Below are 557,315 nucleotides of genomic sequence, written 5' to 3'. Positions count from 1 at the left end.
GCTTGAAGGAAACAGCTGCCAGTAGTAATTTTCCAAGACTCCAGATCTTTCCCCCACAATTAAAAAGGAATCTGCAGTGTTCTTTGCCACCCACGATAAGTTAGAGTTAAAGTTTTTAAACACAAATTGCTTTCCAGCTGTCAGAGATAAGCAATGTCGTCCATGTTCCTAGAAACCCCTGATAGATCTTATCTCAAGGCTTTCCTTCTTCTCATTTATGTTTTCATTGGTTGATCAACCACCATAGAGGACTCATCAGGGCAAATGTGCGCTGGCAAAAAAAAACCCTTTAGAGCTTATTTGATTAGATTGTCCCCACCTTCGTTTGAGTTGGATTGATTCTCACACACACAGCAGGGCTGTTAATTACGTTGAAGAAATAGTTTGTTTCCACTTGTTTCCTGGCAGCATTGCTCTTGACTATGATACTAACGACCGGTATGACAGCTTTAGCTGCACTGAAACTGGTTCTTTTGTTATATTTCTGAAGTTGCTGGTTTGCATTTTTGCCAAATTTCTGTTTCACAAGGTGCACACATTTCCAAACATGCCTATTGATAACACTTGTTACTGCTGCAGTTTTCATCAGGTGTCGCTTAATATGTAACATCAGATTTAACGTGGACTCATAGGGAACCTGCATTTATCTTGAGATCAATGGGTTATCTTCCACTGGCTGCCAACGGACGAGGAATCAAGACAAATGTGGTTGAACACTCTAAATTTGAAGTGATCGCCGAAAGCCCGGCAGGTTTAAACTTGTAATGTAACGCCCACAGTGACCCAAATCCTAACCCATCTTTTGCTTGGGCTACGACTGACCATCAGAGAAGAAACTTCGGGTTTGTAACTGTAGCCATGCTGCATCCCCAGCTCAAAGCCTCCATTGATCCTGCAGCTTAGTTCTGCACATCGCCACTAGGCGGTACCTTAAGCAAGTCTCAGTTCAGCACGAGTGAGAAGTCTAAAAAATTTGGTCAAAATCCAGCTTTGTGAAAGAAGGATTAATGAAGACTTCATGTAGTATTTTTGAAAAAGTCATTAGAAATTATTGTCGATTATTAGACATTTTAAGCTTCTCAAGACCGTCGGAGATGGTCATCACCACAGAAAGCTGTGAATTTGTTCCAGTGGGCGGTGCTATATGGTGTCATAATCTTCATACAAATGTGTTGAACAGTCCATGAGCAAAACAAGTCTTGAAACTTGTATGAATCAGAGTGTAAAAGAACGAGAACCGCCAAAAATAGTCACAATACTATAGAGCCATCTGGCCAAGCCTTTTTTTAATTCCATCAACATTTTTAAATTTCACTAGGGACACTTTTGTGCCAACTATGGTGAGTTTTCGTATATGTTTAGGCCTCCAAAAAGCCAATTATTTTGTCATGAGATTACTAATAAGAACATTAAAATTGCAACGGGCCTTTGCAGCGCTTAAGCTGCTTGGCCCCAATTATGTTTTCATCTCCGCTCTTGTCTGTAGCAGTGGAGTTTGGACAATGCAGATGAATATGCTGGTTAATGTCAATCAGAGAGCAGCTTTCAATCTTCAAAAAAAGAAAGAAAGGACTGGTATGACAATATCCCATTTAAAGACCATAAAAGCTGGATGTTCCCGACCAAATAGTATTTCCTCTCCCTATTTCTCTGTTTTTTTAGACTCTAGAAAGGATGGGCTGGAGGTTGCCACATAATTCCTGTAAAGTACACGGGATCAAGAATTAAGGTGGATAAAATGAAGCCATTAAAATGGTCAGTTTCAACCAACATGTGTCAGCTAGTGATATTAATTCGGGGGTCCACATTACAGAACTCACCACATTCATCATTTAAAAATAAGTATGAAAGTTAAAAAAGCCTATAACCACCATCAGAAACTTCCAGGATCCGGAGTGAGTGGGTGACTTTAATATCATCCAATATATTGTGGTGCTCATTGTAAAAAAAAAGAGGTCAAAATGATGACAAAAATATAATTTACAGCTTCTCGCTGTCTTTTTTTTTTCGGTAAACTGTGTGGCCTGTGACTGCAGGTAAATTATAGCCCATCGAACATAAATACTACTGCTTTTGCCATGTGCTCCACTTGATTTATGAATGTGATAGTTTTATTATTATTCATGCGGGAATATCTCAAATGATATGGACACTACAATGGGAAAGTGGAGAGGAAAGGAAGAACAAGAGAAAAAACAAAAGGTGAAGAAAGAGGAGATAAAAGGAAGAGAATGATAAAACAATTATTGAAAAAAACATGTACTTTGTTAATTGAAAATCTACAGTTCCTATATTGTCCATGAGGGCCACTGTGTTTTAATCAGCAATGTAGCACTGAGCTTCAGATGTGGAAATTGATTTTAAATAATTTCTTAATTTTTATCTGTTTGATGTATTTTGTCATGCAGGACAGTGTTTTAAGTTCCAAAAATGTGACTAATGTTTTTCAACATTGTACAATCACTTGATCAGTTCTTATGCATAATGCACACAGTAATGTTTAACTGAGTAAAAGTATTGTTGAATTGCACATACTTTTCTTAAAAACCTGAGGTTATTCATAATATATTGTGTAAATGTGAAATTCATTTATAAAAAAATCAACAACAAGTCCACTTTTATTAGCTCTATTTAATCTTACAATGAGTTTACTCGTGTGGCCCTCTTGAGATCAGATTAAGCTGTATGCGGCCCCTAAACCAAAATCAGTTTGACACCCCTGCTCTAAAGAAAACAACAGCGGAGAACATGTCATAAATAGCAATCCTGATGATGCTGGCAGATTTTGGGGGTTTCAGACACCACTAATCAAAATTTATCTGAATCAAGATAAATCCAAATTCTTATCACAAAATGTTCTCGATAACAATAAAACGATACGATAAAGGCTCACACCTTCTTCCACACGCTTGCTCTACATACATGCCTCTTGACGGATAAAGCTGCCACTCTCCACAACGGATCCACTACATGGCAGGAACAAAATTTGACATGCTGAGCCGATCTTTTAAAAACTATAATGGAAGCTTTATAGACTCAGCAAGCTATGAAAATAAGGTAGAATGTAATCTATGTAATGTTCAGTAAAAACATTATAGGGATAAGAGATTGTGAGCTTTTTACTTCCCCATACAAACTATTACCAAATTTTGTAGCAATCAAGCTGATAGAGCTCTCATAAGCAATGGCTAGCAACAAATTGACAGCAGAAACTGCAAGATTTAAATGTAAAACATACCAGGACTGTGAGAATAATGCCTTATACCTGCACATTATTCTGGCATGTGGAGAATATTTTTTTTATCCTTACCATCCTAAACAGGAAGGTGATTTGGAAGCCTGATTTGCTGTCAGAGAGTGGAAAAATAGGTTATTTTTGCTCAGTGTGTCTTCAGTGCATGTTTCCCCCTAATAAGTTCCCTTTAAATCATTTGGACTGTGTTGAACAACTCAGGATAGATCACATAACAATGGGCTGCTCTCCTCATGAAATCAGCCGTTTATTGAAATTTAATGTCCGGCCTTTTTTGGACTTTTGAAACGAGAACATTAATCCCAAATTGCTTGCCATAATTTGGCCGGTTTGTGCTCAGGACGAGAGGGGAGAATTGTAAAAAATGCAATAAAAATGCAGATGATTTCTACCTGAATCCATCAGGCCAAAATTGGTCTTCTCAGGAACATTACCTATGTTTTGAAACCTCATCATAAATGCACAGCATTATTCTCCAGGAGAGCGGTGCGTTACTTGAGGCACATACAGCATGCCGCTCTAAGATCGCCATAAAACTGGTCATTTACGGTTAAATTCCACACGGAAAAATGTCACACGGCGCGGGCTGAAAATGCTCTACCTGCCATTAAAACACGAAATGTGCCTCCCTCCGCTCTTCTTTCTGCTCCTTTTTCTCTCCTCCTCGTTCCACAGCACTGCACCTTGGTGTTATAAGCTCTCTCGCTGTCGCACCGCCAAGTGACAGCCTTCCCTTGAATTGTTCTTGGTTTCATTACAAAGTCAAGAACATGAATAATAAATGCCAACTACTTCTCCAGCTTAATGCCATTTTTAGCTGGCCGACACTTGTCCTCCATCCCTGGCTAACAAACACACGGCGAGCATCAATGCAGTCCTGCAGAGCTTCTACTTATTATGCCTCTTTGTGCCCTTTCACGCTTTTCTCACTCCCCGGTGCTCTTTCTGGGATCGATAACGGCCCCGGCTATTGAGGGTGCTAAGACCTTTCTCTCGTTAACACACGTCTTATTTCGGTTTGAAGAAACCCTTGCCACCTCGTCCCAGCAGGCATCCACAGGACTGTTTTTGATTTCACCCCTTTTCGGGATGGGTTTATTATTCCCATTTGTGCGGAAGTGTGCCCTAGTTTTTGCGGGTGTCTAAACCCTTTTACATCTGCTGGATTGAGATAGCGAAGGTTTCATCCCATGGCCAAATGGGTTTTGAATAAGAACGAGAGAGTCTTTGAACCTCCCAGGATGTGGAGAATCCTGACGCTTTCTGTCACATCAAGGATGTCTTCGGGATTATCAGCACCAACACTTACCTCAAGCACAAGAAGAGGAAGAAGGCGATGAGCAGAGGCCACCGTGGAGATGCAATGACCCACAAAGTTTATGATGATAGCGATTCTGTAGTGCATCATGCCTTTTTTCTGCAGAACAAACAGAGACATAGGATGAGTCTTTTGCGTTTTTATGATTGACAGCATTTGCATTTTCCAGATGGGGAAAGACAAAGAATCCTCTCATTTCTCAGTGTTTGAGTTCTGCCTCCTGTGGTGGTTTTGAAAAATGAGGCCAAAGCAAGAGTGTCAGGACTTGTAATATATTTAAATATATACTCCAAATTTTGGATATTATTATTCGATGAATTTTCAAATGTTAATACCTATCCAGCCATATTTGTTTCTATTTATGTCTTTCATAGTTTTGCTGTTGTTTGCTGTCTCTCCTTGAACAAATTATTCCTCAGTATTGTTTAGATATTATTGGGTAGTTGGATCCACGTGGTGCTTTTCAGATTTAGGAATCGGTTTCAGCAGCTTTGCAATCACTTATTGTTGTTGTTTGGGTATAGCTAACATCTAGCATGTGATGTTTGGGATTTGATGTTCGTTTGTTTTTGTTTTTTTTTAACATTTCCTTGTTGCTTATTTCTTTTGGCCAGCTTCAGTTTATTTATTGCTGTTATTTATTGTTAGAAAGGTGTTTCCGTATTAGTTTGTTCTTCTGCGCTTAGGTTTCTTAACGGCGTTAGTCTTTTCCCCTTTGTTAGTAGTTTTTGTGTCTTAGTTCCTGCCAATTAGTCTCCCTCCCCCAGCTTTGCTGCTGTCATTCTGCCACAGCTGTTGCACATCTACTCTGACTAGTTTATCTGGTCCCTTTGTCCTTTTCCATCCCTGCCTTAGTATTTAAGCTCCTGGCTTTTCATCATTCATTTTGGGATTTCCTGTTACATGGCTTGTGTTCCATGACCTGCTCTTCATGTGATTTCCCCTCTTTAAGTTCTCCTGATTTATTTTTTTAAAATCAAAGACAGTTTACTACATCCCGTTTCTGCATTTCGGTTCTTCACAAAGCTCAACATGACAATAGCTCTTTTGCAATTGCTTTATAAAGAGGCATTCTGATAAAAAAAAAAACACAACTTAGCCTTGGACTAAACAAGCTCAAAAATAAGCACATCCAAATTTCACTTAGAAAACACTTAGTCATAAAAAGCAGATGAAAACAACATTTAAAAGCAAGTTGTGCTAAAAAATGCAGTGTTTTCTTTTATGACTGTGTTGACTGTTGTAGTTTGTTGTTTTCTTTTTACCTAAACCTTTAAATTTAAAAGTGTTTTCACAAAATGCAGTATTTTGCATCAAGCAGAAAATTTAGCATTTTAGATCATAGTGTGAAATGGAAAAATACAAGATTTTGAAAACACAAAAGCAGAAAAACAAGGTTTTAGAGCAGAAAAAGAATGTAAAACAAATGAAAAGAAACTAAAATTCTTACATTTTCAGTTCCCCTATGTTCTTTAAAATGTTGAATTTCACGTTTGTCTTAAAGGATGCACATTTGTATTTCACTGAAAAATGTAAAATATTGAAGAAAGTTGAAACTCAAGCCGGGAGACTAACCTAATTTCAAAAATGTCTTTTTTTTCTTCTTCTTGTCTTTCACAAACTTTTCTAGTACGTCACATTTTCTTTTTCATCGTGGTTTAAAAAATTTGCCATTTAAATCAGAGGAGTTGTTGGGTTTTCGGCTTGTAAGGTTTCTATTAGGCTGATTTGTAATTTTTGTTTGCTAATTGTTGAGGTTTCTGTTCATGTATAAATTATGGTTATTTTTTTAATATATCTGCTGTACCCTGTTATACCAGCTTTTTTTTGTAGCTGAATTGTTTTTGGTAGTTTTTTTGTATATATTTTCTATTTGCATTTTTTAGTTGTGAAAGAAGGAAACTCTTCTACAGAGAAAGCAAACACTAACTTTAGACACAGATTTGTGTAGAGTTAGAGGATAGGCCCAATCACAATCCATACACGATCCACCCAACCACCAAAAGATTAACAAAACAGCAAAAAACAAACAAACAAAAAAAAAATAGATTCAGATAAAATTTTTAGATTTGGAGATACAATCAGAAGACTGCCTCATCTGCAGATTCTGTGCAAGACCAACGTATAGGAGTTTAAAGAGAATAAATTCACGTCTTCCTGTAAATTGGAGCCTAAGAATACTGTCTGTGACTTAGATATTCATTGTGATCGGATTTGGCCCAACACCACCAGCAGTAATCTGTGCTGTGAAAGAATTTACGTAACCTGCTGGTGTCTATCCTGAGATTAAATGGGGGCATGTTTAATCCTCACCCCATCCACTCTCAAACAAGTCATCTGTTTCACTGTGTTTTGGTTCCCCAGCTCAAATCTGCAACTTAATAAGTCCGCTGTGGACACAGAACAAGATGTCAACAGCTCTTTTCTTTCCGACTTCAAATCATCCCGATATCTGCTGGATGCTTTAGTAATGAGTGTGGGGGGGGAGATGTGGAAATAAAGCTCTTCTTAAATGTATCATCGGATTATAATACTGTCGGGGTCAGGAAAAGATCACAGTCATTGTGAAGACTGTTAGTTTCCTGATAAATGCAGAAAAATCCTTTTTGAGCACAACAACCAACAAATGATAGGTCTGAAAGCATTTCAAATCTATTTTAATCTAAAACTCACGTCACATGTGCAGTTCAGAGTGATAATCGTTTTTTTTTTTTGCTTTCAAAAATTGGATAATCCCTCTGGTTTGACCCATGGCTGCAGCATTTCCAGTGCTTGTTATATTTCAGCTCGGTTCAATGGAAAACCAGCAAAAAAAAAAAAAACCTGGTGTAATTTTCCCAAGACAGAAATCCTATACTATATGAAACATCATTTCATCCATTTTAAACATCCATTCTTGCACACTCTTGAGCCGCTCTCTGATGAGTTCTGGCTTTCATTAGAGGATGGCAGGGCGGCGCAGCTTCTCACTGTTTGCCTCATTATGCCGGAAAAACAAATGTTTTGATATCATCATATTACAAATGTGCAATTCGAAAGGGCATTTTCAGAACGCTTCAACAAACTTTATGGATAATGCTCCAAATAGGATTCACGGCGGATCTCTTTTTCTGCAGCATCTAAACACCAGGTGCTGAAATTAAAGATGTTTCTAAAAGCAATTACAAACTCTACAAATGTTTTGGTCACCCAGCTTTGTGCGGTGTTTCCTAACGTACAAAACCCCCCAGAAAGATTGTCTCATGATAATGTTACTGCTTCTTGTGGTTTTTATTAGTAATAACCCTTTTTTTAATTAAGTGGAGGAGATACCACACTAATAAACAGGGTAATAATAATTAAATTGCACTGTGTAGACCAGGGATGGGCAACTTCCATGATAAAGAGGGCCACATTTTTTTCAGCACGACCATTGGAGGGCCACATGACCACGCACTTCAAATAACTGGATATAAAAGACGCTACAAATTATTCTCAATAAGAACAAATTTTAGATGAATTTATATCTGTATGTTTACTGCACCAACATATAACTATTTTCTGCATATAAATGCATTTTAATATGTCCTTAAGCAAAAGACAAACCGTTTGCTTAAAAAAAAAATTGCAAAAAAGGAATTTAAACTCCATATCAATGCATTCAGGAGCATGGGACATTTCAAATTTACAAGGAAAGAGGCATAAAATGGCACAGAACTTAACTCAAACAATAATGTGTCTATCTAGAAACAGTGTGGGCTTTCTTACAATACTGAATGCTCTATAATTGTATTTCTGTTACTTTTTGATTATGCACATCTGTTAGCTTTTTATTCTGAAAAATCTAATGTCCCATGCTCCTGAATGCACCATAGCTTTCTGACGCTCACGAATGCATCACACTGGTCTGTGAACGCGGTGCTGCACGTTTGATCTTCTGCTTAAGACAAAGCTTTGCAGTTTCAAAACTCACGTCGGCTCTCACGGTTTATGTTGTGTGTGAATGACAAGAGACCAAAAAAAAAAAAATCCCCATGTCCATACTTCTTCCCATTTTGTCTGAAAAATGTGACTTTCTCGTCAAGCTTTCCCTTTATGCCGCTGCTAGTGGCCAGGGCTCTTGACTTTCTTCCTCGCTGTTGCAAAGCGGCCCATGCCCGCTAATGTTTGGGTACGGCCCCCTATCGGTCAAAAGTATAATTACAAGAAAGATTCAACCAGTATAATTACAAGGTTTTTTTTTTTATTTAGTTTTTTTTATCATTATTAAATTATTATTGATCTATTCGCGGGCCGCACTGAGTGATGACGAGGGCCGCATGCGGCCCCCGGGCCGCCAGTTGCCCATCCCTGGTGTAGACTGTGTGACGCCACCCCCAGCTCTTCAAGCAAGCAGCGCCTTATTTCCTAACCAGGAGAGACTTGGAGCTGCTGTTGAACAAACTTTTTGTTCGTGGAGATGCTGGTGAGGCCATCAGTGCAGAGGAAAAAAAATGGTGTCATATTAGCAGTGATACTATAAGTACTTTGGTGGATAAAATTATTATTGTTATACCCAATTAAAAGTGGATTCCCAAAGCTAAACGCTTTTATCTTGACCTGGCAACGTCATCATTCAGTGTGCTGAATGGTTCAAATAGATGTGGTTTGCCTCCCAAAACTGTTCATTACTCTTTAAATATTTGGGTTGTGAATTATAACGGGCATTATCCGAATTTAATATGACAGAAGAACACAAAGTAGAGTATAATTTTTTTCTTTTACATGTTTTACAAATAATTAGAGAAGTTGCCAGGAATCCCTTGGTAACTCTGGAGGAGGTGCATGGACATGTGGCTCAGGTGGGAGATTCTGTTGACAGGACAACCTTTAGCTTTGCACTTGTCAAAATGGTATTTTTATAGAGTGGGAATTTCATTTGAAAGCCACTATCAATAAGAGGACAATAAAAAGCCTTTCTTGCAGTTCAAGCCAAGCCATGTTCGGAACAAAGCAAACATGTGGAGGCATGTGCTCTGATTAGATGAGACTAAAACTGACTGTTTTGGCCCACATCAAAAAACACTACATGTGGAGGAAAACTGTCAGCCTGAACACACAATCCCCAGTAGGAAACATGGCGGTGGCAGCATCATGTTATGGCGATGTTCTTGTCCGGCGGGGAAAGAGGAGGTGGTCAGAGTTGATGGAAGCCTGAACCTAGCTACTGCAAACACGAGGCAATAAAAAAAAAATGTTTTAGCTTACAAAAGACTTGATACTGGATTGGAGGTTCATCTCCCAGTGGGACAACAACCCTAAACTGGCGATGAGCTGTGTTACTGAGGGATTCACTGCCTGCTCTGCTGCAGACAGGAATGCTCTGCAGAGGGTAACAAGGACTACAGAAAAGATCAACAGCAGCCCTCTGGCCCCACTGGAAGACATCACCGTGTGGGAAGAGCATGGAAAATAGCTGCCGACACATTTCACCCCCCACGCCGACTGTTCACCCTGCTGCCCTCAAGGAAGCAGTTTATCTTACACAAACGTTGGACCAATTGACTGAAGAACAGTTTTTATGCATGGCCTGTCAGAACCCTGAATCTTGTGTAAAGATAAGAGAGTTTTTTTGTTTCTTTTTCTCTTTGTGCATTATGTATGTTTTTTTTATAGCTTTTACAAGTTTTCCATTATATTTTTCTTCTTATATACTCTCCTTACATGCACCTGAGAATGGCAGCAACTGATTCTGATTGTAAAAAAAACAACCCGAGCTACATGGTTTGGATTAAAGCACATTCGTGTCAGAAATGTCCAATCAAAGCTAAAACCAACATTTAAGAGAAAACTTATAGTAAGACTTAAAAATCGAATTTCACAGAGGCTCTACATCTAATCTGGTTATGCTTGAATCCCCCCCCCCCTCCCCCAACTATTGTTTTAACTGCAGCAATAGTTGGTCCTACAAAGAATTGACTCATGGGTTCAATACAAACAACAATAATAAAAAATGCTGTTTGTCTACCAGGCTTTGCACAGCCAGCTTGCAAACTGATGATGCTCTTCAGCCGAAAATCCTGTAGGAGAGTTTCTGGTCATCGGTTAAAGGACCTTAGCTCAGGCCCACTGGGGTTACACAGCAGTGCAATGACCCAAATTACACCAGCAAGTACACGTTTAAATGGATCTATGTGCAAAAATAAGTTTTTGCAGTGGCCTGGGCAAAGTCTGGACTTAAATCCAATTCAGATGCTGAGGCACGACCTTAAACAGGCCCGTCATGCTCAAAAACCCTCAGGCCCTTTCTTGGCTGAATTAAAACAATGCTCCAAATGTTGCACAGGCAATTATTTGGTTTGGGGACAGGTACTTTTCTCATAGGGTCAGGTTATGTAGGATAGGTTTTATCTTTTAATAAAAGGTACAAAATATTTAAAAGTATCTAAAAACTCGTTTTGTGTTTATTTAGGTTATCTTTGACTGATATTAGTTTGATGGTCTGAAACATTTAAGTGGGACAAAAAAACAAAACAAAAGTAGTGGAAATCTCTACGGGGGAGACACCGCCTCATGCTGGGCTGGCTAACCCTTCAGGACATAACTCAAGAAAACAGGGGGCTTTAAACTGTGCAGCAGAGAGCAGGGATGTGTCTTAGAGAAGAGGAGGAGTGGGACGACAATAGGATAATATAAGACCCTCTCACCACCAGCCTCAGGACTCACAAAATATGTGGGCCACAAGAGCCAAAACTAAACCTGACACACTTTCTGTCTACAACAAAGACACTGAGAAAATAACCCCGAGCAGCACCCAAAAAGGGAATGATGGTTTTATCTTCTCCTCAAACAAACTTCCTAATAAGCGTTTGATCCACTCACTTTGTCTGCCCAGAAGGATCTCTGAATATGTGCCTCCTTTAGAACATGTTTCTGTAGCAAAGAGCTTATTGTTGCATTGCTGGCTTTGGTTGTGCATGTGGGAAGATTGACAACACTAAAGGTTCCAAGTGCAGAGGAGATTTTACACCACACACAGAAGCATCGTCTCCTTCCTCTAATAAAAAAAGAAGGATCAAAGTCAACACCGACGCGTCGTCCTCTGAATGGTTTTGGTTCTGTTTCCTTCGATCTAAGATGCCCCTGACATTCAGCCATTTGAAAATGTCGAATCAAACACCTTCACAGAGAAGCTACTTCCCCCTTCTTTTCCCCCGGTGTCAGTCACTCTGCAGCTGCCAGTTGGTGATTTATTTCATGGCTACAAAAGCAAGAAAAAACAAACAATTTTGAAAGGTCAGACACTCTATATCCATCTTCTGTCTGGATCGATTGAACATCAGAGTCTGACTTTCTTAAAAAGCACTAACTGACGGGTTTCAGTCGAACAGCGTTTCCACATCCCCACAGATCTTTGATAACTGCAACCAAAGGACATGCCTGCAGTGTGAGGATAAAAATATCAAAGGAACGAGGTGATATTTTATGAGCTCCTTACTGCCAACAAACCAGCAGATGGAAACGGGCAAAAACAGTATTCCATTAAGACACCCGACCCATGAAAGAAAACATGAAGTCCCAAGTCTTGATGAATCATGAAAATTAAGCTTAATATTCAAGTTTTCTAAACCACACTGCATATCTAATTGTGCAAGCAGTTCTTGCAGACCGTAAAGGGCAAACATTGTAATTTGGATCCATAAAACTAGGGTTGCGCAATATCTCGACGTGTACTTACGACTCAATTCTAGTCAGAATTTGAGTCTGATACTGCTCCATAGAGCTGTGATTATGGGGCATGTTTCGAACGAACCAGGAAAAAAAATGCCTCTGCACTCAATTGGATAGACCTACAACCAATAAGAGCAACGGAGTGTGTGACGTATGTTAAGCGACGCATAGTTGTTGTCAACAGAACTCAACTGCACGCTGGAAAAGAAGTAGCCTAGAATAAGAAGATGAGCGTGAACGATTTTTTGCCGATGTTGCAAAAAGAATGTAAGGATGCAAGGAGTCATTCAACACACGAACCTCATTTTTCAGAAAAACAATAAAGGCGAATGCACATACGAACAAGTTCTCCGTTTAGGATTACAACTCTACAAAACGTCAAATAAATCGCATCGCATTAATTTTAAAATTAATTTGCTGTCGATATCTTCTACAACAGACCTAATAGCAGAATATACACACCTCAACTCTCCAGCGGCAGCCATCGAATAAACAAATTCAACCCAAGCGCGCTTTGGTGACGTGATTGATTACATTACTGTTGATCATCTGTCCATCGTCGTATAAAGCCCGCCCTGACAATTTGATTGGCCCGCCAGATATTGGGCGAGCATACGCGCGCTACTATTGAGCAATGCCAGACCGAACTTCCCGACCTCAAACGTTGTGGGCAGGACTAAGTTCGGAATGGCACCCAGGCTAGCCATGGACGGCTTCCTCAGAACTATGTGTGCTTGTACTTTGTATTTTTATGTATGTTTCTGCTGTAACTTGCTGCTACACTACATTTACTTTTATCAGAGAGCAACTCCTAAGCATGGGGCAGTCCTTTTTCTGAGGAGTTTTTCTCCAGTTTTTCGCTCTGTTCCTGTCAAATGGCAAATGTCCGCTTTCAAACCTAGAGGCCGTACCTCTAGGTTTGAAAGGAGAAAACTTGACTAAGACATTGTTGATGGAAAGGACTGATTGTTTATAGGGAATGTTACTTCCATCCCGAGTGACGAGAGAGAAGGATTTTGGTTAATTCTGCGGTCAATTTCTTGCTTATTGCTCCTTTAAGTATTCCACCAGGGATAAGAACCCTCTGAATCACTGCACAACTTACCGAGCAGTTCCCCATGCAGCTCTGGGACTCTTTGATCATTGTCTGCTTCATCTCAATCCAACTTACAGGGAAAGTAAACTAAAAACCCCTCAGCCTTTGGTTAGGACTGTTAGGAAGTGGACTGAAGTGTCCACTGTTACAGTTCTGCTTCCACTGCTGAGATTGGAGTGTGTTTGCATCTATCTTCATCCAATGACCTGAATACATTTACCGACACTGCGACTGCATCATATATCAGCTTTGTGAGGACATGTGTGCGCAGCTCAAGACCTTTTGTGCATAGTAAAACAATAAACCATGGTTTCCTTTATGTCCAAGGAAACTGTATCCAACCAAAGAAGAGGCTTACAGCAGCGGGGCTCGAATCCTAAGTAGGCCAGGACAAAATTTTAACAATGAGATCAGAGCAGCTGAGAAAAGAGACAGCGAGAAGTTATGAAGGCAGTTTCTCAGCTAAGGTCCCTGCTGTAGTCTGGACATCCATGCTAATCACACAGTTCTTTAACTTGAAGATTTAAATTTGCTAATGACTAGACGCACACTTTTTAACCTCTCAAGAGAGTTTGTCTAGCACATCCAGGCAATTGCACAGTAATTTACATTGTCCTGTAAAGTAACTGCTATCTATCTTTCTTCATTTGAACTTTTAAATCTTATCAGATGCTATTAGGACTATTTGCACACTTTTAACCTTCTCAGAAAGTGTTGTCGGTGTATTCAACCTGAGAATTTTGCCTTGACTTGTGTTTTTATTCTGAACATGTTATCATGGTGACTTAATGACAAAAACAGATTCTCGATTACTGAGTAGGCTCTGTTAGCTTCAGAAAACCAGGAAGGTTCCAGGACCTGATGATATCCCCCCCCCCCCCCCCCCCCCCCTCTGCCTGAATGTACCCCTTCTTCACTCAGACCTTCAACAAGTCTCCGGAGCTGTGAAAGGTTCCCTACTATTTCAAATGTAGGGAAATGCATCATTACCCCCAAGAAATGCATCACTATGGGATTAAATGACTAGACACATGTCCTGATGTCTGTGGTGATGAAATCCTTCAAGCGACAGGTGTTGAAGCATCTGAAGGAGATCACAAGCCCCCAGTTTGCTTGCCAGGCAAACGGGTTGGTAGATGTTATATATTTGATGTATACGTCGTACCCGACTATAAGTGGCAGGATCAGCCAAACTATGAAAAATAAATAGTCCAAAACCATCTTCAACAACACTGTTTCTGCTGTGAATCCCTTTATGATACAATGGCAATATAGATTAAGATTAACCCACAATTGATTCACTCTTTTCTTTAATCACAATGTCCCACCACTCTTTGTGAGCGTTCGCATCTCGGCCACTGTTCTTTTACTTCAAGGGGAGCAAAAGTCAATCCAACGGATCAAAGATGTTATTGAACATTCTGTCTTGTTTTGTGTCTGTGTGTTATGTGTGAAGCTGTGTGAATTCTGAGCCGGTGTCTCGCCAACATTTCATTATGGATAATACCCATAGTGACAATAAAGATTCTTGATTTTTGATTATTATGTAGAACTTGTTTCAATTGCCCAGCAATTTAAACGACATCCTACCAAATATTGCTGCCAAGCACTAATTAGTGATTCCAATGTCTGACACACATGCAATGATTTTCCAATGACAACTTCGATTCAATATATTGGGCAGCACTACATAAAACCTATAAATATTGTATGTAGAAAACAGAACCATATCATAATTGGTTTTCCCATTGTTTGCCATAGCAGATACATTGTTTAAAAAGGCAGTTGTAGCCACACTTGTGTTAAAAGAAGGACAAAAGAAGAATGTTTGGGGGATGATGTGAACACTTTATTAGCAGTGCCTGAACTACCACAGTAGCACCTGGGAAATGGGCTGTTTTGTTAATAAAAACAAAACAAAACAAAACTTTTTTATGGAAATATGCAGAATGGATGTGTGGCTGCTTACTGGTAACTCGGAGAAAAGAAGGATTGAGCACTTGTGCCATTAAGAAGAGGAAAACTGGAGCATGCAGTGCAAAGCCAGATCACTGGGGCAACTGCTGTTTCTGTTTGTGTGTAGGGTATATAAATTGTTTCTTTTACAGTGGGTCTTTACTTTTTTATGCACCTGTGTCATTTATAAAAAGGTTATCTGATGTTTGCAGATTGCATGAAATTTATTTTTGTCTGTCTCTGAGCCAAATGAACGAGAATATGTTTGATAATATATCACTTTTAACTTTCTTCCTATCCGCCACATGTATAGCATTAGCTTGAAATTGCTTTTTAGGACTAAACCACTATTAGTTTAGGTAGTGATAGAGTTTTATTGAGAAAGAGCAACCTTTTAATAGCTAACTTTAGTGCAGTTAACCCCTCACAATTAAGAGACGGAAAAGCGAGGAAATCACTGAGCGTCTTGTTGGCTTAAGCTAGGTGTTGGGGAAACGACAGGAGATACGCAAGGGGTTTCAAGAACATCAGCAAGATGTTTAGTAAGAGGTTGGCAGTTGTTGGAGCAATTAAATGTCAGTGCCCTCGGCGTGGAGCTCAATGCAAGGTCTTGGTTCATGGGATAAGGCTGGCCATTAGACAGGTAGGGATCAGCTACTCGGAAGGAGCTTTTTAATGATCTCATAGCAGCTGTTTGCTGGAACAGGGTGCCTTCGTTGTAAATGAGGGTCCAATAAATGGGTTTATTACATGAAACCTGACATGAAAAAATATAAATAGTTCATGAACCAGTCTCCCAATATAAAAATGACTTGAGAAAGATGTGACCAAAGAAGAATTACATTTAGGTTATAGAGTTGCCTAGTCAGTCTCTAGACCTCTCTGCTAGCAAAAAAAAAATAAAAAAATAAAAAATCATTTGGGTTTCCAAGCAGCCAAGAAAACTGAAGGATTCAAACAAGTTTCTAAAGAGAGCAAGTTGGAATCCTTTCTGAAGATCTGAACATACCCGACTGTTGTGCGTGCCAATAAAGATTTCTCCACAAAGCACCACAGCTCCCCTGTTGTTGGTGACTGCGCCGCTTTGATAAAAAGTACGCAAGTCTGCTGATAAGGAAGTTGTTTTCAAAGATGATAAGACTTCTGACCACAGGGCAAAGAGTCTCCAAACTTTTATCTGTAGGAAATGAAGATGAGTTCACTGAAGTGGTAAAAAAAAAAAATTGTCTGGATCTCAATCTACTGGAATGATGGAACGGAGATTTTTTTTAAAAAGGTGCTCCATCCTAGAAAGCTGAACTGTCTTCTAGTATAGAATTATGTTAGAATGGGGCTGATTAGGAACATTATTTAGCAATAGTGAAGTCCATGCTTCCATGAACTTAAGCTATCAGAGGATTTTACATTTTTCCCCCCAAAGCCACAAAGTTCAGTGGAGGGCTGCGATATCTATGATTGTTTCCTGCTACAAACGAAAAGGACAAACAGAACACCCATCAAGAACGGCGATCTTAGATTTCTGTGCGCATTGTTAGTTTAAGAGCTTTTGAATCTGCAGAAAAAAACATAAACCACTGTGAGGTTTTCGCTTTGAATTAGAGTAACAGACTGTGCACCTCCACGGCACTGCTCCGGCAACCAGAAGCTGTTAATTCATCATTGATTCATGGCCACCGAGGTAGCTGGGAGGTTAAAGCGCTCACAATTCATGTGTTGGGGAAAGTGCCATTAAATCAACATTTGATCAATATTCGTTGGATGGCTGTGCCCACTGCAACTTTCCCAAAGGAATATTTTAAATCAGATGAGGACTGGAGAACAATCTCCTTCTCATCCGACCTCTGAACCGCAGCGAAAGTCTGATTTTCTCCTGTGATTGTAATAAGAGCAGCACTGTGCTTATTAAAGTCAGCTTTCCTGGAGGGTAAAAAAACCGCCAGTGTGAATTGAAGACGGTGAATGGTGAATTGTTAAGTGGAGATGAGACCGAACCAACCTTAAGTTCAGCCCGGGTATTTTGCTAATATTGTAATGCTGGCAGCAGAGAAAATTGTTCTCACTGTCTCTGGACTTTTGTGTCATTTTATGTGTTTGATTAGATTCTGTTCCCTTACTTCTTTTTCTTTGCCCTATTATGTTTGTTTTCTTACTTTTTCTCCCCACAGATGGTCCCAGTCTCTAATCAGCACACCTGTTCTTTGTTAGCCTTTAATTCTCTCAGCATATTTGGTCAGATGCTCAAATCTTCTCGGTTTTCCTTTGCGTAATGGTTTGTTGTATCCCTCAATGCAGCTTTATTTTGTTCCTTGGATTTACCCCCATGACTGCGCCTTTTGTTTTCACCTGATTCAATAAAGTCATTTTATTTCACATCCACCTTCTTCCTGTCTGCAACGCAAGCGTTTGCTTGCTTTTCTCCTCAGAACTGTTGCTAGAATGAAATGTGAGGACTTTTTTTCTCCCGGGGCAAATCTCCTAGCTCCCGCCTTGGAATGCCACAGGGTTCCCAAGATAGGGTATAGATAATATTTAACACGTTTTCTGGGTGTGCTCCAAGCTGGACTGGACTTTCCGTTTAATACATCTTCTGATCAGCGTCTTGATTTGTGCGGTTTCTGAAAAATCAGAAAGAGGAATGACTCTTTCTTCTGCTCGGATCCAATCATCATAACAAGGATCTGTTGAGTTTCTAATCCCCTGTCCTGTCTTTAGGGACTCTGGTTCCAATTTGCAACGTGTTTTGCATTAGCTTGTGTGCAGCCGAAGAATGTTTTTCATTTCTTAATAGTTTCTGCAGATGAGTGATTTGAACAATTCTTACTAAAAATCCTACATACTAGATTAACACCATACACACACTTTCTGTGAAATTGGATCACCATAATTATGGAGAAAATCTTAAATATTACTGCATAAAGATATGTCTTGCTATTTTATTAAATACAGTATTAGTGAAGAGCACCATCTTAATAAAAGCACAAGCTCTTAATTCTTTTATTGTGCGGCGCCCGGGTTCTGAAGGTCTTCAAATCTGACCTAAACAGGGTGGAAATTAACTAGTTACATTTACTCACGTTACTGTAATTAAGTGCAATTGTTGTGTATTTTGTAGTAAGTATTTTACAAAAGCTGAACTTTCACATGTGCTTGAGTATAATTTAGGTATTTTAAAATGGCTTGCACTTGTACATCGCTTTAATTATTCCGACGACCTCAAAGCGCTTTACACTACATTCATTCATCCATTCACACCCTGACGGCGGTGAGCCATGTTAGGAGCCACAGCTGCCCTGGGGAAGACTGACAGAGGTGAGGCTGCCATACATCGGTGCCACCGGACCCTCTTCTTTTCCTTTGTGAAATACATTAGAGGGACTGTCATCTGCTCATAAAAAAGTTACTATAACTTTTACTTAAGGAAGAATTTTAATGACGTCCTTTTACTTGAGTACCATTTTACACTGGTAACTTTACTTGTATTTAGGTAAAAATGTATCAAAGTAACTGTACTTTTTACTTGAGCATATATTTAGGTAATCTTTCAACCTCTGGACCTCTGGACCCAGAAGAGCACTCAACAGATTCCACACCATCATGTGTTGATGTAAATGAATGTAAAATAAAAAGTAAATAATAATATAAAAACACACAAAGCAGACCCTTGGTGCTTCCACAGGACTTTGAGTGAAAATAACAGCCAGGTGCTGCTAAATGGCACCAGCGTGAGATTCTTTAAAACGAGGAGTTTTGTCAATTTGCTGCTCTGAAACATAAGAGGTGTGCGTTGGCACAAACCCAGGAGGGAAAGAAAACAGCAATGATCTTAGAGAAACAGCTGTTATTGTCCATTATTCTGGGAAGGGGTATAAGGTCATTTCCAAACAGTTTAAAGTCCATCATTCTGGAGACAGATTTTGTTTAAAAACAAAAAACACATAAGACAGCTGCCAGTCTTTTGGGGAGTGAACGCCCCAGCATCTTCACCCCAAGGTCAGATTCTGTAATGCTCACAGAAATTGCAAAAAGCCTCCAGAGGTCTCCGAGTTTGCAGGCCTCGGGCAGCATATTAAAATGTTGATGATAATGACAGAAAAAAAGACTGAACAAGTCTTCATTGTATGGAAAGGAAAAAGAGAAAGAAAGCATCTTTTCTTGAAAAACTCCACGGCAGTATAATTTAAGCCAGGCAAAAACGGAGTGATTTTCTACTCTCTCTCTGCCAACATCTTTTGTTGGCAAAGAAAACCTCTGGTCTGGAGGTGGTTTAGGTTGTTGTTGTTTTTTTTTGCCATTTGACAGATGCACTCACTGCTATGAGAAATACCCAAAAAAAAGCATCTCTATCCCTTTCTGATGCCATGCCGCTGCAGCAACAACCCGTTTAGTTTGACAGTGTCCACCGGGAGGTGTGGCAGACGTTTATATCACACAGAGCTCACACACTGCTACATGGCTTGAGTCCTGCAGGATTAAAAAAAAAAAAATCAAACCATGTGTGCTGGGCTTTAGGCATGCAAAGTTTCACCTGAAAGAAACAAGACTTCTGAAACACTGCCCCCTGGACAGATGAGAGCAAGGTATAGATGTTAGCCCATAGTGCTTAAGACCAAAAACTAAACACAGTAGTATTGTGCTGCATCAGACTGCATTGTTTCATATCAACCTGTGCCAAGTGTGCCATACACAGTAGTTCCTGGGAAACACAGCGATTTGTTTGTGAAAAACCTTTATTGCAAACACCACAAGCAAAAGGTCTCTCTGCAGTGTGGATCCACGTGTGCTTAACTAAGACTTTCCTTTGCCCTAAATCCTGTGCCACAAACACTTTTTCTCCAGAATGGAGCTTCATGTGGATGTCAAAATTTCTCTTTGCATGGAAGCTTCTCTTCACAGGAAAACGGAGTCTCTCTGGTGTGGACTCTCATGTGTGTCTGAAGAGAAAAGCTTTTCTTTAAACCCTTTACCGCACAGATCACACCTATGCTGTCTTAGTCCAATGTGAATCATCATGTGTAATTCAACGTTCGTCCCGAGTCTGAATCTTTTTGCCGCAAATATTGCAACCAAATGGCTTCTCTCCACGTTGTGCCGCGAAGCTGGGAGACAGTTTAGATGCCTTACCTCTTCTCTCAACCATCGTCTTAATTTGTTGGGAAGAACATAACGGATCAGAGTTTCTGTCTGGTTCTAATGGAGTTTGTTACGTTTTTTTTTTTTTTTATAATTTGCTGGATACATCTAAAAGATGAGATTTAGAGACAGTGATTCTCGGTGGAACATCCGCCACCGTCACTTGGTGCAGGACAGCATATTAGATTGCGTTGTCCAGAAATGATAATCAGTAAACTTACACTATTTGCAGAGCTTCCCGGTGCAAAATCTGGGTTCAACAGATGGCCAGGCGGAGCAGGGCAAACACGCCGAGTCACATGTTTCCATCATGTAATTCTTGCTTTTACATACAGTACATATCCATCAGACGTCTAATTGTCAGTCTGATTTGGGTCAGAGTGTTCAGCCTGCAGCTCAGTCCTAATTAAAATAAGAGCTCATCACATAATGACAATGCACCATCCAGGTGGAGGCTGAGACAAAGAAAAAAATGCAAACAGATAAGAGCAACATGTGCAGGGGGGAAAATAATGCGGAGCAGAACAGGATCAGTACAGCAGAATTCAGGCACTTCTCCAGGGGAAGGTTTTAGAAGAAAAATTATCGTTCCTGTTGTTAATTTTATAAAATTTAGACATACAGAAATTTTATTTCTTTTATAGGGGAGAAAAGATTGATTAAAAAAGTGCTTTAATTTCTCGTTAACATGTGAAACAAGCATGCATCTACAACCTAAGGCAAGATTACAATAAAAATCATCCTGTGATGCACATTCAAACACACTCATTGGGCTTTGAAGCAGATCCCTTCCGGTGATGTTCATGGGTGATACACAGCCGATGCTTTTATTTTTAGATTTTTTTTCGCCCCTCGAGCATCTCTAAGGATGCAATCTTTGAGAAACCCAACCCTGAGTCCATGTTTACTATAACGCCTGAAGCCAAACCGCTCCTTCCACTCCAAACCTGGCCTTTGTTGTTGTTGTTGTTGTTTTCTGATTAAAGTGCATGGTCCTTGCTTTGAAGATTAACTCCGAAAGGCCACATTAATCAGGACACATGCATACAAACAGTACACTGTCAAGTCTTACCTCCTTATGAAGTATTTCCTTACACATGGAGTAGTTCCCCTTCAGCGCCCACGTCCCATTTTCAAGACATTTCCTGTAAACGTTATCTGCACAGAGAGCAAGATGAGAACAAACAAGAGATTGTTAATAAGGGCTGAAGAGACATGTTTCCGTTTGAGTAAGATTTTAGCATCTACTTTAGAGATGTAGCATACACCAGGAGACAAAATTAATGGTACCCTTAGCAAAGATGTGTAAAAAAAACAAAAAAACAACAACCTTGGAATAAATTCCTTTTCAATTCCAGCCGGATAATCTCATATTTAAGAATGCAGAAAAGTTCAGCCTTTGATTTGAGTGTATTTATTTTCCGTGGAAAACATGAACAGCATCCCTGGTTGCACAATTATGGGCACCCCTGCTGTTAATACCAACCCTCTTTCCCTCTTAATTCAATTCAGTTGAGTTGAGTTACATAGCACCAATTCACAACACATTTTATCTCAAAGGGAATTTGCAAAAACAAAATAAGTGAATACAATCAAATCTTACACACAAATTCCAAGTTGAATACTTGCATCCCCATTGATCCTAGTTATCAAACAATGCAGTGAAGTTCAGTTCATCATTCAAATTGGTTGAAAAAGTTTTCAATCTAAGGAAACCCAGCAGATTGCAATGAGTCATTGACTCCTGGATGGTCATACAGCCACAGTGGACAGTCACCTGGTTTGTGTCTTTGCAGCAATCCCTCATACCGAGTATGCGTATAGTGACGCTGGAAAACAAAGCTCCCCTTAACAAGAAGAAACCTCCAGTAGATCCAGGCTCTAACCAACTAGATCATTTGAAAAGTTCTGGCATTTTGGATTTCAGTAAATTAACTTTTCACGATGTGTAATCTAGCAAGGTCAGTAGGGCCTAGTAACACATACACCATACCCACCAGACGGTGGGCATTCGGTGCTTTTGAAAATCAAGCTCACCTGGTTCTTTGAGAAACCAAACCCTGAGTCCATATTTACTATAAATAAGCCTGACGCCAAAAGCCCGGAGTGTTTGTTGCTAAAAAGTTCAAGCTAAAGCCTCTTTAACAAAACACTAAAAAGCATTTAAACACCTTTTTGACCTGCCCCTATGTTTTGTCAAAGGGCTGAGATGTTACATAGGATTAAAGCCAACCTGCCTCTGTTAGGCCTCTGAAAAAACCGTAAGAACATCAACCACCAATGTTAGTAAAACGTTAAATTAACACAAATAACTCAAGCTTGTCTCTTATCTTTCCTGCTGGTTGTTTTCGATCATCTCAGATATACAAGGTAGTGGTATTTATTCCATAAATGCTTCTTTTAAGATCACCAACCAGTGTCAATAAATCTCAGTCTAATTACTGTTTTTAACCCTCATTGCTTAGCACTGCTGGTTCTGTTACGAGATCACCTGATGGTTTAAAACAGCATTATTAAAGAAGCTATACCTACATTTATTTTGGTCTGGTTGAGAAAAAATGCTTTTTACCCAATCAGCTAAAAGACATAAAATTCATAACAATTGACTAATTGCATGATAGAGCGAGTCCAGGCTTTTTATAGTAGGAATAACCAGCCAACTGGAGACAACCCGGGACGACTTTTCTCTACCGATGGCACAAAGGCCATTAACCATTCACATAAGAAAATATCATTTACACGAGACATAGCCATTTCTGTCAAAAAAACAAAACAAAGACAATTCCCTCGATGAAGCCTCGTTTCCTCCGGAGGATTGTGCACGAGCTAGAGACGCGTGTTTAGCCTCGTACATGTTGACTAAGAGGAGACCAGGCGGGAGTAAAATGAGGGTTTTTCATGGGGGAAAAAAAAACTGTTGGGGGCGAGGCTTACAGTTTAAACTATCTCCTCACTCATGGTTCGAATTTGTGCAGGATCAGGGATAGTTCCTTTAAGTTAAGTGATATTAGGTCACCTGTTTGGCAAAACAGTTTCTGCTAGAACCCAAACAAACATGGATATGCTTAGGCATCACACACCACTAATGGGTATTTTGAATTGGTTGTCACACAGGTCTAAACATGAGGAAATTAGGCTGATTTTGTGGAATATCAGGCCCTGTCCCATCTTTGAAGACTATCTGTTACTTCTGAAGCCCTCCAGTTCTGAGTAGTGCGTGGATACTGGGATCAAGTGTGTGAAATTCACAGTGTTCGGCTGTGTCATAGCGGAGTATGTTACATTTACTGTGAAGTCACTGTCTGTCATTCCCCACTGGGAAATTAAATTTAACTCTATGAATGGCAGCCTGGCTAAGATGGCAATATAATTATTTCACAATGCTGATAAAACGTGTTGGAAACAATGCTGGGGTGTTATTTAATCTAAGGAAGCAAATCCTCCTTTGCCTTTAAAGCACAAGCAGACATGTTACTGTGTGATGGGGTATAAGAGTACATTTTGTACTTCCCTTATCATCTTCCTAATGTGTGTTCTGTCAAGATGAACTTGGGTCCTCATCAAGCCTAGCTACTGGTCATTTTTAAGCTAAAAATATTTTTTGACATTTTTATTATTTCCCAGCTGATGCATTTACTCAAATTAAAGATTGGGTTTTCTAAATTTTCCTTTCTGACCGTCATTTTAGAGAGACTTTCAAGGTTACCTTAAAATATTTGAGTGCAATGAAAATAAAGTTCACAACCTGGGTTTTTATCTATATTTAATTTTTAGTCCCGTCATTCCCCAGAGGAACATTGATTCTATTCAGCTTTTTTTTTTATTTTTTTCTGCGCGTTCTTCATGAAATCCACATCGTTACTGCAATAAAAGGCAAACTTGTTTTTAGGGTTTTAACTGATCTGCACCAATATGTTTGTCCAAGTCTGTATATGCAATTTTGCTCTTCTGTCACTGTGACCTTTTTATGTGCTTTGATATTAATAAGAAGAGATGTCATTAGAGGTATTTGTAAAAGCTGTGATTTTTCACACGTTTGCTGTCATGGCAGTGTATCCACTGTGTGCATCAACTCTTGCAGTTAAAACGTACATTTATTCCTGATTTATTCACTAAATAAACCTGAATCTCTGCAGCTTTTTAGCATCAATTACTGTCAAGCGATTGCCAAAAATTGTTTCACTTTTAAATGAGAAGAAAAGCCCAACGACAATTAACACGATTGAGTTTTGTTTATCTTATGCCAGGAAATAAAAATGCCACACACCGCTGGATGTCGCAGAATATTGGAAGGAGCTGGGATGAAGGAGGAAACAAATGATGAGGAAAATTCAATTTTTCAAGCCGGCTTGCTGGATCATAGCTCAGGACATGCATTAAATGAAATAAATGAAAGAGGACATTGTGGGGCTGACAGGCATGGAAAGAAGTAATCTAAAGTTAAACAAGAAGACAACTTTTTTTTTTTTTAAATGTAACCTGTAATGTAAACCACTAAAGTCCTACATCTGATATTTTGTGAATGAATTTAACCAATTAGGACCAACTTGAATAGTAAGTATTTTCCCCTTTCAGCTTTTTTTCCTGCTTTTGCTTATTTGTCATATCTAAATGTTCTGGATCAACCCCAAAAAATGTACATCAGACATATTTTACCTGAGTGAATAAATAAGCTCTTTCCAAATGATAATTTTATGTTAAGAGGCAGAAAGCTATCCAAACCAGCCAATATGTAAAAGCAATTTCTCCCAAAACCTAATAGCTGATTATGACGACAACAACTACTATCATGCTTTTATAGTAACAATGAGTCATTCACATCACAGCTGTGGAGCTTTGGCTCATTTCTCTTTGCAGAATTGTTTTTGTTTTAATTACATTGGGAGGTTTTGGGGCATTTGTTGCATCACAGTCAAATTTAAGTCCAGGCTTTGACAAGACCACTCCAAAATTGTACTTGTTTGTTGAACCATGCAGATAAACTTGCGTTTGCTGGTTGGATCTTTGTCCTGCTGCATGAGTCAAGAGGACACATGGTGACAGATGCTTACCTAAATGCAAACACAAATATTTTACCAAAAGTCTTGGAGATCATTGGTATGATTTTTGGCATGTGTGGGACGAATCAAGTCTCCAACTGATCTTTCCTATTTTAAAATAATGAACTATGAACATTAATAGAGGATAGTGAGATCTGCTTTAGATGCTGTTCTGGGTTGTTTTGTGTCCTCCTGGATGAGTCATTGATGAATTCCAGGAGTAATTTTGGTTGGACGGGTTCTCCTTGGAAAGTTAACTTCACTTCCATATTTTCCACAGTTTTGGAGGACGGTTCTCGCTTTGACTCACAGAAAAGCTTTGAAATCCTCTTTTTAAGCCTTTCCAGACTGATAAACATCCGTGACTTTGTTTCTAATCCATTGTACGATTTCTGGGCATGATGTGTTGGTTATAGATCTTTTAGCTCACTTTGTGATTTAATTCAGATTCTTATTAAGGGGTTTGCGATTCTTCAGATCGGAACGCAACCAGGCCTCAGTTTGGCTTGTGAAATAGAAACTCAGCTTTGGAAAAACATGCTGTTAATAACAGGTAATTTCTGAATTAACAAAGCTGGTGATTATTTTAAACATGACATGATAATAATAATGATAATAATTATATTCTAAATAATAATACATTATAATTCAAGGCACCTCAGGGTTACCCAACAACTAAAAATGCAACAAGACATTAACAACAACAAAAAATTAATACATAGGGGAAGGTTTAATTGCATGCCTTTTCCATTGATAAATGTAATAATTTAAAAACTGCATTTTGCATTTACTTAGGTTATCTTTGTCTGATATAAAAAAAATGTTCAGAACAAAAAATAAATCTATACGTAGGTGTATACTTTTCACTGCACAGTAAAATGGCCTCTCTAAATAAAATGGTTTAAAACCCAGAACAGAGCCTCTGAAAGCACCAAGACCATTTCTCTTCTTTAAAGCATATAAAGAAATGACATAAAAGCCTTTGAAAGATGTAACCTTTAGGTTTGATCGTAAATCATTCCCTCTGCGCTCATGCTAATCAATCTTTTTCAGATATAATCATAGATGTCAGGCTGCTACAGAGCAAATGTTCCTCCTGGGCTTAGAGGGGCGTGAACGCGAACGCTACCTACGATCTTCACGGGCTGAGTTACTTCTGCCATAATAATGTTAGGCAGCAGCAGCATAAAAGATTCAGCACAGGTTTGACGGATAATTTATCTTCAGGTCAGGTTCTCCGTCAGCCGGTGAGCAGCGAAATCACGCACGCATGTGTCGGCCGCTTGACGCTTGGTCCTGCACAGGGACATCTTTCACGCAGGTTTAATAGACAGTTCGGACCCTGATCTTGTGGCCGGTCGTCTCCGCGGGCTGTCAAATGTCTTTCTGGTGACAGCCAGTCTTCTTTTTTTGGGGGGAAGGCAAGTTTATGGTTGCGACACGGTTGAAAGTTTCAAAGATATCAAAATCAGGCAATAATAAAGTCTTTTTGTTTTACCTTCAAGCTATATAACCGCATAACCTTTAGAGATGAGCGTTTTAGGAGTCTTTATGAGAAATACCATCAGAATGAAGGTGGATACCCGAGATGGAAGCCGATGACCCTGAATGCATGTTTTAATAACTAGAAATGTTTGAGGCGGGCAGGAGATAAAATGGGATTGGGTTGCCTGAGGGCATTAATGTTCAATGAGCTGGGTAAAAATAGCAGGTTGACACTGTAAAGGGACTGTCAGGCCCAATCAAGATTACCTGGCTTGTGATATTCCCTAAACCACAAATGCAATATCCTAGAGAGCTTTAAAATCTGCCTTTGGAGAATTATGTCAAAGTTAGAACAGCGTTGTGTACTGAACGGTCTAAAAAAAAAAAAAGAAGCATAATTCATAAAGTTAATTTCAAAAAAGACTTTCAAGGGTATTTTAAAAGATTTGAGTGCACTGAACAAAAGTTACCAATCTGGGTTTTTAATCTATATTTAATTTGTAACCTCTTCATTTCCCAGAGAAAAATCGATTCTATTCAGCTTCCCCCCCTCTGTGGACTTGTTCTCCATAAAATCCATAATTTTCACCTTTTATTCAAGCCACATTTACATAACATTGCAAGAGTACACATCTTCCCTCAGGGCTCTTGCTCACACTTCATGCAAATATATTGCAGTCAAAGCAATAAAGTCACATTGTGTCCCATTTAGAAAAACAAAGATAGCTCGCAAAGCAATTGTGCAGAAGCAAATCTTAAAAAGTGCAACAATGGGGTCATATAGGCATGGCTCCGATAATGGTTCCAAGGTATAGTGCTCATTAAAACACAAAAACACGACAAAAACATGGTTTCAGACCAAGTAAAAATTGCAGTCATCATACCATTGCTAATGTCTGAATTTTTCAAAGGGGCCTGTTGTTTTTCCCAAAACAGAAAGTTAGGCTCCCCCTTAGGCTTTGTACACACAAAGCTGGGTCTTTCTAAAAAACAATATCTCCCCCACATCGTTTAAGAAAATTTATATTGTACACCAGCATCCAGATTAAAAGAAGAGAATTCCCACAAAAAATGAAAATGAGAAAAAAATCTGTTGCCAAAAACAACAACAACAACATACTCCCATACCAGGGAGTGCTGGACATCACTCTTTTAAAAAGGTAATTCGGTTTTGTAAAAATGAAAAAAAAAAAAAAGTGCTTTCAAAAAGCTTTGAGAGTTACCCCGTCTATGAGTTGACATGCAGCCTGAAGCAGATTAATTTAACTCAGCTTGTTGTGCTCCCCCCTAAAAAAGATGGAGCTAAATAAAGGACAATCATGGAAGAAAAGTCTCTTCAACTTCATATTGGAACGCAGCTTGCCAAACAGGAGGACGTTCCCCTGGCTCTAAGTTATCCACATTTGACCAGCAAGATCTATTTCTATGACTCTTCTCTCAAGATTCACAATTTATTCCCTCCATTGATCTTATGCTTTTTCCCTCACAGTGACCCACTGTTCGGTGTTACCAAACTCCCCCAGGACCAGCCGTTTACAGCTCCTTTGCAATTCAATAAACTTGTTAAAATATTACCACTGTCTCCTGAGAGATTTCTTGCATGTGGGTCAGAAGCTTGCCACGAACCTCGACACTTCTGCAAAGAAGAATGGGGAGAAGTTTCAGCCTCTAGGTGTACAAAGATGGTCGAGTCAAACCCCCAAATATTCAACTGCTGTTGCAGCAAAAAGTGGCGTTACACGACTCTGCTGCAGGAGGGATGAGTACAAATAAAAGCCGTGCTTTCCAGAGTTCTGTGTGTGAAAAAAATGTGCTAAATCAGGACATCCTATGACAGCCATTGTGTTTTCTAAGAAATTCACGTAAAATAAAAACAGAAGTTTTGAAAACTTTTGTAAAAAAAATTCTAAACCCAAGATTCATTCCCACTTATAACGGCTAATATTGCATCTGGTGCACATGGACAGAACCTCTTTACTCAGCATTTAAGTTTGCCTTGTTTAAACCTCAGACTATTAGTTTGGCACTCCTGACCGTTGAGGTGAGCCTGAACATGGTGAGAGCTAAAGAACTGTCTATGGGCTTCACAAAGATGATTATAGCAGCTTGTGATTCTGGAAAGAGATCTATAGTCTGAAACGAATGTGAAAGCATCCATTCCCCTGTCCAGAAAATGGTCTATAAGCAGAGGACATTCACAACTGCCAGCCGGCCCAGGAAGTTCTGTTCGTGCAAATTCATCATCAAAGCAGACTGCCAGAAGTCTTCAAAAACTTAAAAATGTTCTCAAAGGACCTAAAGCGGGCCTGTACGACAAGAAAGAAGCTGCACAATGTCAACTTTCAAGAAAGGAACATTTGTTCTCAAAGAAAAATGTTTGAATGTGGACACAAACCAGGGCTTCTGGAATAATGTTCTTTGGACAGATGCGTTTAGTTATATGGACACCGGACCAGGGGACACGTCTGGCAGAAACCAAATAACGCATTCCACGAACCCTTGGGTATGACAATGACCAAAACACGCCAGAAAAATCCACCCAGGACAGGCTGAGTATTAAAAAAAAAGTCCTGGGCTGCATCCAGGCCCAGATCTTGATCCGATTGAGATGCTCTGCTGGGATTAAACAGGCTGTACATGCAAGAAACTACTCAAATTGTAGTATGAGGAGTGGGACAAACTTTTTTTTTTTTTCCTGAAGCCTTTTCTAATAGAGGTGTCGGGGACTGGTAGGTGGCTCAAAGTATCATCTCACTGCAGATAGTTAGGCAAAAGGGGGTAAAATGAGGGCAAATTGTGTCCTTATAACCTTCCTCGGCTAACAAAATGCCTTTTGTTCCCATATTATGTTTAATGAAGGAAACAAGATTACTCTTATTGTTTACTTGCAATTCAATCACATCGTTTTCCAGAGATAAACTTAAAAAAAAGTTCAGAAGACATCCCTGACGTGTGCCGCCAGAAGATTTGAGGAGAAAATGTTGGGGCTTTCAAAAAAAAAAAAAAACTAAATATAAAAATGCAGAGGACCTTCAAATGATTTCTTCCTGGCACCGCTCTCAGAATGATATATGATAAACATAGATGTTCTGTTCCTCTACACGGCTCATATGTAATAAGGTAATGAAGCGCTCTTGCCTTTTTTTTTTATGTCTGACAGCTTGCATCTGAGCAGAGGAGAGGAGTTTAATAGTCACAGCTAATTAAGATTGATTTCACGACAAAGGCAACAATTTCATTAGCTACTAATACAATTAGTGTTGCTTCCTGCTGCTGTAGATGTGAAAGATCTGAGCTGTGCGATTGGCAAAGCTTCGTGGCTTCATAAAGGAAGGTTAGGAGGAAGATTTATATCACTCTCGTGTGTGCGTGTATGTGTCGAAGGATGATGTGTCATTAGAACATATTTGGCTGAGCGGAGCAAAATGAAAGAAAGAAGGCACGGAAAATGATACTTCTCCAACCCAGTGGTACATCTTCACAGGTTTCACTATCAAAAATTGATTACGTTTGCAGAAGAAGGAAACACCACGAAACAATAACATATTTACAACGAAAGGCTTTGGGGACTCCGTCTTTATAGAAAAGTTGACTTAATGTGCAGCGTATAAATAATGAAAGAATAAAAACATACGGTGGATGCTCATGTGGTTTAGTCCGCAACTATTTGACAGAGGGACAAGAAAACTGTGGGGCTTTGTAATGCAATTAAAAACATGTCATGGAAAATCACACCGGTAATTATATTAACCGGCATCAGGACGGTCACAGGATTGCTTGTAAAAACAACATGGAACAAAGGCTGAGTCTTATAAAGGGATAGATGGGGAGGGGTTTATGTCCCTTTAAAGGTTTGTGTGAACAAATGCATCCCAATAAAAAAACAAACCATGCTATGCTTAATAAATTAATTAAAAGTACCGTTGTTATAGGGTTCATGGGAAAAGCCTGAAAACAAAATACGGATTGTTAACCATCAGTGAGCCTCTAGGCAGAACCACATTAAAAAAAACAGACATGAATCTGTTCTGGATGTCTCTGCATGGGACCAGTAAGACTGGAGAAAAATAACATATCATCAGGGCACAAAGCTCAGTACTGTAACCAAAGAAATTTATTAAACCTCCAACAACCAACAAAGGAATATACATACAAACCAGACTTGCCAAAAATATTCACCCTCCTTGGCTTTCTACCTATGTTGGTTACATCCCAACCTGCAATATAAATGTTTAAATCATATTTTGTGTGATGGAGCTGCATCTGCACAAAATAGTCTAAGCTGTACAAAATAAATCAAGAAAAACACACACATACACTGTTTCCTGCAGGAATTTTATCTTGGGGGGGATTTTTTCCTTCCACTCAACTTTCCATTAATGTCCTCAGATACAGCTCTACATGCGCTGCCAGACTCTGTCTCTCTTTATATGTTTCTGTTTCTACACCTTTTTATCTTTATTTTTCCTTCCCACCTCTTGACATCAGAAGTCAGTTAAGATTAACTTTGGGTGTAACATTATTTAGTGTTCATTTTATCACATTTAAGATCTATTTCATATGATCCATCCATTCGGTTTTGCAATACAGGAGCAGCTGTAGTCAGTGATGGACTCAGGACGGCGGAGTTTTGGTTTGCAGCAGAACTTCTGGAGATGAGCTACAATCTGATCAAATAGTGTTTTTGTAGGACATCTGGAAATGACCACAAAGCACTTGTTGAGAATGTGGAATATTGAGTGACAATGTTTATACAAATAGAGTTTAAACAGACGTGATTATTCTCATATGAAGAGTTTGTGGAATGTTAAAATAATCCCGCGATGTACGTGTTTACAGCTCGGTCCTCCACCATATTCCAAAGAGATAATGTCAGCAGTCTAATCATCATTCAGGTAACCAAGTACTTCAGTCACACCAAGCAATAGCTTCTAACGACCCATGATAGTAAATGTGCTTAGGAGGATGGGCAAAAGTCAGTTAATTTGTGACATGAAGTCCACATGTGTGCGTGTTCTGACATCTATCAGTACAAACACACCAGCCCCATCTGAATGGCCTTAATTATAGCTCCTAGCTTCTGTTCCTTGACCTTTCATGGGGTCAACAGAAATAACTCTACCATGGGGAGAAAAGGAGCCTTTATCTCTGACGTCATCATGTGAAGGAAGCGCACATGGATGATGTGAGAAACCCCAGCCTACAGCCTTTTGAAAATTAACTACAAAGTGTGCGCTCTCTTCTCACCGGCCGTTTTCGTTAATTTCCGTGAGGTGGGCAGTGTTTATATGTCATGTCACGTAAAGGATTGTGGGATTCCTTACAGCTCCTTAGCGCTGGTAAGAGACATCCCAGGGTTTCTATGCAAAATTAGCCGTGAGAGGAAGCACACAGGCTTCTTTTGCTACCTTCTTCCTCACTGATTGCACTATTTGGACTTATCGAGGCAACTGCTTTTGCACTTTCGCGTTGGCTAAAGAGTCCTTGCCCAATAGAGGTATTCAGATGGAGCCACAATTTCTGAAAGGCCCCAGAGGCTGCAGAGCTCATAGACTGATCCAAAGCGACATGCAGCTGGGATTGCTGCAAAGGAAGGCTCCAAGAGTACTGACTTTTTTTCTTCTGGGGGGGTTATTTTGTTGCATTTTTCACAATAAAGAAATAAAATATCTTCAAAGATGTAGGTATGATGTTCTGTACATGAAATGGTGCAATCTTCCAAAGATCTCATTAAAATTTCAGGTTGTGAGGCAACAAAACATGAAACATGCTAAGGGGAAATGAATAGTTTTGGAAGGTGGTGTACAAATACTTCTGTAGTTAATGCACCAGAGTTCATTTAAATCCAAGGACGGAGGTGAAATGGAAGATTATCGAGAGATCTGGGTACTCAAAATGTGGGATTACACTTAAACATCAAGTCCTCTTTGCTGAAAAAGAACCAGCATCTGCGAATGTACAGAGGTGAATAAAATATTACACATTGCATGGGTAACTTTCACATATGTGAAAGCTCCTTTAATACCGTTCTCCTTCCCACAATGAGCAAAGACACTTGTTTATGTGAGGATTTATGCATTTCAAGAACATACAAGCTTCACTGACTCTGAGATGTAGTAGGAAAAAAAATAAAGTGTAGGAAAAATCACTGGTTATTGTTTGGTTTCCTTTGAGATCTCACCTCCAAATTCAATTTACAAAAAAAGCTAATTTGTGTAACTTATTTTTGAACATAAACAAATAAACATAGAAACATGAAAGAATAAAATCTTCTGCAGGTCCTCTGGTAAAGAGAGATGCTTTGGATTCAATAGAAAGAAAATTGTCATCAGTTTTGCACTAATGTATAAGGGTAACGTTAACCTGAAGTTACAGAAGGGAAAAGTGATGATGTGTTACCAAAAGCAACCATTAAAATGGCATCTATTAACATAGTGGGGTAAAAAAATATATGTATTAATTTATCATGATCTTTGGTAGCCCTAATCAAGAAGTCCTACAGGCTAAAATAAACCAAGAAGAGGTTATGAAAGTGTATCCTGTTGCCACTCCAACAATACAACTAGCGGAAACACAACCAACCAACCAACCAACCAACCAACCAACCAACAAAAAAAACAAAAAACATGCTCGTTCAAAACATGATGTTAAAAAAGTAAGGTATAAAAGGTAAAATCCATCCTTTACAGCTTACACATGGAAGATCTTCTCCAAACTTAAGACATGCCAAGTGAGGAGATATTTAACTTTTATTTAAGATTGTAAAGAAACGGAATACTTTTTATTTTCATTGCTTTGTGCAAGTGTACGGTACAACAACATTTGTAGCATATAAAAACAACAGTAGTTATCATAAATGGGGAGCAGGAAGTCTTTTGGTGGAGAAACAAAATGAACTACAATGAACATATTTTCATTGCAGAAATCATATGCAAACAGGTCAGTTCGTTATATCTTTTAAATGTATTGCGCAGTGTTTGCTCAGAACATCTTCTGGCTCTGGGGTAATAAAACTATTTTTAAAGCGTGATTTTGTTTGTGTGTGCAGAGGGCTTTGTACCTCCTCCCAGATGGCAGCAGTTCAAATAAGTGGTGGCATGGATGAATAGGGTCCTTGCAGATGCTTTTAGCTTCCCTGAGGCACCGTTTGTTGCAGATATCATCCAGCTTTGGGAGGTTAGTTCCTACAACTCTCTGTGTGCAGGACACTATCTGCTGAAGGGTGTCTCTGTCAGCTGCTGAGCAGCTGAGAAACCATGTGGAGACGCAGTATGTTTCTATGTGTAGACAGCTCTAAGAATCTCCCGTGGCAGCCGAGGACACTCCTCCCACCCCCTCTCCATTGATTAAGGTCAGAGCGTCATCTGCAGTTCAGATCTTCCTAAAATTGATGATCAGCTCCTTCGTCTTCTCTGTGTTGAGAGACGGCCGTTCTCAGAGCACCAGCTGACCAAGTGTTGTATCTCTGCTCTGTATGCTGATTCCTTGCTGTAGCTGATCGGCCCAATGATGGTGGTGTTGTCCTCAAACCTTACTATGATGTTGGAGTTAAAGGTGGTAATCCAGTCATGAGTGAAGAGGGCATACAGGATGGGGAGCTGTAGTCCCCAAATAGCATCCTCACATAAGTGCTCTGCCGCTCCAGATGAGTCAAGCCAAAGAGTTAGAAAATCCTCTATGTATCAGCAGTCATTGATGTGGCAGCCAATCAGGGTTGATACAAGCATTGGTTCAATGCAGATTGGCATACAACAATTTTATGCCCAACTATGACAAGTTGGTCCACAGGTTTAGGAACTGGCCTGAAGGTCCGGTTGAGTGTCGCTGGGTTGAGGTCTGAGGTGATCCCACAGATTTGGGGGAGGATTGACGGGGCCTTGCTGGTGTCGCCTTTTTGGAAGACTGTACCAGGGAGCTGTTACAGAGGAAGTAAGACATGTGGATGAAGGGTGTCATTAATGTAGCACTGTAACCACGGTTTATTTCTCCAAACCAATGCCAGGATTGGTCCTTTACCCCCATATGTATGCAGCCATATTGGTCTTATCTGGCTGGTAAAACAAAGATTCAATACTGAACAGACAAAGCGACGTGAGACCTAGGTGGATGACCTTGGTTGTTGTGAAGAATCAAAATACTTGTATATGAAGGGGTTTTCTAATCTTTGATAAAAAAAAAAGTGCAGCGTGACTCCCTTGGTGTTGTGTGTCCTGGGCGGCCATAACATGAGTCCCCTCACATGCTGATTGGCAGTCTAATAACACTTTAGTCCACTTGTAATGTCACAACTTATGCATTCTGGTGACTGTTCTTGACGTTGTAGCCCACTGAAGATTCAATAACTTACATACTTATCACTGATTTCCTTGCAAAAGACCATTCCTTCTGAGATTTTATATTTTTTTTCCTACTGGGGAGATTTTAAAGCTTATCATTTAAACTCACACGCACAACATACATTCTGTAATGATTGACTTCCAGGCATTTATCTAATATACAAGTAGAAAAACTACTTTAAGACCTTATGCAGACCTTAACAGGGTAGAAACTTTGCTCTGTGTCTTAATCCTTATTTATAATAGAATTTGCTCTCCATGTGTTCCAGTGAGTATAACAGCTGAATCAAATTAGGTGGATTTAAGAAGAAATCAGAGAACAGTAATGCTGTTGTTCAAGCAGTGTTAGCATGCCTGTCTTCTCAGTTTAAAAGTTATTTTTTCCACATAACAAACCATATAACCAGTAAAATGAATACATGTGAGTATAATGTGAACTGCTCCAGAGCACTCTGAAGGCCATAGCTGATGATCCCATCAGTACCACAACATCTGTAAACAAGCTAATATGAGATCCGGGGGTTCTCAAACCAGGACATGCCTTGACATTTTGTGCATGAAAACTAGAAACAGACCTGAAGGAGTCCCCCCTGCATTAGGAAAAAGCTTATCTTTGTACCAAGAATACTTACACAGTCCTGGTTTTGGTGCTTTGGGGACCAGACAGCTTGTAAAAAGGACCCCAGAGCCCCAAACTCCTGCAGAAATCCCCTTAAGAATGTCTCAGGAGAGCATGGTCATAAGCGTTCTTCTGATCCATGAAACACATTTGGACTGGGCAATCAATTTCCCATGACCCTCTCATCAAATCTGGAGAAGGATCTGGTCCACTGTTCCACAACTTGGGCAAAAAACCACCCTGTTCTTTTTTCAACTCAAGTTTTGACAGTTGGACGTACTGTCCTTTTCACTGAGCTTGGGACATGAGACGTAGGCCTGTCACGACAACAAATTCTGCTGGACAATTTTAAACAGAATCATAATATTGTCATTTGGAGACCTTTTTCAAATAATATGATAACGGCATAATAACGCAAGTATATCCTTTCGAAATACCGCCTCAGATCGATCAACCGGTTGGCCAACGTCATTTGGTTTAAATCCTAAAAACTCCCACACTGCAGCGGCCGTGTTTGGCTTTGACAGAAATTATTTATTCTCTTTTTTTCAATTTTATTTTTAAACTAGCGTTTCTCTGGCTCTCACTCATGAGGCTCTCTTTCCAAACATTGAGCATGTGTCTACGAGAAACGATATTTAACTCCTCTTAAACTGAGAAAATGAGACGGAAGGGGTGAGTAGACGCCGATGCACGTACCGAAACCTTTTGTCATTCAGTCTCAGAGAGAGGAGCGGGAAACATAAGAGAAAAAAAAAAGAAAGAAAGCATGTTAAAAAGCAAGCACAAATTATGAAGCTTATTTTAATCAATCATGCGATTAAAATTTATTGTGTGATTAATTGATTATCGTGACGGGCCTAGTGGAATGTCTCTTAGGGTTAACCCTAACCCTTTTTAAAAAGCTCCTAAAAAAAAAATAAAAAATCACCACCCTGGTCTGCCACCGAACAGTTGTTCACCCTCCACGGGAGACTGAAAAGACGTGTCAATCATGACAGCCCCACAATGTCCTAAGCCTTTAGCATCTCAGGGCAAGGCCTGCCACATATCCCCTGCTAGTTGAGAGGCTTTTAACTATCCGGTGACCTCTGCCACAGTAAATGACTAGCCTTCCCCAGAGTCCTTAGATGTTTCAATTTGGGACATAGTGACCAGATTGAGGAGATCCTCAAAGTGCTTTCTACACCAATGAACTCGTCAGAATGTCCTTGAGACCAACCAAAAGTCCTTCTCCATAACCACTCTTTGATTAAAGCAGCTTTTCAGGCACCAGCACCCTTCAAAATATTTACAGTCTGTACACCAGGGGTGGGATATTCATTTTCCTAAAAGGATCACATGGTTAACTATGTACGTTTCTGAGTAACTATGTATGTTTCTGAGGGCCAGATCATTAGCTGTACTCAATTATCTCCAACAGTGGTGCAGGAGCTAGAGAGTTTGTCTTGCAATCAGCAGGTAGCCGGTTTGATACTTTTGACTTCACTGACTAAATACTTAAGATTATGACCAAGATTAAGATTATTAGGAAATGAGATGGTGATGGTTTTTCCTTTTCTCACTCTATTATCTGCGTCTGCTGTGACCTTATTCTGAAGTGAGACTCCATCCAAAAGTTAGCATATCTTGGTGGGCAAAGTGCATATTCATGACAATAGGACATGACCAACAAATAATCATTTCATAAAAGTCCTGTACAGTAATCATGATGCAACGCTGATAAATTGAGCAGCCCTCATGCAGAAGTCAATGTTTTGTTAAAACAACATCACTACCTCTCTTTCTTTTTTTTGCATTAGCAAACAGGCTTAAATCGGAGGAAAGCCTGCTTGCTGTTGCAATGACCCGACTAACTTAGAATGTGCACAGGCTTTTTGCATTAGATTACATTGTTGCACACAAAGTAAAACAACAGCAGACATATTTAAAATGAAAATATTTTTTTGAAAAATGAAAGCAGTGCGAATTCGAATGCGATACTTATAATTTCTCCATGTTTAATTTTGGATCTGGTATTGTTCACCTCATGCTGGTCCATAAGTACATTTTATTAGATAGAGTTAATCTAGTCAGAAGTGCTGTAAAAAATCTAATAAAATTATGCATAATCAGGAAATGCAGAAAACATGCAATTCATTGTAAAAAGTAAATCAGAGTGGCAATGTAAAATGAAAAGGTAAGATTTTAATGCAGACTTAACAGGGATGGAAGGGTCGGATGTGATCCCTGGGCTATAAAATGCTCAGGACATACTGTACAAAGATGCAAATGAGGGCAATAACTGGTTCATTGTGAGCTCTAATCTCTCTGAACCTTCGAGGCATTTAATACAGTTTTACACCTAAACTGAAAATGAGCCATGATAGCTTTTTTTTTTGTTTTTGTTTGACTCTGCTATGCCAAGCCAAACAGTCACTGTGCAAAGCTAAGATAAAATGAGGCTAAATTTATCATCCTTAATTTTAGCGTATAGCACGCTAAAATGCAAGCAAGCCTCTAAAACGAATCCCAGAAAGCACACAAACGAGCCCGACTCATCACAATGTTTATCGTCATTAGTGACCTAAATACTCGTGTCAGTTAAGGGTTTGAATCAAGATGCAAGTCCATCCACAAAGTTTCTTGGGGAACCTCGGTTTCACTTTATTAAATTTACAGGGTGCACTCTAAGCATGCCATGCACCGTGGATGAAATAAGATTCCCACTGTGCATTTTTGCTGAGACGGTGGCAGCAGCAACACCTCTTTATTAACATTCTCCTGCGGTCCTCTCAGGACGTGAGCCACTGACAGCATCGTAAAGTGCCTTCGCAAGGAGTCGCAAAGCTCAAGGTCCCTAAAATAACTGCTGATTTTATATGGAGGCTGCTGTCAAAACGGACTTCTGCCAGAGGTTTCAATCATGATAGCCCAAAATGTCTTCAGGGAATCTTAGAAGGCGCACACTGCATTTCATTATTCAAGGAGATTCATGCTATATAGTAACTACTATATTTACCTTGCTGTCTGCTATTGTATGATATGTATATGGCAAGAGTCAGGTTATAAATCCTAAGGGAGCACAGGCAACCCCCATTCCAAGCTTAGGCCAAATTTATCCTCTTTGCATTTTAATTCCAAACATTGTACCAGCCAAACAAGCAAGCCGCTTGGTAACAAACATGATCGCACACAGAGGGTCGTCTCTGCTGCTAAAAACGCAGAACAGAGCAGAAATGTGGCTGTAATTGTACACCCCATGCAAGCAAATACGCTGACCCAAATTTAGTCACAGTGGCTTAGTGCTTCAATATTATTGGATCAATGGGTGCTGCTAAGAAGCATCTTCCTCCTCTGTGCATCTGAAGAGGGGGTCTAATTAAGGCTCGCATCGGCAGAGAGGAAAGGGACGCGTTATCTGCACTAATTGAGAGCAAACTGCTGTGTTTCTTGCTCAACTGTGGGGGCAAAACAAACTATACAAATCAAAGTTGTTTACATGTGGGTACAGGACGATTCAGGATTCAGACAGACAAACAGATGATCGTCAAACACAGCCTGAGGAGGCAGCAAACATGGATACAAATGTCAGTGGAAAAAAAAAAAGAAGATGAATGACAACTAAGGTTAAAGAGGCTTTGAGGATATTTTTCTATTCAATGGTGAGTCTATATCAAAACAAGTAGAACAAACTACTCAGGAATTCATCCTGAGTAGTTTGCTGCTCAAAAACATTACTTTTTTTCCTCTCAAACCATTAAATCAGTATAAACGTTCCCCGATTTAGAACTTTTAGGATAACTAAACTTATTTCCATGTTTTTGAAAGGCAGCATAAATGTCAGATTTTTAAAGATTTTTTTCCCCAACAATTTCTTCAAAGTCAGACATTTAAACAGAAGATTATTAAGCAATTTGTGAAAGCGCAGATTACAATGCACTCATACAGTCGAGCCACTCACATCAGTTCACTTAACGGGAGCCAGACCTGTGAATGGATTTTACAGCAACACCTAAAACCTACTGCTTCCATGTCCGACTTCATGAAAAAAAAAAGTTACACGAAAAAGAAATGTGGACCTCCAAAAGTTTGGTCTATCCTTGGATACAATTTCTCGATGGATTAAGATTAATATTAAATTACAGAATAAAACATTGACAACAAAGTCAATATGTTGGAGTTGGAGTATCATAAATCCCTGATCTCAGTCACAGAGAAAATTGGAGAGCAGAGCTAAAAAGGTGCATATAAGCAAGGTGGTTTACAAACCTGACACAATTACACTTCTATCAGGGGGAATGGGCCAGCAAATGACAGATCCTGTAGAAGGATACCCAAGACTACTGACCCAAGTCCTGCAGTTTAAGTCAACGCTATCAAATACCAAGAAAAAATAAAATAAAAAATTTCTAAACAGACCCACACACTTATTGTTCTGGCATTTTGCAAATAGAAATAATTGTTGATAATACTAGTTAATCCAGAACAAGACTAGTTTAGTTTTATTTAAATAGACAGTGAAAAAATGCTTATGTGTCATTTCATCCAGTATAGCTACGTTTACATGGACAAAAGTAAGTGGAAATAAGGGCCGATAGGAATAAAAAAGCGTCATATAAACAAGCCAATCGGAATATATGATAAGTTCAATTGGAACAAAATTGTAATCCGAATGAGAGGGGTGGTCTATGCCGATTGATAATCCAGGTCCAGACTGGGGGCTCGGAAGACAGACAAACACGTAAAATACAGCTTTGTTTACTATTTTCTGTTGTTTAGGAAAGACAGAAGTAATTCTTCTTCTGTGTTTTTTTCAGGGGAATTTGATAACTGCGCATGTCAGAGTGATTCAATTTGAATAAACCCAAATGCATATATGTGCACATTATGATCGGATTAGTTGATTGTGTGCCCATATAAACGATACAATCCGATTACTTAATCCAAATAATTTTAATCCGATCGTGAGATTCTGTGCATGTAAAACATAGCTACTGTATGTGAACGTATACATAAAAATTCTGGTGAATAACAAAACGTTTGGAAAATGTAAATTAATCATACAAAACATTGTTGTTTACATCTCCAGAATCAGAAACACTTTCAGGCAAAATTTCACTATCACAACATCTGATTTGATTGATATTGATATTCCCCCAGGCCTTAAAAAAAAAAAAAAAACAATTATCAAACCGCTTTGGACAAAAGAACAATTTGAACTACTACTGCAGAACTAGAGGCCCATCTCAAACCTCCCCTTTATCAGTAAGATTACTGAAAATTGAAAAAGCTGTGTTTCAACAGTTAAATACATTCTTAACAATGACCAGTCTCTTCGTAGTCATTTTTAGACCAATAGAAGAGAGATCAAAAGTTAGCACACAGCTTCATTTGCTTTAGCTAATAACCTCTAATCAGGCTGGAAATGTGGTTGTAGTGATGCACTCAGGCCTGAACCTTCAAAGGTAATTAAAAACAATTGCAAAGTCAGCTTTCTATCACCTGAAGAACATTTTCAGGATTATAGGACTAATGTCTCAGTAGGATCTGTAAAAAACAAATCCATTCGTTTATCTTTAGTTAAATTGATTAGTGCAACAGTGTCTGCACAGGTCTGCCAAAAACTTTTGTGTAGTTAAACAACTTAAATTAATGCAACTTATAGTCCGGTGCAACTTAAATATGCTTTTATTCCCTCTACATGATGATTTTTCTTTTTTACTTAGGGCGACTTATGTGACTTTATATGCAGGGAAAATATAATAAATAGCATATTATGGTGCCCTATAGTTTTGTATGTTTATATTCAAGCACCTGACGAATATGTGATGGTTGCAATGCATGTATGTATCCTTCATTTTATTCTACAGGTACCATCCTTGATAATGGGTAGTGTACAACTACAGACAGTCTAGGGCTAGACGAGTAATAAAAAACAAAAACAAATTTTGTATTCATGCTGCATAATGGAGAATTTTAGGACGCCGCATCACTTTTCAACCAAACAAGAAGTGAACGTAGTGAAGGCCTATGTGGCTCTCCATCATGCCCGAGTGGTGAATCAGGAAGACCGAACCAATTCCTGGTGGGCCGGCCTGATATTTGGGCCGCAAGGGCTGTTCTTTTTTCTTTTTTTTTTGACCGCTGTTTAGTCCTGACACCGTGGAGTGGATGACGTACGTTGCGCTGTCACCACTGTCCTGGGCTGTCTCTGCCTCCACAGCGTTTTTTTGTTTTGTTTTCGTTTTTGAAGGCACCCTCACGTAACGTCAGTTCACTCGGTCAATGGTGTTTGAAAGAGAGTAGAAAGAACATAGGTCATGTATGGGGGAGAAGAGCTTGGAAAATAGTTACTGCTAAATGTGCAACAATTTAGCAGTAGGTTTTAAACTTAAATGAGTTTGTGGTTTGAAACATCAAATGAGGACGATGAAATGGTTAAGGAAGATGTTGAACATGCACCACTGTACAAGTTAATTAACAAGTCATTTACTTTTGTGATGTTGTGGTGCATAATGTAGCTTGATATAGTTTAAATAATAGTATGGTGCAACGCCACATAACTGGGAATTCTTGTCTTGTAGCCCCTCAGAGTCAGAAGTAAGATACAGCACCGAGTGCCAGACATGAGCCAACAAGTCCTGAGTGGGCAGGTAGGATTACTCATTAAGTCAAGTCAAGTTTATTTGTATAGCACATTTCAGTAGCAAGGCGGTTCAAAGTGCTTTACATCATGGAAACATAAACATCATATCATATCAAACAGATCGAAACCATCACTGGTTGTGAGACCAGTAACAAACATTAAATTGTATCAAGTGAAAACATCTATACACATCAGCTAGGTTGGTCAATGTTCCTGTTATTATGGGTCAAAAGCAGCTCTAAACAGGTGGGTTTTCAGTCTTGATTTTAAAGCAACTCAGTGTTTCGGCTGAATTAGAGTTTTCTGGAAGTTTGTTCCAGATTTGTGAAGCATAGGAACTAAATGCTGCTTCTTTATGTTTGGTTCTGGTTCTGGGTATGCAGAGTAGGGCCCGGACCAGAAGATCTGAGCGGTCTAGATGGGTGACACAGCAACAACAGGTCTTTAAAATCCTTCTGTTAGTCTACAAAACACTGAATGGCTTAGCACCAACATACATTAAAGTCTATTCTCTGAGCTACAGGGAGCCAGTGTAAGAACTTTAGAACTGAGGTGATGTGCTCCATCTTCCTGATCTGACACCGTAATGTACGTAATGATGATCTGTGTATCATCTGCATAGTTATGGTAACTAATATTGTTTGTTGTTATAACCACAGCTAGTGGGAGCGTGATTCTATGAATAGAAGGGGTTCCAGGACTGAACCTTGGGGTACCCCACATGTGAGTTTTGTTCACTCTGATAAGAAGTTACCTATGGAAACAAAGAAGTCCCTGTTCTTTAGATGGCTTTGAACCAATTGCAGATGGTATTTGTCCAAATTGCTCTTTTTTTATCAGTCATTTAATAACTGCTGTTTTTAAAGCCTGGGGAAACCTCCTGATTGAAATGACAGGCTGGACTTTAAGGAACGCTGTAGGTAGGATATCAAGACAGCAGCAGGAGGAGCTTAACTGATTTATAATTTCTTCTAAGCTTCTATAGTTGAGTAATTTAAATGCAGTCATTTTCTCTCCATTTACGTTTGAGTATAATATTGGTGTGGAAGTGCAGATTAACCCTCTATTTTTTTCCCCTTTCTCTGCAAAGAAGTAGGTAAATTAATTGTAGGCCCTGGTAGTCTGGAGTTGAGGTGGTACAATAACAGGAGGGTTTATGAGTCTTTCAACTGTGGTGAATAAAGCGCGAGCATTGTTGATGTTTTTGTTTATGATTTCTGGAAAGAACGTTTTCCTTGCATGTTTTAGTGATAGCGTTGCAGCCTCTCTTCGTAGATTTCATAATAAAGTTTTACGCCATTTTCGTTCAGCCCTACGACAAAGTTTTCTTTCACATCTCACTAATGGGGCATTTCTCCATGGAAATTTCTTCCTAACAGGGACAACCTTCACTTTAAGTGAATATTAGAATTAATCTAATGAAGAGTATGGTGCTCTTCTGTATGAATAGTGCCCTGAGATGTTAGATGATCCAGCGCTACATTCAGGAAACTGACCTGAGTTTGTCAGATTGCTTTGTAACAAGAGGTGATTGCATTTGTCCTGAAAATTATGACAATTTTCAAAATAGGGGTGGGCGATATGGACTTTAAATTTTATCACGATATATTGTGGTAAGGTTGTGAAAATAAAACTGATGACAAAAGAGTACTTCTTGCAGTCTTTTTTTTCAGGTAACTGTGTGGCTGTGACTGCATGTCAATTATTGCCCGATAAGCACTAATACCATTCTTAAAAACATAAAAAAAAATGGTACATATAGTAAAAAGAAATTCATATGTTTCATCTAGTTGCATAAAGAAGTGTTTTTTTTATTACCAAACTGCACACAGTAACTGCATTTAATAACGTTTTGAATTATTGATATTTCTTGATGCTCTCAATAAACCAACAGTGGAGAAAATTGCTAAAATAACAATGCTGACAATACTGGCAGTTTCGGAGTTTTTCCAGACACTACTAGTTGGATTTTATCATTTTCAAGATAGATCCAAATTCTTATGGTAAGGAATTTTTAAGATAACAATAAAACAATACTATAAAACATCTAGTCCTATTTGATTTAGTGTCAGAAGCAGAGCCAGTAGTGACGATGGGATCGCTCCTGTTAGTATGGAAGAAATAGGTGTTGTAACAGAATGTGAACAAACAAGCATTATTTCTAATATTACTGCTTTCTATACCTACACAATACCAGTGTTTAGGTTATATTTGTACCACAAAAAGTAAGATAGTGAATACACAAAGCCACAAGTGAAAGGAAATAGAATACAATATGAAAGAACTCTGCATATTTTTAAAATAATAATAGGTTGTTATCTTAAGTGGGGCAGTATGAGGCGTGAAACTCATGGGCTGCAAATGAGTCCAACTCCGGCCCTGCTCTTCACAACATGCTAACCAGCGCAGATGCAGCAGCCACTCCTGCAACCAGGTACATATCACAGTTTCACTGATGGGCCAACGGCACGAGGGGGCCTCCTCTTTCTTTCTTACATCACAGGGATTTGTACCTTGGCAGGACATAGCGATCCAGCGAGGATGTTTACACTGAAAGCATCCGGTTTGACAGGCATTGGTTTATTTGATTCAGCTGAAATGTTGAGTACATACATGAGTCTCTGGTCCACAAACACAATGCATCATTAAGAACTTAAAAGACCTCACGAAAATACTGTAAATACTTGAAGTTTCTTTTTAGTTATTTTCATTTTGAAAAATAATGTTGCTGGAACACACTATTAGGAAAACTTAAGTGTTGGAAAAATAGAACAAATACAGAAATATTCGTGTTGGCACCTTACTTTTCTTTATGAAAAGTTTAGAAACATAAATATCACTGCCTTGACCAAAGAAGTTGCAGCCAAATACAAACTGCATTGATTATTTTGGGAAGTTTTTCTTTGCTTTAAACAGCAAGTTATATATCTGCAGTTTTACTTCTGACTTGTAACAGGGGTGTATTTTAGACAACTCGTCTGCCATGACCTCAGCAAAGCAAAAATCTACATTCTCCTGCTGCCTCAACCTCTTCCTCTCCTGATCAATCCATTCCAGTCTCTTTTTTTTTTTTGACTACACCTGGTCATGGACAAAATTTCTATGCTAACAAGGATTAAAACTTGGTTTATGCTTGACACAAGAACGCTCCGCTCGGAAATTGAGACAAGCGAACACAACATCAGCATTATGCATTAATGCTCTGTGGTGCTTTTCCTCCACAGTAGCACAGTTCTCCTAGACTCTAGAGGGCAGCATTGAGCTCCAACCCCAAGCGTACTACAACCCGCTGCATGTTGGTCCAATCGTCCATGAAACAGGAATCTATGAGACGATGGGGAGTATAACTTACTTGTGAACCCAATGCGTGGAATAGATTTAGTAAATTTTCAGTATTTCCGGATGTCTGCCTCTAGATTTGACAATTTTATACATCGTATTCGATCTTACATTAAACATGCAGGAGCACGTAGTTGCCCATAGTTGGAGGAAAGACTAACTGTCACCCTCAGTGTGCTTGCATCAGGAAACAGTCAGCAGAGCGTGGCACGTGCTGGTAGCCACAACAGTGTCCCTTATTGTCACACAAGTCTGCGAGGCATGCTGGTCCGCATTGTGCAGTGATCTTGTTGCATTTCCTGATAAAAGCAAGTTGGAAGTGATCTCCCAGGATTTCTGGCATATGTGGAATTTTCCAAATTATTTGGCCTTCATCAATGTAAAACGTGATGATTAAAGCACCACCAAATATGGCGCGTGATTATTTCAACTACAAAAGGGCCTCATTCCCCTGTCCTAATGGCTGTTTGTATCGCAAACTGCTGATTCAGCATGGTGGACATAGGAGCATATAGGCGAAAAGCGTGACGGTGGCATTTTTTCAGGAGTGCCTGTTTGGGTCGAGCCTGGTTCAAGGGAACCGGGACATACCACCCTCTGCAAACCTTAATGGTACCATGATCAGTGTTCCACATGTGTTCCTGGGTGATGCGGCCTTTCCTCTCCACCAGAACCTGATTTCCAAGTATGCAATTATTGAGAAAATAAATTTATATTGAATCTCTTTAATATCTATCCCTATAAAATAATCATTAATATTCTAATCTCTTAACTGCACTTATAGGAACAAACCTTGGCAACGGTGGTAGAAAACAGCCTTTAGCATCCTGGCAGCACAATGGCGAATCCTGAGGCGTCCAATTGAATTCCACCAGGATAAAACAGTGAAGGCTGTGAAGGCCTGTGTTGCTTGACACAATGGGGCATTTCTCAAATGACGTCACATTTTTCCTGAGACAGCCCGGTTTAAAGAGCTCAAATTAAGAACAAGCTGATCTAATTCACTGCAGAAGCGAGGAAAAATGGCTTGTTTCTCGTAGAGTATGTAGCAGCCTATACAAAAAAAAAATGAGTTGCCCTACCAGGTGTCACTGGTGGCCCCTGCACCATTGCGTCCTTCAATACATCAAGTATAAACCTAGCTTACAGGCTTCAGCTAGCTTGTCACATGTATACAGTTCTGTAAACTAAAGGGATTTCACCAAACTGAAAAGTATTAAGTTATTGCACATGTTCATACAAACATTAAGGTGTTCCTGCAGAGTTCAGTGTGGCAATGACTCTTGGATGAAAACTGTTAGCCAGTATCGTGGTCCATGCTTTAATGGACCTGTATCTCCTACCTGATGGTAAAAAAGAAGATCAAACTGTTTGTGTGCTGCATGTAAAAGTCCCTGTTGATGCTTGATGCCTTCCAGAGGGATTGTGAGGATCACATGTCCACCAGTGTGGGCAGGTATGTATTGGTAATGCCTTCTGCAGTGTTTTTGAGTCATTCGCTGCTCAGCTACTTTTTATTTTTATTTTACCACTTATATCTTATCTTAAAAAAACATTTCAATATAATGTCTGACCAACTTTAGCTGTTTTTTTTTGCAGGGCTGAAAGCCTCTTATCTAAAAGAATATGGTGGCACAAGTTAGACTTACAAAGTTGCAATTGAATGAACTACCAGAAATCTGAAATAAAGTCCTCTGGACAGATGACACCATAGTACAATTGTATGATAATGAAGTAGATCCCAATGTTTGGAGAAAACAAAACACCATAGCAGAACAAACAAATCATACCAACTATTGAGCACATTGGTGGATATATGACAATTTGTGCTTGATTTGCAGCCACAGTGCTTTGGGCCCCTGCTGTCATTAAGTCGTCCATTAAACCCTCGGAGTACGAAATCGTTCTAGAGTAAAATGTGAGGCCATCTGTCCAACAGTTTGAAGCTTGGCTCAAAGTGGGTCGTCAACAGGACAGCAATACCCAAACAAAGCAGTACATCTACAACAGAATGGCTGAAAAAGGAAACAAGGTGTTACAACGGCCGATGCTAAAGTACAGATTTCAACTTCATTAAAATGCTGTGGTGGGCCCTTAATAGAGCTATGCATAAACAAATATGCACAGAACTTAATGAACTAAAGCAGAGTTGGAAAGAAGAGTAAAACTCCTTCAAAACAATGTGAAAGACTGAAAAGATCAGAGAGAAAACTTGTGAGTTATTGCTGCTAAGGATGATTCTAATGGTGTCAGAGGGTGTATTTAGTTTATCCGCACACACGCGCACAATAACCTGAGTAAGAATGAGTTCAATAGTTTCCTTTGACACTGAGGAACAAGTAAATCTATGCATGCACTTTGACTTATTATTTCGCAACAGATTCAGGATGCACTGCTGGTCCACCTTAAACCTCATTTTTAATTTGCCGACCAGATTAAAATAAATAGGTTTGAAAAACAAGCTTTTTCTAATGAAATTGCACATCAAAGCGCAAACAGAAATCCGGGTAAAATAAAACACTTTTAAAAACGGTTTTCAGTTATAGTGGGCCTGAGTATACTTTACGAATGAGGATGTCTTGCCAGCATCACACCGCATCTGCATGAGGAAAATTAATTATTAAAAAGGAAGGGCAAACATGCTATTTATATAAACTGTCATGTTCAGGGTGTTTTTTCTTACAGACCTCATTTAACAAAGAGAGTGAGAATATCCAAAGAAGAATATTCAGGGAGAGGTATAGTATTAGCCTTAGACGTGCTGCTGTTCCAACAGACGTGATTCATCTGATTTATTACTTCCTGAGCAGGTCATCAAGCTGAGCAGACACCTTTTAATGATCCATTGGGTCAAAAGGGTGTATTTAAGCAGAGAAACATCCAAGTGGCCTCCAGGTCTGTGAAGAGAAACTCTGTCCAGGAGTATAGTTGTTCCAAACTTGGACGCTGGTGTTGAAGCGTTGCTTACCTATAGGCAAACACTGTCTGCTTCAGTAAAGCATGGTGCAGATCCCGTACTGGTTCTCAGAAGTCTCCATGATGCCTTTTTTTTTGTATAGATTCTTCATTATTTTTACTGTCAGGGAAATATTTCCAGCTGAGCAAGAAACATCCGCTGCGTTTAGCCCCACCGACCCACCCCCCACCGCTTGTCTATTCGCGACCAAGTCGCATGCTTATTATCAACTCGTGTTTCAAAAGCACGCGAGACAGACGTATTTTACTGACATAATACTTCCATCATGAGACAGCCGGTGCGAGGAGAGTGTGGGAGTGAGCTGGTTGTCCTGTAGTATAACTAGGAGTGACAGCCGAATGCGAAGCAGCATCTGGATGCAGTTCAAAGATGATGGGAGCGGCAAAACAGCGGGGTCTTCACTGCAAAGTAAGAGCAGGTTTCACCACAAACCAGCACAGACACATCAGACCTGTCCGTCCTACAGTGCCGTAAGAGGCGAGTTTGGCTCTGGTTCACTTCTGTGGATTAGTGTTTTCAGATATTTTTTAAGTTGCGCAATAGAACAACATAAAGCGTATAACTTGGAGCTCAAGCACACTACGAGGGTTCTATTTTTTCTATGCTTTTTGATGCTGAAAATAATCTCTTTAAAAACCCAGAGTGCGATATGCAAGTGACCCTTTATGCACTTTTGTTTGTGAAAATTTTCTCTGCGGACGCAGCTAGCACTGTACCACTGTTAAGTCAAGCAGAGGGGGCTGAGATTGTGACACAGTGATATTAAAAGTCTTTTTAGCCGCAGAAGCAACATTCTCTACAAATATTCACGTGCACACCAAAGACATGCTATGTTATTGCATTTAAAGCAAGACGATATAGATTTGCTTTTGATAAAAAGGTATGGAATTATTTTTTTCTTCCAATTTTTTATTAATTTTTATTACTCGATTGTGAGAGTTACTCATACATACCAGCAGTGTTGCAAGGAGGTTACTGGCCCATCTCCAGCAGTCCCTGGACAGTTTGCAGTTCATCAGAGACACAGAGACAAACAGGACAAACAACCGTACCTCAGGGTAAGTAAGAATAACTATCCGCACAGTGTTATTTTTGGATTGCTGGAGGAGGCTGGAGTACCCAGAGAGAACCCAAATATGCAAGGAGAGAAGATGCAAACTCCATGCAGGAAGACCTCCAGGTCGGGATTTCAACCCTCTGTTGCTGCAGGGCAACAGTGCTAACCGATGGCTCCAATCATGATGCCATGTTAGGATTATTGCTTCAAAAGAAGTCCATATACCGGTGGAAAAAAAACCCAATTATCATAAAACAAATCCTGCTTCCAGAAGCAAATCTTTGTTTCTAACAGTTCATAAATCACAACACATTTTCACAACCTCTGCTCACGTCTCCAAAATAAGTTCCAGGTAAGCTGGTTTTTGCACAGTATACCTATACATTATTTTCCGCTGGAAAAATCAGCTGCCACCTCATTTTTTTTTTTTATCAAAGGCAAATCCTGTTCCCATTCCACTGAACTGTAAAACTCACAAGTTGTCTGCAGAGAGGGGAACTGATTCCAGTTTTCCAGCCGGCTGTGTTTTCGGGCCAACAGTTGTTTGTTTCTGCAGAGCGACACACTTGAATAGTCCACAGGGAGCTGAACAGACCACTTTCAGGTAATAATTTACTTTTCGTGTCTCGCTGACTTGCACGGCCGTTGTAGGAGAGAACAGCGGGCGTTCAGTGTGCTTGGCTCTACCTCGGGTTCGCTGTTCTCCGTCTACGCACCGACTGGCATCCATGAATTACTATTCAACAAATGCTCCTCCGCTCTGGAGCTCCTTCAACCAAAAAGACAGATTGCATTCCTTATTAGTGCGAGGGACGGTGGGCTGGAGAGAGGGCTCAGCCACCCCGCTGACCGCCAGCACTCCTCTAAATAAATCCACCCCCCTCTTCTCCCCCTCCTTATCCTGACTGGCACACACCCGGAGACTCACAGCCACTCAGCGAAATGGGCATCCACACAAACGAACGAGAGCTGCTCGAACACTTTCCGGCACGCATATGAAAATCCACCAGCCTCCCTCTGGGGTACCATTAGGGGGGGGGAAAGTCAAGCCTGGCAATAAATGGTGCAAGAGTTTGCAGGAGGGGCGAGACGGGCACTGGCAAAGATAGTCGTTCCAGGCTGAGTCACGATCCGGGCGTGCGGCGCCGTGGGCACCAATCAGAGCTCAGCGGCTGAGTGGTGTAGACAACGCCCGCTGGACGTCTGTCATGCCCTCCGTGCATATGTTTGACAAGATGCTTCAAGTCTAGGATCAGGAGCACATATGTTTAGGGAGCCGGTAATGATTAGCATGTGTTGATCGCTCCAATTAAGTTTCTTTCCAGGCACAGAGTCTCAGGAGGAAGGTTAACAAAAACATTTAGCCTTTTTGGGCCTTTTTTTTCTCTGCTCATTATATGTGTGATTTTCCTTTTTTTTTCCTGTTTTTTTTTCCTCTCCTCTTTTGCGTCGGTTAAATTGGACTGGAGTATAATTTCAGCTCAGGTTTTAATGTGTTATTTAGGGATATAATGGTTCACACAGTTCATCATTACAGGTATGGTACGGCGACAAATAGAACAATTAAAAGACCGAATGCGGTTTCAGTGCTTTTAAACTGAAAATATATCCAAGAAACAGGTACGGATCAATAAAACAGTCTTGTTAATAAGAGGGCTCTAAGGCAACAGCAAAGCAGCATAAACAGTGGCTTGAAAAAGTAGCTACTTCCATCCCTTTTTTCCACACTTTGGCACGTAATGTAAATAAGACCTCATATGCCCATTCCTATTTCCTTTTTTGTATTTTTTGGTATTCTTTTTGATCCATTGTATATATGAAGATTCACTGTATATAACTGAATGCACCTTCTTGTATGAGCCGATGTGACGAGTGAATTTCTCCATTGTGAGATCAATAAAGACTATCTTATCTTATCTTATCTTACAACCCCAAACATCAATGCATTTAAAAAGGATTTGATGTGATGGAACATGACAAAACAGTGTAAAATAGTGAATCTGACGACAACTGTTTGCCGTACATGGCAAGGCTGTTAAATTGCTGAAAGACGGCTAGAAGAAGTCGCATTTGCAGACTGTCACAAGCCATGTAGGGCACACGGCATACGTGACAGTAGGTTGCTCTAGTCGGATGTTAGAAAGCTAACACCTTTAACTCACCATCCCTACCATGAAACATGGCGGGGGCTGCATCATGCTGTGGGCGTACTTTTCTACAGTGGGAACGGTGAGATCTGTCAGAGTTAATGGGAGAATAAATGGAGCCAAATACATGACAATCCTGGTTGAAAATTAGTTAGAGGCTTTCAAGAGACTCAAACCTGGGTTAGACGATGACTTCCCAGGAGGAAAATGTGCTTAAACATGGAGCCAAAGCTATGGTGGAGAGATTCACGTCAGATCATACTCATGTGTGAGAATGGCCCAGTCAAAAATTCTGACGTCAGTCCAGTTGAAAATGTATAAAGTGAATAAGCTTGAGCCATTTTGCGAAGAAGAATGAGATTAACAGTCAGCTTCTGGATAAGACTTGCTTTTGTAACTGGAGCAGGAAATAGTATGACGCAGACAATAAAAAGGTTGAAAGTAAATTCCCACTTTACAGTTTTCTGTTTGTAACAATATTTAGCACTAATTTCCTTCCACTTCACAATTACGTATTACCTGTTCTTGGGCTTTCACAAAATGACGCAAAAACTAAAGTTTGTGGTTGGTTGTAAGGTGACAAAACACAGGAAGGTTTAAGGGACAGTAATAGTTTTGCGATATGTATCTGTATCTACACTGAATAAGAGCTGGTTCAAGATGATGGCAATCATCCCAGCTGTTTTTGTGACTTGGCGGACATGTCATTTCATATTTTTTTTTTTCAGGTAATAAGTCAATTCCAGTGCTCTGATCAAAGAAGAAACAAAAATCTTGTAAACAAACCCAGATTAGTTTTTGGAAGGCAGTGAGATCTAATAAGTGTCTCCTGAAATATGTTGAGAACATTGTTACATGCTTTATTGGAGCCTTGCAAAGGGACATTTTCATTCATTTTTAAAATTAAGTTCAGCCTGTATTAAGAACGCGAGGGTCATGCAAATTAGCGTCAATAATCCCCCATTTTAGCAGCTCTGACTGCTCTCTAACGACAACTCCAGCTTAACATTTCAAACGGGACTTCAACTTTCTTTCTGTCCTCCTCGATCCTCTCTGACGACTCGAGTGTTGTCATTTAACCTTTAGTAAATTCCAGTGCTCTGATCCGGGAGGCACAAAAAAAACTTTATGAACAAAAGCCTTAAAAAAAAATTTAGATTTACTGTGCAGGTATTGAGACTGATTGCATTTAGGACTTTCTATAACAGACTGATATAGAGTGACAGGATCACCTTCAGGGTGCAGGTGATACACACACAACGCTGTATCATATATATCTGAAATCAGACATAACACCCGTGTGTTATTTGGGCTCAAATAACACACGGGTCATAAAAAGATGTGGGTTATCATAACATGGGTGATAATAAGTGCAATACAATTCAATTAGTAGAGACAGATAACAGAACTGTGATATGTTATATGTACTGGTTACATTATCACCTATCACACAGATTATTTCGTGTTGTTTTTCTTCTGTATAACCTAGATCAGATCCTCTATCGTGGTTTATATAGTAATCCTCCTGTTTTAAGATCCCATAACCTGAAGGCATGTTGCCCTGTAATGTGCCTACATTTGCAGCTCCACCCATTACTAGTATTTCTCCCACAGTTTGCAGGTTACTTCGCCCCCAGTGTTCATCACACTGCAAAAACAGACTAAACTTAACTAAAAATAAGTTAAAACTTGCTTGAAATGAGTGTATTTGTACTTTATTTGAGTAGGTAAATAAGATCATTTGCCAATTTTTGCACTTGAAATAGGAAGAACTCATCTCCATCAACTTATTTCAAGTGCATTATATCTAATTATCGTATTTTAGGGGTAAAATGACTCTTTCCATTGGCAGATAATCTTATTTACCTGCTCAAATCAAGGACAATTTCAAGAAATCTTTTACTTATTTTTAGTTCTGTTTTTGCAGTGCAGGTCTTTTTCCAAGGTCTTCCGCAACAATACTCCATGCAGTTTTGTGAAGAAAACACTGATTAAATGTGTGAGTTTTTTTTAGATGGATAATTTCACTTGCTTTTCATTTAAACGTTTTTTATAAATATTTTTTCTAGTGTTGGTTGGTGGCATGTTGACTTTCTTTAGTCCTCCCGAACCGATTGTCATGAGCGTCTCTCAGAACTTTCCTTCTGCAAAACCACAAGGACATTTGTAAGATAAAAGTTTCAGATCTGCTTTAGCGAAGCAAAACCTTTTAGATTATCCCACAACATTTTTTGATTAGCAAGAAACAGCAAAAACAGTTTCAAGTTAAACTTGGAATAGTATTTGGCTTTTAAAGAAATGACATTACTTAACAACAGTTCATATAGTATTTCCCTCAAGTCTGGTTATTGATCGAAAAGCTTTTGAATGTAACTGTATACTATATAAAAAAAATGGACATAAAAAAATGTAACCTACTGTTATATTTCTAACTAAAACAGCAATGGAAAAGATGTCTCTTTTTGCAAGATGTCTCTTTCTGAAGACAGTCTTTGTAAAAAAAAAAAAAAAACCTTTAGGCATCAGCTATGTTTTATAATACCCTTAGATTGATCAGTTTAAAGATCCTGTGATGGGAGCCATGCAGACCGACTCTGTGCAGCTCTGCAGCAAACAGAGGGGATTTATCAGGATCTAAATTTGAACTCCAGCCTGGTGCCACAGTCCTGATTCATAGAAGTGCAACTATTCAGGACAGGAAGCCTGCCTCCGATACAATGGATGTTAAGATTTATTTGAGTGGAGAAGGAACCTGTTTATCTATCACAAACATCCTGCTGTGGGTCACGACGAGGACAAGTTTGTCAACAAAATGAATGTGCATTATTTTTTATCTTTTACTGGAGAACAGATAAGTTTTATTATCCGCCCATTGTTGTTAGCGATTTGCCAAATCAAATATAGCCAATTAAACCATTTAAATCTTTGATTTGTTGCTGAAGATCAGACCCACAGCTGAAATATGTTTTCGGATCTTCAGCTCCGTTCCTGTAACCGCCTTACAGATAAAGACAGAGACGTTGACATCTGCACTTTAAGACCTGAACTCTGGAATAATCTCCCTCTGGATCTGATGCAAGCAGCTACTTCCACTCAGGCTTTTAAGAGCCCACTCAAGTCTCAGTGATCTGCCCTTGTCTTCACCTGAAGCCACTCATTACAGCCCTAATGCCACTTTCGACTCCATCTCTGACCCAAATACACTCCGCTGCAAGCCACGCTTGTATTTTGGTATGTCTGTTCTGTATGGTGACAGGGGTGGATTCTGGAAAATGTACTACTGGTAGTTGATATGTTGTAACAAATATAAAGCTTGAAATAAAAGGTGCTTTGTACTTATAAATTAAAACCTTCCCTTACTATATTTGGGTAAGTATTTGTTTTGTACATACAAAAAAACGGAGAACGAGAACAATAACAAGAAGAAGAAGAAAAATAAGTTATGTGACAATGGCATTTATGGATGTGCTACACAATTTATGCCACCAGGTGGGATAATCTAGAGCATAGACTGTATATTTGACTACACCCACATTCGTTTTTGGCTTTTCTATGACTCAACTTCAGTAACTTTTGCCCAGTGTTTAGCGAACGCAAACACCATCAGCCAAACCAAACGCCTTTAGGGAGGTTTATATAAACATTATATATACTGCTAAAAAATAAAAGGGAACACTTAAACAACACAACTCCAAGTTTTCCCTTTATTTTTGAGCAGTATTTTTACCATACCATGTTCATTAAAAAAAAAAACACACACACACACACACACACACACACACACACACACACACACACACACACACACACACACACACACACACACACACACACACACACACACACACACACACACAGTTGGACTAACGGGTAAGACACAAGACAGATAAAACATTTACAATTCTAAAAGCACTAACTTGGCACAATAAAATCAGACTTAGAACAACCAATGCTTGACTCACATTGTATTAAAAGCCAAAGAGTAAAAGAGTGTCTTTAAATGCGATTTCAAAACATCAACTGAAGGAGCGTGTCTTCTGTGCAGAGGAAGCTCAGCATTGAGGGCCCAACAGAAAGGCTCCATCGCCTTTCAGTTTCACCTGTGATTTAGGAACCGGCACCAACCTCTGGTCAGCTGATCTGGAAATCCCAAATTTCCATAAAACAGTTCCCAGAGGCAAAAGGTATAAGGAAAAAAGAAGTGGCCCAAGAGTAGAGCCCTGTAGCACCCCACATGGAAGGTCAGCTCTGGGTGAGGCAGAGCTGACAATCTTCAAACAAAAACTTCTACCAGAGAGATAGGACTTGACTCTCTGATTCTCACTCAATGATCCAGCTATGAAATTAGGATATTGTGGTCTACTGTGTCAAAGATAGCAGTGACATCTAGGAGTACTCGCTGTACATTGCTTCCAAAATCAGTTGCTAAAACAATGTCACTTAACAGAGCAGATGCTGCGCTGTGAAATGATTTAAAACTGGACTGGAACGATTAAAAAATATTATGCTCATCCAGGAAGTCTCTAAGTTGGGAATAAACAATATTTTCCAGTATTTTACTCAGAAAAGGCAACTTGGGGACAGGTCTAGAACTTGGCTAAGATAGCTGAGTCTAGCCCAGGCTTCTTCAGCAAAGCATGAGCATCTGCATACTGTAAGTCCTTTGGTATATGTGCCAATTGTCAGACTGCCATTAATTAATCTGACAATAAACGTCCCAGAGTGGGAAAGAGCGCTTTTAGCAACCTCAGACGGAGTGCCACATGTTTTGGCACTAGACAGAAACTTCTTTAGACTAGAGAGAGAAACAAATTGGAATTGGTCAAGCAAATCTGAACAAGACACCAACACATTATTTGAGGGCAGTGAGATCAAAGATCTAATATTGACAACTACTTCCATAAAGAAGTTAATAAACTTGTTCTATGTCCTATTTGAGGCTTTCAAATGGATATTTTCATTCACATTTAAACCCAACTTCAGTATTATAAAGAATACCAGTATCTTGCAAAATAGTTGGAACAATCCCAGAAAAAAATTAGTTTTAACAGCCATTACTGCTCTCTGATAATCTTTTTTTTCCCCCCACTTCAATTCTAACTCGAGCATTGTCATTTAACCAAGGCTCTGATTTGGGCTTTCGATCATTTTAACCTCATGGGAGCAGCAGAATCCAGGAGAGAAAGACAGACTGAGTCAAAATCAGAAAGAAACTCCTCAGTACTGGAAAACCCTGAGGGTCGAGATGACGCCTCTCCAAAGACGACCAAGAACTGTGCAGCAGCAGCAGAGTTAAAAGCATGACAGCGACTAGCAGGAGCATGTGGCTTGGCAGCCTGGGGAAGAGAAATAAAATCAAATAAAATTGGCATACGGTCAGAAGAGACGGCATCGCCGATCTCCAGATTAAGAATGAATGATCCATCCAATAAAACCAGGTTCAATATGTGTCTAAATTCTTAGGTGGCACCACTGACAGACTGAACAAAGTTAAGATAGCATATTACATGCAAGAAATCCTCTTCCTTCTGCTTCTTGGGACAGCAGACATGAATATTAAAATCCCCCACAATTAAAATCTGGTTATATCTACAATATCAGCCACAAAAAAATCTGAAGAGTTGAGAAGTTATTGTTTTACATTGGTGGCTGAGAAATTACTGCACAGAGCAGCAGCAAGGGAGAGCAACTCAGCTCATACAAGCAAAGTTCAAAGCTTGGATAGTGAGACGGCGAGGGACGGCAAACTTTTTTTACAGTTAAAAGTTTGATCTATAGACAACACCTAGACCATCACCACCGCCAGAAGACCTTAGATTAGTTAAAATATCCACTATCGGCCAGCAGCAGTTCAGAAAAACCAGTCTACTAACCGGGGGCAAATCAAGATCTCAGTTTAACAGAAGAAATTCAGACCATGAGGGGGTAAACAAATCTTTAATAAATAAAGTCTGGCGTTCCCTGAAACCATTGTTCTGGACACAGGGCTCCCAGGCAGATTCTGCAGGTTTGGTCCCCGCCGGCGCAGGGATCCAGGAGGAAAGCGCAAAAGGTTTAGACATCTGACTCAGTCCACCGCGCGCACTCCAACTCCTCAGCCAGAATTGGAAGCACAAAACTTTGTCCATTATTACCAAACTGCATCACAGAGCCTGCAGACAGATTAAGCTCCAGGAGTGTCTGGCAATCATAGAACAGTATGGAACTGACATGCTGAATGACGCACGCTGGAATCATGATAAACCTGCAGAAAGTAGAGAGCAGCAGATGGCAGGCTGCACACACAGACCACACTCTTGTTCATTATGTTGAATTTACAGTAAAGTCAGCACAGCGCTACAGGCTATGATGTAACTTGGAAAAAAAAAATCACCCTTAACTGTTTCTAAACACTTTCTTTACCTCAAATGGGAATGAGGACAAGGCAAGAAAAAACAGCTATGCTTGGTCTGCAGGGAGGAAAAGCACAATTACTTCACAGAAGAGCTATAGATGCTGCATTAGAAAGTGTGGTGTGTTTTTATTACCTGGATTTATACAGGATACAAAGACACCCATAAAACCTCATGGTCTACAGCAAAAAAAAAAAAAGTCCTGATGAAACATGTTGAAGTTTGCCTTCATTGATTAGGAGAATGAAGCCTTTAAAAGTATTCCTACCTCTGTAGGTTTTCCACAAAGTAGACACATTTCTGTTTCCCATCTATTCTGTTCTCACTTGCAGTCATCGCAAAAATAGTTTCAAAATAAATTAGTAGAGAGTCTCTGGTTACATCCCAAATGTTGAATTTCTGACCTAAAATGGCATCAGACAGGTTACCATTCAAGGAACGCATTCTGGAATCTCTGCAGGCAATTATTATTATTTTTTTTTTATCTCTTTGCCTGTATTTAACAGATTCTGTGTTTTTCTTCGTGTATGAAGTATGTTTTGGTACAACACATCTGCCTCTGCTTCAGATTAACTGACTCAGGACACGGATTCTCCTTCTTCTCTGAACAAACAGTCGTGAACTTTGCAGAGCCTTCGCTGCTTCATCCGACCATACAGGCCCACGGGTCGGAGATTAGGAGCAAATATGGCTTCAATTATGTGACTATTTCCCCTCAACAAAGATACTGTCCGGTGATTGCATCTACATATTACACGAGGCACGTGCAAAAAGCTGATTGGTGAATAAGAGACCCTTGTTTCTTAGTAACAAATTAAATGAAATTAGATACAACCTTAGCTTGCATCCCCGCATTCCTTAGTGACTATTTTGGTTATCTTGGCGTCTCTCTTTAATTTTAGGCAACACCTTTTACAGCTTCCAAAATCCAGCCAGTGCTTCGGTGAAGATACCTAAATTGTTTCTTCTGTAAAAATCTGAACGTTGACATTAAGGCAGAAAAGTTTGTGACGGCTCTCCTTCAGCGTGATCAGTGATGTTGTTGTAAATAGCTTAAATTATGGGTCTTTTAAAGGATGCTGAGCTGTCTGAGAAAGGATCCTTTGACTTCTTATTTATCTGTCATCATAACCTCACAGTGAGATCAGTGGCGGCCCCAGGCGTTACTTACTCCTAAAGGGGATTTTTATCTCAAATAAGCTTTGAAAAGTCCAAAACAAATCATTGCTCTTGATGACAATGCCCAAAACACCCTTCTCAGGCAGCTCATCGTTGAACTTTCCATTTTGTCTCATCTCCAGAAACAACAAAAACAAAAAATATCTGATGTCAAACAAAAAAACAAAAACAATCGTAAATTTCAGAAAGCACTAGGCATATATCTACAGGCAGAACAATGATTTTTTAATCAACACAGGTTGACAAGTTAATTCATCAAAACAGGTTGAGATTCAAAACGCGTTAATTAAACATTTGATTTCATACACCACTTATAAAATTATTCAGATGTGGCATATTGTTGATTTCGTGCTTAGAATCTATTTAGGAAGATGGATATCTTAGCTTAACATACTTGAGATAGAAGAAGAAATCTGTTTTCCAATATCATGTCACTAAACAACGCTAGAAGAAAACATTACAAGCTACTAACAACTACTTCCAGGAGACAGAGAGTAATTGCATTGCTTCTGGTTGTTTTCATTAAAAACAACTTCTCGGGTGTTAAATACCATCAGTATCTGTAGTGATGAAAATTAGGAGTCTGTTCTGGAGTCCGATTTGTTTGGTTTAGCCAACCAACAACAACAAAAGAATGTTTTGGCTTCTAAAATGACTCTTAAGAAAACTTTCATAAAGTTTATTTATATAAAATGTTATTTATATTTACTGAATTATGCGAGGCTTACTATTTATACCCTGAGCTAAGTTAACGTCTTATTTCGCAGACATGCATCCTGCATTTATACTGTAAACACAGAGGATGAAGAACTAAATCTGTTATGTTTTCTTTAATGTGTTGTAGCTTGATCCCTACCCAATAATTCCTTCTATATACTCCTACTGGTAAATGATTTTTTGAGGGTGTGGACAATTATCACATGGGTGAGCTCCACTTTTAATTTTTCTGACCAATAAGATTGTAAAATAACAGTTCTGACTTCTGTACACCTGTTACAGGTTGTCTTTAAAGGAGCAATAAGTAACAGTGACGCCTAGTGTTTCAAATCGGAACAACACCCCCTCGCGCAGGTTGCCAAGTCAAAAGAGACGATGATGTGGTGCAGCTAAATTCAGGGTGACAAATGAAGACTATTCAGCCAAAGTAGATTGTTATTGGGGAATAAACAGCTTGCCCACAGAGACGCGGAGATAAAAAAAGGGCTAACAGCCTACGCCGTTTCCTCAACGGTCCATTGCTGCTGTGTACGCTCTTCCCACCGACCATGATACATTTTTGCTTACACAGGATAGGTATATGCTGTTGTATTCTGGTCTGCTTTTCTTACTGGCTTCCATGTTCGTAGGCTACTGCTCTGTTTTGGGACCCCTGAGAACTCTCGTGTGATTGGCTCAGGAACCGGGAACTAAAAACACAGGCAACACACTGCACCAAAGTAGTTCTGCTCTCTACTTCTAATTTTGAAAGGAACAAAACTTGATTAAGACATTATTGATGGTGTATGATTTTGGTTAATTTTGCAGTAAGTACAGCTTCTTACTTATTGCTTCTTTAATGACTTGCTTTGTTCACTTGTGACTATGATCAGACAAAGATCATGTCAAAACACTGAACCGCAAACGGGCTTAAATCGGAAGCAACCGATTTAAGCAATGACCCGTCACTCTCTTGGGTTGTTAGAGGCATTCCCAAGAAATTACATAAGCAGTCTCATCATGATTCAGGTAACCAAGTACTCCACTCACACCAAGCAATAGACTCTAACGACCCAGTTGAGTAACGAGTAGGCTGTTGATATGCATCTGACTTAGAATACGTCTAGGTCTAGGAGGATTGGCCTCATGTGCTTAAAAAACAGCAGTGCTCCAACTACATGTTTCTTAAATGCAAGCCACCAGAAATGACAAAGACTCCTGGATAGATGCCAAAAAGTTTTCAGAAAGAACTGAGCAAAAGTCCGATTGCCTCCGATTTAAGCCTGCTGGTGGTTGCAACGACCTGGATAACAGAAATTGCACAGGCACATCATGTCCATGAAGTTTGCACTGATCGGTGCACTCCAGCCTCTTTTTGTAATTGCAATTTTGGTGTCCTTGTGCTGAACAGCACCTGATTCAGCCAGTCTTTAGTAGAAGATGCGCAGAGAGGATTCATTTTATTGACAGCATAATTCCCAGGCTGAAGAAACCAGCTGGTTAAGTTAAACAGTTTACATCTAAATCTGCCTGCCGTGTGAATAATTTTGGGCTCAACCGTGCAACATGACTAAATAAGGCCTTCCAGAAAGAAGAACCCAGTTTCTTCTCCTTTTTCCTCATTCAAGCTTTTTCCTCGTCAACCAAATGGCGCAACAGGACACAGTTAATTTCCTGATACTGATACCCTCAAATCAATATGAAATTATCTGCTATGGTGCCATCAAACCGAAGCGTGATCTGATTTTTGTAATTACGCAGCACAACAAAATCCATCAACGCTAACGTTGTTTACCACACTATTTTAGTAATGGCACACTCACATCTTAGTAAATGGCGACTGACAAGCCTCTGATTAGCTCTTCTAGTGTTTAAATGAAAATCTTCTGCATGACTCTGCCGCTGAAAACCCTGACTTTCATCTGTTGTTCCTATTTGAACTTCATGCACTTGAGTGTTTTCTGAGTAAAATCAATGTCACGGAGAGGTTTTGCAACCTTTTGTTAAGCGTTAATGATGTTAAAAGATCCCAACTGTTAGCACAAGCGTAAGAGCAAGAGACCTTGAGCGAAAATGATGCATTCTCACGTCACTGAGTGAACTCAATGGTTTTCAGGACGGAGTTTCTTTTATCTCTGAATTCAGCAACACTTTGAGAAGAAAAAAAAAAGATGTTTCATCAAACTCTTTTTTTTTTTTTAACCTGCCCTGACAAAATATTACATTACTGATGATGGAATCAAACACTTAAGTTGCTGCAGAGATCCTTCATTTATTTTCTCTTTGATTTATTTGTGCTACCACAAGTTTAATTATGTGAACCACAGAGGCCCCAATCAAGTGTACTGGATAGCTTTCAGGCAAAAAAAACAAAAAAAAAAAACAACATGTCCAATAATTGACCTTTAATTCTAAAGTCAATCATAGGGCATCTTTCTGGGCTTTTAGGCCATGCGTCAGTGGAATTTACTTTGATCCTGAATGTGCAACAAACCTCACAGAGTCAAATTACTGATGAGCTGCGACAGACTTACAGCCCGGCTCACTTTCTCTCTGGAGAGGCTCCTAAGCATTCAGGAGTTCAGAATTTAAAAATACAAAGAAACGTTTGCTCTCATTTAGTTCATTTGGTGTTGACTACATGCAAACAGACAGCCGGTTGCGGGTTCTTTTTAAAAAAAAAAAAGAAAATTGGAACAGGCAAAGCAATTCACTGGAACACTGTAGAAACTAAAACTCTCCGCACAAATCTGGATGTGGCAATACGATAATCTGGATAATTACATTAGCCCTGCAAACACATGCCATGATACCATGAATCTGCTTTATAAATGCAGCTTTGGATCATAGTTTCAGTGTGTAAATGCTCTTTCGAAAAAAGCCAGAGCCAGATACAACAGTCTCTTGAGTTTCTCAAGGTCTTCAACAGAAGCCTCGAAACCTTCAGTGTTACAAGTGTGCTTTACACATTTTTTTTTAGTTGAAGTATTTGGAGATGTATGGTTTGGAAGGGTTTATATGAACTGTTGATTATGTTTGCATTAAGTTGCATAACTATCTATTCTCACATGACCAGTTGCATTTCTGTTTATAACTCTTCATGGCCAAACTCCCTCTCTGATGTGTAGTGTCAAAGACGTTAATCATTTACAAACGCTGAAAAAAAAAGAAAAGAAAAAGGTTACACTGAGAAATGCTCCTTAACATTTATGTTTCCAAGTAAGGAGCTTTTGACGCTGCAACGCATTCTTCTCTAAGGAATGCAGCGTGTTCCCCGTTGTTGCAGTAAGGGAAATAACTTTAGTCTTATGGCAAAGAGAAACAATTCATTAAATGTTTAAAATACATTAAAAAAGGAGTTTTCACAAGAATCAGAAATGCAGCCAAAGGAGAACTGATAAAAGTTAAAAAAAGTTAAAAGTTAAAAAACTAAAACAAAAATCAAGAGCAACCAGACAAAACCTTCTTCCTTTTGTGTTCTATCAAATTAAAATAGTGTTTGCTCTAAAGTAAAACATTTCCAGGCTCCAGGGAAGTTTTCTGCATTTTATCGGATAAAAACTAATTATCAGATTGGAAATTTACCCCAGGAAGTAGTACTTTTTCACTGATCCAGGAACCAGGACCTCTAGGAGTTTTGTTAAGATTTGTGCAGTGCATTTTGAATAAGTAAAAAAATTAAAAAGTAATAAAGCACCTTCCATTTCTTTTTTACCTTTAACGGGATTTATAGCTTTTAAATCCTAACACCACCCGTCTCCTGACACAAATGTCCTGTTTTATTTGTCACTATATTTATTTCAGCTGCTGAAAACCTTTTTTCACTTTATTTCATTATTTCTTCTTCATTATAACTCTTAAAAATATTTCTTTACTGCAACAAAGGGAAAAAAAAACACAGCTGCATTCCTTAGACTTAGAGAATATTACGTTGTAGTATTAAAAGCTCCTTACTTGGAAACGTAAATGGTAACAAACATTTGTCATTTGAACCTTCCTTTCCAGCCTTTGTAAAGAGTTAAAATATTTGACACTGCACATCAAATATGGACAGCAGACTCTTAACACTGAAAGTTTTAAGGCCTCTGTTGAAGACCTGGAGAAAGGTAACAGAATATTGTTGAAGTAGGAAATGTTGCCTCTGGCTCTACTTTTTTTTACCACGATAAAACTTTGACTACCAGAAGCCGAACAGGAACACCAGGACGTAAAAGTAAGCGACCTCATAACTTACCAGTTAAATGCAGACAGATTTATGAGCAGAGGATGAGAATAACTAAATGCAGATGTCCTGTGTATTGCAGTTTTTCATCTTATAATAATATTTCCTCCTGTCACTGGTGCAAAGAAATAGAAAAGGAAAAAAAAAAACAATAAAGCAGAAACAATAACACAGCTGTTATTGACTCTTTAACAATTTTCAAAATATAAAACAGGTTTTGATTTTGCCTAAAGCCAACATATTTTTCGTACTTTGTTCTCCACTTACTTCTAAAGCAGTTGTTTGAATGAATCCCCAAAGAGGTGGGCTACTTATTCAAACTTTCATCTGAAAAAAAAAAAAAAAAAAAAAAAAAACCCTTCCAACATTTAATAAGCTTTATGTGAACCAGAGACACTGGGCACATTTCTAAAGTATGCCTCAGAAACTTGATTATAAATGCGGCGAGATTTTAAAACTCTTCACTGAAAACAAAACGAGTGAATTAGTGCTCAATAAAAAGCCCTGTCTCACTAAACTGGTAATATAGATGAAATATAACCCATTGTAAGTCAATATCCTCAGTTCATATGCTTTTTTAATGATTTTTTTTTCTGTTCAGCGCACGATCCTCTAATAGTTTACATTCTTAAAGTTCACTCTTTTCTGCTCTCCACAAGCCCACATTTATTTGAAGCCACAGAAACAGGCATTAAGCAACATTTATTAAACTTTAAATTAGGGGGAACAAGTTATTGTAAAGCACTTTTAGGGATGAAGCAGATTAAAAGCTCAATACTGAAGATTTTCTTTTCCTTCCTACTGAATTTATTCTGATCACCCATCTAAATATACCAAGGATTTCCTTTTTTTGTTTCTAAGAGCTACTCCTTATTTTCACATCAGACAAAATCTACGTGTCACCTCAGGAGTCACCATGAGCCACAGAATTAAAAATTCGAATCATTTATTAGTCTAAAGTAATTACATCTAAACATATCCACTGATTGGAAAGCCATAAACTCATAAATGTATGACTAATAAATTAAAAACGAAGTACTTCCTCTGATAACTATAAAACTACAAATATATATATATATATATATATATATATATATATATATATATATATATATATATATATATATATATATATATATATATATCTGACTTGATGAAAAAGCATTCAGTTCTCTTTTAGCAGATTAGGCTAAATTGTTATTCCGACTTCACTAGACAGGAAGCAAGAGGAGCCTCAGGCCGTATAGCCTGTTAAGCTGGCCTGGGTTACTCTGAGGAAGCGAAGGAGTTCTGCTCGACAGACTTGGATATATGAAGGGATGAGTGTTTGGGTTGAGACCGAGATTTAGTATCACAGTAGATGAAAATAAGGGGTCACTTGCCAGAAGTTCCCAGAAGATCACAAAGAGGCACAGACCCTTAGGAGTTTGAGCAGAAAAGCTCTCCTCTCAGCCACTGAAGAACCAAAAACAAGAAACGATTGATTGGGATAGACTTTTTTTTTCCAGGCTCAGATGGACAGACTGGTAAAAAAGCCCCGTCGGTTTAACCCGATCCTTGAACGATGCCCCTCCACTGAACACTAATAGGTAGAATTTCTGAGATTAAAAATAACCAATTGCTTGACATTCCGGCCAAACTAAAAATCTGATGATTCTGGTCACCAGCTGAGTTGACAACGTATCTCTAGTAATTAACACTTTGGCTGACATTTCAGTCCATTTCTCTGACTTGTAACAAAGAAACCGTGACTTGAAAGTTCAAATAAAACAAACTAATACCCCACAGACGTAGCAACACTCAATCAACCGGAAATACACAGATCTTTTTTTTTTCCAGGAAAAAAAACTGCATCTATATGAACAACAGCTTAAAGTAGAGTTATTCAAAAATAGCTTGAGGGTGATCTACAGTGGTGCATTAAAGAGGCTGCATTTTCTCTTTCACGCAGAACTATCTTCTGCTTTTATGGAGTTGCTCATCTGTCCCGATGATCAGTAAATCAAACGTGCTTGACCAGCTGCACTTAGCTGCTGCTTGACCCACATTTCACTTTCGGAGATCAGATTTTCTGAAACAAGCAGGAGCATAATGCAACACATCATGGTTTTCTTTTTACAAAATCTAGCTGTAGGACAGACTTGAATAACTTTTTATTTATTTCCTGATACGTCAAACAATTTTGTTATTGTAGTATGAGATTATACTCAATATTCTTTAGTTTTTTTTATACCATATTGTGAAAATATTTCGTCTTTCTGGGTTGAGCAAACTCTGCAGCCTTTTGCAACTCCAGAGCTGCATAGTTACCATAAAGCCATTGTTTATCCACCTGTGACTCAACTTCTCTGTTTTCTTTCCCCCCTTGCACCCTCACAGCTTTGTTTTACACCACAGCTGGCTGTAGTTTTCAAAGAAAGAAAGGATCAGAAAAGTCACTTCTGTTTACCATCACAGTGAAAAGAGAGGAGTGTGAATCACTTATCAGATATAGGACCAACATGTCCTTCAGAAAAGTGGTGGGAGCCAACCTAAACTAAAAGACTGCAATATTGCCTGCATATTCCCACTGAGCACCAGTGGCTGTTCCAACCTCTAGGCAGCAGTTATTTGTCATTATATCATGGAAAAGACAAACTAAATAAATAAAATAAAATAGTCAAGACACACGGAAGAGCACTGACCTCCAGAAGTCTGATGTTGTCTTTGATTACTTGTTGTCGCTGGGTAAATATATGCACATATATTAGTGGTGTGAGACAAATAATAAAGGGATCTTGTTAGTTAGAGAGTTAGAAATTAATTAATCATAATTACATCTGATTAAATACCGATATTATCCAATAACACAGTTATATTTGTAAGATGTTTTCTTAATTTCCAATAAATTTTTAATATCTGAATTAATGCGTAGACATGTATAACCATGATGAAGTATAACCAACCGACCAACTATATAACATTTGGAATACTTCTTAGTGCACCATACTTTTTACGATTTAAGTAATATTTCTGTTGTAACAATACTCTTACTTTGAGTGCAACTTCTGGCTACTCAGCTGCCGACATCTCGTTACGTCTCTGTATGAAGAACAAACATGTTTTAACGAAAAATGGACCAAACCTACCTGCTAAAGTGCAATTGAGAAGCCAGAATGATTTTGTAATGATATTTATTTTTACTGTATTCCTTAAAAGGAGCAATAAGAGAAATTTATTATTTTGGATAGAATTAAAAAAAATACTGATGTGAAGAACAAAAGGTATCTTTTTAGATAGACAACGGTATGACACGGTCACACACCATTTCTCTGTCTTGTTCTCCAGTCTCTTGTTTACAAAGGCGAGCCGGCCGCACATCCGTGTACGTGCATGTGAACAGCTGCCACTCCCTGCCCTAAAATACCACTGTCAGAGCAGCGGAGCATTGGAGCAACATGGCGGAGAGCACCCCCTGCAGATTAAAATGTTCTCTTGCTAACAGCATTATAAAGTTATGAGTTACTTACTTTTTCATTAGAAATGTTCGTTCCGACAGGCGATTCTGTTTTACAAATATGTGCAGAAGGAGGGGCTGGGTTGCAGCTGGAGCAAGGTAGAGAGAGGTGCGGCTTGTCACACATCTTGTTTTGGTCTACAGACAGCGTTCAAGCACCACAAGGTGGTGAAATATCATATATTAACACCTTCATAAAAGTTTTTTCTGTCTGACCATATTTTTTTCACAAATTAAGCCAGGTACTATGCTCAAACTTAGTCAGTACTTGAACTGCCTCAAAAACAAATAGTATTTTTACTCTTAATTGAGTATTTTTTGTTTGTTTTACTTAAGTAATAGTGTTGTGTTAAAGAAATGCTACTGTTTGTTGAGTACTATTTTGGCTTCTTTTGTGCCCAATCTGCTTATGGCAACATATCCAGTGGCTTTAAGGTTGCTTTATGGCAGCCAAATACTGTAGTGGTATTGTGATTGTCTGGTGCTGCTATGTAGCTTCAAGAACTGGACGACTTGCCCCAATTGATGGAACCATAAATTCTGCTCTCAAGCAAGAAATCCTGAAGCAAAATGTTTGACCGTCATTTAGTGACCTTTAGATCAAGCACACTTGGGTTGTGCACAAGGACAATGATCTGAAGCACACCAGCAAGTCCGTTTTGTGAATTATGGTTTTGAGATTGCCTAGTCAAATTCCTGCATTAAATCTGAAGAGGCTGTTGATTTTGATTTAAAACAATTGAACAAAGAAGAGTGGACTGAAAGTCCTCCCCAGTGACGACTGCTGTCAGTTATTACAAGTGTTTGCCGTACTGGAACAATGACCAGTTGTCAGGTTTAGGGGGAGCAATTACTTTTTCCACACAAGGTCAGTTAGGTTTGCATGTGTTTTTCCCTTAATAAAGAAAATCATAATTTGAAAACAGCATTTTGGATTCATTCCGGTTATCTTTTTTGAAATGTATTTCATTATTTGAATAATTTAGGTGTGCAAAAAAACCATAGGAAAACTGTAAGGGGTTACAGACATTTACTCAGCGTTGTACGTGTATAAAAAGCTGGAAAAACTGGGGTGTGCAGCGGTTTCTGTTTTACAGAAGCAGGTACATCCCATTGAGGAGCACCATTTGTCATGATGACACACATACACAGAGAGGCGAGGCGAGAAAAAACAGCTCATCACAGCTGGTAAATGTATATGTGAATTATTAATTTGGGGATGAGATTTCCCCTTCACAGAGGCTTAAATGAAATTTGCAAAGTTGATACAGCATGGTAGCTTCAGTTAGAAAGCAAGTTCAAAAAAAGTTCAGCCCCAGAGGCTCTAAAAATAAATGTAAATTGGACTATTCGGCACTTGAATGTTAAATTGGTTTGTATAAATCTTACTGTGAACAATGAAAAAAAGAAGAAAAAAAGAAAAACAATTCATCTTTTACTCCAAATTCTGCTGCTACCTTAAATCTTTTGCCATATTAAAACACAATAACAAAATACACCGCCCACGGTGTAATTTCTTCAGAGCAACCCTGACTATAAATAGTAGAGGAATAATTAGATTTTTAACTTCTAACTTGATTTTCTTTCTTTGACACAACAACAAACAAAAACAACAGAAGAGACCTCAGAGACTCATCAGGCTTAAGTGTTTCAGACATCAGTAATTCAGCTTTGATTTTATGACACAGTCTTTTCCTCTCTTCACCGGTCAGGCATGACGGATTTTTATTTTTCTTCACAGCTTGTTTTTTTTTTGAGTCTTCCAGTCACGCCGATTTGATCTTCCCTGGGCACTTCCTGTTCTGCTCTAATATTCAATGCATCCGTGGCCCTTTTCCTTCATCTTTTTAAAATTGTGCATGTTTTCTTGCTAATTTGTATGCCCATGGTAATTTTCTGCAAACACAAACAGGATTCGCCCAGAGGGGTGAAAGTAGAGAGATGAACTGGGTGTGAGAGAGGCTGGCGTACAGGGCCATGAAACTAACCCACCGAACAGATTTGTTTCTGTATTGGTGTTTTTTTCCCCCCACATTTTCAGATAAACAAAAGCTTTTTAATATCAGAGAAAGATAACTTCAGTAAAAACAAAAAGTATATACAGTGGCTTGCAAAAGTATTCACACCTATTGAACTTTTTCACATAGTCGCATCACAACCACAAACCAACATTAATTTCCAATAAAATACATTAATTGGAAATGAATGTTAAAGACTAACATAAAGCGGTTTACAAATGTGAAGTAGAAAGAAAATTATACATGATTTCTATATTTCTTTATTTTATTTTTTTTACAAATAATAAACTGAAAAGGACATTGTACAAAAATATTCAGTGCCCCTGTGGAACCACCTCAGTGTTTTTTTAGGGAAATTTGCAGACTCTGCACATGTCAAAGTGCTTTTACTCCAAATAAAGCCTGGTGCATGAAAACGTACGTCCTGATTGGATTAATAGATTCTGTGCCCATATAAACGACGCCCACATATTCAATCCAAATACATTCCAATCCGATCAAGGAATTTTGCACATGTAAAGATAACTATAGACAGCTATCAGTCCCTAAATGTTACAAACCTTTTTCTTGGTCTTTGGGACTCCAGTGAGAGTCGTTATCCACATACAGAATAAACTAGTGAACCTTCCGTTAAGAAAAAGGACATTGTGCATACAGTAAAATATGGTGGTGGTAGTGTTGTAGTCTGGGGCTGTTTTTCTGCTTTAGCACCTGGACGACTGCCATAATTGATAGAACCATGAATTTGTACCAGAAAAATCCTGAAGGAGAATCTAAGTGTGCCATATTGTCACCTTAAGCTCAGGCACACTTGGGTTACAAAGAAGGGCAATGATCCAAGACACCCGCAAGTCTATCTCTAACTCGTGGTTTTAGAGTGGTCTAATCAAAGTCTGGACTTTAAATTCAATTTAGATGCTGTGGCATGATCTTAAGCAGGATGTCCATGCTTGGTAACCCTCCAAAATGTCTGAATTAGAACAAGAAAAAAGAAGAGTGGGCAACGGAGACGTGAATAAATCAGTGCCAGTAATCACAGACATTTGACGGCAGTATTTACTGCCAAGCTATCAATTATGAGGTTTATGGGGCAATTACTTTTTTCACACTGGCCCGAGTTGATTTGGATGGCCTATTTCCCTTAGTAAATAAAATCATCATTTGAAAACTCCAGTTTGTATTAAATCATTTCATATTTGTCTGATATTAAAACCGGGTTGATTATCTGAAACATCTAAGTGCAACAAAAAGCAAAACCAGCAGAAATCTGTAAGGGCGTAGAAAACTTTTTCACAGCACTGCACGTCTTGGATGTCTTCTGCAGCACCTGCTTTTTACTGGGACGACATGAAAGCTGGGACTTACTGGTGGTGTTGTATCTGACGCCTTCATACTTTTCGGGGCAGGGCCGGGACACCATCTGACCGGCGCCGCTCCTGGGCCAGCAGGTGCCGATGACATCGAGGGAGGTCTCGCAGTAAATTCCCGAGCCTGAACGATGAGGGGGAGAGAAAAAAAAGAAGAAGAAGAAGAAAAAAAAGTCAGCTGAGGTTGTGCATTCATATCCGACTACAAATAGACATCGTGAAGCTCTGACAATGCAAGCAGTCGTGTTGGAAATAAACTGTGCGGTTGAATTTGCTGCTTGTGCATGCACAGATTTTAATGATTACTCCTGTGCTTTGTTTCGCTGCGCTGAGAACGCCGTCTCCAGTGCCTGGTCTATTTCCAGCGCTGCTCTCGTCTTTGATGTTAGTTTTAATAATCTCGGTTTGTGTCTGACTCGTCTCCCCTGTGTGGTATTCCACAGCAACTCTGCTTTGTAGTGACTTCGTGGGGAATCGGTTTAACACATCAGAGGGGGGTGGGGGGGGTGGGGGGGGCAACGTGTCCGACTCACCGCTCCACTGGCTCGTGGTGTTGATCATGGTTTGGTTCCAGGAGGCCATCAGGGACTGCACTGCAATCCAAAGGGAAACAGCTTTATCAGCAAACGCAGTCTTAATTTGCACATTTTCTTCAAGGTTACGAAACGCTTATTGGATTTTTTTCTTAACAGCTAGAGACGGAAGGAGCAATGGCAAACATCAATGACAGACCTTTCCTGGAGCAGGACCAAGATGCTAGCTGCAAATATGAATCTAGACGTGCCCTGAAGGTCAGGCCATTATTTCTGTAATAACTCCCTAGGATTTGGATAAAAGGAATCCGGAAATAAGGATGCTCCCCTGGGGGCAAAGGTGGCACTCAATATTGAGCTTTCATTGCCTTTTCCTGTGACCGGTGTTTTCACACGTGTGTGGTGCAAAAAACATGGGGGGGGGGGGTGTCCTAAAGAGACAAAAACAAAACAAGTTGTTGCCTGAAACGTGTACTTTACTATTTCAAAAGTAGTAATATGGTAGAAAACTTCAAAAACTCTCAAAGGGAACTATTTTATATTTTGCATTTGATTCTGGTGTTGTAATAATTTTAAAATCTTGAAAACATGAAACGTGAATAAAACTAACAAAAATGTCAAAGAGGCACATCGTGATTTAAGAGTACTAAATTTTCTCACACAAAATCTCACCCTCTAAAACAGGAATGCCCTTCCATATCTGGATCATGAAGTAATGTTTTTATTCACATAATCTTGAAGTCTGTTACACTCGATAGACTGTTTTCTTGATAAAAATGACCTTTCTAATGACATGTTGAAAAGATGAGAGGCAGTTTATTAAAATAGGGACGGAGTTGGCCCACTTCCTACAAAAAGTATCCATGAAGGAAACATTGATATCCCTCTGTTGGAAATACCTTTTGCCCAATAATTACGAAACAACCGGACTGTTTTAAAAGAAAGTACAACCCAAAACCAAGGGATGAATTCTACACAATTTATACACAGTTTAAGCCTCTCTCTTCAGGTAGGAGCTAGGCCCTACCAAGGTGTCGAACCAACGGACTGAAAAACTATTTTGTCCTTACAGTCACTGGCTTTTTAAACAAACTGTAGATTTGCAGGTCCTGATTTAAGGTCGCTATCAAATTGCTGCACTTTAACTTCAACTTCAGCTTAATCTTAAAGTCTTGGCTCCAGTCTTATATCTTCTACAAATGTTTGCATTATATTAATCTCATAACTTTTATAAGTTGTTTCTTATCCTTTTGTCTTGTCTATTGTCTGTATTGTTTGTGTGATGGTTGCTACTACCATTAATTGCTGCAAACGCATTGCCCTTCGAGGAACAAATAAAGTAGGGGTCTAAAGCCATTTAAAACTGCTAGCTGAATACGGTTATTGTTTTTGAGCATAAAGTTTATGAGGTGATAAAATGCTTTCTTTTACAGCAGGTCTTAATAGTAGGAGCCTTCAGTTACTAAAAAAAAACAAACATCTGCTGATATCTGCATGAAAATGAACTGTTCTCTCCATATGTTTCCCCTTGTGTTTAAACCCGGAACATAGCTGCAAAAGCAATCCCCCCCCCTTCTGTTTCTGAGCCAAATGAAGGAGAAAACATCTGAGTGCAGCAGTGATTTGTGTTTTTAACTGTCCTTCCATCCCCTACATATACAGCATTAGGTTGAGGGAATAACTTTAAGCCAAACTGAGCAAAAACTGCCTTTAGTCAGACTAGTATAGCTGTTAGTGGCATGAAATATTTCCAGAATGTTTCCATGCTGTACATTTGTGTAGTAGTCACTCCCTCACATGTTAGATGAGGACTTGTTATGAGAAAACTGGTGTGCTCGAGTTCGAGGTCCTCGGCGCACACTCAAGGCAGACTCAAAGTGGACACGTCCACGCAAAGACACATTTTTACGACCGCTTACACGTATGCGATGTCATACGCTAAACTGCTCGGCGGGAAGAAGTCCTCACATTGAGCTGTTTTGTGTGACACTGAGCTGATATGTCGAGTGGCTCTGAGCACGAATTCGCGAGGATGCACGGCACGACAACCACCCTCTGCTGCCCAGTGCAGGTGTGTGGTGGGTGCATGGTGGAAAGGAAAGGGCGCTAGCTTGACTAGCTCATCAAACTTGCTACTATCCATTCTCCTTCTTCGCCTCACTGGCAGAAAGTGTGGGAAATGTAGGAATTTGTCACAAGAAATGTAGGAAATTGGTACCCTCGACTATGAAGTCTAAAACGGACAGTGCACGCGGAGTCCATATGGCTCACAGTATGTGCACAGCACGCCTGAGAACGTTGGAGCCTTTACCACGCCTAACAGAGAGCTTTTAAATCCCTCCAGAGGGTCCCAGTGTGTTTGGTTACCAAGCTACTGCTTTGAAACAACTTTTCTCCAGACTTCCTTCTCCTCACTGATTAAATTCTCATATAAATCTTCAATTTATGAACTGAAATTAAATATGGAGCGTGATCTATCAGCAAATTCCCCAGGTGTGGCCTGTGCGTACTTTGCACTGGTGCCCAAGTTGGCTATTCCAGATGTAACATGATGGTACTTGCTTATTTTCTTTCACATTTTTGTTGTTGGCCCCCCCCCCCCCTTTCTTTTAGATGTTTCTAAATTTATAACATAACAATGAATATACTTGTGTGGAAAGCTGAACAAAGCTGAAAGGAAAAAGTTGTAAAACTGATATAGGCCGGGAAACTGATACTTTGAACTACTGTGTGAACATTGTTGTCTAAAGTTATTGAAGCATCATAATACATGGGTTTCAGCTGTGCATCACATTTTATGGTAATATACATAAAGTGGATATGTTAGTCATTTAACGGCTTGGTCTATTTTCAAGTGGAGATATTTAGGGCTATATGAGAGCTACGCCATCGTGTCTCAGCATCATTCGGCTGCACAGTGGGACGCATTGTGTGGTTTAATTTGGAGGATTGTATGTCCCTCTAATCCTGCCAGTGTGGGTGTTGGATCAGAAAATGGGTCGTTGAGGAAAGGCACCAATAAACAACCACCCTGGCTTTTAGTTTGCAGGAATTATCTGCTTGTTAATCGTGTATCATCTGTCCATGAATGGACAATTTCAGCATCTAGATAAAGCATAAAATGGAGAACGAAAAGCATTGTTTTTATTTCAAATCACATTTAAAAGTACAAACAGAAATCCAACACTGCAGCATTATTACAGCCAGCATTTTTTCATTCGTTTCTGTGCACTTATTTGGAGTTTAAACAGAGAATAAGAGCATGGCGACATTGGGATTCTCCAGTGTTAGAGTTTGTAAGTTTATAGGTCTAACAAAAAAGACACGCACTATAAATCTTCATCTGGGGGAAATTTTGGAAGCACTTGCTTACACGTTAACTGATTCCTCATGAAATAAATGAAATCTGCAACACTTTGTGACACTTTAAGCTTCTTGATTCAACTTAAGTCCAAATCTCTTTAGCATTAATAGGCAATATTTAAGATACAAGAGAATATTAAAAAAGTCATGATTCATGAGACAAACAAAATCCTGTCTGCTATCAGTTCTGCAATGTAAATTGTTTTTTGTTTTTATTTTTATTTTTTTTTAGGTTTTCTGTACCACCTGAGAAACAAACATTTAATATACGAGCAACAGCTCTGATTGACATTCCTGCTGTCAGCATGGCAATTTCACGCTCAAATCATGCAACATATGTGGCATTGTGCTGCGTGATAAAACCGCACCTTTCAGAGTGGCCTTTAATTGTGGGCAGTCTAAGGCACACCTGTGCACTAATCATGTGTCAAATCAGCATCTTGATATGGCACACCTGTGAGGTGGGATGGATTATCTCAGCAAAGGAGAAGTGTTCACTATCACAGTTTTAGACTGGTTTGTGAACAATATTTGAGGGAAATGGTGATAAAAGTTTTAGATCTTTGAGTTCGTCTCATAAAAAAAATGGGAGCAAAACCAAAAGTGTTGCGTTTATTTTTTTTTTAGTGAGTGCATTTGTAGAAAAGCAGGATTCGTAGTTTCCCCTAAAATATTGATAAGATCTTGTCATGTTTTGCATGAAATCAAACTATAATATTAACTTGCTGCAGATTCTTTGTGGTGGTTTTGAAAATGAAATCCTCACAAAATGCAGATACATCAAAATAATCTCAGAAAGTAAAACTCATATATCATATAGAATCATTACACAGATTGATATATTCCAAGCCTTTGTTTCTTGTAATTTTGATGATTATGGCTTACATATAATGAAAACCCATAATTCAGTGTCTCAGAAAATTAGAATACTGTGAAAAAGTTAATTGTCAAAAACTCATGGTGACACACCCTAATCAGCTAAATCAACTCCAAACACCTGCAAAGGTTTCCTGAGCCTTAAAATGGTCTCTCCCTCTGAGTGAGTAAGCGACACAGTCATGGAAAAGACTGCTGACTGGACAGATGTCCAGAACACAGTCACCAACACCCTTAACAAGGAGGTGAAGCCACAAAAGGTCATAGCTACAGAAGCTGGCTGTTCAGAGTTCTGTATCCAAGCATATTAACAGGAAATTGAGTGGAAGGAAGAAGTGTGGTAGCAAAAGGTGCACCAGCAACAGGGAGAACCGCAGCTTTGAGAGAATTGTCAAGCGAAATCCATTCAAATTTGGGGGAGCTTTACAAGGAGTGGACTGAGGCTGGAGTCAGTGCCTCCAGAGCTACTACACACAGACGCATACTAGACACGGGCTACAAATGTCGCATTCTTCATGTCAGCCCACTCTTGAACCAGAGACATCAGAAATGTCTTACCTAGGCAAAGGACAAAAGAAACTGGACTGTTGCTCAATGGTCAAAATTGCTGTTTTCAGATGAAAGTCAATTCTGCATTTCATTTGGAAATCAAGGTTCCACAGTCTGGAGGAAGAGTGGAGAGGTACAGAATCCACGGTCCTTGAAGTCCAGTGTGACATTTCCACAGTCAGTGATGGTTTGGGTTGTCGTTTGATCAGCTGGTATTGGTCCCCAGTGTTTTCTGAAGTCCACAGTCAATGCAGATCATCTACCAGAATATTCTAGAGCACCGCATGCTTCCCTCTTCAGACAAGCTGTATGGAGATTCTGGTTTTATTTTTCAGCAGGACTTGGCACCTGCCCACACTGCCAAGAGTACCAAAAGCTGGTTCCGTGACCATGGTGTTCTTGTTCTTGATTGTTCCAGCAAACTCCCCTGACCTGAACGCCATAGAAAATCTCTGGGCTTTTTATCAGGAGGAAGATCACAGACACCAGCAGCTATCAAAGCAATCTGGGCTCCCATTACACGTATGCAGTGCCACAGGCTGATCGCCTCAATGCCCCGACACATTGCAGCGATTCATGCGAGAGGAAGCCCAACCAAGTATTGAGTGCATAGAACTGGTCATACTTTTAAGAAGCCTGACATTTGTGCTTAAAACATCCTTTTTTTTTTATTCTTCTTATGCAGTGTTTCCCAACCCTGGTCCACAAGGCACACTGCCCAGCACGTTTTTTTAAACGTTCCCCTGCTTAATGACACCTACTTTCAATTGACGGCCGATTAACAGGCTTTTGCTGAACTGCAATCATCTGAATCAGGTGGGTCAAAGCATGAAAACATCTAAAACATGCAGGGCAGTTCACCTTGAGGACCAGGGTTGGGGATCGCAGTTCTAATGTGATATTTTCTGAGACACTGAATTTTGGATTTTCTTTACCTGTAAGCCATAATGATCCAAATTACAAGAAATAAAAGCTATTTTACTCTATGTGTAATGAATCTCTATAAAATAATTGCAGTGCAATATATTGCATATAAAATTCTATTGATCTAATTATATGTACTTGTAATCACCATTTGAACATCAAAGTGCATGTTTTTAACATTTAGATTTTTTTTTTTTTATAAAAAAAAACATTTTAAAATCTACTAAAACAGTTACATTTCTGTTTTGAAATAAAAGCAATTAGGTGATCTCCAACATTTAGAAATGTGGTGATAAAATGAAAATAGTATATTTGCTCAAGGTCATCATCCAGTTTGAGATTTACAGCCCATGCTAAAAAAAACAAAACAAAAAAAACAACAACCCTTAAACAAAATAAAGAGGTATCACCAATTTAGTGAGAACAACCTCGGTCATCTTTGTTAAACTAACCTGGAAGAAAATATTTTTTTTTTCCTTTAACATTTCCCATTCAGAGTTCACTTGTGAGCTCTACAAGGAAATCAAATAACATAAAAGGACAGTTTGCCAATATTCACTAGGCTGAAGTTGAGAGAGAAGATGAAGCTTTGGCATTTAGAGGTTATGGACATGAAAAAGAAAAGACTAAAAATCAATTTAATCTCACAAGTGGGCTAACAGAAAAGAAGCTCAAACGCTCGGGTCTGACAGCTCTGGGAAATAACCGCTTGTGAAAAAAAAAGAAAAGAAAAAGAAGACCGCAGTGTTGTAATAAGCGTTGCGTTACTTGTCTTTGACTTACGCGAGACGTTCCTTGCCAGCATGAGCAGAGCTATACATGTCCGATCTGCCAAGGAGGCCGAGGGGAGGAGGCTCACAACGGCGAACAACTGCAAACAGAGGAGAGAAGAGCGATAGAGGTCAGGCTTAATCACAGAATCAAATATTAACACGTCTTCTCTCTGACCAGCTCTATGAATCTTTAATTCCTTTATAGGAGATGAAGTTCAATTAAATCAAACCCCGCGACCTTTTGTGTCCTTGAGAGGAACGTATGTGTTTAAAAAGCTTCTCATTCTCCTCTTTATTACACTTAACTCTATTATTATTATTATTATTATTATTATTATTATTATTATTATTATTATTATTATTATTATTATTATTAATAATAATAATAATACTATTATGTCCCGAGTTCACCCTAACAGAGGAGGGGGCTAAAGAGGAGGCCTTCCAATCTCAAAGACTTGGAGCTCATCACCAAAGATAAATCATCAAAATACCAGAGGAAACATGCAAAAAAGCTGCTCATCAATTATAAGGAAGGTTGGACTGCTGTAATTAATGTAAATACTTTCCCATTGGTTGTTAGGGAAGGGAAGAAATACTTTTATTTATGCTGTTTAAAAAAAAAGCAAAGAAAAATATGAATTGTTTTCTTAATTGACATCTGTACAGAGCTGCCTTTTAATTGTTTTTAACGGGTCGCATGGTGGCGCTGTTGTTAGCTAGCATGGGGGTCCTGGGATTGATTCCCAGCCTGGGGTCCCTCTGCATGGAGTTTGCTGGTATGACTCTCTCCCGGTCCACTGGCTTCCTCCCTTAGTCCAAAAACCGACTGTTAGATTCATTGGTCTTTTATAAACTTTGTGTGTGTGTGTGTGTGTGTGTGTGTGTGTGTGAATGGTGTTTGTCCTGTGTGTCTGTGTTGCCCTGGGAGGGACCGGCGACCTGTCCAGGGTGAACTCCACCTCTTGCCCAATAACTACTGGAGATCGTCACCAGCTCCCTGCAACCCCGAATAGATAAGCAGAATCAGACAATGGACGGATGTATTCTCTCCCTTCAATGTATTTTTTAAAGTTCGATCATTTTTTTTATCATATTGTTGAATTTAAAAAAAAAAGCGAAGCCAGTTGTTTTTGTGCGATCGCTCCCCAACCTTTAATGCTTTCGTGTTTATAGAGATGAAGAAAAATCAATCTTACAGGGGTGTAATGGTAATTTCAAAGCGTAGCTGTTTGTGCATTATTTTGGCATCGGGCTATTTTGCATCTGCAGATGGGGAAAAGCATTAAAAATGCACATAATCACAAAACTGCACCATCCTCAGTCAGCCGTGTCTCATGTGACAGAGTTGTGTTTCCACCACGACAGCAACATTAGATAAACAGCCTCCTATTTCACTCGCAAGGACGGAAACAAGACTGAATTTGTAGTTGTGGCTTTGCTGAATGACAGCAGAGAGGAATCTGGTGTTTGGATTAATATTGCATCCGCGCGCTTTGATCCTAAATGGGTTTTCTTTGTTTTGGACAGGGGGCCGTGCTGGAAACTGTTCAAACCAGGAAGCCTGGCGACACAAAGAGAGGGGGATTGTGTTACGTGTCGCACTGGAGACATCTGGAAGCCAGTGATTCACAGCCAGCACACATGCAGCTGACGTTGGTAGTGCTTCATAACAAAAAAAAAAAAAAGACAGTCATCAGCTTGGCTTTTTCTCCCCGCTCAGACTGACCCCAAACTGTGTAAACACCTCAGTAAAGCTGTCCTTAATTGAACACCGTTTCCTGAACACGCAACCGAGCAGCTACAATTACCTATAGAGCCTGTGTTTCACTTCCTCCTTAAATAAAACATTCCCATCGATAATTTATCATGCAAAACCTTTTTTTTTTTGTTACCAGATAAAACAGTGGCAAATAGACTTTTAAATTCCTCACGATTCAACCCATACTTTTTATTTATTTAAATGTGTCGTCCTTTCATAAGGTTTGAGTTCATAACAGGCAGTCACAACGGCGTGAAATACCAGAGGTTTATCAGGTCACATCGTAGAAAAATGCCGGAGTGCCCCAGATTTCAGAGCAGGGTTCATAATGGCTGGCTGCGTCGCTTTTCATGCTCCGTGAATCCAGACAGGTATCGGAAACGTACAGAACCAACACTTCAAAAACAACAGCAGGCAGTGAAAACAGCAGGACAAACACAAGACTGCAAGAGGAGCCTTGGACATCCGCTAGTTTTAAACAGTTTTCAGGCTAATGATAAATTTAACGGGTGTTGTTTTGTGTGTATGGATGTATGCAGCGAGGTCCCATTGTAAAATATGCAAAATTGTTTTCATTTGTTTTGCAGGAGTTTGTAGACAGCAGGGGAATCGTAAAGATCCTATTACAACATACCACCTAATTAAAAGCTTGCAAAAACTGAAAATTTATATTATTAAAAGCTGAAATGAAAGCAGAAGTCAGTATGGTAGCGACAGAAAAAACAGGCTAAAAGGAACATGGACCTAGCATATAATTCTAAAAAGTCTTTAATTTTTATCAATCTACAGATACAGTCAGAAGTTAGCATGCACTCGTTATCAGAGGGGATATTTAATTTTTTTTGTGATTTACTCAAACTGCTCTTTCTTTCAGGGCAAACTGATTGTGGGTTTCCTCTACTTCACTTTAAAAATATACACACTGGCTCGCCCACCCCCACTTACACTATATGTGCTAAAATGTCTTCTGGTAAGATGAGTGCGTTTTTTTTTTAGTCATCAATAATCTTTTAGCACGGAAATATTGAGACCTTTTCAAACAGAAGAGACAGATCCGGATCAGTTTGCTTTTATTCACATTGTTTTAACTGTTCCAGCTAAAGTTAAGCAATAAAACCTTTTTGCCATATTCCAACAAAAGCAAACTTTATATATATATATATATATATATATATATATATATATATATATATATATATATATATATATATATATATATATATTGCACAGCAAAAAGGGAACTAAAAGTAAGTGAAATTTTCTTGAAATCAGTGTATTTTTCCTTGATTTGGGGAGCTAAATAAGACTATTTGCCAATGGAATAAGATTTTTGCACTTACAATAGGAACAATTAATCTCCATCATCTTATTTCAAGCGCAGGATATCTAACTATCTTATTTTAGCGGTAAAAATACTCTTATTTAGCTCCTCAAATCAAGGAAAAAAATAAACTAATTTCTACTTACTTTTAGTTCCCTTTTTGCAGTGAGCATTTTCACCATCTAGCTAAAACTGTGGCCTAAAATCATTCAGAATCAGAATTAGTTTTAACCGTCAAGGTGCTTCATTTAACAAGTACTTTGACTTCAGTTCCACTTCGCCCTCAATGAAGACACTGAAACAATATACAAAAACAGTAAAAACAAACATCTTTCTTTTAAATATCAACATATACATTTTCAACAAAGGACAAAAAGCATAGTTGGATGGAATGCAATGAGAACTGTTTTTTATGACATGCTTTATCTTTATCTAAACCCATAACAATTTTGAATGTGTTTATTCTGGTTGTTTTTATTTGTATTATGGTTAAAAATAGCTTGGAGAGGGGCATGAAGTTGCTGGAATGACCCCACCACTGCTTATCGCTGTGCAAAGTTACAAGTGAAATCCAGGCCAGAAAACCAATCAGTTAAAATGATCTCTGCCAATTCTGCCAAGAAGAGTTGCAACAACCCAAATGATGCCAGCAGCTCATCTGTGGCTACAAAAGGAATGTAGTCAAAGTGCGACTTGCTAAATGGTATAATCTTAGGGACGTAAGTAAGAATTGGAGCCTCTATGTATGATTCTGACCCTGTGTAGATTTGAGAAAATCCACAATAAATTCAAACAGTTCCTGTTTTTAGGTATGGTTGAAATTGTCTCTTGTATAATAATTTCCCAACCAGAACAAGAACTTTGGAACTGCATAATTAGGAGACCCAAAATATTCTGGGATTCATGCCTATGGAGAGAGGATGTAAACTTCTGACTGGAGCTGCGTGTCGGTAAATCACATTTTTTTTTTCTTGTTTAATAATTTATCCATTTAGATTCAGATCCAGATCCAGTACCAGCAGGAGCAGGTTAGAGTAAAATACAAAAACAGACTTTTTCCACTTACATCTTACTTAATAGGCCCTGGAGAAATTAATGTCCTTTTAAAGAAAATAAGAAGAGGACAAAATAAAAAAAATAAAAAATCTGGAATAGGACCGTCCGGGCCAGACGTGACCCCAGCTGAGGAGCTGGCCCCTCGCCAAAATACTCATCGCCTGTTTCTAAAAGCAAAGAAGGGGGGGTGGAGGGGGAGGTGCATTTCCCTCCAAGAAATTGGCTGAAATGTTCATCTTACTGATGTTCTGATTCCATACCAGGGTCCATTTATTGCTGATGGGTTTCTTGAGAAGACGGCGCAGAAGTCTGTCATGTTATCTCCAGTTTATCTAAAATGTGTTTTGCAGTGGCAAACAATCCAGGAGCTATTTCTGGAGTGCATGCCGTCATCAGCCACTGAGTTCAGCCAAACCATAAATCTACGAGTGGAGAAAAAAAAAAAAAAAAGCCCCTAAATCAACTTGTCCTGAAGCTCTGCCTAATGCCGATCAATTTACCTAGCTGCCTAATTTCATCCTTCGTCAGAAGTGAAATCCAGATACCACTCGCATTCCAACTTTGTAAAACCCTACTTTAATGCACAAATTGGCAGATTTTACTTTACCCCGAGAGCAGGATAATGATACTCGCTCTATATGACTAAATGGTCCCTTTAAAATTCAGCGTGACTAAGAGAGTGGTGCAGACATCAGATGTAATGGAGGAGCTGCATCGATACTTAAAGGCAGACGTTCTACTCGCAAAATGAAGCTTAATTATAAAAATCGAAAGAACCCTCAAGTCCAAGCTTGTAACAAAGGAACATACAAACCCCAAGGACAGAAGAGGCCACTGGATTTCCAATATAAAATAAAAGGTATACAGTGAGGCTGTGCCACATTGTAACAGCCATGATAATACAATTCTCATGAGTTAAAGAAATTTCTTATTGCCATATTGAAGTGATGGCATCAGTTATATGAACCAGAGAGATCAACTCCTAGCTGCACTCCAGTTAGGGGCTCTTATTATTTACTTAACAGCAAATGGGTTCTCTTACATTTACACATTAACCCACTTGCATCATATTGCCAAATGTCTTTGTTTACTCATCCAAATCATTGAATTCAGGTGCTGCAGACACTATTATGGCAAAAGCGGTATAAAGTCTTGCCAATGGATTTTTTTTTCTTAACACCAGTCATACAACACCTGCAGCATCTCGTTCTATATTACTGCAGCTTAGTGCGATGCCCCTGGTGGAACTCAAATGCAACCAAGGATGTTTTTAACTTTAAAGAATTCTGGTTTTCTTTACAGCTACTGTAGCAACAATTGTGCTATTATGATCCATTATTATGATTACAGCAATGGTTTGTAAAAAATTCTCTCAGTGTGGTTTGGTCTTGGACTTGGTCTCGTCTCTTGGTGTTGTCTCAGTTTAGGTGGCCTTGACTACAACAATACTCCCAGAAGCTCTGTAAATACCAGCACGCTACCATGAAAGGAGGTCACCTGTCCAAGAAGTCCAGTCATAAAATGTCCTCAATGCTAAATATTCCACAGTCAACAGTTAGTAGTCGCGTAAGAAAGCGGAAGCAACTGGGAACTACAAAGTGGATAGCTATCTATGACATGCAGAGGAAGGTCAGCAGATGCTGAGGCCTAGAGTGCAGGGAGGGTCACCGACATCCTGCAGAGTCAAGCCTGCATAGAGAGCGACGTGGAATGGGTTTCTACGGCCGAGCAGCTGCGTTGAAGCTTTACATCACAGAGTGCAAAGCAGCAGATGTAGTGGCGTAAAGCATGTGACAATTAGACTCTACGGCGGTGGAAACATGATCTCTGGAGGGACAGATCATCTCTCTATGCACGACAATCCATTTGATTAGTTTGGTTTTGGTAGATGCCAAAAAGAACGGCACGTCTCAAAGCGCACTATGTATAGTTTGATGCAGAGGGACTTATGGTGTGGAGCTGTTTCCGGAGTTGGATCCAGCCCCTCGGTCCCAGTGAGAGGAACTCATAATACTTCAGAATACCAAGATATATTCCTGGATGACTGTTTTGTATCACAATATGTCTTTTTCCCCCTCATGAAAAGCTACAATAAAGCCTGCCCAGGCTTTCAATATTGACAAAGTATGAAACCAGGGGAAAGTTCAACGTGTACAGACCAGAAGACGGTGTTGGGGGACTTTCAAGGCCTAACATGGTCCTATGTCTGTTTCATGCTTTTGAACAGATGTGTTCTTTCATATAGATTGACAAATTGTAAGTATTTAAAGAACGAGGCTCCGTACGAAATAATTTAGTAGCCTGAAAAAGCTTGGCGTGTCCAATACATCAAGGAAACATCACAATAAATCTTACACAAGAGCCTTTTTGGTATGCTGATTTATCTGTTCTGTCTTCATGCTCATTGGATGAGAAACCATCTCGCTACTGTGACCAATTTAGCCACATGGGCTTAGGAGAACCTTGGAAAACTATTGTCACTCAGCACAGTTGGCTGCTGAATTGAGAAATGTAACCCGAAACCGTATTACGCAGCGGGAAAGTCCGCCCAGAAACGCCGCTGCCTTCTCTGGACGTGAGCACCTCTGAGATGGACCTTGCACAGTCGTCCTGGTTTCAGCTTATATTTTAAAAAATTTACATAAGGTCCAACAAGCGAAAGATGGAGGACAACCACCATCCAGCCGGTCGGGGAAAGGTGTAAAAGCCAGAATTTGCCTTGGCGTCAGAGTTCAACGCATGGATGACCCGCATATTTCTGAAGGTACCATTGATGCAGAAGCATCAGCATCGGACAACTGCTACAACCACAGAGGGATTCAGCAGGAATAATCAGATTTCACTTGTAAAACTGCAACACTTGATTTTATAATTCATTAAGCTAGAAAACAGCAATTTACACAGATAACTGCAAACACACCTCCCTCGTAACCCTTGTGTGTGCTGCATGTGTAAAACGTAGTTTTGTCTGCTGGTAAGGAAAGGAAAAAAAAAACAAACGTATAATTTAATTGCATTCTGGAAATCTTTTGCTTTGGGTTTTTTTTTTGGTGTAAATTAAATTAACCAGGAGCTGAACAAGTTTTCTTCTAACAAAATTATGCATTGTAACGAAACATAATGGGGTTGGGTTATTTACAAGAAAAATGCATTTCCTTCAATAGACTTTCTATTTAAAATACAAGATTAAAAAAATGCTGAAAAAGAGCTAAAGGGAGATAGTGACAAAAGTATAGTAGACTATCTGCTAGCTCTCATGCTACATTTTGTTCCTGCATGTTTCTGCCATATGAGGATTTCATGAAAAAGCAGTGGAGCGAAGAGGAGGAAAAACCTTCCCAAGTGGGCAAGTTAAAACACTCAGAAAGCTGCCTGAGGCCGAGTATTAAAAAAAAAATGCTGTAGTCCAGAGGAGCTGCTGATCCAAATCTTTTTCTATTACAAGCATTTTGTGCCTCATTTTGTGCATACTTTGAGCTTATTAAGTGGATAATTTTTTTCCAGCTCGCAGCTCCCTTCTTTTTTTTTTCATTCCATGCTTTGACTTATTTTCATTTTGATCATTTCCACCGCTAAGCAGGTTTGAGGTGACAGATCATGTGTGCGGGGGTCTCTTTGATACGTTTGACGGTATCCTCTTTAGTAAAATCACTAATTGTAATTTTGACTTGTTTACCACACTTGGTTTGAGGCCTGTAATAAACCCGGAGGACCAGTTTAGATCTGTTTCCAGCTGATCATTGTTTTCTCGTAGCGTGGCGTCCTGTGACCTGGAAGTGTTGCAGAACGAGTCGAGTCAGTCAGACACTTGTTAACCTCAGCATGAACAAACTGCTGAAGCGTTCGACAAATAGCTGCAGGTTAGACATGTGGTTCTACTGCAAAATACATTGCTCATTCCTCTGCCGCCTTCTCCTGCTGATTGCAGACAAAAGAAAAAGAAGGTACAAAGGAGGGAAACCATCTCTTTGCTTTTCATTAGCCAGTTTGCATTATTATCCACACTGTTTCACCTGAGTACATATGTGAGATACATTGCGATTTCTGTTTCCGTTTCATTTAGCTTCTGCTGTACTTTCTACATTTGACACTCCTTTAGATACATTCTGTTCAAAAAGTGTTTTAAATATTAAATGTCAATATATCAACGTGGGGTGATTTCAGGTAAAGTGGGACATTGGGTTAAGTGGGTAACACCTGAGTCACTAAAAAATACTTTTGCATATACAATTATTTAAGAGCTGTAGCATTAAAGTGGCTAAAACAACTTGTTTGAGAAAGATATTTTACCCATTAAAATCCCCCCAAGAATTAAAAAGTGGAAATAAATATCTAATAAATCTAAATCTAAAACAGTCAATATTGTGTTGAGCAGGAGCTCATATCAATATTGATTTAAACATGTGCCTACAGTATATTTTCAACGTGCAACCAGACAAACATTTTTAAATCCACCAGAGTAGAACGAACCCATGAGGCTTTCACTGACCGATACAATGTCCAGTTTTCTTCAAGATCTGACCTTCAAATTAAGGTTTCGGGTTAGGGTTCCATTTTATATCTGTGGACAACGCAACATAGGCGTGTTTGTTTCAGTTTAATCTGATAATTAACAACAGCAAAACATTAACAATAAAAGAAAGTTGTGAGACAGCTTCAGCAGAAGAGGGTGTACTTTTGAAACAAACAGAAAACGAATGCGTGCTTAAGCCTTTTTCTGAGGATTTATTCAACCCAAAACAAAGTGAATCATACATTGTGACATTTCGTTGATGCATTTAAAGGCTAAAAATGGTTCTACGGAGGCCTGCCGATTTTTCCAGTTTGATCAATTTAATGAAGAGTGAAAAAAAAGAAGAAGAGTGTTTAGGTTTTGACCTGCTGATCAGCGGTGAGAGCCTGGGGGTCTCCTCCATGTCCCCGTGTAGAATGTAGCCACATGCCAACAGGGTAATTCAATCATTTAAATGAGCTGTGCTGGAGCTTGAGAAACCTCTAAGACCTAAAGGAAAAACAGCTCTTGAGGAATGGTGGACACCCCTGTCTTGGCTTTGAAACTCTCTCTTATTTTCTTTCTTTATTTTTTGTGTCAATCATTTTCAAATCTGCTGTGTAAGGGTTACATTTTCTCTTTCTCTGGAAAAGGTTAAAACCTAAGCCCTGAATGCGTCAGCTAACCAATAATAAGGGTTTCATGTGTGCATGTTTCAGTGCCTTCCGGGTTCTACGGCATGAATACATCTTACTTCAGCTGCGCAAACTCCCAGTGAATGGTTTCAGGAAGCTGCATAGCACAATGACTGCAGTTATAAAAGCTTTTAAATGACTTTGCTTTCAATAATCTAATCTACCCAGTTTAATAAACTGGTCTGAAGTATTGTATTCCTAAATAGTTGAATGAAGTTTATTTGCAACAAATGGTGTTTTATATTGTATGATGTCTTAACCAGCTGTGGCTAGAAAACAAGAGCTTGTTTGTTAACTTTGTACCCCTAATCTCTGACCCCCCATTTAATAAATGTTCTGAAATCAAACATTGTTTTTTTATATACATTTCTCAGTGTGAGATTAGGCCACTGTAATGCCATATTTTTATTACAAATTTTACCATAGTTGCCAATAAATATAGGTCAAAATCTGTAGCATTCTTACTCCGATTCTACACCCTGTGCTGCATCTTTTTAGGTACTTCATGGTTTGTCATCATGTTAAATCTGAAGGCCAACTGGAAGTAAGGTTTCTGATTGATTGTAGGACACATGTTTATATTTACTATATAACAAAAATACTTGTTTGCACTTGTTGTGCAGAGACCCGCTTTATCTTGCTGCACTATGTCATATAAATGCAAGAGTCAGATCTTCACGAGTCATGTAAACAAAACAATGACCCCCAGTTACTCAAGATTCAACTTGGCATGACGTCAACATAATGTTCGCAATACTAGTGCCCCTGGTTACAAAGTAACTTGTCTCAAATGATCAAACTCAAGTGGATTGTTTTTCCTTTTCTACAAAGACGGCCAAAAGGTGTGGCAACTCTCCTGGGATTGTATATCCTCTCTTCTTGTATAGACAGACATCATCAAAACCTCTCACATAAGGGTTCATAGTTTGAAAGAGTTTATGGTAAAACTCACAATGTACTTACACAAATTAGCTGAGTAAAATTAGGTTAGCATTTTACATGCTTATCTACAGGTACTGCAACAGAATGCAGTACAAATGTTTAACAATATTGTTTACATTTTTTTGATGAAAATATAAATGTATTGGTGTTGTTTGATCTCATTAAAAAAGGGACATATTAGGCAAAATAACTTTTTCAGCCCTTAAATACATTTTGTTGTTTACTTGGAGTCTGTAGGAGTGCAGAGAATTTAAATTTAGTTTCTCCAGGTGCTGCATAGATCTCTTTATATTATATTTGGGTCATATTTTTCAAGCCGACCAGTTTTCTCTATTCTCTATTACATTTTTTTCAACAATTACGTTGTAGCATATGCTGCGGAACTGCTAAACAAGGTGATGAAATCCGTAATGTTTTCATTTTTAATCAATGCGATTTTGTAGTCCAAGCTGAAAGACGCAGAAGTGAATAAGTGAAAATGTTTGGTTGTTCATTACACCGGGCCTGAGGATACTACAAGAATGGCCGAATGGGCTGGGAATGGAACGCTCCACACATAAATCCTTTACATTTAAAGAGACCGCACCAAAACGAGTTGCTCCCAGAGAAAACCTCAAAACAGGTGCTGAAGAGATGCTGTGGGGCAACATGAGGAATTCATACCAAAGCAATGTAGCTCCACTTTAAACAGACCACAACTGAACAATTTAAACGTGAAAACGGCATCCTAAAGAACGTGCCCCCTTTAAAAGCATCACAACTTCGTTTATACTGATTAGCTGCTTTCTGACCTTTACAGACATGTGATGACTGTGTGTCTGGGAGTGAGGGTCTTAAATCATAACAGAGGGGGACACAAATAGAAAGCAGGGGAGGGATTGTGCAGAAGAATCTTGACTATTCTTAGTGCGGCAGCTTTCCTCTCTGCGCACGAAGGAGTTCATCTGAGCTGGATTGGACTTTTGCCAGACTTACCTGGGCAGTGTCCGAGGTTTTAGGGGAATAGCTTTCCCTTTTTTTTTTCCACAAATGGATTTTCTGCAAACGGTATGTTATAAAATTGAAACCCAGTATTCTAAAGTATTTAAACAGAAATGTTTTTCCTTCTGTTTTAAGTCAGTTAACATGATCAAAACTTTATAATAAGAGATATTTAGATAGGTTTCTATTTCTAAGTCAGCTGTTTAAACATACCCAAGTAACTATACATTTAAACAATTTAGCACACCCCAGATGATGATGTCATGGCTTTAGAAAGCGTCAAATCAGTTACTTCACAACAAGGGATTTATTTGGAGTTACACCTGTGGATGTATTTTAAGGCACCGCCTCAAACATGCTGCTTCTCTGCGTGAGATTGTGTGCCTGAAGGTCCGACGTTCATTCAAACAATCAAAAACAAGCACACAGCACTGGGATGTCCTGCAATCTTACTGTTCAGCACTGACACAGGTTCTGTCTCCCGGAGAAGAACATGTTTTGGTGGGAAATGTGTCAACCCTGTGTGTAAACCCCAAACTAAAAGCAAAAGATCTTGCGAGGATGCTGGCTGAAGCTTGTAAGAGAAGCCATTATTCCAAAGGTAACATGAAAAGCAATAATTCAAACTTCATTTATATGCTTTACACATGCAGGGTGGCCAAAAATGCTGCTCAGGTTCATAGAATAAAATACATAAAAGAAAAAAACATAAAACAAGCAAAAAAAATATATACCAGCTTAAAAAAAGCTATTAAAGCTATTAGAACCCAGCCTAATGATACTCATGCTCAACTGAGATTAAAGCCAAGTTAATAAAGAGATGTCCAATCATTCAAGGTACTGGCCATAGTTGCAGTGAGCGGAAGTTCATTCCACAGTTTGGGAGCCGCAACAGAGAGAGCTCTGTCTCCTCGGCTCACAGGACGAGTCCTTGGAACATCAAAAAGCAGCAGGTTACCTGACCTCCGGGTTCTGCTGGGAAACATGCCTGTGCAAGAGCGCACGATAAGCAGGGAGGTGCCTGACTGTTTAAACATCTAAAAATGATCAAAAGTGAAATCTCAAAAAACGTTACTAAAAAACGTAAAGACAGCCAGCGCAGGGAGGACGACATGGGAGTTACTGTATATGCTCACAGCGCCTTTTACCGGTCAGCAGACAGGCAGCAGAGCGGCAGAGTTAACGAGCAGCTGCAGACGAGGAGGAAGAGAGTTGCCCATCTCGGTATAAAGAAAGTTGTAGCAGTCCAGTCCAAACGCAATAAAACGGTGAGTCACCCTTTCCAGGGCTCTATGAGGTAGACTGGCTTCGATTTTAGAGATCAACCTTAGATAGAAAAAGCTAGACTGGACTATAGCACTGACCTGCTTATCAAATTCAAAACACTTATCTATCTATCTAATCTATCCATCTATCTATCTATCTATCCATCTATCCATCTATATTTATATGTGACAGCAAGACAATGAAAATACCTCAAAGGACTAATTGCAACAAAATGCTGTTGTCCTTTTCACACACACAAAAAACAAAAAACAAAAAAACTATCCCTTCAGTCTTACTTTATTTCAAGTAAAGGAAGTTAAGCTCCATCCATGTTTCAATGTTTTTTAAACAGGTTAACTACTGACTGGCTTCCACTTTCTATTTAGCATGAGAAAGATTTGTACATCATCCACAAAACAATGAAAATACTTTTTTTTCCCCCTTTCTGAAAATGGACCCCAGATGAAGCAAATAGAGATTACAGTTTACAGATGTAGTCAGGGACAAATGTCTCATTTTTGAAGGCATGTGTTGTGGTCTGATACTAAAATTTAAGTGTTTGGCCATAATGTTCAGCGTTACATTTGTGGGAGAAAGGTAGAAGCCTCCCAGGCTGTGAGGCACGCCGTGACGGCATTATTCTGTGTGGGTTTCTTTTTTTTTTTTTTGCTGCAGGAGGCACTGGTGCACTTTACACAAGCAAAGATAAAGCTTGGGCTGAAAAATATAAAGTGGCTTACCGACCGCAAACTCCCTGTTGTGGATTGGCCATCGCAGCCCTGATCTCAGTCTCATAAAAAAAAACTTTGTGTGTGATAAAGGTCGGACACAAACTTGACTCAGTAGCACCTGGCTTTTCAGGAGAACTTGGTCAAAATTTCAACAAACTGTTGTGAGAAGCTTGTGGAAGGATGCCTGGGTCAAAAAGGTTGGAACCCGTGTCATACAGTTTATACGGCAACTCTGCCAAATATGAAGAAAATGTATGCAAACATTAGAAAAGTATTTCTCTCTTGTTACTCTTGCTTTTAGCAGCAATAGTTTTGGTGATTCTACCTTACCTAAAACATGAAAGTTTTAGTTTGGTTTAATGTCAGACATGAGGTGATGCATCTTTTAGTAGTGAATGTAAAGATGTAGCTTCAGTTGTACATTTCCAAGAAAAAACAAAAAACAAATGAACCCATCCGGTGATTTGTTTAATTGTATTTTTATGCCGATAACCATTGATGACTATGAGCTGAATATATATGAGTCCAAAAAAAGCCAAAATTTACAGAAAGGCCAGCCTGCCGTACACAGTCTGGACTCAAGACTCATTCTGCATGAATGAATGCATCAATGCAGCGTGGCATGGAGGCAATCGCATTTTCAGCTTTTGTCTCTCATCTTCCCTCTTGACAGTATTTTCCGTGGGGTTTAATTTGGTTCGTTTTTCTGGCCAGTCATGCCCAGTAACATCAAGGTCATTAAAGCAGGTGTGCCGAGTCCTGCTGGAAAATGACATCAGCGTCTCCATAAAGTTCGTCAGCAGAGGGAGGCATGAACAAATCTACATTTTCCTGGTAGATGGCTGCACTGACGTTGGACTTGAAAACACAGTGGAGCAACACAAGCAGGTCACGAATCACCCCTAACTGTGGAAACTTAAAAAAACTAAAAAAAAAAAACTAAAAAAGAATTGGTTTTCTTACCCTCATCAATCTTCCCCTAAACACTGGGACCTTATTTTCCAAATGAAATGAAAAGGATGCCTTTGGTTCCGCAGTGACTTAACACACACACAAAAAATGTCGCAGTTGCAGCTCATGTCCTGAAAACATCTCTAGGTTGCAACTTTGAAAGCAGTGACTCCACCAGCAGTCAACACCTTTACTTCCCGATTCTCTCAAGGCTTTGAATGATAACCCCTGTCATGCACGTTTCTTCTACTTCTCTTTTATCCTTCCACTCAACTTTTCCATTAATATGTTTAGATTGAGAACTCTGAGAAGAGCCAGCTTCTTTAGCAATTACCTTTTTTTGATTATCCCTCCTATGTGGGGATGTCAATGACTGTGCCCATCACGGTTTTGTTCACGACATAAAATTTAAGCATTAAACATCCTTTTTTAAATTTGATTTTATTTAATAATCTAGTTTTTGGATAAACAGATTTTCCCCCCCAGCTCTAAGCCACACTCATCAGAATTGCAATTGTAAAGGCTTAAAATATCACACTGTGTAATTAATCTATATGATACCCGAGTCTGTTTTTTTAATGAAGTTACTAAAATAAATCAACTCATATGATATTTCAAATACTTTGGTTGCACCTTCCTGTAAAGCAAAAGTTGTGTGGATAGGGCAATAAAACCCAACTCTGTCCCAGGGGACCCATCTTCCTAAATCCAGCCCTCCAACCTTGTCGGAATGTCTTTTACAGGAGGTCAACGCATCACAATACATCACTGTTACCTCTGCAGGCTTCATTTAGGAGCAAAAAAACCATGTGGTGATATCAGATCACTCGTTTCAAGGGCACTCCGTCAGAGAGGAGGGAAATGTGAATGAAACATGAAGGAGTGCACTAACTCTCGCTCGAATCCGTCTGTGCCAATTGTGGGACTCTCAGCCTCAGCATCTGAGCTCCAGTTACAGATAAGAATCACTCCCCTCGGCGATGGTTTATGATGCGAAAATCCAAGTTCAAGTTTCAGTGTTTACAGGTAGACACCTTTGCCTCAGCGCTTTAATGGGACCGGTGCCTCGTTTGGGACATAAAAAAGAGGCCGAACTCTGCGAGGAACGTCCGGGTTTAAAGCCGCAAATGAGAGATTTGTGCGGGCTTTTTCCTTGGCTTTATGGTGACAATTCCCCCGACATGCTGGTGGGAGCTTTCAATCCCTTTGCATCATGATTAAACTCAGCAGCAGTTGATTGAAACAAGAGACGGGGCGAGCTTTAATTAAACACCCGAAGCAGGAAAATCAAGTGGAAGCGCACGATTTAAATGAACAAATAAAAAACTTACCTGAAGCAGACAAAAGCATTTGCGCCGCATCTCCAGACCTTTTCACCTAATTGTCATGTGGCAATAAAAGTGTTCTTATCACTTCACTAAGGAAACGTCTTTATCCACCTCTTGGCTCCCGATCGCGCTCCTTTGAGTTCAGTTTGGCAAAGGAAATTCGCAGCAGCGCATTTCTCTGATTTATTGCTGTGCCAAAGACGCGTCGTGGCTGGAAATAACAGAGCAGATACGCGCTGGTGGAACGCCTCAAGTCACGTCTCCAAAATGTTTTCTGCAGAGGTTATATCCAGTTTGTCATCCGCGCCACACGAGCTGGAACATTTCAGGTGCTCAGATTAAAAACAATCTACAAAAACAGCATCATTCTGGTCGTTTTTCCACCTCTCTAATAAAGTGGGATCCAATTTGGTCAGACGCGCTCCAACCAGGGGAGCCGTTTCACCTGAACCCAAGCCCCGCTCTCTGCCTACACGCGTGTTTTGTTCCGCAGGTCACCGCACTGGAAGGACCACGCCGTCACGTCCACTCAGCTTCACACCCAGCTCCTGACTCCTGCGTGGAGCAGCCGCGCCGCTGCTGCAGATCGGCTCCCCGACGCGCCGCCCACGTTGTGTCACTTTCAGCGGAGTATCTCCGGAAAGGAAACGATTGATTCCCCCGCTGTTTCTTAATCTTTAATCCATCTGCAACCCCGACGCCTGAAAGAGTCTGTGCTGACATCTGAAGGTACCCAGCCCCCGTTTTAATTTAAGGAAAGTGACGCACCTGTTAAGGGTCCGCGTAAAGGGGGCAAAAAATGTAACTTGTGTCTCGTAGTTTTTCTGAACAGAGCCCAGTTAACAGATTTGGCTGTGAGCTCAGGCGGTCAGATGGTCCGGAGTTCCAGTACATTTAAAAAGCATCCCCAGGGATTTTTTTTTTTTTTTTTTTTTGAATGAAGTCCAACTAATTCCCTAAATAAATCTAAATTCTGCCTGTTCAGAGCATACAAAGAGCACATGATATACATTACCCCTATATATATATATATATATATATATATATATATATATATATATACTTTTTATTATTAGTAGTATTTCTTTTTAAAAAGAATATATAACCAAGGGTCGCAAAGTCTCCAAAAATAAAGAACTAGTTGTTTTGGTCAGTAGGGGGCAGCAGAAGTAAAACGCCTCAGCTAACTTCTTAGTAGTAGAATAAATATGTTTACCAAAAACTAGCTTGTGTGCTTCATTACAACAGATTTTTTTTGCAAAGTCTTTGGGTGTCGGTTTCAATGTTTTTTTTTGTTTTTTTTTTTAATAAATAGAATAAATTAGATTAGATTATACTGTATTGTCCCCGTTGAAGAAATTTGTCTTGGACTGCATGTGCTACAAAAGATAAGATAAAACTTCTACCATGAAAATGAAATAAATAAACATCAAATACACACATTGCACATTACACCACAGTAAGTGTAGAAACAAAAACACGTACTGCTCAACAAAATCATAAAATACACCAGACCGCATATGTTCCAACAGCAAACAATCAACACAGCAGATCCAACCACCAAATCTATAAATTGGTCACTTTGTGGAGTTAAAAATATTGATACAATTTTTTTTTGCGTCTTTTCAGTTTGCTTTTAATTTGATTTACGATCTCTATTTTTCATTTTTTTATTGTAATTATGCAAAGCGAAAAACACGTGAGACTAATAATGGCCTTGCAGTCCCTGTACGCCCATAGAAAGAGGTGTGTCGGCATTCTCGGCACAAAGTCAGGCCTGTTCCCAGTGCCGTAGAGGATGTGGTTCTGTTTGTTGGCTTCTTCAGGTCATGACCTCCACTGTGCAGTGGAGTGGTTTGCGGCTGAGTGTGAAGCGGCCGGGATGAGAGTCAACTCCTCTAAGTCTGAGGCCGTGGTCCTCGACTGGAAAAAGTGGATTGCCTCCTCTGGGTTGGGGGGGTCAGTCTCTGCCTCAAGTGCAGGAGTTTAAGTATCTTGGTTTCAGTGAAAGCAGCCAGTTTGAGCATCTGACCAGGATGGCCACTGAGTGCATCCCTTTGGAGGTTTCCCACTGGAAGGAGAGGAGACCCCAGGGAAAACTCAGAACTCGTTGGAGGAGCTATATATATATATATATATATATATATATATATATATATATATATATATATATATATATATATATATATATATATATATATAATATGGCCTGGAGACACCTTGGGATCCCCCAGAATGAACTGGAAGATGTTGCTGGGGAGAAGTATTTCTGGGTTTCCCTCCTGGACCTGCTGCCTAACCTGGGATAAGGAGAAGATGATGGATGGATGGATGGATGGATGGATGGATGGATGGATGTGAGATCTGTAAGGATAAAAAAATGCCACAAGCATACCTATTCAATCGTTTGAATGAATAAAGTGTGTGTGAGGTGGGGGCTTTATAGAGAAACCGTATTTGCCTAAAGTCGAATGTAAATGTTTTAGCACTCTTTAACAGAACCTTTTAAATTATGGTTTAGTATATTAATAAGGAAAAGTTATCAATTTTAACTTGGCCTTTTGAAAAATAATATAACTACTGCCCTTTCAATTGTGTTGAAGTAATGACAAGTGTCATTGCTCATTTAAAAAAAATAATTACTATTATTTGCAAAAATGAAAAAGAACACAGCATGACAATCCCAACGCTACAAGATTGCTGCAGGTTGGAGGAAAAAAAGGAACCATTATTATAATTTACATAGAAGTTAAGATCTTATTACCTCAGGTTCTTTGAGAAAGTTATAAGGAGCTGATATCTTCCTGCTTCAGAAAACTATTAGCGTTTTCATTTAGATCAAATAAAGATTCATTTTAAAGCAAAGAGCATGTCATAAAAGAGCTAAGACAGTAAGTCACACCTATCACTTAGAACACAAAGAGAGGTGAACGCTGTTAATTTCTTGGTTGCGTAACCACAAGTAATACCACTAATTCTGCTAAAGGCTTAGAAAAATCAACCTGTTTGATTGTAGCCAGCATATTTCTCAGTAAAACATGAAATAAAATCTTTTGACAAACACAACATTTCTTTTTTCTTCTGCTGCATTGACAATTTTTGTGCTTTTCCATTGGATCAGGGTTGTTAGATGGTAAATCAGGTAAAACTGCATTTCTAAAATATTTTGGATGTGGTTAGACTGTTTTAAAGCAAAACAATCTCTTCAAACATCAGCAAATACAATTTTCATACCAGGAAACCGCACGGAAAGTACAAATTTCTCTGGGCCAGACTTCATTAGGGACTTAAAGGACAGGAGCCTGTGGCCCCGGGGTGTTAGAGGCCCCACGGTACTTACTTTGATGTACTGGAAACACCAAATGTTATGAGTTTCCATTACCAAATGAGTGTTTCAATGTTAAACTTTTGTTTATACAGGTAACACACAGCTATTAAAAATGAAATCACAGCTCACTCAATCCAACTGACTCAATCCAACATGTTACAACGTTACATTTATCCTACATGCTCTCTTCATCGTTTTTTTTTTTAGCATATTTCACCACATTACATAACCACACAGTGCTGTGGAAAAGTCAGCTTACGGATTTGTTTGCTTATTTTCTAACATTTGAATGCTTTAGATCAAATAAAGTTTAATGTCAGACAAAGATGATGTGAGTAAATAGAAAATGCAAATGTCAGCGCTACCCTAACCGACCTGGCTTTATATGAAATGTGGTTTCCCACTAAACCAGTTTTTTACGTCGCAGTGGAGGATTACAGGCTCACCGTCCTTTGCAGACTTTAAACCCTCCAAATTAATTTAGCCACATTGGAGGGTTTTGAGCGTGAATAGTCTGTTTTAGGTTATGCCATGATATCTCAATGGGATTTAAGTCCAAACTTTGACTTTGTCACTTCAAAGCCTTTAGTTTTATGTATCTATTTTTGTTTAAATTATGCAAAGGTGGACTTCTTGTGGGTCATTTACAGCAAATTTTCCCGGTTCGGAAGCAGCAAAAACATCCCAGAAATCACACTACCACTATCATGTTTGACAATGTTCCTTTTCTGAAATGCTGTGCTAGTTTTATACCAGATGTAACCGGACACATATGTACCAAAAAGGTTAAATTTTTGACTTGTCAGTGCACAGCATATTTCCCCCGAATCCTTGGGAATCATTAAAATGATATATGAGACAGGCCTTTATTTTATTTCCTGGTAACTATGTTTTTGCCCAGTCTCTTGTTGTTGAATCACAGACACTGAGTTAAACTGACACACGCAAGAAATGCAGTGCTTTAGAAGTTCTGCATACCTTTGTGACCTTCTGGATGGATGCGCTCTTGAAGTAACTGCTATATTTCTGGTAAAGTACATCCTACTTCCATGTCTGTCTCCATTTGTGAATTAAAGCTCTCACCTGGATTCGCTGGATTTCCCTTAGAAATTAGTTTGCGACCCTTTCCTGACTGAAGCTACGTTCACACTGCAGGTCTTGATGCTCAATTCCGATTTGTTGCTGAAGTTTGAATAATTTGAGGTGGCCATTTATATCACTATTAAATGTGATAGTCATCAGATTTCTGTCTGAACGGTTCAAGACCGCAAAGCAACCCACTGTCGCTTCATGCTTGCTCAGTATGAGGGATTGCTACGCTTCTCCAGGAGTGAATGCTGTTTGTCGGGACTTTGATGCAATCAACTGGTTTCCTTATATAGGACATTTTTGACCAATCTGTATAATCTGACCCAATCTGTATAATATGATTGGACTTGACTTTGTAAAGTGCCTTGAGATGACATGTTTCATGATTTGGCGCTATACAAATAAAATTGAATTGAATTGAATTGAATTGAATAGATAACAGGAGCGCACTGTTTGCAGAAGTAATGGTGAATGTAACTGTTTATAGAAGAGTTCAATAAAGTTTTGTTAAAAAAAAAACTTGAAAGGAAAAAAAAAACACAGATCTCTCCTCTCCTTGTTATTATTAGAAAGCTGTTGAGCAAATGGAGCCGACAATATCAAGACCACATCATAGCAAGACGAATGAAGGTACGAAGAAAGCAGCACAGCTATTAACAACGGTCTTTAATAGGGTGCTAGCTGCTACTACTGTGTGTGGATGTATAGCGAAAGACAGGAGAGTGGCGTGAAAGACGGATGAAATGTGACACAATCGTTCAGACAGCGGAAGCTTTGAAAAAAAGATCGGGATTGGGCCGTTCACACTGCCATGAAAAACATATGCGTATGGGCAAAAAGATCAGATTTGGGTTGCATTTCCCAGCCTTGTGAACGTAGCTTAATAAATCTCAATAGATTTGTCTCCAACCATTCGTCTTGCGAATTTTGAGCGAACGTGTAAAATGTTGTACAAAAGGAAACAAAAAAGAAATGTGAATTAGGCATGTTTCCATTTTCTGGTTTGTAGCGAGTTAACCAGGCTACACAAGGCATAATGTTGTCAGAAATGACGTTACGCATATGCTGTAACAAACAGGAAGTAGAGGTTGCAAATTAATATGGGCCACGCATATGAGAAAAATGGAGAAAGATTTTCCGGAATGTGTCGCAATCGGCCAACTTGTAATTGTTCTGTCATGTTTACTAGTATTAGCGATGTTACATGCTGTCCGAAATGCGAAGACGGAAAAAGCGAAAACAGCTCATAAGTCATACGAGGTAAATGTTCGCCACGTCAGAACTTATTTGGCTAATGTGTTTTCATCTCCCGTTTTTTGCGTTAATCTTTTTAACAAAGCGAAAGATCACCCTAAAGGAGCGTAAAAAACATTTTTTGCAAAATTGAGGAGGTTATTCCGACTCTTGACATTTCAATCAACCTTTTTGCAATGCGATACTTCGGAATACACATAAAAATAATTTGATGGAAGCATAGCCAATGACTGTTTTTCATTTGTTCTTGAACTGCTGAAGGATTAAGGGAGGATGTTTGCTTTTTCAGATAATTAAGTGTGCTTTGTGTGTCCGAGCGGGGTCTGGAGACACGGGAAAGACGCACTCAAAGTGACGTGTGGAAAACCGCGTGTGGTCCGGGAGACCCCTCTAAGACTGTATGAGGGTCTGCTTTTGTTTAATTTTTGTCTTCTGTGTTTTTTATCTTCTGTTGTAAAGCACTTTGTGATTTAATCTTGAGAGGTACAATATAAATAAAATGTTACTTATATTTAGGTGATGATGTGAAATATTCAAGTTTGGGGGGCGGAAAAAGAAACAAAAGAAAAATGTGAAATTTATAAAGGGAGATTATAGTGTCAGCACCATCCAGGCCCACTATTGTTGATTTGGAGATTTATTTTTTTATTATTATTATTATTATTTTGCATTGATGAAGGAAGGCCTTTCTGTTTGGTACGCCATGTTTAAGAGAAACTTTTCAGAAGGAGAGGCAAAAAGTCAACAGAACATTATTTTTGTGCGGAGAGTGCCTAGAAAATGTGAAGTTGATGCACATTTATCAATCTATCATATTTTGCATTTGTAGAAGAACCCCGCGTAGATTGGAACCAGGGGTCCTCATCATTCTACAGCCATTTCTGGAGTTAATACATGGAAATAACTTACTCCTTCAAACATATGTGCGTTTTAAAAACTGGTCAAAGCTCCATTTACGGCAGCTCCGAGGGAGGAATGTGATAAATTGCAGCGCTTATATTCTTGCACATGAAGAAAATTGAGAACTACAACCCAAGACATTACACATTTGATCGTTCTCTGAAATATTCATCAACTTTTTAGAGCTTGCGTCAGATGTGGGAATTTTGGTTAGTAATGAGTTAGTTTTGAAAACCTCTGCAGTTTGGGAACGGGGTGATGTGCTACCCTGACATTTATCCTGGCAAAATGGAATAAAATGCCATAAAGCATCTGATTCAGATACAAACCATAAAAATGACATGTTTCAAAGTCAAAGACAAAAATGTTCAACAACAAGTCTTATAAATTATGTATAAATATATAATATAAATTATAGACGGTTACTTTATCTGTGATATCAGTTGTTGTGGACTAGAACAGGTACAGACGTTAAAATCTAAAAATAAAAGCTGGAGAAGATTAAAGCAACGTAACTTTTGATCATTCTCTACATATTCTCATTAAAAGCTTCTCCTTTCTTTTCATGCCATAAATATTAATAGCATTTATGAATATTAGATGAAGCCTTTTATTGTAGCAGTGATAGGTTCTTACGCCTCGAAGAATCCTTCTGATGAATAAGACCAAATTCGTGCTCCATCCAGCGTGTGCATGACTGCATAGGTGAAGATTACAGTTTCATTTTAAATATGGCGTCTGTCTTCATTGGAGAATGGATCTTGCATAGACCACACAGCTTTGAAAAATGTCAACTTCTTGATGAGGAATCAAAATTATTTTCCTTGTCAGTCAGGCCACAAACTGACCAGTTATCTCTGTCTGGTGTGTAAAACCATGGAGCCCTAAGTCAAAGGCAGCTGAACGCCCCCCCAAAATGTTCTAAACATCCACATCTGCAAATTCCCAACAGCATTAAATACAGATACATGGAAACCATCTTAGCCTTAAACCTTAAAAGGAAACTCATACACGGAAAAGCTTCTTGTTCCAAAAGGGACCAATCATTTTTCTAAGAATGGTTTTGTGTTGTAGTGATGAGAAGGCAATATATTACCTGTGATGGACAACAGGCAGGGAGACATCAGAGTGATCCTTCCAGTTAAAATTCCCAGAATTAAAAACAACTCAATTTAAAGCCTTTTAGTATTCTAATAATGTTCATGCTTCATGTTATATTATCATTTAGTCAATTATGTTATTTGTGTTATGTTGTTTTCTCAACAAAGAAAGATTCCCATTGCTTTGTTAGCAGCATGAATTAAGAATGCATAAGATGTGTGGTCTTTGTAGTCATAATTTCCAACTTCTTAGGTATAAATACAAGAAGAAAATCAAGCATAAATCAGAATTTCAACCTTCCAAACAGGAAACAGGTACACAGAAAATGCACCACTAAGTTTAAGACACTTCCTGCTTATGAAAATAGAAGCAATTTCTCTTTTATTCGTTCAAACATTGGACATTCTGTAATGTTTTGTGTTATTTGGTTAGTGTTATTTTCCTGCCTCTTGGGTTATTTGTGTTCTAGGTTCGTGAGTCCTGTTTAGCCGGTTCATTATTTTGTTATCTGTTTTCTGTATTAGTTCTGCGCTTTGTCCTCATTGATGTCCTTGGACTCTAGGTTTTTTCCCCCCAGCTCCTGTCAGTTTCTGTATTGCTTCCACCTCTGGTTAATTAGTTTCAATTCCGCTCACCTGTTATCCGTCTATTTAAGCCTCACTCCCTCCTCAGTTAGTTGTCGGGTCGTCACATTTACATACCCATGCTCTGTTCCTCGTTGTCTGCATTCTGCCTCGGTAAGAGCCCTGACACCTTAAGTCTGTTTTTGATTAACCTGTTTCTGTTTATCCTGCCCAGTTTGTTCGCCTGTTCCCGTCAGTTATTTTTGGATGTCTGCCTTTTTTGGATCCTTTTTCTGTTCATTCCCTCAATAAATCCCTTTAAGTGAATTTCTGTTTCGGATGATTATCGGGTTCAGTCCCACACCACTCATGACACATTCAGGCTAATATACCCAGCACTTCGTTCACTATGTTATAATCTGTTATGCACTGTGGAACACATTTGCTGTTTTGACTTGACAACAAAGCCAGTTGTGCATGTTCATGACCATGTTCTAACTCTAGATGTGGAACATGGTCTCCTAATAATAAATGATTTCCAACTACACTGTAATTTCAAACAACTCATAAGTTTTTGTTTGCAATGGAGGCCAGGGTGTCCATTACTTATTTTAATGACCATTGATATTGTGTTGTGTGTGACTGAGTTCCAGACAAAATAGTTTTAGGTTTAGGAATTAAGTTCTTTAACATAGTTGTGCTCAGACATTTGGAGAGACGTTCTTGAGAAGCAAACATACTGGCCATCCTTCCTTTATAAAGAGAATGCAGTTACAAATGTCATTTTTCTTTCTTTAAATGTCTATTGGTTTAACTGATCAATTTGACAACTCACATGGTAAGTAGAACAACCGGTCCCCTCTTCCTGGTTTATCTCCTCAACAGGGCGGGGAATAAAAAGAGAGAGAGACATGCTCCAGATGATGCTTAAAAGCCATGAGATTAGGAGGGTAGTGCTATGGTAAATTAGATTTATTCTGTTGGTTGACCTTCGATTAGTTTATAATGATTTGTATTTCAGCACATAAATACCATTTATGTAAAACGGGTACCATTTATTGTTTTTGGTGCTAGATATGTGTTAATATGGTTTATTTCTTGTTTTCTGATTACCCTCCTTCGTGGTTTCTTCCTGTGAATCGCTCAAGGTAGACTGGGTTTAATATGTTTAATAATACGAGCCGGATTCAGAAAAAAAAAATTACTTTGAAACACCGCTGCAATTCCAACCCTACAACTTTATCCGGACAAGAGACACAAAAAGAGACACATACGTTGAGGTACATACGTTTTTCTTTACCTTAAGACTTAGGAGCCACATTTAGTATAGGTCTATGGGCTCTAAAACGTGTTCATTGCATGTTTTGCACAATATCATTCAGAAAATAATGAGATTTCACCTCTTCAGTGCCGCCTATTTTGAGCTCCTTTCAGAATGAGCTGTTTTTGGGGCTCCGTCAGTTTTATGCAAATAAGCTGTACCAGCTCCCCCTCCCCCAAAAAACTCAATATTTACACTCGCACTTTACACACATGAAAATAGCTTAAAACTGATGCTCAAAGGGACAACTATACATTGCTGACACTGAATCAGACTCAATAGAAGCCAAAAAAAGAATTGGGTGTTTTTTTAGGGCTTGGACTGAGCAGAGACCCAAATTAAAGTACAAAAACTTGCAAAAAGTGAATTTTTCATAATCGATCACCTTTACCATTTACACTACTCAGCTACTGGCAGCTTTTTGTTCATCTACAGTTTGGACATGGAGGGGTAACATCTCCTGGATGTAGCTGGACCCGTAAATCCTTTGGTCACTTAAGTAACCAAGTCTCTCATCTGGAAACACTGCCCAATTCTCCAAACTGAGGTCCCTTGATCTCAACAGACAAGATACTGACTGCTTATGTTGTCCGACATTATTATTCTTAAAAAGTGACTTCGTGTAATCATCACTCGCAAAGCTACTTTGAAAATTTCTCAAGCCAAAAAGGGCTGAAAACCACTAAAGTGTATTTTTTTTTTGTGTAAAAGTGGCACCTCTTGTCTGCCCAGGTTTTTCCTGTTTAATCTAAATGCGAGAGTCTTGAAAACAAAATGTAATTTAACCATTAAAGGTCACACTACTATTCGAGACCGCGATTAATGCAGGGGATTATTGGTAATTGCTGGGCCAGTTCACGCGCGGAAGCATTGGGGAGCCTTTCCCCATAGGACTCCTGTGCCTGTTATTTTAATCCAATTTAATATTTTATACATTAAATGATCTGATGTGACAGTCACACACCACGGACGCTAATGTGAGCGCCACTGAGGCTTTCAGCGCACAAACGCTTTATGCACAGCTTTCTTTAGACTCGGTGACGTGCATGGGGGCATTATTAAAAAGCAGCTTTAATTTAAGGTGACAGTTCCTTCCCCTGAGTGTGCCATCTCAAAGTGTCAGGAGTAGCTACAGGGAACCCATAGCAAACTGGGTTTTATGCTCAGGATACTGTTTCCACTTATTAGTACGAGCCTGCTCGTTGTAGGACAGCGTATTCCTACGATATTCGCACCTGTCCAGGAGACCTCCTTTAGAGGTGCTGAAAAGCCTCCCCCTTACCTGACAGGTGTCCGGCTCGCTCTATCGAAGCCATTAGTTTCGGTGCTGGTGTGGATTTTCTGAGCGGCTGCCTGGATTAACTCAAGATGGTTGTGTAAGACATTTTTTTAATCCCCTTTTCCTGCAGCTGGAGGAGTTCTCCTCCTCTTCCTGGTCTAATCTGACACACAATTTATCTTCAATCACAGGGGATGAGAAAGCAAGCGGGCGCTGCTTGCCCCACCGTATCGCATTTATGTAATGGACATGGCCCATATAAAGGTCCAGATGCACGCTCGTCTCTCTGAGAGCTCTCGGGGAGGCAAAGACAAACCTGATGGCTGAAGATAATGTGCTGGTGGTGGTGGGAATGAAGTGATTGACTTATGAGTGCAATGATGAAAACAATACTCCAAGTCCAGACACCAAATGTATGGAGAGGCTTTTAATGAAATTGGGATTCTCTGAATTTCTCTTGACTTCACGTTAGGAAATTGGGACATTTGTATTTATTCATTACACACAGAGCGGTTTATTTGAAGCATGTATTTCTGTTGATTTTAAAAACTAGGGGTTACACTCAATGAAAACTTCTTAAAAATTTGGAACATTATATAAGTCTAACAAAACATGGATACAGATATGTTATGTTATAGGCATGCTATTGCTTAAAGCAGGGGTTCCCAACTCAGCATGAATTCCCTCCTCAGCATCTCATTCAGAGGCCTGGTAAGGAGCCATTCTTTTGATCTGGGTGTGTTGGCGGAGGGATGATACTAAAAGTTGCAGGATAGTAGCTTAAAGGACCTGAGTTCCCCCCTCGGTTTAAACAATCCCAGAGATAATTGTAGACTTGAATGTTGTCCAGCAAAGAATCATTGACATCTTTTGGCAGGAGAGCGAAGCTCCAAGAGCTCATTGCAAAAGAAGCAGGTGTGTCATGGCGCAGTATCCAAGTATATCAATGGAAAGTTGAGTGGAGGGAAAAAGTGTGGCGGTATGTTTATTTGTTTTTAAACTGTAGGCCATATAACTGTTTTAAGGAGAGGACAAGAAAAGCTTGATGAAACAGAGAACTAAGAAAGTAAGCTGATGAAAACAACCGTGGAATAACTGAACCAAAAGATATTCATACTGGGGAGTTTGACTACTGAAATATTACACAGGTGATTCAATTCAATTCAATTCAATTTTATTTATATAGCGCCAAATCATGAAACATGTCATCTCAAGGCACTTTACAAAATCAAGTTCAATCATATTATACAGATTAGGTCAGATTATACAGATTGGTCAAAAATGTCCTATATAAGGAAACCAGTTGATTGCATCAAAGTCCCGACAAGCAGCATTCACTTCTGGGGAACCGTAGAGCCACAGGAAGAGTCGTCTGCATTGTCCATGGCTTTGCTGCAATCTCTCATACTGAGCAAGCATGAAGCGACAGTGGGAAGAAAAACTCCCCATTAACGGGAAGGAAAACCTCCAGCAGAACCGGGCTCAGTATGAACGGTCATCTGCCTCGACCGACTGGGGTTACAGAAGACAGAACAGAGACACAACAAGATGAATGAATGAGCAATGGAGAAAAAGCTGTGGGAGAGCATGAAACTAAGGCAATAATGCAAAGTATAACATAAACCAGGGGACACAGAAAATAAACAGACCAAATTAGAATAACCAGAAACCTGGGAAATCCCAAAAAAAACCCCAAAAAAAACAGATCTCAAACTGTCCAACTGATCGTGGTACTGTATGTGATGCTGTATGTGTGAATTTGTTGTTGTATGCATATTTAAAGCGTATGTTTACTGTAGTTTGAAGTGCAGTGTGATGGGAAAACACAAGTCAGGGATTCAAACCTAGAACCTCACAGCCAGGCAAAAGTGATTGCCAAGAGACAACGTCCTGCTAACAGGTCAGACCGTAGTGCAATGAGCCTCAGACAAACTGAGCATAATAGCGCTGGCGCTAGAATGAGGAAGCTAAAGTCAGTATCCACAGCTTGGCTAGTTATCTAATTTTTTTCAGACTGGATGTGTCAGGATCCTGGTGTACCCGTTTTGTGATGAAGAAAATGTCTGTTGCGCCCTGTGAAATCCTCCCATTCATCTATTCTCTACCCGCAGGGTGATCTCTGTCAGACGCTTTTCCAGTCAACTTCTAGGAACTCAATTGCTGACATAACCTTTGGCAGTGATCTCCCACGGCTGTGAACGCTTGCTCCTCCGGCCTGGCCACTTTCCATCGCCTCTCTCACTCTCTAGCATTCACCCCAGGATCTCAATACTTCCCTCCTGGCCTTACCTGCATCTTTTCACAGTAAGCCAATTACGCCCTTCCACCTGTTATATTCACACTGTGCAATCCCAGCTCTGATTGTCTTCCCAATTTCCAGATCGCTAAGAACCCACAAGTCTGTAGCTGGGCTGTGCCACCTTCCAGAAATGACTCCTCCTGAAATAAATATATTGAACTGTTTGTCTGTGTCTCACTGGTGGTTCTCTGCATGTGGGTCAAGACAATTCCCCAGATCATGTCAGGATGAACTCCTCCTGAGCTGCAGGATTTCACAGAGGAGTTAATAAAACATGCACTGAAACTAAACTCCAGGTTTTGGCTTTCCCATCCTTACAAGCATGCAAAGGTTGTTTTTTTCTTCTTCTCCAAATTAAACATAATTTGCAAATTACAAAAATCAGATTATTTATTTTTTTGTAGGCTGGGGCTTCTAAGTAACTTTTATGCACAATACAGAAAACTACTTCCGCCGGCATTTGAATAGCATCAAAGTTCCTTCTGCACCTACAAAACACCTCACAAAGCAATCGTCTCTCGCTTGTTCTCTTACTTGAATGCGTTCACGCCAGCTGTGATGCATTTAAAACAACCGGCTTTCATTTTTCTTTTGCGAAAAAGAATCAAAGCCTTTAAAGATTCCCAGTGATTCAGAGTTCAGATATCCAATCGCCTCCTAATATGTACGCCTGAATAAAAATCTAATGAGTGACAACCAGAAATAAGGATGGAGCCGTGCGATAACAATCAAGGTAATAATGTGACATTTATGTGTGCATCTGCATGCCTCTGACTCTCTAATCTGGTGCAGAAGCTCCAGCTGTGAGGTGATTGATGCCTCAATACTGCTGTAGATGAGGCTTTGCTCCAGCTTTTGTCCGTACCACTCTGCTCTGCTCTTTTATTTATATAGATATATGCGCAGATATACATTTTTTGTTTTTCTGGGGTTTTCCATGGGTTTTACTTATTAGCAGTCTTTGAGTATCTCTAGAACAGCGTATTTCCTGTGAGATTACAGTTTAATGGAAACTAGAAAAGCGGCAACATTAAAAAAAAAAATCTATTTGTAACCAAGAAATATAGCTCTGACTGTGAAAAATAAATCAGTAAATCATTTTTCAGAAATACAGAAAATGAACAATGCTGCTTTAGAGCTTATGGAGTTGAAAACCAAAGAACTTCCCAAGAAATAATAGATGCCAGTATTAAAGCCTACTGCTAACATTTTGGGTTTTTGTTAAGTAAATTAAAAATAAGCCAAATAATGTGATTTGAGCCAAAAAAAAAAACTATCTCCCTGCCTTGCGATCATCTATAGAAAATTCAGAAAAACACTGAAGAGAGATCAAACATTTGCTGAAAGATTAATTTTTAATGACACAATGAAACATTTTCTGGTTATAGCAAACAACTCAAACTGCTGTGGTGGAAGGACCAAAAGTAAAGGCTTACTGAAGAAGATTTCAATGGTTAAAGGTGATTATTGTCGAACAACTGGCCAGATAATACTGTGCAGTTCAGTTATCGTTGCCTCCACTTGTAGGAAACAAGCAAAACTCTTGCATTCAGTAAATGTTGATTTTTAACAGCGTCTATCAGACTGTATTAGTCATCCAAACTATATACAGTAAAGCACCTAACCATTTTTTGTGATTGAACCTAAGAAAAAAAAGGTCATGGCTTAAAATATAGAGCGAATATTTAATATTTTCTGTTCAGACATTAATCGGCGGTAGACTTATACTCTGAATCTGATCTGCCACTACCCTCTCAATCCTGTAATATTTGGTGAGCTTTGTTTATTGTATTAGAAATCTGTTTTCTAGCCAAGTTAAGTTGGATCATCACAAAATGTCTGCTTAATGTTTCCATGTAGGGAAGGTTTTAATTGGATCAGTGCACGTTGATGAAATGCTTAATTATTCAGCAATTACACTCGATTCACAAATAACACAGCAGTCTGGACTGAAGCAATGAAGATTTAACAAGGCAACATTTGCTTTGAAATTTAATTCAAAGCTGATGCAAAATAAGACCTCGACTAAAGCTTGACTTTAGAAACTTTGTTGTTTTGCTTTCATGTTGGATTTAATAAAGAATAATGCAAAGGTTTGAAGCCACTGTGATAACGCTGAAAGCTTCAAAACATCTCAGACCTTGTGGTTCACTTTATGTGTCTGAATGGTTTCTGCATAAATATGCAGTGTGATGGACAGCTTATGTAAACAAATTCTCACCTGAGATCATATATATATATATATATATATATATATATATATATATATATATATATATATATATATATATATATATATGATTTAATTTTTTTTTTCTTTGTATAAAGCTGTGCCCACTGCAACAGCAAGAATTAGGATCCATTCCCAACCACATTTCCTTGGTTTGTATTACATTTTAACTGGTTTTAACTAGATTGTCAATTAAACTGACTGAATCGGTTCACAACATGATCAGATCAGTCATATCTTGGGTGGAAACAACGTTTAAACACTGAACGTAAGCCTTGAGTGTCCTATATCACTGACAACAGAGCTAATAAGAGGCAGGATGAGCTGGAGAAATGCCTCATGTTGTAGCTTCAACATTTTGCATTATCATTATTTAATCAAAGTTTTACCACATTTGTTACAGTTCCAACAAGGAAGTAAAATAGATAAAGCTAATATTTCCATGCTAAGTGAGTATTCTGTTGAAGGCAGCATGTGCCTTGCTTTCAAGTATAAAAAACAAATAAGAGGGCCTTAAATTAAAGGAGATATCCTAATTTGAAGAATAATAGCCATACTGATAGCATATTGAATGTTTACTAAGCAATTTAATTGCTATACTGTTAACTTCAGGCGGTCTAATCTTAGATAAAATAATATAAAAATCAACCACCTATAATCCTAAATGTCTTTTTTCCTAATGTGCCTGTTGGTTGGGTCTTAAGTTGATTAGGTGAACTGAAAATTCAGGCAAAACCACACTTTGGGACCCTGATCATGAGAATCCGAAAGAATACCAGCAGCTGGTCCATTTTTACCTGCCTCATCTCTCCCTAACTTTGATCAAACCAGAAATCAAAGCTCCAGGAAACTAATTATTGACATTGTCGTGATACTGAATCAGCTCGAGAAGAGGCGAGGCAAGGCAAGGCAAGGCAAGGCAAGGCAAGGCAAGGCAAGTTTATTTATACAGCACTTTTCAGTAACAAGCCGATTCAAAGTGCTAAACATGAACAGAAAAACATTGCAAACATAGGAAAAATAAAGGAATAAGCTAAATAAATCCTTCACTAGTCTTCTTTCATACATTAACAAACATACAGAAGGACTTAATTGTTTCTATTAATAATAAGAAATAAGTTAAGTATATTCGTGGGGATTTCCAACCAGAAGTAATTTTGTCTAACTTTTCTAAAGCTACAGCTAGAATAATTTTGTTTTGTTTCATTGTTTCACTGGAACAAGCTTCATCACAAAAAATTCAAAGCTTATTTTTTTTTATTCATACATTCCTCAATGCTACAACTTAAGGTCTCTAATCTGACCTTTCTGAGCCACAGCTAAAATGGGAACATAGTCAAATTTGCATTTATTTTCAACTACTGCACTTCCTAAAACTTTTATTTTTATTTTCCTTTTGAAATATGTATATTTAGAATGTCTTCATTGGGAGCAAAGTGGAACCGAAGTCAAATCCCTTGTTTGTGTGCACAAACTTGGGAAATAAAGCTGATTTTGACTCTGATTCTGCTGTCTTTCAATCCCATTCTAAAGTAATAGTCAGTAAAATGACAAAGATGTTCAAAAAAACTCAATTTGTGGAGATGTGATTGAGTTGAAAGCCTCAAAGCAAATTAGGTCCCGGACTTTTAGTTTGAATAATTTGGTTGGATTCTGCAAGCACCCCCATTTGTCAGTAAATCCTAATTTCATTCATGCAGTCACAGCAGAAACTTCAAAAGCTCTCAGAGAGAGGAAAACTTGTCAAGTCACTCAGACGGTGACCTAGAAAACGGCATCAGCTTCTCATTGAGGAGTCGCTGTGCGTCTGTGGGCTTGTTCGCTCGTGCTGTTTCTTGTTCAGAGTTTTTGCCACATCTGTGCTGTGTGTCTTACTTGGCACATTCAGGAGCTCTTCCAACGATAACAAACACAAAGCGGGGTAAAAACCACACTCAAACAATCTGCAGGCGGGAAGGGTTTGCGACGAGGAGGAAAAAAAAAAAAAAAAAAGAAAGGCCTGCATATCGTTCTGAGCGAAAACAACACACTTTATATTAATGATGAACGTCATTTCCAACTGCTCCATCCCCCCCCCCCCTTCCCCATTCAGACACATTAATGAGGTAAACAACTTCAAGAGCCAGTCCTTGAGCTCGACTTGGGACAAAGCCAGGATGAGTTATCGGCAGAGCCTTCGGAAGATGGCGTATCGATTTTCTGACAGGGATGGATGTAGTGGCACCCTCCAATTGTGACACACCTCTGTGAATGTTAATAAGGTCACCTAACAAAGGCGGCCTTTGTGCTCACAAGCGCCAATAACCTTTGTTGGACGCAAGTAGCTTCATTAAAACCATCCTGCCTATTATTATTATTTTTTTTTTACAGCGATAAGTAGCCTTGTTAGCATTTCTCATCCAACAGCCATGACATTTACAGCCTGTACGGACCTCCATCTCCCCCTGTGAAGGAGAGGCCCTGTCACAGAGCTCGGGATTATCATCAGCTGATTACAAATAAAACAGGTCTCCATCAGAGACCACATTTCATTTCCTATATATTCTGGGGATTACCTCCTGACAATCATGTCAGGGTAAAATGCATTTTATTCCGGCATTTTCGACTGACTTCATCACTTAACAGGCCTGGCATTACAGGGCAGCAGTGGTGGTTGTGTAAGATGATAACAACCTGGAGGATAATTGCAGTCTCTGCACCCTGATATCTGTCATTGTGCTGAAACCGCCAATCCAGCCATAAAAGGATGGCGAACTGGGGCAGACATAACCACCGGTATGACGAGGAGTGACAAACAAACAAAGCATGTACGTCAGTGTAAAACACAACTTATAAAAACACACATAATGAGCTTTTTTGTTTCTGCTAAGCGATTAAGAGACACCATTTATGATGATGAGAAAATATTTATGTTTTAGGAAATATTTTCAGTTTTATGATGCTATATGGCATCATAGTAGTTATCTTACTGTCTTCTTCACACATTTGGGTATCTCTCTATACAAAGGTATATGATTAATTGATATTTCACAATTATTCATTAAGTACACAAGTGAAATGAAAATGCCTAATAAAATTTAGTTAGTTAAGCCATAAACCAAACAAATGAAAGAAAAAAATGAAAAGAATGAAACAATGACAAACAACAAAAAAACAAAACATCATATGGCTACACTTTTGAACTCGCAGGTTATTTTTTGTAGCTCACCTTCTGGGAACTTACGGAATATTTTCTAAAATTTACACGATGCTCTCTCGGACCTTACGGGTTACTGTTTTGTTTGAACATTTTCCTTTTTCAAGAACTTACATGTTGCATTTCTGTAGCCACAGGGTACTTTCTTGGCCATTCAGATTACATTTGATAGAACTTACATGTTACTTTTCTGCGACTGCAAGGTAATAGCTTAATCATAAATATTACAGTATCAGGAAACAACAGGTTTCTGTCTCAATGTATTTTCTGGAACACTAGGGTTGCTTTCCCAACCCTAATGTATGTTCTTGAATTTACATTATCCAATGCTTTGTAATTTTACATGTATATTTATGAACTGGATTGTTGAAATTCATTAAACATACACATCTAATCTATCTGTATTCTTTAACATTATACATGACAATATATGCACATGCAAATTAATAAGTAAGTGGATACAAACATACCAAGCAGTTGTGGCCCCTAGTGGATTGACACCACAGTGTCCCTAATACATCTTGACACCCGAAGTGTGTCTCTGTGCTACATACTGTGACAAAGCCTTTAATAGGCGGACATTCTAATGCTGCAGGTTGGAGTCCTTTAACATTTGCTTTTCAATTATCTGCTCCATTGAATCAACCATCCATCAATTTGCAAGTCATTTTTGTGTCTGAGCAGATCAATATATCTGTCTAAAGTCTGGACAACACTAAATAAATCTTCCCTTTCACAAATATGCCTTCATTTATCATCGGTGACCATAAAAGAGTAAATTTATCTGAATGATCACAGAATTTCACACAGTAATAAACTATTAGCAGAGAAAAGTAGATGCTCAGTAAACAGAGATTTAACAGTCACGGAGAAGCTAAATGTCAGCATGGTTATGGTCCTGTTCTTTACTCTATTTACTAATTGGCCTGTTATCCTGACATTACATTTGCTTATTTGAACCAAACACAAAGTTCAGCTAAAGGTCAGGGGGAATTACTGTTCAACACTGTGAGTGATGAAACAGCAGACATCAGAGGAAGGGTCAATGGACCACTGGCACTTGCATCTACAGCGGGTCTGCGAAGTGTCACTTTAGCGTCAAACGGTTCAGCCGCAGCATTGATTGTAAGTCAATTCGAGGAGTATCTATTTCAATTACAATTGTATTTAAATACATGAAAGAGAATATCCTGAAAATCCAGAGTTTAAATGTGGAGATGTGGGCATCAGAACAAAAAAACCTCTGTGTGGTTTCCCAGACTTCACTTTTATGTTTGCTGTAACCTATGACCACCAGCTTTGTACTGATGTGTCCCCCTGGAACGACAAATTATGGCCCCAGACAAAAATAAATTCCCACGGCAATTGAAAGATGTGATTACCAGACATCAAAAAGATGGGGAAAAAAAAAAAAAGATTTAGGAAGATTGAAGGCAAAATAAAAATCCGAGGAGACAGACTTGCGGACGTAATGAGGGGGTTGAGAATGAGCCTCGGTTCAACTAATCAGATATGAAGCCGTCTGCTTAAACAGAGAATGCTCCTTCTTTTGCAATTTAGCTCTGAAACAACCCGAAACTCCCTAGGCAGAGGGATGGTTAAAGGAAATCAAAGTTTCTCTGACAGAAGGGACATGCAAAGGACTCTTAATTACTAAGAAGCTACCAAGACAAACCTTGGTTCTGGTTTCAGCACAAAGCTGAAGACTACTTTACAATAAAGAGCAAAAGATGAGCACAGGCCTATATTGGGTATATATGTCAGATTTTACGGAAAGGCTCATTTTTGGAGGACTACCACTGAGGATGTTTGCTAAACTGGAGTTAGATGCAGCTGGATGTAATTCAAATGTCTGATGAAGAGCAGAGTTGTGAATGTGATAAAATGGAGTGAGGTGAATGCAGATGTAAAATAATGTCATATTTTTACGATTGCTAAATGTATACTTGAGTTTTTATTAAATTACTGGTTGATCCACAGTTCCAAAATCCATCCAGAGATTGAACAAACAGATAAAAACATATTTATGTTATGTCTTAGAAATTGTGGTTATGATATTCAGGTATATTCTTAGAGCTAAGGTTATTATTAGAAAGATAAAACACTTATTATGGAGGTTCCTTTTTGTCTACCAGTTTGTGTCAGGATCCCCAGAGATGTGATTACTTGTTCTAGCTCCCTCGGGTATCCTGCGGTCTGTATCATTATGTCCATCCCTAGATCCTTGTGTTTATCACCTGTTTAGCTTTCTGTTAGTAGTTAGGTTTTATATAAGTTTATTAGTTCTGTCAGATCCTTATTTATGCTTGCCTTTCTTTAGCTCAGTTTCTGTGCTGTATTCGATTAGTGTATTGTTGGATTTAGATAGCTCAAGGTCCTTTATTTTTCTAGTTCTGTTATGTCGGTTCCTTTGTTTTGTGTGTGTGTCCTGTCTGGCAATGTGGCATTAAGAATTGTTCTCTTAATGCCAAAAAGAGCCCGGCAGATTTTACTGTCACAGGTGCAGCCTTACTGCTTTCGCCATAGTGCTCCACTTGATTTATATATGCAATAGCTTTATTAGATTTTATGCTGGTACTATTTCATTTTCAATGGACACTGGAATGGGGAAAAGAGGGGGGGGAGAGAAATAGATGAGAGAAAATGCTAAAAAGGAGAAAAGGTGAAAGAGAAAGAGGAGACGAAAGGGAGAGAGCAATATAACATCCTGTGTGTCTGCTTCTACATCTGCAAAGAGAGATAGAAAAAGAACAGCGAAACCAACAGATAAAGTATTACAGGTACAAACAAACAACGCCTTGATACCATCACTGAAGAATATACAGTATGATTAATACGACACGTATGAAGTGACAGCTAAAGATAATAATAGGGGTTTTCTGTGTAGAGGTGAATCTGTAAGTACCTGTAGGTGTTTGTAAGAGTGCGCTTGTGTATGTAAGGCGATTATTATGTTGGGTCCTTCTTAGTTTAGTTAGATTCTCCCCATGCTTGGTCCATTATCATGTCCCCTGCTGAGTTCTGTTTATGCCCTGCACCTACCAGCTCATTATCCTTTTCCTTCAGCCTGATTGTATTCCTCAGTTCACCTGTGCCTAATTACCATCCTATTGTTTCCCTCTGGCAAAATAAGCCATAATATTGAGGAAATTGATTAGATTTAACCAAAACGAGTAGTGATTTCTAAACCATGTACTAACTGCATAGTGTCACTCAATTTGTCTTTATACTTTGAAACAGTTTTTAGATTAAAAAACTGATATTGTAATAAGTGAGCATGTTAAAAAAAGTCCTGCATTTCCCCATGCTGTTTGATCATTTTACCTATTGGAAGCATACACATAAGTACGGCAAAGACAATCAGCCCAAGCATGTAACCCTGTGGTACTCCAAAAGCACCCCTTGAGTTTGAAGATTTCTTATTTACATGAACAATTCGGAATCTGTTGGACAAACAAGATGTTTGTCTTGATCCTTACAGCATGTTCAAGCCTTTCTAAGAGAGTGTTAAGATCGACTATATCAAATGCAGCCATTAGATAATTGGACAAGTAGACACACAAGTCAATTATCTTTCATCATCTTTGATTGAAATGCCTCGCATTTCAATCAAAGATGGGAGCCTCGCTGAGGGTGAACCTCCAGTGAGCCAATGGTAAAAAAAAAAAAGCGAAGGGCAAAGGCTTTTTTCACAGTAGTATATGTGAGGCAGCATTAATATGTATAATCCCAAAATATGATTTAAGTCAAGGCTAGTGAGTCATACTAATCTTTTTAAAACCTTGAAAGAAAACTCCCAAGGTGAACAGAAAAATAAAAAAAAGTATTAACACTCTCAGGAATACGAATGTATGTGGAATATAGAGAGTAATCCTTTCAAAACGTCTCAAGAAATAAATCACTGAAAGCTAAATATGTAAGCTCACAGCAGTGCTACCAGAAAATTGGAGTGGTGAATAAAACCTATATCCTTGCTAAGCTTGGGGACAAGGATATATACGTACATCCAGATTTCCACGTTTTTCCATGTGGTGAACCAAAGCGACGGTCCAGTGCACAGGCTGACACTGCCAGTGTGACACAACTTACAGAGCTTCTCACATACACTGCATAGAGAGGTACAGGCTCAATTTGTGGAGGATTGATTATGGCTCCGTCAGCAGTTCTGGTGCCCCCCCCAACAGCCATGTATTTATCAAGCGATCGGGTTCCTGAGGACCTGGCAGAGCTGCTGCAGGTGTGAAGGTCACCAGGAGAGTCATATTTTAATCAAAGACCAAGCGGCTAAATATAACAGTCCCCCCAGCGGGCAGCGCTCCTAGAGACTCAAGGAGATGTGAAAAGGCTCTGTAGTGTACACATTTTAATTATCACGCATACACACCGGGGCTGTTGCTCTGCATAAATGTCAGCCGGACAGGGTTTTTTTTTTTTTTTTTTTTTGCGAGGAAGCCGCTGGTGTGGAAGAATGTGTGGCAGTGAACCTCGAAGCTGAACCCAGGCCGAAAGTGACAGGGGGAATCACAAGCCGTGAAAAAAAAGTGACATATTTGAGATAAAATGGGTTGCAAATACGTGTGAGTGTCAGGGCTGGAAACTTACTAACAGGACTGGGGGTGTTTCCATTTCATAAATGTATAGCGAAGTACTGGTACTCCTCATGGTGCATACTGTAAAAAACATTTAATAATTAGGATCCAACGAACCACAAAAAATAAGCTTAAACCGCACAAACACACAATGAAAGAAAACAGCACATATAAAAATGTTTTAATGCTTTAAAAATAAAACTATGATACAAAGCAGGGAAATGTATTTGCCCCCTTAAAGATTTTTTTTTTCTGATTTTGCTTTTTAATTAAACTTACACAGATCACACCATCAACCAAAGATTAATATCAGACAAAGATAGCCAGAGGAAAAAAGCAAAAAGCTGATTTCAAATTACAATTTCATTTATCAAGAAAAAAAACAAGTTATCCAGACCTAGCTGGCTCTCTCTGGAAAAGTATTTGTCATTAGTGGAAACAGAAATTGTCATCAATTGTCTGCAGTAACTGGCCACGAGTCATTTGCATCACTGTGGAGGAATTTCTGGCCGACTCTTCTTAGCAGATCCTCATTTATTTTGATTCAGTCACATTGGAGGGTTTCCCAGTATTAGCAGCCTGCTTAACCTCATATCAAATCCTTAATTTTGTCATTCATTATCTTCATTGTCCTGCTACATAACCCAAGTGCAATTGAGCTTAAGGTTGAAGGTTGAAGGACGGACATTGTCCTTGACAGCCCGATGCATGACTTTTTGGTCAACGGTGTTTTTCATTTTGAAACCTCTCTCATGGATGCAGTTCTTGCTCAGCCTCTCAGTCTTATTGTTTAATGAACTCTGACATTATATAAGGCACATGGGACATGCAATGCTTTAGAAGTTGTTTTGGGTTCTTTTTTGACCTCCTGAATGAATTGTAGATCTACTTTCTGAGCAATTCCGGTAGGGCAGTCACCCCTGGGAGGATTCAGCACTGTTTCAAGTTTTCTCCGTCTGGGGAAAAGTGCCCTCACTGGAGTCCCAAAGCCTTGGAAATGTTGCAGCACCCCTTTCCAGATTGATAGATTTGAATGAATTAGCTTCTTATCTCTTCCTAAATTCCTTTAGATCAGGGCATGCTTTGTGATTTTAATTAGTCTAGTTCACGTTGACACACAGGTTCTAAGTTACTCTTTCTTCTACAGGTTAGGCAGTTATCACACAAATGAAATCGATCGAACCAAAATGTGGTCAGTCACAGGTAATTGACGATGTAGGAGGCAGGTTGGTTTGAACAGCTTTTTTCTCATAACAAATAAAATAATTAGATAACAGTTTTTCTGTTTTCAAAATTTGTTTGTTAATTTCAAAGTGTGTGTGGGGGGGGGGGAGCAAAAACAGGGAAAAAACATTTTATAAAGGGGAAATACTTTTTCACAGCACAGTGATTACACTCGGAAATGCTGGAGATCAAGATGAAACAAAAGCAGAAACTTGCAAAGAAGACCTCCTTTCATCCCATAATATCCCAAACTTTCCCTAAGAAAGATTGTGTTGTGCTCCAAAAAAGACGTTTTAACCTTTCAGGAACCAGATTTGAACCAGACCACAAATGTAGAATATATTAATTAATTGCAGGGTGTCAACACAAACCTCAAATTACAAAAGGGGAGCTGTTTATGTTTACAGGCTCCTATCTTCTTTATTCGTAGAACTTTAGTTCTATCATCTATCATGTTTTGAATAACCTAATCAAAGACAGACAGTCTAGAGAAAGGCAGGTGATGAACTTCAAACTACGAAATAACAAACCTAGAGGCTTAGCAGGGCTGGTTATTAAACAATAAGAACTAGAATAACTGTGTTACTCAAAGCCTTCATTTGCCCCAAACAGACAAATAACCAGAAGGATTTAATCAATGACAACTTTATACCAGAACAACCACTATTGTACCTATTTGTGAGCATGCAAAAACTAATCTTAATGCCTGTGAAAACACTGGATAGGGTGAGGATTTTACTGACTGCCACTCTATATGTCTGCAATTCCTGCAAGAAAGCTGCCCTTTTTGCACGGTTTCCACACGTAGAGGTCCGACACCTGATGATGGCTCATAATGGGGAAGAGCTGTGATGCAACAGACTCTTTAAAGAACTTAAAGCAAATGTGTATGACTATTTTTTTCTAAGACAAAAACAGAATCACATGGTGCTCAGCCGCAATGCAGATGAAAATGTGACAGACTTGAGCTAACGTGTTTCAACACCACAGAGCTTTATTCTGGTCTCCTTTGTGGCATCAGTAGCAGCAAGGTGACATTCAGTGACTCTGCTCTTCATCAGACATTTGAACTATTTACAGTGCCATCCTAAATCACATGTAAACAGAAATGTCAAGTCTTCTTTTACCTGATTTACTGCATCGGTGCTGCGTGACTTTGAGAAGATCGGTCTGTCTTTCTTCTCAGGTGTTAAGGAAGCCCAGGTTGCATTAATAGTGACCTTCAACATGTCTGCATTGGTCAGTTTAGTGTCTCATTTTTCTCCTGACAGTAAATCAAAGTTGCTCTATCTTCAAGTTTGGTGAAGCTGCTGGCCAGCTTCACCAAACCTGAAGCAGACCAGTCCTACCACAGTAATCAAAGCAGGTACTGGTGCTTTTGGCAGTGAGGACAGGTGGTAAGTTCTGCTGGAACAAAATCAACATCTCCCTTAAGTTCGTCAGCACCAGTGGATCAGCACCAGCAGATGCCATTTCTCCCCAAATCATAACTTTCTGTGGAAACTTTACAGTGGACTTCAACCAACTTCAATTATCTGCCTCATTGCCCTTATTCCAGACTGTTGGACCTTGATTTCCAAATGAAATGCAAAATTAATGTAATCTGAAAAGAGGACTTTGGACCACTGTGGATCAGTTCAGCCCTTTTTTATTCCTTGCCCATATCAGACACTTCTAAAGCGGCCCCTGGTTCAGGTGTGGCTTAATACAAGTTGTGGGTAAGCTGTAGCTCAATGTTCTGCCTGAGTGTTATGGCTTACTAAATTTTGAGTCCAGCTGCAGTCGACTCCATGTGAATCTTGTCAAAAACTCATGATCAGAATATCCGTTGTAAATCTTACAAGGCTGTGGGTATCCTTTTTTCTGCCATATTGTTTCTTCTGCTCAACTTTCCATCAGTAGGCTTGGCTGCAGCATTCTGTGAACAGCCAGGTTCTTCAGCAATGGCCTTTTATGGCTGACCTTCCTTGTGGAGGATGTCCATGATAATCTACAGGACAATTTTCAAGTCTGTAGACAGTAATATTCAATGTTTCTGAGAAACTGACGGACCTAAAAATAAGTAAAATGTTCTTAAAGTTAGTGTATTTATCCTTGATTTGAGCAGGTAAATAAAATTATCTGCCAATGGAAATACAATGAGTATTTGGATCCCTAAAATAAGATAATTAGACATCCAGCACTTGAAATAAGATGATGGAGATGAGTTGTTCCTATTTTAGGTGCAAAAATCTTATTCCATTGGCAAATCATCTTATTTACCTGCTCAAATCAAGGACAAATACATTAATTTTCAGAACATTTTACTTATTTTATATTCCGTTTTTGCAGTGAAGGTTGTGTTATAGCTGTAGGCATTAATATAAATAAACGCTGGACTTGGATGACTTTGTTGTCAAGTTGTGTGTGTTTGTAGATTGACCAAAGAGCAGAAAAAAGCTTGGGAGCTGAATGATGAAGTCAAGTAATGATGTGTATTATAAACCAAATGGCGTAAACTTAAAGGCAGGGTGGATGATGACAAGAACCAGAACAAGGTGAAAAACAGAAAGATGCACGATCCCCAACTATAAATAAGCTAAACACCTGTAATAAATGTTTATATCTAAGTTTCCCTTTTTGACTTAAAATACTGAAATTTATTAACTTTGAATGATGTTCTAAATTATTCAGATTCACCTGCAAAAAAATAGAAAAATATATGAATAATATTTTTAGCTATTCAGTTCTATTCAGTTTTCCAAGACTTAAATGAAAAAAATATATATACCTATAAATATATATCTATATTTATATCCATATCTATCTATCTATCTATCTATCTATCTATCTATCTATCTATCTATCTATCTATCTATCTATCTATCTATCTATCTCCATAATATTCAGTCCAGCTCAATCCTGGTCAGGGTTGTGTTTTAGTGATTGGGGATTGGAGTTTATCCCAGTGGTCATGGAGCAAGATGCTGGACACATCACCAGTCCATAACAGGGCCAAGAAATAAAACAATCATGCACACACGCATATAACAGCAATATATAATCACCAGTTAACTGTAAATCTGTAGCAAATCAAGAAAAAAACAATTAAAGTAACACGTAGTTCAGTTTTTGGGGAGAACATTGCCATTTGTCAGCTTTGTGGGAAGACATAACTCATTATCTGTTAAGCTCTTCTAACATTACAAAACATTTTGCTGTTATGGATGTTTGGATCCAGATTATCTACGATTAAGGTTATGGACTACTTAACCCTTCCAACTGGCAGGCATTCACATTATGTTAATGTTTCAGCCTTGCATCATCCTTGCCATCAACAATTATGCCCTTATATTAAGCCAAAGGACAAATCTGTTTTAAATCCAGCTGATACAACTTTGAAAAATGTTAAACTAACCTCGACATTGCTGCTACTTTTTTCTTAAAGCTTCAAACCGAGAGGTTTTTTGGCACTCTCTCCTGTCTTCACACCTAATCTGTCATGCAAGGAAGCAGATGCTAGGTTCCACTGAGATCGGCCTGGATATGCTAATTTCTCAGCAGACAGGCTGTGTGGGGATTTTTCCAAAGCATAGCAGACATTGGAGTGGTACTGACATTTTTACATCATCAGCATTGCTCATCCTGAGTTGGTACAACTATCTCAGTTGGCTCTGATGCTCAGTGATCTGCAAAAGGTCTTATCTGAATACATGATTAAACGTTCCTGAATTACTACCTGGATGCAGAAGAAATGTTTTAACAGATCAAACATGACGCACGTATTTTCCATTCATTCATTCTTTATATACTTTGTTTCTGTTTTTAGGATTCAGCCATGGATGGAAAACAAAGACTGAACTACAGAAAACAAAAAAACGAATGGTAAACCCTCATGATAGCTTCCAACAAGGAGTAGTTTCACAGTTTAAGTGTCTAAAATCCTCCATCATTGCACAAGTGCTAAAGAAAAACAACACAACCTCTTTACTCTGTACTGACTCCTACCCCTGTGAGGATGCTATTTGTGGACTTCAGCTCAGTATTTAACACTGCGATTGCCTGAAACATGGTTGAAGCCTTCCAGTTTACCAAAATTACTACAAGATCATATTGACGTCTGATCCAAGAAGTCAAAAGAGAACTCAGTACATTAATCACTGCAAAGCCTCAATTTCTTCAGTCAAGGTCAGTGTTCATGGCTCGGTAATAAGATCCTATTAAAATCTGCCTCATGATCTGAAATGCTTCTGACTAAAAAAGCAAACATATGAAGCACTTTAAGTGGGCAAATACTATTTTACAGCTCTGTGTATCACAAATATCTTGTCATTGCAAAGTATGTGACTTAAAATTGCAATATTTGTTGGCTATTATATTCCAACAGTTAGGAATTTCTGCTTTCCATGGTAGGAATACTTTTGCTCCTTTGGATTGGGTCTCCCAGCAGTAAGATCCCAAAACAAATTACTGCGTCCCTGAAAGCACTGAAAGCACCAAAATGACATATGAGAAAGAGAACAGCCAGAAAAATGGGCATTTGTCTTATACTACCAGCACATCATTTATTTGTGTGTTGGCATCTATCTGCAATGAATATATAATAAAATTATATTACAACAATTAATAATCCTGAGCACGTTTCATTAGTTTCCCAACTTGCAACTTAAGTTGGTTCTGGAGTCATACCCAGAATGTTCATCCATGACACAAATATTAACCTTCAAATTATCTGCCAATTATGATACATTTATGTATAATTAAAATTAACAACTTGTGTAATGACATGTGTCCAGCCTAAAAGGGAAGTTATTATTTATGTCCCATGGTGAATGGACAAAGGGACATCTTTAGTTAGCCAATTAATATATAATCAAAGCCACAGCATTGAACTGTGCATATTTAAAACAAAACACAGAGGCTAAAATAATTTAAAAAAAGGCATAGTAGGGAAATGGAAACGTGAGTGTTTTTTTTTTACCGTGATAAATAATTTTTATACCTTGTACATCATAAATAACATGTATTAAGTGCAATTTAACTAGAAATGTATCGAGACAAAACAACAAATTAAACTGTTTGAATGGAAATGTGAAAAAATAGTTTCTGTTTGAATACGTTTAACCACCTTTTGATTCAATTTGGGCATTTGGTCTTCTTTGGTCGGAACAGGCCAGCACAGCGTGGCTGGACTTGGTAGTATTTGGCTGCTCAGCCCTAAAAATGTTCTCCAGATCTGTCAGAGTGTGGCGAAATCTTATGTCCACATTATCTTTATCTGACTCCACACAGATTTTCTGCCAAATGACAAGAGCATTCTAAAAACATTTAGTTGTACTTTTTTTTATTGATTCTGATGTATGCTTGGACTCACTGTGATGCCAAAAAATGGCATTCATTATTGAGATTCAGCTTTCCAGGAAAAACTTGAATATTTTGGGTCAAAACTGACTGATGTCTGCGCACAATTTCCCCCAGCTTGACAAAACCCTCAGCATCGTCTGAAAAAGGATTCGCCACTGTGTCTCACTGTGTGTACGGTGTTTTTATATTGTGCAGTTAGCCAACATAGAGCCTATTCTATTAAGGCATCTTTTTAAAAGTACATCTAGGCTGGATTGTTGTAACAAGCTTAATTTGCCACATATACCGGCACACTCTATTAAGTCTGTCAACCAGCCGCTGCTTCATTTGCCTAAAACCAAACACAAATTTAGAGATGACAATGCTGTCACTCTAGCTGCCTTAACGTTATGGAATGATCTGCCCTTGCATGTCAGACAGGCCATTTCTCTTGCTCAATTTCAGAATCTTCTCATTTATTTGCTTCAGTATTTCTGACATCCTGAGAAGCTGACCCTTTTTAACTAATTTAAATGTGTATATAAATTTGTCTGTTTTTAACTTGTCTAATTCTGTTTTCTTTAACTGTATATGTCATTTGCATATCACAGCACTTTGTGAACCTAGGTGCATTTAAAGAGCTTTACAAATAAAGTTGGTATCGTCTGGCTTTTGTGCCAAACCTACCTTTTACAATTACTATCCAGGAATTCAAGTTTTTAACCCCGTTGTAAATTAATTATTTTCTTATTGAATTATTTGCTGTTTATTAACCCTACATCTCAGTCCACACAATGACCAGATTTCTTTGGAAAACTTTTTTTGTTTTTTAACCCCACATCTTCATCCGCACAATGATCAGTTTCCACCATGTCCTCTTATCAGTAATGGAGAAAAATCCACTTTTAGCAAAGCCACTGTGGCGCCATTTAGAATGCAAATGAGCAAGTATCAAGAAAATTGCATCGCTAAATGTTAATTTCAGGGCAATCAGATTCACTATAGCTGAACCTGCTTGTGTGGATTAGAAGAGTAAATGTTGAAATGGAGTCAAAAGGTGGTTCAGTTTGAGGGTGTGCACGCAAATGCAAAAAGGTTAGTCTAACTTTTTGAATTTATTTCCTCCAACAGATTTGTTTGACTTTCAGTTAAATACCAGGTAGATGTCATTTTAAAGGTTGAACAAGTTTTAAAAAGGATTTATCATAATTTAATTTTTGCATCACAAAACCCGCTAGTTAAACAGGGGTGTGCAGATGTTTTATATCCATTTTATGTATTTTAGATCTACCCTGGATAACAGATTGAATGCCAAATAACGATCCACAGGAAGCTGAAACTTAAAAGTATTTTTTTTTATAAAAGCACATCCATCCAGGGACTTCTTGCTTATTATGTTTTGGTTCCTGTCAAACCCAGGATTTTCTTGCTGGAAGGCAACTGTGCTAACCACTGTTCTACCATGCAGCCCAGATGAAATACATAAGGTAACAAGTATAGGTACATTCAACTTTGAAAGCCAGTTTTATGACCAGGTTCACTTCAGTGACAAGGAGTCTGCCATATCTATAAACCTTGTGGATATTTGAGTCAAAGTGAAGCTTACCTTTTCAACTCCAACCTGTAAATTGCAGGGAAAATGTATCTTGTTTATTTTTCTCCACAGCTAAAGTCTAAGGTACGTTTTTACAGCTATATAATGTGAGATCTGCATTAAAGTTCTGTGTGATAATAGGAAAAGAAACAACAAATACACACAAAGTAACAAACTACACAAAATGAAACAGGAAAATAATTGTTTGCAATAAAAGCGCAAAAGGAGAAGTCCTGCAGAAAAAAAAAAAATCTTACAATTTGCAAGAAAAACAACGCTTACTGGAAACATTTCTTAAAAGTGAGTCCCTGTGTTGGCAGATGGCCTTACAATGTAAAATAACAAAAAAAGCATGCAGCAGAGTAAATAAATAAATCATGGAGCTTATAAGGAAATCCTAAACTGGTGTAAAGCTGTTATTTAAGGACTGGTACATACTTCTAAATCCTCAGCATTAATCAGGCCCTACATACCTCTGTAATTAGGACTCCACACATAAAGATCAAAGGTGTTAATAGCCAAGTGTTGTATCTCCTGTCACTTGATGGCATGCTGCACTGATCTCACATGACAGGAGATTCACAGAGCGTATTTAGACCAAGTGCAGTGTGATAAAAGGTGACATTCAGCACAAAACCACGTCTTCAGCTCTCTTCTGTCTCCTGCTGGTGGATCAGAGTACATCAGTGGGTTCAAATATCCTATAGTTCCTTATGTGAACTATACAAGCTGTCTTTTACATAACCCTACATCTATAATTACTTAAAAAACGATTACAGATTGTCAAACTAGTTAATAGGGCTGTTGGATTGTGTGATTGACCTCGTAAACGGGAAGCAGTCAAAAACACAGGCAGGCAAGCCATGGATCGCTGGAAGTTCGCACCGTGAGGATAGAGACGTTCTGGCAGAGGACAGAGGACAGAGGCAGGTTTAAATAAGCTGATTAACAGGTGGGCAGAATGAACTAATTAGGCAGAAACAGGTGGAGGAGATCAGGGGAAGGAAAGTGGCTGAAGGAAGAAACAAGCTGACAGAACATAAGTGGAAAGGGACAGAAACTAAACTAAACCAACTCCGAACATTAATAACCACAAAGACCAAACCTGAGAGAGAAACCCAAACTAAACTAGACCAATACTAAGACTAGTAACTCAAGTCATGACATATTAAGTAGACCAGCAATGTATCCCCATTTAACCTTCCATAAACAACTAATTACTTCAAGCACTGTGGCTTTTTTTTTATATGGGTGATTTAATAGTAGCAATACCAAGGCATTTAATTTGTAGGCAGTTTTCAGGACACTCGAGGTCACCACAAGAAAGCAAAGACATAAATCATAGAACTAGTGGCAGATGTGTAAAAAAAAAAAAAAAAAAAAAAAAAAAAAAAAAAAAAAGCCCCTTAATGTTTTATATTGAAATAGGAGACTTCAAAGAAAGTTACCATAGTAGCAAGATGTTTGTTACAAAGAGTAAGTCAGTTTAGAAAGTCTTGAAAAGGTCTTGTCGATGTAGATGTCAGGTTGGAGGAGATTTCAGAGTCAGGGGGGGCAGAAGGACTGAAGGCTGTGTACTCCATGGTGGACATACGAGCAGGAGGAACTGTGAGATGGATGGTGAAGAGGATCTCAGAGCCCGGCTTGGTCTGTGAATGTGAAGGAGGTCAGTGTGATATGATGGACTGAGGAGGTGGTTGGCCTTGAATGTGAGGAATAGTATTTTGAAGTCAATGCTATAGTTGAAAGGGAGACAGTGGAGCTGTTGAAGCACAGGAGTGACATTATTAAGAGGATGGTGCTCTAGTGATGATCTGGGCTGCAGCCTTCTGAACTAGTTGGAGCTTATTGATAGATTTTTGGGAAAGACCAGACAGGAGATGGGAAGTGAGGGACGCAGCTGGTTGCAGTTGCAGATGTGGACGTAGCTTAGACTGTGAGACGTTGTGGAAGAGGAATTTGAATGGATAGAGTGCTATTGAGGGTGACAGCCAGATTCCAAAATTGAAGGAAAGGAGAGTCAGAGGAGTTATCGATGAGAATCGTAAAACCTTTGACTTGTGTAAGGGTGGATTTCAAGCCGATAAGGAGAACCTCTGATATAGCTCACCACCCAGGGCGTCACTGTGTCAGAGGGTGGCATGGGTGCTTAGGGGAAAAAAAAGTTATCAGTTGCACTTTGTACAAGTTTTTTTTTTATGATCAATCCTAGTTAATAGGAAGTGGGTGCAATTTTTTATTATGCCCTGAGTATACACTGTGGGAAGACATGGCCAAAAGCTGTAATGATTCGCTAAGGTTGAACCCAAATGTGAGCCAGACATGGAGCTGTATGTTGAAAAGGGGTTTATTAACAAAATCCTGGAGGCAAAAAAGGCGGACTTCAGGAAAGCAAACAGAACCAGGCAGATACTAGGCAGACTCAAAAAACTGAAAGGCAAAGAACACATCGGGCACGGACTGGCAGACGGGCAGGTAGTACAAAAAATAATCAGAGGCTGGAATGTGCTTACCGCAAGCAGACGAGAGGGATTAACACAAGACGTTCCGGCAACACACAAACATCTAAGGTAGGCTTAAATAGGAGGATAGAACAGGTGAGCAGGGCGGAACCAATTAACCAAAACAGATGAAAGCAATTAAGGAACATACAGACTAATAAAGAATAAACCTAGGATAGAAAGCAAGACAAAGACTAACGAACACGAGCTGACATAAAATAATAACAAAGACCAGATAACTTAAAACAGACTAAGCATAAATCCAAAACAATACAAATACAAAAACAAAAAATAAATCCTAAGACAGAAAAGTTGGCTAACTGAAAAAATAACCTAAACCACAACAGGACGTTACAAAAGCTGACTATTTTTTAAAAAATCATGTTTAAGTATTTGATTAAAGGGCTATTTCAGTTATTTTGAGGGGGTCTGTACTGTGTTTGTTCAGCAATAGCTCAAAATCTAATGAACCTAGGCCGGTCAAATCTCAACTGCTGAAAAGAGATTCTTTAAAACACGGTTTGAGATTAAGGCCTCGTCTACATGGAGACAAACAAGGTAGATTTTCATAAACAATTAAGAAAAAATGTGCGTCCACATGTGAGGGCGCAGCACAACTGAAAAGGCTGTACATTTCTCAGTTCTTCTATTTCTATGCAAAATAGAAGTACTGAGATTCTTCCATTTTGCAGTACTGTGTTGTGCATTGAGTGTAGGAAGGGCGTCTTCAGGGCGACATAGGCACATTAAAAACACACACGTAAACCTATAGATTAATTGGACAGAATATTTAAGCTAAAACAGTTTTTTAACCAGGCATTGCACCGTTTAATTATATTTTTTGAGGTATTACTCATACTTAAGGCATTAGCAGTTCCCTGCTGAGTGTTTTACAAAATCTTGGGTAATCTCGGTGTTTACGAAGGAAACCTTTTAGCTTGTGTTCTCTGTGACGGCAACATTTCTCCTCCTGTTTCCTGCTGTGTATTTTATGGTTTGATAGGAAACACACACACACACAAAAATACTCATTAGAAATCAGTCTTGGTTGCTTTTGAGGCAGAACCAATTACATCGAGTCTGACTAATCCTTTTAACAAATGAAGAATCCATGACTACCAAACGTATTTATAATGTGTGTGTGGCTGTGTGTGTGTTTTTTTTTTTGTTTTGTGATTTTGAATTTCTGGTATTTTCTGTCATGCAGCGAGAACAATAATCCAACCATTTTTTAAACAAGAATGCTGCTTTTTAGTTTGAATAAAGTTAACTTAATGTGGAGTAATCTTTCAGACTTTAAAGGCTCCCTTCAAGTGCTTTAAATATGGTTTATTGTGCTATAGCAACCCTCTCTGCCCTGATTGTGTTCATATGAATAAACAAATGAATCATCCATACAGTCTATCAACCAACATATTTCTGTTGGTTGTGGGTTTGGAGTTGTTTTCCAAGTTTCACCTATCTTGTAAAGGATTTGGTGCCTCTTCTGTCCATAGTCCATGTGGTTAGAAAGCACCTTTTTCTTTGAATCGCACATTTAATCCATCTCCAGTCTTGTCATCTTTTTCCAAAAGAAACAAAACACTCATGACAAATCCATCTGCTGCCTTGCTCCTCTGTACCGTTGTGACCACTGTCAGCTTCAGGGTCATGGGGGAAAAAATTTTTTTTTTTGGCTGTCAACAGAAAAACAAAATACATCCCATTATTTAACAGCTTGTAGAAAAACAACTTTAGCAGCAATAAGGCTCAGTTGGAGTTTTGGTCCACTTACTCTTACACAGACAACATTGCTTCAGTTTATTAAGGTTTTCCTATGTGTTTCTCCACAGCTCTCTAAAGGTCCAGCCATGGCTTTCTAAGGAGATTGAGGTTTGTACTTTTACTAGACCATGGGGACGCCTTGAGTCTTCTTCAACCTTCTTCTAGTGGCTGTGCTTTTGTGTTTAGGATAATTGTCCTGCTGACGATCCAGCTTGGACCACACTTCAGCTATTGGGCAGATGGCTTCACATTTGACTTGAGGATCTTTGATATACTGAGAGTTCATGGTTGACAGTCACACATAAATGACTGTGTGACTGGTCATCAGCCGTCTACCACCGTGCTTAACAGTTGGTATGAGGTGTCTTTGCTGATGCTGTGTTTTGTTTGTGGATAATGGACAAACATCTCTACTCTGGTTTGATTATTACAAGAGACATTACTGCAAAGTCGTCTCGTTTGATGTAAGCTTGCAAATCTAAGCCGTCATGCCATAATCTTGCCTGCAAGATGATCTCGGGGTATTTGTGTGTTCACAAACACGAGAATCTATCCTGTACTGCTCCGGCTTCAACCGTTTGTGTCCAAACCAAAAACGGTTCGGGCCAGTCATGTTACAGTATTATGGTTTAAGGCGGGACATACCAGCTGTGACGAAAGCAAGAGCTGACGAGCCCAAAGCCAAACTAAGATAAACATGGCAGAGCAGGAGGACACGCAGGTAGCTGCTGCTATCACATCTGTTTAGTAAGAATGCACAATTTCTTCTTTGAAAGAAGAACAGGAAGAAATGCCTTGACTAGCTTGTATGCTGGTGAAGATTCTCAGTCATCCAGGTCATGGTCATTCCAAAAAAGTAAGAAACAAAACAACTGGACTTTCTTCCGAAGTTTGAAGACGTTTCGCTTCCTATCCTGGAAGCTTTCTCAATTCAAAAAGTCTGGAGTAACGTGTAGTTGCAAGCTTTATACTACTGCCCAGCAAACTATCTTAGCCAGGGGTGTCAAACACACGGCCCGCGGGCCGGTTCCGATTTATGAATGTGAATAGTTTTATTATGATTCATGCGGGCAATATCTCAAATGATATGGACACTACAATGGGAAAGTAGGAGAGGAAAGGAAGAACAAGAAGAAAAAAAGAAAAGGTGAAAGAAAGAGAAGATAAAAGGAAGAGAATGATAAAACAATTATTGAAAAAAAACATGTACTTGGTTTAATTGAAAATCTGCAGTTCCTATATTGTCCACGAGGTGCGCCGTGTTTTAATCAGCAGATGGTAGTACTGAGCTGAATGCGGCCCCTAAACCAAAATGAGTTTGACACCCCTGATCTAAGACTTTACAAGGCCTTTGTTGGGCAGTAGTATAAAGCTTGCAACTCCACATTGCTCCAGACTTTTTGAATTGAGAAAGTTTCCGGGATAGGAAGCGAAACATTTTCAAACTTCGGAAAAAAGTCCAGTTGTTTTGTTTTTTACTTATTTTGGCTTGACTAGCTTACCTTCTTGTCATTTCTCATGATGTGCACTGCTTATGTTTTAATTTTATACCGCGACTGGCTACAACCAACCTTTCCCCAAACAGATTTAATGGGAGCAGTCCCAGATTAATAACTTGCAGAACAGAGAGTGCTACACATTATCAACCTGGCTGGCCAGATAAGTCATGCCGTATATATTTTTTTAGAAAATACAGGCATTCGCTTTTAACCTTTCCAAACAAGTCAATCTTCAACTTTACCAGCTAGGCCAGCTGAGGCCCCATAAAGTGTGAAATTGTGCTTTGGGTTTTGGCTTTCTTACATGTTTTTACTTCTTGATAATCTCTCTTTCTGTAGAAGGGAGAACATTAAAATGGTTTAGGAATGGTCTTATAACACGTCAAAGATTGGCGAGCAGCAACAATTTCTTCTCCAGGGTCACTGCTGAAGTTGTTCCACATTGGCATCGTGTTACCATGAACTTGCATGATCCAAAGCACCAAACAGCCAAAATGCCCGCTTTTACAGAGGTTCTGACAGTGATGATTATGAGTTAACTAAGTAGATTTGATTTGCACCATCTAATTTCCCTTCCTTAATCCAGTGGAAGCAGCAAGGGTGTATTTAGTTTTGCAGCCGACTGTATCGATACTCACTGAAAGGTTTTATTTCTCTATAAGTGTACACCCTGTCTGTCATCATCAGACGGCACATTATATGCTTTCAGTGATGGAGCATTCAGCATGCCAGACCCTACTTATAATATTCTCCCTGTCCAGCTCTTTTTAACCAATACTTTCAGTTCAGGGCAGTTTTTCCCTCTCCTCTCAGCCAACTTTTTCAATTCTGTTTGCTTTCATTTTGGTTAGTGTGAAGCATGCTTGGGTCTCTTTAAAGACACTATAGAAATGATTGCTATTAATGCTAAATTTGTTGGTTTTCTGATGTTGTGCTCTCTTTAGCGCTAATAACACCTGTTTTAAATTAAGTTGATCAAGAAGTGTGCTCAGTCGCTCTTTCCCAGCTACATTAATCAGCTCTTCTCTTCAGAAATTCCTTCATTTTGGGAAATGAAGTGTAAAATTAGCTGACAAGAAAAGTGCAGCTCTCTCATCCTAGTCTCACCTCACCATCTGCTACTTCTGTACACACAGTAACCATTTAATCCAGTCCTGCACCCAACATAGAAAGGATGCTGGAAAGGTTTAGTCGTCTCACAAGTGGACTTGATTAGAATTGGGTCAACCAGGAAGAGTTCTAGGTCTTGTGTCCAATATGAGGAGTAGAGCCACAATGCAGCAATCCAATGTTGAACTACCAGCCCATTTGCTGCTCCTATTCCCCTTCTCTCTCTGCCTTCTTTCATTTAGATGTCTAGCAACACTCAAATGAAGGCAAGCAGAACCTCAGAAAGGCAGCATATAATCTTTAAGAACCTCAAAAGTTGACAGAATGGGTTCAAGATTACTGGAAAACAGATGGAAATGAATCATTTTCCTGTTCTTGTATTAGCACAGATGTTCATCAAAGGTTAAATATCAAGCTATTACGTAGAAAAAAAACAGTAGATAAACATCATTAAAGTTAATAGCATTGTTTTGAAGCAAAACAATGTTTGATTTCTTACACTAGTGTGAAATTGCATTTCCCCTTTTACAGATTTAATCTCCTATTGCTGTTTCATCACACTTAAAAGTTTCATGTAATCAAAATGTTATTATCAGTCAAGCAACACGCTTAATGGCGATTTCATTTAATAAATGCCTTGCCTCTATGTCGCAAGGCTCTATGTAAAAGTAATTGTCCCATTGTTAAACCTTTACTAATTATAATTAACTATTTTATGACCAGTTTCACTAGCCTCCCCTGGCCAGACCCGCTGAATCAAGAAAACACTTAAAAAATCCCATCTGTGAACATGAAGTTGGCTAAAATATCTCTATTCAAGTTTAAAGGGAAGTTTAGGGAAAAGGCCACATGTCTCAGAATATTTAAATTTTATTTGGATCATGACACCATCTCTCTGAGGGATATCATGTTTTCATATTTGCCTTTTATTCATCCTTCCAACAAAAGAGAGAGACCTGCAGAGAAAACGAGACATATGTGTGTATGAGAGAGTTTATAGATTTTCTATATTTTATTCTTGCCCTAACCCTGCTGGATCTGATTACCTTAAAGAGTCAGAAATAAGTACAAAAGAGCAAAACCAGAATGTTCCCCCTAGGATGTTGCACGGTTGACTTTATTCAGTAAGTGGAACGACAGAATTTATTCGGTTCAGGCCCCAAATTGGAAACCCAGAAACCAGAGAAGCAAAACAAAATGAAAATACGGCAAAAACACACCTATCGGAATAAAACATGAAAGATCCTAATGTGTCCACCGCACCCATGGACACACCAGCAGCCAGTTTCCTCACATGTTGTCTGCACCTGTGCTTGCACATAATTGTGCGATTGTGCCTGCAGTCGTGTGTACATCTTATGTGTGTGCATGCGTCTGTGTGTTTGTCTCCATGCAAGTGTGCTGTGGTAAAACTGAGTGAGGAAGGCGGGAGAACCTTACCCCCACAGAGCCCAGTAGCCATATGCATTTGTATTCACCGCTTTGCTCGCATACGCCCAATTAAAATCCCGTGCAACCAAGCAATGTTTCTAACAACAATAACAAAAAAACACATAAAACAACAAAAAATGATTCTAAGCATGGTTCAATCCACCATCTAAAAATGGAAAGAGAATGACACAACTGCAAAACCGTGGTACCTCTGAGGGGAGCTCCGGCTTGTGTGGGAGAATCTGTCAACTGGACACAAATTAAAACCGCAACAAGTCGGCCTTCATGGAGTAGAAAAAATGAAATTGTTTATCGAAAGGAAGTTCTGTCTGCCGTTTACCACAAACCTTGCAGGGAACACAACAAACATATTGAAGGAGGTGCTCTGTTCAGATGAGAACAAAGTTGAACCTTTTGGCCAGCATGTAAATGTGGAGCAACGGACCAATGTGTGGCAGGAAACTAGCATGTTACGTTAAGCATGGCACCGGCCGCATCACGCTGTTGGCATTATTTTCTTCAGCGGGGCTCGGGCATCTGGCAAGAGCTGATTGGAAGATGGATGAAGCTAAATACAGGACAATGTGAAAGAAGAGATATTAGGGATGCAAATGTCTTTATATGGTGTTGGAGGTTCACCTCGCACCCGGGCAACAAGCCTGAACATACAGCCGGAGCTACAATGAAGACGGTTCAGATAGAAACATATTTGTGTGTCAGAAACGTCCAATCGAAGTTTAGATCTAAATTCCAAACTGAGAGACTACGCCAAGACTTGAAAATTTAAGTTCACCGTCCAACACGACTGAGCCTGAGCTGTTTTACAAAGTAAATGGGTAAGAAAATGTCTGCAGAAATGCAACGCCGGTAGAAACATACGACAGAAGACGTTCAGCTATAACTGGAGCCAGTTCAGTGGCAATGAATATATCTACATGACTCTTTACGTTGTTCCATTATTATGAATTGCTGGTAGAAAAGGACTCTTCCTCACTGTGTTGATGAGGGGAAGCCATTGAGACCATGTGTTTTGCCTCTACAACTGTCCTCAATGCAATGATGTGTTTTTTTTTATCTTCATTTGAATTTTAATGTTTTATATTTTTGGATCAAAAATAGCTTTGGGATTCAGGTGAACCAGGTGTATCCATTGAGTCTGTTTTACACACCTACTTTCAAATTTAATCCTGAATCATTTATCAGAATTTCCATCCAGCTGTAGTTAAATCAAAGATGCAAAGAGTCCTACTGTTAGTGCATCCAATACTTTTCAGAATGTCTTCTTTAAGCACTGAATGAGTAACATTTTGGAACATTTTCATCTATGGTAAATCTAATTCACTTTCCTCTTGGTTTCCTGCCACCTCCTTTCAAAAGGAATTTGAATCAACTCCAGCTGAGAGACTTCTTCCCTCTGACAGATGTTCTCCTACTAACCCTGAGCTCTGCAGAGACTTCTCTGTGGAAAAATCCTCTCTCCTGCTGCCCAGGAAAGGATGCATGAATGCCAACCTTTCACAAGCTGTTCCTCATCAGACTCGTGATGAGGCTCCTCACAGGTATTGAGGCTGTAAGTGATCTGAAAAACAGACTCAGGATCTTAGAATACTGAAACTTCACATTGACACTAATTAAAGGCTTCTGAAATAACTTAAATGGCTCACCTTGGACCAGCCAGAGGACACAGAGGTATTTTCTTTTAAATAAACTATGAAGTTTAACTGGAACTAAAAACTTTCTTTGTGGGATTTTTTTTGTAGGGCCTTTATTTTCATCTTATTCTGGGTAAATCCACAAAGATGATCATGGGTTAAAGTTGAGATCTCTGGACAATAAAATCAGTCGAGCTCCATTTTCTTCTCGCTTTGGCCATGTAGCTCTTCAATGGTGCTCCCCACCCACTTGTCAGAAAAAGCCCTCTCAGCAAGACATAAGATTTTACAACATAAAAATGTAAACAAGTCTTTTTAAAGCATCTCAATCCAGATTTAGTTCCATTTTCAAAGAATCCATGTTTGTATTCAAAACATCATCGTTAATTGATTTTAATTTGCCCACAAGATCATTTAAAACCCCGTTTTTGGTGAAGCAATTAAATTGATTACAAAATGACAATAGATTTCATTTGGGCATACTTTAATCTTAATTGTTGAGTAAAACAAAGACTAAACTGTGCTGAAGGGGTGATTAAAATTGGAAAGCGTTTTCACATTCACATGATGGCTTCAAATTACCATCTGTCTACCTGGTGAGGATTTTTTTTAGATGCCTTTAAACATCCAAGGGCTGCAGCAATACTTCCTTTTTTTTTTTTTTTTTATTATTACATTCAAAGTGAAATTCCTAAAATAGACCGCCACTGAAAGTCATTGTTCATTATTGAACAAGAGTTTTCAGCGATTCCTCACTTTATAATTTCGTTGTATCCAGATTTTCCTGTAAATGTTTCACAGGAGTTTTGATCAGTCATGCTTTCTGAATGTCTACCAATATGGCCTTTGCCTTCTTTTCACCTATGTTTCACCATTTTCTCTGTTCTTGTTTGCTGCAAAGGTTGCAAGAAAGTTGAACATTTTAAACCCAAGTGGTGGGACAAGCCTTTTGCACAGAACTATAGTTGATTTTTGCTGCAGTTTAAAGATGATTTGTTTGGATTTGGGCAGCGTGTGTGAATGTGTTTTTATCTTTTGTAACAGCTTCACACATCAAACCACAACTATTGTAAATTAATGTTGGGGGAAAAAATGGATAATTGTGTTTTTTTTTTTTTTTTTAACTGCAACGTTTAGTTGTAATGCATTTGTGAGGAGAAATTGTGCTTTGTTAATGTTCTACATGCAATTACATGGGGAACTTAAATGTCCTGTTTCATTTTTGGGAGCTGCTTCATCACTAAAGATTAGCACCAGTTACGTTTATAGACCTGGACGGCTGCAGTGTCTCCAGCTATAAAACCTCACAACAAATTTCTCAAGTCGTGCTTCTCTCCTTGTTCCCTCCATGCCAAGCCACACACACCATAAATTCGCCAGCCTCTAATACGGTGACGCTTCTAAGTCACTTTAATCTGTGTCTTTGCGAAATGTCTGGCTAGAGCACTCATAGGTTTGGTTCTCCAGGCCTCAAAATAACCACAGGGTTGCTGGCTCGGCTTGGCTTTTGTCATTTTGTCAACCACTGAATGTATTTTTCATTTAATAAGGTTTGGAAAATTAATTTAACAGAGCCAGCGTGATCGGTTGGCCAACATAAGCCGTGATCTCCCGCTGCTTTTGTTTTTATTTGTTGCATTTTTGTGGTTTCCCCGTTTGTGGTCATGGCCAAACTAATAACGAGCGGAGCGTTCTCCCGCTAACTTCACGCCCACGGCTGAAACACTGCAGCCCACACGTTAAAATAAATTTGCCGTTGGACATCTGTTAAAACCATTTTTTTTTTTTTTTTAAATCCAGGCCTGGGTGGCAAACAGGACTGAGTGGAGTTACGCTGGGAGGGTTGTGAAGAAAGGGAGCTGAGATCAAGGGTCAGACACTTCACATAGGAGAGTTATGAGACCACACATGGGGATATCAACCATCTGGCCCTGATGTCCTCAAACGTAAACAAGGTTACATACAACATATAAATAGAAAAATGCGTTTTATTTAAGAAGCCCATCGTCTGTTGTTATTATTGCAAATTAAATCGGTGAACATCAGCGTTAATTAAAACGCTAACTAAAGTAAATAGATAAAATGCTGTTCTCAAGTCCTGCACAAACACAAGTTATAGGCGTGACTAACCAAATATATTATTAAAAGCAAAACATGTCGTTGGCTCAAGTTTTAATGTCTGTCCAGCATCACAATACAAATGTGTTTTTTTTTTTTTTTTTTTTTTTTGCTGTTGGTTTCTTTTTGCAAAGATTGCTGTTAACATTTGTCCAAAGTCTGAGTTAAATTTCTCTCTGGCATTTTGACTAAAGCCCTTTCCCACATGGACAAAGACAATGGTTCCCTTTTGGTCCATAATGCAGGAAGTACATTTTTTGGTCTGTTATGTTCTACCTCAATGTTGTTCTGTGCACATTTAGGATCAAGAGTTTTCCATCCACTGGGCTGTGCAAAAGTCTTTAGTCATCCCTGAATCATTTTTCTTTTTCTTCTCACCGCAAGCAGTCACTTTATTCTAATCTTTTTAGAATGTTTTTAATTAGCTGTTTTTCAGGCTTTCTGAGAATATTCTTCTGATTTTGGACCCTATTGTGCTGTATTTATTTATTTATTTGGCTCAGTTCTCTTATTTGACTAAGGTAGCATGTTGTTTAGTATCTGCTTGAGGCTAAAAAAGATAAGAGAAGCAGACAAGAGAAGGACACAAATGAAGAAGTATCTGCCCTAAAACCCTATTACTTTTAACTCTTTTTTTCCATGTTACAACTGGATTTTATGTGAAAGGCCAACACAAAGAAGTGCATAACTAAGAGGGGGAAGAAAAAGTGTACCTGGATAGCAAACCTCTTTAACATACAGAAATTGAAAAGTGTAGTGTTCATTTGTAACTGATGACCCTGAATAAAGTCAATTGCGACCAGTTGCCTTCAGAAGTCTCTAAATTAATAATAATTAAAAAAGACATGACAGATAAGATCAGATGGAGTCCATTTATGTGCGATTTAATTTCAGTGTGAATCCAGTTGTTCTGTGAAAGCCTCAGAGGTTTGTTATTTAATTTCCCGTTGGGATTAATGAAGTGCTTTTTTAATCTAAATTGAATTAGAGAACATTAGTGAACAAACAGCATCATGAAGACCAAGCAACATATTAGACGGGTCAAGGAGAAAGCAGTGGAGACTTTTAAGGCAGGGTTGGATTGTGAAACTGTTTCTTAAGCTTTAAGCATCTCACAGAGCACTCAGTCCTAACCTGACTCTAGCCAGATTGATATCGCTCCGCCTAGCTTCACTCACATCCATCTGGGACATCTCCCATAGAGAGTGATTTCTCCAACCAATTTTATTGTCCAGCCAATCAGGATGCAGGGCTGGAGTTTCATAGATGTGACGTAGTGGAGAAGCGATCGTGACGTGAGACTGTTTTGATTCAGACAATGCCGGCTCGCATCGAGGAAGCAAGCGTTAACATTGATGCTGCTATTTCTTCCGTGTTGTCCAATCTACCTAATATTGTTTCATTAAAAGAACATCAGAGAACGGCTCTGAAGGCTTTTGTTGGTGGAAACCATGTTAGGAGGCCTTTAGTCCTCGACGCGGTCGGCCCGGGATCGACTCCGACCCGCGGCGCTTTGCCGCCTGTCTTCCCCCCTCTTCCTGTCAGCTCACTGTCAATAAAACGCGTGCCACTAGAGCCGCAAACACATTTAAAGAAAAAAAAAAGTTTTGTTTTTTCCTGCATCGCTCTCACAGCATCACGGGTTAGCTTCGGTGTGAGTGGTTGAAATAGCACGTCGATAAAGATGACAGACAAGTGGCTTATCCAATCATATGCAAGGATTTTTGATAAGGCCCAGCCTTCTGAAATGCCATTCCTATGGATCTGTCCCAGATGGATGAGTGGAGCTAGGCGGAGCGAAATACATCTGGCTAGAGTCAGGTTAGTTCAGTCTATCATCTGACAATGAAAGGAGCACAACTGCAAACCTGTCTACACAGCCGACAACCTAAACTGAAATACCAGAAGAGAATGAATGATGTTTTAGGTGAGAGGCTCTATCAACACAACAATTATTAGTTTTGCACTTTACAAATGCTGGCTTATTTGGAAGAGCAACAACAGGAAAATCATTAAGAAAAAGCCAAATGAAGTCCTGGTACCCACAAGCCATGTGAGGGACAATCGTTTGCAACACGGTACTCAGGTTATGTGAGACAAAGATTGAAGTCTTTAGCCTAAAAATTAACAACAAATGACCCTGAACACCCGACCGCACAGTGAAACGTGGTGATGGTTGAGTAATGCTGTGGGGGATTCTTTTCTTGAGCAGGAAGAGGGATAAGAGGAAATCTCTGGCATAGAGTACAGGTAGAAATAACCACAAACAGCCAAATTAAGTTTCTTTGGGAGCCATATATTCTACTTTCTTTACCCATTTCAAGTCAAGTTCTTGATTGGCCCCAGATTCTTAGCCAGAATTAGATCTGGCCTTTGAGACATTTTAACATATAGATATAATTTGCTGGAAACTATTTAATTGTGGCTCTGACTGTATTAAAACAGTCTTTGTTGTGCTGGAAGGTGAACCTTCAAATACGTCTCTGCAGCCTCCAAGTCTTCCTCCATGACCGTCCTGTATTTAGCTTCATTCATTCGTCTTTCCTTCAACTCCAAACAGTTTCCCCGTTCCTTTCTAATACTTTCCTATTTTCTTAAGGGTACTGTTCAATCTGATGCTTGAAAGAAAATGCCCAATGAGCAAAGAAAAAGTGTTCACTGATAATAGATGAGACTTTCCATCTTAGTTTTTAATTGATTGTCTTGTTTTTACTAAACGTAGCTTTCCTTGGAATGCATGTGGGTACAGCATCAGTTACTGTACCATAAATCCTCACAAACCTTGTTCACGCCAAAAATAAAATTTCTTCGTAAGACGGATGTTTAATTAAATGCTAAAAATGATAAATGTGGCAACCAGCAGCTCATGATGAGGGGCTAAAACAGACATAAAGCATCATGGATTAGAGTGTAAATCCCATATGAAATAGCTTTCAACCCCTTTAATGTGAGTAACAGACCATAGAAGGAGGTTTCAGTACCTTTAATCCAAAACTGAAGTAATTCAAAAGGAGAAAGACAGTCTGCTACTCTCAATTATTGCGTATTAAAAGATCTTTTATTATAAATTTGACCAATAACTCTTTAAATTTCAACAGTCAAAAATTGACAAGCCGCAATGAGACACAGATTTTCATATTTTTTATATATTAGACACTGTGCTGTCATTTATTTAATAATATTTTTTTCCATTCTTCAGTGCATGATATTTAAAACACTTGGTTCAAGTTATTCTGCTTCTATTCCATAAAAACTGTCAACAAGACCCAATCAGAGATTACTTTTACGGAGAACGTGCCTGCAGGTCTGATTGAAATAAGCATGTTGTTTATTTCAATCAGACCTAAATTCATTTTGTTATGAATAGAAAATCAAAAGAAAAGCTTCAATTAGGTTTAATCTTAATTTAGAATTTATTTATATTTCCTTGTGGAGTGCTGTTTTGGCTCTCTTGATTTAGTCTCAGTTCTATCCTAATACCCCCCTTTTATAATGACAATAGCTTAATAAAACTCCTGATTTCTGATGTTAAAGCTTTTGCTGTTTGACACCAAAATGACTTGTAGTGCCTATCTGACAACCGAACTTGTACATTGTCCTGGTATTACTTTTGTTGTGAACTGCAGCTTTAAGATTTTGAACAAAGACACGTTATAGAATGTTGCTCCTGGACGTCGGATTTCTGGAAAGTTAAGACACAAGAGATTATTACTAAATAGATGGGCGGACTTCCCAGGGTGTTGTATTCACGTATGATAATTGAAAATTAAAACAGCATTGAGAAGATTGTGAAACCCATGTGAGACGTTGGGGGGACATTCTGACTCTGATAGGATCTTAATTTCCAGATAAAAGTATTAATTCTCATTTTCATCCTAAAAGAGGACTTTGGACCACCAAGCAACAGTGCAGCCATTGGCCGAGATAAAATGCTTCTGACATTGTCTCAATGGGTCAATCGTGGCCCATTACTCAGATGCAACTGTCTGCAATGACTCCAGCCAGCAGAATCATATTGGAATCTGATGGACAGACGCAAACTCATGACAACAGGGGAGGGAAACTTGAAGCAGACTTAAACATTGAGCAAACCGGCAAGAAGGTGGAGGGTGTAAGCAGAGAACTTTATATAATGGAAAGGAGGATCACTGGAATCCAACACACGTAAGTCTGATGACTGAATGTACCTCAGCTGAGAGGAGAGCATGAGTGGGAGGGACTGAGTGAAAAGAACCAATTAACATAGAATGATCAGAGAGAACACAGACATCAGGAAAAACAACACAAATATGTGTCCTGTCCATATGAAGACGAACACGATAAATTTTCATCTTTGATAAGCAAACAATGTGCATCCACACGAGAGGACTCAGCATAACTGAAAACTCTAGGAGGTACGCCGGGCCTATTGTTGGCGCTGTGGCACTACCACAGAAACACATTAAAAAAAACACTGGGCACGTGCAGACAACTCGTGAAGTAAACACAGCGCCATGGCGAGGGATCACACACAAATATTTACGCATGTTGAACACGTCCTTTATGGCAGGCAACACACCGAGCAAAGCAGGCTCGTTGGGAAGGAAGAGTCCCAGGATGCTACTAACAGCCATAAGTTGCTATGGCATGAACGCACCGCAGGATGGTGCCCTGCTTGTTGCTGTTTGTGAGAGCGATGCGCATGTGGGTTTCAGAGTTGGAGCTACCATGTATTATTATTATTATTTTTTTTTAGAAAAGATGTGGCTCGCATGTACACACAGAAACACAAAACCGGCGTTTTGAAATTTTTCCCGCTCCGAGACCCAGTTTCTAAAAGGATCGTTACGGTTTCCCAAAACGCACTGCTGTAAAAAATACTTCAGCAGATACACTTAATCTCTCCCCCTTGTAGACGTGGCCTGAGATTCCTGCTGTACACTTCAGAAAGAAATTACTAGAATGACACAAAACAGAAAAACCCAAAACGGATGAAATTTGCATTATTCCTGTGCAAAAGGCAGCTAGAGTGAGCCCCCTCCTTCAGTCCCCAGTTTGCACTGTTCTATTAAACCAATCAGCAACCAATGCAAAAGAAAAGACTCTATTTGTATCAGTAAAAGAGGACCCAATGTTAAAATAAGTGGCAGGCTATAAAAATAATTAAAAAAGGCATTTAATGAACTATGTTTACCCTAAAATCAGCTTAGCATCTCTTGCCGTCACTGGCCAAGAGACAGGATACACCCTGGACACAAAGACCAACAACCATGCACGCTCACAATCAGGGCAATTTAGTGAGACCTATTAACCTAACAGTGATGTTTCTGGACTGTGGCAGGAAGTCAGAGTATCCTGAGAACCCATGCACACACAGTGACGTGTAAACTCCACGCATCTGCTGTTTGAATCCAGGACCTTTGTGCTGCAAGGCAACGATGCTTCCAACTGTGCCACCACGCAGCCCACTCAAAAAGGTCATTTAAAAAATACTTTTTCCCCCCCAAGCCCTTGCCCCCCCTGAGAAAATGGCACCCTGGGTGGTAAGCCAAGTTCCTGATGTCAAAACTTGACAACCATTCATGTTCCTTGCCCAACTTTTTTGACCAATTTTTTTCCCCTTCCTCTCAACTTTTCATTAATATGCTTGGCTAGTGTGTGAAAAGACAGCTTGTAGCAAAGCCTTCTGAGGGCTAAGACAATTGTCAAGTCAGCAGTTCCCCAGCATTATTAAAGTCACAATATAGCCGTAACATTTCTGTATTAAAAATCAATTCCCCCCCCCCCCCCCCCCCATTTTTTTGTTGTTGTTGTTGTTGGCCCTAAACTAGTTTTTGAGCTTTTTGAGGAATTCAATTTAGCTGTAAATTCAATCAACGTAGCAGTTAGAAATGATGAATCACTGTGCGTGTATAATGAATTCAATATAATAACTCTTTTGATAATATTTATTGTAATTTATGGAGATGAACCTGTAAATAATAATAAAAAAAAAACGGGTCTCGGATGTGTGCAGCTATTCCACTACAGCTCGGCAGAGGGAAACATTTCTCTCTCCTTCGCCGCCCCAGACAATAAAAACAAGGCGAAGCCCACATAGGCGGCAGCATCTCAGCCCCCAGTCACAGGCAGGCATCCGGACCGGGGAGTCGACTGAAAGGGGAGGGCACAACTATGGAAGCACGGCCGCCGATCTGGGAAAGAGAGATGTAGCCGCAAAGATGCCGCCCCACCGCATCTCCTGTTTGCTCCTGCTCCTGTCGGTTTGGGAGGCGCTGGCCAAATCTCTGCCGGATCAGGGAGCGTTCGGTAAGCTCGGCGGACTGGTGGTGGTGGTGGTGGTGGGGGGATGCAGCACAATGAGATGGGAGTGGTTGCTTGTTTTATTGCTTTTGTCGACAAAAAAAAAAAAAAAACTGTCGATGTCTGCAGCGCTGCGCCGCCTCGCTTCTCGCTGCCTTAATAGGAATCAGATTATCAGGGAGACGTTTGCAGGCGCTTGTGCGCGTCCTTAAATGTTCTCTGGCTGCAGCGATTGGGCTCAAGCAGCGTGGAAATGGGAGGTCTGGGTGTTTTTTTATTTATTTATTTTTTGCTGGGAGCACGCAGGCCTGGGAGGGCTGCTCCTTCACAGGCAGGCCTACTTGCTGCTCATTGTTGCTGAGCACGCATGGTGACAGGGGGCAGACCAGGAGGGGCCGAGGAGCTGGAGATGTTCTGGTCATCATCAAACCAAGCACCCTTCTCTCTCTCTCTCAGAAAAGAATCAAGTCAGCTTTACAGCTGAGGACGCTGCCGTCCTGCCCAGCAATTAAACGAACGCATGGCAAGAACGAGGATCTCCTCTATTGTTGTTGTGCCGCTGTAGGTTTTTGAAGGGCATTATGTAGTTACCGTGTAATTACCGTGTATTATGCATGCCCGGAGCTGTTTAGAGACGCATGCATAGTCACAGACCCCCGTCTGGAGGAATGCAACTGCCCACACATACACTCTTATTTCCAGCCACTCTTGTTTACATTCGTTGTCAGTTTTTTTTTAGATTTAAGGCACTAGATGTCGTTACAGCCGTCTTTCGTGGGCTGATTTTAAAAACAGAAAATGCATAACATCACACATTGTTTAATTTTAGATCCTATCATAAAATTGTTGTTTGAATGGCCACAACTGCTTTCTGGCGGTGCATTTGGCTTGTTTTGCAGGAATAAATCACAGTAGGAAACACACGTCAGAGCTGTAGGATATCAGGGAATTGTGTAATTATGATGCCACTGCTAATAATTGCAATATTGACTAGGATAAAAGGACACTTTTCTGACTCTTTTCTTCCTTTGACACAAAGGCACCACCCTTGTAAAGATGTTTTAGTATCTCAGCCACTGACGATACATCACATGTAGGCCTTAATTGCGGTAGAGTCCATCCAACAGGCCAAAAACATTATTGTTATGCGTGAAAGCATGACACTTGAAATACAATACCCTTCCAAATATTGCGTGCAAGCAGTTCTTTGTGATTGTGACGCTGCACAGATATTGTGTTGACAGCTGCAATTCACTGTATTGTGCGGTTTTAGTGTAGAGCCGTTTTTCTTTTTTTTTTCAAACCATGTCTATTTTAATTTAGCAGTGAACTTAAGCTGCCTCAGGGTTGTGAATGAGCTTGCACCTGGCGTTAGGGTAAACTAAGTCCTTAAATAGTCATTGGTTCAAAAATGTCTGTCATACTTATTTGTACAGTTTATAGTCTTTTAAATCAGGTGGAAGAGAAAGTACTTCACTAGAGTTTTGTTCTGGCTCTGCAGAACTTTGTGTAAGGCAGTGCCGCCCTAATCCACCCGTGGCTGAGCACTGGCTGTTAGCTGGCTGAAAGAAGACTTTCACATCGCTCCCCACAAAGACCAATCCAACTGTTTGGAAATATTTCTGATCTATATATCAATAGACAAATTGTGATAAAGTTACTATGGTTGGAAACAGTTAATGTTTCATTTTTATATCTAATAAAAATAAGAGTTTTATGGGTTACCTTTCTCACTCCCTGCTGGCCTTGGTGCTACGGTGCTAACATGTAATATTAATAATCAGGAACTGGGAATTAGATTTAGTGGTGTCATCTTTATTTTTTGTCCTTCTCTATAACAATATATAACAACTGGGGGAAAAAAAGTGTTATATTTATCATTTGATGTTAATTTGTATGACTGCTGAAGATCCGCTGGCTGTTCAAACTACAACATTTCCATTCCAATATTATGATGCTGCATCATTATTTATTTTCTTATCATGATGTTTATTTTCATAATTTCTTCAATTGTTATAGGAGCACTAGTTGAACCCCGGTATTATATATGTGCCAAGGAGGTGATAATAATGTCAACGAAACACCATCCCAGTATAGAAAAGAACTCAAGTACAATATGGAGTATTTGAGCAGGTGAACATACAGGGGTGGAGTTGCTCATTCACTCCCAATTGTCCACATTAGCAGGTGAATTTACCTTTCAATGACACACAAAAGCTTAGCAGCTGAATTTACCAAAGCTGCTTACAGACCTTGTTCTCTAAAGTATTGTAATTGCTGAATAAACAGTGTAGTTGACTTTAAGGTAATTACAAAAAAACAAAGAAACAAATCTAAAATTATAAATTATTCACAACTTATCTTACCATATTGACATTTAAAGCAAACCTAACTTTGTGCGGTACTAATTTTATGTTACAAGGGCATTTCCTCTCCCAGTTCAGTGGCTGCAGTGGTTTATGTTGCTCTGAATACCAGCTGAAGGGCTTTTGAGATTGAAAATTCCCACTGTGTGACACTGTGACTCAGTGTTTCTATCAATGGAGCTGCTTCAAGCCAATTCTTCAAGTGTGGAGCCCAGACTGAGGAAATCCTCTCCAAACACATACACAAGGGGGCTTTTATAGTTCCAATTATGGTAAAGTGGGACAACGCTTATCCATGTTCAATGAATATAGACACAGATATATATGCTGCTTATGATCTGAATGCATCCATTAGGGCAACCGCAGGCATCACCTTTTTTTTTGTTGTCCTGAATGGTTTTAAATGACCACAGCTTGTAGCCACAAAAAAACTCAGCCGAGCGAGAAAGCACAACATGGTAGCTTTGGGAGAGTCGGAGTGTAACCATAGAAACAGCATGACCCATATCCATGGCGTCCAAGAGGCGGGATGAGAAATGTTTTGCGGTTGAGGACATGACGAGGAGATTTGTAGAGGGTGTGTCTGTGATGCCATTCTCATCGGGAAAGTAATCCATCTCTGCTGGAAATGATGGCAGCAGGATTTTATCTTCTACAATCTGATCAGAAAAAACATAATTTTTCGACCAAGTTGAAGGATCTTTTGTTTTTTGTTTACATATTTAAGCCTTTTAAATAAAAAAAGGCCCCAGTCGTTCTATGTGTTCAAGTTGTTTATCTGTATCACAAAAATCCAGTGACTATATGTATACAATAAAAACGAAGACTGCTTGTGGATTGCTAAAATGATTTTAGAGTTAAAATATAATTTTTATTGGTTCTTGTTTTTAAAATGTATTCGCTATCATCATAATCTGTTTTTAGCATGGGTTCATTATAGGCTGAAGCTGCTGACATTAAATTTGCTAATTATTAGCCTGTTGCTAAATCAAGAACTTAATTAAAAAATAACAAGATACAGAATCATAATTTTAACTGGCAAGCTGCTTCTTGCTGCAAGGAATTTAGGTTCCAATTATTAAACATCATTAAGTCTTTAAATTACAAAAATATAAATATTTGTTCTTGGGTTACAGCTTTATTTCTAATTATAATTTACAGGCAGGTTGTGTCAAATAAAACAGGAGCATCTAACATTACTTTTAGTATAACTATATTTTCAAAGCAGTCCACCTGCATTTGATTGAATTTTAAGTTTTTTTTTCTTTTGTTCTTTCAGAAAACTAGTCATTATTTGTACAAATAGTAATAGGCTGGCCAATATCTTATATTTTTAAAATACTTTAAAGGTTGAGGTTTGGCAAATAAACTGTAGTTTTTTCTGCTTTCTTACTGCGTTCATTTCCATAATAATAATCTCCTTTAATGTGTTTTAACTGCAAAAATGAGATGATTCTCATGGCTTCTTGGGTTTGGATTTCCTCATCTACACATTGGTACATCGTATTTGGTCACAGATGTCAGAACATAATGGGAACATTATGCTGCATAATCCTTGTAATACGACTGCAGTACCTCAAAAAGTGGAGTTAAGCATTATTGAAAGTTCAAAATACAGACTAATCAGACTACAGGAAATTAATTAAACCTTATACCTTTTAGTGGATTTGGTTTATATCATGTATTAGTGTCAAAACATTCAGACTTTTTTTGATTAAATGTTATTTGTATATGACTTTCAGTTGGACTATTCGATTCCTCCTGTTTTCTTACTTAAAGGTGAACTCTTTCTTTTCTTGCAGAGGTGCAAATTAAAGTCCAGGTTTTTGACAACAGCGACCTCTCGCCGTTAGCAGACGCTCAGGTGGAAGTCCATGGGAATCAGACACTCTTGGCGTCCAGCCGTGCCGGAGACGATGGTGTGGTGAGAGTCAGCTTCCTGTACCGAGCAGGCACATGGGTCATCATTGCAGCCTCCAAACAGGATTACGTCACCAACTCCGTGCCCTGGCACTCCAGTCGGATCCCACGTAGGTCCACAGCACTATCGCCGTCCTTTAGTTTTATTTTTAAACACGGCTTAAATGTTGCTGATGACATTACATCTCTATTGTGTCAGTTAGAATAAGTACTCAAATGCTGCTGGATGGAAAAAATAAATCTCAGGCAATTGTTGCGAGGAGGCGGGAAATGTGCAATCCAGCGTTATAAATAGATTATCACAGTCGCAGCTGGTTTGTAGGAATTATTTCGATTGTGTATTTCACACTTTGTGCATGAACTGAAACTCCAGAAAACACATTGATTTGTTCGTGACAGTGAAGTTCATCCCAGAGCTAATAATGTCTTTCTGAATAGTAAATAAGGTCCTTGTTGAATTAGTCTTTCTAAATGAGTCAGCCTCACTGTCCGACATCACTTTAAGGTCATCGCAGCTACTCTTTAGTTTTCCTAGTAAGATTTTATAATGTTCAATAATATCACATATATTTATGATCAAATATCCAATCAATTGCATCTGTTTTTGTGTAAAAAAAAAAAAAGATTTTAATCAACAACCTGATTCTGTCATTGTAAGAACATTGTTAAGAATCATGTGTTTACTACTTCTGTGTTTATAATCCATGCGAAACTACCTTGCAGTGCATCATGTGTCTTTGAAATTATCTAAATGTAATTTTATAAAAATGAATAAAATACTGTCAGAGCTGAGATGCTCACTACTTTGGTGCAGGATTCAAGCAATTACCATTTCAGGTGTTATGGTCTTGGTTCTCCTTGTTTAGTTAGTTCATAATGAATTAGTTTATTCAAGTTAAAACTTAAATAGTGTCAGTGGTTCTTCTTCTGTGTATGAAACGGGTTAATGTTCCTTTTGAATGTCTTCCTGTGTCAGTGTATGCCTCGGTCAGCCTGTACCTCCTCGTTGAGAGGCCAGGAACTCTCATCCTGTACGACGACGTCCTGCAGGTCTTGTCTGGATCACCAGGTGAGAATAGATGGAATTTCTACTGAATATGGGATTATCAGGTTTTCACTGAATACCAAAACTTGTCATTAGGAAGTCCACTTTGATGGTAATGTGGCTTGAAAAAAATGCCCTTAAAATTTTTTTTATATGTTGCTTTGTTACAGCAACAAACGTTGATGTATTTTACTGGGATTTTATGCAATAGATCAACACAAAGTGGCATGAAATGTTGAAGTGGAAGGGAAACGATTGATGGTTTTCATTATTTATTTATTTTTACATTTAACAATCTTAAAAGTATGGCATGCACTTTTTCTCAGCCCCCTTTTCACTGATAACCCTTTTTACAACGCAGTACAACATATTGTCTGGATATGTCACAAAATCCACAGAGCCTACCCTTTCAGTATAAATGCAGTGGTTCTGCGATGGCTCCAAAGGTTTTGTTGGAGAACATAATTGAGCAAAAAACATCATCAAAACCAAGGAACACTCTAGACAGGCTCCCAGGTTCAGAGTATAAACAATATCCCAATGTTTAAACATCTCACAGAGACCAGTTTGATACAAGATCTGAGTATGTATAAAGTATACTGTAACATATACCTGTAACCTACCTAGAGAGGCCTGTTAACCTAAACTGGCAGGTGGTGCATAAGGGGCATTAATTAGTTATGAGCCATTGGGTCCCTGATTTCGCAAGAGGAGCTGCAGAAATCCTAAGCTCGGGTGGATAATGTTGACAGGACAACTATTATTCATGCATTCTACAAGTCTGGCCCTTATGGAAGTGTGTAAGAACAAAGGAATTGTTGAAAGCCACAAGAAGCCCCACTTGCATTCCCATAAGCCATTCAGGGGACGCAGCAAACAATGGAAAGAAAGGGCTCTGGTTGGATGAAACAAAAAGTAAACTTTTTTACCCAAACGGCAGGTCCAGAGAAAAACTTCAAACGCTGCGTCACACGGCTAGTATGGAATGGTTTAAATGAAAAATGTCCATGTGCTAGAAAGGCCTAGTCAAAGTCTAGACCTAAATCCAATTTAGAATCTGTGTCAAGGCTTGAATGTTGATGTCTAAGATGGTCTCTATCCAATCTTCGTTAATTTTGCAAAGAATTTAAGTGTGTAGATGTCTAAAGCTGGTAGAGAGACACCGCGAAGGACCTGCAGCTTTAATTGTAGCATAAGTTGGGCCAACAAAGGATTTACTTTCCATGAGCCCCACACTTCTTTGTTTGTAAAAAATATTTAAAAACACAAATTCTGTCCACAATCATGCACTACTTTGTGTCCGCCTGTCCCATAAGATACCAATAAAATACATTGCAGTTTGCCTTTGTAACAACAACATTTTTTAAAATGTTCTTTTTGCAAGACACTATGCCGTCTAATATTATATGTGTAAGTAACTGAAGATTCAAACTTACCTTTGTGCCTAAGTGATACCTTAAACAAGAACGTCATGGTTTTTGCTAAATTTCCTTCAGGAGCTCGTAACCAGCCGCTGGTTCAGCTGCAGAGGAAGTCCATTCAGCTGCCTCCCAGCTCCAACTACACGGCGCTGTCTGCGGCGCTGACCACGGCCAGAAGTCAGTATGAGATTGGTGGGTTCCCGTTTCTTTTGGGCCAGGAGACCAACAGCTCAGGTCAGTATCTGATTATTTTGTGATTATGGGTGTTTCTGATGTCCTAAACAGGATGAGAAGGCAGTGATATTTCAGAGAAATATGATGCAAAAGTCAAAAACTTTTTTGGCACACTTCTTTCCAACATGCATCAGAGAAAGCCGCTTTTAAATTGAACCGTGTGTTTCAGCTAGAGACTTTATCCTCGTAAAATATCCACCCGTCGTCGTCTTTCATTGTTTATTACTTGGCCAGCGAAAAAGGTTTCCCCTTCAGTCAAAATTAAGCCAAATTTTATCCTAGAGCTCCTAGGAGAATGTTCGTGTTGCAAAGATGTGGACTTTCTAGTATAGATAACAATTTATTTGCTTCTCCGACTCTCTGCGATATGGTGTATTGTCTGATTAGATTTTACCTGCTGAGGAAACCATTAATGATTTATGATAGCTAAACAGGGACAATGTTTGCTTCTCACAGTCTTTAAATTTAGGAAAATGCCTACAACTACAAGAAAATCTATATCTATTTTATGCGCATATTAAAAAAAAAGATCCGGTCTTACTTGTCAGAGAGTTGTCTATGAAAATGTATATGCATTAGAGTTTTTAGGAACAATTGTCATGGTAGTCTTTCTACCATAAACTCATCAAAGACAGAGCAGGGTCAACGCTGATCTTGGTGATATTTTCTCTTCAGGCGCTGAAACGGGATGGACAGACCTGACAGCGCTGGCGGTGGTTAGCATGCAGCTGTTTGATAAAGATGGCAGTACGATCCAGGTCTCTGATCCGATCCACATCTCTGTGCCGCTGCCGTCTGACACCCGGAACAGGATGGCCACAAGCGTCCCTACTTGGCTGTATCAGCCAAAGACGGGTAAGGAAGACACATAAATCATAGATGCTGTGGAAGAACAGAGCTGACGGGAGGTTATGTAACTCTCCTGAAATAGAAAGTCTTATTTAGACCTGTGAAACTACAAAGTACACGTATCTCTGCCAAGGTTTGTATGAAAGATTTGACTTTGACAGAATTTGAAGTAGTGAGGATGACATTGTGTTAACTTTCTAGGCTTGTGGGTTCGGAACGGGACTGGCTATATAAAAAAGGACGGGACGCAGTTTGTTTGGAACGCCGTGGTTCCTCAGATGGGATACTGGTTAGCTGCTTTTCCTTCATCTTCAGGTACTCACTGTCAAACTAAAACCTTCTTTCTTTAATATAAGTGTAAACTTACACTTTTCAATCAGTATTCACAGTGCATTGAATTTTGAAGCTCAGTCCAGACTGATTAACCTTATTCTGGATTTTTAGACCTGAGAACGTTACAGCATTTGTCGACGAAAGTCTTATATGTTGTATCTGTCTTTTGGAAACTGTTGGTGTTGTGCTGCAGGTCCAGGACCAAAGTGTTTAGCCTCTAGATTGATGGCACTCTTTGTTTTAGCTTCACTTTTGAGAAAGTCTTCAGACTTAAAGCCACCATCATAGTACTGTTTTTTGTCTTTTGTTTCAATAATGTAGGTACAATAAACGGCACCATACGAAAATAACACTGCATCGCCTTACGTACAATTTAACTGTATTTTCATAAACAATTTGATCACCAGATAAACTAAGCTGCCACAGACATGTTGAAAACTTCCATTGCACAAACACTGAACCTCTTGGACACTAAGTGTAGCGCACATCTGCACAATTGCTAAATAACCGATGAAAACGGGGCACCAATATTCCGCCAATGACACCAAAAGATTATTCAATCTCATACTATCCTGTAACGTCAACAGAGTTAAAGATTCAGTCACCTTGCCACTCACCATCACCTACTTTCTAATGAATACAGCTAAGAATTATCTGACCACTTGAGGACATTTATAGTGTAGAGTAGGGATCTTGAACTCTGGTCCTGGAGGGCTGGTGTCCTGCAACTTTTATTTGTTACTCTGCTTCAACACACCTGAGTCAAATAATCAGGTCATTAGCAGGACTCTGGAGAACTTGACATCATACTGAGGAGGTAATTTAGCCAATCTATTCAGGTGTTTGGGATCAGGGACACATATTAAAGTTCCAGGACAGTGGACCTCAAGGACCAGAATTGAGGACCCCTGGTCTAGAGAGCATTGACATTTAAATCCTAGATGGTCAGTTGTAGGGAAAAATAATAATTACAGACAGTGATGTCACAGAAAAGAAACATACCCTGTCCTGAGGCAACCGAACACTGTGAGTTTTCAGCCCTTGATATCTATATACATGCACTATTCAAAAGAGCAGTGAATCAAAAGTGACACAATACATCAAAGACTAAAAAGGACTAAATGTTTCACAAAGTCCCTTAATTTTCCTAGATTAAGACTCCCAACATGTGAGTTTAATTTCGGAAGCACACATGGCAAGATCATTTGAATGAAAATCATTTGATAGCTGCCTTTTGTAATGGGCTTAATTTTTTAAGTACAGACTATTTTGTTATTATAGCCAAATCCCAATTTGGAAAGACCTTCAGAAAACCTGAAAAACATTAGACCTTATACAAAAAAGTCTGGCATATTGAAAGTGATTTTTTTTTTTAAATCACACGCTACCTCTCTTCACCAGTGTACAGACGTAGATACATATAAAATGAGACAGAATATAACAATTTCTGTCTTCTCAAAGTCAAGACAGGTTGGAAGCTATCATGCCTCTGTACAGAATCCAATAAGAAAAGTAGCCAAAGATAATGAAGTCAAAGCTTCAGAGTTCATTTCTTCAATAGTCTGGAAAACAGGTTGCCACATGGCAGCAATTTTTTTCCGTATTGCCCAGTATAGAATAACACATTTGTTCCAGTGTCAAATTTTGAAACACATCGTCAATCCAATGTTTAAATGCGTGTCGAAACTTGTCTTTCCACTTCGTACGAATGAGTTGTGTGGCCAAAAGAGTGGCAAATATTATCATTGTTTTACCAGCAGTGTTTAATCCAAGTCTGGGTGCAACAACCCCAAAAACTGTAGTTATTGAGGAATGGTTCAATATGCGTTTTTAAGACCTTAGAAAAGAATGGAAAAACTGACCCAGGTTTGGACAGTTCCAAAAGAAATGTGATAGAGGACCTGATTCTGTGCAGCAATGGTCTCATAAATCATCAACATTAGGCTGTATTCAAGCAAGTTTAACCTTAGACCAATGTGAGCGATGGACTACTTAACATTGAATAACCCTGATGTCGATGACAAACTGAGGAGGCATGTATACCTTCGAGAGCTATTTGCCACAGTTCATCTGTCATTTTAATGTTATGTTCCTCTTCCCATGTAGATTTGAATATATCTAGAGGTTTTAAATCATCTAAACCATATAATGAATAGATTTTCCCAATTGTCTCTTTTGACCAAGGGATCATTTTTAGAATTTTGTCCAAAAGTGATTAAAGAAAACTTTTAGATGAGATGAGACAAAGAAAAAATGTTGCCTGGAAATACCTAACCGTGTAACCAAGTAGCCAAATGTCACAAAAGTCATTTTCAAATACCAATCTTTGCTGCCCTAACTCCATAATTGGTCTAATTTTTTTTACATTTTTTAGAAGCATTATATTAATCCTAACTACGGGAGCATCTTTTAACAAATCAAATAAAACGCATGTGGAAATTGGCTCCATGTGGTTTAATAGTGCTCACAACTGGGTTTTTACAATATAAAGATAAAGGTTCTGAAAAAGGCTGTTTAGCGCAGGCTAGAGCAATCATAAAAAGGTAGACGAGCATGATGCATGTTCAAGTTGTAACCACAGTCTCCCAGGGGTAAATTCATCCAGTATAACACATTTTTAATATTACAACACCAGTAGTGATACTGAATTAGGTAGATTTATTCCACCATGCACACAGTGCCATTGCAATGTTTCTGTACTTATTCTGGGAGGTTTATTGCTCCAAATAAAACTGGTTATCTGCTTATTAATGAAAGAAACAAATTATTTGGTCAAAAAGATGGGGTTTAATTGGAAAAGAAACAGAAAGTGAATTTTAAAGAAGGGTGGTTCCAACCTTTTCACAATGCTGTATAAGATTGTGAAAACTATATCAAACATTTTATAAACATAATGGAAAAATGTAGATGCCCAAGTTGTTTATTTGCACAGTATAATTGTCTTTTCTCTGTGTCATACGATTGAAACGTTCAAATGTTTTTTGCAGGTTTTGGTCTTTCTCATCCAGGTTTGAGGGACATCACCACCTACCACACCCTCTTCCTGCTGTCCATCCTGGGTTCATTGGCTCTGCTGGTGCTCATTCTGCTCTGTGTGCTGCTCTACTACTGCAGGTGTGGCAACCATAGGTGCAGGTTTTAGGTTTTAGGTTCATATCTGCCGAAAGAAAAAAAGAACAAATGCAAAGCAGACAGTTTACCATGCCTTTTGCTGTACTTAACAAGTCTCCCATCGAGTTCTGATTTCTGTTGTCTCCTTCACAGACGAAAATGCTTAAAACCTCGCCGACATCAAGGCAAACCCCACACATCCAATCTAAACGGAGCTAAGAGAGACCAGGGAACATCGACTTCACGTCTGAATCTGATATGTGGAGGCCACGTGGAATCCGGCCCCTCCAACGACAAATCAGACTTGTCTCCATCTCGAGAATACCAGAGTTCAAGAGAAGAGCTGACGAAGCATGTCCCAGCTCACATGCTGCGGCACGCGAAAGGTAAAAACAACTCGAGTTCCCAGCGGGGCGAGAGCTTCCCCATGAAGGTTACACGCGCCACCGAGACCAACAACCTGGACAACCCTTTACTGCACGAAGACTACAACCGAAGCTACAGCCCCAAGGAGACCAAGGAGTCTGAGTATCACAGACACCACAATGCCAACGACAATCGAGGTTACTCCTCCGATCCTCCGTCCCCGCCTCGCTTCCAGGGATACGTGCCGAGTCAGTCTGACAAGCCTCCAGAATATTCAGCTGCGGCAGCAGACAGCCTCGCCAGACCCACCTCTCTTAACACCCAGCCAGGTCAGATCATCTTCTGCAGCTCCATTGACCAGATGAAGGAGAACATGTACAGGAGCATGGTGCCAACCCTGGTCATCCCAGCACACTACATGCGCCTACCTTCTGAGTTCTCTGGTAAGGACGGGAAGGACCAGAAGGACCAGGACAAAGACGGGACACAAATGGGCGGAGGCCAGCAGCATCACCACCACCACTCCCAGAAACAAAGCCAGCAGCAGCAGCAAGGCGGATCTCAGGGCGATGACTCCGAGGAACCGAGCTGGGCCTCCGACTCCTCAGGTGGAGCCGTGACCATCCCTGTGCTCTTCAACGACTCCACCATGGCTCAGATGAACGGGGAACTGCAGGCTCTGACGGAGAAGAAGCTCCTGGAGTTGGGTGTCAAACAGCACCCACGGGCATGGTTCATCTCCCTGGATGGACGCGCTAACGCTCACGTCCGCCACTCCTACATAGATGTTAGCAATGACCTTAGCGGCGGCGGATTTGGAGGCGGCTCCAGTAGCGCTCAACGGGATGTGAACCTCGAGCCGCCTCTTGAATCCCAAGAGAGAAAATTGGCTGGCAACCGTAAGGGAAAGGATGATCGCTGGGGGACAGGAGGACGGAAGGGCCACGGCGGCAGCGGCGGGGGTGGGAAGAATTACTCCAAGCTTGCCTACCCTGACCACAGCGAGCCCAGTAGCAGCGAGGGACGCCCGGTGTCACCCGAAGAGAATTCCCTCACTCCTCTTCTGGACGAAGGGTCGTCCTCACGCGGCTCCACCATCCCCAGAAGAGGTCGCAGCCGGGGGAACAGCAGTCGCAGCAGCAACAGCGAGAATCGGCGCGACTCCATGACGAGCCCGGAGGATGATCCCGATGACAAGGATGAGAACAAGAAGAGCCCCTGGCAGAAGATTGAAGACAGACCTCTCATGGTCTTTCACCCCAGGAAGTGAGCTTTTCAAACTTGGTGAACACTGGATCTTGGATGAATATGGAGGTGGAGTGGATTTTCCCTTCAGAAAGATCCCAATAAGCACAACCACTGCTTTACTGGTCAACTTTCTGGTAGTCGTTTTAACCTTTTTGATGATCATCTCAGTTGAGCCCTCTGGCTTCTGCTGATTCTGTCCAGTTTATTGTGCATCCTGTGACATCACTGAACCACCATCTGAGCCATCCCTTATACCGACTGTGGAAATAGCCATTTTGTAGAGTGAAATACAAGAATAGAGCACTTAAACTTTGATAAATGATTAATTGATACTTACCAAATGTAACCACACAAATTCCTTGTTTTATACCTTACATATGGTTCTAAATTTAGAGAAAAGCTCACTGCTTTGTTCTAAATGGTGTTTAGAAAAGGATTGTATGAAGGAAAGCGCTTCTCAAAACTAATCAAGTTTGAAATGTGTCATGTTTTTCTGAAGCACCTGTGAAAAGATAATGTATTTCAGTTACTTTGATCTCTTCTTGAAAGAAACCATTTCTTCTTTCTCCTTTACTGTGTTAATGTACTGCGGTTTCTTATTTAAATCGTACTGGTTTGATATTTTAAGCATAATCTTTAAGTCACCCTTTCTGTCTCTGACTTATCATAGTGATGTACTGTACAATTTTGCCAAAATGTCTGCCTTTCCCCCGTTGAGATTTTTTCAACCACAAGAACCTTTTTCTGTGTAAATAGAACCGCAGACATTCGAGCGACCATTTGTCATAGCAAGATTGCATGCATTTGAATGTATGAAGTTAACAGAAGGCACTAAAAAGCCCCGGCCCTACTGTTCTTTAGGCTCCTGTGTAGCCACTCCCTAATTGTCTCAAAACGTCTGCAGCTCAGCAAAACCACTAATTTACTTGAAGATTCACTGCTGAGATCCACACAGTGGTGTGCAGACAGGGCCTGTACCACTTCCCTTCTGTAAGTGCCTTCTTTCACGTAGAATTGAGTGATAGGCATGGTCTTCAAAATGCAGTTAATTGTCAACTAAACCATGCTGTCGAGATTGACAGGCACTAATAAGCACACTGCATTGAGGTAACAACAACATGTGACACTGGGGAGCATGCCTGCCAAATCTGACAGCTTTTCTTGTGGCTATTCTATCCTTGGATATCTAACTTCTTGTAATTATACTGTTTTTTCACCAAACTTGTAAATGTTATGAGGAATTCTATGAGATTTTATGTGTATAAAATGTGCATGTAACATGTAGAATAGGGTGTTTTTATTGAAACCTTTTTTGAAAATGATAAGGAGGATATTTGGCACAAAACATGAATCACAGTTGCACTGAATTCTGTTGCCAAATGGTCTCAGTTGTTCCAAGATACACTGACTTTTATCGGTAAAGAGATAGTCGTTCGCTTTTTTGGTGGCATTGTGTGGAAAGAGATGTACTATCTTGCCAGCCAGAGCTAGTTGGACTTGAAAAATCAATGGAATTATCATAGATACGTGGGTCAAGCTAACAGCTACTAAAGCTGATAATCAACGTCAGGATGTGAAGCACTCGAGCTAAAAGCTAGAATAGAATTTATCGTCACTGTTTTACATACTGAAAATCAAGGGGATACAAACTATTTTGGAGTCTGTAGAATTTTGTTTTTAAAGTCCTGAACATTTTTCCAGATAAAAGTGGAGAGAAAGTAATGAGTGGAGTCTTGCAATGGTGCTAGCTTTCTTCTGGAATCTGCAGGTGCAAATGTCCATCAGAGAGGGAAGCCGTGATCAAATAACACAAGCTGCTGCCATCATCCCCTGCTGCAGGTTCGGCCTGTTCTTCACAGAGCAGCTGGACCTCCACTCATTATTATCAAAAATCAGTCGTGCCACAGTGGTGTCGTCAGCATACTTGACTATTGTATTGGTGGAGTGAATGGGGGAACAGTCATTACTGAATAAAGAATGAGACAGAGTACACACCCCAGTTGTGTCCCTGGGATTAGGATAAGGGTTGTGTGCTTACCCAGTCTGTGGCCTTGCCGCAGTTCAGATTTGCAATTTCTGAAGGTTGTTCTGATGACACCACCTGCACCAGCAGCCTTCCTCGCGTTGACTCTTTGCAGGGTTGATATGACCTAGTGTTGGCTTAGCTGTAATGGGTCCTCCTCTGTACTAGTCTGGTTGAGGGTGGGTCAGGGTGCCTGCTTGGTCTAAACGAGAGAAGAAGCTGTTCAGAGTGTCTATGAGGGTCCTGTCTGTGGTGCTGTCACTTAAGTTGTAACAGGCCAGAAGTGTAATCCATTGCCACACCTTTTGCTGTTGTTTGTGGAAAAGTCTTCTTCTATGTGCTGCCTCTCTGACTCCCTTCTCTTGCTTCCACCGGGCTTCTTTGTTGGTCTGCAGGTCTCCAGATTTAAAAGCAGCCTGCCATGCTCTGAGCAGAGTTTTAAGTTTGCTGATGAGCCATGGTTTTTGGTTTGAAAAAACTTAACAGCTTTAGTCAAGAGTCAAGTCAACCACAGCTAATGCTAACCTCTAATCAGAGTAAAGCTTATCCCTAGTCAGAGTCAACCTAACAAATGATCACAGTTAAACCAGCTTATCAGCTGATAGCTATTTAGAAATTCGCCTACTTAAGGTTAAGCTAATAACTACCCAGGGTAAAGATAAAAGCTAATTGTAGCCATGGTAACACTCTGTCAATTTAACAGCCATCCAAAAGTTCAGTTAAAGGAGCAATAAACAAAATTTCATTATTTTAGATAAAATAACCAAAAAAATTAATGTGAAGACCTAAAAGTAATATCTCAGATGGGCTATGGTGTGACGTCACACCGCATCGCCATATGTTGTTCTCCAGTCCCTTGTTTACATAGCTGGGCCGGCCGTACGTGCATGTACGTGCATATGAACAGCTGCCACCGTCAGAGCGGCACAGCATTGGAGCAACATGGCGGATCAAAATGTTCCCTTGCTAACAGCACTATAAAGTTATTATGACTTACTTCCTCACAAGATGCTCCTTCGAAAGGTGATGTTGTTTTGCTGTTTTTATCATTTACAAATATACGCATAGGAGGCGACGAGTGAGAAGGGAAAGTAGGAGCCAGGTTGTAGCTGGAGTGGAGGTACATCTTGTTTTGGTCTGCAGACAGTGCTCAAACACCACCTAGTGGTGAAGTATTGCTTATTTCTCCTTTAATGGTTACTGAATCGAGCTCAAATAAACTCAGCAAACACTTGCTCAAACTAAAGATAACTGCTACTTGGAGTCAAACTAACAGACATTAGTGCTAACAGCTACCCAGAAGTCCCAGCTTCTCTGGCCATGTTATGGATAACTGGTGGCTTGACACGAAGTAGTTGTTAGCTTGACTCTTTCATTGAAATGTTCCCTGATTCTTGAAACTGAGATTGCTTTGAGAGCTTTCTGCCACATGTAAGATACTGACTGCATCCACCTACCCCGCACAAACCCACTTAAAAAAAGCACTTATCTCTCTAACCTTGCTGTAACAAAATTTACTTCCGGTCATAAATGTTTACAACAACATACTGACCAACATGCTCCCGCTGTTACTATCATCACTGCCTGTAAATCATCAGCAACTGTGAACTTAAGGAAAATAATGTTTTTGTTGCAGAATAATCGACTAAAATAAATAAAAATGTTGGGAAAGTCATGCTGGAGTGTTCTCACCATTCACTCGCTGTTCATAAATCTGTTTCACATGTCTACAGTACAAACTGAAAATGCAACCCAATTCCAAGGAATAACCACAACAAAATGATCCTAGCGGATTTGTGTTGTTCATTTTGGTAATTGTAAAGTTTTTTTGTATTTAGACAAGGTATGGATTTTTTTATAAAGTGTGAAGTTGTGGCTTTCTTTGCCTAAGTTACACAAAAGTTTTTTTTTGTTTTTTAGCCAATTCAGCGAAGTCGCATCACAAACACTATGAACACAACTGAATCTCCCGTAGAGACAGTTTCAACTGTGCTGTTCACTTTGTTGGATTTTACCTGTGCATTTGAGGTTGACAAGCTCAGAACTGCATCATCCTGTGCATTAAATTATTTGCTTCATGAACCTGGTCAGCTGTTTGTAAACTGTAAAATGTATCCTTTCTGTAAATTAGACAAGATACAAATAAATTTGTTCCCACAATATGAATGTGTTCTGGTTGCTTTTTTTATATATATATATATATATATATTTATAAATTAAAAAAAAACTTGCCTAGCTGTTAAAAGTGTTATTTCTCACATTTTTAACAATATACATGTTTCAGATTAAATGAAAAACATTTGAATAGGAGATGATGGACATCCTAACAATTAGTCTTCAGATCATGTCTAAACATCACTATAGAAACACACACAAAATCAGTCAAGATGTCAGGAAGAGAATTATTGGCCCCAATAAATCTGAAGAAGCCATTACTCCAAAAGGCAACAAAAAAGTACAGGCAACAGTATTTAAAAGTCCTTGGGCCGTAAAACACCTCATCCTTTGAAAACATGTCGTGTGTTGTCATGAAACACTTAATGTTTGGACACGATGATCACTGTTACATTTGGAAGAAGAATTTGGAAACTTGCAAGCCTGAGAACAACACCCTAACTGTGAAGTAGGGGGAGAGCAGCATCATGTTGTGTGGGTGTTTTGCTGCAAATGGGACTAGTGTTTCTGAATATAGACGGTATCACAAGCAAAGAACATTATATTTGGATGTAGTGTCAAAATAGTTACAAAGTTGCAAGGTGGCCTAAAAAAAAACTTACTTCTGTAGTTGTGTTGCCATAATTTTATATTGTTTCTTGTAGGGATGTTTTCCTAAAAAACACAGCATTTCAAGATCTGGATATCCCTTTAAGGGACAATGTTCTTGAGCATATAATGAACTTTGATGCCATGCAGCCATCCAGACACCTCAGGTATGTCAGATTGTTCCCAGGTCCATCAGATCTGATTAATCTAGATGCTGTTCTTTATTAACTCATTTTAACTTATTTCTCCATACAGCATTTTATGGAGAAGGCACCCTTCCCACAGTGTCAAAACCGCACCCCTCCGTTTTAACTTTTACCGCTGGAACTTTTAAACAAATAATTGTTCCTGTTAATGTTTCTATTGAAAAAAAATGAAATGCGATGTTTGTTTGTTTTTTTCATCTTAGTGGAACCCAGCTATATATTTCTGGTGGAACCTTGCTGGGAGAAATGGAAAAATAGGGTACTGTTCCTTTAAAAACTGATCAACATGGAAGGTCACGTGTGAGCGTGTCATGTGATAAATGACTTGAAATTTCAGCTGTTTTTTTTCGTGATGATGCGATGAAAAGAGGGCATTTTACTTATACGTTTTATATCTGTCTTAACTCACCTGTGAGGTAATGGTGCCTTTTTTTTTTAATCTATTAAGAAAAACGATGCAATTAATTCACAGCAGCTAGCTGTAATGCTAGCCACCTGGCCCGCTAGGCTAGATTGATTAGTTTGGTTTACGAAATCTACCGGTGACTAATTCGTTTTTTTTTCAGGTTCAGCATTTCGAGAGATTATCAATATTGGTTTTCTAAAAGCTGTTTAGCTCATTACCAATGATAACCTGTAGGATTAAGTCAGCTGTTGTTGTTTTTCAGGTTGTAAGAGGAGTATGCTGCAACACACAGAGCTCTGTTGATTACAGCTGAACTGTCGTTGCCTCTCTGAAGCCATCTGCTCACAATGGTAAAGTAGAAACACAACCTGCAGCGTGTCTGTATTTCTAAGTTTAGTGTTTTATTGTAACGGTCACATCAAGTTTGTCGTTTTTCACATTGCTCTCTGTGTCGCAATTCAACTCCCAAAATTTAAATGGGTCATTTTAAGCAGTTACGAAATGGATAAAGAATGTATAAAAGAAAAAAAAAAAAAAAAAACAATAGGCTCTTTGTTTGTCCCTCAGTACGGAAATTCACTTCACTGCAAAGTGATACCCATTTAGAAAATAACATGACAACACAAAATAACGACTGGTTTTCACAAAAGAATGGGGAAACTAAAACCTAAGAGTGTGGTGAAATATAAATTGTTGTTGCACTATAGATTTTGCAATAAGATTTTGTAGACCTGAAAATCTGCATGCAAAAGGCAGGACCATTCCCACTCCAGTAGCCAGGCAGATGATTCACAAAACAGACCTTTTCCACTTGCCAATGCATTGGGAACAAAAATTTAAATTCTGTTTAAAATATTACAAAGTAGGAAGATTCTGATAAGTGAATTATGAAGTTTGACATATGCTAAGTTTTTTTTATATATAGTTTCTCCTTGATTGACATCAAGGGAAAAGGTTTTGCTGGGTTAGCAGGTGAAATTTCTGCTAATTAGATCCTGAAATGAGATTTTAGTCTTGTCTGCTCTATAGATCTGTATGTAGAATTTATTTTATTTTTTTTATCTTGATGCTGGAATACCTAATGTTATGGTTTAAATGTTTCTCAAGACCAGATTTCTTTCTTTGTAATAGCTAGACTTCCAGCAGTTTTTTTTTAATATAAATATGATAGCTAAGCATATTTAAATCGGTGGTAAATTAAACTCAGAATCAGGCTGCTTATAATTTCTATTTCCTGCTTCATACTGTTTTCTTGCCCCAATCTTTGAAGATTTGATATCTTAGTGAACCAATTTTAATGCAGAAATCTCAAACAAGAGCAGTGGTTTTAATAAAAGTATTTGGTCCAAAAAAACGCAATCAACGCTTGTGAAACAAAAACCCTAATAGGCAATATTGTTGTGGAAAACATTACATCCTAAATATGATCCCTTAACGTGGTATAAAATAAGTTAGCATTAGCATTAAAAGGACATGGCTTTATGGGAAACCTGTGTTTGTTCAGTGTTGAAATCTACATTATCAGCTGGAATGTTTGCAAAGCTGCTGCACATAGCTGGTTCTTTACACTGAAACCCAGATGATAACTGTGTGTGGCTTATTTTCAGAGCACACTCCGTCACACATTGCACTGGGGAGCACCATGTTTTCTCCTCTGTGTGTTCAGACTTTGCAGATGGGGGTCCTGTTCCTGGCTCTCCTGGGCCTGAGCGCAGCGCTGATCTGTCCTGATGGAGGCATGTGTGAAGATAGAAACACCTGCTGCAAGGACACCCAGGGAGGTTACGGCTGTTGTCCGCTGCCACATGTGAGCTACTTGTCAGTTTCGTAAATTTCAAATATGCAATCTCCGTCTTTTGTCTGTATCGGTAAAGTCTGTTGTTTGCCTTTTGTTCACGCCAAAACGGTCACTCTCTTTCTGCGTGAAATACATCCACGCGTAACTTTCTGCTGCGTTACATCAAAGTTTAATTTCATTAAAGCGTTTTCTTCGGTCTTGAATCCACACCCAGGCAGAATGCTGTTCGGACCACCTCCACTGCTGCTACGAGGGGACGGTGTGCGATCTGGTCCACCAGAAATGTGTTAATAAAACTGTTTCACTTCCGCTGATGAGGCGCCTTCCAACGAAGCAGATGTCCTCTGGCTCTCGGGTAACAGAACGCTTTAGTAATTCTCATGTTCTGTCATTTTTTTTTTCCTTTCTTTTAAACACCGCATTTTGTTTTAAGATCTCTCTGCCAGGAACCACATGTTTTGTCTGATTTCATCCTTGAAGAATGAATATGGTTTTGCCTGGAGAATGTTTCACTGATGACATTGGTGACCTAAATGCACTAGTAGCTCGTCGGCACTGGCACTTTGGTTAAGGCAGGACGAGTTAATCTGCACATCATATTTCAGCAACAAGACAATTCAAAGTGCTGTACCTGATGAAAACGTAGAAGAAAACAAAGTAGATTACAGTGAAATAATAAAGAAAAAAAGTTGGACTACAGACAGAAGTTATGGTTTCAGTTAATTGGTTTAAATAGAACAAACGCAACTCTAAACAAATGGGTTTTTAAGTTTTGTTTAAACAAACTCTGGGTTTCAGTGTTTTAACAGTTTTCTGTTAGTGGCTAAAAACTGAATGCTGATTCTTGGGCTGTGAAGTAGGCTTCAAACTCAAGACCTGAGTGGTCTGAAAGGTTGATTCAACGATGACAAATCTTTTTAGGTGTTATCCTGTAATTCCACATCCTCCGCTCCTGTACACATTGTCCAGACTGCCTCCGTGAGTCTGTGAAAAGCAAAGCTTACCACTTCGGCAGTTACTCCGTCTAGCTCCGCTCCAAAGTTTCTAGGAGCACGAGGAGAGCATGTGCGATTATGCAAATGTATTTGGAGAGGACCATGTTTCAAATTAAATGTTGGAAAGGACAAATTTGCTTCCTTATTTGGTGGAAAAAGAATGGTTTGCATCATTAACGCCATTTAACTTTGACAAACGATTCCATTTGTGAAGCTCGACCCGACTGGAGTTGTTCCGTAATTTGACGGCGAACAACGGAGAGCGGGTCCGTCGACGGTGACGTTCGCACTGGTCACGGAGAACGTGGAACTGTTCTCATTGATTTAAAATAACAACATAGTTACTCTGTTGATTGGACGGGCGTGAACGGAACAGAGCAAACATGGAGGATGTGGAATCTGGGACTTAGTCTTTTCCCTCTTTGGATATGAAACATGTCCGCTGGTAGTGTGATGCGTGGCCAAGGGTAGGAAACGCTCTTTGATGTGGAAGTTGTTCCCGAGTGAAGAAGATTCAGAAATGATCATTTTCAGTATTGGGTTTTAAAATGAAGTCAGTGGAAGCACAAAGGTGTAATAGGCTTTTAAGAATAAACTGTTTTCTCTGAAGTGCAGGTTGACTATTCAGTCAGTCTGTAGAAATTGAAATCCTGCTGCTGAACTTTATTTATGTTTTATTTTTTAAGTTTAGTGCATCTTTAGGTTTTACAGAGTTCCCTTTTTAAAGATGGCTTTGTTTAATACTGCTTCTTACAGGTTTGGACAACTTCAGACACAACTCTTGGGTATAAATTAAGACTCTTATAAATGATCTGAAGTAGCTTTATTATAGTTTCCCTGAATATGATTTCCTTCTGTCTGGCTTCAATCATGGATACCAATATCAGCCAAATTTCGTAATTATGGGTCCAACAGCTAACTGGATAATGGAAGGCAACTTGATAATTCAATTACTCTGTCTTAAAGGGGACATATTGTGCAAAATCCACTTTTAGCCCTTAAATGCATTTATTTTTTTAATTGGAGTCTGTTGAAATGTAGAAAATGTTAATCTAGTCTGTCCAGCAACTGCGTAGAAATCGTAGTGGAATGCTCTGTGACGTGGAGGGTGGGGAAGTGCCTCCTTTAGATTTAAATAGACGCAGCTCAGAACATGGGTAAACTGGGGGAGAGTGGGGATAAATTAACAAAGGATTCAGACCAAAGCAGTTCAGTTTCACTTTATGTAGACCACAACTGAATTATTTCAATGTGAAAAGGAAGCTTTGAAAAGCATGGTATGTCCCCTTTTAAAGGTGTACACACTTTTGGAAATATCTGAGGGATAATCCTAACAAATCACTCCCCAACTTTAATGTGACATAAACCGTACAAATAAATACAAATGTAATATATATTCTAACAAACATGAAAACGTAAGAAATAATTTGGATGCAAAACTGTACACAACTTTAAAATTTGTTGAAGCACAATTTGATTCAGTTTGAGCATTCAGTGCTCTTAGACTCTCCTAAATGTGCTTACAGGTGTCCTTTAGCTGAAGCAGGACTTCTCAAACCTTTTCTCTTGTGCTCACCTTTGAATAATTGAAAAAATTCAGGCCACCCATTACAACACATCTTTGAGCAATGGCTACACTGCATTAAGTTGGAGAACAAAAAAATTTACATTTTTGACCCATTTTAGAGGATTCCCCACAATCCCTTTTACTTTTTATAGCAGTTAAATACAAATTTTAACAGTGGTTTCTAACATCTGGCAGCATTTTTTTTTTAAATATCGCCACATTTTATAAACTATATATTGAGCAACAGTAATAAGTTTGATGCATTAGGGATGGCTCATATGGCTTAAACATAAAATCTCCAATAATTATTTATTTATTTTTTTTTCAAAATGAAATCTTAATAAATTGTAAATTCAAATTATTAAATTAAGTTTGTGGTTGTACGTTCAAAATGCATGTTTGTCGCAAAAAACAGCCCTACAGTGAAACACTAGTAGCTGCACTGAACTTTATTTTTCTTCTCACACTTTTTTTTCCTTTTTTTTTTTTTTTATTAGTTGTGCAGGATAAATGCCACATTAACGGTGGGGAAAGTTTTAAAATCATTGGTCAAAGTTTTTGTTTTTCACTCCATAAATTACCTTTTTAATGTGTGTGTACACCTCTGAGAGACAACGTCTATATACGGAAAAGTCCTATATATGTCACTCTTCTAAGATTATTAACCAGCCTTATAGATTGAGCCAGCCTTATTCTGCTCAATACTGTTCATGTTTCTCTAATGTGTAATAAATGACGTGTGTGTGTGTGTGGGTGTGTGTGTGTGTGGGTGTGTGTGTGTGTGTGTGTGTGTGTGTTCCTGTGGTTTGTGTGATGTGATCATGGTTCCAGCTCATGGGCGGACTAAAGGCGGTCATGTGTCCAGACCATGAGTCCGAGTGTCCAGATGACACCACATGCTGCCAGCTTTATGATTCCTCCTGGGGCTGCTGTCCGTTGCCCAAGGTAAAGAGATTTGGGCTTAAACCCAGTTTAATCTCTGTTTAAACACTAACCTCCATTTTTGAGGGGTATTATTATGTTCTATATTCTGATGAGCAGCTTCTTATTCTTTGGTTATTACTGTGTTAAGAGGCAAGTTTTATTGCACTTTTCTGCTGGAAAGGGAAGTGACGTGGCTTGACTTGATTTTTCTCAATAAGACCCATTGTTATTTTGATGCTTACATTTTTCTACTGGAGTCAATAATGTATGACCAACACAGCGTCATACTAATATTAAATGTGTTATCTGTAGAATTTTGAAGTGGAAAATTCCTCAACTTGGTGGCATTGTTTGTCACCATCAAAATCGTTATCTTCTCTCTGCAGGCGGTTTGCTGTGAGGATAAACGTCACTGCTGCCCCGAGGGATCAAAGTGTGATCTCGTCCAATTAAAGTGTGTTCCTCCGTCGCTCGAGTCTTTCCCAATGCTGGAAAAAGTGCCAGCCAAAAGAGCAAAGAGTAAGCCAGGTTGGGAATTTCTCATGTAAATGAAAAGCGTCAGAATTATTTTAATGAGGGGGAGTTGTTGGTGCTTTACTGAAACAAACATTTCATTTTTCTGACCTTGATGCTCTTGTAGTTTCTGCTGCAGTTCCGGTGATTTGTCCTGGTGGAAAAAGCAGCTGTCCAGAAGCGTATACATGCTGCCTGCTGACCAGCGGCGACTACGGCTGCTGCCCTTACCCAGAGGTATGCTTTAAAATGACTTCTCTTGGGCAACACACAACTTCTACTTTGTAGTACTTTTTAAATAATGCCTGCTAAAGTGTTTAGAATGTTTTTTTATTATTATTAGACAATCCAAGATTATCATGAAGGTATTTAAACGTATGAGGGCCGTTTATTACAGTTAAGGTGACGCTTTTAAGAAAATTTTAATGGTGAAGGTGAGGAGTATTATGCAGCTGCAGCATGCAGGCTAGCTAACTGCACCCAGATCTAACAGCTAGCTAATTCATCAGTTAATATCGACTTGTCAGACCCCCAGGGTAAAGAGCATAATGGCACTAAGCTAAAATATTCATTAGTAAAGGTAAAAAAAAAGCCTCTCTATGAGGTTGCTTCTTATGTGGATTTTTTTTATTTGATTTAGTGTTTTCAAGGTCTAGAGAAGAGTAGGAAAACCTTATTTTGTTTTTTAATTGATTTGTATTTTCTATTCTTTATCCTACTGTCTAAATGTTCCTTCCTTCCCTCCTTGTATACTTTAATGTGTCCTTCCTTCATGTTATTACTCAGTTTGTGTCTTTTTTTTTGTGTGCCTTTACTACTTTCCTTCCTTACCATCTTGTCTTACCTCCATGACTTCCTTGTATCCTTCTTTCTGCATTCTACTTCCAGGCCTTACTATTTTCTTTGCTTCTTTGTATCGTTGCTTGCTTCCTTTCTTTCTTTCCTCCTTCGTGGTTTCATTATTTCTGTCCTGCCTTTAGTGTCTCCTCTTCTTGCATCCCGCCTTTCTTGTCCTTCCTTTCTTTTGTTTTTGTGCCTTTCATTATTATTTATATTCTTTCTTGTGTCCTTTTTTCCTTGTCATTTATTTCTTGTGCCTCCTTTTTGTCGCTCCTTATTTCCTTACTTGTGATTCCTTTGATCCTTCTTTCCTTCATCTTTTCTTCTATTGTTTGTCCTACATTTTTACACCTTTGTGTCCTTTCTTCCTTCCGTGTTAACCCAGCTTTCCTGTGTCTTCTACTTCCTTCGTGTCTTTCCCTCCTTTGTTCTTTTTGACCATTTTGCCCTGCCTTTCTTGTCCCTTCGTTCAGTCTTTTCTCTAAATTCCTTTCTCATGTCCTATTTTTCCCCTTGTCCTTCCTTCCTTTGGACATTTTCACATGGAAATGGGCCACATGCATCTGAGTTCTCGCTGTAAATTTTATGTCAAAGGGGCTATTATTTCAAACGAAGTTTTTCGACCACCATAGAAAAATAATCTTGCACAATGAGCCTGCACTAAAGTACATTAATGAGATGCATTGCATTACTTTCCCAGTGGGCCACAGAGCTGCAGCAGCTTGCACAGATTCAGGCAACAAAAACAACAGGAACTTCACACTGAGTTTCTATAATTATATTCCTTGTTCATTAAAATGTTTCTAGCACAAACACAGAATCAGATTAAGCTACAACCACATGGCTGGTACCTTTTTGAACATGTATGGTATGCAAGCTGAAGCATTGGTACAAATTTAATCTCGTCATGAAATGTGATATTTTGTTTGCACTTTGTTTTGCAGTGGCCTTTAAATAAAAGGCGAAACTTCCTGAACCTTTCACTGCTGCTCACAATGTGTCCTTTTGTTGTAATGCAATCTGTTTTTTTTTTGTTTTTATTCTACCATCATATGAAGGCCACGTGTTGCGACGATCATCTCCATTGTTGTCCCAGCAACACAACATGTGACTTGAAGCATGACGTCTGTAAGTCTGCAGGGGCAAATGTGGCGCTGGCTAAAACAATTCCTGCCATGTCCAGCGACGGTAAGCTGCCGTTCCTGTGAAAAAGATGGACTCAGGTTTATTTTTGCAGTGCTAACAAACTTAAACCTTTTTTAAAGGAGTTGAAAAAAATTCTTCAAGTGATTTTATTTTCAACTATGATCCCTTGTAGTGGAGTGTCCCGATAAATCGTTATGTCCTGACCTGACGACGTGTTGCCAGTTGACCAACGGATCGTTCGGCTGCTGTCCTATGCCCAACGTAAGCAACGCCCACTAACCCGAAGAAGCATCATGTTTATTTGTGTTGCAATAAACGTCATGTGACGACCACAGAATGATGACTGCTGCAACAATCACAGTAAAGCAGTTTAATGTCATACAGGAGTAGGGGTTGCAACTCTGGAAACGTTCCATAGGAAATGGGATGAACTTATTGGAATATGTCAATGTCAAATTTCTTTATATATCACATGGGTGGCCAACTTCAGCCCTCAAGAGCTGGTGTCAGAATCAGCTTTAATCCCCAAGTTGCTTCATACAACAGGGAATTTGGCTTCAGCTCCACTTTGCTGTCAGTGAAGACATTTTAAGTACAACATACAACAATGGTAAATGGATTTTTTTTTTAACATGGATATAAGTTTTCAACAAAAGGGGGGAGAGATATGCTGGTGAAGATTCTTAGTCATCCGGGTCATGGTCATTCCAAAAAAAAAATTAAAAAAACAAAGCAACTGGACTTGTTTTCCGTAGATGAAGACGTTTCGCTTCCTCTCCAGGAAGCTTTCTCAATTCAAAAGGTGCTTTTGAATTGAGAAATCTTCCTGGAGTGGAAGCGAAACGTTTTCATCTACGGAAAACAAGTCAAGTTGCTTTTGTTTTTTGTTTTTTTTTTTTTTGGAAGGGGGAGAGATGGTTGGATTGACACAAATAATCCCGTCAGGGTGTATTCAGCCCAGAAAGGTCTTTTTTTGTGCACTTGTTTGGTCTGGACCAGGGTTCGCTTGAGTGTGTTCACACCTGCAAAAACTCTCCTGACCAAGAGGAGAAACAAATTCTGGTCCATTCAAAGTGGACCTAATGCAGGAGGTAGGAATGCAGTCCTAAGTTTGCGTCAGATTGAGAACCTGGGGGAAGAAACTCTCTGCAGCACTGATCTGGGGTTAAAAGTCTGAACAGTTTGTGTCCAGCATGTGTGGGATCTGCAGAGGTGTTGCCCGCCTTTTTCCTGACCATAAGCTGTACCAGTCCTGGATGGAGGGAAGGTCAGGAGGGAAGATGATCCTCTTTGCAAACCTAACTGCACTAAATGGACAGAAGTACAGCATTCTTGTGGAAGGCTGCACTACTTGAGAAAGCAAAGTCTCTGCTGTACTTGTTCTAGATTCTGCCCTGCGTCAGCACACCTGAATCAACACAATGTGTCATGTGCCGTCTGCAGAGCTTCAGCTGTGTTAGAGCAGGATAATCTTAAACATGAAGGACACAGGCTGTTGTGGAACAGAGTTTATCATGTTTAAAACCAACAAAGGTTAGCCGAAGTGCTTCACCTTAACAAGCGTTAAATAGGAAATGGAGTAAAACTGTAGTTAATGGAATAACAGGGGAACTTAAAATATTGAAGGTTAACCCTTGACAATGATTTTAGATACAGTTGAGTATAACTTTGTATAATCCTGGCTAAAACTACCAGATTGCATGAAAGTACATTTGAGGTTCTACATTTGATCTGCACTGTTGCTGAGTTAAATGTAAATGGCACTCCCCATACTGCAGGGGTATTAAAGCCACACCCGCTGCATGCACTACACATTTGTACATCCATCACATGCATGGAGATTTTCTACATCCCTTGGGAAACAGAATAAGTACCAAAATCATGGAATATTATTTCCTGTGCGGTGTTTAAATGACCATAATGAATAAAATGAATGTCATAGCTGAAGGGATGAGTGTTAAAGTTGCTCCTCATTGTCTTGCAGGCTGTCTGCTGTTCAGATCACACACACTGCTGCCCTTCGGGCACAAGCTGCGACCTGGAACACAGCACCTGTGTGTCCGTCCAGGAGAAAACTCCTGCACCCATTAAGATACAACCTACTGTAGCAGACAAGGGGGCAACGCAGAGCAAAGGTCAGTAAAGAGGTCATTCTTATAGGAGTCTTAACTTCTATCCATTGATCCTGTACGCTTGTTCCACATTTAACATTTTTCTCAAATAAACTATCACTAAACCAGACCTGTAGATTTTCCAAACTTCTATAGTGGTCTTCTTAAAAGTGACTTTGTTGTAATTCTTGCTTAATTTAGATGTTCTTTTTTGCAATTAGCTTAATTTCCTAAAACATAGGAGTTAAATTATTTGGTACCACTTTACAATAAGGCTTCCCTTTATTTATGATGGCTCATAAATAATTATAGATGTATTGTTAAATACATCTATAAAACACTTTATAATTCATTCATATACATTAACTATGGGCAACAAAGAGACAAAACTGATAGTTTCTTGCGAAATAGTGAGCCTAATCTGTTCATATATATATTTCATGTAGAGTTGCTTATATTAACCATTTCAGACAAAGTTACTACCTTGTAAACATAAACGTCAGTTTTCTCTCTTGGTCACCCTTAATTGATGCATAATAAACACTTGAATGAATGAGTTATAAACTGTTTAAAGATTAATTTATAACACATAAACTAATTATCAGCCATTTGTAGGGGGAGCCTTATTGTTAAGTGGTACTATTAATTTGTCACCAGATCAGAAAATATGTTTGGTGTAAAGTAGATGCAGCGTTCCAGGAAAACCAGCTGTGAGGCACGGAGGTGGAAATGTCATAGTTTGGGGATGCTTTGCATCCCTACAATACTGCCTGACTGTAATGTCAAAACTAGAAGTGCGTTCATGTAAAGACCCCCAAGGATGCGCAGCATCCGTCCCTCTCTGTTCTCACTGCCAGGTGGGAGCCTGCTGGAAAAGAAACGGCTCTTGGTGCTCAGCTAGCTAATCACATTTTACCATCCGTTCTGCCGCTTTGTCCCATTTTCGGAAAGTGTGGGAATTGTAGGAATTTGCCACAAGAAGTTTAGGCAACAGTACACTCGACTATGAAGGGTAAAACGTCTGCAGAGAGTCAGCGTGAAGACCGCGCAGCTCAGAGTAATGCGCACAGTACGCCAGAGTATGTGGGAGCCTTTAGGCAGCCCACGCTCAGAATACGCGCTAGCAATAATAAACCTAGTAAGTTAATTCAACATAAAAGTTATGTTTATCTGGGCTTTATGTTAGAAACGGGAACTACTCTGTCCTCCTGACAGAGACAGCTGGCTGTCATCTCCCAGGAGAGGGCTGTGTACGTGATGGGGTGGAGTGATATTACACACTTGGGAAGAATACTTAGTGCACCTTATAATCCGGTGTGCCCTATGGTCTGAAAAATATGGTAATTCAAAATTAGCGTTTGATAAATTCTTGCATTTATAAAGCTACCATAGCAATTTCTTCTAAAAATGTGTTGAACTGTGTGGCAGTGGTCTTACTGAAACTCTACCGGTGTGCCTCGCACAAACCTTAACACTTTAGGAGTCTTAATGCAGTTCCCAAAAAAAAAAAAAGTAAATAAATAAATCTAAAACTGTGGGGGGGGGGATAAAAAGTTTTAGAGCCAACAGTGTTTCAGGAGTCTAATCAGCTGTGCTCTGGAATAAAGTTTGTGTACGTGCTGAAAGCTTCTGTTTTGTCTTCCAGTCAACGCTGTTCCCTGTAATGCCTCTGTGGCCTGTGCTGACGAGAACACCTGCTGTAAAACACCAGAAGGAGAATGGGCCTGTTGTCCTTTACCTCAGGTACGGTCAGGCTGTCTGCTTGTCTGGCGGTTCCTTTGTTCCACCTGTTCAGTTACTCGTATGACATTTTGGTCTCTTCAAATAAATAATCCTCAAAGTTTACTGAAAACTTGTTTTAACAGTCATGTTAAAATAAGTTTTCATTCAGCCTTGGAAGGTATTCAGACATATGTGCATAGAGACCACCTTTCCTCTGGGAACTCATACTTGACTAGGGATGGGTACCTTTCACATTTGAAGCAATACAATACCGATACCCTGTACTTGGGAATGGAAACCAGTGTTCAACGGCACCTATTTTCGGTACGTTTGTATAGATTTATGCGGTAATAAATGTTAATTGGCTTAAAAATAAAATCTCAATTGTTTAATTTAACATTTATTTGTCAATATATAAACTTGTTTGGTTCTAAAAATGAACCTAATGAAATAATTTAGAAAAGAGACTACATTAAAAACGTATTTTATCCTGGTTTGTAATCCAGGGCGGGATCTTTCCTCTGACCACAGGCGGGGGTTTCAGTGTTTGGAGACGTGGGAAGGGGCTAACGGCAGAACTCGCTGCTGCCTCAAGTCAGTGACTGCAAAACGATTGGTGCTTTCACAGGAAGTCAACAATAAAACAGAAAAAAAATCACTAGATTTGTCGATAGATGCTTTTTAAAAAAACAACTCTTCCACTCCCTCAGTGTCACAATGATGCTTTCAAGTACCGAAACATGGTGCTGTTTGATTTTACGTGACTTGGTACTCTGTAGTACCGACACAATTCAATTAATGCCTAAAGTACCAAATATGGTACCCATCCCTGTACTTGACTCTCTTTTTCTTCTATGTAATTGAGTTGAATTTGCTTCATCGCCTCTCTCTGCAGGCTGTGTGCTGTAAGGACCACCTGCACTGCTGTCCCAACGGCACCGTCTGCAACCTGGAAGCCTCCATGTGTGACCATCCCTCAGGAACGGCTCTGATGCCGCTGCTTCCAAACACGCCCGTCTTCCCTCTGCTGATGGAGAACGACAAGTGTGACGAGTCCACGTCGTGTCCCGGAGAAGCTACCTGCTGCAAGACGGAGAGTGGGGAGTGGGCCTGCTGTCCTCTGCCGAAGGTAATCCAGACTGCAGACCAATTGTCTTCCCCACAATTTACAGTACTGTGCAAAACCTGAACCACATCATGCTTTAGTTACCTGCAGTAATCTCTGAGGGATCTTGATTAGTGGTTCCCCTGGCATCACTTCTTTGGGCTTTGATGGATGAAATTGAGAGAAAAAAGGCCAAACGCACTGTTTTTACTTTTGTATACTTAATCCTTTTGTCCATTTATCCACACAACAGTTTGTCTGTCCGGCCATTTATTTGTCCATCCAGCTGCCTCCCCCCAAATCTGTTTTAGTCTTTAGTCCAATCTTTCCTATATATAAAGGTTACTTCAGTGTTAACCGCTTGCCATGAATTATCAACATTTGCATTTGGTAAAAGACCTATATCCTAATAGCTGTTGAGTTTTTGAATGATAAATGTTTAAGTACACAATTTGCAATGATATTCCACTGAGGTGTGTGATTTATTTATTTCTTGGCCTATACCTGATGAATTATTCAAACTTCAGGTTGATGAATTCAGACATTTAAGAGTAGAAGAAAGCCTGGCTACTTGAAATTGAAGTAAAAAGAAATCGGGACTGGAGTATGACTTTTGCTCGGTAATATAGGTTAAATGTAGACAAAAGAATGAAATCTAAAACCAAACTTGGCTTATGCTTTTAATCAGATCAGGGTTTAAGTTGCCTTAAATCAGCAAAGTGACTGGGAAAAGAAACAATACACCGATGTGTAATCTTGTGTAGGCTGTTTGTTGTGACGACCACATCCACTGCTGTCCTCACGGCTTGGTTTGCAACTTGGAGGCTGAAACTTGCGATGACCCTTCTGGCGCCGCTTCGTCATTGCCCTTGCTAACCAAAGTTCCCGCTCTGACCGGCGGAGCTCGGCGGGAGAAAATCTCGTGCGACGCTCAGACCAGCTGCCCCAGAGACACGACCTGCTGCTTCATGGAGAAGAGCCACAAATGGGGCTGCTGCCCCCTGCGAGAGGTACGACCATGTTGGTTTATAAAGACCGCATGATCGGGACGCCGAGTAAAAAGGTTGTTGTTTTTCAGGCGGTGTGTTGTAAAGATGGAAACCACTGCTGCCCCAGCGGACACACGTGCGACCCCCAACGGTCCTCCTGCTCCCGGGGCCCTCACCAGATTCCCTGGTTCAGGAAGCTGGAAGCTCAGACGGCGCCGACTGACGTCAAATGTGACGACAAAAGCAGCTGCGCTTCGGGAACGACCTGCTGCAAACTGCTGAGCGGAGAGTGGGGCTGCTGCCCTCTGGTGAAGGTTTGAGCTCCTCCGACTTTACATCCACTCCGATCAAGATGAAACGCGTTCAGCTGCGTCGAGACCCGACCAGTAAAACATCCCTCGTTCTCTGCAGGCGGTCTGCTGCGCCGACCATGAGCACTGCTGTCCTCAGGGCTACACGTGCAACATGCAGACAGGAACATGTGAGAAGAAGGGCTACGGTCTGCAGTTCGCTGTCCCCTCACTGAGCGAAGTGGAACAGTCCGAGCTGCGCGCGGCAGAGGAGGATGCAGACGCGCCATGTGACGGCACCGGGGCGTTTCGCTGCCCCAGGAAATCCACCTGCTGTAAGATTTCTGCGACCGAGTGGAGCTGCTGTCCCTCTGCCATGGTACGTTCAGTGTGTGTCTGAGTGTCTTGGCTGATTTGCACATTTCTTTTTTTTAATGGAAGGACATGGAGAGAGAAAGAGAGAGAGAGAGCACCCAAACTCAGTGAGTAGCAGAAATGATTCACATGCTCCAAAAATGAAGGCATGGTACCCGCATCAGCTGGAAAACCATCAAATTGGATAAATGTATTTGTTAATGTCTAGAAGGGAGATTCTTCCTTGTCCCATTGTCTAAATATATCATTTGAGCCATACTGTCTTTCATTGTTACATGTGTCCATTTATACATCTCTTCATTTAGCCATCTACCTCCAGTTATACACCCTCCCCAACTTTTTGCAGCTTTAATCTTTAAAGCCTAAACTCACTAGAAATACCTGCTGTAAAGTTGTAATGAACATTCGTGTTTATGCTGGTGACTGAAACCTGTGTTAAGTTGAGTCTGTAAAAATATGCAAATTGGACATTTTATTAATCCCTAATAAAGTAGTTTTGAATGGAATTATACTAAGTTAGGACTGAAAAGTGATCAGTACGCCCCAATTAATTAGCCAATTTTAATAACTGAATTCAAAGCAGATTTTAATGCACCAAATGTCATTGGCTAGATGTCACAGTGAAATTAAAGAGTGTCATTCCAAAAAAAGTAAAAAAAAACAAAGCAACTGGACTTGTTTTTCGTAGTTGAAGGCGTTTTGCTTCCTCTCCAGGAAGCTTTCTCAATTCAAAAAGTCTGGAGTAATGATGAGTACCAAGCTTTATACTACTGCCTAACAAAGGCCTTGTAATGGCTTAGACAACATGCAAATTCAACCGAAACAGGTCCACCCCTTAGTAATGGGCGGTCGTTAAAGCCGTTAAGACAGCAGATTGGACCGAAACTGGTCCACTCCTCTGTAACGAGGAGTCGTTATGGTTTTTATTGGCCTGGCTTAAAGGAGCGATGTTTTAAACCAGGCCAATGAGATGACTGTGAATCTTCACCAGCATAAAGAGAATGTCAAGTGTTTATTAAAAGATGAATACTTTCTGTTGTACTTAACAATTTCAATTGTAAGATTTTAACTTATCTGTAATTTTGCCCTAATTAAAACTAAAATCTTCCATCTGCATCAGCCACCTGCACTGGTGGATTAAATCTTTCTTGAAATGCAGTTGGGGGGGGGGCACATTGATAAACTTAGTTTGGTTTAGGTTGCAATGTTCAAAGTCTTAAAAACTTCCTTTAGTTTGGGATTTAAATGATGTCCTAACTCAACGGTTAATTAGCATTTTACTGCAGGCCAAAAAAAAACTGTTAATTAGTTAAGCATCTTGTTTTTCAGACATGCCAAATTCAGTCTTGCCCAAACATTAAAGCATCTAGGACATCAAGGTTTTTATGTCTAGAACACATGCCAATAGTCTACTTAACTGGAAATCATTGGGATTTCTAAATAAATATAGCAGTTTCATTTCATGCATCCCAAGTTGTCTGACATATTGGCTGCATGGAAGCAAAGTAAACTGAGCCATGCATGAAGCCCTGCTGTCCAACCTCACTAACCCTGGTAGATTTGTCAATAGAAACTGTGAGCACAGTCAGATGAGGCATCGGTCAATCCCTCCTTTGAGCGTTCATCTATATAGATCTCATAGGCACTGAGAATTCACCACTTAACCAAAAAACGAGAAGTCAGTCCGCTTTAATTCCTGAAAAGCATCTTTTCCTGCAATGTCTTTTTTTTCTTTTCCAGGCTGAATGCTGCACAGACGCAAAGCACTGCTGTCCCTTCGGGTATTCGTGTGACCTGAAGTCTGGCGGTTGTGCCCGGCGGACCCGGCTGACCTGGGATTCTTTCCTAGGGAGCAGACCTAGAGACGCTGTCCATCATGGACTCTAATCTGGCTGAGTCGCAGTGATGTGCAGCCCTGAATCCGTTTCAACTATCCGTTACTCATGTTGCTGTGGACTGAGTGGGATTCATCCCAACGTCCTATTTGACTTCTCTGAAGTGCATTCAAGTGTTTTTGGTTGTTAAAATGTAGCATTGGGGAAGATGCTTTGGTTTGTGGGCTTTTTTTTTTATTTTTTTTTTTATTGAGCTGTTTTGGAGGAAACCCCTCTCCATCCAAACCTGTTCAACACCAACTGGAAACCATTTAATTTTCTGCAAGTCACTCCAGATGTAGAAGATACTTTTCTCTGCAGCATTAAGAGAATGCAGCAGATTCATATTTTACATTCAATTAGCTTTCAACGCCACAACCTTATACACTCTGTCTGCATTGACCACTACAAGATTGTTTTTGTTTTTTACTTCTATGTACTATTAGGAGGCTAGAGTGAGAATGCAAATACTTGAAATAAAAAGATGGAAAACTGGGACTGATCAGGTAAAATGATTTTTCTGATAAAATTTTGTTGCTGTTTAGATCAGAATAATCTAAGCTTTACCAGTTGTACCTTTTTATATACCAGTATTTTTAACTGAAGATGCCTGCTCAGATGCCAGTAGGAATTCATTACAAATCAATTAAATTAAATTGGAATGAGTTCAAATAACCAACCTGGCTAGATAAAATCTATAAGCCTAATATTTCTCCACATAGCTGCCATCTGCTTCTATTGTGTCCACCCTTAAGACCATTCTGCCTGTCTAGTTTTAACTATTAATATTGGGTGTTAATGCGTTTTTCAAGTTTTCTGATTTTTAAAAGTTTGACAGCAAGCACCGAAATAGCCAACAGGTTAGTTGTTAGCTCAAAGTTGCTTTAAATAAGCATAGAATCATAGAAAATGCATCACACATTTCTTTCATTCTTAATTTTGCTTAAATTAAATGAGTAAAATTTTTTATTTTTCCTTTCCAATAATTCAGCTTAGGAGTGAAGAGTTCTGGGTGATGTGAAAGATTTTAATTAATGTACTAGTTCTGTTTTAAATCTTTTGAGCAGCCCATGGATGTTTGAATTCTTTTTATTTTCCTTTCACCAAGTTAAAACAACTAAAACCAGAACAAGGTTTGCCTTATTTGATATTGAGTGTTTTTGGTTTCTGTTTCATTAAAAAAAAATAAACTTAAAAAGGCTTAAATTCTAAGGTAATTATGATATACATGATGGTTGGCTGTCTCTATAGTGGGCTTAAATACAAAAATGTTAATGGTTGTCTTGTGTAAAAATTATTTATGAAGTCTATATAAAAATAAATGGAATGCATAGAAGAAACCCTAACTCTGAAGGAGATCTTAAACATTCAGCTTAAACCACAAATTTACTCGCACTATAAAAACACACTTTTCTATTTTTCCCTTGCTGTCTGGCAATAAATCAAACAAAACCTTTCCAGTCTTTCGGTCAGTAAGATTTACCAAAACTAAAAACAAATTCTGTTGGTTCAATGCCAGAATAATGGGGGAGGGATTTTTTTTTTTTTTTTTTTTTTTTTTTTTTTTTTTTTTTTTTTTTTAAAAGGATAACTTTTACTTCCAACTCAGAAGTTTACATTATTAGTATTAGTTAAAACTTCCAGTTTAAAGTGCGTTATTTGTGTAAAAGAATTTCAGGTTTCTCTCCTCATGCTTCTTCATTTTGGCCCATTCCTCCAGACAGAACCAGTGAAACAGTCATATTGGAAGGCTGCCTTCCTCTCAGCTGATTAGGTCTGCCCATAAATCAATGGGAAAACCTTTTTGAGGATGCTGGCTAAAGCTAGCAAAGTGTCATACAGCAAAGCGAGTTCAAAATTGTCCTGGACTGAACGACCACTAACTGGGGAAGAAGCCATTACTCCAAAAAATAACGTTTAAAAAAAGCCTGATTAGGACCAATGACTTAATTTTTTGAAGACATGTGCAGTGGTCCGATGAAAATGAAATGGCGTGTTTGGGCTAAATTACCTTTTCTTACTTTTGAAGTAAAAAGGGGCAAGCCTAATACCACCAACCCTTATGTGGGGTACGGGTGTGGCAGCATCATGCTGTGGGAGTTCTTTGCTTCAGAAGTAACTTGGAGATAAACAAAGTGGTATCACGAAGTTAATATAAACACGTGCTTGTTAGTTTTATAGAGTTTATATGGCTGTTTTTCTGTTGCCTGTAAATTTTCCTATACAATTTCATGTTTGGATCCTTTTTAGCAATGTTCACAGCTGGAGTGAAGTTCTTTGTATTAATTCGGGTGGATGTGGTGACTAAATCACATGAAGTCATCCTGCAGGTCAAGCTGGCACAACAAGCCCAGTCTCTTCCGCTGGCCTCCCTCCTTTTGGATCCTCAGCTGCTCGCCATCTGAAAGTTGCTTTGACGACCTCAGTAAACAGGAGACAACTGAGCGGACATGCAGCTGTGGGGTCTCTGTTCTTTTTTTTACTGGCAGAGCAGCAGGGAAACGTTGCCAGGCGGTGTTTTCCAACCGCGCCCCCTGCTGGTCACAGGCAGACACGACGGCTCCTCTGAGGTAAACTGCACGGTCTCTGCTCTGAATGAACAGAAGTTGATGATTTTCGTATCAGGAAAAGCTTAACGCCGATTGGTACAACTGTTAATATAATTAAAGGTGAATCTAAGTGTTTATTCCCAGCTTCGCTACTGAAAATGAAAGATTCAATCGATTTTCACAGGTCATTAAAATACTGTCACTGAAGGACTAAATGGAACAAGACAATTTAGGGAAAAGACATTAGAGCAACACGCTCAAACATTAACGAATGAAATGCTAAATCACTCATTAAAATATTGTATGTGTAATTAGAACTGCATCTAATACCTTGTTGTATAAAAGCTATGACAATGTGCCAACTGGTATGTTAATGAGATGAGAAATGCACTCTTCATGACCATGAATGTCATTTTAATTCTTGACTTTAATGATTTTTTTAATTTAATTTTTAATCATACATTTCTATGTTGGAACAATCATACAATGAACACCTTTATATATATATATATATATATATATATATATATATATATATATATATATATATATATATATTTTAAGATAATAGTCTTGTTACACCCCAGAGCAAATTGCTCCTTGATTGCTTTCTTGTTGTGCATGTCAACACATTTTTGGCATAGGTCTGCCTGGGCATTGACTCTTCGTATCAGAGTTGGCAGACTTTACTCTATGTGAACTGGTTGTTTCAGAACCACTGATCTGTCCACAAGTTTTAAACAGGGGTGAGCTTGGAGTTTTGGGAAAGAAGCTTTAACATAAAGCTGCTTTATCAATATGTGTGTTTCCGTATCGTCCCATTTGAACAGCTAATGTGCTGTTGTTTTGGAATAAAGTAAAATGGAGCCCCCAGAGAAAGCCCCCCACAGCATGATGCTGCCACCACCCTGCTTGAAATTTGGTTCAGTGTTTCTTGATTTGCTAACCTCACTTTGACTCTTATAAACATACTCCTGGCAACTGTGGCCAAATTGATCCATCGTTGTCTGGTCTGACCATAAAATCCTTTTTCCCCCTGCGTGATTTGGCAAAAACTAGTTTCACCGTGAAAATTGATGCTGGCGTTCCGGCTGCTTCCAGTTCAGAGCCGGCCTGAGAACTGATGGTTCCTGTAGTGAACAGCCTAGCCAGTTTTCTTTCCTCTGAGCTTGGGTCAGACGGTTGATACTTGGACTCAATTAGCTGTGTCAACAATATCAAAACTGGTTCTACTTTGTATTTGGAATTACCAGTTTATTTCTGGAAAGTTTGGGATTCAGCAGAATAGTTCAAATGTTGATAAGATGTAGCCAGGTGGATCGTTTTGAGAGAAGTAACGTCTGGTCAGAGTAAGGCTCTTTCAGATGAACTTGTACCTTTTCAGCAGGTGCTAATACAGATCAGGTTTAGCTTTGTTGGTATATTGACAGATTGTGTTGTTTCCACCACAGAAATAACAGCTTTAGACTTTGAAACAGCCGCCAGGAGTCTTTTCGGCTCTAAGATTAGCCGAACTGACCACCCAACAGTAAAGGGACTGAAGTGAGGAAAAACCCGCTGACGTGTGAGCAGATTGCCAGCACGGCCTGTCCTCCATTGGGCCGCTGCAGGTCCCATTCACATGTTGCCAGGGAGAGGGAACGTCCGCCTAAAGTCCCACCCTCCTCTGGAATTCTGCTAATTCCAACTGGAACTCTGGCCACTCTGTTCCCGACTGCAGCTGTGTTGCTGAGCAGGAATCACGGGTGGGTTTCAGGCTGGGAAAATTTATGGGATGGAACGGTTGCATTGGCTATCGGTAATCCATTTCAAAATAAAATAAGTGTGCTAAAATAATAGTTTTACTAACAACCTTTCAGGTAAACATACAAAGGCAATGCACAAGGTTGACGTTTTTGTTTGAATTTAATTTCTTTCAAGCATTCAAATACATTACAATTTCATAATTCTGACTTCTATTCTTATGTTGTTACTGTTGCAAAGCCTACAAAACTTAAATACCATCAGTCTAAATCAATAAGATTGACTTCTGGCTAACTTTGAAATAGCCTGTATGTATGTATGTATGTATGTATGTATGTATGTATGTATGTATGTATGTATGTATGTATGTATGTATGTATGTATGTATGTATGTATGTATGTATGTATGTATGTATGTATGTATGTATGTATGTATGTATTGTATGTATGTATGTATGTATTGTATGTATGTCTGTAGATGTATGTATGTATGATGTATGTATGTATGTATGTATGTATGTATGTATGTATGTATGTGTATGTATGTATGTATGTATGTATGTATGTATGTATGTATGTATGTATGTATGTCTGTAGTCTGTATGTATGTATGTATGTATGTATGTATGTATGTATTTATGTATGTATGTATGTATGTATGTATGTATGTATGTATGTATGTATGTATGTATGTATGTATGTATGTATGTATGTATGTATGTATGTATGTATGTATGTATGTATGTATGTATGTATGTATGTATGTATGTATGTATGTATGTATGTATGTATGTATGTATGTATGTATGTATGTATGTATGTATGTATGTATGTATGTATGTATGTATGTATGTATGTATGTATGTATGTATGTATGTACTACAGATAGTAAAGATCTCCACCTGAAAATGTGTGCTTACAGTAATATTCAATAAATGAGTATTATCAAAAAATCAATTGATAATGAGGTAAACACATTATATAGCTTAATTATTCAAAGATAGTTGTTTTAGAGTCATTTTGTTGATTAATATATTACATAAAACTGATAAAAATACATTTTTAATACTGAAATGTGGGCTTAATTAAAAGCATGTTTAATACTGGCTTAGAGGGTTGTTATTTTCAAAATGTAAATTTAATCTGATAAATGAGCCTCATTGGAACCCATATTCTAATTTGTTGAATATGACGATTTATGTCTACTTGTCCAATGACCAAGACAAAGAGAGCCGTTAGGAGACATAACCGACAACATTTAAAAGTGCTCTATGATGAACCAACTGTACGTCAAATTCATTGCAGAGGATAACGACCGTTTATAAAATAAAATAAGATACCATTTCTGGCATCATTCATGTAGAAGATGTAATTTCTGCCTCATGTCTGTTGCTCTAATGCATACAAGGTCTTCAGATAACTTTAGATTATCGTGGGATTCAGTGGCTGGGTAAAACCAAGCAGCAGTGAATAGAAGCAGCTGAAAGTCCCACTTTTTGAAATGGCTTCTATATAAATGAGGTTTACTCACTCACACACAGAATGCTGTTCTTGGGACTCAGTAATTCTGTTCAGTTTGTTTTCTCACAACCTAATATATGGCCCTAGAAAGGTCGAGCTATGCAAATGTATCATTATCTCAGTATGAAGGTACACAATATGCATATGGCAAAGAACTGTTAAGAGTGGAATAAATGTTAATCATTTAGGTACAGTGTATGTAGACTCTATGACTGTAGTATTTATGCTGTGATGTTTGTTGTTAAATGAAGCATAAAAATGTTCCACAAGCTACAGTGGTGTAAATGTGGTAAAGTTATTAAATTTCAATAAAAAATAATAAAATAAAGGAACACTTCAAACACGTCAGATCTCAAATTTTTCCTAAATAAGTCCGCCTGGATATCCCTACTGATGTGGAATGTGTTAGGCCTACTACCTCTCTCCTTTGTCTTTTAATTAAAATAGTGTAGTCGGGTGCAAATAGGTCCAGATTTGTTTTTAAATGAATGATCTGAGCTGTTTTTCCTTCTCTGACAGAAGCAACGTGTCAAGCAAGCTCCGAGTGCCACTGAGGGCATCTGCAGGTTTAATCCGGAGCATTTAGAAGCTGCCGTGGGATGGGCAAGGGGTTGTTAGTGGGGGCTCATGAGAGCTCATAAGTCAAACACATGGAGGGCCAATCAGAGGGACCTGCGTGGGCAGAAAGCCGCTAGGTTACACTCATGAAGTTCTTATACACTTGACACAGGACGAGCACAGACTGAGAAGACTTTCTGGAGCATTGGATTTGACCAGAAATCTGCAGCAACCTTTTATTTTGAGGTAATGTAGCTTTTTTTGTGGTTAGACGAGTGGAAAATGAAGGTGTTAAGAGAGATGTAGGTGTTGTTGAAGCTGCTTCTTTGTGTTTCCTAGGGGATTGATCTCATCTGTACTGTCTCTGCTGTATAGCTTATTGTTAGATGAAGCCGCACACTTGTTGAATCCCACCTGTTTCGCACCCTGATTTGATCAAACGACAAGCACTTCAGAAACCCACCCATGCACCCTCCACATCAGCATGAGAGAGGGAAGAGTGTGTGCATGCGTGTGTTGATCTGCCTGTGTTTGCTGTCGACATGGTGAGTGCTCAGGAAGAGGGACTCTGACAGCTGGGCGGCCCGGTGGAAGGCATGTAGCTGCCTCTTTGAGCTATTTATACTCGCCTAACCGGTGTCCGTTCATTCACGCCCCGCCACGGCAAATACCGCCACATTAAAGTGCCGGCCAAATACAAATCTGTTTCCACAATGGCTAAATGATAAGCGGGTGACATATAGCGGGAATTCAAGTACCTTATGGTCGAAAACCAGGAAAATTAAAAAGAACCTTAATGTTACAGGAAACAGAAACCAGGAGATTTATTTTTGTTTTGGATTGATCATCTCTTAGAGACGCTTCAAATATTGTTCAAAAAATATTGAAACCTGAAACCAGATAAAATAAAAAAACAAGAAATAACAAATGGCACAACTAATACCCCAAAGTGTACTTTATTTAGTGCAACCAGTCTATTTCATATCACTGTTTTTTATTCTAATCGTTTTCTCAGTGTTATTTGGTATTTTTGATTTGTTCAAGCATTTATTTTTTTTCATTTTTACTTATTGTCAGGTTTGCAGCGTTTGTAGTTGGGCCCAAATGCAGACAAGAGCTGGGGAGCCGTATATTTAAGACAGTGAAGATTTATTATATCCAAAACAACAAACTTCCAGGCAATGTAGGTTCCAGGCATGGAGCAAGAAGCTTTAGGTGTAGCATAACAGAGGACCTGACCATGAGTGTGTCTGAACTGGCTGAGTACACTGAGGCGGAGACAGAAGGGGGGCAGCAGGTGGCGCAATCAATGCAGGTGAAAGGTGTAAAGATGGTTAGGCTGAAGGAGATAGAGCAATGATCTGACATGGGCTACATTCAAATTGCAGGTTTGATGCTCATGGGCTACATTCAAATTTCAGGTTTGATGCCATATATATATATATATATATATATATATATATATATATATATATATATATATATATATATATATATATATATATATATATAATTTTTTTTTTTTTTTTTTTACAGAAATTTGATAATTTTTTTAGGTGGCCATTCATATTACTGTTAAATGCGACCATTATGCACAGATAACAAAAGGAGACGTCACACAGGAGCGCACTGTTTACGGAAGTAATGTGGAATGTATTTCTGGAAGTTAAAAAAATGTGCAAAGATGCATGTATATTTCTACATAAATGACACCAACAAGAATGAAAAATCTGTGCAAAGGTAGCAGGGATGTAAACATGTACTGAGTTTGTTGGGAGTAGTGATGGTTATAAAGTCTTAATAGCTGCTGTGAGGAACGACCTGGATTGTATATAGACGTCATGTGAAAAATTAGGACAACCAATGGACTGGATTTTTTTCTAACATATTTGGACATAAAGATATTTAACATACAGGGATATTTGGATATGAGAATATAGTATAAATAATAAATATTAACTCAGGAAAATTAATGTTAAAAAGTTATGTAAGTGTAATTTAAAAAAAAGAAGCTATTTTTGATGGGAAATGAATTATGATAAGCCCACATTGTTACAATGTAAAATTATTAAAATCAAACACAGGCCCTATCACACACACTTAAACATGATGAGAACGTCATTACTCTCCATTCCGAAGGTTTGGCCTGTTGAAGCCATCTGAATTTAGTTTGATGCTCCTGACTTATGAATTTAGCCTGAATGACACTGTATGTTTTTAAGGAGCTGTCAGAGGTTTTCAGGAGGAAGATTTAATCTTTTTTTTTTTTAAAGCATTGTGACCTGGAGATGGCTGTTCACGCTCTCATCAGCGTCTGAATCATCTATTGCATCGCTCTGTATGTTAATGTCCCCCAGTCAGCCCTTAGCAGCCTCCAAATAGTTCAGAACTCAGCAGCTCATGTTTTAACTCCCACTCCCAGATAGGAACACATTGCACCTGCTTTGTGTTTGCTGCGTTGGCTTCTGCTGAGCTCTCCACCCTCTTTTCTATTCACACCAGGTCCTTCAGGTCAGACAGTCAACATTTACTCACGGTGTCACGGACAAAGACCTCAGGCAGAGGGGGACCTAACGTTTTATGTGGCTGCACCTCAACTCTGGAATTCAGTTTCCACTAGATCTTTCATCCATGACTCAACTCCATTATTGTGGATGTGGAATAGGATATACAAATAAATGATTGATTGAGTCTGGTAAGGGAATTCCAGAGGGCTTTGAATTAATTTCGAATGTGTCTACCGGTAGAGAAAATTCAAAACAACTGCAATTATGGCAAGGTCTGGTGACACACACAATGTTAAAAGGTGTCCCCAACAACCCTAAAATATGCTCACAGGACCTACAGCAGACTCTCATGCCTATACAATCAGAGACTGGAAACGCTGAACTTTGCTGGAATGTGTGCAAGGAGGAAACCTGTTTTGTTTCTGAAAGATATGAAGGCCAGACAGAACTTTGCCAGAGAGAACAGGGACAAACCGGCACTTCTGCAATATTGTTTTTCAAGCAAGTTAAGATTGAATAATCTGGACACCAGATCAGAGTTCATATTTCCACATAAACCAAATGCAGCATTCCAGGAAAATAACCTTCATGTCCAGGGGGGGAAAAAATTAGATTAGGGATTATTAGGTGCACATTTGGTGATAAACCGAATGCCAAATTTGAAGTGCTATCCTATGAGTCAGATCACATCTTAAAAATAAATAAAATACATTTTTATTTCATTAAATATAAATTTTTCAAATCTCCTCCAGTTCTCACTATATGGATTTACTCTGACGGTTACAGAGAAATGGCCATTCCCCGGATGTTTAGCTCCAAGACACCGTTCATCGTTGTTACCGGGGGCTCTGAGCACTCTTTTCTGGGTAAAGAAGAGAGCAGCCAAGGATGTGAGGAGGAGACGGACTCCCTGGTTCAAGCCATCGGACCCCATCTGACCCATGTGATGCAACACGGCACCGCCAAACACGTGATAAAAGATGGCCTGGAGGGGATTCCTTGTGTGTCCATAGTGGCACAAGCTGAGAGTAAGAACAGAAAAACACAATACACTTTGAATTTACTCACTGACAGATTTTTTTTCTGTATCTGTTGTGTTTTTTGCCACAAAAATGCTTTAGATCATCAAAAGGATGCCAATATAAGACAAAATCAATGTCCGTAAATGGAAAAAGCACTTTTCAAATGCTGATTTCATTTGTTAAGCAAGAAACAACTAACCAAAACAACCTGAACCTATGTAACAAATAGCTGATCATCTGGGTAAATTTTGAGTTAGCTGATTCTTTACAAGACACACCCAGTACTGATTACAGCTAAACCTGTAACACACACACAAAAAATCTGTCTCGGACTAACACAAAGTAGACTGAAAAATCTCAAAAAGCAACTCATCATCCCCCGACCGAAAGAAATTCAAGAACAGATGAGAAAAAAGACATTCACATCTATCGTCTGCAAAGGGTCACAAAGTCATTTCTGAGGCTTTTGAATGGAACGGTGGTGAACATTCCCTGGAGTGGCTGACCTACCAAAACTGCTATATGGTAGTGATTCATCCAGGAGGTCACAAAAGGACATGTTGACCAAAGGGAACAAAAAGATCTGTCCCACATGTGCCAACAAACTCTGTTATAATCCCCAAGAATTTTGGGAAAATATTCTGTGGACTGATGGGACAAAAGTGGAACTTTAAGGGAGTTGTGCATCTGCTCCAGGACCTGGACGACTTGCAGGAATTGATGGTACTAGAAAATCTTGGAGGAAAATATCCAGCCACTAGCATCTGTCCTTTAGCTTAGATGCACTTGGTTTATACAGGACAATTATCGTAAGGAAGCCTGCCTCTGCGTGACTCAAGAAAACTAAACTAAGTTTTCAAGTGGTCTAGTCAAAGTCCAGATTTAAATCCAATTTAAATGCCACTTTATCATCTTAAGCAGGACGCATGTGCTCAAAATTCATCCAATGTGGCTGAGTGAAAAAAAAATTGTGAGGAGGAGTGATATCCAGTGATGTAAAAGACTCACTACCAGTTATTTCAAACACAGTTGTTCCTGCCAACGGTGCCACAACCAGTTATCAGGTTAAGAGGCAATTTTTTTGTTGTTCTCCCCCATAGGACCAGGTTGGTTTGAGTAGTTTGTTTAAATTACATCTAAAATTTGTTTGGTGATCTGAAACATTTAACTGTGGCAAAAATAATTTATTAATAAATAAATACAAATAAATCTAAAGAAATCTGTAAGCGGGGGAATACTTTTACAAATTTTAAGCAAATACCATTCTTAGTAAGTTTCCATATCTTAGTTTAGTGTATTTGTGGTTTAAGTTTTATGCTGGAGGATTCATAAAAACTGAGATTAACAAAACTACAAATGTAAACATCTAGAAAGCAGTTAGCCTTCTGTTCCATTATTCATGGAAATTTTTCCTTCATAGGTTTTCTTCTAGAGAAATCTGTCTTCTGCCCTAAAGAGAAAAAGGATTTAAGTAGTTTTTATCTCAAAATCACACCACATACTAGAACCGTTGCCATCTAATCCAACAGCTGTAAATGTGCTCTTACGAAGACTGACAGCAAAGTCCAAGCTTTAAGTTTGTGACAAGAAACAATGATTCGTGATTTTATGTAAATATGTATCCTAAAAACCACAATTTTCTCCTTCTAGGAGAGGACTTCCAAGAGTTCAGCCCGTCCAGCACTCTGCATCCCTACCCGCAACTTTACCTCCTCCAGAAGCACAGGTATGCTCGCCCTGTGACCCACATGGGGAAAAACATCCCACCAGGTTTATGAGGTCCACCACAAATGACATCACAGCTCAGTCAATCAAATTATCTCATGCAGCAGTTAAAAGATATTTCTATGAGCTTGTTTGCTCAGCCCTCGGACCCTTTCTGTTGCATGTTGGGTTGGACAACCATGTTGCATCTTTCAGTCTGTCTTTCTGACATCAACCCGTACATCTCAGTTTGAAGCTGAAGTCAAAATAGTTTTTCTTTTTGGACGTCAATTTTCCACCTTAGCATTCTGTTAACAATGCAAGGATCTGGTCATTTATTTAAATTTCAGCTTGAAACATCTTATGCCTGTTTTTATCTCCTCTCACTGCGTGTTAGTTGGTTCAAAACAACACAGCTGGGCTCATTATTAGCATTGAGTAGCAGTAAACTTACATTTTTCTGCTTCATACACCACACTACATTGCCAAAATTGAACCCTTCCAAATAATGTATAGTTTGAGGAGTAGAAATCCAGCTCTTAGGCATGAAGGCTGCTTCTACAAACATTTGTAAAAGAACGCTTCGCTTTGAAGAGCAAAGTGATCTCCAGCATGGTACTGGGACAGGGTGCTGCTTGGACAATGAGTTCATTTGTGCAAGTTGGGGCATTTTCTCAATACTGAGTCATCCACAGTCAACTGTTAGGGGTATTGTAGCAAAGTGGAAGCCACTGGGGGTAACAGCAACTCAGCCATGACGTTAGGTCATGTAAAATCACAAAGTGGGGTCAGTGGATGCTAAGGCTGATGGTGTGTAGCGTCTCCAACTTTCTAGAGACAATGCCTACCCACATCTTAACTTCATGCGTCCTAAAGATTAGCTCAAGAATGGTGGCAAGAGATTTTTATGTGGCGTATTTTCATAGCCGAACAGCTACTTGCAAGCCACAGATGCAGTTGTGCGCAGCGTTGGACTCCAGGGGAGTGGAGACATGTTCTCTGGAGTGATGAAACATGCTTCTCTGTTGGGTCTTCCAGTGGAGGAGTCTGGCTTTGACTGTTTTCAGGAGAAGGGCTCTCAAAAGTCAAGTTTTACACAGTGGGTGTTATGTTTCTGGGAAGGTTTGTCAGAAGTTCTGCTCAGCCTGTTCCACTGAAAAGAACTCTAGATGCTTCTGTATACAGAAGCATTTTGGACAGTTTTATAGTTCCAACATCTGCTTGCCAGTGGACAAAGAAATGTCTAAAAAGACATGATTCAGCAAGTCTGGTGTGTAAAAACTGGAATGGGCTGCACAGAGTGCTGACATCAACTCTTCAATAACCTTTTGGATGAATTAGTCTGATGGCCAGGCCTCAAGTTCTTAAGTGGCTGATGTGCAACACCTAAATGGACGAATGCTCTTGGCAGCATAGTACAGATATATTTATAGTTGAAATAAAAGGTGTATAAACTGATCGATGAGACGGTAAGGTTTAAAAAGGAATGACACACATAGACTTTAAGATGTTCGTCATCTGGCAATCTGACTTCATTTTTTTTTTTTGTATCTTTTCTGAAAGCCTGAGGCTTTTAACTGTTGTGGAAAAATGATTTTATACATTGTAGCAGTAGACAAACTAGAAAAAAGAAAGGTAATTAAGTAGGAAAGATTTTTTTTTTTATCAAACCGGTACGATCAAATGAATAGCTGATGTTTTTAGGTTTTATTTGTTAAAAAAAATTAAGAGCCATCAACCTCTTAAAAGTCTTAGAGAAAGACACTGAATTGCAGATGATGATTTGGATTAGGAACAAACTTCTAATCAAATTATGAACTCCAAATAAGTGTTAAATTTCCTGCTTGTCTTCAGATCTCTCAGTGAGGAAGCTGCCTTAATATGCGACACTGAAGATGAGGATTTGGATGAAGTGTTTCATCAACACCTCCACAGGAAACAGCGCAGGAAGCCTCGGAGCAAGCTGAAGACGCTGGAGGAAGGAGGGGAGCCTCCAGTTATCCAGGGTCTGTGGGTGCAGGAGATCGACTGGCTGAAGGCAACTTTACCCGCTGAGATCATACCGCCTCCTCCTCAGTTCACGGACTCCTGCTGCCCGCTGGACTCCTGCAAGTCTGGACAGACAGACGTCTCGTCCAGCTCTGATGACAGACAAGGCTCAGACTGCGAATCTGTTTTCACTCAGGAGAGCGGGTCAGACTCATCTTACAGTGCTGCTGCCGATCAATGTGAATTAGAATCAGACATGTCTGATCCGAACTCTGACCTGACGCATGTATCTGGTTTTCACTCCGATTGGGATTCCGGATCCTCAGAGTGTGCCCGAAGCTTACAGGAAATTCCGATTTCAGACTCATCTCAGATGGCTTTTACTTTTAATAAAAGTGACTCCGAATTTGATGAGCTGAAAGGCAGAGTGAAGCAGATACCCAAACTCTTCATTTCAACTTTCTTTATCAACTCGATGAAACAGATTCTGGACAGCTGGACGACCACCAAACCTGCCAACGAAGGACTTATATTCCATCATGTAAGCCAGAAGTGTATCACCAGTTTATTTTACATTGTGTCAGGTATTAACATGTCTGCAAACGAGAGGTAGAACAAACGAGTAATAAAGTAAATCCTTTTTTCTCTCTCAAGAATCAATAAATTGTTGCTCAATATTTTAACCTTTTAAATGTCACATTTCCAGTTGTTGTTTGGGCTTGTAGTTCCTGATAGTTGGATTTATTTCAATGTCCAAAGTCAAGAATTGTGAAAAAAACTAAACAAAAAAGAAAACAAACATAAGGGACAACATGTGAGCTCAAGCTGGCTGTAAGCACTGCAAAAAGTAGATGAGGATTTAGGACATTTGTTTGGAGTCTAAAACTCAGGCATTAATGCATAACACAAACACCACCAAAGAAGAAAACATTGCACATTATTCAGTTCGAATTTGAGTCCACAAGGTAAAGATCTTTAAGGCAAATTGTCTTGTGGAAAAAGGATGGAGACTCAGAGACAGTAGCTTGGATTTTGTTCCTTAAAGGTAGAGTCATCAATTTTTCTGGAAGTTTCCCCAAGTCACTTTTTGAATAACTGCACACCATCTTATCTGCTCCTCCTCTCCTCAGGGGGATAGAGTGAAAAAAATCCTCCAAGTCCACTCTGGACTTATTTCTTTCTACTGAGTCCTTCCTCTTCTTCTCATAAACATGTATGGGGTTAGCTTCTTGCAACTCTCAGCCATGTTCAAAGTATACAGTGAGAGCAGTTGATCTACAATGAATGGCTAACACCGACGCTAACCGATACGCTAACAGGATACATAATAGGGTGACCAGACATCCCTGATTTCCGGGGACAGTCCCCGTTTTGGATTACCTGTCCCCAGCAAAAGCTCTCCCGGGAAATGTCTCTGATTTCAGTGTATCATGATGGAATAAACAAAAAAAAAGGGGGGGGGTGAGAGCATGACTAAAACAGCAGGGATTAGTCAGTTTTTAGAGGCCTGCAGCTTTCACAGAGATCTAATTTTTAAAATCCTTTTTCTGAATATATAATGTATTGACTACTTTCAGGTTAGAAGAACCATTTCACCCAGTATAACAAAAAGTGTTTTTGAACAGGGTAACCAACTATAGCTTTAAATCTAAGTCTGAATGTGTTTCATAATCTTGGAGTAAAAAGGGTTTCCAACAGACCATTTTTATCATTTGAAGAAATTCACCCTCTTTACTATTATGAATCTCATCCCTGTTTATGGCATAGCAGGATATTTGTAGGTATTTGGAGAGCTTACTCCATCCTTTTTGTGGTTCTCAAAAAGTTAGCACACAGCCATTTGACGCATTTCTTTTAGAAAAAGATTTTTTTGTGAAGAAAACTGTTTTCTGTTTAAAATAACAGGTAGGCACACTCTGCATGTCCACACATCACATTTTCACCCACATGTGATACTGAGGTGTGCCTCCAAAAGTTATTTTTTTAAGTCAGAAATGTAAATTTTAAAATTACTTATCTGCTTTGAAAAAACATAAAACAGCTGTTTGGTAATTAAAATGTCTCTGGTAATTAAGATGACCCTGGCAAACTTAAACCCCAAAATTTCATCTAATTGGATTTGGTTTGGCAAAAGTGACACACTCTCCCAATATTTAGGAACTGCCAGATAGGAAATATACTTTTACAATTTCCTGCAAAAAAAAAGTGGTACTGGTGTTTGGCCAATTTTTTTAATCAGGTTCTGATTTTGTAGAAACGGGTCTGTTTTATCGCAGACTGAGTGCTGCTAAGCTTGGACGACCATCTTCCAAGTCAAATCCAGTAATGAAACACACAACCATCAATTAGCATTTTAAACCAGTGTGGCAATACCAATAGTGTGTCTGCATATATTATAAAATCATCTTTAATAATAATATTTTTTTTTCCTTCTATAATGTCATCTGCTTCACGGCTCAGAGTTCGATTAAATATTATTTTTTTTTTACTCTTTTCTGCTCATCATGTTACAGTTTTCTGAGAAAGCTTCAACATCACCAACTGCTTATTTTGATAAATTTACTTTCTAGTTGTCGTTGAGCCGTTGACTCTTCCAAGATTAACATCTAAAAGATGCACCGCATTGGTGCACACAATCAACAAGGTCTCTGTTCCTTGACAGAATGCTACCACTTTGTTTTGTGTTGGGTTTTACTTATTTGACACTTTATCTCATTTTTCTTCCCTTAGCTTCTACAGCCCAACAGTTTTCAGTACCGAGAGGGAGAGGAGTATGTTGTCCTTCATCACATCCAGAACGGCTCGTATGGTGATGTGTTCTGTGTCCGGGATAAAAGCACCGGATTTAAATGCGCTGCCAAAAGGGTGAGACCAGAAATCAATGAGGTAAATCCAGGAAAAGTCTTTTGGATTGGCTCTTAAAAGTCAAAACCTGTCATTTTGTGGTCCAATTAGATTCCCCTGAGTCACTTTAGCTGTGATGAGGTGAAGACTTGGAGCGCCCTGAACACCCCACGAGTTGTGGAGCTGTTTGGAGCTGTGAGAGATGGGCTGAGCGTCATACTCTTCATGGACCTCAAACCAGGTAAATGTTGATATGTTGAAAAGTACTTTGATACTGTCAGAAGGAATGAACCAGATGTTTCAAATATTTCCAGCTTGCTTGGCTCAGCTTCTAAAGGAGATGACCTGCCTCCCTGAAGATCTGGCCCTGCATTATCTTCATCAGACACTGGGGGCACTAGAGCACCTGCACCACAGAAAGGTGCTTCACCTGGATGTAAAAGGTGTGTTTCTGTTTATGTCTCACAAACAAAGGTTGCATGTTGTAATATGTTGTAATTATAGCTCCTAAGTCCTGTTCCTTGACCTTTCATGAGATCTATCGTGGGCGGGAAAGGAGCTTCTGGCTGCTGTGCCGATTTCAGACCGCCTTTTAACTTAAATACGTCATTACGCCAAATCCAGACCTGTAGCATTCCGGGAGGAAAAAAAAAAAAACAACTACAAAAATGCAAGTTAGACAAATGTATATGTATAATAAACGATGTGTACAACACAAACAAATAATCAGAGTTTAATTTTCAAGATTGACATATGTATATATACATTATATTTTTTCACAGCTGGCAATTTCATTCCTTCCTTTGATTTAAAACTTTGTCGTTACAATGTTCTGGTCGGATATTTCTGTTTATTTCCGTGAGGTGGGCTGTGCGTATACATCATGTCAGTCACACAAAGGATTATGGGATTTCTTATAGCTCCTTAGTGCCAGTGAGGGACATCGTGAGTTCCCTATGGTAAAGAAACTATTATATAAAGCATACAGGCTCCTTTCCCTACTTCCTTTTTTACTGACTGCACTATTCAGACCACACTTATCATGGTAAACACTGACACACTTCTGCTTTGACTAAAGAGTCATTACCAATTTGACCTTTTCGGATGCGGCCAGAATCTCTAAGTTTACTGCATTTTGGTGTTGAACACTGATATTTCAGGCAGGGAAATACCTTATTTTAATTATTTTAACTCCCGGAGTCTAATGTTAGCATTTAGAGCTCATACCCAGAGGTAAAAGGTATGCATTTAATAAAACACCAAGTATTTTAGATATTAAGTGCTCAATTGAACATATAATTCATTATTTATCATAAATAGAAATGTGACAGTCCAATAATCTAAGAATATCTTTGCAACAATGTAAAAATTTATGAAAATTTAAACTAACAGTACAGTTTTTTTCAAAAACCCATTTTCTTTTTTAAATAAATCAATTCTAATGTCAACATGTGTGTTTTTTTTATCCTTTATTCCACAGAAACAAATCCAGGCAAAAATAATTGTCTTTACAGATTATTTTCACTGTATTTAGAAAACATAAGCATAAAACTCAACATACAAAAGCAAAGGGTAAAAAAACTTTCAATGTTTGGAGTTGTCATAGTTTGAAAGGAATTTGCATGCATCAGAAACCTTCCTGTCACCAATTTGGCTGCATAGACTCAGGAGAATTGGGGCCTATCTCCAGCCATCATTGGGCTAGAGGTGGGGTTCAACCTAAACAGGATATCAGTCTATCACAGTGCAATACAGAGACACACGGGACAAACAACAATACCTAAGGGTAATTTAGAGATCAATTGGTATAACAATCATGGTTTTGGACCATGGGAGGAAGTATTTGAGGAGAACCCCCGCACACACAGCTAAAACATGCAAACTCTATGCAAAAAGACGGCATCGTAGTTTAATGATAGTGAGTTAGCGTGACATTTTTAATTGTGCTAACATGAGTGAAAAAGTACCTGCAGATTCAGTGGTTGCTATGATTGGAGAGTTTTCTAGGTAGACGGATGGGAAGCCCAAAGCTCTCCACTTTAGATGAGACAGGAAAGAAAGAAGTACTGCATGAAAATTATAAACTTTCTCATGATTGGTTGTTAACCATGAGTGTAAAAACCTTTTGGAGGCCTCGCTTGGCTGTGGTGATTTATGTGGAACACATGACAGGTTCAATAGACTCTCTAAATCCAGTTTGGAAAGAAAAGGTTGAGATAATGCAGGGGTGAATAAGTTTGACAATTTGATCTCTGAGGTGATTTGACAGAAAGTAAAAAGGCCTACCACAGTATAAGTGATGGAAGGCAGTAAAAGAAGCCTTCTAACCAATACTATATTATACATGTTTGGTGAAAAGCTTGAACATGAAGGTAGTTTAAATCAAAAACTTCATGAAATTTTACATGTTTGAAACCTTGAGTGTTTCGAACCTGAGCCAATGAGCCAAATAATAATAGTAAAAGAAATCATGACACATTTTCACAATCTTCACCTCTACTGCGACAGAGAAACATTATGTATAATTCAAATTGCTTGCATAGACTAAAATATTATCAAAATGAATTAAATCTGAGTTAGGTAAATATGTGGGTTTAAAACTAAATTAGAGAGAAACAACTAACACTTTAGAAATATTAACTCACTTAAAGTTTTGCATGCAATCACTTGGTGATACAATTTGTCCTCTTTTCAATGGCAGCCTTAATGAGGAGCAACATAAGGGATCTTCTTAATACTAACATCGTCCAGTAATTTTTGAATATTAGAAAACTTTCTAGATGCAGAACCATTCTAACTAACTTTGCTGTGTGACTAAACAGTGTTCCTTCAATTTCTGCTGTGATAAAACGCTGAATGTTATCAGCAGTAAAGCTGGTAGACACCTCTCCCGTGAACCCTTAGTAATCCCTCCAAAGAGGATTTCTCTGGGACCCTCTCTTGTTATCAGCAAAAAGGAAAAGAAAAATATCTTAATGGATTAATTGAAACTAAAAGTTACCTTGAAAATATTGTGGGTACAGAGGCAGGAACCTCAATGCACCCATCGCTCTGATCATCACTGACTGTTCCTGTTCCTGACTTAATGTTTCACTATGGAGAGCCTAATGCAAACAGGCTGTCAGACTGAATCCTGCGTGTTGATTTTATTCCAGCTGACAACGTGCTGCTGTCTGCAGACTGCAGAGACACATTCCTCTGTGACTTTGGTCTCTCAGAGATGTTGGATGACAGCGGACGGAGCACCAAAGCCTTTAGAGGTGAGTTGATGCTGAAACGTCTACAGGAAGCTGGAGCACAATTTGCCTTGCTGCAACGGCAGCATAGAGAATGCACATACATTAGATTGCTGAAAGAATGGCTCAAAACAATGATTTTGAAACTCATACTGTTGTTCTATGTTTTATATATTCCTGCTGTTACAATTGTGCAGCTATACGGTTGCACATAAATTACATTTCACATATTTTTGTTGCATATTTAACATCACATGCATAAATCACTGCAGCTCTCATGCTTCTTCCTCACCCCCTCTTAAAACTGAGAAACTCCCATATATTTTTGCAACATTTGCTGGTAAATTTGATGAAGCAAAGGGGGATTTCAACTGCAGGCTCCTGAACAGCTTTGTACCGAAATTTCTGCAAACATTTTTGGGCCATTTCTTGGATTTGCTCTCTGAAAACCATTTTTTCAGATAGTTTACCTAGATTTTTGTCTCCTGATTTAAAGCGGCTCTTCCTGCGAATTGTTAAAGAAATCTGCAATCAAAAACACTAAATCCCTGTTTCGTTTTTAAAAGTTAATAGAAAGTATAAGCTGCAGAGGTAGATTTTTAATCAGTTGCAAATGCTTGGTATCCTCCCACAACAAAGCTCCACCTGTAGTTCAGGATCCATTCAAAACATCCTATAATGATAATCATCTTTATTGCCATTGCAACATACTGTACATCCCAATGAAATGTGTCCTCTGCATTTAACCCGTCTCTTTGTGACGCCTGGAGAGCATTCTGGCGCTTAGGGTCTTGGTCAGGGACCCCGAGTGGCAGTCTGTGAGAATCGAACCAGGAACCTTGCAACCTTGAAACCTCTCCTGGCCGCAACCCCCTTGCTCTCTAAACTAGCCAACCACTCCCCCCAATCCTCCCTACCATGGCAGTTTTCGGGATAATCTCCGTTTTTACCCACTTTTGTCTGCTTGGCCCCAGGGTCCTGCGTTGGGAATGGACTTAAAGCAAAAGTCTTTTCCCAGCATGCTACCCTTACTGCTGTGGTACTCATCATGAAAAGTACTACAGGACATATGTCCTTTGTAACTGTCTAACCCAGAAAAGGGTAGACTGGTCTCTTCAGGTCAGGAATCGCTCTCCAACCCGAGTTTACCACAAACCGGTGGAAAAAAAAACCTTGTTTCTCCATTTCGTGCAATGTTAATCGGAGGAATTTTATAGCTGTCCATTAGATTGAGATTAATTCTGGGGCATATCTCAAGTTGTTGTTGTTTCTATCTGTAGGAGCAGCCTTTCCTGGCACAGAGACCCATATGGCCCCGGAGGTGGCGCGAGGAGATCAAGCGTGCCCCAAGGCAGATGTGTGGAGCAGCTGCTGTATGCTACTGCACATGCTCAATGGATGCCAGCCGTGGATACGCTACTATACCCATCCACTGTGTCTCCAGGTCAGAATGTCTTCTTTAATGTCATTTTCGCGTTCAAATGGACAAAAGTAATGGGAAATCAATGACCTGGGTTCTTCTTGCACCTTTTTCATAGATCGTCAATGGGCCTCCACCTCTGTGGGAGGTGCCATCCAATTGTAACAACTTCACAGCCAAAGTGTTTAGGGCCGGACTGCAGAAGGACCCGGACAGACGAGCGTCGGCCAAGGACCTCAGGAGGAAAACTACTAAGGCCCTCAGAGCAGGTTGATACTCCACATGTTAATATTGAGAGATGGGTGACGTTAAACATATTAAACAGGTGCTTAGCTTGGTAAAAAAAAAAAAAAAAAAAAAAAATCTTTATTTGTGCAATAATCAGATATGTAACTGATTGAAAACCACTCCTGCTTCATAGAATATGTTACGTGATTATTATCTGTATTATTTAAGTGACTGCTTTCCACACAGTTGGAGGTCTGAGCCCTTCCTCACTCAAAACTGCCTCTGACGCGTTGCATCATGGCCAGCGTGAAGACAAACTCTTTCCCCCCAAAGAACCATCGTCACCGTCGCACACCGCTTCCACAGATCCGGCTGCGCTCTGGGTGAGCCCTTGGAGGACAGTGGCAGTGGACGAGGACAACGTCGACGTCTCAGAGACAGACTCCATCACGGGGGAGTGGGACTCCCATCCGAGGCCACTGCGAGATCAATACGCCGATGAAGGGCCATGGGAGACCGGCTCTGAGTCAGAGGTGGACATATACATGGCAGAGGAAGAGGAGTGCACTCAGGAGAAGTTGCTGAAAACGGATAAAGACTACGAGGGAGACTGGGAGGAGGAGGAGGAGGAGGATGAAGAGTGGGACTCGTCTGACTCCACGGAGTATCTCCGTACGCTCAGGGGCCTTTTCCCTTTGCTGCGGAGAGGCCTGCAGACAGATGAAGCTTCATGGGGATCAGAGGCGGAGCTGGAATATCTCAGAGATGGTGAGCAACATTTGACTTCTTGAGGAATTTTAGCCAAAGAGAAAAGTCCACATTCTGTCAGGAATACTGAACATTTTCGTCTCAAACAAACCCAAAACTCAAACAAACCCAAAACATCCAATGTGTTGACAAGCAGAGTAATTTAGATGTATGAAATATTGTTTCACTGGACACTTTGACAGAAATGTGAAAGGTTTAGCATGCCAAAGGTTTTCATAAGAATTTGCTCAATTGGACGGATTATTTAGGACACTGGTTTTTAGAACTGAATTCAAGACCCCCATACGACCCATTCATTATTTTCTTGTTATTCTTAAGGGTTTTTACTACTTCAGAGTCAATATAAATTTACAAAAATAATATGAAGGCATACTTTTTAAATATGTATTCAGTCATAATACTTAGCCCTGTCTTCCATGAAGAAGACAATAGAATAATTCTTGGTTTTAACCCCAACCCATCACTGTGAAATGTTCCTTTCAGATGTTCCTGTTGGAACCACCGTCCAGACTCCGTCCCCAGAACCTCGAGATGAACCTCCGTCTTGTTTCAGCTGCTCGGACACGTCGCAGATAGATGAGGTGCGATTCGGACACAAAATCATGCTTATAGCTCAAGAGAAAAAAATTCTCCAAAGTGATTTTCTAAAATATGTTTTCTATCTTTAAGGACTCAGAACATTCATCTGACGACCTCAGCTCTGGAGTGTTTTCCTCCTGCAACAGTCACTCCAGCAGACAACTGGTGTGGATCCCTTCAGCCGATCAACCCTATTCTCGCTGCTTTGAGGGTAACATCACTCCCAAAATTCTTCACCATAATTGCACACTGTTTAACTAATTGGTTGAATAAAAACATTATATATGTATATCTCTGACCTATATTCCAGGTGTTGACATCTGGATTGAGAACATTCAGGGGGAGTGTTTCAGGATCCGAGAACGGCGGAGGGTCAAAGTGGGTCATGTTGCCATAGGAATCAGTGACCAGGTACCAGTGTGATGCAGAACAGTGTTGTGTTAAAAGAAAATCGATTTTCCAATTAAGAATCAATTCTCATATAAATTCCTAAATATTGATTTGTATACCCAAAGATTGATTTAAATAAGAAATTCCTTTTCCACTGTGCTGGCATTTCCAGCTTACACTCCACTCCGGGAGGTGATTTTGTATGTCATATTTTTAATAATACACCAGGTTAGTGTCCAGATTTAGTGTTCCTTTTAATTTAATAAAATATTTTTTAATTGAATTGAATAGAAATAGCAGTTGCAGATATTTCTGGCCTCCTCTGTTTTTCACTCTGGATCTGTTTGGGTATTCTACCACACAACATGTGGGTCTGTTGCTCAGAAGACACAGAATGAACACACCTCTGCGTTTGTTTCATATTCCGTAGTTGCTTGCTCAATAAAGTAAAACGACAAAATGCCAGATTTTTCTCCAGCACAGACCGAATATACAACTTCTGTGCTTTTTAGGGAAATTGAAGGACTCTGCACATGTCACAGTGCTTGTATTCTGAATAAAGACTGGTGCATGTAAATGTTATGATCTGATGAATTGATTTTGTGCATAAACGGTGTATTTGAATTATTCCGATCAAGGAATTTTAAGCATGTAAACATAGGTATTGTTGACATTTGCATTGCTTTTTTGGCACAATTATATGTATAATAAATGATGCATCTCTGAGTTGGGATTTTAATTTTACCCAAATCTTTGCTGGAGATCACTTCCTGTGTGCTGCAGTCTCCCAGGCATTGAGTGCAATGAGTGCATGTAGATCTGACGTTCATAATAATCAGAGAACTTCTGCTTCTCTGGTTTTCAAAAGAAATTTACACAAACAGACACTCTTTTAGCTTTAAAACCCAATTAGACTGACATCCAGCCTTAACTCATTGTCAGAGCCAAAACTAAAGGCATGCTCTGCTCTTTTTAAAAAGACACAATTCTGAATTTCTATTAATATAGACCTAAAAGGTTGAACAGAAGCTGATGGATGATTTTTTTTTAATAACTCTATTTCTGAAGTTAACATTAGCTTTAAATTGCAAAGAATGTGCGTACAACTTTAAGAAACTTTTACAGTAAAGTTTATAATTACAGGTTGTTGAGATTTGAAACCCAGCTGATCTCAATCCTCACAAATCATCCAATGTGTCTCTCAGATCTCAGGAAAAACCTTCACTTTGGAGACTCTGGACAGAAAGACGGTGTCCTTTGAGGACGAGATCAGAGAGCCTGGATCCTGGTTCCGCTGTGTTCCTGCTCCTGACAGATGTCAGCGCTGGAGCTGGAGAGTCCAAGACGGAAAGCTGGAGCTCAGAGAATGAGAGAGACATTCACTTCTCATTTAGGCCAATTTTGTTGCTAAAAACACAGCGTAAGAGCTCGAAATCCTCAGAACTTGAAGGAATGTCTCACAGATGCCTTACTGTGATCTTCTCTCAGTTTGGCTGCTGCCGATGAAGGATGAACTCTCATAAGATTCTACTTTAATAGCTGCGTCCTGCTGTAAGACCACCATGATGGGGGAACTCCAGGAGGAGTGTGGTCAATAAACATGAAAATGTATTGTTGGAATAAAAAAAAAAACCTTCTTTACACTATTCTGCTTCAGCAGGGCTGGATTGTTGCCACGAGGCAGTGTGGCTCCACTGAGGATTCTCGCTGTTTGAACAGCTTTCTGCACACTCAGCAGATATTCATCAAAACCAGGCTTTGTGTCTACAGACCTCAATTCCCAGTTGGGATATTTGCAGCCCTTTGCCTTCGGCTCTTTAACTGAAACCAAGCATGAATCTTTTGGTTTTTTTGCAGCTGAGATGTGTTTCAGGGTTTGATCAGTTGCTCATTCTGAGCACGTTGTTTCCTGTGATCGGTCCTCTGTCGCAGTGCGACCTCTTTTTAAGCACTAATCCGTCTCACCTGCGACCTCCCTTATCAGCAGAACTGCTGCTAACTCTGTTCTACATCATGTTCGCCAAACACCAGAGGGTGTTGTGCTGAAAATCCAGGATCAGCTGTTTCAGAAAAGCTAAACCCACAGCTAGGCCACCTTTTGAAGAACATGTGCATACATAAAACACACAAATATAGAAATATCTAACTAATGAAAAATGAAAGAAAGAAATGTATTTTCATCAATTTTATTTTATTCTCTTGGAAGCAATATTCTTAAACCATTGTGTATGTTGTCTAGTCATACTCTGTTGTGCAGTATCTATTTGTGAATGGCTGGTTTTAATGTTCTAGTTTGTATTTAATACAATACTAGTAATCTAATTTATGAAGAAATAGACTAACACTTTGTTTATATCTGAGTATACAGGTAAATAAATATCTGAGTGCACAGATAAATAACCATATTTTAATTTATGAATGAATACAAATATTTCAATAGATTATTTATTGCTCTCTCTCTCTCTCTGTCTTTCTGTTTGTTTTCTCCAGCTTTGTTAAATTTCCACCTATTTTCTGGTGTGTTTCTACTACACTAACAGTAAATCTTGTGATTTAAAGTCATGCAAGATTATTGTTTATGTCTTCCTGTGTTTGTGTAGCCACACTGTTTGAATGACTGCACGAATGTCATTTTTCTAGCAAGGTCAAATTGTGTGTAAACTGTGAACAAATAAGGGAGCTGTGACATTTTGTGCAGCTCTTGCTTTTTCTGTTTAAATTATTTTCCTGCTATAGATCATTTCTCTTCAGGTTTACAACTTGGAACAAGACAAGTTCTCGGCTGCTCTGCAGTTCTCTCCACTATTCACAACTCAATATACAGAAAAACTGTAAAACCCTTTTAGCATTTTCCCAAGGCTTTCAACACTTGAACATTAACTACATTTTTCTCTATTGCTTCTATCTCTAAAAATGAAATATTGATCTTTGTTGCTGTGTTTGCTAGTCTTTGCTTTGTTCAGATATATTCTTATTAGTTCCACCTGACCAATGCTTTAAATATTAGCACAGACAACATCTGCACTTACAGCACGTAGTAAACATTTACAGCTCTTAGAAACGAGCCTAGCTCTCAGATTCTTACGTGTCAGGAAGTGTTTCACATGTGAACACGTGGCTTGTCACATGGTTTCCATGATAAATGATCATGACTGAAGATAAGAAACAAAGCAATGTTACTATTGAAGACACTGAGATTTTGATTTTTAGGTTTACAAAACATGACTTTTCAACATTTTTCAACACAAGATGGCAACCCCATGAGAAAACAATTACTTAGCCATTGTTCCAAAGGACTAAAGGTTCATTTAAAGTTACTTATTTACATTTATAGGACTACTTGATTTACCAAAGCAGCTTTTTCCATTCTAAACAAAGCGATACTGAAATACACATATTGGACTAAATTTGCTAAAAAGGTAGATAAATGGTGTTTTAACTGATCCTTAAAAGATTTGTTAAATAAATATCAGAAAATGGAAAAACAACACCTTCGTATTCAAGATCACAAGTATTTTAAATCATATATTATATTTGGTGTTCGGGACAACCTGTTTGTAACCCCGAAAGGAAAGTTTGGTGTTGATGAGAGTCATCCTGTTATTTGGGTAACACGACTTCACATTTTTTAACAGAAAACAGGTAAAGACTAAGACATATTCACCAATATTTGCAAATTTCTATTAAAGTAGCGACTCACCACCTGTAATTCCAAATGAATTGGCTAAAACTGTTTTTTTTTTAAATTCCAAAATTAAAGAAACATTGACCCAAAACAATGAGAATAAAACTCTGGAAGGGACATCTTCATCATACTACTGACACACATTGAAATATGCTATGCTGTCATGCATTGGTATACATTAATAATTCTGCTTCAGTAAAAAATACATTTATTTCAGTGTTTTCTATGCATTTTCATCGCATATGCCCGGAAATGTTTGGAAAGCAGACTTTTAGAAGCCAAGCTCAACAGATAAACTTAACAGTAGCCAGTCTGTGCTCTTATGTTATTGTTGTCTTTTAGCATCTTTTGTTGAGCATCAATAGGCTTAGTGCGCATACTCTAATTGCCTCATATGTGCTTCTGATTAATTGTGTAAGAAATAAATACTTTTTCTATTGTTTGACTTTTTAATGCTTTTACACGATTATTTAAAACCACTTTGGGGATGATTCTGGTTCTTGTACATGTGGTCCTTTGTCTTTGTTTGTGTTATCTTTATGTGGGTCTTTTTTCCTCACTTGTTGTTTTCAGTCCATACTGTCACTGTGTTTGTGTTGTTGGGTTTATTTAGTGCCCTTTAACTGACCTCCTCAGTGGCCTTCAAATACAGCAGATGTTTTTTTTTTTTTTTTTTTTTTTTTTTTTTTTTAGGTTTAGGTCTTTTGCAGCTCTGTAGTAATCTCTGTCAACACTTTCTATCTTGTGTACTTTTTAAATATTTTTCGTGTTGTTTTACAAATCTAATTTATTTGACTTTAACCTAATCTCTGTAGCTTTAAGGTAAATGGTCACAGAAGTATTCTCTTCCCGGGGCCACTTGGCCTAAAAAGACATGCCGAACTTTGTGTGCTGGTGTTGTAATGTCAAAAGCATTTGCAGATGTTCTCAGAATCAACACACTGTGAGAAGCAGGAAGTTACAGTGTCAAACTGGCAATGTGGCAGATCATGAACTTCAGGAGTGCCTATCCTAAAACTGGAATGACTTGTTAGGCCAAGTATGGCAGGTTATTATAACATATAATCAAACCTGACTTCTAACTGACTACTTCTTTTGACATAAAGAATAACATTTGTTCTAGTCACAAACCATTTTTGATTTTCTAACAGTGGAATAAGAGCTGGTTCAAAAAACGTTTTAGTTTCAATTTACTTAGTATTTAAACGGCAGGCTGGATGTGCATAGTGATTTTATATGATTTTGTTTTTTATGGTCAGAAAGAACATTTAAGAACTCCTTACTTCCCTCTTATGGTCAACATTTTGGCCTATGCCAAATATTATTTCATCTGAGAAAAACGGCATCACATTTTCCAAGACATACACGTTAGGCTTAAAGACATCTACATGTACTCGCTTTTTTTAAGAATGGAAATGTTTAATTTCTGAGTTTCAAGCTCGTAAACATCAGAAAATATCTTTGAACATATATGTTTACATTTAGCTAGATTTCATTCCAACTATTGATGCTTTAAATATATTTTTACAATATGAAAACTTAACATGCATAATGAATATTTTTACCAGTTAAATGTTTCAAGGATATTCAGAATTGTGTTAAAATTGTAGAATTCCTTTCCAGAAATCTTAAACAAAACTCATACCGAGTAAATGTTATGATATACATTGGATTCTTCTGTGACTTCCACAAAAAGTCAGTCCAGAACAGGCTAGACTGAGTGCTCTTCAAATGAATTTTTGAAATGTAAACTGAATAAGGCAATAGCACAAAATAGATTAAAGGCAGTTCAGAAATGGTCTTCGGCCTAAATGCCCATTTTTACGTTCATTGTTCTGCCATAGATATATTTTTTACCCGGGAAAATCAAAATCATTAATAAAAACTCGTGATATATTGTTCCAATCTCTCCTACCATTAGTTTCAGATTTTCTAAAATGCAGATCTTGAATGAAACGGATTCTGTTCTGGATTGTTGAACTATTCAGATCCGTATTGTATGGTACATTAGCTTGCCATACACAATTCACTTCCTCGACATTTTGTACACTGTGCGCACACGGATGAACTATTGGATAACAAGGGGCGGGTTATCGGTTACACTGCTTGCGTTGTGATTGGACGTGGCTTCAAAGTGGGAAGTACGCCGGTGTCTCCCTGGTTGCGCAAGACGCCATTTTGGAGTGACAGTGAAAGATAACGCAAAGATCGGGTTGCCGTCTCTGTAAAGGTAATATCTGGCGGAGCGACGCTTATTTTGTACTAAAACGTCCTTATGTGTGTGTCATTTGTCTTTATGTTCAAACTGGTCGATTTGAGCGGCGTTTGGGGTGACGTCACGGTGTTCTCTGAGCAGTGACGCGGCAGTTCGCTAAGGGCAGCTAGCGCGCTACAGCAGTTCCTGTCACGGCCCATCTGAAAACAGCCACAGCGGGTCCCCTTACCGAGCCGGGCTTCGGTTGCAACTGCAGGTTTTCTTTTAAAAACAAAGTACGTGTATGTCGGGAGTCTTCTTAATGTTTTGCTCAGCGTCCAAAACAGCGCTACGTTTTTAAACCGATAACCGAATCCAGCTAGCAGCGAGCCAAAGCATCCGCCCTTAGAGAAGCTAACATGGCTAAAGCTAACCGCAGTTTACGTTTGATATAACTGTGTATTTATTGTTTTACATCTTGCCACTCTTAAATATTTGTTTGGTTGGAGGTCGAGCTATAAACTAACGATGAACAGTAACCACATTCAGCGCTATACGTGTCACCAATGCCAAGTTTTCCTGTTGGAACGGGCCTTTCTTATCGAGTAGCTTGTTAGCCGTTAAGCTTATCCGGGTGAACGAAAGCTGGATAAGTGTAGGGGCCTATGAAATCCGTCTCTGTTTAACTCGCATCTCGTTTTTGTTGTTTTCAAAAAGATGTACGATTATTTATTTATGTCACCTGATAAGTGTAAAAAGTGGCGTAGTATTTGATGTGTTCGTCAGATTTTAATAATCGAATAGGAATATATTTTAGGATTGTTGATTCGCTGTAAACGTCATCATGAACGGGAAAGACGTCTCAGTTAAACGGATAAAAAGCATTTCTTTTTCCTGAACGTAAGTGCCTTTTAAATCTTACGTTGACTCTTAAATAAAATTCCAGTCCTTTCTTTACGGCACATTACGTCACTTGATGTTGGTAAAACGTTTACGATTTTTTTTTGTCAAAATTTTTGTTTTATTTTAAACGGCTTATTCTAATTGTACTTATGCTGATTGTAAATTAAGCTGGTTTAGATATAATTGGGTTTAAACGTAATACGTTTTACAGCATTTTCAAATCTTTATTATTCACAAACATGTCAAATCAATAGATTTTTGTTTTGTAGCTCCTTGAGCAGGTAAATCTCGACTACATTAAGGAGTTAAACATTTTAAGGAAGGGCCTTCAATTAACATTCCTAAGGAGACAATCTTTTCTTCTTTGACACAATGGTGCTTTGGATATACATATGCACCATTAGTTTTTTTTTTTTTAATGGGCCTATATCAGTTTATGCATAACAAGCTTCTTTGTTCTATGAATAATGTTGTGAAAGGTTACCAGAATCCCTATCCTAATTTCTTCCGTTTTTAGAATTCGTTGCATTATCACAATATTTTCTTGGTCTTGCGCTGTTATGTTCTGCCAAAGCCACATTAATTCTCCTGACTTCAGAGGGGTTGTCCCGATTCCTACAAGCAGGTTAAATGTAACACTTTGCATTGAATGTTGACATTTTTCGGTGACTCTGGTTTTCCAGTTTACACTTCTGTCGTTTGTTGTGGGGGAGACGTTCCAATACACAGATCATCGGGATGCGATGAGGATTTGGGCGCTAAAAACTCTTACTGCGTATCTGTATACTGTTTAAAAGATTAGAGTTCTAAGGCAATTTATACCTGCGTTTTATATCCAGATGTTGTACTTTTGTGTTAACCTAGTTCCAATTGTACTCTTTAACAAGATATTCTACTTGACCATTGCAGTTAAATGTTTTTGATGGAATAAATAATCTAAGAATTGCTAATCTCTTGTATAACTGACATGTATATTTGATGTCTAATAAATTTATAGACCTTTTTTTTTTCTTTTCTTTTTTTTAAGGGGCAACATAGAAATTAATTTGTTGGAGAAGAGATTTGGTTCCCCATGCTGATTGTTTCTGTCCCAGCAGAAGTACTTTAAGTCATTCCTCTATTTTAACATAATTTCCTCTTAGTGGAATAGAAATCACCCTCGAGGTTATCCTGAATACCTTGCTCTCGTACCTCGTGTCGTTTTTGTCCTCTCGATGGATGCCACGCAAACGTGGGAGCCTTAAGACGTTGCCATCCTAACACCTTTCTTTTCTTCTTCTTTTACAGATTTGCCATCATGGGGAATGTATTTGCAAGCTTATTTAAAGGCCTGTTTGGCAAAAAGGAGATGAGAATTTTAATGGTCGGCCTCGATGCTGCTGGAAAAACAACAATCCTGTATAAACTAAAGCTCGGAGAGATAGTCACCACCATCCCCACTATTGGTATGGATCATATTATCTAGACAGTTCTTATCTTTTTTTTTTTTTTTTTTTTTTTTTCCCCATCTGACTGGTCGAGTTTGAAACCAGAATTGGTTTTAGAAATGGCTGATAAAGTGTTTAAGTCCTTGGCTTGTCATAGTATTGCTGACTCCTGTAGCATTTGTGTAGTGCTGTGAATAAAGACGTAGCCGAATACTTCCAGAAATGTTGGTTGGATTTCAAGCTGTTTTTTTTTTTTTTTTTTAAACAACTCAGTTTTCAGGCCTTTTTAACTTTTTCCATGCCTGTGACTCATCTTTGCCTTTTCCTCCTCCTCTGTGCAGGTTTTAACGTTGAAACGGTAGAATACAAGAACATCAGCTTCACAGTGTGGGATGTGGGCGGTCAGGACAAAATCAGGCCTCTGTGGCGCCACTACTTCCAGAACACTCAAGGTGAGGGTTGACTTTATCTGAGGCCACGGCGAGGTCTGTGTTCATTGCTGCCAATAGGTGGCCTTAGTGCATAGAAGATGATCTTAAAGCAAGTGAACCAGTGACTCATGCACACTGGTTCCATTCTCAAAGGATGTATTGTGTGACTCCTCCCTTCCTGAAATCTAATTCTTCAGAAAACACCAAAGGACTATAGACTGTGGTTGCTGTCTTGTCTTCTCTAAAAAGAGCAAACTAATGTTATAAAGTTTTATTTTTCAATAGATTTTCTGGGTTCTCTGCTTGCCTTAAGCCAACATTAATGAGCATGCAGGCTTTTGGTCTGTTCTAAACTAATTAGGAGGGTCATTTGACAGAATAGTTAAGTAGAAACCGAACGCCAGCTCCTGTACAAGCAGGGCTTCTTGGTGGAATCAAATGGTCTATTTTGTATTCTGGTAAGCTCCATTAGTGAGGAAACCGTTGCAACTTAAAGAAGAAAAAGTGGGCAAAGATATTTGGGCAGTCCCCCATTTTTACCTTCTGATGCTCTGCTTAGAAGTTCTGATATTAGAACGTCCTGTCTCTGTTAAAAGTAAAGCAATGAGTTGAATACATGTATTGATAACAAACTGTACGAAGTTAACACTTGTTAAAAATAGATGCTGTTTTTCTTTTGAATCTAGAAGGTATCAGTTTAAACAAGGTGCTGTGTTGATCACGTTAGCTTCCTGTGCTTATTTTCAGTCATTTCAGTTTTATAGTTTGAACCTTTCAAACATATTTTACTTTGTCGTTCTGCTTTGAGTAACATCAGGTATATTAAGTGTTTTATTCCATATTGCCATGATATAGCAGTTCTTGCTGATTCTAAATTGTTCTTATTCACTAAATATCTGCTACCTTTAACCAGAACAATGGAGTTAGATAAGTCCTGCAGCTCTGTTGTTTGCCAATGCTAACTGATTTAAGAGGTTTTTTTTTCTTACTGTCTCAATGTTTACGTAACGTAAATATTTTAGCGACAGTCTGAGTTCAGGCTGACACTTGAGTTAATTTTCTACTTGCTTTACTCGTCACCCAGACGCTGCTTTATTAGGCAGCACAGCGGTTATGTTTACATTTCAAGTTCCTCAGTATAATTCTCAGATCATTTTGGTTATTAAATGTCAGACACTTCCAACCAGACTTCAGGTAATCATTCATGTAACAAAGCCTCTACATCAGCCGTGTAGTCAGCACTGAAATGAGAAAATGCAACGCAGAGGAGATGTTTGCAGTCTTTCATGCAGGTTGTCATCTACTCATGTGAATATTGTTCGTCTCTGCAGGACTTATTTTCGTGGTGGACAGCAACGACAGGGAGAGGGTGAACGAGGCGAGGGAGGAGCTGTCCAGAATGCTCGCTGAGGACGAACTGAGAGATGCCGTGCTGCTTGTTTTCGCTAATAAACAGGTGGAGTCACATGTTTGGTTCTCTGATGCGTTCTGATACGCTGAACTGTATGGTTAAGAAGCAGATGAGCAGATTTCTCTTTTCCTGTCGGTCACAAATCATTTTCTGAATCCAGAGCAGAATTTATACACATAAAATGGTTTAAAAAATGAAATAGACTATTTCAAATGTACAATGTTTACTTAGCAGTCTGAAACAAGCGTATTCATCGCTCTCTTCTCCTCCTCCAGGATCTCCCCAACGCCATGAACGCTGCAGAGATCACAGACAAGCTGGGCCTACACGCTCTCCGTCAGCGCAGCTGGTACATCCAGGCCACCTGCGCCACCAGCGGCGACGGCCTCTACGAGGGCCTGGACTGGCTCTCCAACCAGCTGAAAAACCAGAAATGATCCATTCCACTTTTGTTTTTGTTTTACTTTTTTTTTGTTTGTGGTTTATTTGATTAATTTTTTTTTTTTTTCCTGTTTCGACACCGCCGCAGCACCGGACCCCGGCCCCTTTACGCTCCATCTCTCCCCGTTCGCCGGACCCGGCTCTTTCTTTCGAGAACTTCCTTCCTGCTCTCTCCTCTTCGTCTGTGCTCTCGGGGCTTGAGCCTGTGCTGCTTGTGTCTGTGTGTGGGTGGTGTGTGCGCGTGTGTGAGCGAATGAGCGTGTGTTCAGCGAGCGTGTGCGGGCGTGCCGTGAAGGCATCTCTGTGTGTGTGTGTGTGTGTGTGTGTCGGCTGGGATTGGGAGTAACCCTGGCGTGCCTTTTACACACCTCCTGTGGAATCAGCAGTCTGGTTTTCAAGACCCTTCTCCATCCACCGACGTCGGCCTCCTCCCCGCTCGGCCTACCCCCACTCTCAGTCTTGCACGGCCCCCTTCTCCCCACCCTAACTCTGCAGAGGAAGCATGGTTTTCATACGGCAAAGAAAGAGCAAGGGTGCAAGCTCTCCGCCGCCTCCCTTTAGTCTGATCTGTGTTAAGTAGAAACGCTCACCCGGTGTAGCTTGAATGCTCAACGTTCATTTTAACCTCCCCGATTTCGAAGCCCACCAGTAAGAGATTCAATAAATTGCATCTTAACCTGTATCAGGTCAAAGCAAGTCAAAATAGCTGAGAAAGTTTGAAAACGCGCGCAAAAAAATAAAAAGCAGTTCATCCTCGGTCATTCTAGTGTCATTTGAAAATCATGCTGTTTGTTTTATTATTATTATTATTATTACTATTATATTGGAAATATAGCAGATTATTCTTATTGATGGCTCTCCGGTAGACACTAACTTTCACCCCGAAGCACAAGGCAAGCCAACAATCTCCAAAAATGAAACAAAAAATCCAATTCTGTCGTTCCACGTATGCGGCCCCTCGTCTTTTCGGCTCCCCCGGTAGTCCTTTAATTCCCCACAACAAATTGGATTTTTTAAGTCTGATAAACTGTCAGACAGCATTCCCCCCCTCTCTGTCGTACATAAGCCTGAGAAGAGGAGCTTGACATTATTCCTTTAAGAGATGTTACATGTTTTTTTTTTTTTTTCTGTCATTAGTTTTAGCATTTATATTGTAAAATGACTGCTGAACCAAATGCATTTGAGCAGTATGACAAATCCTGAACATGGACGTAGTAAGAGCATCTCTGAGGGCCTGAGCTGATTTTGTTTTCTGTTTTCCTTTCTTCGCCAACGGTTGACAGTTTTTCTTTGAAACCTGAAAGCGTCCAGCTGTTTAGTTTTCATAGTCGGGATGAAGGATTGGCACCAAAAAAAAAAAAAAAAATGAAGGCTCTTTAACTGTGAACGGTCTAGACAAGAAGAAAGGAAAAATAGCTGGAATGTCTGGGCGTTTACAGGCTAATACTCCTCATTTATATTGCTGCATACTTTAAGGTTGAGGAGTACGCCACCGGTCCTCCTCCTCCTCCTCCTCAGCAGGCAGCGAGCCGGGAGGACTCGGTGGCGGACCTGTCGAGGGGAATCGGTGTGCAGTTACCTGGTGCTGAGACTCAGCAGGCGTCCTCAGTGTTGAACCATGGGGGGGGGGGGGGGGTAAAGCTGGCACTTCTGTCAAGGATGATTGTAAATCTGTACGTTCCCCTGTAAACTGTTTCTGTGGGGATTTCCTGAACACATTAATAAACATGATTTGATCCAAACTCAAAAGAAAACTCTTGTTTTTTTTTTACTATCAATTAATACAGACCAAATGTGCTCAATATTTATGCTTTTTATTCCAGTTTTATTGCCGAGTGTGAAAACAATGTAGTTTATACATGAAACACAACTCATAAGATCTGTTTGAATACAAAAAAATAAGGATTTGCTTTAATTCTATCAAATCCTAATTTGAATTGCTTTTACACCTAAAAAGTTAAACTAAAAGCGTTTATTTTAAAACGTACTGCATTAGTTTTTGTTTTGGATCTAGGTCATAGTAAAGTGGTTACAGATGAGTCCTGGTCCAGATTAAATGGACTGAAATCAGCTCTTTGACCCGATATTTAGTGTAACCCTCCTATACAAAGGTTGAGTCATCTCCTTATGATCATACTTGGATGTAATCAATTAAGGCCTAAGAGTTTTATAAGCAATCTGAGGTTTTTATGGAAAGTTTCTCCTTCCATATTTTATCCACCTCTGTTAAGCAATATTAAAGGAGCGCTTTAAAACTTGAGTAAATGTTAAATCATTAAGGGAATTCAGTCTTTTAAAGTCGATGGACGATCTAGTGCAGTTTGTACATTATTCTATCAATTTCACAAGGACACAATTTTAACTTGAATCTTTTACGTTTTTAATTTCCCCAGACTTTTTAGTGACATGCAACTCTTTTAATCAGAATTTCTGAAAAAATATATTGCAAAACGCCATTCAAAAACTCTGAAAAACATTCACTTTCTTCAGGGCGACGCTAATTTCCCAGCGTCCTAAATAATCGTGTTGAATCCACTTCTGCTCATAATTGGTTCCAAATCACATTTTTCTCAGATTAAAATCTCTGTTTACAGTTTAACCTGTGACAGTCCAGCAATAACGATCAGATAACAAAAAACTATTCCTCTGTGGTTCAATGAGGCAGAGATGGTTTAAACATATCTGAATGTTTGTATTTTTCTTTTACCAGCAGACACCAAACCACAGAAAAAACGAACAGCTCTTCAGTTTCCGTTCAAGTCCAACCTCTAGGGGGAGACAAAGAGCCACGTTCATGAACAAACCAGTTTACTAAATTCAGCTTTTTGTTTTCATATCCAGGTCTAATGTTCATTTCCAGGAAAACAATGATAAAATGCACGACATTTTATAGTAATAAAACATAAATTTACTTTCATACATGCTTTTCAATTAGATGTAACACATTCTACTATCAATTGTCCAGGAAATTAATTAAGTTCTTCAAGAACATTAGTCTGAAATTTTCTTCAGTCTTCACAATGTCATTGTCTTAAAATACAGCAAGCTGTAAAATACACAACATGCACTGCAATATTTAGATTAATCTGAAATTAATTCAAATTGAAATTGTTCCTCTTTGTTTACATAAAAAAACATCAATTAACTAGGGAAACATGTTCAACAAAACTTGGCAGTAAACCAGGGACAGACATAAAGTAAGATGGGGAGGAAAAATACTGAATTCAAAGAATTTCTTAAAAGTAGCCGGTGCAAAAGAAGTGAAAAAAATTTTGCTTTCAACTCTGACATAAACTTAGATAAATAAAGAAAAAACACAAACAGGCAACGTGCTTTGTAAAGGGACTTTTCAAAGATATAGACGAGAAAGCACATCAATTGTTGAAACTGACTAAGAATTGTAAGAAATTAGCAGTTATGTTTTTACCAAAAATATTCCTAAATTAAAAGAAATTTCATTTAATTCTTGTCAATCCAACATTGTTCATCGAATTGTCTCATGCGTTGGATTTGTTACCTGATGGTAGTCCTTATGTGAATGCAGCTTTTGACCCCATAGACCTCACAGTTAATCATAAATAAATCTAATTTAGTATATGATCTGATGCCTTTCAAAAGTATGCATGGTACTGAAGTAACATACACAAAATTGCAACATTGCTTCTATCTCTGTCCATTTAGCTGTTCATCTATGGTAGAGCAGCAGTGTTGCTTTGGAACAAGAACGTCCCGAGTTCAAATCCTGGTTGGGGGTCTTTCTGCATAGATTTGGCATATTCTCCCTGCGCATGTGTGGATGCTGTCCAAGTCCTCTGTCTTCCTCCCACAGTCAATAAAACACGACGTTTAGATGTTTGTTATTCTAGGTCATGATTTATGGTGAGCTGTGCTTTTTTTTTTTTTTTTTTTTTTTTTTTTTTTTTAATTAGAACATCAAATGCCCGCATTTTATGTAGGCTATACTGTAGGAAAAAAAAACAACAACCAAAAAACACATATATAAAAAAAAGGTCAGCGTTAAATAGAGAAACACGGAAATGAAGCAACATCCGCACCTGCTTGGACAGGCTCCGCCCACTCTGACGTCTCTGCTCGCACGCGGCTCTCACCTCTGCCCTGTCACGGCATCAAGCTTTTACCCACATTGGAAAAACGAAACATGACGCCGAGTGTCTGACTCCCAAGACACAAGAGTCGGATGGCAGAAACCCGCCGAGACACGCCGCGTTCAGCGTGCGGTTAGGAGCTCAGGTGGAACACCGTGGGAGACAGGTGAGGTCCGGCTTAAACCTCAAGGTTCTGGCATCCCGACTCAGAGTTTGCGCCTTTTGATGGGACAGGGGAGAGCTTTTTGGCGCAGTTTGACTTTAAACTCCATCAGGAAGACAGCCGTTTAAGTAATTTCTTATCATAATTCAAAGGGATTAAAGTACACCTGTCTAATTGCGTTCTTTAACACCAGTTCCCAACATGACTGGCTCATACAACTTATTCTAAAGTGTTTATAAATTCACGAAAAGGCAACTAACAAGTTTTTTTTCTTTAGTTGTAGTTTTAAGAACACGCTATATGCACGATTGCGTCTTACAACGCCCCTCCACATGCAGTTTGATTGATTTGTGGCATTAAATAATAGTTTTACACCACGAGCATTCTTTATATTTCCACACGTTTAGTGTGTGGAAATACACGCGTCTCTGGGTGTTGTCGTGCGCGTTTGTGGAAATTCAGGTCCAGATTTTTCTCTGGCTCACTGCCACATCACTCTATTTTGAGAAACAAAAAACAAACAAACACACAACTCAACCGTGCCGTTGTTCGTGCAGCGTTGTTTGTCCAAGCCCGGGATTTACTGATCTTCCCGGTTTCACATAATTAGCAGCAGCAACAGCAACAACAACGTGAAAGGTGCCAGCCAGTGTCACAAAAGACTGGCATGAATGAGTTTGTGATTGTTGTTTTAAGAATTATGTCATGTAAGACAACCGAAAAACAAATGTCTGGAAAAGTAAGATGTTTTTTTTTTAAAGGCTTGTAAACAAGTAACCAACCCAAACCACACTCCAGCCTGTTTCAAACCAGCTTTCAATCAACCAACCAATCAATCAATCAATCAATCAACCAATCAGGCTGATTGGTTATTGGATGGTTTCACACATGCAGAGATGGGAAGGAATTTTAAAGAAAATGTGTGGATGGATTGATGAATTTTTGATAGGTAAATGAAAGGTTGGATAGATTATTGCCACAATTCTCCATCTATTTTCTAAGACGTCTATCCCTTGTGGGGTCATGGGGGGTGCTGGTACACCCATGACAGGTCGCCAGTCTATCGCGGGGCAACACAAACAGGACAGACAACCATTTTCTTTTTATTTATATTTATTTGTTTTCCATTGTATGCCTGCTTATCCATGCAGGGCTGCAAAGGGGGCCTGATGCATATCTCCAGGGATCAATGGGCGTAAGGCAGGGTACACCCTGACTAGATCACCATTCTATCACAGGGGCCTGACACAAACCTAGGGGCAATTTAGAGAGACCTAAAAGTCATGTTTTTGGAGTGTATAAGGAAGCCAGAGTCCCCAAAGACAACCCATGCTTGCAGAAACACCTCAGGTCGAACCCGGGAGTGTTGGTGCAACAGCATTACATATTGTTTCTTTATCCTCCATTTAAAAGCAATAAAAATACCTTCTGTTTTTTTGAGTTAAAAGAAGCATTTTGAGGAAATGTTTTATTGTTTTCAAGCATATATGTGTAACAGTGAACAAATCCTACGAAATGAATAAGGGCCCAACAGATACTGGAATATGCATTTCCACAAGCTCCTTTTTTTTTTTTAGCCTGATTTCCTCCTCCTCCCACAGCCAACATGATGGAGCAGGCAGAAACCTCGACAAAAGCTTCCGAGGACTCGGCGGCGAAGGATTCGTCAAGCGAGGAAGAGGTGTCACTGTGCAACTCCACTTTAACCCTGACTTCCCTGGTACCTGACTCACCGCCCGTCCGCCGCTCCCAGCCCATCGCGATCACCTCAAACAGGTACGACCAGCAGCCACAGACGCTCTGGCTGATTCACAGGCACCACTTACGACAGGGTTCCTGTGAGTCACTGGGCTTATGGAGGAGGTCGCGGGTGCTGACTTAACAGAAGGTTAGCTAGTGTGTAAAGGGTAGCCCATTTCCTTGGGAGGCAGTAGATACCCTTAAAGACAAGCTGAGGCTGTGCTGAGGAACTGTTTAAACTTCCTTTATTTGAGAAGGGACTGATTTACTTTAATGAACGTGATACCAATGTGTCACTTTCAGCCACAGGGGCTTATAGTCATCTCCCCAGGCGCCGCACAGTGGCAGCCCACTGCTCCCCAAGGGGATGGGTTAAGATGCAGAAGTGAATTTCTCCATTGTAAGATCAATAAAGTTCAATTATTTATTATTATTATTCCACATATTTACCACTATGTTTCTATGTGGCTTATGAAAAACTACAGCAATGGCTTTTTTTTGGGGTGCATGACTAATATTTTTCCTAGCTATATGTTTCCCTGCATGAGCAGTGGATCCCACCGGCTCCTCCAAGAGTTGCTGTTGGCCTCTTTGCCACTTTTCTGATTATTTCTTACCTTGTGGAGAAAAATGTTATGTAGAAAATATATTTGCATACTTATAACACACTTAATTTCCCCTTTCTATTTTCATGTAAACGAATATTACTACTTCATCAATCCATTCTGTCTGATTAGATTAATTGAAAATACAAAGGAAAGTACCACCACATGTAAAATAGTTTTGAACATAAAGCTGTTTATCAGTACTCCTTGAAGCGTGATCCTGAACGTCTTGCTGCTTTCTTAATTTTATCATTTCATTTTTTTTAGGAAGAAAGAAGGTGAATTTTTGTCTTCCTCTGTTTCCCCCATACCGAACCCCTTTCCAGAGCTGTGCAGCCTCCCCCATTCTTCGTTGCTCAACCTTTCACTTCAATCAGAGTCAAGCGACAAAAGCGTGAGTATTGATGCCGAGCAGCAATGTCAGCGATAAAATGCAAAAATAACCACTTTGAGGAAAATTCATATATGAATTCAGAAAGGAGAATATTTAAGTCCTGAATCATGTGAAATTGTACTCTGTTGTGATGTGGTGATTTGTCAGATGTTAGATCAACTGAAGTAATAAATGCCTCTGGGATCTACCAGACAGATAGGAGCTCAGCCATGAGAGTGTGTTTCCCCTGACACCAATAAAGTTTTCAAGTCTGTTCAGTAAAATTCAGTGGTCCTTAGTATTAAATGCAGCACTTAGGTCCAGCAATAGTAAAGCCCAAGTACAATTGTCTGCATTTACCAACAGATCATTTACTACTCTAACAAGAGCTGTTTCTGTTGAGTGGTTTGATCTAAAAGCAGACTGAAAAGGCTCGATCAGACTGTTTGTTTGGAGATGGTCAGTGCTTAGAGGCTACTTTTTCAAAGATTTTTGAGAACAATGATAATTGTGAGCTGGGTCTGTAGTTTGCAGCCAAGTCAAAGCTTCTTTGAGATTGGTGTTACCACTGCTGATTTAAACTTTTTAAATGTCAAATGCCATATACTTTTATGTTATGTTCTAAAACTATCAAGTACTGAGAAAGTCATGTGCTGAAATTTTATATATATATATATATATATATATATATATATATATATATATATATATATATATATATATATATATATATATATATATATATATATATATATATATATATATATATATATATATATATATATATATATATAAAAAATATTTTACATGTTATTCATTAATATGAATAACATGTCAAATGTAATAAAAACATTTCCTAGTAGTTGATAGTATTAGTACATCCACTGACTGTAGAATTACCTGTGAAATGTTTTCACACAGCCAGAAAACTAATTGTTGTTACAGCCAAATCCTATGGAATTCTGTGAGAGTAGGGAGTAGCAAGATGGCGGCCAGTGACTTCAGTTTTTCAGCAAAATCAGCTCTCCAGTATATAATATAGTTCAATGATTGGACCCCTGAGCTGTCTACAAGACTGCCTGACTGTAATGTTGAGCTATAATATACATTTAATTTCCCTTTGGGATAAAGTATTTTGGAATTGAATATTGCATCCTATTGCATTGTCATATTCTACAAAACAAAAAAAAAAAAAAAAAAAACTGCAAAGGACTGTTTGGATGCAGTATTTCATAGGATATATTTCAAGTACTATGCATGCTGATATTTTCACCATTCCTGACTCCTACGTTTTTGGTGACCCAGATGCTAAAGCCCACAATTATGAGGATATTATGATAAAGGAAAAGTTGGAGGAAAAAAAAATGTTGATTTTAATTCATATTCTCATTGGAATAATTGCCAAGAGTCTCACCATTAAACATTTCACTAATATTGTGCAGCCCTAATTGGCTTTGCAAATTCCATCAGTCCCATTACCACGGCTCAGGTCTGCAGGATCCAACGGATGACTCCATTCAATGGATCCTCTTTATGTGTCTAAACTTGCTCTGAGTTAAAGTTTCTGGTTTTTAGTGATTGACAAGGCAGGCCGTATTACTTACTAACTGTATTGTCAACTCGTCTGTCATATCTTGAAATGCTGACAGAATTAACAAGTCTGTAATTATTTTGCACGTCAGTGTGCAACACTGGCCAAGGTTGCGTTGTTTAATAAGTAGATAGTAAAAAATGAACTGGCTGACACGCAGCTCGTGGAAAATTTGGATCTTGTTCTGTAGGCCCTGAATGTCGCCTGCAGGTATTTCATCTTGGTTTTGGTTTCTGGAAACATGAGCCCTTGTTGGCATAATTCAACAAAAAGGAACACAAATGCTGGAGATGGCGCACCTTTTGTGATGTCACTGTGGCTCAGACATAATTATATATTTAATAAATGTCATGAACTCGCACACATTGCCAACTCATCCAAGCATGCTCAGCTTGGGCCTCAACAAAAAGCAACAGATTAGTGCTCTTAAACAGCACTGGTGGGAGAAGTAGTTTTCCTTCTTCTTTTCTTTTGAACCATACCAAAAACTGTCTATGCCTTGCAAAGGGACCCCCCTAACAATCCAATTTGTTCTGTTGCTCCATATATCATATTCCATCCATCCATCCATTTTCCAAACCTACATTTATTTCTGTAAATTAGAATATGCATTTCTAAGAGGCCTGTTTGTCAGATTAAAAGTACATTTTGAAAAACAACATTTAAGCCCTCATTTCTAAATGAAAAACGTAACACCAGAGGTGGAAATAAAATAATTAACATAAGTGAAGGCTTTAAAATATCCTCAGGCTTTGTTAATCTATGTAATGTTTCCTTTAGTTCATTGAGTTCCTGTAATAAATGATCCTTTCAATAATATTCTAATTTACTGCATATGACTATTTCAGAGCACTGTGTTTATAGTCTGTGTTTACACACTGGGGCAGACTGACAGAAGTGAGGCTGCCATACATCGGGTCCTCTGACCGCCTGCAGGAGCGGCAACAACTGAGACGGTCAGAGTGGGGGCTCGAACGAGTAACCCGCTAGTTACAGGACAAACTCCCTAACGCCTTTCTGATTTCGGCTTCTGAATTCAGAAATGGCGACGCAACATGGCACCTCCCCAGTGGGTGCACTACCACCTTGAAAGCCAAATTAGTTACACATGGTCCCTTTTTAAAAGAAACACAGGATGCATTCAAATCAAACTGTTTAATCTATGCAATGAGCTTAATTCCATTCAACTAAGTCAGATTCAAGCGAATAGTTAAAAAAAAAATGTATATATAAAAATGAATGTCTTAAACTGCCAGCTCTTGCAATTCCTTGGCCTAAGCTTGGTGGAAGCATCTCAATAAATTATAATCTTTATGAAAAGTTAACTTTTTTTGTAGTTTGAAATAAGTGGCAGCCTAGTTTCTGTCAGTCTGCTCCAGGGCAGCTGTGGCTACAAACATAACTCACCACCGTCAGGGTGTGAATGGGTGAATGACTGAATGTAGTGTAAAGTGCTTTGGAGTGGTTGGACTTGATTAAGCACTATACAAGTACAAGCCATTTACCTTTTTGATTAAATTAAAAAAGTACAACTTAATATATTCATTAAAAACCAAGTGATATATTTTAAGAGTTCATTTCTGTTTAAGTTTGATGGTTGTGATTTACAGACAATGCAAAACCCAAATCCAGTTTCTCAGAAAATTACAAAGTTTCATAGTTGAGGAAGACTGCTGCCTCCATAGTTTCCCAGCAAATAGTCGTTGACAACCTCCAGAAGTAGAGTAAGTCCCAAGAAGATATTTCTAAAGAATCTGTCTGTTTAGAGTGCGTTATACGAGCATACTAAAGGGAACCAACAGGAATAATAAAATAGTTGACAGGACACTGAAATGGTGCTCAGTCAAGAGTTTCTAGAGAGGTTCACAATATATGAACTGTAGCTGGATTCAGAGCTTCAAGAGCCACCAGTGTGTATCCAGGACGTGGGCTACAAATGTCAGCCTTTGTATAAACTGACTTGTATAAGCATCTTTACCCGAGCTCTGAAAAGGAAGGACTAGAGACTTGTACTCAGTGACTTAAAGTCCTTCATATGAAAGAGCCGAGAGGCCCAGAATCCATAATGCTTGACCTCTAGTGGGACGTTTCCACAGTCAGTGATGACTTGTGGAGACATGTCGTGTGCTGGTGTTGGTCCACTGAGTTTTATCAAGTCTTAAGTCAGCACAGCCATCTACCATGGAGGTTTAGTGGTCATTGGTTTCCGTCTGCCATCAAGCTTTATGGAGATGCTAATGTTGTTTTCCGGCTTGGTTTGGTACCTACCTGTCCACACAGCCAAAAGTACAGATACCTGCTGTAATAATCATTGGGTAACTCTGTCTGACAAACTGACCTGACCTAAATCCAATACTGTGAATGAATATCAGTAGAAAGATGAGACACCAGAGCCAATAATAGACGAGCCAAAGAGCGCCTTTAAAGCAACTTTAGCTTCCATTACGCCTCAGCAGGACCACTGGCTGGTCACCTCCCTGCCAATCTGCATTAGTGCAATAATTCATGGAATAATTCTTATTTAATCAATTTTTTTGATAAACTGCAATATGTTTTTTTAATACCTATAAATCAAATATTTTCCAAAGTCTTAAAAATGCCAGTTTGTGTAATTAAGCCATAAATCTTATGATATTCTGTTTAATCATGTTGCAACTCTATATGAACAATTTCAAACTGTTTAGTAGTTAGTAAATTGTATTTAACATGAGTTTTCTCCCCTTCATGATTTCCTAATTGCTCCATTTATAACCAGTATTAATTTAGTGTTGCTACTTCTTTTTCACATTTCTGTGTGATATTCCCCTGTTCCTGTTCTTTATTCACACCGAAAAAGGTATGACACTGAATTTTACTTTAATTGATACAGTTCAGACACTTTAAACCATGACTACTTTCAGACTAAATCTGGAGACCCTGTTAATCATTTAAAAGTTTTTTTAAAAGCTTTTTACACCTCTTTTTACGCCGACTTATCATTTATCAGTTTCTGTAATCTACTGCCATCTTTTTGAACAGCTGGGAAAAGGAAAGAAAATGTATTTCAACATAACTCGATAGGCAAAAGTGACCAGCAAAAGATTGGTCATGTTGAATCACATAACCCTTCTGAACTTCTGTCAATATGAAATTTTGTTCAGAAATCTGACAACAGAGCCTTCAGGGCCTTTAACACCACACACACGATTTTCACGGTGCATTCCTTACTATCGCCCTGCACCAGTTTCCATAATTTTAACTAGAATTGATGCTGAAGTTTGATGCTTAGGGCACACAGAGTCTGGCGTTTTCAACATTTAGGAGTGTTAATGTGTCTTTGTGTTGAAAAAGCGTATCAAAAACTGCACATTGTGTTGTCATTCTTGAATCTGTGATCCAATATGTGTTGTTGTCACGCTTTGTTGGAACCCAAATGTGTCCTGGCGATGTGAAGTGAGTCAGAGTGCAGCGAGAGGTTTCCATAGAAAGAAGTTTTCCTCCTCCGTAATCCTCTCAGGTCGATGCGCAGTCATTATTTCTGCCTGTCTGACTCCAGCACTCGCCCAACCAGTCTGTTCTCATTTATTGATGGGCTCCTGGTCGGGCGGGTTTGTCTTTTTTTTTTTTTTTGCTTTAAAACCTGTTGCTGGACGCAGACGTTGTCTCGCTCACTCAGAGAATGATCCTGCCGGTTTAATTACCGGCGCACAGTTGATCTCTCGGGTATGTGCAGAGCTGCTTCCTAGTCCAGACTGACGCCAGGAAGGTTCTAGCATTTTACCCTCAGGAACAAGGAGATGTTTTCTGTCATAAGGACCGATGCCGGTTGAGTCCGATATTAGAAGCCAATTAAAGTTTATTTTTGACCCGCAAAGCTTATTGTACTCAAGGTTCTTGACCTTTGAAGGACTTGAATGGTTCTTGGCCTCACAAATTGGCTTTTAATCTGAGGTTTGGTCATTGTTTTTTGCTCAGTATGAGTCGGGGTGTGTAATCTAGAATCAAATCGAAGCGTCAGAAGTTAATCACCTGGAAAATGAACCGCTAAAATCTACAGGCTTTCAGATACTCAAGGAAACTGACGGCAGTCAGCATAGCTTGTTGTGGTTTCTGGTGAATGGTCAGTACAAGCCAACAGAGAAGGTTTGGCATAAGAATCATTCCCAAAATTTTCCAATAATTAGTTAGAAAAAAAAGGGGGGGGGATTTATTCTTTAAATGCTCATGGATGAGTACTTCAGACAGTGTTACGTTTTTAAGATGAGTACAAACAAATTATTTTTCTTTGTGTTTAAAAACTATTTTTTTTTTATTTAAAAAAAATACGTTGTCCAAAGTGAAACAAATTTTTCATATATTAAGGTATATGCTGAAATCCTGTTCAGCATATACCTTAAAAAAAATTATACTCTTTAAATGTAATGTAGAGGGCTTCTCAGTTCCTTAGAAACATTTAAGTCTCTTTCTTTAATAATAAAAAAGAGGCAGGATGAAAGTGGAATCCAAGGGAGAGTCCAAATTTCAAAATTCCTGCTGCGCAAAAGAAAGCACAAATGCCTGTCTCATATTTTCTAAAAACATCCTGACGATATCCAAGACCTTTTTTGAAAAATATTTTGACTGGGACAAAATAGGAGTGGTTTGGAAATTTTATGTTCTGTTAAATCTCTTATAAAACTATTACAACATTTCAGAAAAAGATCATACCAACTGTCAGACGTGGTGGGGGTGGCGTGATGCTGTTTTGCTGCTTCAGGAGCTGGACGGTTTGCCACAGCTGATGGAATTCTGGTCTGTAGCATAAAAATCCTGAGGGAGAATTTCCAGCTTTAAAAGTTTGTGATCTTACGCCTAAAGTCTTTTTGGATTATACAGCAGGACTGTTATCGGCAAGGCAAGTTTATTTATAAAGCACTTTTCAGTAAGATGATTCAAAGTGCTGCAACAACAACACACCACTAAATCCTTCTCTGAAAAAAAAAAAAAACACAAAAAACCCCACAGTTTTGGGGTTGTCTAGTCAAAGTGTGGACTTGAATCCGATTGAGATACCTTGACTAGGCCGCTCACGGTGGAACCCCTTAAATGTGTCTGAATTAAAACAATTTTATAGAAAAGAGTTGGTCATAAATTCGTCCACCGTCATGTAAAAAAAACTAAGACTCATTGTCAGCTACCACATGATGGCCGTTATTACCACCAAGGTTGCCACAACCTTGTAGGGGGAATTACCTTTTTCACAAATAGAGCCAGGTTGGTTTGGAAAGCTTTTTTTTTCCCTTGATAAAATAAAATCCTTTTGAAAACTGCTTTTTAAACCAACATGTTAAGTTTCTTTGTCTGCTATTAAGTTGAAGTTGTTTGATGCAAAATATTTGAGTGCGACAGAAAAGAATAATCGGTACAATGCTGGAACAATTGCTTTGTAATTGGACCAGTGTCTCTGTCTAACCGAAGGGGATGTGGTGTATATTTCCTCAGGTGGTCCAAGTCCACGGAGAGGACGGGTCTACCAGGTCCTTGTCAGTTTCTCGCCACGCAACAGCCAGAGAAGTGTGCAACCTGTTGGTCCAGCTGGCTCACTGCAGCGATCAGGAGAACTGGGCGCTCCTCGAGTGCTATCCCACCCTGGGCCTAGGTAAACCTGAGGGGTGAAATGCACAATAAGCGGGGCCGCGAAGACCGGTTGGGTTTACGCTTTCGTCTTGCCTTCTTCAGAGAGATGTCTGGAGGACCACGAGATCGTGCTGGATGTTCAGGCCGCCTGGTCTGTGGACGTCGAGGCGAGGTTCCACTTTTCCAAAAACTACGCCAAGTACGAGTTCTTCAATAAACAAACGGTATGTAAAGCCTGCGTTCATGGCGTTTAGTTATTCTGCTTGGCAGGTAACGTTCTGTGCAGGACTAAATTGACTAAAAGCCACAGACGTGGGTTCCAGTTGGACATCTGTGCAGCTGCATCATTTAAAATGATTGAAATTGGCACAAAGCTTGATATATTGTGCTGTCAGAAACATCTTCAGGAATACAATCAGGGAAAAAAAGGACATTTGAGAAAATACAGGATTTTGAAACACTTGTAGTGTCAAGGACTCCTCAAAACTCTTTTGTATCATTATGGAAGTTGCGTAATGTTTTATCAATCCCATGTGGCTGTTTAATAGCTATGCACATTGTTTTTAGCTAAAACTGCCAAATCGTCAGCGATGATGGCTAGTAGCTTTAGCATCCTCTCTGCATGGCAAAGGTGTGTAAAAAGCTTTAGAATGAATGAATATTTTGTTTCAACAGCAGAACCTATACAGAAAATGTAGAAAAATGTGTTGTTGCAATAAAATTTAAATTTATTTAAGTTTTATTAACAAATCTATGCAATGGGTGCTAACAAGTGTGGAGTGTGATGTATATCTTGTAAAATAGGAGGCATTTGTGGATATGCAAACATGCTACCACAGTGAAACTTAACCGGCCTCCCTCTGGAGCCTTTGGGAAATTGGACACTTTCTCAATTTCTTCACACCCCCTTTTCATGTCGCAGAATTTCAATTAAGGTTTTATCTGAACCATTTGACATAAACGATGAGCAGTGATATTTTTTTCCACACTTATAAACGTTGAAGAGCAACAGTTGAAAAGAAAAAAAATCAAAGCAAATCTATAGTCTTTTAGTTTTGTAAATCAGTTTACTAACAATTCCTGTTATCTGTCCTACAGACCTTCTTCCCAGAGAGTATGATCTCAGACAGCACAGACACCAAGAAGAAGATGACATCTCAAGATTTCATTCAGGTAAAATAGTTGTTTAATGTGCAAAAGACATTTTGAGAAGATATAATTTGTATATTTAAGAAGAAAAAATGTAAGGCATGAAACAGCAGTTAGTTCTTAAACTCCACTTATCTGGGACACTGTTCTGTTCATGTAAAGCACTTTGAATTGTCTTGTTACTGAAATGTGCTATAAAATAAACTTGCCTTGCCAAGCAGCATTTTAACTTGTAGGAAAGTGTTTTTATTTATTAAGAAAATCTTGCATTTACTCGATAAATGTAGTTGACTGTAATATGCTGAAGGCGCAGAACTGAAGCAGAAACTGTAGTTGTACAAAGCTGAAATTGAAGCAGAAACCCACTGCAGCACAACTATCCAAAGCCGATGTGTTAAAAGTAGTTTGCTGTTGTTTCACAAACGAGTGACACCAACACCAGCTGAAAGTTAAATTGAATATATTAATTAATAAATAAATTGAATTAAAAAAAAATTTAGAAGCAGAAAACATAAGAAGATTTTTTTTCTGAAAACAGTGGAGCCTTTTAAATTTTCTCAGTAATCATGTTTTTTTTATTTTTTATTTTTTTTAAAGGGGACAGCACAGCCAGTAGCGTAACCAGCAATCAATGTTGTGTAATTTTTTTTTTTTTTTTTTTTTTTTTTTTTTTTTTTTACAACATTACTACCAGTGACTTTGAAACTGGTGATTCTTAGATTGTAAACAAATATTGATATTTAAACTAATGTTTGGAATCTATCCAAAGCAATGCAGCACAACAGTGATCAGTTTGTATGCCGTTTTAAATTTGTGAGACTGAACTGAATTCTGGTCATTCAACAGAATCTGATTACATCTAGAACAACGCCTCAGATCCAGGGATTTCTCCACTTAAAGGAGACCAGTAAGAAGTCTTGGAAGAAGGGGTTCTTCGTCCTTCGACGGTCTGGTCTCTACAAAACCATCAAAGGCTTTGAGAAGGTTGGGGAACTTCTCAGGTTCTCTACAGAACCTGATTTGTTGCTAAAATTTTAGCTTTTATGAATGTGCCTCCTGACTTGTTTTCTACAATCTGTGTTTGGGAATCAGGATCCTCGGCATCTGCATTACACTGCCGACCTGGATGTTTCGAATGTGTACACAGTGATTGGTGGCAGCAAACTGTACGGATCTCCTACTGACTTCACTTTCTGTATCAAGGTATAAACAGTCCAGACATTTGCTTTTTTTATATTTGTCGTTTTAAACAAAGCTTTTGATTGTGAACTTGTAATGGCTTTGTGAAGGATAGCTACAAACAGCCTAGTTAAAGTTGGCAGCTATGCTCTCCTCCAGTTACAGTAACAGTTATCTGAAGATTAAAATAACCCAGTATTAAAAGCAGAACAGGATCATTAAAAAGGCAGCAGGATGTTTTCGTTTTTTTTATATTAAGTGTCTTCTGGAAAACAAACTCAAATCATTTTAAAAGATACAGAAATGCATATTAAATCAAACTGATACAAGTAAAATTCAATTACCGGTATGTAGACCGATTAGATTCAGTGACACACCGTTCAAAATGATCAGAAACATATTGCAAGAGGGTTTATGCCAGTTGGTCAAATGTTATCCCTTTAGGGAACCCCTAACTGCTTAAAGCTGCTGACTTTGCAGCAATCCCTTTTCCAGGCCATGCATGTGGCCACAGTAGAAAGGAATGACTCCCCTTTAACAAGAATAAACCTCCAGCAGAGTGCCTGAAACGGAACAGAAGAAAATCTATTCCAGGAGTAGGCCTACTTTCTATGAGAAACAAAACCTGACTAGATGGAGATGTTAGCAGCATTAGCTGCGTTAGTGGCCCTGTCTTAAGAGAATATAAAAGAATGGTCAATCAGTAGATCTTAAGGGTGAAAACAGAAAGTACACAGTCCCAGGAGTAATTCTTTTAAGTAATTATGTTTCCTCGTTCAGGAAAGAGTCACTGTAAAAGACGTTTATTGCTGCATCTTGTATGTAAAAAGTAAAAAAAAAAATAAAACATTAGGTTATCGGTAGCAACAAGTGAGTTGAATATACGCACTGGGCGAGGTGCAGTGTAAAACTAAAACAAAGCTAAATCAAACGACCCAGAGGACTCTAGTGATTGGCAGTAATAATTGCAAATAACGTTTAAATGAATCTCAAACTACAGGCTTTATCAAACGGGAAAGTTTTAAGCCTAGTCCTAAAAGCAGAAATGTTGTCTGCCTCACCAACTAAAACTGGGAGTCGGTTCCACAGGAGAGGAGCCTGATAACTAAGAGATCTGCTTCCCATTCTACTTCTATAGACTCTAGGAACCACCAGTGAACTTGCAGTCTGAGAGCAAACTGCTTTCTTAGGACCTTCTCAAACAATAATGTTCTTGATCTAAATGGAGCTTTTGGAGGCATTTTTTTTTTCTGGTTTTGTTTTTGAGTTAAAATGGGTGAAACTGTACCAGAAACACCCTATTAAGAATAACAGGAAGCACTCTTTTACCCCCATCTCTGCAATAGTTTCCTGTAGCAGGTTGCACAAGTGACATGCTGAGTGAAACATCTACAAGTCCAACAGATGCAACCCGTTTGCACTTTTTGGTTCAGGTTGAGATCGCTCTTGCTTCAGTATATTTAATAAGAGTTAATTTGAAAATCCCACAAATTTTCACTAATTTGAGTTATTCAAGGGATTACCGTTAAGCTCCTTGATTCAGCCAAAGAACAGTTTTGATGGGTTTTGGGGGTAATTGTGCTGCTGCAACATTCAACTATATTACATTTCAAACATCTGAATGTTAGAGGGGCATTTTAAGGACTTGGAGGTGATTGTCCTCCATTACTCCATCCACCTTCTGCACTCCATTATTAATTGCAAAGCAGCCCCATAGCATAATGCTACCACAGCCATGCTTGGGTACAATGCTGTTAGGTTTTCAAACCTTACTTTGACTTCTCCAAATATTATTTTTGTCTCTGCTTCCATGCGTTTTAGTCATGTATTTGACTGTGAAACTTTTTTTCCCCGAGATATTTGGCTTATACTTGTGGGCAGCTTTGGTTGAGGTTAACATTTTTTTATTTTTGTTTTACTTTAGAGCAGGGTCTTCTTTCTTGGCTAACACCCTCTCAGTCCATGTTGATGAAAAGCTGGCTTTATACTGTGGGCAGTGACACTGGTGTTCCAATATCCAATTTATGTGGGATTTGAGGGTTTGTGGCCCCTGGGTTGTTCCTTAATATATTAACCTATTTCCTTTTCGTGTTGTTTTGATCTTGTTCCTGGTTTTTGCAAAATGGTGACGTATCCAAATCACTTTTACTTTAGTATAATTGTATGAACTGGGAATCTACATGTGTTTACCAGTAGACTTTACCAGTATGTGCAAATCTCAGTTCTCCTTAGATCTTCCCTGAGTCATTTGGACTTTTCCATTTATTAGTACTGGTTGCTCTAATAAAAAATCTTTTTTCGACGCTGGCAGAGATAAACTCCTAACTGCAAATGCAGTTTTTAAAAATCAGTTTTTGCAACTCTTCCACTAGTCTTCCTGAAAGAGAACGCATAACGCCAATTTGTGTTTTCATTAATTTTCTACAAAGTTTAACAATCCAACAAACACTCGCCTCTTCCTGGTTTGCCTCCTCAACAGGGTGAGGTGAGGAGGGGAATGCTTAGAAGTGTAATGCTTTGATTTATTCTTGTGATTGAGCTTAGATTTGTTTATTTGCATTGATTTGTATTGTAGTGGTGGTAATGCATACCCTTTATTTTGTTGGTGTTAGATTTGTGTAGTTCTTGTTTATTTCTATTTTCTGATTGCCCCCTTTCATGGTTTCTTCCTGTAAACCACTCTGGGTTGAACAAGTATAAAAGGCATCTAGTTGCTTTCAGAATCTAGAGGAGATTGGTGCACACATCACCCGCAGTTCAACAAGGAATCCTCCTCAAACTTTATCTCATTGCCTCTCTATTAAACATCGAGCCTCTGCCAATGAAAACCAACTGTTATATTAGAAATTTCACCCTAGAGTTTGTCTAAATCAATTAAAACACAAAATTAGTGTCACTTCATGCCCATGATGAGTGGATGCAAACTCCTGATATACATGTTTGTTTGCTCAGCCTACCTGGGATCAAGGCGCAGTTAAGGATTTAAAGATCATGTGTGCTGAGACAGAAAAGATTCGGACACTCTGGATCTCTGCTATCAGATTGTTCAAGGTATTTATTCATCATATTTATTTATAAACTGGACTTCTTGTGTATCATACCGTTATCAAAATAGAGGCAGTAATATGAAATAATTTTTTGTTTTTGTGTACTCAGTATGGGAAGCTGCTTCAGCACAACTTCAAGTTTCCCAAGTCTTCCCCACCAATCCCAGATGGCTCCAGGCTCGCAGACAGGAAAGTCAGTTTGTCTCGCATGACGCAGCGCAGTGATTTAAATCTGTAATTTCTGCACGCATGTAGTTGAACTATATGTATGCTATTTGCAGTCAAAGTCGGAGGAAAGCTTGGTGGCCATGGACTTCTCTGGGAAAGCTGGAGGACGGGTCATCGATAACCCGACAGAGGCGGAGAGTGCAGAGCAGGAGGAAGGACAGGCTTGGAGGGTGAGAAGGAACAGCTTCCAGTCTGACCTTTCTGTCTATGCTAGGCTGATCCTGACAGACACCGCAGTTATTACATTGATAAACAAACCCACCAACTTTTTTTAAGTAACAGTTTTACGAGAGTTGGTTGGTATTCAGAGTAGTCATCGCTCAATCTATCAATTTTTTTTTTTCTGATTTAATCTGAAGAGATACTCTTAGTAAATTAACATATCGTAATAAACAAGTATTTTGAACTCAAAACACTTATTGCACATTTTAGATGCATTGCAAATGGTAAAAACATCCATCCGTCCATTTTCTGAACCGCTTAATTCACTGCTCACAACATGGCAGTTTCATTCTTAAGGTCTTATCTATATATCCCTGTTTACCCAACCGGTAGAAAATATAGCTAGGGTGGCAACTAACAACTGTTTGCTGATTCATTAATTTCTTGACGATTTTTTTTCAATTAACAAATTTATAATCAGATAGCAAAAGGTGCTTAATAGGATTTTCTTTATAGATTTGGACCAGGTGAAGTTAAAACTGTCACTTGAGGAGTTCTAGAGTATATTTACAAAGAAGGTTTTTCATTAATACAAAATGTATTTTTTTTCTTCAGTTTTGGCTCAATTGCTGCTCTAAGTGGGTTTAATCAAATGGCACATTTTAGAGTCTGTATACTCCAGTTAATGATGATTTGATTGTAGTTTAGTTGACAATTATTTCAATAATCGATTAATCACAATTATTCTGATTAATTGTCAGCCCTAATTCAGTGGAGTTCTGTTCTGTCTGAGGCAGACAAGCTGAATCATCACCGCTCCATCCCCGTGCTTGATCAGTACCACGAGGTGACGGACGGTGCTGATTCGCTGTTTTGTTTTTACTTCTTTGAACATTTTGCTCTTCCAAATTATTTATGAACTTTTCAGACCGCTTTTAGTGACTTTTTTATTAAAGAGACGAGCAATGGATCTAGTCCCCCCCCCCCCTTCTCCCGTGTTGTTTGAGACTGTTCAGTAAACCATCAGCTGTTAGCTAGCCACTCCCTTTGAAAGTGCTGACAGGTGGTCAGTCAGTGTCACCGTGCTCCTGCAGAACTGAAATCTGTTTCCCAAAATGAGTCATGGATGAGCAAAGATTCCACTAGATTACAAAGCGGGATGTTAATATATTAAATAATCTTTAATGGGTAATGTTTTTTTTTTCCCTCTGAAATTGCTGCACTTACATCCCTCCCTGTAACTGATTCACGCAGCCTCTGATTTATTCAGAGGTGCCTCTGCTATTTTTTTGGTTAAAATTGGCAATATATATATTTTTTTTATAAATGTAGTTTGTATTCAGATAAAAATATTTAATACTTGAAATTATTTTATAGTTTTTTTTTTTTTTAAGCATTTTTAGTATTTTAATCATTTTTTTGTTAATGTAGATATTTCTCTCTCCTACAACATACTTTTTGTTCAAGATAATGTTTTAGCCTTTTTATATATAAGTGTTTATAGCTGTGCTGACACTGATTATTGCCATTGGTTGTTTTCTGACAGAAGAGAGAAGCCCTCAGGTGCTGCCTGTCCAACATGAGCTCAGAGCCCTGCACTTCCAGTAAGTCCACATCAAACGGAGGGAAAAAGGGGGTACAACTCCACACATCACTTTACAAGGAGCTAAAAAGGTTCCCTCTGTCTTTTTCTTTGCTCATAGACGTTCACAAGACCCATCCATGGTTTCATGGCGGTTTGAGCCGAGGGCAGTCAGAGAAGCTGATAGAGAAGCAGGGCCTGGTAGACGGGTGAGGACCATTTAAGTGAAGAAAATGTTGTTGCTTTGTCTGCTATGAAAAATTGTCATTCAGTGATTGTTGTTTCTAGAACAGAAACGTTTTTAATCTTTTCAAATCCATTTTAGGCTTTCTAAAGGTTTTTCTTTGGAGTTTTCGTTGCTGGTTCATTCCAAGTTCGGCTGCCGAAGGAAAATGTTAAGAAATTTGGGATTGTCCCCTGTATATTGGCCTTGTTTCTGAATGTGTCAGAATGCACACTTTCTAATAAAATATAAAATCAGGTTCTTTAAAAGATAAAGATGGCCAGAATCCAACAATCTGAAGAGACACAAGCTTCAGTTTTTCTCATTGGGAGTTTATATAACAGAGCAACATAAAGTAGTTCTTAATTGTCAAGCGGATGAAGATGTTTTTCGAATGAAAATCTGAAAAGCGTGATGTGCATCTGTGTTCCATTTTCTCTTATGACCCTAAATACAATCCTGGACAATTACTTGCCAAATTACCTGTAATTTAATCTCAGGATGAATTCCACTGCTATGCAAAACTATTTTAGTGAACGTTAGTGAAAAATTCAGTTTAATTTTAATACTTTATTCATTATGATGCAGCGGCAACCAAATGTATAGCCACGTTTACAAAAATCGTCATGTTGAAAGTGCGCCAAAAAAAGGATTTTTTTTTTTTTTTTATAAAATCAAGTTCAAAACATTTTGTGAATCTTTTTTTTCTGCTCAAGAGCATGAACCAGTATATCATTTTGGTGTAACAAATAAAGTTCTCTAATTTTTGTGGGAAAGGGATTTGTAAATTTTTGTAAATGCAAAACATTTTTTGGGGTTTGGGTTGCCTTTTAATAAAGAGGTTTACAGTTAATAAATGTTAGGGGGTGGGTCAAAGTGTTTTTTAATTTATTTGGAATAGAAAAAAGCCGTGAGTTCCTTTATAGCAATAAGAACAAGATTTGTCACTTTTCTTTAAAACTGCTTGCTACATTTTGCTTAATTTGAGGAATAAATTAAATTCAGATCTGGGTGCACGCAGATTATTTTAGACCAAATGTTGCAGGTAAATGGAAGGGATTTATATAACGTTATGGCCCCATTCAGATGTCGGTAGGCAATTTGGTGTACACATGTCGCTGTACGTTTTTGTCTGGGGGCACATCGGCATGTGACAGGAGAAAGCTGGAATTTAACCTACAACCTTCTGATTAAAAAGAAAACTACCCACTGGGCCCCATTTGTCGTCCTATTTGCAATGAAATTACAGAGAACACAAAGCATGATTATTATTAGTGCTTTGTGCTGTACCAAACATTTGCCATTTTTAGAAAGATTTCAGCTCTACTCTGGATAAAACTTTCCAAATAGACTTTTGTAGAAAGTGTTTTACCCTCTTTATCAATGTAGAGGGTAAAACACTCTTCGTTATCTTGCCATAGTAACCTATAAGTCAACCTGAGCTTTTAATACTTTGTAAAAATCCTCATTGATGGTTTTTATTTTGTGAATCTTCAGGATGTTCCTCGTCCGTAGAAGCCAGATGCATGAAAACTGCTTCGTGTTGTCGCTATGTTATGAGCAGAAGGTCAGGCACTACATTGTGACGCCGGTAAGTCTCTTTCACTTTTTCCAAGATCATCTTTAACCCAAATAAAAGGCCCCCTAGTGGTTAATGACTTGTTAAATATCAGCTCTGATCATCCTTCAGTTGTCTTGTTTTCTGACCATAATGCTGCCTTTGATGCAGTCGATCATCGTATCTTACTTTAGAGACTTCAGCATTACTCCATTACAAGGTGCTGATGTGGTTGAAGTCTTAATTGTTTGGCAGAACTCAACACGTTTTGTTCATAATGTTCTGTCTCAGCCTTGCTCAGTCAGGCATGGGGTTCCACAAGGCTGTTCTTTTGGGTCCCCTGCTTTTCTCCTATTTTGTGCCGCTTGGACAATTATGTTCCTCTGGAATTGGTTTCCACCGTTTATGCTGATTATTTGAAAGTATATATGCCAGTTAGAAATTGGTTTTCAGAGAAGTTCCTGTTCCTTAACTCAGTAAAGACAAAGATGATGATCATTGGACCTCAAACTGCATCATCTGTTTGGTTAAAGCAACTGTTTTACAATGTACTGACAAATTGAAAAAGCTAGTTGTTATCTTTGTTCAGACTGTTGCATTTGAGAAGCACATTAAGGAGGTGTCTAGCGTATCCTTTTTTTTTTTTATCTCTGAATTGCCAAGATCAAGTCCGTACTCTATTACAAGGATGCTGAAGTCCTTGTCCATTCATTTGAAACGTCACGCTTGCACTATTGTAACGCCCTTCTGTCTGGACTGCCTGAAAAACATAGAGTTCTGCAGGTGGTGCAAAACGCTGCTGCTCGTACTTAAACCAAAACGGGGAAATATGAGCATATTAGCCCGGTGCTGACCTCTCTCCATTGGCTTACTTGTCAGGTTCCAGCTGACTTCAATGTGCTCTTGTTAACCTGTAAATTGGACCTGCCCCATCTTATTTAAATTATATTGTCAATATTTATGTACCGTCCGTTCCAGTGTTGTATAAAGTACTAAAATCTCAGGGTCAAGTAAAAGTATAAGTACCTCTCTAAAATGACTGATCACTGACTGAAATGTTACTTGAGTAAAAGTCTTAAAGTATCTGAAATGTCTTGTACTTAAGTAAGACAATTACTGTAAAAATATATGTACTCAAGTAATATAATAAAACATATAAGTAAAAAGTAAAACAAAGCAAATGCAGTTTGAATGACATTTTTTAGATTTTGGTAAACTTAGAAAGTCAAATTCACTTGAAATAATATAAACAGTCAAGTGCAGGAGAAACTTAGATCAAGTTTAAATAGAAAATACAACCTTTTTGTAAGCTTTCAGTTTTCCTTCTTCAAGTAAGTGCTATGCACTTTAAAATTGTACACCACCAAGTGCAGGCATAATTTAGACCAGGGGGTGTATACTAAGAACATGGTTTAGTTACTCTTTTTGTAACGAGTAACTAAAGCAAACATTGAAAATATATTGAAGTAAAAGTATGCAATTAAGTTCAGAAATATAGTGAAGTAAAAGTTATCAAAAAATGTTATACTTGAGAAAAGTATAAAGTACTCCAAAATATACTTAAGTACAGTAGTGAAGTATTTTTACTTCGTTACTATACAACACTGGTCCGTTCCCGGGGAATTGGCCTTCTGATTGTGCCTAAGGTCAGGAAAAAGACCTTAGGACTGTTTGAGCTAACTTTTTCATTTTGGGCGCTTAATCTTTGGAACAATCTTCCTCTGGATGTCAGACAGGCATGCTCTTTAGATGTCTTTTTAACATCTGTTTCACCTGCTTGTACAGCACTTTGATTGAAAGTGCTTTATGAATAAATGTGCTATATATCCGACCTCTCTGCAGATTTGGGAGGAGGGCAAACATTACTTCAGCATAGACCACGGCAAGACTATTTTCATTGACATCCTGCAGCTGGTGGAGTTTTACCAAATCAACAAGGGCGACCTGCCCGTGCGCCTCAAATACCCCTGTATCTGTGTGTCGCTGTGAGCTCCCTCTGCTCTGCGGACCGCTTCGCCTCACACCGATATCCATCAAGAATACAGATCATCCCCGCGAGACGAAGCTGTCAGGGCTGTGGCCATGACTGAGCAAGAGACGAAGCATTTCATCTGCTCCTCCTCACTTTGGGTTTCTTAATTATTTTTCCAACAACACATGTAGCTGTAGACACTGGCTGTTTTTTTTTATCCTAATTAATGAGCAGCGGCCCCACGGAGACAGCTTAATTAGCCATGTTGGACAGGCTTTCAGCGCTTTGAGGGGGAGTGTTTAGAGAAGATGGACTGTGAACTTTACTTTTATCCAGTGCCATGCTGTTGCTGCGATAAAGGGCTGAGACGCTTTAAATGACGAGGAGCTTCACACGCCTCCAGATGTGTCACCACTGGAGAACAGAGAGGAAATGAGCCACTGTGGACGACAGAGGGCACTCAGAGTGTGATTGGGTTTTTTCAGTTTTTCAGATGAAAAAGGAAGAAACCGATTGATCTCTAAATTTTGTTTTAACAGAATGCTTTAATTCATAAAGCATTAAGATCTGGACTGCTTTATTCTGGTGTATCAGATCTGCACTGCCTTTAGTTTCTCACCTAAAACCGGAGATGCTTTAATCTCTCCATCCATTATCTAGACCTGCTTATCTGTACCGGGTCGCGAGGACAGTGCTTTAATCCATGTTAAACTGTAATATTTCTCATCGCTAACTGCATAGAAAAACCATTAAATTATGTCCCGTAAAGACACTCAGGAAGAACATTATTTTATACGTGTTACTTCTATGTTGTATATTTTTCTGTAGGATTATTCCAAATAAAGCTCTTTGTACAGAATGTCGATGTTTGTGAATGTTACAGTATGTTATAAATAATTTCAGGGTTAAAATGTTAAAATTCCTGATGAATTGTTTTTAACTTTGTGGGAGAGTCATATGTGCAAATAAAATAAAAACTATATATTTTCTGTTTTTAGGTGTTTTATTTAATTTTTCCTGTTAAATATTTTTTTGGTGGGTAAATTTTGTCTATGAGCATAGTCTATAAACTACGGTCTTTCCTTTTCAGATCTGCTTATTGCTGAATACATTTTATTTTAAAATAAGTTAAAATAATTAGATGTAAACAGTTCAAAAACACCTATTTGCTCATATCTTGCTCTGAAAAATCAGCTGATCAGTTTATAGAGTATATTTTGGGGAAATATTCTGGATTCATACTAGCGGCATCAAGAGAACATTTGAAATTTTTCATTAATTAAAATCAGGGCTGTTGTCTAGAATTGGTGTGTAAACCTGATTTTTGTCAAAAAAAGAGGAAGCACTTCATTTAATTAAAAACTTGGCATTTTTCAAATGTTGTCACGTGAAAGCCCAGAAATAATCTTCTTTAGGGAAACAGAACTTGCGGTCACGCTCCTTACGCTGATGTTCAATTCTCTGTTTTGTTGTTTATCGGTTATGCTCACTTCTTCCAGGTACAAACTCCATCCTGCTTAATGCCTAATTTCTATGTCCCAGCTGATCCATCCAGGCCAAGAAGCATGTGTGATATAAATTCTGCCAACTGTATCCCCTTCTCCTGTGCTGTGACGACAGTAGCAGTACTGCTCTTAGTCAGAGGGTGGCGCCAGACACACAGCAGATGATGAAAATGATGGGTCAGAGCACAAGAAGACGAAAATTAAAACCAATGCTATTTTTAACAGATGTAGTCATTAGACATCTGCTGTTTTTCCAGAGTGACTGTTATTAAAATATATAAAAAAAGCAATTTTTTTTAAAGGTATTTTCTTCTTTTCCTTCCTTTTGTGTAGGCAGTATATAAACCAGGGGGTGTTGATTAATAAACCTTGATTTTCTTAAATGACGTTACATTCGCCCGGAGACAGCTTGGGTTTCTGGGACAGTAAGCAAGCTGAGCACAAACTAGAATGGCAACAACTAGAATACCAATCATTTTGATAGATGACGGCGTATCGAGAGCGTTATTTCATGCTTTAATCGAGAAAACCAGCGTAAAACGTTGGTTGAAATGTAGTTGCCTCAAAATGAGAAGAAAGAAATTGGGAGAGGCTGTCTTCTTGCACAACGGAGTCCATGTAGAATTACAGCTAATAATAATAATATATATATATATATATATATATATATATATATATATATATATATATATATATATATATATATATATATAAAAATTGTGTTTTAAATTATTATAGGGCTCATTGCAAAGATGGACTTAAAAACAGCTTCTTTTATAGTATCAAAGTCAATCATCCGAGCTCAATAATCAGACACCCATCTCTCCTCCTCTCACACATCCAAATACCAGAAAATGAGTGTCAAACAAGAGACTTAAATTGGGCTCAAAACACGGGACGTCCCAGATTAAATGGGACAGTTGGCAACCCTAAGCACATACGTGTTCAATAACTCCAATCGGCTCACTTTCATGCATATGAAGAGATATGTCAAGGCTTTCAGAAGTCCATCCATCGTCATTCGATGCTCAGAGATTGGGATGTGGAGGTATCAAGTCCTAAAGGGAAACGCAGACATCTCTTCTTCCAATGACAGTCCTCATCTCATTCAAAGAAAACCAAAGGATTTTCCAAGTTGGAGAGCATATATGGTCCCTTGAACGAGTTCTGGTCTGCCCTGGGAGAAGGAGAGAACCTCCAAAAGGAGGAGCCCAAGAGGGTTGCTATTCGGGTAACCAGACCCACCCCAATTGACTCCTTTCGATGAGGAGGACCAGTGCTGCGAGCTCCCCTGGGATGATCGAGCGCCTCGCAATATCTCTAAGGCTGAGCACAGACACACCAGAGGAAGTTCATTTCAGGCCTTTGTACATCCTGTCTTTCAGTCCTGATCCATAGCTCATAACCATGAGCTAGGGTCAGGACGTAGGCAGACTGTTAAATTAAGAGCATCGCCTATTTAGGGTTAACAACCAGCGCTTGTAATACAAAGTGTCAATCTATCCATCTAACCTTTTCCTGCTCCGTCAAACCATCACTCATGTACGAAGTCCCATGATACATCAAGACCTCCATAAAATCCAAGTTAGGATCCTGTAGTGCAAAATTAAAGCTGTTTTCCTCCACGATGGATGAAGATGTATAGAACATGTAGTTAATGCTCATTTACAGATTCAGGATTTTTTTTGTAAATCCCAAATCAGAAATGATGCCTATTCATGTGGCTTCTCTTGGTATTTTCTATGCAATGCTTTATCTTTTGGCCCTGTCTCTAATGAATAAAACGGTCCGCCATGCACACTTTTAAATGTTAGGGTCCTTTTTACATTTGATGGAGGCCATGCTACGCTATCCACTGGCAATTTGAGCCATACATCAATGGCTGTGTTACAAATGAGAATGCAATAAAACCCTTTTTATTGCTCCAAACTGGCCTGTCTTTAAAAAAAAAAAAAAAAGAAACCAGTCCGTGAAGCTGCTGCTGGAGCTCCATGAAAGGCTGCCCTCTGGGCTCTTGTGCTCAGATCAAACATTCTCTGTTGGATGCTGATTTTTTTTTTCTTTCTTCTTCTTCTCTGACCTGCTCTGTCTGTCTATGTGTGCGTGGTTAAATACCAGTGTGCTCCGAGCGACCCTTCCCCCGAGCCCTCTGCGGATCCGTTGCTATGGCAACAAATTTCCCCTCCATCAGCCTCGATGGGCAGGTAAATTAGAGGGTAAACGAGACAGAGGGGAGACAGGTCAGAAAGGCTTCAAACGGAGCTCTGTCAGCGCGCTGCTGCAAAATTAGCGATGCATAATGACTGATTTAATTTGCGCAAGAGAGCTCTTTGAATATGACCTTCATCTGCTGAAATGGATATAAATTCAACAAAAGAAGATCAAAGCCTAATTTTATAATCCTTGAGTGTCGTATTAGAAGGTGAAGTCCAGTTTTTGTTATATTTCAAGAGTCAAATACTTCCAAATTAATGCTGCGACACACCGCCACTGCAGATTTAAAATTGGAGTCTGTGAGGTACTTGCGCAAACGGCGCAGGGTTTTAGATCAAGGTTACAGCAGTTAAAGTCAAATGTGTCATTATAAACATGCAGGTGTGAAAATACAGGGAAGTTGATGTGAAATCAATGTTGGTTTTAGCATTTTAACGATGTATGTTCGGATGTCCTCCACTTACCCAGCTCCGGGTTGCAGAAGTAACAAGTCCCTGAGGTATAACCAAACTTCCTCTCTCCACGTCTTCCTGGTCCATGTAACAAATAGTCCGATGCTTCCGAGTTCTGAGTTTGGCCCAAGGTCTCCTTTTAGTGGCAGGCATTCAAGAAGCATCCTTATCAGATGTCCAATCCACCTCGGCTAACTCATTTTGATGTGGAGGCGCTCCTCCGTCTTATCTGCAAGGCCAACCATGGCCAACCATCTGCTTGGTTTCGGGATCTTGTTTCTTTTCCATAATTCAGATCTCATGATAATAGGTGAGATTTGGAAAGTAGATGGAGTGGTAGATCCATAGCTCTGCTTTTGGTGTGCACCCTTCTTCTAAAAGAAGGGTGCACACCAGTGGGCGACTGTGGCTTGATGGGTTGAGTAGTCGTCTGGCAACCAGAAGGTTGTGGGTTCGATTCCAGCTTCCCCTTGCCATATGTCGATGTGCCCTTGGGCAAGGCACTTAACCCCAAGTTGCCTACCGAGCTGCGTCTCGGTGTATAAATGTGTGTGCGTTAGTGAGAGCAACTGGGTGAATGTGGCTATAGTGTACAGCGCTTTGGGTGGTCAGCATGACTGGAAAAGCGCTATATAAGTTCAGTCCATTTACCATTTACCATTTAAAAAAAAAGACAAAGTGGAAAAACAGCTATAAACAACTCCTACTCCTGTAGTGTCCTCAAATGCTGGTGTCCTGCGTAGTTGAGATGTTTCTCTGGTTGAACTCATACAAATTAAATAAATGAGTCATTAGCAGTATTCGGCATGCAGGACAACGCCCCTAGAGAACTGGATTTGGACACCCCTGCTCTACTCCATCCCACCTTTACGAGTGAACAACACACAAAGATACCTCGATTCCTTTGCTTGGGACCAATACATTCCTGACCCATAGGGAGCAATCCACCTTTTTTCCAGTTGAAAACCTGGACTTAGAAGCTGACTTTTATCCTGACCCTTCTGCCTCTTCAAAGTCTGCCTCACAGTCCGGTCAGAAAAAGCTTACAATCAGTACCAGAAACAGGGGTGCATCCCTAGAAAAAGGTCCAGTCCACATAGGGAATGCGCTTGACTCTTTGAGGTGAATATCGACGCAAGGTTTCTTTTGGTTGTACCATAGAATTCCTTACAACATAACTTGGTGAGCTTGATTGTTTGTTTTCTCCAGTCTTTTAATGACAAAAGACTGCTTTCAGTTGCCATATGAGATTATCAATAAGTCTGATGACATTTGTGATAACAAATAATAGTATATTTTTACAGATTTCCACCTTTATGACTATTTTAGGTACTGGAACTTCTTTATCCTACATTTGTGTGTAATGCATCTATTGGAAGACAGTTTAGCATTAAGAAGCTTTTCTAAGACATGGTTCTGATGATGAAGGCCACTTTATTTACACAGAGACAATGTACAACATTTCATTGCCCTTTTGAAGGGAAATATGGCGCCGGGTTGTGGCATAAATGCTAATTTCCACTTTGTAGTCTCTGGACAGGTTTGTGTCTGTAAATATAATTAAAATTATAGAGATAATAAAAAAAAATATAGACTGTGAGTTGATGACAAAGCAGCGTGAAAACAAATTACATCTTTTAGATGCAATGCGTAACAATAAATTATGATCAGCATCTCACTGTGCCATTACTAAAACCATTGAAACCGTGAACCTACACACGCATAAAGTCAATGTTTTATTCACATTCTTTTTTCTTTTTTTTTTTTTTTTTTTTTTACAGCTGTGGAAACACTTTGAAACTTGTACATGTTATAATCTCATTTGGCAAACTATCCCAGATACTCTTTCATGGTGAAGTAAGCAGGTACGATTTACCTGTTCTATGTTCTAGGTTAGACGAGAAGCTATGTCGGGCTACAGCAATTTAAAGTAGAGCCACTGTACCTACACAATAAAAGCAGATAGTTAAAATGGTTCAGTGATTGGATCAGGGAGCTTTTCTAGGGGTTCCACTGGATGGAGACCCTACAGCAGAGCCAGAACTTAGCTAAGGGACTTCACACCTCTGCTGTTCTGGAAATCCTTGGAGTCCCCTAGAATGAGCGGGAAAGTTTCCCTCCCACATCGGCTACCTCTACAACAGAAGATAAAGCAGAAGATAATGGACAATTGGAGTTCTGAACTGGGAAGTCTTTATGGAATTTTGGGTTTTTTTTGCATGAAAAGAATCACAAGGCTTTTTGTGGGTTACTTTAGCATATAAAATTAGCCGCAACGGCTATTTTGTAATAAGCTGCAAAGGCAACGCTACTAGCTATGCTTAAACAGCAAATCACCTCTCTGCCCTATTTTTTTTTTTTTTTTTTAGTTAAGGAAACAATTTATCCACAGTTGGTAGCAATTCCTGTGCTTTAAATATATTAATTACGATATGAAGCAAAAGTTAAACCAGATGTTAATGTTCCTCCTCCTTTTTTGGCCACTACCTTTGTTTGTTAAATGACCACCAAGACAGCTTTCACCCAGTCAACAGGTAATATTTTTATTTACTGCATGCCAAATTTTACCCGGGAAGATGAAAAAAAACTGTTGATACCTTTTAGCAGAACACAATTTGACATAAATAGATGCATGAATAAATGCATCTATTCATAGAATTGAATAGATGCATGAATAGATGTATAAAACACAGTTTTTCTGTTGTATGTAATTAGAAAGAAAAACAGTGAGAAAATGATGCACCTGTCCTGTAATAGATACAGCTGTCTTGTTCATGCTATCACTTTGTGGAAAAATTAGACATTTGTAGATGGTATTATGTAGCCTAAAATATTAACGAAGTACCGTTTTGTTTCTGTAGAGTATTTAAGTAGACATATTGTTTTATTTATAAACTGATAAGTTGGCAGGGTGAGTTATTTTTTTTCCACCTTTGAACCAGAGATACAGCGACACTGAGAGCATATAGGTTTTATACTTAGGTAGGGCTAAGTTACATCCCCTTACATTAAAATCTATAAAATGTTTTAAGTATTAAGATATGATAAAAAAAAATACCTTTACTGTCCAACAATGGGAACATTTGGGGTTAACAGTGTCCAAAATTAACCATCAACACATCTTTGATAATTGCTTTACTTTTTACAGTGATTGGAATAAACACCTTTATTGACCTTTGATAGTCTTTTATTTTGGCAAAAGATAAAGTTGTTTTTCACCCTTTAAAAACAATGCAAAACACTCTGCCGTGAACTAAAAACACATTCTGCTTCTGTTAATTTTCAAATCAACAATAGTTAAATTCCAGTATTAGAAAGAAAACTATTTCCTTCTCTTTTTTAAGATAGAAACCATATTTTTCTTGCGCTATAAAACCATACACTCACATGTATATTTTGTGTATGTAATTACTTGAAAATATTAGCTGGAGGTGTTTTTCACAGCAGGACAGGGTTTTGGTCCGGAAAGCAGCTCAAATAGTTCTTCATTTTCGGAGCTATTGCTGGAAGCTTCAAAATATGTGCAGCAGGCAGGGCATTCAGCCTGCTTTTGTTCAGCATGTTTCTCTGTGTACATTTCACGAGACGAATGTAGCAGAGAGGAAGAGAAAACGACTGCTGCTGTGGTTAACACGGCAGCGGAGATTTCAGATTCCATGTTTGTCTGTAAGTCATGCATCGTTCCCCCCTTCGGTTAAGTCTTTCCTCTTTGGTTTGCCAGATTAGTCCGGTTGCTTCCCCACAGGAGGCAGACCAGGGCTTGCTTATCAGTGAACAGATAGAGACCCGTGTGGATCAAACTTGGCTGGTGTTAGAATGCCCTAAGACACCATTTGGTTTATTCATTTGATTCTTTTAATTTATCCTCCTTGAGGAAAAAAATATTCTTTTGTTCAAGACAAAATTTAACATGGTGTTGCTTTGTTGTTAATGGAAAAAAATGTAGATGGATAGAATGACACTCTGTATGGGGTTTCTTTAAGTTATCAACTAGGATTCTGGAACCTCCTGCTTAAAAAAGGAAAATTGACACGATTCATAGCATACGTGTTAAAATAATCAGTTTTTTTTTCTTAGAATATGTTCAGTATGGAATATGTTGTAAACAAAAGATAGTTTTCGCTTTCTGAGCCTTGATTTTATAATCTAAGCACAATTTGAACATTTCTATTGATTACATTGTGTTTGCAGTTTTTGTCATAACTTCACCCTTATTTTATTGAGCAAAACAGAGAAAAAAATAAATCATTAAATGTAGAGTTCAATGTCTAAGGATGCTTGGAGTGTTAGTGGTTTATCTTGACCGTTCTGTTTCGTGATAATATTTGTAATTCCCATGAAATGATGCAACTAAATACATTAAATTGTTGAATGCTAGTGTTTAAATAAGGAATGTCAGGAATAAAGTAAGTTAAAACAGGGTAAGAAAATATATGTGTATATAATACTGTCTACAACAGAAAAAAAATGAATCTTGGATATTGCCTCAAATTTTCAAGAATACCATACTGCAGCGGCAGGGCGGCACCATTTTTTTACAATGAATGCCTGAAGTACACACTGGAGGTCGCTCCTATCCTAAAAGTTAATAAAGTCATTTTAAAGCCGCTGACCTTTCAGGTTCTCATCCACCAATATTAGGGTTAGGGTCAGCCCTCAGGGGAAGGAATGAACCGCAGGTATTAAGTTAGGTTTAGATATTAAATCCACTCACCTTAAGTTTAGGTTTCCCTACTTTTCTCTCAGTCTCCAAAACCTCCGGTGCAAACTTCTAGCATTGATTTTAAAAATGGTGCCACCTTGCAACTGTAGTAGGGTGCCTCTCCAATATTTCATATTGGCGCATTCCTAAATTAAAGAAGACCTATATCCAGAAAGAAGTTGTTTGAAAACCTGTCATTGGGAGCTGTTTGGGTTAATGGGCCTATTAGTGCTCTGTATGTGTAACTTTTAGACTGAAGATGTGATCAGAAGCGAGATGACAGTTTTTAACCTAGAGCTAAACCAGTCAATTTGAATATCTGAAGCTATTAGCATAGACAGAGGAATAAATAGCTACTAATAACAATGTGAGTGGCCCAAATGACCTAATTTGGGTCCATCTGGGTTAATTAAGAGACTTAACTTAATTGATTTAAAATGTTAAGAAAGGTCGATTAAAATTGTGTTTATTCTATTATCAGCCTCAGCGATGACACTCCCAGCAAAGTGCAGGTTTTCTGATTATTCCATACTATAATTTATATTTTTTTTATATATATTTATATATTATACAACTTTAAAGTTGGAGATCTAAAGAACAAAATGTTTTCATTTCTTTTGAAAGAGGCTACTAAACTATCAAATGTACTGAAAAACACAAGCTCAAATTAATTTTCTGTCAAAGTTTCCAGTTTCTTATTAATGTGTTTTTCTTGGGTATCCAAGGGAAAGACCCTGTACTTTTTGGTTCGTAACATTACACTCAAGTAGGGGACAAGATGCTGTGTGATATTGGGTTTGTGACGAGGAACTGAGATTTTATCAGTTTGTGTGCTTTAAACTTTGCTCCCTCAGTTTAGGATTCATGTAACTGGAAGCTTGTTGACAGTGGTGCTTATACAGCTCGTCAAGAAATAAACCAGGGGGATGTTATATATATATATATATATATATATATATATATATATATATATATATATATATATATATATATGCATTCTTTTATTATTTTTTTCTATTAACCTTTTAGTCTTCATTTACAGCAGTTATAAAGATGTGTGAAACGGACATGGTCAGTATACTTGGAATACGTAAACTATCTGTATGATCCGACTTCAACTGTTGCAAATTATTTTATAAAATCAGTCACCTGCTTTTGAGTGAATTTTTTTCCCTGTTCTGAGGGCAGTCCTCTTTCTTCCCCCTTCAGGCTCTGCAGTTTTCTTAGACCGTAAAAAGACATTTGGTTAAGGTGAAGTGGAGCTTCAGAAGTGTCCTTTTTATAAAAATACACAATTCAACTTTAAACCAGCCATGCCAAAAAAAAAGAGCTCTGGGTGCTGGCAAACTACTTATTTAATGACCGATAGAAGAGGAGCTGACCCAAGGAAGAATAGCCTACCTTATTTGCATAAAGAGCCAGAAATGCAGAGTCAACAGACTCTGACTTGACTCAATAATCAAACTACATCTTTGTAAAAAAAAATTGTGCCCTGATCTATTTACTAATTCAGTACTAAAGGAAGCCTGTTGAGGCGCACTGATCAGGGTTTACAGAAGTTTTGAAGACAAAAGTGGAAAGTCCTTACCTTAGTTCAGTTTTTATGACTGTGAAAAGAAGAGAATGTTTGAAACAGATTTATATTACCTTTATTCTATGTCTTCTAGTTTATTAAACTTGTGACTTTTATCATTTTTGGTGGGGTTTCAGACGTTTTGGCATCTATAAGATGAATAGAAGCTGTTGAGTCTTTGATTGTTTACTTACAGTTTGCAACAAGCTGTGATCAGTGAATGTTGCAGTCTGTCCATTCTGAATCAGAATTGCATGACTACATCACTGACACGTTGGGTTTTTTAAAAAAAGGCAAAGCTCAAAATCTGATACTTTAAAACTAATAGTGTTTGAAAATGTGTAAGATAAATTTATTTATAAAGCACTTTAAAATGCCCACAGCTGCAACAAAGTGCTGCACGTGAAAAGAAAACAAAAGAAACAAGGCACATTTAAAACAAAGCAAGGATGGAACAATAAGAACAAACAGTTAAAGACAATATAATCAATAAAGACAGTGAAAAATAAAACGTTTCAGGCTGCGCTACAAGCCAAGGAACAAAAAAGAGTTTTAAATATGGGCAGTAAAGGGAGATTATGCCGTAAACTATGAGTGTTGAGTCTTTGAACAACAGAATCCAGTCTCGTAGCAGCTGGTTAAAGTCAAAGTAGTTTTAATTTCATCTTGTTCATCTTTGTATCCATCCTGAATAGTCATCTCTACTGAGATTTGATAGAAAAAAAGTTAAATAACCGACTTGCTTTAACTTTTTTTTGACCAATCTGTATAATTCAACCCAATCTGTATAATATGATTGAACTTGACTTTGTAAAGTGCCTTAAGATGACATGTTTCATGAATTGGCGCTATATAAATAAAATTGAATTGAATTGAATTAAACTTAAGGTTAAGGTTGGCACGATATATAAATTCCAATAAAATTTGATAGAATGTTTGAATCTCTCTCTTTTTTAAATATCTATTTTAATATTTAATATTTAATAAATAAAGTTCAATGTTTTATAATCTTTAAAAAAAAAAACATATATCTATTATTTCCCAGATTAGGGGTGTCCAGGTGCCCCACCCTGTAATTTCCACCTATGCTCCCACATTGGTTATTAGCGCACATGGTACAGTCACTTCATTCGAAACACTCCTGACTTTAACTCGTGTTTATAAAGCACGCCTGACTGCAACCTCATTATTCCATCCAAGACTATAGAATACCAGGAACAACATCTCTGCTTAAATCGGCGACAACACTACCAGCAAGAAGCTTTGTGTCATTACCTAAACATGGGAGAACTAGAAAATAAGCACCGGTCACATTTTGTCTGTTGCTGAGTTTGTCTCCTGGTTGAAGGATGATCATGAGAGCTCACAACTGCACAAGGGCTTGTGAATGACCTGAAAATCTAAATGATTCATGGGAGACCAGGGGGACTGATGTTTTCAGGTGGAACTAAAATCCATCTCTCTTGCCTCAACTTGGTCCACAATGTTTGAAAGAAGAAATGCTGAATGTGACCTAGAGAGCACATTAAAGCACATTAAGGTCACGTAGTACTCAAGCCAGTCTACTGACATCAATCCAACAAAAAAGTCTTTTGAGAGATCCAAAGCTTGGTGATCTCATTCGAGAAGACAACCTAAATTAATCCTGAGGTCTATCCAAAGTTGGCACTTGGTTACAATAAGCATTTCACAGCAATGGTTGGAAGTAGGGCTGGGCAATGTATCAAGATTTAAAAAAAAATAGAGAGATTTAAAAAAAATCAATATAAGATTAGAGATGGTCTGTGTTGTGTTTGAATTTATTTTTATATGTTCCAGTAGGAACGCTGGAGATAGGCACCAGCAACCCCCGCGACCCCATGAGGGATTAAGCGGGTCAGAAAATGGATGGATGGATGGATAGATGTTCCAGTAGGTTATTTTTCAGCTGTTTCTCATATTTCTCTACAGCTGTTGGTGAAAAAAAAAACATACCTTTGAGACATTTGGGATAAAGCTTTGATTCAGAGAAGTCTTTTTATAATTACTTTATAAAAAGAAAAACCTATTGAGATACATATCTTATATCGGCATTCAGCCTAAAATATTGAGAAATTATTTTTGGTCCATATTGCCCAGCCCTAGTTGGTAGCAAAGGTTCCTCCACTAAGTTTTTAGTCATGTTTTTTGTGGGGGAATTAATAATTTAATTCACTCATTTACATTCAGGTCAGTTCTTTTAATTTCACTGTGAGAAAAATCCCAAATCATCAGGTGATCAAATACTTATTTTTCCAACTGTATATATATATATATATATATATATATATGTATATATATATATATATATATATATATATATATATATATATATATATAAAGTACTTCTAAAGCTATAACATTCAAACACATGGAAATCTTGAAAGTTTTGATTGCTCTTTGGTGAAGTTTTATTGGTGACTGAGATTCTTCAATATTCAAAATGCAGCATTTGCATCCTTGATGCAACAGACTACCTACATTTCTACATATGTTACAGTTTATATTAAACATCCTGAATTTGAAGTATTGGACGATTATTATTGCTGAAATCCCCCATTCTGAATGAGGGTTTTTGATTTACTAATCCAGTTATTCATGCAGAATATACCAATTATTCCTAACTGCCGCTACTGGAGCATTTTGCGGTTTCAGGGTTGAATTATCTCCTTTTATTAACACCATGAGGGTTTAAGCTGGCATATTGGGTATAATTATTTAAAATCAGAAATTGGATGGTTCCAGGTGCTCACTTCTCTTTTGCCCTGGCTGACTGTCAGTGTAACCCGCTTTCAGACATTCAACCAGGCTCGCAGGGTTGATGCCATCATAGGTGGAGGACATTCTTAGTTAGTTGTTAAACATTTACGGGTGTTACTGCTGTTTGGAAACTGAATGGGAAAACATAAAATGTTCCAGGCTTATTTGACAGCAAAGGCAGCTGGTTTTTGATTTTCAAAATGGTAAGATAATTTTTGTTTATTTTCCTGCGGCAAAAATCAGCGATGGAAAAACAGAGAGGTGCGCTTTATAAAACACCACAGCAACACTAAAAACGCTTAACCCATTTGGTGGAAGTTTATATTTACTTATTTATTAATTAATTTATTTATTTATTACTGTCCGGGGAGAGTAGACATCTGGTAGTTTGTACATTCCTGTAAGATTCCCAATTGCCCTTGTCACATGAGCAAGACACTTAACCTGTGTTTTAGTGTATAAATGTGTAAAGCTTTGTGAGTCTAGATGTATCTTCTCAAAACAAATATTCAGTATTGGTCTATGGGTTTGAGACACACTTATACTGAACAGATGTAGCGTTGATGAGACTCGGAGTTGAAGTGGAATGATGAGCAATTTGATTAGCACTCTAGTTAAAGAGGAATTATAATAATAGTGACATTCATGGTGAAGGAAAACTGATGAATGCCACTGGCTGCACTCTTGAGTGCAATACCCTCAGTGTTCAAAACTGGGATAATCAGTTTTTTAATCGGCTTGTTGCTTTATACAAGGAATTTGACATTGGTTCTGCTCTGCTCTCAATAAAGAGATTTTAAGTACAGCATACAAAAAAGGTGAATAGAAACTTTCAACAGAAGAAGAAAAACTGGTAAAATGAAGAAGAACAAAAATTGCATGCAAGAGGAAACATCTGAGGATTTTCTGATGATCAGAGAACTTCTGTACGTCCAGTTACCAATTCGAAACGGGGCCAAATTACTGCAAATAGGCGAGCACATTATTTAACTAGTGTTTCAATGAGAATCTGGTGTGGTAAAAACTTTAGTAACACTTGCAGTGCTTGGAATTATTGACACTTGATCAGGGTCAATAAAAAAAATTACCAAGCAAATTGTATTTAAAATAAAAAAAGGTACATTACAGAAAAAGCACAAAGTACTTCAAGTGTAGCTGAAGATTTCACCTCACTAGACCTTTCACCCTCTTCATGCACCTTGGAAGTTGTAGAAATTGCATCCGAAACTTTTGAATGTCTTTCAGAGAAAATCTGACATAAATATGTATTTTTTTTCTAAACTAGCGAGTGAAGTGGAGGTGTGCTGTCTGACCGTGTTATTTTGGACGACACTTTGCCGTTGCTGGAAATTGTCTCAGCTGTCGTCCACCGGCCGAGTCTTCTCCTCTGTCACGCAGCGGTTCACGAGGACACGGTCCTTTTTTGAAGTTCTCTGCACCTGTCTCTTCATCTGCTGCAGACTGTTGCTGCTGCTGGGAGTTATGTGGGGGTTACAGTAAGTGCACAGCAACAGCCTCCCGATTCATTATTTACCTCCTCTGGCCAGATGGAGCAAGAGAGCAGCTGCTCCTCCTGACACCAGCCAACACGGTGTCCATGAATGTGTAATTATCTCATCATCTAGCCGTCTTTTCCGTTCCCGCTCTGTATTTATTCCTCCTTCTTCTGCCGTCTTGTTTATCTGCTTTGCCTCATTCGCTCAGAATTCTTTTTTCCTCCTCCTGACTTCCCATTTAACTATAAATATTCTGGTTTCAGTTTCATTGCGAGATTCCAACAAATATTTGCTTTAAAGCTACACATCTGCTGGTTTTTCCCTCCCATTGTGTTTCCTCCACCTACCCCTCTTCAGGATGCAATTCGTGTTTTGCTGAGTTGTGAGTTGACCTGCTAATTACCTCCCCACCTATAGGAGGATAAAAAAGAATAATGCATCAGAAGCAACTCTTAATGAGATTTCAGGGCAGATAAACTAAGGCCCGGCGAAAATGTTTTACTGGTATATTCTTTTATCACTCACTGGAAGTGTGCATGAGAAAAAAAATGTGGCTGCTTGGACAGAGGAGACAGTAGATTAAAGACAAAGACAGAAAACTTTAAAGAGGATTTTGAGTCACAACAGAAGCATTCGCCCTTTCGTATCCCACTCAGTGTCATCTTTAATTTATTGCTCTATTTTATTTACCAGTAAGTCAGTTCAGGTCACCGAGCATAGTTCTGTCAGAGTGCAACGCTATGCTCGTGTCCTGTTTGTTTTCTTAGGATATTTTGTTGCCCAACCATCTCCTGTCATCGTGCTTGCTTTGTTTGGACCGTGGCAGCTATGGTGGTAGAGTTTAGGCAGTAAAGCTGCTGGAGGTGGTTGATTAGTCATCATGCATTCATGGTTATTCATTTCAGAATAGTCAGAAAAAGAAAAAAAAGAAGTATTTGTTACCATTGCGAAATTTCTCTTTGGCCACTCTGGTTTACATTACACATTATGAAGGCAAAAAACTGACAAACATGCAATAAACAAGGGTTATTTTATTTTTTTTAGCGTTCAGGAAAGTCACAGATAAAGATAATGAGGTAGTACGGTGCTTAGTTAACAATGATGATTGAGGCTTTGTTTACAGAAATGTGCGTTTAGATATTCTGAGATGATAGTGTGCAAATAGGCAGTGACATTAAGGCCGGCATGTCCAAAGTGTGGCCCGGGGGCCATTTGTGGCCCCTGTACTGATTTTGGGTGCCCCCCAACAGCATTTCAAGAAAGATTTAGTCCACCAGCACACGTGGCTAATGCAGATGGAAGATTTTAGTTTTTAATTAGGGTAAAATTATTACAGAAAAGGTAGAACCCTATAATTAAAGATGTTAAGTACAGCACAAAGTATTCATCTTTTAATACACACACTAACATCTATCCAATGATAATTCATTACTCAAATTAAGACTTTGGTGCATTAAAATCTGCTTTGAATTCAGTTATTAAAATTGGCTAATTACAGCTAGTGTTTTCAAAGAACAACTGACCCAAATATGGTTCCTATACTGCTAGAACAAAAACCCTTCGTTTTATTGTTGTTAGAGTCAAATTAAATTATTCAGAATAATTTGCAAACTGGACGAATACAACAAATGAGCAAAACCCTTTTTTAATTAAATTTTAATTTTGGATCCATAATAATTTACACATTCATTTCCTACAAAAAAAATCAGACTAATTTATTTATTTAAAATGATCATATTTTGTAGAGCAAGTAAAAAATTAACATAATTTTTTTTTTTTTTTAATGGTGTTAATTTTTTGCCCTCGAGTTTCTTTGACTTGACAATTTTGGCCCATGTACCGAAAAGTTTACATACTCCTGCATTAAGGTGATTGAAACGTATGATGGGTGAGTAACAGTGGGGTGATTTAAAAGCGTTAGACTGCAGTCTCCTATCAGGGGGCGATTGCCCTCACAGCTCTTGGGAAGAAGCTGTTTCTAAGTTTATTTGTTTTGGCTTTGAGGCTTCTGAAGCGTCTACCTGATGGAAGAGGGACATTGCCTGGGTGGGTGGGAACAATGGAGATGCGTCTGGCCCATCTTTGGACTCGTTCTGAATAAATTGAGTCTAGATCCTGCAGACCGCATCCCACAATTCCCTGCACTGTTCCTACCACCCTTGCTAGATCATTCCCCTCCTGGACTGTGCAGCTGCCTTACCATACAGTTATGCCAATACATAAAACACTCTCTATGGTAGCTCTATAGAAGTTCTTTAGCAGTTTAGTGGGAAGTCCAGACCTTTTCAGTTTCCTGAAGAAGAAGAGCCGTTGTTGAGCCTTCTTCACCAGGTGGGAGGTGTTTGCAGTCCAAAAGGAGATGTGAATTGTTTCAGTCTGGAAGTTTATGGAATTTGGTTTAAGCATTTTTCAGGTCTGGGGGTGCACGGATGAAAGTTAGTGAAAGTCAAATGTATTTCCAGGCTTTCTTTCCTATTCCATTGCCATCCCTTCATCTCTGCATATATTGTCCTCTTGATCCATCCTCTTCACATCTGTCTGTCCATCCGTCTGACCGTGTAATCTCTTGTTGATCCGTTTGTTCCTCTCTGTCTACCCACCCGTCCCTTGTTGCACCCATGTACGTTTTTTCTGTCTTTCCATCCACCTTTCTATTTACTTCTCTCTTTTTTTTTTTTACATTCTCTGGATTTTGTATCTGTTTTGTAAAATTTCTTAAAAAGGACTCTGAGAATGCAAGTCGGGATAAATGTAGAATCTAGATCTGAAAACTTTGCAGGAACGACGTATTGTTCTACAAACAGAAACTTTTACACAGGTCAGAATTTCTGTCTGGGCTTTTCTAAAATCATCTGACCAAGTGAATCCTTGCATCTCTCCCTGTAGATCCCATTACCAGGTGTGGTAGCGTGGACGACATCCAGCTCCTCTGACCCTGAACAGTCGCAGTGACAAGCCCTCTGTGTGTCATTAATTCATGGCCTTCATCTCTGGATTAAATTGCAGTCGGCGCAGGGGCAGAAATTACTTTCAATATCTTTTAGAAGCAGAGGCAGGCTCACACACCATTGGAGATTAGCTTAGTCTGCAATGTTTCATCACACATGCACACACAGCACTGTTAAAGATGCCCTGCTTGGGGTGCCCATGGGTATTCATAATTTATTACCATCATTAGATTGTCTTATTTGTATGTGAGAAACATCTACGTCTTTTTTTTCCCCCCTCCCCTAATCTCTACTCACTTCTATGCTTAAATCGATAGCAAGAAAGGCAACAAGTACAAATAATGATGCCGAATACACACCGCGGCGTGTTTTCCTACAAAGCCTTTGAGAACAAGAGTTGAATCCAATCCGTGTAATGACAAGATCAAAGGCAGCAGGGAGGAGACGCAGGCCCTTTAAGAGAAACGGATCGGGGGAGGGCTGTGCATCCATAAAAGATGAGTTTATTCAGTGGCCATGGTAAGACATGGTTAAAAGCGCCTCTGCACTCCGGCGTGCTCTCATACCCATCACAGACGGAGCATCCCCGTCCTGCCGAGCGCTTCACACATGCTGACAAAGCTGCGCCAGAAGCTGGGATATGGATGCTCTCAGAGGAAAGGGATAAGCCTGGACCAAGAGAAGAAACAGAGTAAGAAGGAACAACAGTAGAGGAGTGCATGGACAGGATATTAGGCGTTGTAAGGAAAAAAAGAAGATAAGAAAGTGACTGTGGCGTAAAGGACAGTAAACAGTTTTATCAAGGCGGAGAATGGGAAATTTCTCCTTCCCAGGCATGTCCCCTCTCTCTCCGTCCGTTCTGTAGTTGCAGGTATTTCTAACTTGAGTGCCTTTCTTTGACGTGCTGGGAAACTGCGTCTGTTGACAACCACTGTTCCTCTTATTAAGCATGTCGCTGTCTATGTTTGCATGGATTCAGACGTTAAGTTCAATGTGACTGAGCTGAGTTCAAGTACATCGTTTAAGTGGAATCTTCTGCAGCAGGGCAATTCTGCAGTGCATGAATCTAAAAAAAAAAAAAAAAAGAAAGAAATTGGGGCAGACTCTTACAGCAAGTTCTTTATTTCTTCTCCTTTGCTTCGGTTGAAGATAAAGCTGAGTTGGTCCACTCTAAATAATCAGTTTGAAAGTGCTGCAGTCCTTCTGAAAAGGCTGGAGAAGTGTCTTTTGAAATGCATTTAGAGCAGATATCAGCAGGACTGAGTGTCTGAGGACGGGGGTGTGAGTGGTGGTGTGGGTTGTGTCCACAGAGCTTGTTTACTGCCTGTGTGGATGAGAGACTGTTGATGTTCTGGCTCTCTGAGTCGACATCTGGGCTAGTGTGAAAGAGAGCTATTGATGGATTTTCTAAAGGCTTCTGTTGGTTGGACAGGAAGAGATGGAAAATGGTGCAGCCGGAGACGGCTGAATATTGCTGCTGTGGTTCAGAAATATAGAAGCACGCTTTTGTAGGCAGTTAGAGGGGAAAATATTTCCCTCAATGTTTCTTTCTTGCAGTTATAGTGTATCCTTGTATTTTTACACACAGGCTCCAACAATGCATGCATGAGCTACCGTTTTTTTCCCCCCCACAGATTTCACTGGACAGATGTGGTAATAAATAAATGCTTATTTTGAAGACTTTCAGCCATTTGTTGACGCAGAGCTCTTATAAGGACCCACCACAGAATGGGCCCATTGGACCACCTTGGTTCTTTTCCTTTTAAACTGTGCTGTTGTGAAATTGCTCCTGTTTTTGGGATAATTGTTCCTTTGATGACCCAGTTTGGGTCAAGCTGCAGCTGTTGGCCTGATGGCCTTACATTTGACTTTAGATTATTTTGGCGAGTGAAACTGGCCTAAATTTGCATCTCAAAATGTTGGGCTATTTATTGCGAGAATGCTAAAAGTGACAGTGAAAGGAATAATAATAATAAAAACTACTTTCAGCAACATTGTATGACTGTGACTATGTTACTGGATTCAAGACTTCAGAAATGCTGGTCTTTAAATAGTTTAATCTTTTAATGGGTGACTTCATAATTGCATCAAGAAATGTTTTTATTTTATTATTTTTCACCAAACGGCCAAAAAATGTTAAATTATATAGATTTTCAGTGATGTTTTCATTAAACTAGTGGAAAAATATGCCAAAAGTACAATCCCAACAATAGGCCCACTCGGTTTGTGGGTTTTACAAACACCATCAGCCACAAATCCATGTCACAAAAAAATCACAATTCTTATATATCTTGCACAGTTAGTTTATTTTCACAATATTGATAAACAGCATGATGACTGCTTCTCACTTCTTCTGGTATACACAACAGTTCACAGTTGACTCAATGCCTGCAGGGTGCCCAGGTCCCAAAAAGAGCCCCAGGCTCATTTGCAAAGCCTCATACAAACCTTAACCTGACCAGTCAGATTGGTGTCACTCTACGTTCTGCACATTCCTTCTGCCAAACTCATTTTAGGGAGAAGAGGCTGTTTTTCAAACCTCCCAAACAAGTCATACAGCATTTGTTCAGTCTTTCAAATTGTCCTGTCATAACCTTTACAGCTCACTGCAAGAAAAACATTTGTTTTCACCATTTTCCATGTCTGGATAAGTATGGGAAAAAAAACAAAAAGACATGGAAAAGCAGCTCCTTCCCATCTTTCATTGACCTCATCACAAAATCAAACTCTTCCATATCTTAAATTGTTTAAAAGACGTTGATTACTTGTAGACAGATTACAAACAAGTTTTATTGAAGCCATGAGCCGCTGGAATCTCTATGATTCAAGTTTATTTCTCTCAAAACCATCGTTTTGAGAAAAGATGATTATGTAGTGAAAGTGGTTTTTGCATCGCCCCCAGTTCCATCATCAGTTTCGTTGTCATCTCCCTCTGGGCTGGTCTATAAACCTAATCAATATTGCTCAATGGTGGCTGTTTTCATCTTTAGCAAGCATTCATCTACAGCCAACTGGCTTTGTTTGGTCAAAATAATTTAAAACTCTTCTAGCTTTGATGCCTCAAGAGCTGTTTTTATTCTTAAAGCTTACTGAATCCCATATCTTGTGGGGGAAAAAATGGAACCAAGTCACAATAAACGTTTGGACAGCGTTGTCAAATGTTGGCGGATGTGTTTGATTTTTTTTAATGGAATCTGTGTAGGAACCCTCGCTTTATTATTTAACACGTTAACTAGGCTCTGAGGATGAACTTTATTCTTGTTTTATTTTTAATTTCCTCAGCATTGCACGGCTGGATGTCAGATTTTATTTGCTGAGATGTTCACCCATGCTGTTTTTTTAATATAATTTAGTTTTTCACCATTGTATAAAAGAAATATTTTAAAAATAAAGCACCCTCCATAGCTTTGACTTGGACATTTCTTTACTCTGAGGGGGGGATTCTTTTAAGAAATGACCATGATTGTGCATAATCAAGGAATCTGGCTTTGGTGATAGTGCTAACAATGTACAGCCATTTTGTTCTGTGTATAAAAGAAAAAGGGGAGGTTGTGAAAGTGAAGGATGCTTGTTTTGTTTCACTTTAGTATCGCTGACTAATCAGGCTGCAACATGTCAATTGTGTTCATCAGAGAGACAGCCTAGGGGAAGAAACTGTCTTTCTGCGGCAGCTGGCTTTTGAAAGCATCGCTCTGATGCACCGATCTGAGGGTAAAAGCCTGTACGGTTTGTGTGCAGGATGTGTGGGGTCTGCGGAGACGTTGGTAGCCTTTTTCCTTTTCCTAAGTCTGGATGTAGGGAAGGTCGGCCCTGATGATCCTCTCTGCAATCCTGATTGTTTGTCGCGGTCGGGATCTGTCCTGCTTTGCAGATGGGCCAAAACACACAGTGATGGACGAACATAAGACACACTGAACGAATTATTGATTTAACAAAATCCCTCTTGCCACAAATATTGTTATCCTTACTGTTTTTTTGTTTTGCTTTGTAAAACCTGATTTCACCATCTGATCATCCCCTAGTCCTCTGGAATATTTCACAGTGTTGGAGCATATAGAAATGGGGCTCCTTTCTTCTTTGCACAATCTCTCTAGTTTGTCCAGATTGCTGGGTCCGCTCTTAAACTTACTTCTCTTCAGCTGACCTCACAAGTAGAATTTAGGACCGCGGACTGAGATGCTAGGAGAAGGAGGTAATTTTGTGTTTGGTTAAACATTTGTGTTAATTTCTTTCAGTATCCTTATGAAAGACTGTGACGGTGATGACCTGTTTTCAGTTTTCCGGTGGAGGCTACCGGATTTTTTGTTGAAATGTTCTGATATTTCCAAAAGTCAAAGAGAAATGCTCTCTAACAGGGCTGCCGGGAGCTTTGGGATGCGAAATAAGCCCAACGTATCACAGAACCCACACCATCTTAGTTTCCTGCTGAACCCACCTGAAGGGTCACTCTTAGTTTGACCATAGCAAAGTTTGGCAAATTCCAAACATGTCTGATTGAAGGTCTTAAAAGTGTTTTTGCATGCAAAAGTAGGACAGTGGTGTCCAACTGTAATCTTAAAAAGCTGGTGCCCTGTACGTTTTAGATCTGTCCAGTGCATCTGATTTAGTGAAATTCAGTGCATGTATCTTGGCCAGGACATCCTTTGTGGCAGACATCAATGATCTCTGTGGATTTCCTTCCTGGAAATATAAAGTTTTAATGAATAAAGGCTGATTTACCTCCTTAGTATGTAATCACGCCATGCAGAAGCCTCGCAATAAGCCATTCATTTTATTTGAGTGTGTTGGACCAGAGGACCGTCTAAAACGTGCAGGACGCCGGCTCACGAGGACTGGAGCTGGTCACCCCTGGTCTAGTGGTTGTTATGGAGACTTGCAGACCTGTAGTTTGCTAAAAAGAAAACTTGGGAGATTTTCTTTAACGTCCCTCATCATCCGACCCACGCTCGCTAGCGGCATGAGCGTTGCTCCTCCTGAACCTTGTTAGTTGCAGTTAAACTTTTGAATTGTTGCTCTGACTAGATATGAGCGAGTGCATGCAAGTAGGAGTTTTCTTTGGGTCATTTTGTGGCTCCTGAAATTTGGCACACCTTACTTGATTGGCACACTCTCCTAACGTTTCCATTTGGTAGAGTGGTTATGAGCAATAGACTTAGACAGACTTGAACAGCGTAGATCTGTAGTTTTGTTGCAACGCTCCGAGCAAAAGCAGAAGAGACAAAAGAGAAATATTATAAATGCAAGTGTGTGCAATATAAAATAATTAAAAGAATAGAAAAGTTTATAACAAGAATGTAAAAGAAACAGAAACTTGTCAGGAACGCAGCAGCAAACCAAAATAAAGACATTTTATATGTACAGAAAAGTCATGTGTAAGACAATAGGTTAAGGTCAAATGTATTCATACAGCACATTTATTTCTAATTGCTCTAGTTGCACAAAGCGCTTGAAACAACTGTAAAAAAAAAAGACAACGAAACAAAGTATTTGGGTCACCCATATGGATATTGGAAGCATATGTAGCAGCAGGATATATTGCAGCAATAATCCTCTGTTACATCTTTATACCTCAGGAGAACTGGAAATCATGGATTACAAATTTCCTTAAGCCTCATGATGTTGGAGTATAAATTACAACAGTGGTTCGGTTTATCTGTGTTTTTGAGGAAGTATGGGATGCCTATAATTGGGATACTATTTATGTAACTGTAATTTAATCCTGGATAACCTTAAATTATTTTGTGAGATCATGCTGCTGCAATAAATGATAGATTTATTCGAAAGCTTTTTTACACATTTACCCGGGATGCCAATAACAGTGGAGCTCACTTACATAGTCGGCATAATGGAAACATTTTCATCTTCAGATGGAAGCAGAAGATGCCTTCCCTGTAGGGTGAGGTATTATCGGCCTTGTGGTTTAATCTTCCAGAAACCCACTCTTATCTTTGTGATTTAAATTTAATTATAATGCATGAGCAGCACGAGCTGGTGCTGCAGCAGATTTTAGGGCTGGCTGAGACTAAAATGGAGGCCAAACACTATCTTTAATCAGCATTGATTTACATGATACCCCCCGCTCCCTTTCCCCGCTCGCTGCACAAACCTTTCAGAAGAGGAACAGTCTTATCTCTTGGAAAACGTTGGGAGATATGTCTTTAAAAAATGCATTCGGTATCAAATTCAGCATTGTCGATATCAGAGCCGTCGCATTCCGCATTCTGTCTCGCTGAGAAATAACGCGAAAGATTAAATATGAAGCTTGCAGTTTTAAACAGCCACTTCCCCTTGAACATTTCAAACTTATCTCTTTGTGCTTCAGGATCGGGCGAGCCATGTCAGCTCCTTGACACGCCGGCACCCTCCTTACCTTCCCTGGAGGGTCTGTGAGGGGCTGACGAGCAGCAGGAGGTGGCGGTAACAAAGCTTTCTGGAATCACCAGTCACTGAGGAGCTGGAAAAAAAAAAAAAAAAAAAAAAAAAGGAAGGGAGACTTGTTAGAGGATCTGTCAAGAGAGCCGAGGAGCATTGGTTTTCCCCTGTCAGCCTGAAAAAACATCTGGAAGGATGTAGACAAAAAGATGAAGGGCAGATGGAGGAAAGCGCCAGTGCAAACGATGCAGAGTTCAATAGGACCGATTGCTGCCACCGTCTCAGGAGAGCTGACTGTACAGCCGATTCAGGAATATCTCGTTTGTTTGTCGAATGTCTGAGCTATGGATATTGCGTTGTGCATTTTCCCCTTGAAATCGGCGTTTAGTTTTTTTTTCTCTGAAGCCTTTCGTGCCGAGCAAAGACGGTGAGCTTCCGGATCCAAAAGAAGTCATTAGTCTACCGCAATGTGCAAGCAAAAACTTAAAGAGAAGAGGGGCTTCTCTACGTAAAAAAAAGGTAATGTCTTCCAGTGTCCTTTCCCTCCGTTATACACGGAGGCACTTTTTAAAATTCTTCTCATCTTGTCTCGTGGCAGAAAAAGCAGTGATGAAAAGAAAGCTTCCTCTCTTCTTTTTTGTCCTCCTATAATCGGCTTCGGTTGCAGCTGATCTGCTTTTCTTTTAACCAGCAGATGTTATCCAATGTTGATGACCTGAGCTCTGCAACTTTTGGCAGGATTCAAACATTCATTGAAAACTCCCGTGTATTAGTAATAGTTGTTGGAATCAAAGGGGAATAACAGTTTTCTTAATGCGCGAATAAAAACCCGCACTCTAAATATGCTTGACCTGTCACGGAAACAGTGACACAACCCGAGTCGGATATGTTTGAATGTGACTGCGAGCAGTACGCTTTCATGCCGTTCCCTTCTTTGTTGTTCGAAGCGTGATTTACTATCATTGATATGGTTTATTGTGCAGAATGAGTAAGTCATTCAAAAGAATGGCAAATTAATAATGATTAAGAAGCATCTGTATCATTTAGCAAACGTTGGGTCCTTGTTTAAAAAGACTTTCCATTTTAAATCCTGGATGGAGGGTTGTTCCAAAAGCTATTTAAGGACAGAGTCATGCAGCCTGGAACTCTTTTACAAAAGTGTCTGCAGGACTTCTGAGAATAGTGTCTTGCATTTTAATGACATATATTATGCTAAAAGAATCTGCACTGAAGAATCAATATGAATGGGAAATCTGGATTTCTAATTCCAGGTTAACCGAACTTGTTACGCTAAATTAATACATCCAGCCTGGTATCTTAGGGTGCTGATCATGAATGGGAACTGAACAAAAGATCGGTGCAGCAGTGTAGGTGCTGTATTTGTCTTTTACGGTAAAGTGATAAGTTGAAAGGTGAAAGCATTGATTCGTCAGTGAGGGTTAGAGCACAATACGAGGACAATATTGGTCAATTTGAACAAATGTCATGATCTCATTATTCAACAATTATCCGAATACCTGGGGCCTCCTGATATTTGTTGGCATCATTGTGCATTGACTATACGGATTTGTTGACATGAGCTTTTATTCCTGTCAGATCGTTTTGATCTTTTTAAATTTCCAAAAGTCATGACAGCTTATCTCAAAAATGACTTTCTGTGAGGAAGCACCTCCTTGGGTGCAGTCTGCAGGGGTACTATGTGTCTGTGTGTGCTGCACACATCAGCAGAGTTTAGTGATGGCAATTGGTTGGCTTCGTCTGCTTTAAAAAAAAAAGTACTTAGGTGAAGTACTTCAAGCTAGGTGATAATAAACAGAGCTTTGGCAGCTCTGTAAGGTTTCAATATGAAGCTTTGCAGCAAATGTGCCACGCATGAGCAGCTAAACAGGCTGTTCCACTGGGCGCTTGAAAAAAGGCTCCTGAAAGCACTCTAGGGTTAGACATGTTTTCCCTTGTTTACCATTAAGATGCATGTTTGTCTGGGCACCGTGCCTGCATATATTAATATGCAGGCGCTCCATTCCATTTGACTTAATCACTTTTAATTGTTTAGATGTTAATATTAGATGAATTGGATTTAAACCAGACAAATCCATAAATTATAGATATATTTAATAAACAACGTTTGAAAACTAGTGTTTACATTTTAAATAAGAAATAGAATGAAATTAGAATATTCTTTTAAATTTGCACCCAATTCTGAATAAATAAAAAAAAAGGTTTAAATATAAAACAATTGGACTTTTTTTTCTGAAGCTGAAGAGGTCACATTCCCACAACATTTTTCCTGGCAGCCAGGCAAACGATGAGCCTAATGACTCTCCATTGTTGGGGCGATCAGTTCCAGGTTAACCTACATGTCAAGCTAAGCTCCAGCGAAGGCCTCACAGGTCAATAAACCTGGGAACTCCACACTACTCCAGACATTTAGAATTGTGAAAGCTTCCTGGATGGGAAGCAAAACGTCTTCCGCTTCAGAAAAGAAATCCGGTTGTTTTATTTTTCAACCCTTTTTTTTTTTTTTACTTTGGATTCATCATGACCTGGATGACTGAGAATCTGAGAACACCCAATTCTAAACTGAGCCTATTTTCTTTCTGTTCCAGTTCAGTCTCGTCATACTTGACTTAATGAATACTCAGGCTTTCCCTTGGTCCCTCTGTGTTCAAGAGACCACGGCGGGCTCGTTCCTTCCCAGCAGGTTGGGGGCTCTGGGCGGAGGGGGGGGTCTCTTCAGCTCAGAGCTGTGCAGTCTTGCTCCTGGGGGATTATGTGGGATTAAATTACAGTGGTGCTAAGTGAAATAAGCATCTCCGACTTGAAGAAGAAAATTATCCATGCAGCATTTTACTTCTTTAATGCATTTTAAAACAGGGTCTTGAGGATTCGGGGTATGAAAATCTTTGTGTCATCAGCGTGACAACAAAGTAAGATTCATTATTTAGGGAAGATTTGAACCCGAATATATTCAGGGGAGTTTGAAATTTGAAATGACAAAGGGGGTTTCATACAGACTGTCTGCACCACTATACTATGAAACCATATTGGGGGTAGACTTGTCTATAGTTTTGATAGGATTTATATCTAATTATCAAAAAAAGAAGGGGTCACAACAAACCAATTTGCCAGAATTCAAATATAAACACTCGGTGCCTTTGGGAGCGACCAGGAAGAGAATGGAGATTAGTATTTTTACTTAACCTTTTTTTTTAATTAGAATCCTGGTCAAAATCATGCTGTATTATGAGGGTTTGCTGCAGCCTGGAAGCTTTGTTGGCTTTGTGTGGAGAAATAGGCTGTTTCTTGTTCCGAGACACACTTTAAAGGTTTCTTTGAAGCAGGTCTGTAGTTCCCTGTTGTGTATATTGTTTTGAAGAATCCCAGCCAGTTGTTTCCCTGAGCCAATCAACGTTTCAGGCTACAGCCTTCAGATTTTTTTTACATTTCTGCTCGATGTCGGTAAATTTGGAAGCAGGGGGTTTCTTTTCGTGCTGGCGCTTTGCAATCCGCCGTCATTTTCATCTTTCGTTTGTAGTTCAGCGAAAGAAGTTCCTGGGACATTTAAAAAAAAAATGTTTTTCCCCCCCGAACATATGAGGGAAAACCTTTCACAGACTTTGTTGCATCCATCAGTCTGTAAAGGGAGGTGTTGGGAATTGTCTTGGGGATGTGAATTTTGAAGTGCACGAGGTTACTTCAAGGTCTTTCTGCTGTTGTCACACATTCAGCCGGTTTCTCTGTTCTGAAGACTTTAAATTGATATTTTCCTTAAAGAGTGGATCATAGATGTTTTTTTTCTTTTCTTTATTTTTTTTTGTTTTACATTTTTACCTTCTCGAGGTATTTTTTACTCTGTGACTTCTCCAGTAGAGGGCAACCTTCAGATGACATTAATGTCAACCATCAGGCCTCAGAGAGCAGAGAATAATCTGCTGCGACATGCCGCTGCAGGTAAATACCTTGTCTGAATAAATGCCTTCAGTGTGTATTTTACCCCAGAAACCAAATCCTTTTTCCTAAATTACCAGGACTCTAACTCATGGATTAGGACTGCTACTTTTAAACCAGTTGCCTACAAAAATAGACTGGAGGTGTGATTGGGTCTTACGGCTGGTACAGTGCCTTGCAGAAGTGATTACACTTCTTTTCTTTTTTACTACGCTTTTCTGACCACATTTATCTTCAAACCCGTATTAATGGGCTGAAACTGTGTTTTCAAGCAGTTTAGCTTTTGTTTTTGGAAACCCACCTCATGTCTGTGACACTAATAATGGTTGGGCGTAATTCAGTGGCCGGATCCCCAGGGGTGTGATTACTTATGGTAGCTACCTGGGGATCCTGCAGTCAGTTTATTTGTACTTTTGTATTGTTCACCCCTAGATTCTCGATTTTTTTATCACCTGCTCAGCTTGCTGTTAGTATATATCTTAAATATTATTTTTGTTCTGTTTGGTTACGTTTTTGTCTCAGATCAGGCCGTTGCATTAGATTGAGTTTTCCTTCTGCCTCGCCAGCTCACTACCCCCCTTTCCCTTCTGCTTAATTACCCTCATCTCACCCCAGCCCTTTACTCATCCTGTCTCCCCTCCTATATATATATTATCAGCTCAGCCACTTCCAGTTGTCAGGTCCTCCATCTTCATCCATGATTCTACCCCGTCCTGTTGTCATTGGTGCCATGCTCCTGGTTCCTGTCATCCCTGCCTGCCTGTAAGCCATGATCATTCCTTTAATAAATCCTCTTTCACTCATCATGCGCCTCCCGAGCCCTTGTCTGTGTTCTGGTCTTTCCTAAAACCTGACCTTCAGATCTGGGCAAGGCAAAGCAAGCTTATTTGTATAGCACATTTCAGTAACAAGATAATTCTAGTGGATATAACAGTAACAGAGACCAAACTAAAAGGTAATGTGAGTAGGCAGGTTTGTTAGAGTACAATTGCTGGTTCATGTAAGGCATTGCAATGTGGTTTCAGTTCATCACACATTGACATTCATAAACTGTTCACCCTGCTTTGAACTAGAGCTGCACAATATTTGAAAGACATGCAATATGCAAAAAAGGCGATCAATGTTGCGATGACTGTATGACTTAGAATAACAATTAAAACTCTTTATTTCCTTCCCAGTGACAGAGTTTTATTGAAAATGTTGGCAAAATCGTTTGTTTTTGCAAGAAAACTGAGTTGCGTTTTTTTTTTATGTCTAACTAAAACTGCTTCTGTTCCATCAAACAATAATATCACCAAGTATATTACTAGAATAGGCTGTGAATGTGAGCACACAGAGCAGGTCAAGATGCACAGACTGACCGGGAGATGCAGCAGCCAGCACAGTCTAGCTTTCACTGCGATGTTGTCATGATTTAGGTTTTTCTTTGTTTGTTTTGGACTTTTCCGGACTTTTCCAGAACCAGCCCAGCCACCTCTGACTCTGCTCTTGATCAGCTCCACCTGCTGCAGTGACTAGAGTCCACTCTGCTCACCTGTTCACATGCCTACTTATACCTGCCTCTCACTGCCAGAACGTCTCGTCTTGCCTCATGTGCACTGCTGCTGTGTTTCTACTAGTTCCTCTTTGCTCAGCCAGCTGGACTCTGTTTCCCTGTTCGTATTCAGCCCTCACCGACGTGCGCTTCCAGTGTCAGTGTGCTGCTCGAAGTCTGCCTTGTTCCCCATGGGTTCCAGCTGCTTGCTCTGCCCGTTCTGGTTTTCCCTCAGCCGGCATTATCTGTTCTGGTCTGCCCCTGCCATCGTCTCTGGTTCTGGTCTGCCACTGCCTGCAAGTTCCTGGTTCAGTCTGATCCTGTCTGCTGCTCCTGTTCTGGCTCGGTTCACGCCGCTATCTGTGCTTTCTGGTCTCCTGCCGGTCTCATCAGCTGCCGGTATTCACCCTTTTCTCAATAAACCTTTTTAAAAGAATCATAACTCTGTATCTGGTTGGAACATCGAGTTCATCTAATTATATACGTAACAGAAATTCTCTGTGGAGGACAATAAACACCTTGATTCTTATGAAAGCCCACACTCATTGGATCAGCAAAATAATAAGAATTGCCCATAATATAATATACTATTGCCAGCTGTCTGCACACGCCTGGGTCTTCTTTTCAAAATCTGGCTGCCAGTCATGGCTGGCAGATCACTAAGGTTGTGGTTAACATAAAGTCATAGTTGGTACACCAGTCAAGATTTGAGTTTTAATATTAATCAATTTTGTCATTGCAAACTTGTACAGTGCCATGAAATGTGTCCTTTGCATTTACCCACATCTCTTGGGAAGCTGTATGGAACTGAGAGACTTTCTATGGGGCCCAGAGTGGCAGTCTGAGGGATTTGAACCTGGGATCTTGTAGCCTTTCCAAAATGCAAATACCCTTCTCCAACCAGATTTAAAACTCTCTTGCTTGTGACCTCCATCCACCGTCTGGGACTGGATCGGGAAATCCTTCGTCTCTGCAGTCATTTGCATCTTGAGTTACATGAATCTTTTTGATCTTTGGCAAAACAGGTTCCCGGGAAAAACCCTTTAGAACCGACCCAAAGATTCTCAGAGGGTTTTAGGTCGGGACAGATGTTTGATTCTCCCTGAACCAATCTTTGACAGTTTGAGCCAGATGAATCCTGGCATTGACATCTAATGTTTGATCGTTCCTCAAAAGGCTCACATGAATAAAATAGGAAGCTACTCGCTACCTTGGTTCAGATTGAATAGCTTGCTGCCAGCTGACGCATAATAATCACTGCACAACCCTTGACTTGAGGCTCTTGTCCACATGCTTTTGGGAAAAAAGTTTAAAAATTAAGAAGAATCACAGCCTTTTTTCCCATGTTGAGTATAATTAACGTGCATATAATTTCGAGCTTTGATTTATTGGTAATTGTGGAAACATTATGGACATGCCTCTTTTGAAATGTATTATTTAGAAAATTGATTTATGATTTTTCAACTCATTCTGTCATCTAGTTTACTGGGAGAGTTTCAAAGACAAAACAAAGAGAAAAAAAAAAACAGTTAAACATTCAAAAGCAACACTTTTGAATGTATTTACTGCACTGCATCCCTTGTTTTTCCAGTACTGCGCTGCTGTTGAGGACTTAAAGGACGACCAGCAGAGGTTTTACATCTGGAATGTTCTTGTGTCTTTATAATTTCTCTTGCTCTATCATTTGGGGCTTCCTGTTGCACTGCAAAAACGGAACTAGAAATAAGTACAATGTTCTTAAAATGAGAGTATTTGTCTTTGATTTGAGTAGGTAAATAGGATGATTTGTCAATGGAATAAGATTTTTGCACTTAAAATAGGAACAACTCATCTCCATCATTTCAAATGCAGGATGTCTAATTATCTTATTTTAGGGTCAAAATACTCATTCCATTGGCAGATAATCTTATTTACCTGCTCAAATCAAGGACAAATACACTAACTTTAAGAACATTTTATTATTTTTTAGATCCGTTTGATACAGATTTTGTATTTACCCAGATTATCTTTGTCTGATACAGAAATGTGTGGGAATAAGTGATAATATAAAGTGTGCAACATTAAAGAACATCACAAAAATAAGGTCATAATATTATGAGATTAAAGTCAGAATATCATGAGAATAACGCTACACAGTCGTTGCCAATTGTTTCTAAGCTATGATAATAATTTGATGCTGATGTGCTTGAAAGAGTTAGCATTTCCTTATTTGTGAAACGGATTGCACTCTTTATCTCTTAGAATTGCCACTTTATTTTGTTTGTAGTTTCCATTAAACCCCTCGCAAACTTGAGTTTGGTGCCTAAATTACACATGACAAATTTAATAAACGAAGTGTATGATTAATTGATAGTTTGATAAGGTTGACTGACAGAGAAACCAAATCTTTCAGTTCCAGCTTGAGTTAGGTCATTTCCTTTCATGATACCTTCAAGGACAAAAAATATAGTTTTTTATTTTATTTTGAATAACAAACTTAACTTTCATGGCTTTCACTTTAGCAATCATCAAGTACTGATAAGTAAAACACATCAATATAGAATAAATACAAAAATAGTAGTTACATCCTTTCTTGACATATGGTCTGTACAAAAACAGAGACTAAGCAAACAGTTTATGTTAATGCAGTCAGCAATTTTCCTCCACCTTTCAGAGTCTGGGGTTTTACCAGTGTAAGAAAAAGTTGGAAGTGATGACTGCTAAGTCTGAGTTTTATTATGTGTCTGCAATGAACAGGCATTTTTATGCCTGCTCTGCCTGGTCATGAAACAAGAATTTGCTTTGAATTGTCTTGTTACTGAAATGTGGTATACAAATAAACTTGCCTTGCCTTGCCTTGTGTAGCGGCTGCTGCATTTAAAGACTTGTTTATTTCCTGTTGGTAACCTTTTTCAGCTTTTCAAAGCTCAGGTTTAGCCATTCTTTTTTAGACTTCTAAACCTTTTTTGAAACGTTCTCTTAAAAATAACTCCCGGTGTGGTACATCTCACAGATTGTGAAGTAAGGTGCCTGTTTCCTGCATCACAGCTACATGTCATTTTAACGTCATACTGGCTTAAGCGCAGCCTTATGCGTCGGATTCAGGTTTTATTCAGAACAGGCTGACATTTATCTGTGAACTATTTACTTGTCCTTCATGTGTTTGAAAAAGCAACGGGATGGCCTTTACCTTAAGTAAAAAGGAAATATTTTAAATATAGTGAAGTGATGAGATTAGTCCTAATGATCAGCATGATTTCTTATGCATTTATCTGCATGGCATTAAAATGATATATGCAGGTTTTACCTCACACCTGCAGGATGTCTGCGTTACAGCGCTCTGAGTGCAAGAGCAGCTACCTCAGAAGAACTTCTTGCCTGCAGGGCGGCATGATATTAGAAAATGATGTGATGGTGACATTGATGATAACTATTACCGCAAAGATATCTGTTGTGATAAAACCAATTTTTTCCCATTTATCTCTTGCTCATCTGTCATTATGATGCTTCCAACACTCTGAGACCTCCAGCATCTTGGGGCTGTCTGATGTGTCAGCTGTAGTTTCTACTGCAGTAAGACTTCATTTAGTTGGCAGCATAGAAACTGTATTTTTGAATTACAAAGGGATAATTCCCGACTTTTTGAATATAACAGCCAACAATTATTTAATTCTAAGCAGTCATTTACAATAGTAAACATATATTGAGGTGACATGTTTGCTATATATTTTTCGGCCATACATGTCAGGTCATATTATATACAACTAAATATTCTGCAAGAAGTGGCTGCAAGATATAGGGTAAAGATGTGAAATATTTGAAGATTACGATCTAAATGTCCACTGTGATTATATGATTTTTCTTGGAATTCTCTCTCTTTTATCGTCATGATGTCCTCACCACTTTCAGTGGGCTTTAGCAAAATCTGCAGCAAGAAGTCCATCCAACCAGCCAAATAAAGTGTTGGCACGCAGATCATGAATGGGGGGCACTACAAAGATTAATTTGCACCAGATATTGTCCAGACAGGTCTCTGTAGAGACCTGTCTGGACAATAGACACATCAGTGACTTAATCGGCACATCAGTGACTGTCTGATCGGAAATTCTCAGATCTACAATTTCTTTTTCCCTGATTGATGAACACACCATATCCAAGTTCATTAATATCTCTTTAGGTTGAAATTGTTACTTTTGGAATAAGATATATTTGTCTGTGGTGCTTAAGAAATCTGTTTCAGCAGGTTAAAAGTAAAAAATAAATAAATAAATACAAAGAAACAAAAGACAACCATCAGAAATCATCTGAAAAAACAACATGCTTATTTGCCCATTATTATACTCTGTCTTGTTTCCCAAGGCTAATCCTTTTCTTTGGTTCAGAAAAATATATATTTTTTTCTTTTAAAAAGCACAGCAGACAATCTGTAAAAATAATTTTTGATGAATAAGTTCCCTGACAAAAAAAGCAAAGTTTTACACTTTTGGAATGAGTTCAGCTATTTATACCTCTTGGATAATGTTGCAAATTCATTGCCGCTTTGAAACTACTTCGCTGTTGCAGATTTCACTTTAATAAACATTAGGTATGTTAAAGCATCAAAAAAGTGGTTTGTTTCCACGCTTGACATATTTTCCATGTAAGAAAATGAAACAGTGTAAACTGAACAGTTTAGTGTAGATTTTTTTGCACTCAGCTATTTTTCCCCTGATCCTTAGAATCTGAGGTTATAGTGGTTCAAGAAGTAGAGAGTTGATGCTGCAGTTTATTGCTGCTGTTTCAGATGTCTGCTGACAAATTCCATTCTCTCTCTGGGGTTTCAAGCCTTTTTCGTGCTGTTCAACATCACACCTTGAGGTAAAGAGCAAAATTTTTGAATGTCTTGGCTTGGCTGTCTTTTAAAAGCATGGAAGCTGTTTCACTGTCAGAAAAAAAAGATTTCTTTTGGTTTTCAGTGTCAGGTTTTTGAGCGTTTTAAGACCTTAGTTTCTTTTTGCAGAACTATGAAATGTTCTTAACAGTAATTCTTGTCGGTTTGATTTTTTTTGTGTGTGTGTGAAATGGCTTTAAAGTTATGCTGAAAAAGTGAGATAAGATGGGTGTTGCAGCCACAGCTGCAAATCATGAAATACAATCTTAGCTTTGGCCATTTCGGCTCTAGGTTTGATTAGTTTTTCTCATGTGAATCTTTGACATTGACATTTTTTCTTGCCCATTGTGTGTGGGGAGCACCAGATTCAGCTCAACCAAAGAGTGAAAGCGTTGTAATATATGATTAGATTAGATTATGGCTGTAGTTTCCAACACCTGTAGTTTCTAGCGTACAGAAAATACAAACAATGATCCAGCTCTGCTTCATGTCCTGAAAATATGTCCGGGGATCATTTTCATCTAGGCAGTAATTTATGGTATGGAGAAGCAAATTTGCCTGCAGGATTTCTGCATTTCTGATTACTGACTCTAAAATCCATTATCTCAGATTAACTTGCATGTCAATCATATTCTATTTTATACAAAAAAACAATACAAAAATGTTATTCTAGGCCTGTAATAAAATGCGATTGTGATATTGCTGAAATCGAGAAGACAATATCTGATGTGACAAAACAGATTTTCCTGCACTTAATTCTTTTATATCAGCACACTTTTCCCCACCACTGTTGGTGAGCTTTACTAACATGCAGAGCGTTAACTTATGGGACAAAATATTACATCCAAGCAGGTATTTGTAGAGTTGCACCAAGGAATTCGCCGTTAACCTGACTGATCTGATTTTCAACCTAACTGGCAAATCTGTGACTCTCCGAAATACCAAATATCCAATCTGTTTTGTATGTCAGTTACAAACAATTTCTGCCAATAAGTCTCTTCGGTATCAATATTACTGAGTGATGAAGCAATTCTTAGTAGCAAAGAAGCACTTAAAGACATTTAAACTGATGTTTTCTGTCATTAACGCTAATAGCAGTTATGGGTAACACAAGATTCTGAAGTTATCTTAAAATGGTCACATTTGTAGTAACTTTGTTTAAAAATGTTAGTAGAACCAGGGATTACCTTCTCTCACATACACATTGTGTGATGTCGCCTCTGCTCCTATCATAAACAATGACTTTAAATAATATTTTAAAACTAATCATGATTCTTAATGAGTTCAGATCGATAATAGAAATATGAGAAATGGGCCACAAAAGTGTCTCTAATTTTTTTTTGCCTCCTTGTTCTTTTATTTATGTTATTTATTATTGTTACAAATCTTTTTGGTTTAGGAAAAGGTTCTGTTTTCTTCAGCATGACTGAATAGCAATGAACCTCCATTAATGAGTTGACTAAGTGGAACATGGTAAACAATTTCTCACTTCCAGGTTGTGTAAAATTAATTTCGACTGACATCATATAATTGAGAGCAAACATATTAGTAGTTAATGTGTTTTAAACATATTAAACTATTTCCCTGTTAAAGCTTTCCCTTGACAAAGCATTTATGTTTGTCTAAAAGTAACTGCATCGATCAAGGGAACGAACGTCAGTGGCTGTTTCCGAACTTGACTGATATTTTTACAAAAAGGCTTAAAATAAACAGTATAAACTAACAGAGCAGTTGAATGTAAATGTTAGCTGTCAGCAGTTCCTCCCAATCCATCTGACTCCGGGGTTACAGGGCACCAGAAGAAGTAGAAAGGGATGCAGCGATTTATCCTGTTGTTTCACAAGTTTCACTCACTGTCTGGGATTTCCAACCTTTTTATGCTGTTACGCGCTGCTCCTCTTTCTAATACTGGATAACTTGCCTTTAAAATGTTTAGGATCTGTTGTACTGTCAGTAAATCTTATCCCTGACATTATCCTAAACAGTAACAGCAGTGGCTCATGTTGTTTTGTTGAAATTGGGCTTTGGAGTTATCTAGAAATAGTGAGGTGAGGTGGTTGTTTGCTGCAGTTACAGCCACACATGATGGGATTTCATGCTGGCTTTATCTCAGAAAACTACACGCTTCGAGGCTTGATCTTTTTTTCCTTCTCTTTTTTTGGACTATTTTTAAGTGAATCTTTATCTCTGAATCAGTTTTTTCTCCTTTATGGGTATTGCAGAAACAGGAAGTTGCTCAGCTGATTTCCTGTAATATTTAAAGAGAAAAGATCAGTTTTGATCAGCAAAATAAACTGGAGGTTGCCTTTTCGTGGTTCCTTAAGCGTGTAGAAAATGCTGAAGGGGATCCTTCACTGCTTTATGTGCTCAAAGCAGTTTCTGTGATATTTTCAGCTGTACTGCTAGTTTTAGCAAAGAGCAGCAGATTATTTTACATGTCGTTATTATGTAATAGAAATTAAATTTGGTTTGCTTAATACAAATTTACAAATTTGATCTAGATTCACTATACAAGACAAATAATGCTAATTTCACATTCAATTATATGCCCTCCAAATTCAGTTCAGTTGTTTCCAAAATCTTATAGTCAATTTAAGATCAGTTAAGTAACATCTGATTCGCTCTACATTATAATTTAGTTATAACAGAATAATAGAATACATATACTAGAAATAAGCAATCCATACAATCCTCCGTTGAAATGTGATGTAAAAAATGAAACCCTGATAAATTGCTTAAGAATTTTTTCTGCCTTTAATTCGAAGAAGTTCTGTACAAACACAATTGACAAAAACACACACACAAAAAAAGAAAAGCAACACAAAGTTTGTGATACATCCAGAGTTCAAACATAGACTACTACAGTCTATATGGTCCATCAGATGAAATTATTAATGAAACTGATACTAACAGGGAGAAATGAAAAATTATACCTTTTTGTATTGCACTGTATCTCCATGTATCTGTGATCCAGTGGGGGTATCCTGTAATTATAGTAAAGACGGTGGCTTAGATCAGCAAAAGTTTGCCTTTAGTCTTCCTTGTAACTCTTGTCCTGTGTAGCTAGGAGAGCGCCACAAGACTTATATCTGTGGTTTTGCTGAACATCTTTACGATGCTGTGTGGCCTGTGCCTGTTTTTTTTTTGTTTTTTTGTCTCCTGGGAGAGCGTGGCACATCTTAATTTGGCAATATTTGCCCACTCCCCTTTGCAAAAAGATTGCTCCACATCAGTCCTGTGGCGAGGGGATATCCTGTGCAAAGCCCTCTTCTGATCATCCCAAACTTTTTCAGTTTTATTCAGCTGTAAGTTTTGGCCGGATCATTCCACACCTTCTCCTGATGAGACCACTCTTGAAATTTGGATACATGCTTTGGTTCCTTGTCAGGTTGAAAATCAAGTTATTTTTAATCACCAGCTCCACAGTAGAAGCGTGGAGGTTGTTGATGAAACTTTTTTAAACATTCTACCCTGACTAAAAAGACCCACTAGCACATTTCATTTGCTAGTGCTCTTTCTCTTGTAAAACAATCACACACCGTAGTCTCTGCTCGACCGCGGCTCGCCATGTTATTATATTGTGAAATGTTAACAGCGGAAGTCAGATTGGGCCTTTTTTACGTCACGTTTCTCTGATTGGTTTATTTTGCGCCTGCTAACCAAGCCCCAGAAAAATCCCTCCATGGCAGCAGAACCAGACTAACTTGAGCCATATCGAGGAGAGGCAAAAGTCAGTCTGGCTGGCCAGGCCACCTAAGATGTGTTTTGTTTCCACATATGTGAGAGTAGTGTTTTTTGCGGGGTTTTTTTTTTTACGAAATTTAGCCAGGTCTGCCACTCTGCTTTCTAAATCAGTCATATGAAGAATTCGTTTTTTTTTCCCATGGTGCCACATTTCAGCAGTTCCTGATGCCTTAGGCCTTCTGTCCCCCTGACCAGAATTCTTTTTTATTCAGGGAAACATTGTTGTCTGTAATTCCACTATTCCTCCATAACATAAGGAGTTTATTACCTTGGAAAATTTTCAGAGCTATTCTCCTGGCTGATTCCTTCTGATGATGCTTTTGGAGCTCTCTGCAAACCCTGAATTTTGCTATGAGAAGTGGCAAAGAAAATGTCAGCAAAAGCCTATTAGAGCCTCTGAACTTTATCTGTTTGATCAGAAGCACTGACCCTTGTGTAACCTGAGAACTGTGTAGCCTACATTAATATTCACCAGTTATAAAATAATCAGTATACCTATGCTACATAATTTTTACCCTAGATTTCACCATATCTGATACATATTTCTTATAGTTTAAAATGTGCTGTCAGTCAAAAACACATGCCACTGTAATGCATACTTTGTTCCCCACTGATGTGTACTGATGTCCGCTGCTGGATGGATTATTTAAAAAAAAAACACACGTGTGTGCCTATCTACGAGAAATCATGGGGAACTGCTGATGGATCTGTTCCTTTAAAGACTGTCCCAGTTTTCTGTGGAATACTTGAAGCACCGCCTAAATTAGATGTCGTGGGAGAGAGGGGTGGGGAGGCATATTATTGTCATATTGGCATAGGCAATCCTAGGACGTGTTATTCAGTCTTGAACAAAATGGAGACTCATGACATGGTCATCCTTTTTTGATTATGGAACATCCATAGAGAAGAAGAGATCCTGAGAACAATTTGCATTAGTAATATATGTTGTTGTTATAATTTTTTTTGTTATTTTTGTCCTTTTACACACAAATTAAAGGAGAGGTTCAAGCTGGTGCGTTAGTGTTTGCAGTTGCTAAATGCATCTATGGTCCATTACCTCACTGCTAACCATACTGGATATTTGTGGCAACAGGACTCCAGCAAGCCACCCGATAAGCATTTTTACAGCGTCCTTCACCAAGGCAGTAAAATAGCTTATAGTGGCAGGCTCTCAGTGACACCAAGGGTTCCTTATATTAGAATAAGGTCATATATCTATAGCGTGAAAGGTGGCAGAGTTTTGGGATCGTCTTTCCTTGAGTCTGAGGGCAGTACTTCCTCCTACACTGTGGACTGATTACAGTATACAGGCAAACCGATTATTGTCTGCATCACCACCCTGTCTTGATGCATCAACAAATATGGTAAGTAAAAAGGAAAAGCGTTTTCAGAAGTTCATCCTGTGTAGACACCATGTGGAGTTTTCGACACGACACGTATTTGCCTCAGATTTTCTTGGACATGTCAAACAATGTCGGCCCATGAATGCCAACGCTTACTGAGCGTAGCTCTTACGCACCTTGTGTGCACGAGATGAAGTGATATTACTAATAATAATCGTTGCTTAGGTATTTGAGTGGGAGAGGTATGCATCTGTGATCCATATCTGCAGTGGTCCCTTTCTATAGCGGCCTAATGTTATCAGGCAGCTGTTAAATAGATTGTTTAACACCTTTCTATGAAGTTGTCAGCTGCTGGCACACTGATCATGTTGGATCGGAGTGTTTTCATTGTGCTGACAGGAAGGAACGCATGTCTGCAAACACAGCACGTGAGGAAAACATGCCTATAATCTCCTGCTATGTAATCTGCAAACAGTCTCACAGTTGGATGTGTCAGACTTCCCCCTTTTTCAACGCCTTTCCTCCAAAACAGACGCACACACTGTGCCCTCACATGTCGTCACATATCATTTCTCTGCGCTGCTCCCACTTTCCTCTGCAGCCTTTAAACAAAGATTTGATCAGGGTGACATGTCTTGCCTATTCCTCCATATTTCTGCCACTCGGGGCCCCCACCCTACCTGCCCTCAGCCTATCAGCAGCTTTCCGCAACAGCATGGGCTTTCTTATTTTGCTTTCTTCCATCTCTGTCTACACAATCTGATTTTAGCTGTGCTGAAAGTAGCATTTTCTTCCTATCACAACATCACTTCTTCGTATTTCCCTCTACCCTCCCCACCGTTTTTTTTTTTTTTTTTTTTTTTTTCTCCTGCTCTGTCCACTAAGCAGAAAATGGGTCCAGGCGCTGTTTCAGGCTGTTTATATGTTGTTTCTGCTATCTATCTTTATAATTGACCAGTGAGGGAAAATGTGACTGTGATCAGTGTGATGCTAATACATTCTGCCAATTTGACACACTCTTAATCCAGTGAGCTTGAGTTTTCAGCCTACAGCCATCACAGGGAGGAGAGTGTGTTTTTGTCGTTGGCGCATCGTGGCATCATGGATACACAGAGGAGTGGGAGGGCGGGGAAAATACTCGAGCTAAAATGGGTATCTGGAGTGTTTGAGTGGGAGCAGAGGAAGAGGAAATGGGTCTCGACGTGCACACACATGATATGGCGTAAGAGATGTATGGATGGAGAGTGAAGGTAATCACCCTGAGTAGTGCTGTGTGCTGCGATTTTCTCTGCTTGCAGTGTTTGCTCTCGTTGAGGGAGTAAAATGCACCTGGAGGGTCGACTGTTTTCTGTCATTAAATTATATCTGGCTATTAAAGAATACCTAAATGTGTTGGTGATTACAGTTATTTAAAAAATATTGCACAGGATCTGTATTTTTAGATGTGAACATGGAGTGCTGAGAGCATTTGCATCCTTACAGATTTTTAGCTTCTTTTTTTTTCTGTCACACCTGCATGTTTCAGACCCTCAAATGGATGTGTCACAAATAACCTTAGTAAAGACAAAGAGTACTTGAAAGATTGTTTTAATTCATTAACAATAAGAAGCTTTAAAACCAATGCGGGCTTATGGGGAAAAATATAATGGCCCCGAAAACCTTGTGCCACCCTTGGCTGCCATCGAAGGTTTACGTCAACTGACGATAAGTCTTTTACATCTCTGTGGAGGATATCTGGCTGACTCTTCTTTGCAGAATTGTTTTGATTAAGCTGTATTGGAGGATTTTTGAACAAAAAATATCTTGTCCAGCCCTCTTACGACCAAAATTACATAAAGGGGCTTTGAGAATAGTTTAGATTCTTAAGGTGATACAACTATCATAATACCTTGTATTTATAAGGATAACTTTCAGTACGGGGGATTTATCTATTTAAAGTCAAAACAAATAACAATTGTCAAATGTAGTCTGTGCTGACCGCATGGTAGTATAAGAATTAAAGTAATGCCCAAGGCTCTGAATTTGATATGTCTGTACTTTGACTAGGCTTCTGCAGAGCCATAATTAGTTTCTTGGACCTTTCAGAGGTTGATCTCTTCTTTGCTTTGTATAATTGCCCTACTTTATGAACTGAAGTGTGTTTGAGCTGAGGGTCACATACTGATGGCTGGATGTTCTCCTCCTGGCTCTGATTGGTTGTTTCTGACCAGGAGCGGTGTCTTTCTGTAAATGGCAGTTGGGCCACTTGGAGGAGCCAGAGGAGCTTCCCCCGCACTCCCCAGAATATCTATCTCATATTCTACTGTCAGGGCATAGTGACAGTTTAAAAAGAAATATGTAATGTAAAGGTAAAGTTACCTGCAGTAGCTTTAACACCAATTGTACAGAACATGCACCTTTCACACAGTTCAACTTTAATCTATTCAGGCCACAGGATATTTTTGCCAGAAGTGTTGGATAATTAATGTTTTGGGCAAGGTGAGATGAAGTTTTATGTTTTTGAAGTCAGCATTGGTCTGGGCCTTTGAGCTCTCTCCTTGATACCATTGTTGCCCAATCTTTTTCTGATTGGAGATTCATGAACACTAACCTTTCACTCCTGGGAGCAACATCTGTTTCATCTTTCTCCAATTGTGAACACTGGCCCAAAAGCCTTAGAATTTTTTTTTTTATAACCTTTCAACACTAATAGATATCAGGGACTTCCTTTCTCTTCTCTTCTCTTCTTTCATTTATTTAAGGCTGAATTACTGTTTGGTTAAAAAAAAAAACAACAACAAAAAAACAAAAAACAAAGGCAGCATCAATGGCTTGAAATACAAGTCGAAATTGGCATAAAACCATTAGAAGTCTGCTAGACAGATGAATATAAAGAGGGACTTTCTTTAAGAATGAAAACAAGCCCAAGAATACATCCGAATCAAAGAAAGAAAGAAATCCTGCACACAAACATCTGAACTGATTCTTTGTTGTCAGGCTGGGATCTACCTTAGAGATCTGCTGAGGAACCGAGTCATCCAAGAGGATGCTGGAGCATCACTGTTCCTCCACACCGAATGGAGTCGATGACTTGGTTACTATTCAACTTTTCAATAACATTCTATTTTATTGAATATGACTATACAGTTCATGTGATGCTGGATCTGACAAAGGAAAAATGGAAAATGATGGAGAGACGAAATACCCAACATTAAACTGAGTCGATCTGATTGATCTATTGAAAAGTGAGCCTTAAAATTACCAGGTTTATCAAGATGTTAATGTTTTCTGCAGACCTTTAGACTTAACTTACCTAAAGATTTTAGTACCCTGGACAAACAACATGCCAGTTATTTAACAAAAAGGTAGTAAACCTTTAAATATTACAACTGATATTTATTTCTTATTCTTCCTTTAAATTGATATTTTTACTTATTTTCATTGAAAAGATCTAATTTCTGATCTTGAAAATGGCTGAACAACTCTCAATATAAATTGAAATAGGTTCAAATATTGCACTTGAACAGTAAATTAATAAATATTCATCCCAACAGACTCACTGTAGCTCTGATAAAAGCGCAGGCGACATACCTGCCATCTTTTCTCAGCCACAAATTCATTAGTTTGGGAACCTTGTCATTTGGGAATCTCAAGGACTAGCTAAAGGTTGGCATCAGTTAGATAACTTTTTAAGGTTTCCTCAGTTTGTTACATTGGCAGAGTGATTGGTTCATTGCGACATACAGCCTTGGCCTCCCACAGGTGCAGCCAGGCTGTGAAAGCCCTAGCTGCAGTGTGTATCACGCCTGTGCATTATTGTCAATCATAGTCGCACCGTAGTGTTTGACACCCCTGCAACAGAGACCTCCCGGCAGCTGTTATCGCTACATTCTGGCTGTTCCACTGCATTCTGGGATTTGTTTGTGATTTGCGCCTGTTTATTATAACGCAGAACATTTTCAAATATTCACATTATTTTTAGATGCACATGTATACAGCAATATTTGAAATCCAGCAGCTGCAAACACTGACTTGGACTCCAACTCTCCTTTCGACTGCTCGGCAAACTTTACAACTGTCCTTTGGTTTAATCTAAAATAATATATTTTTTAACCAATTGTTCATTTAAACATACAAAACATTCAAAGTTATTAAAAACAGTTCACCTCGCAATAATGACGCACATATGGATCACTCAACAAATCAGGAAAATACTCTTTTTTTTTTTAAATTAGCAATGTTTATAGCATTATGAGTCGCAAAACAGTTTAAAGATAAGATTGGAAACTAAGAACATCTGCTAAAACAAAGTAAATCATAGCAGCTGAGAGTTTTTTAAGACAAACAAGAGCAGAAATTTTCAAATGAATCCTGTACAAGGTAATGGGAATTTTGTTAAACAGTATTAGGGTAACAGCAGTCCCTAATGTTTCAAATGAATTCAACAAAAAATGCATAGATCCTAATGTAAGCAATTTGACCTGATTGAGCAAATTATTTATGACCAAATCACTCTTCCTTTGACAAAAACAGTAATACAATAATACAGTAATACAGTTCATTATTCTTTTCAGTTTGTCAGCCAAACTATAGCTTTTGTAAAATCTGAGGTATTTTAAGAGCTTCAAGCTGAAATTTAATTTGTCTAGGTTAGGTTCCCCTTAAAACGCCCATCTGTCTCCCAACACAACTTTTTGATGTGGAGCTGTTTGCTGTTAAACACAAGTCAATACAACATCTGGTCTTGAAAGCTTGGTAATGTTTGTTTGTCCATTTACATTTTTTAAACTGTCGCCATGCATCCTCATCACACCTGGTAAAGTGGGATATTTCCATGTGGTCAGGGTACGGGAGTGGGTGATGTGTTTCAAAAGGCTATGAAAAACCAGGCTTCTCTCAAATCAAATGCAGATGCGCAAGCGTTCGGATGTAAATTTATACTGGGTAGCCACATTGTTATTTAAAGTTATACAGCCACAGTTAAAAAGACCAACAAACAAAAAACCTTTGATCATGAAAGATAAGGTTATATACACCCAGACTCCATCCTGATAATGTTTTGATGGTCCTTTTTGTGGATAAATATAGCCCCCATGCCAGGCGTGATTAACAGCTAAAAACAGACTTGGCGCCATAATGCCGGTTTGCTTAATTAATAAATCAAAATTAAATAATGCCAGGCCAAGCCTGACCCTTTTTTTCCCTCTTTGAATAATTTTATTTATTTTTTTTCTCCAGTAGATCTTGGAACATTCTTCATTGTTTCGCTTGGAGATGCTAATAGCCATTAACCACTTCCTTGCTTTAACCCCTGCTGCACATGCACAGTACGTACTTCTGTTAAAATCGTAAATAAATGTCAAAGGCTTTATTTACTAACAAATTAAGCAAAGACAAAGCATAAAACACCCCCTCAAAAAAACAACAACAAACAAGCAGGACATAATAATAAGATAATAAGAGTGAGCTACTGACGTATAAATAATAAGTCAAATAACGTGGCTATGCACCTTTAAGACATTGCACGTTAAGCAAAGCCTGATACATCAAATATTTGATATAGCTGAAGGGCTGCACAGTGGCGCAGTGGGTAGCGCTGTTGCCTTGCAGCAAGAAGGTCCTGGGTTTGAGTACACCCCTGGGTCTTTCTGCATGGAGTTTGCATGTTCTCCCTGTGCATGCGTGGGTTCTCTCTGGGTACTCTGGCTTCCTCCCACAGACCAAAAACATGACTGTTAGGTTAATTGGCCTCTCCAAATTGTCCTTAGGTGTGCGTGAATGGTTGTTTGTCCTGTTTGTCTCTCTGTGTTGCCCTGCAACAGACTGGCGACCTGTCCAGGGTGAACCCCGCCTCTTGCCCAGTGAACGCTGTAGATAGGCACCAGCAACCCCCGCGACCCCATGAGAGATAAAGCGGTTTGGAAAATGGATGGATGGCTCCCATCCCTCATGGCCTGTTGTGATTTTATATAGTAAAAAAACCTTGAGATACAATATTCTGGTAAAAACGTTGATAGAAAAAGCTTTTTCCAGCTCTGTTTGGCAATAACTTCTAGACCAAGGGTAACTTGATGAAAACACAGCTGTGTTTTTAGACATTCTTTGGTAATCTTGAAAGCATCAGAAGAATGAATTTGTTGGCGTTTTTCCCCCCAAATAAAAACATGTTTGATTGTTTTGCTTTCTTCTCCTGACTGATACCTTATAACAGTTTGATAATTTGGTTGTTTTTGAAGTTTTCTGCAAAACATCAGCTTTACTGTGAGAAGAATAAGGCTACTAGAGCAGCTGAACTGTATATTGGATGAATAAGAAAGAAAGAAAGTGCTTTATTTGTCATCATACATAGAAGGCACAAATTACATAGATCAGATGGAGGGTTAGCCTGAGCCGCTGGGACGGAGCGCGCCATCACTAGTGGCCGACATGACCAACATGTCGCGTCTTAAAGAGTAAAATAATGTTTACTCTACTGCTAGATGGATTGGTTTACAAAAAACAGATTGTTGCTCTGAGACTGTCCACCATACAAAAGGTCAGAACTGCTGATTGATCCATTCCTTAAAGTTATGTCCCATGTCTCTGTTCAATATTCTAAGCACCACATCTGCTTGGTTGAACATTTCTTGGCATCTGGGTATGTTCTTTTAAGCAACATTTCTGCATTTTTCTGTAATTTTTCTCACTGCTCAACAATACAGGATATTCCTTTTCTATTCATTTCTATAAAACCATGAATGAGGTGACTGGCTAAATCGGCATGTCAACTGGTGACCAGTAAGACTTGTTATTATTTATAAAGGAGTAAATTGAGGTAGTTTTCTGCATCTGATCAGATTGCCTTTGGACGCTTTCCTGGCACCAGTGGAAGAGAAGATCCTTGGGGCACATCTAAAACTTACTAGAGGAGGTAAATATATTCCTACTTGTGGTCTTGAAACTCCTTGAAATCCGTCAGAATGAGCTGGAGTGTGTCTCTGGAGAGGAAGAGATCTGGATTTTGCTCTGGGATTGGTTACCCTGCAACCTAATCTCTAAATTGATCATTGGATGGATGGGAATATGCATATCAAGAAGGGCCTACATGGCAACTCATAAATGGTGTTTGGTGTTCCTCATCCAAAAAATAAAAAATAAAATTGAATGCAAGCCTGGTGTTCAAGTTACAGATTCATGCATACACCCCACTATGATCAAAGAGATTACCTTTCACCTCTTAATTTGCTTCTTAAATAAGATGCACTGTAAAGTCTTAACGCAGCGACGTATAAAATGTCAAATACGATTATTACATAAGGTTGGCAACTGTAAGCAGCTCTTTCTCTCTTTGCACATGCAGCACACAGCCTCCTCAGATATGCTGCCAGACGTTTCCAGATGGGATGAAGGATTGTCTGAGTCACTCCGAACATTTGCATAGTGAATTGGAAGGATTTGCGAGAAAGGAGAGCACAAAACTTCGAATGTAGATGAAGTCACTGGGCAAACAAGCCCGACTAAAAGAATTGTGTCAGCGCTGAAATTACAGAACGGTGTTATCACATCCTCAGAGTTCACATATACAGAGGAAACTTGCAAAATGGTAGAGCTGGAAGGATGGTGTGAATACTCGGAGTCACTGCGACACAAATGCACATAATGGTGTCATTAACGCCGGAGTGGAAGAGGAGGGAATACTGTGGCCGTGGAAGCTGTCGTTAAAGGGAGGAACGCTCTCCGCTACTCTGGCTTCTATCTTCTTCAAGGTGGAGGTTTGGGGAGGCTAATTCTGCTCGGGGCTCATGTGCAGAGTGGAGATACTGAACGAGAGGGAAGTGGAGGGAGAGATAGAGCCGGTTCATTTTCAGCTCGTCCCCGTAGACTGTGGAAAGGATTATACTCTCAGAGAGAGAGGGAGGGGAGATGCATAGGCACTGTCTTAGCACACACTGAATACCCTGCCTCCAATCCTCTACACTGCACCGTGCACTTACTCCGCTCTCTTTCCTCCATCACACACTACTGTGCAGACACAAACACACCACTGCCATGTAGAATCTCGGCCAGAAGGGGACACCAACCTGTCCAGGACCAGGAGCCAGGTACGCCTCATCCATCCATTCATCAGCTCATACTTGCTTCTGTTCATTTCTGCTTAGGAAAACACAAGGCACTTGCTGATTTCCTTTTTTTTTTTTTTCTTCTTTTTTTTTGGGTCGTCGCCTTAGTGATCCAGCCCTTCGCCCTCTGCAGAATATTCTTGCTGTCTGCATGCGCCAAGATTATCCGGCTTCTTTGCATAGCCCCCAGAGGAACACCCCAATAAAGATAGGAGGGGAAGAGAAGAGCCAGAAAGTAGGAATTAGAGGAGGGGGTGGGGGTGACAGGACAGAGCGGGAGCGTCTGAACCGTGCAGCAGCGGTCGTCATGTTGGGAAAAGAAAGTATCCGCCTGATGGTCAGCTAACTTAAGTCGACATTTGAGTGGAAAGGGGGGGGGGGTGCTCCCACTTTGATTTAGCAGTATGTAGGACACTGTTATCAGAGACCTTCCTCATCAAAACTCCCTCGTAAGACGTACATTCATCTCCACCAAACTCTTTACATATTCCCTCTCGAGAGCGTTATTAATAATCATACATTCTCAATGTTCCCAAGGGACCTGCTGCAGTTACTTGAAATGCAAATGGGAAAGCGAACTGATTATTCACTCTTGTGAAATTAATTTGTATTTGTCACAGAATCGGCTTGCGGGGGGTGTGGGTGGGATGGATCAGGACGGCTCTTCTCTCTGCTGGTGACACAGGCTTTTAGTGGAAATCTCACGGCTGATCTGAGACATTTTTTTTCTCTTCCTCTTTTGAGCATGTCAAGTTAGTGCAAAAAACCCCAATGAGAGCAGCACTTGAGACTCCCGGTTAGATTTAAGCTTTCAGAAGTGGATATCCCACTCTGTTTTTTTTTTTTTTTTAGTATTTTTTATTTTATTCTGGTAACTCAGAATGAGCCGTTTTCACATTTCACTTTGATGCTGGTTTGATATTTGCACTCTGATGACTGCAGGGGCCTTTCTCTTTCTGGCACACGTTGGAATAAAGTTGTCGCCGCCTGGAGAGGAAAAGCAAAAGCGAGTGAGGTTTTAATCTGAGTCATTGCTGATGCTCTGCTTCTGATTTCTTTGATCTGTCGCTTACAAAAGAGCCGGGGCCCTCTGATAGAGCGGCAAAATCTGAAGCTAATCCCACTGTTCGGTTGGAGCGTTGAACGCATTCCTTCACTGTGGTTTATTTAGACTTAAAACGACTGAAAGTCTGCTAATGCTGTCATAGTTTTTAAAAAAAAAATGTAATTTATAGATTCTTTTAATTCTTCTTAATCCTTTTACCAATCAGCAGGGCTCTCTGTGAACTAATTTAGAATGGCGATGGTTGTTGCAAATTCACACAAACCGGTTTTTGACGTTGAAAGGAGTTTTATATATTTTTAAATCCACTAAGACCCTACTTAAGACCCAGTAATAAATAATTAAGATATACTGGAATATCCAGAAATAGCAGAAGTATTGCTTTTATTATTTTAAATTAGAATACATATCAAATACATAGAAAACACATTTAAATGTGTTTGAACTCTTAACGAGTTTAGTTTTTTGACATTTACTTGCTGCCAGTGTGGGGTGTGTTACTTTGGTAATACAACTGGGTGCAATGACAAGTTACTCCATTTTTGAAATACTTTGCCTGCATTTGTCTGAACAGTGACAGATGTGATTGTGCCTGGTAACCATTTTCAGATGTTGAAATCGTTTCAGCACTTTTATTAGGCTTTCTGATAATTTATCAGTTCAATAACAATGCAATACAACTGAGGCCATGGCGGCGATTAGAACACTTGAATTCAATGATTAAGACCAGTTACCAAATACTTTTGGCAATTTCTGCATGGAGTTTGCATGTTCTCCCTGTGCATGCGTGGGTTCTCTCCGGGTACTCCGGCTTCCTCCCACAGTCCAAAAACATGACTGTTAGGTTAACTGGCCTCTCTAAATTGTCCTTAGGTGTGAGTGTGTGTGTGAATGGTTGTTTGTCCTGTCCTGTTTGTCTCTGTGTTGCCCTGTGATAATAAACTGGGGACCTGTCCAGGGTGAACCCCGCCTCTCACCCATTGACAGCTGGAGATAGGCACCAGCACCCCTTCCGGCCCCACAAGGGATAGGTGTGTTAGAAAATGGATGGATGGATGGATATTATATATATATATATATATATATATATATATATATATATATATATATATATATATATATATATATATATATATATATATATATATATATATATATATATATATATATATACTTTACATACCCGCTTTTCTGTGCCGGTGGGGTGGGTTTTGTGTGTATGTGTGTAAATGCAAGCAAACATATTTTCAGGAATATTATAACTATAATTTCATTTTTTCCTCAGTAACTCAAATAAATGTTATTTAATTTTATCAGGTTAGGTAACACTGTTACATGTAACTAGTTTCTTGTTTTGCTGCTACGCCTCCTCTTCAGCAGTGTTGCTTTCTCTATGGCAACACCTTGTGTTAAGTAGATTGATTACCGTAAATGAGATTCACTGACGTAAGTAACTGTTACGCATGATGACACAACTCTATGCCAATGTGTGAAAACCTAAAGCATTCAAACACTAACATGGCTGAGGTAGCCCGACAAACCAGCAAAAGTAGTCGTGACTGGATATTTTGGGGGAGGCTGTGATACACGGAAACGAAACGTAATAAACATTTTCTCCTGTGTGTGCTCCCTTCATGCTTATCTTGCTATCTTTGCCGCCTGGTAAGAGGAGAAAGGTGCTGCCTGAGCAAGGCTCGGGTAGGAATAACGGTTCAGAACATCAGACTTCCTCACTAAAAAGGAAACAGAAGTGTTGGTGTGCAACAGAAAGGAGGGATAAGAAGATCAGACTGAATGTTACAGTGATTACAGAAATATTGCATTGGCTATCCCTGTAAGGCAGACAAATCTTTGGATTGACTGCTCAGAAGAAAAGTTTGTTCCCTGCTCAGGCCAGTCGCTAGAATTACAATCACACTAAGAGCAAATTAATTCTTGGCCGAAAAAAGCCAAATTCAGTTTCCTGATGTTCAAAGAAAACTCTGCTTGAATTCAAAACTGCACCAGCTGTTGGAGGAAGTCGAGAAGCTTTCCTTTAAAAACGCAGCCCCACATTTTTAGCTGTTGCTGGGAGCAACAGACACAGCAGGAAAGGATTGACTGATGCACAGTTGGAAGTGGGCAGAAAATGTAAAGAATCCCACCAGCCTTCAGCTTCCAGATAAAATTCACAGCACTAATACTGTTATGTTAAAATTTGTATATAACCTCTCTGCCATGACTTTGATATTCTGCAGATGCTGTACAGTTTCTCCATTGTCATGAGAGTGAATAGCTTCTATTCAGTTTTCTGATCTATTTGATCCTAATGCAAAGTTACTGCAAAAGATACGGATGTTTACAAATACATATTGTGGCCTCTTATGTACTACACAAAATGAGCTTTCACTAATTTCATAATTGTATGGCAAAAATATTTTTTTCCCCTGCAAATTCAAATCCATTTTGTGGACAGATGAACAAAGTTGATGTTAATAAACCCCATTATTGTTTCCCTATTAAAAATAATCATAAACACGTACACATAGCTAAATAAATGTAATACGTGCTTCAATCCAAAAAATTGTTAAAAACCAAAACAACTGGACTTTTCTCTGAAGTTTGAAGAAGAAGAAAGGCTTTCCCAATTCAAATGTCTGGAGTAGTCTGGAGTTCCAAGCTTTATATTATTGCCCAAAAAGGTGTTGTTATGGCTTAGTTAACATGCAAATTAAACCGAAACTGGTCCACCCCTTTGCAATGGGGAGTCGTGAGACTGGATGGAAAGCGAAATGTCTTCAAACTTCGGAAAAAAGTCCAGTTGTTTTGTTTTTTAACTTTTTTTTGGAATGATCATGACCTGGATGACTGAGAATCTTCACCAGCTACATGCTTCGATATTACTTATATTTAAAACTTGGCAAAGATGATGTATAAACAACCAGCAGAAACACACAAAACATTGTTTTGAAGACCTCAATGTTAAAAAAAAAAAACATCAAGCTTTATAAATGTTATTTCTTTAAGGCATATTCATTATTTTTGATTGAAAGATTACTATGGGTTAAAATTTCAAATGGTTGCACAGATTTGTTGTGTCCAACAGCAAAAATATGTAGCTGTAGCAGCATGTAGGAAATTCAACGACTCACACACATGCATTGAAAACAGTTGATGTGCAAGATTGGCTCCTTTGGTGTGTATGCGCCATTTGGACACAACAAATCTGTGCAGCCATTTGAAATCTTAACTAGCAGTGATCTTTCAATCATAAATAATGAATATGCCTCTGGCGCCCCTTACTACTTGCTATTGGCAAATTAGGCGATTAATATTTCCGTTGCTGGTCTGCACACGTTTCCAAACGTGTCCAGATCCGACGGCTCCCGATGTGTTTATAAATTGGCCCTTGAATGTTGTTTTCTGTTCTTAACTTCAAAAGCAGACTCGACATTTCATAGTACCATTTTCTGTATATTGGACATAGGTATCCTATAACTACAGACAGCAATTATTATAAACAGTACCAATGTGGAAATAATCAAAATCTAAACAGTTTTCATCCTGTTTACCTGGCACGAAGGGAGCCATTTAAGATAAAATTGATGAACTAATTAGCAAAAAAAGAAAAATCGCTTTTTTTATACTGCAGGAAGAAACTATGATGTGGACACAAAGGTGAATTAATTGTTTTAACGATGTCCACAATTAACACTGTTTTATGCGCAACAATGTGCCCACCACCTAAATATGTCCTAAAACACTGATGCAGAAATAACGTTTGCTTATTCTGGTAACTGGTGTTGTTGTCAGAATATTGGGCATGTAGCTTTATGAAATCAATATTTTTGCAGGAGTTTTTATTTCATACTTTCTCAATCTATTCCCGAACATTGACCAAGCCTTCAAATTCCCCAGGTTCTCAACTGTCTGAGCAGCTTAAGGTCGTGTTGGTTTTGAGCCTAATGCACTGAGGGAAGAAGCAACCCTGAAGACCCAAACGGTGCCATGAGTTTTTTTGATTGTTTTTTTTTGAGACAGGATGCAAGCTCAGTGATTTTAATTGTTTAGCTAATTAGGTTAAACTAAAGCGGTCCATATTGCGAGGAAAAAGAGGCAAACTCCTGGAGTGCAGCCAGAGCATGACCGGCTGAGTCACTGGGGCACGGCCTCCTGTTAAACGTGTTGTGATTTTGTGTTTGCCTTCTTCCCCAGAGAGATGCTGACCTACACACGCTCCGGTATCATTTCTGGCTTGGAGCCCGCCGAGCTGTCAGCCTGACATACCCAGGGCAAAGAGGAGACGGGGGACATGAACAGTACGAAGGAGATCAGGGATAACGAGCAGAGACGGAAGTAGACTGCAGTCTCTGTGAGTCTGCCTCTATTAGTGAGGGAGGAAGGAGATATACGGGCACTCAACTGAATCTTTCTGTGACTTTCACATTGTGAAGTAAAGAGACTTCAGACTGTTTGCTCGGAATAGAAAACCAGAACACATTCTTCCTTATGTCTCGGATAATTCACGGGGTTCTGGATGCACGGCGACAGTGGTTCAGCTGGGTCACGGCGCTCTGGTGTTAAATACACTCCACACGTTTGTTTGTGTTGACACATGAGGCTTTTTTGCCACAGAAAAGTGTCAAAAATGACCCTCTGGCTATCAGACGACATGGTTATTCTTGAATTTTCTGTGCAGTTCCACTTGGTGGTGTTGGGGTTTTATTATCGGGAACTTTAAGCTTTGAAGTTTAAAACGAGTACATGTTCAGAGCGGAGAGATACGCTCCGCCGAGGCTTAAAGTATACCAGAGATGCACACACCAGCAGTTTAAACAGTCTTTTCAAGTGCGTGGATTTCCTCTGAGCACTTCAGATCTGGTAAATGCATAGATGACAATATTTTCCGTCCTCAAGAGCATTCCAGAAAATGGTGCAACTACTATCACTCATAAAGTTTAAGTTTGTAACTATGTAGCACAGAAGTTAACATGATCTCCGTCATTTGGTTTGAGTATATTTGAAAACCTGTAGACACTTTTATTTACTTAAAACGTGTTTCTTTTTCACTGTTGCTTCTCTCTGTTGCTGTCATAATTTGGTTTTATTATGTATATTTATACTCTGAGGTGCCGATGTTGCAGTTATACTTATATTTCTAAGAGTCTGATCTGAATTTCTTCAGATCAAACCCAGACTCTTAGAAAAAGGCACGCTAACTGAGCCTTTTTGAGAATCAGATTTATGATGGATGTGAAAGTCATCTAAGACGACGAAGGGGATATTTAGGCATGCATAATTTAGATTCAGGTATTTCGATTTAGTCTCACACATATATTCATGTGTTACATTAGCTCATGTTCTGTTGTTTTGTGTTTTTTTCCTGGAGAGTTCAAAGCTGAATCGTGCAGCTGGCTCCCTCCCAGAGCCCAGTGTGCGACACTGATTAGTGCCCTCTTAGAGATCTCGAGCTCTGATTCATCCTGTCTTAACGTTCACTCGGTGACATCAATTATTCACCTTCACAACGTGTCCTGGGCCCAGGCGAGCCAGAAATACCATTTTCTAATTACCAGTACTTCCTCTCCCAGTAGAAATCAGTGCCTTGCGTCAGACCAGGTTCGGTTTTATTGGCTGAAAAATGTGGCGTTCTCCGGGAGGGACTGCGCGTTGCTGGTGTAACCTGGAAGGGATTGTTTGATCCGTCTGTTTTTCAGAGACCGACATCAGTCCTGCATCTGTAATTGAACATGGCTGCCTCACTTGCATACCTGCGCTCTCCAGCTTTTCTTTTATCTGATATCCTAATCATGCTGCCTCTCATCTTAGATTAAAGTCACCAGAGATGGACCACATCCCCAGTGTTGGCAAATTGATGCATAGTGTCCCAGAGTACTTGAAGCCAGGATGACCTGATATGAATGCAAATTTTTTTCTTTAAAAAGGACAGCAATAGGACTTAAATTTAGACGGTATGGCTATGGTGGGGGAGCGTGAGATCAGTAAGGAGGTAAAGGTGATGAAGCCTCAGCTGTCCTTGCTTCTCCTAATCAAGTCTTTTTCCCTCCTTCCCAAACTGTCCTGAGTTATAACTCTGTTTGAAGACAGGCCATCAAATGTAAGATCAGGTATGAATAATGCAAAGAAATCAGCAGAGTGGTTTCCTCTCAGTCCAGGGAAGCACCAAGCTGGGTTGGAGCCTCGGAGTCAGCTTTCATGAACAAGTAGAGTCACACACGTGAGGCTAATGATAATACAGTTTGAAATGTCAATGTTTACTGACCGATTGTCTCTCGAAGGCATTATGTGGGATTATTAGTGCTACGTTCGCTGCTGGGCAATTTGCAAGAAATTACAGTCTCGCTCCATGTGCCTTTGCTTAAAAAAAACTGAAAAACTGCTGTGATGCCTTGATCTCCAAAGGAAGCATTTTGGTCCTTTACAAAGTATTCAAGAATGGAAGAAATACTTTTTAGACCACGAAAAACAAATCCTTGTGTGGTCTCTTTAAATACTTGTTTCTATTTTTCCCTGATCATCAGAACTTATGTGTATGGTGGGGGCAGATTAGAAGCTAAGAAGTATAGTTCAAATGTTTTTATGCAATTAAAGATAAACAGAAGAAGGCTGGAGTGTTTGTTTAATATAACGAAACACCAATCAGTCTGCTAAGTCATCACATTTACCTTTTATTATCTATATATATATATATATATATATATATATATATATATATATATATATATATATATATATATATATATATATATATATATATATAGATATAGATAGGCACCAGCACCCCCCGCGACCCCATGAGGGATAAAGCGGTTTGGAAAATGGATGGATGGATGGATATATATATATATATATATATATATATATATATATATATATATATATATATATATATATATTAGTTTGTGTTTTTAACAAACACAAAATAGCGTGTAAGAACAAGTTACAGGCTGTCACATGACAGATCATTAGTACTGCTAAACAGCACACAATATTTGCGTTTGATGTAATTCTCAAATATTGATAAATATTGATGCTCCTTTGGGATACACATTGAAGCAATAGTTCAGAACCATAATCCAGTTTATTGCCAAGTAGGTTTGCACTTACAAGGAATTTGACTTGGTGTTGATGGTGCAGACAAAATAGATATATATACAGAGCTATATACACAGTAGACTGTGCGTTAATGTAAAGCCGAAGGTCTGGAGATGCTACGTTGGTGTAGCTTGTAGGTCCTGAATGGGGGAGGGAGCGAGGCAGTGTCCAGTGTCACGGGCGGTTCTGGGCCTTGTTGATAAGTCTGGTAGCGGATGGGAAAAAACTGTTCTTGTGGCGTAAGGTTTTGGTCCTGATGGACCGCAGCCTCCTACCAGAGGGAAGTGTCAGGCAGGAGCAAATATAACTTTACCAAAACTACTGTCAGCTTTAGTGATTTGCAAACGTCATTTTAACCTCATCGCAATCAACGATTATTCTTACCACATCGTATTATTCCCTCCAATAATCATAAATGTTTAGACCATTAGGATCAGATTGCCAAGGTCCCTGCCCTCGGCTGCAACCCATCACACAAGGCACCCGACCCCTTTGGCTCCTCCTACAGGTGATGAACCCATGGTAAGGGGGACCCATGTTTTATCTTCCTGAGTGGGAACCTGGTGACCCACGTCCAGGTGAAGGAACACTGTTTCCATTTATCTTATTCATCATAAAGGGTCTGTGGGCTGCACTTTGTCTGATCCCCTACCTAGGACCTGACTGCCTTGGGTGACCCTACTAGGGGCATGAAGTCGGAAAAAGGTAGTGTGCCTTCTCTGGCTCGGGAAGATGTCTTGCCTCAAAGGGAGGAGTTTAAGTATCTCGGGGTCTTGTTCCCGAAAGAGGGAAAAACAGAGTGAGAGATCGAGCTGAGTCAAAATGCGAAAATAAACCGGTCGATCTATGTTCGTACTCTCATTTATGGCCATGAGCTTTGGGTCGTGACCTAAAGAACGAGATTGCAGATACAGGTGCCGAAATGAGTTTTCTCCGCAGGGTGTCTGGGCTCTCCCTTAGAGACAGGGTGAGAAGCTCGGTCATCCAGGAGGGACTCATAGTAGAGTATCTGCTCCTCCACGTCAAGAGGAGCCAGTTGAGGTGGCTGGCGAGGTGTTCCGGGCACGTCCCACCAGGAGGAGACCCAGAGGAAAACCCAGAACACGCTGTAGAGACTATGTCTTTGGCTGGCCTGGGAACCTCTTTGGGTCCTCCCATAGGAGCTGGCCCAAGTAGCTTGGGAAAGGGAAGTCTGGGCCTCCCTACTAAGGCTGCTGCCCCTGCGACCTGATTCCGGATAAGTGGAAGAAAAGACAAAGAAGAAGATTAGACAATTACCAATTCCTAGCCTCACTATGCTTCTCCGCACCTGGTTAACTTAGTGTTATAGGAGACATATGCTTTTAAATCATTCTTTTTCACATATAAATTATTCAGTTGTGGTCTATACAAAGTGGAACTGCAATTCCTTGGTCTGAATTCCTCATTAATTTAACCCCACAGCCCCTATTTTACCCCCCGCTCTTGTTTTGGTGTTGTGTCTTTAAATAAGAAACTTCACACTATGCACCCCTCCAGGTCCCAGAACGTTCCACTTCCCCTCCGTTCAGTAATTTTTGTGGTATGCTGGGGGACTGTGTGATGAATTGTGTGGATTAATACACCCAAAAGTGAAATATTTTGACTTATCTGCTTGTAGCTTCGGCATTCTTGAGCTTGGACCACCAAAATTGTGGCGAGAAATAAAAATGGTGGAGTTGCGAAATTAGTTAGCTGGAGGTCCATTAACCTTGTTTAGCAGTTTTGCAGCAAATTATGTGTCGGCTGTCTATAGGTAACTATTATTCTCTGCAATCTCAAATGTTTATTAGTTGTGGAAGCGTTTAGGCGGAAAACTTTTGTGCATGTTGAGTTTCAGAGAATATGGCACCAACTAGTGGCGTGGTGAGGACATTTCACCATTTTCATGTCTCTACTGTTGCCATGTAAACAAAGATTATGTCATGTAAATATGTTAACAGATACAGAAAAGTTCAGTTTTCAGTGGATAGTTGTCATGTGAACAGGGCCTAAACATATACCCAAGACGTTAATGGTGAAGAAATGTATGTGAACTTCTGAATTTAAAGGAAGTTGAAATAATTCTCCAAAAAATCTCCTTATACTGGTTTTCAGCAAACAGAAATAATTTTAGTAATCTTAAGTACAATCTAATTTAATGCCAAACTATCAGAAAAAAATTCTTGTTCTTAATATAGAGTTTGTGTGCAAATTTGTTTCCAATAAGTATTCTCTAGAGTTGTGTCATTTATAATTCAACTTACAGTTGAAACATGTCTTTATTTATACCTCCAGTAGAAATACAGCTTCTTTTATGACTAATAGACATTTTAACTTCAATTTTGTGGCTCTCTAAGAATATCAACACCGTGGGTGAGACTTATGAGAGAGTGACCTCCTTTTTTTATCAACTTCACACTGTTACGCTGTGATCCTGAATTTACCATCTCGCAGCTGGCAACAGTTTCATTGCCAATTTTTGCATTCAGTAAAAGCACACATCCATCTAAATATAGCTGGCACCCATTTACATTCTGATCCTGTTGAGCATTTATATTTATTTTCCGCTGCCCCGGAGAGCTGCATGAGTGGTGGCACACACTGCCTTCTCCTGTAATTAATTGCATCTAATGATTGAAGAATTCATGATGGTGAGAAAGAGGACGATGAGAGACAGAAACAACTTAGTTTTAGCCGTTGGCATCTTTCCAGCTGTTCATTCTTGAAATGAGAATGATGCTGTATAAAGATGAGGAAATAATAGAGTGGGGGTTCATTTTTATGTCTGGAAAGAATGGTAGAATATTACAAAACCTTATTAGAAAAATATTTACAGGTTTACTAAGAGTATAATTTTGATCGATTGCGATCTCACAGATGGTTTCAGCATCCATAAATCACTTTTAAAAATGCACCTTGTGGTATTAGTACAAGAAAATAGGTCTCTTAATTGATTCTTCTATCAATGTAAAGATAGCCAAAATGTTTTAACTTTTACTTGAAATCACTGATTCTCTGTTTTGCTGCATGCATTTCCATGGGTGTTCTGCAAATGTGTATTGGTTCATAAATACAAAAACTTGCAACATGAGAACTGTTTTTATATAAAATCAAAAAGCTGCAACCGTTCTGCTGCTAAAACCATATTGAAAATTGTAAAATACGTGTTGGGATATGACAATTTATTTTGCATACATAGACTAATGAAGGTAATATTTACAAGCACCTGAATTTGTCATTCTTGTGACGGAAAAGTGTTGTTACCTTCTTCTAGCCAGCTGGCAGGTCATATCTAGCAAAAGGGGCAGGTGGTGTTGCTGTGTTACTCTAAGCTAGATACACTAGAGCCAGAGAAAAACTCTGGTGCATTGCCTGGAGTCTCATTAAAATGCCTTGAAACTGTAGAAACAGTATTAGAGGAAAGTCTAGGAGAAAACATAACTTTTAAAACCTCCTTATACCTTGAAACCAGAAAAGTGGCCGTGCATAATACCTCTTTACAGCTTACAAAAACGCTGGAATTCACTTCTCGTTACTGAAATGATTGACAGTATGTTTTGTTTCCTGCCTTTTGCTGATAGCACATTGTAAATGAAAAACTGTTTATGTGATCATTTAATATTCGTTATCCATTATAGTGTGCTAAGTGCATTTGCACAAGTAAGAACTGCCAGAGATGAGTTTGTTAGCCGCAGGGAGTAAGGTTGAAGTCTGCTGAAGTCTGGTCTCCCTAAGATGTGAAGAAATGTAGCATAAGAGTTGAGTTGGGGAGTGTGTGTGAAGCGGGGGTCGATTATGAGCAATGATAAAGCTGCCTGTGCTTGGTTTTAGAATGGTAGCTTTTATGTAAGCACACATGATGCAATCACTGCAGAGTGGGGCCAACTTGAGTCGAATCTTCGAGGAAGGTCAAGGAGGCCTAAAGAGGTGCTAACTTTTGCATTACTTTCATGTGCTCATGAACACAAAATATTTAATTTTGCAATATTATCATTGATACTCTTGAAGTTTGTATACCACAGCGACTATTTACAAATATCACTTTATATATATATATATATATATATATATATATATATATATATATATATAGAGAGAGAGAGAGAGAGAGAGAGAGAGAGAGAGAGAGAGAGAGAGAGAGAGAGAGAGAGAGAGAGAGAGAGAGAGAGAGACGCGCCATGTATCTTTTTTAACTATTTTTTTTGTACTTGCAGAAAGGAAACATTTACTCTTAACCTTTCCTAGTAAAGAACCCTAGGGAGTTATTTGATTCAGCATCAGTTTGTAATAAACTGAAGGATTTTCTATTTTTAAGCAGTGTGGATTGCATTTGAGCATCTCCGGTTGATAAACCAGGACTGAATCATTTCACACAGAAGAGTGATTTTTGAAAACACAGTTGTAGATAAAGAAAACTTTTACTCTTCTTGTAAAAAACACAAAATTGACGATTTCTCTGGTATTTGGCACATAGACTCCTTGAGACGGGGTAAAGCTTGAATCCTGTAATACTTTCAAAAGTAAAGCCTGAACTGAATTATTCTGCTTTGGCGAAATGTTGACTTGTTAAATCTTTATTCAGTCAAACAAAAATAGGGGACCAAAAAGAAGCTTAAACCTCATCGTTTTTGAAAATCCAATATTAAATATGGAAACACTTTTGAACACTACTGTCAAAGCACAATGTGATATGTTTTACCAAACTATTTATTTTCCTCAAAACTACATTCCAACAAGATGACATGACATGTTAAGCACATTCTGGTCATCTTAATTTTTGTATCTCTGAGATGTTGTCAAACAAAACAGAAAAAAAGTGTTTAGGAAACATAGAGCAACGTTTATAGTGCAGCAAGGGGGTTCAAATTGACACTGTTAATGATATTTTAAGGCAAAACACTGTCACAATCAAGACAATTAATATGGGAATTATGGTCGTTTAGAGTAATTATGTAATCTAAACTTCACCTAATTTTACCACAAGTCTTAAAAAGCTGCAGAGAATCCCACGTCCAACAACGTAAGAGAGATTTGTTCAATAGCAGCAAGTCTTTGCACCTTATGAAATATTTTGACTAGCCAGTCAATTTCTGAAGAGTTTAAAAAAAACAGATAGTACGGCAACGAAAAACGTAAGGTATTTTTTTCAAAAGGAGATTTGTGTCACGATGGATATCATAATATAAAATCACAATTTACAGTTACACAAAACTGAGAAGAAAAAAACAACAACAAACAGTTAAACAACATCTGATGACATACAAGTGGATTACCATTTGCGCTTCAAATCCTATACAATCCTTTATTCAACAGGAAACGCACAACCAAGTCATGATTTTCTGTCATTAAACCTGAACCAGTGGTGTGTTTTGGCTAGCTCTGAAATGCTGTCACAGCTTCTTTCCTGCCTCACTGCTGGCAAATGGACTCGTCCAAAGTATACATGACAATCCATGCAGCTTTAACCGTGTACCTCATCATTATCAGGATCCTATCTGCTGCTCCAGGATAAACTTGCAACAAATCACAGCTTCCAAATCAAGCCGTCGAGGAGAAAATAATTTGAAGTAAATTTTGAGTGAAGCACGGCCGCGTACACATGATTAGATCTGAGCCCGATGAAACCATAAAACTAACAAATTGCATCTGTCAGACCATGGCCGGCAGTGGCCAAGGTTGTACTACCAACACACTGAACCGCTCTCAGCCTGGTAATGAAAAATTGTCTGGATGTGGCCTTGAGCAGCCTTCTGGACTGTGTCCAGGACCGTTGAAATATAATATCAGTGGCACAATGACAATCACTCACTCGGTGTTTAGGCTCCTCTGAGCTGCGATAAACACAGAATAATGACGTGCGCTGGATCATGTCCATCCAGAACCACTAAATGAAAGGTTTCATCTCTTTAGGTTATGCTAAAAGTGCTTATCTAAAACTATTTTTGTAAGGTATTTTTCACATGCATTGATTTTTTTTTTCTTCACATTTTGGCACAAAAAAAACATTTTTTTTGAGAGACCAACACAAACCAGTGCATTATCATGATATGGAAGAAAAATGATGCTCGTCTCATCTTTTTCAAATAAGTTCTGGAAACTCTGACGTGCCTTTTGTTTAGCCTCCTTGGCTCATTGTCTTTGTGGGTCATATTGTGGGACATTGTACCTATTTACCCATTCTTCTAGGCAAAATAGCTCCATCTGGATGGAGAGCGTCTATTTAGAACACTTTTTTTCACTCTTGCCACAGCTTTCCATCGAGATTTGGGTGTGGGCTTTGACTGGGCCAATCATGCCCATAGTTGACCCAAACTAAGGATCAAGCTCTGGTTGTGTATTATTAATAGTTATTGTCCTGCTGGAAGGTGAACATCCTACCCCAGGTTTGCTTCAATTGACCCGTTTTCAGCCACATCCATCATCCTACTAAGTTTCACTAGCTTTCCTTTCACTGCTGAAGTAAATAATTCCCACTGCATTGTGCTGCCATCGCTGTTTCACCATTAAGATGCCGATGTGCTGTTACTTTCTGCCACACATAGTTTTCCATGTTAGCAAAAAATAAGGTTTGCCTCATCTGACCAGCGTGTACTTTATCTCCTCGATGACTTTGTGGAAAACTCTAATTTGGACTTTGCAGAATCTATGTTCAACTGTGGCTTTCTTCTAGCCCCTCTTCTATAAAAACCTTAGCTGTGTGGATCTCTACGGCTCCTTCAGGTTAATCATGAGTTTCTCTGCTGATTCCTTGATTCGTGCTTTCCTTGCCATGTCCTCTCAGTTTAGGGGAACGATGTCTTGGTAGGTTGAACGGGTCTCTGTTAGATGTCCAGACTTTATATTGTTATATAACATTAAAACTAACCTAAGTTCTGAATCTCCATCCGCCGTTTTCCTTGGCCGGCATGATGCTGTTCACAAATGTTGACGTTTTATGCTGAGATTAAATTAAACATATGGGGACTCTTATTTACTAATAGGCTGACCTTTGAAGCTAATTGGTTTGTCTTAATTGTATTTAAGGGTTAACATAGGAGTTTGAATGCAAATGCATACCAGGCCTTTTAGATTTTCTTTATGAAATTCTTTGTGCACCATGTCTCAATTCCTTTCCTCTTCACAATACTGCACTGCTTAGTGTTTATCAGTCACATAAAATCCCAACTAAACGCAATGAAGAATAAGGTTGCAATATGGCAAAAACGTGAAAAAGTCAGAGTCAGTGAATACATTCGCAGGGCTCTGCATTCATGTCTGTTTAAACTTTACAGGCTTTTGGTGTTTGTTTGGATTTTGTGTCTTTGTGTAAACTTCCTGTTATGAATGTGAGTTAGGCTAAAACCAGACAACGTCTCAGTGGGGATCTGCACCCGCATCAAAGATTAAACGCTGTACATAGAATAAGACAATTAAGGAGCAATTCATCAACTTGACTAGTTACTGGGTTAGCAACTGTGGAGCCATAATAACAGAGGCATTGCCAGGAGGGAGCTGAGAGGAGGTGGCAGCCCATTAACTACCACCAGGAGTAGCAGCACTAATGACACAGTGGAGAGCAGAAAAAAAATGGAGCGGGAGGCATGAAGCTGATGCTACACATGGATGAACAATGCCTTCATTTTACTAGTGGAAGTTGCTCCTGATTGTGAATGTAGTATTTCTGTCTAGTTTAACGGAGAAAACGGATGAGGCTTTGGGGCACATGTAATTGGGTTTTGTTATACATGTATCTGTTGTCTTAACACATATCACAAGTCGAATAAATTAAACAGTATCCTCTAAAACTGTTATGCAACAATAACTTTTACTGAAATGTAAGATTTCAGAATAAGCTGAGGAAAACCCTCTTTTATAGACAATAATTTTTCTTTTACTGTGCTTTTATTTAAAATAATTAATAATATAATCTGGAGCTAATTAGAGGTAAAGCTTTTAATACATAACACAAATAGTAGTTTTAGGATGTGTTTAGACAAGACATTCCACATTCCAAACTTCATTTGTGCATTTAGTTCATCACAGTCATGAGGCAATTTTTTTTCCTTTTTTTTTTTTTTGTGTGTGTCCCATCTGGTGGTGTGGCAATACGAATTGATGTCGTAATGCCAAAAATGAGCCCAACAAATTTTACTTTCACAAGTGGAGCCTTGCGGCTTTCACCGTAGTGCTCCGCTTGATTTATACAGGCGTGGTGTTAGTAGAGACTGAAGACAAGCCGGCGGGGAAGAGAAGACTGAGAGAGGTTTATGTAGAGAGGCTGGCAGGTGGAGTGAGTACTGACTGATTAGTGCCTAACAGGTGTGACTGATTGCTGAGGGAGTGGAGGCTGAGCTATGTGAGAGGAGGAGGTGCTGAAAAAAAAACAACAGGGGAAGACAGCCAAGCCAAAACTGAACCATGACAGCTGGGACTATTTCATGTTAAACGGACACTGAAACAGGAAGGTACAAGAGGAAAAAAAAAGAGAGAAACAGATTAGACAGAATGCCTAAAATGGAGAAAAGGTGACAAAGAAAGAGGAGAGAAAAGGGAGACAGCAATTTAACAGCCTCAGTCTGCTTCTTCACCTGCAAAGAGAGATGTAAAAAGAACAGCAGAACCAGCTGATAAAGTATTACAGGTACAAACAGCCAACGCCTTGATACCATCTCTGAAGAATATGCAGTATTATTTAATATGAAAAGTGACAGCTGTAGATAATAATAGGGGTTTTCTGAATAGAAGTGAATCTGTAAGTACCTGAATCTAAGCACCTTTGTGGCTCAAAGTGAATATAAAGCGTTTGCTAAGTTTGTGGAGAATATCTACAAGTACCAGATATCAAATATATAAATCTCGGCTGCATGTTTTCGACATGTTAAGTTATTTATAAACCTTTTCGCCGCAGCTCTGTATATAACTGACACATTTACTAATGATCAAACGGAGCCTTTTTATTTTCCTTGTACTCAGAAAACACATTTCACTGAGACTGACTTTTCGGGTAAACCTAAATTGGTGGACTGTGAACCATTTTGCCATTTACAAACCATGAACTGCACCTGAAGGAGGAAAAAAAAGTGTTTTACACGTACTGAATGTTTTATCTCTAAAGAGTGTACAGGCAGCTGATTGAACCACCGTTTGTGTGTGTGCACAGAAAAATATGCTCTCTGCTTTCCATTCCTTTTGTGGCAGAGTTGAAAAAGCGGAGGAGGAGCTGAATAAGAGCAGCATGTATGTCCTGTAACCTGTAGAAACAATTTTGCTGCAGTCAAAAGTCTGGCGTATTGTACTCAAAAACCCTCCTCGTCATTCTCACCATGGCTGAGACAAAACTATACTCATAAAGCTCTAAATTTTAACTACATGAGGAAAACTTTGGAGCAGACAGAGCACAGTCTTGTCTCCCCTCTCCACTTCTGTTACACCCCCAACACCACTGCGGACCCTGCACAGGCAGAAATAAGCTGTGCTTTATTTTTATTTATTTATACCAGCAGGAGTAGAATACAGTGGAGCCAGGCAGTGCAGAATCGGGTAGGACCAGTGTAAAAAGGACGTGTAATGCCATCAGTAGATCCAGTCGTGTGTTCTCCATCCTGTTTCTTTGGAGTCCGGATGAGTGCCAGAATACAGAAACAGCTTTGCAGTCTGCCTTTGTCTGTTTGACCTATATGCTGTCTTCTTGCCACCAGCTGCTGCTCTATCTTCATAATTTCCCTATACGTCATTGGGCTTTTACATATATGGCCTCTAGCAAATGGGAACCCATCAAACTTAAAAGCCCCAGGCTTTAGTTTAGAAACCAAAGCCTGGGGCTTTCAATGGAAAAACGGGCTTTTGTATCCCAATTTACAGTATAAATCTTTGTAGTTACAACATTATCTGTAGTGTATGGTTTTGGTGTCAGCTTTCAGTCTGGTCAAAAAGATATTCAGTCATTGCAAAAGATTTCAGCAGGGAAACAAATGTTGTGATTGCCAAACTTTGTAGATTCAGTGCTTCTGTGATTAGATTCACATTATTTATAGTCACATTTTTAAACATGAAAAGCTACCTAAAAATGGACTTGGAATGAAATAATCAGCTAACTTTAAGGTTGATTAAGTTTGTCATGTCCTGTTTGTCTCTGCGTTGCCCTGCGATAGACTGGCGACCTGTCCAAGGTGTACCCTGCCTCTCGCCTCTCGCCCATTGACAGCTGGAGCTGTCAATGGGGTGCACCAGCACCCCTTGCAACCCCACAAGGGATAGACGTGTTAGAAAACGGATGGATGGATGGATGGATGGATGGATGGAAGTCATGATACAAGAATTTTTTACTTGATACTGATACTAAGAGAAATACTCAATGCTATTTTTGATACTGTTGCAAAAATTTTTTTCTGAAAGCATAGGGTTATTTCCAGTTATGTAAAAATTAATACTTAATTTCTGGAAAACCAATTAATGGGATCAATTCAGCCCTTGTTTGGAAAAATACATTATTCAAAATTGTCCCTCCCCTGTTTGGCAAAACAATAGACAATAGTGTGTTTGTTAATATCCTTTATCGAGGTATGTAACCTTTCACACAAATATTTAATTTTATTACAAATGCTCATCTTTAGTGTGCCACTGTGTGCTTCAAATTTGCTGTCAATTTTATATGTTGATACTAAAACGTTTTACTGCTGAAGGTCACATAAAGGACCATTTTCCTCTAAAACTGTTTCAAAATGAACATGGATCATGTACATACAAAACATTTTTTTTACAATGTGAAAAACTATCTAGTCCATGCAAATGTATTCAGTAACAGCTCTGTACAGTTTCTGTCTCTGTAATAAGCTTGGATTTCTGAATTAAATATTGAATATTATGCTGATTAGTTTAACTGAGAATGAAGACATTTGTCAACAGATAAAATATTTTTTTTTTAGTAAAAAGGAACATTTCAGCTGTACAAGCTATCATCTCTGGACCAGAGCTATTTTAAGAAGGTAAATTACAGCAGGTTATTGCAGCTGAACAGAGCGTCTGTCTGCTTTGGTTTCACCCACACTTAAACACACACACACACACACACACACACACACACACACACACACACACACACACACACACACACACACACACACACACACACACACACCCCCACTCTAATGGAGTTTGCTCAAGGCTTCACATAAATTATGGTGACAAGGCCCGGTCTGGATGTTCCTGCCGTTTCTGCAAGTTCCCTTTGGTTTTATAACCTTACCATGGATACACATCGGCATGCCGCTGTACTCCTATCAGAAAACGTCCATCTGTGACCAACTCAGATGCTCTTTTAAACACCACAAACATTGCTGTTGTCATGGTGAATTTGGAGAGAGAAAACCTTCACTGTCTGAACGAAAAGTATAGTTTACTGCTGGATTTATACACTTAGGACCCTTGACACTCACACCATGGAGACCTCCTCAGTGACAGCTAATCGTTTGCTAAATATGCTGCCTTTTGTATATTTTCTCATGAAAAATAGTCTAACATGTGATGATGAGGAGTTTTGTTGTGCAGCACAAAGCAGTAAAATGCTTTAACTGCGAGCTAATCAACTTCTTGCTTCAGTGGATCTCTGCGGCTCAGCGGGTGAAAAGGAGAACACTTAGGGGAGAGATCAATAATGTATGGATGGCGTGTTGGCCGAAGCCCTGCAGGTCATGTAATTTGGTTTGTTTGTAGTGCACAGTATGCACATTATGTGTCTGTTTACCTCTGAACTTCACTTTCACAGAAAGTTGTCTGGAAAGTTTTCCTAAAGTTACTGAAAACCCACAAGATAACCAGTTTAGGTTGATTTAGTTATATTCACTGAACTTTATTGCAACTAAACTTCTACATTATTCATATTATTTTCCACCCGCTTAGTGTTTGTGTGTCAATAGGTAATACGATCTCTGTTGACACTCAATGCATAGACATATTCTGTGTCTATGTAGTGATGCATTCTCTATCTAGCAACTTAGGGCATGTATCATGCAAAAATCCAGTTTTTAGCCCTTAAGCAAATGTTGTGTACTTGGAGTCTTGAGGAGTGCAGAAAAGTTGAATGTAGCCTGTCCAGGTGCTGCATAGATGTCTTTATATTCTGTTTGGGTCATATTTTTCAAGCCATTCTATCTTCTCTGCTCGTTATGTTTGTTTTTTTTTGTTTTAAGTAACGATGTTGCAGTATTTACAGTGGAACTGCCAACAAGTTCATGGACTTCCAGTAACCAATGTTACAAATCCACAATCTTAATTTTTGCTGCAATTCTTAGTTTAAGCTCAAGCATGTCATAGCTACATACAAGTGAATACGTGCAATCATTAATTTTGCTGGGTCTATTAACTGACACAATTCTGACACAAAAATGGCCGAATGGGGTGGAGTGGAACGCTCTGTGACCTTAAGAGGGGCTGGGTGTGAAGTGCCTCCTTTAGATTTAGAGACTGCGTCAAAACAAGTTGCTCTCAGACGAACCGCTGGGCAGCCCTGAGGCCTTTCGGAGCTAAATTAATGAGAAATTCAGATGCGTTGCGTTTCCACTTCATATAGACCACAACTGAATGATTTAAATGCGAAAATTAACATAAATGCATGATTTAAGAGCTTGCTGTAAATTTATTTCAGAAAAGCCAAAAGTAACTAACTTATGTTAATAGTACACCTTCTAAATATTCTAAACTGTACACAGCTCCAACATGAACTTGAAGTTCTTATTCATCATGTTTTGTCTCAAAATTTAAAGGTCTTTTCTACATTCCCCATTTAGCATAATGATTGTGATTGCACAATATTTTCAACCTGGGCTTTTTCCGCTCATTAATCATTTTTTTAATTATTATTTAAGATCAAATTCCCAGCACCACTCCTCTCATTCACATGCTTTAACACTTCATAGTGTGAAAGCAACAGGAGTCTGAATCTCTCACTAAACAGCTGGGCACACAGACTAGATTTTTTTTTTTTTTACATATTTTCATCTTATTTGAAATGCTTTTCTTTTTTGATAAATGATAAAGGCTAATAAAATACTCACTTGCACAGTTTTAAGACTTGTTTGATCTTACAGCTATGCATACCTGTGAAGCTATTTGATGAAAAAAGTCGGTAGGGACAAAATGCAATTCTCATCTTGACTGTAGCTGCACACTCACCTTGGCACTGTAGTAATAACACCACCTATAAAATCTTTTAGTTTAGACGATTAGAGTGTGGCACTTCACTTAGTATGAATATATTTTCGGTGAAGAAGGCATTATGGTACAGTTTGAAGCAAAGTAAGAGGCTAACATTATCAATAACAGGTTCACACAGTGTCCCTGAGTGTGTAGCAGCTGAACTGCATCTGTGTCTACACACAATGAGCAGGCACCAAGCTCTCGCCTTGGAGGGAACATCTGCAACTCTTTTTCACAGATTACATATTTCATATACTGCTGAACTTCCCACCATTTAATCACGTCAGTGCTCATGCACTGCGATGAGTGTCGGCACGTTCAGAAACAGTTCTCTGCAGCATTCAACCCTGAATCCTTGCAGAGATGTTCCAGCAGCTCGGTAAAATGTTTGAGATTTAGTGAAAAATTAGTTGGTTTGAGACAGAATATTGATAGAACAGTTTGATGTTCCTTATGCACCAAGACGATTAATACCCCAGCAGAAATTATTTTATAATTCAATATGTAGGAATAAAGAAAACCATGTCCTGATTGTTGGGAGAAAAGACTTAGTTTCATTTATTGTTAGACAGATGCTTAAACTTGGCAGTGACAGTTGTCTAATGGTTTCATTATTTCAGAAATGTTGTCTGTTAGTTTGTTGGGCAATATGTTCTGAATGTTATCATAGATCTCCTGAAAAGCAGCGGCCAGTATAAAAATTGGGAGTCTAACATCGTCTAAAACTGCCACTCATGTTTTACAAACATTACAATTGAAAACATGAAATATTAACAAATTTCTTTTAATTAAAACAGGACAGAGAATACTTCTACTACTGCATAATATAATAATGTAACACCTTTATTATTCAGTGTTATAGTGTTTTATGATTTCCGTATACGGAATTGTACAGTGATGTCTAAACACTAAATTTAACTAAATTTAACTGTAGTAACCTGCAGCCCACTGCTTTATGAACTGGCTTCTCATATCTATCTATGTCTGTCTGTGTATATATATATATATATATATATATATATATATATATATATATATATATATATATATATATATCTATATCAAGACAGACAGACATAAATACATAAAATCTACTCTCTCACCTGCCCCTCATAATCCTGAGCAGGTTATGTGGCTCTCCATCTATCAAGCTCAGAGACCTCAGAGCTCGAGGGTTGTCTTTAGTATCCCGCTGTTCCTAAGGTTGTGCTCTTCTGGACTGAGATGTCTAATGTTCCTTCAGGTTTCTGTTAGAGCCACTTCTCTAGAGTTGGTGTTACTGCCCTGAGTGCCCCGGTGACCACTGTTTTCCTGCATTAATTCATTCTGCAGTAGAACTGAGACTTGACTGATTAGCGCAGATTGTTGCCTGATTTGGCACCGTGCCTTTGGGATGAACATCTCAACAAGGTGCTCAGAGCGACACGACACTGTGATGGGGCTGTCCGTGTCCTTGAAGATATTTAACTATACTGTTAGTTTGTCATGTGGTTGCACTGTTGGAGTTACTGAGGGCATAACATTGTTTTTAAAAGTTGTTTTTTTTCTGATAATGTTCTGCCATACCACTCCTACACTTTAAAATCTTTTTAATAAGATGCAAGAGAGAAGGTTCTGTAATCAGAGTTCGGAGCAGAGTTGTTTGACTTTAATTTTTTTTAGATTTTTTTTTTTTTTTACCAGAAAGTTTGTCACCTGGATGGAAAGTCATTGCGTGGAAACCTAAAAGGCCACCACCCATTACTGTTAAATTGATGCTTATTTGAAGGTATAGTTGGCATGTTAGGAATCTAGAAAAACATGTGTGTTAAACATTAGCCAGTAGTCTGGCCAAACATATAAACATTTATGTGCAACATTACTGATGCACAGAAATGTTTAAATGACCTCATGGGTGTCGGGATGTGTGTAGGTAATAGGAAACTATTAATTGTTTTTATATATAGTACATCTTAGTCTAGTGTTTCAACATAATTTTCCTTTGTGGGATTTTATCCTGCAACATTAAGGCTGCAAATGACCTTGTTGTATTTAATTAATTTCCTTTATTTTTATCTTGCTAGAGCTGCAAACCTACTGTAACTTATCACAGTCTGCAAGCGAGTTGTGCTCTGTGTGTAATCGGTCACAAGAGGGCACTAAACTACATTCCCCCTGGGGAGAGACATTCCCATTTCTGTCACTTTTCATTGACTGAATGTCACACATGAGACTGTTCTGCACTCATACAATAAGAGAATCTCCTGCCTGACTATTTTGTCTTGCCTCGGGGTTTCCAGGGCAGTTACAGTTGTAGAAACAGACAGATGTTCCCCTTGTTTTCCCACAGCACTAAAATGCCAGAGGTGTACTTTCTCACACCGTGCCTGTGTATAGAACTGTAGGAACTAGTGGGTTTTTCCATGCAGAAAACAAAGTGTTTTTTGCAGATGATCAGCAAAAAAGAACTATTCTATTGTTAACTATTACAAATAAAAATTTAGCTTCGCTGATGTGTCTCAAGATCTAACTAATTGATGACACACGAGAATCAGAGCACGACATAACAGGTCATCTATCGGGATGACTGTAAACCAGACAGTAGGCTTCTTTGGTAAAAAATCTTGTGATAATTTTCTAATTAGAGTGCAAAAAAAAAAAAAAAATTCCACTCAAATGTGTTGCTTTGTAACACTAAAAGATTAAGTCGGTACATAAAAAAAGGAAAAGGCTAATAAACACATCTGTCATGTGGCAGATTTTTTTCTTCTTTGAAAGGTTTCTTCATCCAAGGTTTAACGTGAAACATCGAATTTAATCATCCATTTTTTCCCTTCTATCTGAGGTTGGGTCAGGGGTGGTATCGGGTCAAGGAGGGGCAGCATAACGTCCCTCTCCACAGTGACACTCTGTAACTATTTTAAGTAAGTTCACTGCGTTCCTGGGTCAGACGTCCCTTCTTAAAGTTCTGGGTCTGCTCGATGTCTTTTCCCAGGGAGGAGTGTCCAGAAAACCTCCAGAAAGAGTCAGCCAGGATGCATCCTAATACTAACACCACCTGAAAGGGCTTCTGTCGGTGAAGCAGCGACTCTACTCCAAGAACCATATCACAGCGCATTAAAATGTAAACCTTATAATGTTAAATCCAGCAATTTTTTTATTGCATTGCATCACTGGCAATGAGTCATTATGCAATATATTGGTCAAAAGGCAGAGACACCCAACTCTGCTTCACAGATGTAATCATTAAAATGAGATTAGACTTCTCCAGATGTGAAAGATTAGGACAGTCTGTGCCCAGTAGAACATGTCAGCTGCAGTGACTCTCAAAGGTCTATAATACTAAAATAAAACAAACACTCAGCTAAAGCTTCATTTGATTCCCTTTCAGCATTCAGTGTTCAAGAGTGCACACCTGGCATTGAATAACGTGAATCTGAAGAACATGAAATCGGATCTTCTGGACATTTGATTATTATTTTTCTCCTTTTAGCTAAAGCTGCAGTCTGCACAGGAAACAAAGAAGCAAATCTTCACATTTAAAAAGTTATTGGTTGTTTAAGGGTTATATAAAAATCCACATCATTAAATACACATTATACAACTAAAAAAGTCACCAATAATTGCATAAATCTGAGCTAACAATGTAATTTCCTCAACAATTCAATGTTTCTCCAGACATATTAACAAATGAGACTGAAGCTGGTCAGGGAGGCAGCCAAGAAACTGGTAGATACACTAAAGGAGCTACAGGAATGTAAAGCAAGTAATGTTTGGGATCTAAATGTCACAACAATGTTTTTGTTGCATATTTCTGAGCCAAAGAATTGGGTTCCAGGAAAGAAATCCTTTCTTCCAAATAAAACTTCAATGTATAATATTTTCTGATGTGACAAAACCAAACGTAAATGTTTTGGCCACCGTTATGTGTAAGGTATGTTAGGCACCAAAACAAACCTGAACATCACCAAAACAACGTCATGCTCATTATGAAACATGGTGGTGGCAGCATCATGCTTTGGGGTTACTTTGCTTCTGATAGAACTGAGGTTTTTGTGAAGGTGGATGAGATAATTAACTGTTCCAGATACGGTAATTGTGACACTGTGTAAAGCTGCAGTGGGTAACTTTTGTATTGTTGGATTTTTACATATTTGTTAAAACTGTCACTATGTGCAAATAGTAAAATATGAGACAGATAATGAAAAGTAAAGCTCCTCTGACTCCTCCCAGCGGTCCTACTGCCATTTGCACAAATACACCGCTTTCGGTCTAAAACAACCAATCAGAAGCAGGAGGATAGTCTGGCTCTGATTGGTTGTTACCAGTGTCAATCAGTTTTTGCATGAGCTGCATGCTGCAGCTGTGTGGAGAAATGGCTGAAAAACAACCTGCTTTACAGGAAAACTGCCAATTTCTTGAGTGGCACCTGCTCAGAAAGCAAAGACGGGTGAAGATTGTTGCAGCATGGAAGGGACTTCTGTGGGGGAGGAGGCTGTATTGCAGCAGAGAGCAAGGGGAAGGGACATGTAAGATGTGCTTGTTCAAATATTCAGTTCAAAACATCTACTGCAACTTTTAAGCAGCTTACGATGCTTTAGCTGAAGAGGGTAGTATTATTTAATGTCATAGGGAGTCCAAGTACGTATTTAAATCGACAAAAGAATGACGACATCAGAGGAAATCTAAACATTTTTGAATACTTTGGCCCGAAAATCTGACAAAAAAAATTGTGAGGTTGCCTCATCAGGGATGTGGACAATAGATGTCCTCACTATTTGACTTTTGCACAATTGAGTAGGCATAAATTGCCAAGTTAACATGTTGGATTAATTGAAAATGTACCTGCTCTCTTATGCAAATTGGTTATTGCAGCTTATTTTCTCTTTGATGGATTTTATTTTTCAGTTAAAAGATCTTTGTCGCATTGATGGAAGAAGTTTTGAGACGATTGATCATGGTCTCATATTGTTACGTGACCAAGACGTGGTATTTTAACTGGTTTGTGGGCTTTTGATAACCTCTTTAAGTGCATTTCATACCAAATCACATGAAAGTCGAGATTTTTTGCTACACACTTCCTGATTGTTGGCATCTTCTTTAAGGTGTCCCACATGCATACTGACATCAGTGAACACATCTTCAGTAGCATGACACACTAGAGGTCAATATGACATTTCATTCATTAGAGGAATTTAGGATGTTGCTAAAATTTTGTGAAAGATGAGATTTCTATGAACCTCACTTCAACAGTTAATCCTCAGTGGTGGAAGCCCAGTTAGTTCTCTGTAAAAGTTTATTTTGCAGACCAAAATGATGTATTTTATTCGCTTTTCCTTGTTTTTGTTGTGTATGTAGATTAAGAAAGAAAAACTAGCGAACTTTAGACTAAATGATCACGATTACACTTGTTGAAATCTTGTATACAAACCAGTCAGAGATAACACGGGCGCTTACAGGTTAGATGAAAAGCCAACTACCCTTTTATTATGGGATCTGTTTTGTGTTAGGCAGCAAGTTACCATTTTATCAACAGAATTGGTGGTGAAGCAGGGGAAAATGTGTAAGGATGTTGAACACAATATACACACTTAAATGGAAGCGGTACTCACTGATGGCTATGGCCTTTTATAGCACAATAACGCACCCTGCCACAAAGCAATAATGCTTCAGGAGTAGTTTGAGGAGCACAATGACACATTTGAAATGTTGACTGCCTCTAAACTCCTTAGATCTGAACACAGATCTGATCCATGAATGCCCCATCTCACACCTTACGGCACTTGAAGGATCTACTGCTAACGTAGACATAACAGGAGCTGTTATGGCAGCAAAAGGAGGGTCATCCCACTATTTAAAAGCCCATAATGTTATACCAGATTGGTGCATAAACCAATAAGTTTTCCACCATTAGTAGATCGGAAGTCTAACTGGAGATTTTCCACCTTGTCCAACTTAAGCCTCAAATATTTCATAATGGTTCAAGTAAACATTAATTTGTGTGTTTTTCTAAATGTAGATATAGAGTGTCTGAATATAAACTTAAAGATCCGAAAACAATTGACTAATAAATTCAGATAATGCAGAGGGTAAAGAGGATTATCACAGATTTAATGATGGTTGAATATGATTAAACAGAATGTAAAAAGTCAAAGAGGGTTTGAAATGGATGTTGTTTAGCTAAAGGCCAGAATCGATCAGACATTGAATCAGTTCATATTTTCAGCTTGATTAGCTGATTAATGGCCATCCCTTCAGTTTAAGATTCATAAGGTGCAGCTTCACAGCCAGACACTCCAACAAGGTGTCAACGGGGGTGTTGTTCATTGTGAGTGGAAGAAGACAGTTTGCACTTTAGTCCTGCATCGCTGTCGATTTGTTAACAAAAGTACTTAAAAGGAACAAGTTCCTGGATCAATAGCGTGTTAGGAAAACACTAAACCTCTAAAAGCTTTTTGTTATAGCTCTAATTAGGTAAACAAAGAACTGCATTCAAACTATAACTATACTGTCGACGCGTATCCCTTTGGTTGATTTAAGTTGTAGAAATACAATCTTTTGCTTTTGTGGCTGTTTACCCACAGTTGACCTCCAAAACCAAACCTATAACGCTGACAAAGCTTATTTTCAAAATTCATTGTTAGATTGATAGAGTTTAATTCTAAGTTTTTTTGCATCACTAATTATTGTTCTTAACATTCAGGCTTGTGATGAGTTGATGTAAACACTTTCAGCGCTGTATCAACCTCATACCGGGTTATTTGCTGAAACTTTACTTAGTTTAAGAAAGCAGAAGAACAACTGGAACTTGATCGATGAATCTAAGGTCACTCTTACTTAAGATTTGACCCCAGACCTGAAGTCTTTAAAAACTCCACATTTTCTTAGTTCGATCATGTGATGATCTTATTAAAAAAATAAATGTTTTATTCTGACAGCTGAAAGCTTCACTTTATAAACCTTTTTTTGTGTTTTCAAACCCCTCCCCATCTCCAGGTCGAGAGAAGAGAAAGGATTCCATGATCTCTGCCGGCGATGCTGAGTTCCCGCGGGATTACCACACCCTGGCTGCCAGCGGCGGCCGTGGGGCACGGCGCTTCCTGGACAACAGCAATGGGGGGTTCACGTCGTCCTCACTGGACCGCAGGCACAACAATGTGGCTGCTAAAAGCTTGGAGGCCCTGAACAGCATGCACAAGGCGGACATCGAGAGGCAGCGAGACGCCCTGATGGACCTGCAGAAGAACAAGTACACTAACAGTCCAGGCAGCTTGTCTCAGGGCTCCACTGCTGCCGGCCGACAGGTATCTTCACAAACCAACAAAATAAAAAAAAAAATCAATTCTGCATGATTTTCTGTTTCCTGTTAAATCCTGCCTATCTCCAACCTGTAGTGCTAGTTTTTAAAGCTTAAAGTTTGTATCTTCTGTTGATGTGGCTTTGTTTATTTCAAGAGACAATGTCACTTTACTCTGAATATAGCTACAGGAACAAGTAAGATACCATAAATATAGAACATTATCAAACTGAAAAAGGGATGTTTTTTTCCCGGAATTAAAGCCTTCAAACTTTTTATGACTGTCAACAGGTCCGTCTGGCCATTTGCAGGACTATTTACCAATCACTCTTTTGTGCAGTTTTTATCCTGATGAGGTTATGTGCAGCCACTTAGGGTTCCCATGCTGCCTTGAAATGTTTAGAAAATCCTGTAAAGTTTTTTTTAAATCAGTTTGCTCACATATTCCAAGAATGAAATAGAGCTGCTTGGTAGCAGTGCCGTCATCATTGTAGACTTGCAGCAAGAAGGTTCTGGGTTTAAGTCTTGGTCAAAGGCTTTCTGTGTGGCGTTTACATGCTCTCACTGTGCATGTGTCCTCCCAGGGTTCTTTCTGGGGGCTCCGGTTTCCTCAAACACTTCCAAAACATGACTATGTGGTTAATTGGTTACTCTAAATTTCTCTAAGGTGTGTGTGTTTGTGATTGTTTGTCTCCTTGTACATGAAACGTGCTTATTGGCCTCAAGACAATTGGTCTTGTGGTTTTCTAACTTGGTCTAGTATTTATGTGAAGCAAAAGGTTGAATCAGATATTTATAATGACAGAATAAAGGAAACGCACTGTGCTTTAAATAATCTATGTTTAGAGATTTATGTAATTCTAAAACAAAGCATCAGTAGTTCATCAAGAGGCCAACACCCCTAAAACTGTACTTTACCAGATCCCTGAATTAGAAGTCAACTTCAACACAGTCTTGGTTCATTACGTTTGAAACGTCCAGAATATAAAAACAGATAAGGTTTTTATATAATGTTTTGTGTCATGATATCCAGAATGTTTTAAAAAGTGGCAAAAAAATAAATAAATTGTCAGGAAAAGTAAAAAAAAAATTACAATGAAAAATGCATATGCACCTGGTCCAAAGTGTTTCCAAAGTAGCAGTATTATTGCTGGAAAAAGCGCCAGGAAGTTGATGTTTGCAGTGTTTCGAAATGTTGAAACTGTTCAGTTATGACTGCAGTTAAGAAAATGGTTTTCCTAAATTGGTTTGCTCTTGCTGCTGTCTACCTTTCTCTGGTGAAATGCTTCCTGTTTAGAAGGGGGATGTATATGAGTTAACTGAACAGCACAATTAAAACTGGCAACAGCCCACAGAAGGGTAACAGAACACACAATGGAAAAACGAGCAGAGCTGATAGGGGATCGTAGGGCACCTGTAACTAACAATACTCTCTTTTACTTAGTCCAATACAAACAAACCTTTCCCCTACCCTCCATTCAGACTCTACAGCTACTTTCAAGCTTTATTCGTAAACTCGTTTATTGCTTAAATCACTCTCTTGTTGATGAATAGGAATAAAAATTAAATAATTGCCAGTTGCATAAGCCAGGAACTTAGGGTTTGAACATAATGTCCACATATTTCATACTTTTCAGTCAATGTTATTACGTTTTCAACATCTGGTTAAACTCTAAAAGAAAAAGCGAAATTTGGATGTGCCTCATGTGCCACTATCTCCCGCAGAACAGGAGATTGTCACCTCAGGGGGTAGTTGAGCTCCTTTTGAGTGCCTTCTGTTTCCACATGTGAACATTTACTCCCTCGGAGGTAATAGCAGCACATTGATGCTAAAGTATCCATGTTTTCTCTCCTGGAAAGCTACATGAGAGTATTAAGTGGTGAGATGCCTGTAGGCCTTCAGACAGAAACCATTGCATCTTTATGACCTCCTGGCTGGGGCACTGATGGCTCTTCTTTTTGTTTGTCAGAGTGAGCAATAGAAAGTAGAGAAATGTCTCAAGGTGAAATTAATTTTCTTGCCTCTTGGCTTCTTAACCATTGAATAACCAATCAGGGACTGCTCTGATGTTATACCTCAAATAGAACTTGTTGACTCAGCATTTTATGCCTAGCTTAAACTAGGACTCTTATTTGTTTGAGTCACATAAACCCATTTGCTTCTGGTGAAAATGGGGTCTGCAACCTTTGACTCCAAAGCTGCAAGTGATTTTTTATTTTTTTTATTTTTTTGGACCTTCAACAATGGCGTTAATAACTTTTGCAAACGGTCATATGGAAATATAACAGGTAGATTTTAGCAGTTTTTCTGTTTTCTTTTTCATAAAATAATAGCATTTAATATCCACAACACTAAAATTACCAGTACATTTTATCAGACCTATTTTTCTTGTCATTAGGTTGGAAACTATGCACTTTTTAAACATAAATTTCCACAAATATCATCCCTTAGAAGAAAATGTATCAATCCACTTTTTTTGCAAAAGTTAGCATTTAAAACCTAAAATTAGAAATAAAATAGTGGTTCTTTAGAAATTACAACACATTTCCCATTAAAAATAAAATTAGTCCTTTCGTAAAAGGTCCTGTGACATTTGCTGCTCTAAACACATTTTATGCAGCTGGACTAAGGGCAAAAAATGGCTCTTTGTATCGCAAAGGTTGCAGATTCTAGAAATATGTTTGTCTATTTTCAGCAACAAGAACAAGGTATAGTTCACACTTTCTTGGAAAGCTCTTAATAAATGGGTGCATCCAAGTCAGAGTCTGAATAAAACTTTCTGGATGTTTGCGGTCCTATTTATAAGAAAATGAAAATGCAAGCAAAACATTTGGTTAACGTACCGACTTTATGAATAAAGCGCTTTAAGGCAACCACTGCTTAATTTGCTTAAGCAAAGTGTTGCACACAATGGCAAACTATATAGATGCATTAAAAGAAGAAAACATATTATTAAAATGTTAAACGCTTTGCATTAAAAGGATATGGCAAACAAAAGTCTAATAAAAACCAATTTAAAACAAGAGGTCAAGCTAAGTCTCACTGATGTTACTAGCACTAGTGACTCATTTCTTTTTCAAAGTTTGCTGACAGGAAAGGGGGTTTAAAAGAAGGGGGGCATGCGGTAAAGGACTTCAGGCTGTAATTGAACCCTGGTAAGCCCCGCCGAGGACTAAGGCCTCCATACATGGGTTGTGTTCACTACCCCTGCAAGATCATTCAAACGTTTAAAAACAAAAATAAGAATTTTCAAATTAACTCTAAAATGCACAGGCAGCCAGTAGTCAGGCCAGAACAGGGGTGATGTGCTATATTTTTTGAGTGCCAGTTCAAAGACGTGTGGCAGGCAGCGTTTTGAACCAGCTGCAGGTGAGAGAGCAAAGACTGACTCACTCCAACATAAAGTCCATTACAATAATAAGTGGGATGAAATAAATGTATTTTGAACTGAATGCGCTAAAATCTTTGGAACAAATGGCAGCTCAGAAATGGATTTATAACCAGCTAACAGAGTTATCTTGACCTGGTTTCTTAGGAAAAGGTTGAACCATTGCGTGTTTGAGTTTAGCAGAAACCACGCCAGAGGGAAGAAAAAAAAATCACAATTTGTTATGGTAAGAACACACGTAGTACTTGGAAAGATCTCTTTAAAAATCATGGAGGAAGAGAAGGAAACATTTAAACCAATCAGGCTTTAGATGGCTCACCAAATAAAAAAAAAAAAAAAGTCACAGGCTCCAACGGATTAAAAACAGCAGCGCAAGGAGTTGAGCCAGAGGTGTCCAGGTCAGGAGATGTAATAAGAACCCTTTTAGTGGCAACCTTTTCAATAATTTTTCAAAATATATCTCAGTAGAGGCTTCCAAACAAGAGCTCTTAAGAGGTCAATTGTGTTATGACATTTTCCAAAAATGTCTTTGCCTTTTTAACACTGTTCTGGTTCTGACGCCAGCACTCTTATAATTTCGTGACACCTGCGGTTTGTCCTGCTTTTACCTGTTGCGCTGTACGAATTGCTCCCCTGAGGGTAGCATTTACCTCTCATTAAACCAACGCGTGGGTTTAAGACATAAGCTACTTGATTTTTAATGGAACCATGCAGTCCAGGATGCTTTTACAAGAAGGGTGAAACTAAGAAATGAATTACTTTAAATCAGAAGAGGAGAAATCCGGAGGGACAACACGTTGATTAAAAACCACAGAGAACTAAGCAGCAGAGATGGATTAAAAACCTGATGGCGCCGAGCAGGGGCAAAAGTTCTAGAGTTTGTTTAAAACTAACATCAGATAAAACAGACAAGATCTGGAAGCCCAGAGTCACAGATTTTCAATTTAGACACAGGCAGAATATTAGGGCGGGCTGTCTATGGCTGATTTTGATTTTTGATGGCCACACTTGTCCTTCTTGTAGATGTGGAATACGTGTAGAAGCTTTCTTTCTGCCAGCTGACCAGCAATGTGCAGCAACATATGGGGTAGGGGCAGCACTCAGACTTCACCCACTCCCATGATGCGTTGCATGGGACAAAGATCTGATGAGTTGAAGACTCCAGCAACGCTTGAAATAAATGTATTTCTTACTAATTCAAGTGTTGCTAGATTGTTGATTCAGATAGAAAGATATGATAGAAAGTTTTAAAGGCTTTACAATCTTAATTTAACATCTGGGTTACTGGTCTCCAGTCCACGCATGGACCAAACTTTTTAAAGATGAACGTTACACTTGAAGTCCCAGTAGCTGTTTACATCAATGACAATAGGACAGAAATATGCTTCCAAGGCATTACTCCCAAACAATCAGCTTGTAGGTAGATAGTCTAATGGTTGTTATGGAAACACGGTGACCCCAAGATGATTGCTGGTCAATCCATATTTATAAATATTTAAAAATAACTGACAATGATGCCAAACATATTAAAACAGTTCAGAGTAGTTGTAAGAGGGAGTTTCCCCAGTAGAATTTGTATGTGTATTTATTTTTATGAAAAATATTATTTTAGTGTTAGATTGTAACATCCCATAAGCAGTTGAGACTCTGCTGCATCTTAAAGTTTTAAAGAAATAAAAAAAACACACACACATTCTTTTAACAAACTGTTAATTTGTTAAAAATCGGATTGTTTTTCTACCTCAAACATTTTGAAGGAATGCCATCATTTTTGTTGGATTGTTTAGTGCTGTAGTTGCATTAAAGAAGAGGAAGTGAAATATCCCCTGCTGTATGTTTGGTTCTGCCCTCTCTTTGCTTTAATCCGTCTCATCTTTTCCTTCCCATCCACTCTGAGCTTTTCCCCGTATGGTTCTGTGCATCCGAATCACATCAGTTGTCTTACTCAAAATAAAAAAAAGGGGGAAACAGGTGGAGTCTGCTGTTGTCATAGCAACCCCCTGCTTCCCATATAAGGAAACTGTGATATCATATGGCTGGCAACGAACATGCTGTACCGAGTGTGAGGAAGCGGCAGTGGAGGAAAGAAGAACCCAGAGGAGGAGGAGGAGGAAAGGGCTTCTTCGTTTCTTTCGGGGACGGAGGGGAGATAGTGACGGATGGGAGGAGGAGGGGTTGGGAGACATGCTCAGTACCTCTTAGGCGCTACTACCGGAATCAGAGAGGGAGGACTGGCAAATCCTCTTGGCATGGGAATACACTGAGCTGCAGCGGAGAAGAAGAGGGGGGGGGGCAAAAAAAAAGGCAATGGAGAGAGGGGAGGAAGAAGAGGAAGGCATGTGGAGCGTGAAGATGCAGAGTCACTAAGTGCAAACGGTAACTGTCTAACCTGCTCCCTCCATCCTCCAGGCGAGGCTTTCACGCAGGCTCTCTGACGGATGTGCTGCTGCATGATGGACACGAGTGTTTACCTGCCTCCGCTTTATGTGAGCTGAAGCTGACCAGTGAGCACACAACTCGTCTCCTCCCGGCGCCTAGAACGTAATCTGCGCGTTTTCAGGGGAGGGGTCCCGTTTCCTTCCGTGCAAGGCAGGCAGGCAGGTGAGGGTCAGGTGTTTCGCGGAGCTGCCGCAGTGATTTGTATGACGTGGACGAGAGAATGCTGGCGTGCACACGAGGGAGCCCCAAAAAAAAGAAGCCTTCCATGTGAGGGAGCACATGTGTGTTCGGAGCAAGATGATGTGTTAATGAGAGAGGTGGGTGGGCACAAAGATGGCTACTTGGCATGCAGGTCAGGCATGCACGTCTATCTGCCCAGCCCTTCCCGCTCTACCTTAACCTCTGGATATCTGAGTGATTGCTGTCGGGTTTCCGCTCAAATAACAGAAATATTACAGGCAGTAAAGACTGAGTCAGTGTGCGTGTGTCGGAGTGGGGAGGGGTTGGGGGTGGGGGGGGGGTGGTTATTAATCTAGGTGAGACTGGTTTAATAGTGCAAAAAATGTCTGCTTGTTGGTGCATTAAATTGTCTCGGGAGCCACTTTTTCTTTTTTTTTCTTTTCTTTTTTTTCTTTTCAATTTCAGGTGAATAAACGAAGCGAGTAGGTGATTACGCAGCCCAGCCTTGTGTGACTGCTCAGATATATATTTAGGATTATTATAACACAATGGGTGCTTGACTCCACAATGATCAGCTGTTTGTTTCTGTCGCAGTAATAGTGAGAGGAACCTGGGAGAAGTCTGATAATATTAATGCTCATATTCTCAGTCGTCTGCTTGTAATTAGGAAGCAACAGCCTGGAACTGCCTCAGAGCTGAAGGCACGAAACCAGCTGCGATTCTGAGTTTTTTATACGGTGGGAAATATTTCATGGCAGGGTTAGACCTCCTTTAAAAGTGAGGCAGGGTAATTAAATTTGACCGGGAATGGTTTCCTTGAATTAAATTGCGGCTGAAGCGCTTTTCAGGTACATTATGGAGCTCCGTTCCTGCAAAGAAAGAATCTCATTCTCATTCTAATGTTGAAATTAACCCTTTTACAATCTAACATGTTGTATTTTAAATACATGCTGCTGTCAGTGTAAGAATAAAGCAATTCATTAGAGAACTACATACTTGTAACATTTTAATCCATCCTAATCTAGCTCCACAAACCTCTGGGAGGTTCTGCATTTTTAGAGTTTGTGTAACAGAGTTGAGATGCACTGACCAGGTTGTTGTTGTTTTTATTTTGATCATGTGGAAGGGCCGGGTTTCTGCAGGGTCTTAATATAGTCGTAGGGCATAATAGTAATAGTAGGGCATAAGAAGCATTGAATGTCTCCAGATTGTTGATTTTAGACCTGAGATCTATTTTAACATCTAAAGCATCTATTCATTAATTTATTTTTGAGAAATCCCCTGTTAAATATCAGCTCTGTCTGAAAGTGGTTCATCGTTTGGCGCAAAACCTTTTGAAACGGGTTCAGACATAGCTACCAGCTTCTTTTTCCTTGTATTAGCTATCAGAGTTTGATTGAGATGCAAAGATTTCAATATTTGGCTAAAATCTGTAAAAGCCATTAAGAAACTTGCTGTATAAAGACACAGACGTTGTGTAGACCGGGTGTTAAAGCCTTGAACTCATGTTCCAAGTCAAAAACACAAGTAGACAAATATTTAGCTTAGTTACTTTGCAAGATAAATAAGTGTTAAGAATCTATGTTAAGTTAGTACTCATAGTTAACAGAGGTTTCAAATTTCAATCATAACAGTCTTTAAAAGGTCTTAAATATAGCTTTGTTAAACTTTCAGAAACCCTGAGGGGCTTTAACATGAAAAGGTTCAAAATTATCCTCCATTTATGAGTTAAATGTTTATCTCTAATCTTTATTTGTTTTTTGTTATTATGAAACTCAAAGTAAATAAAAGTCTGTGCTATTTTTGATTTGTTGGTGAGGAGTTCTAAGGTTTGGCAGATTCAGTGAAAGGGGGGAAAACTGGAGATTTTTCAGTATTTAGACTACAGATCACCATTTAGAGATGATCAAAGACAGACTGGCTGATTCTGATCTTTTGTCAGTAGAACAAATTGTTCTAACTTAGTTCTCTGTGTCGTCTCTTGACGTTAAGCTGTTGAGGAATTCTTTATATGGCTTAAGTATTTTTGGGGGAATTATTGTGCAGTTGGAAAAATATTTTTTTCACACATGTAATATATATTTTTAAATGGTACCAATTTGAATATATGAAAGTAAATTGCTCAAACAGCAGGAGTGCTTTCATATAATGCTTTGAGCTTGTGTCTAATTTTTGGAAATACATTTTGGCAGTTGGAGAAACCACGAGTATTAGAGATGCACCAATCAGATTTGCACTGTCCAATTACCATGTCTAGTTTTCCCTGAGCTGACCTGATCCAGTTGTCTTCAACATAACCAAGCTTTTTTACTTAGCAATTAAATGTAACAGAGATTAACCATAAAATGCGCTAGAGCTTCTTAAGTGGAGGTGGTGATCTTGAATACAGCAGAAAATAAAATAATAAAAGCTTATCCCCATTTGGGCATCAACATGTGACAATTACCATCAGCTGATTGGTTAGTTTCTATATAGAAGACAGCAGATATTTCAATAAATAAAAGTAATTAGCCTGTTGATCAATGATCGGAGCCAATCAAGGAATATTTACTGAGGTTGTGCATAATAAGGAGAATATTTAGACTATGAACTCATGTGGAAACTGGGTATTGTTGTTTTGATGTTTCTTTATTAACTCAGCCTATAGCTATGACAAGGAGAGAGACTGGTTTAAAATGTGAAAGACAGGCCCAGAATCAAACTTTAGGATCATAATGTTTCATCATTTGAGGAACAAACAGATAATAATTTGAGTTGGTAAAGACACTGTCTTCAAATTTCCAAAAGGTCCCCAAAAACGGCTGCAAAAATCTTGAAGTTAGTCTGGATTTGGAAGTAAAATATGATATTTGACTCATAATCATCCTAGGAGTTTAAACTCTCAAGGTGGAGTTTAAAACCACAGATCAGCATTTATAAGGTAACTCTTCCTTTTATGATTTCATTCACATAAAATAATCATTTTATTTCAAGGTAAGCTATAAAAATCTTGTTAAAGTCTTCTACTTTGTCTCGAGCACAGTGACGTTTAGATGGAAACAGCTCCATTGTGGTCCCTCTGTTCTGGTTTAAGGGCCTGGAAAAAGGCCTAGAAGCCCCATGAAGCTTATAAATCTGGGTCACAGTGGCCCGCAGGCCTGTTGAGATAGATCCTCCGTCCTGGTTCCTTCACCGGTATGAGGAAATCATCTTAGATTCTTGGGGAGAGAATGAAACCTACTGGGGATCATTGCTGCTCCTACAAGAGCTGCTTGGAATAAAACAGGTCAGAAACTTCAGGTGGATTTTTAAAAGGAATGTGTTTTTTTTTTAGTTGTGACAGCATTTAATGTGGAAATGTATTCAGACAAGGCAGTATTGAAATTACCAACATACTGCAAATGTACAAGGTAAGGTCTAAATGCACTGGCGCATGGAGTTTTTTTTGCAGCTTTGGTAAAGGTTGTATGTGTTCACTTTTTACCAATGACCGAGCCTTATCTGTTCATTATTTGTCTGAAATTTAACATCAGGTGTTCCTCCTGAAGTCATGAATATTTAACGCCATGTAGAAATGTGGAGAAGTTGTCTGACGTCTCCATTACCAAGATCAATGGCTCTGCTCCGACCTGCAGCTGAAGTTCTGCAACGGCTTGTTGTGACAGACATTTGTACATTTTCAGACTCGTTTGTTCAAGATTGGGCAAACTAAGACTGCGGCTTACAGATGTAACACAACCCAAAGTGGATGTGTTTGGAGGTAATTGCAGTGGGGGGAAATACCAGAAGTTGTGTATTATTTTGAATTTGCTCAGTATAATGTCTGACAAACATGGCTTTGTCGAAGATGGTGAAGGTAACTGATCTGTCGAAGCACCATGATGAAAAAGTGATTTTCATCAAAAGTGTGGAGAAAGCAGCTTTTTCCTCCATACACAAATCAACGGCACACTTATATCTGAAGACAATGCAACTGTGGAGGGACTTATCTGGTTTCAAGAAGGCACCAATCCTTCATGCACCATCTCAGAGGTGCTGACATGGACGACAAACACCACAGCACTGGCCAAGAAGGCACGGCAGCGGCTGGAAATCCTAAGACTGCTCAGAACAGTAAACTTGTCAAAACCTCTCCTGAAGACTTTCCCCCGCTGCTTCATTCAAAGCATCCTCTTCCAGCATCTTGACATTGTATGGATGCAGCTCTGCAGCAGATGAAACATCCCCATTTTTATGATCATAAAAAACTGCCCACATTATCTTCAACTACTGTTGCCTGTTGAAAACATAATATATACTCAAGTGCTGTGCTACTCATCACCAATCTTTAGACCACATTTTTTCAAGCCTTGGTTTTGTCTTTGCCTTAGCTACAGCTTGTCTCAGTCTCAGACATGCTGGAGACATACATCAGGAGTCCCCCCCCCTCAATACCAGTCAAGCTCATTTTTTAATCAAAAAAAGTTGAGGAGGTCCTCTGGACCGGTCCTTCTTTGTTGAAACGTTTCGTCTCTTCTCCAGTAGACCTCTGCAGTCTGAGGAGTTGCAGGTAAACTCAGCCTTAATAGTAGTACCTTTGCATGGTGGATCAACAAGTTTAATGGTGACAGTCAAAACTGGTTGCTCGCATGCAAATGAGGACCATCCGCCTACCAACTGATCGTTAGTGCTGAGTCATGCTCACAATAACTATTATAAGAGGGGGATGTTTGGACTCAGGGGCCTCTTTTCACCAAAATGGCTCCTCAGGTTAAATAAGTATCTTGGAGAAGAGACAAAATGTTTCAACAACGAAGAACCCATCCAGAAGACCTATTCAACTTTTTTTTCCTACCTGTATTATTGAGATACATCAGAGCATCCTTTATTTTTTTACCTCAGCAAAATGTGAAACCCCTGACTGCACTTGAATGTGTTTTTTTTTTTTTTCAAATTTGAAAATGTAAGCACATCCACCTGTGCCCCTACACGCTGAGGAGAGTAGGATAGGAGGGTTGAGAGAGCAAGAAGGAGGAACACTGTAGTGCAAATGTACAGCATAGATGTTCTGTCTGTACATCCCTGAGATAGACTGCTAAGTGAATTAAATCCTCCACTTCTGCCTGTCGTCTCTGCTCACTCCGCTTGCACTTAATGCACACTCTCAACATTTAGCTCGATGTATATGCCCTTCAGAGTTGTCTGGATGTTTTTCCCCCCGTTTTACTTCTTACCAGCATGTCAGACAAGTTGGGTTCACCATCTTGTGGCAGTGCAACTAATTGAAACAGTTGCAACCAGTCAGCTCTGTTGTGGGTAGATTTCCTTTAAATGTTTGAAGCTGCAACTATTATATTTACAGCAGTGGAATGAAAATGGCCTCACGCTGGTTTTGTCTTGCTTCCCTTGCTATGCTCATGTCTTGGTCTTAAATCAGTCTCAGCTGTTCTTGACTACTCTGCTGATATTCTGATAGACTCTCACCATCCTGTTCACCACCTCGCTGTCCATCCTGGTGGAGGTGGACTGCCTGTGCTACCTCTGAAGGGTCCCGGCATCGCCTCATGCCGCCAGTAGTGACACTGACTCTGGTCAGATGCAAAACTACTGAAAATCAGTAAAAAAAAAATGAGAGAAAAGATGTCTGTGGTTGCCGCCTGTAAAACCATCCCTGTTTTTTGGGGTTGCATCGTTGTTGCCCCTTTAAAGCGCCTGATGTTATACCTGATCATTTACATTAATACAGCTGACACTGACACAACCACCTCTACTACTGAACTGACCTGAAGTTTAACTTGATTAAACAGTGTTCCTTAATTTATTTTTCTTAGCAGTGTATGTATGCTGGTTTGGCATTGATACCTTGCAAACTTACTGTAATAGAATGGGTGGGAACAAAACAGAAGGCTTCTTCAAGGCATAAACCCTATAAGAAAAGACAAATGAGAAGTATGGGAGATAGGGGGACCTTTAAGATCAGAGTCAGGATACTATATTACTATCAAGGGGAACTTCTGTGTCTGTTTATTTAGGAGAGGCATCTTATCCCAGAATTCCCAGACTTTTTCTCAATCCACTCTATTTTTTGAGGATGGGCGGTGCACCCTAAATATTTTTTTCCTGTAAACCCTACGGTTATATATGAACGGATAAGCATGATTAGCCTACAGGGAGTATATAAAATGTAAAAAGAGAAGAGTCTCTAAGACGGGGAGGGAGTTATTGGTGTTCTGTCATGCTTGAAGCCTTATATGGAGTTCCTTTCTGCTCCCTTCGGTCGTATGTCCCTTTATTTCCTGTAGGTTTCAGCATTGAAACCTGCAGCAGAAAAACTGATGGGGGGGTTGCTTCTTTTAAATTCCCCCATTTGGGATTCATAACAAGGGCCATTTGGAAACTTTATTATCATGCAGGTGGTCATAATTTTACCTTTGATCAGTCGACACTGTCACAGGTTTATATTCAGTAACATGTCATTCTTGCCCTATAACCTTGAATTAATTGTATATGGAAGATAATTGACTATTGTTGGCAGTGTGGCCCTACAAATGACTTCTCTCTTTGCACAGTAGATCATCATCGACAGATAGATGTATTCCCTGCAGGCTTACACATAGCAAGCTTGCAGACAAGTCGACCGCAGACGTCCACAGAGAGCTGTCTTGTGAGTACATCTGAAACTCGGCTCTCACACAGTCTCAGATGTGCAACACCTACGTAATCCCTAGAAGCAGAACATTAATCGATTTCAGATTTATTGTTGAAAGAGCCTCAGCGACGTCGTAGTTCAGAACAATAAATAGACGAATGCACAAAGAAGTAATGAGCCTATACTAAAAAAAGTGAGTAAAGGAAAGCAATAAAAAAAACTTTTATTTAAAAACAAAACAAGCATATTTCCATAAGAGAGTTTATTAAATCTGCATTGAAAGCAGAGTTTAGAATGGATATTGTTTCACTGGAAGAACTAAAAATAACAATACAGAAAAACAGCAGCAGATTTAATGATATATTACCAATGAGCACTGGTTTTAAACTCCAGTCCTCAAGGGTCAGGGTCCTGTACCTTCAGACTTGTCCCTGGTGTAAACACCTCAATCAAATGACTAAATTGAATGAAGTTACTGATGTGGTGCAGGAGACCTCTTCTCGAGAGGAAATGTCTCATGGGAGGCTTAGAAGATAGTTAGATAGTTAGAACAATCTCTGGTTTTTCTTTTTTAAATATGCAGACCAAAACCCTGATCTACTTCAAATCAGTTGTTGTGCCAGTCCTCAAATGAAGGGGCGTCTCATCTGCAACTGTTGTTCAAACTTGCTACTTTTTAGGAAGATCAGTTTTAATTTCTCTTAGACTAATTGTGTCCAAATTCAGGGACTTCAACCTACATAGACCGGGTCCTTTAAAGGCTGCAGAGACCAGAGGTGAGCAGCTGGGAAATTGAACAGTCTACCCTTCCCCAGATGTTCCTGCCCTTACCTCAGTGCAACATCTGTTGCCTAGTAACCATGACAGCATTAAGCACAGAGCTGTGAAGATATAATAATGGAGCCCAGACTTTTGTTTGGGGTTTATTTAATCCTTAAGGAACTCCATCAGTGGCAATATTGTCATGGGCATGTTAAAGATAAGCAAATGATTCATTTCCAGATATACTCCCCATCTCTCCAATAAGATTTAATTGATTATTTCAAATTGTTTATCTCATTATGAAGCTTAACTTTAAACTCAGCCAAACCATCTATTCAGTGACAAATGAAACATTGAAGTAAACCAAACACGAATCGCTAGATATGACCTGAATTGTATCTGTGTTTAACTTCCACACTGTAGTGAAAGCCAGCAGAGTTTGAAAAATGAGGTGCCGGGAATCATGCGTTCTTTCCGGGTAAAATAAAGCCACACAGACCAGTCTGTTGACAGCTGATGAGGTGAGCTGGCTGTTAGTGCAGCAGGAACGGACTTTTCCGGAAACATCGGAGCACTTTTGTAATTTAACAATTTCTTCATAAAATGAACAGACATTTGAGGTTAACACAGCTGCATTCTCCCCTAAAAACATTAAACGTTAATTGTGTCACGAAAAGTGTAACACATCAAACTCTTCGTGGTGCGCCACGAAGGTTACACTGGACACATCACTCAAACCTCAGGAAAAGGAGGCATTTGTCAGCAACATTTGCTTTCAACTATCGAACTTCGTTGCCGCACTGGGACGTAACTAGCCTGCAAATATGGCATTCGAAGGACACAGGTTAGATCTTTATGGTTCTTTCTCTAACAGGAGTTATCCATGGTCCTGAAAAAGGATTCTGACCGTGCTGTGGAAGAGGACATGCTGGGTCAGGTTATGTCCGCATCTTCTGCAAAAAAACGACTTCCTTATAAAGTTGACCACCACATTACAAGTCCTTTCTATGCTGTTTGATAGATTTTCTGGGCACAGTTGTAGAGAGGAGAATTTATAATATGGGATCCTTAGGTGACTCATCTTGGCTTTTTGCAGGGGATGTGTTATTGGCATCTTCACGCCATGACATTCAGTACACACTGCAGTGGTTCACAGCAGGGATAAGATTTAGCTCCTCTCAATCCAGGGTCATGGGTTTCTACCGGAAAAGGTAGAATAATCCCTGCAGGTTGGAGGTCAGACTCAGCAGAAAAGTCCAAGTATCTTGATACATGGTTCACTAGTGATGGAAGACGTGAGAGATGACTGGACTGAGCCATGATGTTATAAGGAAGATAGCAAGTTGAAAGCTGGTGTTCCATCTAAGACTCTGTGAAACATTTCACTTTCAATAACATTATTGATTAGTTTCCAATGAGGCTGCTGACATTATCTATTGTTTCCCATACCCTGCAAAAACATTGCATAAAGAGACACCAAACACACTAGCTTACTATATCCTGTGAGATAAACATTTTCAAATTAGTCTTGATCAGTTTAGGAGAAGAACAACTTCAGATCATTTAGTTTCTTATTTGGATATGTCCAGGCTTCTTTGCACATGAAATAAAATCGCCAGCTTTCGAATTAAGTGCACTTTGCTTCGATCCCGCTCCAGGCTCCACAGCAGCTTGCTCTGCATTAATAGACACCATAAGACCGGTTTGTGGAGCTGCCTGGGCCTGCATCATTAAAATAAGCATGAAGTGTGCGTAAATGTTGATTAACTGCAAGAAGCTATTACACACAATTAAAAATCTATTACAATGGCAGCGAAGGGTGACGTAAGTTAATCTGGCCATCATCACAATAATTAAGATGTAATTTTCTCATCCAGAAGATTGTTTAAAAAAACTGTTATTTATTGGTTTCCTGGCATCAGCGGTACTATTTCATGTGGCCATTTAAATGGTACAATTTTTTTGAAAACCTGAAGAATTTATGTTTAAAGTTTAAATGTCTGATTTGGCCCATAAATGTAACAATATAGATTTCATATACATCTTAATCTACTACAAAAACAAACTGAACATTTGGGTTGATGCTTACAGCATTGATGGTCAGTAACAGATTGCAGAAAACTAAAAATTGTTTTAAGTTATTGAACAATTCTGAACAATTAATAAGTAATAGCTACGTATTACTCTAAAGTACAATAAACCAATAACAAACATCCAACAATCTTGTATGAAACTGCATTATTCTGGCTAAAGAAATACAGTTTGTACTGTTTAAGATTGTTTATCAGATGCCATTGGAAAGTACAAGTTCGACCATATTTTTCGATAGTTTTTTTTGAACGATAGATTTGTATTGCATTGCCCCTCCCTCACATCACTTTTCTGCTGTTTGGAAAAATGTTGCATATTGCAAGAGGACAGCTTTGTTATATGGGATGTCTATATGTGGATAGTGATGTTAAAAAATCCATAATTTCCAACTTAATTACAAGATATTGATATTGCTCTAAAATTAAATATTCCTGGTACTTTTAGTGTCATTCTGTTGTGGAAATTAAAGGCACTAAAACCTGTATTTATTATCATGATGACATTTAGATACCATGATAAACACAATTCGTAGCCAAAGTTATTAAGAGCCACTGTGGAAGGTCCAAAGAGCCACTTATGGCTCTGGAGCCACAGTTTGCAGACCCCTGGACTGGTCATTAATGTCAGGTTGACTGGGGAAGTTTGTGATTTTGATTCCAGCTTCCCCCCTCCACATGTTGATGTACCCTTGAGCAAGGGCCTTAACGTCACGTAGCTCATCAGTCTGTGTATCAGTGCATAACTGTTGTTAGTGTGAATGGGTGAATGTGACTCTAGCATAAGAGCACATGAGTGGTTTTAACTTCAAATAACTTTAAATTCAGTCTATTTTAAGAGCCTCATATCAGAACATTTACAACTCTGCAGTCACATCTGAGCAATCGGCAGGTTTAGACTCCGCTTCAGTGAACTCCAATGGTCATATTGTATTCCCATTGACATTCCAGTGTTTCCCTCTTGGAATCATATATTCTTTCAGCGATTTTTTTTTTCACTGGATCTTGGACCATTCTACATTGTTTTGCTGGGAGATGTTAATCGCCGTTAGCTTCTTCCTTTCTTTTTGTCTCCTGCTGCTCATTCGCAGTATTGTACTTCCTCTGTTATTAAAAATAAACATGAATAGCTTTATTTACTAACAAATTGAGCAAAAATAAAGTGTAAAACACCAAAAAATAATAACTAATATGCCAGCAGGACAGGCTAAACTTTCATAAAAACAACCAGAGTGAGCTACTGACGTATGAATTAAAAAGGTCAAATAATGTGGCTATGCACCTTTAAGAAGGAATGAATTGTACAAATGCACATGTTGTTGAGTACCAGAGTATTGGTGTGGTAGGGAAAAGACACCTTTTTGGTGTTACTACTAGTGCTGGAAGCATGGAAATTATATCTAAAGCATTGTCACGTAGACAATCCCATAAGGGAAACCAATAATGAGTTTGTTCAAAGTGGGGTTATGTGTCTTTTTTTTAAATCTCCAGATACGGTATCCATACTGCATGGTCACACTAAGTTCTCTCTCTCTCTCTCTCTCTCATAAGGATGGTAACTTTTCTTTTAAGAGTTTCTATCTGCAGTCTCAAAGAAGCAACCCCCTCTGTGGAAGGATTGGCCTTAACAGTCTTGTTTAGTCTAAAATCACCTGTAAACAAATTGGCACTCCAGACCAGGGTTTATTAGACCTCTTTGAAAATGCTCTTGTAAAAGGATGCAAACGTAACATAAATATTCTTCAATGTAAAGGATGTTGACATGTTGAGGCAGCTATCTTTTATTCCTTTGTCCCACGTTGTGTTATCACTTGCATACTTTCACATGGGAGCCGAGTAACAGAACATAATTTTCCTCCCAGCTCTGGATCTAGCCACCACTTGTTTTGTTCTTTGGTTCTTAGTGTGGTATTTCACAGCCTGATACATGAGGACAAAGTCTTACTCACTCAATCCTGTTTCTCCCCTTTTTACCCCTCCTGTCCCTTCTGTCCTCCTCCCTCTTTGTTTTTCTCATCCCCCTTAGCAACAACCAAACTACTGGAGCTTCAAGGTCAGTGCCAGCATTGTTTTTGTGTCGCAGCGCAAAACTGAGCCTCTGTGCACATTTGTCTCTTAATAGGATAACTCCATTGTGTCTTTGCATGCCCGCTTGCCTTTTCTCCATTGCATTTAGAGCTGGTCACATAGTTGGCTGAAATTTTTCTGGTAACTGTTTTAACTCTTGCATTACGTGCTGCTGCAATTTTATGTCAGCTTTTAAAATCTTCCATGAGTCTCATTGGGTAACAGAAGTCATTACAAGCTTTCTGTTTTATAGATTATGCTTACATTTAACTCCGTATTTTTTGTTGTTGCATTTGTTAATAAGATTATGATTAGGGTAAATAGTGAATATAATGCACTTTGCTTCAAAGAAAACAATGAAACTTTGTTGCTGTGGCTTTGAGTCAGTAATATATGCTTATGACTACAATTTCATATGAGTCCTGTGAAGTGTTTCCCCTTTTAAGATTTCTCTTTATTCTTTTGATTTACTTTGTCAGACTTTGTCAAACTAAGTTTAATTAAAAATCATTTTGATAACAGAAACAAATACCTGAGTTAATTCAATTTGGGTTTCCAAACCAACCTGGCCCTATGTTGAAATAGAAGCCCCCATAGCCCCACAACACATTGCTGAGCCTTCCTCCATCTTGTTATGGCTTATTTGGCTATAAGGAGATCAAGTATGTTGAGTCAAGATGGGGCTTTTAAACTGTAACAGTTGTCAAGCATGGTGGTGGTAGCATCGTGCCGTGGTGCTGTTTTGCTGCCAGTGGTACTTGTGCATTGCACAGTATGGAAAAAATTATGAAATAAGAGGACAACCTCCTAATATAAATCTGGTTTTAGAGGATAAACCAGGCTAACATTTAGCAAACTTAACAAACTTCCAACCTAATTAATTGACTATGTTTAAATGGGTGGTCATATATCAGAGTGGTGAGAGAAACGATAGCTGAATATCAGCAAGATTAGGTTTTTCAGTCTGTTTTTATCATTTAATAATGACTGGATTTAAGAAGATCCACCAACTCTGACTTGTGAAACTTTTTTATGGTTTTTACCGGTATTGTTGTTGTATGTTGTTTAATAAATCCACCCATGTAAAGATTTGTCAAAATCACTAAAGGTAAACAAAAACAAAAAAGGGGGGAAAATGGTAACACAAAAATGCTTGCAATACTTTGTGTGTTGCATAGTGTGCTAGGCTTACTAAAATATTGTGAATCAATTTTGTAATAAAATAATCACCATTTTTGTCTGAGCTTGTTTCCCATAAGGCAACATATTGGTTCATTCAGTGCCTGAAAAACAACAAGAAAAATGCTAAATGGTTACTCTTCAGTATGAAAACTAGAATAAGTTCACAGGTAGCTTTTCATGTGATGCATTGATGTGTTTTTAAGATATTTAAAGCTGCATTGTCAAATAAAATAAATATATTGTTTATTTTTTGATGCAATCTTTAAAGTTATTTACAGGAAAATCAGGGTAACCTTACTTATGGACAGACGAGATGAGCATAGGGTCCTAAGATGAAATTCCACTGATAATAGAATCAATTTAAAAATAAAACACCCCCATACAGGCTTGGTTGCATATGATTTGAATCCTTGATATAAAGTACCGTGCAAAAGACTTGAGTCTTAAGTTCTTCATTAATGTACACTTCATCGGGAGTTTTCCATGCTTTTTGAGAATTTGTTTATTTTTTAGGTTTATCATTGGACTTTCGCTGTTTTCTTACACAATTTTCTTCTATTATTTGTGCCTGACCATGGCAATTTGGTTTCTAGAAACAGTGTGCTTGAAATGGAGGGAAAGCACAAAGTCAGGTGCTGTAATGATTCTGTAACCTTAACAAACATAGCATAATCAAACTAGTTAAAGATTGGGCTGCAAAAATATTGGATTAAAAGCTAATAAAGTAAAGCTATATTTTTAAATTAATTTAGATACAGTTCATTATATTAATTTGAAAATAGTTTATACTGACAGCCCAAGTCTTGATGCATCCTAAATAATTTCACCTGACTTTTCACCCTAGCTGACTTAAACATTAATGCATACTTATTCTCTCTGCATCTGCTGTGCATCTAGCATATTTTATGCATCATTTTAGCACATTAAAGGTGTACAGTTGCACTAAATGTCTCGGTTGTGAGTTTGAAGGTGCTCAGCCCTTGGGGTAATTACACTTGGGGTTTCATTAGCTGAAGATGAACACTGTGCCGCCCTCAGTGCACAAATGGAGACAGCTGTGAAAGTCAGTCAGCGGGAAGAGGTTATTCATGCCCTAATCTTTTCATTGCTAATGTTAATGCAATCTTGACTCAATTACACAGCTTAGTCATTGACAGAAAATGTGGGAGACGGGATGTGTTGAGTTGAAGCCAACTTCACGCCCACACTGCTACAAACACATGGTCTGCGTCCAGGATCTTTGAATCACTTCCATGCTTCTCGGAGTGTGGCCTCATTGAATTCTACTACTGAAATGGGCAGCAAATTATAGCAATCACAGGCCAGACTTACAGGGAAATTTAGTAAAAATGTTATGAGGTTATCTAAAACATTCTGGTTCTACCCATTTCTCAACTTTTGGAGTGCAAATTTTTTTTTTGCACTCCAACTGGAACTGGTTTCAGCTTCACACACGGAGGATTTTATTGCCTTATTCAGATCAGGTCAATCAAAGTCAGGGATGTTTAGATATGATCTGCGCATCTAACAATATAGCCATTAAAATATTTCTAGTTAATATTATCTCAAGTCAACAGCAGCTAGTTTGGTCACTAGATTACACCTAAAGTTTAAAAGATACATAAAAGGATTAGAAATCTGAGCTTGTCCTGACATTTCTGCTCCCCTTTAGAGCACTAAATCAGCAATACGAATACAAATATTGACAAAAAAAAAAGTATTTTTTCAAAGTTATTTCCACCTTCACCTTGACTAAATAATTGTGCTCTGACCTGTATGTTGGCACGCCCCGTCTGATGTTGTAGAGCACCTGCTATCATAAGCTCTTACTGCCGCTCTCAGCATCTTAACCGTAAAATAACTCGATACCTAAATGCTTCTCGCGGAGCTAATGCTGACACAGCGAATATAAACTCTTCTGAAGGATTTTCTGTGATGGAACAAAAAGGAAAAACTGCTGCTTTGGGATTAAATGGGATGTAAAATGTTTGCTGGAACTAGCATTAAAATGTCACAGGATAAGGCAGAGGGAATAAATCCAAAGCCAGCAGAGAATGTATCAAGCTACCACCCTGTGTGTCTGTGTTATAACCTCTTATTCTCCACTTCAGCTTTCACCTTCCTGTGGCTGAAAAACAACAACTGTTATACAGTTTATACAAGCTGGGCCAGTGAAAGTTAGTATACAACTGCAACAATGAATTTGGTTGGGAATGTTGTGCAGCTTTTAGAGATGGTTGACGCAACAGGAATGCATTATGAGGGATTAAAACATTCAACCACAGCAAGTACATTGTCATATTGTCTCTATGGCGCTTTGTCCATTGCTATGTTGTGCTTTTAGACTCAGCTTTATTTTCCCCAGTTTTTTGTTGCTTTAGAACACACTTGTTGCGAGTTGTATTGTAATACTTGTCTACCTTTACATTAAAATGTGTTTGAATTAGGCAAAACAGTCTGAGACTGGCTGTGCTTCAGTTAATGGATATCTCAACTAGGGATGTGCTGGGAAGGGGGTAGGGATGACAATCAGCTCCTCTAAATCTGGTTCTCATCCAGGAAATGCTGGAGTGTTCCCTTAGGTAGCAGTCAGTCTTTGCCACATGGAGAGGAGTTCAAGTATCTTGGTGTCTTGTTCATGTTCAAGTATCTTGGTGTCTTGTTCATGAGTGATGATATGGAGCGGCCGGTGAACATACGGATTGATCTGCAGTAATGTGGGCGCTGCATCAACCAGTCATGGGCGAGAAACGGCTAAACCAACAAGCAAAACAAAAAAAAATTGGGTCTGTCTATGCACCCAGCTGTGGCGAAGAGATGTTGGCTCATGAGAATGTGATCCCGAGTACAGGTCGCTGAAATTAGCTTACTCCCTTGAGTGGCGGGGCTCGACCTTAGAGATAGCAAAGAACTCCGTGGGAGACATGGCGTAACGCTGTTGCTGCTGCTTCTCCGCATCGAAAGGAGCCAGATGAGGAAATTCAGACTTTTGATCAATATGCCTCCTGGGCGCCTACATTTGGGATGTCTGAGTTTTTCTCCTGAATCTGTTACACTCATTGCCTGAACTAATAAGCAGAAGAAGATGGATGAGATGTCCTAATTAGAAAGATTACATGAGCAACTTTAGATGCCCATTCCCTATCCCATGAATCATTAACACCAATGTAATATCTTAAGAATGAAACACCAGATAACATTTTATTGGTAATACATCCTAACCTCGCCCACTTCACTCACTTACCACTGGTGTTCAGAATATCGTGGTATAGTACATTTTAATGGACAGCAACATATGTTTAGTCTCAGGTGTTTCTGCAGGATTTCCTTTTGTTTCCAGATTTATATCTTCATACATACAGCAGCAATCTTCAGTGAATTCACATCTTATCCTTGTTGACAATCTTTTTATCAAGAATAGTTAGCGGAAATGCTAGGTAGTCTGTTTCTTCTGTTTCCATGGAAATTCTTTTGAAAATTTTGAAACGTTTCAATTCAGTTCAAGTTAATTGTGTACGGATGAACATTTCTCATAAACTTACGTTTGTATTGAGTGTTGTAAAACTCAATAACTAGAGTTTTAGCTGCCTTTTGTACAGCTGTCCTCTAAACTGAAAACTGTCTTAGAACAGATCTAGAGCGGGCCAAATGGCAAAGACAACAGCGAGTATCACAGTACCATGTTTCTTCAGTTCTAAATATTGTTGTAAAGGTTGAAAAAAAAAATAATTTCAGAGAAAACTCATTTTTAGCTGTCACGCAAAAAGTTTGGCTGCACAGCTCCAAGCAGCTAACCTAAAATCACATCAGATTAGTTCCTGATGTTAGCTGCTGAACAAAGCAATAATTGCAACATCCCTGATGTTAATAAATATATATATATATATATATATATATATATATATATATATATATATAGATATATATGTATTTATGTATGTGTATGTATGTATGTATATATATATATATATATATATGTATGTTGTATGTCTTTATATGTATGTATATATATATTATCTATCTATATTATATATCTCTTCTCTGCTCTTTATATATCTTATATCTATCTATATATATCTATTCTTTTATACTACATTCTGTATATCCTATACATATATGTATACATATATGTATATATTATATATATATATATATATATATATATATATATATATATATATATAATAATGGCTGCGCAGTGGTGCAGTGGGTAGCGCTGTTGCCTTGCAGCAAGAAGGTCCTGGGTTCGAGTACACCCCTGGATCTTTCTGCATGGAGTTTGCATGTTCTCCCTGTGCATGCGTGGGTTCTCTCCGGGTACTCCGGCTTCCTCCCACAGACCAAAAACATGACTGTTAGGTTAATTGGCTTCTCCAAATTGTCCTTAGGTGTGAGTGTGTGCGTGAATGGTTGTTTGTCCTGTTTGTCCCTCTGTGTTGCCCTGCGACAGACTGGCGACCTGTCCAGGGTGTACCCCGCCTCTCGCCCAGAGAACGCTGGAGATAGGCACCAGCAACCCCCGCGACCCCATGAGGGATAAAGCGGTTTGGAAAATGGATGGATGGATGGATATGTATGTATATATATATATATATATATATATATATGTATATGTAATGTTGAGTTTTCAGATGAAAATTAACTGATTAATGGAAATTTATACAGCTGTAAAAGGATCTGTGGGTGGTCATGCCGTAGGTTTTGTTTAGTGTACGGATTTACTTCTTGGATATACAGATTTTTTAAAAACAAGACGGTTTAAAACCATCAAATGCACATATTCTAGAATCCATCCTTGCTTTGTTTTCTTCAAGATTTTTTAAAAAGAAAATTTAAGGCTATTATGTTAAATTAGGTAAAACCATTGATTAGGAAGATGAACTGTTCAGTGTTGGAGGTTTATCTAAAGGTTGCATTCCTGGGCAGATGGGCAGAGAGATGAGCTGAGATTAGCCAGACTGAGTTGTCTACTTAGATGAACTAAGAGATTTCTGAAACACCCTGTGTTTTTGTTCATGACTACTAGGGCGCTGCAGTGTGCATGTCTTGTATATTTTTGATCTGCCCTAAATATAAATCAATTTATTACAACATTACATCATTAAGCTTGTAAAACATGTATGTATATCTTTGAACATTCAGTAAATGAAATTCATGAATAACAGATCAAGTTGCAAAATCTACATTAATAAGAGATTATCAAGGTCAAAATAAAATTTGGTCACAAACGTACAAAACACACACACACACACACACACACACACACACACGGTAGAGTCACTTGGAAAATTAACATGCAGTGAACATATTTACTACAAATACACATATGTCCTGCTCTATAAGCAAATCAGAATATAAAAATTCTTAATAAAGTCCCCTGAAAAGAGAGGTTTCACATAAAAAAAATCCTCTCTGCACTTATGCGGTTTATCCAAGTTAAAATGCATTATGCAAGTATTTAGTCGTCAGCCCCTTGTTATGTAAATGTATGCAGATTACAGCCAGGCCAAAAGCTTGATTCTTGAAGATGAACACTGTTTACATTATGCAAATAGGAACAATGTCAGACACTTCACTTGAAAAGAATATAAATATTTCTTTCCCTCTTTTTGTAAAAAAAGTGGAGCAACAGGTTGTTTTTCTAGACTTGATCTTAGAGAGGACACATGCAAAATTAACTTTTTTTTTAGCCCTTTTTTATTTATGTGTTTTTTTTGTGTCCTGTCTGGCTGTGTAGCACTATGAATTGCTGTCTCAAAGAGAGCCCAACAGATTTGCTTTCACATGTGGAGCATTACTGCTTTCGCTATAGTGCTCCGCTTGATATGTATGCAAAAACGTTTATTGGATATTATTTGGGATTATTTCCAATTCAATGGAAATGGACACGGAAAGATAAAAGAGAAAGGAAGGCAGAGAAAACGATGAGGCAAAATGTTAAAATGGAGACAAGGTGAGAAAAATAGAGCAGAGGAAAAAGAGTGCAAGTTAACATCCTCGGAGTCTGCTTCTATGCCTGCAGAAAGAGATATAGAAAGAACAACATAATCAAAAGAGAAAGTTTCACAGGTACAACTGCCTATGATAACATCACTTGTTTAGCCCTTAAATAATTTTATTTGTGTACTTAGAGTTTCTGGGAGTGCAGAACATTTGAATGCAGTCTGTCCAGGTGCTCGGTAGCAGAAAGATACAGTTATCAGAAACTCCTTTTGCGTCTATATGTGCCTTGTTGGTTACACTTTTCCTTTTGCGTCTATGTGTGATAAATCTGGACAGCAGAATGCTCAACTGTGGGGGTTGAGGGAATATCTTTGTCTGATATTAACATGTGTTAAATTATCTGAAATTTTTTTTTCGACTGGCAAGAACTGTCAAAAACCGTGAAATTACCATTTTCAACATTATTATTTTTTTTTGTAGTATAATATCCAGTGTATTACAATGAAAACTGTTAAAGAATAGTCTGGGGAACGTCTAAATATCTTCAGTTAGAAAAAGTCATCCAAACCCTGTTGCAATCGCTACCTGATTCAGTGAAATGTTCTTCCCTGGATTCTTAAATCTTCAGAAAAGAGGGCTAAATGGCCTCTTTTCACTGCCCTCATAACTGCTATTTGCTTTGTGACACAGGCACTGACAAAAGTGGCGCATATTGGGGACAAAAAAAATGGAGCTAAGATTTGAATATGCACAAATAAATGCATGGCTTGCATTTACGATATTTTCTTACCTTTCTATTATGCACAGTAGCAGCTCTCTTTTCTTCCCTCCCGTTCAGCTGGTGACAAACACCTAGGCTGTTCTTTTTTTTTCATTGTGCCCCTCTCTGCTGCTGGTCTGCAGCTCATTCAGGATTGGTTATCACCCTCCTTCCTCTCTAGGAGCCGGGGAGCCTCTCCTTCTGACTGATGCAATAGAAAACCCTGCAGCAGAGCAGCGCTGGGCTCATGTGTGTGAGAGTGTGTATCTGTTAAATAAATAGTCCCCGGTTATTTCCCTTTTGATGTTACTCTGCTTTTCTGGCTCACTAAATCCACACAAGCAGTGATGGTGCTTCTTCTGCAAAAACACACGGGTTATCGAACCGCTATGCTGTAACGGATGCAAGCGCACACACGTCAATGCATACATGGGCCTGCAGTGGCCATGGAAACTGAAGGTAGACGGATTATGCAAATGTTGCAAGCGCTTTTTAAGACTCACACTCACGTGTTCTCCTGCATCCCGAGGCAAGCGGTGGGGATTGTCAGCATGTCCACAGAGGTGAACAGATTCAAACAGCCGCCTGTAACTGCTGCTGACAGCGCCAAAGACACAATAGAGCAAAGTGCTGCATAATTCTCTCGCTTTCTTCTCACCCAGCCGCACTTGGGCAAACATTAGTGCTCCATTTTAATGTCTCTATTCTTTCTGTCTGGAGTGGCTGAAGTAATCACAGCCTATTGTCTTCTGTTTTTGTCTGAGCATTTAATTCAGAAGAGTGTACCAAACTGTGGGTTTAGATAAGGGAAGCCATCAGCAGTACTCTACTTATTCATCAGCCTTGCTCATGTTAGAGTAAACCCTGAAGGAGGCGACTGTTGGATTTTAATTACGCTTGTTTCCATACAAGATGACACAGCAGAGGGAATCGCTCAGGATTAAAATAATGTGATTCTCAACAGTGTTGTTGACAAATGAACTTTATTTTTTATTTTTTTGGAGGAGGACCTAATCAACACCAGGGCCATTTTCTGCAATCCAGAGCTTCTCTGCTTTATCATCCCGGTAAAGTTATGACACATAGTTGACTATAATTTTGTTTTTCCAGAGCTGCAGTTTTAGTCCTGGCTATAATGACAAAGAAGGGAAACATTTATTTAGCAGCTGAATGATCTTATAATTATGCCCTCATCTGCTCACTTCTTTTTCTTTTTAAGCTTGGAGTCACATCTCTGCTTATGCTCCACTTCAAAACTTTAAAGTGATGCATACCCCAGGCTATTACCATCAAACCATGATCGTTACTATAAGGACTTTGAGGACGCATCTAGTTTATGAGAGATTATACAAAGTAATGGGTTCACCAAAACGAGATGAAATTTTAGTAATTTTGTTTTGGAAAACAAGAAATCTCCCTTTTCGTTGCAAATGACAGTTTTGCAAATCACAAACAAGAATCTGTCATAATGGAAAATATTCAAATCCAGGTTTGACTAGTCCATAATATGTTGTTTTTTTATGTTCGATGATTCTAATGCCACAACAATCACTAAAGATTTAAAGCTGTTTTAAAGCATCTGTGCTCAGTGCAAAGTCATCCAGCCCAAGTTCGATCAGTTGCAGTATTTTACGCTCTGGTCTAGAGACGAGCACATGCGGTTCAGACTGTTCAGAGGACACTGGAGAGTCTGTGTCCTAGACTGGCCTGGGAACGTCTCGGGCTTTCCCCAGAGGAGCTGGAGGAGGTGTCTGGGTAGAAGGAAGTCTAGGGAATCTCTGCTGAGTCTGCCGCCCCACGACCCAGTCCCAGATGAGCGGAAGACTAGGAGTACAAATGTATATATATACAGGTATTCTTAATTTTACCTTGAGATTTCTCTTCAATCTGTTATGCACATGTGGCAAACTCTGTTTGACTTAAAAAAAAAAACATTTTGATGTCATACACAGTTTAGGCGTTGCATCAAAAATTACTTTCACTTAGGATTCCCAATCTCCATATGAGAGTCTCTGTTAGTTTACATTTATTTGCGCTATTGATAATGTAAGCCACCTTCAATACCAACCATTTGATATTTCTTTGAGGATCTGTACTTAATCTCTTAAACTGTTAATCACAGGATGAAGCTCTGTATTAATTAGCAGAGACCCTTCCTGTAATCCTCTGTTATTCCACTTGGTATATGATCATGATGTGTTGTGACACCAACCACTCAAGACAATACTGCTGATACAACCAGACACGGACAGGGCTTTTCAGAGGTACCCCTATAACGTTGCCCAGCTCCTTTTTTTCTAAAAATAAGCCCTCAGCCTGTTTAAGACACAAGATGGGTCAAATATGAGAAGAGGAGTCTAAAAGGAAGTCAAAAGATGGGAACAGCAATAAGAATCAAGTCACGTATTAAAAATGAATGTCCCTTGCAGACTTCCTGGTGTAAAATGCTTCTCTTTATTAGGATGATTAGTGTCGCCACACCAGAAGTCATTTGGTGATGATTTTAACGATGTATGATGAAAATTTGAACAGCTCAAATGAGAACACGTTTATTTGATAAAGTCCCTAAGCAATCAGACAACTAAAATGACATCGTTATTGCTAAGTATATGCTACTTTCACATGTGTCTAATACAGATTACAAAATGAGGCTCTTTTCAGTGAAAATCAAGCCAAATCCAAGAATAAGGGGATTCATAGATGGAAACCTAGTTAGATCATGACCCTTAAGATCATTGGTCAGGATCAAAATGTCATTTTCTCCAATCTATAAATTGGTCTTGACTTCATATTAAATGTTTCTCCAACGACAAATTTAAGGAGGTACTTCTAAACTCCCTTGCAATGATATAGCACCCCTTTTTCATTTTAATTGCATCACTGCTAATTTTTTTAATAAACTGAATAAAGAGGATTTTTTAGAAGAGAATGTGAGAGCTGCTCCTAATATTAGCATTCAAAAAACGTTGTCAGCATAAAAAAAATAAAACAAACACAGAAGCTTCTCACACTTTCATTGCCGTTTAATTTTACAGTCACTTTAGGTTGCTCTGCAGACTGATTTGTAGCTTCTTGACTTTAAAATTCTGCTTGAAGCTGTTCATCTGTCCCTGCACAGATTGAGGCACTAGACATTTCTTCATAAACCGCCAATAAATTATTATTAATACCTAACTGAACCCCCTCTACTTCTTGGTCTTCTGTATTGTGAGGAGCATATAGGGAGGAACATTTTGACAGGAGCTTTACAGATGATGCTCAGTTGGAGAAAACGTGAGGCTCCAACAACATAGAATTGGATCCCATCTGTTCAGCTCCACTATGACTTAATGGTGGGTTGGTGGTGCTCAATGGCCATGTTTCCATGCACAATATTTCACGATTGGATTTAAATGCATTCAGATTAAAAACGAAAAATAATCGAATCGTACCATTTATATGAGCTCAAAGTCAATTAATCAACTCTGAATGTGCGCTTATATGCACCTGGCTTTATTTGGAGTAGAACCGCTCAAACATAGATAAGATAAGATAAGATAAGATAGGGCTTTATTGATCTTACAGTGGAGAAATTTACTTGTCACACATCGGCTTAACAGACAAAAAAGAAAGGTGCCAAAAGGAGGAAAGGTGCATAAGGTATATGGCATCTACAGTGTGTCCACATATGTACAGTGTATCACAAAAAAAATAAAAATTACAGGGGAAGTAAAGCAGATATTTAGGGTGACTTATGTACACTCAGGTGACTTATATACAAATGGAATGACGTTTTACATTAAGTGGTACCAGGTAAGAGGAACAGTGAGGTAGTGAGATATCTATACAGCTGAAGTCGCTTATTAAACAGGATTATTTAACAGTAATATTGCACAGTGTCTTGAATAGAATTGCACAGTAGTGCAATAGTAGTGGCCGATTGTGGCTCATTGGGTAGAGTACTCATCTTGCAATTGGGTGGGTTCGATTCCAGCTTCTTATTTCACATTTGATGTGCCCCTGGGCATGGCACTTAACCCCTACTGGTCTACTGAGCTGCGTATTGATGTATGAATGGGTGCTCGTTTGTGAGTGCGATTGGGTGAATGTGGCTCTAGTTTAAAGCTTTGAGTGGTCAGTATGATTGGAAAAGTGCTGTATAAGTTCAGTCCATTTACCATGTTTACCATTTATATGCACAGTTAAAAGTCAGATCTCCTTTAAAAACACCCACAGAAGGAATATCTCCTACTGTTTCCACTCAAAGTGGAAATAGGTCACATTGAAGGTGGGGCGCACGTGCTCATTCAGGTGAGTTTGCTATGTTCAGAAGAACTTGATTAGACAAGTGTTTACATGCATGCTGATCGGGATATCAATCGGCATAAACCACCTGTCTTATTTGAAATACAATTTCATTCCAACTGAACTTAATCTGATCACAACATTCAGACTGGCGTGATGACATGACACATTTTTATTCAGATCGGCCCTTTATTCCGATTACTTATGTCCATGTAAATGTAGGTTTTGACAGAAAAATTAAAACGTGACGGTGCATTTGTATCGGTGATGTATGGTTTGGCTAGAGTTTGCCAGAGCTCCAGTTTGTTGACACTGGAATGTCTGCTCACTGGTGGCTTTGCAGCTGCTATTTACATTCATACAGACATAAATCCAATGGTAACCACATCAGAAAGTGCTTCTTTTGGTGTCATTTTTTTTAAGAGATGCACCTATAAACCAGCCAGAGATCAGAGTTGGCCAAGCTGATTGGCTCTGATCACAGCCGGTCATACAGAAAAAAAAAAAAAAAATCTGTTGTTTTTTTATGAAATTCAACAAATTTATCAAAGGTGAGAAATCTCATTTATTTCACTCTCTTAACAGCACAAAGATCCACTTTTCGAGTTACTGGTTGAATTGATTATAGTAATAGTAATATATTCATACATCCTTCATTTTATGTTGAATGCAACTAGCAGGAAATTATATTCATAAGTATTTTCAGTGTTTAAAGAAAATCTATGACAGGCCTCACAGAAAATCAGAAATCGCTGTCGGTCAGGAAAAGCCTGTTTGACATAATTTTTCCTGTTCAGAAGAGTTGAACAACAGCTGAATTAACTGTTTGCTACTGAGAGGATGCTCTTTAAAGGTTTTGTCTCTTCTTGAAGCCTCTGGAAGCAGCTTTGAAAGTTGTTCTGGTGTCTTTTCAAAGGATGGGACCAGAGCAGGTTCCATACAAAAAGGCTTCCCTGCCCTAGTGGTGCAATATTTCTCCCACTGAGCAGGCTCATCTCTAGCCCATTCATATGACTGTCTCCAAGGCCCTCTTGCTGTTCGGGTGTTGATATAACGCTTGGTGGAAAATCGGTATTCCCCAGACAAACGAAGAGAATTGCATGAGTGTTTTCTGCCTCTAAAAGGCTTAAAGTGTCCGACGGCTGCAGTCTTCCCCAACTGGCACTGTGCTAAGGCATGTTGCCAGAATCACTCATTGGCACTTTCCTACCATCTGCAAACACTGCCAGGTTTGCTATGCAGCAATCCAATGGTTGAACTTGTAAGTAGGATCTAATTTTTGCAAATAAAACCTAATTGTCTCTTCAGAAGGAAACATTAGTTCACTCAATGGTCAATAGTTTTGAATTGTTTGGTGCATCTCAGGATTTGATTAAAACGCAAGTCTGGCTTGCATTTGTATTGTGTCCCCCTTACTCTGAAAACGCAAACAAAATGCAAAATAAAATGCAATAATCGCCTTCAGAGTTCACTGGTTTCTAATTTGATGTTAGTATAAATACACTTGTTTGTAAAACACATCAGAGGTTTATTAGAGAAAGTTAGTGATCAAACAGCATGATGGTGAGCAAGGAACACAGAGGCAGGTCAGAACTAAAGTTGTGATGAAGTTTAAATCAGTCAAGTTATACAATCGTATTCTTGGCTTTGAAGATTTCCTAGAGCACTTTTCAATTCATGACCTGGAAAAGGAGAGAGTATCCATTGCAAACCTACAGGGATATTGCCATCCTACCTAAAGGGACAGGCTTGGAAAGGAGAGCATTAATCAGACTAAGAATAAGTCAGGGCAAGTCTAGAAAACTGATGTTCACAGATGCTCTCTGTACAGTCAGACTCAGCTTGGGCTAAGCTGCTTAGACAGAAATGTGTCTAGACATACCCAAAGAAGCACAGCCAAATGATTGCAGCTATATCACATTTTTCAGACTATAAGGCACACTTAAAATCCTTAGATTTTCTCAAGAATTGATGGAACACCTTACCGTTGTGCTTACAGACTGATTTTATGTGGCACAATGTGCTCAAAAATCTGTTAACATGTGTACCAAAGTACCACTTTGGTTAGCAACGAAGCCGCTCCACTCAATGGACATTCGGACCATTACGGTACACTGTGTCACTACCTGATCGGACCCCTGAGCTGTCTACAAGACTGCCTGACTGTAATGTCTAAAGTAGAAGTGCAGTTCAATGTAAGGCAACACTAGCCCGGAGTACGCACTAGCAACAATAAACCAAGTAAAGTAATTAAGTTTTTAAAGTTAAGTGTATTTTGGCCTTATTTTACAAACAGGGCAGTGTAGTCCAACTACTCTGTCCTCCCGACAAACAGATAGCTCTCCCTTTCAGTGGAGAGTTGTGTATGTGGACGGACGGAGTGATATTACACACTTTATTTAATGTGCCTTATAATCCGGTGCTACTTCTGTGTGGACAAAGTCACACACAGACAGATTCATTCACAGTGCACCTTATAATCTGGTGTGCCTTACAGTCTGAAAAATACGGTATTCGATGAGGAAGACGGATCTACAAAGTATTGAGTTAGGGGACTAAGTAGAAACTCCCTGCTCATAAAGGTTTTAATTGGAAAACATGTTCCTTTTACTTAATAGCTGTGCTCTACAAAATCCCAATAGAATACTCTTAAATGTGTGGCCATTAAGTGACAAAATGTGAACAAGTTCAATTATTATGCATGCACAGTTGCCCTTAGGAACATCTGGAAATGAAGCTGAGCAAGAACATTCTCCTCTCACTTATAAACAAGTCCCCCTGAGCAAGTCAATTAACCTCAAGCTGCTGTGCAGAAACCACAGGATCTCTGATCTGAATCAAGAAGCTTGTATGTGGACATGTCATGTTTTCTGTTCGGCTCCTTCACCCGGCTCTCCTCCCTCAGGCTGTTGCAAAAGATGCTCAGCCTCTCAACTCCCATCCTGCCGCAAACATATCATCACAAACGCCTCTTCATATGACGTGACATAGCAGTTCAGAGCTGACCATGCTGGTTGACGGTCAGACCCTCAGATGCTCGCAGGGATCAGTCTCACAGGAGAGGAATGCCACGGTATGTGGAGGTAATGTCTGTGAAATCTGTCAGGGGGTGTGGCAGTCGGGTAGGTGGGATTTGGCACCTCACAGCTGTGCACAGCTGTTTTCATCAATCAACGCTCCATGTTTTAGCTGGTGGGAAACCTTCATTTCAATAGTTGCCAGTAAGTCTTGTGAGAGAACTGTTGATAAAAGCCTGAAGATGATGCTGGAAGGAGAGGTAAGGATCCACAAAAAGCAATGCTGTGAAATGGTTAAAAATCTCTTTTTTTGGATGAATGTTTTAATTCAAGATGAATGGGCACCTAGTAGCTGAAAGTTCGTGTTTAAAATAGTTATTTTTGCTCTGTTGTGATGATGCAGAACTAGTTCAGCTGTTTAATGGTGCATAAATCAGAATTAAATGTCCAGCGAACAGAAAACCTTTCACTGGAAATATGATCAGCTACTGCCATGAAAATGAGTGAAAAAGCCGCCAAAGTCTGAAGAAAAGTTTTTCAGAGGTATTTAGGAACTCTGGAGAACTGTTGAACAGTTTTACTGGATTAATGATCTGACTTCATGTATATAAATGGATATAACTATTTTCAGTAGGAAAGCCTTTTTTCCACATACTTTCAATCAAAGAATTTGCTTTTTTCACATTTTTTTTATCAGCAGAACTTGTAAACGGTACTGACTTTTATTAAAAAAAATTTTTAATTATTATTTAAAGTGTGTATCATGGAGAGATTATTGTCCTAGTGTTTAAAAAAATGCTACAGTAGACTGATTTCATCAGGCCATTGAGTTTCTCTCCTCCAGTGTTTTCTGCTAGAAGCCTTGTTAATGTTAAGAATGTTTTTGCAAATAGATGTTGGTTAAATTAAGGTCTCATCTTCCTAACCTATCACTGTTTATTCATACATTATACACATTTTGAAGTTGTTAAGCCTTTCCTCTGAAAATCGTTTTTCAGCTCTGACCATAGTATCCAGGTTTATCGGTCTATTTGAAGGACTATAGCTTTGATAGAATCATTAAAGTTCACGTTTCATGTATGTGTTTGTCATCATAGAAGAACTGAGTGGTAAAAATACAAAAAAGAGAATAAATATTTAAAGATGTTGTTGAGTTAAGGAAATAATTTCATGAAGTTTTGTTGCTGTTTTAAACACTGACGGGTTCTAAATATGGAAAGTAAAGCATACACAGGACATTTGTTTGAGTGAAACTTACTCAAATTGAAGAACATTTATTGAGAGGGACCAAATGTTATCTGTTTCTGAGTAAATGTTCTTCAATTTGAGTAACTTTTACTCAGACAAATTAACTGTGAAATGAACCTGTTAGATACAACTGGCAAGCCAAAGGTTAGGTCCTAATCTTCCAAGATAGTCATGCAGCATTAAGGGTGGCTTGTTGACAGGGCTGGACTGGGACAAATAATTGGCCCGGGCATTTTAAGTAGAGACAGGCCCACCAGGTATTGATGGAAAGACATTGAAGCCTATAAATGTTAACAAACTTTTTTGTGACAGTGCTTGCACACTGTCATATTAGTGTATATTTACTTATATAATAAACTTAAACCTACACCATCACCCCAATCCAATTGTTGCATAAAGGACAGAAACCAAAAGGCAGCTTGGTCTAGTTAACTCCCTGAACAACCTACAAAATATAACATAATCCTGAGAGGAATAGAGACAAGGCATGATCGTTGAATATTAAAATGTATAAATGACTATGTAATGTATAAATATGTGTACTCATCAACAAAAGGAGATGGACAGAGAAAAGTGAGAAGGAATGATACTTAATGGACTTGCTCAGATGACCACATTACTGGCATCTTTACTCTAGAAAATAGTTGAATCTTGTATTTTATACGATACTTAATTAAAGCAGTGCTCCTCAAATGGTGTGGCGCACCCCCTAGGGGTCTGATTTACAATATAGGCCTTCTAAATCATTCTAAATGTGACAACAGCACCCCCTGCTGTTTGGCCTGCACCTGCAGTGAATACTATTGACAAATTCCTGGAAAAAGGACAAAACCTAATGTAATTGAAGTTTGTCTATAATATTAGATGCTTGATATTATTTATGCCATATGAAGTTCATAGCTAGCTAAATGTCGACTGCAGGTACAAGTTGGGCTAAAAACCTTTTACATTGTTCTTAGTATTATAGTTAAAAAAAAGTATGGCAATATTGAAACATTCTAGTTGTTAGAAACCATTGTTATATGTTATAAATGAATCCATGTTATACATTTTAAAAGCGATTCTGGGTAATATTTAGAACAGCTTCAATGCATTAAAACAGATAATGATAAAAGTAAAATTTTTTACCCATTTTACTGGGATGGGGGGGGGGGGGGTTGGCAGTATTTCCTTCTTCAAAGGGGGTGCATCTAACCTTGCCTGCAAACTGAATTCTTGTGGTATTTGTGTGTTTACAAAAACACGAGAATTTATCTTGTACCGCTCCCGCTTCCATCGTTTGTCTCCAAACCAATAACAGTTCGGGCCAGTTACATTGCAGTATTGAGGTTTAAGCCGAACAAAACAAACTTGGCAGCACAGGAGGACACGCATAGGTGCTGCTATCACATCAGATTTGTGAGAATCCACATTTTTTTATTTGATAGTAGAACAGCAAGGAATGCCTTGACTAGCTTACCTTCTTGTGCTTCCTCATATCAGCCGCTGCTTAGGTTTTAAGTTGATATCGTGATTGGCTAAAACCAACCTTTAGTAGGCGGGCACAAGGTGTTGTTTCATCCATCTTGGAGAGTTCTGCTCCTTTCCCCAAACGGATTCAGTGAGAGCAGTCCCAGATTGATAATGTGCAGCGCAGAGAGTACCACACATTATCTGGCTAGGTTAGGGTGCAACAGAAAACATTTGAGAATCACTGAATTAGAGGAACTCACAGCAGGCTTAAGCATTAATGATGGCCTCCTATAAAAGACAGTGAGAGCTTAAGCCTTGAAGAAAACAGCTTATATAGCTCAGTTTATATACAAATACACAAAAACCTGCAATACAGTAATCAGTAATATAATAGCCAAATTACTGTCCAATAAAAACAAATATGAACCAGGTGGGGAAAATAGTGTAACAAATGCAATCTATTTAGCTTTACTGTTTTCAAGTACAAATAGGGTGGCCTAATATCGCCTAGTACTCACATCAGACATACCGGGCAAGTGCCCAGTATGTCTGATGGCCAGTCCAGCAGTGCTTGTTGATGAAGATAGCCAATCATATGGCAGAAATTCAAAAAAAGGATTTCTTCAAGTTCAAACCAAGTATCAGAGTAGGGGAACAGACAAGATTTAGGCCTAGTCCACATGTAGCCATATATCTGGGGAAAAAGGATACATTTTTGTTTGGCTAGGCCTTTCATCCACACATAAACGCCTATTTACAGCTCTAAAAACAAATGATTCGGAAAGCTACGGCCAAAGTGGACATTTCTAAAAACTCTATTTTTGAGCCTGTGTGTACATGACAAGACAGAGTTTGTATGCTATCAAAGAGGTGCTGATGTATAAGTTGTTGTTGTGACTGACTGTTTACAGGATGTGTCTAATCAATGTTTAACTGGAATAATTCACCAACCTATGGCATATCTGGTGTTTATTTCCAACTGACGACACCACACAGCATTTCCCGTTTTCACCAGTATCGAGACTTCAAAGTAAAAGCATGCATGGAACATTATAAACATTACAGCTGGTTCAGAGGCTTTTTAATTGTTTGTTTTTACAAGCCCAGCTGCTCCAATACGGAGCAACAGTGCTTGAAGGTCAGCTGTTTTACACAGGCACAATGCTGTTCAACATCACCTTTATTTTGAAGGAAACTGACAGGCTGACACAGGTTTCAGCTTTGCTGCACACTGCCCCCTATGCATCTGACAGGTTTAAAACAATAGTCAGTGGTGAATTTACCTGGGTCTGTGTGGATGAAAACCTTTCTAAACATGATCCTGTGTGTGTACGCTATTATTTTTAAAGCAATATTTCACTACTAGTTGGTAGTTGAGCACTGTCTTTAGACCAAAACAAGATGTGTGACAAGCCACACCTCTCTACCGACCCAGCCCCTCATTTCCCTTCTCACACGTTGTGTCCTATGAGCATATTTGCAACGGATAAATTTGCAGCAAAACAGCATCACATTTTGGAGGATCATTCTGCTGTTAGCATGAGAACATTTTGATCTGCTGGTGTCCTCTCCGTCATGTTGCTCTAACGCTTTGCTGCTCTGACAGTGGCATTTTAATGGCAGGGAGGGGCTAGCCCTGAGTGGCAGCTGTTCACATGCACGTACACACAGAGATACTGTGTGATGTCATACCATAGTCCATCTGATATATTACTTTTAGTTCTTCACATTATTATTTTTTATAGTACTTCCAATTTAAAAATAATTAAATTTTGCTTATTGCTCCTTTAAAAAACAATTTGGAGGGAGATATTGGCTTTTATTAAGACCCGGCTACATGTGTACCAGGCCTGGCTGCATTCGGAAATGTCTAATTGGTAAGGACTCTTAAGCTAAAGCGGAATCGTGTCAGTGTTCGCCATGATAAGAACTGTCCGAATAGTGCGGTTAGCAATGAAGAAGGTAGGAAAAGGAGCCTGCATGCTTCCTATCATCACCGCAGCTAAGGAACTATAAGGAATTCCACAATCCTTTGCATTATATGACATATAAGCACAGCCCATCTCACAGAAATTAAAGAAAATGTCCAAAGAGAAGAGAGCACACAATTTGTAGTTGTTTATCAGAAAGTTGTAGGCCCAGATTTGACTACAACCCTCTATGTGCGTTTCCATCACGTAATGACGTATAAGTTAAAGGCTGTCCGAAGCTCTTTTGCTCCTCACGATAGAGTTCTTACTGTTGTTTGGCAGTGTGGCATTAAGAATCGCTGTCTTAATGCCAAAGAGAGCCCAACAGATTTTACTTTCACAAGTGAAGCATTACTGCTTTCGCTACAGTGCCCTGCTTGATTTATATATGCAAAAAGCAGTACTAAATTTTATTCTGGGACTGTTTTACGTTCAGTTGACACAAAAATGGGAAGGTAGAAGAGAAAAAGATGAGACAAAATACTAAAATGGAGAAAAGGTGGGTAAAATAGAGGACAGGGAAATACCTGACACGTCCCAGGAGAGGAGGCAGTCCAAAACCCAACCTGACAAAAAGAAAAACACCAAACCAGGTACACAGTCACATTCACACTTTCCCACCCTAGTGCCCCCACACACATACACTCTTACCCACACACACTGACAAAAAGGGAAGGGGGGGGGGGGGCTGTACACACCCTTGCACTCACCACACACACTTAATGCTGACCTCATGAAAGGTCAGGGAATAGGTGCTTGGAACGGGAGCTTGGACCTATTAGGAGCTATCAGACTATTTTGGATGCAGCATCAGGTATTGCTGGGTTGTTAGTGCCAACATGAGAGTTACTGCTGCTATAGGAGGTTCCACAAGCTGTTAAATCATGGGGTGTGTTTTCACAAGACCGTGGGTGCTCTACTGTGGTAACACTTTATGATTGCATCTCTACCTGAAAAGATCATCTGAAAAGCTAAAGCATTTTGCCTGCACAACCATTCATGAGTTGGTGTTCATTCAGACGTAACAATCATATTGCAGTGTAAGGCACCGTTTCAAATAATACAAAAAGTTGACTCTTTTTAACTTTAAGTTAATCCAATAAATTAAATTCAGCAGCCAGGGTGTTAATACAATCATTGTTGTTTAAGTATATGTGGAAATTGAGTGGATTGAATAAGGTCAGCACCATTGATTTGCTCTTGTTAGCCAATTATTATAACCAAAGGATGTGTAAAACATTTGTTCCATTAGGGTTAAATCCAAACAGCTGATTTGGTTACTCTAAATTCTGGAGTCTGTAATGGGTTGAGAGAAAATGTTGCAAAGGTTAAGAAGTTAAACCTCAAAGAGGTCAAATTAATGAACCTTTAATGAACAAACTGTATTAAAACTCCTGAACAGGAGGCTCTTCGTTGAGCTCTAAATAATCCTGTTTGGCACAGCTGCATCAGGACTGTTAATAAACACAGCAGCAATGAGACTGAGCCAACAATGTCACCCTGAGAGGCTGATGGAAGAAAATAAGTTTTTTTTTTTTTTTACCTCATTGATGTTTATCAGATAACCTTTTGTAGCTGGAGACCATGCAGCTCAGCTCAGTTTGATCATCTGATTCAACGCAGAAGTAATGAGTTGGCAAAGGAAAGACTGTTGTAAGAGGAAAAGTAAAGTCTTAACTTTGGGCTCATTGATTATTAAAAAAGATTAAAAGTTCTCATTGTATTATTTTTGTGTTCTCTTGATTTTGCATGGTTAAGTATTGCAACTTCTTTTTGTTGGAAAACGTTTCAAGGCTATCGGTCTGCATATTTATCTGTTATGGAAAAACAAACCATATATCTTACAGTCCACGTCTGATACAAATGTTGTAGGATAAAATTAAAATAAAAGGGAGATTTTATAGGAATGGTGTTGTATCACAGACGAAATTAGAACAATTCCACCTTTAATGTCAGTGCATACTTCAGAAAATATAAATTTTAACAAAATTCCTTTGGTACATTTTTCTGAAGCATTTTCACATTTAGACTTTTTTATAATAACTGTTTTTCCTGGAACTTTTTATTTATAATCTACAACTTATGAAGGAACCATCTTTTAAGCAAAGACTAGCGACATAGTCCAAAATACAGGTGTCAAACTCCAGTCCTCAGGGTGGCAATCTCCCTGAGGACTGGATTAGATATTTTTAATCTGTTTTATATTGCACATACTTACATATATCTACAATGTTTCTCTTTTGTCTTCTGTTTTTACTCGGAGTCCTGCAACAAAATTTCGCCCAAATTGAGGTGCATTGAGAATTTGCTGTTGAATGACACTAAAGTCTAAGTCTATATGAACAAACATGAATCAAATAACTAGTGTGACGAACTTCACCAGTTGCTGAAGATGCAATTTAGCCTTGTGGTTCAGAGGACTGTTTCTCAAAAGTAGAATTTAGATATCCAGGACAAGAGATAAAGCCAGGCTTGACATATCGTGATCAGGGCATTCTGGCTTTAAACGTTTCGCAAAGGCCAATCCAGGCTCAGGAGGTCCCACTATGTCAAGACAGATTAAAGTAATTCAGGTAAATGCCCACCCCAATCTTTCTTTTTTTTTTTTTTTTTTTTTAGGGGACCACAAGGTCAATCACAGAGTCACTAATGCTAAAATGGATGAGTTGTGTGCACTAGTTGCAAACGCAAACATGTGTCATTTGATAGATGTGACTGAAGGAATATCACATTGTACTGTACTGGGATTGGACGAAATAGTTTGATCTTTTTGGCCAGACAAACTGCCGTGGTCTGTGTTGTGAAATGATGAAGGCATATGTGGGATAGTGCCTTATGTTTCCTGTGAGAAAGGTGCAGGAACTGTGAGGCTGTGGGTCTGGTTCTCTTCTGAAAGCTTTGAAAAAACATTAGATAGCACTACTTCACAAACTTATTGACATACAACAAATTAAAATCTGTTAGAATCTACCAGATAACAGAAATAAGGATGATGACTGGAGCTCTCATCAGGATAATTCAAAGCATGTGGCCAAATCAATTCGGAAGTGGTCTGCATTTTGCTAGGTCCTAGGTCCTTCAGAAAAACAGTGAGGATGACTGAAGGGCATAACTGAGGGCCGAAGAAGATCTGGATTGCTTAAAGGTCCCTGTCCCTGTTTGCCCCAACCTATTTCTATTTTTGTATGAAATGTCACCCCATTATTGAACCTACAGCCATACACCAACTCTGATTCAATATATATATATATATATATATATATATATATATATATATATATATATATATATATATATATATATATATATATATATATGTGTGTGTGTGTGTATATATGTATGTATGTATGCATATATATATATATATATATATACATATATATATATGTGTATATATATGTGTATATTTATATATATATGAATATATGTATACGTATATATATATATATATATATATATATATATATATATATATATATATATATATATATATATATATATATATATATGTATATATATATGTATATATATATATATATATGTATATATATATGTATATGTACATATATATATATATATATATTCTGTTTGTCACGATTGATATATATATATATATATATATATATATATATGTTTGTATGTATGTATGTATGTATAGTTAAAGCTAAAGAGTGCTGTTTTCTATATTTTTATTTCTTCATCCTGCTGTCTATTATTACTTAATTTCTCAAGTGCCTTTACGCTTGGAAGTGCTCTTTTTCTAGCCCTGTTCCTCTTCTTGTTCTTCATCTTCTTCACAGTTCACTGAACAGAAACTTGATGATTCCCGGTTGCTGCCTTCCTTTGCCCTCAGTAGCTCGGTTCTCTCTGGGCTGAACGCAGAAGGTTTGCGTCTGGCTGTTGAACCCATTACGAAATCACAAATATCGAAACATACGAGGTGCTGCACATGCAGTTCAGTCAGGCTGTCCTCAAGGTTAACAGATGTTTTGCAATGAAGGAAAGATCTCTGTTTAAGTGGAACGGGTGAATCCCCGAGAGATGCTGGGCAGCAGCATGTGAGGATCTGAGTTTTATCCTTGTATGTTTTCCTTGCATGATTCTTGGTGTTTCCTGCATGTTTGCTCACTCATGCATGTCTGAGCGTCTGAACGGCTCTGCCTGCTGTATCCTCATGATGTCAAACAACACCCACTAACCATATGTGAAGACGAATCTCAGACTCCTGCTAGACAGTCTGCTTCTCGAGGCTCTCTGGGAGCTCATTACTAGACTCTTTGGGTTGGAAAATGTCCGTCAGTAAGGATTCATTAAAAGCCAGCAGAAGCGTCTGGTTGTGCTGTAATGAGAGGCCCTTCAATATTGGGTTCCCCGAGGGTTCAGATTAGACAGGTGAAATATCACGGGGAATCTGGATTACCAGTTAAGGTCATTAACTTTACACTGCTGATGTTTGCTGACTCACTAACTGAGCCCTTCGTGGCCAGTGTCTGCGGTCTGCTCAAGTCCAGGAGCCGGTGAAACATTTTATTGTAACACAGCTGCTGCCGTCTCTTCTCGGCTCCCCTATCTGCCCCTGCTTTCTTCCCTTTTGTCGAAAACGTTGTTCCAACAGTTTCTGTGGGCTGTTGTTCCTCCTCATTAAGGTGGATCACTCTGAATGGACTGTTTGATTGTGGCGGCGAGTCGACCCGCTTCAGTCAACCTGACGGGCAGCGAGGCTCTAATTTTATCTCCAGGATTCGTCTGCGGTTTTGTCTTTAAGATGAAATGCTTGTTTATCTGTGGCTTTTTTTTTTTCTTTGAATAAATTTCCTGATGTCATTGTTTGCCCGTATTTCTCCGCACCATCTCTGGTTATTTTATTTTCACATTGTCAGCAGTATAACAGACTGATTCATTATAAATTAGTTTCACACATTCAAACATGTTGAACGTATGAAGCTATTTTATCCCATTCCATCATGCATGAATTGTCATGTTACTCTCCTGGTTTATATAGTGCATAGATTAGATATTAGCATACTACATTATACATACAATAGATATTTAGAAATCTCAACATTTAAATGAATATAGTCCTATATAGAGTGCTGTATTTAACTGAAAAGTAAATCATACCTTGTATTGTAATTAACTTTTGTAATAAAAATGAAAATGCTTTAACTACATGTACTAATGGAACTAATGAAATGACTATTATTACATAAAGTATCCCATAATGACCATATACTTGTATAGTGATTTGAACTGTTTTGTTTTTTTTGACTTTGCTTTACTTTAGTATTTAGACCGTTCCACAGTTTCCGTTTACTGAAACACAAAAACTGTTTCTGGTGTTTCTAAAAATCGCTCACTTCTCCTGAACAGTTTTCGAAGGTTTTCTGGTAGCTGGTAATGTTTGAAAGGATAAATAGACAAATGACAGGATGGCTTAAAAAAAGACTAGAGTATGGCTTTCTTGAGAAGAAGTTGAAGGAGAAATCCTCTTCTCTCTGGAAATAATATGGCAGAACAGCTTAAGTTTGAAATCGTGAGGCAGCCTCAGCCCTCTTTCTGTGCACTCAGATTCTTTTCCTCTCTCCTCTGTTTCAGACCCGTACGCCCCGTGTGACCCGACTCAGCCCAACACAGCCGGCGCTCGCAGACCAGGCCAACAGGGTTTCTTTTGCCTCAGCTGAAAATCTGGAGACCATGTCCGAACCCGACGTCCCCATCGGCTTCAACCGGATGAACCGACTTCGGCAGAGTCTTCCGCTGGCTCGCTCGTCCAGCCAAGCCAAGCTGCGGGCACCAGGTAAGGCCTCTGTGCTCCTGGAAAATCAGCCTTATAATTTGGACAACAGAGACATTTTAGGGTTTTTATGGGATCTTGAAGAGTCATAAAATGTCATACATTTAATAATCTTGGGGCCAAAATTGGTGTAGTGGTGGAACGGGGCCCAAATAAGAAGGCTTTTAGTCCTTGATGCAACTGTCCAGGTTTCAGTTCCCAGACTTTAAACCTTTGATACACTTGTTTCCTCCTTCTTTCTGCCCTTTCTCTGTCTGATTACTGCAGGCCAATAATGGCACAAACAATTAAAAAGTATAGTTTAATTTTTTTTTTGTAATAAAGTCTTGTATGTCCAGAATTTAAGTTAATCACAACTTTATTTATAAAGCACTTTAACTCAACATAAGGCACCCAGAATAGTGTTCAGGTGAATAAAAATACAAGATGATTAAACAATCATCTTGTATTTAAGAAATAACGAATATTAAGAAATAATTAAAACAATAAAATCTGAAAAGGCTCTTTCTTCCCTTGTCAAAAGTCGAGTTCTTGAAACGAAAAAGAGCGTTTCATCTTCAGATCTCAGGGTTCTATGAGGACAGTCACTACGTAGGAGCTCAGGACAATAAGAAGGTGCCAGAGCATTTGAACATTTGAAATTCAAGAATAAAATGTTAAAAACAATTTGAAAAGAAACAGGGAGCCAGTGAAGAAAATGCATTGTTTGGGTAATGTGCTGTCACAATGTTTTCCCTGTTAAAAGGGGGCCAACTGATTTTTTTTACTGGCTGGGGACAGCAGAGGAGTTCTTGGTCAATCCCACTACAGACAGAGTTGCAGTAGTCCAGCTTAGAAAAGGAAAACGCAGGAATGACCCTTTCAAGGGTGTGGTGAGGAAGATAGGGCTTGGCTCAGGTAATTAGCCTGGGGTGATTAAAATTATTTTCAGAATGGGACCTAAATCACATTTAGTTGCATTTTTAATTTATACATTGAATCATTAACCATCATCAATGTGTTTAACTTTTTAAAATTAGTTTTGCGTTTTTGAGAAATTAACTGACAAACTATTATTAAGCACATTTTATTTCACAGGGCCAAAACTCAAAGGTCCATACTTTTGTGTCTTCTGTCTTGAAGAACCTCCTGTGGAAACTTTAAAAAAAAATAAAATATATCATTATATTAGGTAACATTGGGTAATAGTTATCAAGATATAGCAGTTTAAGTCTGATTAGTCGTTTAGCAGATGTATTTATGGTAAGACCAGCTGAAGAAGCAGAGAAGCAACTGTTGCTGATCATCAGTCTGGCACGGTTATAAGGCCATATCCAAACAGTTTGAAAGCCACCATTCTACAATGAAAAAGATATTTCAACAAATATAAAACTTTTAAAAAAACAGCCTGTCTTCCCAGGAGTGGACATCCCAGCAAATTCACCCCAGGGTCTGAAAAAGGTCAACGCTCAGAAATTATAAAACCCAAAAGTTCAGACTCTATATCTCTTAGTTAGTTTATGGAATATTAAATGTCACGACACAAGATTATAAAAAGATAGGTATTGCCTGTTTTTGACAGGTTAGAGGAAAAAACCTACTCTTACTTTTTACTTCCTATTGGAACAATTTTGTTTGGATCGATAAGACCAAAGCAGAGATGTTTGGTCATAATGTTAAGTCGAATGTTTGGAAAAAAATAAAAAGCGGCCTATTAAAACAAACACTGTAAACCAACTGTATTGTTTCATGACAAATTAACTTTGACACCATCCAGTAATTGAGTAGACTGTGAAACTCCTTCGTATACCAGATTATTCAAGCACCTCATTTTCCTTCAGAAAGGCTTGCAGTTGTCTGTAAATGATTTTCTCCATGGTCTTAGAGAAAAGGAGAGGCTTTGAAATAGGCCTATTAAGGCTAAATTTTTTGATCTGTGGTTGCAGTGTTGCCTGTTCAAGCATTTTAGGAACTACGCCTGAGGCCAGACTAATAATAACAGCCAGAAGATATGGACCAGGAACAGAAATAGCCTCTTTAAACAATCGTGGTGGAACAGCATTAGCAGGCAAACCTGCTGGGCTTCAGATGATCAACAACTCCCATATAGGAAAGACAAAGTCACAGAAGCAAATTGGTAGAGAGCAGTGGAGCAAGGGGCAGAGACTAAAGGGTCAAATGCAGGGGGTGATACAAGAGTCCTGACATTACTCGCCTTTTACATAAAGAAGTTAAAAAAGACTCTCATGCTAAGCATCGTGAGGAACATACAGTACAGAATCAATAGTTTTAAATAAAACTGGTGTCTTTCTTTTTTAACAGTGTGACACAATGACATTTGATACTTTTTTTGCATGTATCGCAATCGCCTGATAGCCAACAGTCCTGCATTGTCCTTTTTTCCACTTCTGCTCAGCTCTTTGACAATTATATCTAAACATTCTAGTGGTGTCGTTTAGCCAGGGCTCAGCTCTAACTTTGTGTCTATAGGTTTTAATGGAGCCACAGCATCTAACACAATTTGGCAGCTAGAGTGAAACCAGGAGCTAAGCCCTGAGCTGTGTCTGATAGCAGAGACTTGGGGATGACACATTTCGGATCCAACAAAGTTGAAAGCTGTGCCGTCGTGAATGGATTGATGACACATCACTGCAGAGCAGGAGCGGCAGGTTTAACACAGCTGCTGGACAAAGCGCTATGAAACCACACAGGCTTATGATCTGGAAATACGGCGTCAAAAGTTGTCGAGTTTGAAACGGACAACCCATGCAAGAAAAAGGGCCAGTGTGTGGCGACATACTTGTGTAAGGCGAGGCAAATTTAATTGAATGGCACATTTCAGTACAAAGACAATGCAAAATGTTTTGCAAACTGTTTTAAAACATAGGAAAATACAACTAGAATAAAAGCAAGTTGGAAAAATATGTAGAAAAACTGAAACACAATAAAACATGGGAAATGGAAACTAAAAGCAAATGTTAAAACAGTTGGACTACAAACTTAAACTAATGATGTTTCAGTTAACATTTTAACTAGAACAGTCAAAGGCAATCCTAAACAAATGCTTTTACTCTTGATTTAAAAGAATTCAGCACTTTTACAGTTTTCTGGAAGTTTGTTCCAGATAAGTGGAGCATAAGAACTAAATGCTGCTTCTCCATGTTTGGTTCTGGTTCTAGGTATGCAGAGTAGGCTGGAGACAGAAGACCTGAGTGGTCTGGAGGGTTGATACACTGATAACAAGTCTGTGATGTATTTAGGTGCTAAGCCATTCAGTGATTTATAGACTAACAGAAGTATTTTAAAGTCTATTGTCTGAGATACTGGAAGCCAGTTTAAAGACTTTAGAACTGGGGTGATGTACAGTACTTTACTTTCTTAGTCTTTGAAAGGACGCGGGCAGCAGCGTTCTAGTTCAGCTGCAGTTGTCTCATCAACTTTTTTTGGCAGACCTGTGAAAACACTGTTGCAGTAATCAATTCTACTAGAAGATAAACGCATGGATTAGTTTTTCCAGATGCTGCTGAGACATTAGTCCTGGAAATGCTCTCCAGTTGATTGACCTGAACCTCCAAAAGCATCTAAAGACAATTACATGGTTGGCCTTCTGAGTCCATCACTATACCTAGATATAGGGCCTGATCGGTAGTTCCTAGCTGAAGCAACTGAAGCTGTGTGCTAACTTTTGATCGCTCGTCTATCAGCCCAAAAATTATTACTCCAGTAGGTCCAGACACCCACCATGTGAAGTTAGTCAATTAGACTTAACGTTCTTAACCATCAGTGTATCAGTACAACAGACATTCACATTAAAATCTATGACAGAAGGGGCTCTATCCTATTTTGGCGTCATTTCATTTAACAAGTCCATATTGTATGTTGGTGGTCGATAGATCACAGCACATAGCAGCTGGTTTGATTTCAAATGAGTTCAGTTCAAAACTGGATTAAGATGATGTTGGAGAAAGCTGTTTACAGTTACATAAACTCGGAAAAGATAGTTGCCATTCCTTCTCATCCTCTTCCTGATGTTTGCGGTGAGTAAAAATAAACACAATTAGGTGGCAGAAGCTCTGAAAAGACACTGGACTCACCAGCATTGACTCAGGTCTCTGTCACCTAGAAGGAGTCCAGTCCATTAGAAATGAAGAAATCCTTAAGACTGAATGTTTTGTTTGCAAGAGACCCAACGTTCACTAAGCCAACCCTGACAGGAGCTGAAGGAACCAGGGCCCTGACGTTTCAGGGATCCCGACAGAGCCCTTAGATTGCTTAGATTTACTTCTGGGGATGAAGCAAGTGGGAGTTCCTGTGATGCATTCACAACTTGATTAACTCCTTCCAGACAGCAACAGGCATCAACCAAGTGTAGGGAGGCTCCAGGAATCACGGGGAAAGGAAAGGGTTGAATTTCTTCATACACAGTTTGAGATTCCCCAAATATGTGGAAAAAGTGGGATGAATCATAAACAGCGGTAGCATAAACCTACCGCTGTGTACCTTGGCGATGGTGACGGTTCTTCTGGGAAAGTTAAACAAATCAATACAGGGATCTCCCACAACAACGGAGGCAAAACCCTCGTGTCTATAATAAAACCTCGAACTGGTAGAAACATGTAGTCCAAGATTCATAATAGTGTGATGATAACACAGCAGCATAGTGTTAATATTTTAACTGCAAGGTGCTAAAAATGGCATAAGTGCAAATTGAGCGGGCAAAGACAGATGGCAAGTCATACACACTGGTGCCATTTTAGTCATACCTGTAAGCTAAAGTTAGCAAGTTACCACTTGTTTTGGTCCTAAACATGCCGCCCCACCAGTGGGGTTAATCAGCGCCTCATCGCACAAACTCAGTCTGGGCTGAATGTTAGTTATGGATTTTATTGGCAGTTTCATTCTGTTTTTGAACACAAACCGGTCTTTCTCCAAATTATCCCGTCAGACCGTGCGTCATGTTTGATTAATGTCTTCGTCAAGTACCAAATTCAATCTCTTGAGCAGCACCCCTCCAGCATCTGAGGAGGAGGACAGTGAAGCATTTTGTTGGAGACTGAAACAGTGGGACACTTCCGTTATTGTGATTTTGTTAAAATGTATGTCAAGACCATTTTCCAAGCAGTTTCTGACTGTGACAGCAAGGATGCTTCAACTGAATAATACATTTCCAAAGCTTCAAAATGTCATTTTGTGGCAGAGCTTCTGTTTGTCACGATTGAGGTCTGGACTGTTCTAAATCAAACTGATGACAAGGATTTCTCTTCCCTAAGTCAACATGATATTTCATAATGGGGTTACTTAAATTAGGTAGAAAAATCAATAATTTACGGTGCATATTTTTGTCTCCTCACTCTGCCTTCTGAAATCCTCACTGCTCCTCTTCCTTCGTCTTTGCAGGGATCCTGTTCCTCCAGCTTGGAGAGGAGATTCGCAGGGTGCACCTGACTCACGAGCTGACCAGCCTGGACACCCTGAGGGCCCTCATTGTGCACATGTTCCCCCAGAGGCTCACCATGGCCATGCTCAGGTAGGCCTGGATGACTCACAGCTATGCACACAAGTTATTAGCGCATCCAGATGCGTATCGATCTGTTTCAGATGTTGTTTGAAACTCTGCAGCGCTACATTTACACTTCATTTAGTGTTGGCTTTATAAATCGATGTTAGATTCGGAGGCGTACAAATACAAAAACAGCTATGAATGAAGGGAAAGGTTCCCAAGCTAAGCTTGTAATGTTTTTCAAGGATGATTTTTTTTCTCTTTTTATAAGCTTTAAAAGCATTTCTCCAAAGAGGCAAGAGCTGATTCAGTACAGAGGGAAATTTTGGTCATATCTGCAGAGTTGGAGTATTATGGATTGTTGTAAAACTAATGATCATGTTTCAAAATGGACAAAGGCTGCAGCTGACAGTCTTTCACTCAACTTCATTCCTCCAAAGAACAGCTATTTTCACTTTGCTTAGTATTTTTCTCTTTCACCAAAGCAAAGCTTAAAAACTAACAATAGCTTCTACACCAAGAGGAGTGACCCAGATTGTGCTACACTATCTTGGACTTTTCCTAAAGGCTGAATCAGAAAGAAATTCCAGCTCAAAAATTTTATAAACCCCACCTCACTTGGTTTGATGCTGTGCGACTAAATCCAGTACAAAAACAGAGTAGTGAAAAGACTTTGAGGTTATAAAAAAACGTTTTCCCCCAGTATCCTTGATGCTGGTTTGCATTGCATCCATATGCTTTGGGTTATTCCACGTCATTAGAACCAGTAATTCATCTTATATAGTAGATAAATACACTGAATTGCATAATTTTAAAGCAGAATGATTCTGAAACAGAAGATTAGCAGAAAACTAAATGATGGCATGAACAAGAACGAAGGAACCACATCTACAGACTAATAAACAATACTAAAGAAGTGAAAAGTGCTAACAGACTACACAATGCCAAGGAACTTAAAAAATGGACAAACACCTGGGGATCGGGACAGGTACTCCTAAGTGAAATTCTAAATAAGTGAAAAAAAATTTGTTAGCCTGGAAAGAAACCTCAAGTGTTGAACTTCTTGAACATCACTGTTCAATCCATTCAGAGATGCAACAGCAAACCTGCCAAGCCATGGCTGTCTGTCTGAATCAACAGGTTGGACATAGACAGCATTATTAAGAGAAGCTGCCAAGAGAGGTAAATTGCATGTAGGCCTTTTAGCAGTGGCAGCTTCATGATGTGGGAATGACTTCTGAGTATCAGAAAAGGAAGGGTGGAGCTATTAAATATCTATTAGAGGCTCCAGGAGACCTGAGACTGAAGTTCACCTTCCAGGAGGGGAACAACCCTAAACATAAAACCAGAACCAGAATGGGATAGTTTGGATCAGAATAAAGTCATGTGCTAGAATGAACCAAAGTCCCGACATGAATCTGATGGAGGATCTGTGGCAAGTCTTGATAATCGATGTTCAGCCCACGTATTCCATCCCTTCTAATTCAGGTTTATGTGCTACTTAGTGCCAGTCTATCACATCAAACTTCAAGAAATACATTGATGCTAGCTGTTGTAAAAAGGCAAAACAATGCCTAAAAATGCAAACTGTACTTATCGGATTTTTGTAGCCCAAATAGTTATATAAACCATGCATCCCCACTGCTTGATGGATAATTAAACTAATAGCACATTTAATTAATAAACACACATTTCAGATCACTCAATGATACTGTACACAACAAGCAGAACAATGATAATAAAACTTACAGTGAACCAGCAAACACGGAGACCATGAACTTTGGAACAGTTGGGTTTTGAGTTTAGACTTGAACCGGTAGAGGGTGTCGGTATTATCAATGTCTGGAGGGAATTCCAGAGTTTGGGACAAAGCTCTGCTCCCCATGGTGCTGAGGCAGGAAGGAAATAGTTGGGGAAGGGAAGAGGAGGATCTAAAGGTGTGGGAAGGAGTAGAGATGTGAAGAAGATCAGAAAGTCAGGGGAGCCAGCTTGTGGATTGCCTTGAATGTGCACAGAAGAGTTTTGAATTCTGTTCTAAATTTAACAGGTAGTCAGTGGAGCTGCTGTAGGACTGGGGTGATGTGATGAAATGAGGTGGTCTCTGTAATAATGTGAGCAGCTGAATTCTGAACCACTTGTTGCTTATGGAGGAATTACTGGGAAAGACCAAAGGGAAGAGAGTGATAGTAAGATTTTTAGATTATTTGCTAGTCTGTGTATGTTTGTACTGTAAAATTCCAACAACATAAATTGAAGTGGTTAAAATATGGCTAGACATTTATGGGTTGCTTTTACTTTTGCAAAACATCATACCGTGTGGTATTGTGATCTAGGCTCAGGAAGTAGAATTGAAGCTTGTTGAGTTGATAATTATATAAACTTAATGAATTTATCTTAAAGAAATGTGGTCAAAGCAACATTTCCATTAAGATCTTAACAGTAGATCGTGATCTGCTGAAACGTAACCCATACATGCTCAATATTCCATTTCTGAGGCGTCACTCAGTAAATAGTTTCAATGTGGGCACATCACGCAGGTAAATATCGTCCAGGTATCTGGGAGTAAATCTCCATCACGGTGCATTATCGGGTAACTGGTCCTGAAAGGGTCTTTCCACAAACTTTTTCTCATTGGTTTTTATTTTTCTCATTTTCTTTTCACCATGATTGATCCGCAGGTCTCCCAGCACAGCGTTGCTAATCAAAGATGAGACCCGCAATGTCTTTTATGAGCTGGAGGACCCTCGGGACGTTCAGGACCGCTGCGTAATTAAGATTTACTGCAAAGAGCCCATCTACGGCACTTACCCCGGACACCACAACCCCCACATTGCCAACGGAGACTTGAGAGTAAGTGTTCATTAAAAAAAAAAAAAAAGTCATAAAAGCATGGAAACAGAGGTCTGATCACACATCGTAAATCGACACAAATAACAGGATAATGTGTACCAAGATTATACTTTTATGGTGCTGCACCGTGACACACACTCTCGCACCATCGGCAGTGTTTACAAACACTGCTTGGTGTTACGTAACGTCTCAGAGCCGAAGTTGTTCTCCTCTGCTGTGAATCATGTGACCTTTTTTCCTGGACCACTTCCAGTCCGTCACATCTTCAGCGCTTACTCAGGTGGACGCCGGCAGATTGTAACACGGAAAACACTGTTCCACCACGACACACGGCCAGGACAGATGACCTGACCTCACGAATCAAGACATTTGTGTTCCTGCACCTGAAATGTTGTTAAACTAAGTACCACATATGTTCCATATTGTCTATGATTTCAGAAACTTACAAAAGGCTGGTTGCTCATCTGTGCCATGTCCCGTCTCTATTAAAATACACTGTACTGTACGTCATGGAAAAATGGTGCATTTGAGCTGCATTATAATAAAAGTGATTTATTAACCATACAAACAGCAAATTATAGCTTGGCAATCATATTAGCTGCACTTCAAAATAATGGTGTGCATTTGTCTGTTTACAAAGAAAATGTAATTAGGTGAGCAGGATATAAACGAGTCTCACACGGCAGCATGTCGCAGATCCCCTTCCTCAGTAAGAAAAAATAAATCTGCTTTTCTGTTTTTAGCCTGTTTACAATGGTCCTACATCATTCAATTCTTATTGTTAATATTATTTTTGAATCGCAGTAAAATAAACTAGAAAAAATAAAGACAAAAAGGAAATGTCTCTTTCATTTAGACAAAATGATGAATTCGGCAAAAAAGAAAGCAAAAAGCAGCAAAAGCACGCAAAATGTCCACATTCGATTTCCATTCATCCATTCTTCAGCTCTCCCACCTATCATTTAGTCTTTCCTGTGTTCAGCTAAGTCTGTGTTCTTGAACCAGAAAAAGATGGTGCATTTAGGTGTCAGATTAGCCATTCATCGGTCAAACCAGTTAAGTTGAAAAAGGATTAAAATGAACGTAATCAGTCTATTTGTCATCTCTGATTTTTAGTTCTCTATAAACACACACTTTTAGTAACCGCTGTCCTATGAACGTGCCGCAAAAAAACAACGTTGCTACAGGAAGAATGGGATTTAAACTGTTTATCTTCTATTTTCAAATAAAATTGCAGGAACTTCTGTTATTGTAGCGCTGCATCTGTACACTTGTTTAGTAGTTTATGTTATTACAGGAAGAAATCAGTTCTAAACAGATAAATGACATTGCACACGGGCAGTCACATGCCGTGCTCACTCAGTGTAAAGTGAATATGCATGTTAAACAGCTGAACTGAATTAAGAGCTGCAGGGAGAGAGCGTTTGCTGATTCCTTTGCAGCCAAGCAGCTCCGAGGCTTTTTGTTTACATGCCTAGGTGTCTGATTGCGTTTCTGCATGCCGCTGCCACTGATCTGCAGCTGCCCGCTAATGTTCTGGAGGTCAGCTGTTCCCACGGGAGCTGCCGCCGCCTCCAGCTCTCCTCTGAAATCTTCAGAGCGTTTTACAGCCTTATCGAACAGGCCAGCTTACCTCAAGTTTTATGTGTGTAAAGTACATTGGCAGCTGCTCCTGGTGTCAAGGTGAGGTGTGTGTGTTCTTGTGCTTGCAGATGAGCAAGAATATTTTTGCTCATTTTCCTAGTAAATTGAGGACTTTGATGTAAAGTGATGACCTTTTTTTGATCCTCACTTTTTTTTGGGTTGGAAGTTGGGTTTAGCACTAAGGCGTCAATTAGGGTTAGCTTTAGGTATAAAGCAGTAAAGGTTAGGCGTAGGCCATAAAAAGGCTTAAAAATGACTTAAAGTCTATGGAGGTCAAGGCACAGTCCTCACTTAAAAAGGATGTGTGTGTGTGTTTGTATTTGCACCATAGAGGGGACCAACGGCACATAGCACACTGTGTGTGTGTGTGTGTGTGTGTGGGGGGGGGGGGGGGGGGGGGGGCTTTATTGAACTCCTGCCAGTAAAGCCAAGATTATTCCCTTACCTCAGAGCACAAAAGCATGACCAGGACTGCTGAGACCAATTCAGGCCTACGCCTGGAGGGCAGAAGATGGTTGGAAAAGGAGATCGATTGACAGATTTTCCTCAGACAGAGGGCGGCCAGCTTGAAAACGACACCACGGGACAAACTTAAGGGACTGCAAACTACACGGGGGTAATGAGATGTGCTCAGTGTAGTTAAAGAGAGAAGCTGTTGCTAAGATACAAGATAGAGGACTATGACTGCTGTGAGGCTGTCCTCAGAGTGTTGTTGCAGGACTCCTCGGGGTCATTATTTGGAAATATTGGCATTTCAATTTGCATCGTCTCCTGAAGTTAGCTTTGTGCGTCATGAGCAATTACACCGTTGTCTTCTTTTGTGTTTTCTTGCCTCCTCCATTACTCTTGTCTGCTAACCCTCTGCTGAGTTCAGACCTGCTCAGCTTCGTTTCCTTCCTCTCTGACATGTTAGACCGATGCCAAAAGTTTTCCATTGTATCCATTCTTTCTTTCTTTCTTTCTTGGCAATCAGAGAGTAGCATATTTGAAAGTTACAGAAAAAGTTAAATTCGATGCCAACTGTTGACGGATTTATTTTTTCAGTGTGTTCAATTTCTTGGATCCAACAAATTTGTTGTAAATGATTACAATCATATGTAGAAACAGACAGAGTTGGTATTTATAAAACCTTCTACAGTCTGCTCTTTTCATTACGACATCAACACACTCAGCTGCATAGCGGACGTTGAAATGATGCAAAACAAATACAATCTAAAACTAAATATATTAACAAAATATTTTTTTCCATGCCAATCACTTACAGACTTAGGAAGGATTAAAGCAAAATGTAGGTAGTAAAGTTTACCCATCCTAGAATTTTTTTTTTTTTAGGGTTAAAACGATCAGACCAAAACCAAGCATCCTAGTTGATTGGAATGCCATTGAAATAATTTTAGTAATTGAGTTTTAAAAAGGGAAACCCTTACAAACATTCATTAAACAAAGTGGGAATGGTTTTCAAACAGGTATTTCTGTTCATTTTGATGATTTTTGCTTTTGTCTTATGAAAAAACAAATCTGTTTCTCCAGACAATTAGCATTTACATCAAATACATAGAATTGCTATTTTATTTCAGAAATATAGGCTTGCTAAATAGTGTTTTTAGTATAAGCACTCATACTTAGTCGGGGCTCCTTTTGCATGAATGACTGCATTAATGCCGCTTGGCATGGAGGCAAGAAGCCAGTGGCTCTACTGAGATGTTCAGGAAGCCCAGGTTTAGGTCCGGTCAGCTTGCTGGCCAATCAAGCACAGTGATACCGTAGTCATTAAAGCAGGTATTGACACTTCTCTTCAGCGAAGATAAAAATTACGGCTTGACGATGAAATTCCAATCTCTGTAAAGTAGACAGCACCGTGAGGTTCTGTCAAAAGCTGCCAGTAGATGGCTGAGCTGACTCAAGACCTGATAAAACTCGATGGACCAGCACCAACATGGTTTGCCAAATAATCACTGACTGTGGAAAATTAATGCTTGTCTTGAAGCACCATGGACTCTGTGTCTCTCCACTGATGGAAAAAGATTTCTAAATATAATTTAAACTTTTCTTCCATCTGAAAAAAGGACTTTGGACCACTGAGCATCTCTGCATTTTTTTGTTGTTTGTTTTTCCTCAGGTAAACTCAGGAAAGACCCTTCTGATATTGTTTCTGGTTCTGCGGTGGGTTAACATGGAGAATGTGACAAATGTAGCCCATTTCCTGGATGCATCTCTGTGTTGTGGCTTTTGAATCGCCGCTCACTACAGCCACAGTAGACACCTTGTGAATTTCTACCAAATTCTTGAATAGCCTTTTTCAGGTTGCTTGTATGCTTTTTTTTTTGTCTCTCACACTTTTCCCTTTCATTAAACTTTCTATCAATATGCTTGGATGCAGCACTCAGTGAACAAATCAAAACTTTCTTTTGTAATGACTGTTAGTGGCTTACTCTCAATTTCTCAGGGTGTCAGGGACTGTTTGCCGAAAACCATCAATCTTAACGTAGCAATACCATAATATTTGGGTTATAAAAAAGTATTATTGGTCTTATTTAATATTATGTACTAAAATATATACTTTTAGTTTTCAGTACAGGGAAGTCATTATCACCAAAATTAAAGGAAATAAACCAGTTGAAATATATCACAGTGTGTAATAAATCTGAGTTTTAGACTTAACTTATATTAACTTACTGAGATCTACCTGAAAGTGGTTCACATTTGAAGTGACACAACCAGCTGGTGTAGTTTATGTATCTCTCTTCCCAATAGTTTCTGTCCAGATTCTAAAGAGACCTATTTATCTGTAAGTTTTTCTTTTTTCCCCACAGAGGGAGATGGTGCACGCACCCCAGGATTCTCCGCCAAACCGTCGCCTTGGCAACCCCGCCATGTCCTCCCAGCATTCCTCCTCTTCTGCTTCACCTCCTCAAGGCTCGCCGTCCCGTGCTCGACTGCTCTACAGCTCTGGGAGACCCTCTTCCTACGCAGGGCCACCCCACCACACCCACTCCCTACCTCACCCGCACTCCCAGTCCCACCACTCCTCCCCCCTCCAGCAGCCCCAGCTCCACCAGCCCCATCACACCCAGCCAGCATTCTGCACCTCCTCCAGCGCCATCCTGGAGCGCAGGGATGTGAAGCCTGATGATGAGGTGGGCGGGTCCAGGAGCATGGTGCTACTGCGAGGAGATGGAGGTGGGATCTACGCCGACCCGTACGCTCTCGGCCCAGACGCGAGTCGCCTGAGCCTCGCGGGAGGTCCTCACTCTCCTCTGCCAGCCAGAGCTGACCCTTATGCCTCCTTATACCGCCGCGGGGGCGGACCGGGTCCTGGATCCGTTCGGTCACTAACCTCCTACTCTGCTGCAGCGTTACAGGGGGAGTTGATGGAGAGCGGTGTTCTCTACAGGCCTGGAGGGCCGCTGTATAGCGATGCCTACACTGCATCCATGTTGGCTATGGGTCTGAGGGTGCCACCCCCTTCTTCCCCACAGAAGATACCCGATATGAGGGATTCCTATGGGGGGACCATGTCCACGCGGGGGTCACCAGGGAGGCAGAGTTTGAGAAGGGACTCTGTTACCTCCTCTGTGTTTGGGGACAGCCCTAAAGCCCGGGGCCAGGGGCCAGGGTTGGGTCTGACAGCAGAGCAGCTCTGCCTGATCGGAGGAGGGGATGGAGGCGGCGGTACTGGAGGCTTCGGTTCACCACTAATTGGGAATGAGTCAGAGACCAGGTAGGATGGCTCATAAAGAGCTAGTTCAGATTCATGTCACATATAGAGGATAAATAACCTGCATTCAGTGCTTTTTTTCCTAAAGCAAACTCTTAAAGCACACAGGTACTGTTGCTCTGTCTGGCTGCAAAACATTCTTCTCACCGAGAGGTCTTTGGCTGTAAATTAAAAAAAGACAAATACATATCCACAGTACATCATGAATTCATTCCTGATTTTTCAGAGAGCAGATTAAGATAGTTTTAATACTGTAAAACATATTCACCGGCATTTTAAGGAACCAACAGTTCCTTATCATATTACAACATGGTCATAAACATTGCATGTTTTTGTACTCAGAAACATAACCTGCTGCTGTCTCCTGAAGCCTTGAAATGAGGGAGAGAGGTCTCACCGGGAATTTTGTGGTTATTGCAGTTTTAATTCTTTCAATAATCGGTATCATCTGAACTATTATTAGTGAACAACGTACCAAACAGCTCTAATATTTCCTGACCATAAACTGAGTGACACTGCAGGAGCAATGTGGGAAATGCCAAATACACATTGCATATTATCTTATCGCTAATTAAGCCCATCTGGTTAGAAGCAATCTGCATTTCATTGCCTTGTACTTGTGAGATGTATATTATTATTACTACTACTCTATTTCTTAGTTTATAAACAATAATTAGAAAAAAAAAGCCTAAATAAATTTTTGTGTCTCTACAGCAAGTTTGTGAAGCATTCAATTTAGTAGTTTATCCATGGTGGATAATTTTGTTAAAGCAATTAAACGCCCTGTATAAAATATGCATCAAAGGTCTGTTAGTTACAGAATCATCTGGGTTTTTGGTGTGGATCCAGGGAGCGAATGGAGGCGATGGAAAAGCAGATAGCAAGTCTGACCGGGCTGCTACAGAGAGTTCTGACCAGAGCGCCCGAAGCTGAAAGTCCGTAAGTTAAATGTGGATTAGTAGAAAAGTAACCTTTTGTGTTTACATACAACAGTTAACTCTTTTGTCAGGAATATTTAGGCTTTACTGGCACAAGACGGAACATATCTAATTAAACCAAAATGTTTCAGCCGGGGTTCTGTTAACACATTTTTTACTAGTTAATATTTTTTTCCTGAGGTTGCGACAACTGTTGTAATTTTTTAGGCAGGGTGTGTATTAAACTCTCCTCCAAAGAAGCGACTATAAACAAGAGTTATATAGAGAAATGGTCATGCTGCTGCGTGTAGTTTCCTGTAGTCCCTCCCCTGAGGGCGTCCCGAGACACACATATTACAATAAACATTCTTATGGTATTTTAGCAAAAGGAATTTAATCAAAAACATAATTAATGTGTGCTAATAAATAATAACTGTATTAACCCTACGTGTATGATGAGTTTTATGGTGCCCTCAGGAACTTGGGGCCCAAGGCAACTGCCTAGTTTTACCTAATGGTAAGTCCTGCCCTTGAGTGACATGGAAGCCAAAAGGTTACAGCGACATACTTATCTGTCCGGCGCCCCTCAGGGTTGAAATATTAAAATTAGGAGGCATACACACAAAGATAAAAACGACCCCAAAATGGAATGGAAATGCTGAAAATCTATTCTGTAATTTGGATTTACTGTATTTTCTCTTTCTTCTCGCAATCTTGATGAGGGCGGTGCCCATTTTTGTCACCTATTGGCAAACTGCCACACACACACATTTAGTAGCTCAAAAAATGTCAAGAGGAGAAAAGGTCAACTAGGTCTATTTTTCATCACAATTTCCTCAAACGCCACATTTTTTTCCCAAAAACTAAACCTGAAGAAATTAATAAAAACAAACCATTAGGCTGCATTGTTCTGCTTGTTTTGCCATGATTAGGAAACAAAAACAGTTTCACATTTCCATCGTAGAAATGAAAACAAGATATATTTTATGAAACAACGATTAGTTTGATCTTATATACTTAAACATTTCTGCGTTGCAGGGAGAAGCTTGAGACGGCCAGTGACTGTTCAGGAAATGACCGTAAGTATTCACTGTCTGCACCTAGTCACACCTTCACTGCTCATCACTGCAACCTCCTGCTGGCCACACAAATGAGCTTTTCTTTCCTCCAGACCAGCTGCTGTTTCATTTTTATCTGCTTAGGTCATATGTGATTGATTTTAATGGCTGTTTTTGTTGTTGTTGTTGTTTCTTTGGTCTCACCGTACCACTGGCTTTTGCTCTTGCTGCTTTGTAACTGCTGCTCACTTTGTTTTAGCTGGACAAACTAAAAAAAAGAAAGGTAGCTACTGTTTGTGTTCCTGAAGTGTCTGGAATATGTTCCCCTGTCTCCCCTATCCTCACCATCTTGTTCTTGGAGAACCATTCGCTTCCAAATGCTCTCCATACTTCCCGTGTGTCGTCTTGAAGGGCCTGCCTCTCTGACAACTGTTGTCCTTCAAGTTCCCCTGTTTTTTTGTGTGTTTTAGGTAAATTTCATCGAGTTGCATTATATTAGCTCACAACATGTTCAATTCAAAAGGCAGAATTAGTTATAAAGCTCCATTAAAAACAGTGACATATCTTAGATGTTTATTTTTAATAATTTTGAATTTACTAGTAAAACCCATAATTCAGTTTCTCAGAAAATGACAATATTAAAAACACAAATAAATTATTTTTATTACTGAAATGTTGTCATGGCCTACAGGCCATAGGAAAGATTGCTAACGTAACAGTTTTCCAGACATTCAGTGAGTCCACTGTTGAAAAATCTGGCTGCCCATGGTGCTGAACCCAACCACGTTGATGGAAAGTTTAGTGAAAGAAAAAAGTATGTACAGCAACAGTGCTTCCAGAGACACCATACATAGATATATCCGGGACACGCACTACAGCTACCACCTTCTTTGTGTTAAGCCACTTCTGAACCAAAGACATCAGATGTGTCTTATTTGAGCCAAAGAACACATGGCTATACTGTTGCTCAGTAAATTTAGCTTTTCATTTGGAAATCACGTTCCCAGACCTTGGAAGAAAAGAGGAGAAGCACACAGTCCAAGTTGCTTGAGGTCTTGGATGAAGTTTTCACAGTGAGGAATAGTTTGGAGAGCAAATGTCACCTGGGCTTCTCCTCAGAAGAACCTCAATCTGATCACCTCCAGGATGAGCTGCACCAATGCAGCAATTTAGGCAAAACGATCTTCAACCAAGTACTGAGTGCATTGCCATCACAGCATATGGAAGTACTTTCTTTAATAGGCTGGCAGTTATGTATTAAATAATTTCCTATTGCTCTTATGTAATATTTAGATTTTCTGAGAACACTAAATGTTTTCTTTACATTAAGCGTAAGCAGAACAGAAATAAACACTTGATATCACTCGGTGTGCATTAAATGTGTTCAGTGATAGTCAATATTTTAAACTCCTTTTATTTTTGACATTTAATTTGAGATACTCATGTGAAGTCCTGTGCAAACTTGTTGACTTATCTACGTTCTTTTTGCATTCCCTCCGAGGAGTCAGGCTTTCCTGTAATCCATTAAAGAGGTCTTGATCAATAGCTCTGCATGGTTTCTGAAGTTCTTTTACACAGGGTTCCTACTCAGGTTAGACAGTATAATGAAATAGTTCCTCATGTTTTTTTACCCACATCTCAAAATGTTCTCTAATATTTATATCCAGTTATCCATCATGTAATTTTCATTTTTACATCTATTTTTCAGTCCATCCATCCGTCAGTCCCTCCATGTGTCCATCTACATCCATCCATCCATCCATCCATCCATCCATCCATCCATCCATCCATCCATCCATCCTTCCATTTATTTAATCTATTCTTACATCCATTTATTTAATCTATTCTTACATCAAGTCATTTGTCTGTCAGTCCATCCATCTGTCTCTCTACCCATCTCTCTCCGTCCATTCATTCTTTAGTCTTGTCATTTTTATCTGTCCATCTAGTCAGTCCATCCATCTATCCCTAAACCCATCTCTCTCCTTTGCGTTTATCCATTCGACCATCCACCCATCCACAGTTCTGCTACAATGATGGTCAGGTCACTAAGAAAAGTGAGGTCAGCTCAGGCTGCGACCTGCTGATTGTCTCCAATTCTATTAAAATCTTGACCATTGAAGCCTCAGAAAGAAATGTAATGTTTTGAAATGTCATCGATTGTCTGCGGTGACGATTTATCAGCCATCAGGCCCACTTAAGCTCTTGTTATAGCTATTATCATACCACAAGCTTTGGCCAGTTAGACAATGTCTCCTCCCCGGCAGAGGCTTGGTGATTAGAGGTGTATAAAAATATTGATATATTATCAGGCGTAGCTTCTTTTTTTTGGTTTAAGTTGATTAAAGTCAGCTTAAATGCAACTCTGTTCTGAGTTCCTTTCCATCGTCCTCTTCTGCATGATTCATGTAACCCAACACTCTAATTACTGTGGGAGCTTAGCTGTCATTGTCATTTCAGAGGATTTTCCGATTGGGAAGCTCTCATGCATTCCGATTGTCTTGGGACACTGTTATAATGAGACACATTGAAAATGTTTTTCATTATTGATATATTTGTCCCTGAAGCCTTCCCATGTTATTGTTCAGTCTACTGTAGCATCCCCTCCTGCCCTTCAGCACTGATAGATATTGTCCTGTTTAAATACTTCTAGCAACAATGTTCTCCTTCCGGTAAATTAATCTATCACAGTTTTAATATCCAAACAACTCGGAGCTCCATTTTACTCACAAATATTTATCTAAAAAAAAATCTTTGCTTCAGGACCATTTCTATCAGCTCTGAATTTTTCCTGCAAAGGAACCGGATAAACAAAAGTTAAAGGAGCTCTCACTAATGTACATTTATTGCAGCTCTGACACCATCTGCTCCCCTGGCCCTGATGCCGCCTCCGTGTTCGGGGGCCAACCAGCCCGTGGCCGTGTCCCGTATGCAGATGCAGCTCCACCTCCAAGGCCTGCAGCAGAACACCAACGCCCTGCGCAAGCAGCTGTCGCAGCTGCGCAACATGCAGGTGTGTTTGTGCACAGAAAACGGCTGTGTGACATTGAGACTGCTCATTTGTTGCAGATTTTGGATAATTTGTAATATTAACACAACTACAAAACCTCGTAAAAAGTTAGATTTCAAATAAATATGCAAAACAGAAGAATACAATCATTCAAAGAAATGCTAACAATTGAATTCATGAAGTATAAAGAGTAATCACTACTTAAGACTATTAAACTTGTTATCAGGGTGGAAAGTATTACTTCTAAAATAACTTGTAAAATCGAGTAGTTTGAAGTAAAAAGTAACTTTTGTATTTTAAACTTTTTATGTCTGCTGAACCCAAGCATCCTGCACACAAACTGCTTAGACCAGGGGTCATCAAACGTTTTGAAAATGGGAGCTACTTCTGCGGTGTCATACAAAGCACTACCTGTGCTGACACTTGAACTGAAGAGTCTGAATCTATAATAACTTTATGTAAAATAAAAAAAATCATTGCTTTTTTTTAAATGTCATATATAGATATATATATATATATAAAACTGTGATACAAAAGGAAAGGCAATGGGATAAAGTACAATTTTTGATGCAGCTCACTGGTGAATTGTGCTATTTTTAGAACAGGCTCATGGGCACCACATTTGGTCCTTGAGGGCAACCTGGTGCCCACGGATACCGTGTTGGTGACCCCTGGTTTAGACTTTTACCTTCAGGTCAACGCCACAGAGGGCTTGTTGCAAAAACCAGCCACCGCAGAGACGGTTTCTTCCCTCCAGGCTATCTCTCTGATGAACACAATAAACACCTCACAGCCTGAGTAGTCAGCTACACTGCAGGGAAACAAAATAGGAATATTTCCACTATCTCAACCTGCCTTTTATTTTTCTTAAATGAGATGTACACAAACGTACAGTTTCTACATGTTGTTCTTTTTACCTTTATCCTCATTTATACTTAATGTCTGTATGCTGTGACTGCCTCCAGCCAAAGTCAAATTCATGTTTTGTTCACACATACCTGGCCAGTAAAGCTGATTCTGATTGTAAAGTAATAAACAAAGCAAACTGACTAAATAATCAGTTTGCTTTATATATATATATATATTTTTTTTTTAAACATTGTTCCCTAAAACAATTGGATTTCCCAGCTGGAGAATCAGGACTCCGTTCTATCTCTACTGCGTCAAACTGAGTCTGAGCTGAGTCTCATGATGCTGGACGCCATGCGACCCCAGGAGGACCCACTCCAGAGACAGCGCCTCTTAGTGGAGGAGGAGAGGCTGAAGTACCTGAACCAGGAGGAACTGCTCATCCAACAGCTGCAGTAAGTTCACAGCACACTTACAGATGCCAGTTTGCAGTTTGTTGATTCCAAAAAAACTGCGACGAAATGTAAATGTAGAACTATTTTAAATGTTTGTTGTCATTATTTAAATCTGAGTGTTGTAAATAATTACAGGCCGCGTGGTGGATGCATTGGCACTGCTGGAAGACCTTGCAATGGGAGAATCCTATTCCTGACATTTTTCCTGACATTTTTTTAGTTTCTTTGTCTTTTATTATATATATATATATATATATATATATATATATATATATATATATATATATATATATATATATATATATATAATGCTTTTTTTCTTTTTTTATGGCACTAGCAGCTAGTTTATCTCAAAGTATGCTGACAGGAAACGGGGTTTGAGAGAGGGGGGAAGACATGCGGTAAAGGGACTAAGGCCTCCGTATGTGGGTCATGCTCACTACCCCAGTGCCATTGGAGCACACCCCATTTCTTTGCCTTTTGCTCATTGTTACCATTTCACCATGAAAAAACGATCAACTGACCTATTTTTTAAACTTGTTAACATTCATGAGGTGCTTTGCATTGACCTTATATGGTTGTATCTAGGCATGTAGATGCCAGTATATGAGGTGAAACCTGGTACGCAAACGGGTGCGCATGGTTTAATAAATCAGAATTTTCTTTTGGAGTATGCCATTTTCATTTCCTTTGCGTACGTACACTTAGTACAGATTCTATGCAATGTTTTATAAATGAGACCCCAGGATATTTATAACCTTTTGTTGTGATGTATTCCGCAGAGTTTGGTTTAATTAGTTGCAGGTGTATTTGTTTGTTCTTTTTTTTGTCATGATTTTAAAGCCCCTGGAGAGTCAACAGTGGCTGTAGTTTCTAATCAATTGCTTTGTGTTTACCCAGAATCTGGGTTACATATACTAAATATACATCCCAGAAAATTAAATATCCCAGAAGTATGATAGTGATTGTTAATCTGTGAACTAATCTGTGAAATAATATTGGTCTGATTAGAAAATCCTGTTGAAAATTGTATGTTGTGGAGCTATCAAACACTGAACCGCATTTTTCTTCCTGAGGGTGTTGGGTTTTGGTTTACCTTACAGTGATCTGGAGAAGTCTGTTGAGGAGCTGCAGAGGAACTCGTCGGTGAACCACGGCCTTGTGACGGAGCAGGAAGTGGAGCAGAAGAGCAAAGAGCTGAGGATGTTGGGAGAGACTCTGACCGAACTCAAAAGTAGGTGCTGTTGTGTGTATTGGTTGTTTTATAAATCTAGTGGGTGCTCAGCATCTGCTGGTTTTACCTTTTACAGCTCAGTTTCAGCCCACCATCATTAACAATTCATAATCGCCTCTGTGCATCTAAAGACCCCGATAAACATGTCAATCAATTATTTATTTGTATAGCCCTTTCCACATTCACAATAATGGTGAGCAAAGTGCTTGACAACGTCAATATTGAACAAAAAAGACAGATGAAATAAAAAAAACAAGGTAAATAAAACAAAATAGGTAAAACAATGTAGATAGACCAGAAGTACAACCACATTGTGTGATGATTGAAAGAAAATGAATGCTCCTGGAAAACCAGGAAGAGGAACCTCCAGTGACTTCAAAAAGCATTCAAACCCTTTTACTGGTTTGTGTTGCAGCCAAAAACCACAATGTGTTTTATTAGTTTAAACCCAAAGTTTGCACACATTGTAAAGAAGACATATAATCTTCTTTCTTGAATCTGAAACAAATCTGACCCAGATGATGACATAAGGACATTGTCTGATTGGTCAAAAGGAGACCCACCTGTGGATGTATTGTAAGGCAACCCCTCAATCATACTGCTTACTGGTTTGCTTCCTGGTTTGACAACATGGAAAGTCCCAAAAAAGTCATGCAAGACTTTAACAAACTGGACCTTCACAAGACTGGTTTCCTGATGCCTGAAGGCACCTTTGTTAATCTAGTCTTCAAGGCAAAATGGTCTTGTTTCTCTCTGCTTGGAGTATAAACCCCTCGTTCAGAGGGAACCTGTAATGAAGAGAACTACGAAGAAATGGTCACAGGAAGCTGAGGAAGCCCTGCAGGAGTGTTTTGAGGCTACAGACTGAGATGCTTGGCTAGATTTTTACTGAAGTTAATTTAAACATACAGGTGGACGCTATTTACAAAGGTGTCGTCTGAAAGCAGTCACTCTTGATTTTATGGAGCATCAAAGTAAAGGGTGCTGGATATAAATATATACATAGCTCATTTACAGTTTATTAAGGCACTTTAACTTATAAGTATATTCCATTCATTTGGTCAAATGCACTGAAAATACAGTGGCATGGCTTTAATCAGTAAACATAAAAAAGTAATTATGAAAAAATATGTTAGTTTTAGTTTACAGTTGTTGTGCAGGTGAGAGCAATTGTTAAGTGTTATGCAAAGAAACGTGTATTAATATTAATTGGTCTTCTTTCCCTTTAATTGCTGTTCATGAAGTTTCAGTTTTGGCCTTCTGTCCTGCTGCCTTGACCTGTGTGCTACTCTCTATACACTGAATTTTAATGACTTATTCTGAAGCTCTGTGGGTTTCTATATAGCGTTGGCTGAGCACTTGTTGTTGCCATGTCCAACAGATCCTACAAATATGAGAAGGGACTTAGTACCTCAAAAAGAGTGAAACTTACAGAAATCTAAACAATCACGAGTTGTCTATTTAGGATGACAGACTGCCTGACATTATGTCTGCCAAAATTTGTGGGTAAAGTGAGACGTGTTACCAGGAAGTGAAGGCTAGCTTTAAGTTTTATAAGATGAGTATTTTTAACGCAACGGTAGTACCAGCAGACCAGAAGAGCTTTGAAGGCATACTTTTCCCACCGTCCATCTGTTGAGATCTGCCTGATTTTGAGTTTTGTTCAGATATTTTAATCTGTTCAATAATATGCTTTGGTTTACGTTTTTAGTTATTCATATGTTCAGTTTTTCTGTGTTCCCTGGTCTACTCAATATTTACCTCTGTGCCTTAGTATTATACTCTCCCACAGCTACTCAATGGTTTGCTTACTCACCTGTGTAACATTCAAACTTCAGTCCTCAGAATAAATACTCCAGGGTTCTGTCACACAGCTGTCAAATCCTCGTTTTTTATCGTGTCCTCCCCTCTCTTTGAGTTTTTGTATTAATAAAAGCTGAATGTGGAATTTGTAGGTCAGTTATTGGGTTCTCTATTTAAATATCCATAACTCAAAAAGAGAGCATCTCATTAGCATTCCAGACTTTCTATAAGGACTACATGTCCATACTGGCATTGGAACGCCTTGAGATCCTCCACAAGGAGCTGTAGAGTGTCGTTGGGTGAAAGGGATGTCTGATTTTTTTTCCTTGACTTGTTGGCTTTTTGACTAGACTTTGGATTACCAGAAAACAATGGATCGATGTTGTTGGATGTCAGGGTGGTTCAGGTGTTTTTGAGAAGGCATGAAGGTGAAGAACTTCCTCTAAAAGGCCCATTGTATTAATTATCTGTTTATGGGCCTTTAGAAGGTCAGGGATCAGACAAAATACAAACAGAGTTCTAGTTTCCATTAATATGGCTGGATGTTGCACACATTTTCAAATGTTTGTTTTAAAACAAACATTTGGTCTGTAATTAGAATGTCACAAATGTAATAAAAAGGTATTCACTTGTATTTGTTTTATTGAGTACATGATTATGTTCAACTAGCTATTACTTGACTGCGAGATATTTGTCAGTGATGTTAATAGATACCCCCCCAGTGTGTTTCAAGGGCTGAAACTCACATGTCCCGGCCCCATTACTGATTTTACCAAAAAGAGCTCCTGCTTTTCATGGGTTGGAGCTTTTCTTTTAATTTTTTAAAGGTCTGCTGAGAATGAAACCCTGTTGTTCCTCTTCTCTAATCATTTCAATCAGAGAAGTGCTGACTGTTCTACATTATTTTGTTAAAGCACATTTAGCATGCACTCTGTTTTGCTGAGACCCGCTGATTAGAAATATTTGACTCACCCCTCCCTTTCGCCTCCCTCTCCGTGCCCCTACATTTTTCTTTATGTATGTCTGACAGATTGTTTTGTCTCTTCAGCAGTCTGCTCCTTCTCTCTTCTACAGACCAGTTCCCCAGCCTGCAGAGTAAGATGCGAGTGGTGCTGAGGGTGGAGGTGGAGGCTGTTAAATTCCTTAAAGAAGAACCTCAACGCCTGGAAGCTCTACTGAAACGATGCAACACCATGACAGATGCTCTCAGCACGCTTCGCAGGTACTCGCATCAAACGCTCCTCTTTTTTTTAACCAGATAGGTTCTTACTTTGATTTTGAACCAGTTTGGCCTACACATCACATTTCCAAATGCTAAGATATTATCTAACGCAAATTTAAAAGGTTTAAAAACAACCAGAATAAATGACACCATATCCAAAATCATGTCCATATCCTAATGTAATGTGTGCTCCTTACTGTTTCCATAGGAGTAGGAGGGAAACCAATCCACCATGTTCAGCCAATGAAAAACGATAATCTAGTCATCAGTAAATTTGAGCTCCACCTAAACAACTTTTGATACACATTTGATACATTTACCCTAAATGTAATTTGAACAAAACCAATTCAATTCAATTTCATGAAACATGTCATTGCAAGGCACTTTCCAAAGTTAAATTCAATCAGATTATACAGATTGGGTCAGATTATACAGATTTGTCAAAACATTTCCTATATAAGGAAACCCAGTTGATTGCATCAAAGTTTTGACAAGCAGTATTCACTCCTCCTGGAGAAGCGTAGAGCCACAAGGAGAGTCGTCTGCATTGTCCATGGCTTTGCAGCAATCCCTCATACTGAGCAAGCATGAAGCGACAGTGGAAAGAAAAACTCACCATTAACGGGAAGGAAAAACCTCCAGCAGAACAAGGCTCAGTGTGAATGATCATCCGCCTAGACCAACTGGGGGTTAGAGAACACAGAGCAAAGACACAACGAGAGAGACAAACAAGCACAGAAGCACACAACACAATCAATGCAAATTTGAGAACAGTAGAACTTCGTAGAGTGAGAAAAATAGACCCTGATGTCCTCCAGTAGCCTAAGCCTACAGCAGCATAACTATGGAGATAGCTCAGGGTAACAGGTAAAACCACAGCTGAGATGTTTGGTCATAGTTCACGGGAGAACACGTCTACCTAAACACCTCATTCAACCTGTCTAGCGTGGTAGTGGAGGGATAATTTGGGCTTGTTTTGCTGCTACCGAACCTGGACAGCTTGCAGTCAAAACAAAAGTGTCTGCAACATTAAAGCTTATGAAAATTACCTCAAGGTAGAACAAATAGAAGTAAAACTTTATTTTGGAGGTTGCAATTTGTTTCAGCAATCTCATCTATCCAGTTTGATGTATCAATGTGTTACACAGTAACTAGCCCCCTGTACACGCACCAGCAAAGTGATAATGTCTGAGTGTTGCATGTTAGCTCTCAATCATACGAGTCGGACTGAAAGCTGGATGCAGAAGCGCTCTCCTCTTTTCAGCATCGGTATTACTGATAAAATTAACGTTAAGACACTCTGGTCCATATTTACATCAGATCATTTCATCAGAACATGCTGTGATCCAGACGCCAGTGATTCAACCTACACATCAGCCTCTTTGTGGGTTGAAGGCAAGGCAAGGCAAGGCAAATTTATTTATATAGCACAATTCAGTACAAAGACAATGCAAAGTGCTTTACATGATTAAAATATAGCAAAATAAAACAGAATAAGAGCAAGTAGGAATAAAATATAGATAGAAAATAGAACAAAAAAGTGGTGATTCAGTTAACTAGGACAGTTGAAGGCAATTTTAAACAAATGTGTTTTTAATCTTGATTTAAAAGAACTCAGGCTTTCCGCACTTTTACAGTTTTCTGGAAGTTTGTTCCAGATAATTGGAGCATAGGAACTAAATGCTGCTTCTCCATGTTTGGTTCTGGTTCTAGGTATGCAGAGCAGGCTGGAGTCAGAAGACCTGAGTGGTCTGGATGGTTGATACGCTGATAACAAGTCTGTGATGTATTTAGGAGCTAAGCCATTTAAGGATTTATAGACTAACAGAAGTATTTTAAAGTCTATTCTCTGAGATACAGGGAGCCAGTGTAAGGACTTTAGAACGGGGGTGATGTTCTCTACTTTCTTAGTCTTAGTGAGAACGCGGGCAGCAGCGTTCTGGATCAGCTCCAGCTGTCTGATCCACTTTTTAGGCAGACCTGTGAAGACACCGTTGCAGTAATCAATTCGACTAAAAATAAACGCATGGATTAGTTTTTCTAGATCCTGCTGAGACATCAGTCCTTTAATCCTAGAAATGTTCTTCAGGTGATAGAAAGCCGACCTTGTAACTGTCTTTAGATGCTTTTGAAGGTTCAGGTCTGAGTCCATCACTACTCCCAGATTTTGGGCCTGATTAGTGGTTTTTAGCTGAAGCGACTGAAGCTGTGTGCTAACTTTTGATCTTTCCTCTATTGGTCCAAATATTATTACTTCAGTTTTGTTTTTATTCAATTGGAGAAAATTTTGGCACATCCACGTATTGATTTCTTCTAGGCATTTATTGATTTCTTCTAGGCATTGAAGTGTTTCATGTCAGTGATGATAAAATACCGGAGCAAGCTTTGAAATATAAAATGCCTTTTTTAATAAACCCATCTATCACTTATTCAACTTAATCTGTTCTGAAGAGAATGCAAATTAAATCAGACATTCTTTAAAAAAAAAATTAAAACACTAGGCATGCTTGATCCTACAACCAATCTTCACCAGGGGGCAGGGAAGCTAGTCAGAGTTGATGGAGAGATGGATGGAGCTAAATACAGGGCAAGCCTGGAAGAGAACCTTTTAAAGGCTGTGAAGGACTTGAGACTGAGGCAAAGGTTCACCTTTCAGCAGGACAATGACCCTAAAAATACAGTTAGCGCCACAATAAAATGGTTTAGATCAAACGTGTTAGAATACCCTTGTCCAGACTGACTCACTCCTTCCAATCTCCAAACCAGAAGCATCAGGTTTCTTCACCCAAAAAGAAATTTGACTTCAGTTCCACTTTGCTCTTAATTAAGACATTTTAAGAACAATATAAAAGCAAACAAAAGTAATTTTCTTGTAAATATGAATATATATATATATATATATATATATATATATATATATATATATATATATATATATATATATATATATACTTTTTAACAAAAGAGGATTAGACTTGTGCAAAAAGCATAGTACTGATCTGGATAGTCTTAAGGGTTCAACAGAGTAAAAGCCTGGGGCAAGAAACTGTCTACATGGTGGCTGGTTTTTGAAAATGGCACTCTGTAGCACCAACCTGAAGATTAAAAGCTTAAGGAATTGTGTCCAGGATGTTTAAAGTCTGTGGAGATGTCAGTTGCCCCTTTTTCTGAACCTGGACCTATACAAGTCCTTGAGGTAGCAAAAGTCAGCCTTGATGAACCTCTCTGCAGACCTAAGTGTTTGTTGCAGTCTGGACCTGTGCTGTTTCGTCAATGAGCCAAACCACACAGTGATGGTCAAACACAGGACAGACTGAATGGTGTCAGTTTAGAAGATGACCAGCAGCTCCTGTGGAAGGTTGTATTTCCTGATTAGACCCAAGAAGTACAGTCTCTGCTGAGGTTCCTAAAGGGTGGTTCCTATTAACCTTAAGTGATCTACAGCAGACACAGTGTTGACGATGGTGAGGTGCGGGAGCGTGAGGGGTATCCTCTGGAAATTCTGTCATCTCCACTGAGTTTAGCTCCAGGTGGTTCTGACCACACCAGTGAACCAGCCATTCCTCCTGCTGTCTGTATGCAGACTCATTAATGTCTTTAATTAGACCAACGACAGCGGTGTCATTTGCGAACTTCCGGAGTTTCTCAGTCTGGTCCGCTGAGGTCCAGTCATTTGCGTACAGAAAGAAGAGGAGTGGGCAGAGAACACACCCCTGGGGGACACCGATGGAGATGTTTCTTGTACTGGGGAAGATGCTCCCCAGCCTCATCTGCTGTTGTTGATCAATTTGACTCAGCTATAACTATTTAGGAAAGAAGTTTTGCCAAAATTTAAGTCTCTGGATGAACACAGCTGGTTGAGACGTACCTCAAAACACCACTTGTAGCTTTAATGCAATGAAAGGTTTTTTTATAAAGTATTGTCTACTACAAATTAATGCCACAGTTTTGAGTTTTTGTTTCATACCTTTTTTTGTAAATCATGTAACAATGTCCTTTTACTTCACACTTACAGGTGGTTATCACAAAGATTGGACAAAATGTTCAAGAAATTTAAATGATTTAATGCGTGTGCTTAAAAATATTTAACTTAGTTTTTTAACATTCCTTTTTCAAGAGTAAGAAGTATTAAAATATAAACTTGAATTTCTTATTGCATTTATTTAAGTTCCACATTGTTCTGCTGCGCCCAACATCCTGAGGGCCAGAATGGTACATTATGTAAATTGTTGATGCTTATTTTTCGTCCCTTGTCTTTTCTGTTCGTACAGACAAGTCTCTGAAGGTGTGTGGAAGACCCCTGAGGACCTCTCCAGCCAATCGTTGAAGAGATCAGAGGACCTGAGTCGCAGCTCCACCCTGGATATCCTGAACAGTCCTCCTCTCAGCCTCAGTGACCTGAGTACCAGCTCTGGTCTGGCCAACTGGATGCCCATGTCCTCCTCTGCCAGCGAAGCTGACACCTCTGGTCCCGAGCAGGACGTCCAGTCCTCCATGTCTTTCAGAAACCGAGTCCTTGATGAGCTGCCAAGCCGGCGTCCTGCAGACAAAGCTGTGTCTGCCGAAGTCAGACTGGTAAACCTCAATGTCGATGTTTTTCTTCATCAATGTGCTGTAAACAGAAAGATATTTACAGCTTACCCTTCTGCCAGATGGCAGATATTCATTTACATATGACATTATATCTGAAAGCTCTTAAATCTGTTACAGAGACCCTCGTCACACACAAGCAGATGGTTTATTATTCCATTTGTTGGGGCGGCATTAGAAAACAAACTCCATATATCTTGCCAGTAGTTTCATGCCGTTGGCCTTTATTTATCTGTGTCTGTATATCTGTCAGGCGGCTGAGCGGGACTGGGAGGAGAAACGTGCCAGTTTGACCCAATTTAGTGCCCAGGACATCAATCGCCTGTTGGAAGAGACCCAGGCCGAGCTGATGAAGGCCATTCCAGACCTGGACTTTGCTGCCAAGCACATAAACAAACCGGCAGTGCCCCCTAAACCCCAGATAACTCTACCAATAACCTCCACCACAGCTACTGCTCCAGCTGGAGGGACCACAGGGACCACAGCCACCGCCACCACCACCGCATCCAGCGGGGACCAGCAGCCTGGCAAAGTGCAGCTGGCCGCTCAGAAGCTCAACAGCATGGAGAGTGGCGGTTCACATCGAGGGTCCGGTGAGTTGCCCAGATGTCGCTTTCATCTTTGCAGAATCTAAATTATTTGTTTAACTAAACTAAGCACGTGGTCTTCTCTGATTATACAGTGGACCTAAGTGTTGCCAGATACAAAACCGAAAAACCTTCCAAGTCTCCTCCCCCGCCTCCCCCTCGCCGAAGCTTCCCATCGGCTCACGGCCTCACCACAAACCGTACTGGAGACGTGATTGTCACCAGCAAGAACCAGAAGGTGAGACGCAGGGATTTTATCTGGCACTATTAATCTAACTGACAATGCAATCAGCCGAGAAACTACACTATTAAACAAATGTTTTCAGTTCAGTTTAGTTTATCTATATAACGCTAATTCACAGCAAAAGGCTTCTCAAGGTCAAAATACACACATTGGAATTGATCCTTGTTATCCAACAGTGCAGTAAAGTTCAGTTTATTATTCAATTTGGTAAAACAAAACCCAGCAGATTTCACCAAAATCACAGATTCTACCCGCATTCACTCCTCCACGGTTAGCATCCAGTGAGAGTGAATGGTTGCTTGAGTTGTTGTTGAGTTTGCATAAATCTCTCATACGGAGCATGCATGTGGAAAGTAAAACTAATTGAAAGAAACCTTCAGTAGAACCGTGCTCTGTGTGGTTTGAGAAGATGGACCAGAGACACAAAAAGAACAGAAGCACTGATCCAGGTGTACTTTTTACATTAAAGAAAAAGTTGAGGGTTTATGACAATGAGACACTGTCATTAACTTGTGAAATGCTGAGTGAATTTCTGAGAAATAAATTTTATGGAGTCAGTAAATGTATTCGAAACAGCACCAAATTTCTTTATCTCAGACTTACTTTTATTCTTGCATCAGCTATGTCACCTAATCTGGAAGCAATCATTGGTGCTTATGCATTCATACAATGCATAAGCTTTTTTATTTCACATTTACCTTTTTTTAAAGCTGAGAGTGTCAAAAAACTTCTAGTCCAGCCTGATATCTTGTGATAAAATAATTTGTGTCATAGAGACTTGCTTTTAGCCACAAGACGGACTGAGGAGCCATTTTCACCTTGCTACCATAAAAAGTGAGCAGGATGGTGAAGGGCATAACAAAATCTTAAAGTCACAGTTGAAGACCTGGAAAAAACAGCCGCACATTGGGCTCACAAGGTCTCCATAACCACCATTAGGAGTAACACCAATAAGATAATGTACTTTAGGCACATTATCCTTATGAAAGACCCTCACCTATCAGGGAATGCCGTTTCCATTATAAGGTGTTGATGCTCTGCAACCATGCGTAGGCAGAATGCGTCAAATCAACTTCCACATTGATGGCAGGGCCTACGCTTTCTCAGCAGGACATTGCCAGAAACATCACACTTTTTTCTTCACATAGTCCATTCTGCTGCCATGTGTTCCCCAGGTAAGACACGGCCACAAACCCATCCATTCATGCAATGTAAGAGAAAATGTGATTCATCAGACCAGGACACCTTGCATCATTGCTCTTTGGTCCATTTCTGATGCTCATGAGCCCATTGTTGGAGGTTTAATGACTGGATCATCTTGGGAACTGTGAAATGCAGCCCCATGGGCAACAAAATGCAATTCACTGCATGTTCTGACGTTTTTCTGTTAAAACCAGTGTTAACCTCTTTCACAATTTAAACCACAGTAATTAGTCTTTTTAATCAGACCTTATGGGCGAGCCTTTATCCCCCACGTCTATCAACGAGCTCTGTTCCCAGTTTAGCTTTGTTCCTTAATTGGGACTCTTATAGACAGATACTGATCACTGCAGACTAGGAACATCCCAAATAAGATGCAAATGTTCTGTCCCAGTAGTCCAACTATTACAATTTGGTCCTTATTGTCAACCCGTTCATATCCTTCATGGCCATTTTTCTGACCTCTGAAACTCTGAGGATTAATGTCCAGCTACTGTCTGATATTAAGCACCCATTAACCAGTGTCATGTTAAGAAAAATACAATTGTCAGTGGTCATAACAGTTTATTGGCAGATCGGGGGACTGTCCTGCCCTGTATGTTTTAGATCTTACCCTGGTTTGACACAACTGAACCAAATTAAAGGACCCTGCAGAACCTCATGTTGTGCTAAAAGGCGTCTTAGTGCAAGGACTCTTGTAGAGCCTCTTGAATAGAGTTCTACACCTCTGAAGTTTGATTCCCTCTGTTTTGTCTGTGTAGATGGAAGAAGATGGTGACATGCCAAAAACTCTGGTAAAGCTGAGACGGACTCCGTCAGACGCCCCCCGACCGGCCTCAACTCCACCTGTAATCGCTGCCTCAGCCATTCAGGACGAAGACGATGAAGAGAAGATCCTAGCCGAACTAGAGGTAGGACAGTTCAAAACAAAGCTGTAGATTTCCGTTCCTTTTGTCACGTCTCACCTCATTATTTCATGAACCAAAAGATATTTCAGAGAACACCTGTTAAAGAACTCCCCTGTAGTAAAAAGAGCAGCAGCCAACCAAAAGCCACCCCTCCATGCGTGTTTGGGTCGCTGGGCAGAAAGGTAAAGTTAAAACCTGAAGCTGTCGCCTCCTGCTGCCGCATCTCTAGATCTGTTTCTGCTGACCTTCCCCTCTCTATTAACTGCTATTTATTTCCTACTTTGCTAAACCTACCATGCAGACTAAATACACGTTTAAAGAGAAGAAATTGAAAGAAAAGCAAAAAGTTGACCTGCACATGATTAGAAATAATTTTGCTGCCCTTTACCTTCAGATATGGTTTTGTATTTCTGTTCACAGAGACGATAATATTGTTTTAGGTAAATGTCATACTAAATCTAGTCTAAACATATGCCTCGCTTCATTTCACCAGCACTTACTGAGCTGACTCAAATGTCTTTCAGCTGCTAAATGCAGTAACGATTGTACAGAAGGTTACCTTCAGACATTAAACAAGCAGGGGGGAGGCTGTGGTTAACATACCAGACAGAAGCAGAAATGAATGGGGATCTGAGCAGCGCAAAAGTTCAGGGAATGTCACAAGTTCCTTCCAAATTACTCTCATATACAAAAATGTCTTATATAAAAGACAAATAGGAACACAATCGTTGTTTTTGATACTCATTAATCACAGTTGCTGGTTTTCATGATTTTTTCCCCCCCATAACATCACAAGAGGCATGCAGTACAGTTACTGACAATATCAAGTTTGCATTGTCACATATGTCAGCACAGAACTCCCAATGTATGACTAAGGATTTAACATGTTGACAGCTCGTAATGGTGAAGAGGGCTTATGGTGCATTTGGATATGGGATTCTGACTTTTTAAATACATTTTACCTTAAAATGAATCAGATTATGTTTTCTTGATTTAAAAACAAATATGTGTGTGTATATATATATATATATATATATATATATATATACATATATATATATATATATATATATATATATATATATATATATATATATATATATATATATTACAAAAGAATTAATATTGCAACATAAATTAATTACTGCACGTCTGCCGATGTCTATGTAAATTTACCAGAGACATTAAAGATGTCTGCACAGTGCCTTGCCTCTGTACAAAGCAGAATGGAAAACATTCAGTCCCTAGATGGGCTATCCTATATTGGACATGTTTTCGGTCATCATTGCCACTTTTATTGTGAAAGGGCAGGACTCAGATCCACCGTCTTTTAAATCAAAAATGAAGGAGAGAGGGCACGATACCTAAAAGGCTCCCAGCAGCCTACAAAAGTTGTTCATTAATTACAGTTGATGAAACACTACATGGTAAAAAAAAAAAAAAAAAAAAAATCTAATTGGATTGAATTCAAAAAATTTCCACCACAGCTCAACAGCAGTGTCACAAAGTACCTGATAGGCTATGTGAGGAAGGTTTTCTGGGAAGAAATATCCAGACCCGTTGGTGCCAAAAACGAGGAAGAAAACCTCCAAAACAAAGGAACTGCTTTCTGGGCCACAAAACAAACCAATGAGACCAAAAAAATGACTTTATGAGTGAAACATTCTCATTGAATCATTTCTTCATCAAAGCGGTTAAATCTCTGAAAATCATAATGATTATTGTATTGCACACAAACGGCAAAGTGCCACAATATTTTGTCTCAGTTCTAGAAACAATACAGCTGTAAAGTAGGTATTTCAGTCGCTCTGATGAATTGACGAGTGATTCATCAGACAAAAACAAAATTAAACCAGTTTTCAATGGAGGCTAAAATACAACAGTGTGGCTTCAAACCCGCCTTATTGTAAATGTTTGCGGCTTGGATTTAGGAATCAGACATCTCTCACTAACTGTGCTAACTGTTCCTCTCTTCCTCTGATTTATTGGTTTAGCTGTAAATTCTGCGATCTTGTATCAACATGGTGCTTTGCAGTTATGTTATGGGGCTGGGATTAATGAGTGACTGTCCTGAAGGCGCAGACACATTCAGCTCAGTAAAGAGGTTTGGTTTTGATGCAATTATCCCTCGGCTCCACCAGGCAAGTAGCTGTCAAAATAAAAGATGTTGAGGATGCTAGGCTCACAGCAGCAGTATTTAACCAGCAGGACTTTGAGATTCACACCCTGTTTTTCAGGGCTGCTTTAAACTGATGATTAATGTAAGCTGAAATGACGACCACTAAAATAATCTTAATGTGTTTTTATTTGTGGGTCGCAAGCAGGTAACACTCTGCAATTTCGTTTCTTTGGCTGTTGTATGCAAATGAAAACACACATTTAAAGCAAGGGAGGGAGGCATGTAAGAGAACAGGGTTGCTGCGCAGCTCCAGGAAGTCTGGAAAAGTTTTGATATTTCAGGTTTAAAAAAAGGTTTAGGAGAAATATTTATTTCCCATTCATTTTTTAAAAGATGTATCCATCTATCCATTTATGAATTTGTCTATGAGTCCATCCCTCCATTGTGTATGCATCATATATGTCTGCCTAATTAGCAATCAATTCTTCCATCCATCCACTGGTTTGCCTATACGTTCATCTCTCCATCTCTTTGTCCATTTCTTAATCTGCTTGTCCATCCATTTACCCATCTAGCCATGGTTCTCACAAGAAGCCTTTACAAATTTGCAAATATTTCTCTGCCGCCCGCACTGTTTCCGAATCATTGTGTTATAGAAATAGTTCCCGATCACAGGATGTTGTCTCGCTGTAGACTCTGTTAAACTGAGGGTTTTCAACTAAAACAACTTCCTCTTCTTCTCCCACAGAACAGCAGCAACTCACCGGGACCAACGAAGGGTCCGACCGTCGCAGCCCGACTCAAGCACCTTCAGCAGGGCAGCCTGGAGAGACCCAAAACCCGCAAGCAGAAAGAGGATTTCCCCAAAGTCCAGGGCCAGCAGCAGGTATTCCACTTCTAACCCCTCTGACGCTCCGCCTGCCCCTCCTCTCTGCTGTCACTTCAGAGGAAGCTCCGCCTCTTTGTCCCAGAAGACTCTGTGAGGGAGCGCCAACTGATTTTCACTTCCTCTTCTTGTGTGTTTTTATTTTTTTATTTTTTTATTAATTTTTTTGCTTGGTTGGATTTGGACGAGCTTGTTCAGACATCAAGTTTTTGTCCAGCATGTTCGCTTTTCTGCCGACTAATCTAAATTCAGTCAGAAAATCCTGATCATTTAGTCGAGTCTGTTCAAACTGTTGCCTTTCAACAGCTAGAAAGCTACAGCCTGTTATGCAAGAAGATTTCAGTGAGGTTACCTGAACATGAGTTTATTTAATGTAGGCAACAAAATTGAAAAGCAGCCGAAAGAGCAAAGCAGACATGCAAAAAACAGAATGCACACGGAGGCACAAAAATAGGCAGGGTCGGTTAGAATTTTAGAAATAATTTTGCGTTTTTTATATAAAAAAAAAAGATACAAAACATCTATATAAATGTATGTCTTTTCAGGATTTTTTCTTAGGCTGATTTGACTGTTTGTTTTTACTGGCTGGAATTACCTCATTTAATCATTTCTCCTTAAAGCCACTCTGGCTGTCAGTTTTTCCTGAAAAACATCTTCAGTTTAGTTTTTGTCCGGTCAAACAAAAAAGCTTACCCTTTATTGATCAAGATAAAAAGGAAAATTCTATATTTTTACGTTTTCCGGAAATAATTAAACCTCCTGCTAACCCAGTAACAAGAACTGAGCATCCTGGAGTCAAAACAAATGTCTTCAATAATGAAGCCCTGCAGGAGTACATCAGTCAGATTTTACAGTCCCATTATTGCATCTGTTCCTGTTGCATCATCTTCAGGGGGATCTCGTTCAATTTGAATATCATCAACTGGTTTATTTATTTCAGTAATCTGCTTCAAAAAGTCAAACTCATGCTGTAGATTAATTACACAGGGAATCATGAGGTTATTTATGCTGTACATTTTGACGATTATGGGTTACTGATAATGAAAACCCCAAATTCTATATTACACGAGACTAATAAAGGATTTTTAATGAGGGGCCTATTGTAGAGTATGTCCATGCACTGCGTAGTCCATGGTGTGAATTGTAAGTCTGGCCAGTTTGCCAGCCAAACAAGCATAGTGATGCCTCATTTAAAGCAGATAATGGGACATTTGGCAGTGTGGGCAGGTGCTAAGTCCTGCTGGTTAATGAAAAGTTTTTCATCAGAAAGAAGAATAAAGTGCTTTAAAATTTCCTGGTAGATGCCTGCACTGACTTTGGACTTGATCAAACTCGGTGGACCAACAGTGTTAGGTGAAATAGAGCCCTAAATCATCACTGACTGCTGAAACTTCACACTTGACTTGCAGCAACTTTGATTTGGCGCCTCTCCGTTGTTCCAGCAGAATCTGGAACCTTGATTTCTGAATAAAATGCAGACTTTGATTTCACTCAAAGAAGAGGACTTTGCAGCACTGAGCAACAATCCAGTCTTTTTTGGGCTATGCTTTACAAGTAATCAGTACTGCAGTTTTCCTGTTCTTTGTGCACGTTTTTTTCTAGCGCACTTCTTCTTTCCACTTAACCTTCCAGTAATATATGTGGAACCAGCTCTCTGTGAACAATCAGTTTTTGGAGCCACGATATTTGCGGCTTATCCTCTTTGTGGAGGGTGTTAATGGCTTTCTGCAACAACTGTCAGGTCAGCAGTCTTCTGGATATAAAGTCCTTGTGAAATACTCAAAAATCCTGAGTAACTAAATATTGGGTTTTCAGTAGCTGTAAGATCTACTCAAGAAAATTACCATAAATAAATGCTGAAAATCCCTGTGTGCAACGAATGTTACTGACAAAATAATGATATCCCCACCATAAACAATAATACGATGGTAAAACTATTAAGGTACAAAACCTGATCTGAAAAATACTGTTGAGGATATGAATGCCGTTGCATTCATCCTGTCTGGAATCATGGACAGCAGTAAGTCTTTGAAAAGGAAGAGCCGCTGATAAACACACAGCTTTTTGAAAACAGAGGCTGGCGTATGAATGGATGAATCCTGAATCGTATCTGCTCCTTCAGCCACAGCAGGCTGCTCCCAACCCACTAGGTTTCTGAGAGAGAAGCGTACAAAGCACATCAAGCTGGCCTCTTTAAGCGTTTTCAATCATCCTCAGTAGGGTATCCGTATAGATTCAGAGGACCTCAGCACACAGAGTTTATTTCTGAAACATAAAACAGCTCACAGGTCTGTAGAGTCGCGAGAGGACGGAGTCTATTTAGCGTTAAATTACAGCCAAGCTGACACAAGAACGTTTTCTTATCTCCCTACATTCAGAACTGCTTGATGTAGGGAGATATCAGTCTGAGTTGAAATCCACTCAGCCTGATAACAAGCCTTCAAAAATACTTTAACCACAGGTGTGGTAATGATGCAATACTTAAAACATTCCTATACTCTAGCCTGTCCAAGCAGAACCAAATTATAATAATTTTACAGATACTCACTTTCAGTTTGTTCTGTTAGTCATGCTTAAGCAAGATGGCTCAAGACAATCAAGATCTTATTGACGTCTTACACCTCCAAAAGAATCTAGAATTAATGTAAATTGCTTCAAAACCATATGAGTCTACGATTTTTCTTCCTTCAAAAAGAAAAAAAGTTGCTCAAAAGCCACATTTGAAAAGCGCAGTAATGTGCAGAGCTGTGCAGAAACCCAAAACAAACTGCACTGATGCATTTTTAATGTTGTTGCTCAATGTGAAATTGGAGACATGCCTTCAATGTGAAGGAAACTAAAACACTTTGTGGGGACGAGGTGTAGTTCAGACTCACAAAAGAGCTCAGGAGGGTTTTATCTATTTAACCTATTAGATGTTACATAAAGTGTATCAAATTCATTCATTTATAGGCTTTAATAGCTACTGTCAGTAGTTCTTACAATTGTAAACCTAATCACATTTATCAGGAGCAGAAAGTTTAAAGGACAGAATTAAAATATTCCCAAAATACGTTTTTCATATTTGCCGTTCACCAGTTTAATTTTGTCTCAAATGATTTCTGGAGCTGTAAAATAATTTCGGCCCAGTTTGTAATGGCTGAAGTAATGTGTTTCTGTCACATTTGTATCATATTCTTTAGCATTTTTAACATAAAAACTAACAATTTCTGCTCCACTGTATCAAATAGGCGATGCATTTTAAAGTTTCACGTTTCCTCATGGTTTTCATCCTGAGATGGCAGCAGATGCGCCGGCCCTCAGGTGATACAGCATCACTACACTCCGTAGAGATGCTGATGCTGGGTTGAACATCAAATTTAATTTGATGCTCAGCTCCAGTTTGAGCTCAAAATGAAAGGAAAGGTTGCACAGTGCCTTCCAAAGGTATCAGTATATCCAAGCTTTAACGTAATTTATTGGGATTTGATGTGACGGAGCAAGGCAAAGTAAAGTACGGCTGAGAACCTGACGGAAAGAGACAAATATAACCCGATGAGTGGCTTGCATTTGTATTCAGTCAACTTAAATCCAATATACCCATAAATAGAATGCTGTGCATCCAGTTTCCTTCAGAAGTAATAGAATTGTTAACAACAATCCACTTGTGTGTGGTTTTATGTTTGTAGAAATCCAGCTGTTCTCTGTAGGCGTCAGAGAATGGTAGAGCAACTAGCATCTCCATTGTTGTCATTGATGGAAACAGATATTTCAGTAATATTTAACCCTCTAAACGATACGTTTTTAAAAACTTAACAGAAGGCCGTTGAAATGGGATGAAGGAGATGAAACACATCGAGCGGCTGATCATTGCCTGGTGTGTGAGTGAGATAAGACTGAGAACAGAGAGAAGAAGAAAGGGAGCAAAAAAGGGCAAAAGCACAAAATATCCAAACAATGTTTGACTCTAGCTGAATTACTTGATTAGGTATTCGCCCATTCTGATTCAGGTGGTAATATTTACTCTCTGACGTGTGAATTTCAAGTATCAAATTGTAATAATCATTACTATTAATACGATAATTAATTACATTCGACTAACTTAACTGAATTATTCAGTATAATTTATGCAGTGCTGATAAGGTTGCAGGTGTACATTTTACAGTTATACCTTTCACTTGACCTTTGGTGTGTTCCCCCCCAAAAAATTTTCTTGAGAAATCTGTTTATTAACACTTCACCCCCAACAATGACGGTGAATTTCCGCACCTGGTCTGAAGAAGACAGGCAAAAAGAAAGAAAGCCATAATAAGTCATGTTTCCCGTTTCCTTCAAACTGCAGCAAGTTAAGTCACAGCAAACAGGTGGAAGAAGTGGCTCTTTTCACACAGAGTCCAGAGCTACGATTTAATTATTTAGATCTAATATTATGCATGTGTTAGAGAGGACAAGTCAAAGCTTAGACCTAAAGCCAGCTGAATATCTGGTAAGACGTCAAAATGTATGTTTTGACACTCCCCATTTACTCTAACTGAGCTGCAAAAAAGAACGAGCAAGAACTAGGTTTGCAAAGCTCCTACAGACAGACTCCAAAAAAAAAAAAACAGCTTTTCATTCCAACTTTCAATTCTTAAAATCCCACTAAAGTCCGTTGAAGTTTGTTGTCTTAATGTCACAAAATGGGAACACGTTCCAGGGAATTAGTTTGTAAGGCTCTGTAACACAACCAGAATCATCCAAAGACTCTGGGTCAGGTTGTTGTCCTGCATCCTTTCTCCAACACTGAACGTAACTTGTTGTCCTACAAAGCCTCTCGGTGCGCTGAACGTTTGGACGGACAAACCGTCTGCAGACTCCCGGATGTCTGATGGGAGGGTAAACTGTCTGTCCCGCTCATTTTCCCGAGCCGTTCATCAGCAGTGGCAGCAGAGGGGAGCAAGGGACAGATGGCTTTTTTGGTTTTGTTATTTTTTGTTGTTGTTTTTTTCTTTTTTTCTTTTTTTTTTCACTTGCTTGGTGAATTTGGCTTGGAGAGAAGCCACGGAGACTCCTGCTGCTGCTGCTTCTGCTGCCGGTCGGTTTGAAAGATGGGGTCAGAAACTGAAACGTTTTCTGACTCTCATTGCGAGCTGTGGGCTCCTCGCATTCCTCCTCCTACACTCCCGTTCTCATGTCTGTCGTCCTTATTTCTCCTGTTTGCTGCTTCTCATCAACTTACCAAGCATCTCAGACTGTTCTCCTCTCGCCCCATTTCCTTCCTTCCTCTAAACTGACTCCTCACCTCCTTTATTCTTTTTTGGCTGTTTCTTCTTCCCTAACTCCATTCTCTTTATCTCCAATCCTTTCTTATGCAGCCCTAATCTCCTTGCATCCTCCCTTTTGTTACTGTCCTCCTCTCCCTCCTCTCCCTCCTCTTTTGCTGCATCACTCGGAGGAAGAAGAGGAGCAGAATAAGGACAGATTTTTCTGTCCTGCAGCTCTGACAGCAGCTCTGCGTCAGCTCAGCGACTCGAGGACCGTCACGCCGATGCACCAAAACCTGACGTCCCTGCCGGCCAATCAGATCGAAGCGCAGAGCAGTGCAGGGATGAAGGGTTTAAGAGATTGAACAAAAACTTGATTTGTCTGTCAGTAAATTTTGATTTTTATGTTTTCTCCCCTTTCACTGCTTCATGTTTCCATTAAATTTTTCCCTTTTTTGCTCTGAAACCTCCCCTTCCTCCCTCTGCTTGCTTTTTGGGGCAGTCCTGAGCTTCTGCTACTCACTGATCCGGCCAATCATCATCATTTCTGCAGACGTTTTCCTTCTCTGCTTTACCTGACATCTTTTTTTCAGTCCGTCAGCCAGCCTTCTTTTTTTTTTCTTCTCCTCTTCGTCACTTGCTTTGCCTTTTGTCATCCTGTCTGCTTCTCAGGTCTCTCAGGTCTCATCTGGACTAATTACGTGAGGACTGAGTACTCGGATCATTCCACTTTTGGACCTCTAAATCCTAATTCACACCTCGAAGGTGACCGTTGGCTAAAATGTCACAGCTTGGAGGCAAACAGGAGCTCCTGTTGTCTGCTGAGATAGAATTGTGACTCCACTGATTCATGTAGAAATTTGGAAAGTGACTGCAGCAGTTCTGGACCTGCATCATGAAGCAGTTTAACACATCTAATGTGTAAATCCATCTTCCGCCATAACTAACAACCTAAAACCAGATCTATGTCCCAGTTTTTCACTCGATAAAGGGCCAAAGAATATCCCCTGTATGCTAAACAAAGTGAGATTTTTAGCTTTACTTTGAGAATTTTGGAGGACAAAATAAATAAAATCTGCATGTGTTGTAACAACAAAGGGTGCAACATTGGTGGTTCTCCTACAGTACGTCCATCTATTATTATTATGATACAGGTCCGTGTCAGTAAATTAAATTATCTTTGAAAACTACATTTCAGTAATTAACTTCAAAAAGTACAACTTGTATACATTTATGAGACATAGTGATACATTATAAGTGTTTGTTTCTAATTTCAATGATTAAGGCTGACATATAATGAGAACTTTCATTATGTTTCTCTGAAATTTCCAGTGTTACATTAATTCAATAGAAAGTGATTATAATGCAGCAATGTGGACCTACTGGATAGTATGTCTGCTCAATAGTTTGTCAGGGCTCCTTTTGTGCCAAGGAGGCTCTGCTGAGGTGAAGCGCAGGTTGTTTTAATAGACCCTATTCAGCTCGTCTCCAGCGCTGATTGAGGAGCCTTCCGTCTTCCTCCTGATGTGAGTTTGCTGGCCGTTCAAGCACCGTAATGCACCCTTTGGTAACTTTGGTAACTTAGGGGCAGGAGCCAAATCCTGCTGAAAAAATGAAATCAGCATTTCCATTCAGCTTGTCAGGAGAAGGAAGCTTTGAGTGCTCTAACATTTCCTGGTGGATGTCTGTGTTGACTGTGGGCTTGATAAAAACACAGTAGACCAACACCAGAAGATGACACCTGCTCATCACCGTCTGTGGAAACGTCACACTGGAACTTTAAGCTACGTGGATTCTGCGCCTCTCCTCTCTTCCTCCAGACTCTGGGGATTTCCAAATGAAATGCAAACTTTATTTACAGCTAAAAAAGATAAGGTTGGACCACTGAGCGACAGTCAGGTCTTTTTTCCTCCCTTAGCCCAGGTAAGACGCTTCTGTTTTTAGGAATGTCTTAGCCCAAAAGAAAAAGGAAAGATTGTAGCCCATGTTCTGGATTAGTCTTTGTGGTGGTTTACGAAGCAGCATCTCCAGACCAAGTTCATGCCTAGTGGATCTTACCCAAACTCTTGAAAGGGCTTTGCTTTCCAATCCTCTAAAGGCTGTGATTGTTTCTACCACAGTTTTCCTTCCTTTTAACCTTCTATATTCATACTTGGACACAGCAATTTGAGAACAATCAGCGTCTTTAGCAGCAACCTGTAGTTGCTCACCATCCTTGCAGAGGGTGTCTGTGGCTGGACATCTAGTTAACAGTCTCCTCCATGATTGTATCGGCCATAACATTTCAGTGCTAGAAAAGCTTCTTTTAATTGGTTTTGGTTGATATTCTACGTGTCTTGGAAACATTATTTTTTTTTTTTTTACTGTAAGTGGTAATCATCAAACTCACCAGAAATAAACTTGGAATGGGTATCTATTTAATAAATCGATATAATAGCTATGATTCCCTTTTCAAATTAAATTACTGAAATTAATTAACTTCTTGATGGTATGCTTATTGAATGTATTTAAATGCGGCTGCATTTTGACAAACCATATTCTGAAAGGGTTGCAACATATTGGCCCGACATGTAAATCAAAGGAGTACTTAAACTTTATCAGCTGACTCACCTGCGACCTGTCATCAAGCAGTTTGGGACCAGCAGGGCTTAATGATAACCGTTGTGTTTTGAACTTGTTTAAATTTAATTCACTGCCTTTTGCACCTGTGCAGGGTGTTTTTAAAATGAAATAAATACATACAAGAGCAACGTTAGCTTAGAGTTCACCATTTTGAAACGGACCTGAATCAAGAGCTAGTTCATGTGAACTTAAGATGTTAATTGGGATGCTGATTTTGTTATGACTTTATTCTTACCGCCTCAAATCTGCCCCCTGTTTCTCTCCCACCCGCTGTGGTCATGTTTTATGCATTTATTATGGCCAAATTAAACCTGCTCCTATCCGGGTTTTTCTCTAAACGCATACTGCCTCTACTTTAACGCACAGAGTGAGCTCTGGCCTCTTAGGGCACTTTAAATATGTCCTGATTTTATTTTTTCCACTTTAGTTTTATGTTCGGTTTTGGTCGCATAAATATTTTAGATCATCAAACTAAATTTTTTACATAAGGCAAAGATGACCTGATTACATTTTGAAAATCTGTTTACTGGTTATTTTTTCCATAGATGAGCAGGGAAAAAGCTATCCAAACCCAGCCGGCCCAACCCGAAGGGGTAAACCTAATAAATGCTTGTGTCATAATTTGTAGTTGCAGGTTATGTCAGGCCATTAAGCAGTGAACTGGTGTGCTTTTGATGATTATCCTGCAGCATTACCCAAGAACGTATGGTCACAAATCTCATGGCCGGACATTCTTCTGTTCTGGTAGGGAGCAGGATTTATGTTTTCATCTACAGTCCTGACATCATAATCACACCGCCACCACCATGTTTGACTGTAAAATGTTCTATTTCTGAAACACTGGGATGCACTTCATCCATTTAGTGCCACTTCTGTCTCATCGGCCTATAGAATCATCACTGAAAAGTGTTGAAGATAATCATGATGAGTTATTGCAAATATGTGATGAGCCTTTCTGATTTTTTCGTGAGCTTAGGTTTTCTCCGTGGAACTCTCCCATCGATGCCGTTGTCCAGTCTCTTTGTCATTGAACCATGAACACTGACCTTACCTGAGGCAGACGGGGCCTGCAAAGCTTTAGATGTTGTTCTGGGTTATTTTGACCTTGGTGAGTCGACGCACCATTGGATTTATTTTGATAAGCCGGGCCACTCCTGGGAAAGCTCACTCTTTCATTGTTCTTTCTTGTGGATGGCTGCTCTCTGGAGCCCAAACGGCTTAGAAATGGAAATATGTACCCCCAACTAAAAGCAGTCAAAGATGTCCTTACTCATCTGTTCAAGGTCTTTATACTTTTTGATTGGACCATGGTGCATTGCTCGTCAAGACCGTAAAGCCAACTTCATGTTGTCGGTCAGGTTCTGCGTGAGTAGTTTCTTTTTTCTAAAGATTTGGTATTAAACAAGCCTAGGTGTGGCGAGTGAAATCGAACAAAAAGTCAGTGACTTTGGAATTTAACAAGTGAAGGGATTGCATTTTCACACAAGGCCAGGTTGGTTTTCATAGCATTTAACAAATGAAGTCATTATTTAAAAATGTCTTTGTATTTACTTAGGTTATATCTAAAGGCAAATAGTTTCTCACAGCACTATGTATATATATATATATATATATATATATATATATATATATATATATATATATATATATATATATATATATATATATATATATATATGAAACCAGTTTATAACATTTCAAGGCCCACCAGAAGACAAACAGGTCCATTTCATTTCCATAAATACATATCTGCTAGAATACTCTCACCTTGCATAATTCAAAGGTATCTTTATGTTTATTTAACCATAGTTATATGAATTATAGTATGAGATAAAACTAAAATGTTTGAGTGAAAAAAGTGTCAAAGCTGCTTTCCTTCCATCTGCAGTTTTCTGCAATCTGGGGTTTTGTGCACAACTGCCCCACAAACACCTCAGTCTTAGCACTTAAAATGCACAAGCAGAGCAAACATTGTCCCACTCTCCTTAAAAACATGGGCCATTTGTCTGAAAATGTTCTGTTTAAACACTTTTAATATCACCAGAGAGCGCGACACTCAGAAGTTCTTTAATAAAACCTTGTTAAGGTCACGATTCACGTTTATATATGGTAACGTGCAAAACTGGGACATAGACATGTTAACATGTTTTACATCTGTTAAAGTTTTTCTGAAATTTGGACTGAAACAGAAACAAGATGAAGGCTTTTGGATTAAAATGAAACGACCAGTGTTTCTGCAGAGAATCAGTATTTATACCACAAAGGGAAACTATATAAAGAGTTTATAGGTTACCTGTTTATGAAATGTAGTAGCAGATTAACTAATAATCTAGAAAAGTTCAAATCTGACCAGAACCACTTCTGATATATTGTATGTATATTATTATAGAACCATTTAGTTTTTGTTTTAGAGAGAACATGTAAAAAAGTAAACAACAAAAGGTCATCTATGTTTTATATAATCAAGCTTTTTTTGTATTTTTATACTTGAAGAGGATTCATAAGCATGTGACACATTTATTCTGTAAATTCTTTATTTTTCTGAGTTAAAGATTTTATTTTTTCTGCGAACCATGAAACAAACCACAGTCACACGTTGCTGTAGACACCAGAAGACGCTCCTAATACAAACTGTAAAATAGTGCCACTGCATTTATTAAAGAAAAAGCACAGCAAACAATCCCGTCACCGATGAGACGTCCCGTTTGAAACTGTTTTCTTCTATTCTAACCAACAGTGTGTCAGATTATACAGATTCAAGTGTTTATTGATGGTTTCTTGATGAATGTGTGATTGTTCAACCATTTGTGGATGTTCAGATCATGTATATAAACCCGAATAATATATTGCAAATTGATTTTATGTGATTTTTTTATATCTATATATAAATAGAGGGGAAAAAAATACTCCAAAATGGCATGCATACTGTAAACATTCCTGGAAAATCTGCACGCCAGCTGAAGTGACGTCTCATTTTGATTCTGTGTGTACCTGTGAGTGTACCATAGAGTAAAGAAAACTGTACAGCGACATATAGATTTTTGTATTCTGTTTAAGGCCCTACTGTCAGAATAAATAATAAGAAAAAAAGTACAACTATCACATTTATGTAGAAAGATACCTAAATGATATTTATCAACTAAAAGCTGTTCCTTCAGTTTGAAAGTGATGCTTGCTGTGTGGGGTAAGTGTTGTTTGTGAACTGTGAAGAAGAATGATAAACTACTACAAAGTCAGTATACTGTAAGTAAAAACCAACTAATCCGTGCAGAACAAAGCACAAATCTGTGAATGGAAAAGATAACAATGTTGCTGCTTCATGTGAGAAAAATCCAACAAACAGGTTGCTGCTTTTTGTACGTTCCTGTTGTGTTTTTGTGACAATAAAGGTGACCCTCTGGTACATTATTTTGTCGCCTTGCATTCCTGACTGATGTGACAGAAGCACCACAAAAGGTCCTGAATGGACTTCCAAATAGACATGACCTGGAATGAGATTCTAGAATGAGAGTCTCTAAGTGAGTTTATTACTTTCTGTGCTCAAAGTTATACTTTCAACTTGGATTCAAATAAATGAATCCACCAAAGTCAAAGAACACCTAAGAAAAGTTGGCAGTATTTGACGACAGATCATCATGAATGTAAGTTTAAAATTCCATGGCTTTATTTTAGTTAAAAGTTGAACCATTTTCTACAAAGTCTGGATCTTATGTGTCACTATGAACAAAAACATGGAGCAGCGATCGCTGGAGTTCAGCCACTGATGGAGGTTCGGATGTTCTCCGCTCCGCTGATGGGTCACTCATCTTCTTGTTGAGGTAAGAAGGTTGAAAACAGATGTGATGGAGCAAATTAATACAAATGCTTGCTTGAACCAAATAGTGCATGCATCTTAAAGATTTTGCAGGAGTTAACTGATTTTGGTTACTTTCTGACCCAGAGTTTTCCTTTTATATACTGTTCTATACAAAGATTTGGCTTCAGCATAAACACAGCTCGGATGTTTGTTATTGTCTGCTGCCGATGGAGTTTTATGATAGAGATGTAGGACTTGTTCCCCCTTTAATAAAGGATGAGCATTTGATCATTTAACAGAGGCCGTAGCAGTTTTAATCATGTTGACTCTGGAGTTTTCCCCTCTGATAAATAAATGTCACAGTCCAACGCCTGGATACTAATTAAATATGTGCTCAGTTGAATCTGATCCGCAGCTTGACGAGCTCAGCCAACGTTTGTGTGGAATAGATGAAAGTTTAATGACTCCGGAAGAGTAGCAGGACAAAGATTAGGGTCCCGAGGGGACATTTAAGCATTACCAGGCCCTAATCATCAAAGGTTTGCTACAGTAGATCCTGAAACCGATGCTGTTTCCTTACAAGGAGACAAAGTGGAAGCATCTTCCTTTTTTAAGATTCTGCCCTTGCAAATCTCCAGCCCAGATTGTTTTTTATTTTTTTTAGCTTTTATGCAGTTGAGCTGTGTCACAGTTGCGATGCAGTTTGGTGAAACTGCTCAGTCATTTAACCCTTTACTGTCGTCTGGTGGTGGCAGCGATCAGCTGCTGCTGTATTCTCAGTCTCAATGCAGTTGAAAATGTATTTAAACTTTGAAAAAAAAATAATCGAAGCCTGTGCATCTGAAACATTCAAAAACAATCACATAAAGCGGATGAAAGTGCACATATCCACAGTTTAAGAAATGTGAAATAATTTGACCTTAATAAGTAGCGGGTGCAGGAGCTGCAGAATCTTCTGTGAGGCTGTAAATGTGGCCAGCGCTAAGGGTTGAGACCTCAGTGTGTCTCTGTGTTGGATAAACTGCAGTAATTGGCCACATGAGAGCAGCTCTCAGGAGGAAGATTTCAGAAGATTTGGTTTCTCTCTGCAGCAAAATATGTTTTCCTGCAGTAACTTCCCTGAAAGAGGAAGCAGATGTTGAGGACGGTCTCAACCTTTAATGCAGTTTTTCAAGGAATGTAAGCAACATATTAAACATGAACTTAAGGTGTTCATTACGGTGGTTTTCTATGTTGTCTTCCTCTTACTGTATCTATTACAAAGCAGTTTAACCAACTTGACATACCTGTAAGTTTACTTACAACATAAAATAGGGAGAAACATTTAAAACTCCAGCAAGTTGTGATGAAGAATAATAAACCTGCTTGGACATGGGCCGATTAACTTTTTCTATAAGTAAGGGAATATGTGTAAGGCTGGGTGAAATGAACCTGAAATCACATCTCAATATTATGTGATATAATAATGAAATTCAAAAGAGTGTTTGCAACTTCTTTTCAGTCAGAACCCAAATGTAGCGTTTTGACAGCACATTACTGCAGTCCAAGCCCTGTAAACATACAGTAAGTGTTGCTCTTAAAAACATCTACTTTGAAAATGACTTCCTCAGAACTCCAGTGACATAAAAGTGTAATTCTTATCACTAAACTGCACACAGTAACTGCATTTAGTCATGTTTTCCATGCATCCATCAATTTTGTATCACGTCTATCCCTTGTGGGGTCGCAAGGGGTGCTGGTGCCTATCTCCAGCTGTCAATGGGCGAGAGGCGGGGTACACGCTGGACAGATCGCCAGTCCATCGCAGTTAATCATGTTTTGACTTTCTATAATTTATGATTGTTCTCATGGTACCACCAATGACAAATGTAAATACATAAAACTGAGAGGAGTATAAAATACTTTATTTGTTCAAAAGCTGAAGCAAAGCATGATTTCAGTATTAAAATAATTTATTAAAATCTTCAGCATAATACATGAAAAGTCCCACAGACACAAATAACAGCAGAGAAAATTATTTATAATTAAACATTATTTCCGAGCCTCTGTCAGGATTTTCCTTTATGATTCAGATTCAGTTGTGATTCTGACATTTGTGAATCATTAATGACGTTGCTGTCTCGGATCTAAGCTGAGAGGCTCCCTCTTTTATGTAATTGTCCTGATTAGCTCAGATGACACTCAGCATCATTAACATCAAGCAGATAATTCAACGTTTTATACATTAGATTATATAAATTCTGGATCAGTTCTAATGCCACGTTCACTGTGAGGAGCAGGAAAACGTTAGAGATCTCCAGCTGGGATATCCCTCACCCCCACCAGAACACGAAAACACAGATTGAAGAGTTTCCTTCACTGTTAGACAACTCATACTTTTACCTCCCCAGTGTTCAGAGGGAGATGTCTGAAGAAACTTGAAGCTGTTGGCCTGGTTTCCACTTGGAGCTGTGACGGGCCCCGTCTGTCCGTCTGTACGGCTGATTCCTTAAATCTGAGGTGAAAACAGAAACAAGATGGGACAAGATGCTTTACAGCAGCAATGGACTATGTAAAGCAGGTTAAACACCGAGCTGGTGTAACTCTCATATCGTTCCTCCTCTGACCAAGGGGTCTCTAACTTCAGACCTGTAACTTTAAGATGCATCCCTATTTCCAGACATCTGAATCAAAAGAGTGGCTGCTCCAGAACTCGATGACATGCTTAGATGGTATTTTAGTCATTTTATTGTGTTGGAACAGAGATGCATTTTAAAAGTTGCAGGACAACGATCCCTGCTCTAAACTCAGATTGGTCTAACTTCACCAGACAAGCACACGTGACTGTGCCTTAACCTGGGGTTAAGGGGGTGAACTAAATAAATATAGTTATTTGGTTAAATTGTATGGATACAGTATGCAGTTTTATCCATAGTTTATCTAGGATAATTATTTGCTGATTTAAAAGCATCAATGGAATGAGCATATCTGCTTCTTGTTACATAAAAGCTGAGTGTTGTTAAGGTGTGGATGTTTTCAGAAGCCTTAAACGTAGCTATAAAAAATATATATATTTCAGTTTAAAAGGAACTAACTAGGACTTCTATCCTGCAGACACTTTCAGACGATTCAGAGGAACTGAAGTCTCTAGAGGAAACTCTGTAAACAGACGTCGACTGCTTCGGCAGAGTTTCTGAAACGCCTGCTGAGATGTAAGCCAACAGCAGTTTGATTTAAACTGTGACAATTATCCATATCCGTGAGGCTTTCAACTATTTTAGCGTTACATCACAGTTTGTTTCCAGGACATACTCTTTTGTTTATTATGCCTCTGTTCCTCTTTCATCGCCTCATGATGACGGAGATGTAGAAGAGACGAGAGGAGTGTTTGGCTTTGAGCGCTGAGAGGGGTGCAGATTTAAGAGCTGAAGAGATGGGTGGGAAGAGAGGAGGGACACAGGAAAGAGAAAGAAAAGGGGTTTGTTGAAAGGAGGAAAACGTTAGAAACAGAAAAGCAGTAGATTCAGTGATAGTTTATGTTTTTCCTGGATTCCTAATGGAGTAAATCTAGTAAGGTGTGTTAAATCTGAAGACAGCTGAAAAGAAATTGCAAGGAGAAATTTCAGATTTAGTAGAAAGGTAGAACTTCCATGTTTAACATTTTTGGTTTCCATTCAGGATATCAAAAGCGTGTTCTGATGAACACGCTTGATTTCAGTTTTCTTGTCCTAATAACACATTTATTTACCCATCTATTTGGTGTAAGACTAAATAAGATTCAATTTTGGAGTTGAAACAATAACTATATCTGTAGCAGCATAAACTTGTACAAAGATATTTACATATACTGTATAAAAGCAAACATTGTCTGACAGTGAAGCAGACCAAAACCTTTCCTGTTTTAGGTCAGATATGACTTGCATATAATGGCTATTTTTTACAGTCCACAAATAAATTTCTTCAGTATTTGCTAGATTTGCCTTATAAACTTTTGACTTGTGTCAAATGTTCAGCGTATCTTTCCACAAGCTTCTAATAACAGTTTCCTGGAAAAAGTGCTGCAATCGAGTGAGGGAAGAACAAACAGCTGAGTGCACTTTAAAAGTTGAGCGCACATTGGCCTCTGCCGTGAAGTCATTGGTCAATTCGTGCTCGCGAACATGGTTTTGTTTCCTTGCAGTATAGAAATGCATCGGGATGCGAGTTCTACTTTCCTCAGCCGTTTCACGTTTTATTTGCTTGGTGCTTGTGAAACGTGTACTCGGTTTGTGCATGCACGTGATTTGAGGGAATGTGACGATTTACATCTATCCTAAAAATTCTAATAAGCAATACATGATAGTGGATGCAAAAAATATTGAAGAAAAAAATAAAAACATGTGGTCCAAGGGTATATTTAATCCTGTTTGAATTAGAGAACATCCTAAATAAATTAAATTATTTGTAAACCAAAGTTTTTATGTTGTATAATCATTCCACCCTGGGAAGAGAACAGTTAAAATAGATAATTAAAAACCAACAATTTACTTTTATGTCCCTGATGTATGACCAGCTGATGTATTTCTCAGAGGGTCTGGGTGACTGATGAAACTCCTTTTTAACAACAGAAAGGAGAGTGACCAATACCTGGTATGCAGATCTTTCTAACCCCGTTTACAGGTTTATCCTACTTTTATTGACTAGATAAGCTAATTCTTTCTTTAAATCATTCAGTATGTTTAAAATTGAGGAAACTTCTAAATGCTAGATGGTGAGCTCTGACAACTAGGAGATATGATCTGCTGCGCAATGCAAGCAGCGTAAAGACACAGCGGAGTCTCGGTTGGTTTCTTACCTGTGATGATGTCCTCGATGGCGCCGTCTTTCCCCTCCCTCATCAGAGGAGACCCCTGCTTCCTCTTCAGCTCTGCAATCAGATCCATGTGAGGTGGTCTGCACATGACATAAACCTGGAAGAAGAAAGCAGACTCAGGATCAACAGTGTCACATGCACTAAAGGGCATTTCTAATCGTGTCTCTGGATCAGTTATGATGACAAAACATTGTCATCAAAACGCGCGATAAATGTGACCAGATGGATAGATTGGATTAAGTTATAAATAGGATTGATGCAGCAGTAAGAAAAAAAAATCCTCTAAATTATGACCCAATTTTTATGCAGCTGCCACCATCAGATCGTTCATGTTTTACTTTGTGTTTTTTTCTGACATAGTAATAATTTTAATCTTGAATTTTTAACAGAACAAATGAAGAATGGACCACCAGTTGCGTCTATGAGGCAATTCATTTCCTTAATGCACTTTTGTGGTGATTTTGGGTCTTTACGATGATAAAATATGAAAAATACAACAAAAGTAAAAAAAAAAACATGTAAAGGCCTGCTGCTAAAGTAATTATTTACACACAGTTTCTATACATATTCTATTTTTAAAATTCTGTGATTTTCAAAATATGAGTCTAAAATGATAGGAGGTGTGTTTTCTTATGTGTATGTTCTATAAATCCTGGTGTGGAAAAGGGCACGGTTTTATTGTTTCTGGTTACATTAAATTAACCTAAAATATTTATCCTTAGATTTCTCAAATCTTGGTTGCATTATCCTACACATTATACAGATTCTTTAAAGCTGTTTGCAAAAGCAAAAAAAAAAAAAAACAACAAGAGTATTTTGTGCTTTGTTTGATGCATGATCAGGAAACCCCTTCATTGTCCATTTCTAAATTTAAAAAATGAGAGAAGCCTGCAGGCAAACTTTCCTTAACATGAAACAAACCAATATAAATTCATCATTGAATTCATATTGGTTTTGTTGTGTTTCTTTTCATACTGACCACTAAATTCTATGTTCATTGACATCTTGAAAGAAAACACTTGATAATGGAACGGGTAAGGACTAAAAGAGATACTGCAGCTTGGTTAGTATGTTTATTTTACTACAACTTATCCTGCCAATCAAGCTGATAGGTAGATTTCCCTTTTTTGTAAATCCTCAACTTACCTGTCATGATTATGGTTTTTGTTTGTTTTGCTTTGGACTTTTCTAGACTTCCCTTAATCAGCCTTCACCTCTTAGCCATCATCCAATCAGCTCAGTCTCCCTCCAGTACCACTCTGCTCTAGATCAGCTCCACCTGTCGCTACTGAATACAGTCAACTCAGCTCACCTGTTCACCTGTCTACATATACCTGCCTCAGTCATCCTCTCATGGTTAGAACCTCTTATCTGATCTCGTCTCATATTTTGAGGTGTGCACTGCCTCTACCAGTTCCTGTGAGCTCAGCCAGCTGGACTCTTCTGATAAAAGTTGCCTGTGTTTGTGTGCAGCACAAGTTCTGCTCGTTTCCTCGTGAGTTCCAGCCGCTCTCTCTGCCCGTTCTGGTGGTTCCCCGGCCCACACCGCCTGTTCTGGTCCGTCGCTATCTGCGTCTTCTGGTCTGCTCATCCCTGCCTGCCGACACCTTCAGCCATCACTCATCTGTCTAGTCTGGTTTTGCTTGCATGCCTCACCTGCCACAACTCATCTCCTTCAATGAACCTTTTAAATCGTAACTCTGTTTGGCTGAATATCGGGTGTCATTCATTACATTATCCAGTTCCAAATAATTGTCTATGTATAGATTTTTAAGATTATTATCTACCATGACCCCAGGGTGTCTTATTCCATTTGGGGACCATCTAAATTGACATGTTTGCAGATATTCTATATAATCAAAATTTTTGAGTCAGACTTATCCAGAGATGAAATCAAAAGACTGTAAAACTCTCTGTAGAGACTTAAATGGGTTTGTTAAGTAAAGAGCTATGTTCACTGCAGATGAAGACCGATTTTATGTATCATCTGACTCACATTTATACCTTTTATCTCTGAATCCTGTCTTATTATGTCGGCCAGAGGCTTGATGGCTAGTACAAAGAGTAATTTATGGTAATTTAAAACGATAAAGCACATTTAATCTGTTACGTCTGTGTAAATCATTGGCAAACAGAAGCTGAGCTGTCACCTTATTCCCTGGAGCTTCAGGTTTAGGAGGAGCCGACTGATCATCAGAGGTTGGAATTTGTTGTTTCTCTCTGCGCTTGTTGTCCTGCTCGGCTTGCTGTCAAACAATAACAAACAGATCAATCAGACTGACGGCTGCAGATAAAGCTCAATATGAACTCATGTTTCGGATGTAAACTGGTTCACGCCGCTTTAAGGACCAGACCTAAACAACAGCTCATCACCACTGTTTTTAATTAAAAACCTGTTTGCTCAGAGAGCTGAAGGAGCTGTGAAATCTCTGACCTTGTAAGCTTTGACGAACCGGTTAAAAATGGGGAAGAACTCAGAGGGCGGAGTCATTTTGGGATCTTCTCCAAAGTACTCCACAACTGACTCGTATGCATCCTGAATGGCAGTGACCCCCGCAAAAAAAGAAAAAGGAAAAAAAAAGTTAGGCACAGAAATGAAAAAGGTATAACTGTAACAAAAGTTGAGTTAACTGAGGCTGACCTGTGCTGTCTTTCCATCGGCCGTCAGAGAGTCGAGCTGCTGGACGCTGGTGGTCAGAAATGTTTTTAGGACAGGATTTTCTTCTGCTGAGAACTCACTCCTGGTTAGCTCCATGCCTCTTTCCATAGCTTGCAAATTCTTCAGGATGCTGTCAAAGGATACTACAATGCAGAAAGACCAAGGTTCAGAATGAAAGCGGCAGTAATCAAGAGAGGAAATAAACGTGTCTCTTCTGTTGCATTTTTGTTTTTCTGTAGCAGTAAACTTTGATTATATTTTTTCCAACACTATAAATCCAAAGAGGGGAGTAATTTTTTTCCCAAACTGAAATGATGAGGATCTCTAATTAAAATAAGTAAAAATAAAAGCACTAAATCTTTGTTAAATTTGTCAACTAAGCAATAAGAATTTGCTTTCACTAGTTTGACAGCATTAGTTATGACCGACACCTGAAAAATCATCGGAGAAACACAGACGGTTTAATATACTGTAGGTATATAGGCCTGAAAAATTGCAGAAGGCTGTAAGCTAAAGGCTTTAGTATGAATGATCCAGGGTTTGTTCTGTGTGATAGAAATTCTAACAAAATGTCAATTGCCTATACAGCAAAAAAAAAAAAAAGAAGAAAAAAGACTGGGATATGGTTGAAAATAATACTGTAGAAATATTCCAGCAGAGATGTGATGAAAAGACATTTGCTGCTGCAAATGCATTAGTCCTCTTCTATGGCTTTCTTTGTCTTTTGACCTGTCAAAATTTCATGTGCGCTCGGTTTTTTACGCACAGAGGGAAACTGTCAAATGTGTTTGTGGGAGCTAAATCTGGGCAAACATTAATTTCTAAAATCTAAAAAACTTTTATGTTCCAATTAGCCATTTTTTTATCACTTTCCCCTCCACATAAAATTTGATTGGCATCAAAAACCCTACTTAATCTTTAAAATCAGTATTTTGAAATGATTCAAGCAGAACCTTGCAAGGCACAGATGTTGAAAATAACTGCTGTCTGATAAAAGTTCTGCAGAAGCCTGATCTTTGCTACTGTTTGTTGGTTAGACCAGTGTGATGTCTGGTTACCGGGCGCTGCCTTGTCCAGGAAGTGCAGCTCTGTGTAGAAGTTCTGCAGCTCCGGGTATTTTTCCTGGATGATCCTGACAATGAAATGCAACAGCGTCTGTCTGCGGTCTGTTGATTTAGTGTCCAGTAGCTGAAAGAAGTTAACAAACAAAAAGTAAATTAAACAGACTGAATGAGATGCTCACTAATTATTTTTTTTGTTTTCTTGTTTTGCCGCTTGTGGCTGCCGGCCCAAACTTTAATCCAGTTTAAAGTTTCTCACCAGGTCTAAACTGTGCAGATGGAAACCGTATGCTGGGCCTCGCTTGCTGCTGTTCATGTAGTTTCCAAACGCCAAAATAATCTTCACATGAGAAACATATAGAAGCACATTGTGACATCACATATTTAAGCTTTGATAAAGGTAGGAGACGATATTTAATTTTCGCTGTGTTTTCTCCTCTGTCTGCAGCTCCGAATGTGTTAGTCGAGAGTTTAACTATTCAAATATTAATATTTACCTCCAAGATTTTCTTCAGTTTCACGGATGATCTGAGAGACATCGAAGCTGCAATGATGGCGTTCAGTTGCTGCAATAAGACAAAGCAAAGTGAGTTAAGGTTTTGCAAAAGTCCTGTAAAACATTTTCCTAAAACCAAACAAGAACTTTAAGACATTAACATATTTGATATATTTTAAATCTTAATAGATAAAATAAATACCTTCTGAGGTAAGGAGCTAACTTCCCCAACACACACACATGCAAATCTCTTCTGTTGCTCTCTTTCTGTTACAAATCCTAAACCAAACGTTAACAGATAACGATAACCCAAATAGGTAAAACATGAAAAATTGTATCCTAACCAACTTAGCCCTATGAAAAAGTTTATGGCCCATAAACCTAATAGGTTATTGTTCCACTCCTGGCACCAGCGACTGCTGTCAAGTGATTGTGATAACTGGCATTAAGCCATCTGTGAAGGATATCTGGCCCACTCTTCTCTGAAATATTTTAATTTAGCTACAGTGGAGGGGTTTTTATCAGGAACGAGCCGTTTTAGGCATCTCAACTGGGTCTAATTCACAATTTTAACAAGGAAATTTGAAAACCTTTATTCATTTATTCAGGCTGGCTAAGTTGTTTTTGATAACTTTCCTGCTTAAGGTTATGAACTGATGGACATACAGTCTTCTTCGGGTTTGCTTGGTTGAGAGAAGAAGAAATGTTTCTCCAAAAACATTACAGAAACAAAAGGATCCCTAGCAAAACATCTTAAAAATGTTGGTTTTAACACAGATCTCACATAACCTTAATCAATATCTGCTTTGGGAGTTTATAAAAAAAGAAAGTTTATAAAAAACATTAAACATATTTACAGATTTAATAAAACTGTTAATAATACAAATAATACAAATAAAGTTGTTCAGCATATCAGATTTATTTTTTTTTTACAAAGTTTTGAAGTTCAACACTTTTTCAATGGTTTTCTGAAAAGTGTTACTAAGCATTTGTGTAAGGTAAATATGATCCTTTTCAATGTTGTTATTAATATATTTAGTCGTGGCTGCTGTTACCTTTGTCACAGCATGACAATGAGTCATCTAGAAGTTATTTTTGTAGTTGAACTAAATGCTGTAATCGCCCTGTTCAATTCTGGTGTTTTAAGCCACCACTTCCGCTCACTTGCAACGTTTCCCCTATAAATTATCCAAGCGGGGCACCAACCTCTTTTGAGACGGTAAAAGCATTCCTGTCAGAAAGGGGCTAAACCATCCCAAACTCCAAGACGAAAAGTGGGTTATGAAACTTTGACTTCACACAGATACGACTAGACACCTTAACAAGCTTAAACACAAACTGCAGGGAGCAACACGGCTTTCATTCAAACGCTGACAGTATTTTTTCCCAAGATGTTGACACGTCCATGCTCCACCACTTCGAATGCCTTTAGGGAGCTGTCCGATCAGCGCAGCATCAACGCCACGGAAATACATGCATACAACATCCGAAGACTCGAGACAGTTTTCACATCGTGTTCCTGGGACTTTCTGGTGCGTGGACCAATGTTTTCTGCTCAAACCAGAAGGTTTAATGTCAACTTGCATTTGTCTCTCTTTGACTAGCTTGATACAGAGGACATGGATGCAGCTCGACTCTGTGGGGGACAAAGTTTGCAGAACCGCGACAGCAGCCTGAAACCCACAGCTGTGGTTAATCTTGGAGCTTGCATTTTCACCCACTGGGTATCACTGCCAGACCAGTTTAACTGTCTGAAGAACATCGAAAAAGGCCTTATTTAGCTCTACATAATGTGCGAGCAGATTTTCTCTAAGGTGAAACGTGTCCTCAGTGCCTCCCGCAGTCATCTGATTGCTGAACTTACTAAGTGTGATCCCCAGACAGCAGAACTGGCAACTGCAAAGCAGAGGCAGGGATCTCTTTAACAGGTGTGTACCTATATTAACGTGCACATCATGTCAGGTTATTTTTTCTCATCAGTGGCGTGAAGAGAGCATATATACTATTTGTAATTTCTGTTGTGTGCGTGCTTTGCTATTATAGTGGTCTCGTTATGGATAAAAAGTGTTTTTTTTTTTTTGTAATTGGCTGATCTGTACTTTTTCCAACATCTGTCAAATATAATTATATAAAGTTATTGTCTGTAGCCTGTCGCTGTTGAAACGCAGTATTATTAAATTTATTTTTGCTACAGTTGATACGGCTCTTTAACCTGGAAGGGAATTTTAGACTCCCCATCAGAAAGGTTGCCCACCCATGTTGTAGACCGACCACTCCTGGGAGGTTCTGTCCTGTTCCACGTTTGATACATTTGAAGATAATGGCTCTCACTATGGTCTGCTGGAGCTCCCACGTCTTGTAAATGCTTTTGTAGCTCTCCCCATACTGTCAGGTGTCAATGAGTTCTTCTTTCCGTCATCGCTTCTTGAAGTTTAATGTGGTGCTTTCTCAGATATTTTGACCTACTTCCTGTTGTCAGACAGGTTCTGTTTGAGAGATTTCTGGATTTTCTCCAAGGCTGCGTGTTGTTTGGGTAGCATTTTCCCCTTAAGGAGAATTAATCATTTAAAAACAGCTTTTTACATTTATTCTGTTTATCTTTGTCAGACATAGAAATTGAGGACAATAATATATTGGAGGGTGTGGACGCCGTCACTGCACTGCATAAAATGCTGAGAGAAAGCTGAGGAGATTTCAGCTGTCAGTCTTCAGCATCCTAATAAATCATTCACATACACAGTGCTGTCCAGCTTCTGCCTCCAAACATGTTGCCAGAGTTTGAATATTGAAAATGTTATGAAGTAAAATGTTATTGGCTTGTTTAGCTAGGTGCCTGTTCACAGAGTACATATGTTAGCATACGGTATATACGGAACATGCTGTATATAAAATCTGTATAAGCAGATGAGAGATGCTACTGGAGATCTTTTTTCATTGTGTGCACAATAATTCAGGAGTATCATTGGCAACAAAGTAATGTTGGGAGAGTTGTTGGATGGAGCACATAGGATTGTACAGAAGATTCTATTAAAGAGTATAAATAAAGAGTATAAATAATAAGAGAGTATAAAACATATTTTGGGTCTTTGGTGGGGTTAATCTTTTTTTATTTATTTGTTCCTGAAACATGTGACTCTCTGCCGTCCTTTTTCAGATCATACGAACTCACAGGCCGGATATTCTGGACGGTCTCTGGGAAGTTTCCCATGAAGGTGAGCGTGCTGATCCTCTGGGAAAGCCTCGGGATCTTGCCAAAGCGCACCATGAAGCGATCCTCCTCGCTGAGCTCGTCCAGCGACCGGCCTTCGCTCTCGTAGGTCTGGATGAGTCTCATCTCGTGCTCTGTGGGGATAAACCGCTCCAGCAGCTCCAGGAAGTCCAGACTCAGAGCTTGCTGGTTGTATCTGTGTGGACAACAGGTCTGTGAATGTACTGGTCGCAGCGTTTAGCTGATGGTTTTAAAGATCAGCACGTACGTCTCGATGGCATTGCAGATGTCTGAGGCAGCCACACATTCCTTGTGCAAAGTGATGGCCAGGTTTTTGGCTCTGTTCGGCTCCATTAGACAGACTTTGCTGGGAGTCTTTCGGGCCATTTTCTTCGTCAGGGTGCTCAGATCTACAGGGGGGGACTGAGCTTTGGTCTTAAATTGCTCCTCAAAAGCTTCCATGTCCAGCTCCTGAAACAGAAAAAAAAAACAGGCAAACAGCAGAAACGTTTAAGTGTAAACCAAAGCTTAAAGGTTTTCTCTTATTAATCAATGTACAGTTAATATCATGCATGAAATCCTGTAATTACAGAGTTGGTGTAATAACCGAGCCATGTTTTTAATGGACGTTTCTCTAACCTGAGTCTGCTGTAAAAACAAAACAAAAGAAAAACGAACGAACGACTTACACAGACACTAACGTTTTTTAGGCAAGTGTCTAATTATTTTTGTTCAACAATCTGAGTAAAATGTTTGAATAAAGACATATAAAACTACTGCTTTAAAAAAGGTAGAATACAAATAGTTTCAAACCAAAAGCACAAACTGCAGAAGTTTGCTGCTTATATCCAATGATTTGAAAAAGTTAGAGACCTGCCAGTGTGAGATCGTTGGGGTGTGAAAAAAACAGTATGTAGATAAAATATAAAATATATAACATAATCTAAATGTTTTTATGTGAAATATAGAAACAGCGAGTACTCCTGCTGTTACCCCTAAATTATTATTACTAGTTATGCAGCATATTATCTGGGTACAAATGATTCAGCAAAATAAATAAATAAATAAATAAATGCAATAGTACATACAATCATTAAATTTTTATTTAAATAATTTTTAAATGAATGTGTTTCGCTTTTAGCTTCAGCCGTATTGAAACAAGATTACAGTTTGCAGGGGTCTGCAACCTGCGGTTCCAGAGACACACGTGGTTCTTTGGCTCAGTAGCTCACTTAATATATCAAACGATAAAATTTTGCCCATTTTAACTTTTTTTTGTTTTGTTTTTTGTTTTTAATGCCCCCATGAAAAAAACACATTGGCCCCACCCTGGCACCCCTGGTAAATTTGGTCTAGAACCGCCACTGCATACCGGCTACACATCCCTGCCTAGCTAAACGTCTGAAAGATGTGCACAATTTCTAGAAGAAAATCACCCTAAAAATGGTTAAAAGAAGATAAAAACAAAACACTTAATATTAACAATATTTCCAACAGGAAAATAATTTATTTTATTTTTGCTTAAAAATTATTTACAAGGTTTGTAGGCTTCTGTCTGATTCACTTGTATTTTTTTCCCCTTTGAACATCATATAAACTGAAGAGAAAAGCTGACTTATTCAGATCTTGAATTAAATAAACAATGAACATATTAAACCTGTAAGACGCGTTGGTCGTCCAACTCGCTGAAGATGGTTCCCTCCACCTGATCTGACTTCAAAGCGTCCCAGTTCAACAGAGGCAGGCGGTATTTGGTCTGAATGGGCTGCTTCTGTTTATCTGTAGGAGAAATAAAGAAAACTTTCAGGTCAACGGCTTGTTTGCTACATCATTTTATTAATCTGAACATGTCCAGGAGACTTTAAAGATAATTGTCAGCAGTTGGCTCCAGTTCCATCAGAAAAACACCAGGAGGCAAACCGGGAAGCAAATCTGATCCAATTCTGTTTTCTTACTGCGTTGGCGAGGACGGTGAATGATGCTCTGTCTGATGAGAAATAAATTTCCTGAAAGGTTTGACAATACACTCACACATCTTCCCACTGAACAATATTCCCATTAGAGAGTCTAAAGGAATATCTGTGATTTTTCCAGACCTCTGGAACGTGGTGAGAACGTGTGGGGTTCCTTCACACTTTTCATGTCAAAATTCCAGACTTTTCAAGGTTCTCATTTCCAGGGGTAACTATAACTAAACCCTCCACTTAAACTAAAATACATTTAAATAAAAATGTTCTGGTATGTAGAGGTCAGTCTTCAAACACAGAACCTGAAAAACCAACCATTGTAAGAATGTGAATGAATCATTTAGACATATAAAACAGGGATACAAATCTGGAAATATTTTATTATTATGTAGTTTCAATTTCCATACTTGTGCAGACTGGAAGATACATGGAATACACCTTTCCAGCCTGCACAGGAAGCCCCCACCACTGAAACAAAGCAGCTTTAAGTTGACTCCAACCTTTTGTGCCGGTGAACTCCCCTGAGTCTCCTACTATCTGCTGCGCCACAGCGCCTCCTGGAGGAGGTGGGGGAAGGGGAGGAGGCGGAGGAGGTTGGAAATTGACTGGAGTCGGAGATTCCGAGCAGGTGGAAGCCGCGTCTACTTGATCCTTCACAGTGTCTGCAAAGATCAGACACATGACGAATAAACCTCTATGCCTGCATATGCTGCACTTTAATGAGACTTAGAATGAAAATCCTGCTGTGCTTTAAAAAGCTCAGGAACGACATGTCCTGCAGACTGTCATCAGAACATCACAGAATGAGGACAGACGATTATTTAGAGTAATATGGTGCTGACCTCTTTGTGCCCCCTGCTGGACCACCTCGAGCACCAGATGCCCGGAGGGAGAGCGCTCCTGCCGAAGGAGGCCCTGCTCGACCAGAGCCCGGACCCTGAGCTCCAACTCCTTTAGCTCTTCGGAGGATCCGCATCCGTCTGTCGCTTGATCTGGTTGCTGATGCAAAACCCAGTTGGATTAAATCAGCTGCAGAGGAAGACATTCTGAGCCTGCTCAGCTAAACACTTGCATAATATTACATTTATTGATTCATAGTAATTCATCTGTAGGTCTCCTCTGAATGTCAGCTGCTGACTATACAGTCATGAAACAGAAATGAGGAGATCAGGGTTTTTCTAACCTATTTGGATATATTGAGGTCACTTTTAACAATATTTAAAAAAATATATATCGGAATGAAATGCGTTTTACATTTTCTGCTAAATTCCATTAAAAAATGTTTCTGAGGCTCAAAAACCTGAGACAACCCCATGTTCATTCCCACCTACAAATGACTAAAATCACTCACAGGTGTATAACATCAGGTTGACATAATGAGAACTTCATCACTCCGCATTTAAGGGAGGTTTGCCCTGTTCAATCCTCTAACATTAAGTTTGCCTTCAGAAAGGTAATCGCTTCTTTTATACAACCTATATTACTACAAATGACTCATGATACGGTGCCCCAGATGAGGTCCCTATATGGCGGTATGGCTACACAGCAGGCAGGTCATGTTTCTATTGTTTTGGCTCATACGTGCACGACTGCATGGCCTCATTTCATGACAGGGATGCAGTCATGAGGGACTGTTAGTTTTAAAGGAACTATACCTGAATACATTTTTGTCTGGTTAAGAAAAATGCAATGTATTATGAGTTACAATATGGAATTTGATAGTAACAATGTACTAATTGATTGCCTAATCGAGCGATTCCAGGATTTTTTGGTAGGAATAAACAATTAACTAGAGACAAAATGGGAAGACTTTCTCTGCCAATGGTACAACGAGGTGCGGAGCCGTTGCAAAGCAACAACTACTCCATCACATGCATGACAAGGCTAGGTAAACAGAGCAACATGGCATACATGTAAGTGTTGAGCATTCACATAGGAAAATATAATTTACCCAAGACATAGTCATTTATGTGAAAGACAAAAGTCCCTCGATGAAGCCTTGTTTCCTCTGGAAGATTGTGAACGAGCTTGAGGCGTGTGTTTGGTCTCGTGCATGTCGGGAGTTTCTCATTGGGGAAAAAAGGTTGGGGTGGGGCTTACAGTATAAACAAAACTGTTTGAACTTATGCAGGATCAGGTGTAATTCCTTTAACATTCTTCTTATCATTCCCTGTCAAATTTTTACAGGTGTTTTTGAGACTGAATTACTGCTGCTGTACTACCCTTCCATGTTGATTCTGAGAATTCATTAAGGTGTTGTGTTTATCTTTGGGCCTTTGTTCTTGTTGTTATGCTACCCCCTCTCAGTAATCATACAGGTGCTCGTCATATAATTAGAACATCATGAAAAAGTTTGTTTTTCAGTAGCTCCACTCAAAAAGTGAAACTTGTATATTATGTTCATTCATTACACACAAGCTGATACATTTCAAGCGAGTTTGCTGGCCAATTAAGAACAGGGATACCATGGTCCTTAAACCAGGCATTGTGTGCAGGGGCCAAGTCCTGTTGGAAAATTAAATCTGCATCTCCATAAAGTTGGTCAGCAGCAGGGGGCATGAAGAGCTCTAAAACTTCTTGGTAGACGGCTGTGTTGACCTTGGAAAACACAGTGGACCAACACCAGCAGATGACATGGCACCCCAACCATCACTAACCGTGGAAACGTTAAACTGGACCTCAAGCAACATGGATTCAGTTCCTCTACTTTCTTTCTCCAGACTCTGGGACCTTGATTTACAAAGGTAATGTAAAATTTACTTTCATCAGTAGGGCATAACTTTGGACAACTCAGCAGCAGTCCAGTCGTTTTTGTCTCTGACTCCAGCTGCAGTCCACTCTTTGTGAATCTCCGTCACATTTTTGAATGGGTTTTGTTTCACAATCCTCTCCAGGGTGCGGTCATCCCTGTCGCTTGTACACTTTTTTTTTCTACCACATTTAGACATTTTCATTCACAACACAGGTTTTCTGAAGACTAAGAATGAAACGGGTGTACTGTACCTTTAAGGGCTCAACCTCTTTGCCAGTCTGAATGAGCTTCTTCTCCAACTCTGAGACTTTCTGCATCTCCTCCCTCTCAGTCTCTTCAAGCTTGGACCTCAGCTGAAACGCAGAAGGTTAAGTTTTCATTTTTGGAAGAAGGCTTCATATTTCTATTTCAGAGTTTAACAGCCTGATAACCTTTCCTTATTTCCTTTATCGTAGCTTTAGGTGGATGTTAAGGTCAGTCCTGTTATCAAGTCATTTGCTTGCAGGTGAAAGACTTTTTACAAACAAACAAAAAAAAATCTTCCTGAACTAACATTTTGAAAACAATCAGAAACTGTGAAATCTTTGGCTTCACCATCCAGGAAAGGTCTCAGACTATAAATAGCTGCATTAATAGCATACAAAGTGATGAAGTAAAACTGGATGTTCCCTAAACTAACTATCCTTTATAGAGAAGTCAATGTGCGCTGTTCCTGCACCTGTGTAATGTCCTCCTGCAGCTGCTCTATGTGCTCCAGCAGGCTGTTCTTGTTCTGTGCATCATCCAGCAAAGCCGCCACATCGAACACGTTATCCAGATAGGCTTGGATCTGGACCAGCAACCTGTCGCTTTCTGTAAACTTTAACTGCTGCAATGGAAAAAACGTGAACAATATCTCAATAGTTAATTGAAGATTTTAACAAAGGGACAGAGATGTCAGATGTTCTGTGGGCTGTCTGAACATGCGGATTACAACTTTTAGAATAAAGAACAATGGGTGGAAGATCAAACTTGCCTCCAGGTAGTCATCCAGGCCATGTTGGGTGAATTCATACTGAAGATAGACTCTCAAGTTCATGTTTTCCACTGAGTGGACCATGATGTTGATGAATTGCATACATGCCACCTGGTGAGCAGACAAAGTAAAGAGGGTTTCAACACATTTCTTTTCACAAACGTCTCCAGACTGAGGTTTGGAAGATTTTCGAGTCGGGTTCTAAGCCTATTTTGATAAACAAGTAACAGTATTGAAGGAAATTAAAACTAATGTGTTTATAAGTGGTGTGTGTCTTTTTGGAAAACTTAAAGTTGATGTTTTTACACATTCTGAACTTGAATTATGCGCAGCTGTAAACCAACTACTATTATTAGGACAAACTTTGGCTTCTTTATGCAAAGAAGAGCCATGAGTTCAGGATCAGGACTTTATTAAATAGGAAAACTGGCCTAATAGTGATTTATTGGTAGACACAATCAAAGACCTGATACACCTCAATAATCCAGGAAGAAAAATAAAAAAAATTATCAGGTCCTCTGGACAGGTTATTCTTATGAACATCCTGTTCAGAGGACCTAATCAACTATTTTTGAATTAAGAAGGCAGGTTAATGGGCACATTTTCTTATAAGAATTTCACACTGGTTTTGCCTCTGATAACTAAAACTTTAAATATTGGAATAAAAGCAGCTTTTTAAGAGTATGGCCACATTAAACTACAGTTTATTTGAGGAAGGATAAGAGGACATAATTAAAAGATGTATTTAAAGTGGCAAAGGCAAGGTTGCGAATCAAGGAGTTAAGAAATGAACTGAAAAGCTCTACACTAACAAGCCTATTTCATATAAAGATTGATAAATTAAATGAAAAAAAAAGATCATTTTGGGACTAAATTCAGATTAAGATGTTTCAACCAAAGATGAAATTCTGAAAATTTTTATTTTTTCTCCAACAAACTAAGCGCACAACATTGTCATTCATGTCAGTTGGATCTTAATGTCCAGAACTTTACCTCCTGTCTCTCTTTAGTTTGTGCCGATATTTCTGAGGGCCACATATCACACAACAGAGTTTGGCTGTGGATAGCGATGACTAGGTGTCTTTCTCAATCCTCAACATTGGTTACAAATGTTTACCACTTGTGTATTTTGAACCCAGTCAGGGTTTTAAAAAATAGTCTCATTGTAATAATTTTAAACATTATTAAAATGTCTTTCTTTTGTTTTTACTTTAAACTCTTAGACAACAAACTGTTGCATAATTTCAGCACATTTTTTGTTTTCATATAAGCATGTCTCCTCTCTTCATGTTTACCACATACTATTATAAGTCAATCAGAATAACCATTAGTTCTGGTGGTTCAGATTTGGAGCTTACTTCCACAAATAACCTTTAACTCGTTCGTGCAGGTACTTATTTTTTTGACTCTTCATATTATGGAAAGGTTTTCTCAGGTTTACCATAAAGTCGATGTTGCTGTCTCCTTTGCGAAAATACTCCATGAGCTTCTCGAAGCGCCTTTTCTCCCCGCACACCTGAAAAATAGGACACGTTAACCAACCTTTTCTTATTATTATCACTGCTCATGATAAAGTTCTTGACACCAGTGATCACATGGGGGCAGTGTGCTCCCACTCTTATAAAGTGCATTTTCTCCTCTGCACACAGATTATGCTGTGGCGCTGTCATGTGTCTTAGCAAACATGTCTTTTTTTTTAAAACAACACAGTGTTAACTTGTGCTTGTGCACAATGTACAACTGTTTTCAGCTCCAAAAAAAAAAAAAAAAAGAAATACAAGAGCAACTTAGAGTAAAAGCATGTTTGAGTATGTTTCCACATTTAATTGATGCTTTCTTTTTGTCAGCACCTCATCATCATCCCTCCCCCCCCCCCCCTTCTGCTCTACTACTAACTAAACCTCCACAGGATCCTTTTTTTGCAAACTCATGTCCACTAAATAATGCAGCAGCCCAAACAATGCTGCCGCTCTGCTGCCGAGCAACATACAAACCTTCTCCTGGCCCGCTGCCCTCCTGCCTCCACCGTAGCAGCACAGGATCCCTCATCACCTCCCTATGACTGTTGTTGCTGCTGTGACACTAAAACTAAGAGCAGCACACAGCACCAGTATGATACATCAATTTACTGTCGTCCTCATTTCTCCTTTAACACACAACATTGTAGAAATCATCTATCTGAGATGATTTGCATGAAAGAAAAATGGCATTTGTGATAAGGTCTGCACATTTACTGCATGTTTGATTGTTTCCGTGTTTCGTGCTCCGCCCGTTTGTTTCAGTAGCGAAGACCTCCACCTGAAAGCAGTCAAGTGCATTCCCTTGTTACAGCTCAGAGGACTAAACATGCTGCAGAGCAGGTTTGTGACATCCTGGAATAAAAATAAATGCTGCTAGTTTAGGTTCGCGCTCCTGTCAGTCTGGATTGTTGCAGGCGCTCTGAGCGACTGCTGCTGCTGAGACGAGAGCAAAGGTCAGAGGCCCAGAGAGGGATTGACATATTTAGGCTCCTTCAGAGAGTTTCGCTCGGTGAGGCACCAGCTAGACGGAGCTGCTGCTGGAGAACGACACAAACAGGCGTGAGCAGTGCAAGACGGATCCAGTCAATGTTAAAAATGCTGTGTGACGAATGTAGGGCAGATGAACAGAAGGGAAAAGAGATAAGGCAAAAACGTTCTGTTTTTTTGCTTCCTTGTTTTCTTGAAACATTTGACTTCCAAAATTAGTTCAGAAAAGTAAGAGATTCTATTTCCGGTTGGTGTCTCATAAAAAGGGGTTACAATCATTTAGTCCCTTCAACATATAATAGAGGTGTTTCTTAATCCATTTTCGATTAATTTCAATTAAGTTTTACTTCTATAGTGCCAATTCATGATACACGTCATCTCATAGCAATTTCCAAAGTCAAATTCAATCAGATTATACAGATTGGTCAAAAAGTTTCCTATCTAAGGAAGCCCATTAGATTGCATCCCAAAAGAGCGTAGAGCCACAGTGGACAGTCTGCATTGTCCATGGCTTTGCAGTGATCCCTCATACTGAGCAAGCATGAAGCGACAGTGGAGAGGAAAACTCCCCTTCAACAGGAAGGAAAAACCTCCAGCAGAACCAGGCTCAGTATGAACGGTCATCTGCCTCGACTGACTGGGGGTTACAGAAGATAGAGCAGAGACACAACACGAGAAACAAACAAGCAAAGAAGCACACATTGATCCAGGAATCTTTTCTACGTTATATATATAATAGCGGATGACCTGTCTTCCCTGGATGATGTTACAGCTAACAGAACACCTGACCAGGTGTACCTACTATGAAGAAAAAAATGACAGAGAACAAAAAGGTTAAAAAAAATGAAATAACAATCAAGCTATGCGAATTGGAGAACAGTAGGAGAACTCAGCAGGGTGAGAAAAATAGCCCCTGATGTCCTCCAGTAGCCTAAGCCTATAGCAAAATAACTATAGAGGTAGCTCAGGGTAACACGAGCCACTCTAACTATAAGCTTTATCAAAAAGGAAAGTTTTAAGCCTAGTCTTAAAAGTAGACAGGGTGTCTGCCTCACGGACCAAAACTGGGAGTTGGTTCCACAGGAGAGGAGCCTGATAGCTAAAGGATCTGCCTCCCATTCTTCTTTTAGAGACTCTAGGAACCACCAGCAGACCTGCAGTCTGAGATTAAAGTGCTCTGTTAGGAACATACGGGGTTATCAGAGCTCTGATATATGATGGAGCATGATTATTAAGGGCTTTATACGTGAGAAGGAGAATTTTGAATTATATTATTGATTTAACAGGAAGCCAATGATGGGAAGCTAAAATTAGAGAAATATGATCCCTCTTGTTGATTTTCATCAGAACAATTGTCATGTTACGGTCATACTACACAATTATGAGGAAGATTGCTGTTTTTATAGTTGTTCAGACTGAGACTGATCTCCATACTCAAGGTCAATGCTAGAAAAGATGGACCTTCAGAGTTTTGCATCAAAGGATAATAATAAAAAAAAATTGGTGGAAAGTACAACTTTGGTAAATAGAAAATGTAATTGTTGAAAAATTAGCCCTCACCAAGTATTGAGTTAATTTACTGTATAATGCATGGACATATTTATCAGGTTCACATTATTTTAGCAAAATTCATTTTAAAATGGTCTTATGTTATAGACAGATTTTCTAAGAAACAATAATTTTTCATTAGTTCTACCCCATAATAATCAAAACTAACAAAAATAAACGATTCAAACGCGTAAAACCTTGAGCATTAAATTTATATAATACAAGAGTTTCAGTTTTGTAGTTGAATTCATATTTTTTAATAAAGTTTAAAACTGCTTGCTGAAGTTAGATGGTTAGACTGCGAGCGTTAACAACGATGAATAAGGAAGAATATGCACTTTCACTTAAAATCCTCTCATTTCAGTCGGTGTTTATTCCATATTTTACTTTAGCCTTCCACCACTCTTTACATCTGTCAAGAAAATCTTTTTAGATTTTAGTTGGCACTGACTTGAAATTTAGATAACTTCTTGTGACTGAAGTAGCATTTGGTTCTTGATTTTTCGAAATATCTTCAGCTAAAAAAATAAATAAATAGTAAGGCTGAGGAACTTCAGCTCTGTCAATTTCCATCAAGTCAAACGTTTCCACAGACCCTGTACAGAGTTGCTCTGTACAGACTCTGGATGCTGATTACAAGGCTGCCTGTTATCTGACCTCTTTGAAGTTGTCGAAGGCAGACAGGATGATATCATGGCCTCCTCTCACCAGACATACAGCTGCCAGCAGCTCCAGCACCAGCGCCTTGGTCCTGAGAAGAGTAAAGACGTATTTACCAAGAGGAAAGAAAGCATTGATGCAAATAAAAGTTATGACGTAAAGTTAAAGCTGTTCAAGTAAAACCTGTTTATTTAAACAAAATAACATGTTTTTTGTTAAAACTACTAATATCAGCTTCAAATGAGAAATTAAATTGCCCTCGTTCTAATCTTAAAAATTGATAGAAAAAGCTGGTTATCCATGCAGTCTTCTGTATTTTGTTCATCATGGACTGGCTTATAAAGAGAAAGGCAATTCAATGAGATAATTTTACATGGTTGTGGCTAATTTCAGGATATGAAATTGCCTCATCAATAAAAAGAAGGCTCAAATTAAATGTATTGCTTTGATTAAAAAGCCCTAGCAGTCGATATGAAAATCCGATATCTGAAGCACTCCACGGTGCCGGAGTTAAAATTCTTGCCTACATGTTTTTATTCCGCAGTTTTAGGTCATCTAAAAAAAAAAACAATTATGAGCCCATCGTGGAAAGATAAAAAGTACAGTACTTTGCAACACCCAATAAAGTCAAAAATGTTGATAAATACGTTGCTAAGTGGTCACTAAGCACCACCTACAGCTCAAATGATGTTTTGTCAGGTCAGCGAGGATTGTTTCACATTAGGATGTGCTTAATTTTGTCCTTCCTTTTAGTTGTTTAGTAGTTACATGTATTTAGGAGCAAATGTATTCCTTGTCAGTTTTTTGCTTTGGATTATTGACATACAGAGAGAAACTTAGATTTTTGGTTCGACCGGGCCTGTAGGGTGACATTAAGTTCATGATAGATGAAAAATATTAAACTGCTATTTATTTGTAAGATAATTTACCAGCTTAGAATGTTCACAAACACAGCATCAATAGAGATAAGTTATTGCAGACCAAATGGTATGCATGTTTTCCGTAATAAAGCAGCTTTCTTGATCCATTACGAAGGTATGAGACCGATCTGGTCGAAGCAGTTTAAGGCTCTTGTTTCACCTTGGGTTTTTGTCGTTGAGGCTGAGCGTGATCTCATTGACGCAGCACGGGTGCGTCATCACCAAGTTGAACCCTAACTAAAAAAAAACACATAAAAAACAGATTTTATAAATATACCACTAAAATGCTGACTCCGTTCACACTGTATCAATAACAATCAAATGGTCACGAAGATTTCTAGTAGAATGCCACCAAACTTCTCTAAATTGGGTTTACATCTTTTAAATTATTTCATGAACCCTTGATTTTATACATCAACTTTAACAGAGATTTACAATGCTATTTTTTTATTAAAAAATTCAAATAACTGACCCTATTGATCTACCCAAAATTGGCTTGAAATGTTAGCTCAGCATCTCAACAAGTCTGAAGGAACATTTCCAAAATATCTCCTTGCAGGTTATGAGAACTACAACAAGGCCAGCGCTATCTTGGCACCATACAGCTTGGTACTTCTATTTGTGTCCTCTGTCCTTTAAACTCCCTTAGAATCATTTAAGGAGAGGAGGAGGACTTAGGCTTGGATTTTAACAATGATTAAATATCACAAAATACTAAATTGAAACAGTTTTTGCAGGACAATATTTCTCACTTTACCAAAATCACATAATAAATTATCTACAATACACTAAAATCCTTCAAACTAAATTGAAAACTGAGATCCTCTTCACTACAGATGTTTATTTTCCAAGTTTTTGTCCTCCCTATAAATGTAATCTAAATACGCACCAATTATAACATGTAACACAAAACACAAAGGCATTAAAGTCCACAGTTTCACTGCTAAATTTTATTTATTTCATAAAACATAATTTGAGATGAATTAAAGAATCCCAAAGTATTCTTTTTTGACTCTACAATTTGGAATTTGAAAGCCTTTGCAATATTTCCTATAAAGGAAGATATTTATACCTTCCATTTCTCTGAAGTGAAATGTAAATAAAAAAATAAATAAAAATAAAAAAAAGCAGCATTAAAATGAGAATAATTTAAATACCTGGTAGTTCATGATGGCACGTACACACATGATGCAGAGATGGATGTCGTCTCTCTGACCCATGACTTGCGACCCCCTCTGGCCTCTCCTGTAGGAGTATAATTAAACCATCAGGCGGAAGGGGGGTCACGCTGCACTAACTTATATGTATTATTCTTAAAAATAACTAAAATGTTTTTATACCAAAGGTAATATACATAATTTCAGTAATATAAGAACAATTTCTTCACTTACATCAAACTATATAAAAACAAAACTGTTACTGTTAACCATTTCAGCAGAATCATCATCATTGAAATGTTCTTTTGCAGATTTCTTGCAACTGCATTCAGAAAATGCAGATTTGCAGCTGTAGAATGATGCCCTCTTAAACTGTAAAACAATCCATATATATATATATATATATATATATATATATATATATATATATATATATATATATATATATATATATATAGGCCTGTCGTATTCCTCAAATGAGTTTTAACATTTTTATTTTTTTCAGATTTAAAAGGGAAGTGTAAATATTTTGTATGTCAGTCAATGTAAACCTGCAGTTTCCTGATAGATTTAAGCTTCAGGTTCTAACATTTTTAACATTTTAACAGACATCTTGTTCAACAGATGGCCAGAAAAAACACCTTTATACTCGATATGAAAAGAATGCAGTGACTTCTGATGAGTAAAAGATGAGACGACTCAGGTAACACACGTCTCTGTTCTGACTTGTTATAGTTAACAGAGTTAATTTTGTCCATCCCGAGGTCAAGTCAGCATGGAAAATTCCAACAGTTTCTCAGTGACTTTATAGAAACAGGTTTGAAGTACTAAGTTAAATCAATTTCACATATTTACAATTATCTCAGCAAATAACTGAAAAAACATACGGAAAATACAACGGATGCTATTTTTTTTAGTTTCACAACATTAATAATCTCCCTTTAAACCCAATTCAAACAAACATCTCCTTAGAAATGTTATAGCAGTAATGAACTAGCGATCAGAAGCAGCCAATATTCACTTTATGGACTCTGATTGGTGATCAGCATAGCAAATACTGCAAAATATGTTTCCCCTCTCTACCATTAAAGTAATTCTTAAACCCTGTAAACAATTTAAATCTGTAAATTGCATCAATTATCAGATGTGTTTTGATGCATCTTTTTGAGTTTGATGAAAAATCATATAAAGATAGAGAATATATATATATATAATTTGATATATAATCATTTAATCCCTTCATGTTATTCCAAATCTTTAGCACATTTCTTTTGTTTGAGTTAAACTGCTTTAAAGAAAAAGCAAAATCAGACTTAGTCAAGACCAGAACCAGCAGACCTCCAAGAAAACTGGAAGTCGGTATCAGCTAAAAGAAAAGCGCTGATTTCATCAGTTTGACTTGTCCTCTTTGTCAAGCACATTTCTGACTAGATTCTGAGAAACATTGTGATTTTTGAGAGACTGTCGGTTAAATTTTGAAGGAGATGTTTTGACATTGATATATTTATGAAGCCTAAAAAAATATTTCACTTTAAAGCCAATCAACCAGCATTGAAGTGTTTTAGAAGAAAATCCCAGTTGCCAGATTAGAACGCCATTAATTATCTTCCTATATTTGAGAAAATCTCTTTCTATACTTTTTTTTTCTAATAGATGAACTATAATAATTGTAAGAATATGCTAACCTGTACAAGGTTTTTAAAAATATGTTTTTGATTTTAGACCACTATTGTACTGTAGACTCAGATGTTGCATTTAAAGGCCGGGTCACGGTTTCTGCTCTAATTCATCCCAAAGGTGTTCCATTGTTTTAAGGGGAGGACTCTGAACAGGCCAGTCCAATTCTTCCACACCAAAATTACTCATCCATGTTGTCATGGACCTGTCTTTGTGCATCAGAGTGCAATTATGTTGCAACAGCAAGAAGCAACCCCTAACTGCACAAAGCTGGTAACAATAAACTGTCAAAAAATTCTTAGACACTGGGGATTTAACAAATAGGACTCATGACATACACAAACTTTATCAGCACCACTCTGAAGTGTGTCATACTTGATTGTAAACGCCTTGCTAAGCTTTGCGCCTTCAGTCGGAGGGTTGCTAGGACTTCTGGAGAGATCTTCCATCGACCTGTCTGCAGCCTTGCCTTTATCTGAGGGCACCGTCCCGTTGTCAGAGGTCTCCGTCTCAGACCTGTGAGTTAGTCGTGACAGAGAGCCATGTTTAAAGCATTTTCAGAATTTAAACCATTCTGAAAAAGAGACTGTGTAATCAATAATAAGAGCATATTTCATAAATTGAAGTTTGTGTGATGTCTGTTTCTAGATAAAAAATACATTACTATACTATACTATTTCAAGGCAATACGTACGTGACAGCACTTTGAGCAACTGACAGATAATTCACCAACACGTTCAAACCCTGATTCTCTTCATTTAGGAACTCCTGAGCCCAACTTTAGGAAGAAAACAGAACACAAAAATATGTAACAGAAAATTTAGTAAAAACGTTAATGCTTTAACAAAAATGGTCTTTCTCTCTCTCTATGCAGCTTCAGTAAATAGTGTTTGTACAAACAGATGTAAAATAGAGCATTTGTGGCTTTTTTTTCTCATGAACTACATGAAACGCAACAGACTCACCCAATGTGATTGGTTCTCAGGGAAATCTCCAGTTCTCTGAGGACCTGAGTGAGTTCTTGAATGCGTCTCTTCAACTGAAAACACATTGAAAGTATGCAAGAGGCCATTGACTGCTTAATAATTTTTGTTTTGTAAAGAAGTCATCTTTGAAATAAATAATATAAAAAAAAAACTGTTGTTTTTGGAAACTTAATTGCACCTTATTATTACATGGCAGCAAGCAGATTTTGCTGTAAAGAAAAACCAAGAGAAACACATTAACCAGCAGCCTCATACTTTTAAGAAACATGAGGCATTCTGGCTTAAATTTGATCTGACTGATCATGCTACATATTATGAAACCCAAAATCAGAACAGAGATTTTCTTCCCCCCTTGAAGTTAATGTTATTTATTCATTTTAGCTCTATATCATAATACGTAATAAATAAATAAATACCCAAGCCAGCTCATGCAACCGTGCTCATAATTTCAAAGTTAGCTTCAATTCTCTTCTGCCAGTTTCATTGTATCTCAGTGATGTCAAAAAACATATGAAAGATAGTAGTTTTTAATGTAAATTTGAAATTCTGAAAAATATATCTAAACACAGTTTTGAATGTTAATTAGCAAATGGTGCAATTAATCAAAACTTACATGCAATTGAATGTTATAAAAAATATTGTTATGACCGGTTAAAAGAGTGCAAAGTAATTTTTATATCTTTGACTGAATTGAATATATTTAGGCTAAATTATATCAAAATAATGTATTAAACTTAAATATCACCAGGGAACTATTGTAAAGTTACTTTTGAAAAGGTTCAGAGATTGGGTTTATACAGAGCTGATATATTGCAATCAAAGTTGCAATAGCATCGCTAATTAGCTTTAGCAAGGCTATTCTTCCTTTCAAAATATTGTAAAGTTGTAAATATTGTAATATCTGTATTCTGAAAAAAGAAGAGATTAGAATTATATGTGGAACATTACATGACAGTTAATGCTGCTTAGTTTAAAAGAGTTTAACGTTAGCATGGTTAACTGTGTCAATAGTTAAAATGAAGTGGAATAATGTTATAAAAGTTCAATAGCATTGCAAAAAAGGGTATTTTTATATGAAAGTTATACTTCAAAGTTAATTTTATTTTTTTTAATTAAATTTATCTTTGTGCTTAGTAGAATAGCTGGTAGTTAACACTAGGGCTAGACAATAAAGAAAAAAAAACATATTGATAAAATAGAAATTATATTGATCAATATCAATGATTATCAACAAATTCAAAACATATTTTAAGTGCAGCCCTGTCCATTTTATGCTGTTGCTTAGCGACCTATTTTTAGATACAGTACTTACAAACAATGAATTCAAACTCAACCTTTCGATATATGTCTATCGATCGATATATATATTATCGTCCAGCCCTAGTTCACCCTACACAGCTACTTAAGGCTAATTAAATATAAATCTTTAGCAGGGCAAATCTATTTGTAAGTTTTTGAAAAGATAAGCTGTTGGACTGGATAGCATTGATACAAACTGTTAGTTTACTAAATTTAACATATTAAACTAAAATAACTATACGTTTGGCAATCAAAGGTAATTTACAAAAAATCTGGAAAATTATAAATTATGCTAATTCCCCCACTGTTTATGGCTTTGCTGCTTAAAAAAGTAATAGGCGAAATGTTATTATTTTACATAGAAATAACTAAAAAATAATGTTGTGAAGAACCAAATATATATTTTTAGATCAAATGTGGTATGACGTCACACACCATCTCTCTATGTTGTTCTCAAGTCACTTGGTTACAAAGCCGGGCCGACCGCGCGTGCGTGTACGGGCACGTGAACAGCTGCCATTCAGGGCTTAGCCCCTCCCTGCCCATAAAATGCCACCGCTGCATTTATTTGAAGACGATCAGGACCCATTGTTACCCCACAAAAAAACAACCATCTTTGGCAAAGAAGTTGTCAAATATGGAAAGAGTCAACACTTGGATTAACATTAGTTTCGCAGAAGCAGCTCTAGTTTGACTCGGAGCTAACGTTTCTCCTCCATACAGGTGAGCAACAGCATGAAGTCAAATGTTTGCTTATGTTGGTGTTACAGTTTTGTTAGACTTGTGGTGCTATGTTGATTTGATTCAATGCAATGCTTTAAATGTGGCATATGGGTCAATTGTTGGAATTTGACCAGCAATGGGCCAGGCCTACCTGTTCTGTGAGGTGAGTAGCTAGTAGCCCAGCTAACATAGTTAGCATTGTTTAATGCAGCCTGGCGGGCTTGTGAGCTGCCCACTGTTATCCTCACGTACGGGCATTTGTTTTTTACAAAAAATGTGAAATTTAAATTAAAAACTGGTCTGGTGTTTAGTTTTTTGAGGTAGAAAGAGGAGTGTCTTGTTCTACAGACAGTGCTCAACAGCCCATCTAGCGGTGAAATATTGCTTATTGGTCCTTTTTAGCAAAAAATACCTAAAATAGTATTTTCTAGTTCTATTTAACAACAAATAAAAATAATCCAACTACGTCTGATGTTTTCTGATGGGAACAATTTATATTCTGACATAAAATATTAACTGTAAATATTTATTTTCTGAAACACCTAAGCTGTCAGTTGTTGAATTTCACCTGTTGCACGAGCTCAAAATTATAACAAGGATTCTTTGTATTAAGATTACTCTCAATGGATTTAATTTAAAGTAATTGTTATAAAATGCAAAAGGATTATGGGTAATGCTCAGAGCCACAGCTTCACCATGTTAAATAGAAAACAATAAAAGTTAAATTTTTGACCCATTTAAAAAAAGATTGAATCCCAAAATTGTTGAGATTCGGGGTGGCTGATGAGCTTCCATTCTGCGAAGGGGTGCGCAGCAAAAAAGTAAAAACAAACAAAAAAAAAAGATTAAGAACCATTGCTTTAATCAAAGGATAAGGATCTGTATGCTTTTAATTCTGGCTTTAAATGTCGAAGCCTGCAATTTTTTTCCTGAAGTAAACTGCTATATGCATTAGAAACAACTTTTTCACACTGAGATAATAAAAGTCGGCCATCTGAGTGGTACCTTCCGACTGACTCCTCCTTGATCCAAACAACTTTTCAGCTTTTCCAAATAAGTAGATGGAGGATTCTTTACTTGAAACCGCTCCTGAAAATGGAGAGAAACAATGAAAGGCCTCTAGTTATGTTTAGTTGCGGCTGGGGTGCAGTAAGAGAGAGAGAGAGTCACACCAGCAGTTTTATTACATATCATCTCTTATGCAAATCTAAGAAATGATTAGACTGTGGTTAAATTTATAGTTCAGCTGCATCTGCAAAGTCCATTGTCGCAAATTACTCAGTGCCGTTGGAAATTTGTGACAGAGCCACAGAGACTACACAGAAGCAGAACAAGTTCTTTCATGACACCAACAGGTGTCCTCCATCAGTCTCAGCAACTCGGTCGTATCTTAGATATGTAAAATATGAAATAGCTTCCTCATTGCCATTCTTCTTTGGAGAACTGTTTTAACCGAACCCTGACCTCCATATTGGGGTGTTAGGGTTACGGTTATAGGGTGATGTGCTTCAGGTCATTGTCTGCTTGAGATTAAGGGGAAGAACAGAGGGCTAGAGATTGCCTGAGCAGAATTCATGGTCTCACTAGTTTCATAATTATTATAACACCCAGCTGTTCCTATACAATAAATAAAACAGAAGCTTATTTTACTCTGCATTATAATCACTAGACTAGAAGCTGTTAATTTAGTTTGTGACTCTGTCCACACCTCAGTCACCAGTTTCTAGTCAGTTAGCTCAGATCAGCTCCACCTGCTGCCATCAATTACTGTCAACTCTGCTCACCTGTTCACCTGCCTACATATACTTCATCCACTCACTACCAGAACATCTCATCTCATCTCGTGTGATGTGCTCTGCCACTTGATTAAATGACTGAAACACAGCCTAGGTTTGCCAAGTTCAGCAGATGCCCTTTAATGCCTCACCCATTTAAATTAGTTGTCCCCGTGATGCAGGGGACATCTAAAACATGTACCAGTGTACTTTAAAGTCTTATTCATGACTGCTACATAAAATTTGGACAGGTTCTTGATAGCAAAGTCTGACAAAGCAATTTTTGTTTTAAGTATTTCAATCATTTTTACCAAAACCACAACATCAACCAAAAAGCTAAAGTTCAAACTGTGACATCAACTGGAGCTGCATATAAACAGAAAATAACAGTTTTAGGTCAACAGTAACAGAAGATGGTCAATGATTTATAAATATTGTGCTAAATCCAGAGTTGGAGAAAAACAACTTATAACTACAATACTGTGGACTATACTGCTAAAGATTATGAAATAAAATCTAAAGTTTGTTGATGTTCTATTTATTGTGCATAGCAGGAAAACTTCGAGCTACACCTACCTGGTCACAAATCAGATCCCACTTCTTCTCGTTGTCATACTGGGAGAGGATCTGCACTTTGTCTGGAGGGAGATTCATTGTGTTCTGGAAGAAGAAATAGAAGACAAGAACAATGATTAAAATGTCTAATTTATCCGCAGGAATATAGATGATTGCAGCACTTACATTTGAAAACTAGCTTTAAAAGTTACATACTGAAAAGCAATCCTGTATTGTCTGCCTGGGTATTTGTAACTTTTACCTCATTTGTCTGATTTTACTGTACCTGGTTGTAATATCAATAAATATGGTTTATTTTTGTTTGCAGGGAACGACAATATTGAGGCATGAATTACATAGTTAATCAAGTTTGAGGAAAGAGTATTTTAAAATTGGCCTGATCATTGTGATTGAGGCAAACAATTGTTCACTTTTTAGGTTATGAGAAATTGAATGGAAGATCTGCACATAACTGGCAGTTCTGCACCTTTGGGTCATTTATAAATAAACTTTGAGAAACCCTGGTTAAAGAGTTTATTTCATCTTTAAAGAGAATAATGTTGTGAATTAACTGGTTATGTGTGTTAAAAATTATATACCTTCTAATTTATTTAATCTAATCCACGCATCACAGTTCTAGACATTTTTGACAAGTTAGATACTTTTCCAGACTTATATTTACCTCAGTTAATTTTTGGCCTCCTACTGTGGATATGTCTACAATGCTTAGCTTTTAAATACACACCTTTTCGTTTTTTGCCCTAACTCAGAATAGTGAGCAAAAAAATGAATGACACATGTAGAAATTACGACAGGGATCTTACCATACATGATTTTCCTTGTTGATAGTAATTGGGAAAGCGTTTCAAATTTTATGGTTTTAAAGGCTTTTCCAAACATTTTAATTTGCAACCCTCGAACAACAAATTCAATAAATAAAAGTTTTTCCTAGCATCAGACATACTAAATGGATAGTAATAATAAGTATTTTCAAAACGTGATTCAATTTTATGGCTATAGTAGAAGTTAACTTTCCTACAGTAAAAAGTGGTTATTAAATGATATAAATCTGCTTTATTATGGCTCCTGGCGACAACTTGGATATAATGTTTTTCCAATAAAAGATAAGGAAATATTTATCAAAAAAAGGAACAAAATGTAATTTGTAGAGCATTGGCTGATTAACTTCATTTTAATCCTACATGAAAACAATCACTCTTGAGCTTCTTCAATAATTCAAGGCTTTGCCTCTGTCCAGCAATGCAGACGTCTTTGTCGTTACTGTGTGATGACCTCATTTGTTATCAGCTGTATGCTGCCACAACAATCTCACACACAGTACTAAACATCAGATTTCACACGTCTGACCCAGTTTTTAGAGGACTTAGTCAATAAATGTGTTTGGAAAGACACCATTGCATAGCTTTTGCTAGAATCAAAGCAGAAAATTGCTAACACCTGTTTATATGAAGAAATGCCATTGTCTGGATGAGAGACATAACAAGACATTTTTTCTTTTCTTCTAAACTCTAGAAAAGCCTTCCCTATACTAAACTATTATGTCCCATAACAGACTAGCAGACATATAAGGTGCTTAAATAATCCCCTGCACACATGTTAACTGCGGTTAGAGAAGTTATTCTGTAACTTTAGTTAAATGCTCATGAAGTTTGCATTGTTTCCATCAGAACCACCGTAAAAGGGTTACTGAAGAGCTTAAGGGTAGCACACCAGAAAGGATTTCCATCCAGCAGGTCCGAATGATTGTACGTCTTTGCCACATAAGCAGTTTTTTTTAGGTTTGATAATCTAAATCTGGTTAAATGCATGAGTTAAGCTGTCTAAAACACAAGACCAGCAGTTGAAAACACGTCTTTTAGTAAAAAAAAAACAAAAAAAAACAGGGCAGGAGATCAATTAAGAACGTGAATCAGATAAATCAAGCCTGATGAATGAAGCTGAGGGATCAATAAATGCTGGTTACATGAAGACTGGCCCTGAGAATCTATTTCAAAAGGAAATTCTTGTGTAAACAAAACTGCTGCTTTGGCAGAACATTGTATGGATCGACATTGTGTAGAGGAAAATATTGTGTCTTACAAAAATATAAATACCCTTTAAACATGTTCAGTATTTACCACAAAGTAGTGCAAAAAGTGGAATGTATTACAAAATAAATCAAGAAAACCTCCAACTCTTTTGGAGTGTATCTGCACCACCTTAGCACATTTGGAGATTTAGGTTTTCTTCCATTCTTCTTTTCCCAGTCAGATTAAATTAATATAATCCATGCACGTCAATTTCTAGTGTTCCCGTGGATGTTTATCTAGATTTAGGTCTGGGTTTAAATTGGGGAATTCAAGCACATGGATAACCAACTCAATGCAGCTGTGGCTGTATGTTCAAGATTGTTATCCTGCTGGAAAGTGAGGATGCCCTGTATTCAGCTTAATTCATCTCCCCATAAACTCTGAAAAGCCTCCCTGCCTCAGCTGAAAAAAAGGCACCTCCATAGTACGATTCTGTTGCAGCAATTATTCAAAGTGGGGAGGGTGCATTCAGGGTGACGCGCAGTGTTTTTTTCCCCTCACACACTGATTTGGATGTAAGTTGAAAAGTTCTGTTTTGTTCACGTCAGATCCGAGGTCATTCTTCCACATTTGCCGTGTCCCCTACATGGCTTTTTGGCAAACTGCAAATGAGACTCATGGCTTTCTTCTTGCCATCTTCCCTAAAGGCAGGATTGGTGGAGTGTACAGCTGTCAAGGATTTTGTCAGCAGGGTATCACCTGAGTAGTGGATCTCTGCATCTCCTCCAGAGTTACCATGGTCCTCTTGGCTGCTTCCTAAGTTAATGCTGTCTTTGCGAGGCCGGCCAGTTTAGTTTGACGGCCATGTCTTGTTAGGTTTTCAGTTGTGTCATACACTTTGAAGTTTGGGATGAAGGAGTCTACAGTCACCCATGACATGTTAAAGCTTGGAATGTTGTTTTTTTTCTCTGAGCTGTCTGTTCCTTCACAGAACAGCTGGACTTATTCTGGGTATACTTTAATTAGAGGAAAATTGGATGTACATAGTGTGAGTGTGTGCGAGAATGGTTGTCCTGTTTGTCTCTGTGTTGCCCTGCGATAGATTGTCGACCTGTCCAGGGTGTACCCCACCTCTCACCCATCGACAGCTGGAGATAGGCACCAGCACCCCTTGCTACCCCAAAAGGGATAGACATGTTAGAAATTGGATGGATGGATGTACATATCAAACATCTAAATTGCTATTAATGTTGATATTTGTCATGTTTTAGTCTATTTTTGATTTTATTATATATTATTCTCTTATTTACTCGTATACTTTTAGACATGTTTTCGTCTTGATTCTGAAGCTTTGTTGCTAAGTTGAATTTCCCCATTAATCGTTCCAGTTCATAAAATAATTTCTGATTGTGAAATTGTACTAGAGTGGAGCTTTTGCTAAATCTTTAGGTGACTTCTGAGGGTAATTGGTTGCTCGGGATTTTATTTTGGGTAATCAATGTCATGGCTTACACAGTTCTTGGTTTTTGTATGTAGTTTTCCTCAGTTACAGTTGGACTGGTTTTCTTGTTCCTCTGTTGCTCTCTCATCCCCTGTTGCCACTCGCTCTCTCTCCTCGGTTTCTCTCCCAGCCCCTGCTCCACACCTGTGACCAATTACCAAATCTACCCCTGCCTTTGTTCCAGCTCCTATCCTCCCAGTATTTAAGCTCCTCTCATTAGCCCACTCCCTGCTGGTTTCTACTGCTGCTGCATGTCACCTTGCCTGATCGCTTCCGCTGTTGCATACCAGGTATATGTTTTTGTTTTGCTCTGGCTCTTGTGATCTCAAGTGGTCTTAATTTTTTATTTTATTTTTTTCCATTAAACTCACCCATAACGGCTCCTTGCCTAGGTTTCTCTGCATTTGGGACCTACCACAACCACTACCAAAACATGACAATCAAATTATAACAAGTTGAATCTTTAGGCAGGCCACTGTCTTTAGATTGTTTGTTGAATTATGAAGTATTTAAGTTTTAGGAAAGAAAAAAAAAAAGTGTTTTTCTGTAGCTTCTACATGTGCACTTCCACCTCTCCTTGCACCACCAATCATGATCACGTTCAGGCTTGCCCTGCTTACTTGGAAAGCCAAATGTCAGACTTCCTTCGTCCCGTTTTCTTTTTTAGCTCAGCCTTACAGTTAGGCTCAATCTGAACTGGCAAAATAATAAAAATTAAAACCATCTATAATTTTTCTTCCACTTTAATAATTTGCACTTCCTTGTGCTGATTTATGATGTGATCTTGTATTGTGACATAATTTGAAAAAGTTCAAAGGGTGTGTATACTTTTGCAAGGCACTATATAATCGAGACTGACTTTCAATGTGATCCTGAACACACTAATATGACGATGGATGTAATGCAATGTTGTGCTGCTCTGAATATGGATGAAGAAATTGTTTCTATGTTCTGTGTGTTTATATGCACTTTTAGACTTTTTCAGAGTTAATTTTTTTTTTTAGATTTAGAATACATACCTTTGTCTTTTCCCAGCCATGTTTGTTTTTAAGAACACATATATGAAGCTCTAACACTTTTGAAAGGATCAGTTGCATCTAAATCTGTTTCAGTCATACTAAAGTGTGAGCACACCATTACATTCCTCTTCACAAAGTCATTCTACCAGTCAGCGATCTCAGAGTACAGCTTCTGCCTCACAAACAACACCCAGCAGTGGAGACGGAAACATTTGGGAGGGACTTGGAGTTGAAGAGCCTTTTGCGGAGTATAAGGAAAAATAAGAGCATATTGCGAACTGGAAGAACACTGTCAATGTTAGAGATGAGCACCAGGAAGGACCCCAGCAACAAAACCCCACAGTAAACCACGGTGGGAGGAATATTCAATATTCATGTCTGGGAAAGATTTGCTCCTCTGCAGCAAATCGACTGCAGCCTGTATGAAGACAAGTTCATTCTTCAGAGAAATACTCCATGTGTTAGGAATACTGCCGGAGAACCCGATGTTCAGCCGGACACAGAGCTTCGTTTTTAAAAAGTTTATTGCAGAATGTGAACAATGGCAGATTAGCAGGCAGGCAGTAATGGGCAAAAGACCAGAGGATGCAGGTGGGGTGATTGGCAGAACCAAACTGAGCAGGGGTTACATGAAGCACACCTTTATGCAGTTAAAATGAACCCACTTAAAGAAAAGGCCTTCTAATCAGAGACTAAATATTTCCTTCCCTTCTATTTTCCTCTTCACCTTGCATTCTACCCAAGGCTGCATTCCCTGTTTGGGGAATATGCAAAGATTCATGCAAAACAATGGGAAAGGTGTTCGACATAGATTTGAAAGTCACCGAAGCCTACGAACTGACTCTGTCTCCACTTTTGTTGTGTACAATTGATTTCCACCTGCAGCAGGGCCAGATAAAACCCTCACAACAGGAAAACAAACCCAAATAAATGCTATTCACAAAGACTTTTTTACTGCCTAATTTGGTAAACAAAACATGCAAATTCATATTGGTGTGCATGGTGTCCTCAACATGTAAGCAGCATACAAACATCAAGTTCTGCAGCTGAATACATCAACAGGGTGTGTAGCAATCAGTTTAAGATATTTGCTTGTGTTGTGTCGTCGCCCAGAGACATCATAGTAAACTCAGGTGACAATAGAGCTGATTGGATTTATTTTATTCAAAAACATTTTCCTAATTTTTTTCAGCACTTTTCTCCTTTTGATATTTATTCTTTATTTATCAGACTTAGTAAACAGGGTTGGTCCTATGTAGCTTCACGTGTTTTTATCTCAAGAAACCAACACGAGTTATAGCTGTTTAAATTTTTTTTGTTTATCTATATCATGAATTAACCTTGATTAACTATAGTTCTTTGTTCAATTTCATTAGCCATGCTCAGGCATGCTTAAACCATGGTGGGAGAAAACCAGAAACAAGAAATTGCAAAAAACTGTCTGAACTCTGGATGTAGGCCAGAAGCTCTCACAAACCAACACATCATGTCCCGATCAAAAGAAATGGAGGACCAGATGAGAAACCATGCCTTGCGAGCAACAAGGTCCTGAATTCAAATTTCAGCCTGGGTTCTTTCTGCATGGAGTTTGCATGTTCTCCCTGGGCATGGGCGGGTTCTCTGGCTTGCTTCCACAGTCCAAATGAGTTTTATGTTAATTGGTCTCCCCAAATTGCACTTAGCTGTGAGTGTGTGCACGGTTGTTTTTGTCCTGTGTATCTCTATGTTGCCCTGCGATGGAGAGACACACTATCCAGGGTGTATCCTGCTTCTCGCCCAATGGCCGCTGGAGATGGGCACCGGCATACAAGTAGTATGAAGGAAGCATCTTCCTGTATGGAAGGATGGAAAGGAAGAAGGAGGAGGATAATGGAAGGAAGGAAGCAACAATAAAGGACTAAGGAAGGAAAGATGATATAATGAGGGAAGGACTAAGGAAGGGAGGGAGGGAAGGAAGGAAGATGCAATGAAGGGAGGACTAAGTAAAGGGGGAAAGAGGACGCAATGACAGAAGGACTGAGCTACGTTTAGATCGAACGCGTTTCACATGTCAAAAGGCGTCCAATGCCTCTACTTGGACACCTGTGCACTTTTAAGTCAGACCCTCGTCCAGAGCATCACAAATGCTCTAGACGCATGTCTGAGCAAAGTGTTTACAGACACATCTGACTCACGTTGAAAGAAGCTACCCTCTTATTTTTTTTACCGGTCTTGTACAATGGAAGATGCAATTGAGTCCACTAAAAACATTGTATGAAAACCAGACACTCCTGACGCTCAAATCATGTTCGATCTGAATGCACCAAAAGGAAAGGATAGAAGGAGGACACAATGAAGGAAAATACTAAGGGAGGGAAGAAGCATGTATTGAAGGAAGGTCTAAGGAATGGGGACACAATGAAGGAAGGGAGAAAGGCAGATGCATTGAAGGAAGGAAGAAAAGTAGGATTAAAGAAGGTAGCAGAGAAAGGAAGATTTATAACATTTAGACAATAGGGTTTAAAAAAGTCTGGAAATATATAAAATAATACTCCATACACTTTTTTTCCCCCCCATACTAATCAGGCCCAGAAAATGCTAAAATAAATTTGTATATTTCCCGGAGTTCTCCAGACTAAGTAGGAACCTGGGCAGACACAAATCTTTATCTTTTAGTCTCAAAAGGTAAACAAGACTGGACACTAAAGACAAAACCAAGTTTTACCTTCAGTTTTGTCTTGACTAGCTAATGCATGTGCATCACTGCACTTGAGACATGTCTGGCCTTTTGCTGTATTTCAGTTCTTCCCCGTGATGATGCTTCATGGAGAAATAAAATCAATTGTGTAAAGTGTGTATACATATAATCAGGTATGTGGAAATACTCTGTTTGTCATGCAGGTTTTAGTCTCCAGTCTGTAGCTCATCTGTCCTTTTGGAAGGGATAAGTTTATTTCAAGGTGTTAACAGACAGCCTTTAAGCTTAAGGGAAGAAATGTCAGTTTAAAATCAGCACCAGCTTCTGAGATAAGACTGACAACGAGCTGAGGAATGCGGATAATAAGTGAGCAAATCGCCTGGCTGCATTCTGAACATAGCTTCCTTGTTGTGACTCAGATCCACGTCTTCCTTTTGTATTGCTTGTGCTATGGAGGCACAAGTCCGGCCTGTTTACGGCAGACAACAGCGCCATGATACAGGAAATTAAAATTCAGTCACTGCCTGACATCTAACAATAAGACGTTATGGTTTAGAAAAAATGCACTAGAGTTCAGAGTTAATTTTTTTTAAGCATAATATGATGCATTTGCGAAACAGCAAAAACCAAACAGTTCAGGAAAATTAATACATTTACAGTTGCTTTCCAGTCATGGCTGTGGGAAATAAAAAGCCTTTTTTATCCTGTTTGCCTAAAGATCAGTGTTGACCTCCAGTCCAATGAACCAGCAGAACTGTCCTAACGTTTAAAGCACAAAGGTTGATCAATCAAATGCCAATCAAATGGAGATCTGGGCAAAAAAAGAGGTAATCATCAATATATCACTCCCTTTATCTTTGGTACAATTCAAGTTAAAAATCAGCATTTGTTTAATAATTCCAGACTCCAAACGTATACTGTAACTATATGCTGCACATAACACACTACAGTTAGGTCATAATGTTAACAGATTATGTACTCCAATATACTGCAATGGTATATACTGTTAAAGGTGCATAACCACTTTATTTGACTTTTTGTTTATTTATACATCAGTAGCTCACTCTGGTTTCATACAAAGTTTTTATGAAAGATCATCACGTCCTGTTGGCATATTAGTTGTTGTTTAGGTGTTTTATGCTTTGTTTTTGGTCAATTTATTAGTAACTAAAGCCCTTTGTGTGTATTTAACAGAAGTACGTACTGCACATGCGGAGCAGGGTTTAAAACAAGGAAGCGGCTAATGGCTAGTTAGCATCTCCCAGCGAAACAATGCAGAATGGTCCAAGATCCAGTGAAAAAAAAGCGCAAAACATATGATTCCAAGAGGGAAACGTTAGTGTTCACTCAAGCGGATGCTAAACCAGCCGAGGCTCAGATGTGTCCGCAGAGTTGATTGATGTGAGTAAATGTTTTGAATATGAAGCTGTTAACGTTTTTGTAGATTGGTTTATTTAATCAAAAGCGGTTGGTCTTCAATCACGCTGAGCTGCCACTTTATTGCGAGGCATTGCAGAGGGTAAGGCTTGGTCCGGCAATATTTACAATTGATTTATAAATTAAGGACGCCAGCATTATAATAGTTCTGTGATACTGTTGGTAGATGTCGCCACGTCTGTTTTATTTTTGCTAATTGCGCCCGAGAGCAAATTATTTTTCATCTCAGAAAGGACCAAACATAAAGTACAGTTTAAAAAAAATTAACTAATGCTTCAAAAATACAGACTTTTTAAATTTAGACATTGGATGCAGGGACTTGAATCAATGATCAAAACAACTAACAAGACAGAGGCTTAGTGTATATAAACTGATTCTATCATGAGCAAACATTTTTTGGTCTTTTTTATAAGCATATTGCGTGGCTATACATCTTCACATATTTTAGTTTAAATTTCAGCCTGAGCAAAATACTAAACATGATCACAATCGGTTTTAGATAGAGTTCCAGTCAGAAGGTTAAACACACGTATTACATGTCATCTTCGGGCTTTTAATGATTAAATGATTGGATTACATATTCATCCAACTGCAATTTATTTAAGTCAAGATTGTATAAATTGACCTAAATCTTTGATCAAGTGGTGCAGAACAGTTCAACTCATTTAGATTGTGACAAGGCCCATTAACTTTGGGCTGCTGACATTGAGCAACAGCTGGTACTTTTTAACTACAAAAACAAAAGGGTGTGTTGACAGCACTCATCGATTGACCAATGCTCAAGAAATTCTGAACCAAGTGAGGAAAACCACAGATTTAGACAAATTGGGAAGTTTTTAAGGCTATTTATCTACACCTACAGATAAACAATAGTAATAACTGATACCCCCTCACATTTAAACAGCATATTGCAGATTTAATCCTTATAAACAAAATACTGTAAGCTGACTGAAAGCTGCGGAAATATGGGAAAGCTTAATTTAATCAGCTCTGGCGGGCTATCTCATATTCATCAGAACTCTGACAAGCTGCGATATTAAAGCCGCAATCAGTCCAGCATAAAGGAGCTCTTATGTATCTTTCCACTGTTGCATTGTGTAACTGGCACAGCGATAGGGTTGTTCACATTGCAAACATATTCCACATATTTCGTTTCCTTGTGCTGTTGACATTCTACGCAAAGTTATGCCCTTCAGGACTCACCAGCGCTGCACTGAAGCGTTCCTCCAGCTCTTTCTCGGGTGGCATCGGGAGCTTCGGTCCTGCCGTTTGCTTCTGAGGCGCGGTGCACTCCGGGCTGGTTATTGTAGTCTCCTTTATATCCCTTCCAGGGGAAATCTCAGCACTTCCAACTGCGTTTCCCATGATTACGAGCAATATTCTCAAACAAAACTACACAACAACAAACGCTCTATAGCCGAAACCTAAAGCTCAGCAATTTCCGACTTCTGCTTGACCTATGACCTCCCATCCTCTCCACAAACTCGCAGTACTAACTCATTGTGAAGGTGCCTCCATTACCTTTTATTCTTTTAACAGGGGACTGAAATTCAGCCCAGGTTCTGAAAGAGAGTCAGACCTTGCAGAGATCCCAGAGCATTATGAAACCCTAGAAAGAAGGAAGGGGATATCCTGATAGTGACAGACAGAGTGACAGCTGACCAAGTAAAGAGAAAATGTGGATCACACAGGTAGTGTCCACACAGCTTCTAGCTTCTTTCCAGGATGAGTACAGACTAGAGTTAGGAAAATTATTTCCAAGAAGTATATGAAGTAAACTCAGAAAAACTTCTAAAGGTGTTGCAGTTGTTTCAGGTGATCGCCATTAGCTGTTCCAGCAGGTAATCTGTACAAGTCATCCATCTGCTCATGGACGCTAGAACTGTTTGGATTTTTTGAATGCCATATCCACAGGAAAGGAAAAAAAAATCATAAAAAAAAACAACACAACGCAAGGTAAAGATCCAGCAGGTAGTTGCTCTTTGTGTGCGGCACAGTGACAGACAGACGGAGACTGAAGGCAACAGTGACTTTAACTAGGAGGAAAGAGCATTCTGGGTCCTAATGCCTTCATGTTCAGGTTACACCTGCTGTCTGAACAACGGCAAGCAACAGCAGGTAGAGCTGCGGGGACCAAGAAAAATTAGATCTATGATGGTTCAACCCATTAAAGGGGATATTTAGATTGTTTTTTTTTCTCTGTTGTCAATGTGCCATCCAGTGTTCTAAAAAGAGTTATGTGAAGAAAAGAGGCATGACACAGACTGGTAAATAAATCTTTAATGTTATGATTTATAGAACCGGTTATGCAGGCTGAAAAATTTAAATCACATGTTGAATGAATTATCAGCAAAAGGTTAAAAGAAAAATCAGGATTGAAAACAACCATATGGGGATTATACTGTAAACGAGAAGCAATTTCCATGCATGTCTAACCTGTCGATGCAGTGTAATATTTTCATAACAGCAACAATATGATGTACAGTAGATATGTGTAGAATAGAAATACCGTTATTGTCCCACAATGGGGGAATTCAGATGTGACAGTGGCAAAATACATAGACAGGATACACCTGACTTTCACACTAGACTGAATAATATGAATAAAATGCTAAGTAAGAAAACATGTATGCATGCATGCATGCATGATTGTACAACTACTGAGAGAAGCTAAAAAGTGTGCAAATGGACATTAGCATCTGACAGTGCAAATGATTATTGGTCAGACAATAACCCATGCAACCATTTGCATGTTGTAAATACTTATTGAGTGTGTTGTGAGCAGCAGAGTTTATATTGACTATCAGCAGCTGGGAGGAATAGCCTGCAGAAACGTTCCTTAGATCATCTGGGATGCAGCAGTCTGTCACTGAAAGAGCTCTCCAGCTGGGCAACAGCTCCATGCACGGGTTGGGCGACATTGTTTATCAGTGATGTTATTTACCTTACTGTCTTTCTGTGTCACACCAGCTGCACTGGACCCAGTGGAGCAACTACGTCCTTTATTCATATTTGCTCAATCATTGGGGTGCTATAAAAGCACCATACAACAAATAAACAGTACGTCAAGTCAACAAAGAAAATATATTACCATATAACAAACAACACAGTGGTTGTTGGCAGTGACTATTCTTAATAGAAAGATATGACCTTTATCACTACATCAAAGTAGATATTAAACATAAAACATTGACAAGAGTAACCCTAAAAACAGAACCTTTTGAGTCAAGAAAAATCCACAAACCTATTACGCCATAAATTATTTCCAGTTAACTTACTGTCACCATTTAGTTGAATATTGGATCATTAGTGATGTCAAAATACAGGACTATAGTTTCACAGTTTAACAATTGTAACAAATACATAACATATGAAAATGGTCCATACTTAGAAATTATTGAAAAGATGACTTTGCATAAATTCACAACTATTTTTCCTCTTACAAAGTTCCAAGATTCAAGAAAGTAAAATTACAAGTGTTTTTATGGCTGTAACAATATGTTTAATAGAGAATACAAGCAAAACATTGGATTAGGGTTACAGAGTCCTGTGAAGGTGATAGAGCCTACATGGAATACAGGGACTGATTCATATAATATTCTGGAAAAAAAAAACACAACCTAAAAATTATAAAGTTAATTGAAGCAAAGAATAGCAGCTATCTTTTTGGTTCAGAAAGGATTTATCCATGAGGCTAATCATTAGCAAATTTAGTAAGTCACAAACAAAGTTGATCCGCCCCAGCCTGATAACAGTGTTGGTTAAAAATAATGTTTAGGTTTCAAAATATAAATAAAATGTATTTTACAAACTATAACAAGGAACTTTGACTAAAACAAGCAGTGTTGTAGTGCTGGTTGTAAATAAAATAAAGAAACTACTTAGAAGTGGATGTCACTCTCTGGCTAGCGAGTGGTAGCTAGGTCTTGCCTCTGGCCCAATCTTTGTCAACTTAAAGGAGCAATAAGAAAAAATGCCATTATTTTAGATAGAAAGAACTAACTAAATAGTAATGTGAAGAACTTAAGGTAATATATCAGATGGACTATGGTATGACCTCGCATCGCATCTCTATGCTGTTCTCCAGTTTCTTGTTTACATAGCCAGGCCGGCCACACTGTGTAAATGCTCTTGCTAACAGCATTATAAAGTTATGAGTTACTTACTACTTTGCTTGAAATGTTCCTGCGAAAGGTAATGCTGTTTTGCTGTGTTTTTATCCTTTCCAAATATGCGCATAGAAGGCGACACGTGAGAAGGGGTTGTAGTTGGAGCGAGGTAGAGAGACGCAAGGCTTGGCATACATCTTGTTTGGTATCAAAATGCGAAAAGACACTTTATTATTTTAAATGCAAACGTACAACTTCAACATGCAAGTAAAGTGTCTTATAATCTGTTGCATAACAGTTAAAAAGCATGGCTGACCTCAAGTGTTTTTGTGTAAACTCAAACCGCTGTGCTCTACAGTTGAAGTAATGCGTGAAAATAATCCTAATCTCGATACAGTGAGGGCCTTGTTTCTGTTGTGCTGCATGGTGATTGATCCTCAAAGGTAATAATCAGAAGTCGACAAGGTGCACAACCACATCTCTGCGATCAGAGCCTCTTGACGTGCGTAAAAGCTTTATCATAAAAACACCAAAGCGCAGCCTGCATTCCAACTAACCACAGGCGTCACATGGCTGCAAAAGAGTCAGGGCCACTTCAGGTTTCGCCGTGTGTCTCCTGATGTTGTTTGATAGCAACAAGCGAAGAAGCAGCAATGAGGTGATTCAGTTGCAGAGAGCCAGAGGCTTACAGGAAGGAGGAGGACGCTTGTAATAATTTATGAATGGCACACAGACAAGTGGATGTTTGGCCACACCTGGTCGGCAGCACGCTTGACATGCAGCGCGACACGCAGTTGTAAATAACAATTGTGCGTTCACAAAACACTCCATGAAGTCTGCATCTTTACTCTGTGCACAACAAAAGAAAACCAAAATACATTTAAATCAAATGAGTCAGGTGGATTAACTGTTTAAGAACAAAGTTGTGGTTTACTTTAAGGAACATTAGACAATGGCAAATACCAGGAATTGGAGCCGAGGCGTCTTCAGCTTCTGAGCAATGAAGCTTTTGGGGACAGATGGAGCATATCCAAACCCAAACAGTTAATTGGAACACGAGTTCAGTTGCTTCACAATACAGGTAACAACTCAGCCAGTCACTTACAGCACCCCTATGGGTTCAGACATCTAGACATGGTAAGAACAACTTGTTGTAAGGTAACATTAAACAACTTGTTGCACCCAAGGTACGTGGGATTTCACGTCTGAACACAACATGTCGACCCTTCAGGCTCATGGGCTACAACTGCAAACAGCAAGCCGTAAAAATATTGATTCATCAACGCAACAGATCCCCCTCCCCCCAAATTCAACATGTATTCAGAAAACCCTCTCAGTCAAAATTAGGTCCTTCTGCCATTGTGTTCGGGTTGTGGTGAGCAATACTTTCTATGTCATTCGCGTTTTACAGACCAAAGCCGCACTGGACTAAGCCAAAACAACATGGCGACCAAAGCAAGTAGCAGCAGCATAAAACCAACGCCTTCAACTTTAAAAGCAGACGTCTGGAGATATTTTGGAGAAATGTAGCTTGGCTTTTCAGCAGAGTGAGATGCATACGCGCGTTTTTTCACAGTAGTACCCTGGCCATGATGTAGTATCTCATTGGAACACCGCATTAGCCATGCTGGAAAGATTTTTGGAGCAGCAACCAGCTAACCCTGCTGCACTACTTGTCCCTGAAGGTCAGAGGTAGGAAAAAGATCTGTGAACCTGTACGGAGGCAGACGTAACAGCAGCAGAAGATGCTGCACAGGCCCTGAAGCCTCTAAAGAAAGCCATCTTGGCAATGGGAGTCCAAATCTGTTTGTCATGGCGCCACAGAGAACTCAAATGACTCAGTGATGGTGAAGTAGGTGAAAAGGAATTATTCGTTTTACATCCTTATGACATTGTAAGACCTGGTTTGTTCATAAAGTTTTCTTCATCTCTGTTAGATACAAATGTCATGATCTGAAGAAAGAGAGATTTATTGTAATGTTTTATTTATTTATTTTTTTCCCAAGGCACATGGGCTTCAAGGACAAAACCTCCAGAGCTTCAGCTTTAAACTCACGCTTCAAGGCTCTGCCTCGACTGAGAGTGTGAGGAAATTTCCACAAATGTCCTCACTGTGTGCACAGAGATTATTTTTGTTGTTTTGAGGAATACAGTGACAACAGGGATTATCAATCCACTCAACTGGTGGAGGGGATACCCCCCTTCTGTCATGCCAAGCTAAGTAATACTTCTGTATCCCAGGAACTACTGCGCCAGCTGAGAGGATATTCTTGTCAACGCCCAGAGGAGCGCACTTAAGCCTGAACATGTAGACCGGCTGGTTTCCTTCAACAAAAATCTACATGTGAGCATCTAGGATGTAAGGAGAAATGAAGGCACTTGGTACTTGTATGTTATTGTTTAATAAGATTATGTGAGTAAAAGCCTCTATTTCAAGAGGAAATAAATATAATTTTAGTTTGCACACACTTTTTTTAAAGTATTAATACAGTAGTACTGCAATGCTTTTTTATATACTTCTCTCCTCCGTATTGTACAAAAAAAAGTGTTACTGTGCTACAGGAAAGGAGAATTATTTAAGTTTACGTCTACTTTACTTCCATGTTAATACACTACTCTCATCTTTTTTACTTTTGTGCTCCATATTGAGCACAAGTATTATGGCTGGTATATTTTAGAACTCAAAAATATGAATATGTACAATGTTAAAGTAATGTTAAATAAAATAAATATCCCAAAATGATCAACAGGTACTCCAATTAATTATTTGTGTGCTTCTGCTTATTGCTAAATCCATATCGAAGGGAGGCCAAACTGAATTGAGAGGTTCTTGACAATTCCCAGCGATAGCTGCAAAAGCCCACACCAGCTGCTGCTTCTGTCACCTAAGAACAGGAAACTGAGTACAATTTACTAAAGCTGACCAAAAATGTTGCCTGGGCTCACGGGTCTCAATTTTTACATTCTGCATAAAGTAGGGATGCATCCTGCCCCACATCGACAAATTCAGGCCGGTGGGGGTGTTGTTTTGACGCAGTTCTGGAGGAAAAAAGGAGTCCAGCCAGCTACAAGCAGGGTGTTCTAAATTGGTCGTTTAGTTGTTGTTAAAATGTAGTGATTTCAGTGTGGCTCACAGTCATATGGGAGATATCAATTCACTGGTCATACATACTGTAATAATCATGTAGCCTTTTAAAAAGCCGGTAGAAACACCTCCTGTGAGCTACATTGGACATCATAGAACAATGTTTATTGTGGCGTAACATTTCCCTTTAAATACAACTTTGCATAATGAGGGAAGCTTTTTATTTTTATTCTTCTGATGCAAATGGTTTGAGCTCCACCTTGCTTCTAGAATGACACTATTCAGTTTCACTATTACAGATAGTGAGCAAGAGCTGTAACCCATCATTTCAGTCGGCCTGATGGATAAAAGCAGAATATTCAAGCTTGTTTGAAGAGTCAACGATGGAACTAAAGACACCTTTGAGAAAGAAAGGCCGTCTGAGCTCAGGGTTCACTGGAGCAGCTGATAACTGGAACATCACCACCCAGGAACAACATTTACTAAACAATAACATCTTATGAGTATTTCTCTTTAAAGACCTTTTTCAACAATTTACTATAGCGGGTTTTCACAGATCACCAGTAGAGCGAGACGACAGAGCTGAAAAGCATAAACTGTTTCCCTGAAGCATATATATTCAAAATAGATCAAATAAGCGTGGTTACAGAGAGAAGCAGCCAATGCCAGCATTAAATATCAAAGACTGGCATCAGGTTTCTGTATTTTCACACACAACTAACCCGCATCGTGAGGCACGAGGCGGAAAATTTAAGAAATGAATGAGAGGAAGCAGATTACATTTATCCTGCAATGTCAAAAAAACAAACAAAAAAAAAACATTTGACATGAAGCTCTTATACTGGCCTAATGAAAATCATTCCAGGATTTATCAAGCCATCACAGATGTGAGATAATTGTTCTGAATCTAAAGTGTTTCAAAGTTGATCTACAAAACAATGTGGTTAGAGTAGAAAGTACCTGGGACCACACTGGCATCTGGTGGTTATGGTTAGGTAGCACAAGAGGATCGCGGATTTGCCTGACGTGCAAACGCAGATCATTCTAAAAGTTAGCTGTTCTCTTAGTGGAAATATGGAGATGAAGTGGACTTCATGAGTCACACTCTCGGTTTTCAATCAGAGTGACAAGAAGCATAAACTGTTCATTTAAATTACAATCAAATCGAAAGACTCATGGCACCGATCCATCTTTTAGGTGTCTAACAACTTCTGAGGAAAAAATTGTGTAAAAAGAATATAATAAATACAGAATTTTAATATTCACTCCCCTGACATTTGTCGTTGCCATCTACTGCCAGACCCTGAAAGTTAAGCCCAAAGTCATTCATACTCCTAGGAGATTTTGTTCTAAAATTATCTTCACGTGATGAAGAACTTTGTTTCTGATAGAAAATGAGATGGGAACCTCACTGAGGGTAAACCAATGTAAAACTAAATTCTGTTCTACTTTCAAAACACTTAAAAACGTGTGGAAAAAAATTGTATTCTGGCATTAAAGTAATCAAACACTTCATATATTTGTCATGTAACTTTCTCTATGTCTTCACTGGTACTTTGACAGTGCATCTTTGGTAATGAGTCTCTAAGGCTAGAAGACCTCCTTGCCATTATCCTAATCTTGAACACCCTGCACAGATTCAAGTTGCTGGGCCACTCCAAAACGTAAAAATTTCTTTGAGTCAAAAGAAACACTTTCGTAAAATGTAATGACTTTAAATCTAAACTAGCCCTACTTTTGTGCTTTAAAGCAGTAAATTTGGCTCTTGTATGAAATATGATTATTGTGTCATAAGTGATTTTGCCACTTTTCTGTTATCTCAAAAACAAGACCTACACAGCTGGTCTTTCATCACACATGCCCCGTTTACAGAACCTTTGCAACATATATCCGTTTTTGAAGATATTTCAAAGTTTATCAAGTTCTTCTTTTACTGACTAATTATTGCTTTTACTGATAAAAAAATAGATGTGTGCTATAAAAGTAGCATCCGTAAAGAATTAAGTTAATGTTGTGTGCGTATGTCCTCAGATAACATCAGAAAATCTTAACGATGATCATACAGGAACCAAGATAAAAAAAGCAGCCTCACGAGACATAGACGTGTCTGAAGAAAGATGCCACCGTGCTAAAACCACCCGGCGCCTCATTTCAAAGTATGTCTGAAAAGAGAAAATAGAATATTGGCGCCCCAAAAAGATTACCAGTAAAAAAAAAAAAAGCAAAAAAAAAAAAAATAGGTGTACCATCAAATGTGTAACTGGTCGCTCATCCGCATCAACTTAAAATGGAACGAGTCCAAATTGTTCTGGTTTCTCAGAGGAACAGAGAGATTTCACAAGCTGTGATGATAAGAGAGGCATTGTGTGGGTCTGTTAGTGTTACTTTGTGTATCCAGTCACGTGTCGACAGCTCTTTTTAGAAGAATGAGGTGGGTCCTCAATAGGTAAGCTTGTGTCATGTTGCTCAAAATTTTGGTTTGAGGTTTTAGTGTGGACACGTTCCAGGAACCTTATCTAGGTCATGTCATTTTATTTTATGGTACCAAACTCGATGCTTGTGAGTAGGAGGAAGTATGAAATGCATTTTATGTACATTTAAAATTTAAAACAGTCTTGGACGTAACAACTGTTGGAAATGTTTTAAATGAGAGTTCGATGCATTATTGAATTAAACACCAATATCGAAGTGCTGGTTAAAATAAAACTGCTACCTAACTTAACTAAAGAAATAAAAAACATGCAAGTTTTAAACTCTAAAGCCATGAGAAATGAAGCAGCTCTTCAGATCATTTCTTGAAACACTACTTGCTCAATTTAGCACAAAATGCTTGAACGAAGGTTTCCATGAAAAGACCAATTTCAGTTCAAATCAATTCTACATTATATATTGAATTTTTGCAATATTTAAAGTTTTTTTTTTTTTTGAAGACAAACGTTTGAACCTGGCCATGCAAAAACATTTTTTTTCTGTATGTTCTTCAAAAGTGAGATTAAATGAAAGCTGACAGGAATATGAAATATGTGAGCAAAAAGCAACAACAAAATCATTTTGCAATAAAGCTGTTTGAAATGTATTGTCTATCCAAGTAGCACATTTGCCCTAAAGTATAGCAAGGTAAGTGTGGTATTATAAATAAAGAACAACTATTTTACAGAAAACTGTTTCCTATTTATTTATTTAGTTTAAAGCAAACTGTAAATTCGTTGTTGTTTTTTTACGTTTATCTGTCTACCCAAGTAAAATTTCCAATAGCAAATAATTTATGCAGCTACACAATAATACTTATACAATTAATTAGTTATGATTTGTAAGGTAAATAAATATGTGGGTAGTGAACTTGACAGAAAGTACCGTGCAAAGGCGTACAGGCAACAAGATCAAATGGCAAAAAACCAAGCGTATGTGGCCAAAAAAAAAAAAAAAGAAAGAAAGAAGCAAACCAAACGTTTGCTTCTTACAGAAAGATGTGCAGAACACCAGATGATCTCAAATAATGAAAGAGTAGATGGCTGCATGAAAAATTAACAAAAAAGATTACAAAATGGTTGAAATGTCATTCTGCAGCACAGATAACAGGTTGGCCAGGACAGCTGTCACGAAACTATTCTAAATGTTTCACAGCAGAGATTCTTCTGACTCTCTTTTGTCCTTGTTGAGCAGCAAACTTGGAAAATAACGCATGTCTTGATAAAGAAATATTGTGACATTCCACAAACTTCACCCATGATTGAAAACATTCGTTTGATTTTCAATGAAAAACAAACTCACATTGTGAAAGCCCCGCACAGTATTCCAGTTCCTTGAATCAAAAACATAAAAAACACGCTGGTGTTTTTCATGACTTCAAACAACTTGTGGTCGAAGTTGCAACATTTTACCGTGACAATATGTGTTGTTTTTTTTTTTTTTTTTGTCGTCTCACGGCTACCAGCTCGGCTTGTGGATGATAAACTATCGGTAGCAGACTTCTTTCTTGCCCGTTGTTTTTGCTGTGACTCACTTTAGTCTAAAACCACAAAACTATGTGTTTAAAAATAGTTCAAAAGCAGAAGGTTTTTAAAGTTCTGCCAGGTAGCACTGCGCGCTTTAGACGATCTCCTAAAGTTTGATCAGCTTTTTCACTATTTAAAAACACTGAATTAATGAGAAGAGGGTCTTGTGAAAGGATATGATTTTAACAGCGAATGTTTTAGGTGAGGCATTTCAATTATAAAATCATTTTTGTAAAATTGTTTTAGACATTACAACGTTTCAATGAGGAGCAGAAACAGGTCTTTTTGTATTTCCACATGGGAGGAGGGGAAGGTGAATGTCGTGGAGGGCTACAGATGTCTGGGGTTTGACCTTAACAACAGAGCCCTTTACTACATCGCCTTTCCAGGGTAATTTCAGGTTCAGTTTTCAGTATCACAAAGCTGTTTCACTTCTTATACGGGTCTACTATTGTGGTAACTTACATCGGAAAGATGATATAAGAGGGCAAACCAGTGCCTCAGGGACAAACAATGGCCTTATGAAATGAAAAAAATATAAATAATTATAGACGGTGAGGATAAGTGCTACAGGACCTAAAACAGTTATTATCAGGGTAATATTTTAAAGCTAAAATACGTTTGCTGTAGCTTCACCTCACACTAAAAAGAAAAAAAAAATCTAAAGTAAAAAAAAATTAAAAAGATAACAAAAGTGTGTTATGAGGTTATTTTCCTACTGCTGGGAAACCCTTAACAATTCCTGCAAAAGTAATATAAATTAAGCATTTTTAATTATTTCTTTACTTTAGGTTGGCCAGTGTCTAAGATTAATCAGTACACTGGGGTAAAAAGATAACCAATGCCCATTTCTCCATTGCCACTGAAACCTGCTGTTCAGGTAAGTCAGATATGCTCTTTGTCATTATATGGCTACAAGAACATACTACTTTGCGCAACATTGTTAATGTCTACAATCAGATAGGACAAGGATAAAAGGCCTAAAAGTATTATCTCATTTGAGTTTGGATTTTGCGCTATACACAGTGTTTATCACAATATTTAGAATATGTTCTTCATCTCATTCAATGTGCAGCCTTATAAAGCACCAGTAAGTGAACATCTTTTTTCTATAGAAGGGTTTCTTTAAAAACTTTGTAGCTGTTTATATGCATAATTTGAAAGCAGAAGTGAAGTTTTAATAAGTTTAGTTATAAAGCATATCTGCATTTTGGCTGCTTATTAAAAAAAAATACATCAAACTTGCAAATATAGCTGGGAAAGCAAACCAAGACAAACTACTACAATAACCAGACCACACAGATGATCAGCAGTGACAAACTCACCAACTTTTCTTCAAAAATACACAAAAAACTAAAAAGTCTCCAAAACTGAATTATTTGGACGGCAGAGCAGACAGCAGCACAAAGATGAGATTATTCTGCTAGAACCCTAACGGTTTAACTGTGGTCGGTGGAGAAGCAAAGGCCAGGGAAGGAGCAGCGATGGCATCTGATGAGCTGTCGTCTGATACCTTAGACTGCACGCATGCCATTATCACATCAGGCAAACACAATTGGACATCATTACTCATCACTTTGAAGGAGATTGAGCCTAGTTTAAACCTCTGCAATTAAGTTTGCTGTGTTACTGTAATGATTCTGGCACTGGAGCTGATTCTGCTCACAATCCACACCCCTGTCCAGTCTCCACCCCTCTGCAATCAGCTTCTACTGGCTTCACCTGTCTCCACCTGCATAAAGTTCCGTCCAAGTCAGCCTCCAGTGCCAGATCGTTTTCGAGCCCCGTGCAAGTAACTTTCCAGCGTTTTTCTACCTGCCTGTCCTAGTATTTGACCCTGACTCGTTACCAGTGTTTTTTGAGCCTGCATTCTCCTAGCCTGTGTCTTTCTGCCTGGTCCCCGTCTCCTGGAACCCTTACCCCTGGACTGCCTCCTAGTGAACCGGATTTCGGATTTGGACCTGGACCCCCCTTTTGGATTTTCCCCGTGTTCTCTGCTCGGTTGGCCGGATTCCCCGATATTGGACCTGGATTGATTAGTGACTAACGCCTCAAGAAAACCCCAAGTCAAACCGACTTACTCATCAACCGCTCAACAGCTGTGGTCTCCTCACAGAAGGATTCAAGTCTCACCGCAGCTCGCCTGTTTCTGCCAAGCTCTCCCGGCGACAAGGAGTTTTCCGACCAGTGAGCGCGAGCCACAAGAACCGGAGCGGACTGTTCGAGTCTCTGAATAAATCTTTAAGTTTAACTGACCTGTTGTGTTGAATCTTGGATCCAGTTCTCGTTGCATTACATAACGATCTGGCCAAGACATGGATCCATCACACGACGGTCAGTGGCGGGCAGGCGTGGAGAGATCCATCTCTCAGTTAGAAGCCGGCGTCACCGAGATTCTAGCTCATCTCCGCGCTCCGCCAGCTCCGCCCCCCACTCGTCCGCAGGCAGCGCCTGTCAGCACTACGTCACGTCCGGTGACGTCGTCACTTCCTGAGCCGCGTCTCACCCCTCCCGAATTGTTTAAGGGCGATCCCAACCAGTGTCGTGCCTTTCTCACTCAGTGTGAGATTCAGTTTGAGCTGCAGCCTTCTTCCTTCCCCACTGATCGTGCAAGGGTTGCTTATGTAATTTCCTTGCTAAGTGGAAAGGCTAGACTTTGGGGAGCCTCTGAGTGGCAGAATGATTCCCCCATCTGCCACTCCTATCATGCCTTCTCCCGTGAGCTCACTAGAGTCTTCAGTCCGTTGTTACCCTGCCGAGAATCCTCTAGGGGGCTCCTGTCCCTTAGACAGGGGGATAGGTCAGTCTCTGAGTACATAATTGAGTTCCATCTATTATCTGCAGAAAGTTTGTGGAATGAACCTGCTCTGATGGATGTGTTTATTCATGGACTGAATGACAGAATAAAGGATGAGCTTGCCACAAGGGACTACCCAAGATCTTTAGAACAATTGGAGGACTTGGCCACCCGCGTTGATTTACGCCTGGCTGAACGACGACGGGAACGTCGTTCAGTTTTGCCTTTTCGCCCTAAGACATCTTTCTCTAACCCCTCTGCTTCACCAACCCCTCAGGGCTCCTCTGACCCAGAACCCATGCAATTGGGAAGGGCGGGTTTAACCACAGAGGAGCGTCGACGCCGGCAGCAATTGAATCTCTGCCTTTACTGTGGGGAGGGCGGACATCAGGTCAGGTTCTGTCCGGTAAAAGATCAGGCTCGGTAGGGTTAGGGAGTTCCCTGCTGAGCCGTACCGGACTCACTGTCTCCCCTGATCTTTTACTACCTGCGTCCTTAACCATATCTGGTCGTTCCCACAGCACCTCCGTCCTGGTGGATTCGGGGGCAGACACTGAGTTTATGGATGAGGCGTTTGCCAGGAGGCTAAACATCAAGCTTCTCTCTGGTCCGGCTCCTCATAGCGTCCTCGCCCTGGATGGCCACAGGCTCAACCACTCACGCCTGGTCACTGAGCCGGTGGAGTTGCTAATGGGAGGTAATCATAGAGAGAGGTTAACCTTTATGATTATCGAGTCCCCACAGGTTCCCGTTATTCTGGGTGCCACCTGGCTCCGGAGACACAATCCTCACATTGACTGGCGGCGGGTAGAAATCATGGGTTGGGCTCCGTCATGTTCTGCTTCCTGCCTGCTCTCCGCTCAACCCGTCCAGTCTTCAGAGAATGAGGTAAAGGACAATTACCCTGATCTTTCTAGAGTTCCCCCGGAGTACCACGACCTTAAGGAGGTCTTCAACAAGGCGAAAGCCACCAGTCTTCCCCCCCATCGTCCGTATGATTGCTCTATTGTTTTGCTACCTGGAGCAACCCCTCCTAGGGGTCGCCTTTACTCCCTTTCGGCTCCAGAGTCTCAGGCTATGAATGATTACATTTCAGAGGCACTCAGGGCAGGCATAATTCGCCCCTCCTCATCTCCTGCGGGCGCAGGGTTTTTTTTTGTGGGGAAGAAGGATGGTTCTCTCCGTCCCTGTATAGACTATAGGGGGCTCAATAGCGTTTCTGTCAAGAACCGTTACCCCATTCCCCTCATGAACTCTGCTTTCGACCAGGTACAAGGAGCTAAGGTGTTCTCTAAACTGGATCTCCGCAACGCCTATCATCTGGTTCGTATTAAAGAGGGCGATGAGTGGAAGACCGCCTTTAATACTCCAACGGGCCACTACGAGTATCTGGTTATGCCGTTTGGACTCACTAATGCTCCAGCGGTTTTTCAGAACCTGGTCAATGAGGTCCTCAGAGATTTTATTGGGCGCTTTGTGTTTGTCTACTTAGATGACATCTTAATATACTCTGAGGATCTCACCAGTCACAGACAACATGTCCGCTCCGTCCTGCTCCGACTCCTACAGAACCAGCTTTATGTTAAAGCTGAAAAGTGTCAATTCCATGTTTCCTCCACTTCTTTTCTTGGATTCATGTTGTCACCCGGACAGATTTCAATGGATCCGGCGAAGGTCCAGGCAGTCTGTGACTGGCCCGCTCCTACTGATAGAAAGCAACTCCAGAGGTTCCTGGGGTTTGCAAACTTTTACCGCCGATTTATCCGCAATTACAGCCAGGTGGCGGTTCCCCTAACCTCCCTAACCTCAAGCAAGGTCAGCTTCATCTGGAATGAGCAGGCAGCTAAGGCGTTCAAGCGCCTCAAGGAACTGTTCACGTCCGCTCCAGTATTGGTTTCCCCTGACCCAGAGAAGCAGTTCATAGTGGAGGTGGATGCTTCTGGTTCCGGCGTTGGGGCCGTTCTCAGCCAAAGAGCTAAGGATAATCGCATTCACCCCTGTGCCTTTTTCTCCAGGAAGCTGTCGTCCCCAGAACGCAACTACGACGTGGGCAACCGAGAACTCCTGGCAGTCAGGTTAGCGCTACAGGAGTGGAGACATTGGTTGGAGGGGTCTAAGCTTCCCTTCTTGGTGTGGACAGACCACCGAAACCTGGAGTACCTCAAGACCGCCAAGAGGCTCAATCCGAGACAGGCTAGGTGGGCCCTCTTTTTTGAGCGTTTTAACTTCTCCCTCTCCTACAGGCCTGGGTCCAAGAATTTGAAGCCTGACGCCCTCTCCAGGATGTTTGAGGCGGAGGAGGAGGGTGCCGATCAACCTCCCGACTTCATCTTGCCGCAGTCGGTAAGATGTGCGCTCACCAGACTGGACCTCGAGAGGGAGGTAAGGGACTCCCTGGTTAATACTGATGTCCCAGCAGCATGTCCCAAGAACAGGCTCTATGTGCTGGACTCGCTAAAGCAGAAGGTCCTTGAGTTTTGCCACAGCTCTCGCCTTTACGGCCATCCTGGCATCACTAAGTCCCTCCAAGTGGTCCGCTCAAGGTTTTGGTGGCCCACCTTGGTTAAGGACATTAAGGAATTTGTGTCCGCATGCCCCCTTTGTAACCAGGCTAAGGTCTCCCGCCGTCCTCCGTCCGGCCTGCTTCGTCCTCTGCCAATTCCTTCCCGGCCCTGGTCCTGCCTTTCGATGGACTTCATTACTGGCCTGCCACCCTCTGAAGGCAACACGGTTATCCTAACCATCGTGGACCGCTTTTCTAAGATGGTTCATCTGGTCCCTTTATCCAAACTGCCCTCGGCCAAAGACATGGGGGTTATCCTCACTAAGGAGGTCTTCCGACTGCACGGCCTGCCAACTGACATAGTGTCAGATAGAGGTCCCCAGTTTGTGGCTCGTTACTGGAGGGAGTTTTGTGCCATGCTGGGCATCTCAGTCAGCCTGTCTTCAGGTTTCCACCCCCAGACCGATGGCCAAACTGAGAGGGTGAATCAGGAAGTCGAAACCAAGCTCCGCTTGTACTGCCAGTCTGACCCTACCAAGTGGGCCCCAAACCTACCCTGGGTGGAGTATGCTATTAACTCCACACCCTCCAGCTCCACTGGTCTCTCACCGTTCTTTGTGGTCTACGGTTACCAGCCACCGGTGTTCTCCACTGAGGAGGTGGAGTCCAGGGTTCCCTCTGCGCGTCTCTCCGCCCTGAGGTGCCAACGTGCCTGGAGGAAGGCAAGGAGGGCTATTCTCTCGGCCTCCCAGAACCAAGCCCGGGCTGCCAACCGCCGACGGGTCCCAGCCCCGCACTACCAGGTGGGAGATTTGGTCTGGCTTTCCACAAGGGACCTTCCCCTGAAGGTTGAGAGCAAGAAACTCGCACCTCGCTTTATCGGACCTTTCCCCATCTCCAGAGTGGTGAACCCGGTGGCGGTCCGTCTCCGCCTGCCTCCTGCGATGAAGGTCCATCCGACCTTCCATGTTTCCCGAATCAAGCCTGTCAGAACCTCTGGGCTGGTTCCCGCCTCCACTTCCCCACCACCCACCCGGTTTGTTGATGGCTCCCCGGCCTATACGGTGAAGAGGATCCTGAAGTCCCGTAAGTGGGGCAGGGGCACACAATATCTTATCGATTGGGAGGGGTATGGCCCAGAGGAACGTCAGTGGGTTCCTTCGCGCCACATCCTAGACAGGTCCCTCATCAGGGACTTCCACAGAGCCCACCCAGACCATCCTAGGGCGTCTGGAATCCGCCCTTGAGGGGGGGGCTCTGTAATGATTCTGGCACTGGAGCTGATTCTGCTCACAATTCACACCCCTGTCCAGTCTCCACCCCTCTGCAATCAGCTTCTACTGGCTTCACCTGTCTCCACCTGCATAAAGTTCCGTCCAAGTCAGCCTCCAGTGCCAGATCGTTTTCGAGCCCCGTGCAAGTAACTTTCCAGCGTTTTTCTACCTGCCTGTCCTAGTATTTGACCCTGACTCGTTACCAGTGTTTTTTGAGCCTGCATTCTCCTAGCCTGTGTCTTTCTGCCTGGTCCCCGTCTCCTGGAACCCTTACCCCTGGACTGCCTCCTAGTGAACCGGATTTCGGATTTGGACCTGGACCCCCCTTTTGGATTTTCCCCGTGTTCTCTGCTCGGTTGGCCGGATTCCCCGATATTGGACCTGGATTGATTAGTGACTAACGCCTCAAGAAAACCCCAAGTCAAACCGACTTACTCATCAACCGCTCAACAGCTGTGGTCTCCTCACAGAAGGATTCAAGTCTCACCGCAGCTCGCCTGTTTCTGCCAAGCTCTCCCGGCGACAAGGAGTTTTCCGACCAGTGAGCGCGAGCCACAAGAACCGGAGCGGACTGTTCGAGTCTCTGAATAAATCTTTAAGTTTAACTGACCTGTTGTGTTGAATCTTGGATCCAGTTCTCGTTGCATTACAGTTACTGACTGTTGAAGTGGGAGTGAAGCCCATGGTGAGATCAAAAGAGCTGCCCGAGGTCTTCTGAAAGACATTAACTGCTGCATATGAGTCTGCTACGTTATTTATAAAGGTCTCAGGAAATACAATTTAAATCAGCCGTTCTGTGCTGTCTGAAAAAAACAGTATACAAAGTGCAGGACATTCAACAAAACTGCTAGCATACTCAGGACTTGCCGATTCTAAAATAAGTCTCCAAAAACCCTGGAATGTATTAATGAGACCTAAGGCAGGCTCTCGCTTACCTGACGCCGCCAGATGGATTTGCTCCGCATATCCATCTGGAAACCTTCCGTTGAAGTAATTTTGGGAAGGGGCGAAAATACTGGTTAGCTGATTGGCCTATGTTGGTGATAGACGGGCCTAATAAACCAATCAGATCAACGAAGCATATGACGTACTCGTCAACATGCTTCGTCGTTGCGACAACGAAAACACAACCACAAGCCAAGCTACTCTTGCTGCTGCAGGTAAAGGCTCGTTAGCTCAGCAAAGAAATACTCTGTAATTTTGATAAAACTTGCTCGATAGCCGCGCTAACGCTAGTTTCATCGGCTGAAGCCGCCATGTTCTTTAGACTGAACTATCGCGCTTCTCGTTGCGCCACACCTCAACCCGCCTTAAAGCCAACGCTGATTGGACGTTCGTTTGGTGAACGGCTCCAAATTTTCTTTAACGGAAAGTAGCCAGACTGATCTGCGAGTGAAACCTTGAAAGCTCGCGAGATCAGGATGGTCTCACGAGGCTAGGCTCTCGATACTGTTGAGAGAATGTCTGTACAATCACAGAGACAGCATATGTTCATATTCAATGGGAAATGAAGAAAACATTGAATGCCACACTTTACCCGAGAGAATGCAACAAAAAAGACCAAAAGTTATAAAAAAAACGCTCTTTGGGGAGATGAGTCTAAACCGAATTAACTTGAAAACCGAATTAACTTGAAACCAGAACAGTGGACATGTTTGGCATATATAACATAGAGCATCCCAGGAAAGGAACCTTCTAACAGCTGTGTAACACAGAGCTGGAAGATTATTTAGGGATCCTTTGCTGCAGCAGTATCTGGCCAGCTTACCATCAGAGAATTGCGTTCAAATTTTACATATATCAAAGATAACTTGAGGAAATTTTGAGACCTGTTAAAAATATAGCTGAAGCAGAACTGGACCCTGCAATATGACAATGACCCAAAGGGACACCAGGAGATCCACAAAGGGCTGGCTGAGAGTTAGGACACGGAGAGTCCTGAGTCAAAGGCAGGTTCTTGATCTCATTCAGATACTGTTGGGTGACTTGAGAATTGGAAGAGGGGAACCCTTTCCTCAGACTAATGTCAGACACTCATCGATGGCTATGAGAAGGGTCTCTCTGAAGTTATTTCAGCTTACCAGTGTAACATTAGCTGCTAAAGGGACAGAGGTGCTAACTGATTCAAACAAAAACACATTTGTTAATATATTTTGTTTTATGAGTAAAGTTAATTTTATTTGCTCAGTGTGTTCCGTATTGACATTGAAATTTTGTTACTGTGACAAGCCTCCTTCGGACAAAAAGTATTTAAAGAATGAATAGAGGGAGTATCTTAATATTTAATTTTAACTACTCAGTTAGAGCCTTGAAGTGTTAGTTTTAGGTATTGTGTGAAATTAATTAAAAACATTTTGCAATTAATACTCCAGCTGTGTTTATACTCAGATTCTACCCTGATGCTTTTCCCATTTAGCAAGCGCCACCCATGCCGTATTTAAACAGTTAGAAAAACAAGCGAATGAAATTTCACAGGTACAACTTTTCCACCCACATTGTTCGCTGCCTGTTTCGGTTCCCAAACGTGATTTTGAACCAGTGGTCCATGCTTCCACCAACGCAAATGAAATAAAATAAAAGAGGTTCCAGAGTGAAAATTATGCTTCACCTCGAGCACAGGGAAATACTTGGCTTTTCTGTGTGAACCGTGATGCCATGCATGGGCAGGTCAAAGCTGGAGACGATAGAAGCAGCAATTATGGCAGCAAAGATGAAGGACATTTTGTGGATTGCAGAGGAAACTCAGCGCTTGTTTTATTTTCTGGTCTTGACCGGAGTTTCAAATGAAACTCAAAACAAGCACTTGGTAGTGAACTGGTCAAACAGACGAATCTATGTATCCTCTAAGGAAAAGGTAAAAAAAAAAGAATTAAATAACAGGAAAAAACAATGAGGAAAGGAGAAAAATGTGACCAAGAATTTTGCGGGACATTTCTTAATTATTGCTCCTTTGAAAGTGACTGGGTGACCTAAAGAACCTGCCACACACACAAACTCTTAAAAGTTCAGTTAAAAAGGAGGTGCAATGCACTTAAGACATTTAAAAACAAGTAGTAAAAGTTTAAAATCAAAACTATGGCTAGAGACAGCTAAAAAAAACTTGTCTTGACCACAGAGTCAATTTGATTTTTAATTCATTTAAAAAAACAAAGACAAATGAAACACAGTAAATATTGGAGGAAGAAAATTATGCTTCAGTACATGAAATGGTACACCTTAATGATTGCTAGGCCTAGTATTAGGAAGAAAAATGTAAAAGCATGATATGTCCCCTTTAAGTTGTGTAAAAATTTCAAATAGGCTACCTTGTTTTAAAAAAAATAAATAAAATGCAGTTTCTAAAACAAAACTAATGTTTCTTTATTTAATTGCAATGGCTGTGTAATATAAAGACAGGACTGCAAAGGAGATGTGTTAGCACTTCACATAAATTATTTATTTACATTAATTTACTTGCAGTGACATCAGACAGTTGAAATAGCGTATAAATGACACCTCGCAATTAAAGCTACAGTTGGTAATCCTGTTCAGAAACACTTTTTTTTTTATATTGGGTAAAATCGTCCTTCCACCCGGAATGCAGTCAATACATTATGTATTCAGAAAAAGGAGGTTAAAAATTTGATCTCTGTGGGAGCTGCAGGACTTTAAAAACTCTAACCTATCACCGCTGTTCGCACAGAAGAGCAGGTATTTGTCAGAGTTTTGGTCCTGCTCTCACTCTCCTCTATCCCTCACTTTCCAGGCATATCGCCTCATCTATTGGTTGTCCCACGTGCCAATCATGACGCACTCACGTAATGCCAGTGTGCATGCACGTTCCTTGTTAGTTTCTACTTGCTGGCTGCACAAGCTCACTTGTAGAGTTAATGTATCCTGTTAGCTAAGCGATTAGCTTAATGGTTACCTCCGATGTTAGCCGTTCATTGTAGCCCCGCTGCTCACACTGTATACTTTGAACATGGCTGAGAGTTGCAAGAAGCAAACCGTGTATAAGTGTATGAAAAGAGAAAGAAGGCTTCAGTAAAAACAAAGAAGGTCAGAATGGATTTGTGGGATTTGTTTCACATGATTGCCCCGAGGAGCGGAGGAAGACGGTCTAGCGCATGCACAGTTATTCAAAAAGGGACGTGGGGAAACTTCCGCAACACTCACCGACCCTTGCTTTAAGTTCTCTCACGCTGTGTACCTTCTTGCAATACATGAAATGATGGCTGAATGTTTCTATGAATCATGGTAACATCAACAGTGTACTGATCACCATGTACTTAACAAATATTGTACAACATATAACAGGTCATAATCATCTCCTTTGTTACATCTAAACTGCAGTCATTTTTCTCTATTTTTTCGTCTCCCAAAAGCTGTTTCTACTGACCTGGCATTCTAACATTATTGTTTTGGGGTTAATCAATCAGTATCTGAAAATATTTTACATAGCTCTCAACTCTCACGCATTGACCGTGTGACACACGCATTTCATCAATTGCACACGCTCACACGCATTACTGTGAAAATCTCAATCTTACAATGAAAATCTCACTCTTGAAACGCACGCGTACGGACGCTTCGCGTCATGGCGGAACCAATTTGCGGTACAATGGTTTCCGCACGTCCAGTAGTAGAGGTAACACAGCTGCAAGAACCGCCGCGGCGCAAACAAGTTTCCCTCATCCAAAGTGAAACACTTGTACGGTCCGTGTTGGGTGCGAATTAAATGGTAAGTCCTCATGTGTTATTACAAACTGTCTTATGAAAGCAAAGTCCGTCTAAAATAGTGACCGTCCTGAATCGAACAACAGCACACCCCCCCCCCCCCCCCCCCCGTTGGACAGTGTTGAATAGACGAACAGCACCCACCCACCCACCCCCCCCCCGACAACAATCTCACTCTCTCAACAGTCGTCAAAAGTTGAGAGGTATGATTTTATAATCCAAGTTTTCAGTTGGTTATGCAGGATCTCCATTGAGTATCCTACATTCTGCACCGTCAAAGCTGCACTCGTGGACACGCCCAAACTGCAGCTAGCTCTTCTTGCAGGAGGAATCAATTAACTAAACGGTAAATGCCTTGTAGTTGTATAGCACTTTACACTACAGTTTAGTCATTAACCCATTCACACCCTGACGTTGGTGAGCTATGTTAGAAGTTACAGCTGCCCTGGGGCAGACTGACAGAGGCAAGGCTGCCATACACCAGAATCACCAGCCCCTCTGACTACCGCCAGCAGGAAATGCAGGTGAAGTGTCTTGCCCAAAGAGACAACAATGGAGAGAGTCAGAGTGGGGGATCAAACCAGCAACCTGCCAAATGCAGGACAAACTCCCTAACCTCTGCGCCACCATCGCCCTAACCAGTGACGGACTGGACGGTCTGGCATTTGGGCAGATGCCAGAAGGGCCGCGGGCCCTCGTGGGCTGTTTGGGCCGGCTAATCACGAGGCGGCATGATCGTGGGGTGTGCGCGGCCCCTTTCACCCTGTTCATTGTAGGCCTACATTATCTCTCGGCCCACTAATAAGCCAAATGCAGGGTTTCCAGCAGCGCTGTCTTGGCGAGGCGGCCGCCTTGTCAAACTCACGCTACCGCCTCGCCAACATTCCAAAAAAAAAAAAAAAAAACTCTATATGCTTGCATGTTTATTTGACGTTAACACGTGTTTTTTTGTTGCTGCTTTCGCGCGTGCATATACTGAATGGCAGGGAAAAAACACATGGATACGCCACCCTTGGTCCGTGCAAAACTTGTCGTCTCCCCCCCAACTCACCGCCTCGCCAGAGCAAATTCCTGTGGGAAACACTGAAATGCCTCTTGGTTCAGTTTTTATGCATATTAAAGTTAGAGTTCAACACCAATGGGGCTACAAACTTGCGTGTTATTTCCGTGCATGTGAAGTTATATCTGTGTGTTGCGGGCACGTGCACGCGCCCCATGTGGGCCGCTGGTTGGTGAAAATGCCAGGGCTGTTTTTTAATCCCAGTCCGTCACTGGCCCTAACCATAACCAAGCTGACAGGGAATAGGATTGAGAGCAATTCAAAATGTAAGTCATTTTATCATAATTTCTATAATTCATTAAAATGCTACATAACAAAAAGATTTTTAACACCTAAGTGGACAACTATTTTTTTATTGGAATAAAACAGAAGTAGCCGGGAACAGAATGAGACCGCCCAAGCATACAATGGAGGTGCAAATAATGAAGAGAATGAATTATGGGGGGAAACCAGATTTCAGAATGTGTGCCTATTTGTGAGCTCAATGAGGTTAATATAGCGTGTAAAACACTTTGAGTGGTTAGTATGACTAGAATAGCACTGTAGAAAGGTCGTCTATGCATCACTGTCTTGGGTGACTTGCACCAAGCTGTAGACTCCAAAAAAGGTCTCCAATGAATGTGGCTTATGTACAAAAACCCTTAGAATGTTTGAATGTGCAATTGCTGACCTGTTTGAGTAATAATTGCTTCATGTATGAAATCTAAAATAAAAAAAGACTGTGTAATCATAGGAGAATGCAAAAGATCATTAAATTATAAGAAAGTCGCATGACTTCCACATTAAGGCAATTGTGGTAAAGTTAGAAAAAGACTCCACCACATTTTCTGCACCAAGTCATACCGACCAAGATTATGATACGCTTCCTGAAACTTGTAATCTTTCAACTTCCAAAGAGTTTTCATTTCAGGTGAATAATGTTCTTTGGAGGAAACGTTTAAAAAAACAACAACAACTCAGGTAAAGCATGGTTGGTTTATTTAAAGTTTAACAAAACAGCAATTCAAGGTACTTCATATAAAACAGAAAATAAGAACTGTAGAACAATATATATGGTACTTATAATGTAATAACTTACAAAAACAGAAATGAAGCTAAAAATGCAAATATTTACAGCTTTGACAAATCACGAAAAAGGGTGAATATCTTGTGGGCCTTTACAAGAAAACAAAAAGTTAAACAGTTTTCTAATAGTTGGATCTTAATATGTAAGTAGTATAAATGGGTATTATAAAGGTATAAACTTATATAAAAACTAAATGCTTTTTGTCCTTTTTAGTTTTGACAGATGACATTAATTCATGCAATTTATGTGGAAAACTCTGTACAATTTATTAGTTCAGTAAGACTCTGTTCTGAAAGAACAACAAAAGCTTTTTATACAAAGAACTTTGAAACAGAGGACGATTTCAGAGAGTGATTGATAAGATCTACTTTCTTTTGAAGATGTGCACGAGCAACATATTTCTGAATCCGCAGCAGGTGTTTAAAATCACGTGCCAATGATTTTTAGCCTGATTTTCATGTGCTTTTGTCATAATGACAGACGTATTCAAAGCAAAGTCACTTATCGTCCACTTTTGAGTTTATTTGCTTGCTGGAAACTGAAATTTAAGAGGGGATAATCCATCGCCGCTGGAAAACCTGCGATCGGGTGAAGTTGGGGAGCAAACTGACAGCACAGTAAGAGCAGGAGAGGAGGCAGAGATGGACGTGGAGTGGACACTATGCAGCCTCAGCTGGAACGTACACGGACAGCCCGAATCGTGCATGAGCTGCAGTACGTCTTTACGAAAACGTATGCCAACCAGCGCATACAGCACAGGGTTTAGGCAACAGCGTGTGTATGCCAGAGTGCAGGTGATGTACTCCCCCATCGGGAAGCACTTCGGCCCCGTGATCTTTAGCGACAGCACCACTGTGTATGGCAGCTGGAAGATTATGAAAACCAGCACCAGACCGACCATTAACTTCAGTGTACGCTGCCGATGCCACTGCTTTCCACGGCGATGCACGTGGCCTTCCCACAGGACCACTCCTATGGAGGTATAGCACACCACCATGATGAAGAGGGACACGCAGAAGACACAGATGATGGCTCCATTGGTGGCCATCTTGTCATGCCCACTCTTTTGCATGCCACAATATGCTTGCTTACCAGTCCCCGAAACCCCAGAGAAGAGGATTTCAGGCAGGCTTAGGAGAAGAGCAACAGTCCAGACACCCACAGCAGCTATTTTGCCCGCCGTTAGTATCAGACTGCGCAGCCGTAGCATCTCTTGGGCCCGGGCCACAACCATGTAGCGGTCGACGCTGATGCAGGCAAGCAGCAGCAGCCCGCTGTACGTGTTGATCGCATAGCAAGCACGCAGGAGTTTGCAGAGGGCAACAGGGAAAATCCAACCCTCGTGAGTGTCTATTGCCTGCAATGGGAGCGTGAGGAGCAGGAGGAGATCAGCCACCGCGAGGTGGAACAGAAAGACGTCGGTCATGGAGCGAAGGCGCAGGCGGCGGTAGAGAGCAAATGTGGCGATCACTAGACAGTTTCCCAAAACTCCCAGTATGAAAATCAGGCAGAACGCGCACGTCTGAAACACTTTGATGATGTGCTCCTGTTGATCATTAGCCTCACACCAGTCAGATTCGCCATCGTCGTAAAGCGAGGAATTACTGAGGTTTGAGAGCAAACAGTCGTAGTACTCGGTGTAGTTCAAATGTTCACAATGGGATTCATCCATCGTTGCTGTGAGAAACAGAAAGAACATGCATAAATTCGTCATACAATTAAAATAAGAAAACAACAAACATTCTGGTGACTAAAACACAATCACATCCATTACCAAAAACCCTAATGAACCCAACAGATGGGGCTAACGTTTCTGTCTTTCAAGAAATCCCTAAAAGACTATTGTTTTAACCTTGACATTTCTTTGAGTAGTTTTAGTTAATTACCAGAGCTCAAATAAACAGAAATAACACACTTAATTGGGATTGTTTCACAAATTTTAGTATGCTAATATTGCAACTTAGAGCCTCAACCTCAGCTTGCATCACTGCTGTACATGTTAACATTCTTGCAGAAACATCTATGCAGTTATAACAGATATCTGGGTTACGCCTTCCCCAAATAGAGGGGACAAACAGGTGTTGTTTGTGCAACATTAAATCTGAACACCATCAGGTTTCACTTTGTGGTTAAACAGCAACTTTGAAGGGGGATTATAAACCCGAAACCAATAAAGAAAGGAAGGCTTGAATAATTCTCACCTTTTATAAAAAATACTTAAACATAAACTGTAGATCTTTCGGTGTCTGGTTATACTTTGAGAGTCGTCCCTCCTATTGTAACTGCATTGCAGCATTTGATATTTTTAAACTGCTTTAAAAATGAGTTGAAAATCTGTATGTAATCAAAGGCAACTGAAGCCTTTTTTTTTTTTTTTTTAAACTTTGTAAGTGGTAAAACTAAGCTAATCCCCAGGGCAGACTGCCCATTAAACTAATAACTTTCCAATACGTCCATTCTGAATATTATGAGTCATTTCAGGTTTTTGCAAAGTGTCAAGCTACGATAGGTTTGCGTGAGGAGTTATTATTGTTTGAAACCATGAAAAGTTCCAATTTGCATGAAGTCTGGGTTCATTTTGAGCAGAGTTCTGCCCCCTACGTCAAGATATCAGGAAATACGAACGAGTACAAACAGGTTGAAAGTCAGAGGGCTGCAGCTTTGCTCTTCAGTTTGAGTAAGCAGCCGAGATATTTTAGTCATTCTGAAGCACGTTGCGTGACACTGGCATCAGGTCGTTGGCACAGGGGAAATCGTGGGTAGCTAGACGGTCGACAGATCAGTCAGTGTCGCGTGCTAAGAGCCTTTATAGGCAGTTTTCAAAATCACCTTTTTTTCATTTCATGTTTCACTATGCCATTCTGCTGCCACTGAGGCAGATAACAGTATTAAATTGTGCTCTTTACTTGCAAGAATACATTTTGTTACTTAGATAAAGTCTGTGTTATGGAGATTTTCGGAAAGGTAAGAGGAGCATTAATTGTCTGGATCAATTTGTCGGTTAATTCATGATCTATAACTCCCTAGGAGTTATTTCAGAATTGTGTCCTTTAAAATCTAAATCATAAGAGAGAAAGTTATGTCACGTTGAAATGAATTTAGCGCAACCTACGTTCTGCTTCTAAAAATACGGAAATGAGTGAAACACAAGTTACAGTTGTATTATTAACGTAATTGATAAAGGAATAAATACAAATTTGTGTAGAGGCCAGGAGGCCGATGGTAAATCTAAATCAGAAAATTAATCGGTATCCTACGTTTACCGAAACCATCGAACACAAACTAACTGTATTTTGTCACATTCGCAATTCAAAGTGGTACGATAATGAAAACCTTATTACTAAAAAAAAATCCCTAAATTTATTTAGCAGCATTCATAATATTCTGGTAAAATGGGTATTTTTGGCACTAAAAGTAAACTAGCAGTGTACAGTAACCGTTTTGCTGTCCAATCTGAACTCCGATTTTAACGCTCCTGCAAGGCATGAGGTGGTTCCGCCTAGGCACCACCTCATGGTGCCTCATGTTTGGAAATTTCAGCAAACTGAAATTTCCAAACAAAAAATGGCTTCTTTTAACTTTTTATGTTTAGTTTTTTTATTTTATTTATTTTTTTTTTTTATTCAGTGATAACGCTGTATGCTGCATGCCACCAAATCTCCCGCCTCTCCCAATCTGAGTCATCGGTCTCTTCAATCTGCTTTTTATGTTTTCCAGATGTCAGTAGATGTCTTGGTTAGTGCTAATTCTACTAGAAGACAAGTAAATTGTTGCTGTTTTTTTTTTTTGCATCTGCACCTAAAAACTAAAAGATCATTAATAAAACATTTAAATCCACTTTAAAAGTTGCTGCTCCAAAAAGGGTAGCTGGTTAATCAGGTCTGTGTTGAATATTGATTACAAATATACAATACACAGTGTTTGCTGGAAGAACTAAGCAATTATCTCAATCTCTTCTAACTGTCCAAATTAAACCTTTTTTATTAACAGAATTTTAAAAATGTTTAACTTTTTTTGTATTTTATTTAATACCATTGCACATTATTTAAAAAATAATAATTCTTGAAAGTGCAACACTAAAGGTGAAATGTAGATGAGTTTACACATTTTACACATGAAAACTGTTTGTGTCTTTGGATAATTTCTGGTAAAAAAAAAGTACTTGACAAGTTTATGGTCTGGGCCTGTGACTGTTTTTAATTTTGAACAGTTTAAGGATTTCAGACTGCAGGGTCCTTTATTCAGTGGATAGATGTTACACACTTCACAGTAAAATATTCAACCTTGCGCACCAATATCAGGAAAGCCAGCACTTTTGTAATCAGGCTGAAAGTGAGATCACTCCCCGTTGAGTATAGGATGTCACTCGGTTTGAGTAGGCAGCAGTTAAATGCAATATTTCAGTCATTTTCTGCGGCGGTGTGTAGGGAGGGTGTCATGCTGTTTCTGTTTAGGAAACCAGCCATGGCTTCTTTGATTTCAGGCATTTTGCAATAGCTATTTGAATTCCACCAATATCCTTCTGAATTTCTTACAAACAGCATCTTTTTTTTTAACCATGAAGCACCCACAGACAGGAACATAATTTATTACATTTGGTAATATTAATGATTTCTCAACTTGTAGAGCTCGGGCAGCTGACAAATAAAACACAAATCACATGAATGAGTCATGTGCGGGCTCAGATTTGTGTCGAACCACAAAAAAGGCATCCTGAATGTTTCAACTAGCTGAATTTTTAGCCGTAAAACCCTTCAAACCAGTAAAAGTATAATTTAAATAAGCTGCTAGGGGTCATTGCATTATGCGGCTGCGTAAGCACAGACTAAATTTAATCAGTATGGAGAAAAATAAATATATTTTACAATGTTACATTGAATACTGTATACAGTAAATATAGACGTAACAGCTTTGCCATATTAACCACTTTTACGATGCCCCACGATGGTAGAAAGGTATTATGTTACTTTTTCCACCATTTACCTTCGCTAGCTATACATTTTCCCCTTCATATAAAGTATCATGTCACTAATATGGCCAAACTAATCGAAAACTCCCACTCTCCAAAAATGAACTTACCTGTGATGTTTGAGTCGTTGAGCATGTCCCAAGGCGTCTTCCTATCCCTGCACAAGAGCTCTGTGGAGCTGGCACGTTTAAAAACAAGGCTGTGGGCTCGACCTCAGCTACCACGAGCCAATGAAACCAGCTCTGTGTTTTGTTGACCTTGCTGTACCCCTGCCATCATCTGTGATACTGATGATGATGGCAACATGCAGAAGCCTGCCTTCTTTCTCGACAGCAGGTTGTCTCTCTTTCATATGACTTTACAGCGCTTCTGTGGGCAACCGTTCTTCCCTTTTATGCATAGTACTACATGTTTGACGTGCTCCTTGTGGAACAAAATCAAATGCACCAGTTGAACCTGTCTGACTGGTTCAAACGGTGCATTTAACAGTGTATTTTTGTGTTGTCAGAACTCACAGATTGTCCAACAATGTAACATTGTTGTCTCGTAGCTAATCCCCTTTCGTCTATGAATGGGAAATCAGAGCGTAAATTAAATGCAGTCTACCCTATAGAGCTGCGGCCCCAAACGGTACTCCTGCAACTTTCAAATGGTTCCGTTTCATCGTACCTGAATCAAATATTAACGCAGTAGCAGAGCTCTGTAGAGCTCGACCACATTCTACAGAGGCAGTTTAGCCGTTTGATTCAGGTGTGTAGAGCAAAGGGCATATATATATAAAAGTTGCAGGCCACAGGTCCTTGAGGTATTGGGTTTGAGACCACGGCTGTAGAGACTGCACGCAGAGGCTGTGCTTGAGAAAACACAGCAAAAAGACAATTTAATAAAGTTCATCCAGTAGGTTCAGCTGGCGGACAAAAGGTGCAACCACATTGGGTGTGACTGCTAACTTGGACAAGACCTAGTTCATAACCTTACCCTCACTTCTTCTGAGGTTATGATCGTTAGGGAGTTAACTCTCCTTGACCTCTAAGGCCTTGCCTTAGCACTCAGTGTAACTGCAGAACACCAAGTGTTTTCATGGCCTTGTTAAAGTTCAGACCTAAAGTCAATAGAGAATCCATATAATGTGAACGAGTCAAAGGGTATGAATACGTTTGAAATGCAGCATTCTGAATTGCTTTAAATACTGAGTTTTGTCTATTTTCACACAGCATGTTGGGTTCTACAGCAGGCAAGTTTCCAACCTACTTGATCTTTATTTGCCGTGTTAAACATTAGTCCTTAAAGTAGGCCAGCTGCTCTAATGAATCCAATTGCTTTCTACAATACTAAAATGTTCAAAGCTTGTAGTCATATATATTTCCTAGTGCACTGTGAGAACAGAGCATCCATCCATCCATCCTTTTTCTATACCCGCTTACCGTACAGGGCCACGGAGGGGCCGGTGTCTTTCTCCAGCAGTCAATAGGCGAGAGGCAGGGTACACCCTGGACAGGTCGCCGGTCCATCACAGGGCAACACAGAGACACACAGGACCAGCAACCATGCGCACACACACTCACACCTAAGGGCAATTTAGAGAGCACCATTATCGGTCATGGTTTCGGACTGGGAGCAAGCCGGCATGAGAACAGTCATTTTATGTTCTTGTTCGTGTCAGATGACAAGACAATATTTTAGGACTCAAACATTTACGTTGCTGTAATCGTGCAGTGAACACTTGAAATTAGTGTTCCTATTATCATAACCAGAAAATGTGGGTTTTTCATGTCAGCCACCACAGCTGAGCAACCAAAACTTAATCAGCTTCTTACTTTGCAATCATAAGTGCAGATATTATGCTGATCTGATTTTGTATCGGTTCATAAACCATGAAAAAAGTTTACAGAACATTTACAAGAACGTTTTGGTGCAAAGCTGCTGCAGAGATGGCAGCGATGAGAAACACCAGACCACATTGGCTGGTTTCCAGACCATGAGAAAAATGCACAATGAGCAGCTTTGCATTGCTCTTGCTCATGGGAACTTTGGCACAATGACAGCTGTGCTCAGATGTTTACAATCCTTCATCCACATTGTGGTTAACATCTGATTTTACCCCCCCCCCCCCCCCCCCCCCCTCCTTGTTCACTCGTGTTTGTGTGTGTGGTTAATGCAAACTGGTGTGAAACTGGTGACCTACTCTTCAACCTGTGCACCACCACTTAGGATCAACTGCCACCAACACCCAGTGGGAACTCATATCAAGCACAGTCAATGACACATGGAGATAATCCCATTGTAACATTGGAAAATGATCTCGCATGCTGCAGAAAATTGCTGTTGCTGTGTTTTGCCGAGGTTCTGCCCTCCTTGTGTTTTCAATGGCAGGTTATGCACTTGAAACCGTTTTCAACATATTTTATTCCAAAATAAGCTTATAAAATTGCAAAAAGAGCATTTCCTACATTTACAATTGAAACAACTAAGCACATCTTCTGGGGTAAGATGTAAGTCACTTGTTTAAATTCCATGCGCTTGCATCAAAATGTGCTCCATTCTTCAAGACAAATCTCTTCAGTGATTCATGAGGCTTTTAACTGACTGAATTTGAGCGAACAACGATATCAGCTCAGCTAAAACAATAACCTCATGTGGCAAATTAAACCTATGAACGTTCTGAAATCCAGCTGATTTTATAATACCAATGCCAGCAGTTCATTAAATGTGTCTGTTAATGAGACTACGAATAAGCAATGCACCAATCACCCTAACTTTAAAAAAATATATATAATTTTAATAAAGACAAATCAGGGTTTAGTTTCCTGTTCATTAATTCATCAAAACAAAAAAGAAAAAAATGTTTAAATCATTTGGGTCTATGCACTTTTTCTGTGAAATGTTGGACTTTGAACTACTACCTTAATATGTATTACATTTACACGTTGAACCAAAAAAGGTTCACAGAATTCTTTTAGATGCATTTACAGTCCAGAAAAGAAAAATCGGAGTCTGTAGGTCTGAGCTTATAGGAAACCAGAAACCCGTTCGGTACATCTTCAGCTGCTGCCAATGAGTGTCAGATAACATCAAACTCAAAACTGAAGAAAGGAGCTCTTAACTCAAGTTTAAACTATCAAAATAAAACATTACCAAAAATAGCCATTAACAACTGTTGATATTAGCATTACTGCTTATATTAAACCATAATCACCTAGCTCTGTGTCTTGATTTCTGTTTTGTTGTTCATAAATTGACAACTCAATGAGAACTAAATTGCTTAATCTGCAACCCCCCACCCCACCCTTTTTTTTTTTTTTTTGGTAAAGTCAGTAACTTCCTCAATTATCTTGTTTGTTTACAGCCATCAGCGTCAGATGTCATTAAACATCCGGACCAGAACACAAGTAGAACAAAAACAACAGCCCTCAAATTATTTCTAAGGATGAGTAGAATAGCGCGTCGATTACAGTAACTTAGCAAATAACAGCTGAATTTGCTTTTTCATCTTTCAACGGATGACTAAAAATGATTCAAACTGACTAAAACTGAAAGTCAGTAATATTTATAACTTCTACAACTCCAGTTCTCCAGATGTTTGATTTATGTTATTTAACTTTTTTCTGCATTATTTTTCTACTTCAACGTTCAATACCTTAATCCATACTCTGTCCACGTTGCACTACCAAGCTAAAAAAAGTGAACTTTTAACTGTCATAAAAGTTTAACTAATAGCATAAATATAATGGTCACATTTCAAGCATGGTGTTAATGGTGCATCAGATAAAGCTGCATATTTAGCTTTGCTTGTGCCCGAGAACAGGAAGGAAATGCCAACAAAAGCCATGAAGCATGCGATTCGAAGTAAGTATTTCCAAATTATTTCTCTCAAGAGAAAACACTAACCTAACACATGACATTTGTTTTTCAGCTTACAACATATCCTCTGTATGTGCAAGCAATAATAGTGAACTATAACTTATTTTTTTTTAAATTTAAGAACAGGCGACTGTGGCTAAATGGGTAAAGTCGTTGTCTATTCCAGCTTCCCCCTGTCACATGCCGATGTGCCCCTGGGCAAGGCACTTAACCCCAAATTGCCCATCGAGCTGCGTATTGGTGCATGATGTCTGCTCATTGTTGAGTGCGTTAGGGCGAATGTTGCTCTATTACAAAGCGCTTTGAATGGTCGGTATGACTGGAAAAAAGCTATATAAGTTCACTCCATTTACCATTTAACTGCTCCACTCCGTGATACATCGTGGACATTATTTCACACCTCTGTTGTTTGACTAACAATCATAGGCATCCGGAAGTTGATGTAGATAGAAAGATACTATGTGATCTAAAAACAGCAAATCTCATAACGTAATGAACGTTGACTTCTATGGATAAATAGTAACAATATAATTAAAAAAAATATTCTTTTTTCTTTTTTAATCAGCTAACTTTTTTGTGTTTTTTCAGAGATATCATCTCCAGGAAAGAAGAAGCATTAAATGAACAGGGAAGTCCGTGATCGTTTTTGCAGCCTTCAGACAAAAGAGACAGTGCAGCGAGCTGTACGAGCATCGGTCTGTGCAATTGTGAAACAGGAAAGCCAGAAGGTGTGAAACTTTGAGGGAAGTAGGCCTCTGGTCAGAAACAAAGAAAAAAAAAGAAGAGTTTCATATCAGTGGGTGAATTTCTTTCAAATTGAGCTTCTGGATTGCAGCTGCCAATTTTCACCACTGGAGGGCTAATCAGTAACCATTTGGTTTCACATCAGTCTGAGAATCCTCAAATGATTTATGTATTTCTTCAGAGCAAAAAGGTGCCGTTCAAGAGCGTCAAATTCCTGTATAAGCATCCAAACCTTTAACGTACTTTAATTCCCCTTACTAAAACAAGAAATCTACGAAAGAAATCTAAAATTGGGGAAACAAAAAAAATAGAAAGAAAGAAAGTAATAAGAAGATGAAATGTTATTTGCTGTGATTAATGCCAGGTGTAATTAATGTCTATTTTTTACATTCCTGTTCCACAGACACATCTTTGGCCAGCAATGTACAGAACGCCTTTTCCTCTTGACAGTCGTTTCAAACGGTAATAGCAACTTAGTCACGATAGGTTGATATGTCTGTGTGTCTATACATTTGCAGAGGAGTGGTGGTTTATTTGATGTGTTGGCACATTGCAGACAGTTTCTTTACCTTCAGCCGGGTGTTATGAGTCAGTTTGTCTATCAGCTCTCGTACCTGATACAACAGGTTGTCGTTGTTTTTTTTGTTTTTTGTAGGTGGTAATTTTACAAAGAAATTTGACTGCTATAACTGGAACAGAAAACACTTTCTAAATTTCTCTGTGTCTGAAAAGATTTTAAAACCATAACATACAAGACTTGAAGCAAAATTAGGGTAGTGAAATGATTCTGTTAAAGCTATGGACATCCCAAAGAGCAGCAATTTATTTAACGTCTTCCAGTCTTGAAATATACAATACATGATGAAGATGAATTGATTTTGTGCAACCGGAGTTACCCTCTAGGAATCCCCTTTAACCTCAAAGATAAGCAGAGGTGGAAATTTCAACCTAGATGTAGATCTGCTCGGGTCCCAGACTGTGGGACTGCACTATTTAAATAGTGCCACAGAATGGAATGTAATCTCAAAGCAGTTTAGGACACCACTCCTATAAGTCTTTTGGGATAGATTCATATTCAAATACACACACAATCACGTATAAATATGAATAGCATGAAATAAATATACATCTTCTCATATTCATCACCACATCTAGCAGTTATATTAAGTTATGACTGAATATAATCCCCATTTCTAATGTTACATAGGAGACTGGGGATATTAGAGATGAACTGATGCGATTTGTCCTGGCTCAAACCTGTTTCTGTTTTGTTTTTGTTTTTTCTCTGGCGGTCCTCCTTAAAGGACTAGCAATGCAAATAATAAAAGTAAAGAACTGTGCTGCAGCTTGTTTGAAAGAAGCAGTTGTTTTGAAAAAGAAAAGGAAGGGATGGCAAGTCAATGGCTATTTACGCATCAAAGCATATCTCCCTGACCTTTACTTTATTTTTACATACACTAAAAAGGTACAAAGTATATACCGGTAGTGTTGATTAATCCATTTACAGACTAAAAATGCTGGACATTCCGAGGTTTGCTGCATTCAATAAAAAAAAATAAAAGATTTCTCAGCAGGCATTTAAACTAACGATCGGAGCTGATCGAGCTAAAACTGGCTGATGCCAATCTCTGGCTGATATGTTTGTTGCCGCTTCTGAAATTTCTAGTGATATTTCAGCACTTTCTATGATTTCCTAAACTTGTCATGCACTCCTACACAAAGCCAGAGTAAGTCGCATGCAAGGCACGTCCGCTGTGAATACAGCACCACTGCACTCTTATGTCAACAGATCTTCAAATTGCAGTCTAATTGAACTATTTCAATTAGGTGTGTTGTAATAGTACCATGTATAAAACTCGCTTGACAAAGACCCTAGAAGACAACATGTGGCTAAGAACAGTAAATTTGTTTTGTAATTAATTATAGTTACCACAAGGCAATCACTCAGCATTACAACATGTCAAAAACCTTTCACTAATGTTTTATTGAAAGAAATTAGCTACTGATGTCCTTGTTTTTTAGAGTTATGAGGAAAAGGTTCACTCATGCTTTTTAAGTTGCAGGTAATGCTTAGAAATGGGACTATTCCCCCATTAATGCACACTTTGATCAGTTGATCAGCTAAGCATAGTCAATGCCCATTAATTAACAATGTTGGGTTTTGCCAATAATAATAATAATAATAATAACAACAATAATAATAATAATGAAAATATCCTTTAATATATCGGTAGACAAATAATTTCAGCTAATTTCATATTTGCAGTTTACAATTATCTTTCAGAGGACTTTAATAAATCCAAACCTATTTATGTAAACTTGGTTTTATAGAGAGTTGAATGTATTAAAAATTGTCCATTAAAAACTGCAACAGGTTCCCTGAGCAGTAGCTCAAATTGAAAAGAAATGAAACACTTAATGAAGATTATGTAATTTATGTGTAAAATGAGTTTTTCTTTTAGATGCATGTAATAATACAATGTAATAAACCTAACAGTTATATTTTTCAAAGATACGCCAAACATGGAAAAGCAACATTTAGTTTTTATGTTCCACTTATCTGGAACAAACTGCCAGAAGAATTTAAAAATGCTGAAACCCTGAGTTCCTTTAAATCAAGAAAAAAAAAAATAAATATATATATATATATATTTTTAGAGTTGCATTTGAATGTTAATTTTGCATGTTGTTGTCCAACTTGTCTGATATTTTGACCTGCTGCTATTATTCCAATGTAATGTATGTAATGGTTTCTTATCTTTGTTCTGTTCATGTACAGCAATTTAAATTGTCTTGTTACGGAAATGTGCTTTACAAATAAATTTGCTTTGCCTTTCCTTTTATTATTGTGCAGCTCTTTTCAACAGGTTGTGCATGGGTATTTTTTCTTGTATTTATCATTCAAGGTTCAATGCAATTTAGATTCCCAATCAAAGTGTAAAAAATCTACCCTAGAATAAATTTTAAATGACATGTGTGTACAAAAGAGCACTGGCCGCAAATAAAAACTGTGCTAATCTTCAAAGGAGCATAGCATAAGTTCTGAGACTTTTGCAGACGTCTGCCCCCTCTAGTGACAAGTTAAATTGACACCAGTGTTGTGCACACGCACGAGAGAAGAGGAAAAGCATCTACCGCTGCGACTGCACAGGTCTTTTGTTTAGAGGCATAATGTCTTCTCAGGTAAGAAAGCTATAAATATTGAAGTCCCCCCATGTCCGCTTGCTAATGCATTGATTACGGCGGGGTCCCAACAAAGTAGCCACATGAACGAGAGCATGCAGCACGACGCCTGCACACCTGGAGGAGTCGGCCTGAATCACCCTCTCACCGACTGACTAAATGAGACTCTAGCGGCAACTAACTAGAGGATTACTAATTTTACACATCGGGTAATTGTAAGGGCAGAAAAGGAAAGAATATAAATAATATACAACTTCAAAACTTCAATGTTACATATCGGAAAGTAGGCAATTTGATACAAAATATAAAAGATAAAAACATGTGCAATATTTGCTAGTACCCGTTTTATGCACGCACTAAGAGGTCGGAGGTCAACAAACCATCTAGCCGTTACAGAAGTGTCACCCTTTCGCTATTTTTCATGCACCGTTAGCTGGTTTTGAAATTGCAGGAAGAGGCACTAATGGCAAAAACGCCAGACTGCAACTAGGATACTGGTGTCAACACTCCGCGTCTGTCAACATCTCTCGACAGCGAACCATTGAATGGTAGAGAGCTGTTTCCTGTCTCACGGGCTGAAGTGAAAACAAAGGCCTTTACAATAAGCTGTGACATGCTGTGCATTAAAACCCGCAAAACACAGGAAGTTGTTGTTTTTATAGTGCTGGCACTGAGACGTGGTGCTCTGAGGAAAAGGCATGCTTTTATAAAATTATTACCTCCACTGAGACTGTATTTTTTTTGCACGTGCATATATTATCTGTTTAGAGCCCGCAGTGACAAAACTGCCTCATACATGTTGTGCTGCAGCTTTTCACCCTGGGACTGTGTTTTATACTTGTTTTTTCGTCCGAGTCTTAGTCCCGTCTTCATTTCACTGTCGAGAAGGGAAGGAAGAAACTCACAGGAGCACTTTCGGTAACCATTAGAAGAGTAACAGAAAACTGCTGCCTTGATTGCTATCATCAAGAAAAACATCTAGACGGTGCCATGAAAAGGATGTCCATCATTTGTTTAGATTAACAATCCACCAGAGTAAAAACAAGGCAGTCAGTGTTGTTGACTAAACACTACCAAAAAACCGTGTTGTAAATGGACTAGAGTGTGTTTCTATGAAACTGTATTCTGCATTTACTTACTGAGATTGAATTTTAAGAAGACTAGGAGGTTTTTTTTTAGATTTAAATTCACTTGCAAAATAATCTAAAGTGACGATTGCTTGATTATGAAAACATAAACAAGGCTGCACAGCAGTGTGCATTTTAAGTACAGTAAAAGTTGGAATTGAAAAAGAAAATGCCCAAATGCAATCTAAGCATCAGAAAGAAACAATTGCAAAGGTCACCAAGAAAAGGAAATTTGAAGAGAGGACCTAATGAATAATTTTCTTAGTTTCAAAACAAAGATTAAATCTTGCAAAAAAAAAAAAAAAAAAAGACAAACTTTTACTAGATTCATTAGTATTGTAATCATAACTGAAGGATTACATAGAAGCTAGTTGCCAGATCAGCAGCTGTAATAAAAAAAAAAATTATAATTTTTGGATAAAATGTCATGTTATTTTGGTTCTGTTGTCTCTTCTTCATTCAAGATGCTAAAAAGAAGCAAGATCTTTTACATAAGAAAATAGAAGCCAGATATTTTAATTAAACATTGTCAGTGTAATTGTATTATTTCTAAATCAAGGATGTAACATACTGATCATCAGCAGTGAGCAGAGCTTAGATAAAAGGGGCTGGGCTGTTTTGTTAAGACACCAAAGGACCAAGGCATTTAGCAACAGGGAAAGTCCTTTGCTCACAGCTCGCCCTCAGAGATTCTGGCTGCTTGGATCATCTGCGACCACCATGATCTCCTACTTTCTCTTTCTTGCCATCTTCCTCTGTAAGAGTTTAAAATACAGGCTAAAATTGTATAAATTGATTTTTTGTTAGTTTTTGTAATTAGATGCTTTTGACAGGAGTTTGTTTTTTTCCCTGTGTTCGAGAGCTGATAAAGGAAAAGGTATTTGTATATGTGCTGTTAGTTATTAAACTTGTTCGTTTGCAGGTGTTGTCGTGTCACAACCAGCCAACATCACAGATGAGTTCAACAAGGTTTCGAAGAACCAAACATTCAGTGTTTTCACATATGGAAATGGTAAGGTTCCTTTATACACTTTTGTTTACAAATGTTCAAACTACTTTTATATGCTATGACATATTATTACTTTTTGATCTGACATCTCAAAAAAAAATTTTTTTGCTGAACTCTTGTTCTCTTGATTAGTTGGGCTGTTTGTTTGTCTTGGAAAACATTTATCATGTTGTAAGCTTAATGTCAGACTCAAAGCAGCTATTGACCTTAGTTATAACTCAGCATTATTCTTCACTTATAGTCACAATAAAGTAAATTGATTTAAAATGTGCCTCTAGAACATTAAGAAGTTTTGAATCTGAACAACTATGGAACGTATTTAAATCAGGGCAATTGTTTTTTTTTTTTCATGAATTTCAGTAGTATAATTTTGGATTGTGTCTAAAAATGCTGACTTTCAGCCTTAGTTGTCAGATTTTTTTAATGTTATTGATTTTTTTTTTTTTAAATAGACCTCACCAAGTAAAAAAAATGGCAAATCCCTAATGTAATTGTTCCAACGTGGTGTTGTGCAATTATAAACTGTTAAAAGTTATTTATAGTTTAGTAAATAACTATCTGTCTATTAGGTATTGTCCGGTGGATATCAGCTCTTAAAATATAATAGTTGAAAGGAATGATTCGAGCACCGGCGATCTTTTAACAGCAAACTCTGCACACACATGGAATAAGAAGTGACAACTTCTCTTCAAGTTCAAGAATTTATTAACAGAATTAAAATGAACGTCCAGAGAATATCACTATATAATGCTGTTTATCTGAATTCACACTATATTTCAATCAAGTCCGCTGAGGAAGCAAAACAAAGCTGGCATATATGGATTCATTCACTTCGGCATCTGTTTTAAGCAGAAGTGACTTATCTTTGACTGGAACTGACTTTTAGAGAAGCACCTTTTTGAAGTTATTCAATGTTTAATCAAATAACCCTCGATCAGTCAGGTATTGTCCTATGAATATCAGTCCAATTTGGCTTGACATTAGAACAATAAGTGAAAGAGGGATTAAACCTCTAGCATTCTCTAACAGCAAACTCTGCACACATAGAATAAATAAATGAGTGACAACTTCTGTTCAAAATATAAGAACTTATTAACAGAAATAAATGTCCACCCAGGGAATATCATCAATACCTGAATCAACAATAGCTTTTAATCAACAACCTTTCGTTACTAGGCTAGTGAAACTTAATAAAAACTACAAAGGAAAATTACGGTCAAAGAAACAAAAGGACTATATACACACACAAAAAGAACAAATAAAAAATTATTGCAAACCATCATCTTGGGAGGGTTGGGGGTCGTCTGTGTGCTGCACACTGACGGTGCTGTGCAGCTTACGGTCGCCTATTCTACTACTCTGTCTGTATCACTGAGAGCTGCACGACCAGCTTCCTTACCTTTTCTCAATCATAAAACGCTAAAATCTGGGACATTTCCAGTGACAGCTTTTGCTGGCGACAGGTCATCCATACTGAGGACTGTCCCTGGAATTCGGGGACATCTGGTCTTTCAAGTTTAACATGGCTAGCAGCAAGGATATTAGCTGCTAATGCTAGCGGACATTCAGCAGCTCATCTTAACTGGCTCTTGTTAAGGAAATATATAATCCATTTTGGATTAATCATGTATTTTTTCTTAAAGCTGTAGGAGTTACCCAAGTTTTAAATAATATAGTTAAACTGTGTGGCCTGAAGTGCAAAGACGTCAAAGTCTCCAGGGTCACAAACCAACCGTCTCGTGGGATACTAGGCAAATTGGGAGTCACATGAGGTTTAATGCGGTACCCCTCAAGATGGTTTATAATATATAAGAAATATATCAAGAACTTGGGGCCCTGTTTGAACACAAGCATAGATAATGTGTGCGCGGACCTCACCCCTCCCCAGTGACCAGGGCTCTCAACTCTCACGCATTGACCGTGTGACACACGCATTTCACTGACTTCACACGCTCACACGCAACACATGGCATTTCTCACGCATAAAAATCACAAAGCCCATCGGATGACATAACTCCGCTTTCTGCTGAGCTGTTTGGGCTTCTTTTACAGCTTGTGGCCATCAGTAGTTTCTGCTGCAGTTCGTGTTAACAGAGCAGCAGGAAGAGTGATCAGAGTTATGAATAATTTTAGTCTTAACCAGTGGTGAAAGTAAGCCGGTATGGTTCTGTACTGCGTACGCAGGAGGGGAGGGGAGGGGGTGGAGCTGCTGCATGGCTGCACGCAGGATCATAAAACAGTTCCGCTATCCAGATGCAGTTTACGTTTTTATTAATTCTGCATTTTTTAACTACATGCACCGTATTTCTGTGCCTCAGCGTTTGCTCCTCTCCCCCCTCCTTTCCCTCGGAGCAGGTGCTTTTATCACCATTCAAAACGTGAATCACTACATTTAATGTCCTCACATCGGTAGCAACGTGTGCCAGTTTAAGTCAATAGGAGAGTAGCTGTGTTTCATGCTCTTTTGTTTTTAACAACATAGAATTAGTGGCGCTTCGGTGGGCTGCTGCCTTGCGCTTTAATTCAGGTGCGCACTTTTAAGGGTCATTTTAAATAACTTTTAACATCAGGGGCTTCATCTCAGACAGTCAGTACCCCTGTTCCCTTTATAGAAGCCCTTTACAGTCTTTAGTTATGCATTTTCCCCACTGTTTATCCCTTGCACGCAGCGCACCAACGGGGGTAAAATCCGCCCACCTCACCGCGCAGAGTGCACTGACGAGAGCAATAGATCTTTGACTTGTCAGCACGGCGACTGACTGAGAAACCTGTCACTGTGAAAGGTGATGATGGTTATAAACTGTAACAGTCTAGAAGTGCATTGAGCTGAAAAGAGGGAGACATCAGCAGCTGGATCGTGCGTAAAGATGCAGCAGGAACCTCTGTGTGCTTCAGTGTTGCTGCTGAGGGGAAAATGTTGACCATAAAGGCTTGATGAATCTCAGCCAGATTCACCAATCAGGTTATAGATCTACAATGATAACTTTTTTAGCAAGACAAACTGTTACTGCTCAGTGAAACGAATTATATTCTTTCTTGCAGGTGCAATAAACCCAAAAAATGGGACAACAACTTTGTACAAAGATGAGTTGAAAGACCTTGATGAACTGGAAAAGAACAACACATTTTCAGTTATCTCAGAGGACAATGGTGAGTGGATAACATACAATTATTTTTAAATGTCTTAATAATCTGTTCTCACTTTTTAGATAATGCTAAATAAAGAATCAAAGGTCACCAAGTGTGACCTTTCAAAGAAACACAGGAAATCTGCACTATTCCTGTGATGCAGTTTGAGTGCTGCTTTAGCTTGTCCCTATTACCATAGTTTAGCAAGAGCATGTCTGTAATGTTTTTTTTTTTTTTTTCATTACCCTGCAGAAAATTTCCAGGACCAGGAGAATGAATTCCCAAACAAAGACTGCCACCGGGATGATCTGATAAAGTTCAGTCACGTGTTATGTGGTGACCCTTTTCATGCAGAAATGCATAATATCAGCACAGATGACTGGTGTGTCCTGAAAAGCATTATCAGGTATTCATTTAAAACGTCTAAAAACTTATGAACCCTTTATTAAATATTTACTTCCACCTACATACAATTAGCTCAATGACAGCTTTTCTGGTACATGGTTAATAAAATACATTCAATCAATGCTTGGAACAGAGGTTGACTGATGCAACTTTCATGACCCATTTTTAAATCATAGCCGATGTTGCACCAACGCACATCAGTACAGATGATTATTTTGGAGCTATTCCCTACAAGCCCTTGAAACTGACTTTATGTATGTCCCATTACAGGGGAATCTCTTTTTGCTAACCTCTTGCTTAATGCATGAGTACAGGACAATAGGCAGTTACATTGCCTTATAAAACATGGAATCTTCATTCAAACATAGCATAGATAATGAATCAACTACAGCCTCTGCAACCCATGGGTTCAATTCATGCATGCTCTGCATAAGATGCGGAGCATGCATTAAATCTTGTTGTCACATCTAACACGCTCGGGGTCAAGTGTTGGGTTAAAGGAGGTGCTAGGACAACCTCAGCACTTTTAGTCTCCAAGTACACCACAGTCTGTGCAATATCATTCTACCTTCAGCCTCCGCAGTCAGAAACCCAGCCCCTCCAAAACAGGTTGTCTGCCAACCTTCATATATCATTTCCGGCATCCACAGCAGCACAAAAAAGCCTCAATAAACATAGTTTTCCTAGAGCAAGCAAAGCTACTGCGAACAAATACGCACATTGTAAAGATGTAAACATTTCCCATGATTTTACTTGATTCCCCAGGTCTTAATATGTTCCCATAATCACATAAATGTTAACATTTATAGAAAATGCAAAAAAACTGAATTTAAAAATGCACTAAATATTCCCAACCACAGGGCAAAAGTGTAACAACCACTGCATATGTGTGCTGTTATATTTAACAAAAACATTTTAAGTGGATAATCAAAATTACTGAGGACGAAACCAACGTTCATGGAGCTTCAGTTTCCTCCTCTTCCTGCTGAACAATGGTTCCTCCCCCAGCCCCCCACCCCTCCTTTCAATCCTCTGCTCTGTTTATGTACCATCAGGAAGTAGCGTAACCACAGCAGTTTTTGTTATGTTTGCTGTGCCACAATAATTCAGAGCTTCAGGGTGAGCTTCAGGGTCACAAAATAAGTGTTAGATTGATTTAAACCAAAACAAACAGAAAAGCAGTAAGAAGCTTTTTTTTAAGTCACTGTTGTCCAGAAATAAATAACATCCATCTATTGTTTATATATCCACTCCACTTAACCTTACAGGGTTGCCATGGGGCTGGCTGCCTCCACCAATCACTGGGTGAGAGGCAGGGTACCATCTTTATAGGTCGGCAGTCCATCACAGAGACATAGAGGAAAAAGATCCATGAATTTACTCACTTATTCAAAGAGACCAATTAACCTAGCACCTGGAGAGAACACACTCCATTGCTGCAAGGCAATGGTGCTACTTAGGCTACGTTCACACTGCAGGTCTTAATGCTCAATTCCGATTTTTTTTTTGGTGAAATCAGATTTTTTTGCGTGGTCGTTCACATTTCCAAATATATGCAAATTGTATGTGATCTCCTGTGTGAACTGAAACTGTTCAACCGAAGTGTCCCGCATGCGCACTCGAGGACGCGATGACGTCACACGTAGCGAGCGTCCTCAGGGTTTGCGGAAGTAAACATGGATTATAATGCTGGAGTGCATTTTGCGGTCATTCATTTATTTTCTAACCGGATCTTTCCCTCCATTGACTGCTCTCCTCATTGTAGTTCGCTATAGGTGTCGTCTTTCTTCCCGCTTCTGCATAGCAGGACACAGAACAGTGCCGTCTGTCAAGTATCGGTGACATACTGGTCGGATAAATGCGACCTGCCCGTACAGACACAGGTCGCATTTGAAAAGATCAGATACGTATCGGATTCAGGACCACATATCCAAGTGGCCTGGGTCGCATTTGAAAAAATCCGATCTGAGTTGTTCAGACTGTCATAAAAAAGGTCAGATCCAGGTCGCATATGGGCAAAAAAATCGGAATTGGGTCACTTCAGGCTGCAGTGTGAACGTAGCCTTAGTGTGCCATTGTGCAGACCCACAATTCCAACAGTTTAATATTCTTACTTTATAATATTTTTATTGCAGCTTTATATGAGGTTTAATTATAGAAGTCTTAACTTGTGTATTTCACATATTAGCAGACAGTTTCATTACAAACAATGCTTTTTAAAGAATTTCTTTATTTTTTTAGGATTTATCAACAGTCTTGCATAAAACACATCTAAATACATCTTTAAATTTTAAGTTAAACCATAAACTGGTAAAAATAACTTTGGAAAACAGTTTTTTACATGTTTTCCATGGAAGAAAACATTTTGTTTGGGGTAATTTTTATCTGTGCAATGTCTTTTTTATGAGTTTGTCTTTATATATATATATATATATATATATATATATATATATATATATATATATATATATATATATATATATATATATATATATATATATATATATTTATTTATTTATTTATTTATTTATTTATTTTTTTTAACATGCAACAATAGTTACAAAGCAGCAACACATTTTTTTTCTCACACACCACAGACACATAAACAGAGAATGTCTATCTTCTTTTTACTTTTTCCCCAGTAAAATATCCATTATTCATTTGCTTCTCTTATCTGCTGCAGACCCTACAATGATCTCACACGCTGTCTTGAGATTGTGACCAATTATGTCGGCTGCTATTTTCCAAACTCCGACAATCAAGACTTCTTCCTCTACATCCACTCCAGCTACTTCCAGAACTGCACAGAGAAAGCGGAAGATATGCTTGAAGATGCTCCTACCAGCCTGGTTGTGGCACTCACTATCATCCCAGTGAGCCTCATCCCTGTCCTGGTTTGTCTGGTGCTTTGGAAAAGTTAGTATCTTACTGGCCCACGTTCCAAAGGATTAGCCTCAGTTTGGAATATTTTACCCATCAAAGTTTTAAAAGACTCTTTGATTTACTTCTATCTATGAATTATTATTATTATTATTATTATTATTATTATTATTGTTGTTGTTGTTGTTGTTATTATTGTTAAGAATTTTTTTAGCACATTTTTGTATGGCTGTAGGAAACGTCTTGCCAAAAGCAAATGGATTAAAAAAACACTATTAACTCTAGGATCTTTTACATTGTGTAATGTGTCAGAAAAAAAAAAATTCTCAGTAGAAATGATTTAAATACACACAAATATTGCTGTTAAAAGTGGTCCGTTTCCAGACCACATTGCAGTAAAATTTAAATAAAGAAACACTAATTTACATATGCATACAAGTAATATCTGAAAACAGTGAAGAATGGTGATAAAGGATAACTTTTTGTCGTTTTTCTTTTTAGTTAAAATGTTCGTCAACCCTTCCTTACATAATACTGACATTTGCTCTATGCACCACTAGAGAGAGTTCATGTTTCCCTTAAAGTACATCCTTTTCAGTATAGGAACCATAAATAAAAGTTTGTGTGAACATTAAGGCCAGTGGAGCACTAAAGGTGGTTGATTACAGCACAATAATAAACTGTTTAAAGGTAAAGCTATGTATGCCACCACTTGCCTACTGCTGGATTTTTAAGCACGGCCAGTTTCATCCAAAATCCTTCCTTGTTTTTTTTTTTGTTTTTTTTTTTTTCTGCCTGCAAAAGCCTCATGCCGCCTTTCTCTCCAGTATTTATGTTGTTGTCTGACCCTTATGTGCACATCATGTGTGCCAGTCGTGTGACTTTGATTGACAAGCAGGCCAATCGGGAATTATTCTGAGTGAATGACGACTGACATAAAAGCTGCTGCTTGGCCACAGCCGTGCCCCAAGGAGCTTCTTATAAATTACAGACCTCATGAAGTCACACGGAAGTCAAAGGTTACACAGACATACACAATCATCTGTCCGGCGGCCTTTGCTACACGTTTAGGCTTACACAAGAAAATAACCCCAGAATTAAACGGATGTCAGACACATTTTATGAAAGAACAGATGTGATAATTACTTTTATTTAATTTTATATTTGCATGTCTAACCTTTTTACCTGCAATTTTGATGGAGGTGTCTGAGCGCCCCCTATTGACAATCTGTTAACAGAAAATGTGAAAAAAAGCATATTGAATTTTTATTATTTCTTTCCAACTTTATCACAAATCTTTCAGATTTTTCAGAAAATACCAAAAACATGCAACATTCAGTGGCAGACAGGTATACAACTTTTCCATGTAGCTACATTGTATAAAAACGATATCGGGCACTGACAGTTTGTTTTATTTTCCATCCATCCATCCATTTTATGACCCGCTTAATCCCTGATGGGGTCGAGGGGTGTTTTATTTTCCAAAGAAAATATTTAGGATGCCTTTTTAAAACTTGAGCGACATGTTTCTGTCTGTTTTATTCTAAATCATTTGGAAAGATAAAGAAATATCTGCAATCATGTGGGAGTGCTTTTCTTCTGTATATATACAGGATTAATGGGAAAATGAGATTAGAGGCTGGGGTTCACCTTTCAGCAGGACAACGCTCCTAAATACACAACTAGAGCTAAAGCTAAAACTGAATGGTTTACATCGAAGCCTAATATTGAGTTAAATCTACCGAAGCAATTCAATCAGATGATATCTAACAGTTATTATTGGGTTTATTTCAGTGTATATTCATCACTAAGAGTAATGGTTGAGGTTAAAGGGAAGCTACATGACGGGATCATTTTATATAACTGTATTGTCTGACTAGAGGGCTGGAGTTTATTTGGAAATGAATTGAATTAATATTAGGCCGTTTTCAATGATCACGTTTTCTTTGATCACGGCAAGCTGCTGCTTTACTGCGAGGCATTGCCGAGAGTCAGGCTCGCTCCAGCATTATTTACAAGTGATTTATTAATTAAACAAACAGAAATTGTGATAGTTCTGCGACATTGCTGCTAGATGGCGCCACATCTGCTTCTATCTGGCCATCGTGCCTGTTGTGGAGTTATATGTATTCTCAAAAAGGACCATCAAAACACTATCAGGATGGACGATTGATGTATGTCACCTTATCACCTCATGATCAAATGGTTTTTGGTCTTTTTTAACCATATAACGTGGCTATATACCTTTAAGGTACGGGTTAGGTATGCACCAGCAATGGTTGGGTTTAAGGTTATTGTCAGGACTAGGGCATAGAAGGGTTAAAAATGTCTGAAAATTAGTGGGAGTCAACACATGGTCTTTGCTACATATAGCAAGATGAGAATGTGTGTGTAAGATAAAAACAGAAATAAATAAAAATAAAATACAAATGAGAACATCAAAGAAGTATTGAAAATGTTTTCTTTCTGAACTACAAACACTACAGTCATGCAGTGACGGCTGCAAATTGTACCGCAGCCTTGATGAACAACAACTGAACCAGCTAAAGCCTACATCATATCTTAAATAAAAATAAAACAGAAAAATGCTAATTCATATTAACTTATTCTGTTTAATATTGATAAAACATCCAAAAGAGCCTTCAGTTTGTTTATGGTGTGAGACCAATGTCATTGTGTAAATATTTAAAGTGAAGCCCTGCTGGTAACAAAAGATGAAGCCGATAAAGTGTGTGCACTCTAGATTTGTTGCGTAAAAACTTGTGATTAGTTTAAAGCGGGTCAGATTCAACCAACCGCAGTTTCCTTTTTCACATCTACAACTCGCTGAGCTGCCCAGCCCATTGACGCATTGGTTTCTGCTTGCTAAAAGGTGCTAAATGTTTATCAAGCAATCAGGGAGATGCACCTGACTAACCTCAGTCGTTTTTTTTTCAGGTGCTTTTGTTGATGACAATGAAAGATAGCAGTTGTTGCTTGGATGGTGCCAAGCCCCTTCTTCTGTATAAACTACCTTAAATTGTTGGTCATCAACAATTTAAGTTTAAAATGCATTTTTGGTGGATTTTCAAAAGTATAATAAACTTGTGTTTTTTTTTAAATCACAAACAGTGTTGTTTCAGTGAACACATTATAGATTATTTTCTCACAGATGTTTTAAAGCCCTCATTTTTGTTAACTGTTCTAAATTTCAACATGTGGAAATTTAAAAGAAACATCTCATGAGAAGTTTCAATGATGAAACGCAAGATTCACAAGACATGCACAGGACGCTGCCATGGAAAGGAGGCATGGGGTCAAAGGTCAGCTCTCTGTCTCCTGTGCAGAGGCGGCCCGGGTCCAGGTTCTTTAATTCCACCCTATAACACTCGAGGAGAGAAAGAGGGGAGTCTACGGATGCGAGAGTCCATCCATGTGGGGGAGTCGTGGCTCATTCCAGGGTAAACAGGAACTTTCTGCAATCAGTATAAGATGCAGGAATTCACAGGAGAGTGAAAAGGAAGTCCATATACGGCGTTCAGTGTAACAAGACACCAGCCTCTCCCTCCTCTCCTTGGAGACTCTGTTGCTTTTCTTCACAGTGTAATTTGTGTATTAAATCGCTCCTTATATGTTAATCGAGTTTGAGGATTTTTCTGGGCGAGAGGGTTGGGCACTCTCGCCCAGAGCAGGACCACAGTTTTCTTTTTTTGCCCTTTTTCATCTCTGCTTTTTAGAAGCACCTGAAGAAGAAGCTTTTGAATCTTGCAGAAAACGACATCTGGTGGCAGGACGCTGTTACTACACTGTAAAAAAATCAACATTTGCAACAGGAGGTACAGTTATAGCCACTTTATACAATTTATACAAAAGGAAATATGCCTCTACTTTATGACATGGTATACCTTTTTTGGCTCTTGAGGGTCGGATAAATTGCCTTGATGGGTCGGATTCGGCCCGTGGGCCTTGAGTTTGGCACATGTGGTCAAGGTACAGCAGCTTTATCCGACAATAACAATTTTTGCTGCTTGCATTTAATGAAAACACAACATGTAAGATTAGAATATTACATCAAACCGAAATAAAAATTATTTATCAAGAAATGTGGACTTGATGAAAGTAAATTGGAGCCAAACCATCCATATTGAACTCTGGAGTACACACAGGACCCTTGTGATGATACTGTATAGCGTTACCCTAAATGTGTAAGTGTAAGCTGACGTCTATGTTTCCCAACACCAAAACAAGGAAGGTTTGTGTTTTCTTTGGCTCCCATATCATGTTTGGATGGGATTTTTTGCAACTGCCGAGAAAATAAATCTCATTGTCTCCCATTTCTTTTCCAGCCATTGTTCCACCGTGTTGACTCAAAAAGTCTCTCTTAAGAAAGCCGTTTGGCATTTTTGTGAAAACAAACCTTTACAAGCTGCAAACAGTCAAAGCTGTGGACACGTCAGATCATTTGTTAAGGCTAAGTGATTAAATAGTTGCATTTGCTTACTTATCATATCTGAAGAAAAAAGAATTTGCTGTAAGGAACAACATGAGAAATCTGCTTCATATTGCTTTTCCATGCAAGTCACTGATCTTTACAATTAAATTTAACATCAACAACTGCAGTTGCTGAGCACACTTGCCTCACCATCATGCTGCATAGTAGCATATGCCTAGTTTGGGTGATGGCACGCAGAGCTCACCTCCCAGATTACACCTCAAGACATTTCCACAACCATCGTCATCTTTGCGATCATTGCAAATCATGCACAGTACATGCAGCATTCAAGTTGCAGCATCAGGTCATAGGAAACCTTGACAAATGGCCAGAGGAGTGCGGTGGGCATGTTTAAAACACATTTTATGTTTGATATAAGACATTAAATATTTTCGAGTCAAATAGCCAAGTCCAAGTAAAGTCACCAGGCATCATTGTGAAAGTCCATGTTAAAGTCCAAAGTCATTTATAATTTCATAAAGCCGACTCTAAAGTTATCAGATTTGTAATTTGAGTCAGACTTGATTCCATGTTACTTGAGTCCATATCTCTGCCAACAGATAATGGCTACAATATTTTGGAAAATATATATATCTTTTTAGCTTTAATGACTCTCTGTAGTCAGTGAGGAAAATGCTAAAAGATATTAAGCACCCTTCAGAATTATTGGCACATTAAAAATGTGTGCATAATCCTTAAAAATTAATTATTGTTATAGAGACATGGTGATAACAAAAAGCCACTCTGCTGCAGATCTCTAACAGCGGGCTTTGCTGAATTCCTTTTAACCTTCCTGTTCAATTCGTCCTCTGTGAATTCAATTCGGGAAGATAATTAGATCCTTCAGCTTTGTTAGTTAGAGTTGCTTCATACAGAAGCCATCATACACAAATGGAAAAATAAAATAAACAAAAAAAACATTTGAGAGCCATCCAATCACAATTACCTTTATTGGCACGATCTTAATTTTTGTAGCTTGGTTTTATAATTTTCTTTTGCAAATATTTTGTGTTGGGGAGATTGTAACATCTTATTAAAATAAAGAAGACATCTACATGCTAACGCAGAACATAATAACATGCTGAGGAGGTAATTCAATCAGTTGAATGAGGTAGACTAGAGCACATCTAAAAAACTCAGGTTTGGCGAAACGTAAAATCTATAACGAGACATCGACATCTGCTAAATGAAACTGGTATTTCATAACGGACCCCAGGCAAAACTATAGGTCAGTAATAGTAATATTATTATTTTACATTACCTGTTTATGTTAACAGAATGTTTCAATTACTAAAGTAATGCTGAACATTAAAAAATCAATCAGATTAAAAAATAGTGAATACTCAGGGGGCTCAGATGTAGTTATTGGTTGGATTGGAATTGTAAATGTTATGATGCTTAGCTGTTCGGGTACCTCGATTTCTAAAATCCCTCAAGGAAAATGATCAACATTGAGCCTTTGTTAAATTCTGTTTAATTATTCCACGCACCGTGCAGTTATTTGTGTTGTACAACACTCTCTCTTCGGTTAATGATAGCCTACGCTGCTGATATGTGAATGACAAGTGTGGTTATCAGCTATGGAGGGAGACAGTGAGGGGCAAAAAGAAGCACAGAGAACAGGATAGACTTTGTCAAAATTATGGATCACTTTTAAACAACACAGAAAAGAAAACAGTGCAGTGTGTACCTTTCCCTATGTTTCAATTTGCGACAAAGTGGCATGTTTATTATCAATTTGTATTTTAAAGCAGTAGTCTGAAACACGTATTTTACTGACGGGGCACTTCAATAAACAACAGTTGTGCCAAATTCAGTTTCCATGAAATAACCCATTTTCCCCTATATTTAGAACATGGAGACACCAGTCATCTCATGTTTTGGATAATTTTTCCCACTTATCATTACTCCAGTGAATTTGCAGACACTACACAAAATCTCTTTCATTTTCATTTCTCCACTAATGGCTGGACATGTTATATTTTACGTCACAAATATGGTTTACAAGAATAAGATGGAGAACTCTGATCTTTTCAGGAAGTTTTACTTGTGTTCAGTGTGGATGGAATTCTAAATAATGAGAACTGACTTCCCGGAGTTACTGAATAAGGAGACGGCGGTGATGAAGTTCCAGCACTTTTATTGAGAAACAGCAGAGATCACATAGATGGAAACCTGCAGTTTGCGTCTGCCCTGTTTCTGCCCCTCCTCGCTTTCGGCTCTCCCTAACACTCGATAGTGGCCTTGGCATGAGACAAAACGAAGACAGTCTATCCTACACAATCAACATCATGTACAGTAGCCACGCAGCATTTGGCCTTGCAATCAGCAAACAGTGGATCTTTTACACAGCCATCATGTCTCCAAGCCTCCTATGTCCGAGTGGCGTGAGGCCATAGTGACTTCAGAATAATACTCCATTAACATCCAGCAGACATTTGTTTCGCATCCAGCAGACTAAGCTTCCAGCCTTTAATATCAGTGATAAAACACGATGAGTTTGAAGATGCACTGCTTCGGAGACTGCATTATCTGTCAGATTAAAACTGTTGTTCAAATGAACATGAGTCTGAAGTTGGAAATGGCCCAACTCACAAATCTTGGTCAAAAACCAGAACAAACTTTGTTTTTAACTGGGAACTGTGCTGAAATTCTTAAATATTTTGGGCAGACTGCAGACTCCACCTTTCCAGTTGCAGAATGTGCCAAATTTATCTCATTACACAATTAATCATCAGAATAATTGATAGAATACCCGATTACAAAAAAGTTGTTGGTTGCAGCCCTTTGCTATTCTTTAAGGCTTATTTTAGTTAATGTCTTGTGCATTACTTTCTTCTTCAATTGCTGGGCTCAGTTCATTTAGAAGTACTTCTGTTGGATTTATGAGATTTCTCTGCTTCTCTAATCAGCTTATCTGTGTTAATTGCTCTCCTTCCCTCAGCTCCTCTGCCTTCCACCTGCCTTAGCTGGTATTAATTTTCACCTGATTGCACCCACCTGCACTCTTTGCCTTTCTCCACATTTCCTCAGTCCTGTTCTTTGCATGCAGTTCTGTAAGTTTCATCTTTTGTTGAAATTGAAATCCTCCTTTTCAACATGCTCCCCTGCTCAACAAGCTTTTCAACAACTTTGTATAGAGGTCGTCAAAAGATTATAACCCATTAAAGAAGTGCATTTGGTTACTAAGACTTTGCTTCTGCTTTTCTCCTTATATTAAAAATAGTAAATTATGACTGCATTGAATCTGTTTGAGAAATTATTCAAGAATTTTAAATCTGCAAAAGACTAGATAATTCTTTATGTAAACCCTAAAAATGCCAAAATGTGCTCTTGCTTTTTTTTTTACAGTACTTTTCCCAGTAAGCTTAAAAAACCAGCCATTCGTTTGTGAGAACTCAGTCTTGCTTTGATTGCTTTGATTTTCTCTTCCTGCACAGTTGAAGGCAGATAAATCGTATCAAACCCACCACAGCAGCTGTCAGTAGCAACAAAATGGACAACAAAAAAACAAAAACATCCACAGAATAATATGAATACCAAGGCATCTTGTAAGAATCTGTTCGTAAGTGTGCGGCTCCTTTATGCCTCATGACAAACTCGATCCAGTACACTGCAGTGTCCAAAGGATGCATCGGCTTATCCCGATGGAGACTGGACAGGCGTTCCATGTTCTTTCTGTAGGAAGGATTGTTAATGACATCCTCCACTGCTTCCAAAAAGTTCTGTCGGGTGAGCTTTGCTGCATCCACTACCCTCGCTGCTCCTCGAGCTTCCAGCCTGAGGATGTTTTCGAACTGGTCAAACAGAAGGGGGATGCCGATGATGGGCACACCGTGGTAGATGGACTCGTAGACACCGTTAGTGCCACCGTGGGCTACAAAGGCTTTAATCTTTGGATGACCCAACAGGTCGTTCTGAGGCATCCACTTCACCAGGAGGGTGTTGTTGCCTAAATTTCTGGGCCGTTCACCGGCATGCCTCCATATGACTTTCTGAGGAAGCTGAGCGAAAGCAGCAGCTATTTCTGAGGTGATTTCTGTTGGCAGACCTTTGACCAGAGTACCCAGAGACATCAGCAGGACACCATGCTCTCCTGAACTCTGAACAAACTCCTCCAGCTCTTTGGGTAAAGGCTTGGAGGGCTTGCACTGAAATCCACCAATGTACGCAATGTTTGGCATGGTCGGCCTAGGGAACTCAAAGACAAAGTCTACCCTCATGAGCCAAATGTCTGCACCCTGAAGAAGGTGATAGAACTTCACATCTGGACCAAAGTACCTGTAAATCAGTCTATCGTAGTGAGGGCACACGATGAACTTGTCGATGCATGTGTTTAGGAAATAGAACAATGTGTTTTTGACTCTCTGGATGAATGTCATCTTGTCGGTTACAGGGTGTGCAGAAGTTGGAACATATGAAGTTGGAGAAGGAGCCACAACAAAATGACCTTCTCCGCTGGTTATCCATCTTACATTGTAAACTGTTGGCAGCTTTAGTTCATGAGCCACCAAAACTCCGACAGGCAAACCTGGGTCAACCAGAACCACGTCAAACTGTGTGTCCCGAATACTCTGCATAAGAGTCTTGTTCTCAAACATTTCCACTCCCAATAAGCTGGCCTGTTTGTGAATGTCCGACAGCGCATTCAACATCTCCCAGTAAAACTTGATAAAGCCTGTTACAGATCCTTCCCTCTTTATTTCCAGCATCTTGGTGAGAAAGTTCACAAAGAAGTCCTCCTTCTCAATCACTATGGCTTGTGGTAGCGTGACAGTGATGGAGCGGTAATGTGGCGCAGATTCTTTGACATACCAGCTGGTTGCTGTCCGGACCACAGTGACCTCGTGACCTTTTGCATGGAGGTTCTCAATCAGCAGGTTCATATTGACCCAGTGACTCCCATCCACCGGAAACACCATGATCTTCCCTGCCTGGACACTGGGACCTACCAGCAGGGGCACGCTCAGCACCAGAAGAAGGTAAGATGCTCCTGGAAGACACCCCATTGAATTGCCCTGAGGAAAATGATCAAACATAAGAACTTAGAGTAAAGTTGTAACAGTGAAGGTACAACCTTAAACTTTACTCCTCCAGCAAATATCTTTTTGCACAAAGTTGATCTTGCCTTCTGTTTACACTACTTGAACTGTTAAGGTAAAAAGATGTCTACATAGACATCTAAGGGTGTTCATCTGACTGACCATCCTCAAATAGTCATGGACATTCAGCTTCCATTTACCACAGTGCTTCAATATATGGTGGATACAAAGACTCTACACGAAAAAGCTACCGTATCTTTTAAGAGGGACATTTCTTCTCACATATAGTCAGACTTTCTTGTAACCTCTTGAAGTGGTCTTGTTCAGTAGCTCTCCAGACCCTCTGGAGGTCTTTCAATGTCCTTCTTGGGACTTCTGCTATTTTTTAAACTAATTTTCAGACCAGTAACTGACCACTTTAAGATGACTCTTTGATTAGGGAGCTTAACTCTTACCTGTGAATCATTCAGGCTTATAAATCCAGCTAAAAACACAAGTGATAGCATAGCTAGGATCCAATTTGAGACTGGAAGTTTGTGGCCGTCACACCATAACACAGTTTGAAAAATACAAAATAGTGCTTCAGCACTAACAAGGTGATTAAATGTTTCCAAATCTGCAGTAGGACATTACTTTGATGCATTGTCCATCTGTGTTTCACTTTCCATAGATGTTGACCTCAAGCATGGCTAATATTATATGCGCTCATGGTCAGGTAGAAGAAATTAATGTAAACAACCAAAAAAGCAGCCAACGTCTATAGGAAATCATTGTCTTCAGATAAGATAGAAAATTACTCATCAAATCTTCTTTAAAAGATTTCAAGAGAGTCCAACATTAAGCCTGCAAAGTAAAAAGGTAATTGAGTGTTGATAGATACAAACACTGGAAGCTACCTAACCATTGAGTATATTCACCATTATGCAGTCAACAGAATTTTTACTCTACATTTAATAAAAAGGAAAATAAATATCAGTTTGAAATTACCCATCATTTTGAGATGCTGCCTTTGATCTATACAATTCCTAGTGGTACCAATAAATATGATATGAGAACATTTTCTCAGATGTTGCTTGAATGAGCCATTCAAGCAGTCCTCATTTAAACCTCCCTGGATCTTCCATTTCTCACTATTAGTAATATTAATTTCCTTTATGTAAAGTGCCTAGCAGAAATTTTTACAATAATAACTTAATCAAATTTCCTCACATTACAATAACTAACTTTAATTTTGTCTATAGTAATTTTATGTGATAGATAGTGAGGATTTGTATTTAACCCCTTTATTCTAAGTCTTCTAAATACAATTCTGTCCAATTATATCTTTGTGTAATTTAAATCTCAGTATAAATCCAGCTGTTTGATAAAGGCCTCAGGCGTTTTGTTAGAGAACCTTAGAGAACAAACAACATCTTGAAGACAAAAGAACACAAGCAGAAAGCTCAAGGAAAAAACTGTGGGGACGTTTAAGTTTTTTAGCCTTGAACATCATCTGGAAATGAACAGAGTGACCACAGACAAGCCAAAAATATTTTGCTCATCTAACCTGACAAGCCAGGAAAGGAGAGGGGGTTGGAATCTGTTGCTTAGACTTTAGATCCCACTTCTGGAAGGTGAAGCCTTATTTCATCTGTGATTCTTAATGTTAATCAATAATGATCCTGATCCCATCTGCGAGATTCCTGCCAGCAGTGATGGTGACACCAATATCTGTCTGCTCAGCTCTGGCAATCAGGTCAGAGCAGTCACACCCGCAGCAGCTTTAATTAAGCAGAGTCGCTGTACCTGGGGAGACCACTATATATTCCACCCTCTACCAGTGTCTAACTGCCAGATCCTTGAAAACCTTTGTGTGAGTAGACCATCCATCGCTCTTTGTTTGCCTGCCGGTGATTGACCAGTTTATTCTTGTGGATTTTGCCTGTTTGCCTTGTCCCTGTCGGACTCTGGTGTTGGATTCTGTTTCTGGACGCTAAAAACCTAAACCATCTCACAGTCGAGCCTGTCTGCCTCTGCTGCTTTGGAAACCTCTGCCTTGATGTGAGCCTTATTGTGTATGACACAAGCCTGGACTACGAATTCCCTTTCTGTCTTTGCCCCACTCCTAATCTGCCTGAAACAGATAATTTATTCAGTGATTCCGATCAGTCAAGCAGAGCCCTTGGACCCACCGATCAAGACCAGTGAAACCGCTCGGCTTCTGAAAAGGTTAGTGGCTTTCATTCAGTGCACGTTACATCACACTGAGTTGGTCTCGGCCACTAACCTTGTTCTCCTCCTTGCAATGGTTCCTGAGTGTGCTCCGGTCAGTTCCTGTTCCAGAAACACTAGTATTTCAATAAACCTTGTAAAACCATTCTTGTTATTGGCTGAATTATCGGGTCTCCAGCTTCAGAATTATGACATAACATTGATCCCTGATGGTCAGACTTCTTGTTTTCTTTGTTTGTTTGTTTGTTTGTTTACACCAACAAATCATTATTCATATAGTTTGAGGTATCAAACCGTGTCAGAGTAAGCCTATATTGATCAACGTCAGATTTCTGTCTCAAACAATGCATCTGGCTGCTGTTTGGCCTCTGAACAAGTATTCACAACCCTACAAGTAGTCCCCTCCACTCCCAATACCCACACCTTTGAAAAACAAATATTTCCAACCTAGGAAAGGTAGGGATGCTGGTCCAAGTTTTTTGGAGGGGAGATGGGAATAAATTCATGGCAATCCTGCATGCATGCAGGATTGCCATGAAGGCAAAATACCTTACTTTCCAACAGAGGAACAAAACACACAGCCAAAGTTACAATGTAATATTTTTAGATCAAAGCATGTTTGTGTTAGAATGGCCCAGTCATTAAAAACTGGCTTTCCATTCAATCTCAGTCAGCTCTACTAATTCTTTGTAGAAGAACAGACAAACGTCAGTGTGTAGCTGTGCAAAGCTGGTATAAACATTCCTAAAGGACCTCAACAGACTTAAAAATAAGTCAACGGACTTAAAAAATTAAAAGACATACTTTTCAAATTGTAATCCCAACAAAATGCTTTACAATTTGAGCCTTTAACATAGCAACACATTAAAAGGTTATAGGGGTGTGAATACTTTTTTCAGATTTTGCTGTAAAGTAATTTCAGAATCAAGGGTGTATTTTAACAAAAACTGTGTTGTGTAACTAGAAACCCATGTCCTAAAACTGACAAAGCTCAGCAAACATCTGGAAAACATTAGAAAAGTTTTTTTTTATTTTGGTTTCCTGTGCAGGACAAGCATTTTTAGTGCTATGCATGATCTTCCTGAACCTTTATATCTATATACTAAGCTCAGCTGCAGTTTTTCAAACACTTCACAAACATTTGTACCTAGAAATGTATAGTTCTAAATAAATGTTCATACATAACAGACATGACATAGGGTTTATAGAGCACATGTTCTAAGGAAACATAAAAAGTTGCCCAATCAAATCAAAGTCCAGTGGAGCACACGTTCTCACTAATGCCTGGTGTTAACTCAGTTTCTAATCTCAACACGTGCCCCCAAGAACTTTTTACGAAACTAAAACATTTACAACAATTATGGGCTGCAGCCATCCGTTTCTAGTCTGCACAACTGAGGGTTAGACAGTTAGAAAGAATGACGTCAGTTCTGAAACTCATTTGTTGTAAGTGTTCTGTTAATGTGTTGCAGAGCTCTGTTAATGTGTCGTGGTGTGACCTACCTTGCAGACCTGACACAGAGAAGGAAATGTATGTTTTGCTCGCTCAGGACAAAAAGATCTCTGTGCCAGTGTGGAGCAGAATTTAAGTCCTGATTATTGTGTTACACAAGAAATGTGGGAGGAGTACAAGAGGACTGGACTTAGAGTTCCTCTGTGTGTTCTTAAGTCGGGGAAAGGAAAGTGATCTGCCCAGAGTGCCCGCCCTCCAACAATCAGAAGCTCAAAAAATGTGTTTCCATTAACTATATCTGTCTTAAGCAGGGGAATATTAGTCAGCTGACAACAAAATGTTTCCAGAATATTTATTTCTAGAAGTTGCCAATGTCTCCAATGCAGATATTTCCATGGTTTCATACCAGAAAGAAACATTCTTTCATGTAGCAAAAATATGTTTTTAGAAAATAGAGGGAATAGTAGCCAACACATGAATTTGCCCACAATGAAATTATTAGATGTAGTGTTTTAGTTAACTCGGTTACACAATATTTCAAAACCTGCATTAATATGATAAATCATGCTTCTTAATATCAGGAAAAAATTCTATTGAATCAATGAGGGATGCAGCATTAACTGCGTCACCACCTCTATTCCTTGCTGGAAAACTGTAAAGTTGATGTCTGTTGGTGTCAGAAAAATGTATTTAAAAAAATGTCATCAATCCACTGAAAAATAGTCAACAAAGACCACCAAATAAGCATTTCCTGACTGAGAGCAGGGAAAGGGACCCACAAAATCCACTCCGATGTATTTCCTAGGGCTTTTGAGGAACTATAGGGACTATGTGACCAGCCTGTCTCTGCTGACTTTTATGAGGGAACAGACTGAGCAAGAGGTGATGTAACGTTCAACAACAGTTCCCACGCCAGGTAAAATAAATCTGTGTGGCAGTCCCATCATTTAGAAACACTAAGGTGGACAGCAGTGGGATAGTCATGAGCTTATATGCAATGCACCCTCAGAAACTGGAGACCCGACAATTCAACCAACACAAGGAGTAAATGTTTTACAGAGTTTATTCTAAGTAAACTTTTGTTGCTGGAACAGGAAATGACTGGAACACGTAACAGGTTCTCTGCAGAGAGGAGCATAAGGTTAGTGGTCAGGAATAGTTTAGTAAGGGCGACAACACACTGAATGAACGGCACTAACCTTCTTAGATTCCAGGAGGTTGCACTAGCTGTTGGCATTGATCTTGGAGGATCCAGATCTTGTTGTCTCTAAGCAGGACAAGAGCTAGCGGGGAACTCATTGTCAGTTCAGGGGTCACACACAGGGGGACAGACCACAGAGCAGAGGTTTCCAGAAGGGCTAGACGATAGGGGAATCTGGGATCCATGCGAGAGAATCAGCAACAGGAGGCACATGCAGAGGTATCCAAGGGGGGCAGAGACAGGAGACATGCTTGACGTCCTGGCTTGGGTTATCCATGGCAGGCAGGATAATCTAGACAGGGGCAGAGGCAGACAGGCTTGGTCGACAGGCAAGACAGGAGGTCAGTGCTCAGAGATCAGAAGCCGACAGGAGTATCCGACAGGGGCAAAGGCAAGCAGGAGCAAAACAGGAATGAGACAGGTCAGTAACAGGAGAACAATACAGTGGACGCTGGATGGTCTACTCACACTATGTATGCCGCCCATTCAAGCATTCAAAGAATCCGATCTTTGACTACAGACGGTTTCTTTATTAATGCACTAAAATAGCTAGCACAGCTAGCAGCAGAAATGCTTCATACATCCCCGTAGAACTACAACCAACCTGAACAAATAACGAATACATAACAATCCATAGGTAAGAAGTAAACAAAGCTTTAAATTTATATTTTTCTTACCACTTTTCTCGCTTGTAGCTCCGAATGGGAGGGGAACTACTTTATCTTAAAATATCTCATCTTTCGATCAACGACATTAACAACATGCCCGATATTCAACAGGAGGAGACAGGATGTCACAAAAACTGGAAACAACACATGTCAAAGTAAAGGTGCAACCTTTGGTGCTCAATACAGGAACAGACGCATTACACAAAAACTGTATTCACAGCATTTACATTCCCACCAATCACAAAAGTTGATTCTTAAAACTATACACAACAAAAAAAACAAGAATTGAGTTAGCCTCTTTACTCAGCTTTGAGTAATAGCACTATTTTGTGTATGGCTCTGTCAAAATTAAGTGGCTGAGATGTGTGCCTGCCTCTGTTGTCATGTGTTGTGCGACTGACTAACAGCTTAACTCTTCTGATCCTGCTGCCAGCAGAAAGGAAGACTCCTACTACCCTCGCCAACTTCTACTGATATCTTGGCTGCCGATGGTGAGTAGCACCAGAATATTTCTACCAAAGACAGATTGTGGAGATCTAGAAGCGAAGTTTTCCAATGTGGCTTGAGGTCATCAGGAGGATCGTCTTATTCAGGCACATTTTTTGTAGGATCATGTTTCCCGATGAAAGGTGTGAGAAATCCAAGAGGATCATAGACTGAGGCTACATTTGATAGCACTCCTCTTCTGGTGAAAGGATTCTCTTTAACTGCAGCTCAGAACTGGAACTTGTCAGAGCTGATTCACCATTGGATCCCAAAAGCTTGCTCCATCTTGTAGGGCCATGTCAGGTCGGTTGCTCCTTCTGTACATTCTTCCTTTGGAATTGTCTGCCTTCTTATTGCAGATGAACTTGTGCAAGTGGCGTTTTCCAGTTCTGCAGAGCTCTCTTGCTTCTAGGACAAGCTGAATAGCTTCAGTTTTGCTGTCCACACTTGTTAAGCCATCATCGACATAAACATTGCAGCGAATGAACCTCACCGTTGGCTAACTAAACTGTCTTTCTCCTTCTGCTGCCAGGTGCTTGAGCCCAAAGTTGGCACATCCTGGTCAAGATGCAGCACCAAACAAGCTCACCTTCATGCTGTACACTGATGGCTGATCTTCCATCTTGCCTATGTCCCACCACAGGAATCAGAAGTAGTCTTGGTCCTGGTGCCACATGAAACTGATGAGACATGCATTCCACATCACACATGATGGCAACCTTCCCTTTTTCTGAAGCGACATGGAGAGTGTGGTTTGGTTTCTTGCAGAACAGACACTTATCTGTATTTTCACTTGAGAACAGACACTTATCTGTATTTTCACTTGAGCTTGTGGTGAATCTCTTGGCACCAATGTACTGTCTTTGATGTCTTCTAGTTGTCATGTTTGCTTGACTTTGATTTCTCTTCATTTGACTTCATAGCTAGCCAGGATGTAACAGGGTGGCACGCAATATGAGCCTCGTTGTTGAGGAATGACACAAAGTCCTTAAACTCAGGGAATGCATTGGTTGTTATCCTGGATTGTTACAATTGATCTGTTCCACCATGAGCTCAGCCAGTCTGGTAGTTCATGTGCCATTTTTGTTTTTCCATGCAGTCATTGAGAACTTGTAGCCCTTGTACACAGAGCATGGCTGATTCAATGCTGCTCAAAAATTCTGAAAACTCACTTAGCTTTACAGTGTCTTTGCGACCAATTTTGCAGCAGAAATGTATTTTGTCACTGTATGATTTACCAATCAGGAAGGGATCATCAAATCTGTCTTCCAGGACGGTTCAGGCAGCATTATAAGAGGTTTCTGTTCCTACCAGAAAATTATCTTCTATAACTCTTTTTGCAGTGCCAGCAGCATATTTGCGTAGGTAAAACCGTGTTTATTTTTTTGGACTGGGATGTTCTTTCGATCAATTCGAGTTAAAAATGATAGCTTCCAATCAGTGTACTTGAGAGGATCCCCCATGAAGACTGCAGGTTCTGGTACTGGGATGCGATTTGCAGTGATTACTTCAGCTAGTGTCGTCACCAGATTTTTGGACATGTCTCATGTAGCTGTTTGAGTGGGAGGGGCTCGAGTAAATTCAGCTTATTGCATGAAAATAGGTTGAGTGGGCATAGGATGATAATTCATGCCGGCTTTAGTAAGCGTGGCTACTTGTGGCACAGAGACTGAAGTGTAGATAAGTGTAGGTGGAGTTAGGCATTTAGTGACTACAGCTTGATATGACTATAGAACTTTGGCTTGATGTGCTGGATGCGTTTGAGAAGGCAGCTTTTGTAAGGGAGAGCTCTGGTCATTGGATGTTGTGATAGAGGGGGTGACAACAGATGATCATCTTCATCTTCACTATAAACACTTTCAGAGTACACTTTTAGCCTTGCCTTTGCTGCGTTGAGCATTTTAAGTTCCTCTAATCGTTTAACTTCCTTCCTTTACTCCTCTAGTTTCATCATCCTCGCTGCACTCTCTGCTGTAAACTGCGCTCTCATCCTAGCGTTCTCAGCCTCAACATCAGCTTTCTGCCTGATGGCCTCTGCCTCATTCTCAGCCTTTTGTCTGAGAGTGAAGCCACCAGCATTTGATCTGCCTGCTCGAGTCTTCGAATTTCTTCTTCCTGTTCACTCTGTGCATTCATTATTTTGAGCACCTCTTTAGTGGCAGCTGCTTCCACAGCAGCTTGTCTGACATATAGGGAGAATGTTTTGACTGTCTGGTCTTCTCTGTAGATACGGAGACATTGGTGGTTGTGGTTTCAAACACAAATTCAGCATCAGGGCAGGTCGAAGCTTTCTGAGCCATCATTGTTGAGGAACTTCTGAATCTTTGTATTTGCAACCACAGTGAGGGCTTGGCATGCATCATTAATTATCCGGATTTCTGAGTCAGGATGATCTGGATGTAAAGAGTGTCTTATTTTGAAAGAAATTGTCATGATTTAGGTTTTTGTTTGGTTTGTCTTGGACTTTTGCGGACTTTTGTCGAATCAGCCACTCAGTCGCTAGTCAAGATCAGCTCCACCTGCTGCCAGTAATTACTTCCAACTCTGCTCACCTGTTTCCCTGTCCATAGATACCTGCTTCGGTCAACCCATCCCTGCCAGAACGTCTCTTCTCTTCTCTTCTCTTCTCTTCTCTTCTCTTCTCTTCTCTTCTCTTCTCTTCTCTTCTCTTCTCGTCTAGTGTGATGTGCCCTGCCTCTACCAGGTCCTATGTGCTCAGCCAGCTGGACTTTTGTGTTGAAAGTTGCCTGTGTCTGCATGCTAAAGTTCTGCATGTTTCCCTGTGAGCTCCAGCTGCTTGCTCGGCCCGTTCTGGGGGTTACCCGGTCCACATAGTTTGTTCAGGTCTGTTCACTACCTGCATTTTCTGTTCTTCTGCTTTTCCCTGTCTGCCTGCACCATCTGCCACAACTCATCTGGTTCTGCTTGCCTGCCTCATCTGTCACTAATCATCCTCACAATAAACCTTTTAAAAACGTAACTCTTGTGTCCAGCTGACTATCGGGTTCACCAGCGTCATCCATTACATAAATAGCATAAATTTCAACTTGGATTCTATTTATTTTGCCAGTGATCTCCTTTAGCTCAGAAACATTACTGTGCTTGATGGACTTTTTCAATCCATTTAATTTGTGCTTCCACTGCTCGTATGCCCTCTTGAAGTTTGTTTTAAGATCCTTCAATTTCTCATCTACTAGAGCTTATCTTTTTTTCAGTGAGCATTTGTTTGCATTCACTTTTCCTACTGGCTCCAGGCTGTGTGTGTAGTGTAGTTGATATGACTGATGACACTAGAACCAACACTAGATTAATATTTGCTTTATGTTTCCATTTTCCTATTTTGTTTAATTTTTTTTTTCACATTTTATTCCAACTGTTTTTTTTTACATGCTTTTATTCTGTTTACGTTTCCCAATGTTTTAATCATGTAAAGAGCTTTGCATTGACTTTTACTGAAATGTGCTATAAAAATACATTTGCCTTGCCTTGCCTAGATGGTTGTACACTACCCAGCAGAACGTAAACGTAACGTGTGCAATTCCAGTAGTTTGATTGGACGACCGAGCTTGAGGCCAGAGGATTTGTGCCCCACGTCGTGTTGAGCATGCACACTGCGATTTCAGATGTCCATTATTTAAACAAACGTCCGTTAGCCGGCTCCAATTTCAACGCGCCTCAAGAGGATTCAGCCTACTGAGCGTGTCAGTTTTCTGGCAGACTTAGATATATAGATACAAATGTTTATAACATAATTTTATTGATAAGGGAATCTGTCTTTTTTACAGTATTACTCAATAAGGAACGAGCATGTTCCATTGTTCAGTTCAGGCATATTGCACATTTCTATAACAAATTTATTGCGCAGTATTGTAGTCTGCCGTCTGACTTTTTAACATAAAAATTAGTCCATTAGCTGCTAAGGACTGAACGCACATGTGAGTTCCCCCAGGGAGTGTTGTTGTGGGCCAGTGCAATCAACTATTAAAATTTAAAACAAGAATTGCTATGGTTTTTTTTTATTATTGATAATGTCTGCATGTAATGTCTAACTACTAGTATGTGCATTGAGTAGTGCAGTCATTATGGTAACATATAATGACAATAAAGCTTCTTCATTCTTGATTTATGTTGTTCGGGATGGGAGGGCATTTTGGGGGATATTCTTTCTGTTTCATGTTGAAACTTACTTCTGCTTTCATTCAGAGGTCATGCGTTCATAAAGTAGGAACAGCTCTTGGTTGACTCCTGATTCTGCATGAAAGCAGGTGAAAATGTTAGATTTGTGCACATCTCTGCTCATCCTGGCCTTCGCCTCTGCATCCCTGGCTGATGTTGGGGACTTCACCCCGTGTTTGCAATTCTTCTACAGATCCTGGCCCCCCAAAGGCCTGGCCGGGACACCGATCTGCCAGCGTTACAGCAACATTTACTACTTTGCCACGTTATACAGTCGACCTCACCGCTCGCCGTGGTTCTCAGCTTATTTGTACACAGTACCAACTGGGAAAAGACCCAAAGCTTCCTGGAAATATGAGCCGCAGGTAAGCATGTTCACATTTACATGTTTAGTTCACTGATTTCGGTAGTTTGAAAAGTTGAATACTGTACAATTTTTGGTATTTACAAGCATAAAGAAAGTTATTTATAGTAGAACCAAAGGCTTTATTAGTTTTATTAGTTTAAAACCTAAATACCTGGGGAGAAAAACTTCTTTAAAAATGTCTTTCTTTAGTTTCTGATGGTCCAGTTTAAGTTCACCGAGGTAATAATGCTCAGTGGTTTTCAGTGAATAAAGAAAAAACAGGAAATGAGGCTTTAAAAGGAGAAGTGGTAATTGGGTTTTTTGCAGTCAGCCAGTTCCGCATTGCACAAATAAGTGTGTATTGTCTTTTTTTATCTGTTAATCAGCAGCACCTAAATGCTGCTGGGAAAAAGGTATTTCCTCTGATGAGTACAACTTTTTGATTGCTTAACACTTTCTTTTGAGTTTGTTTTTAGCTTCTTAAATCTTTTTCTTAACATTTGTAGCAATGATCTTCAGTAAAAATTGAATTTAATTTTGCTGAATAATGCATTGTTTTATCAGGGAAGCATACGGTTTAACAATCTCAGTGGAAAATTAATGAAAGAACTACAGGGCAGTTCTTGTTCCGAATAATGAAAAAGACAATAAAGCAGAAACATCTAATATTTAGAAAATGGGCCTAAAGGAGGCAGTGCCTGGCAGACCAGGGAGCATGCAGGGGGTGAGGCATGTGGTCTGGGGTACCAGAACAAAGTAAATAAATGCTAAATAAACTAACTGAATGCCAAGCTAATATAGAAGTACAGCACAAATCGCTGACCTAAAAATCGATAGAGCGCACAGTATTCCACCTCTTTACAGAGGCATGTATGAGAAAGAGACGCTTTTATACCCACAGTGGCAGATCTATTGATGTCAGTTTTTCTGGGTGATGTCACGATATCTGTTGACCAAATATAATCCTGATTTGAAATTCAAAGGCAATACACATGTAAAACACGAGGAGGGCAGCACACAGGCGGTTTTACGCACAAAAGCAGGATTTCAACAAACGTGCAAAGATTTTTCAAAACAATGACTGGGGTATATAGACAGCACTATAAAACAAATCCATGTATATGGTTAATTAGCAAAAAAAAAAAGTCAATTCAAAATAACTCTCCCACAGAGTTACTCTTTGCACCCTCTAGTCTTATGTTCATGTAATCCTTCTGAAACAGTTTTTTTTTTCTTTTCTTTTTGCCTCAACAGTTAGCCTACCCTGCAGCTGATGGCAACATGATGCCGTTCTTTCCGGGACAAGTAGACCATACTGTTTTGGAGAGCCAGGCGGTGGAGTTAGACTACATTAACTCTACCTATTCCCGTGGCCACCTAAACCCTAGTCTTCATCACCAGACCTACCAGTCCCGGTCTTCCACATTCACCCTCACCAATGTGGTGCCTCAAAAGAAATGGTCTAATGATGGACCCTGGGAAAACCTAGAGCAGACCGTCAACGAGACCTTGGCAGCCTACTGTCTTGGAGAAGCCTACATAGTGACGGGAATCATTCCCTACCAGAAAGACGAGCGTTGGATCAAGAATCGTGTAGCAGTGCCAGAGTACCTATGGTCGGCATACTGCTGCCCAAGCTTCAACCACAGTATTCCTGAAAGACTAAAAGACGCCTTTCCCACTTTTGCTGCTATCGGACGCAATGACCCCAACAGCACTGAAGAGATTGTTCCAATAGATAAGACAGTTAAGAAACAGTTTATGGGATATGATGTGAGACAGATGTCTTTAAACTCACTTGAGATGTACCTGAAAGACAGATTTAACACTGTCATCAGTGTTTTTAAAGACCAATGTACCTAATCAGAGGACACGCTAATGGAAATATGTTGATCTAAATTTAATTTATTTCAAGAGTTAACACTGATAAAGTGTTGGTCATCATCAAGCCAACACAAAAAGGAAATACATACATGTTGATTATAATTGAGAAAGGCACTTGCATCCTGGGAAGGCTGCAAGTTCCCCTGTTGGAATCCCAACAAGAGATTGTTTCCTTAAATGCATAAGACAATTTTAATTGTAATGTATGCTGCATTGACAAATTAAATGACAATGATGATTATTGTTATTATTATAAAATGTAATTACCTCATCTGACTGAATGAGTCTATAAAAAAAAGCTTTTGACTAAACAAGAGGTAGCAACTGTCCAGCTAGCTGTTAGCTTATTTTAACTTAGCTAGACTTTGTTCACTCATTTTGGATTTGAAATCTAATGGAAAGCTAATCAACTAATTTCTTCAATTTCACACCAGTCATTTAACATTTTAACTTTATATTTCGACTGATGTATTCTTTCAAATATTACACTCCACTATTATATGTGCTTATCATGTGAAAAAAAATAATGATGGAATCTCAGTGAAGAAAATACAGAGATTCAGAGAAAATGGAAATGGGACAATTTATACACCTTGAGAGAACAGTCAGATTTGGACATTTGTGCTCATCCTACACACCATGTATGGGGGATGGTAAGGTTCTGGAGCATTACCGTGGCATCATGTGTGTTATGTTAGAATGGGCCTTTTGTGGTTAACTGTGTTTAAAGCTATATTAGTCATTTACTTGTTATGAACTGTGCCTGAATTAATATCAGATATATATGAAATTGTTATTAAATGTCTTTGAATTGATATTAAACATATACTGGTTAGTCCGTGTGATAGCATTAATTTTATTTGTTTTATATTTCATGCAAACTTCCATTGTATTATGTATTGAGACACTCTTCATTGGGGTGAGGAGTAGAGTAGAAATGGCTAAAGTCTTCTCTCTATGGACAGAGTCCAGCACTGTATATGTGGCCAATATAAATTAGACTTTGGCTTCTGAGAACTTAAGACTCAGACTCCTTTCCTCGGGCTGCCAACAAAAGAACTGGGTAATAGATAAAGCTAAAAAGATTCAACATTCAACATTCAACATTAATATCAAGCAGTGGCCAAAGCTTTCAACAATAAGTCAAAACAGTCAGTCAACGTGGTGGATGGCCTTTAGTCAGAATGAATGGCATGACTATTATTCAACTGAGTTTGATATGGGTTTGAATTTTGACTTTGCATGAAGTTGGATGGTCATATTGTGTGACAGCATAGTTTGTAGGTCTTTGCAACATACAACACGCAGCATACAGATATCATTCCCCAGTCTCTGTTTCCAACATGGGACTAGGGCTGGATGATATGTGGAAAAAAACATATCGATAAAATAGAAATCATATTGATCGATATTGATTGATTATCAAATAATTCAAAACCTATATTTTAAGTGCAGCCCTGGCCATTTTATATGATGTTGCTTAGCGACCTATTTTTAGATAGAGTACTCACAAACACTGAATTCAAACTCAAATTTTTATTCAACCAACTTTTTATCAAAATTGCAAGTTTTTAAAGAATAAAAAAGAACGTGTGGTCTCTGGACTCTTTGAAGGGGGCGGAGCTTGGTGACAGAGAGCGTTCCTGGGACTGCATTGGTGATTGGTTGGGAGGATGTAATGACTGGAATATTAATCTATATAGCTAGAATGCCAAAGGAAGGAAACCGGTTATTCTATTGAATTTTTTGTTGACCCTTTTTTCTCTCATCAATATTCGTCTATTGATATATATATATATATATATATATAACGTTTTTGAATTACCGTTTAACTGTTTAACTGCATGCTGCAATCATGCAAACCACAACAATGCAACCCCTTAAACGCTGTCAAGAGCCAACAACTGCCTGTAACACTTTGAGTTAATCTATAATGACACCACCTAAGTCCTCTGGTTCCTCATCTAAACATAGTAACTCTTTGCCAGTTGTTCAACTTGCTGTCAAATAGTTTTTTGTTGCCAGTTATTTTTTTTGTCCGCATCATTTGAACATACAACTTTTGACCACTAGATGGAAGCCTTGACCTGTCTGTATGATGGTGTGCTCACTGTTTCACTTCCTTTAGTTTATTTAATGTAAACTTTGATTCCATTTTATTTTACCAATAGAATGAATAGTTGAATAAATAAACTTTAATCAAAACCTATGTGAGCGTTTCTCATCATCCAAAAGGGATTTTTGTTTGTAGAAAGGTGCTGATCTTGCACTTCAAAAATGACATGCAGCAATCACAGTTGTTATCTATAGGAAATAATAAAGCAACAGTATTGGATAAATGGACCATTTTACCATTATTTTCTTGAAATGCAATTAGGTAATTCAGTTGCACCCCGCCTCTCTCCCAGCTGGAGATAGGCACCAGCACCCCTCGCAACCCCAGCAGGGACTGTCGGAAAATGGATGGATGGATGGATAATTCAGTTGCAGAGGCTTAACTTCTAAAGGGTGGCTAAGGTTTTCAAGAGTGGATTAGGGATAGAGGTAAAACCTTATTTTCTCTACACAAAGTTATTCTTTTTTTATTTCTTGTTTAAATTGTTGACACTTTAGATAAAACTTGACCTTGAACGGTCATCATAATTTTGAGATTACGCTAATACTTCAATCAAAAGTAGTTCAAGTTCTTTGTTTTCTCTCAATCTAAGCATTTGCACATCTTTTGAATGTTAAGCAGGCAAGCATTTTTTCACAGATATGCCTGAAGCTGAAAAAGAACAAAATATAGATTGATGGCAAAGTTTGGTTTGCCTTAAACTGGCTGTTGATACGGTATTTTTTGTTAGGCTTGATTTCTTATAATTTAATACCACTGGAGATAATGAAAGGTAACACTAAAAGCATTTGTTTATCGTTGCTTTTTCTTTTTTTTTTTTTCTTTTAAATGCTCATGAATAGACTACAGATATCACCGATGTTCACGGATATGAACCTGTTCAACTTGTTTTTTTTTTTTTTCATTTTTCCTTTGGTAACAATTAATACAACTGTTGTTTTGAGTAATTGTGCTTTTATTGCATGAACAGGAGTTATACAAACACAGGCTTACACAGAGCTGAGCATGTCTAACATCAACTACTCAGTTAGACTGCTGTGCCATTTGGGAGAAAAGCTTGTCCCAGATCTCCACCTTCATAATGGACTTGCCCATGGGGCTCATGGTGGCCTTGATTTCAAGGCTGTTGCCGTCAAAGTTGAGCCCACAGCCGCTGGCCTCCTGCCGGACAAAGCTCTTCTGCTCCTTGTTGTAGTACATCTCTTTGTAGAGGCTCTCGTTGCATTCTTTGCCCTGGTCGTAGATGCCCACAGCGAACCAGTTTTTGTACATGTTCATGTCATACGGCACAGAGAACATTAATGCAACTATCTCCCTGGCACTGTTGGCTCCACGCCTAAACAGCTCGTAGGTCAGGACACCTACAGCCCCCGTGGGTTTGGCGGAGATTTTGGAAAAGTTGCAGACTTCGGTCTTCAGTGGGCGGACAGTGGGCTGGGGAGGGCTGCTGACGCAACCACTGTCCAGGAAAACCCTTTTTATACAGAAACAAACATTGCAAGAAAATAAGATTCATTTACTTCAGGCATAGCAATTTAAACATGCACCTATATTGTACTTACTTGGGGTTAATGAGGCAGTATTCGTTTGTCAGGTTGGTGATCTCGATGGTGACATTTCTTCTGCTTGTGAGGTTGGCAGCCAAAGACTCTGCTGATTCACTCATTGTGTTATCTTTGAATGTTTAACTGTCGATCAAAGTTACATGTAGCCATTAATAATCAATGCGCTGATCTGAAAAGAGCTTCTCAGTAAGTTCGGGAAACAAGAAGAGCTTACCTGCCCCTGCCACTGGTATGTCTCTCACTCGAGCAATGCCGAATTTGAATCCCAGGCTTCGGTGTTCAGGTGAATCTTGCAGGGGAATGTGAGAACACCCACATTGTCTCCACCCTCAGCAGAGTCCCACGGACGGCCCCTCCCAGTCTCAGACTTCATGGATCAGGCATGTCTAGGGAAGCATGAAGACAGGCGTTGGACCCAAGTGCAGTTTTTCTTGTTCAAACGTATTTTGGTTTGTTGAGCTTTAATTGCAGTGACGCCCTCACATACTGGAAATTTTCCACTAAAACCACACCTTTTTTTTTGTCTACTACTTTGTTTTTTTTTGTTTTTTTTTTCTATTTTCATGGTGATCCTCCCTGGCAACATGTCTGCAAAGCGCGCTGCTTCTGATTTTGATTGCTCTGCAGTTTGCATTTCTTGGTAAGTTTTCCTCAAAGAAGGAAGGATTTTCAATGAAGCAAAGATGACAAGAGGTGGATTAGAATGTATTTTTTTTATTTATTCAAAGTACCCACAATGACAGGAATAATCAACAAGGACTGCCAACCGTATGGTTTTCATTTTATTTGAACAATACAAACAATTCATCTGCCCATCTTGTCATACAGCTCCACTTTGATGATCGCCTTGCCCACATCTGACATGCAGGCCCTCACGTCCAGATCCCTGCCCTGGTAGACCAGGCCGGAGCCGTTGCCTTCTTGCCGCACAAAGTTGGTGAAATCCTTGCCCTTGTACATTGTGTCATACAGCTTCTCATCGCAAGGGCGCGTCTGCTCGAAGATGCCCACAGCAATCCAGTTCTTGTAGAAGTTGTAGTCGAACGGCACAGAGAACATGATGGCCATCAGGTCACTGCAGCGCCGGTCGCGCATGTTAAACAGCTCGTACGTCAGGACCCCCACGGCTCCGGACGCCGTGTTGTCATCCTTGATGAAGGAGCACACCTCGGTCTTGGTGGTGCGGACAGTGGGCTGCGGGGGACTAAATGGGAAGCCGCTCTCCATGTAAATCCTGCAAGAGAGGGGGAGGCAGCCATGAGCCATTTCATCAAGATAAAAAATATTATATAAGCAATTTATGAGCATTTTTTTTTTATGTTGGAAATGTTGCTTCTGACCTTACAGGCAAACTTTAAATTGCTAAGATTTGCTACAATAGCAACAATAAAGGCAAAACATTGAAAAGAAGTCAAGCAAAGGATGCAAATGAAAAATAAACACAAAACAATACAAAGTTTATATCAACCGTGCAGTGACATATTCTCAAGCTCTTGTTTTTGCTGACATATAAGATTTGTTGACAAAAGATAAGAGAAGATTCATTTATTGTCATTGCACTGAAGATTCAGGCAATAACCACAATACATTTACAATGCTTACATTGTTTATTCTGTTTTATGCATTTTTACAAATATACTTATATTTGTTTACAGCTCCAACGTGCAGAGTTGAAGTCAGGACATTACAGGTTTTCTATTTTCCGGTTACCTTGCGACCAAGCCTGAGTAATGAGGTTGCAAAATAACCCTGAAAAGATGTGTTTTAGGCGCAGAGATCACGAAGGAAGATTCTGCCACTCAGTCTGAGGCTCTTACTTTGGGTTGACGAGACAGTAAACAGCGCTGACATTGGTGATCTCCATGGTGCAGTTACGATTGGTGGTGAGGGTCACAGAGTGGGATTCTGCGGTCTCAGGCATGGTGGCGGCTTCTCAGGGAGGGCTCTAGGGGAACAGTTCAGGTGAGAGGTTCAGGTAGACGGCACCATTCATCACAGGTTATTCACAAAGAGCCCACAAGACGTTAATACCGAAATCTATTTGGTGTTTGACAAATACTCTGACAAATAGTGCATATATTTTTAAATAAAAGCACTTACTTCTGAGATGTGTAACTCGCGGGATGGCCAAGATTCCTCTGAAAAGAGATCTGAGTCTGGTTTGGAGACGAGCTCAAAGTCACTCCCTCTTAGACACGCCTGGTCTACAGGAAGGAGTGTTCCTGTGGCCCTGTGCTGCAGCACCCGGAACGTCACTTACAAACTGTATGGCTGCTGTGAGAGTTAGAAAGGAATAATGCATTTCAGTCATCGGGGCTCTTGTAGGACATTTCACAACAAACCAAGAAAGAAAAGCAAACAAATTGAGGTCAATGAAGTGACTAAAAAGTTAACATAAAAAGGTCAAATCAACATGTTATATATGGTGCAGATGGAGAAGAAGTTTTAACAGTGTAATAAATAAAAAGTCTTATTTGTAACAATAATGCTGCACGTTTCAGGTAATAAGTGTGAAACGACTTGCCCTGAAGGTTGGCAGCAACTGAAAGAAAATACTCTGCGCCCCACCCAAAACATCCAGGGACAAAGCTGTGAAGCTACAGTTATCCAGACTGGTTTGTCTGGTGATGAATTCAGGTTTTTTTTGTTTGTTCTTTTACGGTGAGAGTAACCTTGTTTAATCACAAATGAATCACAAATCATGAAAACTACTCCATTCTTTTAAATGTTTGAAGGACTTATGTGGTGTGGGTGCAGGGGCATGTTCCTGCGTGCACAGACCATAAGTCAGGAAGGTAAAGAGTCACTGGTTCAGTTGCCCATCAAACATGTTCTGCGTTCATGGAAACTTTTAGGTTCCTCTGCAAGCACCGCAGTTACAGAGAGGCTCACAAATAAAGAGAAAAATCCAGAATGACCAGAGAAACAAGCAAAGCAGCAGCACAAGCAAGTGGACTTACAACTGATGCAACACCTGCATAGAGAAAAGACACAAACAACAAAAAAAGAAATAACAGAAATTTCCATTACAAACATGAAAATATATGTATAAAAAACAGTAACAAAGTATATGCATAGAGACAAAAAGTAGATGAAAAGTAGTTGAGGACAGACGGCAAGGGATGCAAAAAAACACTCAAAGTTACACAAAGACAGAAACCAGAAAACAAGACAAACGTTTTCTAAATACCACAGAGTGCAGTAAAGCCATGACATAAAACAAAAGTCAGAATGCATTAGTTAAAGTAGTTTAACGGGAAAAATTATATCAGGGGATTTAAAATTGCTACAATGTAGCACAGTTAAAAGAACACAGAAAAAAACACAAGCAGCAAACCAAAGCTACAAAAAAAGAGCCCAAAGACCGATTCACAAACAAGAAAATGTCAATATGATAAAAATAAACACAAATTAATGACAATTTGTGAACAAATCAAATGTCTTTAAGTAATATTTGTCCACCTGCCCTGCAGACGTAGCTGAAAATATCTTCACCTGGAGGCAGAGATGAAGGGAAGTGACAAAGCCCAAAAACTCAGAAAAAAATGCTAGAACTTTGACATGAAATACAATTTAGAGAAAAGGTGTTATATAAGTAGTTTTTTTATGGTTTGCTCCCTCTCAGACTTTGTCATACTGGTTTTTGTTTTTTTTACAATCTTAGCGCCACCTTGTGGCTTGATAAGTTGTTTATTCGATCCCTTTCAGAAGTACATAAAATCCCACAAAGGTGCCCATCGTTTCTTGATTCAATGTATTTGAAATAATCCATTTGACTTTGTCTGTGAAAAGACCATTAACTCATCTTTCAAACAAAACAAAAACCTTCCCGAGAATATCTTTAACTTTAGTTTGCACAGAGTTATCAAAGAAGAACCACAAGGCTCGAGGTCCATTTAAAGAGTAAGTTGAATGCAAAAGGAACTAATAATAATAAGAAGAAGACGAAGAAGAAGAAGAAGAAGAAGATACCTACAGTATTTATACACAGGACTAAAACAATACACACACTTCCATTTGGTGAAATCTCATTCATGTAATACCTTCCCAATGTTATTCATGATGCTCAGCTGCATTTATCCATAAAGCCTGGTAAACCTGGTCAACTAGACATAAAAGCCCGGATAATTATTTTTCCGGGTATCAATTACAATAAGACAGAGGTTGTTGTTTCTTTTAATTGCATTTTAAAAGTATGTGTGGCCCCCTGCTTCTGCGCTTGTCCCGTCTCAACCAGTTGACTCTTATATCCAGGTTCTGGTTCTGTTAAAAGGGAGTGGTTCCTCTACACTGTCGCCACATGCTTCTTCAGGCTGACGAAGTGCATTGAGCAAAATAATCACTCAATATGCTGCTGTCCTGAGATAGGTAACTTCTCATCAGTTATTAAATCATCACTATAATGTTGATTTTTCTGTGTTATGTTTGGACTCAAATGGGTCTTAGCAAAGCATCCAGAAAGTCTTCACCGTGTTTCACTTTTTCCACATTTTATTGTGCTACAGCCTTGTTGGAAAATGGATTCAATTGATTTGTTCCCACATAATTCCACATGAAAGTGGTGGAAAGTCTGATTAAAATTTTGGCTGATTTAGTTGAAATAGAATAAAATAAATCTCACATGAATAACGTAGTATTCACAGCCTTAACTTTGTTTGTTTTTTAGTGTAGATTAACAATTTAGCCTTTTTTGCATTACGGACTGAAGATTGTCCATGGTGGAAAGACATTTAATGAGAGGTCCAGAAAATGTGTGCGATACTTTAAAATGCATGGTTCTTTTTCAAATATGTATTTTTTGTTTTGTTTGTTTGTTTTATGATATTCACTTTTAAAATCGCCTCTCATAACTCTCAACCTCAACTTGTTCCCATGTCCTGACGACGATGTCCCAATGTGACTGCACTAGCCCGACCCTTTAAGACTTGTTATACCTCGTTTTGACCACAAGATGGCGCAGTAATGCAACAAATTATTGAAAGTCCCAAATACTGCCAGCACACATCGCACTTCCTGATTAAGGCGTAAAATAAAATGTTAATTTTTTTTTTATCCCACATTTTGCTTTAAGTATAGCCTGTTACAAAACCCTTGAATGTCATAAATAAGTCATGATGAACATGTTAAATATATAGGCAACAGTGAAATATCATTGCAAAACTTTATTTTTTGAACTTAAAAAATAGACAATGAAGCAAAATTACAAACCGATTTTAAAAAAATTACAGAAATGTTCCCATTTTAAATTTCAGCAGAGGTTTAAAAGTTTAAACGAACACATTTTATTAGGGGTTTTTAGCTTTTTATAAATGAGAAAGGGATTTCGCCCTTTTTGTTTGTGCTTTGCTGGAAATGTTTAAAAGACAGTGGAAATACAACACTCAACCAAGTCACATTTTCACTCCTACAAGTGTTGATCAAATAGAAAATTTTATATAAAAAAGAAAACCCTAAGAAGATGTAAAGGTTTTCAGTCAAGCTTATACAGTACAATATTTGGGAGTTTAAGTTGATTTAGAGCTCAGAAATCCATATTTCTTTACCTCGTCAACAACAATTTATCTAGTACTCTCCAAACTGAGCTACCTATAACCACAGTATTGTGTGGGTAAGCTACTGACTGTCGATTCTTATACTGTACATCCCTGCTTCAGAAAATCAAAGCACCAGTTTCACAGCTTTAAATTATTTCTGAGGGAACATGGTTCCAGCAGTGATGGAGGGCAGACGTGTCTTTTCTGCTATCCATGTGTTGTAATTGGTGACTCTGGTGTAAACACCAGGTCTGTTTTCCTTTGCACATCCATCACCCCAGCTAATAATTCCAAAGAGGAAGAAGAGCCCGTTTGGGACTTCGCAGACCAGCGGCCCTCCTGAGTCCCCCTGTGAGACAGAGTCAGATAGCATTAAAGAGAACAAGCATTCTTATAGGTGGAAGAAAATGTGAAATCAGGCACAGGCATGTTCAAATACCTCACAGGCGTCTTGGCTCCAGTCAGGAAGCGCAGCACAAAACATGTTGTTATTGACCATATCTCCATAATAATCAGTCTGTCGACACACATCATCAGCGAGTATGTTCACCTGAGCTTCCCTGAGGTACTGAGACTTGTACCATAAACCTGCAAAAAAAAAAATGGAGTGGGTAAAACATGGTGCAAAAAAAACCTATATATTATTACAACAAAATACCTTTTGTTGTATTAATGTGCCTTGGTTTTAACCATTACTTTAAGTAATTTCCCCCTGGGATCATTAAAGTAAGTCTGAGTCTGAACATGCAGGCATGCAGAAAAGGCAACATGTTGTTTCCATCTGGACTGTGAGGTAGAACATTGAGGAAGATGGGACTCTCAAAACTGAGGTTCACCAGAAGCCCACATTCAGAGACCAAAATGTGCATTTTGATTCACATCACCCACTGTAACACAAACTCTCTGTTATCTGAACTCTGAGTTATCGGGCTTACAACATTCCCTCTGCCACAGAGGAGAACCAAAAAGAAAACAAGCACGTCGGGAAATCACTGCAGGCTTGTCGTTACCCAAAGTGGGTTGAATCAGCCAATAAAGCTGGCAGAAAAAAACTACGCGGCATCGAACACAGAGGTGAAAACAGAGAGACGCAAGAACATTATCATTCCATATGTGTCAGGAGTTTCAGAGAAACTCAGCAGAATTTTCTCCAAACACAAAATACTAGTATATTTCAAACCTAATAACACCCTCAGACAAAAACTGGTTCATCCCAAAGACAGAAAACCCAACCCACAGCTGAGTGGCGTTGTGTTTGGGGTCCAATGCAGCGAAACTAAACAACAGCTACATAAATGCATTGCACAGCACAGGAGGGTCCAGCAGCTCAGGGCCAGATTCAGCAGTCCGCCTGCACCTCAACAACAATGTGCTCACCTTTGACGACAATGCTGTCCAGATTTTGGGCAGAGAGAGCAGATGGTTTGAAAGAGGGGTGAAAGAAGACATCTTGGTCAAAAGAGAAAAGCCATAACTATACAGAGAGGGAGGACTGCGCTTCCAACTCCCCAGTGTTTACAGCTCGGTCCTCCAACACGTTCCAAAGAGATTACATCAGCAGTCTCATCATCATTCCAGTGACCAAGTACTTCAATCATACCGAGAACAGTTTCTGATGACCCTTGATAAGTAAATGCGCTTAGGAGGATGGGCCTCCATGTCCTTTAAAAACAGCAGTGCTCCAACTGCAGGTTGCTCAAGTACGAGCCACCAGAGTTGACCAAGACTCCTGGACAGGTGTCGAGACATTTTCAGAAAGAACTGAGCGAAAGTCCGGTTGCCTCCGATTTAAGCCTGTATGCTATACCTGAATGCACCAAATTAGTAGAGAATGACAAAAGGTGTGGCAACATGGAGGAGCTTGGACTCATTGGCAGCACCTAGCTACAGTGCTTCTTTCTCTCCTAAATTATAAGGACATTAAAAAAGGTGGAAATTCTTTTTTTTTTCCATGGCTGTTCCGGCAGTTTCATGAGGGGTGAGTGTTCAAATACGAAAGAATGTTTATGAAACTTTCTTCACCAAATTTCTCCTTCCCATATCCAGCAATGTCACAGGTGACCCCCGGCTGGAGGCTCTGCAGAGGCGGCGGCAGGCAGACTGTCTTCACCCAGTTGGTCTCTTCAGCGCACTTTCCATGTTTGGCCAGCAACTTCAGCAAAGCTAGGTGACATAAACACATTTATTAAAAAAAAATAAAAATAAAAAATCAGTGTTGAGGTTTACATCAAAATAAAAATATAAGACATAAACCAAATGCCACACTCATTGAAAGCCACTCTGGGGTACTTTAGTAAGTTAGTGGTTGAAACTATGACGATTGCTTCTTGATCCTAACCCTACAAAAGATGGCAAACTTTCTTCCAAACTTTCTTATCGGGGAGGGTTTTTGCTAGCCTCGTGAGACCATCCTGATCTCGCGAGCTTTCAAGGTTTCACTCGCAGATCAGTCTGGCTACTCTCCGTTAAAGAAAATTTGGAGCCGTTCACCAAACGAACGTCCAATCAGCGTTGGCTTTGAGGCGGGTTGAGGTGTGATGCAACGGGAAGCGCGACAGTTCAGTCTAAAGAACATGGCGGCTTCATCCGATGAAACTAGCGTTAGCGTGGCTATCGAGCAAGTTTTATCGGAATTACAGAGTATTTCTTTGCTGAGCTAACGAGCCTTTACCTGCAGCAGCAAGAGTAGCTTGGCTTGTGGTTGTGTTTTTGTCGTCGCTCTGTTACGAGCGACGACGAAGCATGTTGACGAGTACGTCATATGCTTCGTTGATCTGATTGGTTTATTTGGCCCGTCTATCACCAACATAGGCCAATCAGCTAACCAGTATTTTCCCCCCTTCCCAAAATTACTTCAACGGAAGGTTTCCAGATGGATATGCGAAGCAAATCTATCTGGCGGCGTCAGGTTAGGTTTTTACAACAAAGTAGATCTACTCATACCAATGTCGTTGTTGTAGTTTTGTTCACTGTTATTGAATCCTTCATGGATGACGATTTGCTCCACTCTGAAGGTTTGCTCCACAGTTGGGTCGCTCTCGTTGAGGGCATTTTTCCCCAGTGTGACGGAGAAGCGTCGATGCCTCGCCTGAGAGCTGAAAAACAAACAGACGATCTGTCATTTCCCGGCACCTGTTCTGCGTATTGTGAACGACACCGTGTCCTACCCTTCAGGGAAGCAGTGGGCGGCGGTGACGACCCAACAGGCAGATATCAGAGTGCCCCCGCAGCGGAAAACATTTTCCTTTGATTTGGTGCGCCAGAATATGGCAGCGATCCATGGGTGGGATTCCACAGCAGCAACTGTTCCACCCACGATCTTCATCTGCTTCCTGCTGCTCCGCTGACCACAGGTCTGTTCTGCGGCTTGGGAAAGAAACCAAATTCAAATCTGTTTTTCAGGACAAGCCAAAAAGAAAAATCTGAAAAGAAATATGCATCAGCAGCTCACGTGTTTGTGGCGTGGTGGGTGCAGCTGAAGGTGCAGGTGTAACTGCAAGATTGAAAAGGGTATTCAAAACCTGTGAAGCATGCATATGCAAGGAATGTATAAAACATTCCTTGAACATTTATAATCTATTGATATATTTTCCAAATCTTAATTTTTTTTTGTTATACTCTGTCAGCATTACAACAGCAAAGCCCTTCAGATCCCAGAATTACACCAAATCTGATGCAGGTGAATAGGAAATAGTCTCCTTTCAGGAAGAACACACTTACAGGAATCAACATCACAACGGGGGATGTCACAATATTCCTTCACCAGCTGGTAGGTTTTCCTGACGTAACACCATGGACGTAGTCTGTACTGAATATTTCTGAAAAAGAAACACCAGCAAGCACCAACAAACAATAAATATCTTTGGCTTCAAATTGGCATTGTGACTGTGAAGGTCATGTGAAAAACAGTCCTGCATAGGTCTTCCCAGGACGTTCTTATCAAAGTTTTGTTTACACAAGTGTCTATGTATGTGTATCGATAAATTCATAGTTTTGCGTCAGTTTGAAAGCAATTCAAACAGAAACATTTGAAACTCTAGTTTGAGTTTTCATAGTTGCTGATTGACGGCTTCTACCATTATGCATTGACGGAGGACATCACCTGACCTGCTGAGGCACCGTCTGTGCAGGAAGGAGCGCTACCGTAGGTCCTTCATCCCCAGTGCTGTTAGTTTGTTCCGTTCTACTTCATAACAACTTGTGTAATTTTTGCATACCTGCGTTGATTGCCAGTCTAGCATGGTCACCTCGTACACGTATGTCTAGACACGTTTATGTCTGTGTATATGTGTATGTATGTGTGCATGTTTCTGCATGTACATTTTAATTTGTTTTTGCTTCAATAAAGTCCTATCTTATCTCATTAACATAAGATGGTTAACCATTGCTACTTATGCCTAAAACTAGCGTTTGAGTCACAACAAATAAAGAGCTTTCATTTTATGCTTTTATTGTTGTGTAAATTTAAAAGCTTAAATAAATTTAAGAACTTGTTAATAATTGCCATTGATCTGAGCTATTGCCGCGTCCTACCTGTGCTAGCAATAAGAACATGTTGTTAGATTTTATGCTCCAATAACTTGAAAGATTTACAGCAACGTCATAAAATACATTTTTCATCTTGAAACGAAACAAATAATTAGCTGAGGGTACTTGACAAACCAAAATAATTAAACTAACCACTTCAGTCTACAGCTAATATTTAAATAACTTTAAAAGAAAAATATGCTTTTCAATTTATAGCGCTGTTCTAATTTTCAATTTTACAAAATATATTACCAGTATTATTAAGTATTTGGGATTGAAACTGTATCTTGAAGCAGAGGCAATTAAAATCTTTTATTAGCGGTTTTCGTTCTTATAACATAGTTTATTCTTAGTGAGGCTAACCCTAGTGAGATATATGGACCAACATTGCTTGGCCAAATATGATTTGCTATATACATGTTTCAACTTAAAAGCAAATTGTAAGACAATATCCATCATTATGCAGATGATACACAGTTACATTAATCCATAAAGCTTGATTACTCCAAACGTCCACTCCCATGGCATACTTTCCCAAGAGGAGGATTTGCTGCAAATTCATCATCTCGGAGCAATAGACTGGCCTTTCTAAGGCTGGTAATCTTTTATCAGGTTGCATTACAAACACAGTTACAGATGGGATCAAACTGGAATGTACATACCGGTAACTAGATTTGAATCTGCCCCTATCGTTGAATTGTATTGGTTCGATCAGATCATACAGCTTAATTGCTAATAAGACATGGACCTGTTTGTCTTGTGAAGTGTCTTCAGATGATATTTGTTGTTAATTACTGTTAATTATATAAACAGAATTAAATTAAAACTATGAATTTTGCAAATAAAGACAAGGGTGTAACTACAGACGTGCGGATAAGCTCCTGTATTTGACACATTTCCTACAAGAAGTGCTTCAGTGAGTCATGCCATTTATTCAAATATAGGAAGCTCACTCCAGTTTTGATGGATTGCCTCTTCTGTGTGTTACAAGTATGACTAATTGCATTACAAAGAACTATGAGTCTGTAACTTTCAAGGAAGGGTTAGAACACAATTTTCCTCATAAGAAACTAATAACATTATTGCTACGATGACAGAGAGGAAAGTTTAACTTTCACATAACAGACCACCTGCAGTAGTTGTGTCTTCCAGAGTGAAGATCTGAGGACAGGTAGCGATTCCTGATTTGTGAATCCCAGTTCTCACACGTTTTTCCGCTGACTGATTTCGAAACAGTGCCTCTGTAGTATAATCCGATCCCCTCAACACAGCTGTCACCTTTGGCTGTAACCACAGAAAGGTGATTAAAATGTGAAATGGTTTTATTTAAGTTTGCTTTAAAATCAGTTCCTCACCTGTTTCACAGTGTGTCCCAGTAAAGCCATCAAGGCATTCACAATACAAGTGTTTGCCAGTGACGAATGAAGGAACAGACCGTCCACCATTGAGACAGACCCCGTCTACGAGAGGAAATGGCGGACTTAATGCTTAGGAAACAATACCTGGACATTTTAATGATTCTTTTGCTCACCCAAAGAGTCGAAAGAGGAGAAGAAAACAGGCATTCTTCTCCTTTTACCATGCCTCCACAGGCCCTGAAAATATTTTATCAATCAATTACTGAAGAAAAAAAAAAGGAACGATTGAGTTCAGGTGAAAATAAAAGAGTCCTTACCGCCTCGGCTGTCGACAGAGCTGCCAGCAAACACAAGAAAACAGCAGAACTCATTGTGTTTATCATGCTTCTTGACTACAGAGGCTGAAATCCAAACAGACTCTGCATGAGTACGCTTGCAGAACGTTGTGTGTAAGCCCTAAGTTTTCTCAGCTTTATGCCTGGATGAGGCAGAACTCTGATTGGCTGACAGCTGTGTGGCAGCTGGCGGGCCTATTAGATTTTCTGGTGAAGAGATTGTTGTTTGCAAGGCTGCTGAATGAGTCACTGGTGTTGACCTACATAATTTCTTCTCAGGAATGATATTAAAGCTTTGGTATGTAGAAACAATCCTACAGCTGTTTAAATGTATAATGCAAAGATAATGGGCTGAATGAAAATGTAGGTTTGCCAATTAGGAAAGCACAAACTTAGGTTTATTTAGGTATCATAAGCATGGAGAATGTGGGCGCCTACACACTGTAGGGACAACTTGTTGGGTTTCTGTTACCACTCTGTGTACTAATAATGTCAACATTAGGAAGAAATAGTTTCACTCTTCTGGATAGCTGCATCCTTAATGTGCACAGACACTTATCTGAGAGAGATTGATGAAGGCGTCTTATTAAACTGGCACCTTTAACCTTATTAGGCAGCATCAGAGCGGTCAGCTTTAGGAGTTGTGAATAAAAGAATGTAAGTCAGGAAATTAAATCTCCATTTGAATATCAGTCACACTCAACATTGTTACAATATGTTGCAATAATATTCATTCACATGAACTCTTCCACATTTTGTCTGGTAAAAAACAGAAATCTCTGTGTAGTTTGCATTTTTGTTTTAAATAGACCAACACAAAATACTGTATGATTGCGAGTTGGGAGAAAAATAATTGTGTTCAACATTTAAAATAAAACAAAACGTTTGTTCTGAGGCCCCTAGATAAAATGCAGAGCAACCAATTGCCTTCATGTATCAACTCGTTAATAATCTCAATCAAAATCCTGTTGTTCTCCGAAGGCATCACAGGTGAATAAACTGCCTCATGGACATCAAGGAACACAGCTGCCAGGTAAGGGAGAAAGTTGGGGAGAAGTTTTAAACAAGGTTAGGTAGTAAAACAGTCCACCTGTAGAGTGCTGTTTATCATCTAAAAATGGGAAGAGTAGAGCTCAACTCCAAACCTTTTAAGCCAAGGCAATCTGGGCTAAACTGAGAGGCCAGATAAGGAAAACAATAAATCAGAGAAGGGGGGAAAAGGCCAACGGCAACTCTAGATGAGCTAAAGAGATCCGTATATTAGGTGGGAGAATCTGATAACAGTAAAACAGTCACGCACTCCTTAAATCCGTTCTTTATAATCCATGTAAAGTCTCATTAGCACCGTCTCGCAAGCTATACAGGGGAAACAGCAAGCACATTGATAAAGGTGCTCTGGTCAGATGGGACAAAAACTATGCCTTTTGCCTTATGTGCATAGCTGCTAGAGATATATACTAAAGATCCTGCAGCTGAATAAGGTGCTTCTGTAGAGTATTCACTCAGGGGAGCTGAATACATACAGTCATATTAAAAATAAGAATATTTTAAAAAGAATATTGCTAGTATATTTATTATATTTATTTCAGTAATTAAATTCACTAAGTGAAACACATTATATAGAGTAACACAGACTGATGATGTTTTAAGGCCTTTATTTATGTCATGATTTTTTTCTTCATAGCCAGCTAACAAAAACACAGCACATAAGATTAGAAAATTGCATCAGACCAATAAAAAAGCTAAATTTTTCATGCAGGATGGGGGCTTAATGAAAAAAAAGTACTGGCTTAAAGGGTGTTGTTTTTCTGCGAAAGGTATTTTTAATCTGACAAACAGGCCTCTTAGAAATGCATATTAATATTTATTAATATGCATTACTGGTGGCCTAGTGGTTAGAGTGGTGGCCTAGTGGTTAGAGCACAGAGCTTCGGTCCCAGAGGGTCTGAGTTTAACTCCCACAAGCTGCCTGCCATTCTGGGTCCCTGAGCTAGACCATTACCCCCAATTGCTCCCAGGTGCTGCACAGTGGCACCCCACTGCTTCCCAAGGGGATGGGTTAAGATGCAGAAGTGAATTTCTTCATTGTGAGATTAATAAAGTTCAATTTAATTATTATTGACTATAGGGGGAATATTTTTATTTACAAAAAAAAAACGATGTATAATTTTTCTTCTGCTTCACAATACCCTACTTTGTGTTGTCTCTGTAAACTATTGGCATTTTTGTATCAATGTGATAAAATGTGAAAAAGTTCAAGAAGTATTAATAGTTTTGCAAGACACCATATCTTTAGACTGTTGGAGTAGTCTAAAAAACTTCAAGAAGGCTACCAGAAAAACCCAAAAAACTAACTAAATAAAAAAAAATATTAACGTCCAAGGACAAATTACTCTTCTACCCTTTTCCTGCTGTAAAGAACTGACGGTTTAGAAAGAACAGAAGGAACAGCAGTTATTAACCATCAGAAAACAATTCAACTTCACATTGCTAGACAAATTAGTTTCAATTTGTATCATTTAAAAAATAATCCGTGAGTCCAATTTCAAAACTTCACTGGACGTCCCTTTTTTTCTCTTTCGTTGCTGTACGGCTCAGTGACATCATGGCGCCATCTACTGCCTGTTTTATGAATTAAGTTTTCTGCAGTTGAACTCACATGAGGAGGAAATGAAATATAATCTCTATTTAATGTTACATCAGCGTCCTTACATCAGCGTCCTTACACCAGCGATCGTGCCGGTGGTGGTGATGGACCGAATTATGAGGCGTGGCCAGTTTATCAAGACAGTCACGTGGTAACAGCTGAAGGTAAATATGTACATGAAGTATAACCCGGAAGTCTGCTCAGTAGGATCCTGCTCAGCAGATGTCGCTTTCAAGACCTGTCAGAATTATCACATAATTAGGCTGATAAAATAGTTTAATTAATGGACATGATAAAGGTACTGTTTGCCAGTGAAGCAAAGTCATTTCATAATAAATATATTAAGGCAATGTCATAATTTATATTTGAATGCTGTAATCATAATATAATCAAAATTTATATTTTAGCCTATTTATATTTAAATCACATTGTGTTTGTTTAACTCGTGACATTCTCCTTCTTATAAACATATGTTTTAATTTATTTCCTACTCTTTTTAATTATAATTATGTGAATTGGTTAATCTTTATTACTATTTGTGGTGTAGAGGTCTTGTGAGAGATGTTTCAATATAGTTGGTGGTTACTTTAATTAAATGTGTATCATTTCGGCTTATTTATTTATTCATTTATTTATTTATGTAATTTGAATGTGTGTGTTGCTTACAGAAGTGCTCTCACAACAGAAAATGTGTATGCATATTATGATATGATTTTTATTAGATTTCCATTTATTATTATACTTAGTTTGTAGACAAAGTTAGTCTTAGAAGTCTAAGATTAGCAATTTTTCTCTTATAACGTGGACTTGTGAAACTTTTTTTTCTTTGTAACTGGATTTTAATAAGTATGATCCTTCCAACACCGAATAAAAATGTTCGCTTCCTGTTTTATTTCTGAAAAATAGAAAAATAAAAAAATGTCATCTAAAAGAAAGAATGACACGTTCGTCGAGCAGGAATATTCCGAGCGGTCCCTGAATGCACCAGCAGTGAGTCGCTCTGAGCGGTGATGAGGGAAATTATCAGCGGATCCTGCAGGCAGGAGGAGGCGGTTGCTGGAAACAGAAAAAAATGGGCAACGCCGACACCAAACTTCACTTCAGGAAAGCGGTGATCCAGCTGACGACAAAAACTCAGGTCGGCTTGTGTTTTCTTAACAATAAAACTACTCGGCGTGGAGAAAACAAAATGTATTTCTGAAAGCGATCTGTTTACGAATTTAAATGAAGTTGGTGCGCCAGATGGTAGCGTCAGGTGCAGCCCGGATTATGGAAAGTGGAGTAAAACAAACTTAAATTACCCCGATTTTGGTTTAGAAATGAGGATAGGGAGTTGAGACAACAAAAGCATATGCTTTTATTTGTTCCACTGTTTTCGTCAATGATAAATTTGTCTTTTTTCGGCAGTCTAATTCTTCTTCTATAACCCACATTTTTCACTCCATATGGAGTGAAATATCCATGGAGTGACAAATGTGTTTCCTCTAAGGCTTTGTTCTAGTCAAGGTGAAACTCAACTGTTCTCATAGTCAGTAGTCTACACAAATTGCACCTTAACCATTTGTTTTATGGTAGAAAGTAAGACACTGTTTTGGCATTTATTTTATGGAAAATCTATCACTTGTGGACATTCAAAGCTGTTTTGTTACTGTTTTACTCTTTTCTAGTATTTCAAGGAGCAAACTTTTAATAAATACCTGGGAAAAACAAATGAGTCACCAGCCAAACTGTCTCGAGGCTTTATTATTAGATTGAGAGATTATTTTGTATTAATCTGAAAAAACTCATCTGGTTTCAAATAAGTTTATTCGTCATCTGTGGAGTTTGCAAAACATTTTGCTCACAAAATCCCAATGTTGGTGGATGGAAACCCCTCTTAGTCATACACAAGTAGACAAAAATTTTAGCCTCAGGTTTAACGCAATCAAAAGAAGATAAGACGGTTATGCAGATATGAGTATATTGTATCCTATTTGTAATTGTAATGTAGGCTCAAAGGAGCTTGGGTACACTGTACCCCGACTTTATTTCTGGCCGTCCCCAAGCCTGGATAAATGCACAGGTTTTCGTCCGGAAGGGTGTCTAGTGTAAAGCTTTTGCCAAATTTGCCATGTGAGTCATTAACATGATCTCCATATTGGATCGGTCCAGGCTCAGGTTAACAAGGGCTGCCAGTAGTGCTGGTGACCAACAGGGCACTAGTGGAAATTTGGTTACTAGTGGTCAGCAAAGAAGGAGAGGAGGAAGACGTGTCTGTGGGCAGAGAGAGAAGAGAAATGCTGTAGGAGTTATCTTGAAGGAGGACTGGAATGTCCTGAAAGTGAAAAAAGTCTTAGATAGGGTGATGAGTCTGAGGCTAGAAATTGAAGATGGGGTCATGAACTGAAGGCCTAAGTGTAGTTCCAAAAGTGGAGTTTGAAAGTGCTTTAAGATGACTAGAAAGCTACATCTAATGCTAACGGGAAGATAGATACGACAGTGCTTGGTATATGTCCTGCAAGGAAAGCTGGAAAGGGGACTTGGTGGTGGAATGAGGAAGCACAGGAGTGTGTTCAGAGAAAGAGATCGATTAAGAAGTGGGGCACTGTGAGCATTGAAGAGGGATGCAGCATAAGGTGACGTTAGAACTAGCTAAGACCAAACAAAGTGCATTCAGTGACTTGTAGGATAGGTTGGACAGTAAGGAGGGAGTGAAGGACTCGTACAGGTTGGCAAGGTAGAGATACAGAGAAGGGAATGATGTTGAGAGTGGTGCAGGACCTGTATGAGAGCTGTAAGACAGTGGTGAGGTGTGCTGTAGGTGTGACAGGAGTTGAAGGTGGACATGGGACTACTTGTTTGCTGTGGTGATGGACGGGTTGACAGATGGGGTTAGACAGGAACATCTATGGACTACGATGTTTGCAGATGGCATTGTTATCCGTGGTAAGATCAGGGAACAGGTGGAGGAAAATCAGAAAAGTGTGCCCTGGAAAGGAGAGGAATGAAGGTTCGCCTTAGTAAGACAGAATACGTGTGTGAATGAGAGGGACCAAAGTGGAGCTGTGAGGTTACAGGGAGCAGAGATAAAGAAGATGGATGATTTTAAGTACTTAGGATCAACTGTCCAGAGCAACGGCAAGTGTGTAAAGACGTGAAGAAACATGTCCAAGCAGGTTGGAGCAGATGGAGAGAAGTGTCAGGTGAGATGTATGATGAGTATTAATGAGACTGAAAGGAAAGGTGTACAATGCGGTGGTGAGACAAGTGATGTATGTATAGAGACAGTGGCACCGAGGAAGAGACAGGAGGCAGAGATGAAGATGTTTAGGTCTCTTTGGGAGTGACGAGGATAGATCCGATCATGAATGAGTACATCAGACAGACAGCTTGTGTTAGATTTATTTGGAGACAAAGCAAACGAGGGCAGATTGAGACGGTTTGGACATGTACAGAAGAGGGATAGTCGGTACACTGGTAAAAACCGTAGCCCACCCAGACTTCCAACTTGAATCTGGTAAGAAGTCTGTTAAAGATTGGGGTTATGGTGAGGAGCTCCTTCAACCATCAAGACCTGGATCTTAGTACTTGGGTAAAATCATTAAAATAACAGTGGAAATATAAAACAATGGTCATGAACTGTTGGTCATTGATTGCTCTAATGACAATAAATAAATCTTTTGATTATTAAGAAGGGTTTAAATTATTTATTTTAAAAAAAAAAATCAAAAATGTTTTGCTCACAGTTGATTATCCTATTACATTGTTTTTTTTTTCTTTCTTTAAAGCCCCTTATGTCTCATTTACTCTCAGAAACAAACATTTTGGCTTTTTTAGGCCTAAAATGTATAAATACATTTTGGCTTATCTGTTGCAGCTTTTTTTTTTTTTTTTGCAAATATGTCTGCTGACATGCTGCTGTATAGCTGGTAATCATGTTGGAAAAATATAAACGTGGGCACACAAAGATTTTATTCCGTTTCCTCTTCAGCCTGTGGAAGCTACAGACAATGTGTTCTGGGATCAGTTCTGGGCCGACTGCTCCATCGCCGTCCAGGATGTTTTTGCTCTGGTTCCGGCAGCAGAAATCCGAGCTGTCAGAGAAGAGTCTCCATCCAACTTGGCAACCCTCTGCTACAAGGTAACCTATCTTGACCAGGATGAGCTGCTTTTTTTTTTTTCTGGATTATTTTTTAGGAATATCACATGCTTAGTTTAGAGTCAGTTGTATATTATTTAAACATTTAATTGAATTGTTAGCTTTGCATCTATGAAACCTTTGTCTTGTTATGGATGTTTAGGCCTTTATCTCATGACCACAGCACTCATTTCCATTTCCAACACTAACACAAGACAAAGAGTTTAGCGTACACTAGCTTACCCAAGAACAATTTTGGATAACCATTAAATTTAACAGTCATGGTTAGCCGGACCCGTGAAACCATCTGTTGTAAAGCACTTTGTGATTTTTTTCTTTTATTTTTATCTTGAGATGTGCTATATAAATAACGTTTTACTTACTTTACACCATACATTAAAACCCCAGGCCAGGATATGAAAACCAGAATCTCTTTGTTGCAAGGCAAAAAAAAAGCTAACAACTTCACAATGCAGCCCATAAAGACAGCTTGCCTAAAATTACACAAATATTGCGGTTTAAAATGGGCTAATATGCTAAAGTTAGTGGTCTCAAACTATAGTGCTCAAACATTGGTGTCCTGCAACTTTTCGATGTGTCCCAGGTCTAAAACACTTAAAGCAAAATGTGTGAATTGCCTCTTGAGCATGCATTCATGTTCTTCAAAGTCCTGCTAATGACCTAATTATTTGGTTAAGACATCTAAAAGTTTTGGCACACCATCTCTTGAGGACTGGAGTTTGAGACACTTGCTCCCATTAAACACAGATGTGCTGTCAATGAGTACTATAACATCCTGGACTGGTCTAACCCCAGTTTATTTGAGATGCATCATTGCCAACTTTTTATTGCCAAATATCTTTTTTGAAAGTGATTCTGAGCTAAAAAAAAAAAAAAAAGCAATTGCTTTCTTGTTTTGCTACACTTTTTAAGCTGCTGCATCATTTTCCAAAATTACTCATACCCCTTGTGATGATTTGTTAAAGTTAATTTTTAGGCTGTTTTATTTTTAATTGTAATCATATCCAACCTTTTTAGTTTTCCTGTAAGAAGGAAAAATGCACATAAAATGTATTTTAAAGAAGAATCTAAGCATTTTTTTTTTACGTTCAGACCCTTCACGTTTAAGTGGATCAGAGTTTCTAGGACCTTCGGATTGGTAATCCATGTCTTTGTTTCCTTTGACATTACAGTGTTTTACACAAGTATTCACTCTCTTAGCTTTTTACCTATTTGATTACATTCCAACCTGTTATCCATATGCTTTTTTATCTTTTATGTGACAGATCTACACAAAAAGTTGGTGAAATGAACGGAGAGAATTATACATGAAAACAATAATCTAAACAAGAACCTGTAAATTGGCGTGTACATACAGTATGTAACCACCTTGCTAGCTATGAAGCCCCTTAAAAAGTTCTGTAGCCACCAACTATCTTCAAAAATCACATAATTAGTGAAATGAAGTCCACCTGGGTGCAATCTAAGAGTTACATAATCTGTCAGTATAAATAGGACATTTTCTGAAAGCCCCCAGAGGCTGCAACACAACCAAGCAAGAGGCATCACACGATGAGGATGCTCTCCAAACAAGTCAGGGACAGAGTTGTTGAGAAGTACAAGTCAGGGTAGGCTTATAAAAATATACAAGTATTTGATTTTCCCTGGAGCACTAACAAATCTATCATGTTACAAAACAAACCTGCCAAAAAAGGGTCGCCCACCAAAACTCACAGATTGGGCAAGGAAGGCATTAATAAGGCAGCTCAGAGACCAAAGGTAACATTTAAGGAGCTGCAGAGCTCCACAGCACAGACTGGAGGATCTGTCCATAGGACCACAGTAAGACGTGTACTCCATAGAGCTGGGCTTTATGGAAGAGTGGCAAGACACAAAGCCATGACTTTGTGTTAAAAATAGGAAGCCGTGTTTTGAGTTTGTCAAAAGGACTGTGGGCAACTTCCATAATGTATAGAGGAAGATCCTCTCTGGTCTGTTGAGACTAAAATGTAACTTTTCCGTCACTAAGGAAAACGCTATGTCTGTCGCAAACCCAACACATCCCATCAGCAGTAGAATACTAACCCCACAGTGAAACAAGATGGTGGCAGCATCATGCTGTGAGGATGTTTTCAGCAGCAGGGACTGGGAAACTGGTCCGAGTCGAAGGAAAGATGGATGCGGCTAAATACGGGGATTTTCTTGATCAAAACCTGTCAGTCTGCCCGTGATTTGTGACTTGGGCCGAGGTTCACCTTCCAGCGGGATAATTACCTGAAGCAGACTGCTAAACTCGAATGATTTAAGGGGAAACCATTAAATGTGTTAGAATGGCCTAGTCAAAGTCCAGACCTCAATCAAATTGAGAATCTGGGGTTAGACTTGAAGATTACTGTTCACAAGAAAGAAAAATGTTTTTAGGAACAGACACTCTTATTTCGGAGGCTCTGCCACTAAATAAACAACTCTCTAATTTCAAAGCAGTTTGTTTCGCTTATCATTGAACAGAATAACAGCATCAAACGAGTAAGAACTGATAGTTCTGCTAGTTTGTTGTGAATATGTTGCTCCTTTTTTTTCAAGAGCCCTCCCAGCATGCAGCTACTGGAGCCAACTGTTGTTAATCATATACCATCTTATCTGACCTTCCTACTAACACACTGCAAAAACAGAACTAAAAATAAGTAATATTGTCTTGAAATAAGTGTATCTGTCCTTGATTCGAGCAGGTAAATAAGATGATCTGCCAATGGAATAAGATTTTTGCACTTGAAGTAAGAACAACTCATCTCCATCATCTTATTTCAAGTGCAGTATATCTAATTATCTTATTTTAGGGGTGAAAATACTCATTCCATTGGCAGATAATCTTATTTACTTGCTCAGATCTAGGCCAAAAACACTAATTTTAAGAACATTTTTCTTATTTTTAGATCCGTTTTTGCAGTGCACACTTGTCCCTGACTGAGGCTGAGGGATGAGGTTTACATCAAAACACCCATTACTGTAGCTAAATCTGCTGTAAAATGACAATCTGCTCTTCCTGCTCACAGATTTAGACTAAAAACAATGTAATGATGAATAAATTATTTACTAAAATACAGTGAGTTGGACTGGATGTTAGTTATTACGTTCGAGGATTCCTGTGTTTTAAGTTACTGCAGCTTTTGTTCTTCCTGGATACAGTCCGAAACAAAGGAATGCAGATGTTTGTTATTCCCACACTTGGAGCGCTAGAGGTTAGACCCATAAAAGCAAAAAAGGTGGGAGGAAAAGAAGTCACACATCATTAAGCATAGAAAAAGAAACAGATACAGTCAGATTAAAGAAACACACAGATCAGGATAAAATACATTTTTTTACCGTTTTAGTTTAATATCTTCATACAGTCGATTGTTTTAAATTATCTGTGATTATTTGACAGACAATAGGCTAAAATTGCATTCACATCTACTGGTCTTTTCTGAAATAGTTTGAAATGGTTCATCTGTTTTAATCTGCATCTTAAATGTTTTGCTATAATTTTAATGAAATTACTTCTAAAGGTCTCTCATTAGGCTGATACCCACAGAAGTAACTTTAATGGTTTTCTGCAACTAAACAAACTGTGAAAAACAAACTCCTTTAACATGACATTGATTAAAAAAAATGACGTATTTAAAATACTATTTTCATAGTACATTTGGGGGCTTTTTAGTCCTGGTTTTACCTCGGACAATAGAGTGAGTTAAACTCTTCCGATAGAGGACTTTATGATCAATGAAATCCTACTATTGTAGTTTGATTTATTTGTTTGATGTGGTTTATTTCAAGGCTGTGGAGAGGCTCGTTCTGTGTGCCGATTCCGGCTCCCCCTCGGACAAGGAGCGTCAGATCGTGTTGAACTGCACCCGCCTTCTCACCCGGATCCTGCCGTATATTTTTGAGGATGCCGACTGGAGGGGCTTCTTCTGGTCCACCATCCCCGGTGCGAAGAGAGCCGGGGTATGAATCTGACACACAGTCTGGGAGTCTGACATTCTTTGCACCGTGGATTATCGGTTATTTTCTGGATTATTTATGCTTTAATGGCCTCAAGTTCATCTTTTATTCAAATTACCAAGATATTTTCAAGTTGCACTAGTGCAATAGTTGATTCTCGGTATATAATCTGTGAAATTCTGTCTGCAGACAGAAGCGTTTAGCCTATTGTTCCATCTTGCAGTTTGAGGCCCTTCAGTTGCTTCAGACAAAACTAATATGCCCTGGCTGGAAAATATGTTGCTCCTTGACTTTCTAAGCAGTTCCTGCAAGATAAAACCACTGCGGCTGTCGATGCGGAGGTCTCCTCTGCAACCCCCCCACCTGCCAAAGAGTCTCTGGTTACCTGGTCGACTGGGGACCATGGTGTAAACACTGCCCATATTGTATCTCCCACCGACTCCTCGCCAATGGTTGAGTTAAGGAGGGATTAAATGTCTGCTAATGAAAGTATGGCACAGAGGTGAAGGAGGGCTGCAGCAGATGGAAAAGCTGACGGGGCTGTTTGTGATCAATTGTGTTCTGCTGGAAAATGCTTTCCTTACTTCATTTAAAAAAGCCCAACTCGTTAAACCGTAAATAAAAATTTGTCGCACGTGTGTGAAACTGCCTCTTGGAGTGGATTAGACTGTAACTACACATTGTAATAGATGAATCAAAATAAATTATTTCATACTCGGGTAGTAAACCATCTAGGCTAATTATATTTTGGGTAAAAATATTGCTAATTTCCTTTACTAAGTAATTGTTGTTGGATTAATTTCACAGTAGTCTGACGCAACTCTGAAAACCTCAAGGTTTTGCTAATTGCTTTATTAAATTACAAAGATAACTGTTGTTGGTATAAAAAAATCAAATATTGCTTTTGTCAGCATTTTATGTGTTTAAATATGATAACAAAATGCTCACTTATAGAGTTTGTACATTACTGTGTGCTTGGGAGATTTAATAAGAAACAGACCGTTGAAAGCGCAAGAAGCAGTTCATCACCGTAGCTGTCACCAAGATTTATGGTAGCCATATTGGATTTCTACAGCACTGTTGCTGAGAAACTTAATGCTTATTACATAGTTACTGAGAGTTCAGTTTGTCTTGGAACAGATTTTATTTTGGTTTAAAAACCATTTTCCTTATACAGCAGTGAGTTTTCTTTACTCAACAATCCCATCCACACCAGTTGCTTTTGGCTTGACTGTGCTGCATTCACTAATAAGAGAAAAATCTGATCCTTCACACTCAGCCAGCCAGGGCCATTCTATTTGGCAGACAGCTTTCTTATTTCATCTCTTAAAAAAAAAAAAATCACTGAGATTACATTTTGACTAATGTGTTTTTGCTGCAGAGTTTGGATGAAGATGTCCATGAGAACGAAGCTCGGCCGCTGGCTGAATCCCTGCTCCTCGCCATCGCTGACCTGCTCTTCTGTCCAGATTTTACTGTCCAGAGTCACAAAAAGAGCAACTCGGTCAGTATGTCCAATAAACAATTAACAACAGGTCATTAGAGATTCATGCAGACATAAACATGTTTTATATCAAGTTGAGTCCCAACTAAAGCCGGCAAGTCTTTGGCTCCAAAAAGTTTTGACCTGTTCACACAAAATCAGACTTCTCAGCCCTGTTTGGCACAAACTCCTTGGTAGTTATGTAGTGACATCATTTCTTTAAAATCAACTATATAAGGGTAGGGAAAAGAGCTAGTCAGCATCTCACTAATGAAAGGTTTCAGGTCTTGTTTTTTTAACCTTCTGCTGGTACAATCCGTGCGGTTATCTCCTTCATACAACCTTCTTAGGTGGTAGCTCGAGTTAATGAGTGACTCCACAGTGCAGAGGGAGCCAGGAGTGGCTGTATTTGAGCTGGGTGGATGCATCTTAGTGAGCTCGGCAAACATTTTAGAGACTGGGGAGGTAATCTGAGCTGCCACCAGAGGAAGTGGTCAGTGTTTATTCCTACTTGCCTCTGAGGGGAATGAAGCATGTATAGCTGGAAGGAACCTGGGGCGGATTAAACTTTCACTCTCCTCTCAGTGTTTGTTGAACTGCAGGTCTTAATTGTTTTTAAGAATTTCAGACAGTGTGCTGAAAAGGGGTTGCTTTTTCTATTTGCCTTCTAATGTTCGAAACCTGTGCCTATTTCTTGAAAAAGTGGCCTTGGTCAAGATTTCCCAAATATCCGATGGTCAATAATTAATGTTGTCTAGCAGCACAAGGTTATATCATGGTAATTACAGTTTTATAACGGCTCATAATCTCTCATTTTTCATAAGAGTCAACTGGACCAAGTGAGAATCAAAACTGCAATCGGTGAAAATAGGCTCTAATATAAACTTTCCGGATGATGTTGATACCGTTTGAATTGTTTGTGAGATTTAAGCAATTTGTGGTCATTTATCGGCATCACTCATCAGAAATGCCTAACTATAAAGAGAAATAAACTTTTTTGCTTTTGGTGCTTTAGCTAAGTAAGCTAAAAGAAAATGCTTTTATGGGAGGGAGGTGGGGGAGGAAATGGCAACACATATTCTGGTATGAGATGGAGATTTATTAATAAGCTGCCAGAAACAAAAGATATGATTCAAACTAGAATAAGGCAGTTTCTTAAGAGCTATTGGCTGGAATTTTGTTTTGAATTGTTACTATACAAATAAACTGAATTGAACTAAATCAACTAAACTGAATGATGATGCATCCCCAGGTCGGGTGTCAGGTCTTTCTCTTTTTAGTGTTTTTTTTAAATAAAAAATTAAATACTTCTTTGAAGCAACGTGTACGTTTTGACCCAAGTATTAGCTTAATTTGATATATATTAAATAATTTTTCAGGTAAATATCCAGCACTTGGTGCATATCAATACTCCATGTTTGCCGCCCTTCTCAAAAAGTCACCTATGTAAGTTGAGAAAATTAAGTCTGTCAGTGAATGTAACCAAGAGCACCGCTCAGATATGACACTTACCTGATCAGACGTATTTTTGGTTCTCTGATGTAGGGTTTTGTCTAGAGGGGTGAATGTAGCCTTGTTTTAACAAGTAACTCAATGACTTCTCAATCTACTGGTCCAAAGTGGTATTCCACTTTGCAATATTCCACATAATCCAAAATTGATCTAAATGCTAAATAAAATGTATTTTGACTGGCATTTTTATTTTCTTTCTTTGACAATATTCCAAAATGGCCAGCAGTTTTTAATGTTGGCGACCTTTGCATGACTCAAAACCACTTCTTTCAGACCTGTCTTACAAAATGATCACATATACTGCAGGGTGACATGTTTGATAATTCGTTGAGATGCTGCTGTACATGTCTCTACACTAGAGAGTAAGTTGTTCAATTTAAAAAATCACTGAGAGGGTGTTTTGTCATGTTATTCCTGTATTGGTGTTCAATAATTACAATTTTGTCAATGCAGAATAGGACTTTTCACACAGAAAAACATATGTCTCGATGTAAACATTGAAATCCATCAAAATCTGGCCCAAACACGGTTTATTGCCATTTTGTTTTTGCAATGTGGGCGACATACTTTTCTGAGATAATAGGTCATGGAGCCCATGTGTACCTATTTTGGTGCTTGTACCACCAAGTGAAAGGTTGCTTCAATCTTGCTGTGCTGCTACAGGAACACCTTGTCACATCTATTCTTAAAGCTGCAGTTATCTGAGCGGAGGTGTTAAAGCCAGATAATGTCAGCAGAGAACTCGGCTCAGTCTACTTGCTGAGTCACGTGGTCGAAGTGCCCAAAAGCAGACCCTCGCAGGTCTTTTTAGACCTCTTGTATGAACTGTAGTTGAATACTGCAGTAAGGAATACTTTATGTTAGGCATTAAATGTGCTAGATCTTGGTTTGTACTACAGTTTGGTAGTAAATGTAACAATTTGACTGAATATGGCAGAAAGATGATGCTAAAGTGATTCATTATTAAGGTATTTTTGCTAATGAGCCATGTTTGTAAATCCAGTCACAGATTTATTTTTCTCAGTGATCAGATTTAATTTGTGTGAGTCTCCAGAATCACAGTACCTTTTGTCAAAGGAGTTTTTCAGGTTATCTAACTTCTCTCAGAAAATCATTTTTTACCTTTTTTTTTTTTTTTTTTTTTAATTGTTTTGCTTCAGGATTCATCAGAGGAAATGCGGTCCATAGATAGCTGTGAGTACATCTGGGAGGCCGGGGTGGGCTTCGCTCAGTCGCCCCCCCTGAATTATGTCCATGACTTGAACAGGTGAGACTGCAAGTTGTTTTTTTGCCTGTTTAACCAATTCCTATAAAGGTAACTGGAACATTTTATTTCAAATTGTAAGGAAATATTGCAGTAAAGATTTGCTCAGTGATACTTTTGAACCAACATTGATGGCCAAGTGAGGCCAGTTAATAAGAAATATAATGTATAAACTCATTCCTTTTAGATTAATCAGCTGACTTGCTCAGAGCTACAGTGATTTTAAAAAAAACAGAAATAATTACTGTTTAATCAAACTAAATTTTTTTTATTTAACTAAAATTATTCAACTTTCGACTGTTTATTGGGACTTCTGAAGTTTTGATGGTAGACCTGTGTGTTTTCAGGACTGAGCTGCTGAAGCTGCTTCTCACCTGCTTCTCTGAAGCCATGTATCTTTCTCCTTCATCTGAGAGCCAAGGGCTGAATCCCTGGGTCTCTTTCTTTTGTTCTGCAGAAAACAGGTTGGCAGGGCACAGGAAACACACATCAGAATATCTCTTGCACAAATGCTTTTTCCTTTTCTTTTTTTTCTTACATTTGTCCTTTGTTTTGACCGCTGTCTAGTAGAAGACAGGTTATTTTTTTGTTGTTTCACCTACTGCATTAAGTTTGCAGCTACAAATAAAATAGAAAAAAAATGTAATGTTCGAGTCAAACATGTATGATCAAAAATATATAAAGAACTGCCAGCTCTTCTTGGCAAAAAGCCTTCAGTTGCTGTTTATTTTTGGGTTGTCATGCACATTTGAGATCTCCCCAAAGTGGCCCAATCGTTTTACGGTCAGGAAACTGAGATGGCCGCTCCATTTTCTTTTCCTGCTGCATCCCATGAATGCTCAGCTTGGTTTTCAATTGTATACAGTTACCTTCTTTAAATCTCTTTAGTGAGTTCGATCTGTGTTTCTTTGCTTCAGACATGCCCTGCCGCTCTTCACATCCCTGCTGAACGTGGTCTGTTCCTACGACCCAGTGGGATATGGCATCCCATACAACCATCTGCTGTTCTCCGACTACCGGGAGCAGCTAGTGGAGCAGGCACTGCAGGTCCTGATTGTCACACTGGAGCACGAGTCTGGGTCGGCCATGAGTGCTGCCCTCAAAGCTCTGGATTCCTCTTCATCCAATCCATCTGTGGAACCAGAGGTGGGATGGATAAATGTTATTTTTTCCATTTTGCTGTAAAAAAAAAAAATACTTTCACAAACTATATCAGCTGCCAATGAAAAAGAAGCAAACACTAGACAAAGTGTGATTTAATTATTAGCATAGCTAAAAAAGAGCAAATAAGACTCATTTTTAAGATTTATTTGTAAGCAATACAAATGTAAACATAATTGTTACAGTACATTTTAAATATTTACATAACAGAGTTCCTAATACAAAATCTTGTGAAACACCAAGAATAATTTTCCAAAGCTGTTATTTTGCGCTATGTCTTTTTAAATACTGAGTTATGTGACTTAAAAGCCACAGCAGGTAACTTTTGTATTTTTGTCATTTGTTAAAACTGTCCATAGCATATGTAGCATATGAGACAGATAATGTGATTAAAAAGCAAGGTCCTCTGGCTCCTCCCAGTGGCCATATTGCCATTTGCAGAACTCACCTGTAAGGTGTGCTTGTTCAAATTTTCAGTCCCTGACTTTTTCAGAATTCCCTACTGCAGTGTTAACTGATTACAATGAAAAATTATAAAATATTATGCAAAATTAAAATTCCTACTTTTTGCAAATATTAAATAATCCTGTTAAAACCTTTTGTACAATTGAAATAAAGCATAATGAAGAGTTCAACATCTCTCCTTCTCCAGCCAGCTGGACCTGACAACCTCTTTGTGAATTACCTCTCCAGGATCCACAGAGAGGAGGTATCATAAAGACAACTTTTATTATTGACTACAGACAGCATACTCATGAGGGGCGCATCTTAGCATATTCTCATTGTTGGTTCAACAGGATTTGAGTTTTGTCCTCAGAGGTTTGGCTCAGCTGCTCAACAACCCTCTCATTCAGACGTACCTTCCTCGATCCACCAAGAAGATCCAGTTCCACCAGGAGCTGCTGATTCTCTTCTGGAAGTTCTGCGACTTTAACAAGGTGTGATGCTGCTTGTGTTTTTTGTCTTTTTACTCGTCTTGGTATGACTTCCTATTCGATATAGTTTCATTTCACTTTATTTATATTGTGCCAATTCACAACACACGTCATCTCATGGCACTTTACAATGTAAATTCTATCTAATTATTCAGACAGTTTGTTTAAAAGGTTTTCTATCTGAATAAAGCCCAGCAGATCGCCTCCTGTCATTGATTTGCACCATTAACGCCTTCCTGGATGAGACAATCGCTTGTGTCACTGGCTTTGCCGCAAGTCTTTCAAACTGAGCATACTTATTACTTCTAAGTATAACCTAAGAGAGGACTTGTCTTTAACTCACTATCATAACTGTTTGTGTGTGTGTGTGTTGCAGAAATTCCTGTTCTTCGTCCTAAAGAGCAGCGACGTCCTAGAGATGCTGGTTCCCATCCTGTTCTACCTGAACGATGCCAGGGCAGATCAGTGTGAGTTGCCTTCTGCGACACCAGCGGGAGAAAAACACACACAAAAAAAAAAAAAATCTGCATTTTTGTACAAAGACAGTGAGACGAGGGTAAACCGCCTAAAGCTCTAAAAGCTCTTCATTCTTTTGTTCACGTACAGCTCGGGTGGGCCTCATGCACATCGGCGTGTTCATCCTGCTCCTGTTGAGCGGAGAGAGAAACTTTGGCGTTCGGCTGAATAAGCCGTACATGCTGCATGTCCCCATGGACATTCCTGTCTTTACGGGAACCCATGCTGACCTGCTCATAGTTGTGAGAGACCTACTTTGCTTGATTTGAAAATAACGATGATCAATCAGAGTTTAAGATTAGCAACCTGTGCAACACAAACTACTTTATCAAAAGCTCCGAGCAGTATCGAGCATCATATTTATTCCCCTTCTCCTTTAGATTTTTCACAAAGTGATCACCTGCGGTCACCAGCGTCTTCATCCTCTGTTCGACTGTCTGCTCACTATAATTGTGAACAGTAAGTATTACTGTAGACATGCTGCCCACTAGTGGAGAGTTGCTCTAAACACATTTGTGCCTCTAGTTTCCCCTTACCTGAAGAGTCTGTCCATGGTGGCTGCCAATAAACTGCTTCACCTGCTGGAGGCCTTCTCCACTCTCTGGTTCCTCGTGTCTGCACCTCAACACCACAACCTAGTCTTCTTCCTGCTGGAGGTCTTCAACAACATCATACAGTACCAGTTTGACGGTGAGAACAACAAAGGTTGGGGTTGCAGGTGGGTGCCACTTTAGCTGGGATGTTCTTTTGAGGTCTGAAACTTTGCCCACAGGTAACTCCAACCTCGTGTACGCCATCATCCGCAAGAGGAACGTTTTCCACCAGCTGGCCAACCTGCCGACAGATGAGGCGTCCATTCAGAAAACCTTGCTGAAGAAGAAGAAAGCTGGGAACTCTCGCCTTAACTCCACAGACGGCGAGTCCATGGAGGGCTCCAGACCTGCTGTGCCTGCCGAGCCGGGGACGCTCAAAGCCAGCTTAGAGGCCACTCCAGGTGGGGAAGATTAGGTTATTCAAACTGCCAAGGAGAAGCAGATAATGACTTGCAACATAGTTTTTCCTGTAGTAAATAGTTGGAGAACAAAAGGTGAGCAGGTTAAATAAAACAACAAATATAAAAACACAGAAAAGCAGAGACAGAAATTCGTTTAGACAGGAAAACCACAACACACATTTATGATTAAAAGTTGAGAACTACTATGCTGGGTCCCAGAATCTAAAAAGAACTAAAATGATCAAACAAATTCCCATCCAACTCAAAACTTAAAATTCTTAGTCGAACAAGAGTGCGTAATCAAAAGGTGACAGTCAAGTCACCTTTAAGTAGGCTATAAGTAATGCTGACACCTTGTGGCTCTAATCGGTACAACAGCTTGCACTCTAATATGCAGTTTTAAAACGGTGTGTTGCTGTTGTGAATTTTTACTTCCATAGAGTAGATATATTAGTCATATTCTGTTCTATTTCTGGTCTGCTTCTCTTCCTGGGTTCCATGTTTGCAAGCTCTCTTGCCAAGATAAAATACTAAATGCTATGTGCTCTGTGTGGGGAACCTTGGGAACCAGGAAGTAAACACAGGGTACACTCAAAACCGAAGTAGTTCCGAAGTAGTATCTCTAGGTTTTAAAGGAGAAAAACATGACTAATACATTGTTGATGAAGAGGACCGATTGTTTATAGGGAATGTTACTTCCTTCCTGAATGGGAAATTAGAATGATTTAGGTTGATTTCACAGTAAATATCTTACTTATTGCTCCTTTAATCTACAGAAGAAGTTGTGAAAAGAATGCAAAACCACCAAATTAAGATGACCAAAAAGAGACAAATAAGTAGAAAAGGACTATGGAAGCAAAAAATGAAATGAAAATTGTTTTACAGAATCAAAACAAATTTAGAGAAATGGTAAATACCTCGTTGCAGTGGCTTGAAAAAGTATTAATACCCTTTTGAACTTCAATGCATTTCATTTGGATTCTATGCAATACACTGCAGAAAGTAGTGTGTATATAGAAGTTTGAAAAAAAAATGCAGTTTTAAAAATGTTTGGTCTCTTTTTTTTTTTTTTTTTTTTAAGTCTGACAAATGTGGCATGCATTTATATTCAGACTAACAAGATTTGCACATCTACTGAAACATACGCACATCACTTTGCAAAGTGATGTGCGTAAGCTCAAGCTCAGTTAGATTGGATGGAGTCTTGCCAAAGATTCCCAATTAAATTTAGGTCCGAACTTTGACTAGGCCATTCTAATATGAAAACACTTTGATCTCAACAATTCTATTTGAGTTCAGGCTATATGCTTAGGGTTGTTCTGCTCAAAGAGGAATCTCAACCCTAGTCTCAAATATCCCTTAGCCTCAAGCAGGTTGTTTTCCAAGGCTGCCATGTAAGTACCACCACCATGTTTCCATGTCAGAATGGTGTGCTTAAGATGATGTGCAGCTTTTCTTTCTGCTATATACAGTTTTGGATGTTAACCTCTTAAGAAAAAAAGTTATTTGGTTTCATATGACAAAAGCTCTATCATCTCCATGGTTGCTTTAACCCCTACATGACTTCTTATAAACCATAATCCTTCAATAATGCTTCCTATGTTGCCACTATTTCATAAAGGTCAGATTTATCTAGTGCACAACAAATAGTTATGCTATCAAAGCTTGTGGATCTCTGCAGCTTCTCCAGAGTAACCATAGACCTTGTGGCCTCTTCTCTGGTATATGCGCTCCTTGCCTTTTTACTTTCAGTTGACATTCACGTCTTGGTTTTGCAGTTGTACTGTACCATACCTTTCAAACATGTATTTGTAAAGAAAAAAAAAATCTCTGCTTCAGTATTGTTCTACTTTATATTGGTCTATCTAATAAAAGATGACATACAGTGAAGTCTGTGGTTGTAACAAGACGAAGTGTACAGGACAGAGACCTAAAGAAGGCACAAATTAAGAAAAATACTACAATGAGCAGACTGCAAATAGCTCTCAGAATGCTCTCTCAAACAATGTGAATAAAAAGCAAATGGCAGATTTGAATCATGGTCATAAAGAGACACTAAAAGTCAAAACCCTACAAAATGACTCAAAGTAATAAGAATAGCTGAGAAGAAGAGATAACGCAGCTCAGGGTTTCACTGGGAACGGCCAAGATGGAGAATATTATAAATGAGGGCACCATTTCCTTTTTTTTTCCTGAGCAGGGAGTAACAGCTGGTGTTGTTTGTTTCAGGAATTGATAAGATAACGGAGAAGGCTCAGGTAAGCGAGGACGGAACAATGGTTGCCTTGCCGCGTTTGAGCTCTCCTACAACGGCATCCCGCCGCGGCGCCGTCAACGGAGCCAGCGACACGGAGTCCAACTCGGAAAGAGACCACGAGGTACAGCAGATGTCTCACTGCTCACTCTTATTTATTTTTCCACTTTCTCACAGTTTCATCCTGACATCAGGTCTTCACAGGAGCCCAAACGTCCAGAAGTCGAATGTCGAGCACATCGTCCACTGCGGTCTGGACTGCTAATTCAGACTGGGTGAGAACAGGTCTTATCTGCTGATGCTGATTGGTTGGTTCACTCCTGCAACGATATCTTTCATTTGCCTGTCCTCAGATGTTGTCATGGAAATCTAGACTTCCTCTGCAAACCATCATGCGGCTGCTGCAGGTCCTCGTCCCTCAGGTGGAGAAGATCTGCATTGACAAGTAGGATAAACTTTTGAATTAAAACAAAAGGTTTAATGGTTATTATTGTTGTTTTACAAGATCTTGATGTACTTCCTGGCAGTGCTCTCCATGTTCCTAGATTTTGAGCCTTAAACACAAGCTGCAGGTAGCAGCATGACGTTTCAATCGTTTAGATCCAGATCACTCGAGGAGGTTTTGTTATGTCCTCAGGGGTTTAACAGACGAGTCGGAGATCCTGAGGTTCCTGCAGCATGGCACGCTGGTCGGCCTCCTCCCGGTCCCTCACCCCATCCTGATCCGGAAGTACCAGGCCAACTCCGGCACTGCCATGTGGTTCCGGACCTACATGTGGGGAGTCATCTACCTACGGTAAATACACAGGAAGTGGGTGCGCTGTTGATTTCAGTTTGGCTGCTGGAGCTATGTTTTTCACTCTTCCTCCTGTTTTTTTTTGTAGGAACGTGGATCCTCCAATCTGGTACGACACGGACATAAGGCTGTTTGAGATTCAGAGGATTTAGAGGAGCTGCTGAAGTCGACCTCAATAACAAGCTTCTGCAAGAAGATCATTGGCCAATTTACTCAAACAATAAAGCTTCTCTAAACATGCCCTGAAAGGTCTTTATTATTAAATAAATCCAACATCAAATCATTAACTAAATTTTATTTTTTTCATCATCAGAAGTACTGTTCTTCACTCACTTAAATGTTGGATTTGAGTGTTTGACTTTAGCATGCAATGGACTGCACAGAAGATTGAGTGCACACAATTGAATAGAACTGCTGCAAAAATTATGTTTGGGGATGAAATTCTAGATAAATTCAAAATGTACAAAGTCAGAATTTTTATTTTATTAATAATTTAAGTAAAATATTTTTGGATTTCTCCAAGTCTTAAAAAAGATGACTATATGATTCTAAAAAAACGGATGTAAGCTCTCATAAGATTTGGAGAAAAAATTTACAGAACTGGTAAAAAGACAAAATTGCTCCTCAAACATGGCAATGACCTCCGTACTCATTGGCAGTCCTGGTAAAGCTGCTTTTACGAGCCCTGAAATAGCTACTGCTGATAAAGAGGAGTACATTCCTCTTTATCAGCAGTAGCTATGACAAGAAAAAAAAAGCTACAAATTTTTTAAACCTAATGTATGAGAATCAGTGCTAATCTGATTTGCTTGTATTCGGACAATTACAGTATATCTTTTCACAGTGAGACACAATGAATTAAAAGGTCATTTTACACATCTTTATGGTGCAGATAAAGTGGCAGATCGTGTCACTTAAATCTGCATTAACTTTCAACCATAAATGTCTGTAGTTATAGGGAAAGGTGGGAAAAATAGAAATTTGCTTTAAGGCTATTTCATTGTATGATGCAGGGTCCCAAAACAATGAATTTACAGTTTAAAGTTCAGAGATGTGGGTAGCTACAGATCATAGTGTCAAGCTACTGGAGAGTCTCATTATTACTGTTTCAAAGTGGGTGGACTTGGCCAACCCAGGACCCACCAAATGATAACCTTGGGAAATAAAAGGGTATCATTTAAATTAGATAAAAGAGAGAAGAATGAATACTAGTGGTATGGTGAGATTGTAACTGTCTGATTTGATTTATTCCTTCCTGTTACTCAAATATAAAATAATTACGAACGTCTCAGTTTCCCTACTGGACATGTAAATGTATCCCTGATAAGCAAAAGACAAAGAATAGAAACTGATGTGTAGCAGAATATACAGAATTTGACATGGACTCTACTGGATCTGAATTTCAACAATTTTTTTTTAATAATCTGTAGGATCTCTCAGTAGCTACAAATAAACATATGTGGTCAGAACTAAAATAAATGTACAGCCAAGGCACCCTACAAACCTGACAAAATTACATAATTTCTATTAGGAGGAATTTGCCTTCTACTGTGGAACTTGTAGATAGATATCCATGTGCATCAATGCAAAAATGTTTAAGTCAGTTTGTAAGATAATTTGACCAAATACTAAGGAAATGTAAGCTTCAGGATTCAAAAAGAAATATATAAATAAAAAAATTCTCGTTCTGGCATTTAATGTTCGTGTTGTTGATAATCATAGTTACCTGAAACAGGAAAGGTTTTTGTCTGTTATGATGTCAAACATGGAGAAAGATATGTTTTATATAGTAGGCTAAATGTAAATATTTGCTTCACGGTATTTTTAAAATGCAAATATTCCTGTTCCGCTGCTGTTCATACAAACTAAATGAAATAAAATAGGCGCGTCTTTTCGAGGCGACAACTCCGCCCACTCCTGAGTTCGGCCGGGACACCTTCTATCCGTCTCCAGGCAACCAGCTATCCAGCCGCTCCGTGGCTCCACAGGCCCTCCGGACCAACCGCGTCCCGGACCGCCGGACCGGACCGAGAAGTCGGCTCTTTAACCAACGGTTATGGAACGGAGCTCGGATTGAGCCCAGGCCGTCGCCATGAACGACCGGTACCACCGGGCGGCCCGGGACGGCTACCTGGACGTCCTGAAGGAGGCCACTCGGAAGGAGCTGAACGCCCCGGACGAGGACGGGATGACGCCGACCTTGTGGGCCGCCTACCACGGCAACCTGGAGGCGCTCCGGCTCATCGTGAGCAGAGGGTAAGTCCGCAAAAAAAAAAAAAAAAAAACGTTACTGCTGATGAAAAACTAATTATGAATTTTAAATATAGCTTGAAATATTTTAGATATATTTAAAATAGATAAAAAAATTTACTGACTCTAATTATTGTTATTTTTTCTAAAAATTGGACCATATATTATCATTATTATTATTATAAAAAGGTGCATATTTTTCACGATTTAAGAACTGATTCCGTCTTCCTTAGCAGTCTAATCAGTGCAGGACCACTGAGGGTTTTACAGCATCATTACATTAAAGGTCAGGGTGAACTACAAGTGAATGCACACACTCTGCTTCCAGCTTTATGATCCATTTCACAACACAATCTGGTTAGCAGGTTAGCAAACTAAATCTTATCCAAAAGCCATCAAAACTTAATTATGTTGCCTATATAGACTTCAAATGGTTTAAAGGAGTTTTTTTTTTTTTTTTTTAAAAGCATTGAGTTTGGCTTGATGTCTTTGTTCGTGCTCCAGGAAATCAAGATCAACATTTTCTGAAAGGCGATGCAGGATGCTGGTCAAAGTGGCCTATTGTTATCTGTTGAAGCAGAATAAAACCATGCTGGGTGACGTTAATCTTGCTGTTGAGATTTATGAGGAATGTTGTGACGCTAAGTACAGTGGACTCTGGAAAGGGCAGAGAGATTGACTGAGAGAAACAGACCAGCAGAAAGTAAATGCCAAACATGCACGGAAAAGCTGTTATATGTGTCAATGGCCCAGGCAGTCATGGGAGATTTATATGTAGTTGCATTTTTTTTGTTATCACAATAATCAACATTACGTTCGAGAATAAAGCATATTCAAGATTTTTATATAATTTTCAGGATGTCAACTCAGCCACGTCTGTGCATGTTCATTAAATTGTGTTTTTGCCATTTAGTATCTTAATTTATCAAAGGCTATAAAGGTGTAGTATGTATGGAAACACTCAAACAAAGCTAATTGTTACGTTTACATAGCTCAACACCAGAATGCATTTGGAAAAATATTGATTGCCTTTAACTTTTCCACTTTTTGTCACATAGCAACCAGAAACCTCTGACTTTATGTGACGGACCAATGTAGAGTAGTACGTAACAGTGTATGGAAAAATGACACATAACTTTTTGGATTTTTACAAATGAAAATGGGAAGTGTGTTGTGCAATTTTTTTGAGCCCCCTTTACTCTGTTATCTCTAAACAGAATCCACTGCAATCAACGAGAAAACTAGAGAACAGTTTTTAGATAGACGTATTTTAGAGAGACCGATTACCCTAGCAGTCGTGTCTTTGGACCGTGAGAGGAAGCCAGCGTTCCCGGTGAGAATCCATGCGTGAACATGCTATCTTCATGCAGAGAGAAATACCTAAAAATTAAACACACTGGTGCAAAAACATGTTCTTACCTGAGAAACTTTTTGCCCCCAAACAAAACCAAGAGTCTGGCTGCTGACTTTATCAGAGCCGTCTGTCGTTACTATAGGGCTGAATGGCATTGAAAAAAAGCATATTGATAAAATAGAAATCATAATGATCGATATTGATAATTATCAAAAAATTCTAAACATATATTTTGAGTGCAGCCCAGGCCATTTTCTGCTGTTGCTTAATGACCTATACTTAAATAAAGAACGTTGAATTCAAACACAATCCTTTATTCAACAAACTTTTAACAAAAACTGTAAGTTTATTTGTTTTAATGTTGTTTTATCTGCATTTGTAAAGTGACCTTGAGTGTTTTGAAAAGTGCTTCTAAATAAAATGTCTGTTATTATTATTATTATTATTATTATTATTATTATTATTATTATTATTATTATTATTATTAAGCCTAAAAAAAGAACACGCGCTCACTGAAGGAGCTTTCCTGGGTCTGCGTTTGTGATTGGTTGGGAGGCTATAATGACTGTAGTATTAATCTACATGATAGGCTGGAATGCAAAAGGAAGGAAAACTGTTGAACCCTTTTTTTCTATTGAACCACACGTCTATTGATCGATATATTGAATTATCGTCCAGCCCTACGTTGCCATGCCATGCCATGACATCAGCCATGGGTTTTTGCGTGCCTTGAAACCCACATCTCTCTAATGCAGGGTGAAAAAAAACAACATAATCCCACAATCCTCAGGTAGAAATAGTTTAAAATGAATTGGTGGTTGAGGACATATCATCCACTTTTTGCTTTCACAAATCTTCCTTGAAGACATTCTGAGTGCTCCCCTCACTCCTCTTTCATGTTGTCACTAGGCAGCTAAACATATTGCTGCTAGAAAATGTATTTTTTTTCTCAAGAAACAATACATTTTCAATCATAGACAGTCAGGCTCTGCTCTCACACAATTACACTGTAACTCTACTTATGGTAACCGTGTTTCAGTTTTAGAGAGGCCTGGGCGATATGGCTTAAAAATAAAATCTCGGATTTTACTTCCGATTAATCAATTTTTTTTCGTTCATTTTGATTCATAACAAAAAAAATAATAATTATTTAAAAAAAACTTGCTTTTATGTCAATCATTTCATCTTAAATTGACCTGAATTCAAAGTTCAACTAAATACAAGCTGTGAAACATGCTAGTAAAACAAGATAACGTTGTAAACAATGAAAATATAATAAAATGTTTGCTGCTAGTGGTAATACACAGTGAGCTAAGAACAGGCTTCACTTTACTTGTGTAACTTCAAACTAACTTAAAAAGAAAAAAGTAAATGAGTAAATTAAAGTGCCTTGTATTATGGTTAAAAAAAGTTTTACCGTTACACTTTTTGACAATATATTTTCTAAACATATGTTCAGCATTTCATGCTATTCTCTTCATGCAAGCCCAAAGAGTGCATTGGCAAAATAAAATCCCGATTTTCCAAAAACTAAATGTAAAAAAAAAAAAAAAAAAAATGTTCGAATCAATTGATGGAATTGATTTATCACCCAGCCCTAGTTTTAGAGACAATTTTTTTTTAAATTACATTTGTGCTTCACCAAGTTATGTAATAAAAAGCCAACATACGAATTATTCAGTCGCTTTACATATATCATACTTTAGCTGGCATTAAAGGAAAACTAAGCACAAAAGACAACTGGAGTTGCATTTGATGCTGCCAAATGACTTTTTGATAAAGTTTCACAGTCACAGCTTCCTCAGTTTAATTGCCCTTCACATCAGCCTCGTGTTTCCATGTTTCTAGCAAACAGATTTGTTGTTTGTCTTGTGCTTCTGCTTTATCGCCTCCAAATTGAAGGTGCAGCCGGTGATCAGGTTACTGTCTGAGTTACGTAGGTGTGATTCCCGCTCAGTGTTACTACAGTGATACATTTCCCCCCCGCTGCAACTGGATCCGCTTTACGGCTTTCGAACCAACAGCCATACGAAGAACTTTAAAGAGGTCCTCATCAGCAGTACGGTGCAAAATAAAAATCAGAGGGGATGCTGAGGAGGCTGGTGGCCCTGCTGTGGTGACCGTGTTAGTGGGTGTGTGCAAAAAAAAAAAAAAAAAAAAAAAAGAGGCTGCAGGTGTGTGGGATGAATAATGCAACGTCACCTCTGTCATGTTTAACCTGCCGAGTTTCAATTATTGATTACGGCCCGGCCGTGTAAGAGGAGGGAACGAAAGAAAGAAAGTCACTGCTGCAGCTGAATGCTCATGTTCGTGTTGTACTGATATAGTAACACCTGGGAGAATAAACTACAGCTTTTTACTGGCATCAGGTGGGAGAGCAAAACTCAGGAAATGCTCGATTTCTTCAAAATCAGTTTACCTGAATACATTTGGTTCTGTTAAATATATTTAGGGGGTCAATCCGTACATCTAACCGAAAAACGTTTCAGAAAAAGCATCACCAGAAGCTATAATGTTGATGAGATGAGAGATAAATGGTAAATGGACAGTACATATATAATGTTTTTCCAGTCCTACTGGCCACTCAAAGCGCTTTCCACTAGAGCCACATTCACCAGTTCACACTCACTAACAAGCACACATTTCTACACCGATACGCAGATTGGTAGGCAACTTGGGGTTAAGTGCCTTGCCCAGGGGCACGTCAACATGTGACAGGGGGACGATGGGACAAACCGTAGTCGTAGGTGTCTTGCAATCTTCTGATTGCAAGGCAACTACTCTACCCATGGAGCTGCAGTCCCCCTTAATGTCACTGGAGCCCAGAGGACCTGCTGGTTCTGGTTTTGTCTCAGATTAACAGACTGTGTCAGAGGATCCAGCTGCCAAGTGTTTTAAAACCCGTCATACGACAAAGATTGGCCAAAACCCAAGACGTAGTAGGCAATGATTTGAACACATTTAAATGGGCTTTTAATTATGCATTTTCCGTCGCTACATCTTTGGTTAAAGTGAGGAAAGAAACAGATATCACATTTTGTGCTAAGCATATAATGTATATATGGTTTTGGTTTTAACAGTTATTGGCTGTTAAAACTGATGATTAAAACTGAGGATTGGCTGATGATATAATTATTCTGACTTATGCAGCAAGCCACATGTTTTAAACCTGCTAACCTATCTGATTTCTTAGTACACTCAAAATGGGGTGTGGCGGTAGTGCGGGGTAAAGCAAGCGACCCACGTTCTGAAGCTTCCACCCTGGTCCCTGGTCCCTGGTTCCCGGCCCGGGGACCTTTGCCGCTTGTCTTCCCCCTCTCTCTAAACCCCATTTTCTGTCAGCTCACTGTCAAATAAAGGCCACTATAGTGCCAAAAAAAAGATCTAATCTAAGTCAAGTTTTGTGAGTTGATGTGTTTACAGATCATAGTGGTAGTTTTGTTCAAACCGTCTTAAGGTTAACCCCATAGCAAACATCTCCCCTTACTGATTAAGTTAGTTTAGACTCATGATTAAAGCAGTTTGTTGCTTTCTGTAGTTCATCCCCCAGTGATGAACTGTGGAAGCTGAAAAGAAAACCTTTAAGGTCAAAACCAATCCATTAAAAACAAGGATTGTTTTTCCATTTCTGTCAACACAGCTACATGACAACATATAATTTCCTTGCCACGCCACTATTAGGCGTTATGTTCCCTCAAACTCTGCAATGACAAATAAAAACAAAAAAAAAACACTTCATGTTCAAAAAGGCAGCGTCACTAAATAAAATGTTCAGAAAATGTTTATATAGACAGAAAAAAGGTTAAAACCACCATTTTGACTTTTAAACTGGTCGGCATCCGCCAGGCTGTGCGCATCCACGTTAACTTCTATGATTGCAGGGATGTTTTGGAAACGTTTCCCTTGTAACCAAGAAAAAAAAAAAAAACACTGTTGTGTGTACAGGGCCTGAGCTTCTCAGCGGGATGAGTTCATTGAATCCATTCTCCTGTTTTTCAGAGGTGACCCAGACAAGTGTGACATCTGGGGGAACACGCCGCTCCACCTGGCAGCTGCCAACGGCCACCTCGGTTCTCTCTCCTTCCTGGTAGCTTTCGGTGCCAACTTGTGGTGTCTGGATAACGACTACCACACGCCTCTGGACATGGCCGCCGCCAAGAGCCATATGGACTGCGTCCGATACCTGGACTCCACCGCCGCCAAGCAGATCACCCTCAACCCGAAGCTGGTCAGCAAGCTGAAGGACCGGGCATTTCGGGCCGCGGAACGCCGGATCAAAGACTGCGAGAAGCTCCAGAGGAGGCACCGGGAGCGCATGGAGAGGAGGTTCACCAAGGAGTCGCTGGCTCTGGACAACTTGGATGCTATTAGCTTCTCCAGCTACACCAGCAGCAGCACGCTGAGCCGCAAGTTCAACACCGTCACCTCCAATATGCCATACTCACAGGTGGTTGTTTCATCATGATCTAATTCCTACTGTGGCTTCCTTCCTTATGCTGATGAGATTTTGGTGAGGAAAAATACAGATTTTTTTTTTTTTAGCTTCTACTTGACAGCCATGTTAAGAACGTTTATTTAACAAACAAGGTGAGTTTTTACTAAAATAAATAAAATAAACTTCAAATATGTCAAGGGCTCATTTTGTTTTAGGAGAACCAGTTTTTCCCCCAATCAATGAAGTAGTGGACCAGATGCTTACCATCGTAGCGTTGATGATGGAATCATTGGAGTTTGCTTCTCCTTGCCACCTGCTTTTATTGGTCTCGGGAAGTTCTTGGTGTCTTGCTCCATAGCGATAATAGGAGTATTGACTGGTGAAACGAGGCCTTGCATGTAGTGATGTATACCCTGCTCTGTTCTGCTGCGGCATGGAGACAGCCTTACTGATATGATAAGGAGCTCCATTAAAAGAGGCCAGTTCAGCGTAGAGCGCCGGCTCCGCTGCATTAAAAGCTGTCTGTTGAGATGGTTCGGGTACGTGATCAGGAGGCCTACTTTGGGTGTCTTCTTTCAAAGGTTTACTGGGCCCGTCTCACTGGGAGCAGAGCCCAGGGGCAGACCTAGAACTCACTGGGCGGGGACTTGGAAATGCCTTCAGAACCCAGCATTGATTGAGCAGAAGACAGCGGAAGGATATATGAGTGAATGATGTTTTGTTCATGGGTGGTGATAGGATGGAGGGGCAGATGGATAGATGGATTGGGTCACCATCTGGTTTATTGATATAAAAAAAAGAGGTGAGAGTAAAAGAAAACCTCTGTCCATCTAATGGTTGTACATATTGTCTTTAGCTTCTCCTTCTCAGGTGAAATTGTAAAAATAAATCATCAGAATGTTGTGGAGTGGTGTCTTGAAGGTGCCAGTCAACCCTGCATATTATTTATATACTTTTTTAAGCAAGATATGCTGAAGATTTTTTTTTAAACTGTGCCAAACTATTTTATTTTTATTTTTTTTTTTTTTTTGGAGACCTTTACTGTTGTTTAAGCAAGCTCATTTTATATTTCAGGCTACGCTGCAGTCAACAGCCAAGGGCAAAGCCAAGATTCAGAAGAAGCTGGACAAGAAGAAGCAGGTT

The 557,315-nt window shown here is 39.2% G+C and overlaps 17 protein-coding genes and 1 long non-coding RNA gene across 39 annotated transcripts in view; 10 read left to right on the top strand and 8 right to left on the bottom strand.

Moving 5' to 3' along the window:
- LOC105926480 (corticotropin-releasing factor receptor 1) overlaps positions 1–94,718 on the bottom strand; it is a gene marked incomplete in the record, with an annotated part of 170,726 nt that extends 76,008 nt beyond the window's left edge. Inside the window, 5 exon segments of the mRNA XM_036142068.1 lie at positions 21,515–21,600; positions 71,438–71,563; positions 71,973–72,032; positions 78,468–78,555; positions 93,986–94,718. Coding sequence (XP_035997961.1) covers positions 21,515–21,600; positions 71,438–71,563; positions 71,973–72,032; positions 78,468–78,555; positions 93,986–94,015 — 390 coding nt within the window.
- A 48,672-nt stretch (positions 94,719–143,390) lies between these two features.
- LOC105926427 (protein FAM171A2) lies at positions 143,391–160,706 on the top strand. The gene is made up of 8 exons (XM_036142067.1): positions 143,391–143,634; positions 147,797–148,024; positions 148,891–148,983; positions 150,456–150,614; positions 151,290–151,469; positions 151,665–151,778; positions 154,784–154,910; positions 155,061–160,706. Exons 1-8 carry the CDS (start codon positions 143,547–143,549, stop codon positions 156,541–156,543), a joined length of 2,472 nt encoding a protein of 823 aa, XP_035997960.1. The 5' UTR covers positions 143,391–143,546; the 3' UTR covers positions 156,544–160,706.
- A 1,101-nt stretch (positions 160,707–161,807) lies between these two features.
- grnb (granulin b) lies at positions 161,808–178,666 on the top strand. 2 transcript variants are annotated; one of them, XM_036142065.1, is made up of 16 exons: positions 161,808–161,929; positions 162,182–162,269; positions 163,586–163,726; positions 163,932–164,072; positions 167,111–167,224; positions 167,590–167,722; positions 167,844–167,953; positions 169,615–169,744; positions 169,875–169,963; positions 171,687–171,837; positions 173,459–173,556; positions 174,431–174,664; positions 175,405–175,650; positions 175,719–175,943; positions 176,041–176,298; positions 178,035–178,666. In XM_036142065.1, exons 2-16 carry the CDS (start codon positions 162,267–162,269, stop codon positions 178,179–178,181), a joined length of 2,220 nt encoding a protein of 739 aa, XP_035997958.1. In that variant the 5' UTR covers positions 161,808–161,929; positions 162,182–162,266; the 3' UTR covers positions 178,182–178,666. The 2 variants fall into 2 exon arrangements, with proteins under 2 accessions (XP_035997958.1, XP_012718259.2); XM_012862805.3 differs by having other exon boundaries at positions 167,590–167,731.
- A 5,922-nt stretch (positions 178,667–184,588) lies between these two features.
- On the top strand, positions 184,589–202,596 carry LOC105924815 (mitogen-activated protein kinase kinase kinase 14). 3 transcript variants are annotated; one of them, XM_036142063.1, is made up of 15 exons: positions 184,589–184,785; positions 187,799–188,074; positions 189,719–189,794; positions 191,627–192,302; positions 194,492–194,626; positions 194,717–194,846; positions 194,920–195,048; positions 197,761–197,865; positions 199,122–199,285; positions 199,380–199,530; positions 199,736–200,257; positions 200,741–200,838; positions 200,927–201,047; positions 201,147–201,247; positions 202,432–202,596. In XM_036142063.1, the coding sequence occupies exons 2-15, from the start codon at positions 187,837–187,839 to the stop codon at positions 202,594–202,596; spliced, it is 2,811 nt and encodes a 936-aa protein (XP_035997956.1). In that variant the 5' UTR covers positions 184,589–184,785; positions 187,799–187,836. The 3 variants fall into 3 exon arrangements, with proteins under 3 accessions (XP_035997956.1, XP_035997955.1, XP_035997957.1); XM_036142062.1 differs by having other exon boundaries at positions 184,590–184,785; positions 187,833–188,074; XM_036142064.1 differs by lacking the exon at positions 184,589–184,785 and adding an exon at positions 185,602–185,676 and having other exon boundaries at positions 187,833–188,074.
- A 4,403-nt stretch (positions 202,597–206,999) lies between these two features.
- Positions 207,000–213,467, top strand: arf2b (ADP-ribosylation factor 2b). 2 transcript variants are annotated; one of them, XM_012860584.3, is made up of 5 exons: positions 207,000–207,141; positions 209,296–209,453; positions 209,777–209,887; positions 211,198–211,322; positions 211,553–213,467. In XM_012860584.3, exons 2-5 carry the CDS (start codon positions 209,306–209,308, stop codon positions 211,712–211,714), a joined length of 546 nt encoding a protein of 181 aa, XP_012716038.1. In that variant the 5' UTR covers positions 207,000–207,141; positions 209,296–209,305; the 3' UTR covers positions 211,715–213,467. The 2 variants fall into 2 exon arrangements, with proteins under 2 accessions (XP_012716038.1, XP_021171123.1); XM_021315448.2 differs by lacking the exon at positions 207,000–207,141 and adding an exon at positions 207,286–207,401.
- Positions 213,468–215,774: 2,307 nt separating this feature from the next.
- On the top strand, positions 215,775–237,850 carry grb7 (growth factor receptor bound protein 7). 2 transcript variants are annotated; one of them, XM_021316537.2, is made up of 15 exons: positions 215,775–215,990; positions 217,565–217,763; positions 218,600–218,726; positions 225,757–225,913; positions 225,994–226,115; positions 226,990–227,064; positions 227,887–228,024; positions 228,133–228,243; positions 231,172–231,270; positions 231,376–231,459; positions 231,548–231,664; positions 233,203–233,260; positions 233,360–233,447; positions 234,959–235,052; positions 236,862–237,850. In XM_021316537.2, the coding sequence occupies exons 2-15, from the start codon at positions 217,594–217,596 to the stop codon at positions 237,006–237,008; spliced, it is 1,587 nt and encodes a 528-aa protein (XP_021172212.1). In that variant the 5' UTR covers positions 215,775–215,990; positions 217,565–217,593; the 3' UTR covers positions 237,009–237,850. The 2 variants fall into 2 exon arrangements, with proteins under 2 accessions (XP_021172212.1, XP_012718283.1); XM_012862829.3 differs by having other exon boundaries at positions 215,776–215,990; positions 217,589–217,763.
- Positions 237,851–255,205: 17,355 nt separating this feature from the next.
- On the top strand, positions 255,206–397,880 carry zgc:114120 (uncharacterized protein LOC619267 homolog). 15 transcript variants are annotated; one of them, XM_036142056.1, is made up of 22 exons: positions 284,146–284,509; positions 289,785–289,941; positions 312,834–313,141; positions 330,625–330,651; positions 356,117–356,318; positions 361,692–361,821; positions 364,473–364,644; positions 369,102–370,009; positions 370,856–370,945; positions 371,962–372,002; positions 372,241–372,264; positions 374,834–374,994; positions 376,120–376,295; positions 377,372–377,529; positions 380,407–380,554; positions 384,826–385,129; positions 385,398–385,737; positions 385,827–385,969; positions 387,937–388,086; positions 388,164–388,265; positions 390,951–391,088; positions 396,983–397,880. In XM_036142056.1, exons 3-22 carry the CDS (start codon positions 312,857–312,859, stop codon positions 397,013–397,015), a joined length of 3,732 nt encoding a protein of 1,243 aa, XP_035997949.1. In that variant the 5' UTR covers positions 284,146–284,509; positions 289,785–289,941; positions 312,834–312,856; the 3' UTR covers positions 397,016–397,880. The 15 variants fall into 15 exon arrangements, with proteins under 15 accessions (XP_035997945.1, XP_035997940.1, XP_035997944.1 ...); XM_036142052.1 differs by lacking the exons at positions 284,146–284,509; positions 289,785–289,941 and adding an exon at positions 255,206–255,350 and having other exon boundaries at positions 377,399–377,529; XM_036142047.1 differs by lacking the exons at positions 284,146–284,509; positions 289,785–289,941 and adding an exon at positions 255,206–255,350.
- A 6,731-nt stretch (positions 397,881–404,611) lies between these two features.
- fmnl1b (formin-like 1b) lies at positions 404,612–445,181 on the bottom strand. Its single transcript, XM_036142580.1, has 26 exons — positions 444,392–445,181; positions 434,546–434,629; positions 433,200–433,283; positions 430,152–430,225; positions 429,881–429,964; positions 429,562–429,702; positions 427,510–427,597; positions 426,513–426,589; positions 425,430–425,523; positions 422,159–422,233; positions 420,718–420,828; positions 420,421–420,570; positions 419,954–420,055; positions 417,793–417,949; positions 417,348–417,612; positions 416,641–416,806; positions 415,252–415,454; positions 414,945–415,179; positions 411,777–411,845; positions 411,539–411,619; positions 411,277–411,406; positions 410,201–410,361; positions 409,994–410,095; positions 409,710–409,805; positions 407,542–407,656; positions 404,612–405,222 (listed from the first exon to the last, which is right to left on the bottom strand). The coding sequence occupies exons 1-26, from the start codon at positions 444,551–444,553 to the stop codon at positions 405,122–405,124; spliced, it is 3,207 nt and encodes a 1,068-aa protein (XP_035998473.1). The 5' UTR covers positions 444,554–445,181; the 3' UTR covers positions 404,612–405,121.
- Positions 445,182–467,726: 22,545 nt separating this feature from the next.
- ccr10 (chemokine (C-C motif) receptor 10) lies at positions 467,727–472,993 on the bottom strand. Its single transcript, XM_012862741.3, has 2 exons — positions 472,873–472,993; positions 467,727–469,470 (listed from the first exon to the last, which is right to left on the bottom strand). The coding sequence occupies exons 1-2, from the start codon at positions 472,895–472,897 to the stop codon at positions 468,314–468,316; spliced, it is 1,182 nt and encodes a 393-aa protein (XP_012718195.2). The 5' UTR covers positions 472,898–472,993; the 3' UTR covers positions 467,727–468,313.
- A 9,331-nt stretch (positions 472,994–482,324) lies between these two features.
- On the top strand, positions 482,325–489,246 carry LOC110368553 (receptor activity-modifying protein 1). 2 transcript variants are annotated; one of them, XM_036142046.1, is made up of 5 exons: positions 482,325–482,434; positions 482,600–482,689; positions 485,729–485,836; positions 486,068–486,221; positions 489,009–489,246. In XM_036142046.1, the coding sequence occupies exons 1-5, from the start codon at positions 482,398–482,400 to the stop codon at positions 489,139–489,141; spliced, it is 522 nt and encodes a 173-aa protein (XP_035997939.1). In that variant the 5' UTR covers positions 482,325–482,397; the 3' UTR covers positions 489,142–489,246. The 2 variants fall into 2 exon arrangements, with proteins under 2 accessions (XP_035997939.1, XP_035997938.1); XM_036142045.1 differs by having other exon boundaries at positions 488,904–489,246.
- Positions 489,247–495,694: 6,448 nt separating this feature from the next.
- On the bottom strand, positions 495,695–502,444 carry LOC105924842 (UDP-glucuronosyltransferase 2C1). Its single transcript, XM_021315464.2, has 2 exons — positions 502,328–502,444; positions 495,695–498,589 (listed from the first exon to the last, which is right to left on the bottom strand). Exon 2 carries the CDS (start codon positions 498,578–498,580, stop codon positions 496,970–496,972), a length of 1,611 nt encoding a protein of 536 aa, XP_021171139.2. The 5' UTR covers positions 498,581–498,589; positions 502,328–502,444; the 3' UTR covers positions 495,695–496,969.
- A 6,382-nt stretch (positions 502,445–508,826) lies between these two features.
- On the top strand, positions 508,827–511,873 carry LOC105926417 (endonuclease domain-containing 1 protein). The gene is made up of 2 exons (XM_012862728.3): positions 508,827–509,173; positions 510,409–511,873. Exons 1-2 carry the CDS (start codon positions 508,904–508,906, stop codon positions 511,015–511,017), a joined length of 879 nt encoding a protein of 292 aa, XP_012718182.2. The 5' UTR covers positions 508,827–508,903; the 3' UTR covers positions 511,018–511,873.
- Positions 511,874–514,091: 2,218 nt separating this feature from the next.
- On the bottom strand, positions 514,092–515,104 carry LOC105926430 (DELTA-stichotoxin-Hcr4a). 2 transcript variants are annotated; one of them, XM_036142044.1, is made up of 3 exons: positions 514,940–515,104; positions 514,717–514,842; positions 514,092–514,628 (listed from the first exon to the last, which is right to left on the bottom strand). In XM_036142044.1, exons 2-3 carry the CDS (start codon positions 514,818–514,820, stop codon positions 514,178–514,180), a joined length of 555 nt encoding a protein of 184 aa, XP_035997937.1. In that variant the 5' UTR covers positions 514,821–514,842; positions 514,940–515,104; the 3' UTR covers positions 514,092–514,177. The 2 variants fall into 2 exon arrangements, with proteins under 2 accessions (XP_035997937.1, XP_012718194.2); XM_012862740.3 differs by having other exon boundaries at positions 514,934–515,100.
- Positions 515,105–515,413: 309 nt separating this feature from the next.
- On the bottom strand, positions 515,414–516,943 carry LOC105926415 (DELTA-stichotoxin-Hmg2b). The gene is made up of 3 exons (XM_012862726.3): positions 516,820–516,943; positions 516,537–516,664; positions 515,414–515,953 (listed from the first exon to the last, which is right to left on the bottom strand). The coding sequence occupies exons 2-3, from the start codon at positions 516,638–516,640 to the stop codon at positions 515,524–515,526; spliced, it is 534 nt and encodes a 177-aa protein (XP_012718180.2). The 5' UTR covers positions 516,641–516,664; positions 516,820–516,943; the 3' UTR covers positions 515,414–515,523.
- Positions 516,944–519,861: 2,918 nt separating this feature from the next.
- plaub (plasminogen activator, urokinase b) lies at positions 519,862–526,578 on the bottom strand. Its single transcript, XM_012862836.3, has 11 exons — positions 526,456–526,578; positions 526,312–526,375; positions 526,136–526,240; positions 525,911–526,064; positions 523,974–524,071; positions 523,705–523,746; positions 523,421–523,619; positions 523,197–523,348; positions 522,276–522,416; positions 520,693–520,841; positions 519,862–520,602 (listed from the first exon to the last, which is right to left on the bottom strand). Exons 1-11 carry the CDS (start codon positions 526,519–526,521, stop codon positions 520,405–520,407), a joined length of 1,368 nt encoding a protein of 455 aa, XP_012718290.2. The 5' UTR covers positions 526,522–526,578; the 3' UTR covers positions 519,862–520,404.
- A 3,444-nt stretch (positions 526,579–530,022) lies between these two features.
- hid1b (HID1 domain containing b) lies at positions 530,023–548,374 on the top strand. Its single transcript, XM_012862827.3, has 19 exons — positions 530,023–530,258; positions 533,091–533,240; positions 537,051–537,221; positions 538,600–538,722; positions 541,374–541,480; positions 541,825–541,941; positions 542,395–542,623; positions 543,291–543,347; positions 543,436–543,576; positions 543,950–544,040; positions 544,180–544,331; positions 544,470–544,548; positions 544,615–544,779; positions 544,862–545,083; positions 547,313–547,461; positions 547,532–547,612; positions 547,691–547,782; positions 547,975–548,133; positions 548,222–548,374. The coding sequence occupies exons 1-19, from the start codon at positions 530,193–530,195 to the stop codon at positions 548,283–548,285; spliced, it is 2,415 nt and encodes an 804-aa protein (XP_012718281.2). The 5' UTR covers positions 530,023–530,192; the 3' UTR covers positions 548,286–548,374.
- Positions 538,552–541,960, bottom strand: LOC110368555. The gene is made up of 2 exons (XR_002428177.2): positions 541,852–541,960; positions 538,552–538,693 (listed from the first exon to the last, which is right to left on the bottom strand). It is a non-coding gene; the product is annotated as an uncharacterized LOC110368555 (long non-coding RNA).
- Positions 548,375–550,097: 1,723 nt separating the features above from the next.
- The window catches only part of LOC105926416 (Usher syndrome type-1G protein homolog), an 8,765-nt gene continuing 1,547 nt past the window's right edge, over positions 550,098–557,315 (top strand). Inside the window, exons 1-3 of the mRNA XM_012862727.3 lie at positions 550,098–550,389; positions 555,737–556,184; positions 557,247–557,312. Coding sequence (XP_012718181.2) covers positions 550,226–550,389; positions 555,737–556,184; positions 557,247–557,312 — 678 coding nt within the window. The 5' untranslated portion in view covers positions 550,098–550,225. The remainder of the gene's footprint in view (positions 550,390–555,736; positions 556,185–557,246; positions 557,313–557,315) is intronic.

This window comes from Fundulus heteroclitus, chromosome 10 (assembly GCF_011125445.2).
Source record: "Fundulus heteroclitus isolate FHET01 chromosome 10, MU-UCD_Fhet_4.1, whole genome shotgun sequence".
Classification (NCBI taxonomy): Eukaryota; Metazoa; Chordata; class Actinopteri; order Cyprinodontiformes; family Fundulidae; genus Fundulus; species Fundulus heteroclitus.
The sequence above is the reverse complement of the archived record's forward strand: the minus strand, read 5'-3'. Positions and strand labels throughout refer to the sequence as shown.

Bases quoted from the DNA above. Each gene is read 5' to 3' on its own strand.
- LOC105924815 (XM_036142063.1), top strand. From the start codon at position 187,837: ATGGCCATTCCCCGGATGTTTAGCTCCAAGACACCGTTCATCGTTGTT. The intron at 192,303-194,491 runs GTAAGCCAGAAG...TTCTTCCCTTAG, and splicing joins AAGGACTTATATTCCATCAT to CTTCTACAGCCCAACAGTTT. The intron at 194,627-194,716 runs GTGAGACCAGAA...TGGTCCAATTAG, and splicing joins TTAAATGCGCTGCCAAAAGG to ATTCCCCTGAGTCACTTTAG.
- LOC110368553 (XM_036142045.1), top strand. From the start codon at position 482,398: ATGATCTCCTACTTTCTCTTTCTTGCCATCTTCCTCT. The intron at 482,690-485,728 runs GTAAGGTTCCTT...TCTTTCTTGCAG, and splicing joins TGTTTTCACATATGGAAATG to GTGCAATAAACCCAAAAAAT. The intron at 486,222-488,903 runs GTATTCATTTAA...TATCTGCTGCAG, and splicing joins GTCCTGAAAAGCATTATCAG to ACCCTACAATGATCTCACAC.
- grb7 (XM_021316537.2), top strand. From the start codon at position 217,594: ATGATGGAGCAGGCAGAAACCTCGACAAAAGCTTCCGAGGACTCGGCG. The intron at 217,764-218,599 runs GTACGACCAGCA...CATTTTTTTTAG, and splicing joins ATCGCGATCACCTCAAACAG to GAAGAAAGAAGGTGAATTTT. The intron at 228,025-228,132 runs GTTGGGGAACTT...TTTGGGAATCAG, and splicing joins CCATCAAAGGCTTTGAGAAG to GATCCTCGGCATCTGCATTA.
- ccr10 (XM_012862741.3), bottom strand. From the start codon at position 472,897: ATGCTCAACGACTCAAACATCACAG. The intron at 469,471-472,872 runs GTAAGTTCATTT...TGTTTCTCACAG, and splicing joins CAACGACTCAAACATCACAG to CAACGATGGATGAATCCCAT.
- LOC105924842 (XM_021315464.2), bottom strand. From the start codon at position 498,580: ATGGGGTGTCTTCCAGGAGCATCTTACCTTCTTCTGGTGCTGAGCGTG.
- LOC105926427 (XM_036142067.1), top strand. From the start codon at position 143,547: ATGCCGCCCCACCGCATCTCCTGTTTGCTCCTGCTCCTGTCGGTTTGG. The intron at 148,984-150,455 runs GTGAGAATAGAT...AATTTCCTTCAG, and splicing joins GGTCTTGTCTGGATCACCAG to GAGCTCGTAACCAGCCGCTG. The intron at 151,779-154,783 runs GTACTCACTGTC...TGTTTTTTGCAG, and splicing joins TGCTTTTCCTTCATCTTCAG to GTTTTGGTCTTTCTCATCCA.
- plaub (XM_012862836.3), bottom strand. From the start codon at position 526,521: ATGATAAACACAATGAGTTCTGCTGTTTTCTTGTGTTTGCTGGCAGCT. The intron at 526,065-526,135 runs GTGAGGAACTGA...CTGTGGTTACAG, and splicing joins TGGGACACACTGTGAAACAG to CCAAAGGTGACAGCTGTGTT. The intron at 520,842-522,275 runs GTGAAGAAAGTT...TTTTTTTTGCAG, and splicing joins ATATGGGAAGGAGAAATTTG to GTTTATGGTACAAGTCTCAG.
- arf2b (XM_012860584.3), top strand. From the start codon at position 209,306: ATGGGGAATGTATTTGCAAGCTTATTTAAAGGCCTGTTTGGCAAAAAG. The intron at 209,454-209,776 runs GTATGGATCATA...TCCTCTGTGCAG, and splicing joins CACCACCATCCCCACTATTG to GTTTTAACGTTGAAACGGTA. The intron at 209,888-211,197 runs GTGAGGGTTGAC...TCGTCTCTGCAG, and splicing joins CTACTTCCAGAACACTCAAG to GACTTATTTTCGTGGTGGAC.
- zgc:114120 (XM_036142047.1), top strand. From the start codon at position 255,269: ATGCTGACAAAGCTGCGCCAGAAGCTGGGATATGGATGCTCTCAGAGG. The intron at 385,738-385,826 runs GTGAGTTGCCCA...CTGATTATACAG, and splicing joins CGGTTCACATCGAGGGTCCG to TGGACCTAAGTGTTGCCAGA. The intron at 391,089-396,982 runs GTATTCCACTTC...TCTGCTTCTCAG, and splicing joins AAGTCCAGGGCCAGCAGCAG to GTCTCTCAGGTCTCATCTGG.
- LOC105926430 (XM_036142044.1), bottom strand. From the start codon at position 514,820: ATGAGTGAATCAGCAGAGTCTTTGGCTGCCAACCTCACAAGCAGAAGA. The intron at 514,629-514,716 runs GTAAGTACAATA...CTGTATAAAAAG, and splicing joins TACTGCCTCATTAACCCCAA to GGTTTTCCTGGACAGTGGTT.
- grnb (XM_012862805.3), top strand. The intron at 164,073-167,110 runs GTAACAGAACGC...TCATGGTTCCAG, and splicing joins AGATGTCCTCTGGCTCTCGG to CTCATGGGCGGACTAAAGGC. The intron at 167,732-167,843 runs GTTGGGAATTTC...ATGCTCTTGTAG, and splicing joins AAGAGCAAAGAGTAAGCCAG to TTTCTGCTGCAGTTCCGGTG.
- fmnl1b (XM_036142580.1), bottom strand. From the start codon at position 444,553: ATGGGAAACGCAGTTGGAAGTGCTGAGATTTCCCCTGGAAGGGATATA. The intron at 425,524-426,512 runs GTGAAACAAGAG...TACTCTTCTCAG, and splicing joins CTCAACGACAAAAACCCAAG to GACCAAGGCGCTGGTGCTGG. The intron at 410,362-411,276 runs GTAACCAGACAT...TCTGCATTGTAG, and splicing joins CCTGGACAAGGCAGCGCCCG to TATCCTTTGACAGCATCCTG.
- LOC105926417 (XM_012862728.3), top strand. From the start codon at position 508,904: ATGTTAGATTTGTGCACATCTCTGCTCATCCTGGCCTTCGCCTCTGCA. The intron at 509,174-510,408 runs GTAAGCATGTTC...TTGCCTCAACAG, and splicing joins CCTGGAAATATGAGCCGCAG to TTAGCCTACCCTGCAGCTGA.
- LOC105926415 (XM_012862726.3), bottom strand. From the start codon at position 516,640: ATGCCTGAGACCGCAGAATCCCACTCTGTGACCCTCACCACCAATCGT. The intron at 515,954-516,536 runs GTAAGAGCCTCA...CCTCTCTTGCAG, and splicing joins TACTGTCTCGTCAACCCAAA to GATTTACATGGAGAGCGGCT.
- hid1b (XM_012862827.3), top strand. From the start codon at position 530,193: ATGGGCAACGCCGACACCAAACTTCACTTCAGGAAAGCGGTGATCCAG. The intron at 544,780-544,861 runs GTGAGAACAACA...CTTTGCCCACAG, and splicing joins CATACAGTACCAGTTTGACG to GTAACTCCAACCTCGTGTAC. The intron at 547,462-547,531 runs GTACAGCAGATG...TCCTGACATCAG, and splicing joins ACTCGGAAAGAGACCACGAG to GTCTTCACAGGAGCCCAAAC.